General features: G+C 33.2%; 10 protein-coding genes, 1 long non-coding RNA gene, 2 other non-coding genes and 1 pseudogene across 29 annotated transcripts; 4 read left to right on the forward strand and 10 right to left on the reverse strand.

Annotated features, from left to right (window-relative positions):
* Positions 1 to 12032: 12032 nt before the first annotated feature.
* On the reverse strand, positions 12033 to 13422 carry LOC135194843 (uncharacterized). Its single transcript, XR_010310017.1, has 2 exons — positions 13312 to 13422; positions 12033 to 12294 (listed from the first exon to the last, which is right to left on the reverse strand). It is a non-coding gene; the product is annotated as an uncharacterized LOC135194843 (long non-coding RNA).
* A 7148-nt stretch (positions 13423 to 20570) lies between these two features.
* Positions 20571 to 176105, reverse strand: LOC113404460 (uncharacterized protein). 2 transcript variants are annotated; one of them, XM_026645354.2, is made up of 5 exons: positions 175810 to 176105; positions 92028 to 92066; positions 57112 to 57168; positions 22902 to 23012; positions 20571 to 22488 (listed from the first exon to the last, which is right to left on the reverse strand). In XM_026645354.2, the coding sequence occupies exons 3-5, from the start codon at positions 57123 to 57125 to the stop codon at positions 21390 to 21392; spliced, it is 1224 nt and encodes a 407-aa protein (XP_026501139.1). In that variant the 5' UTR covers positions 57126 to 57168; positions 92028 to 92066; positions 175810 to 176105; the 3' UTR covers positions 20571 to 21389. The 2 variants fall into 2 exon arrangements, with proteins under 2 accessions (XP_026501139.1, XP_026501140.1); XM_026645355.2 differs by having other exon boundaries at positions 20576 to 22467.
* Positions 176106 to 186916: 10811 nt separating this feature from the next.
* On the reverse strand, positions 186917 to 188818 carry LOC113404473 (zinc finger protein 678-like). The gene has a single exon (XM_026645374.2). It carries the CDS (start codon positions 188641 to 188643, stop codon positions 187189 to 187191), a length of 1455 nt encoding a protein of 484 aa, XP_026501159.2. The 5' UTR covers positions 188644 to 188818; the 3' UTR covers positions 186917 to 187188.
* Positions 188819 to 190411: 1593 nt separating this feature from the next.
* On the reverse strand, positions 190412 to 237618 carry LOC113404441 (uncharacterized). Its single transcript, XM_026645324.2, has 7 exons — positions 237230 to 237618; positions 228048 to 228232; positions 196616 to 196783; positions 193892 to 194075; positions 192998 to 193234; positions 192744 to 192881; positions 190412 to 192263 (listed from the first exon to the last, which is right to left on the reverse strand). The coding sequence occupies exons 1-7, from the start codon at positions 237282 to 237284 to the stop codon at positions 192028 to 192030; spliced, it is 1203 nt and encodes a 400-aa protein (XP_026501109.1). The 5' UTR covers positions 237285 to 237618; the 3' UTR covers positions 190412 to 192027.
* Positions 237619 to 239828: 2210 nt separating this feature from the next.
* Positions 239829 to 243193, forward strand: LOC113404512 (UDP-xylose and UDP-N-acetylglucosamine transporter-like). Its single transcript, XM_026645437.2, has 4 exons — positions 239829 to 240278; positions 240359 to 240480; positions 240729 to 240996; positions 242225 to 243193. The coding sequence occupies exons 1-4, from the start codon at positions 240114 to 240116 to the stop codon at positions 242609 to 242611; spliced, it is 942 nt and encodes a 313-aa protein (XP_026501222.1). The 5' UTR covers positions 239829 to 240113; the 3' UTR covers positions 242612 to 243193.
* Rbp1 (RNA-binding protein 1) lies at positions 242765 to 245881 on the reverse strand. Of its 4 annotated transcripts, XR_003369408.2 has the most exons (6): positions 245729 to 245881; positions 245415 to 245623; positions 244731 to 244802; positions 243906 to 244431; positions 243363 to 243509; positions 242765 to 243025 (listed from the first exon to the last, which is right to left on the reverse strand). XR_003369408.2 is itself a non-coding variant. In XM_026645440.2 (5 exons), exons 2-5 carry the CDS (start codon positions 245621 to 245623, stop codon positions 243019 to 243021), a joined length of 435 nt encoding a protein of 144 aa, XP_026501225.1. In that variant the 5' UTR covers positions 245729 to 245881; the 3' UTR covers positions 242765 to 243018. The 4 variants fall into 4 exon arrangements, 2 of the variants coding, with proteins under 2 accessions (XP_026501225.1, XP_026501223.1); XM_026645440.2 differs by lacking the exon at positions 243906 to 244431; XM_026645438.2 differs by lacking the exon at positions 243906 to 244431 and having other exon boundaries at positions 243273 to 243509.
* LOC113404526 (small nucleolar RNA SNORA53) lies at positions 244953 to 245089 on the reverse strand. Its single transcript, XR_003369413.1, has one exon. It is a non-coding gene; the product is annotated as a small nucleolar RNA SNORA53 (small nucleolar RNA).
* Positions 245882 to 246520: 639 nt separating the features above from the next.
* LOC113404509 (neuropathy target esterase sws) lies at positions 246521 to 280067 on the forward strand. 10 transcript variants are annotated; one of them, XM_026645434.2, is made up of 30 exons: positions 246521 to 246770; positions 251902 to 251983; positions 254391 to 254599; positions 255938 to 256124; positions 258495 to 258640; positions 259050 to 259178; positions 259679 to 259759; positions 260640 to 260759; positions 262482 to 262583; positions 262974 to 263066; positions 263706 to 263837; positions 265099 to 265137; positions 266058 to 266154; positions 266511 to 266719; positions 266966 to 267121; positions 267359 to 267515; positions 267784 to 267942; positions 268054 to 268172; positions 268557 to 268670; positions 269513 to 269695; positions 270763 to 270918; positions 271249 to 271368; positions 271851 to 272037; positions 275064 to 275180; positions 275675 to 275795; positions 275882 to 275972; positions 276408 to 276616; positions 276927 to 277071; positions 277617 to 277667; positions 279832 to 280067. In XM_026645434.2, the coding sequence occupies exons 1-30, from the start codon at positions 246669 to 246671 to the stop codon at positions 279940 to 279942; spliced, it is 3924 nt and encodes a 1307-aa protein (XP_026501219.1). In that variant the 5' UTR covers positions 246521 to 246668; the 3' UTR covers positions 279943 to 280067. The 10 variants fall into 10 exon arrangements, with proteins under 10 accessions (XP_026501219.1, XP_064077017.1, XP_064077018.1 ...); XM_064220947.1 differs by lacking the exon at positions 275064 to 275180 and adding an exon at positions 274491 to 274607 and having other exon boundaries at positions 246522 to 246770; XM_064220948.1 differs by lacking the exon at positions 275064 to 275180 and adding an exon at positions 274491 to 274607 and having other exon boundaries at positions 246522 to 246770; positions 262485 to 262583.
* A 2123-nt stretch (positions 280068 to 282190) lies between these two features.
* On the reverse strand, positions 282191 to 284231 carry LOC113404510 (uncharacterized; annotated as a pseudogene).
* An 844-nt stretch (positions 284232 to 285075) lies between these two features.
* LOC113404511 (myosin-11) lies at positions 285076 to 295675 on the reverse strand. The gene is made up of 12 exons (XM_064220945.1): positions 295395 to 295675; positions 293936 to 294135; positions 293235 to 293414; positions 292217 to 292305; positions 292051 to 292147; positions 291285 to 291465; positions 288461 to 288574; positions 287868 to 288045; positions 287435 to 287579; positions 286586 to 286738; positions 286083 to 286206; positions 285076 to 285279 (listed from the first exon to the last, which is right to left on the reverse strand). Exons 1-12 carry the CDS (start codon positions 295498 to 295500, stop codon positions 285164 to 285166), a joined length of 1683 nt encoding a protein of 560 aa, XP_064077015.1. The 5' UTR covers positions 295501 to 295675; the 3' UTR covers positions 285076 to 285163.
* A 304-nt stretch (positions 295676 to 295979) lies between these two features.
* Positions 295980 to 410966, forward strand: LOC113404413 (neurogenic locus Notch protein). Its single transcript, XM_026645294.2, has 33 exons — positions 295980 to 296437; positions 333996 to 334074; positions 364686 to 364963; positions 371756 to 372100; positions 381779 to 381941; positions 388888 to 389081; positions 389295 to 389450; positions 389649 to 389831; positions 396640 to 396754; positions 397303 to 397424; positions 397554 to 397721; positions 398276 to 398414; positions 399001 to 399153; positions 399546 to 399652; positions 399999 to 400112; positions 400218 to 400374; positions 400502 to 400734; positions 400951 to 401096; positions 401188 to 401336; positions 401670 to 401819; positions 402050 to 402189; positions 402296 to 404562; positions 404673 to 404881; positions 404962 to 405162; positions 405412 to 405580; positions 405730 to 405931; positions 406261 to 406408; positions 406647 to 406758; positions 406972 to 407088; positions 407360 to 407471; positions 407822 to 407935; positions 408257 to 408364; positions 408492 to 410966. Exons 1-33 carry the CDS (start codon positions 296326 to 296328, stop codon positions 408683 to 408685), a joined length of 7356 nt encoding a protein of 2451 aa, XP_026501079.1. The 5' UTR covers positions 295980 to 296325; the 3' UTR covers positions 408686 to 410966.
* A 1722-nt stretch (positions 410967 to 412688) lies between these two features.
* On the forward strand, positions 412689 to 415383 carry LOC113404419 (octopamine receptor-like). The gene is made up of 7 exons (XM_026645303.2): positions 412689 to 412916; positions 413063 to 413330; positions 413674 to 413815; positions 414151 to 414233; positions 414334 to 414420; positions 414915 to 415018; positions 415188 to 415383. The coding sequence occupies exons 1-7, from the start codon at positions 412739 to 412741 to the stop codon at positions 415379 to 415381; spliced, it is 1056 nt and encodes a 351-aa protein (XP_026501088.2). The 5' UTR covers positions 412689 to 412738; the 3' UTR covers positions 415382 to 415383.
* A 449-nt stretch (positions 415384 to 415832) lies between these two features.
* Positions 415833 to 453406, reverse strand: LOC113404446 (tenascin-like). 4 transcript variants are annotated; one of them, XM_026645331.2, is made up of 8 exons: positions 453208 to 453406; positions 431595 to 431697; positions 421053 to 421187; positions 420505 to 420642; positions 419940 to 420069; positions 417881 to 418017; positions 417440 to 417636; positions 415833 to 416826 (listed from the first exon to the last, which is right to left on the reverse strand). In XM_026645331.2, exons 2-8 carry the CDS (start codon positions 431662 to 431664, stop codon positions 416665 to 416667), a joined length of 969 nt encoding a protein of 322 aa, XP_026501116.2. In that variant the 5' UTR covers positions 431665 to 431697; positions 453208 to 453406; the 3' UTR covers positions 415833 to 416664. The 4 variants fall into 4 exon arrangements, with proteins under 4 accessions (XP_026501116.2, XP_064077097.1, XP_026501117.2 ...); XM_064221027.1 differs by having other exon boundaries at positions 421053 to 421183; positions 431591 to 431697; XM_026645332.2 differs by lacking the exon at positions 453208 to 453406 and adding an exon at positions 451434 to 451452.
* Trnar-ucu (transfer RNA arginine (anticodon UCU)) lies at positions 445882 to 445954 on the reverse strand. Its single transcript has one exon. It is a non-coding gene; the product is annotated as a tRNA-Arg (tRNA).
* Positions 453407 to 524311: the final 70905 nt, after the last annotated feature.

The following is a 524311-nucleotide window of genomic DNA, read 5'->3' on the forward strand; positions in this document are numbered from 1 at the left end:
GAAAATCGATATTAAATGGATCAGTAATAATAATACTGTCTAGTTGCTCTAGTTACTGGATATAAGGCCGTAGATCCAGAGGGATCAAGCCCCAGGTCTCAAGTAAATCAATCTCAGTAACAGCTCGGAATCTGGATATTGAATGTGCAATTCCGTACCTTGCAGAGCTCGTAAGGATCAACGTCCTGCGCCTGAATTATTAGCAGTCTTCTAGGATTTACCGTCCTATCGGATTATGAGAGTGATAGAGTGCACCTGTGATTATTGCACACACTTGTGCAATATATGATGTCCTGCGTTTCTCGTGAGATTGGGCGCCATTAATCGACATCAATAATTGTAATCTAATGAGCTTCTCCGAGTTTTTGTGCCAATCAATTTTAATCTTGACCATGCCTCTTACTCCATTCACCCACGTGCAAGACAACGGAAAAATATCGGTATTTATAACAAAGTAATAGCCGGTAACCGTCACACTCTTCCTTCCGTACAATATTATACGAAAATCTTTGAAAAGCATTACTGCAGGTTTTACTTTAAAATATAACCGAAAGCTTACATGGAATTCACATTTCTCGCTACGTGACTGTCGTCTACGTGAGTTGTACCTGTGATGTCCCTTACAGTATCTTCGGATTTTTTTCAAAACTTTTTTAAAAAATCTGACTAAAAATATTTTTTAATATATCTAATTTAATGTTCATGTTGAATTCATCAGTAACTAACAATAACAACAACTCTTCCCAACATTGAGTATGTATTTTTTATTATATCGGTAGGTGGTCAGTGTACACCACTTGCTTGGGAACAGAGATGTTATATCCCTTGTGCATGGTTATTATGTTACACTGGTTAACTCACTATTCAAACCGGAACACAACAATACTAAGAATTACTGTCTGGCAGTAGAATATGTCATGAGTACCCAGGTGCTTTTATAACAAACAGCCTTTCTGTCATATGTATTGTGTATAAACGGTTTCTCAACTAAATTTTTGCACAACACTCATCAATATCTGGATCTATATCTAAATCAGAATTTGTTGTAAAAATTTAGTCTACTGTGTTGTTTACTCTGTGACGAAAGTACATCAACACAATAAAAAATAAATTGGAACATTGAAACCGCGTCTGCAAATGGCACATTCAATTTTTTTATTTGATTTGTAACATTTTTCGCGAGTAAAACGTTTGGATTGAAATGAATAATAGGTGAAAAAGCTTGATTGTATATTTAAAAGCGATATAGATGTTTTTTCGATATAGAATTTTAGATTTTCAAAATATCTGCTATTGTTACAGATATATTCTTGGTAGATTTTGGACAGGCTCGTCTGAGGACACGGTGCGTCACACCCTGATGCGATGTGCCGCTTGGCAGAGGCATTCCTTGGTGGCGACAGTCGGCGGAGATCAAGCTCACAGCGAGATATCTCCACCAACTAAGTGCTGGATGCAGACGGTATCTTGGTGACGCAATGATGACGTAAGGGATATTCAATATTTCTATCAGTGAGTATAGTCAGCTATGGTAACTTTTAACCATTAGATGATCATTTGTCAGTCTGACTATAGTTTTTATACAAAAACTTTATGTATCTGATATTTTAATAATTATATTATAAGGCTACTTAGCTTTAATAAAAATTCATGACACCTTCGTACAGAATACCGAAGCTTCTAGGTAGATTAAGAAAAAAATCCACGTACCCCGCGCTCGACCCTATAGTAATTGAATACATGACATTTTAATAAAGAAATTACTCTTGAAAATTTTAAAACATTTCGAATTTATTATAATTATTCTGAAGAAGAATATGTAATATCCGGATAAACTAAGGTATTATTTAAATAGATTTAGTATAAACTTCTGTCTAAAAAAGGTGCGTGTAGTCTGGGCGTTATTAAAACTCATTTTCAGCTTTCTAATAATAAAAAATATTATTATTATAAATGTAACTTATTTTTACAGCACTATTATAATACTCATTTTATTTAATGATGTTATTTTTCGAAATAAAGACGTATTTGCTCGTGCTTTTTGTGCAGTGCACGTTTTTATTTCCTGACCGCATCGCGAAAGCATCGATTCACCTTTTGCACTTACAAGTAAAGGTCCGGTCATGGTTGTTTTGGCAAATGCTTTTGTAAAATCTGAGGCGTATTGACCACCATTGTAGTACGGACCGGGACACCGTCCAGCATACGCTGGTGTTCTGAAGTTGCCAGTGTTTACACTCCCTCTCCAGAATATCTATATTAAGATTTATAGATACTAGACAGTAGGAAGATAGATAAACCAATTGGCCACAATATTGTCGTTGTAAGGTTTATTCTAACATAAATAAATTGAATAGAAAAAAAAAACGAACTTATTAAATCCATGTACGAAAACATTTGATAAATTAGATTGTATTGTCTCCAGTAATAAAAAATATCTGCGAAAATTCAGCTCAATTTCGGTAGACCTGGTTTAAAATTCAGTTGAATTTGTAACCCCTGTATACGTATCTACAAGTTGTAAAAAATCTTGTAAAATAAAAAAAAATATATATTCGTAATTTAAAGCTAGTACAGAGTGTTTGAAGATACTCTTTTAAATAAATTACTTAAATAATATACGTACTGAAAAAAAATACTCTTCCGAAGAGCCACTCCTTATACTAACGGGCAGTTATTCGAGGAAATTAAATTACACGGGTAAATATACTTTATGGAACAGAAATAAGGTACGATGAAAACATTTTTCCTTGATTATGTTGAGAAACATTTAAGCTATATTAAAAAGTTAAAAAACGGTTATTGGAAAAGTGTCATCTTATTAACATTGGATACAGTTATGAATTATAGTTTTTTTAACTCTGTAGAGAAGTCTCCACGATGTTGGCATGGCACATCCCTACAAAGTATAAACGCTTAGATCTTTTAAGCCATGCAACGGATTTTAATGCGGTTCTCATCAATAAACAGAGTGATTCAAGAGATCATACATGCATATTATAGTAGAGAAAAGCCAAAAATTTTATCTTTCCTAGCAGGAACAAACTTGAATTAGTCTTTTGATTCTTTAATCTAAAATCTTATGAATATCCTCATTGTATCCGTGTGAAACCGGGACAAGTAGCTAGTTGATAAAAATGCACGGGCCTTTGCGATATATGTTTTTTTTTTAGGTACTAATCGACCGATTTTAGTGCAGCGCGTATTTAAATGACCAAGAGCTGAGTATTAGATTACTTATGATTTTAAATTACACAGTCCTTAAAAACAACGCTGAAAAATAGCTGTTTCGCTTAAAATCGAGTGACCTGTTTAGTAAATAAGATAATTCTTACCAGACCGAATATTACGCTAATGAACAAACTGGTACCGAAATTAAAATAAGTACAATTTTGTAATTGACTTCCAGTTTTAGAATCGTTGGTCAAAGTCAGTTTAAATAATTTGACTTTAATCTGAACGCGCATTGGTCGATTATTACGTCATCGGCCGCCATTGACCAATTACAATTCAGATTAGAGCCAGATTAGTCGATTCGACTTTGATCAGCGTTTCAGAAATTGGATGTAAACCAAATAATCTTGATACATTAATGGGCCAGTTCTACCAACTCGAAATATATGTGGATTTTAACCGAAGATGTAAAGCAATACACTAGAATATTTTCATATACTAATGGTTTTAAAATAATTAAAAACTAGTTTCAACTAGTTGCGACATTTTTAATTTTCTCTGAATAAAGAACAATTGGGATTTAAATGAGACACTTGGTCGTCGTTATTTGTTTTGTTTTATTGTTTGTGCATTTCTTATTTAAAATTTTAATTTCGGTCAAAGTGAAATCTCGCACCTACTAATATTATCCGCAATAATATTGTTCGTTCATAGTTTAAACAAATTATTTTCGTTGTTATCGAACGAGCTAGGCCAAAATAAAAACAACAGGCCAAAGTAAAAGACTGAAATAGTTACGACACTTTTTATAGTGTGTGTGTAAAGAAAAATATTTTATCCATTCTTGTTCTTTTTTTTTATGTAATAGGTATTCTGAAAATTAGTTCCACTAAACGACAGTACGAGAGGTGAAGGTGAGATCGGCGTTGCTAATTTCTCATTAAGAAGGCAGAATACTCTCATTAGTTATTTATAATCTGTGTTCACCATTTATACTCTGTGGTGGCTGACGAATAAATATTTTAATGGGCATGGCCGCAGCATCGATGTAAATATATAATGACCTTCGGCGTCAAATATATTTTGGATGGATTATCCAAATAAGGTTCGTTACTATATGAAATAAACTTTCTTTTTGGTTCTTTGGTCAACACTAATGAAGATTTTTACATATTAAAACATAAACAGTATAAATATGTCTTTGACTTGACATCACGTACCTACCGGCCATATTTATTTGATTAAGTAATTTGAAATAAGAAGTATTTTAATATCTTCGATTTGCGAACTTCAATTCTATTAAATATTTTTGAAAATTACTGTTAAATTATACTAAACATCGTGTAAATGACTACTTCATTCGACGAGGAGTTTTGGAGCTCATTCCACTACGCTGCTACAATGCGGGTTGGCGTTACTTGCAGTATTACATGCGACAACGCAGATTTCCTCACGATGACGTTTTTGTTTACCACGGAGCACAAGATGAATTACTAACTAATTAAGCACACGAATTTTAGTTGGGCCCGAGTTTTACCCAAAAATCTTGGATCAAGATTCACGTGTTAATCTGCAGGGTCATAACGGCCCTAAACGTATTAATAAGTTTGAATTTTTTTATTAGTTTAAAAAAATGTGGTCACCTAAATATGTATAAATATGTATGTACAAATCCAACGTATCAATTGCCGGCGAGAACATTTCCTGTATTTATTATTTCCATATTAACATTGCACTGTTGTTAATATGGAACTGCTAACGACATGCTGTAAAACAGGACGACTGTATGTAACGAGAGATAACATTGATTTTTATACTTTCAAACAGTAGTTAACCTCGCTGCTTTGACAATAAGGTGCATTTTCAATGCACCGATACTTTAAAAGTGATAGTGATTTCGTGTAACTCTTACGCGTTCATGTTATCCTGGTAGCCGGTGTTTTGGTTCAAACGTGACAGCATAACCCGTAGGTTACTTGTTGAATATATATATATATATATATTATAAATTAATGTAATTCTGTCTGTCTGTTACTGTTTTTTAAGATTTTGGTCGGCGGTCGAGGAAATGGGCCACCTGTCGGTAAGTGGTCACCACTGTAAGAAATATTAACCATTCCTTACATCACCAACCAACCTTGGAAACTAAGGTGTCATGTCCCTTGTGCCTGTAGTTGCACTGGCAGACTCATCCTTCAAACCGGAACACAACAATACCGAATACTGCTGTTTGGCGGTAGAATATCTGATGAGTGGGTGGTACCTACCCAGGCGGGCTTGCACAAGGCCCTACCACCAAGGTTACTCTTTAACGGCCAATACTTTGACCTAAATTTCATGAAATTTCGTTTGATGCTAGATTGATCCCCAAGGAAGGACATAGGCTTGATTTCATTCTTATCACTTGACAGCCAACCCCTAAAATTAGTTTCTTGTAAAATTTGATACTACATATTTACTACAAGCACAACGTACACTCACACAAGCACGTCGCACACATGCACGCACGGCCGCACACATTTGATTCACATCTCTATACTTACTCAGTATAGTAAGTTTATATAATTTTACTTTAATTACTCTCTTCAAGTTTTTATTACAATATATATGTATGATTAATAATATAATGTAAATAATATATATATATATATATATATTTTATATTATAACACCAGAAGAGTGGACATTGATTGGACATGCAATTCTCTCTAGCACGACCGCTCCGATTTTGAACTATTATATTTGCGTTAGAGTCCGTTAATTTGGCGGGTTATAATGCCTAGACGTTTTTAAATTCGCTTAACCAGCTGGTGCATACTGTCCCGCTTATTTTTGCGTCAAATATTTTTGAAATTCAAAGTTTACGCAATAATTATCTTCAAAAAATGTTTAAATTGAAATTAAATTATATTATATAGGATTAAAAATTCGATTATTTCGAGTTATGAATAACATATTGATATGTTATGTGACTCTTTATTAAATACGGCATGCTAAATAAACTATTACTTAAGTACTATTGCTTGTTACAACAACAAAATTAAAAAAAAAAACCAAAAATGAGCAAAAAAAAAAAAGTATGTACTGATAAATAAACATTTGTTTTAAGACTAATAAAAGTTAAGGCAATTGCATAAAATAAAGATTAAAAAGCAAAACAATTAACTTAGTACTAAAATACAATTATATTAGAATAGTCTAAACACAGTCTAAATATATGTGAATTTAAATACATTGTGAGAGTCTGTAAAATGTCATAATAGAAATATAAAATTTAAATTGTATGATCTTAAAACCAGGATAACGATTAAGAGTTTGATGTATAAGGTATCGTTAGTATCCTTACATCACGAATATAAATTCATCATTTTTTCATTCAGAACAGTCGTGTTTTTAAGGTAAAAATTGTTAAACATTTCTCCACAGACCTTTATAACACCATTAAGTTAAAAAATTCAAGTAATACTAACAAATAGATACAAAAACGGTGTGACGGAAGGTGAGATTGATTTAACTGTTCAGTGCGTTTTGCACTCAGTTGCCATTGAAATAAGGTTCATTATATTCTTGTAGCGTTAGCAGCATGAAAAGGGAGGTTCTCGAAACTCTCATTCGTTCATGGTCCCCTGGTATTCAATGTTTTGGTTTAAACGTGACTTCAAAACGTTGTCTATTGAAGTAGAGGGAGCTCCTCTTTGTTGTGCCACACGCGTTTAATTTAAATTTCAAATGAATGAACACCATTTGTTATAAAATAAGTATACTAATAAATAAATATATGTTTCTTTTGGAATGCGTAACTGTAAAAACTCTTGATCCAATGTATACATAGAACTTATACCAGACAGCACCGTTTTAAACACCACCAGCACACTGCAATCGGGCGGTTTCAGTGTCCTGGTGATCCACCCAGATGCCACCAAAATATACATATATTTTTTAAGAGGCTGTCTGGGTTGCCTCTATACAAAGGCGATCATCGTCGGTGAAGTGACCCAACAAAAAGTTTTTGCATCCATTTTGGATTATTTATGTAAGAAATTTCAACCGTTTAAAATTTACACTTTTGACGTGACAAGCGCAAATTTCATGTGTAACATAAAATTTACTACGAATTATTTGGATTACAAAAAGACAATTGTAAACAAATCGAAATTAATACCAAAAAGCACAAACAGCTATTTTTCTTTTCATTTACATTAACTTAACGAATGAATCTTTCAAGTTTTCGCAGTTGAATCGTAATTATGACTCTCCGGGTGAGAAACGAATACTCTCGTCACGAGTAGAGGTAATAAGAAGGGGCTAATTGCGTTTGCAAAATGTCTTCTTATTGCAAATGTCTTCAATATTATACCATTTAAAGGTTTAAGAAATTAAGATGTGATGTAATATCAGCTTGCTAAGCCAAGAACTGTAGAGTTATATAAGAATAATCTCGGAACTCATCTCAGAACAAATACTTAATAATTATCAAATTTATAATCACGTATCAAAATGGCGTATCACCATCAGTAGGTTGTCAACATTTCACAAAAGAGTTTGAGTTTGACTTGAGCTCTTAAAATGGCCTGTAATCATTAAAACCGATATTTTGGCTGTATGCAAATGATAGTAATTTGTAATATTATATTCTGGTATTAAAAACCTGTAGTATTAAAGAAGTAGTATAAATTAAAAAAAAGTAAACAACGAACAACTTATCTATCTTTAAAATTCAGAATAACAATTCAAACATAAACCTTATTTCTATTCTTATACTTCCTAAAACCAACGCAACCATTTAATTAATTATAACAATTATTCGCACGGGTGCAGTGCTGATACTAAATATACTGCAGAATGTCTTACAACGGTCACAGTTTTCATGTCATTAGACAAAGCAAACCGCCGGAACCCGACCGGATTTATTAAATTCATTTTTAAGGTGTACAATATTGTAGTACATTATTTTTATCTATCTCGTAAGGTTCAGCTAGCGTTTGCATTGTAAGCGCAAAAAATGTGTCTATTTACGACATCACTTCAGAAACCTCTAAAATTATCAGTGTTTCTCTACTATATTGTGCATGTATTATATATATAAACCCTCCTCTTGAATCAATCTATCTATTAAATAAAACGCATCAAAATTATACATAGGGTACATACATAGGGACAGACAGCGGTAAGCGAATTTGTTTTATACTACGTAATGATGATGATATTTCTAATACAACAATATTTCTATGTACTTTCAATTAATCTTATGAATATAGTTTCCTTCAGAAATCTTACTTTGAAACCTAAGCAAAAAGAAATATTTAAAATTTGTCTTCTTTCATTGTAATTGTGTCCGTTAAACATTCACTTTGTAATAATTAGATTCAAAGCAGACTTGCACATTTCCAACTACCGAAGTTGAAACAAAATAGTATTCCACAAACATTAGAACTTCAGCTAACAGGAAGTCAATTAGACGGGTTCGCTTCGTAATTAAACTCGTAACTCCTACATACGAAATTCGATTTACCGTAACTATTCACCTATTCACGTTGATTGTTCGAAGTTGTGAATAATTCGGGCATTGAATATGTTTCGTTTTCAACTCGCTTTCAATTTTAATTTATAATATATGTTACAATAACTAGATTTTTGAATTTCACTTTACTCGGTGGTAGGATTTGTGCAAGCCCATCTGGGTAGGCACCACCTACTCACCAAATATTCTACCGCCAAATGGCAATACTTAGTATTGATGTGTGTATGTGAGTGAGCCAGTGTAACTACAGGCTCAAGGGACATAACATCTTAAGCTCCCAAGGTTGTTGGCGCATTGATATTGTAAGGGATGGTTATTATTTCTGACAGAACCAATGCACCATTGGGTGGTTTATTTGCCCGTCCGCCTAAATATTACATAAAAATAAAATCAAGAAAACCTACCCCGTTGGTATTTAATTTATAAAAATAAGTAAAAATCCATTAAGCCCTCTCTTCTCTTGAGTAAAAAGTTTGGTTTGAATTAAAAACACATTACAAACTTAAATAAACCTCAGTAGATATTTAATTATTATTTCGTCAAATCCACCACTTGTTCCGGAATTAAGAGCTTAAAGAACCGATGAAAGAAAATCAGACATTTCATTCGACGGCGTTGCAAAGAAAATAGTTCGAGATTTACTTAATAACGAAATCACATTGCTTCGTATTCTTTGATCAAAGAATTTAATATTATTTTGCTTTAAATCAAGTAATTTTTCATTGTCATTGTTAAGAATGTCTCATGACATAATTATTATTCTTGTATTATATATTTCAATGTCATAAAATATCGATGTGTAGTTTTGCTGCTGGACTGACATTGGTTCCCTGGAAACGAGGACGGGCCCTTGCGAGGGACGCTACATGCATTAACACGCTGGCTCCGTCTCATATCAGAGAAACAAAGTTAAGAGCCGGAGCCGCTGGGGAAAATGCTGAAGTGAACAAACGATCAAATATTTGTGTCTTCCAAATAATGTTTTTATCCTATATGCTGTCGAAACACTCGGACCTTGGACCAGTAGTGCTAAAAGCTGCATTAAAAGTATAACACCTCGACTCCGCTGGTGAGGGCGGGTTCGTTTTTTGCCCAGATTAGCTGAATTGCGATTCAACGGGGTAATACTGGTAGCATTCTGGCCACCATTCCACGCGGTGATGATTTATGCAGTAAATATTTTTAATTCAAATTTGTAAATATTTAAGGATTTCCTGTTTGTAATTATTATATACATTTTTTTACAATACATTAGCAGCCTGTAAATTTCCCACTGCTGGGCTAAGGCCTCCTCTCCCTTTGAGGAGAAGGTTTGAATCATATTCCACCACGCTGCTCCAATGCGGGTTGGTGGAATACACATGTGGCAGAATTTCGTTGAAATTAGACACATGCAGGTTTCCTCACGATGTTTTCCTTCACCGCCGACCACGAGATGAATTATAAACACAAATTAAGCACATGAAAATTCAGTGGTGCCTGCCTGGGTTTGAACCCGAAATCATCGGTTCAGATGTACGCGTTTTAACCACTCTAACCTCCTTTTCTCTGCTATTATTTAAGTAAATGAAACCTGAAAAATATTCGAAATCATATTTTATATTCGCATGGGGTAAAATTATATAACATTGTCTTGCAAGGCTTTTACTTGACACGTTATGTCTCGCACGACTCCCTTGAGTAAAATACGCGCCATTTTAACGCAAGAATTGGATGATTCTAGAAAATTTAAAGCAAAATGTTAAATGGCTATTGCGGGATGTAACGCCTGTGTAGGCGTGTCGTAAGATTGTCATGGACACAAAGGTTACTTGTAAAATATATATGTAAACTTATTAGCTTAAGTTTTTTAGTTGATTTGTTGTATGTACAAGAAAATACACATAGAAACAATATTAATCTAGTAATATTATGGAGACGAATTCAAATGCTTATAGTTTTAAGAGTAGTATATGTATGTACTTTAGTAAGTTATTGTTGCGGAAAAAATATCATAAATAAATATATATTGGGCATTCTGTTTATCAAGTAAACATAAATAAATTTGCTCATTAATACTACGAAAATATTGGTGATTATTTAAACTCTTTTGTCAGTTAAAATTTGCCAAGTCTAAACTCTATGAGTAACATTTAAACGACAAAGTTCTCCTAACAACTCCCTGCCACTTTAAGTCTCTTTCCAATAGCAGACCGACTCTTTCAAATATTTATAATAATATTATAAATATTTACCTATTCTTTCAAAAATGTTCTAAATTTTAGAACGCTAAGTAATTCTGAGTTATTTTTTTTCTCTTTTAACTTAAGTATTGTGTTAATTGCTATCAATTACTTAAAACAAAATAGACATAGTTATCGCTAAGATTTTTAACATTCAATTATTCGATGTAATATTTTCTAATCTCGCAAATTCTTTGAAAGTTTAAATGTGGATTGTCAATAACTCGTGTAAAATACAGCAGTCGTAAATCGTTGCACAACGGAAAATGTTCGAAGGTTCATATTTCAATGAATATAGGTCTTGGTTTTACAGAGAATTCAATTTGCATGATACACAAAACAATTGATTTCGTAAGACATGCATTTACGTTTGTTATGTATAATAACATATTACTAAATCTAACAGAAATTATAAACAATACGAATCTCACCGGTTTGGTATGGTCATGTGAGTAGTACGGCCATGTGAGGCGCAGGGAGGAGACATGTAATCGAGAAATGAGCATGAGCGAAGGGATGCAGGGGAAGAGGACCTAAGAAGAGATGGATGGAGTTTGTCAGGTGGGATATGAGAGAGATGGGTGTGAGCCACGCACACACGCAGCCACACATATGCGTGTATATTATTTTATAGTACATATAATAAAGAAAATTTCTTACCTCATTAGTTCGACATATTTTTGTACTTTTTTTCCTCTTTCATTGTACTTTCTTAATATATTTAAACATAAAATTTAATCTTAATAATATGTCTAATAAATATAAACACTGATTGAGAAGTCACTGGCTAAGATAAATATAAATATAAATAGAAACATCATTTAATTTTGAATCGGAAAGAGTATCAATTCATATACGCAAGAAACACAACAATCATTTATAAGAGACTGACAGACTGCTGAGTGAACGTATTCGTGACAATCCGTGATCGAATGAACGATGACTTTGAGTCGTCTTCCTCGCGAGATGTCAGCTATCAAGCTGTTCTACTTTGAAATATCATTCATATAAGACTTCAAGGTGATGAAACTTAAGTTGCGAAGTATTTTAGGATTTAAATAAGAAAAAGTAAACGTTAACTAATGATCGGGTTGTATTTAAGTAAAGCGAAACAACATTTTATTAAGAAATGTTTATTCAATGGTAAGTTATATTATAAGTAAACTACGTACACCAACCGCAACCGCAGCAGTACGGCTTAATTTCCATCACCGTCATCGGATATTCCACTTCTGGAAAACGCATCGCCGCTTTCAGACATTCGCATTCCCGATCACAAGGATATGGTCGATCATTGCACGGACTCGTGCAGGAGTCACACCCGCGTGAAGGACAGGATCGCTCGCCGCATCCCTTAGCACAAGATGTGTCTATGCTCTGAAGTTAAGTTTATCTTTATTGAAAACCTTACTTACTTTATATGTTACATGCTGGATAAAGTAGACCGCAGTAAATATTTTAGTGTTTTTAGATTTTATTTATTCAAATTCACGCACAGATTTAATAGGAATACCTATTCATTTATTATTTATATAAACATACGCTTCACAACAATCAGCCAAAAAACAGTCTAAGTGGTCTGAGAGCACACAACACATTTATCCAGCCTGTACAAATATTTAACGACGGTTTGAATTCGCGCTTGTTAGCGCAGAAGCTAAATTCACAAGGGCATCGCAATCATTAAAACACAAAAATAAAAATATATATTTAAAATAAACTCATTGAACTCATTCGCTCGCACCAAGCCCAACAATAAATAGTACACCTCGACGTGTGCTATATTATTTTTAAAACTATTGTACATTAAAACACGGAAATCATCATCAAGTCGATTTCATAACACGTCTCACAAATAACAATCGTTATTTCTAAATACAACAACATTAATCGACCATAATTATTATCACTGTAAAAAATATTATCAAATCTATATTGCCAGTGCGAAGCCAACCACGGAATCTTAGGTCTGTAATCCACACGGGATTACAGCGGCTTTGTCACTATTTAAGCTCGAATACAATATCATAAAGTATACTTATACAGTCGGTTAATCTAAATTATCGACAGAATTGTAGTAACTAATGTGTAAAATTTGTTTAGAATTTTATTTTATTTATTTTATGATATTGGTAGGCGGACGGCCGATGGGGCATCTGACGGTAAGTGGTCACCGTCACCCATAAACATTGGTGTCGTAAAATATTAACCATTCCTCTCATCGCCAACGCGCCACCAACCTTGGAAACTGAGATGTTATGTTTCTTATACCTGTAATTACGGGGTTCACTCACCATTCGAACCGGGACACAACAATACTTGCTGGGGTTTGCGTTAAACCCTACCACCCAAATAAAAGCAAATATATTTCAAAATAAAAAATTTTTTCCTCACCTTGCAAAGGCAAATTATAAGAAGTAGTAACACAACTTTATTCATTTTGCTGGAACAATAAAACTAACGAGTAAGTATTTGTTATAGATTGTACTCATAAGCACAGTGACCCACTGACCCGTATATATAGGAAGTCGCCGGTACATTTTTCCGTTTAAATATGTGTGTAAATGTATTGCAAAAGAAAAAGGAATCTTAGATAGTAAAAGAGTAAAAAATCACGTAGCCACGAAAACAGAAGATAGTGTTGCAATTTTAAATATTTATATTTCAATTAAAGATTATATAATTAATTGCCTTGCTTTGATTATTGATATTTATTTAAATCTAGTGATAATCTGAAATGCTTTAGCAAGAAAAGTTATGACGTGATTGTTATAAAGTTTTAAATTGTGCGCCTGATAAAATATTGTGAGTGAAAACGCATGATATAAAAACATAGCTATAATTTTTTTTTAAGTATAAATGTTCAATGTGGTATTATATGAATACGTCAATTACATTTACTTGTTTTAAATCAAATCAAATATATTTTATTCAAGTAAATGTTACAATACAGCGTTTTTGAATCGTCAATATTTAAACACCGTTTCATAAAACAGCGAGAAGAAACAGCAAGGCACTTGCGTAGTTGTTTTTTTTAAATATACAGATTTACAATGAAGTTATTCAAAATTATAATTGAATCACTCCTTTGATAGAACCCGAGACTAAATGCAGGCAATTTTTTCTAAAAATAAGTATTCTTAACTCCGTAAAATATTCTTAAATATATTTTTTTTCGTTATCAAATATATATCTACATGTAGCAGCACGTCTGTTTGTCATTACGACGCTAGCCACTAGATAGCCAAGCGTATACCACATCTGCACACTACAAATCAGTCGTTTTATTGAACTGCCACGCACCTCCTAAGTTGCCCACAAAACCTTTAAATACAGGTTAATTATTTTATATAATAATTTTATAGTGGTTGACCCACCTTGTCTTTGTTTTTTTTAACCTTTAGACTTTAATTAAACTTTTCTAAGTGTAAATATGATAGACTTTCCTACGATATTTAAGCCCCTATTTTCCCGTCTAGGAGAAGCGCCTTTAAATTCTATATTAGCGGCTGCCTATATAATTGAAGGAATCTAATATATCGCGTACCAGATAGTAGTTTATGTTTGGAAATATTCTGACAGTCAATACGGTATTTTGTATAAGAAACAAGAATGTCATAGATAAATCAATATTAAATATATTACAACACTATAAGCAAAATAACCTAAAAAACTTCGCCGTAGCCCAACTTGTTTATAATTTTCGCTCAATTTTTCAAAAATAATTCTTACCTATCATTGTCAACCAAACATTATTAAAGTACTTTTGTTTTTATCTCGCGACACCAGCAGCCTCCGTCTTACGCTGACGGAGATCTTGTAAATAGAATTCTAAGCTGAATGTTGATTCACAACGACCTTTATTTCAGGGTTACCTTTTGACATACCAGATTTTAGTCTTGATATCCATCATATTTTTCCTCCATTTTGTTTACGATTCCATAATTTTTTTTTATATTAAATTCTCTATATTACTATATTACTCTTCACAATAATCATATTTTCATTTTTACTTTATAAATATTTAAGTAAATAGTAAGTTGATTTAATCTTTCTTTTATATAATTTGTTTCGAAAGATATCTCAAACATCGAAGAGTTTTTTTTTTATAAAATATCCAATAAGTGCCAACTTCGTTATCACTAAGCCTTCAGTTGCTTACACAATACAATTTAACTCAGCCGAAGTTTCAAAGTCTATTGATCATTTATAGGCTTGACATCCATTTGATTCAAAAACAATATAGCATTGTTCTTTCGCCCCTGACTTCTCTACCTTGCCACAGAGAGGAAAAAATGCAAACAAAAAAGTGTTTTGTGCATTTATCTCATTAAATATTTAACACGACTTTAGCTTTTTCCTATTCAGGAAGCTGAATCTTTTAAAATACAACGTAAAAATCATATAAATTGAAATCAAATCAAATATAAATTAACTTACATAACTTCATAATATTTAATATGTTGCCGAAATATTGCAAAATATTAAGAAATATTCTATCTTGTTATATTCATGGATGAAATCCTTATCTTACTTCTTAGACGCCAATGTGCGGATTTTCTACTCCATTTATTTTTACCTCGATCTTAAATTGCCTATAATTTTTGCCCCAGGGGCACACTTTGATGGGTTTATTATAAGAATTTCGGTGTAATGTCGATTGTAGTCGATGTTCATGTCCTAAATTTTATTACAAGGTAATTTATAAAATGATGTGAGAACATTTTTTAGAAGGTAAGTGTGTTGATCACTCTAATTCTACATTCTCAGTCAGACCCCTCAATCAAATTTCCCTGATGAACTCATGTAGCGTTAATTTGTCCAGCTCGCTGAGACAAAGAGACGTGGTTGTTTTTATATAATCATCACTTATGAGTTCTTGATCTTGTTCGGTTACTATTCACACTGTATAATCATCACTACAGAATCCATCGGCATAGACAATGTAATCAAAGACAATGAGAATTAGACACAGATAACTCAACTATTTTTTTTTACTAATACGTAATATTCCTGATAATTTTATAATTCAAATTCTATTACGGCAAGTTGTTAAAATGCGAATAAACTTTGTTTAGCTCTTTATGTATAAGCATTTGATTTAGGTCTATTTAAACTAAATCATAGATAGTAATTTACATTAGAATTAATAACAGTTAAAAGTAACTCATTAAAACTTTGTTAATTATTCATTGCTTCATTAATTAAACTTACTTCTGACGTTATCAATAATTTACACTAATTTTTGTTATTTGATATGTATGTTTTATGTTAGTACGTGAATATCGTGTATCTAAATTATAGAAAGAATATTCAAAAGATAATTTAAACACTTCTTAAAATCAATCATGTCTTTTTTGAAAAATATAATTAAAATTTAATGAAATGAAAAGTATTATCTCCATTATTATTGATATTTACCGTCAAACAGAAATAATTAATATTGCTATGTTCCGGTTTGATGTATGGGTGACCCAGTGTAACTACACAGAACATAACATCATAGCTTCAAAGGTTAGTGTCACATTGGCGATATAAGGAGCGAGTATAATAAACAGCGCCAGTTTCTATGGTCGGTGGTAACCACTTACCATTAGGTGGTCCATTTACCCGTCCGCCTACCATCTATAACATTATTAGTCTAATAGTTTTAGTTAATTAACACTAACATAAATATTGCAGAGAAGTCCTGATTCTTCAGTTCTCTACTATACTCATAGTTAAGCTTTAAGACAATAAATGACTTTTAAATTTGTATTAAGGACAATCAGTATTAAGTTCCTCATAAAATTTAATATCAAATATATATATATTCGTTTTATTTTTAGTTAGTTTTAGTTGCTCTTAATATTAATTAATACATTAATATTTATTACGTATTCTATTTTGTATATGAGGTAGATAAATGATTATATTCCAGAGCAAGTGTACCGTTACTGTTATGACCGAACGAGCGCCTACCTTATTATTGTTATTAAAACTTTAAGATGTTGTAAAATGCTACGTTAATAATAAATTCTGACACGTTTCAATGGATTAATAGATTTATTTACGACGTGTGCTATATTGGAATTTTCTATTAGTAATACAATACACGAAATTGCTTTTCGTAGAACCGACAGAGAGCTGAATTAGTTTACGGCGTTTAAAATATTTTTATAAATAAGTTCAGATTGAAACCTTCATTGAATCAAATTTAGCAATGAGCAGATCAAGTAGGCTCATAAAAGCACTTTTGAATCGTAATGTTACTGTTGAATTAAATTTCAAGCTACCGGGTCAGAAAGTAGATTATACCGAGAAGAACCGGCAAGAAACTCAGTAGTTACTCTTTTCCACCATTTTAATTACAGAGTATGTCAATAAACAACAATTAGTTTTTTTTATATATCCTGCCTAGAAGTCAATAAATACTCCACGTTTTTTTATCTTTAATATAATCTTGTATTGTGTGATATGCCTTATTTATCAATATGTTTTTGATATTAGTTTTAATTTGTTTATTATGCCAATGTTAACACTTTACTATAGTATTGATCGCACTGCTCACTGGATTAATTAAACTTCCACGCTCTTGAGCAACCCCTTTTTATTGACATTAATACTATATTAATATGTAAATCATTTGTACAAAACGTCAGCGCGATTTAAAAGACTAGCAATGCCATCTATACAATTTTATCAAAATTACATTAAACATTTTAGACAGATTAAAAATAGCTGTAGAATATCATTACAGAAACGAATACCGTGCCTCAGGAAGGATGTATTAATGTTTAATTTTATGCGCATTACTAAATTTACTATTTCAAGCGTCAATACCGGTTTGGTTTATGGGCAGGTTAACGCTGTAAATCTCCCAGTTTGACCCTAATCCCATGAATTATTGTCCCCACTAACCCAAGCTTTTCGCTTAACTGGACGGACAGGGAAAATAGGAATACAAAGATCCTCGATAATGGAAATTACTAATCTTTGTGAAGATATTTAGGTTGAGCTAGAAAATACATTTCGAAACGTACCATTCGTAGGAATTTATTGATTATATAAAATCATTGTGTTATTAGCGAGGCACGGCAGACTTTGTCCTGCCCGGACAAAATGTTTAGCCAAAGTTACTCCTTAAAACATTAGCTATCAGTTGAAAAGGTTAAATAGAAATATTAGTCCCTTATTTAATTTGGGGCATTGCTATTTTCATTTGCAATATATATATATAGCTTTTTTGTCCTATTTGCTGCCGAAACACTTGGCCCTTGGAGTAGCAGCAGAAAGCTGCATTAAAAGTATTATTCACCTTATTGCCTCCACTGGTGACAGGAGGGCTGGTTCGTTTTTAGCCCAGAGGATCGGAATTCCGATTCAACGGGCAAATGCTGCTAGCATTCTTGCCGCCATTCCACGCGGTCTTGTACAGTAACTATTTTTAATTCATATTTGTATATATTTAAGGACTTAATGTTAATAATTCTTATGTTAAAAATAAACTATTTATAATTATATATATCTTCCTGAAAACTTAATTGATGAGTCACCAAATGAATCCAATGATGCACTGTGTTTGAGTGGAACTCTTAATAGAAACAGTTAATTTTATCATCACCCTCATTATTCGTTTGTTTTCTTTTATAGGATCGGTGGGCAGACGGACAGATGGGTCACCACGCCGTATGAAATTTTAACCATTTAATACAAAATCAATGCGTAATCAACATTTCCATTCTCTTGTAAGTGACGACCTGGTGGTAAGCGGTCGCTACAGTACAAACTTTTTCGCCAAATTTAAAGGCCGGCAACGCATCTGCAAGCCCCCCCGTGTTGTAAATGTCCATGGCGGTGGTACTCACTTTCCATCCCGTGAGCCTCCTGCTCGTTAGCCACCTATTACATTAAAAAAAAATGGCAGACAGACGATGGTGTAATTTATTTTTAACCATTCCTTATCTCCAATGCGCCACCAAATTTGAAAACTGAGATGTTATATCACCTGTTCCTGTAGTTCCATTAGCTCACTCATCCATTAAACCTAAACACAACAATACCAAGTATTACTGCATGGCGGTAGAATATACCTGGTACCTACCCATCTCAATTTTCTTGTAATACCCAATATATTTATGTTTCTTTTTTCTATTTATATGGCTTATAAATTAACTTTCATGTCGAAGGACAAAACTGATACTTGTTTTATTTAAATAACGGGGCGCGGTTACTTTGGTTGTTGATTTGGATAATTAATGAATCGAGTAGTTGGCAATAATGTTTGATGATTTACTTTTAAGAACGGGTCACCTCCAATGGAGTTGTAAGTGTCATGGAAACGCCAGTCGTTATGTTTTGACAAGCGACTCGAATGCGATGGTTGCTTGCAAACCCATTTGCTCTTAATCGAGATGAATTATTGTAATCCTTTGATATTTTTGTGGTGTACGATTATTGAATCAATTAATACAGTGATCAGACGATATTAAATACGTTTTATTTTGTGAATATCTCCATTTCACGCCCACATAGTCTTCCAAATGTCGGATCAATCCCCGAACCCAACCGTTCGGCATCCTGCTCCTCCGACATACATATGTATTTAAGAAATAAAAAATAATTAATGCATATTTTTTTTATTTAGCATTTAAAATACATCGGAATGAAACATACATAAGTACCGTTTTGTATAATAAAATAATTCAAGCGTTTTATATTATTACAGCATTTTGATATGTTATTTACAATTAAGAGATTAATAAGTAAATATATTAAATACAAGAAACAAATATAAGTTCGAATAGAAATATTATTATGCATATTAAAATGATACAATTAATTTAGCTACATTATTAAATATATTCAATTAATTTTTCATGAAATATCTAAATTTAAGAACATTCTAGAAAAAGCATTTTAATTATTCTTTTTTCAAAAAAGATTATTACAAAAAATTTAAATATGAAATTAAAGAAAAACACACAAAAAGAATTGACTTCAGTGTCATTTGAAATAAAATAAAAACATATATTTTTGATTTATATGTTAAAAATTATTTTTTAATATGTATAATGAATACAAACATTCATATGAAATATGCATTTATTTATGTACTTAGTGAGTTGTATGTTTAAATGTAATATATTAGTATCATATAATACATCTAAGAATTGGCACAGACATATAGTACAATAAATATGAATTAATTGTTAATTTTTCTCCACGAACTTAACCTAACCTTAACCTAAGTTTTTACACCGAATAAATTGAAATATACATAACGTTAGTGGAAATGAAGAAACGCCAAACCGACAAAATTATACTTTTGGAAAATGAACTTACTTGTTTAACATTAAACCTCAATTTCAAAAACTATCATTTTGGCGCTTAAGCCTTTCTTACTTTCCACTGACGTTATGCATTGTTAAATCACATGATAACATTTCCAAAGTGACTAAACAAAGCATGCGTTTGAGGAATCACTCGTGCGGGTGTACCATTTTAATATACCAATTTATATATATATATATATATATATATATATATATATATATATATATTATTTTATGTTTAAATTTAATGTATTATTTATAATAGATTGTAAATATTTCAACGATGCGATAAAACTTGTCAATTGAGAAATTCCTTTTTTTTAAGAAGTAAAAATCACTTTTTTTTAATCTGTATTATTTAAATAAGCAACAGAATTCGGTAGAATACTTTAGATTAATGTTAACTCTTTACAAAACTACACGCCTCTGTCGATTTAAAGCTTCCTTAAGTTATCAAAAAAGCTATTAAAAATCATTTCCAAACTTTATAACGTATTTATAGTAAAATTGCGTGTGATTCAATATTTTAAAATGTACACAACACGTTAATTCGTATAGATTTTTTTTTTTACAATAGACCAAGGAGATAGTATCAAGAATAGTGCGTCAATATTTACTATTAAGACATTTAAGAGCAATAGCTACCTTTAATTATTTTAATACTTATATATTTCACTAATAGTTTGCTTGGAATCGATTTTTTATTAACTACACATTGAAAACATCAATATTTTAATGATTAATCGAAAAAAATACTCACTTTTCTTTTAAGTAACATCGATTTTCGGAATTATATAATATATTGTCGAATAAACCATGATATGAGCGAAATGTTCTACAGCGTAAATTGTATTAACTAACATTCTACTAATACTTTTAAATAATTTTTTTTTTTTTCTAGACGCCAAAAAAGCAACGATCATAATATTAATCTAACAATTTGGCATATAATGATTAATCTCACTCGACGCGTTTCAATGAAAATGACGAAATTGCTACTTTAAAATTTTATTGTAAATGCGTTTGCTTACATTAAACGGAATAAAATCGTCGCTACGGGACCTTCGACCTGATTTCTTCGAATATCTCTCATTAGTGACACGAATGCCTTCGCTCCGAGAATCCACATGACGTTACAAAGGAACTTGGCAAAACGATTCAGGCATAGCTCTGCGCGTGCTCTAGCGGCATATCTGATAACTTGTTACCCTTATCGACCCAATTCTTTAATCTCCCTCGCAATTCCTCTAAGCTCTTCGATTTAGCTTTATTTATCCTCTTGTACTTGACGTCTTTCGGTTTCGTCACGTTCCTATGGTTTGACATTACTCTGTTGTATGTCACCACCTGATTAGTCTTCTGTTCTGTCTCCCCTTCATCACTTTCTGGATTTGAAGTTACTTCTTCGTCGGAATCGTTTGGTGGCATCATTCTTTTTGGCACGTAGCTGTATGACCAGATCTCATTGTTCGACTTTGATTTTGTATCTTTGTCGTTATCTATGCTTTTGACTTCAGCTGTTAAGACTACGCTCCTCATTCGGAAATTGTCTCGTCTCTGTGCTAGAAGGCTTGTTTCTTTATACTTTTGTTCGTCTGTTTTATTCGCATCTTTCAATTCCTTTTCAGTGCTGTTTTGTGCGCTCAAGCCTTTGGTAGAATCACCATCGGCTTCCTCTTCGACGCTGTATACAGTCTCCAATATTTCCGGTCTCCGAAGGAATCCATTTGAACGCCTCACGACGCTGTATTTCAGATTTGGATCTATCGCGTCTGAAATGGATCGAACTATCGTTACGCTGTCAGGGTTGGCCGATCTAAACCTTGGCACGTGTGGTAGATTGCTGCAATCAGAATCTATGTCTTCCATGATGACAGCGGAATCTGAATCGTTAAGAGAATCAAAGTCACCGGTTATGTGACTGTCTTGCAACATATCTCTGAAATCGGGAATAGTTTGTGACGTATCAATTCCGTTATCGAGTAATTTAGTTTGTAGAGTTTCGATTACTTTTTGCTGTTTCATGATAATCGTTTCCCGAAGAGCCAGCATGTTTGTGATCTCCTTCTGTTTGCGAACCAATCGCGATTCGAATAAGAGGAGTTGGCTGGAAAGGGATTTGAGTTGTTCAGCCTTCTCTCGTTGAAGACGTGTGACTAGTTCTTCTTGAGTTCGATGAGCTCGGCGCCATGTTAAGAGTTGATGAGCTTGGGCTCGATACTTCATTCGGAGATCTCTGGAAATAAATGAAAATAGCCTATTTTGATTAATAAAATACTGCATAAAATTAAATCGCAATATCATTTCTGTCGGCACGTTCGTCTCCAGAATAAAATATTGTATCATAATCAGTTTGAACATCTTTGAATATGCGTATTCGAAATTCAAAATCAAATATGATTTATTCATAGAGTTGATCTCACTAAGAATTTGAATATCAACTGATCTTGTTTTCACAAGTTACCATTGGTTTGGAATGTAGAGTTGTATCGAGAACAACCGATAAGAATCTCAATACTTGCTCTTACTCTTAAATCAATAATCATTATAATATCATTGACATAATGTTTTTTTTTTTATATATAAAATCATATTTCAAGCAAATAAATTGAGATTTTAAATTTCGGTCATGATACCTGATAGTATTAAAATATAATATTAAGTGTATACCTGATAGTTCTCCTGGCTTCATCTAGAGTGTGTGCCTCCAGAGGGTCAGTGAGGGAGGCTGCCAATGATACATCCGGCTCAGTCGGGCTGTTCAGAGCCGACTCACTCCGACTGTGGACAACAGAAAATTGTTACAATTTAAATATATTATACAAAGCTAAAGCTGTACTATTTTTTCTCGAGCTCAATTTATGAATTCTCATCGTAGGTCTTAAGTCTTTAAAATAAGTGTGAAACTTGAATGAAGGTGATAACTTTCAATAGAATATAATGTCAAATTAATATCAATAACGGCCTGTACACGTCCCACTGTTGGGCTAGTTATATCGAGATACATATGCAGATTTTCATCCAGCACGTGGATATGGAAACAAATTACGCACAGGAACTCGCAATAATTGATTCAGATAAATAGAAACGAGTTCCAACCAATGTGCCATCGTCTGAACAACGCATGAACGTGCACATATAACACAATTAAAACCGAACGTTAACGCATATATGCATAAGACTTAAAATTGAACATCCGAAAATCATTGAATACTAACAATGCATATTCATAATTATTTCTAATACAAATCCAGAGAGTATCGGTCTGTTACAGCATCAAATGTGTTATAGGTTAATTTGAAAGCTAATTACATTTTCAAAGCGTGTAATGTAGCAAGCGAAGGTTCATTAATGGTGATAATTAGTTTCTTCTTCTTAGTTATTATGCGGGTCTAAACAAAACGCAATTTAAAGCGGCCCTTAACATATAGTGGAAAGCGATTGAAGGTTAAAACAATTTTAATTAAACCAAAAAGTATGCATATGTATATATATATATATAAACGTGATGTGATGGCCGTGTATTGGTTTGCCTACGTTATATGTTAAATTAAGTTTCATGTTTCGCTAAAAACCTTCTCTGAACCACTCTGAATATAATGGTATAACTTTCATATCAAAACATACAGCGGTTTTTACGTGTTGCGCGTCTAAAAAAACAGCGATCTCTTTATAGATAAGGATCGCTGTCCCAACTGCGTACGGCTGAAATAAGAATCTATACTAATATAACATAAACATACATAATCAGTCTGTAAATTTCCCACTGCTGGGCTAAGGCCTCCTCTCCCGTTGAGGAGAAGGTATGGAGCATATTCCACCACGCTGCTCCAATGCGGGTTGGTGGAATACACATGTGGCAGAATTTCGTTGAAATTAAACACATGCAGGTTTCCTCACGATGTTTTCCTTCACCGCCGAGCACGAGATGAATTATAAACAAATTAAGCACATGTAAATTCAGTGGTGCCTGCCTGGGTTTGAACCCGAAATCATTGGTTAAGATGCACGCATCCTAACCACTGGGCCATCTCGGCTCGGCATACTAATATAATGAATGCGAAACTCTATCTGTTTCGGCCAAACCAATGAACGGGATTTGATGAACTTTGATATTAAATAAGTTAAGTATGAAGTAGTCTCATAAGAAGGCCACCCAAGGACAATGGAGAGGGCTATGCTCGGAGTTTCTCTGCGAGATTAATTCAGAAATGGAGGAGGTCCACAGAAGAACTAAGATCACCGACATAGCCCGAAGAATTGCCACACTTAAGTGGCAGTGAGAGGGGCACATTGCTCGAAGAACCGACGGCCGATGGCGCGGAAGACACAGCGTGGGTAGGTGCCAAGGTGATCCGACGACCTGGTGAAGTCGCGGGAAGCCGCTGGTTGCGGGCTGCACAAGACCGGTCGTTGTGGAGATCTTTGGGGGAGGCCTATGTCCAGCAGTGGACGTCCTACGGCTGAAATGCTGATGAATGAAGATGAAGTAAAAAGTAAGACATGGGCTTTTTATACCTAACACCTGACGACCAACCCCTAAAACAAGAGCGTAGCCGTATGTGAAGGCTAATTTTTTTATTTATTTCAATTTAATCTAAACATACATACAATTAATTAAAATCAGTCCAGACGTTCCAGAGGAATTCAGAGTCACGTGATTAATTAATTATAGAACTCTGGTTTAGCCGCACACTAGATGTACTTTTCAAAGTCAAGCCAAATCAAATGTAAATTGAATATGCACTTACATTTAGTCAAATGTCTACTTTCATAAAAATAATAATTTGTTTATTCATTCTGTATTAGGTCGAGAATCTCCTATTCAGTTATATACAACCCTGTAAGAAGCATTTGGTTACATATATAAATATTATTTCCTAATAAAATCTCAAGTTTGGTGTGAGGTCTTAATAGATAAACAGGAATTAAAACGATAAAATTAACATGCTAGTAAAGAAAATCATCTTCATTTAAAACTATTATCTATATTTCAATATCAAAATATACCACAGATTTATAATCTATAATCCTTGGTAATTCCCAACAATAGACACGGCGACATTTTCTCAGTAACTTTTCCTTTGTCCGAGATAAATACTTCGAACAATATATACGACTTTGAATGAATATTTTATGAAACTAAGGCTTAGAACACGGGTATCCAAGTTTTATACAGAGATCAGAATGATCTATAAATGTAAAATAGAATATATATATTAACCCGATATGACGAACAGAAACGGAACATGTCTTAGCGGGGGCCCGTATAAAAATTGATGGGCCCCTTAGGAAGGGTAAAGATATCTCACAAAAGAAAAAAAAATCATAAACTTAAAAGAAATACTTATTCATCGTAATTATCTGTCACTTTTTCCAAAATTTTGGACACTTAAGAAATAGCTTTTTTTTAAATTTGTCAAATAAAAAAAAAATTGGAAAGTTTTTATTAATTTTTGCTTACGCACATTGGGGCCCCCGTGTCCCGGGGGGGCCTTATAATTGATACGGCGGTAGCTACGCCCCGGATGATGAAATCAATATCGACAAGATTAAATTGTACGTATAATTGCAGTCAAAGCCCAACATGCGTTACCATAAAATAACTGCTAGTAATGTCCACAGACAGACCAGGGCCCGTGATGGTTTTGAGCGATTTCCGACACGCTGCTTCATTACGGGTCGTTGGACACATAGGTACATATGTCTCAGAATGTCATCCGACACATGCAGATCATCCGAAGTGAATTTTTACAAAATGCTGAACGGACAATGACACCAAACTCTTGGACAAATTATACACATAATAAACTTTTTAATAACGTTATTTTGAAAGACTGTTGCTTTCTCAAAGGAAATATTTTAATGAGCCCACTCCAGAAGTCGCGCTAACGATCTCTTTTAAAATATATCGCAACTTAAACCTCTAAATATACTTCTTAAGTGATTAAGTACCCATTTATAAGGCGAAGTGAAAATTCAAAGCAAGTCGTGACTTCGAGTTGGTTATAATTGAAAATATTTAACGTCTTGAATTCCAGCAGAAAACTCCTTTTCCGTGTTAAATAAATAACGTTAAGTGTTTATAAACTTCCAACGTTATTTTCATAACGTTATTTAATCAATAAAATGTACGAAATGCTGTTTGTGTTTAGCGAAGTTCGTAAAATATTTTGTTATTTGAGTAGTATACTCTACGTAAACTGCGATAAATTTAAATAAAGATAGACTTGGTTGCGATATTTTCTGCACATATATAATATATATATATATATATATATATACATCTGCACCAACTGACTGTATACATGTTTGCTAACTTTGTGCAATATTCGTCTATATTTTATGCGGAATATGTGCACAGAAAATCTTTTATCCAATGAAACAACGAAGATCATTATTCAGGTTCATAACGGGTTGTGGGGATTACATACAAGGTGGTCGGAACCACCAACTCAGATATTCTACGTTATTGTTCAAAGAGTGAGTTCAGTATAATCACAGGTATACGGGTAAATCTCATATCCTATTGGTGACGTAAGAAATAATTTGCAATTTTTTCCATTAGTTAACGTCCATGTTATTATTTTTCCGTCAGCATTATTAATAATGAGTATTCCCTTTTTACTATATCCAATGATTCGTTTCTGTTTTCACTGAGATAAATATAATAATATATCACTGACACGGGGTATCAGATATCGCCATGTCGGAACCCATGTAACTTCCTCTATCGCTTTCCGGATCGTACATTATTGAAGACAAATTTAGATTTTTAAAATAATAAAAAAAATGTAGATTTATATGGCTTTTTATTCTATTTACCAAGTACAGATAATAAAATTGAAACGCTTCAATTTAATATAATATTCTATTCGAACTTGTCCATATGAACATATTTTATTATGACGGCCCTTGCAGCTGTAGGATCATTGACCTTTGTTTTACTTGAATTATTTAATTAAATTACACTTTTCTAAACCCATTATCACTTAAGAATCATCGAATTATAAACGAAATGTAAGATAAATTTACGTTATTTATTAATTGCTCAACAAATAACGTTATAAAAAAATTAAGTTTAACCGGTACATGTTATTATTATTATTATACTATATGAAGGCGAAATACTCACTCACTCACTTATTAATCGTAAAACCTCAGTAACTACAACACCTACCTTCCTTATAGGGTGTAAACATCAGCTAAGAAAGGATTTTACGTGTTGGAGGTTTGTATTATTACAGATTTAAAATGCAGGGTCATAGCGGTTTATATCGTCTAATGACAAAAAAACCAGTGAACGTTGTATATAAAGACATTCTGTAGGATATTTTGTATCAGAATTGCACCCGTGCGTAGCTGGGGCTAATGATATAGCTTATCGTTTCAGAAAAGTTAATGATCGGTATTTAGATCAAATTAAATCGATTATTTTAAAACAATCCCCCCACCCTGGCTTCACAAGATTGAAGAAAAAATTTAAAAAAAAAATCTTCCTGAGAGGTAAGTTAAATTCTCTCCCATTATATGCATGTATAACGTATAATCCTTCCACTTGAATCGAATCTGTTTAGTGATAAAAATCGTTATTAAATTTAATTCGTTTCGTAGTTTAAAAGATCTAAGCGGCTTTAAGCGACTTTGTTTTATATAATACAGAGATGTACGAGTATATATAACGAAAACATTGAAGCACATACCCGAGTGGAATTTCACGCCTACACGTAAAGTTGAAATTATTCCATTTTAATAGCAATTCCAAATATAAACAAACGTAAATAAAACCAAATATGATATAAATATTATTTGGTAAACCTTTTGTGTCGGTATTAGTATAATAAAATACTTTACAATATATTTTTATTTAACCGACACGAACCCATAACGCCGGAAACATTTTTATCTCGAAAGCCTCCCAAATGAAATTGTTTATCCTACTCTGGGGTGAGCGGAGCGTGAAATCATCGTAACTGAGCCATGGGGATGTCTTATTTACTTTATAGATATAGGGATTTAAATTTAAACAGTTTATCTTGAATGTAGATATACATTTTACGTTTATGTTATAGTATTTTATAATATTTTATAACTTATGTTATAGGTAGGCGGACTTATAGTAAGTGGTCACTGCCGCCCATAGACAATAGCTCTGTAGGAAATATTAACCATTCCTTGCAATGCGTCACCAATCTTGGGAACTAAGATGTTATGTTCGTTGTGCCTGTAGTTACACTGGCTCACTCATCCTTCGAACCGGAACACAAAAATACTGAGTATTGCTATTTGGCGGTAGAATATCTGATTAATGGGTGGTACCTACCCAAACGGGCTTGCATAAAGCCCTAACACCAAGTAATATATTATTAGGGATGGCATTGATGGTGTAAGAAATATTAAGCATCACATCATCATCATCACGTCGTATTGTTGTCATCACGCGTCTGATGAAGTCTGCTACATTACCTGCAATCGAGCAGCGTGGGCAAAAGCTCCAGACCTAAAGGTTTAAACCCAGAGGTGGGACATTTACAGGCTGGTCCTTTACTTTTTTTCATTGAAATAAATCCGTATGTAATGGGGTTAATTTTTTGCATAAAAACTAGTGTTTTCTTTCGTCTTACTTTTTATGATATTTTATTTAATCAAATTTATATAATTCGTACGTAAATAAAATGTTTAATGTGTGTTTTAATATTTGTTTTTATTTAAGATTAATTAATCGTAAAGACGGTCGTTTGACTTCAAAATTCTATAAATGCTGTTTTCTCGACCTCGGCGATTAATCTTCTTCGCGTATAAAACGACCCACGTGACACTGACGAAATTATATCTTTGCAACCCACCTACAAACCTAGGTCAAATATTAAATTGAACATGATAATTTGAGTATTAAAGAAAATATTACAAAAGAGGTAACTAATTTAATAGTTATTATAATTATAAACCGCAACGGCTCAATGTATGGAACACTTAGATATGAATGGAAGTTTGCGGGTTCAAAGCCGGAGAAGCACAACTGACTTTTTATGTATTTTATTATTTTAACATAAAAATGTTTCCTATTAGAGAAAGGTATATCTCTCTTTAATATTTCTGGACTTGACTGATGATTCCGAATTCAAACCGGAGCGAGCACCACTGAATTTTCATGGGCCTTGTTTGTGTCTATAATTCATCTCGTGTTCGGCGGTGAAGGAAAACATCGTGAGGAAACATGCATGCGGTAAATGAAAATCTGCTACATATATAACCAATCCTCATTGAAACTGCGTGGTTGAGTAAGATTCAAATCGTCTCGACAAAAAGTAGAGGAAGTCTTAGTCCATTAGTATATTAGGGATATCAAACATATAAGGATCTTTTGTGTGAAACATGAAAAATAAATCGTTAGATCTTTACAATATTGGTATGATATGACAAAGTATCCTCTGCTACAAGTCCACAAACAGTCACAGTGACTGCTCTTGAAATATATAACATTATTTCTAACACGAAATGCACTCAAAGCCAATGCGTAAACAAAGAGCTAGAAATACTATGTAGTGCAAACAGAAGGATATATATTTAGCTCTTTAATACACTAACCTGAAGTCTGTGTATGAAATGGAGTTCGCGTCGACATAAGTTTCCAACCTTAAACGAAAAACTATTTCCAGTTTTCTACTTTATATTTGAAAACGTTAAACATTCAAGGAGAAAGGATTGCGTTATTTTGTAATATACTAGGTAGGCAGATTGGCAAGTGGGCTTTACGGTAAGTGGTCACCATCGCTCGAAGGTGGTTCGATATAATTTAACTTTGCTGGTCTAAAAATTCAAATAATTTGTTTATAAATAAGACATATTATTCAACACGATTATAAAGATGATATAAAAGTGTGCAGTTAATACTTGTTGAATTTCAGGTGGGATATACATATTATATATTATATAGAATTAAACTAACATAATGCATTTCATATGTCGGAAAAGAGTGAATACTATTTTTTTTGCCAGCTTTTCTCTGTTTACTTTTAAAGTGCTTGTAAAAGCCTACTCGAGTAAAGTATCTTTTGATTTTAACGATTCTGCCGAGACGAACCGACAGGGCACTCAGTAGTCAATTTTATCCAACTAAATTGCATCGAAATGTATAATCTTTTGTAATATAGGTAGAACCTGAAGGTCAGTGATCACCACCGCCGTAGACAATGGTGGTGTACGAAATATATGCACCACCAACCTTGAGAACTAAGATGTTATGCCCCTTGTGCTTGTAGTTACACTGGCTCACTCACCCTTCAAACCGGAACACAACAATACTGAGTACTGCTGTTGGTGGATTTAATGTCCGATGTTTGTATTTAATGATTATATCACTAGCAGAGTTTCGCAATTTAACCCGTTTTAAATTTAGTGTATTTATAAAAAAACTTACCAATTGAATACAGAAAATTCAGCAAACACAGTCAATAAAGACCCCATTAAACACTACTTTATAAGAAATCTATGATTTGAAACTTATTTTAAAAAAAAACCAAGTACATGACAAAAATCCAACTTTCTTAACGGAAATTATGTTAAGAAGTTCACACAAGACACTTCCCAAGTAACACTACCATTAGTTTCCTATGAAGCCCCTTACAATATTAAAACTTCAACGCTTATACATTTTTCCGTCTCTGTCCGTCGTCAAGTGCCAGAGCGAGACGAGGTATTTGGTACGCTCGAAAAAAAAAGTTATAAAAATTTATATAATTAATATATTTGATGTGCCATATAATTTGGTTGACTGTATACAAATATATTTAGATTTTTATTTTTCATTAATTTGGAAAATGCGTTATTATTAAAAAAAGATCGTATGTCCAAATTAAGAAGATATTCTATTCTGTTCATCATTATTCGTTACAAATATATAAGTATTCCGTTAATTGTAAGATGTGTGTATTTTAATATGCATCTAACAAATTACGAAATCGCTTTGCTAACATTTTTTTAATTTATGGCATTCGTAGGCGGATGGACAAAGCCTGATAGAAAATGGAGCATTGCCCATCGACATTAGCACCGTATAACATTTTAACTACATATTACATAACCAATGCACCATCAACGTTGAGAACTGAGAAATTGTGTCCCTTGTGCCTGTGGTTGCACGACTCACAAACCTTTTAAACTCCAGTTTGAAAGAACACCCAAGAATACTAAGTATTTCTGGTTGGCAGTGGAATATACGATCGAGACTCGTACCTACGAAACGAGAGAGAGTCGTACCTACCTAGATGGGCTTGCACTTGCCAAGCTCTCCCACCAAGTAAAATAAAAAAATTGCGGTGTTGAAATATATTTTGTGATTGTATGTGTATTGAATTCTGTCATGAAAAAGGCCATATATGTAATTTACTAAATTAGTTATTGTTATCAAAGCAAGTGTTGTTTTGTGCGAGAAAAGTATGTCAATATCTGCCTTAAAGCGATTCCAAGAATTATACAACAGCGTAAAATTAAAGAAGTAGCTAGTTGTAGGAGGTAAATAAAACTGTAAGCGATCTGCAATCTTTGGTAACTTTAAAGCGGGGTTTTTGAGAGTTCTGCTTAATATAACAGGATTATATAACAATTTTAAAACCGTATTTACTTAGTGGTAGGGCTCTGTGCGAGCCAGTAGATGCTTAGTATTGTTGTGTTCAGGTTTCAATGGTGAGTGAGCCAGTTAACTACATCATATATATCATGGTTCCAAAGGTTCATTACTTACCATCAGGTGGCCCATTTTACCGCCTACCAATTTTTGTGAAAACGGTAACAGATTTTAACGGACAATAAACAAACTGACATCAAACTAAGTATAGTAAATATATTATAATTATAATAATATTATAAACTGAAATACAGTCTTGACGTGAAGATTAATTGACAACTAGACGACTAGGCCTCTAACTACGACGCCAGCGAGCTATCCCAACAGGGTGGAAGTAGCCAACGGAAATCGTACTTAGAAGAGTGATATTCCTTGGTAGCTTTCAAAATAATGTCCCAACAAGGTGGAAGCAGTATTTATGCCACTATCAAGGTCCCTAAGGCTCGACACAATGCAATTTTATTCTCGGATATTTATGCAATTTACATTGTTACAACGTTAGCGTGATTTAAAATACAACTAACGCCATCTATTGGCATATATAGTGAACTAATGTAAAATATGATGTGAAATGTTTGGAGTAGGAACATGTTGCTGTTACAAAACATATTTTGTACTAGTTGTCAGTCGCGGCTTCCCTCGCGTTCAAGCTTGCTTCATTACGAAATTTCATCAAATTTGGTTCAGGCATTGAAAGAGCGAAACCAGTAAACCAAAGAAAGACATACAGACATAGTTACTTTTGCACTTACAATATTAGTATATAATAAAATTTTGTAATAATTAAAATCCAAGGTGATTTTTACACCACGCTCCTTCTTTCCTCCTTGATGGATGTATAATTGTATCTGAATTTTATCCACACGTGTAAGTTTTACCATGACATATGATTTGATTTTTTTTTCTAATTTTTTTCTTCACGAGCACCTCAAAAAAATAATAAACGTTAAATATAAAGTATAGATTAATATATTTAAAAAAAGAAGAACATTTTGTTTGTGAAAGTATTCAAAAAGGAAGCGTCACGGTTGAACGGGAAGCGGCGCAGGCACCGCAGGTGGTGCCAGACCAATTTCCGTAAAACAGATGGCGGAAGTAATGTAACGATTTTTTAGGCTTAATACAAAATATTGCTAATAAATCTCTTAGTATTTGTCCGGGTAAATAAATGGATTCTTATTGTACAAATATTTTGCCATATTCGGAATTTAGGTGTAAAACGCACACGTTCTAATTCTTGATCAGTTTTGATGAAATATTGTTTTTGTACGAACCTACTTGGGTTGTTTTTAGCTATAATTGTACCTGGTGTTACCATTGCCGATATTCTTGGATTTCTAGAATACATCGGTTTTATTAGTTACAGCAATTTTTTTTGTCATAAATGAAAAATCGTTTAATCTGTCATTGGTGAAAAATATCATGGGATAAAAACACTATTTAACCCGTAAGTAGTCTTTACGGGAAGCGGTAACGTGTGTTATGTGAGTGCGCCGCGCCTTTGAAATTAGCTTGTGTAACGGACTTATCCTTCTCCTGTAATATCATCCATCCCTTTGGCTGTGTTCTTCGAGTGTATGAAGACCAAGGGAGCGCTCTCAAGAAGAACGTGTCTTCATAAGTCAGAGCCCAGTTTTGAGGTAACAACTCCCCTTTATTCCTTAAATACAGTCCACTTTTCTCTCGCGCGTACATTTTGGTACGAAAGTATATCTGCCTGTATGTTGCGCTTCCACGGCCAAACCACTGAACTCTATATGACGAAATTTGTTTTGAAGCAGGCTTGACGACTTGAACACTTGACGACCGACCTCTAAAACGCGAACGAAGTCGCGGGCGATATTAAAAATAAAAAATATAAGTAATTTTCTCATCTCATTGTTCTATAAAGAACAATATAAGTGCAATTGAAGTTATTTAATTAATTAACTTTATTGTTATGAGTCATTTTAGTCATTCTTAAGTTTTAAATTAAATTGTGTCGAGATGACGCCAAACAAAAATGGAACTCGAGGCAGGAAACGAGTAATTAGATAATTCCTTTAATTTAAATAAGTTGAAAACATTTCCAGATGGCAATCTTTATGAAATATTTTTTGAAGCAACGTAATGAAAAATATCATTGACTGCGTCGTTGGTTTAATGGATAGCTTGTAGCCACCACCTGACCAGGCTACAGTTCCTAAGGCTCTGGTTTTAAAAACTAAGTGTAGTCAACTAGTTCTGAATATCTGCTTAGCCCGAATATGACTGGCAGGGAATACTCAGCTCGCACGCGACCTGCCGCATTAATGGCTCTGATATGACGATTCAAAAGCACTGTTATGACCATACTTAAATAAAAAAATATTTCGATGATTAGTACGCATTTATTCATCACTAAATATTGTACAAAAAATCCTTGTTATTATTTCCATACGGTTTTCACCAATCGGTTTATTGTTGGATTGATTCATGTTATCTAGGTTTATAAAAAAATATATGTCGCTCGCGGTTTAACTCGCATTTTAAAGGTAGGTTGTCAGATGTTACGCATATAAAAGGTAAGCTACGTCGTTCCTTGGAGTTTAAACTTTCTTTATACTAAATTTCATCAAAATCTGTTCAGTGGTTTGCTGCGAAAGATCAAGAGACAGAAAGACAGACTGAGTTACTTTCGCATTTATAATATTAGTATAGATAAGGTTTTGTGTAAATTACCTGAGCGGACTGAGATATTTACTAGTGTGCACCGCGTAAAACAATAGTTATATATATATAACACACTCATATACATATATATGAATGTGTCGAAGCGTCAGATTATTCAATTCTATTCAATTCTTAGTTTAATGAGATTATTAAATACTTTGATTGTAATCACCTAGTTTTGAGATTTGATTCTTGATGGCGCTGGTGAGGTCAATCGCTCTTTGTCATGTCAAAAGTTACGGGCACTTACTATTAAAGCGTTTTATGTAGACTTTTATTCTAACCATACAAAGTCGGGACGAGTCGTATGTATACAATAATTGTATTGGAAACATTATCGGGTGTATTCGAACACATTAGTAACAAACTTGTACTAACGTTATTATCTGCTATCGCTAAGTAGGAAATTGTTAGTAGTTCAGTAACTCGGTATATTGATAATCCGATATATTTTAAAATGTTCAGTGGACTATTAACTATTAGGTACCTTTTATATATATATAATGTTAATATTACCAAAAGATTATGTATAATGTCGCTCGAGATTGGTGATTATTCGTCACGGCAGCATGCGAAAGCGATCTCACCGTGGGGTCGGAGAGGGTTACCGCTGTATTTTAGTGGGTTTTCCGGTGTACTAGGGCGCATTAGGCGTTCGGGGCCCAGCGAGAATAACTTCACATGCGTAACGAGTAATGCGTTTTTCCAGCGAGAAGAAAATCTGTAGCGATTATAATTTAGACTTTTCACAGTACACAATGAAATCACTTTTATGTTGACCTAATATTTAATATTAACTAAGAATCGAATAAATTTGTAAAATTTTACCTATAGCAAAACCATCACGCCCAATTTTATCCCGTCGGGGATAGAATTAAAAAAGTAACCTATCTTCTTTCCCGGGACTCAAACTATCTCCATACCAAACTTCATCTAAATCAGTTCAGCGTTTTAAGCGTGATGTAACAGACAGAGTTACTATTGCATTTATAATTTTAGATACAATAATAACACGTTTTCACAAAAATAACTGACATTATCGCGATAGCAAAACAATTCACAGCTAACGTTTGCTTTGACCTCTTAAGTAATGATTAATAACATATTGCTCTCATGAATATCGTGTAGTGGAAACAGTTTTCTTGATACGTGTAATGGAAAACGATAAGGGCGTAAATCATATTCCCAAGATCATTTATTATAGATTGTCGATTAACGACTATTAAGTCTTAAATAAGTATAATGTCGAATTGACATCAATTTTCGTAAAATGAATAAAATATTTAACGATCCATGAAGATCGTAATATCCGTATAAATCAAGACAAATTCGAGCTCAGCAGGTGACGTTTCAATCGTTTAAGATATAAATCACGAACGTTTGTTGTCTTACCCGTTCGTTTCTCGACTTTGAAATATTAAACACAAACGTGCAAAAGGTATCTCTCTCATTTTATGTTTTACAAAAGTTATGACTTTTTTTTTATGAAAAATATTTTTACTATATTCGTATTGAAAAACTTAGGCTATTAAAAAAAACTCATGTCAAAAAAAACATTGATTAATAAGGCATATTACTCGTTACAATGTTATATTTGTGATAAAAATCGTCGACTTAATATTTGTTGATTTCTAGGCAGAATACATATTATAAATTTAATAGCAATTTATTGACACTATCTGTTATGAAAACGGTACAAAAGAATTTGCTGAGTTTCTTGCCGATTCTGCGCTATAAAATCTACTTTCCGAACCGGTGGTAGCTTTACATTTAATCCAACACTGTGACTGTCGAATTTATTGTTATCTTTAAGTTGTCGAGATGGCCGAGATGGCCCAGTGGTTAGAACGCGTGCATCTTAACCGATGATTTCGGGTTCAAACACAGGCAGGCACCACAGAATTTTCATGTGCTTAATTTGTGTTTATAATTCATCTCGTGCTCGGCGGTGAAGGAAAACATCGCGAGGAAACCTGCACGTGTCTAATTTCAATGAAATTCTGCGACATGTGTATTCCACCAACCCGCAATGGAGCAGCGTGGTGGAATATGCTCCAAAGCTTCGCCTCAAAGGGAGAGGAGGCCTTAGCCCAGCAGTGTGAAATTTACAGGCTGTTAATGTAATGTATGTATGTTTAAGTTGTATGGAAAAAAATCACTTTTCGTGTCAGACCATTTGTTCTCTGGTGTTGTACGTATTGTTGGTACTTTGGAATATTGATAAATTGCTTGGAAAAGTTTAGTATTAGACCCCATTCCCCCCCCACCATTTCCCTTCATAAGAAATATAAGAAAGTACGATAAAAAAATTACGAAATATTCTTATATTGTATTTCATTTTGTGAAAGGGATAGTTGTGGATTAAATATTCTCTATACATAACACGATACATTTTGTCTCGCAATGACTAAGAACTGGCGTTGCGCCAGACGTGTTTACAAAACACACTTTCGCTAATAAAGTGTACTGAGTTACGGCAGACAGTGACCTGAACGGCGAATAATAACCTGAATAAGATCAATTGAATTTATACAAAAAAGCAATACTCGGTATTGTTGTGTTATGGTTTGAAGGGTGAGTGAGCCAGTGTAACTGCAAGCACGACACACATATCTGAGCTCCCAAGGTTCGTGGCGCATTTGCGATGTAAGGAATGATAAAAATTTCTTACCGCGACATTGGCTATGGGTGTTAACCATTTGCCAGCAGGTGCGTCCACCGTCCTATGTTATATAAAACAAATCAAATTCTTAGAGTGGCTTGGAGCTTACCGCACAAGTTTAATTACGGGATTACTGCTTTAACTTGTGAACAAATATCATACAATACGTGTAAATTTGTTCACGATGTTTGCCCTCACTGCCTAGCAGGAGATGTATAATAAACACTCGAGCAGACTTTTTTGAAATCGAACCCCCGAACCACGAAGCCTTAGTCTCACGATGTACTGCCGATGTAACAACACAAAAACACACGTAAACTGAGCGGGTCCGGATTATAACCCACGATCCTTTGAATCGAAGTATCCCAATCACTGTGTCTTGCCATTTGAAAAAGAAAATATTTTTACTAATTGCTTTTAGAATACAATTGAAACGTGAAAACTTGAGCTATAAAAGAAAAAAAAGCTCCCGAAAGTTCGTAATAAACACACTTCAAAGTTTCGCGTCTATTCATAATATTAATATTATTCATACAGTTCGTGTCGTATCTCATCGAGTTTCAACTTATAAACAATTTTTCATTGTTGTATACTTCTACAGTTGAAGTTGAAAATAAAATAATAACATAATCATTACTTTTTCGCAAATCATCTCTATTAAGTTAGACGTTGGTGAGTTGATTATAATTTACATGTTATTTAAAAAAAAAAAATTAATATTTGTCTGCAAATACTAATATTACGTATAAATGCGAAACTCTATCTCTTTCACGACCAAATCACTGAATCGAATTAGCTAAAATTGGGTATGAAGCAAACATGAACTCCAAGGGATGACATAGGCTACCTTTTACGCCTGATGACGACGCTAAAACGCTAGCGAAGCCGTGCGCTACAGCTAGTATTAATTATTAAGTTCGTAGATAATAACAATTTTTCGTTATGACATTAAATATTATAAAACTTGAAGATACGCTGCAGTTTCTTCTGCCGATTATTTGTAATATTAGTTCCTGAATCACGATCATAATTTTTAATTTTAATATCGATAAGGAAGCGTTCTTTTATTGAAATTTCCAGCTCTTCGCCAACACTAGTCTATAGAAAACACACTCTTTTTTTTGGTCTCTTTGAAATACATGAAAAGTACATTTAACGTTTCATAATCTGTGGCCTGATTTTATTGATGTGTATAAAACTATATATTTTTTTTGTCAGGCACTGGAAGGTGCCTGGGCCTCTGGATTTATGTGGGATTCCTACTAACTAAAACCACTGCGATGACCGTCCTTGGCACGGATCTGAGATGCTGCGGGATCGTATCAATATAACACATCCGCCGCCCCTTCCATTCTCGACGGATCTCTACTCTACTAAACTATGCAAGGGGAAAAATAAATTGAATTCAATTTCAGAGTCTATACTAGTTAAGTTAGTTAGAAATTTGAATTAAACCAAATTACAAACAACCATATATATGTAAATCAATGCTCTATGTCGTATGCCGAAATACATATATATTCAAATCATACAATAGTATATCTTTTGTATGTATCGAGTTTCATCCTCGCTGAAGACTAAGTGCGGTCATTGACAAAAGGATGAAGTAGCGATTTCATAAGGAATATGTTTGAAGGCCATGAAACTTCAATTCGTTTACATACTTAACGTATATTTGTAGTGTTATACAAATATCGATAAGGTTTTTCACACCTTAACAAACAAGAACGTTGGAGCATAAGAAAACATTCAACTCTAGTCCATATTTAGATATACTTTATGGTCTGTTTTCCGCTGCAGTTCATTATGATTGACATTTCTCTACTTCGATAACGTGATGCTTATGTAGCTTTTATGTTTGAAGGATTAAAGTCGTAAATCGTTTATCAAAATCAGCACTTTCACCGTGAATTATGTATGAACATAGGAGCTGCCGTGGTTTGATTGTATTTATTCAAATCTCACAAGGATGTTGTATAGTTAGCTTATATCTAAAGGCATGTACATGCAACTGTGTTTATAAACAAACACTAGATTATGCATGTATATAATTAATAGGTATATTTATCTGTAGATTTCTCTTGTGCAGGGTCTTCCATCGTTGACGAATTCGTCATCGACCTTAGTCTGATCGCATGTCAAATCAAAAATATACCTAAGTATATAAAATTGTAGAAAAAGTTTTCTATGTTGTCTTGGGTCTGAGTATTTGTGGTACCGTCGTTACGGCTCATTTTCTATAACATAAGTGCTTTAACTTACATCGGGATCAGAGTAATGTATGTGATGTTTTCCGATTTTTATTTATTATTTTATAGAAAACGCTGTATTTTCTTTCGTCGATTATTTTCATCGTTAATTTATAATTTATACTTTACATATAAATAAGAAATTGCGACACTTCTATCCTTTTTTATTCGAGTAGGTTTTCAAAAACAGTTTTCAATTGTTTCAATCGGTGCGTCATTTGCATTCTACCGAGAAGAACTAGCAAGAATGTGATAACGGGTCTACCGAGTAACTATTTTACACCAAAACACCACGTATACATACATACAAATATTTATGTGAATGTGTATGCAATACTATTCAATATTTATTGTAAAGATAACAATCCGATGTTAGCTTTTAAAGTGACAACGTTACGGAAAAACGGATTTGTATTTAGTATAGAGTACGAATCATGTTTCGTGTGATATAATATACATATGTATAAAAAAACAATTATCAAACACTTCCTTCCTCCTTTAAATCAGCAAAGAAAAGATAATTTAATTCAACTTAAAAACAAGAATTTCCGCACAAAGCGAAGTCGTTTTTCAACTTTTATTAAAAATTCAAAGCAAATTATGAGATATTTTATAAGTTTTCTTGACTGTTTTAATTACTCGTATTAATTAGCTAATTAAAAATTGCTCTATTTTTTTTTTAATTGAAAATTCCTTGGAGGAATGAGCGTATATAGGTCGCGTGCAATGTGTCCTAAATTTTGACTCGGCAACCATTAATGTGTGTCTAAAAAGACATTCTAGTGGTAAAGAATCCGGTCAAACACATTTGTATTCCATTCCACTCTCGACCTGACAGAAGACCTTGGGATCTGCGTCCCTTTAAAGTAACAGATGTATGTATATTGATAATGTCGTCCTGACTTGCACAGAATACGTCTAAATCATATTTTCAAATTTTCCTTTTGAATTAATATTCAAATGATCATGCGTTCCTGAAATTCAAAAATGAAGAGACTTTATTGTCACATACGTATGAAATTGTATTCCCCACAATAATGTCTCCGAATACGGCAAAAAATATGATCATGATGATGTCGTCCAGACCGATATCAGCCGCAGCAGCCGTTCTCAAGGGTGACCAACAAACTACGCAGGACATACTATAGTGCTTATATGTATATATGTGCTATAGTTTGCGCACACGTAGGTACGTGTGCGCAAACACAGATGCACTCTCTGTTCCCCCACCCTCATAATCCAATTGGACGTTAAATCCAAAACGACCGGAAAGGCGCAAATACAGCTTTACGTGTTTTCAGTGGCACCGGAAACAAATTTACATCTTCGAGACTTTCTGACAATTTTTCTACAGAAAAACCCAATAACTTTTTATCGACCCGAGCTGGGGTTTGAACCTAGAACCTCGAGATCTGTAGCCCTATATCGAGACACTGGACCAACGAGACAGTTTTTATAACTCCAAATCGTCTCCTCAAGAGAATTTATATATATATATTTTTTTCATAATTCAAAGGTCAAAAATAATAACTCACAACAGCTCATGTTGGATATTTATAAACATATTTAATGTTATTCCGTAGCAATCGAAATCTAATAAACATACCTTTAATCAAAAGCGAAGCTCGCTTGATGTAATTTCTCTAGGAAGGCTCTTATTATACAACAGTCTTAAATGTTTCATGCGAACTAGATGGAAACACCCCCCCCCCCACGTCTCAAGTTAAGATTAATAACACATCGCACTCATGAATATTTTGTAGTGGAAATCGTTTTCTTGATACGTGAAATAGAAATTTACGAGAAGGGCGTACATCATATTCCCAAGATTATTCATGTAACATGATGATATTCGTCAGGCGCAGTTGCAGCTGGATTTACATGATAGTTTGTGATTTGTGTTTCTGCTTAAATTTATATCTGAGCTGGAATTCTGTTTATCAGAGATGATGTATCTCTTATTCTCATCTCCTCTTGGAGATACATATAAAACGCCTACAAGTAAAAACGCGTGTAACTCTACTCCACTAACGTTACATTTTCAAACGTTAAATATTGAAACGTCGCACTGCCATTCAATCTTGAAATCTTTATCTCATCAAGCCCATATAACTTTAATTGAAGTAGGTACGTAAGTGAGTTTAATATTAAACTTCGACTTTCATTCGGCACATATAGTTTATAGAAATAAATCATAGGTCACAATCGAATATTCGAGAAAAATGATAAACGCATTACTCTCATTTCCAGCGTAATCAGTAACGAAGCGATAATAGAAAGGAAAATACATATAACATTGTTTCAGTTTACCTAACGGCGAGGTAAAAAATCACTAACAATGTTAATTGATCTGTAATTTTTTAATAGTTTTTAGTTCCCACGGGATCTTCTAATTTTTAAAGGAAATATTTCTTCGAGTTTTTTCTGTTAGCACAATTTTAAGAAAGTACACAGCGAGCTATTATTAAATAATAAGCAATGCTTGGCTTACGATGAAACTCTTTTTTTAACCGACTTAAAAAAAAGGAGTTTCTTAATTTGGATTTTGATATGTTATATGATACATAATATATCAAGACGAATTTGTTAAATTCCTATTTTATTCGAAATAGGTTTATTTCGAAAGTCACATTTAAATTTCGTAAACCTCTGATGATGAGTGTCGGAAACAGACGAGGGAACTCTTCAATGAATCCCAACAAATCAACTGCAATTGCTGCTTTTAATGCTATGTGCAATGTAAGTGTTTTTTTTAATTATTTTTCACGATGGTTTTGGGCGATAACCGCGACTGTTCTTATTATTCTGTACTGCAGTTACCAAATCTTACATGAGAACTTTACAATTGTTATTATCTATGTAATGCTGAATAAAAATGACTAGCAGCCAGCAGTCACTATTTGACAATCGAGAACTACTCCTTAAACTAATTACAATAAATAGCCTATTAAAAAAAGCACAAATTCGAGTATGACCTTTCGAATGATACTAAATTTAATAAAAAAATACTATTTTATCACATAAATACGATTAAGACAATATATTCCTCATTCTCTTAATAATGTAATTAATTTGTGTTAGTTCGTGGCTAGTCCTAATTGGCTCGGAGCCAATCTGGGGCTAGGTGTTGAGGTGTGCGTCACCGATTTTTGACCTAAAAGTCATCCAAGCTCGTTTATATTTAATAACTGCAGACTGAATTTAGTTTTGATGCGTGACATATTTCCTCTCACTTTTCTGCAATCTGTGGTAGTAATTTCGTAAAACGGACGGAAGTGTGTGACAGGAAGCCAGGGAAGCGCGCGCTATTTGATTTGACCAATGAGCGCGCGCGATGCTGGATTTGTGCGTTAGATGATACCAACTATTTTCCGAGAGGATATCTTGTGCGACTACTCAAGTGCTCGCTCGGTTTGTATTTATTTAAGCTGATAAACAGCAATACTTATATGATAGTATTGTTGTACTACGATTTGAAGAATGAGTCAGCCAAACAGACAAAAGAGCCATTACCAAGTCACCAAGGTTTGACCACTTACCATGAAACGAGCCATTTGCCCGTCCGCCTTAAATTATTAAAAAGACGCATCACGTTAGCCTATTGGCTATTGGCCACAGGTATTCATTTAAAAATAACACAAGAGCAGTAGTGCAAAAACTTTTATTAAAATATAACATCCTTCCTTATTTCCCCCCCCCCCCCTTGTAACAGAAGGGCTGGTTCATTTTTGCTCAGAAAATCGGTATTGCGATTCAACGGGGAAATACTGCTAGCATTCGTGCAACCATTCCACGCAGTCATGCTTTGTACAGCAACTGTTTTTAATATTTACTTGTATATAATTAAGGCCTCGATGTATATTTTGACGACCTCCGTGGTCGAGTAGTGTGTACACCGGTTTTCATGGGTACGCCACTCCGAGGTCCCGGGTTCGATTCCCGGCCGAGTCGATGTAGAAAAAGTTAATTAGTTTTCTATGTTGTCTTGGGTCTGGGTGTATGTGGTACCGTCGTTACTTCTGATTTTCCATAACACAAGTGCTTTAGCTACTTACATTGGGATCAGAGTAATGTATGTGATGTTGTCCGATATTTATTTATTTATATATTTTATACATATAGATATCAATTAAGGTAGTTGATAATGACGCTGTGTCCAAATAACCTATTACGATATGATACACAATATTATGTCATGATCACCAAAAACCAATACAAGCGTAACGACTATCTGATAACTTTCATTTCGGAGCGGCGCCTGCGCACGCGCACGCGTTCTTACGTCACGCTAGGTTTACCACACTACGACGATATCGATACAATTTATTCATATAATCATTTAGATATATTTCAAAACAATTGTATAATATTTTTATTGATGATATGTTTTTTTTTTACAATAATAATTTGTTACTTATCTTTTTTTTTAATTTATATTTCATAATTACTTTAGAATTAAAATCAATTTTAATAATATATATCCAAGTTTTACAGTAACAAGCAAGACGGTGAACATTTAAATTTATATTTCAAACAATAGAGCAGGTTATTCTAGGTGAATTTTAATCTTCGCTGATTAAAAAGTGATTCCGATTACGATGACAATGCATAGTAAACTAAAATATGCGTGATAGGTATTTCTTATTCACTTGATACCTACTCCTGTACTGTGTATAGAACGAATGATAGCTTCTCAGATCAGGGTATTTTCTTTACTGAATTAGTGGTGGTTTTTAATTATACAAACCACAAGTAAGTGTATGTGCTGATTTTATTTCGTCTGGTTTGATATATATGTTCGATTTTCAAAAAGGCATCTTGTGTTTTTTAAAGTTTTCAATTTCAGTATTATTTTTTTTTAACTTTCATAGCAATATCTAAAATAAATCAGTTAAAAATTCAATACCTGTAATTGAAATATAATTGATTCTTAATTACTAAAGTTCATTCTTTCATCATTCAGTTCATTCTTCACAGACATTCTTGGTCGCGATGCAATTAGTCTACGGTATGCATTGTCGGTTCGCGAAAAAATGGCGACTTAAACAACGAAAAAAGTTTATCGGTAATTTGGAAGTGAGATTTAAGTGTTTTTTGTAGTCGAGTGTAATTACTTGGTGGTAGGGCTTTGTGCGAGCCCGCCTGGGTAGGTACCACCCACTCATCAGATATTCTACCGCCAAACAGCAGTACTCAGTATTGTTGTGTTCCGGTTTGAAGAGTGAGTGAGCCAGTCTAACTACAGACACAATGGACGTAACATCTTAATTCCCAAGGTTCGTGGCGCATTGGCGATGTAAGGAATGGTTAATATTTCTTACAACGCCATTGTCTATGGGCGGTGGTGACCACTTACCATCAGGTGGCCCATTGGCTGGTCCGCGTACCGATATCATAAAAAAATATATATGCAGGATTAAAAATATATTGTTATAATATATTCAACATTCACATTATGACTTAAGGACGGAAGGACTAAATCTACTTATAAAATTAAAACATTACTTAAGAATGGTTCGTTGTTGGTAATTCTCAAATATTCTACAAATTTAATGTACCTAATATAAATGACCATAATTTATTTAATTTTATTTATACTACCATTGAAATGAACTATAGGTCTAGGAGTAGAGTCCTAATCAAAAGTAATTCAACAATCAAATAGTAACATTTGTTCTGATGCAGGTAAGCAAAGAGTCTTTATAACTTACATAACATACATAAACATAATCAGCCTGTAAATTTCCCACTGCTGGGCTAAGGCCTCCTCTCCCGTTGAGGAGAAGGTATGGAGCATATTCCACCACGCTGCTCCAATGCGGGTTGGTGGAATACACATGTGGCAGAATTTCGTTGAAATTAGACACATGCAGGTTTCCTCACGATGTTTTCCTTCACCGCCGAGCACGAGATGAATTATAAACACAAATTAAACACATGAAAATTCAGTGGTGCCTGCCTGGGTTTGAACCCGAAATCATCGGTTAAAATGCACGCGTTCTAACCACTGGGCCATCTCGGCTCTTATAACTTAAATAGAGATTATTATGATTATTGGTAAAAGCCTCCTGTAATACTATAAATTAAATTAAGTATACTCAATGATTTTAAATGTATTAAGCGGGGAGCATAGAGCATAGAGTCTATTAAATTTTAAAGGGAAGCTATATACAGATTCAGTCATAAAGTATAAAACAAAACAATTCAGTCGTTTAAAGAAAACAATAATGCTGACATACTTTTTACAAACTCTTTAATAAATTATTATTCACTCAATCAATGCCAAAACAACATTTCGTCATCATGATTTTTTTAATTACTCCTTATTAAATATATATAATAGACTGTTGCCCGCGGCTTTGCTGGCGTGGAAGTTGAAAATATTTACAGATTAACTTAAAATATTACGTTAATTTAAGACCTCTAATGTATACCACATTTTTGTGTATTTCACCCCTTAGGGTAGAATATCCAGATACGCTTAAATACGTATCTACTCATTTTGATCAGTGGCCGAAAAATTAAGTTTCATGCTTCTAACTTCAAAAATGACGGTCTTCCAGACTAACCTCTATACGAAATCTCAAAACCCTTTTCTCCCCTTAGAGATAGAATAGCCAGACACGCTTAAATACGTATCTCCTCATATTAATCGGTATCTCAAAAATAAAGTTTCATGTTTCTAACTTAAAAAATTACCGGCTTCCATACAAATTTTCAAACCTCATTTCACCCCCTTAGGGGTAGAATTTCCAAAATTCCTTCCTAAGCGGGTGTCTACTCTAGTTTATGCTCGACGATGAAGAAACAGTCAGTCAGGACATGTTATTTTATATATATAGTAGATAGGTATGTTTCATGGTGTGACTTATAAAATAATATTTTTTGTGGAAGTGTTGTTGAAGTGTCGAATAATGATATTATGTTTGTGTACCTGTGTAATAAATATAAATTTTGAATGTGTTCTATTGACCAGTAATTTTTTTTATAATATAGTAGGCGCTCATAGACAATGGCGCTCTAAGAAATATTGTATATTTCTTACATCGCCAATGCACAACTAACCATGGAATGGAAGATGTTAATTGTGCCTGTAATCACACTGGCTCAATCACCCTTCAAACCGAAACGCAACAATACTGAACACTGCTATTCGGCGGTAGGTTCAGTTCCTGGGTTTTAAAGAGTTATATTCATCCGGAGACTTGTCATTCAAGAGAACTTCGACATCAGTAAGGCATTCAATAAGAACTATTGATACCTGCATGTGCAACAGTTAGCAAAGTAAATAACGTTCATTCAACAAAAAACTGATAATTAAAACGAATATAAAAGCTGCATTCAACACACAACGCAAATAAGGTCTAAAGAGTTTTTTCAAAATTGAAGTAATTATTTTTGTATTTCTTTAAATTATTAATATATATTAAATTTCAATTAACATTAATTTCAATTTGCTTAACAACGAATTTTGATCGACAAAAATCGAACCGTATCTCAATTACCAAAACTTTAATCTCGCCGAGCAAAGCGGTGGTTAAAAACTAGTACACGAGTAAGTATTAATACATTTGAATACAATGTCATCGACCAGCAGTTTTCACAGTTTCGCTCGTTTTCCATTTAAATTATGCACTACATTGCATCACGGTAATTATAGCTTATCTATGCACAGGACAGGGCCCGAAGACACTTTCCCTGCTATCACGAAGCTGTCTAAATCAACTCGGCTTTAAACACTGTATTTACAAAGAACATGATAAAATTAGTAAAAGTGTTTTATAAATAATATGGATTCGAAAATGGCCGCCTTACCGGACTAGTGGCTAGCTTGTTTAGCTGCCACGTATACGTTATACATTGGTGTTGTGTTTTATAAACAGTATTTTTTATAAATTATTCTCAGTAGCAATCCGCAGTTAGGAAGTTGGTCGTGTACGTACTCCTCGGAAAGCACGTATATGTGGACAGGTCCTGCGCCTGATCTCTCTGGTTGTAGATTACCGTCCCATCGAATTATGAAAACGAGAGAACATGTCTGTTTACACCACTGATTAAGAGTAGGCACGAAAACCGAGCGTGTCATTTTTTTTATACCTGCGATGACGTCATCCCGTCTATACTTGAACATAATGATAAATTATTTTGGATTAATCACAGCTATTTGCAACAAAATTACTAACCCAAGCTTTTACAGTTTATAACGGTACAATATTTATATATTAAAGTGTAGCCGTGTCAAATTTATGCAAAGCAAAAACTCCAGGCACGCTTGCTACGACGGATTAGTATGAACGGTTGTGGAATCTAGCCTACTCTAAATCTAGCTTACTCTAAATCTAGCTTACTCTAAATCTAGCTTACTCTAAATCTAGCCTACTCTAAATCTAGCTTACTCTAAATCTAGCTTACTCTAAATCTAGCTTACTCTAAATCTAGCTTACTCTAAATCTAGCTTACTCTAAATCTAGCTTACTCTAAATCTAGCTTACTCTAAATCTAGCTTACTCTAAATCTGTGTTGTACCCTCTTGTGCACTTCATTATTATCTCTTACGAATACGACTTGTATCCGATATTGCGTTAATTAATCTTTCATCTAATAAAGTCAAACCATTTCTAGTTTTTACTATTCGCTAGGAGATTTTTGTTATAATTTACATACAATAAAAGACGCGCTAATACGTATCAAATAAAAGCTAATAAATATAAATAAAGATTCATTGTGAATCTCATTGGGGATTAGCAGATTATCTAATATAAGTACCTAAAAGAACAAGCATGCTTATAAATATTTAATATTAAGGCAGAAAAGTTTTCCTAATCCGCAATGGTCAGCGCTTATCTAGGCACAGTAAATTCTGTGACAAGGGTATTCCCCGCGGCAACCCGTTTTGCGTTGTACTAAAATAAAAGTAAATATGTAATTAAAAAAATAGCTTATTGAATAAAATCGTAACTGTATTTTTATATTTATATACATACATATATAGTATCTATATCATTTATAAAATTATCACTCACTTGGTGGTAGGGCTTTGTGCAAACCTGTCTGGATAGGTAGCTACCATCCACTCATCAGATATTCTACCGCCAAGCAACAATAGTATTGTTGTGTTTCGATTTAAAGTGTGAGTGAGCCAGTGTTACTATAGACACAAGGGATATTACATCTTAGTTTCCAACATTGGTGGCGCGTTGGTGATTTGTCTATGGCAGTTGTGACCACTTACCATCAGGTGGCCTATTTGCCTACCTATGATATATAAAAAATTAATTTAATATTTTACACTTCCATATCTAAAAGCATGGATAACAGGACCATTTTTTGTAAAATTTAATAGACTTCAAAAACCCCCCAAGTTAATATAATTATGATAAAGATGTTGCACGTAAATAAACAAAATCAAAATATTCGTTATATAATATTATTTGTCAGTAAGTTTTTGGTTTCTAAAGTAGAAGATTTTTCACGTATTGTAATCCTATGTACGCATTATGGATTACAACGTAATTCGACGTCATTCAAGTCACGGCTTACAATTAGTTTTAAATGTAAGCGATGAAGTAATCCGATGTAATCTCGTGTTGACATCCATTAATTAAGCTTCATAATTGTATTTTAATAAAATGTTAATATGCAAGGGCATAAGGACTACGTCGGGATAAAGTGTCTTGATATATTTGTACCTGGAACTAGGCGTCACGGGCGCCCAAGGAAGCGATGGCTGGATGTCGTGAAGCAAGACATGAGAGCCAATGGACACAGAACGACACTAAAGACCGTGCAAAGTGGAGTAGACTTAGGCGGGAAGGCAGACCCTGGCAAAAGCTAAATGCGTAAAATAAAACGAGGATTGCTCTTACATTACATTCAATTAGATATTGCCTCAGTTTAGACTGAAAGAATTTGCAACAAAATCTCAATGAGAGACCAAACTTGCAAGAGGACATTATATAATTCATGGATAGCGCTCATTGAAAACAAAATTTGTCAAAACATTTGCGAATTAAGTTCTGACAAGCTCAGATCAGAGTCCATTCTTTGCCGAAATGGTGAGTTGAAGAATTGAGTTCTTCTTCTTTGTCTTCCACGTTTAATGAAGGTTTAGTACCATTCATAGTTAATTATGTAATTATATGAATAACTGAATTAAAAATGTATCCAGGTTAATAAACTCATTCAATTAAATGGAAAATAATATCGTATATATACAGACCTCTAAGTAAGTACTGACAATCCTCTAAGTGCTCCCGACTTTCTTAATATTTAAATAACCTCTAACTGTGTTAAGAATAACTTCTAACTTGAATTAAGTAATAACAGATTTTTATACGACTCACCAAAAAAGAAGTTAATTGATTTCTACAGCCAAGCAGCAATACTTAGTACTGTTGGACCAGTGTAACTGTTACCACCAGGTGGCCCATTTGCTCGTCCACCTATCTACATAAAAAAAAAAGTCCTCACGTTTAATGTTGTCTGTGGATTTGGTGCTATATCTCTATCGTTTTGATTTACGTTACGATTCTATGCAAAAATCACAAAAATAATTTTAGATTTCTAATGACTACAAATTTTATGTCAATATATTCTCGTAACATTTTATTGGTTTTCCTTCTGACGTTCTATTTTATGTTTGGAGTTATTTGCTATTCATTATATGAATACGGTTACATGAATAATATTTTGCCGGTTTTAGAAAATATTTTGATGTATCCGGTTATTTCAGTTACGAATATAAGATTATTTCAATATTGTAAAAGAGATAAAAACAAAGTAACAATTGAACTTTATTTTTAGGCTAGGGTTACTTTTCCACGGACTTTTCCTTGATGTTACAAAGCGATGGTCACTTGGGCGTAATCCAGTAGCGCGCATGTCGATACGAGAAAGTACTTCGCGATATAAAGGTTACATAACACGTTTTTTATCATCTTTCTTCTATATAACTGTAACGGAATTGTTTATATGTTACTAAGCATCGTATTAGCTATAATTTAGACTTTTAATTTAATTTTATAACTACATATGTAGCTTTAATTTTAAAAACATTCTTCCAAAATACTAGTACACACAGTAGGAATGGTTTCCTTTAAAAAAAAATAAGCTTTTAATAATATTACAATTTATTTTGCTTTCGTTTGAATAATATGTTAGATATATCTGTACGTATTATGAAATTGGAGTATCTGTAATATTAAAATACCGGTTTTTTTACTAAATACATATGTATACACGGTGCATACACCAAAATGATGATGATTTTCAATTTTTGTCAGTGCGTCTGTCTGTTTGCTCCGGTTAATCTCTGGCTCTTGGCTGGCTACGGCTTGACCGATTTTGATTATATCAACTTAAACTATAATAACTTATTGTTAAAATCAAACTCGCACGAAGTCGCGGGTACAGCTAGTTTTGAGTATAATTTTAAATCTATAATAATATTATAAATTTTAAAATAACTCTGTCTATATGTTGCAAACCACTGAAGCGAATTTGATGATTTTTTTATGAAACCAGTTTGAACTTCAAGGAGGGATATAGACTACTTTCTTATATCTAAAACTTGACGACCAAACCTTAAAATGCGAGCAAAGCCGCGGGCAACAACCGAGACAGTCCAGAAACCAGAAATATTTACATGTTTTCTAAGAAAGGAAGGAAGGCTATCTATGCCTAACACCTGACCACCATCCCCTAAAATCAGAGCATAGCTGCGGGCGACCACTAGTTGTTAAATAACACTGACCTAAAATTTATTATTATAATGTTCTTATGATCTAGATAAGTAATCGTTTTTTTTTTAATAAATATTGGACAACATCACATACATTACTCTGATGTCAATGAAAGTAGCTAAAGCACTTGTGTTGTTGGAAATCAGACGTAACGACGGTACCACAAACACCCAGACGCAAGGCAATATAGAAAACTAATGAAGTTTTTCTACATCGACTCGGCCGGGAATCGAACCCGGGACCGGCGTACCCATGAAAACCGGTGTACACACTACTCGACCACAGAGGTCGTCATGGTTTAACATCATAGCTTCAAAATATACATAACATATCCAATATTTAACAATAGAATAATTAGAACATACATGTATAAAACGGTAGAAAATATTAATATATTAATGACACACTTGTATCGTAACTTACGCGGTCACGAACGGATCAAATAAAAAGTCCCTAAATGCTTTAAAAGAAACGTCCAATTTATTTCCATTCTAATTGCTAATTCGCCCTAATTGTCATAAAGCTACGTTAAATCAAAACGACCTGTCGACCAATTCTCCTTAATCAAGTTAAATTAACATTTAAACAACGTTATCAATACGTGAATAGAATCATTTTCGCACATTTTCAAAGCCCAGAGTGGTTGAATCTCACGCTATTGTGAGATTAACTTCAGTATTCAATATAATAATGCACCCACACGCAATCCGATTCTAAGCGAGATAGTATCAATGATTTATCACCTTAGCGATAACCAGGGCTGCTAGCGACGACCACGGTTTTGTAAACAAATCTCTAAATGGGTGCCTGAGACTGGACCTTGGTGGAGCTGGGAGGTGCCATTTTTGACAGTGCAGCTCGCCGAGAAATAGCGCTACACTAAATTGTAAGAACGTTGTCTATATCCACATACAATTGAGATTATAATTGTAGTTATAGTTCACGCTTGTAATATAATTTCTGTTCTTAAATATAAATAATAAATAAATATTGTTCAACATCACATACATTACTCTGATCCCAATGTAAGTAGCTAAAGCACTGGAAAATCAGTAGTAACGACGGTACCACATACACCCAGACCCAAGACAACATAGAAAACTAATGAACTTTTTCTACATCGACTCGGCCGGGTATCGAACCCGGGACCTCGAAGTGGCATACCCATGAAAATGGGTGTACACACTGCTCGACCACGGAGGTCGTCAAATATATGTGATAAATTAAAAAATATATTGATATCGCAATTAAGTTAAACAATCTTCTGGACGCGTTGTGTGTGGAGATTAATTATGATATTTAATTTTAATAGACTTTTTGTGTTTCTTCTTGGATGTCTTGGAAGAAATCCCTTTAGGTACATAATCGTGCCTTTTACACTTAGTTCTATATCAATATAAAAATGTTTAGAGATATAATAAACTTTAATTGTAGCAAAAAAAACATCACTTCCCAATTGACGCTCTCGAGGGGTGCATTTAAATAAAACATATGCCCTTTACCGGGACTCAAACCATCTCCATATTACCCACCAGATTAAATCAGTTCAGCGGTTAAAGCGTGAAGAGGGGTTAACACTTTTCAGACAGAGTTACTTTCGCATTTGTAATATTAGTATAAATATATAGAGCCGAGATGGCCCAGTGGTTAGAATGCGTGCATCTTAACCGATGATTTCGGGTTCAAACCCAGGCAGGCACCACTGAATTTTCATGTGCTTAATTTGTGTTTATAATTCATCTCGTGCTCGGTGGTGAAGGAAAACATCGTGAGGAAACCTGCATGTGTCTAATTTCAACGAAATTCTGCCTCATGAGTATTCCACCAACCCGCATTGGAGCAGCGTGGTGGAATATGCTCCATACCTTCTCCTCAAAGGGAGAGGAGGCCTTAGCCCAGCAGTGGGAAATTTACAGGCTGTTTATGTATAAATATAAATTCTGATAAACTTAAAAAAAAGAAAAATATACATCACAACAAAACCCAGACGTTATCTATGTTAACGTTATCTACCAACAGACATGGTGATCTGAAAATGAAAAACAAAAACCTTCTCCAAGAAAAATACATATTTGAGCCAAATGGTGATCATTCAAACGATATGAGAGTCTTTTAATCTTAAACGGATCTATCCATTTTGGCTTACATATAAAACTCATTATGACCATATACTTATAAAACAAATTTTATGCACGATTTGCGCAAATCTTACCAGCCCTATTGATAACATTGGCTCTAAACACGATATCATTAGATAATAATGATCTATGCACATTTAGATGCTGCGATTAGGATCTTCCAGCGGTGTCTATTTCATAGTTGTGTGCTGAGGGCAAGCGTAGGCAGAACTTATGCAAGTTACGGGTCATTTTGCAAGTTCAAACCATTTGTAGGTGTTAAATGACCAATCACGGATACCAGATCTCCAATAATCGAAAACGTGCCCGCTGTTTGGGTTAAACGAGTAAAGTTATGATGAGGCTAGACCTACTAAATTTCTATTGTCAGCTACAGAAGTTTGGTATTGTTTTATTTTGAATTGTATCAACAATACTACACTACAATTTATTTAAATGGGTTCAAATCTTCTTTTATATAAAATAGGTAGGCGGACTGGTAAATGGGCCAGCTGATGGTAAGTTGTCAACACCACCCATAGACATTGGGGCCGTTAGAAATTTTAATCATTCCTTACATCTCCAATACGCCACTAAGTTTGGGAACTGGGTTATTATGTCCCTTGTGCCTGTAGTTACCCTCACTCACACTTCAAACCGGAACTCGACAATACTAATTACTGTTGCTTGGCGGTAAAATATATGTCGGCGGAACATCACGTATTTAAGAAAAACACGTGCCCAGAAATTATTGTTTTAATTATTTTAATAATTTAAAACGGGCACGTATTTTTCTTAAATACATGATTTTCCGCCGACATATATGATGAGTGGGTGGTACCTACCCAGACGGGCTTGCACAAAGCTTACTACCAAGCACAATTCTTCAATAGTTATTCTCTTCTACCAATTAAATAACTTTGTACCATTGCCTCTTCTACTCGTAATGAAGCCTCTGGATTGAGTGAAATGATGATGATAAGAGACTTGGTGAACTAAACCTGGTTCCCAAGGAGCGAGATGCGGCAAAATATTTTAATTATTTGTACATGCATACTTAGTTAAGGTTTCGATGTAGATAGTAAATGTACAGTAAAACCTGTAAAATTCTCACTGCAGGTATAAAGCCTTTTGAGAGGAATATTTAGAGCTTATTCCATTAGACCTGCTAAACAAATCATAAAATTGAATCCAAGTTCAAATAAACTGTATCAGACAAAATCATATTCCGATGTTTTAATGCAAGTCTTGTTAGTAATTTCGCATGTTATTCTGATATTCGAGTAGAGATAGTGAGAACAGGGCAATGTTCTAACGTAGCACAGTTACTTGGCTAAAATTTTGGGTATCAGGTTCTAGCTAGTTTAGCTGACTTAGTAAACCTCTTCAGTCTTTTCGACACAATCGGTATATTATTGGAATCAGTGGTGACATTATTATATTTACGTTTTACGATAAAGTTTAAAAGAAAGTGTTATTTTGTCATATAATAAATATTTACATTTTAATCAAAAAAAATTTAACAGGCAAACTTTTATGTGCACACACTCCTAATCGCAGCTAAATATTAGAGCAAAGTAGCTTAAATATTACGCTATTTGATTATGAAGTTATAACGTAAATCTGACCATTGCAGCTGAAGAAACTCCATATTTAATTTTGGAAGAAGGTCTCAACATGATATAAAGTCTTAAACTTCTTCTTGTTAAATACATTATATTGAATTTAAGTTGAACTCATATTGTGATTTACTTGTTTTCATAAGTTTTAATCAATCTAATGTATTTAGGATAAATTCATAAACATTTTAAAGAAATATTCTTGACGCTTTTTGAATGTTACTTGTGGGATGACGTCCGTCAGAGAAGTATGGAAGAAGACATGCTGCGCCAACCCCCATTAAAATTGGGATAAGGACAGGAGGATAATAATGATGATTCTTGACGCTTTTTGAGCAGAACAGGTCAACCATACATTATTTTAGTTACTAAAACAGTAAATGTCCTGATGAGCTCTCAGGATGGGCGTTTTTTTTCTGACCCGATACATAAATATCAACATTGGCCGATTTGCACAAAAAAATTATATATCATACATTTAAAGTTTCTCTGTGAGTCAATCTTAATATTGGTAAGCATTAAATTATTACACCTCAATAGTTTCTGAGAATAACGCCAACAAATTGATGATGATGATGGTGACGTCATCCTGACCATATTCGGCCACAGCAGCCTTAACCAAAGGAGACAAACCAACTACGTAGGAAATATTATAGGGCACAAATGTGTGCACAAACACAGATGCAATCTCTACTCACTTTTATTATGACACGGCCACGGCCCGAAATAGTTCCAGGATATTATGTGCTTCCACACAATTTCCATCTTCCAGATGCCGGGCTGTTGCTGAGAATTTTTCGACCGAAAAACCGAATAAATTATAATTGGAATCTGCGTCCGATGCGGAATGTCTAGCACCTAAACCATTAAGGCAGTCATATAAATGCAGTAATGTATTAGAAATCACATTAAGCTTGCACCCAAGACTCTTTCTAGTCGGATTTGCTACCTTATTAGATTTGCATAAATGCTTATTCACATGCGCAGTCGGTTGTCTTCCTTGGGCGCCACTATCATAAATTGTTTACAATTTGAAATATGTCGTGTAGAAATAAATCAATTGTAAAGTATATTTGACAAGTAAAGCACGATTATAAGAAAGAGACAACGCTATTCGACCTTAATTTTAGATGCAATCTTAGACTTGCATATAAAGTTCAAGGCAGACTCGTAACTTAAAATAGCAATTCCTTGAGACCAAAACATCAACTGTTCATTTAAAGCTTGAATTATTGTGAACAGGTCATTATTTTCATTCTTATGTAATATCAACTATCCCGTTTTTTCATAGGATATTAAATTCTTTGAAACATCCTGGCACTATATTTTCAAATATTGACCCAACTTTTTCTAAGCCATAATCTCCCGCATAAAAAGGCATTAATTGATGTGAAATTTGTAAGATATTATTACCAATTAATCATTTCGGTAAATATAAGACGTACGTCACAAATGTTGTTGCAAAAACACTCTTGTTTAGAAGTAAACGGGACTTTTATTATGAATTTCTGAGTTAGTATAACGTCTTGCGTTTTATAGTAATATAGTATCTTCTACATTTTAGTAGATTTTAGTAGGAAAATTTGGTTGGGCGTTGAGTAAGTTTGAGTGAGTAAGTAACACCTAATAATCTTCTACTGCCAAAATTCAATACTTTCTATTGCTCTGTTCTGGCTTAAAGGGTGAGTAAGTATGAATCATCTCACACGTATCGTAATACCTAAGTTCTCATAATGAAAGTTTAAAATTTCTAACGTTCGTAAAAGTTCAAGAGGGTAGTAGCTACCGTCCTAATATTTGTGCCTACAAAAATAAGGCGCATTTGTCCTTCTCTTTTATAATATAAGTAGACTCAGACAAAGCCGCTGTAAGAAATATTAACCATTCCTTACGATCGATTTAATACGATTTGATGCGTCGATTTAATTAATTCTACTTGAATGTTCGTATGTATACTAATCAAGAAGATAAATCTAAAATATTTAAAGAAGAGCGGTTTATCTTTAATAATTATTAGAAGTTATTAATTAGAAAATTATTAGAAGTTATTAATTAGAAGGTTTTAATATACTGGGCTTTTAATTCAGATAATTACATGATTTTGCAAAATGGATACAATTAGATGTAGGCTATGGGTATTTACATACCATTTTTGTTATAAAAAAAAAATCTTACCTCTCGGAATCCATGGTGAGTTTAAAGAAAATCCAGCTTTACGACTGTTCTGGTCTTCTGCAAAAGAAAAATATATCTATAAATAATATTGTTTACTTTTTATTTATTACTAATTTCATAAATAGGTAAATATTTAAGTTACATATTTAAAATGAAAACTGTATTCACTACAAAATTATGAAAATAAAACGCCATTTATTTAGCTTAAGCAGGTTAGGGTCGTCATTTTACTGAATTGTAGTAAACGTAAATCTATCACCGGTTCGAAATATAGATTCTTAGAAGAACCGGTAATAAACTCAGTGGCACCGACTTTGCCTATACCGCAAATAAAATCTAACCGAATACAGACAGTGTTGCAATTTGATTTAAATACCAGGAATTTTCAAGATAAAGAGTTGCAATTTTTTAAACTGCCACCAGTCAGCCAGAATGGCTTGTTTCTGTGAGAAACGATCTTATCTCGCATACGGATCCAAGTAACTATTGCCAGCGTTTCCTTGTTCTTTGTATTCGAAGATTTTCAATTACAAAAAAAAACCTTTTTTTCAGAGTTATTTCATTATTAAACTTCATTATTTAGATCGTAATGAGTCATAGGGCTGTAATCAGTCTGACTAAACAATTACGGAGAACTTTGATGTTGTCAATATTTAATGAATTTGTATGTCTTACAGGTTGACTGGGAATTGTGCCTCCCGATGTTAAGTTGGAACCACTGCCTTAGATATTGGTATTGTAAGAATTAATTATCATTTCTCATACTATCCATGTGCCACTAACTTTGGGACCTTTGTTATGTCCCTTGTGCGTGTACATTGGCTCGTTTACCGTTCAAACCGATGCACAATAATTCTTAGTATTGATGAGAGGGAACCTACTCAGACGGACTTGCACAGAGCTCCACCAAAAAGTAATTCCGATGAATTGTTCGGATTAATCCCGGCTGCTGAATTTCACCTTCGGACATCTCGCCAAAGTTCAAAATATCACCCACACCACCTAGATGTCCGACAATCCACACCAGCGCGATTTTTAAGACATTTTCTGCCTCGCACAACCACTCTGTGGAACCAGCTTTCGCCGGCGGTTTTTCCGAACCGATACGACTTGGGAACCTTCAAGACAAGAGCGTACTCTTTCCTGAAAGGCCGGCAACACACCTGCAAGCCCCCTGGTGTTGCAGATGTCCATGGGCAGTGGTAGTCACTTTCCATCAAGTGAGCCTCCTGCTCGATTGCCACATCTAACATAAAAAAAAAAAATATATATATTGTTTGTTATTTAAAGAAATATCACTAAAAAATTAATAGAAAGCATGTAATTTATTCCGGCCATACTATTAATTAATATATTATTATATTTTATGTTATACAGAATTGTAATCTGCGTGTGGCTGCGTAGATACAGAAACATGAACCAGTTCTTGCATAGCCAATGTCACTCGTCACTAACTTTGGGAACTAAGATGACATGTCCCTTGTGCCTGTAATTACACTAGCTATTACCAGATAGCGTGTTTATGCATATGTATCCACTAAGTATACAATCTCAAAAGCATTGTTAAGTCAAAAAAATTAAGACTTGCTGGTAATAAAAAAAATAAATGATGTAACGTTAAAAGTTGCAATACTTGTCCCATTTCAATAACTCAACAAACTCACAAATTTTAGTGTATAAAATCAATCGCCCAACATAATAGTACCTCCGAGACTTGATTCCGGATTTCTTTTCAAAGATTCAAGGAAAAATTTGTTACTCTAAACTACGTTTCAAAAGAAAATGTTAAACGCTAAAGCTTTTATCTTAATAAAGAAAACACACGATCACAGCGCTGAATAGAACGAGATAAAAAGATGCATATAAACTTAAACCATTCCGACTAATCGGAACTTGGAACAACCGTGGAACATTCTGGATTCTTTTTATATTCCAAGTTACTTAAGAACGTAATGAACGGCGGACAATCTTATATATTTATGACTAATAAAAAGTTTATAATAATTAAAATTAATACTTTAATATATCTATACCAACATTATGAATGCAAAAGTAACTCTGACTGACTGTCTGTTTGTTACGTAGACAAGTGCTGATAAATCTTTTTCTATAAAGAATATTTAACTTTAGAATACAATAAATTCACTATGAAAAACCATTCAAAATTAAAATAAAATAAGTAATTATTTATTAAATATCTAAAACAGTTGAAGACATTTAAAAAAATATATAAAATTTCACAACCACAATTTAGTGAAATTTTTCGTCGTGAACATCGGTTTGTGAAATGTGAAGGTCTGGATGGCGACTCATTTAATTCACCTTTAAGTATATAGGCCAGTCAATGAAGCTCGTGAAGGTCAAGTAATTAGTATCATTATGATTTTTTGATATGTGGTTTCGGACGTTAAAATAATAACTAATTAAAATTTTCACCCTCTGCGGTGAACGCTAGGGGGTTGAGAGGGTGGAAAGCGTTTTTGCTTATAACTTTGTGAAAAAAATTGATAGATGGTTGAAAAGTAGACAGAAGGTGTAAATAATTAAAAAAAAATTTGTAAAAAAAACTTCGCTTCAAAAAAATAAAAACGAAGTTGATTTCGCTACATATAATGAATTAAAAAAAAACAAACATGAGAACAATTAAATTACACTGACAACATTGTCATTAGGATTCCCTTGAGTTAAAACTATAACAAAAAATAAGTTTCAATAATATTATACAAATATATTTATAGCAGAAAGAGACAGAGATAAAGAGAAAGAGAGGAAAAGGTGGCCTGGAGGATAAAGCTTTTCCTTTAGGTGATATCTGCCAGATCACTTTACTATAAGCCGCGTAAAGAACTTTCGAAGAAGACGTCCATCAATTACCAACCTCAATCCCATTATTTTGTAATCCGACAAGAATAGGTATTAGAATAATTTCTCGAGTACATTTAATAAATTCATCAGAGGATTAGCCAGCTGAAGTGGCAGTGGGCCGGTCACATCTGTCGAAGAAGCTTTGGGGCAAGAAGGTTCGAGAGTGGGAAGCGCGAATCGGCAAGCGTAGTGTAGAACGGAAGGTGGCTGGTAGAAAATAGATGAGAAGGGACGAAGATGGCTCAGCGGCGGACCTTAGGGGAGGTCAATGTCCAGCACTGGACTGATACAGGCTGATTATGATGATTGAATAAATTATTAGCTTCATCCGAGATTTGAAACTTGGATCGATCAGCCTTATAAGCTTACCATCAACGAGACGGTCAACATTATAGACTAATTTATAATATTGTTAATGCCATGATGATGTATAGCATATCACCTTTATAACCCACGTATAATTAAATATCTTAAAAAATGATAATTTGATGGATGCGTGTAAACTAGACTCAGTATTATTATATGGTAAGTATCGTTAGTTTTTCTGGTGAGATTTTCCTTTCAAATATCGAGAGCAACGGTGATCAATGATAATTGACAGAATAAAAAAACAAATGGTTCCATCCTTTTTAAGAAAATTAGTAACAGAGCGTCTGTGACTTCTTAGCAGAAGCAGATCTCGTCATCTTCGGATTGGTGTTTCAGGATATCTTCTAACAGATGATTCATCAAACGATTCCTTCAACATTGAGTTTAAAAACAATTTTTTTTTACATTACATTACATACATTAGCTGCCTGTAAATTTCCCACTGCTGGGCTAAGGCCTCCTCTCCCTTGGAGGAGAAGGTTAGGAACATATTCCACCACGCTACTCCAATGCGGGTTAGTGGAATACAGATGTGGCAGAATTTCGTTGAAATTAGCCACATGCAGGTTTCCTCACGATGTTTTCCTTCACCGCCGAGCACGAGATGAATTATAAACACAAATTAAGCACATGAAAATTCAGTGGTGCCTGCCTGGGTTTGAAGCCGAAATCATCGGTTAAGATGCACGCGTTCTAACCACTGGGCCATCTCGGCTCTCATATATAACAAATTTTGAATTTGATATATTTATTAAACGTAAGGGGAAGATCTATAAGACCATGGTCAGACCTGCTGTTCTATATGGATCAGCTACAAAAGGGATGACTGAAAGACTGTATGTGGCGGAGATGAGAATGCTGAGAGGAATGTGTGGTCTTACGCGAATGGATAGAGTAAGGAATGAGTACATAAGAGGAAGTTTGAAAGTGGCACCGATGGCCCAGAAGCTATCTGGAAACCGGCTGTCATGGTATGGGCATGTTATACGGAGGAATGAGGACCATGTTGTGAGAAAGGTTTTGAGAATGGATTTGGATGGATATAGAGGTAGGGGACGACCAAAGAAACGATGGATGGATTGTGTGAAAGACGATATGGTTAGAAAGAATGTTACTAGTGAGATGACGTCCGACAGAGAAGTATGGAAGAAGAAGACATGCTGCACCGACCCCAAGTAAAATTGGGATAATGGCAGGAGGATGATGATGATATATTTATTTGTTAATACATCTACAATGAAAGTACCAGCCTCAAATTCGACCCGTAACCTACATGGGTACTGAGGGTAAACAGTTACCTACATGATATTTTAAATTAAAAGAAATGTTAAGTTATTCACATAGTTATTTTAATAAAATTCTCGAGTAAGTTGAAATTTTATTTAAAATAAAAAACTCTTATATTACGCATCGCTTATAAAATTTATTTTGCGAAGGTTCTATTAGAATAATAAAAAATGTAAACAAACAAAACAGATTTAAATAATACTCTGAGATTATAAATTATAATTAAAATTCGAATCCTTAAAACTTCCTAAATTTTAAGTTTTTCTTTAAATTTAAATGGGACCAAATTGGAAGTCTACAATTATAAACAAAAAAACACGTGTCTCTGGACGCCCGACAGAAATGATAATTTAAACTGTCCGAAATACGGCTAGAGCTGTGGGTTAGAGTGAGAGAGGAAGAGCATACCTACCGCTGCCGTATGCGTAAGAGAATGAAAAGCCAGACCGACTGGCGCCGTAATGCGTTACGTAACGAAGCGGTTTACCCACCTATAAGAAGTTATCACTTCTAAAATGAATTGTCCAAATCGGTTCATAAAATATGGAGTTCTGAAGTAACAAAAACAGAAAAAAAATGTAACAAACAATTTAAGTATTTATTCTTTTTTTAAGTCGTGTAAAACAGTTCGGCTTATAGATAATTACTTATTTCAATGTCAATCATTAAAAGTAAAATAAAAACTTATAAAACTATTCTCACAAACGAGTACTAACTGTAAAATAATTATGCTCTTTCAACGTAAAAAGAGTTCAGTCTAATAATACATATACGTTATACAAATAGAACTGCAATTACATTGTTAATAATAATAATAATGAACTAATAATAAAACGTTTATAAACATCATCTCTTCAACCAAATCATTGTGATTACAACTTTAATTGCAACACGTTAAAATTCAATATACCTTGACACGTCATGGTGATTTATGTGTTACCAGTAACATCATGGGAACTGGACCAGTTTCTATAGTCATAAGAAATACAGCGACGTTGCAATCAATTATGGGGATCAATGGCGAAAAACTTGTGGGAATTCTCTTTGAGAAATTTTAAACTTGTACGTACTTAAAATGAATATTAAAAGTTATGCAATATATTTTAAATATTTATTTAGTAAATAATGTATGTATATGATGTGATCGACCATTGTTTAATGTAATATTTAATAGTCGATCACATGGAGAATATAACTATCACGATATGATCACTAATATTTAACCATATCATGAAGTATCGATCTGCATACTCGTAAAGGCACTTTCCATGTTAAATAATTAGCGGCGTGCGTTAGTAGGAGTGAAACTAGATTATATTATTGGAAAGATTTAAAATCGAGCGTTTAGCTGGTAATATCATAAAACCCTGATCATTCATTGATCTGGCCAGATCATATCATGATTTGGGAATTGAGTATTTGCCATTTTGTGAAATGGATGAAGCTAGCATTTTCTTCTGGATATGGTCAGGGTGTTCCACACTGGTCTAACGCGGATTGGATGCGGTAGAATTTCAACCGATGCAGGCTTCTCCACGAGTTTTCCTATTCACTATATACCATTTCATATGTATCACTAACGAGAACGAAATGAACATAAACACAAATTAAGATCAAAACTTGCATTCTACGGAAAAACTTCACGTTTTCCAACCACTACGACATTTCGGCTCATAAATAAAAGTTGTTTAAACTATTGCAATAATAATTACAGCGTAGTGGAGTAAAGTCTTGAACAGAAGAACATAGTGTACCTTTGTGCAAGCCCACCTGGGTAGGTACCACCCAATCATCAAATAGTCAATACTTACAATACTTGGTATTATTGATCGTTCTGTTGCGGTTTGAAGGGTGAGCGAGCCAGTATAATTACAGGCACAAGGATATAACATCTTAGCTCCAGGTTGATGGCGCTTTGGTGATAGGAGAAATGATTAATTTTTGTTTCAGTGCCTTCAATTATATGTCAATGGGCAGTGATGACGACTGACCACAGATGACAAATAAATATAATTGCTCGCCTGACGAATACGTGACAAAAATCCTAAACTAACCAAGTTATCCAGTGTATAAGCCGATGCAAAACAACAAAAAGAGTGACCAACCAATAAAATCAACATTTTCTCCATGAAGGTATCCAAACTGCTTATTTTGCATATAAGTACGATGTAAGGATTGTAGTTTCAATTTACATGTTTATTTGAGGCTTTCTCCTTTCCAAGGTACATTCTATCCTCAATAGCACAACCGCAATCGGACCGTCTAGCGATGTGAAAGCCCAGGTTTTATCCTGACCCCTCAGGCCATAACCGCACGTACTAAAGACAATTCTAGAAAACAGACATTGATTAATTCTACATAAGAGTAATTAAGTTGCTTATAATGCTAAATATCTTCCACTGATACCAGTGACTTTAGAATAGCCGGCGAAACCCCCAAATAACCGTATGTATATTATAAAGGCAAGTGAGCTTATTCATTTGCGTGTTTGTTTTGGTTTTACGTCTTAACTTCTAACGCAATCATCACGAAATATGCATGCACGTATTCAAAGATACAGAAAGGACCGTAACTAATATCTGCCCACCACTCACACGCGGCTAATAATACTATGATACTATTTCTTTGGAAACACACGTACTCTGATTTACAGCTTAGCTTATTTCTAATTTGAATAATGCTGCAGGTGTTAGTTACATTTTTCTCTAACAAAAAGTGACCTATGCGCTATTCTTTGTTAGTGAACGTGTAGGCGAAACGGTTAAACAGCTAAACGTTTTGATACGATTGCGATACGAACTGACATTGCAAAGTTGGATAATAATATTTACAAAAATAATTCAAATATTAATTGCATTACAATATTAAAACCATAGAGTGAAAAGTTGCGTTGGCAACGCGTTGGCTACCGTCGGCAAGATGCGCCGTGTGAAGTGCCATTGTAATGTAAACGCGATTAGTTGCATCGGTTGGAGATCGGAATTGAAAACTAATTTGATATTGGTCATCTCGTGTAAGGATTAGCTTAGTATGAAGTACACTTAATATTTTGTTTAATTGCGTCATTATTTAAAACTAACGAATCATTCTGATATGGGATTTAAGAAATAATTAATTCTGACTTTCAGCTAAAATATTAAAATTCTTAGCATTCCATTTTCTTCCTTTGATAACAACAAATGATTTTCTTTAATATTAGACTTATTTTATTACAGTGCTTATTATATTACAGTATTAAAATTAAGTTAATATAGTTTTACGTATTTAATTCGAATTATTTTCGATTGCAATACTGATATAAACTGACGATAAAAAAAAATGACAAAGTTCCTTTTATATTGACAAATGCGAATTCGTTGGATACCAAAACGCACTAATCAATTTAAATAGAATTTTCTTCATATCTTCCAAGATAATTAATTATCAATTAATTACAATTTTAATTATCTTTTTTATTTGGGTGAACTTTGAACAGTTAAATTATACTAAAATTAAAGTTTAAGCAGGTTCAAGTTTTACTTAAACGAAAAAAAAATCTAGAACAATAAAATAAACAGTCAAAAGAATAAAGAACAACGTAACATACTACCAACACAATATTAAAATGACCTCAGGGTATCAAGTTCGCTTCCCAGGCGGAAGTGGGTCCGACGGGATACGGTTAATGGTGCCTTACACTTGGCCTAACGGACTGTGACGGAACCTGTTCCATGTGGTCAATTCTAAGTTCCCTTTACGTTACGTTCGATATTGTTACTTCACAAACAAAATAAAATATCAACTGACTCGGTCTGTTGTTAAGTTTGTACGACTGTATATCAATGTGTTTCGAGTTCATACTACGTTACTACGTTAGAAATTAATTTGTTTTGTCGGTCGAAAACTCTCAGATTTTAAATTAACATGGTTATTTTTATTACTAACAGTATTTAAAACGGGATATTTACCATGTTTGTTATTTTTATTTGGTGGAGCTCGATATTTCGACATCATCTACGAATGTCTTGTTCACGAGAACAATTAATAAAAAAAATTAATTAAATTAATAAAAACATGGTAATCATCCCGTTTCAATAATTATAGTAAAAACTCTCAGTACTATCCCGGAATTAAGAAGTTTGTTGGGCGACAGTGTGACAGGCAGATCGACTACCTGTTACGCTGATCACTGATTCCAAACTTCCTATTTAAAAGAACAAATCGAATTGCAGAAATGACCGTGAGAGCAGATAGTTTACACATATATTTGCGCAGATAATTGTGCACTATAATTATTGTCTTGCGCAAACTAGAATAACTAGTGAGTAGTACCCACACAGATAAGCCTGCCCAAAGCCCTACCGCCGGTGACTTTACCGTAAGATAACGATATAAAAAGTTATTTCTGTCTCTGTGTAGTTTCGGAGATTGATCGTCAGTTGTTAGCCATAAAAAAGAGCCTAAAAAATAAAAATTAATTTCATTTTTATTTATTTTTATTATGGCTTTTATTTGTGCCGTGAGGGCACAGATTGTTTCGCCAATGTCACGTGCGACGGAGAAGACACGATGGAGATTGAACGGTACGATCTAGATCACAGGCTTAATTTAATTTTGAAGGCATAATAGTAGTCGACTATTTGTTAATCCATAACCTAAAACAACACAGTAATAAATATAATTGCATAAATATAAATTATTATTAAGACAACATATAAGAACAATCACAAAAATATTTACAATTTAATTTTGTTACGCTCAATATATTTACATAAAAATTTACAAAGTAGACTGTACACAAACAGTAACAAACATTCAACATTAATAGGGCGAGGAACTTTAGGAGGGAGAACGTCGTATACCGGATGGAGGAGTTTGGGGCAAGAAAACAGTATACGGGATAAGGAACCTTCGTCTAGGCCACATTCACACAAAGAGTGATCTCTAACTTGGAATTCATCATTGCTTTATGCCAAATGTCATATAAAGTCAGTGGTTTGACCAGGCAACAGACAGACAGAAAGAGTTACTTTCTAATGTATAATATTAGTACCCATGACATTATGAACTTTAAAGGGAAACATAATAAAAGTTTATTATTTGAATCATTAAAAATTACTATTCCTTAATCGAAAACTTTATTCGATTTTTAATTACAAGTTCATTGCAAACGTTTATTTATTGCAAATATTTAAGTGCATTTAAATAATTCCTTTAACAAAATCAATTGAGCTCAGAGAACGTTTAGTTACAGACTATAAGTAATAACTTATTTATTTATCTATTAATGTCATTGTAAATATGTAACAAATTTTATCTACAGTATTATTATACTCGTAGATATTTATTGTATAACTTTGTATTTAATGTTAAAAATCTTTTATTATATTTTACATTAGTGAATGTAGTCTAGCATTAATTAAAAATAACAAGTCTAATTATCTATAGAAACGAGATTAATTAACTATTTTAATAATATGTAGCACGTTTTACTATTTTTCTGATATTTTATAATAACATTTCTCTTCTCGAACAATAACAAAGTCAATATGGAGTTTGTTAAAAATTGAAATTAAACAATCTGCCAAATTAAAAATATAACCTTGGATGAAAGATCTGATTGAAGAGAACGTCAAGTGCAATGGTTTAAGAGCCGACTTGCGATATAAAAGGTCGCAGGATCTATCCTGCCCCTTGGGCTATTGTCGTCCCCACTCCTAACACAAGCTTTAAGCTAAAATTGAGGGGTAAGTAGGAATATTAATAATACTTTATAATGGGGCATTGCTAGTATCTACTAGAAAAATACAATAGTTTTAAATACGTTTAAAATCTGCAAATATTAAATGTTTAAAGTAATGTAAAAATATTACGGCTAACAATTTAAGAAAAAAAAATATGTCGGGTGGAATTCTGTAGTAGATCCCTTTATTCGATAAATGAAAATTACGGAAATTGAAAAGGTTTATTTTTTACGAGCGACCCTCCCGGCTTCGTACGGGTGGAATTTATTAATAAAGAAAATGTTATGAAATAAATATAATTAATACCCACTCACACATTTGAAGCACTTAGGAACGTAATATTCCTGAGTACTATAGATGTGTGAGTAGCTTCTACTAGTAAAAAAAATATCATTAATAAAAACATCATCAATTCCGGAGATTACCCCCTACATACGAATACATTTTATCTCTTCATAGTACTATTATAGAAGTAAAGATAGATGCACAATTATAGAACCTGCTTTGAGATAGGGATGCCACTACGTATATTTGTCTCCATCAAACAATGGATCGTTTTGACGGTACGAAAGGGACAAAAAACATTTCTTGTCAATTTGTTCCAATTTTGAAACAAAACGGCGATTTAAAAAGAACTACATTTCAATTGAAAATTACCAAAACATACTGAAGAGACTTAAAAACGGCCTTATTTATAAACGTTGTTTGATGAGTGGTCAGTTAAACAATTCCAAATGTAGACGGTAGCTGGCAAATGGGCCACCTGTGGGGCTATCACGGTAAGAGCATAGCAACTGTTGCTATCAAATATTTGTTGCAGCTTGATATTATGGACATGATAGATATAAATTATGGACCTATGCAGTAGCATAACACTGATTTATCGACTGCAACATTTATCAAACAGTTGCTATGCTATAACCGTAATTCCACTGATAGTGAATGTCAATGACACTTCTAATATACATAGGTACAGTAAAAATATTCATCATTCCTCATATCACCGATGCGCCACTAACCTCGGGAACTGAGATGTTCCTTGTGCCTGCAGTTACACTGGCACATTCGACCTTCAAACCGGAACACAACAATACAGAGCATTGATGTTTATCGGCAGAATGGCTTGCACATAGATCTACCACCTACCGAGTAAAATAATCTTCGACGTTCTAATTTCAAATCAATAATGACAGAATTTGAGAAATCATAGTTTAACGGCCGTTAGTCAAAGTTTAACAAGTTAGGCCGGAAATATCCACATTTGTAAACAAAAGTGCCCACAACGGCTTTTAGGAAAACATTACAAAAATAAACCAAGACATGATTTATGATGATTAATTTAAACGATTGTTTAAACAGTTTTAATTGCAACTATAAGTATCGTTTCTCTGAACTATTGTTTAACAACAGTTTTTCGAAATCGATGTAGGCGTTATACGTTACAAAAACAATATGAACTTTACTATGGCCCATTTGGGCTAACTAATACATCGGCCCACGAGCGCTCATTACTCAATAGGGTTGCCACACGTAAAAAAACTTATCTGATACAATTTGTAACGTGAAAATAAAAATTAGTAAGCGTTATTTTTAATCGTTTTAATATTATCGTTATAACATAAATAATTATATAATAATATTTAAAATAAACTTAAAAAAAAAACATTAGTAAATAAACTTATTTAATTCATGTTGAACATTTGCATATATAGAATAGAAAATTTAAAAAAGGTAACGTATAGCATCGACAATTTATACAATGATCTGACATCATCTACCACCGGTTCGGAATGAATATTCAACCGAGATTAATAAACATGAAATTCGATAGATATGCTTTTTATCAAATCAAATTTATCTCTTTTTATTAATTTAATATTATTGTGTTTAATAACTATTTATGATATCCCTAACGTTGTTGCAATGAAACTAATTGACTCTGTCCGTGTCTTCCATAAATAATTCTACGATCATTGATCTGTTAGTTTTCTAAATATATTTTTAATTATAAAAATATATAGTATTATTTGTGACATACCGAACGGTTTTTATTATATTTTAATGCATAACGCTCAGACCAAAGAAGAAAAAGGTACCGATATCTATACCTATTTATGTATGTCAGATGAACGAAGATACGCCCAGCAGTTTACTAATAAGGATATTTGGAATATTTGATAATATACTAGCGACACCCCGGCTTCGCACGGGTGCAATGTATACATTATGAGTGTTTAGCATTCGACGATATCGAAAATAATTTTAATATCGGTTCATAAGTTCCGGAGATTTGCACCTACATACAAACAAACAAATTCGACCTAATCATAATATTATTATGGATAAAATTAAAAGGTATAGTGGATTACATTTTTCCTAATTGTATGTTTTGTATAAAATCTATATATATATATACTGACTCATCACAAGTCACAACTATGGATGGCGTATTGACTTGAGTTTAAAATTGCCTCGCGAGACGTAGACGCTCCCTTTATTTTATGTAAAATTTCACCTTTAAGGGGAAGAAAAACATTGCATACATTTCACCCGTACGAAGTCGGAACTGACAACCAGTAAGTTACATAACTTCGATACATAGCGTCCTATATTTTTGTTACAATGCACGCAACTCTTTCCCACCATAACGTACAATAGTTTCATATCGAGTTACGCGGTCACGACGCGGCTGCTGCACCATATACGGTTGACATTTGCCGAGACACGAACACAGACCATTAGGAAAATAGTTTTATTAGCTCGCGTTTGTAATTAATATAATATTATAATGTATTGTGTGTATAATGTAATGATGTAGATAATAAAATAAACATTACTGTGGAACTTTAAGGTCAAATAACACGACATTTTAATACGAAACGTTCTAATTGTCACGTAAACTTACACGTTTTTAGGGTTCCATAGCCAAATGGAAAAAAATCCCTTATAGATTCGTCTATTTTCCGAACTATAAGAACTACACTGTTGAAACTTGGTAAGTAGATCTTGGTTAGTTGTATCCTGTGAACCGCATTACATTTTCACACAAACATAGAAACGCAACTAACCTTTCATTCAATCAACTCTAATATAAAAATACACTTATTAAGACATCGACCAAAGTTACAACGAAATACTTTTATATTATGTTACTTGCTGCTACGGAACCCTTCATGGGCGAGTCTTACTTACCCTTGGCTGCTTTTTTTAAGGTTATCGTTGGATAAACACTACTGGCTACAATAATAATTTTTTTGGTAGATTCAAACGCACATGAAGTCGCGTGCTCAGCTAGTATTTTCACTATAATTATGAAATCTAAGATAGACCTTTATGCATGTGATCACCCTGGCTCACTCTACCTCTAAAATGAAACAAAGCAATACTTTGTATTGTCATTATATATGTCATATCTGTGCCATTATTATTAACATATATTCATAGATACTTGCAATAACTGCATACAAATTTAAATTCCGAAAACCGAATATTTACTCGGTAGGTACCACCCACTCATTATATATTCTACCGCCAAGCAGCAATGTTTCGTATTATTGTGTTCTTGTTTGGAGGTTGAGTGAGCCAGTGTAAGTGCCGACATAAGAGACATACTTTTTTCCATTATATTTTCCAAGGTTGGTGGCGCATTGGCGATGTAAGAAATGCTTAATATTCCTTACAGAGTCTATGAGCAGTTGTGACTTACCATCAAATAGGCTAACTATTTTTCCGTCCGCCTTCCTATGCCATAAAATCAAAACCACATCGAAAACAATAGACGCATATTAATAAAGTTTTCACTCTTATCTTTGAATATTAAACATTACTATTCTCAATAGAAATAAACAAGCAATTATGAAACTAGAAACAAAAGAATACGTATTAGTTTCCCGTGCACGTATTCATTTATAATGGGTGGCGTTTGTGACCGTTTGTAATTATATATTTTGGACATCATTATTCAAATTTAAACAATGCTATGGTCTGACTAATTTGTGGATTACGAAAGTGTGATCATATTATAATATACATACCGACTTCTAAACTTGGTGAATTAATAACTTTTATAGTTCTCAATAGTTCAGTCAATAAGAAAATTCTTAGTTACATCGCTCCGCTGCGTGAAGTCATCTCCAATCGAGGAGATGATTTGAAGTTTATTCCGCCACGCCGCTCCATGCCGGTTGATGGATAATGACAGCGACAGAACTTGACCTGATAATATCATGGGTTTTCTCTCAATTTCCTTCAAATGACTTTGTTGAAAAATTAGTAATGTGTTGTGATTTATTACATTTTTAGTCAATAAGAATTATTAATGTGCGAACAATTGAAATTTTTCCACATCTTAATCCACCAAACTGAATTGAAGTTACGTCTCAAAAGTAGATTACCTTTGTCCAACAACGAAATATTTACAGACTGTTATAGTGGATATAATAAGTTCAGAATCGGAGATATTTTTATTGGCATTGGAACAATTCATTGCTAGTCCATTCGAATAAAACACGGCTCATTTAACAATTTTTCTACCTAAAAGAAATATGTTTATAGAAAAATGACAGGTGCTCAATGGATGCGCTCTGTGTTGCATCGGGAGAATTGGCGAGCGAGACAGGTCCATATCCAGCAGCGTATCAAAGTGAGTTGCATGTAATGATGATGATGATAGAAAAAAATGATAAAAGAACTCGTTTCAGGCTCTAATTTTTAACATTTGTAGAACTACTGTCAATGAAATCGACTCAAATAAAGATACACTTTAATTAAGTAGGCGCTTACATGTATTATCGATACATTGTAGGTCTATCGCATTGAATCCTTTCAAGTATACGTGATTCTGGTGACACTACAATAATTTTGGGTCATCGAACTAATCCCATGATGGAACTCGAAGGTAGATAGGAAATGGAGCTCTTTAATATCTCATCCGTTTTGTTTTTAGGTACTAGTCTTTCTAACTAGACAACCACCATTTTTTACAAATTTTTTTTAACTATTAATTTATTTTTATATTTAAAATTTTCGAGTATCATAGCATCATATATTTTAGCAGATGGATTTACAAAATTATTTTTAGTTCGAAAGAGGTTTATCCCGAAATGGTCCCATTTAAATATTGTAAAGATCAGATCTGTTTCGGAGATAGACAACGGAGCTTCAATAAAGGCCAGCACCACATCCACCGTAATTGCTTTCATGCAACTGAAGTCATTTTTATGAGATTATATTAAGCCGAACGGAAAACTCAATTTAATTGAATTTATAACAACTTAGTAGTTATTGTTTATTTACTAATAAAAAAAATATACCTATTAATTAATAGACGCCGTCCCGTTTCCGATTCCGTCGTGCGTGTCAAATTGATACAAAGTTCAACATTACCTCAGATTAAACCCTTAAACCCAAATTTCAGCGAAACTTAGTAGTTTTGAGTGTGTAGATAGTCGAGACAAAAGATTCTATACCATAGTAAACATTTAGCTCTATATATATAATTTTGCTTAGAATAATATCCTGTATTAATTAATTATTTATAAGCATATTAGAATTTATAAGTTACAAATGTAAATTTTGTCCCCGAAAGGATTTACTTGTATGGACCTTGTGGAGCCGGATATTTTGTGCTATTATATTATTCGATTAATATAAACGCGAATAAATCTCTCTTTGCATGCCTTTTCTTCTATCTGTATCTCTCTGTAATCTTTATTCACGAAAATTCATCAAGATCAGTTGCCCGTAGAAATCTTTTACAATTGGCATGTTCTCTTCGAATAATCTGTTGATTTGAAATAAGGCCTCAAGGCCGCATCACCCGGGCTACTGATTCCTTTTCATAAATTATTTATTATATTCAAAACCTTGCCGCTATTTACCTTATCTTTATATCTTCCTTCGGGTGTTCAGATCATGGAATGGCTTAATAAAACGTAAAGACGAAATTATATTTCTTAACCTTGGTAACAGTATAAGTGTTGTACTTGGTAGGGCTTTAAGCAAGCCCGTCTGGGTAGGTACCCTTCAGATATTCCACCGCCAAAGAGCAATACTTAATATGGTTGTGTTCGGGTTTGAAGGGGGAGTGAGCCTATATGACAACAGACACAAGGGAACAGACACATACCTACCATCTAAGCTACCAAGATTGGTGGCATATTGTAAGGAATAGTTAATATTTCTTACAGCGCCAATGTTTGGGCAGTTGTTACCACTTAGGTAGCTCTTTTGTCAGTTCGCCCTAAGTATAGTATATATAAAAAATAAATCTGTAAAGTCGACGAACAGTCGTCAATAATTATCTTACGGTGAGAAACAATCGCAAACGTACTTGAAAAAAAGGATATATCATAGGGAATTTGATATAGTATACAATATGTAACATTCAGGTTTCGTCACTAAGATTTCCTCCACCATAGATCACAAGGCGACTTATAAACACAAACAACCGCAATCTTAAACGAATTACGATCCCATTATGCCATCCCCTGGGCCATCACGGTACCGTCTTATGGCTATATGCGATATTCCCTAAATATAATAGATGGAATTTTGTATTCAAAAGGTATTTATATTATTCAGAAAGATATTTTGGAATTATATCCGATTTCGGTCAGGACAGACATTGTTATTGAAGAATATAGTGGAGAAGCGTAACACACGTGTACTATTTACTTCTTCAATCTCATCATCCGTTGGGATGCTTCGATACGACAAAAGAGAGTTCAGACAGAACCAACCACCAAGGGAGACACGAGAATATTTCCGAGAGACTGGAGTGTTAATACTTGCAATGTCCAGGATGCTGAATTTTTTTGACAGTAAAATTCAATAATGCATTATTGACTCGACCTGGAACCAGAACCTCGACGGCTAAAGCCTCAAACTAGTCAGTAGCACAAGAAGATAATTAATAGAAATGTCACCGATTCGTCTACTTTTCCAAATCTGTGGTACTTTTTACTTTGAATATCAAACTCAAACTCAAATTCCTTTATTCAATATAGAGGCATTACACTTTCTTATTGATAGTCAAATTAAACACTACCACCGGTTCGGAAAAGGAAACACCTGAGAAGAACCGACGAAAGAAACTCAGCGGATCTTTTTTTTTGTCAATCTAATTAAATACATATATTGAATATGAATAAAAATATAATATTCCCAAGGTGTGCTATCAATCATAAACTCTCTAATTGTATAGTAACCTTTCGAACACAAGCGTTGCTTAGCATTTTTTTTTTAATTTGGCAACAGAAGCAATAAGTAAGTGTAATATTTTGACATTAAATAAAAAAAAAAATGTATTGTTTATTCACTTTTTACATTTAAAAAAAAAGTTTAATGAACTTATGTCGCAATACAGTGAGCAACGCTGACCTAAATATAAAGTCACTGAACACAATAACAGGTGCGTAAATTGAAGATGAGGTCAATGACCTACCGGCGTCATCTCGACACAGTAATCCGAACCTAATGGTTCCCGAATATGTAAATGTATCTATTATTGTTGCTCTTGTCACATTATATATATAATCTGTTTGAGATTAATAGACTTCGATACCGATTAAAAGTTGACATAAATATATATATTTTTACGTAAAAAGATTTTATACATTTTTTATGATGTTGATAGACAGACGGCCAACTATATCTGATTTATATATTCTTTCTTTCTAGAAGGTCTTACAAGGTCAAAGAAATGCACAAATTACTGTTTAAAATAAACAACAAACAGCCTCTATAATAATTGTTAACAATAACTACATATAAAATAAAAAACGTTCGTTAAACGTGTCGGTGCAATCGAGTTTATCACGATCAACTGTAAACGAATTTAAACCGGTCTTTTGCAAAACACGCGTATCCTGAAGACGGCTTTAATTAATGTTACACGTGCAGACTTGAGGTCAAAACATGCCCATATTTCTTTTGGTGGAACAACTCCCAGAGGAAGTATCTGATCCAAAATAAGCTGCTACACGAAAATGTAAGCTAAATGTTAATACGTAAATTTTGTTTTGGAATATACATATATATACAAAATATTAAACTTCTTGTATTAGCTTTATACTTCATTTGAAAAATATAAAGGACTAGTGATCGCTCATTGGTAGAAATTCGGTCGAAATTCGTTGCTAACCAAAATAAAAATTAGGCTCAGCTGATATCTTGTCATTATTACGCTACGAATAAACTAAAAAAAGTGTTATTAATTTTTATCTTTGATACGACCTGTGTTTTTATTGGCAGTATGAACGTAAACTATGAATCATTCGTATTAAATAAGTATATACATATGTATGTGTGTGTATCAAATGCATGGTAGTGTGTGTTGTATTATTTTTTTATAAATTTAGTGCATTTTTGCATTCAGCCAAATCTTTAAAAAAAATATTCATTTATATAGAGGAATTCTACAATAAATAGGTTTGAAATAATATTTTTCTTTTTTAAAAAAGATTAATTTAATTCTCGACTGCAATAATTGCTTTCAAAGTTGTATAAAATACTAAACAAATGTTACGACTTACGAGTTCCATTTACTTGTGGACGTCTCGTTGATGAGCTTTGGGAGTGAAAACCGACCAGCAAATATAAAAACGGACGATGTAAAAATAAAAGCAATCTAGAAGATGAGAGTATAAAATATTTAATAGAACATTCTAGATTTTCAAACGCAAATATATATTTTTTTTTTCTTTAAAATACTTGTATTTTTATCGGTACCTATTCTTGTAGTATTGTACGTCAGGAAAATGGTGTTCATATAGCGATGAACTGATAACTTTTGATAGATATAGAACAGTTAAAAGAGCGTGGAGACCTATTCTGTTAGAAAAAAATTCGACACTCACCGCAGAACACGAAAGTGAAATGTCAGTAAGCGATATTGAAGAATACGCATCAACATCGCCGTGAGTCATTTCCAAAATATCACCACATCTGATATACGAAATGACATGTTACAAAATACTTCAGGACTTTTATTTTTGATAGAAATATAAAAAAGACTACATGCTATGTCAAGTTTGCCATTGCAAATGCAACTTAAGCCACAATGCATGTTTTTTTCAAAGCTATACATAAAATATTTCGACTTGTTACTGTTTCGTAAAAATTGTTCTAAGTAACCTTAGTGGTGACAGCCTGTGACACGGTTGTCGAGACCAGTATTTATGAAAGGAAGTCTGTCGTTACACTGTTCAACAAATAATTACAGTTACTTGTTGATTGCAAATAAGTTTCGTACATTTGTGCTAAGCTTAGTATCAGTAACAGAGCAAATAAAATATTTTTTACATTAGCAGCCTGTAAATTTCACACTGCTGGGCTAAGGCCTCCTCTCCCTTTGAGGATAAGTTTTGGAGTATATTCCACCACGCTGCTCCAATGCGGGTTGGTAGATTCACATGTGGCAGAATTTCATTGAAATTAGACACATGCAGGTTTCCTAACGATGTTTTCCCTCGCCGAGATGAATTATAAGCACAAATTAAGCACATGAAAATTCAGTGGTGCCTGGGTTTGAACCCGCAATCATCAGTTAAGATGCACGCGCTCTAACCACTGGGCCATCTCGGCTCAGTAATCAATATTTTTAGCAATAGTAAATTCGAAACGCTGGAAAGAGTCCGCGTGCAAGACGAACGTCTGGCGTGATTGCAGATGCTGAGAATTTCTAGACAGCAAAATTCAATAACTTTTAGCAACTATAACAATGAGGCAGTCAAATCAAATTATTTACATAATCACTCGTTAAGTAATGAAAACTTCACGATGTCAATTACACATATCCCAAAGGATTGACACTTCAGACCTCAGAGACCGCAGACAGACCTGAATATTCATATCAGTAGTTACTTAGTGTAGACGAGCTAACTCGTCTAACAATTCAGTTATTTGGGTTTAAAGACTAAATGGAATTTTAAATGAAAAGTTTTGGAGACAATAGGAATAATGAGAAACATTTTCGTGCGCTAATTTCAATGTCAGGAATTAGGAGAATGTAGGAAAACAAAAGATCTCGTTACTTTTGCAAGTTTTTATTTAACGTCTGCTAATTAGTATGTGAATTCATTCTTGTCGCTGAATTTCAAACCAGATTCACGTAATTGCGCTGAATTTTTGCACCGACTTTTGTTTCTGGTGACAACACAATCTGCAGGATCTGAATGGATTAAGTAATTGTTTTTAAAGAGGTATTTAAATGTAAATCTTATTCTTTTGTAATGTCTTGCGAATTTAAAATCAGAAGATTGTTGGCTATGTGATTTATTTTTCCATTTCTATTTTTTTATTTTGGATTCATACTTGTCAATGAGATAAGAAAGCTTCAATTGTTTTATGAATGCTTATATTAGTCTATACATTAATAGCAATGCATTACAAATATACAGATTAACATATAGACAGTCATTGCCAACTTTATACGTGCTCCTTAGGGATAACGGGGTATCGAACGCATAATCAAATCCGATTAAATTAAAACGAAAGTGAAACGTATGATACAATGACTGACGTAAACGATTGGATTTTCCTATTAATTTAGGGTTGCTGCAGTGTTCTTTGTTAATTAATATTTCTTACAAATTTGTAATTAAATACTTCATACTAAGGAAAACATAAAAACGTGCGATGATTTCCTTCAAGTTCCCCTTCGCATAAAACTACTACATTCATATGACATTATTTATTTATTTTTACTCTATTGGACTCCAATTAACAAAATATTTACACAATCAATTATTGAATGTACAATAGTGCAACAGGCGGCCTTATTGCTAAAGCGATCTCTCACAGGCAACCTTTGGGCAGACGACCAATTGTAAATATATATATACTAGGAACTAGGAAACTAGGAAGACGCATAATAAAAAAGTAAATGAACAGTTACTTATAAATTAAAATACCACTAAATACTAATATTAAAAAAAATAAAATAAAATAAATTGATTACATTAATGTAGACACATATATTATATAAGATGATAATTTTATGCTATATACATATATTTTAAACAGTAGTACTATTCTTGTAATACGACATCCGTCTTCGGGCTACATATGTTCGTTCCACGATAAACGACTGCTTTCAAAGCCTCTGTCGCAGGTGCTGCTTTCAGCGTTCCTCTTAGCGTTTCATGGACTCGTGGACCATCATTATTGAAATATGGATATTATTATATACCAACTACTCCACGAGATTTAAGCTGGACATTATTATAATAGCTACTTTAATTTTTTAATGTTATCATATAATTATCAAATCATATAATTTTACTAGTTTCAGACCGCCGTTTCGCTCGCATTTTAGGGGTTTATTTATATATAATATGGTTATTTATTTATACATTATATAGTCCATGTGTTATTCCGATGTGAAATCTATATTATTGTAAATTTTCATTACAATCCATTCAGTAGTTTTAGCGTGAAAGAGTAACAAACATTCACCTTTATCAAAAGTGCGGATAGACTCAAATTTCATTGAAACTCGTGAATGAATCCATCCAAGCATCGCAGTGCTTCTCTTCGATTTAGTTTTCAGTAACAACAACAACCGTAGCAAAAAGAAGGTTAACATATTTTTGTTTAATTTAAAATAGATTTTTGATATAATAAGAGAAATATATTTAGTTAATCAGCGAAAATATTTGTTTTTATTTTACTGCATATCACTTAATTTTTTTTAATTATAATTTATTTCAATTTCATTTCGAAGTTTTAAATCTGACGGGCGTCTATTTTTTTTGTAAAGACAAAGAATAATAAGAATATATGCCAACAAATTATAACGGGAGGTAACACGTAGCCCTCTTTATTATTACATCAGAATAGGATCTCAGGGGAAATGATGAACCTACCGTTTGGGGTTGGACTGTTACGTGGGGTGTTCGTGTTTTGTACGGAAAATATTTCATGATTCTCTCGAATTTTCAACAGGAGTGTGATCTGATGGCGACAATGCTCCATATTGTTCTTTTAAGCTTTCCTTTCGACGTACAATAAAATTATGTCATTTTTTCTTTTGCAGTGAATTTTTTAAAGTATTTTGGTCTACATTACGAACCAGTAGCTTACCTTTATAATTCAATTCTCTAAAATGACGATTCAAAAGCGCTTGTAAAAGACTACTGAAAAAATATCTTGGTTTTGATAGAACAAAAAATTAAAAAAACAATATCATTTATGCCTTTATAACATAAGCAACTATGATCGCTCGAAGAAACGTATAGTCACTGAAGAACAAAGAATTAAAACTACCGCAATTTAATAAAACAAATTTATGACCAAAACATATATTGAAGTCGAAATAGTCGAAACATAAAATTAGAACAAGTTGTACCCCAGGATTTGAATTTCCAATTTTGCCGACACGAAGAATTAGTTGAAAATATTTATCCTGTTACAAATGTCTTTGGACATATAAATGATATATACATATATATATATATATATATATATATATATATATATATATATATATAATATAATGTTATCTTCTTTACAGAAAATAGCTTTATAGCAAGCAATTCCGCGAGCAACTAATGGTCCCCAATTACATACATACATTAGCAGCCTGTAAATTTCCTACTGCTGGGCTAAGGCCTCCTCTCCCTTTGAGGAGAAGGTTTGGAGCATATTCCACCACGCTGCTCCAATGCGGGTTGGTGGAATACGCATGTGGCTGATTTTTGTTAAAATTAGACACATGCAGGTTTTCTTACGATGTTTTCCTTCACCACCGAGCACGAGGTGAATTATAAACACAAATTAAGCAAATGAAAATTCAGTGATGCCTGCCTAAGATGCACGCGTTCTAACCACTGGGCCATCTCGGCTCTCTGGTCCCCAATTATGTTATTTATATCTAATATGTGAAAGGACTATGCCGTAGATTCAATTAACAGTTTCTCATGAGTTTGCTGTGAAGTCGTAAGAAAAGTTACGCGAAAGTTTCAAGGTATGGAATTACTGCCGTACTCGCTTACTTCAATAGAGAAAAAGTTTTGTTCCTACAATTTACATCAGAAAAGGTAAGATTATAAAATTTAAATAAATGAATAATGTAATAAAACAAAAAAGGTTTCCCGAGTCTTTTTTACAAGCATTTATTTTCCTTGTAACGTTTGTTTGTTGGTTTAATATTTTTATATATTAGGAACATATACGAAGTTGAGATTTTGTTAGTTCAGTTCCAATGATAATACATTTTTATGAGAAGCATAATCTGATTATTTCAGGATTGGCTGCCGGCGAAAAAACTACTCAATGGTTAAAAGCATAGAGATCAAATTTCGAATACATACAAAAGCTCATAAGACGTTTTTTACTATAATTAATTCATTTGATAGTTACATTTGCATAGATTCAATGTGATATAGTTCCAAGTGGGTTAAAATTTTATATTGTTAAGTTTACATTTTAAGCGAAAAAAAGTCGTATTCGAGTACAAAATACTTTTTATTTTAGAATCATAACTATGTTTCGAGTTCTTGTGCGAGATAAAACGTTCGTGTTGCGGTATCGAGATTTGATAAATAAATGTCTGCTGTAACTCACTTTAATATTATACCGAGGATAATGAGAGCAATTAAGATATTATTAAGACTACACCAAAAGTAAACATACTCAGTAATAACTTTACAAATTGTTCTATAACATATACTAATACGTATAAAAATATTTTAGCGCGTGTTGAATTACAACGCCTTCTCTCTTTTTTTCACCAATGATTTGTTAGTCAAATGACAAAGACGGCAATGATTAACCAATCACCTTCTAAAAAACATTTATAGATAAAACCTAGTGGTTTTATGTAGTATAAAAAAGATCGAACATTTAATAATATATTTACAACATTATAAATAGTACAGGAGGGTAACTCTGCCATCTGTACTAATAATATAAATGTGAAGGCAACTCTGTCTGTCTATCATTTCCGGAAACCCACAACAGCACGATTTTTAAGACATTTTCTGCATCGCACAAAAACTCTATGGAACCAGCTGTACTCCTAGTGCTCCTTCCTCAAAGGTCGGTAACGCAACTGCAAGCCTTCCGGTGTTGCAGATGTCCATGGGCGGTGGTAGTCACTTTCCATCAGGTGAGCCTGCTCATTTGCCAACTATAACATAAAAAAAAACTGTTTGTTTGTTGTTCTTTCTAAGCACTGAACCGAATTTGATATAGAGCAAGCTTGAACTCCAAGAAAGGATATAAGTACACTTCTTTATGGCTAACAACTGATGACCGACCACTAAAACGCGAGCGAAGCAATAAATAGTGTTATATATGTTTAAGACAGACTAAGACACATACGGCGCACTAAAATCTCGACCTCGAAGAATTAATTAACAGAGACACATCTTAAGAAAATTACAAGAAAAATTGAGAACAATAAAAGCCATCACGGCTCTTTTTTAAACATCCGTTATGAGATCGTTCCGACCCACGTAAAACGCGTGACAATCCTCATTGCGTCGCTGTAGGACAAAAGAATCAACTTAATTTACCAACCGACTTAGATGAAGGAAATTTTTTTTGGAAATTGAAGCGAAAATATAAATTTCATTGAACGCCCACTGGAAAAGTTGTTCGTGCTTATTGTATTCTTACAAATAAATAAAATGGAAGTGTCTGTCTGTTATTTCAATATAACTTATTTAATTAACTAACGAGCTGAATCTGCGACTCTAACCGCGCGTAATTTATAAAACAGAAACTTATAATCTCCGTTTTACCTCTTTAGGGGTGGAGTTTCGTAGAAGCCGTTCTAAGCCTACCCGCCAAATTTCAAGTTTGTCGGTGTTATAGTTTCTGAGTTTTCGTAATTAATCACTGAGTGGTATTTCGTTTTTATATATTATATAGATTATATAGTTGCAAGTAACCTAAATCAATACTACCGTTATTTTTATTACAGTCAGTCGGTGCGTTTATTCTGGAAAAATATTACGTAATTACATATAAATCGTAAGTAGGTTAAAGGTAATTAATTTTTATTTCAGGTTTTCAAATATAATCAATAAAACTACTTTAAAGCCTTTTGAAATTATATCGTTTCTAATAACATTGTTAGGTTATTTACATCAAGACTTTATGTTTTATTTCATGCATTATACGAATTAAAGAAGAGGAAAACCACTGAGCACAGTCTTCAAGAAAAATGTAAGATTTTTGTGACAAAATATTAAATAATCAAACGATTTTCAATTCAAATTATTTATTAAATAAATTATAGAAAGAATATTTCAAAACGTGTGATTGTTGGTTCATTTACAATTTTTGTACAGCTTATGACAAAACTTATCACTCATTTAATTTATACATATTCAATTTATACAAATTTTTTTTTCAATATTTACACAATAACTACCAATCCTGTTTACATGTAAATATATAAACTAAGGTTATTTATTGTGTTTTGAAGTGATAACTTCTTATGGGAGGGTTAACCGCTTCGTTACGTAACGCGTTACGGCGCCAATCTGACTGACTTCCCTTTATACATTCTTAGTTACAATTCTAATGTACATATTCAAGAAATGTAAACATTTAATAATCAAAAATATATTTTATTAATAAATAACCTTTCCTTATTTTATCAAGTTAAACAATTACAATATTAAATAGTTCAACTTAGATTAGTTTAAGTTATCACTTCTGCCGGGCGTCCCGAGACGCACATGTATTTTTTTTTAGTATGTAGCTTATTACGTTGAGATAATTTATTAAGACCTGGTATTCTACAAAATAATTAATGGGTATGATCTATATACAAGTATCTATATACACTTTTAAGGTGGGATAAATAAATATTGGACAACATCCCATACATTACTCTGATCCCAATGAAAATAGCTAAAACACTTGTGTTATGGAAAATCTGAAGTAACGACGGTACCACATACACCCAGACCCAAGACAACATAGAAAACTAATGAACTTTTTCTACTCGGCCGGGAATCGAACTCGGGACCTCGGAGTGGCGTAGCCATGAAAACCGGTGTACACACAACTCGACCACGGGATGGTTCCCTAGTTTAATATATTAATGAAAAAAAGTCGTTCAATTAACAAAAATTATTCCATTTTATAATCAAGTCAGTCTTAAAACTTTTATGTATAATACTACAAACGCTATCACCGATTTAACAATCAATACGTGTTAATTGGTTCATGAAATATATATACAGTTTACGTGTAGCGACGTCCGTTTCTGTGGTTTCGAATACAAACAGTTATCGGCCTGTCTGTTTGAAGTTACAACTGAAGCAAATACAAATTGATCAAACATTTGTCACGGATAGAAACGAACATTATATTCTGTATTTATTTTTCACTGTTAGTCACGTTCAGATTTGCGACAAGCAACTAATTACTAGAGTACCACTGTTGGGTGAAGATCTTTCTAACGCGACTCCGACGCTTAATACTTCCTGTGTCATAATGACAGAGCCGTATCTACCATACGGCTTTTTGGGCTTCAGCCCAGGGCCTTGTGGATTCAAAGGGGCCCCAGCTAAGTCAAAATCAAAAATAGACAAATAGACAAACACGTATGGTTTGCAGCCCTGCGATTCCTGCAATTAATCAAACCCATTCAATTAATTTAATTCAAGTCTACGTTCAGATATGTATCAGGTGGGCCCCTAAGTAGTGTTAGCCCAGGGGCCCCTGAACTTACGGTCCGGCCCTGCATAATGATAATGTTTTTACAGATGAGGAGGGTTGAATTCTAAGAATGGGTTCTTTTCAGTGTAAGGTACGTAAATGACTGCATGAAATAATTGCAACTAAATCATTATTTAAGACAAAGTTACCAGCTTCTATTGATTGTGTATATGTGGTAAAGCTTTTAAAATACATTGGCGATTTTCATTCTGTTTTCACCATTAAATAGACTGATTCTAAAATTTCTCTCCTCCTTTATAAAACTGACGTAATTGGTATATTTCGTAAATATACAAAAAGTTCTAAAAACAATATGTTTTTCTAAAAAAAAAGTATAAAACTGACTACAACTCTTAGCCAAAATTAAAACTGGACAACGTCCAATATCAAAGATATTGAGCACCGAACCCATCGAAAAAATAATCACTCATCGGTTCCATAAACAAAATACTATACTCGAACAAAAAAAAAATTGTATGAAAAATTCATAAGCACGTTTTTGAAGTCAAAATTTAAAAGGTTAAAAGGCAAAATTACTCTAAAACCAGTTTTAAACTGTAAAATTTGTAATTAGACAACTTGAATTTCAGGACTTTAATGTAGATTGTAATTAGCCTTTTGAAAGCTAAATAGCTTCGTGTGACGAAAATTATTATGCTATTATGCTTCATACATTGTATGTAGCTGCACTTTGTCCAGGTCTATAAATTATATAAAAAAAAACTCTTACGCCTCTGCCTATATGTCCACTTACCTCCTCTAAACCACTCAATAGATTTTGATGCGGTATTGACTAATATAAACAGTGACGAACGACTAAGATTTATACGTATAATTTGTACATGTCATGTCCAAAATGGCTGAACTGAGAAGATCTTGGTTCCAAAAAACGGTTTTCGTACGCTTATATGGCGAACGCTGACGAAGTACATCAAAACACCTATAAGGTGCACTCATAATAACTGTTTTTATACATTAAAAATTGGAAGAAAATATAGATTATTTGCGAAGACATTTTCTCCGATTCATGGTTTATCCTTAATTAAATAAATATGTCTGTTAATTTGATAAATTAAAAATGTTATTACACTACAACATCCAAATGAATACTTTAGAAGAATAATGCAAAACGAGTGGTCGGTGACAATAGCAATTTAATTTTTATCGGCCTGACCTGGGTTTTGAATCCAGGACCCCGAGATCTGCGGCCTTATCTAGCCACTGGAACAACAACGCAGTCGAGGTCTATTCAACAATCAGTTTATAAAGAAACTGTCTATTATATTGCGAGAATTTAGTGGGTTATTCAAATACATATTTCTATACAAAAACACAATTTCTCTGTAATAATGTACAGAGTTTCCAAGATAACAATGTAATTTTCTATTTACCTTTGTCCAGGGTATATTAAAGAGCCGCCATAACTCGACGTTAGCGAAGAACTGGCTCGTGTACTTCAGTCTGCTTTGCCTTGACCTACATTCTCAATATTCTGAATTATCACACGTTACGTACGTTAAAGGTAAATATAATTAGAACTAGATCTTTGAAACTGTCTTTTGAATATTGGAATATGAATGCAAAATATCTTTTCGGTTCAAATTATTGCCTCTAAGGTAATATTTTCGCCTTGTGATGGTAACTTAGTCGATTTTGTGTGTTCTTTTTATAATAGTTAGGACGCGCACTTGGGCTACCTGATGGAAAGAGTTGACGCTTCTTACATCGCCAATGCGCCACTAACCTTGGAACCTAAGATGTAACGTTCCTTCAACCCCTGTAGTTAAACTGTCTCACTCACTCGGCGGTGTAGGGGTTGAACATCAGGGTTCGTGTATAAAAAACTGGAGATTTAGACTTGCTTCATACAAAATTTTATCAAAGTCAGTTCGGCGGTTAGGCCGATGTTCCAATGACTAGCTTATACGGCTGCAGACCCCGAGGCTGGCTTCGACTGGCTACACTGAGAAGGGTTTATTAGGTTTTCCGACTAGAAACTCTAAGAGCATGAGATGGAAGTCTCTTTCCGGTTGTGACGGCTATGGAGAGCACTTCGGTTTGCGAACACACTTGTGTCCTTAAACGTTTTTAAGGCTAAAAATATAACTGAAAATGAACCTTTTTAAGTCAAAACTGTACAATATTCTCCATATATAAAACGAGGACAAAGTTATGAACATTACTTCAAACAAAGCACATTTTTTGGTGATTGAATGGAAATTTGAAGTATAAAAGAATTTCAACATTTAATCCTGTATTTTTAAACCAATTTTACTGAGATTAAAACGAAGTAGACCTTGATTAAAGTATAATCTTTCACAAACAGTAAAGCAAACACTCCAAGCGTTACGCCAGCAATCCTAACGAGCCATTGTTCTTAAAAAGAGCGAAAGAACAACGAACGAACGAATAAGACTGAATGAGAGTCATTCAACGTGTATTAGTGACGGCATTTGAATTTGTTTTTTCTTTATTCTTCATTTGTATTATGTTAATATTTATTCTATAGTGATTATGCTAAGAATGACATTTATTTTCAGGAAATTAATGTAAATCATATTGACGCAGCTGGGTTTGGTATCCGGTAGGAGTTTGGCGAATTAAGTAGAGTATGATATGGTAGATGTTAGGTCTCTGATCTTAGCAATAACACTAATGTCATAACATTCTTTAACTATTGTTAGATACGACATAGGATTTATATTGTATATTATTTTTTTAATAGATGCACCGCGGTCTTCTCAGTGACTACAAACAAAACTATAATATTTTCCACTTGTTATTTTATGTTTTCCTATGCACAAGTAACATTGACATTAACATGTAACAAATTAATAGGATACACGTTTCATAATGGCGTATCACCTCAAGTCGATTGTCAATATTTTACGAGAGTGAATTCTTATAGAATCTTACAGAATATTCCTTTACTCAATTTTTCTTTGCAATGAAATAAAAAATTAAATCGAAATGTACTTTAAACTAAGTATATTAATTTATACAAGATTAAATTGTATTGAAAGCTACCACCAGATCGGAACATAGACACCGAGAAAAACAAGCAGAAAATCCCAATAATAATTCCATATTATATAAATATATGTACAGAACATTCTTCATTTACAAATAACCTAAACACATAAAAGGCATAGAAAAAATATACGGTCCAAGGAATCTAATTACCTAAATGAATATTTACGGTAAAGCTGAGAAATAAACTGGGTTATTCAGAACATGTTTCCATTGAATTAGATTACTATAGTTTATAGGGGTATTGTTGCCGAAATCGGCTTAGGGTTCCGTATTGTAAATTACGAAAGGGACATATTTATGAGATTATAACGTGAAAATTTATAATAATGGTGCGTGTTACAAAAGGAGAGCTTATAAGAAGCGTCACACAATACTCGTTTAAATAGCATGGCTTTTTTTAATTACGGCGATGAAGGAACAGTTGAATTATTTATTATTTATTATACTACTCTCCCGCATCTTTGCTCGCGTTTTGTTGTTGTGTTGCTTTATCCAAAACATTGAATTGTTTTTAAAGTAATACTTTAGTGATATAATGGTGTAATATATATGATGATGACCTCCGTAGTTGAGTAGGGTGTACACCGGTTTTCATAGGTACGCCACTCCGAGGTCCCGGGTTCGATTCCCGGCCGAGTCGATGTAGAAAAAGTTCATTAATTTTCTATATTGTCTTGGGTCTGGGTGTATGTGGTACCGTCGCTACTTCTGATTTGCCATAACACTAGTGCTTTAGCTACTTACATTGGGATCAGAGTAATGTATGTGATGTCGTCCAATATTTATTTATTTATTTATATAGCAGACGGTTTAGAAAATCTTAAGTTAAGTTTCCCTTGGAATTATTTCTTTTTATTCCAAACTTTTAGGGATTGAGTTTTATTAAGGCGATGTCCTTCTGTTCAAGATGAGCTTATACAAAAGTTTTACGAATTTTCTTTTATATGAATTAATTTAACGTCGATAACTTTGAAAATATTTTTATCGTTCTCAGTAGAATAGACACTCGGATACAATTGACGGCTCAAAAATACAATTTGATTAAATTCTTTAGATCGTGGATGAAATTTATCTTCTACGCAGTTAGAGGACTTTGCTCAGTTTTGGGGTACATGTCAGTCACCTCCTCGTGGTGTACCCTGGGCAACGGGGCCGGCTTGAGCTTGCTCGTCGGCCACGGCTAAGACTGGCGGGAGGGATGCCGCGGGGCCGCTCCTGGTACGTCCCTGATCGGCGTCAGGGCGGACCATGTGAGTGGCCTCGTTGGCTAGGAGGGAGTGGGAGGGCTCGCTACTCGAGCCTCCCAGGTGTTTTACACCGGCGGTCAGCGGCGGAGCCTACCATCTTATCCGCCGCAGGGCGTCAGCTTCGTTGACGCCCAGCCTCCAGTGGCGGACTCGGGAGGATGAGGGGGAAGGCGCGCACTAGGCGCGCTTTCCATGAATATTCAGCCGCCTTACGGCGGCTGCCGCTGGTGGGGTCGCGGTTGCATGCCCTTGGCGATCCCGTTGCCTCACCACTCGGCGGCATGGTGGAAACCCGAGGATGGTTTTAGTGGGTAGGACAGGGCATTAGCATCAGCGTGCCCTGGCACGGGGCATTAGGCCCCGGTTGAGTCCCACATACCCGTCCCGGTCCCCCGACCGGGCGACATGCGTAAATGCATTTCCTCCTCGTTAAACAAAAAAAAAAAGACTTTGCTCAGTAGTGACATTCACGTACTATTAATTATTATTAGCTCTATCATAATTTACATTTTTAACTTATATAAAATAATCTTCAGGCCAATATTAAATGTACAAGTAATATCAAAACATGAACGATTTAAATATTCGATTAACTAGACTCGAATGGTCTGTGCACTGTATCGATTGGTAATTAATTGCTTTTATCTCACGCTCAAACGATAGTTCAATAGCGTCAGTACATCACGGTTCGGAGTTGATCCCTTTGTAAGTGATCCCCTTTGCATAAACTTAGTACAATCGGCTCAACGGCAAGCTGAATAGAGGAAACACAGCCTGTACGAAAGTATCTAAACGTATCAAAATTAAACTATAAATAAAAATGTTGCACTTAAATTTGACCTTGAAATTATACCCTTATCGACATGACCGATTTTTGAATCATTTCTTTAATTATGAATCAAAAATATTAGTATCTATTTTCCTAGACATACAATACCACGTCACGTTTCGACGATTCCGTCTCGCAATAAAGACAAGGATGCACGAGTGTGTGAGTAAAAGAGACGGCAACATTTTACTTCTTTGACGTGCAATGAGTTATCCGCACTATTTATCTTTTTAAATATTTTTCTTACGTCCTTTTATTGTTAGTAATCTGGTTATAAGACTTTTATGTAATATACTTTTGTTGCTTCAATGTGTTGAAGATGAATGTTTGATCTATTCAGACAATTCAAATTGCCTTCGATTTAGCAGCTGATCGACTAATATCAAATTGTGGGGACGCGGAATATTTACACGGGGTCTCAACTGAGGTACTATCATTAAATTATATATAAAAAAATCTTATTTAAATGATGAGTATTATACAGATACACTTTACTTTGGTTATTATTTTCTACAATGTTTCAATCTCTTGTTACATTTACGTGACCGGAGCCATCGGTTTTTCATCAAACTCTGAGTCTGATTGTACTGGTGTCAGAGATTCAATCGCGGCGATATTGGACGCGTACATCGATGTGATTGAATTGCTGTCATATATCTATGTTTCTACTGGAAACGACGCTTTTCTACAAGGTTTTTCTATACACAAAGCGATATTCTTTTTACGTAGAACGAAATATCATATGCGAAAAATACTTACAAATCCAGCGTTATATCGAACTATACCAATGTTATAAAAACGGTGAAATTTATTCGTTTGTATATAAGGGTAACCTCCGGAACTATTTATTATTCTAAAAAAAAATCTTCGTCGAAGCTTCGTAATTCCTGAATGCATACAGTGTATCTGCTATATAAATTGTTCCCGTGCGAAACCAGAGTTTGTCACTAGTCTGTTATATGTACTTAGTATATACACGACTAATTAGTATGTATATCCAGGTGTCCTGGATTGAAAGGTTGCTCCAATTAAAGTTATTTTCGTGAATTTCTTAGTAGCGGTGGAGTTAGGAAGTAGTTCTGAAAGCTCATCAACGCAGCGTCTGACTGTGCTTGATCTCTCTCCGGTTTTAACATGTTTCTGTGGAGACTACATATCAACAGTTTTGGTGCACATATAACTCAATTACAACATTGCTGATGTTGAGATCCGGTCAAGAGGACCATATTTTTATTCATTTTCTTCAATATTTAATCGATCGAATACAGCCTTATTTCTCAGTCTCTGCACAGATTTACCCAGTGACGTCTATTTTGCTTCCAGTTTAAACTCAAACTCAAATTCCTTTATTCAACACAGAAGCATTACACTTACTTATTGATAGTCAAATGAAACACTACCACCGATTCGGAAAAGAAAACACCCTGTTAAGAACCGACAAAAGAAACTCAGCTGGACACTTTTTTTATCAAGTTTATTAAATACATATATTGAATATGAATGAGTGAATTTAAAATATAGCTCACAAAATCAGAAAAATGTAATTTTTGTTACACATATTGCTTACTTTTAACATTCAGAGAGGGAAGATAAGCTGCGAGTAATTCAAGTTATTTATATTGAGAGGGAAGTCTACACCGGATCCAATGTGGTAGTAATCCCCCCCACAGCGAGCCACCTAACCGCAAAAGTGCTTTGCGTGCTTTAAATATTAAAACGTTAATAAATCCCCTCGACACCGAAATTTCTCGGTTACTAAACACCTGACAGACGCCTGTTTAAGACTAGCTTCGACTTTGGTAATGGATTTTGCAATTGTACGATTAATTACGTATTTAATCGTAAATCAATATCAAAATATACTTTATACTAGCTGTGCCCGCGACTTCGTGCGCGTTGTTAGAATTTAAGTTATTTGGATATTGTAGCGTGATTTTATTTTTATTCTATATATAATTCTAAAATAAAAGTAACCTAAGTTACTACTTATTACATCCGCTATCTGCCAGTGAAAGTCCCGTCGAAATCGGTTCAGCCGTTCCAGAGATTAGTCGTAACAAACAGACAGACAGACAGACAAAAAATTATAAAAAATATTAATTTGATATATGTACCGTGTATACATACATATGCAGGAGGCTCACCTGATGGAAAGTGACTACCACCGCCCATGGACATCTGCAACACCGGGGGGCTTGCAGGTGTGTTGCCGACCTTTCAGGAAAGAGTACGCTCTTTTCTTGAAGGTTCCCAAGTCGTATCGGTTCGGAAAAACCGCCGGCGAAAGCTGGTTCCACAGAGTGGTTGTGCGAGGCAGAAAGTGTCTTAAAAATCGCGCTGTTGTGGATTTTCGGACATCTAGGTTATTTTAATATTACAAACAGACACTCCAATTTTATTATAAGTATAGATAAGTTGGATCTTAGGAGCTCTTCAATCGTTATTTATACAAAAATATATTTCATTGAAAGCTATCACCGCTTCAATGTGTTAATTTTATATCGAATAGATTCGCTAAGAATTTGAACAGTTACTCTTTTTCATCAAACCATACATATGTAATCCTATGTTATTACAAATGGGAAAATGTTTTGTGATATAATAAATAAGGCTATATCATATTATTTATATCCTAAACTAATATACAAAAATAAGCTCGAAATAAATCAACCTAGTTTTGTCTCGTCCCCATTTTCTCGGGCTGAGCCGGCATGATAAATGTTTGTGTTACAAATGACAAACAAAAGCCTATTCGGCAATATGACTAGTGTATGTCTACCTCAGATCATTGGGCCATTTCACATATAGTTATTTTTATTGTAGACAAAAAATACTTGCTTATAATATCAATAATAAATTAGTAACATTCAACATTATACAAACCTTTGTATAACTTCAGTCAGCGTATAAGTATCACATCATCTACCTGTAAAAGAAAATTATATATGTATAAGATTTTAAAAACCCAGTTCGTATTCGTGACAGTCATCACTGTTGTTCATGATGACCTGTAAGTGTTTAAAATATAAACTACTATTAAATGATCTTTTGAGCTTAGTAGCAATGCCCTAAATCAATAAAGTAATTACTAATATTCCCTCCTTTTAAGGTTATCGCTTGTGTTAGGAGTGGGGACGACATCAGCCCAAGGGTTCATGATCGATCCTGCGACTTTTGACATCGATAGGCGGCCCATAAATCATTGTGCTATTGACGCTTCGAATATATTACATTTTTATAAGTGGCTAGGATCACCTACAGACATTGGCGTCGTAAGAAAGTTAAACCAATGACGCTCGTGCCATAGTTACACTGACTCATCACCCTTGCCATGGTTTGTACTAGGAATCTTAGGTTAATGGTTTTCGAGTTTTAATGACGGGCTAAAGCAATGTCACCTTGCCCTAAGATACAACGTCTCACCGCTGTCTATATTAAATAAAATATCCCCTAGTTTTCAAGTTATCTATGTTATGTAATCAAACAGATGTCAATGGAATCAATAATTAATTTCAACTCTAATAATCTTTTTGGTAAATCATATAAAGCCATCGTTAAATTTCAATTATACGTATAAATGCGTAATTACAAAAACAGCTGCAATAATTTAAATTTAAATATCCCGCAGAATATAAACTCTTAATACCCTATTAAAAATAATTTATTAGGCACATCAAGCACTTTTTTTTTTAAAACAAATTTATCAATTTTTTTTTATGTATGTAGCAGACGGTCAAAAGTCACTAGATCGTAAGTGGACGCCACTGTTAACACTGCCAATGTAAGAAACATTGATAACACCACTGGCAGTGTGCCTGTAATTACACTAGCTCACTCGACCTTCAAAACTAAATGTAAGAATGATATAGAGGTGTAGGTACCCGAGAATGCATTTTATATACCTAATTCGACTAGCTACCCGTTCCGATTTTGTATGAGTAGATTAAGGATTGACATACCTTTATATCAAAGAAAAAACATAACATTTTTGGGTACCCAAATCCTTCCCTGGCATACACAGAATCACTCACGAAATTACCATCCCAATCCAATCAATGGCTTGGAAACGTACAGCACAAACATTTTTAATTATATAGATAAAGTATTATATACATAAACATATATTTATATGTTTATGTAGATATGTAGATAAAGTATATGAACTGTATATAATCTTAGTGTAAACTGTAACTAAATTATCGAAAAAGAGTAACATTAATTTACGTACAGTTTAAAACTAAAGTTATATCTGTTTGAAACTGTCTATTATTGCTACTATTGAAATGCTGTACGAGATTACTTGAATCAGATATGTATTTGATGTAAACGAGTTGCCTAATGCAAGAGAAACGCTTGCAAGCAGTAAATAATAAATGCAACAAATTAAACAGTCACCTGATTAGCTATCGAGTTCAAGGAAATTAAAACTTTCAAACTTGTTTACTTTAAATATCCTTCCACGTTACCGACCGGTTAGCGAGCAAAATAAAGAGCCATTAAGGCTCAGCGGTAAGATTACAGGAATATTTATCGTAAATGCGAGTTCAAACCCAGAGCAAGCAGTAGTGAGTTATCACGTGCCTAATTTAGTGTTAATAATTCATCTCGTGTGAAACTAATCTGAATTAAATTCCACTACATTTGTGACCACCAACCAGCCTTGGAGCAGCGCGTTAGAATAAGCCCTAATGACTTTAATTCTATAGCAAAGTTATCAGTGGTTTAATCTATAGGAGCCAATAACCAATTAATCTATTTGCGCATATACAACTCGAGGTATATATACATTATACATACATGTATATCTTGAGTCTCTTAAATATGATAAACAATACCTATACTAATATAACTGCAAATGTAAATCTGTCTGTCTGTTGCTCTTTCACGGGCAAACCACCGAACCGAATTTGATGAAATTTGCTATAATGAAAACTTGAACTCCATAGATGGGCTCTTATACATTTTTATCTAAACAACTGACGACTAACCTGCAAACGCGAGCGAAGCCGGAGATGACAACTAGTTATCAACTTATAAACTTTATTTATATACAAACAGTCGACCAAAAAAATTTAATATTTTGTCTCATCACCTATAATGATATCTTCTTCCAAGAATATTTTAAAATACATACGTAGTATAGGTATTAAATCGTATACAGTATTATTATACAATAGGTATACACATGCACACACAGGCGAACAAGGCTCCGATGTTACCTGCAATAAAAATTTATGCCCTGCCGTTCCAATAACCAAAGTTTATATCACAGCTAATAGTAAAATATGAACTGTTCATAAAAATCAACATTAATGTCAAGTAGTTTGTTACACATTAAAATATAATTCAATTTTAACAAAAATGTAAGTTTAATCATTTAAAATTCGTATAGGTTAAAATTAAATATCATTAAAATAAAAAAAAAATGGTTTTCGTTTTAACAAAATGTTGCCTGATTAAATGTACTGTTAATATTAATTTTATTCAAAATTAAAATGTGTCAAGTGCTATTCATTCATACAGCTGTGGGTTACAGTTTGGCAAAGCCCTAAGTCTTCTTTAAGAGAACAATATTACTTAGACTAGATGAGTTAGCGTAAATACACATTAAGAACTGAAAGCTCCATGCTCGCCCGAATTTGAACCCACGATTAACGATTAAGGTCCATGTGTCAAGTCCACTGAGACATTTATATGCTAAAGCTTATGCTTTCGCAGAAAGCTAGTATTACATAAATATAAACACCCATTTATTACATTTAATATTGAGAAAGGATTAATTAATATCTTTACAGATTACGTGTTTAGTCTCGTGTTACTTATCAAAAGGCTGTCTGGAACAGAACGCTCTCGTGAGGCTGCCTTTTGTACATTCCTTTTATATACAAATAAATGTATTTGTATTGTACTGGAGAAACTAATGCAGTAATTATTTTAAATTTTGGTAATAGTTGATAAAAAATTGTCTAACAATTATAAGTTACAAGTTTTTAATTATTTACATAAGAATTATAAACATTATACACAAACACAAATTAAAAATAGTTACTCTAAAAATCATGACCACATGCAATTCTGATCCTCTGGGCAATAAATTCACTAGCCCTCCTGTCACCAGTGGAGGCACTGAGGCGAGGTGTTATACTTTTAATAAAGGATTTTGCACTTTTAATACAAAATAATTATGTTATATGTAAATCAAAATCAAATATAATTGATAAGGATTAATAAGCAAGTTTAATATTACATAAATTGACTAATTAATTAAAAAAAATATATACTCGGATTAAGACTTGTATGCTAATAAAAAACAAAAACAAAAAACATGTTACTCAAAAAGATGCAAATACAAGAAACATTTTATTTTGATTACGTTGTATATTTACATACACGTTCCTCAACAACGCTTATCAAATTATATCAAACGTAATTTTTTCCTCACGCAATTCTATTTTAACCAAGAACGTTTCACTGGATACGCCGATCGAATAATAATCGCAGTAATCATTGATCTGTAATATCTGATAAAAATATTTATATAACATAAAAAGGTACCAAAGAGTAATTCATATAGATACTCCGTTACGGTACAGGCAGGCAGACTGACTTCCAAATGCTATGATGGTCACCACTACAAGAAATATTATTGTGAACTAAGAAGTTGTGTCTCTTGTATCTGTAGTTCATTACACTGGCTCACTTATATCTGGAAATATAATCCCACAAAAAACGGAACGTATCGTTAATCAACAAATATGAGGATTGATATGTTCATAAATGTTTCACTGATTGTTAACACAAAGTTCTTTATAATTCTTATTATTTTTATGTCAGTTAGAAGTTTAAGTTTCTCCCTCTCCCATAATATTGCTCTAAAGTCCATTTCCACGATACATCATGCTAGAAGTTTAGGAGAATCTCAAACGAAGGCGTTTTGGGGTTCAGAAACGAGTCGGGAACTTCGAATATGTAGAGCTATTCTGTTAGTACTAAATTTAAACTCAACGTAGAACTCGATCGTGAAATGTCAAAAAGTTAAAAATGTACTGATTACAAGAATTGTTTTCTCTCATTTCATGTCTTCGCAAAACCATGTAAAATTGGCGAAATAGTCTCTACCTCGTTGGTCCAATCAGCAGATTCAATGTCAGGGTGTGGTCAGTCATTCATAATTTGGATAAAAAACTGGAATCAGTACATTCGGATTCATTACGATAATTACTAATAGGAAATATCATGACAGTTGTTTTATAAGTCATCTTAATTGATTTGGTCATATAAAAACGCAAATTGTAATATTTATTTGAATCACAGATTCCGCACGAATCCGGGAAGAATAGTTCGTTTAATTTAAGAGTATTAACTCGGAAAAATCTTAAAATGTTTAGTACCTACATTATTAAATTTCAAAAAATCAATACGTCTGTAGACTAACGACTTCTAAAAGACTTTCGGAACAACATTTGAATCTATACATTTTAAATATGTCAATAAAGGTGTCTATTTAACATAAATAACAGTTTCAAACAAATATCAGCGTATAATAGTTTATAAAATAAACAAAAAAGGTAGGATAATAGTAGTTTAGTACGTACTAATATTATAAACAAACAATAAAATCGGTCTGTCTTCTAAAATTGCACGGCTAAACTTCTATTGAATCGATCGTTAAACGATTTTGATAAAGATAAGAATTTAGTTTAAACTCCAAGTAAGAACAAAGGCTACTTTTTTGTACCCTTTGAAGGGGAATGTATCCACAGGACGGTATAGAAGTTCTTGAAGTACTTTAGTCATGTTTATATATTTTGAAGTTTACCTTATTGATATATTACGGAACCTCTCTGTACGTCAATAAGCATATACTCGTACTTCATTACCGGCTTTATACAAGCTACCGTTTATAAACGTTTAACTATCCACACGGGTCTAAGCAAGTAAACGCAAAGTGGTACTTGAGTTTTAAGTCGGAATTTACTTAAGGACAGACCACCAACAGACCAAGTTACGCAATGGTACATTACCAAGTCCTTACTCACACAAAATAATAAACATGGTTACGGAAACAAACACAAGACTGCAACGGTATTGTTTAGTAAACTTTGAGTCGTTATCAACAAGCTGTACACAATATCTAGACCCGCAGACTTGAAACACGAGAGAAACTAGGTTACCTGAGTAATTGCTAGATTAGACGTCAAAACTGTATCCAGGAAATTTTGGTGCGACTAGTTTACGATTCTAAAGAAGTTTCATTAAATTTTTATAGGTAATTGAAATTATTACTTTTTTATGTTAAGGTAGGCAAATGGGCTCCGTAATAGTATTCTCATCACGTCAATTCGCCCCTAGCCTTGGGATGTAAGATGTTATGTCCTTTGTACCTGCAGTTACACTGGCTCACTCACCGAAACACGACACTACTAAGTATTGCTGTTTGGCGGCAGAATATCTAGTGAGTGGGAGGTACTAAACAATACGGGCTTGGTCTACCACCAAGTATCTGTAGTAGTATCGTATAATTACTACTTAATTACTACTTCTAACGGTATGTCGTACTATTACAAGAAATATGTAGTTTGTACTATGGGATAAAAAGTCTCGTGTGTTGATAGGCGTTGACTGTTCCCATCTACCATCGATCGATGAATTGGTTCGATAACATTCGTACTCACTCATTGAAATGGATAAAATATTAATGTTAATCATTCACATAATTAGAGTGAGTCTCATCTGATTGATTTGTCAAATTAGACCAGCTTGACAACTGGCTTCCCACGAGGACTTCATTCTTCGATTTCAAGACTTCGAGAATTCATGTACCTATCCGTGGTACACGATGCAGTCGTCCTTACCAAGACGGGCCAGCGCAGACCGCACTTATCCATAACGATTAATTGATGCTAATATTATTGTGACTTATGTTTATATTTATAAAACTGTTCTCACAAAGACACGGTATACCAGTCCCCGAGGGTGATAGTAGGGGTCGATTAATCGTGTAATCTTCTTGGTGTTATCTTAAGACTTATTTCGGAAAAATTGTCCTGCAAAATCTTATACGGATGTCTTGAAAAAAACTCTATTTAATGAATACATATTTATGAATAATACATAATTTTAATTAAAATAGCCAATTTCTTTTGTAACAAAAAGTCGTATGTCTCTGAATATCATTCACATATTTAGTCTCTTTATAGTTATGTTCGAAAATGTTAACTATAGAGAAAACTATGAATAATATTTTAATAATACATAAGGTTTAATGCTCGGCTATTAAGTATGCATAATTTTACATTCGACCTTATGCATTAAATGTAACGTAATGCCCCCCCCCCCTCTCCCTGTTCATGAGAATATTTTAAACGTTTTTTTCCATTAAATTCCCAGTAGCAAAATAAATTTTTTAGATCATCACAATATCCAATCACAGTTCATTAGTCTTAAACTACTAGTGTCAAATGATGATTTTTCCTATGTTATAGGTACGCTGATGATGGTCACCACCGCCCAGAGACATTGGAAATGTAAGTTTAAATATCAACCTACGGAACTGAGATATTACCCAGCCTTCAAACCGGCACACAATGATATTAAGTTTCGTTGTTTGGCGGTGGAATATTTGATGAGTGCACAAAGCCCTATCACCAAGAGACTAGTAGTACTTGTCTAGTATATAGTTTAGTTTAGTAATTAATATATTCATACATTAGTGAAACGACAGAAATGTTACACCCGAAATTAACAACATTTGAAAAAATAAACTCATTTAAAATTTTTCAATTTAGCTTATATCAGTTTTACAATTGGTTTTTAATTCTAAAACTAATAGTAATAAAATTAATACAATTTATAAAATCATTAATTACACTAATTGATTAATCCTGCAAAATACTTTATTAGCTTTATCGATTTGCCACAATAGCAGAACCGGCCTCGGTTTCGCGATTTAATTATTACGAAAAACGATATTACTCTCCTCTGAAACTCGATATCGGTGGAACTCGCTTTTAAAAACACCTTTCGACTTTGCTAAGCTTAATCATTGGAATACGATATTTTATACTTAATCTTCAGAATTTTATATTTATTTATTTCTGAACGCTTTCATCTGTGCATGCTTATTTTATAAACAACGATTACGTATATATATATATATATATAATATAATATTTATTTAATTTAAATAATTGTCAAGCGGTGAAGGAAAACATCGTGAGGAAACCTGCATGTGTCTAATTTCAACGAAATTCTGCCACATGTGTATTCCACCAACCCGCATTGGAGCAGCGTGGTGGAATATGCTCCAAGCCTTCTCCTTAGAGGTAGAGGAGGCTAAGGCCTCCTCTAGCAGTGGGAAATTTACAGACTGCTAAGGTAAAAAAAAAAAAAAATTGTAGTCGCTGACATTACACTTTGGTCATAAGCATACTTCGTACTATCTGACAGTAACTCTAGCAGTGCACGCACTGATTGGTCAAATCAAACATCGCGCTTCCCGACTTCCTGTTACAAACTTCCGTCCCTTTTGACGAAATCTCAGATTACAGAAAAGCGTGGCGAAAGATGTCACATATAAATAGAATCAAATGATGTGAGCAATATTTTTTGCATTTCGAAATAGAAAAGCAATATAATATTTCTTCGCCCAAGATCGACGCGTGTGCGCGCGATTCAAGTATTTCATAAATATTTTAACCTAAATTTTTCATAGTTTAACTAAAGTTCAATAAATTGCTGCAAGCCCTTCTATCATGATTTTTACGACTGTAATTACTTTAATATCAGATAGTTTAATATAAACCTTTAATTTGTTCACGTTGTTTCTGAACGCAAGCCCGCTTTTTGACATTTAAACAACATATCCCAGTAAACGAGCGTTCACGTTTACGGTGTTTAAAATAGCATTTTAATGGGCAAAGTTAGCTCATTAAACCTAGGCTTTGCGTTAACTCTTATTAAAATACCTTAGGTAGTCAAACATATTTGAAGCTGTACTTTGATTGTAGTCTATTTATGGAGTTGTACCAGAAAGTTTTGATTAGAAATAAAACGGAAAAGTTTGCATCCTAGTAAGTGAAAGTTCCTAGTAGGTATGTTAAAAATAAATGCGATAAAATACTGGATGATCTAAGAGATGGATGGTTTAAGTTAAGACAAATAAACTTAAATATGTACTTTAGGTACTTGTGTTTTTAATTTATCTCGTGCTCGGCGATGTAGAAAAACTCGGAAGTAACCTGCGTGCATCGAATGAAATTGAATGAAATTCTCAGACCCATCCTTTATCCAGCGGTGGACATCTTCCAGCTAATATTATGATGATGAAAATAAGTCAAATTTTAATAAATAAAGATTTCATAAAGAATTTAAGCGCGAAATTTATAAAACACAAACTTCCCTTTTTTTACCCCCTTAGGGGTGGTGTTTCGTATAATAGTTCCCTAAATAATAACCCTATAGGAACATATCTAAGCAGATATCTACACCCTATAGGAACCTACCTGCCAAATTTCAAGTTCGTTGGTGTTATAGTTTCTGAGATTTCGTGATTAATCAGTGAGTGGGATTTCGCTTTTATCCCTCTTAACGAAATAAACTCAAAAACTACCAAACGGATTTTCATACGGTTTTGAACAACGGAGTGATTTAAAAGTTTTAGTTGTATTTATAAAGTTTTTGGTGTAAATTAGCCTTATTTGACGGCAATCGTTGAAAATGTCGGAATTAATCAAGCTGACTGAAAGCTTACTGACGTGTACCGTGTTTATATATTGAGTTATATGTTTTATAATATAAACATTTTATAGGATTATTCTACCCGTGAAAAGCAGGACGAGTACCTAGTAATTGATTGTCATATAATGGATATATTTATATTCAAATTAAACATATATGTTTCAGCAGTAAACTCGTGCCAAAGTTATCAAATTTAGTGCGGTTACAAGTTTTTACGTCCACCTGTTTGATAAGGGTTACGTTGACAGTTCGGTTAGGTTCAAAAGTAACTTATCAAAGTTGTAAATATTCGAAAGGTTTACATACGAAATGTATTGAAACTGAGGCTATGAAGTTACATGAGATGAGATGAGATTTAATCGCAATAATTCCATCATAAGTCAAGCCTGAAGATGTTTATCGTTTAATTATGAATGCAATTGCACGAAAGCATATCACATGAAGTGGTTGTAATAACTAATTCTTTATTTTAGCCCTTACTCTTTCTGTATTATATAAATAATTGTGATATGCAATTATTATATCTTGTATTATATATACACAAGATACTATTAAATACAAGAATAGAAGCAACGCCCCGTTTATATTGTTAATAATTACTGATTATTAACATTCCTATTTAGCCCTCAAATTAAGCTCAAAACTTGTGCCAGTAGTAGGGACGACAATAGCCTAAAAGGTAAGGATCGACTTGTGACTATAACATCGCTAGGCGAACCTTAAACCGTTCCGTTATTGAAGCTTTTATTATTATTAATAATAATAAAGATAATATATATATATATAATATACCTACACCAAACGCCGAACAAATCTGCAGAGATCGGTTAATTTAATAAAAGCTTATAATTGAATATATTGACCAAGATACATACGTCACCGAGAGCATCTTATAACGATACGACTTGGGAACCTTCAAGAAAAGAGCGTACTCTTTCCTGTAAGGCCGGCAACACACCTGCAAGCCTCCCGGTGTTGCAGATGTCCATGCCGGTGGTAGTCACTTTCCATCAGGTGAGCCTCCTGCTCGTTTGCCACCTCTAACATAAAAAAAAAAAACAAAAAAAAAAAAACTAAATTTTTATGTCCATCGTGCCTGTAGTTGCACTGGCTCACTCACCCTTGAAACCAGAACGCAACAATACTAAGTACCGCTGCCTGGAAGGATATTAAGAGTGTGTGGTATCCAGAAAGGATTTTTACAACAATTGATTTGTTTATTCTGCAAAATGGCGTTAAAATGTTAAAAAAGGAGTTTAACATGTTGTCACAATTTATCCGCATTAAGTATTCAGACGCAGTTTATCTGACACGAGACACGCGTCAACGTACGTCACAAACAACTTAGTCCAGAGAATCGGTAAAATAATTCAAGGAAAGTTATCTTCTTCAAAATGTATACCTAATTTTAATTTCGGTTTATTTTGTTGATGATTTTTTTATTTTATTTATTCAGTCTTCTTATAATACAGCATCAGTGCTTGACAATTATACTGTTATACTTAAAGTGAAGTTGATATTAAGTAAAAGTTAAGTTTGAATTAAGTTAAAGTTCCTCTAGTTTGAAGAAACCGAATGGGTATCGTTGGTTTTTTAGTGAGTATTCCGGTGAGCTAGGCCACACCAGACGTTCTCAGCACCAGCAACTTCACATGGGCGAAACACGTAAGAGCAAGGGAGAAATTGATGAAGATGAAATGTATACGACATATAAAGTACACCTTGATGACGTATATAATACTAATGAAGAGCTATATATATATAACAACAATGAGCTTCGACAGATCAGAAACCTATTAATGATTATATTCATTAACCACTTTATTGTCTGGCTTGAATGTAATGTTGACAACAATATATAAATATATTATGACGGAAGATCAAATAGGTCATGCCATCACAGTAATTACCACTGCCCATAGAAATTGGCGCTTTAAAAAAAATTACTTGCATCGCCAATGCACCACCAATCTTGAGAATTAAGATGTGTCCCTTGTGCCTGTAGTTACACAAGTTTGTATATATAAGTATAGCTATTTGGCGGTAGAATTTATGATGAGTGGCTGATAGTTACGCTTGCACAAAGCCTTATCACTAAGTAGAATGATAGGAGAAATAATCACAGATTTCTCAACATCAAAGACATTTTCCAAAAAAAAAATTTCGTTAACATTCAAATTAAATCAAATCAAAAGATACTTTATTCAAGTAGGCTTTTACAAGCACTTTTCAATCGTCATTTAACAAAAACTATTTAAAGTAAAGCTACCACCGGTTCGGAATGTAGATTCTACCGAGAAGAAACGGCAAGAAACTCAGTAGTTACTCTTTTTCAACATCTAAAAATACAGTCATGTTAGTGAAATACAATTATATATGATTTTAATATATCCTGCTTGAAAGTCAACAAGCAGTAACTCCACGCTTTTTATTAATAATAATATAACAATTTAAATTAAATATTCGTCAACAAAAAAATAATGGACCTCTATAATAAGTTAGACTGTAGACTTTTAATAAAGTTCGTGTTGAGGGTTGTAATATTTAAGATGATTTAAAAAAATATAAGCTTTACGAGTACACGTTTTGATATTCTACCGCCAAATAACAGTACACTGTATTGTTGTGTTCCGGTTAGAAGGGTGAGTGAGCCAGTGTAATCACAGGCACAAGGGACATAACATCTTAGTTCCCAAGGTTGGTGATTTAAGGAATGGTTAATATTTCTTACAGCGCCTTTGTCTATGGGCGGTGGTGACCACTTACCATCAGGTGGCCCATAAGCTCGTCCGCCAATAAAAAAAAAAATATATATATGTATCTATATGTCACAAGTAATCGAAGCCGGAACAACAAACTCGAATCAACAATTGCAACAGACTTGCAACATTGTTACATTACATTATGCAAGTTTGTGACCGATTTAAATTACATTAACATTGAGTGAACGGATTTACGCTTGAATAATATATCAACATTTTATTTAAAAAAAAAAGTGTTCGCCAAAAAAACTCATATCAAACTTCATCAAATTCGGTTTAGTTATTTGGCCGTGAAAGAGCTCCAGACAGACTTACTTTCGTATTTGTAATATATGTAGGTATAGATAATAACTTATAATTAGCTCATGGGATTATGAATCTATTTCCAACCACTTTAAGGTTCGTTAACTTAATTTTATATCTAGCGCTCTGTCATCGGTACAGCCTACAATTGCCCAATACTATTTTAGTGTATATGTCGCAGCCACCTAGTTTAATTAGTATTTTTTGTTAAAAGCCTTGCCATTTTAACCGCGCCGTTCAACCGAGCGCGGAACACATCTTCCGTTCTTAGAAAAGGACCATTTGCTTTAGACTTTCCTGAAAATCAAAAATTTTATATTGGGTAGGATCTAATAATGATTTCCTTAAACTTTAAATATATTTATATTTATATATATTTTTTGTCTGTTTCTTTTTTTCTGAGAGTTTAAAGCAAATCGTCCCCTATGAACGGAAGGTGTATCGTCTGAATGTCATTAAGATCACTGATTGGACGGCGCCGGTCGGTGAAAAGGCAGTTAATTGAATGACTAATTAAAATAGGATAGGATTCTGAAATGAAAAAAACAAATGGCTGACACCACGCCGGGCGCCTGGCAGATGTAAAACATCGAAATTGAAGATTAAAAGATATTATGTTTATGTTAATATACTACCTCAAACATATACAGAAATCTTAGGCCGAAAAAAAGTATAATTATTGTTATTGTATAATAGTCTTATTGTTGTGACAATATCATAGTGATGTTAATAAATGATTATTTCATCTGATCATAAGCTAATGTAGAGTTATTCTGGAAGAAGAAACTCGAAACTCACCGCAGAACAATTGTAAAATATATTACACGTATAATAAACGTATCACCGTAAATTGGCTGTCAATATTTCACGAGTGAGATACGAAGTGAATTCGTACAGAATCTATGAATAATTACAAGACAAATTTTCATTTGATAAAATGTTATTTGACACAAAAATATTAAACCTACGCTTAATGTTAAATTTGAATTTATATATAGAAAATATTCATTATGAAGATATTATTTTATAAATTAAACTTTAAATTCCACCACTATGATGAGGTACAGGATCCTTTTTAAATATTCAGAAAAATAAACCAACCAAAATTTTATCAACGCCGAGAAAAGAGGACGGTTAACAGATAATTATTTCCGTGGTCGTGACCGAAACTGTTCACGGATTTAAATAGGCATTAATATATGCTCGCGCGCGCCACTTACGCTATAAATAATATAGCAAAAGTTAAAATTAGAAAGAGATAAAAATACGATATGAATATCACTGTCACGGTCATACATTTCTCGGTCATGGTGTTTGAGTTCACAGCACACTGAAAGCTATACGAAGCATTGATATACATATATATATGGTAAACTACCAAACAACCAAAGGCGTAATAAACATTTTCATTTTTAAATCAACGGTTTCGAATCATGGCTAGAAATATTGAATTTTTAAAATAAAAAATCCAATTATCTAGTTTTAGTTTCCATCAAAATGAGCTCTATTCGTCGTAGTTTCGGACTTGGCCATCCAAGCCCAATCGAAACATTGATATATGTACATCTAATAATATATTATATATGTTTATCAAGTAGCTATCTCAGAAGGCTACGAAGCCCAAGGTCACGATGAACTCCGTCCATATACCTGAATAAATGAACAGAAAATTATTTCATTCAACACTAATAACATACTATAAAAAAATGTTAATTCAGTAAAGACAATTATATATCAATGAATAATATAAATAATTATCAAAAAACTAATTAAACGCTACCAATTTTACAAACGAATGAACATCAAAAGAATTGTTGACATGACATTGAATGAATAAATAAAGAACGAACGAAATATTTACAGAACGATATTTACTTTATATAAATAATTGCATTTCAAATATATTGAATTTTAAATGAATTATCATCGGTCGAATAAGCTGTGGAGTGATTTTGCAAAAATGTGATAATTATAATATTTTAGGGAGTGCATCCAAGGAGTGCATTAATGTTGGAATTAAATTGTAGCGTCAATAGCGCAATGGTTTTGTCCCCCCATCGATGTAAAAATGTCGCATATCGAACCTGCAATTTTTAAATCCTAATCTGACACTTGGGGACATTGCTATCTCAACTCCGAACACAATTCTTTTTTTATGGTATATTTAGTCTGACGAGCATATGGGCCATTGAGTCCTGGATAAGGACATAGGCTACTTTTTGAATTCACCCCTTTAAGGGTTAAAATTGGGATTGACGGTTGGTGTTGTACGTGTAACGTTTTATAATAAATTTCGCGCGGGTTCTCATTAATTCAATATTTTTTTCTCATCATAAAAATTGACAATTTTCCAACCAAGAACAACAATTATTTTTCTTTTAGCTTCTTACAAAATGCTCGAAGACATATTATGCTCAGCGCATCAACTAGCGTATTGCTTCCTACTAACATAACCGATTACATCATAAACATGATAATTATGTACCCATAACAACATACATTACATAATCTTGTAAACAAATTGACATATTGTAATAAAACATGATGTTTTGTGCAATTTCAATTTATAATTGCGACTAAGTATTATTTAATAAAGTTTTTATACTAAATAATAGCGACTTGGACACTTAAATAATGTATTCTTTAGAAAGTTCAGAATTATTCAATATAAAATGTAATTATCGAGTAATAACGCTGTAAATTGAAGTTTGTGAGACGTTTACAAAATTCAAAGTTTCATTATGAAGTTAAATTATCCTTTCATAAAGTCCGCCGTTTAAATTACATGAAACTGTTTTTATGTTCCGACAAAATGTATTTTAATTTTGAAATAATATAATTTTAATTAATATTTAGAATATTTCAACAATAATAGGTATTGTTAAAATATTCTAAAGTATTTGTGTATAGTCTATTTCAAGTAGGATATTTTAAAGTCTTGATATTTTATTCAACGGGTTAATTAAACATGTTAGGATTTTTATTCTTCTAAGGAAAGCTTATAGATACACTATTTGGCGGCAGAATATCTGATGAGTGGGTGGTACCTACCCAGACGCGCTTGCACAAAGCCCGACCACCAATTATCCTCGGTTTATTATCACGTGATTTATTTTATTTTAGCCCCTGGGCTATTTCAGCTAAAATGTTATATATTACATTTTAGTCACCTAAAGATTTGTTATCTTTGCCCATAGACAACACTAGTATTGCAAGACATATGACAAATATACCCATGCGCCCCTAATTTTGAGATCTAAGATGTTATGTAGTTTGCTCAGCTTTCAAATTAAAACAAAACAAAGTATTACTAGAATAATTGTTTATTAATAACATAATCAAATATGAGAAAGCTAGTAATAAACTTCCAGTGGACGACAGAGTTTAGAACGAAAGTAAGAGCACCCAAGTCATAGCGTGCCACATGCGATTGTGACGGACGTTAACGATAACATCTTAACGATCACATACGGAACACATCGACTAGAACGATGATAAAAACAATGTGGCGTCGTTTATTAAAATTATATACAAACTAATAAACGAGGGTGAGAAAACATCCTACAATACATACAAATATAACTTGAACCGACTAAGCGAGATGTTTTTTTTTTTTTGTAAAGTCAGTAATCTGCCGGCTATGGGCCATGTAATGCTACGTGGTCACAAAATCGCCTATAAACATTGGCGCTGGAAATACACATGTCCCTTATGCCTGTAGTTAGACTGGCTCACTCAATCTAGACCACGGTAATACTAAATATTGGTGTTTGGTGGTGGGGCTGATAATTTTAAGAGATTTCTGAAGTGATGTCGTTAATAAAAACGTTTTTTGCGCTTACATTGCAAACGCTGGCTGAACCTTACGACATAGATCAAATTAATATAATACTACTGTATTGTTTGTACACCTTAAAAAGGTCTTCAAAAAAGTCCTTATCCTTATCCAATTAAGTACCTTAAATACACTGTGAATATAATATAGATCAATATGGCCCTTTACAGCATATAATTAAAATGAATATTTTCGAAGATATTACAGATTTAAAACGCAGGGACATAGCGGTTTGTATTGTCTAATGACTGAAAGACTGTGAACGTTGTAAGATATTCTGTAGTATATTTAGTATTAGCATTGCACACCTACGAAGCCAGGGCGGGTCGCTGGTTTATTGTATAATGTTGTTGTGTCTGATAAGATATCTCTATTCCAAAATTCATACGTTCGGCAATTTTTGCTTGATTGTTATGTTAGATTTATAAAGAGTAGAATTATTGTCCATGTAATTTATGTAAATTTTTATTTTTATCTTAATGCATGATATGCTTATATTTAATCAGGTCTTAGTACATTGTATGTTTGTAGATAAAGCCTCGTCTATTTCAGACCAATCCCGCAATCAGTCATTGTGAATCGTGATCAATGGACGTGACATGAATCATGCGGGATTAGCCTACTTATGTAATGAGCCTTTAGTACCTTACTATTGCTCCATTTCAGATGAGAACCGTTGCCTTACAAATCACAAGTGAAACCTTTATGCGTCAGATACGTTCACTCAGACGTTCCGATTTACGTTGTAAACATTTATTTTTTTCGATTTAAGGTCCATTCAATTTTCTGGCTTAAGACTTGAGCAAGTCACTAAGTTCTGTATGTGTTTTTTTTTTAAATTATATGTGTAATAATAATTCATCTTGAGGTGAGGTCGCTTGCTGTTGGTGTAATGATCAATGGTCAGTGTAATTATTAGTATTTTTATGGCTTAGGTTTCAAACGGCCAGGAAGCTAACCTTATGGAAAGTGTCAACGACCGCCCATGGTCATCTACAACACGGGGTTCTTTCAGGTACATTGGCGAGTTTTGGAGAATGAATAGGTTCTTTTACTGAAGGTTCCCGATTCATATCGTTGACAGTGGGTTCCGCAGAACGGTTGTGCGAGGCATAAGTTGTATGACGTTGACTACTGTGGTGGCTGTAGCTGTAGAGAAAGTAATAATTCAAAGAAATCAACACAACGGATTCTGGAATCGATCTAGTTATGCAGAGAAGATGACGGAGTTGTCTTAGCTAGTAAGATGACCAGCTCGTCATTTTCGATGACATTGGCCACACTGACCGAAAGAAGGACATCATGGATAGAGAATATAGATAAAGGTAACTTCACATCCAAGGTCACACAGAATATGACATTTTATGTGTATAATTAATTTACAAATACTTTAGAATCGTTAAGTATCTCTGATTCTAATGATTACATTCAACGTAACATAATTTAAATGTATATATTTTTCTAAAGTCATTCAACCATATAAAAAGTGTATTTAATGTCAATCGCAAACATCGATATTTTGTTTATAAGGATTTAAATCCGTTGTTCACCTTCAAGGGGATACCTGCTCTGCTTATTGGAGGGGTTTAACCTCGGCTTGGTAGGTCAAGACGATTGAAACACTTGAACAAGAATAGGGTTACTTAAGGCATTAATTTGATACATATATCTTACAAGAACTTGAACACAGTATATTATATTCTAGTTAATATGTTCAAGAAACAATTCATTTTAGTAGTTTTTTTTTATGATATCGGTAGGCGGACGAGCAAATAGGTCACCTGGTGGTAACTGGTAACTACCGCCCATAGACAATGGCGCTGTAAGAAATATTAACCATTCCTTACATAACCAATGCGCCACCAACCTCGGAAACTAAGATGTTATGTCCCTTGTGCCGTAGTTATACTGGCTCACTCACACTTCAAACCGGAACACAACAATACTAAGTACTGCTGTTTGGCGGTAGAATATCTGATGAGGGGGTGGTACCTACCCAGAGGGGCTTGCACAAAGCCCTACCACCAAGTAAGTAGTAGTAATGACGAGGTGTTAATCAGAAGCGAACATTACAGCCGGTCTTCTCGGTATAATATACATTCGGTATCGGTAACAGGCTCACATTTAATTTTAATTAATGAAGAATATTTTAATCCAATGAATGTTTCTTTTAATCTATCTTTTAAGATTATTGAGTCAATTTCGACTGCTTGCTTTATAAATTTTCAATTGTTTCAACCGATTGTTAATAATTGACTATTTGAATCCCCAATTGTATTTATTTTTTAATTATCTTTGTTTTTTTTTTTGATTGAGTCAGTTGTATAAATAACATAGAAAAATCAGTCAAAGGTCACTCAGCTTTCAATATTAACGATAGCCCAATAGTTCCAACTTCCAAGATACGTACAGGTCATAACCCAGTTGTGTAGTCAGAATTTACATCGAGCGAAATAATTTCGTTCGTATGCAAAAAAAAAAAACAAATGAAATTTCTAAAGAGTCATTCAATCTGTATTGTTTAAAATGTCTTCTGAAGCGGAAAATGGTAGTTTTAATTCAAATTCCAGAATTTAATTATATCAACTTTATGTATTTTTTTTTAAGTCAATTATAATTAAAACTATTAAATTATATAGTATTAGTCTTTAGAATATAATCATTATAAAGCTGTAAATATGGAAATTATCAGCCCCATAATGAAATGATGTTACTCTTCATTTAATAGGATTATTGTGAAGGCAATTGCCGTTGGTAATTTGTTTGATATTATATCGTAAAATCTAATTAATATAAAATGTTTACGAGCGTTTTGAGAAGTGCATCGTAATTTAGATAAGTGAAGGCCGATAGTAACCGCATAACATCGTACCGTCATTATTTAGATGGAAGTTAAAATGGCGCTCTTTATTTTTAAGTTACAAAAATGAAAATATGTACAGTAAATTGAAAATACTAAATAATAATTATTGTTGTGCAAGCCCGTCTGTATAATTACCACCCATTCATCACATATTATACAATGTTGTTTACACCTTTAAAGACGTATCACTTTGAACGTTACCCACAGTTTTAAGTGCTTAGTGACAAGTTGATGGTGTAACTATGATGATGATGATAATACTGTATGATGGATGATATTTCAATAAAAAAATACCGCCAAACAGCAATATTTGTGTTATGATTTGAAGAGTGAATGATATCCGCGTAGTAAAATAAAAATACAATTGTAGGATCTCTAATCTATACAAATGATGATTACGTCCTGACCGGTTTCGGTCACAGCAGCTCATCTCAAGGAAGCAGCAACAATGCAGGTTATATTAAAGTGAAAAGTCATCATAAGATAATCGGACACGACCGGAAAGTTCAGGCCAGACCAGCTACTTCCAACCTCCAGACTCCAGGCTGTTAATTTTGTTACAAAAAACCCAGTAACCTTACCGGCCCGATCTGAGGCTTGAATCAAGAACTTTGGGATACGTGGCCTTCAAGCTAATAGACCAACGACGCGAATAAAATACAAATATCTGGTATAGAGTCATTATACTTTCAAATTTGTCAACTGATCCGCTGCAGACAAAAATAAAACTACGAAAGGAAATTCTCTTTTTTTTATGCCGAAGCTGATTAATGCAAATTGTATTCTTGAAAGCAAAAAGAATCACGGTATGTTTAAATTAAAAAAAAGAACATTTCAAACTTAATTTGTTCTTCCATTTTTTTTTAAAGTACAGAACTTTCTTAAATTTTTTTTTTATCTGTAACTTGTAACAACTCGGCAAACGCTGCTTTTAATCGGACATCAGAGAAGAATGGCATCAATGTATGTGCTTTCCATTTTAACACCTGCTTTGGCATTTTTGTTGTTTAAAGTGTGATCAATCACTACTAATAGAATATTTTTCGGCAAGTCTTCAATAAAACGAAGAAAAAAGCAAACACAAAAATGAAGACTAATTAGATAAAAAATTATAAATATTCTTATTTATGTTTCTTTATTTACAGTGTTAGGTAAACGAGTATATTAACAATTCAATATGTAACCTACACGTGACTCCGAAGCGACATTTTACATGTCCAAATTGCGAACCTTCATAAGCGTGGGTAGTACAACCAGATCTTAATTAATGCAAGATTCTGTGAAATCTCTGGTGTTTCAATGGCATCAGTTCCCATACATGCAGTAGTTCACATCACTTTTAACTTTCGAGTTGTACTTTGTTTCCAAACCTTAAGTCTTAAGTGAAATGATAAATCGAAGATATGATCTACACATAACTTATGTTACTGGTTTTCAATTGCAAATAGGAGATAAAGGACACAACGACTGACTACCAAGTAAAGTTAAAGAACATCTATATAGGGCCATTTGAAGATAAATGGTCATCTCAGTTCAAAAACAATGGCATTATAATTTTTAAATATTCAAAGTGAATTTTTTAAGTACTTTATGTAAATTAACAAGATAAAACGTGAAGCGTCCCTCGCATCAGAACGAAGAATCAACTAAGATGAAACGGCAAGTTTAGGTGTTACTTTTTTACAAACCCATCAAATAATATATCCCATTTAATAAAGTAATAATTACGTTTATTCCTCTACAACAATGAGATTTAATTTGTACCTTTATACGAGCTAATACAGCTAGTATTAACACTGGCTCACTCACCATTCAAGTAGTAACACAAAGTATTGATTTTCATCAAAGTAGAATAATTAATTACGCGTTACCTATCTAGGCGGGCTTATACAGAGCCATTAGTAAAGTAACATCAAAATTACGATAACAAAAGATATCTTAACACTCGTATATATAAATTTTCTATACGTGTGTATGTGACTAAACTCCTAAAGATTGGATCCAGATAACACAAAAACTTCACCATAAGCGTCTGAAGAAATTTGTATTTAACTGGATAGTTTAGATTGGACTCGATAGGTGGCCCTGCGATCGGTAAGTAATTATGTTTTTTGTTTCATCTGGATATTATATTTAAAGCCCTAAGACAATTGTGTAGGTACAATTTTTTTCTTCATTTTAAAACATCTAAATCCATTTACCGTTGTAAGGCCCCTTATACCAAAACTTTGCCGGAAAAAAATTGCAGAGTAAACTTTTAAGTACCCGAATTCTTAATCGAGAAACCCTCTGTTTACAAATTATTACCTTACTTTGCTAGCATTAAAATTTGTTGATAAAAAACGATTTTGGCAAGCAACAAGTATTTCTTTGTTCCGCCGTTACATCTAAACTCTTTTGTTTCAGCGGTGAAAGTGAACGAAATATTCCATTGTTGTGATTTCACTTTCTATCTAAACCCGTTAGTCTACCTGTATCTGTCGGGAACGCTTAAAACGACTCTAGTCAACTCGCCCACAGTGTGGATTAGTCACAAAAAACTCAAAATATATTTAACATTTTACTGATTATTGAATTTGATGATCAGCTAATCAATCACGTATCTGTTTCACGATGTTTTTTAATGGAATTGGTTTGATGAGAAAGAAATCATTGTTCCTGAAAACAACATTTATATGTAAGGCCTTTAGTTTTTAGGCATAGAAATATTTTTTCCTGCTCACAAAGGATGGAAGCCTTCAGAGTTTGTGCTCTTGAGCGTTACACAAGAATCTTTATGTAAGATATTATGTGCGTATCTCCGTTTAGCTATTTTTTTACCGTATATTGTTGTTAATCAATTTCCTATTCACAAAAGAATAAGTTCAATCTTTTCCTTAAATTTTATCGTACAATGTATATTTAAAATAGCACTTATATACAAAATTATTTCGATTAAATAACAAACACACTTTGAGGAAATAAAGTAAGTAGTAACAGCCAGTAGCTATCGCAATTCTGGGCAGATTCTCTTCTCGGAAGGAGACTTGAAACTTTATCAAAGATGCGACTCCACCACGAGTTTGGTAGATATTAATTTTATCTGAAACATATATTTCTTTTATTTCAAATAAGTAGGCGGACTGGCACATGACTGGCACTGTAATAAATATTAACCATTCCTTACATCACCACTTAGTCACCATTACCTAGTATATTAGTATTCTTGTGCCAGTGTTACAAGTTACATTGACTCACTCATCCTTCAACTTGGATCACAATAATAATAGAGGTACTGCAGTTTGACGTTAGAATTACCGATATTTGGGTGGACCTATGCAGCCCTAGATTTGCCCTTTAATCTTTCTTGCCTTACACGTATTACATCTAATACACCAATTCGGGTAAACATGTTAACATCATCGCCATGTGATAGGATTGTGTGATTTAGTAAGCTTAGATGTTATGGGATAATCCCTTAGACATTGGCGATTGGGTATTGGCTCATGTTGTGATAATATCGGATTACACACCTACTGAAGGATTCCCCTTCGTAGTCCGTTTCAAATGTTTGTTTTATTTAGGTCTTCTGTAATAGGAGAATTGTGTACAGTAATGTTAGTTAACTTTATCTAGTTTCTTGGTCATACTAAATTTGTTTATGCGAAAGTGTGTTCATGTTTGTAACCTTATTACAGCTAAACCGTGAAACGGATTGTGATGAAATTACACATGGAGAAATAGGACTCGGATGTATACGAGTAATCAGGAAAGAATATGGCATTTTACAAGTAAAATAAGCTTAGAATGTTTGCATATATGTGGCTGAATGCCAGTTTATGTGGCACAATGCCAATAATTCTAAATATTAGGAAGACGGATCCTAAAGATTTTAATAAAATGTTAAGTGTGTTTTTGTTGAAATCAATAATAGCATAATCTTCGAAGATTATACTCCTAAATAACTTAGTAATTTAATCGCTGCGTAGTTCTCATTGTACTATGAACGTGATACTTAATTTCGGACAATATACTAGTTTTAAGATTGATAAACATAATCTATTTAAAAGTCACATTTAGATCAAATATACTAATATATAAAGCTGTAAAATTTGTTTGTGACGCACTTATCTGAAGATCAACCATTCTGTATCGAAGAAATGTTCTTGCGTTGCCCATTTTTAAAAAAGGTAGACTACATAGTTACGATTCGACCCCCGTGAATCCCCGTAATATTACTATAGCTGGTAAGCAGTTAGTCACTCCATATTATAAATTAAAGTCCTCCCGCCGCGCCTGTATGCGATAAACTCAAAACTATACGGATACCAAACGATTTTTTATACGGTTTTCACGAATCTATGGAGTCATTCATGAGAAAGTTTTAGGTATATAATTCATTAAAATTCTCTAATAATTGTATGAGTTGTTGGAAAACAGTTATGCCGACCAATTAACTGCACATATAAAGCCGGCTCTGGCAGCTAGTATAAAAATAAATACAGTTTGTACCATTTTAGAGTTCAAATCTCTATAATAGACGTTGCCGCTATAAAAATACGATCACTGCCACAGATTTGTTATCGACTGAATATTTTAATAGAATTGCAAATTCGTATCAAAACTATCCGTGCTAACCTTTCGGGTACGATTTGTTTTAAATTTCCGAAAAAATTTTAATTAAAACACAGCAGATTTACTAAATAATATTATTTAAATACTTTATTGCTTTTATCGTTGTAAACTAGCATGTAAGATTTGTTTCAATACCCATTTGCAATTCTATATCAAGTAGATACTGAGTCAATTAGAATAAACTCTATTCAATTGGATTGTTGTACGAACTAAATACTCGATTTTACGGGTTTCACTTAAACTTGCCATTACTGAACGTAGATTTTACCGAAAAAACAAGTAGCGGAACAATCATTTATATTTAAATTGTCTGCATTAATCTACCGCCTTAACCTTATTGTACTATTTTTGATCAAAATGATCTTCAAATTGAGCCAAAAGAATGACCGGTGTAAAAAATAACTAATATTTCTCACAGTAGTAATGTGACAACTGACGTTATGACCTGTTTTTGAGGTCAGCCTTCTTGATACTATTTTTTTTATTAAATTTAATATAGATTTAACCAATCACAAAATGTAATAACTCTCGTATTACTTCTACGTAGGATGTGCATTATTATCCTCGTGATAGAGAAAGAAAATTTAACGGATATTTTCTCTTTAGAACGTTGTGTTACTAAGAAAGCAATTTTCAGTTGAAATGCAAGCGAATTGCAACTCTCTGTGTTTATAAAGTTTGAAATTGGAATCTGACATACATTATAAGCACATATAAGGTCCTCTAAAACACCGCCCAGAGAAAATAGAGCAATAAAATAGCAATAAGAATTTTTTTACACCTGTATAGTATTACAAATAAAAATCTTAATTCGTATTTTACAAATAGCAAATAATAACTAATTAATGAGTCAATGTTTATCACTATTCCACTTAACTACTTATATCCACAATGATTTTACTTCCAATAGCAACTTCCTAATGGGTACCATAGATAATATTCAAGATCTCATTTCCCACGTCAGTCACAGATGATACCACGTCAATTCAATGTCAAAGTTGTTAATTATCTTTACTCATCCTGTGATTGGAACAGGGGTCTTATAGGGGGATGGTTAATCCCCGTAATGAGTGCAATGGAAACTTTCATTTTGTCTCGATTTAAGAGTTACTTAGTAATAATATACAATTACCGTTACGTTTAAAGTTAGTCGGGCAATATTATTCAATAAAAATGGACATTTTTATAAGACCTTTTTATATACCTGTTTAAATAAACCCTCGTATTTAAAAATAAAAAAATATAACGCTTCAGCTTCACCTCCGTAATTAAGATTTAATTTTACCGACCCTGGAACTGCGGGTTGAATTAATTTACTTTTATACTTAAATGTTTGCTCAACTACAGTAACATTGAGGAGTTATTTTATTTTAAGAAATCATTTGACCCATTCAGTTAATGGAATTAAATATATATGTATATATTTTTTTAATAAAGCTGAAGTTAATCCGTTCTAAAAGTACTTTTTGGACGTTTGTCCAAAAAAATAAATTGTAAAGAACGTTTTTCATGGGCTTTTGGGATATTAATCCCAAATCCGGTTCAAAATTTTCTGTTCCAGTAATTCAGTGAGTTAAGTCCAGCCTTGGGTTGATATGATAATATATATGGAAATATTAATCCCAAATCCAGTTCAAAATTTTCTTTTCCAGTAATTCAGTGAGTTAAGTCCAGCCTTGGGTTGATATGGAAAGCTGTTGCCTATAGTACTGTCAACGAGCCTACTAGATCTGGATCGCTCAGTGGAATAGATATGTTTCTGTGTTGGTTCACATTATTCCAGTGGCTTTCCAGCGCTGGATTCGATCACTGGACTGGATTACTAGTCAAATACTGTGATACACGATTAAATGAATTTAAGAGATAACCAAAATTAAATAGACCATGACTTAATTTGGTAATTTTATTTTCACTTGATTTTATTTTTGTCATTATATTTTTTTTACCCACGCAACAACTCGCCACCAGACATCAAAACTTTGCAGCTGTGTTTAAGTTTGAAAGAAGAAATCAGTGGAATCACAGCGACAAGGAACGTTACATTTTCGGTACCATAGTTGAATCCTGTTTATGTTGGAAGAAAAGAGATTAAGGAGTGACTTTTACTTCTTATAATTCCAGTAATAGATACTATCTTCCTAAAACAAACATAAAAAAGTCAGTCATTCATTCGACCAAATAAGTTAGAAAAGTCAACATCCAAAGTCCTGTTCAACAAAAATTCAAAAGGCATACTGTCCATAAACAAGTTAAGAATGAACGCGTGGAAGGCGCAAGAAAGTCCCGACTTTATTCCATCAATGATCAATCGAGATTAGTGGCTTTGAATCAACTCCTGTCTACTAAATCGTTCCAGCTACTTTGTTAGACAGATTTCTGTTTGGAAAGTAAACTTTAGACTGAAAGAAGGTCGCTAAAGTGACGGGGATTTGCGGCAATTTATCTTTTAATTCAGTAATAACGGAGGCGTATAATATTTTAACTAAGAAAGTCGCGGTGATCTATTTCTTTAGAGAAAATAATACGTTTACAGAGAAGTCTAGATCTAACAGAAGGTACCACACCTTCTGTTAGATCTTGATTTAATTTAAAAGACTGTTTCAACTATCGAGCGCACTCGGAGGGGGCACACTTTCGCCGTTCTGTGGAGGTCATGGGTCTGTTCATAAAAATGTCGCATCCATATCCACCGGGCTGTCCAAAGACGGAAAAAGCTCTGGGCCTATTGCCGACTCGCAGGATATGGTGATAACCCCGAATTATGCAGTTGGCCACTCTCCACTTCGGCATAGAACTGATCAAAGACAATAAGTTTAAAAACGTAGACAATTTAATTGCTTTCTTATGATTCCTAACATATTTTAATTTATTTTATATAGTGAGGTTAAAAAAATAAAAAATAATAATAACGCATAGAAACAATTTCCATTGTATCTCCTGTGTAAATCTGTGTCCGTAAGAAGTACGATAAAAAAGCCGTTCAATTTGTGACGTACGTGATGCGCATGATGAGAGGAAGCTTTCATCAGAATTAAGTTATGTATGAACGAAGTTGGAGCTTGTTTGCGTCGGGATCGGTTTTAAAGTAACAACTGAGTATACAACTTTGCTCGAAAATGTATTACAGCACTACACCGTATACACGTATACACGTATACACTCGTATCATTCAATAATGTTTATTTTATTTTCTTAATTTGTTGTACAGAACTCGGACTTAACACAAGCAATACAAGTGTCACGAGGATATATAAATAAGCTTATCATACTATATATAAATGACAAAAAATCTAAGGATTTTCTTTGATTTTCATTCAGGATATTTAACACAAATTTAATTAACTAATTAACATACACATCTCAATTAATAAAAACGAATAACCAACGAGCTTGTAGCCGGTTAGTCTGTACGGACACCATTTCGAGTTGTAGTTAAACGATTAATTTAATCTCTAAATACTTAGAGCATTTATAAATAAGATTTATGTCTAATATTTGAACGATGTAAACATGTTAGTTTTTTTTTTTTTTACTATTTATCACTGTTGCTCCCGTGACGAGTAGGGGGCAGATAAAAGATAAACTGTATGCCATCAAATGTATCCCTGACGAAGTGTACGTGAAATATCGTGATGATCTGTTGAATTTTTAAGACTTAACAAACAAACAAATTCAGTTTCGCATTTTAATATTAGTTTGATTTACCATTTAAACAAATACGCTAGAAATTCTAACATAAATAGCCGACGTTACTTTGTAAGAGATCTGCAGTGTACTCAAAGGTCAATTAAATCGGTTTGAAATAACATAAACCGAATCGATACTGTTCTCGTTGCGATTCGTTTAGTATGACCTTGACACTGGTATTATGTTAAAAAGACTTGCAACAGACATTGTAGTTAAATAATTCTTAATTTATTTATCAATCTATCAATGGGTTAAAACCAGTTAAGAACAATTTACCTTTTTATTCTTGTTTCTTTGATTGACGTGCTTTAGTACCACGAAGAAGTTCAAACGATGCATATATACCTATAGAATAATATAAATAATCTATACTAATATCATAAATGCCAGAATAACTCTGTCTGTCAGTTACTATTTCACTATTAAAACACTGAAAAGAAATTGGTGACATTTGGTATGAAGTAAGGTGAACACCAAGGAAGGACAAAGGCTTCATTTTTGCCTAAGATTGTTCAAGCCCTAAAACACGAGCTAAGCCACGAGCGACAACTAGTTCTCAATATTTTTGGGTTCGAATTTCGACCACTAGTTATATAAGACTTGCAAACACGTATTATTTATTGTTCTGTATTCGAAGCTGTGCGTCTTAGCTGATTTTGACAAATTGAGTTACCGTCTTTATGTATGTAGCCTTCGGGTCATCTTACTAATACAATAAAACGCGTATATATTGTACGCGCGTTAATACGTTATTAACCGAGACGTTATACTAAAACCAAACGAAGTTATTCTTTGGTTATTCCATATACACTAAAATATAATAATCTACGATTACACTACAGTTACATAGCTCCTCCGGCTTTTGAGTGAGATGTGTCTGGTTGTTACAGATTTAACGTACTGAATGACGTTCTTTTACATCTGACAACTTCTTCAAAAATTCATGATCCTTTGAGTACTCGAGACATGAAAGCGTGATAAATTCACTTCCGCATTTGTAATATCAGTTTGGATATACGCAAAGTAAATCGTCACATGAGGAAAAAGCGTTATGCCCCAGGCGACCTTTTCCTCTCTTGCGTTTTCTCTCTGTCTTTTTATATTATATACGGGTTTATATATTATTATTTAAACTATTTTTATATTCACAAACGTTTTTAATTTAATTAAATATGACTAGAAAGGTGGATGAAAAGGTTTTGAAAATGGATGTGGATGGATATAGAGGTAGGGGAAGACCCAAGAAACGATGGATGGATTGTGTGAAAGACGATATGGTTAGAAAGAATGAATGTTACTAGTGAGATGACGTCAGACAGAAAAGTATGGAAGAAGAAGACATGCTGCGCCGACCCCAAGTAAAATTGGGATAAGAGCAGGAGGATGATGATGACTAGAAAACACTTCGTGCCAGTAGGACCAGTAGATCATGTAATTGCACTCAAATAAACGCTACAGATTCATATATAAATACATATATATAGTAGATAAGGATTAATATTATATAATGTGACATTCACAGTACATTTCGTCCAAGATAAAAAGGGGGTCGGGTCGTCATGCATGTTGATATATTTTTATTAGATCGCTAAACGTATGAATAAAAAACAGCGGGCGCTCAAGTGTTCAAGTTCGTATGTGAATATTAAACCACTGGAAAAGGCGTAATATACATATTTAAATACGGTTCGAATGTCAGTCTTTATTTAAAAAAAATATATATCAATTTTTATGGCAAAGGTCAGAATTAGAACATCCAATTCTGTCAGGATTATACGTTTGGACACTATTGTATCCTAAATCCGACTTAGGGTAACATATTTTAATTTAGGCTGTGCGAAGATTTTAATGGCATTGTCTGAAAAATATTTCCAATATTCTTGCTTCGACTAGACTAGACTGTTCATTCTAACTACTATATAAATATTAGGTTTTAAAATTGTTATGTTAAAAGGTTTAATAATTGGATTTAAGGTAACACAATATTTGTTATATCTTTGTAAAGTATAGAGCACAAATTAGATATATTCACGAATTCATAAAACGCAGCGTCTTTGTGTCTGCTGATTATAAATTAAGTTCTCGTGGTTATATTAACATTTACCACCAAGCGGGAAAAATTGTGTTTCTTACAGCTAATACTTGGTTTATATGTGGTATTAAAAATACTTAAAACACATTATGTATGTAAAAACAAACATTTTTTTTCCAAATTAACCCATCAAGGGACGATAATAATCTCTGAACGAAATATATGTAATTATTCTACAATTCTTAGTTTATTGACTTTAATAATTAATTAGTTATAAATCCCACTGCTGGTCTAAGTGCTATTTCTTATTGAGAAGGTTTTGAGGTTATCTTCCGCCTTGCTCGAGTAAGGTTTGGCGATTGTCGATTACACGTGTGGTTGAATACAATCAAACATCGCATAATAAGCACATGTCTTCATAATGTTTTTATTTAACAGTGAGCTCATGAAACATGAAAGACGACAAAACCAAAACATTGACAATCTTTTTTTTTTTCACAAACCTTAAAAAAATATTCGTTTTTTTTTTCACGGAAATTAAAATACGTGTTACAATGACTAGCGATTATCGTCTTAAGAGGTTGCAATGAGCGTTTATACCCTTAAAAAGAGTAGGATATAAAAATGTTCTCTTGTATTATACAATTCATCACATCTGTTAAATGGCCGGCCTTCATGTGAAAGTGAAAAGATTTTGTTACCCTCGTAAATAAGCGTCGACATATTTACGATACGAATTGTTGAACTAGCTAATCTATTTGAAAGAAATACTCTATTATTAAATAGAACTAAATGTAAAAAAAGTATATAAAACACTATGAAAAACAAAAAAAATGAGATTTTTACATGTTTAACAAAACTCTGCATAATCGTTTAAAACAAATAACATACCTACAAGGACGACTTCTGAATCAATAAGATGTCATCTGGAATCTACGACTTCCAATCCAGACTAAATGAACACAAAATTTCTATTGGTCTTTGATCCTGAAACATTGATTGTGGTGCTGCCTTGTAGAAAAAACAATCAAGCTCATTAAAATAACACCAATATACATTAAATGTAAGATACACCAAAGGCACGGACAGCGTGTCTATGAAGATACAATTATATCAATAATAATAAAAAAAAATATATAGTTTATCTTTTCACCAGAACCGAAAGTATATATTGCAAAATTTCTGTTGTAAGATATACCCACACTGGTTTATGTTAAATGAAATCTGACTAACTAAAGGCTCGAAACTCAGTGCAGGTGACAGAAGCTTTCAGATAAAAACGGGAAAATTTAAATTAAATCTCGAAACCCTTACCGCGTTACACTTAAACAAGTTTCACTTAAAATATTAGTCTATTTGAAGCTCTTAAGGTGTACAATTGCTCGATAACTAGAGATTAGAGAGGTAATCTGTTATTCCCAAAATGGTATCAATTATTTCGGCGATATCGCTTAATACCGTAACATAATATGCGGCTAATAAATTCCAATACTTATCAGTACAAGCTCGAAAGTGTTCAGTTTGCCCAATCTTAGTTTTCAATGAATCCTGTGTGTGTGCTCAAATACACTATAAAGTGCTCTGCACACTATTGTCTGTACTGTGAAAAATTTGCTCTGTGATCGGATTGGTTTGGCTGTCATTGTGAACATATTTTAAGCCAATTAAAAAGTAATACTAAAAAATATATTATATAAATTTAGTCCCGCTCCAGGTTTGCACAGGATCAAGAATCTACAGAGAACGTTTATATTTAAGAAAAAAAATACACAGAGTAAAATCTTGTTTTAATGGGCTAGAAACCTTCTTGGGCATACAGTACAACTTACAAGTTTTATCACAATAAGATGAATAGTTCATGGACGTAGAGGAGACAAACATACAATCATTGTTATTTATATAGATTAGAGAAATAAGATTAAGACTCTGTATATGTAAGAAATTGAATATTACTATATAGAATAAAGACTTCAACTTTTCCAATATAATGCTATTTCTGAGTATTTTCCTATCAACAAAAACTTCGTAACAATCCGTTGAAACTATAATAACAAAGAAAATGAAAGTCACGTTTGATGTGAGATAGAACCCTTCAGATGAGTGCCAATTTATACAACTGTTGCATGAAAATAAGTGTTATTTATAAACATGGACGTTAGTGTATAATATATACATATATTTGACATAACACATTTCAACGCCATTTGACATGATATGAGTTTTTTTTTATGAACACTGGCACTGAAAGATATATTAACCATTCCTTACAACGCCAATGCCGTCGCCAGTCGCCAACCTTGGGAATTGAAAAGTTATGCCCCTTGTGCCTGTAGTTACAGTGGCTTACTCACTTCGCAAACCTCAACACAACTATATTAAATACTGCTGTTTGGCAGTAGAATATCTAATGAGTGGGTGATACTTCCGAGTAACCTGGTAGCATCTGTCATGGTTATGGGCAAACTAGGAGCTACACGCTTACTTCAAAGTCAGAGTTTTCTTCGGCCTTCCATCACACTTTTATTGTTTTTATTATCCACACTAACTTTGGGGACGAAAATTATCGAAGGCACTTTAAATTGAATGAAACATGTTTAGTACAGAACAGTTCATATCCAAAAATTAAATCCTTAGAGGCGTTTTAATTTTATATATATTCAAATTTTAATCGCTATGAAAAACACCGGGATCGCATGGAAACGCGGCTAGTGAATCTTAATCCCGTTGCTGCGGATTTATTTGTTTACATATTCCTAACCACTGCCTTTGTTGTGTTATGTGTTCTTTGAACCATTCCACTACTGTAGGTTATGTTATTCAATACACGAAAAGCCACAGCTAAAGTTGATTTTAGATACGCTCGTCGTTCCATAGGGATGTTCTTTGATGGACATCAAAGTACGAATAATGTTTAAGGGAATATTTTTGTAATATAGTGTTGTCACTGTGATTTGGAAGTTGACAGCACGATAAAAATAAAAAACGTTGCCGGGAAAAAAGTGAGTAGCTTGTGAGTGGAAAATTGAGGTGACTCTTCTTGATATGAAACCAAGAGTATTGTGATCAACTTTACCTTACAGTAGCGACAATTCCGTCATACGTCTGAGTGTTCATCCTTTCTAGATTGATTGACTGTCTTACCTTATATCCGACGAGGGTTACTAACTACTGAATATAAGTTAGATCTTGTTCAATTCTCGGTGATAATCCGAATGATTAAATGAACAAATCAATTGAATCAAAATAATATTTACTTTCATAAACTAGTTTCTTATCTATATTTTGACTTCCAGGCAGGATATATTACATACATATATAATAATTGTATATAACTAACATGACTGTATATTTAAATGTGAAAAAGAGTAACTATTGATTTTCTTTTCGGTTCTTCTCGGTAGAATCTACGTTCCGAAGCGGTGGTAGCTTCACTTAAAATAGTTTGTTAAATGACGATTCAAAAGTGCCCGTAAAAGCCTAATTGAATAAAGTATATTTTGACTATGATTTTATTACTTAATATCTTATACATTTATATCGTAAGCCGATTTTTGTCCCTGTGATTATGGAAAGGAAGTTGCATATAAAAAGTCTTAACCTGCATTGTCTCAGCCTTGCCGTTTTGCTGTACCATGTATGAAAAAATAAAGGGAAAAAGAGTTAACCCATGTTTGCACACACTTCTGTGCTACAATGTATCCATAATAGTTAACTAATTTACTTTAATGATGGCCGCCATTAAATTCGTCATTATTATTACCTGGATATTTTTTTGTATTTTATATTTATTAAGTACTTGTAGTTTTAGTTATTTTGAAAGTATTAATTACTAGCTTACGGCTCCACCGACAAGGTAATAGAAACAGACCGCTCGCTACCAATTATATTCATTGTAGTTCGTGGAAACTCGAATCTTCGAGAGCTCTGGGAATACTTAAAATCTATTTATGTGCCTACGTTCTGAGGAACGAAGCGCTTTCATTCAGAAGGAACGATTGTAGAGGTTTTTTTGGACTATTCAAAGCGAATTCACGTCGGTTCAATCGGGACTGTGTCTCTGCTGATTTTATTCAATTTCTCTTTAATAAGTGATTCAAATTAAGTTTGGAAGCGGACAGGAAGACTCCGATGACGAGAATTACATAGTTTTTATCCTTGGAATTACATTTCTTCTATTCTTTTTACTTGAATTTCATTCGTTTTAAATAGATCTATATAAGTTGTCATTATTTCTATCACTAGCGCACATACACCACAAGTTATTCGTTTTATCTCGCCGGAAAAACGCATGAACTCGTTTGCCCCAAATCAAGGTTATATCTGGGACTGACCTACACCGTCAGCTCCGAAATACGCACTAAAGAACAAGCAGTACCTACTTCGTCTTTTCGGAAGTCGTCACCGAATCGCTTGCACCATACCATGACGATACACCACCAGTCTGCTCCAATGCAGTTTCTATTTATTCTATATTCATAATTGTCAGAATTTCAGCCAAGAAAACATTTTTTTACACAGTGTTATTCTTTAATAAATTTCAACAAGCGATATTGACTCGTAACAATTACCATGAATTAAAATTGATTTACTTCATGTAATATACATGGGATTATGAATCAGAATGATTGCGAGTAGCGATTAATATCAGTAATATATACTTGTTTCAATAGCGGGCGGATGACAGGATGCTTTTCCCGCTCGAATGGATTTTTCAATAGGCTCTGGAAGCGAGTCTTATCATAAACGTCGCTTGCCTGTTGCAGGAATGTACCTTTTAGTATAATATTTATCGCAGTAGCCTATTCCGATGGAAGTAGGAAAAAAGATAAACAAACCTTAGATTTACGTATTTCATACGATTTTCTAATAACAGCTATATTGTGCACTACTTAGAGTTTATGATTAATATACCTTTATGTATAATACAACACTATTGCACTTAGCCACTTATTTCCACTTAATTTTACTTCCAAAATTCTGATAACAGTTTCGTCGACGTTCGAAACGCCATTTTATTACAAATTCATAGTGAAATTATCTTATATAAATATCGCGTCATTTCGCTGTCAAATGTTGTTTATTTAGCATTTTTTCCACCTAAGGGTCAATCTGGGTATCTTCCCAAGATTTCCTTTGCATCACAACCTAAGGAGTATAAGATAACTTCCACACGACTAGGTTTAACTTCACTGTTTCGCTAATCATACTTCGTATTGTGGCTCGTTATTTAACGTCATTACTTAAATGAAATAAAGAGCCTCGTTTATTATCATAAACATCGGACGAAAGACAAACACAGCCTTAAATTCAGCCGACCGATGTCGGGGTGCGTTGAATAGCATCATTTTCATTTAAATAACAATTGTTCAATTTAAATAAGAATTGTCGAGAAGTTTTGTAAGTAATCAGCCAAAATAGCACAGTAGCTAGACCACGTAAATATTAACCGAAGATTACGGCTTCAAACCCCAAAATTAAAATAAGTCCAAAGCTTTTCTTCAAGCGAGATCTTTGTCGAGCAATGGCATATTTACAGGTTGTTACTGATAGTATTAATTAATTACATAATTGCAATTGCCATTTAATTCATTAATTCCAATAATTTTCGTAATCTTATTTTAAACTTCTTCCATCAGACCTAGTCTGAAATTGTTAAATTGTTTAAACGAATTTTGTAATATTAATTGGTAAAATAAGTCTGATTATTAATAAAAATAACATTCGTTGTTGTTGATATTAAAATTCACCAGTTTTGCGAATTCATTAATTTATTTAGATTGCATAAAAAGTCCAAACCATATTGAAGCCACGTGGTGGATAAACTCAAAAAGCCTTTAAAACTCTTTAAAGAAGGTCCATAGACCAGTGGTAGACTTTATAGGCTATCAGTTTAGACTGTATGTTTAAATGATAAAACAAACAAATTTATAAAACAATCAGCATTGAGTTTAGTGATTTTCTGCCCAAATATCCTACCCATGGTTGTCAGTTGACCAGACGACACGTCCCATCATGTTCTATGAAATATCTCCCCATACTTCGGAAAAGTATAACATTAAAGAACTATGTTTTTATTTAGTAAAACATCAGAAACATAAACACATAAAAATAAATAACATTTCAAGGAAATATAAATGCCATCTGAAGAAAATTTTACAAAATAACGATATTGGTTACGTAAGTTTTTGCCACAAAGAGTTCAATGGTGGAACCTTAAATACTATTAACTTTAGAATATTTTATGGGCGAGTTTTATATTTTCAGTGCAAAAGTTCCCAGGGATATTAAAACAACTGCAGCTATAAGTGCATGCACGCCACGAGATATTAAACCATACATGTTTGAGCACAAACACAGAGGCTCTCTCTAAGTCCACAGACATAAGACCAACAGCCTAATACCTAGATGGTAACGAAAATAACACGACAATCCTTACCATTATCCTGGTTCTACAAAATATTCGACTCAGGGACCGCGGGACTGACGAAGCAGTTAATACAGACGAATAGTACCTTTAAGTCGATTACGGATGAATACTGACATCGTGAACACAAACGTCGAACATGAATTTGGTTCCGTACGCGATTCTGTCCAGCTTGAGTTTCGAGTTCGCGTAATACGGCTGTATGCGATATATCCGATATCTGAATGGTACCTTTAGAAGTGGACTATAGATTTTTAGTACGTGACGCTTCAAAAATAAATAATTTATACTTGTAATCACGAGTATATGACAAAAAAAAATATCCCGCTGAGATTCTTTCGCCGGTTCTTCTCAGGTTTCGGGCGTTTCTTTTCGAACAGCTGGTAAAATATAGACAACCAATAAGTAAGTGTAACACTTCTATGTTGAAATAAAGATGTTAGAATTTTAATTATCAACATTTTCTGAACACATAAAGTATAAATTAGATCGTCAGGAATTTACTTGTGGAACAAAGTGTTAACGTCCGAAGTAAACGACGAACGAAATAAGGACTATATTTCCTTGTTCACGATTTAATAAAGTGTGATCTACATATTTTTTTTGTATCGTGCATGTAGTGGTGCTGTTTGCCCTACTGGCCTTTACAGCGCCACCGGACGTTGAGGCGAGTACTAGACTCAGCCTTGAAATTTGGGCACTTTCGAGCTCGAGAGTGACGTTCGTCCTGAGGGTGTCTCCTATGAGATCGCACCTCAGCTCAGAACGTAGTCGGTGGGAACAAGTGTGATCTATATTACATTGACATGACCATATATATTACTTACAAAAAACTAGATAGCGCGATTTATCAACTTAAAAAAATAAATCAACGCCATCTAGTGACATACAATAAAAACATGTTTAACTTATAACAATGTTCGAAGTTCGTCAGTCGTACGCACAAGCAAACAAATTCGTTATCATGTAACACAACAGAATTATTCGCAGGTACGTATACAGCTTACATGAACATTTAAACGAACTAAGTGACGTGTACAAGTTTAAGATTTGTATTACCGGGTATAAAGACGACCCTTAAGGATCACAAGTCGCTTCGAAAGTTAGTGACGCAATGCGGTACACTTGTATCTTGTAGAGGAAACGAGGATTTTATTACCTTATCAACTTTTATTTACATTATTTATGTGGTAAGCCCAAGATGGCCCGGGAACACGTGTACCGTAACTGCCCACGCATTTATACTAAGTTGGAATCTCTTTATTTCACGCAATGATTATCTCAATAACCTATTGACAGATATTTCTGAATTTGTGAATTTGAATTTATTTTCTTAGTCTAATAATTCAAATGGATGAATGTATTGTTATTAGTTTAATAGTGATAAATATTCAATTATATGTAGCTAATTTAAGTATTAATATTACATGATTTTAATTTATTTAAATTTATATATTAAATGTATTTTAGTAATTTGTGATTATTGTACAAAAAGCACCTGACTGAATAAATATAATTGTTATGAGCAAGCCCTGTACACATGCTTAGGAATGAAATCTAGCTCAGAATTGTGTAAGTCCGTAATTTTAATGAATGTTCTGATTGTTTTATTTTTGTGTACCTATGAATAAATAAATAAATGACATAAATGATCATACAAAGAGTAAAGTTAACTAAATGAAAAGTAAAAGAAGAAATTGTACACAGATAGACTAATTCCGGTATCAGTACTGAGAGAAGAATAAATCCAAACGATAGACAAAAGTCACGTCCAAAATAATTAAAAAATCCCGTATGGAACAGTGTTTATTTTCCTTTCCTCGTTTGAAAATATTTTTCACACTACAAAATGCAGAATTCACGGGACATTGTTGGTTATTGAATGAGTTTAAAAATATATATCTGATGGTAAGTAGATACCATCGGCTTCGCATCCTTTAAATATCCCTTAAACTGTAACACAATAATACAAAGTATTATTGTTTGAACCTAATTTACCCAGAAGGACCTTTACAAATTTCAAATCATTAATAACAGCAGCGCGATTCTATAACAATTCACTTCGAATCTCACACGCGATAATTTGACAACCGACATACGTTGATTCGCCATTTTTATGTCAATGTAACATATCACATTCTCACATTCGACGCTCGTGTACTAAAGTGAGTTTCGAATTTATTCTTGCAGAATACCTAAACTGAATAGTGTTTTTTCGTATTATCCTAGCAATTGATATAGTTTTTCTATTTTTAATAGCTTTATTTGTAACGTACCGCATAATTTTATTACAAGATACCATCGCAGTCGGTTAGGATTACTAAAATGAATATACAATTTAATATTACATCTTTGCGCTAATGGTATTTTATATGCACAAATCCATTTAAGCCTCGTAAATAGATTATAACGATTCTGGGTAAATTTTCATCGTTTACGCGTCAGTTCGCTTAAACTAAAGTCGTTAACATACGAGTACGAAACTTGAGAAATTCTGTTTCGTACAAAATTTACAAAGTTCGCAAAGTTTTTACGGCTTGTTGTAGCGAAGACGGCAATCGAATATATATTTATCCTGTTATACATATTGTTGTATACGTGTATACGTGATATTGGGAACTTAAGTTTTCCGAAACCTGTCTAAATTTCCTCGATAAAAAACGTTAGTGACTTAATAATTACAAAAATTGTGACGTCACAATACGAGATTGTTACTAAAAATATGATTTACTTTGTCATGTGATAAGACAAACTGTAATGTTATTGAAATCTTCTTTAAAAAGTTATTCACAACACATAAAGCGACTAAAACTATGATATATTTTGTCAAGCTATATAGAATTACCATCAAAATCTACCGAATCCAAATTGTACATTAACCTGACAGTCACATCTATTGAAACAGGGACAATATACTGAAGTACATAATTCCTAATGAAGTCTCGTTAGGCCAACCCATATTTTCAATAGCAGACAGGAAGTGATCATGCTTCAATGGGCAGCAATGAGATATAACGCGTCTATAAATCGCTACCCACTCGCAACGCTACGAATAAAGCCTACTTTCCACTGGTTATACAATGCTAAGCGCCGCTAGACTGCATAACATCAGCATAAAAAATTAACTACAATAAAATGATTTCTAGTAACGATTCGTCGATTTGTAATTGTTATGTTATATGTATAAAAAATTACGTACTTACTATAATCAGAATAACGGTAAAGTGTAGGTTTTGGTACTTTATAAATCCAGATAATTCAAAACCTTTGCACGCTTTGCGACCCAACAAAAGGAAGATAAATTCGTACATATTTTTTTATTATAATAATCAAGCACGATATTTATAAATTTATTGAATGGCGTGATTTCAGCGCCGTGTTTAAATAACCAGTATTGATGAAATATGACGCCACTTTAATTCCATTAATCCCACACTGACTCCATAACCTGTTGCTCCACTGTCCTCTTGCGATCAAAAATTTTCTTTCATTAAAAATTCGTTGAATTTTTTTTTTGTATAAATTTACCAACGTTGCATTGAAACAATATTTTATATTAGCTTTAACCTGAGTTTTTTATCAACATAGCAGCTATAGACTCCTTATTAATTGTTAAAAAATTCCAATAACGGATTGTTGTGATATTTAAAATAACATTTAAATATACATAAATGGAAAGCTGCAATACTCTTGAAATATATAAAATTATTTTATTCAAAAGCGAATTAGTCAACTGTACAGGTGCATTAATGTGCTCAAATATGAGCGCACACACAAATACACTCTATGAAAATCTATTTTTTTTTTAAGAATGCCTGTTAAAGGTGCTTTTTTAACACCTCGCCTTATTGCATCCACTCATAACAGGGCTGATTCGTTTTAAGTCCAAAGGATCGGAATTGCGATTCAACGGGTAAATGCTGCTAGCATTCTTGCCACCATTCCATGCGGTCAAGATGTATACAGTAACTATTTTTAATTCATATTTGTATATATTTAAGCACTCAATGTTATTAATTCTTATGTTAATAAATTGATTTACTGAATGATATTAATATGCTACTATTTCTAATCTTTCAATGTCACAATGCGGTGGAACAGCAATCTGACAAATCTGATTTGTTCTATTCGGTTGCAAGACATCGGTCCTGGCCTTTACGTATCTTCCGAGCCAAGAAAGTATAAATACTACTAACATTCAGATTAGCCAGTATTTGTCGAAAGAACAACCCAATATCTTGTTATTGATTGAAACTCAGAACGTTGAGATCTGCATCCTTATAAATAAAATCGCAAGGCAATCTGAACATTAATATTTATAAAATAACGCTCATATATCGCCTCGCTCCATATGATCAGTGGACGGTTTACTTAAAAGTCTTTAGATCTTTATATAATTAATCTGTGGCATCCTACATTGCAGAGTAAGGCCGGTATGTCCTTTGATGATTATGGTATCGGTATATTGATGAGAAAATTAATAGGAAGGTCAATGAATTTATAAACCGGTTATTCAAAGGATATTATGTATACGCCGTGTGTTAGTTACAAAAAGATTAACTTATAAATAGTGCATAGAAACACAAATTGCATGTTACTATAGCAATTTCATTTGTATGAGTCATCATCCTCCTGTCCTTGTCCCAATTTTACTTGGGGTCGGTACAGCATGTTTTTTTCTGCCATACTTCTCTGTCGAATGTCATCTCACAAGTAACATTCTTTCTAACCATATCGTCTTTCACACAATCCATCCCTCATTTAGTCGTCCCCTACCTCTATAGCCATCCACATTTTTAAATAGGCTGTTTTAAAGATCAATTTACGTATATATAGAATATAGACAAACTTAGAATTTCAAGATCAAATTAATTTAATAACGATAACGACATTTAGCCGAGGTTTTTTTTTTGACGTGCTAAATTTACGACCATGAAGATATTAACATATACCAACTTTATCGCAAGACGTTTAACAGTTCGTCCCACATCTCCCATTTTGTACTCCCACTAGGGGTGAATTACGAAAGTAGCCTATCCATATCCTAATACCTGGGAATCAAATATCACCGTACCAAATTCCATGTTAAGCGATTCACCGGTTTAAGAGTAAAGAGGTTACAGACAGAGCGACTTTCGTATTAATATTATTATTGGGGACATGTAATAAATAAACATTAGATACAACCCTTACGTTACCACCCATTAGTTACACCAATAAATCGTCTTAATACACCATGTTCTATTTATTTATATTTCATATCATTACAATGGTCTCGTAACAGACTTAAGTTAACGCTGATTAGCAAATTTTTGGTAAATTATAAATAATTGGTTCGCTTTCTCCATCCGTCTGTGATTACATTGAGACATTATCAATGCAAGACGGCAAGACAATAACTGTATACAAACGTTAACGGCTACCGGTACTATATTTTCAATGTCATGCGAATTCGTATAACACAATCGGACGAGAACTTATACGAGTTGAAACGGCTGATTTATTAACTTGAATTATATTCGAATACCCTTCCATTTATACTAAAAAGATTTTGTTAAAATGTTAATGATAATAGTGACCAAAAAATATTAAGCGTGCGCCGCCATAGTAGGCGTGCATTTTCCATTTACAGTGCTTCGAATTTAAAAAAGGAATACCACTGGGGATATCCCAAAGGCAGACAATATATGTTTGCCTTGGAAAACCAGAGGTCAGACTGTCTACATAATCGATTTACTTTGTTTTCAGAAGGATTCTGTACATCAGCGTCAGGGGCAGTGTGCGCAAATAATATACCAAAATGCTCGCCAACTCCCTAGTCATTACTCGCACAGCATGCGGACGAACGTTACGTCACCGGCGGTATTTGTGTGTGAATTTGACATTAAAAGGGAAACAAAGGTCGCCTCTCGTTTCAGACAAGGTTGAGAGTGATTGTTTGTTTTGATTTTAATATTTATGTTGTATACATTTTGTACAATCGAGCAACCTGTACAGGGCATATTATAGTGTCCAAGTGTTTGCGTATATACAATTTCGCTCACTCCCATAATCCGAAGGGCAAGGCTAACAGTACTAGGGGAAATCCGTTAACAGTTACAGGACCAACGGCTTTATATGCTTCTTGTTCGAAGCAATATAGTATACGTTGCCAATTTTCGGACTCCGATCTACTGATTAATTTTAAACAGAAAATTCTAATAATCCGTCCAAGAATTGAACGAAGAACCTTAGAATCTACGGTCTTGTAAGAGAGCTAGTAAACCTGTGAAGCAGTCAGAATATTTACTCAATGCTTTATTTCGAATGTCAAATCTTGCTGCATCAAACCTTACTAAGTTAAGGGTTTGAACTCAGAACTTGTATATGTATATACACACAGAAATATAATGTATATGTACCAGTGACGTGTCAATTACACATAATATTCTTTTAATACTTACATGTCTCGGAATCTCAAAGGCTCATCTGGAAATATAGAAAATCAAATTAATTAACTTCGATAAGCCGTTTGATAAATCTCTGAATGTAGCTGTATAATTAAAAAATCAATACAACATAATATGAAATGCCTATGTAAAAAGTACTAATATTCAACCAAAATCAACCAAACAACTAAAGCGTCAATAGCACAATGGACTACGGGCCGCCTAGCGATGCAAAAAGTAGCAGGATCGATCCCGACCCATTAGGCTCTTGCCGTCCTCGCTTCTAACATAAGTGATAAGCTTAAAAGGTAGCGTAAATATTATATTTTAATTCTTTATTTAATTTGAGGAATTGCTACTATTTTTTTTTTAAACTTAACACCATTATATTTTAGGTTTATGAAGGTTTTAATTTTTGATTGTTTATATCAAATTAGTATATATTTAATTATATGACAAACCAGAGAAACACACGCAAATTGTCACACACACGAAGATAATTATTGTCCGTTTGTTTTAGTTATTTTGTATAAGTTTTAAGTATATATGATTTATTTTATTTTATTTATTGAAAAAGTTACACCATCAACTTGTCACTAAGTACTTAAAACTGTGGGTAACATTCTAAGTGATACGTTTTTAAAGGTGTAAACAACATTCATAATTATATGTAGGTATATGTAGATATTTTTTTTTAGATGCACGTCGCAGTTTCACATGCCTTAAATTTAGACTATTAACGTGACATTCCACGTTCATGTATATACAATATATATTGCTTATTTATGTAACTAACTTCGTTTAAGAGCGTATGTCGAAAATAATATTGAATGCTTCAGTACAAAATGGAAACCCTAATGGATTTTATTACATACTTGAGATAAAAGCTTCCAGAAATACATGTATATACTAAATTTGTTTATGATTTATTCTTAACTTGATTTTACTGTTTATAAAAACCGCGTTCGAGATTATGTAATGTATGTATGTATTAGTATATTTTGACATATACACTACAAAATATTGAAGTAATAATGAAACGAAGGCCTACAACCGGTTCGCAATGTTGCTACCGATAATAACCGGTAAAAAAACTCGGCAGTTACTCTTTACCAGAATATGAAATTCGAAGTCATATAAGTTAAGTACAATTATATATATTATGAGGTCCATACATACGAAATTGGCGTTTTGTACGGGAGGAATATAAAGTTTTTTTTTTGTAATATTTATTGTAATATTTGTTAATATTTTTTTTGTAAAATATTTTTTACAAAAAGTAAAAAATCATCATATATTTAATAATCAAAGTATGCACCGTTGTTATCTATGCACTTTTGTCATCTCATAGGTAGTTCATTGATCCCTTTACTAAAAAAAAACTATGGGTACGAGAATCAATAACTTCTTTGAAGGCGGTTTGGACTGCCGCATCGGAGTTAAAGTTTTTTCCTTGTAAGAAGTTTTCCAAATTCCGTAAAAAATGGTAATCTGTTGGAGCAAGTCCGAGGAGTACGGTGGATGTCGCAGACATTCCAATTATAGTTCTCTCTCTCTAACTTAGTGATTGTTTCTTGTGCAGTGTGTGGTCTTGCGTTGTCGTGAAGCAGCAGTGGCCTAGTGCGATTGACCTATCTCGGTTGTTTAGGAGCTAGTTCTTCCTTCATGGTTTGCAGTTGCTGACAATAGATAGAAAACTGTAGTGAACGACCCCGGCGCTAGTCCACCAAACACTCACAAGTAACTTTTTCTGAGTCAATTTTCGTTTAGGGCAGGATTTGGCTGGATCTCCAGGGTTCAGCCATTGCGACGAGCGCTTCCGATTATCGTACAGTATCCACTTTTCATAACAAGTAACGATTCGATTTAAAATCCCTTCATTATTGTGTTGGTTGAGCAAAGTAACACAGCAGTCGACGCGTGTTTGCAAGTTTGCGACACCGGCTCCGTACACATCATTAATCCTTCTAGCTGTTTCTGCAGCACTGGTGCCACGTTAGAACTGGTACTCTTAAATATACTGATATATCAAGTTTACCATTGTGCGGTAATATTCGACGCCAAAGAAAAAAATAATGAGGAAAAAACAAATTAATAGCTGTTTTCAAAACTCAAACGTACCTATAGGTAGGGCTCTTTGCCAGCCCGTCTTCTTAGGTAACACCAACTCATCATATAACCTACCACCAGCAGTACTTAGTATAGCTGTATTCCGGTTCGAATGTTGACTGACGTGACGGCGTGACTACAGGCAAAGACATAACGTCTTAGTTCCCATGGTTTGTGGCGGATTGGAAATGTAGGGAATAATTATGATTACGGCGCCAATGTCTACGGGCAGTGATGACCACTTACCATAAATCGGTCCAATTTCCCGTCCGCCTACCAAAAACATTAAAAAATTATAATAATGTAGTTGTTCGTATGGCGTGAGCGTATGAGGTTAGTCTCTCCAAATATTTTGGTAATAATTGTTTTTGTTAAATCAGCCATTTGTTTCTCAGTAAGTACAATGGCCAAATTTGTTTTCATCGAAATTTGCGTATATTTAAAAAAAAAAAACATTTTAAAATTATAGTTAATTTTGAATTAAAATTTCGTTTTGAATTTATTTCCTCTTTATTTGTATTTAATAAATATAAAAAGCATTAAATCTATCAGATGTCGTCAATTATTTTAAAATGGCAATATTTTGATAACCTAACAAAATTGAGATCGCTACAAGGGAATTTAAGCTTAATCTCTTCAATATAAAGATCAAAATAAAAAATCTTAAATAATTAGACCGTAGCAAAATGTCAGTCAAGTATAACGTTTAAAGATCCAATGAATCAACCATGAAGGTTGGAGATTGCTTATGTAATATGAACTCTATTACGTAATCTTAGTATTGAAATTTGAGTATCAGAAGAGTAGAAGGTTATTGAAGGAAAAGTGACATGAAAATTCTATGAACATCAGTTCATCTACAATTTTAATAAAACCAAACTTGGGTATACGTCTTGTAAGGTGTCAAAGGAGTTTAGGCAACGACCACGGATCTCTTTTGTTGTTCTTTCCGTTACTATGGTTACGGCAATGTTATCTGTCAGTGTGAGATACCGTGTGATCTCCAAATTATTGTTATCATAGGTATAATTACCTTTTTTATGATATAGGTTGGTGGGCGAGCCAATGGGCCACCTGATGATGTAAGTGGTCACCATCGCCGATAGACAATGGAATAAATATTAACCATTCCTTTCATCGCCAATGCGCCACCAACCTTGGGACCTAAGATGTTATGTCCATTGTGCCTATAGTCACACTGGCTCACTCACCTTTCAAAGCCGGAACACAAAAATACTGAGTACTGCTGTTTGGCGATAGAATATCTGATGAGTGGGTGGTACCTAGACGAGCTTGCACAAAGCCCTACCACCAAGTAAATAATAATTTGATTGGTATTTTTATTGTGCTGATAAAATGTCGTTAAATTCGTAATAATGTGCTAAGTTTTATTTGTAATATTAATATGTCGCTTATGCTCTAACAATAAAATATCACTAGGTTATCTTCTTTAAACAAAAAAAAAACCGGTGTACGTCTGTTCATAACACCTTACTTAAACGGCTTGATCGATTGTGAGGAAATATTTTAAATTTCTCCTTATGAGGTGCTTATAGCTCTTTGCTGTAGCAGAATCTTGGTAGGTTTTTTTTTAATTTATTTATGATAGGTCCCCCATCGGGAGAATTATGTACAATTTGTAACATTACATTACTGAAAGAGTTCGAGCATTTCAGTGTTAAAACAACTGATTGGAGGTCGAATGCGCAAAATCGAGCGCAGTGAGAGACGTCCTAATGAGTAAAATCCTTTATTCCCAGTCTCCCAGCACCTCTCACCTTTTGAAGCCAATATATATTTTAATGTATAACATTGTTCCTCACGCTTTGTATTATTAATTAATCTATCATTGTCTGTCTTATAGATATGCTTCCCTATTTTCCTTTCCAATAAAACGCTTGGGTTGGGAGCGGGGTTCATTGCCTTAGGATTGAATTTGCGACTTTTTCGAACTACTTGAAATACAACTTGAATATCATATTATATACATATATCTGAACTGTATTCAAAATCAATATATTCTTCATTCGTATAGGCTCATAGAAGCAGTTTTGAATCTACATATAACGTTATGGAATTAATCTTATTCTTGTTAGAATTTGGGCTGGGAATGAATTTTCTAACGAGAAGATCTGACAAATAACAACAATATAACAGCTGTTATCCGTTACCAATATCTTAGTTACAGAGTACAATATATGTCAATCAATTATTTTGGTGACCAAAGAAAATCGGAGGTGACTAATCCACCGTGCAACCTGGAAACCATTTATAATACTTTATGATCTGCATTAACCGTCTTCCTATTAATAAAAACAAACATTTACGACTTATCTTTACTATTTACTATAATGAGAAAAATAGAAAAATCTTAATACTAACCATTTCAATGGTTCCTTTGTATCGCGGACTTGGCCGCAGGGTTGGAAGCATGGCTCTGAAACGGATACTATGTAACAAGCGGAGGCTGAAGCGTGAGCGGTTTACTTAGACAAATATTTTCTCATTTTAATTTTAAGCGTTTTAAATAGTCTTTTGATAAAGCATTGAAGATCAAACTCTCTAACTACATTCGAAACCGGGTACACTCAAGTGATTGATTTAAAATTTTCCACAATATATTATATTTTAACTCGATGGTAGGTCTTTGTACAAACCCACCTGGATAGGTACCAATCACTAATGAGATATTCTATAGCCAAACAGCAATACACAGTACTTTTGTGCTCCGGTTTGAAGGTGAGTGAGGTATACGGTTGGTAACGCATTGAATATCTAAGGCCTAGTTGAAAATTCTTAAGGCGCGAATGTTATGGGCGGTGGTGACCACATACCATCAGGTGGCTTATTTGCTCGTCTGCCTATTTTTTTATATAACAACTAGCATACTTACGTATAATTTAATGAGTCAAATCAATGAGTTTTTTGATACAGAATTCCAGGTCCGTCTATATGAAATAAACTTAATGTCTTGATTAGTTAAGCATCAAATGTGATTATTAATACATATATAGAATATTTTTTATTGGATATCAGATACATATTAAAAATAAATTAATAAGGTTTAATTAGGTAGTCTACATGTTATCAGTTTGTCTAAGCAAGCTTAAAGTAATCAAATTTTTCTACTGGGTAATCTAAATATTCTCTAAAGTGTTCAAACTCAATTCAAAAGTTTTGCATAGACAGCCTCACTCTTGACGCTAGACTTGTGGCAGGCCCGCAGTTGATTCTATCCTAATTTGATAAAATTCACTGAAAGATTCATGATCGAAGTAGCTCAAAGTCCTATTATACTGAGATCTCTTGGAAAAAATATTTGTTCATTAAATTACGGTTGAGGATATCGAAACAGCTCGTCATTAAAAAAGCGATTTTATTAAAACGCTATCGCCTCCGCTCTTAATAAAGCCCTAGCGTTAAAATAAAGCGTAGTCACGACAACGCTATCAGCGGTTAATGGTTCAGAAATATCAAGCCGTATTTTTACAACACGAGCGGAATTGAAATCACGACTTGCCACCACGTAAAGATAACCCCTTCCGTTGATCTCACTAAACTGTTTTAGATATTAAATTAATTCGTGATTGTCTATTGTTAAATTAATTTCTACTTTAGTTTGATATGAAATATTTATTAGAGCTGGGGTAGCACCGGCTCGTATGCTGTTACGAGAAACGCCATCACACTATATTTTGCCGTCGCGGCCACATACTAACTCAAAATAATGCAGATGGCGCATATACTAATTCTTATATTCTTTATACATACACCGGATAAGCATATGACTCCACTTCAACTGATAGTAATTGATGGTAATATATTAGTATTACAATGAGAAAAAATATCAATAAAACTAAGTTTTAATTTATTTTATTTATCACATCAATTTCGATGTTTCATATATCCCGGGCATTTGGCGTTATGTTTTTGCACAGCTCATGATGCGAAGCTAAAGTGCTTAACGATTGAAAAACAAATTTCACCTAATGTCGGCAATTATTTTTATTATCATACTCTTTTTAGTTCACGAAATCGAAATTTTCAAAAATTGAAAAACAGGGAAACGAAAAAATAATCAAAACGGTTCAACAGTTTGAACCACTTTTTTATTTCATAAATCCGTTTCATTAATTTAAGGTTCATGACGACTGGCTATCTCAGTCAGTAGTTTAATTATAATTACTAGGAATAAAAAAGTGCTTAGTTTTTTTAATATAATTCAGTAGGTGGAACTGTTAATTATTTCTTATCAACAATCAGCATTGGGACTTGGTGAAATAAGCTCAAACCAAGCCTCAAAATGAGAGCAGTGTGATATTTACAGGTACGAACTTGCAACAAAGCCCCGCCACGAGAACAAAAGAAAAATCAGATTTTATTTTTACAGGACTTCGTTACGACTACTGTTTCGAAAAGCGGCGTAATGGCCTTGGAAGCGTATTGTACGAGCCCCCATGTAATAACCTCGCTGACAGCTGATATTAACCCGAGCCATAAAATATGTACCACACGCGTGGGTAGAGATTTTATGTTTGTCCGAAAATTATCACACCTCAGTGTATATCTCAGAAGGAACTGACGTTAAAATAATTTCTATATACATATATATATAATTAATCTTTATATTAATAGACAGACATGAGCCAGCTGATTATAAGTGTATTGTATTTTAACCATTTCTTACTGACGCTCTTGAAACTGGGAAACTGCGATGTTATGTCCCTTGTGCCTGTAGTTACACTGGCTCACTCACCCTTCAAACCGGAACATAACAATACTAGTATTGCTGTTTGGCGGTATTGATATCTGATGAGTAATACCATAAACCTTCAATATACTAATATTATAAATGCGAAACAGAGTTAATTTGTCTGTTTGTTATGCTTTCACGCCTTAACTACAAAACCGATCATTGTCAAATTTTGCATACACGAAAAGGAGTACTTAACAACTATCATATAATACACGGGTGGTTGGGAACTTAAAGATATACATATTTAAAATGATGTTATTTCCTTTGAATTGCACACAATTTACAAATGATTCATCTTGGACTGACTCAGTATTTAACGTGACATAATATTATGGTTTAAATTATTGCCAATAAAAAAATAACAGTCATTTAATTACGCAACTGTAATTGAAGCATTCGACACATTATTAAATTAGCAAAGTAATATGGACGCGAAGTGAAACTACGTAAGAAAACTACCTACGTTAATATTATTGTTTTAAGAGGACTACAAGAGCAAAGTGCCCTTGATAATCGCACGCACACACTTACACAGTCGACATCAATTTTAAAAAACGTATTTAAAATGTAACGATTAAAATACGATTACATTTCGGATTAAATAATAATTAATAATGGCAAACATAATAAATTAATAAAATTGAAGGCTATTTAAAGGCTATTTCAATAGCGTGAGAAAATAAAAAATAAATATTAAATATAAAGTTACTTGTTTCACATTTTTAAAAAATAATTGAACCTTGTGTATCGTCGTTTCAATATAAAATAAAAACAAAAAACAGAATATTATCAAAATAATATTACAGTATTTACAGATAACAAAAAAGATATAATTAATGATCAATAATAACGTATATATATATATATGAACTAGGGGTAGGGTACGATGTCGGGACGGTCAGCAAGGCACTAAAATTGACATGCTACTATATAAAGCTTTCGATATCATAATTTATTAATCAACATATTTGTTTTAATAAGCTCTTATTTTATTCAATTTGTTAGTATGTCATGGGGTACAATTGCAGATTCTTCATTTACCTTAATATGTGAAATTTAAATAACCTATAGCCTGTTCCAATGGAAGTAGGAAAACAAAAAAACCTTAGATTTACGTATTTCATACGATTTGCTAATAACTCAGCCATAATTTGCACTATTAAGAGTTTATGGTAATTATTTATTTTTAATACAACAATATTGCACTTAACCACTTATTTCCAATTTAATTTTACTTCCAAAATTCCGAAAACAGTTTCGTCGACGTTCAAAACGCCAAAACATTTTTTCCATAATCCATAGTGAATATCATAGATTAATCAAGCTTTCGACAAATCATATCGCGTCAATTTGCTGTCAAATGTTGTTTATTTGCTTTTTTCCTGTTATGGTTGGAAAAGAGTATAGGTTTCATTAAATTTGATTCGTCGTTTTTGTTGGGAAATACCTTTTTTATTATTATTATTTAATTTAACATCGTTATTTCGACAATGATGCTTCATGTTTCCTCTAAGTTAGACAATGATGAAATCACATCTGCATTTGGCAACACTGTGACATAAAAAAATATACCTATGTCTAAATGGTCCACACATTGCATTAACAAGACAAAATATGTCAACGAACTTTTAATACGCCTATTTGCAGTCACGACTAAACTTGCTCCATAGGGCGGAATCTTAAGACCGATCTCGAGGACCTGTTGCTATCCAGCGACATCGAAATAAATGTTGTGGCTTAAAAAAAAACGTGTCGCAGATAATACTAAGGATTTTACGACCTAGCAACCCTCGGGCTTGACGCACACGAAGATTTATCGCTGTACGGAGACTTGGCGTTCGTTTAGCGCCAATATAGTTGTTCAATTAACGTTGAATTATTATCAGTGCTCTGATAGCGCTTAATGACTTACAAATATCGAATTGATGATATATTAAGTATGCGTAATAAACTTTTAACATATCTTATCTGTGGTGATATTTATCTACGAAGTAAAATTAGCGTGTCGCTTTGTAGTCTCTATGCAATAAATATTACATTTGGTATATTATCACTTGGTGTTAGGACTTTGTATGGGCCCGTCCGTGTAGGTCCATCTGCTCATCGCTTTATTCTATAGAATTAATTAGTATTGTTGTGTTCCAGTTTAAAGGGTCATTGAGAGTCGTCTTAGGGTTTGGAGTTTATTCCATCACGCTGCTCAACTGCGGATGGGTGACTGTTTAAGGTTATCCGATACATGCAGTTTCCTCGCGAAGTTTTTCTTAACCGCCAAGCACAGGAAGAAATCTAAGCTGTTTTTAAATTTTGCAAATTTTTATTTTATAATCGAAAGCTCAACAAGCGTACGTTATGCGAATTCCAAATCTCTTTTCAACATAAGACTTTCTTATTGACTGTCCAAAATCTACCAATGGCTCGAAAATATGCACCTCAGATAAAAGAGGAACTCAGAGACTGAGAAAGAAATATCTCTTTTTTATTTACAATGATAAATTATTTTAATTATTATTCAAAAAATCAAAATCAAAGTATACTTTATTCGAGTAGGTTTTTACAAGCACTTTTGAATCGTCATTTAACAAACTGTATTAAGTGACGCTACCATCGGTTCGGAATGCAGATTCTACCGAGAACAACCGGCAAGAAACTCAGTAGTTACACTCGTAGTTAGTGAATAATATCATGTGATTGATATAAATACTTTCACAGTGCTATTGCTCAAGCGAGTCTTTGTTAACTTTTCAATACGTTCAAATACTTATTACTCTATAAATATTGTGCAGTTTGAAATTAATTGTTTATCGATCGTTTGTCAAGTTTCGTTAAGTGTACACGTCTTTTGTATTGTGTTGTTTTAGGTTATGGGTTAACAAAGAATCTACTACTATTATGTCTTCAAAATTACATCGAGCCTGTAACCTCGACCTTACCGTCCAATCTCGATCATGTCTTCCCATCGCACTTGACATTGGCGATAAAATCTTTGCCTTACGGGCACAAATAAAAGCCAAAATTAAAAAAAAAGATAAATAATTACGACAAATTTGACTTCCAATTGTACTACTTGGTGTATGTTCAGCAGATTGATTTTGTTTCCATTTCCGTTTCCATATCATGTAACTTTAGGTTAACAAAATAATCATGTAATAACTTTGACTGCCTCGTTGGTTTAGTGGCAATAAGGCCACAGATCCCAAGCTTCAAACCCCAAAGGTCGATAGTTATTGGGTTTATCTTTCGAAAAATTCTCAGTGTGATTCCAGAGTCTGAAAGTACGTTATGGCTTTAGTCCTGAACTCTCCTCTGAACTCTTCCCGTTCGTGTCAGATTATAAGAGGGGGGGGGGGGGGGGGGGGAATAGAGTGTGCCCCTGTTTTTTGTATCGCACACACATGCGCATTGTAATATGTCATGCGTTGACTGGCCTTGATATTGCCGCCGTGACTGAAATCGGTCAGAACAAAAACATCGTCGTCATGTAATAATTGGAATTCAATTTGATTTTATCAAAGGTATGATAGAATACGTTAATGACATAACTATTTTAGGTAGGCAAACAAGCAAACAGGTCTCCTGATTATAAGTGGTTACTATCGACCATAGAATGTCACTTACTGTAAGATATATTAACAACTATTTCTACCTTCAATGCTTTACCACGTATTGTACCTAAGATAGCTGGCTAGCTTAAAGCAGTAAAAAAGTATTTCTATTGATAAAAACTTGGCATCAAGCATCGGTAGTAAATAAATCAAAATATGCTAAATTCTATAATAATAAAGTATAATTTAAAAAAAAAGGTTATATATATAATGAAGTTACAAAATAATCATATCATTTATTATTAGCTAAGCACTCTATTTACACTTTGACACTTAACAGCTGAGATTAATATACCACTTATAGTTCTCATACATAAAAAGAAAAAAATCGATTCGCATGCCGTAAGTAATTCGGATAATTCGCATGTATTCGAATAAAATTATAGTCCGCCTCTAATTCGTACAAAAACTTCTACAGTTATATGAAAGCTATAAACGTTTACACAGTTCCGCCTTTTCATATAATTAACTATCATTGTGAGCTATTACCGGTAAATTGGTGTCATTATGCAACCGTTTGCGGTCGAGGATCATTTGAACGATTTATAAACTTATGTCTAGAACGATTAGGTTTATTTTACAACGAAAATGCCTCGTGGTCGACCATTCTTCAGACGGTCCGTACTGAATACAGAGCGCTTCAAATTTCTATTAAACGAATTACAACCGCGTTGCAATTGCTTTAGAGATGTGTTTTTGTATGCAACGCGAATTGTCTTTCGATATCGGACTTTTCGGATAGTTTTATTTTTTTTCAAAATCCATATTCTGTAACAATTATCATTATTTGAATGTATACAAATATTGTACTAACTGACAAACGAAGTACAATGAGTCTTCTGTCTGTCACTACACTGGCGAACCCTTCAAACCTGAACACAACAGTATTGCTGCTTGGCAGTAGAATATACAATGTTAGTGGTATCTAATCAGAGGGTCTTGTACGAAGACCTACCAAGTCTAGAGATTAAATATACTCAGACAATTTTTAAAGTTTTCTTAATTGCAGCGATGAAATAGTTACCGCAGTTGATTACACATTTCGTTGCGGAACGTTAATGGCGGAAAAAAACAAAGTGCAAAGAGCAAAGCGAGAACGAAATTAGCATAATGCAACCGAACGAATTGAGCAAAGTAAACGGCAATCTCAATGCAGAAAATGCACGCTTCAGCACGTCACAGCTGATGAGATTAATCTACTTTATTGAAACGTCGGATATTACTTTGAACAAACTAGATACCCGTCCCAGTATCACACATATTACATCTCAATTGGTTTACTCCATCGAAACTCCCAGTCGACATAAATTTCTGCGACTTGTTCAAAAATCAAATTGACAAGAGAAACCCGCCGAGTTTCCTTCACTACTTGGCAGGGCTTTAGGCAAGCCCATCTGAGCCAGTGTTACTACAGCCAAAAGGGACATAGCATCTTAGTTCTGAACGTTGGTGGCGCATTGGTGGAATGTAAGGAATGGTTATTATTTCTTACAAAAAAAACGTAATAAATTATACACCTAAACCTTCTTTGTGAAACGATTAGTATGAAACTAAGTTCGATAGTTTTTGAGTATATCACGTTCTGTCCAGAAGTAATTGTCTGATTCTGATGACAGGTTTGATATATTATGGACCACTTTTCAAAGATAAAACTTCCAATACCCCGTCATTAATCTGGGTTAATGTTAAAACTGAAGTAAATCCTTCAAAGTAAACCTTTACAGTGTCTTAAATATATAAGATACTCAAAAGTTTGTTGCCTAAGAGCTCAACTTAAGAGAATAAATTTTACGGATCGTTTTAGTAGGACGGCCTCGCTTTATTGCTGACGCGTACTTTATAAGGCTCAAGTATTTTATCATATGACAAAAATAGATGCTCCGTTATTGTTTTGAACATATACACGTAAATTTTAATAGTCTCGTTTGTTTAAGTGTCTAGCTTGTAATGTCGGCGATCACAAGGGGTTAAAATTATCATTTATAAAAGATAGAACAATTTAGGTACACTAGTACCAAAAAATGTATGCAGTCTCAAACGTTTTCCCAGTTCACATAATATATCACTTATGTTGTTAAGTTACCGTGCTGTCGATCTGTACTTGTGACTATAATTCGTAAAAAAACACACAAAAATCGTATCCGTGTGTAATCAATACTTTGTAACCAATTTCCGCCCGCGGCTTAACTCACGTATGAGGGGTGCGGGGGGGATGTAGCAGCAAATTCGAAACTAACATCTATCTCTGTAAATTTCATTTAAATCCGTTCAGCCGTTCCGGCGCGACTGAGTCACAGACATCCATCCATCCAAATTTATATACTCGTATATTAGTAGGATATATAGCACTTATATAATTGTTGAAATAAATATATAGAACCGTCTTGTCTTACTTCTGTAATATTTGATGAAGAACCTTAAAGAATGTTAAGTAGATTTTATGTAAACGGGATATGAAATATAAAATATAAATCACAGTTTCTTCTTAGGCCGTATGCGGCTAAACGAGCCTTACACGAGTCGCACACTAGACGCGTTCACACGAGTCCGTGTTATAGTGAGCTTTACGGAATTAGCCTACGTTCTCGGATAAGTTTACCTGCCTGTCTATACGCTTTGATTTTTAATTAACAGTATATTAATTTTAGCTTTTCTTTATTATATTAAATAGTCATATTAATTCATCTAGATTTATTAATATAAACAATAAATTAGACTCTGATATAAGTTAAATGAAAAATGACTAAAAAAATTATAAAAATACATACTCGAGTAAAACATAGGTTCGATTTTATTTTTGTTAAAATTTACGTCTTCAATCTTCTACATACGAAACGTTAACAAAATAAAATGGCAAATAGAGACTTACAACTATTCAATTACAGAAGTCCAGATGCGCACAGAACACATCGAAATTCCGACTTGTTACTTACATCGGTCTTTTCCGTAGGGTTGCCACAACGCATAAAAATAAAAATAAAAAATAAAAATAAAAAATAAAAATTATTATACGCGACTTAGATACACGTATTCTATCTTCTGAACTATTCGACTTTACTTTTATAAAATATTTGTATTAATATAACGGTAAAATATATAAAGAGTAGTGGGGTACTACAAGAGTAACTGATTTCTGCCAGAAACTTCAAAGGAGCGTTATCAACTGTAGCCTACTGCGAAGGAAGAAAGAGTTAAGATAAAAAAACCTTAGCAATATATATTAGGTAGATACGTGGAATACGTAAATCTATATTGCTTAGCTTTATTGTACACTATTAACAGTTATTTTTATTGTATATATCCTCATTTAAAATACAACACTATTCCTGTTGACTTTAATGTAAGCACTGATTGGGAAGACACTGGCCCCTAAGATACGGGTCTCCTAGTTTAGCGGTACATGGCATATTTATATGAATGAATGTATGTATTATACTGTATACCAATAAAATAAACTACTTATATGAATTTCAAAATTTCGATAACAGCTCCGTCGACGTTCAAAACACAATTTTTCTGCATCCATCCATACTTAATAAAATTGATTATTCAAGCTATCGACCAATGTTTGTCGTCAATTTGATATCGAATATTGTTTATTTAGTGTTTTCTTAAAAGTATAAGCCTATCCTCATTGTTATGAACTGATGTGAGAACAAGAGATCAGACACATGATTCACGACTCGTGCTAACCGAGCCCGGGAGGGTAACGTCGATAATATTCAATACCAGATAATTTATCGTCAATTTGAATCCAAGATCTCGGAATCTGCAGCCTAATAAGCTACTTTTAATGTTGAATAAAATTTTATATTAAACATTATAATAGCTCTAAGTTACCTTCGTTATATTGATAAAATATATATAACAAAAAAAATTGTATGAATTCCAAGTATGATTCTATTTTATTGCATTAATTAATAAAATATAAAAAATGTTAATTGTTTTTTTTATTTTATCACACATTCTGATATGATAGTCTTTAATGTTCTATCATTTAAAACTAACACGAAACACGCGAACTTAATTTACATATTTTAAATGTATATACATGACGCATAAAAGTAACAATATACCAAAGTATGTATATTACATTCGACGGGGCATCACTAGCGTAGTCTTTTAAATCACGCGGGAACAAGATTTGACAACTAGTCGGGTAGTCGGTCTGAGGAAGCGTCGTATCGATGGTTGGCGGGAATGTTGAACGCCGCCATTATTGTGGACTAGTCAACTGCAAGCGCCACCACGTGTTCAACGAATCTCCTTTCTTCCTCATAATTCCTATTATGAAATTGTAATTTCTTAAAAATAATAAACAAATGGCTCATCCTCATGGAGGTATAACTTTATATTATAAAAACAGTTATTTAAGAAAACTAATAGTGTAACCGAATTAAAAAAAAATCTAGATGTGATAAAAAATCTTGGACATTTTATCCGTTGATTTCAATGCACGATATATACATTTAATTGTCTAGGACTATATATTTCAAATATAAAATATTTGGGAGAAAGTGTAACTGCTCTGTTTTGTGGGTATTCTCAGTAGTTTTTACATTCTGAACCGGTGGTGGATTAATACGAGAATACGTGAATAGAGCATATTTTAATATCGATTTTATCATAATAATTACACTAACATAAAAACGAATCAAGTTTTGAAATTTTGTTGCATCTAGATTTCGACTTTCGAACGAGTGGGAGATGTCACTTACCTACTATACTTTCTTACTAATTCATACATGTAGTCCATAACTGACTACGGGTAGTATAAATCTATATAAAACGTTAAATAGCCTTCGTCACAGAACAATTCGCCCAAAGCTTTATCACAATCAGATAAATAGTTTCACTTTTATTTATGAAGATTTGTAATTTCAAATTTTAATAGAAAATCCTTTTTTGTAGTAATATATTAATTGATTGCGTATCGAATATTATATTTATTATAGATGATTATCCAGCCCTATCAATGTGGAGACGAAGACAGCCCTGATGCAGCGCCATTAAGTCCTTAATAATGTAAGACGCAAGATGTTTTCCCACGATCAGCTAAATATCCACAGTTTATCAACGCAATATATCTACGTGCTTCGTTATCAAACTTATCTTGTTATTTAACAGGATTTAAATGTATGTTGGCTGATTCATTTGTTAATGGGTACACCGCATAGTTGTTTATTTTTTGTTCTGCTACCAGTTTCTAAAACGACGGTTAAAGTCAGATTAACTAATTTGTTTGTCTCCTATTGCTTCTTGGGCTGAAATGGACGAATGATTCAGTAATTAATTTGACTTTAATCACCGTTTGAATTGAAGGTCAGTCAAATAAGTCGATAAAACAAATATATATTTTATATAAAGCCTAGCAATCGTTATTTATGGACGAAAGACGATAAAATTCCTATCATTTTTGGTAACGGACTGATTATTCTCTCGGTTACGTCCCCTTGAAGATTTACGGTCGCGATGGCTATTCTCAATGGAGATTATAGTCCACAATGTATAGGAATGAGGACCATGTTGTGAGAAAGGTTTTGAAAATGGATGTGGATGGATATAGAGGTAGGGGAAGACCCAAGAAACGATGGATGGATTGTGTGAAAGACGATATGGTTAGAAAGAATGTTACCAGTGAGATGACGTCCGACAGAGTAGTATGGAAGAAGAAGACATGCTGCGCCGACCCCAAGTAAAATTGGGATAAGGGCAGGAGGATGATGATGATGGAATGTATACGCAAGCACAGATGTACTCTGAATTACCATACACTCTTAAGCAATAGAGTTGCAACTCATTAACAACTGATAATTTATTATAGTCAACATGCTCAATATGGAATTCGAAGTGCTCAGTGTCCCTTAAATCAAAAACTGTGATATCGAGCACCACTCGAGGCGCAATAGGTGGTGACTGGACTGACAATAGCCAAGCTGATCGGAAATTCAAGAATTCCATTTAATAAACTTATTACACTGCAACGTCTGTCTTTCCATTAGGTAAATGCTGTTGGAAATATTTCATAATATAACTTACAATGTATAACGCCCCATTGTCCAAAAACTAGGTTAGATGGAAGGTTGCATAGCTTAGACCTCGACTCATAAAAGCTTTCATCTGAATGCGTATAAAGAACCTTAAATAACGTGGATAAAGTCTTACTGGCGAATTACCTTCAACCCACATTACTTAAATAGCTTTAATTTTTTTTTAAGTATGTTACGTGGATCTTATTTACAGTACCTACTGTTTGCGCTGTCGTAATTAGACCCAAAAAATACTTCCGATCCCGAGGAACAAGTCAATGTTTACATGCTCATATGCTCGTGTTTACTGAGAGACAGAACTAAGCTAAACGGAAAGGTAAACGACAACACACACGTAGTAACATCTTACTAATTAACGTTCTATAGTCAATTAGTTACACGCTGATTTCTCTCTTTCTGCCATCAGTAATTCGGCAATCGAAAGAAGAAAACAAAGCATTGCGTAACTGTACAACCGCTAGATACGACGTTTATTAATAAACTTAAAGTATTTAAATATAATGGCTCACTCAGAGCCCGTCTAATTTGATCTTTGATCCATTGTTTGGTGGCACATTGGCAATGTAAGGCTAATGTGACTAAAGGCCAAGGTTTTTTTTTAAGATTTATCATCAGGACCGTGTGCTAGAACAACACGATAGCTTGACAGAGTGACCGTTTAATATAAGTAGTTTAGTATTAGTGTAAATTGGTAATGCTTTTTTTTTAATAAGGAAGGCAGATAAATTAACGTGATCAATCTTACTACAAAAGTAATATTAAAAATAAAACTGGTACAAATTTTACTTTAACTATTATATTTAACACGAAAACACAAAAACAAGCTTAAATTATAATATATAAAAAGTAAATCAACCAAGAGAAAAATCAAAGTGCCGTTCGTCGTTCCCTGCACAAATAGGATAGTACAGTAAGGGACAGAAATCCCACACGCATTATATAACATGGCAGGATGGTGAATGAACTTTCCAGAGTAAAAAAAAAATGTAAATAATTTGCTCGTCCTCCTCCTTTAATATAATTAAAAAATCAGAGTCTTGTTAGCAATTTTAGAAATAAAGTATATTATAATGTGAAAATATTGTTCTCTTCTATCTCAAGACTGCATTCAAAATTAAAAAATACTAACGAGGCACTACTAAGAAGCTAGTTAAAACTTCTGCAACAGAAAGAAAAGCGTTCTTGTTCTTGTTTGTTGAATTAAAATAAAATTTAATCACTTTAACGATTTGTAAATAAAAAATATATCTTTCATATATCTTTTTTTTATTTTTTTAAAGAAATAATTGAGTTTTTGTTTGCCATAATCGAATAGACCATTTCTCCAATTTTATTCAAGAACAAACTCCCACTCGTTTGTTTGTTCCCAAGGATTTTAATTTAAAAAAAAACATAATATTGAATAAAAACAACTTGAACTAATATTCATTAGAATTCCCACAGTTGGGCAAGATATTTCTATAGACATACTTGAGTCCACATTACTTGCGACACATACAAGTTCCTTCGTTTTGTAGTTTCCCTTCACTGCGTGCACGAGATAAATTATTACCACAAACACACATATGTCCCACGCAGGCAGCTCTTTAGAATGTCTGCCTTAGCCGAAATCGGTCATGATGGCATCATTAACGCGAATAAAACACATTAAAACTCTATAACGTTTGACCGGATCAGAGCCTGACCTAAAGTGTCGTTATCTATGCTCTTGGGCGAGTTTTAAACGTTTCATAGGATTTTTTTCTAATAATTCTTCAGACCGGTTTTCCATGCCGTAATTTTTAATGTGCCTGCTTGTAATAAGACGTAAAGTGCTTTTTAATTTCGCTCCTTGATATTTTTATATATTATTATTATTTTTATGATATTGGTAGGCGGACGAGGAAATGGACCACCTGATGGTAAGTGGTCACCACCGCCCATAGACAATGGCGCTGTAAGAAATATTAACCATTCCTTACATCACCTGCGCCACCAACCTTGGGAATGTTACGTCCCTTGTGCCTGTAGTTACACTGGCTCACTCACCCTTCAAACCGGAACACAACAATACTGAGTACTGCTTTTGTTGAGTTGTGAGTTTGGCGGTAGAATATCTGACGAGTGGGTGGTACCTTCCCAGGCGGGCTTGCGCAAAAGCCCTACCACCAAGTAAATTATTATTAAGTCTTGAAATTTAAACACATAATAAAGAGTTTTCTTTGTATTGTATGTCAACGTGAATGCCACGATAACGAAAAATACGTCAAGAATATCAGTTGCCTTGTAAAGCAAACGCCAATTGCGATCGTTTGGCACGTTATTGAATACAAAACATATACGTAACAGCATTCGATTTGCAACAGAATAATATGATGTACATATGTAGTTACGACCTTATACTTTGACGTCGTATTCCTTTTCTTCACGATTCCTTATTCGAGTAAATGATACCTTATAAAATGACGTAAGTATTAGGTATTAATTACATATATTTCAATCTAGATATTTCTACGGGATGAAAAAAAAGCCAATGTCCTCTTAAGATTTTTCTGCCCGCAATCCGTACTTATTGTACGTATTATATTGTATTCTCTAAGAAAGTCCATTGTTTTTATTGTTATATATAATTTGCCATTTGCCAAAACATTTAAAAATTATAAACGTATTTGTGTTAGCATAAGCTTAACATTACTAATACCAACAATATGCAAAAAGGCACATGTTTTATGTTACCAAAATCTGTTCATTGTTTCCATATTGATAGCCAAGAGTAAGGGATAGGCACCAGGACAAATTTGAACAGTTTCTTTCCTACGCTCAGATCCCAGATGCCCAGAGGGTCGGAATTGCAATTCAACGAGGAAAAGCTGCTAGCAATCTTGCCATCATTCCACGCGGTCCTGATTTTATAGTAACAATTTTTTATTTTTATCTGTATATAACTAATACTTTAACATTTAATTTGTAAATATTTTTTCCATTATTTAATGAATAAAGTTAGCCTGCAATAAAAAAAAGCAACAAAACGTCAATATCAATATGATTTTGATATTAATTAAATGTTCGACGAACAACATTACATTACATTAACCGCCTGTAAATTTCCCACTGCTGGGCTAAGGCCTCCTCTCCCTCTGAGGTGAAGGTATGGAGCATATTCCACTACGCTGCTCCAATGCAGGTTAGTAGAATACACATGCAGGTTTCCTCACGATCTTTTCCTTCACGGCTGAGCACGAGATGAATTATAAACACAAATTAAGCACATGAAAACTCAGTGGTGCTTGCCTGGGTAGAACCCGCAATCATCGGCTCTGAACAAAACGAATAAAATCTTACATTTAATTTCATTCCATGTTCACGTAGTAATATTGTCCGTTATATTATCCTATTGAAACTTTATCGTCAATACTACGGGAAACTTGGTCAAATAAGACCCTCGGCTATCAAACAAACTTTAATAATAAAGACGAAGCGAGGTATTAGACATTTCAATAATTCTGTTGAATAGTTACACAAGAATTTCGAATTCCTAAAACATGCTGGGCCAAAATTTTGAATTAACATTAATATAGCTTCGAATACTTACTTAACTATTGTTTTAAAGATTGTAAAATTCATAATTTCTCTTAAACGGTATTTTAATTATGCTTTGTTTTTGTATTATTTTAAAGTCATAGTTAATTCGATTTTAATACTATGTTACCAAAACGAAAATTGAGTGAGAAATTTCTGCTTATTTGACTGATTGATTATAAGATACTATTTTTAATTTAAATAAATAAATATTCTATTTTATAGATCCCAATGTAAGCAGCTAAAGCACTTGTGTTATGGAAAATCAGAAGTAACAACGGTACCACAAGCACTCAGACCCTAGACAACATAGAAAACTAATGAACCTTTTCTACATCGACTCGGCCGAGAATCGAACCCGGGACCTCGGAGTGGTGTACCCATGAAAACCCGTGTACACACTACTCGACCACGGTCGTCAAATTAGTGTAGATATTCTACCGTCGAATAGCATTTCTTAGTATAGTTGTGAACCATTTTGAAGGATGAGTGAACCAGTGTATCTACAGGAACAAGAGACAAAACATTTTAGCTCCCAATATTTCTGGCACATTGGCATTTATAACGGTTAATATTTCTTACAGCACTAATGTCTATGGATGGTGGTGATACCATCAGAGCCATTTGTCCGCCCGCATATATATATTAGAAAATAAAATAAAAATACTCAACTAAATAAAAATATTTTAGTTCCATCAATTCCAATTTACCTGGAATATAACGAGAGACGATCCTTAGATTTTTCTTTTTAGATTCGAATCTACGCTATTCAATGGAAGTCGTATATCAAATATCGTTCATTGTTGCCTTGAGATACGAGATCTTTGCAAATCCAGTTTTTCTTTCTGAAGTTTAAATTACCAAATATAAACAAATAAGCGAATTTGTGATGGACCTGGAAACCTTCAAGAAAATAACCTACTCATTTCTACTACTAACTCCGGTACTGCAGATGTCAATGGTGGTAGTCACTTTCCATCAGATCAGCCCGCCGCCGTTTGCCCCAATGTCATAAAAAAGGCAAAGGTTTTGCAGTAAAAGTCCCAACAGTGAGATCGTATCAGACTCTTATTTTATTTCACTTCACTATAACAAGACAAGACTAGAATAAACATTTATACATTATAAACCATTATTTGTATTTTAGATATTCGAATGGAATTTTCTAGAAATCTGAATAAAATTTTATGACTTTACTTTGTGTTTTTTTACTTTTATTTCACGTTAATTAGTCATACTAATAACTAATACTGAAACGTTAGACTTACATATGAAAAGTCAAAGTAAAAACAACCGCTGATCATTTTATTCATTAATTAACCCCAGATATATACTACAATAACATATATTTCCTTCATAGAGGCTCGATTTGATGGATTAACGCATGTGCGCCGAAGCTGTGAACGTGATGTGACTCACGAGTCTCTAATCACGCTCAGTATTCCAAGTGCCGAAGCTTTAATTAAACTTCCAACGCCTTTTGATTTCGTAGCTTAATTAGTGGTTTTTAAAATCACCAGAGCTTCTCGGCTTTTACTAAATTTTGACAACTAGTTTATGTTACTGTAGCATATACTGAGCTGTGATTTTCAGGGAATTCAGTGAAACTGCGAGTTCAAGTCCAGGTAAAGTGAAATCAAAATTTATCCTTGGAAGTGTAGCAGATTTCTAGGTGTTACATTCAAGCGAGACTTGTCAACTACACAGATATATTATAATGGATGTGTTTGTACGCAAACACAAGTGCACTTCCTATTGCTTCATTCTCATATTCCAATGGAAAGCCTCATTCGACAAGAGTTGAAGCGCAGGACCATGGCACACAACCTGCTTTCCGAGGCACGGAACTCATAAAATTGTCAACTACTGAAATTTTTAGAAAGACTTTAACCTTCCTATTGCCCTAATCTAAGGTTTAGACTTTAGATATTTATATATAATAGATTCAATACCAACGAGGCTATATTTTATACCGAGGAGTTTCTACATTATAGCTGTATATACTCTACTGCAACCATAACAGGAAAAAAGCCAAATATACATTTGAAAGCAAATTGAAGCGATATCACATATTCACTATGAATTTGCGAAAAAATGGCTTTTTGAACGTCGGCGAAACTGTTATCGGAATTTTGGTAGTAAAGTAAAATTAAAGGCAAAATAAGTAGTTAAGTGTAATAGTGTCATATTAGAAATAAATATATATTAACCATCAGGTGCATCAACATCATCAGCATCTTAATAATATGATTAGCACTTATTAATACTCACATAGACGAAATCGATAAAACGAATACAAGTAAAACTTAAGAACCCGAATTAGATCTCACTCGCTCTTTAATACATAATTCATTAAAAGTTTAGTAATTCCCTCACTCTTGCTCTATGACCGTCTGATGTTCTAACTATACTGAACAAGTAATCGGATTTCAAGGCTGGAAATTATTACAGGAATGTGTTTTATATTAACTTACTACTCGTCTCCCATTCGCACGGGCAGATTAAAGGTGTATTATATATATTTATACTGAAGGATAAACAAAAAAACTTTTTGGACCTTTGGACCAGAGGACTTTTTGGACCAGAAAAACTCACGGACGAACACAGAATGTCTCACCAGATTTTCATCACAATCAATAGTTTAGCAACGTATAGCAAAGATGAAAACATTCGTTTTCATTTATAATTGAATAAGGGAAGTGCAGGTGGTCGCTCCGTCATAAAATAGAAAATTGAACGAACGCTTCAATTTCATTAAGAGTCCTTTTACTTTGAATTCTACGAAATGAGAGCACAAAAGAAAATAATTGAATTCATTTCATAAAAAAAGTATCCAGTTAAAAATATGCCATGCGGTGACAGTTTTATTTTAGCTAGCTTTTTCCCGTTTTATCCGGTATTATCCAGTTTCGACGACCTCCGTGGTCGAGTACACCGGTTTTCATGGGTACGCTACTCCGAGGTCCCGGGTTCGATTCCCGGCCGAGTCGATGTAGAAAAAGTTCATTAGTTTTCTATGTTGTCTCGGGTCTGGGTGTTTGTGGTACCGTCGTTACTTCTTTCCATAACACAAGTGCTTTAGCTACTTACATTGGGATCAGAGTAATGTATGTGATGTTGTCCAATATTTAAAAAAAAAAAATTGTAAATTCTAGTCAAGGTTCCGTACTACTTTACTTATCTTACTCATTAGGTCCGATCTTCTCATTGGTTCAATTTCTTCATTCATTTATTGTCATAAGTAATACCATCGGTACATAGCCAAAAAAAAGAAAAAACATAAAAAATAAGACATTCATGTTCAGATGATATTCTATATAAGGGTATCCTGTTTGGTACCGATTAAATTTGAATATTGTTATAATAACGGAGATCAAAACTATTTAGCATAATCGAAAATTATATGAACCGTTTGGAATATTCGATCCTATCGAATCCCACCCTCACTTTTTTACAATAGACTCATTGATATTATTACGATAAAAAAGATTGTTCAATATTTTATTTACAAACGAAACCAAAACTTTTAATAGTCGCATTGAATTGGATAAAAAACATTTATAGTATAGATAGGCAGACAGGCAAATGGACCACCTGATGGTAAATGGTCACCACTGCCCATAGACATAAGTGCTGTGCTGCTCACTCACGCTTCACACCAAACACAACAATACCGAGTATAGCTGCTTGGCGGTAAATTATATGATGAGTGGGTGGTACCTACACAATAAAATAATAATATTAAGCAACTTAGCAAGTTAATTGTTCCACTATTGGCTAAGAACACCCTCGCCTTCTAAATGAAACAGTTTGGAGATTATTTCCGGACGCTGCTCCAATACGCATAGTGACGTATAGTGATGTGTGATGCTCCAATACATTCATTTTCACGGTTACCCTGGTTTGAAACTTCAGTCTTCGAATAAGATATCGAAATCTAAATCTAGGACCTCAGCCTGATACTAGCTCGCTACTGAGCTGGTTATGAGGCCACCGACGTAGTAATACTGGATTCGTATCAAATACTTGTATAGTTTTTTTGATTTGTTTATTAGATATCAAACCTTACCATTCACAAAGCACGTACCCACAGACCGTCGGCTCAGCTGTGTATAATGATATATAATCCGAATTTATTAGATCCTAATGAAGCGGGCCATGTGTAATAGTATCCTCGCTCTATACAAAGCCTTCTAAGGCCCATTGTTTTTATAATAGGGTTACAATGTCGTCTGGATTTCCGAGACTGTCTCAGAAACGCAATCCAGCGAAACGCATTTTTTTTTCTTGTCATATTTAGTTTACTTGATTTGTCTCAAAATGTAGTGCTTTATATAACGTCTATACCAGTAGTTCCCAAACTTATTTTTCTCGTGGACCACCTATTGGCACGTGTCCGTAACCACAGTTTGAGAGAAACACTAAAATATAAACTAAATTTAATTTTGTATAATATTGGTGCTTTTAATTCTATCCTTAGTAACCCTACGAGTATTTCAGCAATTAAAATTTATGAATTTGTTAGTGATTCTCTCAAACTGATGAAGAAAAAAAAAAAGGTAGATACCTTTGGCATCAAGTATCTATAGTGGTGATCAAGTTCATGTATGAACAAACATTAAGCATGTTCGGGCGGATAGCGCTTTGCAAGTCTGTATACGAAATTGTACGTAATATCAAATACGCAAGTTTGGACAAGTAACAGTCGCTTGCCTTATTAAAATATTATCTGCTTAATTAGGTACTTAAAACAATGTAGGCCCTTATAAAAACTATGCTTACATTTTTGCTCTTTACTATCAAAAACAGATAAATTTTCGTGGACCCCCATTAACATCTTATGGACCCCCATTTTTTATTCACGCCTATGTAGTCCCCCAGCAAGTCTCCCGTGGACCCCTGGGGGTCCACCTGGACCACTTTGGGAATCACTGGTCTATACTAATATAATAAATGCTAAAGTAAGTCTGTTACCTCTTCACGCTTCAACCTCTTAACCGATTGAATTTAGTATGGAGATATTTTGAAGTCTGGGGAAGTTCATAGGCTCCTTTTTTTAATTTACCCCTCGAGGGGGTACAAATGGGGGTGACGGTTTGCTATAGGTAAAATTTTATAATTTTTGCGTAGGTAATTAAACATTTTTTGTATATTAAAATTATTATTAATACTCATTGTATAAATATATATGATAATAGCAGAGATGGTTTTTTTACGTACAAGATATACGTATGAGGTACCTAATATAATATAGGGTTAAGTAGTTTTTTTATTCAAGGCGCGACCGTCCTTGTCTCAATATACATGTATGTAATCTTTAAATTTATTTAGCGAGATGTACCTATTACTAATTGCGTATTTTAGTTAAGAATCTCGTTATAATATATTTGGCATCACGAGTGTCAATAATATAAATAAATATGTTTACAGTTTAGTATTTATTTATGATACAATATTTATAATCCACTTACACGCATTGGAGCAGTGTGCTCCCAAGCAGCGTGGCGGAATATGCTTCTCCTCACAGGAAGTCTTATCTCAGTAGTGGGAAATTTACAGGCTGTTAATGTTGTTGTTATTTATTTATAAATTATTATTTTTAATTAAAAAAGTATTAATGCCTTTTACATATTATGTATTTTTGCTTTGTTGCATTGTATGTCATTTTATATGTAAATATTCCGACCTAAAGTCTAAAAAAGGCTAATTTTAATAAAAATCACATAAAATTTGTTAGTGGTTCATTTTATTGAATTATATCAATCAATCTTTATATGTATATAAGAGTGAAATCTCAGAAACTATAACACCTTGATGTCTAGCAGGTTCCTTATAGGGTGTAAACATCAACTAACGAACGCATTTATATATATATATACGCATAAGGGAGTAAAACGGGGCTTGGAAGTTTGTTTTATAAATTTCGCGCGGGTACAGCCGCAGATTCAGCTAGTATTTATTATATAAATATAATTTAATATAAAAAGTGCGATACGGAGTTTAAAATAAAATCGAAGATTCCAATAATCTTTTTAATCATGTTCCCAGAATTTCGGGAACGCGTGGCAACCCTACAAACCGAACCGAAGGCATCTGTCATACGTGTCGTTAAGACAAAAGACTCCACACTTGGCTGTATAACAGCGCCCTAGAACACTTAAGTTAGTTCTTAGTAAAGATCAAACGACGCAAAAACAATACCTTGTTCATTATTTGTAAAAGTCGGTGCATATGTTGTTGTTAATTTAATGTTATCCTAAGAAAAGCGAGAACAATAGAAATTGTATGTAATAGGATCGAGCGAGCATCGTTTTTCAACATATTTTGAGCTCAAGAGAAACTTGTTAATATAAGACAAAGACGTATGGGTACAATTACTACTTTTATTATTTATGTTTTTCTACTTAAATAAACTAAGTACGTTATTTTTTCCTAATTTTACTTAGCCTAACTTATAGTCTACCTCAACCATAAGACAAACTTTAAATTAATAACATTGGACATTGAATCGTTGCGTCATTGGTCGAGAACTTGAACTATCATTACATAGTATAAAACAAAGTCGCTTACCGCTGTCTGTCTTGCCCTGTGTATGCTTAGATCTTTAAAATTACACAACGGATTTTGATGCGGTTTTTTTTAATAGAGAGATTGATTCAAGAGGAACGTGTATAATACATGCACAATATAGTAGAGAAACACTGATTATTTTAGAGGTTTTTAAAGTTATGTCGTAAATAAACACATTTTTACGCTTACATTGCAAACGCTGGCTGAACCCTTCGAGATAGATGAAAATAATGTACTACAGTATTGTACACCTTTAAAAGGTCCTCAAAAAATTCCGCGATAATATATATCTATCTCTTAGAGATAACTCACAATAACCGTTATTTATCCTTTTCTTTTTACGAGAAATAATGACTTATTTTCGAAGCGATTTAAGCAATACAGCATTAATCCTTATCCAATTAAGTACCGTAAATACATTGTGCATTTAATATAGATCAATATAATCCTGTAAATTATGTCATTTAAATTAATATTTTCGAAGATATTACAGACAAAAAAGCTGTGAACGTTGTGAACTACATTCTGTAGTATATTTATATAAAAATGCATTTCAAACGTCGACGAAGCTGTTTTCGAAATTTTGAATTTGTAATTAAAGTGGGTATAAGTTATTGAATAGAATAGTATTGTATTATATATAAAGGTATATTAATCAAGAACTGTTAGTAGTGCACAATATAGCTGAGCTAGCTAAATCTAAGGTTGGTTTATCTTCTGTACAGACTAGATAAAACTATAAGGTAAAACTGTAACCATAAGATGTTCTCCATCTTCGAGGTGAATTTTAATTACAAATTAAGAACATGACAACCAATGATTTTCTGAAGAAAATTTAAATTGCACCTCGTCCACGCTTATTAAAAAAAAACCAAAGGATGAAAATATTCATCTTAATATAGAACTATTTAGTTTAAATGTTTTATTAATTTATCCGTATCAGTTTTCGATTAATTCAAGAGAATATCAAGTGGCTCGATATTGCACCTCGTTGAAACATAACCATCTAGTACAGTTACATTTAAATGTTAAAAAGATTTTCGACACCATACCAGTTCACACTGCACGCAATATTCAATCTTACCAGTTTCAAATAACATTCATAATCGCTTGCGTATTTTGGAATATGAAAATTGATACTGATATACGAGAAATAATTTAATCTGTTTTCGGCTTTGGGTTTAAAGAGATAGAGCTTAAAATGCATTGATTATTATTGACCAATTAATGCGGCTTATTGTATTGACGTGAGTCGTGACAGACAGACGGCAGCTAGGCCATAATTCGATTAGATTCGACTAGTATTATAGTCTGGTGACTTTAGTACGCAAATTCAAATACATTAGCTTCTATTGTAACGATATTAAAGGTGACTATACCTTAGATATTTCTTGATATATATCTCCAACAATGATTTTTGACAGATTTATTTAATTATGAATCGAATTCAATTACAAAATAGCGAAACCATTGAAAAAAATTGTTACGTTTCAAGTAAATTTGGATGAATGCTAATTTGTTCATTTACTTAATGGCTTTCGAATTCGAAGCAATTCATTCAAAGTCGCTTTTACAAACGTTTTTAAATATTCATCTTACAAAACTTTTCAAATGTAATATCAATTAGGTATATAAAATTTTTGTCTGTATATCACTTCCCCGTTGTTAATTATAAATAAAAAAATAAAAATCGAAATTTTAGGAAGTCGGTCATACATACATATATTTTTTTTTAATATTTAATCGCGCTAAGGTATTGATATCGAGAGCAGGTAATGGTCGCGTATAATTTTGCAGGTAAACTAAGTAAGTTATCATGATACACGTCACCCGTCGTTACCCCTTTGGCGGAGATACGATACGATAAGACCCGGCTTTATACGTCAAAGTTTAAGAATAAAGCACCTGTGTAATTTTATTGACAGCATTAAGCATGTGATATGTGCATCTCTTAATTTAACAATGCTCATTGTTCCGTTTCTGTCACTGGAAAATGCTTTTACTAGTTAGGTGGTACTGGCTGAGTGCCAGGCAACCCATTAAAACCAACGATATTGAATTACAAGATGGCGCGAGCGATCTTGCAGCCATGCCGTCCCGAAGGTAAGCCTGCCTTTACAGAGGTCCCTCGCTTTAGGAAATCGTCTTAGAGAAGCGTCAGAGTCAGGATACTGGGAAAGATTTACTTTTTAAACAATAAATTAAATCAGCTGTAATAATTCATTAAGTTTATTTCTATTATTAAGGTGCTACATTAAGACAACTCGTTTATAATTTATTTCATAGATTCACAAGACTATATAAATGATTATAATTTAAGTCATTGATACATAAAAAATAATATAATAATCAAAATGGAAGTTATTCACAATTAACATACTATATTATAGAAGGTGGGTTATCAGGGAGGCGGCGTTACATAAAGAAACACTTAATGCTCGTTATAACGGTTACAAAACCAATGCCCGATATATTTCAACTGGCGATATTTATACTAAAACGTCTTAATTTAATATTAAATTCACAAACTAAATGATAATATTAAAAATTGTTTATCTTAATAATTTTAATAATTATTAACGGACAAATATTATTTAATAATACCGGATTATGTAACATTAAATATTAAAGATTAATATATTACACCGGAAGTTGATAAGCAGCCGAGATTAAACCTAGCCAGATAAGTAAAATAAGATTCTAGTAGCTTAATCCTTACATTATACATAATAAAACAAAATTATTATAGCATTAATTAATCGACATAATTTGAGAAAATATAAATAACAATATGCACTATTTATTAATTGCGCCGGAAGCTGACAAGCGGAAGGCGCCATTAATGAATAGAATAATATATAATAAAATGTTCCAAGTATAAAGAGATATGAATCAACTATTTATTTGATTATGAAATTACTAATTAAATTGTAGAACAAAAGTTTTAATCTATACTTATTAAATAATCATCAAGATGTACACGAACTAGCCGTATATGTAGGGCCGGAAGTGTCAATTGATAACAATATATTAGCAACGAGCAGTCACAATGTAACCGATGAGAACTACTCGGGAACCTTATCACAATAAATTCAGCTATCGGTACTATGTGTAACCTTGAAAAGGCACAAATACCTTTCCAATGATACTAAATTCAACAAAAAAAAAACATTTTGTCATACAAATACGCTGGAGTTGAAATCCTACCTCATTCTTTCCGTCTAGACTCTTCACGATAACGCTTTACTAAATTTTGAAGACCGGTCGATTCCCTCGTGTTTCATTGGCTTGACATCGACATCGATATCATCTGAATGGAATATATAAGAACCCGAGCTAAGCCACTTATGTTGTAAAGGAGAGCTTTGGCCTCGTTGCTATGGAGTTTGCTGTACATGTTTACATATAAAAAAATCTGATTTGAATTATATATATAACTTTAACACTCAAAAAATTCCCACGTTTTGACCAGATTTGTAGCCAGAAAATTTAGATTTAATTCATTTTATACGTCCACTAGACGACTAGGGTCTTATAATGACACTTAAAATAAAATTAGTCTCGGCGTCCTAATTAGCAAAGTTTACTAATTTATTCTATAATAAATAATTTTATACTCGAACAATTTATAATGTTATAAAGATTATTTCTCGCGTTAAAATACATAAATATTTTGAGTCGCCACATAAAATGTAGAACGTTATAAATGACTTGGGCCATTTAAAACGAATTAACTTAAGCATAATGGGTCGGTTTTGAAAATATTCATATTTCATCAATATTCCTGTTATGGCGTAAGTCGACAAAAATTGAAAGATTGCAACAGCGGGTCGAGACCAAGGCACATAGCGATACTGTGTAACGACACTTTCATACATTTTGGCCTTTCCTATAAGCGCAATTTCTTAATAGCGCAATGGTTTACGGACCGCCTAGCGATGTGAAAAGTCGCAGGATCGATCCTGATCCCTTAGGCTATTGTCTTCCCCACTCCTAAAACTTGAAAGGAGTATTAGTAATTCCTTAATTAATTTGGGGTATTTTTGTGACCCGACCTGACCCAGAAATAACCAACAAATTCGACTAATAAACAAAAAAGAAATATACACAAAAAATATTGTGGGCTATTATTTTTGTAACCCGACCTGACCCAGAAATAAACAACAAATTCGATTAATAAACAAAAAAGAAATGTACATAAAAAATATATACGTATGGACAAATTCGGACCCCTTCATTTTCGTATTTAATTAAAAAGTACTGAGTCAAAAGTTAAAAATCTTTATTCAATACGCTTATTGACTGTCAAGAAATTATTTTTAGACTTGTAAGGCTATTCTGTAACGAGAAACTCGAATCTCACCGCAGAAAACGAGCGTGAAATGTCGGAATGTTACATTGAATATAATTATTAGAAAATTTATAGGATAAACGTATCAAAATGGCGTATCACTACATCCTTTGTCAATATTTCACCAGTGAGATACGAAGTGAGTTCTTAAAGAATCGCATTTCTGTATTTCTTAGTGATATATACGACACCACTTTAACTGTTTATGATTTTATTAATATAAAAGACTCAACCTCCTTGTTCGAGAAACGTCATTAACGTTAAAAAAAAAATCCAATTTCTTCTCATTTATAAGATAAAAAGTATGCTTAAATGTTGATATATAAACATACTATGTGTTAATATTACTAGATACTGATTAAATATTTTTATTAGGACTTTGGCGCTTTATTTTACTAAGCAATCGATGTCGTTTTTTTTTAGGTATTTTTTACATTATTTATTCCCAGTTTCAAATAATTGTACTCCTTCCCACATTTATTTTACAACCAGTACTCTGCCCAATGATATTCTGGAAGAGATCGCTGCTTTAGCGATAAGGCCGCCTGTTGCACCACATGCAACCTTTATCAAACCAAATTTCAAATTTAGTTTTAAATATCGGTGTGCAATAAAGAATAAATAAATATTTAATATAAATAAAAAACTTCCAAACGTGTGTACATACATGAAAATAACATGTTTATATTAGCAACCATTTCATACCGTTTTGAAACTGAAATAGCTACGATGTCATTAGAAACGTAATCTTGTACAGCGGATGGTCAGCGCCATATTGCAATTATATGCGTCTAAATACATATAGTAAGTCCTTATTACATATTGGATAAATATATAATACAGTACTTACATTAATAATATTAGATATACAAATATGGCTAATTAATTAGAGAGATTCGGAAGAACGGAAAACTACTAGATTCCAGGATGAGGAAGAAGACAGGTTCGAGACCCACTGAAGTAAGAGGTAATCGTTGGAAGGATTATTATATCCAAAAAAATATTTAAGAATAACCGACAGTCGAACGCAATGGCAAGAGGACTACATAAATAAATAACTTTAACCTCTAATTGATATGACATTATCGGTCGAGATTTAAAATAAACTAAGGCATTAATTACGGATTCGAGAAAAAAAATTGCTATCGTAACTTTTAAACTAAAATTTAAGTGATTATATAACTATTAAATTGGTATAGCGTATGAAAAATAAATATATCAGTAACCAATGACTGTTTATAGCAAATAATATGTAAATTTAAGATTTGTTTATCTGAACTCCTGCCATTGGAACATACACTATCACGTAACATTGATCGAAAGGTGAATGAAATGACTCGTTTACAACTTCACACCGGTGTCTGATTATTGCACCTGTTTGAGTAAAATAACGGTTCACAACATACACGCTGTTAACACGAACGCGAAGGTAAATGATCTCATTCGCAACTAGTTTTTATGTAGATATTATGTATTAGTTATTGTACGTTATGTAGATTTGTTGTGCATTTATGTATTTAGTATAAATACATAATAACAGCAAATTAATTTTACTAATAATATATGTACATATATTTTATAGTATATCGTTTATTTTATTTTATATTTCATGTAAATTACATATTTTTAAATCTTTATTTAAAGTAAAGTTACAGTCTGTCAATGTTCCACTGCTGTTCGTTCGCTTAATTTGTGTTTATAATTCACCCCGTGCTCGACGATGAAGGAAAACATCGTGAGGAAACCTGCATAAGTGTTTTTTCGATAAAATTCTGCCACATTTGTATCCGCCAGCCCGCATTTGAGCAGCGTGTTTGAATAAGCCCCAAACCTCTTCAAAGGGAGGTGTTAGCCCAGTTGTCGAACATGTACAGGCTCTTATTCTACTTTTACACATATATAAAACGAAACCTTAAAGACTCCTAGAACTCAAATTCAGCGTTACAGCATTGTTATTAAATGATTAACTCGCCTTTGCAACGCATCTCGTACTGTGATGTCAGGAGCCTTTGTATGTGCACTTTGTTGGGTTCAGTTTCAATTTAGGTTAGTGAGGCTGTGTTACACAGACATGAGATAAATATCGTTTCAATCTCAACCAATGGTTGGCTTTGCACGGAAATTGTAAAGAACTGTTTATATTCCTTTCAGGGCTAATAATAATGTACTAAACACTCTTTTCTAGATATTTAAACACGCACCCTTAAATAACAGTCCAATTTATTGAGTTATGTTTTTTTAATACTTGTACCAATGGTACGCTATGTTTTTTTTTTATCTTTGTGCGTCAATCCCTTGAAATCTACTGAATGTAACTTATATGACTATGGCCATTCGACGCGAAATCTTCCGTAGATGGTTATAGGCCATTACCTTTTTAAGATTCCGTGTCTCTAAAGGAAAAAAGGTACCATTATAAGATCACTTCGTTATCTGTGTGTCTCTGAGTCTGTCTGGCCGTTAAGGCCATTTGATTCTGGAACGCGTAGAGGTATAAAATTGAAATGAATATCAAATACTGAGGAAACATGGTCCCTTGGAGCTGTAAGATGTGGTCGTTTATGTCGCATTTCCCATACATCCGCAAATGGATTTAAAACCTATAGGTATTACATGTAAAACCAACAATCAAGAAATTTGGCAAGAAATATCCGAAATCCGGTTAATCTTACAGTTTTAGAGAGGCAACAGCTTGTCTTAAATATAAACAAAGACGTTGGTATTTTAGTTTTGACGCTGTTTTCTTTTGACTTGATGAAATTTACCACAACATATATGCACTATGGATAGTTTCATAACAAAAGGTTTTTGTACCAGCTGCTGTGGTAACTACCAAAGCAGTGATATAAAAAAATTGTATTTGAACCCGTAATCAATGGAACCATTGAAACATAATCTTCTCATCTGTTCAAATTGAATTATATTCGAAGCTTTCTAAATTATAACATTGTTTTCAAGTAAATTTAATATCCGTTTAAATCGTTCGTTTGGAAACATTGAAGGGCGCTTTAATACGTTTAATCAAAGAGTTCCGGTATTATCAAATTTTATTATTAATTCAAAACGTTTAATTAACGTTTACATGGTTGAAAAACTAACTTAAAATTAACTTTGTATAGATTCATGTGCAATTTTGCTTAGCTTATTCAATTGTGTATTGATATAAAGTCGCACTTGGACTCAATATTAACTGAATATCGCGGATCAAAGTCGAACTGAAGGCATCGTGATGAAATAATCTCCAAGTATTCTCCTTTAGGCAGACTTTCTGTGTTACTATCTCAATCAATAACCTGGTATCACAATACACCATATATTGGTACCACAAACCAATGGACTCGTGTATATACCCAAAAATATAAACGATTGAGACATTGTTTATAATGATCTTGCGATCGATTTCATTTGATATTATTAAATCAAAAGTAAAGCCCATAAATATCCCACAGCTGGGAATGTTAAATTTTAGAATATAATCCATCATGCAGCTTTACTGCGAGTTAGGGGATATCACGACGTTGTTCCTCACCTCCAATTACCAGATTCATTGTGAACATAAATTAGCCACGTGGAAAATTAATTAGCCGCACGCAATATTAGATTTAAATTAACGTGTCTCACACACTGAATCGTCTCAATTAAATGTTAACCACATTGTTACGAAATAGTCTGGAACGTAAAAGTCACTCGAAATCATAAACATTAAGTCTAGAACTTGAAAACGAATATTAATTGAAAAGTCCGTGACGATTTTCAAACAATTTTATTCACAATGGAGTCTCGGTATTGTCCTCGCTAATGGTCTGGCGGCCTCGTGATAACATCGCATTAAAATTTTGAAATCTGTACCGTGAAAAATGTGCCTAGTGGATGCGACACGCGAGTTACTCGCATTGTATAACGGTGGCTTTAATAAAAAAAATAATAATAACACACTAAAAATGCGCAGTGGACGTCATTTTTTTCGCATTAACATGCATTAGCATACGTTAGCACGTTAGTACTCGTCGGTCTAGTGACTAAATTTATGGCCGCCTTTACCAAGGGCCTGAGTTCAAACCTCATGTCGAGCTGGTAAAAAAAACTAAATGTGGCTCACAGGACGACAGAAGTGATAATTTAAACTAATCTTAGTTGAACTTCATAATATTGAAATTGTTGCACTTGACAAAAGCTTAAGTTATTACTTAAATTTTAAGTATATTTATATGATAATGTAAGGTAAGATTATTTATTAATAAAATCTTGTATTGATTATAAAATATATGTTATACTACATTCGATTTTTTTGTATGAACATTATTAGTATCATTATTGCCAGAAGGAAACAGAAGCCAGGCAGACTGGCGCCGTAACGCGTTACGAAACGAAGCGGTTTATCCTCCCATAAGAAGTTATCACTTAAAATATTGTTTTCTGTCAGTAGCAGCCCGGAGTCTGAAATTTATAAATGTGTACACTCCCGCTGCTCAGAATGCACGTAGCTCTTTCCAGTTTTTTTCTATGTGAATGGTGGCATACGGGCAGTACGCTCACCTGATGGAAAGTGACTACCACAGCCCATGAACTGAATTTGCAACACTGGGGGACTTGGAGGTGCGTTGCCAGCCTTTAAGGAAGGAGTACGCTCTTTTCTTGAATGTTTCCAAGTCGTATCGGTTCGGAAAAACCAGTTATGTTGGATTTGGCATAAGTGTATTATATTGTTCTCAGTATTGTTGTGTTCCGGTTTGAAGAGTGAGTGAGCCAGTGTATCTACAGACACAAGGGGCTTGATAACTTGTTTCCCAAGGTTGGAAAGATTGAAATGTCAGGAATGGTTAATATTTCTTACAGTACCAGTGTCTACATTCGGCGGTGACCACTTACCATCACGTGACCCATTTGCCGGTCCGATAATAAATAAATTAAAAGAATGTCAAATAACTTATTATGTCCATTAATGATATCTTAATACAAGGTTGTAGTCCTTTGTAAAAAATATAATAATTTGCGCAACGTTATTTGGAAATCAATCAAGGTTAGTTTATCTTTTTTTATATTTTTTATATGACGTATGAGTTTCATTAGTATGGTTTCTTTTAGCTGGAAGTATGAACTGTGAAGAGAATCGATTTTATTTTTATCCATGCACAAAAATGTTTACAAAAAATATTCTATATCCGGTTAAACGTAGCGGGTACAATACGCCCGATCTACATACATGGAAAGTTTAAACCTTGATCCAGTTCATTTGTTAAACATTATGTAAACAATTAACGTTAAAATATATCACTGGTGTTATTATTATATTAAGTGAACTTAAATATTAATAACATTTTAAAGTAATAAACAGTCTTAAGAGATATTACACTTTGCCTGAAGTTACACTTGGGAGAAGTGTAACTTCAGGCAAACGTCTTTTGGAATTCAGGGCTGGTAATAAATGTAACGAAAACTTGTGTTTAAAATAAATAAAAAAAATTAAATATATTCTCTCACTCCGAGACTTTTGCTTATGTAATATACAACATTGTAGCCTTTGTAAGTTATAAGCGATATTATATCTTATAATAAAATACTTGGTGGTAGGGCTTTGTGCAAGCACGTCTGGGTAGGTACCACCCACTCGTCAGATAATCTACCGCCAAGCAACAGTACTCAGTATGTTGTGTTCCGCTTTGAAGGGCGAGTGAGACAGTGTAACTACAAGTACAAGGGACATAACATCTTAGTTCCCAAGGTTGGCGCATCGGCAATGAAAGGAATGGTTAATATTTCTTACAGCGCCATTGTCAACCGATGTCATAAAAAACATAATCAAAACATATCATAATGTCGTCAAAATATGAAAACCTTTATATTTATCAGTGCCGGCATCTAACGACGAAAATACTCGGAATGGCACTTATGCTCTTCTACAATAAATACATAAAGATATAAAACACTTGTTCCATAGTATATCGTTGTGCACAATCATTACGAATTATTTCGCAAATGTAACATAGGAGCGTTATGAATACTTAACATATCAATGCGTTAAAAAGAGTACAACCTTATTTTTAAACGTTGCTTACCCGCTCTATCATCACTGAATTAACATTCGATAAAAGAAGACAGCATTGTTAATACACACCCCGTAAACAAAACGATTATACCCGTTAATGTATAAAAAACAAAACAGTTAACAGGAAAATGTAATATAACCAGTAACTAACCGAGTAAAAAGCATTTCACTTCAATAAGTTACTAGTTTAAAACCTCAATACCTTAACGGTAGTGGGCTTGGGTCGTGACTTGCGAGATTATAGATTCGATTCTGACCTATTTAAAAAGTTAAAAGATTTATTTACAGTATAAAGAGATGCTACACATTCAATGAAATTCGCTTACTATTCTTCATAGAGTTTTTGTGTGAATTTTTGCTACGGATGACACACATACGATACAGTTACGATTGTCACGGTGTAATAGTATTGTTGCCATAGCAATAAAAGGAAATTATGTATGCAATTTAAATACTCTATAAATGATTACTCTGTACATGAATTATACAGAAAAAAATACATCCACTAAATCCTCTAAAGAAAGTTAAATTGTGATGCTACCTGGTAATAAAACATGGACAACATGGACGTGTCAGAGGAGATAAAAAATTAACAAAAAAAAAATCATACCTCAAAATAATATTGAAATGGAATTATTCATTTAGTAATATGTTATAAATATGAGCTGTGTAAGAGATATTTTCATGACCTCCTGACCGATTTCGACCACGACTATTCACAATGAGAGATTAGCCGATAGCCACCAACGCAGAATATATTACAGTCCACGAGTTAATGCGTGAGCAACAAGTGCCCTTCCTCACTCTCAACATTCGATGGGATTTAGACGTCCAACCAACGGCTAATCGTGCTTAACTAAGCACAGGAGCATAAAGAGTATCAACTGCCAGAATTAGGATGCTCTGAGCATGTCTCGACTGTAAAACCAAAGAACTTTTTCTTAGCCCGACCCGGGGTTTGAAACATGAGACATGACCTTATGATGATGACATGATATTATGGTGATATTTATTATCCAGAAGGGTAGAGAGCCTAACTAACAAGTTGCTCGTCCAGACTTCGCACTAGTAAAGTAATGCTTTTATACCGAGCTATATTTACCCACTGAGTTAGAACCATTCGACAGCCTATCTATTCCCCCGTACCGTGCTAATGCATCGTATAACACAGCCCGTAGATTTTCGCATACGATTTTTTTTAAATAAAATGAATATATTTTTATAAATTAATTAAACAGAAGTTGCGCTATTTTTCATAAAAAAAGAAAAAAAAAAAAAGTTTGACGTTCGTTTCGAAAACGCGACTGGAAGCTATAAAATGTTCCATATCAATAAAATAAATAGTTCTTGTGTGAAATCTTTGAGACAAACTTAACTTACGTCATTATAATACTAGTTAGCTACGACATGATAATTTTCTATTTTTATTTTCCTCGCCTACTATATATAACTTGAGTTAGTGGCTTAAATTTATAAATAATATTTTTAAAAAAAGTATTTGTTTGAAGCAGCATATCTACGGATGTATGGCTAAGAACCCTCTAGGAGTCCTAACAGTACAAAAAGAATACCATCAAAATTGGTCAAGCCGTTTATGAGGAGACATATTACGAACACACACAACAGAATTTTATATAAAAATATACAAATATACGAAATCGTGGTCACCAGAACCAGAAAACATTTGCTTTGCTACATAAATAAACTCGTAAATTACGCAATTTTAAAATTTTAAAAATCTTACTTAATTTAATCTCTATATTCTATAATTCTCTATAATCTATGCTAATATTATAAATTATAAATGCTAAAGTAACTCCGTCTGTCACTTGACGCTTAAACCGTTTTAGATGAGATTCGGCGTGGAGATAGGTTGAGTCCGGAGAAGAACACAGGCTAATTTCTATAATTCACATTTCGAGGGGGTAAAATGGGGGTTGACGTCTTGTGTACTATCGGTAAAGTTTTATAAATTTACTAGATGTGCCCGCGACTTCGTGCGCGTTTGAATTTACCAAAAAGTTATTGTTGTACCCTAAGTTACTCCTCATTACATTAGCTATCTGCCAGTGAAAGTCCCGTCAAAATCGTTCCAGCCGTTCCAGAGATTAGCCGGAACAAACATACAGACAGACAGACGGACAAAAATTGAAAAAATGATATTTTAGTATACGTACCGTGTATACATACATTTTGCATTTAGTAAAAATCGGTTATTTTAATATTACAAACAGACACTTCAATTTTATTATATATATATATATAGATAAGTTTCAACTAGTATAATATAAAGATTAAGGATGACACTCACTAAGATGGGTATACACCGAAACCGAAAACCGACATGTTTTAGTTAAATAGGAGTTTCTAAAATAGACAACCCTAATATGTCTAACACTATACATCAAATCACCAGGTAACACACATTGAGCTTCAAGGCTTTTCCATATCAACGAGATTAAACCCGTATTCGTTCCACAGGTGCAGCAGTACCAGGGGATTATCTCTAAGGATGCGAATATTTTGTAGTAGAATTTAATATTTTACACTTTTATTCGCCTACATCTATTCTGCGTTTCAAAGCTCGACTACGAGGTATATTATACTGTTTATAATAATTGTACTTTGTACACGTGTAAACCATTCTTGGGACACAATTCCTGGGACGTCTGTAGAAATTCTTAACAGACAAACTCAAATCGAAGCCTAAGAAACAATCGTTGTAAATATTTTTTTACATTACATTAGCAGCCTGTAAATTTCCCACTGCTGGGCTGAGGCCTCCTCTCCCTTTGAGGAGAAGGTTTGGAGCATATTCCGCCACGCTGCTCCAATGCGGGTTGGTGGAATAGACATGTGGCAACATTTCGTTGAAATTAGACACGTGCAGGTTTCCTCACGATGTTTTCCTTCACCGCCGAGCACGAGATGAATTATAAACACAAACTAAGCACATGAAAATTCAGTGGTGCCTGCCTGGGTTTGGACCCGAAATCATCGGTTAAGATGCACGCGTTCTAACCAGTGGGCCATTACGACTGTTTTATTTCAAATCAATTTAATAATTGTATTATTATACTATAGGAGTCCCTATTGCAATTATAAGTAAATTGATATTTTATTATTATTGTTATGTGTAAATTGATTAATATGTTACATAATGTGTTACGTAGTTATTATATATAATACTAATGCCATGCCTTATTACGGCGGATAGTTGTGCTATTAATACTGTTACATTATAAACTACTGGCGACCCGGCCTGGCTTCGCACGGGTGCAATGCTGATACTAAAACGTTCACAGTTTTTTCAGTCATTAGACAATACAAACCGCTATGTCACTGCGTTTTAAATCTGTAATATCTTCGAAAATATTCATTTAAATTACATGATGCAAATGGCCATATTGATCTATATTAAATTCACAATGTATTTAAGGTACTTAATTGGATAAGGATTAATGCTGTATTGCTTAAAATCGCTTCGAAAACAAGCCATATTTCTCGTAAAAAGTATAAAAAGGAAAAAAAAAATGGTTATTGTGGGTTATCCCTAAGAGATACACATATGTATAACATTGCGGATTTTTTTTAAGACCTTTTTAAGGTGTACAATACCGTAGTACATTATTTTGATCTATGTCGTAGGGTTCAGCCAGCGTTTGCAATGTAAGCGCAAATAAAGTGTTTATTTACGACATCACTTCAGAAACCTCTAAAATTATCAGTGTTTCTTTACTATAGTATTTATTTATTATGGAATTCTAATTTATGTTACATGAATATTAAAATTATTTAATAGAATTTTCGAGTTTTAAATATCATTAAGAATACGTTGTAACTGTTAAATGTGAATACGGCAAAAATACATTACAAAATTCAGTACTCAGAACAGACTATAATTTTCAAATTATTCATATCCTATATTACGTGGGTGTGCATATATTTTTTTTGAATGCATTGACTGGATTAAAATTAATAAAATACGCAAAACAGTGGAAATTTCATCCATACATAGATATTCATATTTTTTTCTTAAAAGATTTAAGCAATTTCTTATATAATGATAGATCAAATTATTTATGATAAAGACAAAAAAATTATAAATTGTTTATTTTTTTCTCCTTTTTTGTTTAGTGGTTATTGAAGCGCTTTAGTGCTATCAATAAAAAAAACGCAAAATGCGTAACGACAAATGTTCGTAACATGGAAATTCATGTTTAACTCAAAATTTCAATCAGGATTATTAGGTCGGATTTCGAACACTGCTAAAATTATTTGAATAAATAACAGCAGAATAGTGTTGTTTTTATTTGTTTTTTTTAGGTCTGACTTTTGCTAAATAAGAACAAAGGCAGTTTCACGTTCAGGGAGTACAGCAGTTGTACTACGAAAATAATAATCCTTTGTGTGTCATATCGTAACAAAAAAGTGACTTCTTTAATCAGCCGTACGCTAAAATATGTCGTCAGAGAAATAAAAAAATAAAAAAACATTTCAGTTAAAATTTGAATCTAACGTTTTACTCTCGGTTGCAATATTATCATGTCACAGTGTTGCCGCACCGGATGTACGACATCTCTTTTTGTGATCACTGACAATGACACAATCTGTAATTATCTGTCATATCATTGTACTGTCACGTAACCATACTTTTCTTAAAAAAATAAGTGGCTCTGTCTTACTGTTAAATTTATAAAAAAATATATATTATTTTAAAATAGGTAATAAGCATTTATTTATTCAACATATTGTTAAAATGCTATCGTATCGGTAAATGTGATAAAATCGTACAATCGTTCGAAAAAAATAACAAAAATAAATTATATGGTATGCCGCTAGAATAACAACCGCGTATAACGGTTCCTCGTCGTCATTTAACTACAAGCCAACATAAAATTATAATTCCATAGAAAATTAATTATCACTTTACCTACCTCCAAATATAATTCCCTGTCAGACTCCAGTGTGAAACACAAAACAATAAAAATCGTAACAATTTAACTTTTTCACGAACTTAAAACTAAACTACAATACAATAATCTTTAAGTATTTTTTTTAACAAAAGAATATTAAAATTAAAAATAAAAACTGCACCACAAAGTTTTTATATTCACAGAACAAATTAAAAGCACTGGTCGAAATTTTTGTCTCCGATCGTGATAGAGTATGCAGCCATTTTGATACGTTCAGCACGCAAGCCGATTCTAACTGGACTGAGAAATATGGCGCCGCGGTCGACGCCGGTTGGCTTGCGACCGAACAGTCAAAGATCATGCGTGAATTCACAGGTGAGAGCTCTTGTAAATATTTGATTCGGTACGTTAATACTTACTTTCTTAGACTCTTTAAATACAAATTTTAAGTTAATACTATAATTTTTACTTATATATTTCAATACTTAAAATTCAGCTACGAACTGTGCAATCGTGTTAGTGTCATTATGTTTTATGACATCAATAATGATAGGTAGTTACTGAGCCATTATTAATTACCTTAATTTAAGTCAACTACGATTTATATTCAAAAAATTTAAAATGTAAATATCTCGTACTATTAAAGTAGAATTTGTAACAATGCAGCTATAAATAATAATTTAATTGCTATTTAACTTTATTGTTTAGTCTTTGATGTAAAGCGCTGTGCTATCGCGGTGCGAATAACTCGTTTTAGGTAAAGATAGCGGAAAAACAATTTGTGTTACGAAAAGTAGTATGTAACACAGAATATAATGAAACAAATGATTAAAGTGCCTTTGTAAAACTGTCCTGGATTTATTCGTGTATTTCTGGGTCTTCAATAAAACAAAGTCGTTTTTATTTATACAAAATAATGTATTAAATAAAACCAAAAATATTTCATTCCAGCACACGCAATGTAAGTTGACCGGGTAGAACTTATTCGTGTGTAAAATACGCGCAGAATACACATAAATAAACACGGGGGTAATTTCTAAGACAGTCCAAATTTTGTACAGAGTAATATACTAATTGAATATATTTGACTGCTTAAATTACACATTAAAAAAAACTGTAAATAGACTGTCCAAGCTGAGAACTCGTCAAAAAAATAGTGGCCAAGAGTTGGCCACAAGTACACGGACACTAGTAAATTAGTTTGACGTTTGGCTAATGTCAAGCGTATAGCTATTACGCACACTAAGATAATAAAGTTGACTCGATTGTTTTAGTTATTTTATAACGCGATATTCCAACTAAATACAAACTAAGGCTGTCTATGTGTTATTACAAGAAGCAAAAACTAAGTGCCCCTTTTTAAAAATTACGCGGACAAAGAGGTATGGAATTTGGCACAGTTAAATTTTATATGGTTTATATTGAATAGTTTTATATAACATTAGAAGTACATGGAATTAATAAAAATATATATTATACACATTAAACACACATAATTACGTTTATACTGCCAATCAAAACACGTCATGTTAAACTTAAAAATCAATAACTTGTTTCTTAACCGACTTCCAAAAAAGAAGGAGGCTAACAATTCGATTGTAGTTTTTTAAATTTAGAATTCCGTCATTTATGAACGGAATTTTAAAATTCATATTAGTTTGTGATGGTATATTTCCGAAAATTGACGTGAGTTAGTTTTCCTCATTGTCAAATATTGCAATTAATAATGTATAATTATTAATTGCAATAATGACAATGTACCATCAAGCTGAGTTTAATATTTCCTACCTTTCGGATTTAATATTTTTGTTAGCAATGAATAATTGTTGATTTTCGACCGATGAACAACACCTAGTATAATAAATTGCCAATCTGCGCCATAACTATCGCAGTGGTTAGCTTGCAGTAATTGGCGCCTGTGTATATGCGAATATACTTATTGTACAATTACAGATATACTTGATTTTATGGTTATATTTGTCAATTTTATCTGTGTGACTGCCACTCGCCCTGGTCTCGAAATAATAATATGACATAAATATATGTATGCCCTGTAGCAGTTGCTAATAATGTTACATTAGATTATGATTAGTTCTGGAGATTAGCCTCTATAAAAAACAAATTATATATCTTTATAGTATTAGCATAGATGTGCAAATATCTAGGAAGCGTTACTACAGCTAAATTCAATTTATTGATGTTCAATTTATTACTTGTTCAAGCTCATTATAGTACCGATTCGGCTCTTCCCGACCTTGACGACATCCGAAACTGACGGCCGGTCTCAAACAGGAGTTCGATCGTACATATTCTGAGCCCTTAACTTGACTTCCAACATCTGATTTCAGTCTCTACTCGGCCTCCCATTGCGGTTGACTTGTTTAAGCCAATAGGACAATAGCAAAATCTTACCGCGTAGAACTGACAAATCAGAAATCTTTCTTACTTATTTATAATGTATTTATTTACAATATAAACCACTCAGTCTGCGTGATGATCAACGAATCTGCAACGCTTTATTACACCTTACAATCTTTTTGCGCGCATCTCTAATATGTAAACAGATCTTGGTAATTAAAAGAATTACTTATATATTATTATATATTATATTTACTATAGATTATGTATATATTATTTTAAAATGAAAAAAGAAGTCAGCGTGGGCCACGTCTTCCAAGAAGACGACAAGATTGAAGTCCAGCGAAAATCAGATGATGTTTAGTAAAAATATAAAATATAAAACGCCATAATGTATAAAAACTGTGAGACCGTGGATGTTATAAATGAAATAAATAAAAAAAAAACAGATCTTGATAGTCGATTTTAATTAAGTATTAAATGTCGTATTAAGTAATATACCTATGAAATAAAATAAAGTATATAATTATGTATGCAATGTTAATATTAAAATAATAAAAAATGTTTAATTGAGCTGATGATAATAGAGCCACGATGTGGAGCCAGCTTAGCATTCAATTTAAATGCACTAAATGTTACTTTATTTTTCCAAGGTATCAACACTGTGTTTTTCAGTGTTTTATACTTTTTTATATAATCTAAAAGAATACAGTCAAATAATGACAATAACACCTAAATTAATGATTTAGTTAAATGAAAACGAATTTCTTATCAAGCCAATTGCGTTGAACTCTTTTACAGCATAATATCGAGGTCGAGATCGCTGATAATAGACGTGTTACGTCTAGGGTCAATGACTTGCTGACTTGAAGTAATAGACGGCTAGCAGCTAGCTCATGCCTGCGGCCTCGCTCATGTTTATTATAATAATCATATATCGCGTTTAATGCGTTACAAAGTCCTTAATTAGAATCCAGTGGGTGTATAGCCGGCTCTAATCATTGTGCGAAATAAAATACATACCATATTTTAAGTATGAAGATTTTAACAAAAAGGTTTCATCAAAATCGTTGCTAATTTTGGGTGATTTCGAACAAACGACCATTTCGATTTTTAATTATAATAATTAATTCTTAGTCCATCAGACCTACTTTATTTATCTTACCATAAACCCTATTCAAAGTAATGTTATTAAAAGTAACCTAACATTTTGATTTCAAATAGTAAGCGTAAATGTTAAAAAATGGCGCGAAAGCTTTAAATATTTTTGAATAAAGATAATTAAACAAGATGGCGGCGAATCGTTAGCGCCATCTTTTAAATTACAAGGAAACAATATTTGACAGCTAGTCGGTTTGGTGAATCGTCGTATCGATGGTTGGCGGGAATGTTGAACGCCGCCATTATTGTGGAGTGGTCGACTGTAAGCGCTACCTCGTCTATGACGAATCGCCGTTGTTCCTCTTAATTTTTATAGTGTGCTATTGTAATTTTTATTAAAAGAATAACAAATGGCTCATCTTGATAGAGGTGAAGATCTACCTTTAAACACATCAACATCAAAACATACGTTTTTAACTCACCTTTATGCTTTTATATGCTATCAGTAACTAACTATTTGAACACATTTACATTAGCTAATAAAATTAATATATTCGAAATGTATTTCTAAAATTGCATGGAATTTTGTGTTCCTTGATTTTCATGCGGGATACATACCTACACTAATTTAAATGAAGAAGCATAACTGCGGTGTTTCTTGGCGATTATTTGGAAGAATCCCGAATCGGTTAAAGGTATCATTTTTTCAAATTTAATTTTGTGAAACGGTTCTGAAATGTAATTTTTAAGATTCGGCTTGGATAAATAAGACTTAATTTTATTGTTTTTAAGATGACGTTGATAATCTAGAATGTTGAGTCATCTTTTAATTAATGTTTTTCAAATAATTATAGAATCGTGACAAAGACAATTATATCATTAAACATTTGAAAGTTTTGAAATATACATACTAATGATCACCATATTTCTCCAAGACAATTAAAATAAATAATTACGTAACAAATTGATCTTTATTTAATATCTAGGCAGGGAGGCCGGCACCGTGTCACCGGTCACCACGGCCCATAGACGTTGGCGCTGTGAGAATTATTAACCATGCCTACATTGCCACTACGCCACTAACCTTGGGATATAAGATTTTATGTCCCTTGTGCCTGTTACAATTACTCACCCTCACCTTACTCACCCTTTAAACCGGAACAAATCGATAAATACTGCTTGGCGGTAGATTATCTTATCAGTGGGTGGTACCTTATCAGGCGAGCTTTTCCGAACCGATACGACTTGGGAACTTTCAAGAAAAGAGCGTACTCTTTCCTGAAAGGCCGGCAACGCACCTACAAGCCCCCCGGTGTTGCAGATGTCCATGGGTGGTGGTAGTCACTTTCCATCAGGTGAGCCACCTGCTCGTTTGCCACCTCTAACATAAAAAATATATATATATATATATATATTTAATATACTATATTATAGAAAAGGTTTGTTAAATTCAATCAATGTCCCAAGCTTACCCTTATAAGTAAGAATTAAATGTCTTCTAATTTTCTCAACTTGAAAATCTAATTCCACTTAAAGTTAAAACAACTAAACTGAAATTACATCGACATAACGTTACAAAACCCGAGCTCGTGTGACGCATATTATTTGAATATACGGAAATTTTCGCTGAATATTCAAATGAACTTTAAATCCATTTATATTTACTTTTGTGAGATACTTTTTGTAACTTAATTCGGTTTTGCTGATTTAATTACTTCTTGTATATTAACTAGCTACCCGTTCAGGTACCACTTTTTACCGTGCGACGATTAAACTAAAGGTCTACATAAAATGTTTATATCAGGAAAGCTCAAAGTCGGTTTCATTTTTTCCGACATCTCATTGTTATATTTAAGCCAATTAACAGGAAACATTAGTATTATACACCTAAATCTTCCTCAAGAATCTACTATCCATTGGTGAAAAACGTATGAAAATCCCAACGGATCACCCAACGGTGGTTTTTGAGATTATCGCATTCAGACTGACAGACAGACTGCGTTGGAAGGACTTTTTTTATAATATGAAATAATTACGTCTTCTGTAACTGTTATAAAAACAGCTTTAACACAAAAAAAAAACTTAAATATAACAAAAAAAGATCTAATTGTATAATAGATAAAATATTGTCCATTATATTTGGTGTTGTCTGTTGTAAAATACTTTAAATAGACGAAATCGCTTGCACATATTTTTTTTAACCATAAAATAGGAAGTTAGACGATAAGGGCTTACATTTGCTTTAGCATTATGAAGATCATTAAACAATATTAACTCACACACCCTCTATCTTTAATACAGGACACAGGAATACAATATATTTTTGTTTCTTGGTACATGAGTACCTTCCAATAGAGCATAATGCTGTAAGGTAATCACGAGATCTACACTATAGGTCTGATTGACTTGAAATGCAGCAAAGTTATTCTTTTCGCGACTTAGACGCTCACTAAGTAAGGATTATTGGAAATTTCAACTTTTAGAGGTGAGGGACCTCCTGGGGGGCGTGTATATAAAGCTGACGCGTACCGATTCGCTATGGGCAACTAGTCCTGATCAACTATCAACGTACAAACAAGACTACTGAAGTTGTAATGTGAGACATAGATTTATTTTATAAAATAAACATCTGCTAATAACTTTGCCTGAATTCTACCCGTACAGAGTCGGGACGGAGAGCTGAAACCTTAAATTGGTTTCTTGTCGGGTTGTTCGCCAAAGTTCTCCAAATTTACTGGATCAAAACTGTTGGGTTGGGTATTACAGAGTTCTATGACACCTGGATTGTGTTATATGTGATTTGACGATTAAATTGTTTATGCAGTTGTCGATTTCAGAACTCAATTAGACAATTCATAGTTTATCATATATATTTTTTTAAATTAAGCTGCGTAGTTTGAAAGAAATAAATCTGATATCCATAAGTTCGAAATACCGTTATTATGGATACACAGACCAAAACTTTTTTTTTTTTAATAATCTCCTTCACTTTACACGCATTGCATAACAAAACCACTTGTAAAAGAGAATCAAAGAATTCTCAAAGGATGGATACATTAAAACATATACACCTACTCTAATTAAATTACTACTGTGTTCGTTTCTTTTGTTACCAAAGTTAACAGACGTGGATATAAATTCATTGCCTATAAAAGTATTTTTTAGCGAATGAGGTCACAATCGACACTTCACCTGACCGAAACAGCTGGTGCTGAAACGGAACCTTGAACTCAAGTTATTATTGTCGACCTAAATTTCTTTGTCTGGTTAAATAAATAAAAGTAGCATATGAGTATCGTTTGTAGTCAAATTGGTCTGAATTCAGAATTTGATGAATTAAATTACAAAAAAAATACGGCAAATTTTTGATTCCACGGTTTCGTCCGCTTGTAATTCAATTTATGACGAACTTTTTTAGAAACCTTCATTCCCAACATTACCTTTTAAAATGGGAAAAAATATCCTCTTTGCTCTATATCCGTCCTTGGGTTTCAAGCTTGCTTCGTACCAAATATCATCAAAATTGATTCAGTGAAGCCACGAAAACGAACAGCTTATACATTAGACATTTGATTATTGTATCTTCACAGATGTGCTATCCGTGCTGTTGTTACCTTACTTATAATGTTATATTAACGTGCTTACTTATTTTTTTTTTAAATTGCCATGTCATCAATGGATTCGAAGGATTTTAGATTCCTCGGCTGGTCTGGATGCTATTCGACCAGATTGTCAACATCTCTTTTATGGATTGCCATTTTAGATTGTTATCCAACAACTCGTGTATGTGAATTCGCGCGCGCGCGTGCGTTTGCGTCCGCGTGTGCTTTACAAAAGATCACTATACTCGTATATTTTGCTCCAGTTTGTCAACCAGTCTCTCAATTAAGTTTTTAAAATCAATTTTTAAAATCATATTGATTAGAATTATTTTGAACATCGTGTTCACTCACTAAAGGAAGCATCACAACGTGAGCGGGGGTACGATAATTCCGCTTACTCATTTCGCCAAAGACTTCGAAACGGCGTTATAAGGACCTTTTACGACCACAATAGATTCCTCTATTCCACTCCCCGAAGCCTGTAAGAGGCATAAGGCCAGCTAAGACATTGACGTAGTGTTCACTGGTTTTCTATGGGTAGTCTGTAGTATCACGATATACTCTGTCCTGCATACAGTAAAAGGTAAAAAATCTGTGCTGTGTTATAGACTGATGTTAAGGTTTCTTTTTAAACGGAGAAACTATGAGGCATACATATTATTTGGCATTCCAAATATTTAAATTATTTTCAAATAATTATACCGTTACTTTAAATAAAATATGATTTTTTATTTATATATTATATTTAAGTTACGTTATTTCAAATGAAATATAACTTTTAGTCCTCTGAGAGGCAACCGAGATTTTCTATTAGAATAAAGGTCAGTGCTGACGGGTCTGCATACATAGGTATAATAGACCATAAAGTGTCTGCTAAACAAAGCCTTTACCTTTAATCAGAATTTCTACTGACTAAGATATCTTATTTTTTCCTTTTCTTAACAAGATATAACCTCGAAAATTAATTAAAGGGACTTTGATAAGTATTCCTATTTTACTAAATACAAATCTCAAATCTCACAAATTATATGCTGCTAAAAAGCCAATATTATAATATTTAGACTTACATTTAAGCCAAACTGTATTGTTTCCCTTTGTCTATTGAATTCCTCGTGCCTTTATTGAAATTCCCAAACACCTCAATAATTCAAACACGCTTAGTGCATAGGACGTAATTACTGCGATCAATAAAAATTGTCGGAGATCCCATCGGACTTGTAACCAAAACAGAGTTTATTAATGCTATAACATTTCAAAGTATATTTCTAAATTAAAATTATTTTACGTAGTCGTGTTGGATTTACATACGAATCTTAATTACCCAATTAGATTGGCTGATAAGCATTGCTTATATAATCTAGGTGATAATGGCAAATCTCAAAGAAACCTACGAGTAAATCGATACAGTCAATAATTTGTTTTATTTTATTACAGCGATGCAGAAACAAACATTGAAACTGCAAGGAGAATAAACCACTCCTCATAGCCCCATCAATTAGGGGATCTTATGTCCCTTGTGTCTGAAATTCCTTCCTTCCAACCGGAACACGCCAGGATTGTAATCGTAGTACCGTATTGATTTTGTTAGAATTTAAGTTAAGATTATTGCTTAAGGCTGTTTTATTATCAGTTACAATTAGCAATCATCATTATTCGACATTGGAATACCATTCGTTTCGACAAAATATTAGATAGGTAGATTCTTGGATCGTTATTTATTGTGTAAAGCCATATCGTAGCGGCTAGTGACTCCCTTGGCTTCTCAAGTGTCACAATAAGAGAAATATTACCCATATAATATAAGAAATGTTAGAAAAGATAATACAATTTAGTCTTTTTCATTTAAGCAGTGTTCCCAGAGCATACTCTCGGGAGGGACGATTTATCTATTTTATATACCTAACTATATACCTAACCGTCGCACAAACTATTACTCACAAAGATAGATTGCTCTCTATTAGTCATAATGAACGAAAATCTCAAAATAGTTTCTTAATTAATAAAAAAATACATAAAGAAATATTTTTAAAATGTTCTTAGTTAAAAAGTCGTTTTTTTGTGATATTTAAATTAAATTAGTACATAACAATATGTGCTGTATTAAAATGAACTGGGATTGTTACAATTTGGCGTAGTATGCGAAAGCGATCCCATGAAGAGACGAAGAGCGTACCGCCGGTTTATTAGTGGGTATTCCGGTGTACAAGGGCGCACTAAACGTCCTGGGCACCGGCAGGAGCCACGTGTCTCTCACTTCATGAGAGATAAACGCGTAGGTAAGGCGTTTTTCCAGAGATAAAGAGAAAAAAAGCAAAAGGTATGATATAATTGGTACTTTTCTTTATCTCCTTATTAAAATGAAAACGTATGAATTTAAAGATTATAGGTAGTGTTTATTTATCTTATTAAAATATATAATAGCTCAGTTCAGAAGCCGACGAACTCGAAGTCAATTGTACTAATATTAAAATAAAAATGTATTTAGAATTAGATTAGTGCTGCATATCGTCCGTGTTTAGAAGCGGATGCAAAACACGTTTTTACACCATTCGTTATAATTAATAATGATATAAGTAACTCGTATCTTTTTCGTCGAAGTATTTTTTTATTTCAAATATATTGTAATACAGGTTTGGCCGTTTTAGTTTGGATTACTCTATAATTAAGAAGGAAAAATCATCATTATGTATCCTCAATATATTTTTTGAACTTCTGTGACGTTTAGATTCCGTCGAGCATGCGTTGATTATCGTAGTTGGTTCCGCGGCATATGCGACTGGCTTTTTGAATAATATTCGTATTCAGCCAAATAAAAGTATACTCTGCAAAATTTTGTACATTGAGGAGGAGCACGAACTGTTTTCTAAAGCTGTTAAAGAGCCTTGCATAGACAACATTAGGTCCGTGCAGTGCACAGGCTTGCTCTGAAGTACGATTATGAAAAATAAACCTGATATAAATGTACATATAATATGACCAGATAAAGTTAAGTGTTTTTGTTGGCGAATCGTATAAATTGATTTGTAGAAAAACAGCAGTGTCTCGATCTGGCAATGTGCTAGGTCGCCACGTGGCATGAGACATTTAATGTATCATCGAAACAAATAATATAAACAGTCTACTGGTTTTTTTAAACTTTTGCCCTGACCCTCTTAAGGTCATGCTTGCTTTGGTGTAATACTCCCGCTCGCTACAAGTACAAATATATACCTATGTATGTATGTATACTTGTTTATGTACTTAATTTTTAGTAGTGACCCAATACTATTTAGAAAAGATTCGATTATTTTTAAAGGCATAGTTAAATGACAAAATAAAACAGATTTTTTCTTTAAAATATTTTTACTTTTACATTAAATAAAATATTTATTATTTACTATGGAATTTTCAATAATGGCAACATTCACCTACCTATAAATTATATACACATTGTATGTCCTTTGTAGTAATATTTTTCGCACAAATATCTTACTGATTATATAATTACAATCATTAATTATATAATTAATATAGCATAGGTAAATACGTAATATAAAATTGTCATTATTATGTTGATTGGTTGATCTAGTAAGGTCAGTTAATATTGAGTGTCGGCTATGGAATTATATATTTTTTTTTTGAGATCATTTGAACCAGAAATGGTTTTTTTTTTTTTATAATATAATATAAAAGCTTGTGTTATTCAGTACCTTTTTCCGTCAAAAACTATTCCTTCAAACATTACACATAGAAACACTTAATTTGGATCTTAATTTTTTTTTTACCACATATTATTTTTATATATAATATAAATTATCTACATGACCAATTTTTTGTTACACAAATCAAATAGTGACAATTTATTGAATATAATTAAATCACTTGTAGTGAAATAATTTTTCATGCTGTCCCCTAGACCAAGGGAAAAATAACTTTTTTTATTTCCATGGATGTGGCACAAGACTTTACAGCATAGACAAACTATATGACAATTATATAATCTTAAATGTTGTCTCATAGTCTAATCTTTTGTAAAAAAAATATTATTATCATTTTTCATGGAAGAAAGAAGTATTTTATACTTAATAAAAATATATTTAGTTTAATAAAAAATATGATATAAAAAATTAGTAACAATGAAATACTTGAATAATACAAATTATTTGAATGTGTTTGAATAAAATTTCTTATGTTATAGTATCTAATACTGCAAACCATAATTGGAAATATTTCTAGTAATACCTTCTTTCTGTCTTTTTTATAAACATTAATAAAATACGCACTTGAGTTTTAAATTTAATATTTCTCCAAGTTCATGACTAGAATTGAATAATATTATTTTTATTGCTAGTGATATTAATCAAAAGGTTTTGCATCAATCTCAATGATTAGATCATCATTTTGAGTCTGTGGAACGATCTCATTCTCTTTCTTAACTTCAACAGTGGCTGGCTTTTGTTCTGTGATAATAGTCAATGAATGCTTCAGCTTCATATGCTTCCTGACCGAATCTCGATTATAGAACTTCAGATGACACTGCGGACATGAGTATTTCTTTTCATCGTAATGTGATCTTTCATGAGACGCTAGTTTATCAGCACTGAGATAAAATCGACCACAAAATGTACAAGGAAAGTTTTTGTCTGTATGTTTACTTTGATGTTGTTTGACATTATATGCCTTGGCACATTTATAGTCGCATAAGTCACATTTGAAGAAATTTTCTTTCTTGTTATGGACCCACCTTTTATGATTGCACAACTCAGCACTGGTGTAAAATGTAGAAGCACACTTCTCACATGTGTATGACTTAATACCGCTATGTCTTTTCATATGAGTGTGATAACTCATTTTATTCATAACTTTCTTACATATCGTACATGAAACCTTTTGTTCCGTGTGACTTTTGAGATGTCTGTATACATTTCTACGTCCCCTTACATACTTACCACAAAAATGACATGTTATTTCAACTAAATAATCCTGGTGTGCACCTTCTTTGTGCCCTTGAAGAGAACTGTATTGGGTGTATGTATTCGGACAAAGATTACACTGAAACGGTCTCTCGCCACTATGTGTGACTAGATGTGATGACATATCTTTGATTCTCGATGTCTTGTAATTACATTCTTTACAAACAAATACTCTTGTTTTACCTATTCCCTCTATAGATACATTGCTATCAGTAGCAACTACGCAGCTTTTTGTCTTTTTTTTCTTATGCACACGAAGGGCTTTATAACTCTTAAATGTTCTTTTACAATTTTCACATATTAAGCTTTCAGGCATATGTACCTTTTTCCAGTGAACTCTTAACTTGCATTTGGATCTAAATATGTCTCCACAGTCGTCACATTCGAAGTTCTGATCTATAGATTTAATTTTGGGTACATTATAAGTCTCTAAAATAATTGTGAGTGGTTTATCGGCACTGTCTTCACTTAAATCATCATAATTAAAATATTCCTCACTATTAACCTTTTCCAATTTGACTTCATTTTCTTTACATTCCTCTTTCTTTATTTTTATGATGTCACCGCTGTTATTAAGTATCTCGTCTTTTAAATTATAGTTTTGTAATTCAATATTAGACGATTCACATTTTTCTTTAAAACTTATTGCAGTTTGTAGTTGTTCAAAACAAGATTCACATATTTTATCGGGAAGACCATCTCGGTTTTTGATTTCAATGGAAGTTATAGCGTTTATGTATTCAAATACCAAGTAATGTTTGTATTTTTCATACAATGATATGTATTTGTTTTGTTCTGATTTTAAACACACACGACAAACTGTTTTATTGCTATTCATGTTTTCATAGTTATTGATGATCAGTGAGTAAAATATTCATGAAAAATAAAATGTAACTGCAGATAGGTACTACATTAGTTAATTGTTTTATTTACAATCGGAAACCTTAATTATAATTTCTAAAATAGATCAATGTTATGACGTTAATGAACATGAACAATATTTTGATTTTGACGTTGAAAGCAAACTTTTTTTTGTAAGAGTCCAAGCAAAGGTGTGGCTGTTTACAGCACAGTCTCTTCAGTCGTAACGGTACAAAAATTAACAGTATGGAGTGTCGAGGTAAGGAGAAGTATCTCATATGGGTTTTCACCCGAAAAAGTGTCTCCAGTTTCCTTAACGAAATGTATCACATTCGGCTTTCATAAATTTCTATAATGGCGCTACTGTATGTAAAGGGTATTTATTAATTAAAAAATATTAATTTATTATTAATTGAGATTTATAAAATAGATTAACAGAATAATTTGAACCACCTTTTCATGATAAATATTTAATATTTTCTATCTAATTCCGTTTTAGTCCTCTGAGTATTAGCACGTTCCATAAAATTAGCCTCTAAAACCGCAGCAGCTTTATCTAAATTTCATAGATTTTGAGGAACACTTTTTTATGTACAAATATACTTCTCCTTCAGGTCTGCCAGGTCGTATAATTAGATACAAGATATGTATAATTTAGTCACCTTGTGTATCCAATGTGTGTACAACATATTTTATAATTGGATCGCAGTCGCCTAATATAAACTTGATTGGCAGCTCTGTTCTCAGTCCTCAATTCTACACTTGATTAGATTTAGGTTATTAAAACTATTTATTAGGAGTGAAAATTGTCTAGGTCACTTTTCAATTGTGTATACTGATATTGTTTATCTCTAAAGCATTCAAGCTGCAAGCATATTTGTGAATTAAGTATTCACAGAAAGTTCTATGTAACATATTATATTTATCTTATTTAGAAAAATAACATTTATTTTAAAAGAAAACATGAATGTAACGTTAACTGATTGATAAATTACTAAGAATGGTAGTTTGTTCCGTTTTTTAATTACTTTTTGTTGGCAAAAAAGAAAATAGAAGTAGCCATCCCACTTTTTGTTATAAGTGTGTTAAGAATATAATTGGGAGTTTCTGTGTTATGTTTTATCCCCAATAAAAAAATACCATCGCCGCTTAGCGTTTAAATCACCAGCAAAATAATACTCCAGGAGGCGTTTGACATGAGATCTTTGGTCTTTTGATTGCACCACACAAAAAATACCAAAAAAACATGTCATATTGCAATGCAGAGAAAAAAGTATTATTATTTTTATTTCATTATTTAGTTTTATGAATTCCGTAAGTTATGTTGTTGTTGTATGCATACAGATTAACTATTTTAAAGAAGTAATAGATAGTTGTCATAGACAATAACAATAAAACAAAGATTTTAAAAATAAATATGCATTTATCATATAGTTCACTTACAATATATATCACTTTTACTTTATAATGCTTAGGTACACATTATTTAGGTTCTGAATATTTTTTACAAATGATAAGATACTTAATAATAATAATAATAATTGTTTCCCAATATCCTAGTGCTGGAATATTAAAATCATTACCTAGAAAATAAAACAGATTCTAATAAGACTAGTTTAATCATATAAGATTTTTAAAATGTAGACTAAGCCTTATTTCTAGATATGCCATTTAAAAACCAATATGTAAAGAATATTTATATATAAATAAAAAGTGAGGTGAAGATAAAAACATTTTTTTTAAATTATAATGTTGTATATGACTTAAACTTTACAATTTAAAATCATTTGTTTAAAAATATATTAGATATAATTTAATTATTTACTGTAAAATGCAGTCAAATATCTCTGTAAAGAGGTAACATCAGTTAAAAGCATATTCATACTAATATTTGTCTTTAAAGACGAAACTTTAATTTTGAGGTACAGGCATTATAGTCAAATTGACATTTTTATGTACTGATAGCAAAACAGATAGCTATATACTAAATCTTGAAATAACTATTACTGTTGTATCTTTTAATTGTATTTATAAAAGTTGCAAAACAATTATTTTATAATGAATTGTTAACAATTATTGTTTCAAGATTGAATTTGGAATTACTTTGGATTTATGATATTTATTGAGGCTGAAGAACAACACTGACATATTATTTATTAGGTGCATAGCATAACTGTTAATTTGCTTTCTATAACTATACAAAGTGGTGCACACTATACTAAATTAAGAAGCTAGCATTACATTTTCTGTAAGGAACATTAATTAAAAAAATACTGCTCTATATAAAAAATAATCTTGGTCCCAAATATAGTAAACAAACATTGTACTTAAGCTATGGCCGTTCACACAATATATACAATAAATAACTAAAACCTTTTTTTATGGAAATTAGGTGTTATCTCTAAAATGTATCTATCTCATGTAAGAAAAAATATTTACAAATATATACCTTAATGTCAGTGTTAGGAATCTCAAACATGGCTTGGAATCATGGGGGGGTATTTAAAGTGTTTTTTTATACTTTTATATTTAATGAATTTACTAGATCGAGTGCGTCCTGGTGTGAAAAGTAGTTTTTACGTATCCGGTATGAAATGTCTATGAAATGTACTATATTTATTACTATGCAATTGTACAATTGCGAGTTGATATTCTTGATATCCAGTGATTGTAATTGTACGATAATTGATATCGTACGGTGGCTGTCACTGTCACTGATGAAATATCAAATTTCAATTATTATGTCAACGTTTTTTTTCGTGTCAAAATTGTCACAGATAATAAATATTTACATACGCTAGTACAATCTTATTATGTATTATGAGATTTTATTGAAATATATATATATTTTTAAGAAATATACACTTATTTTAACATTCTTTGCGTAAAAAAATTGAAAGTTTGCATTTTTATACAGAATAGCGAGTAATTTAAAAGTTACATTTGTATTACATACCTTATTAATGTATAGTACATAAACATTTGGCAATGTTTGGGTTTTCATTATTATAATGGACATTATTGAAGATACATGAATATATTTGGCCACTAATCTAAAAATTTGGCTCCTACTCGTGTGACGCGGTTAATATGTACCATTGGTTAAGTTTAATGGAACTCGTCGAGAAAGGTCAGGACTTAAATACATTTTTATCTCGTGAAATTGTCTCTAGAGGAAAGTCAAAAGGCTTGTACCAATTAAAGTTCTCCCATAGATGAAGGCACACGTTCGTGTATTGGTTTTACTTGGTTTTCTCAAATTACATTTACAGACTACATAAACTTATGCTAAATTTACAGTTCTCTATGATTTGGCTATAGTTCGCAACACCCATTTTGTAATCGACTATTGATTAATCTATCAGTCTGGAGGCTCCTGATGGGAGCAGTGGGGGACAGGGGAGGGGGAGGATTTGTAAGCTCTGGGGAAAAGAGAGGAGTAGGACGGTGGAGGTTCATACTCCGGGGGCGAAGGAGGTATCGATGTATCGAAGAGTTGTTGCGAAGCAGCGGTAACTGTGACGGTAGGGGAGAGATCAATACAAGACGCAGGTATTATCGGCGTGTCTGATGGCTTGGATCGTTTACAGCAGCATTCTGAAATAGAAAAAATATCAATAAGAATTTTGCTAAATTTGAATCGTGATTTTGAAAAATTGATAAACAGAGCCACAGGTTACATTGGATTTGATTTAATAAAAAGGTGGTTCAGACACTAGTAATACTGGGTTACTAGGAAGCGAAATAGCTTGCATAACCCTATATGTAAAGCCACAATTTCTAATTGGTATAGTAATCGTCAAATGCAACTAACAGTGTTCGCCATCAAAATTGCTACCAACTATCGCATTCAACTGCTTCATAATTAGTTCATGTAACAGTTAAAACAATAGGAATTAGCAAACCGTATGAATGGTAAAGTTGCTATCTATGACATCAAAGTTACGTCCTGACATTACAATGGCTTACTCACAATACATGCAGTACGAAATATTTCTGTTTGAGGATAGGATGATTTATAAGCGAATGGCCGAGACGGAGTTTCTTGTGTGCTAAAGTAAATCAGGGAAAACTCACCCCAAGCCAGACAGAACATGAGTATGGTTGCGCAGACCAGCATTCCCACCACGAGGTAGCTCCAAGGACCGTATGGCTTCAACGCAGCTGCGAACTCCATGAACGCGTTTTGTTTCTGTTCGCCTTCGGTTATCTTCACTGGAAGTTTAAAATTTTTAACTTTACACATACGTTATATGTTCGGAAATTGCAATTTTGCATTTTTAGAGTTTTCTTGTTGAGTGATTTCATTTAACCTGTAAGTAATAACTTACTTATGACCGAAGGTTTAGTCACGCCATCCGGCTGGTCCAGTCCCAGTAACTCCTGGTTTCTCGCCGCAAATCTCCTCAGCATTTCTAAGAGTGGAGAATCGCGTCGATGGGAGCAGGCGCTGGAATCTTCGTCTTCGCCTCCTGGGCAATGGCGGACACCATCGCAGACCAGGTAGGAGGATATACACAAGCCGGTCACGCCGCATATAAATTGAGATTCATTGTTGCAAACTGAACCTGGTAAAGAATTAATGAAGTGAGAAATTATTTACAAAATGTGAAGAGGGTACAAATAACCGATGAAGAATTTAATCACGTTAAAGAAGTTAAAAATAACATTTGTTACTTCGACTCAGATTTAAGTTTGGTGATAAATTTACAGGATGATTGAGATTCCACTAAATTGTCAGACGCGTCAGGTTCCTCGTGTCAGGCGATTTATCGTTAAAAATGTATATTTTCATTTAATAAATCTATATTTTTTATAAAACACCAATTTTTTACCCAAAATTATTAAAAATAAGGATAAGGAGATCTAAAGGAATTTTTAATGTAATAAACTTTAGGAATATAATCCAATCTTAACAAAATATATCTCTTAGTCGTCTCACGCACACAAAGGCATTTTAACCAATGAGCGTCACGATACTAATGTTAGCCGACAATTTGACGTGAAGGGGCGCGTCTTTGTGAGTGAATAGATATATATGAAGGATTATTACAGCAAATGTTTTTAATAACAATCAGGAATGACTGTGCTCTGTTAGTCACAGCTATTGTTTAACAAGGATACGGTTTATCCTTTTCCAAACAAGAACGTGCATCGCTTCATTCCAACCTGACCCAAACAACTAACTACTTTCCTATAAGCTATATTAATATTATTAGTCTTACCACTATTAACGGCCGTGACCACTAGTCGTAGTTTCTCAGTGTGATGGTAAGGCGTGGAGGGTGGGTTCCAAGCTATGCGGATCTTTGGTGGTAGCAGCTTGGTACCAGCCTTCGCTGCCACCGCTGCTGCGTTCCCTCCACACAACGATAGCCGCCATATCGGTGTCTTCGATTCTCCAATGTACTGTAAATTAAAATTACACTTCTTAGAGTTACAATTTTCAAAAAGGAAACTGTTTATGAAGAAACATACTGCCATATTTCTAAAATGCTATGTAAAACGTCCATTTTGTTTTAAAAATTCTGACTCCTGGGCCATTAGAGTATTGTGTAGCCAAAGGATGGAGGATAACGATTATAAATTTCATATAATATAATAACAAATGTTTGCCATGCGTCGAGACATTAGCGAAATCGTATTAATAAAAAATCGAACGAATGTTCTGGACATTTATAATAAGACAAAAATATTTAAAAGTTTATAAGTTTGAGTTGAAAACATAAAAACTAGTTTAAAAGGTTCGTTTGCAAAGACAAGTAACAAACAATCATGAGATCTTGAAGGTGATATTTTAATGGGCTTAAATAATCAATTTACATAATTTGCCGTGGTAATAAAAACTTATTTATGAGCTGCACTGACGTCATAACATTACCACACAAATTAAGTTAATAGTCGAATTAGGGAGTTCTAAACACATTTATCATAGTATGAAAACTAGTTAAAAATTAAAATATACCTGTTGAGTTTTGCGAGTAGGTACTTTTGTATAATCATTGTACAGGATTAAATTAAAGTTTAAGCTAACACCGAAATGTAGATTCTACCGAGAAGAATTAGTAACTCAGTAAGTACACTTTACCGATAATTAGTTATATATTTTATTAAATACAATTGAATTATTCCTTATCCTGCTTGGAAATCAACGAATACTAACTCAAAATGTTATTACCATCTATATAGAGAAATATGCCTAATTAATCAAAATTTTCTGTGGAAACTATACTAAAGTATGACCAATTTTATAGAAAATACACCCAAAAAGTCATATGATATTAAAATCCTCTCTCACAGTTTTATTTGCTTCAAACTTCAAAAAGCAATAGAGATATATAACCGAACCAGTTTCGAAGCCGACATAGACGAGATTTATATAATTATACGGTTTTTCTTACGCGTTCCGTAATGTTGATTTCGTTATTGCCTCGAAGGATCTAGACGCCTCGAGTACAGTCGTGTTAACACCAATTAACCCCGGTGTTCATGAAACTCAATTAGTCACGAAACAGTTGCCTGCATCAATGTATCAATTCATCGCTACGTTGATAGATATTATTTGAGTTTGAGAGGTAAATTTTCCATGCTCAACGTTTGAGTTTATGATCGGAGAAAATTGGTGTTCTATATTTTGTTCTAAATTGTTTTCAAACTGTAAGCTATCTGGTTGTTCTGCTACCAACTATAGGAGCAGTTTTATTTTTGAGTTTAAAATGTAAAGATTGAAAAGTACCCAATGGACAGGAATTGAAGAGTCGAAAAAAACAAAAATGCAACATGGCGAGGCGTAAATTTGTGAATCAAATTTGAATATCTACAAACTTTGGAGTTGCTCCCACACAACATCTTGTCATGACTGGACAGGTTCATGATGTTGATGCCGTAATTCCCAATATCATTTTGTGTCCGTATCGTATATCTTTAAAATGGCATTCTAGAAAATTCGTACAAAGCGTATCGTTCGGTATTAGAGCAGCGAATAATTTTCCCATACCTGGTAATATTCCTTTTGACTTTCTTTTGAAACTTACTCCAAAAGTACTAATTCTGATTGGACATACTCATCTATATCTAGCATAATGGCATATGACGCAAGCAAGTTTCCTTGCTCTCTCTTTCTCTCTGATTAATTAGTTAATTAACATATCAGAAGGAGCAAAAACTATCTGATTATATTCTATCTCTGTCTAAAATCTGTCACATAATTAATCACGCAATAAAATATGAATAAACGTAGCTCGTTCCAGTCGTTTTTATTGATTACGTAATACTTATTAACACTCAAATATTTATTCTGAGCAGTATGTGTGCAGTTTTAACAATAGAACCTGGTTCACGCTTCGATATTTTGATCATCGAAGAAGCTAGACGCTATTTTAGTTCAATTAGCGATTTTTAAACAAAAAGCTTAATATAATAGTTGTAATGAGTATCAGCGAAATAAGAATTAAACATGTCTTACCGATGTCGCAAATCTGAGGTGACTTATTAGCAAAACCAATGACGTAATAATGGTTGCCATGAGATATAAAAAGTAAAACGTATGCAATTTCGAACATGTCATAGATGTTAAATCTTTGAGCAAAAAGTTTCTTTAGGAATTTGATATTTAACTCTCAACACCATCCAAAGATGCTTTATTTCAGAACCAGAAGTAGTCTTTCTTAGTAATGTTTTGTGTAAGCCTCTCTGGGTAGATACCACCCACTCATCAGATATTCTACCGCCAAACAACAGTACTTAGTATTACTGTGTTACTGTTTGGAGGGCAGAGAAGGGTTTTCAAGATTGGGGACGCATTGGTTTGAAAGGAACGGCTAATATTTTTTACAGTACCACTGTCTGTCTATGGGCGGTGGTGGATACTTACCATCATGTAGCCCATTTAACCAACAACCAGACTTAAAGAAAAGATATTTTTTTCCTGTATTATATATTTTACTTACCACGAGAAGTTTACACGAGTCAGTGGAGTTAGTGACATGCGAAGTCTCGTCCGTGGCTGTGTCTTGGGCATGCACACTCCGCATGCTCCACTTGCGCCCTTGGGCGCCCGCTATCGGCGCCGGCGCCTGAACGTCACCCGCTCCACGTTCCCATTCTGACAGCGATTCCTGTTATAAATAATAAAAATATTATATTACATACATATATTACTGATTAAACTTAAATTTATTTAAAAAAATGTTTTTTTTTTTTTTGGATTTTCGATTTCTTTTACATCTGATATTAAAAGTTACCAAATTACTATTTACCCAGAGTATAATGATGTGCATTTCAGGTCGACTTTTATTTGCAACTTATATGTTAATTGACTGACGTATAAGAATCAAATCATCATCGATGTACTAGACAACATCGTATAAATATATTATTTTATTTGAACATAAAAAGAATGCATCGCGGCTTCGATCGCGGAATGTTAAACAAAATATTTCACTTTTAGTATATTAGTATATAGACGAGCCATTGGTGCACCATTGTCTTCGACGACGTCGACAATGTCAATTTTAACCATTCCATGAAAAGACCTTTGTACATGTAGTTACACTGGTCATTCATCCTTCAAAGTGGAACACAATAATACTAACAATAAGTACTGCTGCTTGGCCGTAGAATACCTGATGAATTTATGGTACCCACCCAGACAGTTTAAACTTAAGTTAAACTTTCTTTCATTATCGTTTTTAACAGGACACTGATGAACGTGTCGGTTGGATGGTGTGGTGCCCACTGATTTTCGCAAAATCCTCTCCTATAATTTAAGCCAGTGATTCATAGTCAGTCAGTCAGGAGGTTGTCATTTAATATTTTATACATACATATAGATATTTATAACATATATTAATATACTTTAGATAAATAGGCAAATTATGTTTTAATTACAGCATGAGTGTACATAACGACGTTCACCGAGTATGAATAATTTTATTTAAGTTCAAGGTAGTTTAATTTAAACGAAAATATCTTTGTAGTCTTTAACTAGGTACCTATAAATACAAATTAAACGTCGAGGCGATTAAAATGGCAATTAACGTTATTACATGAATGAAAAACAATGTATTTATGATCATTTCTATACATATATATTTTTCTTAAGTAATTAAAATTTATATAATCACATAAGGATTTTATATATAAAGTTATATCTAAATATACATACGCAGTTTGTATATAAATATTGAGTATTAACATTGTAAAAGGCATACTAATGTCCCAGTAAGACAATCTAAAGTCAGGATATTAGCGTTAGACCACAGATATACATATGTATATTCATAATCTATTTTACTAACGGCAACTATTTTAGGAAACAACAATATAAAAAAAATAAGAATTAGCGTAATAGAATAAGAATTAGAATTAGGAAACAACAATATAAAAAAAATAAGAATTAGCGTGAAATTAAAATTGTTCTATGAGATAATATCTAAAAATTTTATTTAATATGTGGTTATGTAAATAAAAAAGTACAATAAAATGGCCTGTTCGTCAGGAAAGTCAGATACGCCTGTTCTTCTGACTCAAGCGATTGACCTTTAATTACAGACCCCCCCCCCAATATATTACAAATAAGAGAAACATCGTTGCACAGGTCGTTAATAAATTTAACGTTTAAGTGAAACGTTTCTGACGCAAAAACGCTTCACCTCTGTCACGTGTACGGTATAATGAGTAGAACACACTTTAATATTTCTATTAATTATAAAAAAAATCTGAAACACTAATAAACGCGTTGATACCGACAGATAGTGTTGGGCTTAATCGTTTCAGTATTTATTTATCAAAAATATGTTTATTTTTCTATTAGAAATCGTAAATCGATAATTAATTACTTGAACAATTCAATTTCAAACAGCTCTTCCCTTATTAATCGTGACATTAGTCGTCAATGCTATTTAAAAATACAATTCTTCGATCACTATTACATTACAACGACAGTAAAAACGAGAATTTACATGACATTGAAGCTTAGCAGCTAGTCTAGTCTAAATATATATCTACTTATTAAGTTACTTTTGACATTATACAGCATGTTCAGTTTCTTTTGTAGTTTTCATATCGAATAAGGGTACAGTCTGGCGATATAATAATCATTCATGACTTAATAGAACCGGGTCATTTTTTTTATTCGTTTGTCTCGAGTCTGTTACCTCATTTAAAAGATAATTATAAAAAAAAAATACATATTAATTGTTACACAACTTTTATAAAACTAAGCTGAAATGTTGTTCAAGGAAATAGACTAGACATTCTACCGCCAAACAACAATATTTATTATTGCTGTATTCCGATATGAAGAGTGAGTGAGCCAGTGTAATTACAGACAGAAGGGATCTAACACATAAGTTCACAAGATTGTTGGCGCACTTACGATGTGAAGGAAGGTTCATATATCTAACAGAGCCACTGTCTTTGGTGAACACATACGATGTGGTGGACGATTTGCCTGTATGCCTATATATTTTCAATAAAAAATATAAATACATAGATACTATTATATATCGTTTTCTTTACATGTCTGAATAACTTGATCAATTACAAAATATGATAAAAATATCATATCATTCAATGACACAGCATAAGGATTCAGAAGCGATTGAATGAGCCCCGCGCCTGCGCCTTGAATTACACAGCAATGAAGCGTATCATATTACGAATTTCATGAAACATAATTGCTTAATTACTATCCGATTGAAGAACTTAAGTTCAATTAAAAGAGAAACGAAACATTTTTTCAAATATTGTTCGATTGAATTATGAACTAGTTTCCGCCCGAGGTTTCGCTCGCATGTAAGATGTCTGGGGACAATTCTACTATATTCTTCTATCTCGATGCAACTACGACTATTGCACACAAAAATAAACCTTAATCGTGAGGGTCAATAAAGTGACAATTCGTTAGTAGAATTTATGCCCAGGTACTTTACTTAACCCCTTACAACGTATGATGATATTTATGAGGATCGGTTGAGAAGTTAAGATGTGAAAACGTAACAAAATATGCATTTATAACATTAGGGAGGATGTTCATGATATATGTATGTATGTTATTACATTTTTAATCGCAGAAATTAAGATAAATAAACAACCTGAATGGTGACTGATTCGTGAAAAAATAACTTTTTGAATGTGGCCTACATTCACAGTTCTTAGCGGAACTAAAAGTAAAAGTTATATTATTAATAAATATATTTTAAAAAAGAATTGTTTGTTGCATAATATAGCAGAGTTAATAGCAAATTCCATGTAATATGTTAATGTAAGGTTTGTTTATTTTTACCCCTCCTGCCATCGAAATGTAGGATCGACAAATATAATTAATATTAGAATTGATGAAAAAACTCCCTACAGATTTTTTGATACCTGTTTGGGAATCTTGGAACTCTGTTATTGGTAGTCTAAATTCATGCCAATCAAATGTCGCCAGTTTTCCGCCGCAATTTCCTATTTAAGGTTGAGTATTTTCCATTATTTTCAAGTAAAAAGGCCTGAGTTAAATGTCATTTTGATTTGACAAAGTTCCAAGTTATATATATAGATATCGTCCATGCTAAAATCGATGCTGAGTGTGATGTCTTTGAGACGTTCTTTGAATAGTCAAGTGACCGCCTTATTTCGGAATTCCGCGTTTAAATTGGATTATGACGCAGTATGTTACAAGAATAGAAATGTTTGAATTTTTAACTCAACAAAGGTATCATGTTGCAAGAAGAATTTAAAAATATTTATATAAATATAATTGTTTTTTTTTACTTAGAAAACGTAACAGTTTTAGTGCAATTTTCAAATACATAACACACGTACTAAATATATTCGTATATAGTCCAAGAAAAGAGACCTTTAACTGCGAATTGTGAAATAAGTTTCGGAATTTTCTAAATTTTGAAACAAAGGTTTAATTTTTTTTATCATCCCTCAACGAGGGAGGTTTTTAGAGATTTCTTTACTGCTCGATTTTAGATACTTTACTTGTATAAAAAAGTTCCGAAACTTATCTGAAAAAAAGCACTTTTAATTTTGGACTCCATTTCCTATAGATATAAAAAGTATATCTCCACTTGCCTTTATTATTTTTTATTTATCACTAACACCATTTGAACTCGAAAGTTAGTTTTTATGACTTTAAAATTGTTAATGTTTGAATTTGAAAATAAGATGCAGATTTCAGGAGATAACTAATTCTTATATCTCCCCGCGTACGCGCAATTAGATTTGAAAAAAAAAGACGAATATGTTCCACATTGGAAACGAGTTTAATAAATAACTAAATAAAAAATCAATTGCAAAATTGACATATAACTTCAGTAAAATTTACATCATTATCTTGAAATCTTATATCCACGTAAACAAACATCTGTTACAAACATATTCGTACGTATCAGCATTCTGCACACGCACAGAAGACCTTCGAATCTGATGCTATTGTGATTGTAAATATATATTTTGCAATTTGTATTGTGACGTCGGGTGTAAAAAGCGCATTACATGCGGCAACTCGTTACGAGCAAGATAACTATTTATACGGCTAATAGGACAACCTACACTTTGTCAAATGGCCTTCGTACATTGTTACAGGTTTCCTAAACGAATATTATTATTAATTCATGCTGATTTTTAACAAATGTTAGTAACTATCTATCCGTCAACGTTTCGATGGGTAGATTCAACGGTCTACTTGTACTCGTATATTAATATGGCTGAACCACTGAATCGAATTTAGGAAGGATAAGGCATAAATGATACTAAACCCCTAAAACGCGAACAAAACCGCGGATGACTACGGGTAATAAATATAATATCATAAGACAGATATACAAAGAAAACTTCTCGTTTTTTTTTTTTTAGTTAGGCAGTGCGGTCGTACGCAAAAGTAATCATCAAAGTTACATCACTAATAGAACAGAAAGCATAGAAGATATAACATTACTTTTTTTAAGACATTTTAAAATCAACGACAAACTGCACGTTACGAATACATGAAATGTTACATAAACACTTATCTGATGAATGTTTAATAAGAAAATTGGAAATCTTAAAACAATGGCTGCGATGGAAAACAGAACAATGCGAACTTACTTAATTACTAAACTGAACAACAATGCTATGTGAAATTGCAACAGCGCGCCTACAGCCCGAATCCTTTGACGCGAGATATATCACGTCATGACTGTTATACATATTGGTAATTATTATGCAAAATCAACTTTATTCTAACTATTAGTAGAGTTAATAATCCTATTCTATTTATATCGAGGGCTTAGTCGTTTATGACCTTATTGAAATTTGACAATAGATATTGTAAAAAATGAAAATGATTTACTTTTCTTAGTGGATATTATGAAATTTTAATATATTAAGGATTAATTCGAAACATGAACAAGGAATATTTTCATCGCCACGACCTTAAAAGAACTTAAGGAAATATTTAAAAAAATATATTGTATAATATTCAAATATTTTAATAGCATCACGGTTTTTTTAATGCATTTAATTAAACGACATATGTTTGCTATATAAGAAAACAGTTCATTAACAAGAGTTCTATGAAATAAGGCAAATCATTGTATATATCTCGTTAGACTATGATGATGATGTCCTCCTGAATTATTACGGTCATGGCTGCCGTTCTTAGCGGAGAATAATAATACGCAGGAGGTAGTAAATGCTCAAGCAGAGGCACTCACTGTTTCTTCTTTCTAACACACTTTCTTATAAGTTAAAGCGTCCAAAAATGGCGTATCGTTTTGCGCTGTCGTGGTGTTCACTTTTGTTGCTTCACTATAATGTTCGGTACCATCCCTTTACTTTACAATATTAGTTCTCATAGTCTGATGGAATGGCAATTCATCACGGCCAACTACATCCTGACACTCCCGATACTGACCAACTGAATTCTTAGTCCTGTCAATTCCAAAAGCTGCTGATTTCGAACTTGTCAGGACCAAGAAGATTCAGACTAAGGTCTACCTTTTCAATATTCTTATCTTCAGTATAATAATTAATGATTGTTATCGAGACAAGACTAACACCACAAATCTTTTACAAGTCTCCATAACCGTTCAATTAAATAATCCGTTTGCCTTAATAGCCATAAGAGAACATAATAAAGGCAATTATTTGTATCGTTATAACTTCGTGCGATTTCAATTCCATGCTTGAAATTGACAATGATTTATGACACTAATTGGTACATTATTATTCCAAATTGTTAGAAGATTATCTAAATGACCGTCGGTTTCCTTGTCGGTTTCTATCTCGAAGCATTGTCTTCCGTCCGCCGAGGCCAAACCTTACCTCTGACCATTTGTACCATTTAAAGGCATTAATTATGCAGTAAGCCTTTAACGCTGATTATATTAAGGTTACCTAAAAACACCACACAGAAGTAGTAAAGGAAACAATGTATTTTTGGAACTGTTAATATGGTACAATATAATACAATAGGATATGCTTTACTTTATGTTTTACACCAATATATTATTAGTAATTCCTTAAAATAGGGCATTGCTATTTTTTTAAAAAAGGAATAAAGTTATAATCAAATTCATTGTATGCACAAAAGTCTATGTCATCGGGAAGAGTGATGAGCTTTAAATATTATTTTTTATAATATTGTCTATCTTGTCTTTGATGTCAGCAAAATTCAAAGGTTAGTGGAACTATTTTTTTACCTTAAACCACGATGAAAACATAAACAAAATTAAAGAAATTATATTGTGCTATTATATCATTACTAGTTATTACAGTTAAGGCCTATAGGACGTATGTCCAAATGTTGTATATCACCTACTAAACGTTACTTGTTTCAATGTTAAGAAACAATGCTGGTTCTTATGTTGTTTAGGTTAGTCATTTCGATTATTATGCACGAAAGGCCTTTATGACACAACGCAAAAGTTTGGAACGAATTTGGATCCCATGAAGGAGGCATTATCGAGAATCTTATATTGACAATGTTTGTGAGATAAGGAGAAAGTGTGAGTTAGGTGTTAAATCTATGAATACAATATAGGGATCCATGCTTGTTATAAATAATAATTTGCGGAAATGTCACCAATCAATCAAGAAATTAAAGTGATTGTTGCAACAGAACTTTATCTAGGTAGTATCTAGGTTACCGAGTGAACAAGGTAAGTGCAAGGCTCAGCTTAAACGCACAATACTTGACCTTGCGCAATCACAAGCGGTTTAAAGTTCTATTTAAGTCCAATCATTACTAGCATTTTGAAATAAACGGTATCCCTGTCCCTGACAATTTCTTGTCAAAACGAATGGTCTTTTGTTGTATTTCTTGTTCTTTTCAACTCTTCAAACTACTAGACTAGCTTACTGGTAGCTCTTGAAGTTCCCGCTAGAGTAACACGAGGTAGATATCTCGTGATTTAATTATCAGATGACCTCAATGGCGATACAATTATTGTATCGTCTGCCTTACTACAATTACTGAGTTTCTTGCGGATGCTTCTCGGTAGAGTCCACATATCGAACCAGTGGTAGATTAACGTTTAATACAATTCTGTAAAATGAAAATTCAAAAGTGCTTGTATAACCTACTTTAATAAAGTATATTTTGATCTAGATGGTAGCAAACTCGTTTGGTACCTCTACCCGCTCGTCTATTCAATGATATCCTTCACCAATCAGCAAGTTAGATTTAGGTACGTATTTATGGCACAAAGGACAATAGCTCCCACGGATGACGATACATTAACAATGTAAAGAATAATTCTTACAGTGCTAATATTTACCAAAGTTTATGCATGTAGTTTCGTGTCAGACCATTCAACACCAATTGTGTATTTACTTATAGAGAATCAATAAAATTAACAATATCTTTAAATTTGTTTATTCATGCGTCATGAAACATTATTGTACATACATATATATTTGAGCATGAACAATATGCGTAAGCAGCACTTTAAACAATTATAATGGATATTGTTTCAACCTTATTTACAATAATTTTCCTTATTGCTGTCATGTTTAAGATAATTATCATACGTATTAAAATTTCGACAGCTATGAAAAACACCGTGAGATTTATTTAAAAAAAAAAAGGAAAATACAAAGATATGGATATTTCTTTAATATGAACAATTGAACAAGACATATTGTCAAATGAACTATAAATAATTATTATATAGTTCTAATTATTCTGAGTTCAGAATATTCCAGAAATGTCAACAGTTGCCATACAACTGATGCTATTCCAGCTTTTTTTTCATGAAGCCTGTATTTTCATATTATACTCAGCTTTGGAAAGAGCAATGCTCTATATTTATCTCGTTCGCTACGTAAGAGTTCACAATGATGAAAACTGTAGACGATCGAAGATAACCGACAAAGGTCAGAATTAGCATGCTGAAGCGGCAATGCTCCTTGGATCAGGGCACGTCCTGAAAATCTAACTTACGTATTTGGTTTTCGTCTGAGAGTTTTAATGTTAGACATATATTTATACTAGGGAAATTTATTTACAAGAATACCGTATTGGTTGGTGAATCATGGTCGTTGAATAAACTGACATCCAAGCTACTTTTTATCCTGAGTTTTGCTCCAGTAAGGATATATACGATTGCCACTTATGAGAATAAATCTTAACTAGTTACGAACAAAATAAAATATGATTAAAATGTCCATTTGCATAGTAAACACAGTAGCTCAGATAAATACGTAGAAACAAACACGTAAGTATGACCATAGAATGTACCGTAATGCGAAACGGCAAACAAGTAACTAGAATAATAGTTCAAGCGTCCATATTTGCTGGGTGTTTAAGCATTTTCTCGAAACCCATTTACGTAAATGCATTCAGTTGAATTCATTGAATTTTTACAGAGAAACAATAAATAATATTACGATAAAGATTTTTACGATACGATTTTTTTATAATGAATGCGAGCTAATATATAAAAGCTTCCATATTAATCAGGAATTAAAGGTGAATCGATTCATTGAGAGGATTTCATTTCAAAACGAATTGCAACAAAAAATATTCAAATCAAAACTTTTAATTAATTAAATACTGGAAAATATACTACATATTACCAAATGTCAAAATAATTTTACAAAACCAAAGTATTCTTGCGGTATCTGTAGCTTTTTGTCGAATTTCGAAGTTTAACCAGCTGGCCGCTACTTTGACGTTCACTCCAAAGTCCAAAGTTTCGTTACGCGCAGCGCTGTATGTCATCTAGATATGCGTTGGACCAACTCATTCACCGAGCCATCCTTGTACCGTTAAAATTTTCTAAAGAATATTTAAGTTTTTTTTTAGGTTTCTGTGGTTTAATTCGCATATTTTTGACAAAACTTTGGCCAGTTAAAGTTAGTTTTTAAATTGACTTAGATAATAATTATACTTATAGTAAATAACATTGGTCCAGCACAATTCTAAGCCAAGCTCTATAAATCAAATCCTAAAGATTAAGATAAAAGACAATCTTGAGCGTTTATGTAAACATCATATGTACATTAGGAAGTCATATTTATTGTATCAAAAACGGGAAATAAAGATCTGATTAAATTATAAGGCCAATATTTATAACAGAAGGTTCGAGAGTGATCTATGTGTAAGACGTGATCGGAACTAGTTCTGCAACATTAGAGTGCTATTTTGATATGGATTGTAAGTAGCTGGTCACGAGCTACGTTGGGTAACCTTAGTCCAGTTCGCATGTGGGAAATCATTGTGAAAGGCTCCCTTGGCACAGATCATTTTTGACTGGTTTTGGCATACACTAAAATAATTCATCGATAGATATTAAATACATCGATCATTGAATTCTATCGTGCGAATCTTTACGACTTCAATGTTATGTAACTGAAAACCACAGGTAGGTAAATTCTGGAAGATTATTTTTTCGCTACAAAATAAAAGATTTAAAATATTTTGGCAATGTAATACTCACGTAACCCTATATATGATTCTGTCGTCGTAGGGATAATGAAATTCGACACAGTTCTGGAAATTCAAGTACTCATATATCAAAAATGGTCGTTTTTTAGATTTAGTCAACTCGAAGTGATTATGATCGTGCGTAAAATTATGACAACCCTTAGTTTTACTGTAATAAGTAAATATAGAAAAGACTACAATTTAATTATAGGTAAACCAACTTACTAAACTCTAAATCTAAACACTGTAATTAAATAATTTTCAAATAATTGGTCGTCGTAGCAAATTTACGACAGAAATTTAAGAAAAAAGTTGATATTATTATCAACATATTTTACTGTTTGGCTGTGTCCGAGTGATACGAAAACAATTGGATTGTTTTCAATAAAACTCTACAAAGCAGGCTCAGATACATTTAAGTAAGATGTATCATTTCTTAACTCTAAGGTTTCATAATAATCTTGATAAATATTTAATTAATGATTAATTTAAACTGTTAGTCACAAAATCATCTCACTGTCGCTATAATACTCATATTAAATAGCAACGATCCAATTAAATTTATCTCTGTCATCGTAAAATTACTGGTCTAATCTGATAATATTGTAAGACCAATTATACACTATTGTAGGGTTATGACATCGTTGCTACAACATTATATATCATCATAACAGTGTGATATTAACAATGGCTTCGAGATTTATTTTCGAATATAATTGCAATAATTATTACAATTCCGACATTCGAACCCGATGATCTGAATGAAAATTCAAACATAATTTCGATTAGAACAAAAGTGATTGTAGAATTATGAGACTTTGCCTTCATGCCAAGATTATTTTGAGAACAAGATCCTTTCACAAAAAAACACGTTTCGCAAGAAACAATAAAAATTCGTAACTTGATTCTTGACACTGTTCTAGAGGACTAAGTTAATGAGATATTTATTTAAATTGAGATTAACTTGAATTGACCCAAATTAGTGGTATACATATCTCATACATCGAATTGAAAAGTCATTTAACATAAGAAAACGCAACTTACATAGTTGATTCTAAAAAGACTAAAATAAGAAAATAATGTAAAAAAATACAGTTTCATTGTAGACAAAAATTGAAGCAAATGAGAATCGTTTAGAGGACATTGAATGTAACACACATTTTATTTACTCTTTTTGGCATATTTAAATTTGGATCATAACTTGGATGATAAAATTAAACGAACAACATTAAGAATGGTGGCAGTCCCCTTCAATTACATATAAAGGCACTCTAAATAGTGTCACTCGTTTCACAGATTATAAAATATATTTCGTCGTACCAAACATGCACTTATCTACACGAAGCACAAAACTTAGTGTTCACAAAAAGTGCAATATGACGTAAGTAAGCAATTTATACGACAGTGAACGGTGTAAACGAAGTTGTAGACAAGAAAAAAATCCACGATTTATGGTCATTCTACCATACAATGACTGGGAAAACGAAATGAATATGGCAATGAATACATTTGAACAGATAAAATGTATTTAAAATTTAGAGTTTTAGTTTATTTTTTATATTTTCGTGAAATGTTAATGATTTCGTTCTTAAAGCAATGTCCATCTTTGTTTTTTTTAACTAAGTCAATTTTCTGATGTGAGAGCTGAACATTGGGAAATTAAATAAATGTTTATATAATTAAGTTCTGAATATAGGCCAATAATAACCGTCTGTAGTACGCCAAGGTAGAGAAGCATACAGCCAAATAAATATCTATGATAAAAAAGTTACTAAGCAAAATCTTACAAGCATCTATCTAATGTATAACTCTCTTTTAATTTAATGGAGTAAAATATCTTATCTTTTTGCTGACAGTAAAATACCACTTTATAAACTGGTTTGTTTTCTCTGACAGGTAGTACAGCCCGAGGCTAAAAATAGCCTCGCCACGTCACCGACTTACGGATCACGTGACAAGCGTTTGAAATGCTCTCGGTAACCAAGGAAATAATATAAAAACAACTTAAAATAATCAACAATATAATAAAATAAAAGTAAATTAAGTTACAGCCTGTATATAAAACACTGCTGGGTTAAGGAGCCCCAGTAGGAGGAGGAGAAGGTTTGGAGCTATATCCAACACGCTGGTACAATTCACTCTAGTGGATAAACATGTGGAAAATTAATATCCGAAACATGCCGGTTACCTCACAGGATAAATTATAAATGAAAGTTCAGTCGTGTTTGTCTGGGTTTGAATTCATAGTCATCGTTTAAGATTCACGTGATCTGACCACTGTGCCATTTCGGCTTATATATAATATAATATATTGTTTATTTAAATATATTTGCTGTGTACTATCGCAGTTACTATAAATATGAATGGCTTTAATTAAAGGCGCATAAATTATATCATTGTATTTTAAAAATATATTTGAAACCACAAGTTATGACTCACGAAAACAAACAATCGCAATATTATTTTGAATTAAATCGTATTTCATTTTTATACATTTATAATAAACGAGTCAATTAAACATTATAAAAAAAAACTATTCTCTATCGTAATTAGGTGTATAATGAACAGATAACATTCGATGTGACTATATAAGGATAATATTGAAAAAAATTATAGTTCATCACGAAGATGTAACCTTTGTATAATATAATCATACAAAAGGCTAATTAATTGATATAATGACAATAGAGTCGAGGTACTTCTCAACTGCGGCGGATAATATGGAGAGTTGAATAAAACTGAGAGATCATTCTAATCATACGTTATAGGAACATAGAGTTTATGCCTCTTCTGTAATATTACAAGGATTTTGTAAGTCAAAGAGTTTGTATGTTTGATAGTGCCAATCTTAGGAACTAGCAGTTCGATTTGAAATGTTTGCATTAGATAGCTCGTTTAAGGTAGAATATAGTACAACTTCATGCTAAAATATGGCAACTGTAGGCAAAGCAGTCATCGTGTGTATAAAACTAATATATTTAGTTATATAGTCTCTTTAGTCTATCTTAAGTCAAAGGAAAGAGAGAGAATAGCAAGAGATATTGTTAATGTAAATGATTGTGTGCTTGCCACTAATAAAAAATTTAGTAACAAAAATAAAAATAAATTGAATTTTCATTTTAATGATTTATTTTTACTCATTGATACGATGACTTAAAATACAGACAGACAGCTAGCATACAATATATCTAGAAATTGATACTCTACGGTTACAGGAAGCAAAAACGTGTCTTGAATACCACATATAATGAGTTGATTATGGATGATATTTATACTTAGATATATGTACTTACAGATACCGATAATAATAAGCAATGATGATTTCAACATACTTGAATCTCAACAGTTACATTTGACTAAAAAGTTTTAAAATTTAAAACATGATAGTGTTTCAAAACTGTAATAGATACTATTGTCACCGATTCTAAACGTGTGCGGAAACTGTTAGCTCAAACAGGAGGGAACTGGTTTAAAATTTAGTTTCTCGATTACGCCCAGGCGTTACCATATACTTTCGTATAAAAGACGAAGTTAATGCGATGTATTTAAATTGGCATAGAATCTGTGTAATGTGTTCGTATAGATTGTAAACTACGCATAATCCGTGACGGTCTGACACACCCACCAACTTGAAGGTGAATAAGCTGAGATAATTAGTTTGCTTGATAAATATCCGTCAGACACGTACAAACCGGTGACAATAATTAATGTAGTTTATATAAAAATAAATATATTATAGTTACAACACGAGTTCAAAGTTTCTAATAGAGACCTTTTAAAGGAAATTACTTGGAAACTTCGAAGTAGTTTTTATAGTGACCTACCCAAAAACATTTAATGAAAACCTAAACTATTTCAAATGTAAGTGTTCCTGAAACTTATTTCCTTGTAGACTTTATTTATTTATCAAAACAACCTTGATCAATTGAATTGCTACTCAATATATAATGGAAGAGTTAGCACTTAAAACTAAATTGCGTAGGTAATCAAAATCAAAATATACTTTATTCGAGTAGGCTTTTACAAGCTACCACCGGTTCGGAATGTAGATTCTACCGAGAAGAACGGGCAAGAAACTCAGTAGTTACTCTTTTTCAACATCTAAAAATACAGTCATGTTAGTTAATATATGTATGTTATGTCTCCTGCCTGGAAGTCAACAAGCATTAACTCCACTTTTTTATCATCTATATAATCTTGTAGTTGTAATAACTGCAAAACAAGACACGAATATCGAGTCAAATATTCAGTTGAATGAAACTCCGTAAACTCTTTGGTATACTCGTAGATAGAAGCAAACGGCGATTTAAAGTTCCTTTTGTGCTATTGAGTCAACAGCCATAACTGGTTTTGTCGCACGTAATATGCCTACGCATTGGCTATACGGTCAATATACGAATAACCGACCATTTTGTAAAGACGATTTTATCATAATAATTTTACCGATCCTTCACTCTTTTCAATTGTATCCTGATATTGAGCCAACTCGAAAGGAATGCGATCAAGCCACCTCCGTCTTTTACATAAAATACAACTTATTTATTCAAACGAGGCTACATAGAATGATATACAATATTTATTGTTATTTTATGAATTACGTAAAGAATAAAAATTCGTATTGTATAAAAGGCAATGCAATTTTATGTCGTGTTGGTGAAAAAAAGAAAAACTACTTTTTTTTTCCAGATATTTTTCCGTATTTAGTTTTCACACCACTTTTGACAAAGAGGATTTTTATTTTCTTAATTTTTGTTTATTCGTGTCATGTTAAACGGTAAAAGATTATGTTCATGTCTTCATGCTTGAATGATATTTTTGTGATGTGAACAGACACTTTAAGCATTTTATTTTCAAAATATATAAATTATAATAAATTTAAGGACTCAAATCTAAATTTACTAGATGTAAATTTATATACATACAGTTACGAAAAGATAAATAATTTGACCTTTCAAACGCAATAAAAAGTATGTAAGTACGTCATCGGTCCTTCTGAATTGCTTTATTTAGTACATCTTGTACAGTCATCGTTTAAATTTGTACATAAGCGTAAATCATTACAGCATAATTTAGATTATGTAGATTTACGCTATTTTTTCCAGCGAGACAATTCTTATCATTGATTAACGTAATTATTATGAGTTAGATAAGATATTTTATGGTGTTTCAATTTACCGTGGAAACTTTTGCCTTAAACTGAAGGTAAAATTAAATAAGAAATATACGTGCATAACGAACTGTACACAGATAATTTAAAAGCAATATTTTTTCCTTATTTATTCAAACGTAAACATTAAGAAAAATTGGTTTGTCATATTTCATATTTAAATGACGTCAATAAAACTACAATACTTGAATGTATTGAACGACATACATACATACATTTGTTACTGTCGAATATAAAGAAATGGAAAGTCCATAAATCAATTATAACAAATATCAAAGCGATTTACTAAGTATATTAACCGTGTCATGACACGTCAAACAAGACTGGGTGAAAGTAATGAATGAAATCAATTTCTCTGTCTGACTTTTTTTTGCTCGTGCATTGTTTTGGATAAACAGTTTCTAATGACTTGGCTCTTATAAGCTTTAGACAAAAGGCAGAAGAAGTCACCTGTACTGATTGATATTAGTACTGGAACTGAAAACCTTGGGATCTGAAGTATTATATTCCATGTGCAGGCAATTGTGTGGATTATCCTTCATACTGGAACGCTGCAATATCAGAGTATTTTTGTGTGGCAGTAGCATATTTTTCGTGTACGTGGTTCCTACCCCAGCAGCCCTGCTTGAGCCTGGAGCAGTAGGTTTCTTTTTTAAATATGCTGATTAATATATTTCAACCAAATTAATTGTAACGCATAAAATAAATGGCCAATTTTCATAAAAAAAATTAACTATCGGACGGAATATATCTGGCATGTAAGCATAGAAGATATTGATATGTAATCTCATGTAGCTTCAGTATGATGTCATATAATTACAATGACCGTGTAAGACTAATTTCGTAGAAAATATATACTTAAGAGTACACTACACGAAAAACGTGAAACGGAAAGTCGTAACATAGCCATTTGCGTAATTTTGAAGGATAAAAAATATAAATTCTAAATAAAATCTAAACTAATATATGTTTTGCAAATTCAGAGAAAAGATGACTATAAATATTCTTATTTATCCTTGAGCACATTAAACTGCAACTGTGCTCAAAATATTAGACAAAAAGGTGATTGGTCTTTGAGGAAAAAACAGTTACGATTTCTCTAAAAAAATATATATGACTTAACATAATCTTATTTATTATTTTCTTACCAGTGCAGTGGTTAACGAAACGAATTCCACACATTGCTCTAATGATATTTACGACTGGCGCCACTTTCTCGCGCCGAAAATTGAATTCTTTGAAGCCTTGATAAGCATGAATATATAAAATGGTATTTCGTTTTCTTTGCGTTATTTGTAAAACGATCTAACACTGTTTGTTTATTTTTTTTATTTCACAATTCAATAATCATATATGCAATAATTTCAACATTAAAATAGTTTCTTGTGTTCAGACTACAAACAGATTTTATTGGAACAGGTGAAGTTTGTACAGGTTCTAGCACGTGCCTTATCTTCTAGGTTATGACCGAGATGGCTACAGAAATAATGTCTTTACGGTTATTGTATTAAAATCGCATCTCTATTGTACATCATTTTATTATTTGTTCACATGTAAAGTAAGAATATGTATATAGAATGAGGTTGTGTCCATTGAAGTAGATGCTACGGCGTTACAGTACCATTTCCACGGCGTATTTAATTTACTAACTATTAAACTATCTGTTTTGTTGCAAGCTTTTATTTAACTTGCAGTGTTTGTATGTTAGTTTTAGTCAAATAATGCAAGCTGATTTAGAACTACTTCCTCTTAACCTTTCTTAACCTTTCTTAGTCTTGAAATTTTATACGTTGTTACAGTTTCGATGACAATACGTTTTTGTGGTAAACTTGACCTGGATTTTAAACAGTATTGGCTGTAAAGAAGGAATTTCTCAACGGTCAAGCTAGAAGACTCGAATTGACGAAAGACAGTAAATTATGTATGAAAGCTGTTGGTGTTGGTTTAAGTATGCTATACTATTAATTAATTTTTTACAAATTCTCAAATTAACTTTATCCAACTATGTTGTAACTTCTATTTACATAATGTACTCACAAAAAATATTCTAGGCGAGAAAGGAGTATGAATGTAAATATATTCAATGAAAACATAGAATGTTTTATTAGTCATTGAATCTAATACCAGTTTGGAAAGAAACCCCAACGACCGAGCAAAGACAGCGGCAGAAAAAGAGCTGGATTTATAAGTACGTTAATCCATTTTAGTTCATCCCTTATCAGGGAATAGACTTCATTTGATTAGATCTTGTAATGAAATCTTTATAACACTGTCTTTAAATCATGGCTTATTACTGACCTATACCTTCAAGGTTATAAGAAGTAACCAAGCTATTGATGATATTACAACTGTATCATCATCATCATCATCAGCCCACATTCGTCCTTTGCTGGACTTAGGCCTCTCCAAATGCACGCCACGGTGGTCTTTCTTCGGCAACTTTTACAACTGTATGAAGTTATAATTTAATCAATCTTAACAAGTATTATAGTACTCAACTATGCCGAATCCATAATGTTTGGTTAATCAAAATAGTACGTCGGCTGTAACGGTTTATCGTTACTGCAAAACAATAGATCATCCATTAAGAACAACAATGTAACCGTGACATTGCTTATCTTCAAATTATAACAACAGCCAAAAATATTCCATCGAATACATCATAATACATATAATATCATGCTATTATCAATTGAGTTTTACGTAATCACTCCACTATTACGTAGAGTACGTTTTTTGTAACCTTATCATGTCAAGCCAATACATGCGTGTGATGAGCTGTTCGTAAATTGTTCGTTCGTTATTACATTCTTGAAAACGTGTGTCGTCGGAGCTCTAAGATTCTGATTCGGCTTCCAAAATTTGACCTAATCGAACTAAAAATTAATATGTATTTTTTACTTTAGGCCTTTTTAAAAGCCCGTCTGGGTAGGTACCACCCACTCATCAGATTTTCTACCGCCATACAACAGTACTCAGTATCGTTGTGTTCCGGTTTGAAGGGTGAGAGAGCCAGTGTAACTACAGGTACAAGGGACATAACATCTTAGTTCCCGAGGTTGGTGGCGCATAGGTCATCACCTATGCGCCAAGGTATGGTTAATCTTTCTTACAGCGCCATTGTCTATGGGCGACGGTGACCACTTACCATCAGGTGGCCCGTTTCGTGCGCAACTTATACCATAAAAAATAAAATAGTATTGCCAATTAAATAAAATATTGTAAAAAATGTCATAAAATCTAAATGAAGTATTCGTAAAGTGAATTAGTGTTTCATCTAGGTTAAAACCATTACCGTCAAGGAGCTTATGTGATTATGTACTATTCAATAAAATACTGTAATAACCACGAACCATGAGACCGACGCGCGGCGAGGACATCAAACCTTTTATCGTGAACTTTATTGGCTTTATTATTATTATTTCATTAAGATCAATTAAATAGAATTGTTTTTATAGGACTTAACGATAAAAAGTTATCGATAACATTTTTATTAATAACTGGCAACTCGCAGACACTATGTGAGCGCCGGGAACTACTCCGAAAACTTCTCACGACAAATGAACTATCGCTGGTTGACATATATAACCTTGAACATTTATAAATCCAGGTCAAGACTTTTCCAATGATATTAATTAAACAAAAAAAAACTCATTTCAATCAAAATATCATATAAATACGGTGGATACAACGTTTTCCTTATTCTCTTAATAATTACTAAGGCACTTAATCAAACATCGTTTGTATACTAAACTTTTTTATCAATTATCAATGATTATGATCTTATAAATAACGATGAACTGCTCAGGATATGTGTATCATTGTACAAAAACGTATGCACAAACTCAAATGCAATCTTAACTCCTCCAATCTTATGATCCAAAATGACCGGGAAAGAGTTCAGAGCATAGGACCAATGGCCTTAAGTGCGTTCTATGACTCGGGTCAACTTCACATTCGGAGTGCTACTGAGAATTTTTTTTCTCAGACAAAACTAATTACCTTTTAGTGTCCCGACACGCCTTTTAAGCTTGACAATTTTATTTCGTAAACATTTCTCAACGTTCACGTGTAAGGTGGCTATCCCATGTCACACCACTAGTCTGAAGCTTTCTCTGTTTTTGAGGGATTTATTATACTACGCTGATCCAGAATGTGGCAAAATTTAATCCGACACATCCAAGATAACTCTCCGTTTTGATATTTTCCATTAACACCGAGCACGTAATTATAAACAAAAATTCGAGAAATAAATTAAAAATCTTTCGATTAAGAATCACCATTCTCATTTATTCATTAGATCTCACTGTTGGGCTATCTCCGATCTCGTAGACTCGTGTGTACGTGTACGGCATCGTTCAAGTCTTGAATAGTAATATAGGGTAAAGGTTTAAAATGATATAATTACGCTAACATTATGTAACATTAAATTTAATGAACGCGTCCTGAATATATATTTGATACTTTAAAACATGACCAGACTCTTAAGAATCACTTCAATCCGTTTCATAATGTTTGCGTAATGTAATGTAATTCACCATTAACATGTAGGAGAAACATGCTGAGGAAATTGTGAATTATATCAAAATCTTCTGAAATTAAGTTAAAATTCTATTGAATGTGGTACATTTTGTGTTAAAGGTACACATTTATTACAAGTAAAGGATTATAGTGCTAGCTTTCATTGTTTCCTGTGTGACATTAAATATTGTACTAAATTGGTAAAGAGCAAGATCGTCACGAAATCACGGAATTGATACAAACAAAGGATTTCGCGTGAAAATGTCATCATTGATATAAATTTTAAGGCCGTCGCGTTTCCCAGAGCTCATCGGTATTTCTCGAAAGCGAAAACTTTGCAAATTGCTTCGTTGAAACAGCTTGCGCAAGCGCATTCGTCCTTGCTCCTCTCTACATAAGCCTATTGATGTTCATAACAAAACGTATTAACCAAATTAACGAGACATCCTTATAAAATTTTATTTTATTATTAGCAGGACGAAAAGACAAAGAGAAAGGTGACCTCAAATCTGCTAATAAGGTATCTTCGTATGTTTGTTTCATTTACTTTGGACATTTAAAAAAATTAATACTTTTTTATTTATAAACTACTTCCTCGTACCTAATTCTTTGATTTAAATAATAATTGCGAACGGCATTGTCTATTAATTGTTGCATTCTCCACATATTTATTGGAGGTTTAATGGCTCGTCAATTAAACACTTAGATTATATAAGCATTATATAATGTTATCTTTAGATATTTTATGAGTTATGTTTCCTGTTATAACATCTAGAAATATTGTCACACAACATTGCAAAACTTAATACCATTGAAAATACATTTTAAATCAAATTTGCAAAAAAACAAGTTTCCTCTAAGACCATCAACATAGACTTAATGAACTACAAAATTTGTAAATCAATTAACTTTTTGTTACCATTACAATTTTCGTATTCAAATTGTTTCTGTAAGTCGTTAAGGTGCAATTTACGTTGTTCGTGAACGGAGAAATGTATACGTGTATTTCTGAGCGTCGCACCGTTAACTGCGGTCGCGAGCTATTTTTGGACCTCAGAACTAGTGTGGCAAGTCTCCTTCAAGTTATGCAGCCTCCTTAGCCTCTTCGCTGTTGATATCCAATTTTAGATCTAAAACGTTTCAGCTCGATCAATGTTAGTTTTTGTATCATCGATTCGTAGAATACTCATTTCCTTTAGTTGCGTGGTCTTAAATTCAAGTTTACTAAGATTTAGTTCATTTAACTTGTATATAATTTAAATTAATAGAATGATTTCTCTAATGACTTATGCATATTGGAAAAACCGCAAAATCAAATAGTAGCACTTTTAAACATTATTCTTAATAACAATGTGGACATGTTGAATATGAGATAAATCGGCATTATGTACTTGAAATATATTTCAAGTGATAAATTAAAAATGAACTGTGGAAAATTTAGGTTTCTCTAAGACTTCTTTAATTTAATTTAACTATTATTATTTAAATTCTGCTAAGATACGACGAATTTCATGAAGCAATATATTATTTCGATGAGGACTTATCTCGTATAGTCTTCGTTAATATTATAAAAAAGCAAAGTTTGAATATTTAATTTATGTAGGTTAAACTGTTTAGCCGGTTGTATTACGGACACGTTTACAAACAATTTTATCTGCACCTAATCTCATTTTATTATTATGATTGATTTTATTATTGTTTAACCTAGTTGCATATTTAAAAGTAAAATTTGTCGTTAGGACCATTTTAATTATACATTCAATTTCGAGTCGCTTTAAACTTCTAGACATTTCGTGATGACTACAGTAGTTTTTATAATTCCATGTTAAACAAAATAGAGTCGAAGGACGATTTGAATTTTTTTTTTTTTTTCGTAATTTTATATGCATTGATAAACTGCCAAATACCTATCCTTTAATTGCATGTTCTCGATCTGCGAATATTGAAACTCATATGTTTGAGTAGGAGGTAAATATGAGGGATAGGTATCATAAAGTAATTTTTATAACCCACATAAATTAAGAAAACACTAGTAATACTGATACTAAGAACAATTAAAATAAATACAATTATTCTAAACTCATTATTCCTTTTAATATTGATTTTCTTGATGTTTTCCTGTGTATATATAAATAGGATATACTAATTCATATGTACATATATTTTTTTTATATTTCTTAGTAATATAACAAAGTGAAGCCTGGTACGTCTAAGAAAACTGTACAATTATCTCATTTTTATGTATAAATATTATATGTAACTGAGTTAATCATGAATATATCAAAGTACTACAAAAAAGTACATATGCGGTATTTGATTAAGTCTAGAACGTGTTCGTATTATATTGTTTTTCTTGAAAATCAATCTTAGGGTTATGATTCAACAACAAAATTAGTACTCTAACTTTGTTAAAATTGAGTTAGTTTTGATATCGCTACCCATGACAAGATCAAGATATTATACGACGAGTTCCGCAGTACAAATACAGCTTGATATAACGATGATACTTAACATTGGAATTTTTATGACATTTAGTTCCATGGCACTAATATTATGAACTTTAAAAATCAACGTCGAACGCTTCAAACAATTCTGTTGTCCGAAACCACAGCGGTAACAATACAAACACTCCATAGTGGATGACTTACCAAAGGATGAAAAAATGACCAAATAATGGTTATCATTCATATCCCTGTTGTTCACAGATGGGCTTATAATATCCCTTGTTATTATTAGGCTGTGATATCAATTTACTACCGAGCCAACTAGGACTCTATTGTTAGGTATTACAAAATTAAACATATTGGCATTTATTAAAGTTAACAAAATATGTGTTCAACTCAATTCCATGAAAGCGTTAAATTAATATAATCTCCGAGAAGGTACTTTACGTTCCTTGATTTATTATTCCGTGGCCTTGATTTAGATCATAAAATAACGAACACAAAGTCTCAGCACCTGGTAACAGATAATCACTGCCGTTCCAAAGCGTGATTTGCTTTGTTTGGTCATAGTAACTATGACAACCTACGCTTTAAAACTTGGCCATATACGACGACTAGTGGAATTTTTGTATATATAAATCTCTGAACATTTGAGAAAGATAGATACGGTATTCGTATATTGCGAAATATTTTAACTGATTAATTTCATACAGGATAAACTATGATAATGATTATCCAATCAATAATCTAACAGCGAAAAGCACTGGCGCTATAAAATTGTAATTTGTAAATTGGCTTTATTTACGAAATCGAGAAAATACAAAAAAAAATCTTACGAATATGTTCGATTTTTAAATCTAAAGTTATATAACAAAACCGATGTAATTCTACAAAAGCAATTGCATATTAATTACATAAGATACTCTGATAACAAGGCAACATGACACCGACCGCATTGCGAAGAATTTTCCGACAAAGTTTCCTTTGATCCGACGGTGTTATGTATCAACCATGATTGTAATTGGAAAGGGTAACTTCTTGTGGCTTGAAACCTTGTAATTTTATGTCACGTTTCATAACTAAGCAACGAAGGAGTTCTTCCACATTTTTTACTGGGTTATGATTATATGTCGAAATTAATCAAGAATTGAAAATATATTAAAGGACGAAAAATATGATGTAACGACACGAAATATCGTGCTAAGGAAAATGAATAGTATTTGTTCTTCTCAAGTCTAAGGTTTTTGGTATCAAGCTAGATTTTTGAGTCAATAAAAACTCTTAACTAATCCGATCTAGTATATAATGTATTATAAATGCGAAAGTAACTCTGTCTGTCTGTCTCTTGCTCTTTTACGGCCAAATCACTGAAATGAATTTACAGCAAGCTTGGAATCCATTACACGGCCACCTTTATATGCCTAACATCTGACGATTAACCTCTAAAACGCGAGCGAACCCGCTGGCGACAACTAGTATAATATATGTATATGCCATTTTTTTATTTTATTTTACTTCGCTTTTGCGCATAAACTAAACTAACTCAAGCTTATCATCATGAAATTTAGTATACACGTTGTCAGAACACTTGACCCTGACTGCAAACGTGTAAGACCGAAAACGTAAACTAAAAAAATGTCTTTGTAATGACAAATTATTAAGAAGTACGTTACGGAATTAAATGAAAATGAAAAAAAACTTTATTTAATATAATGCATGAAGCATTTTTGAATCATCATGTAACAGCGTTGAATTAAATGTAAAACTTCCGCCGATTCGGAAAGTAGATTCCACCGAGAGGAATTATCATTCTTATTACAGATCATGTCAACAAAATTTATCAGAGCATAATCATATATCATAGCATATCCTCGAACATAATATTATAACTGCAATACTTTAACATTAGCCGTGATGGCCCAGTGATTAGTGATTTCGGGTTCAAACCCAGGGAGGCACCACTGAATTTTCATGTGCTTAATTTGTGTTTATATATATATATAAGTATAATTCATCTCGTGCTCGGCGGTGAAGGAAAACATCGTGAGGAAACCTGCATGTGTCTAATTTCAATGAAGTTCTGCCACATGTGTATTCCACCAACCCGCATTGGAGCAGCGTGCTGGAATATGCTCCAAACCTTCTCCTCAAAGGGGGCCTCCCTTTGAGGAGAAGGTTAAGTTAGCCCAGCAAAGGGAGATTAGGCCTTAGCCCAGCAGTGGGAAATTTACAGGCTGCTAATGTAATGTAACTTTAACATTATAAGTATCTTGCTACAACATAATTCATTATACCAAAGAAGCCATACGTTGTACTTTTAAGGATTCAGTATTTGATAACGATAGCACCAGCCGTGTGACTGATAATCACGTTAAGGCGGAAATTTTATAAGTTCATCGTGTTATAATTATAAAAAAATACGGACTGTTAGATAGAATAGCGTGACAACGCTAATTAGTACACTTAACTTCAAGAGACACTTAACAATACGAGATATATTCAACAAGCTATTTGGATAGATAAAGATTTTCTTTCGAATACACTGAAAAGCTGGTTATTCTACTTGTATAAATATAAATAACGCTTAAAGAATTAATATAATTATAAATGGCGTTTAGTATTAGCATAATGTTTTCAACCTTGATTAAGATAATTTCAAGTAGTTTTATAACAACTGAATACTTATTACTTTTTTCCATTTTACGAACTAAAATTTAAATTACGATCATTTAAAATATTATCTATAGTGGATATCAGTTAATTGTTTCCTGCGAACGAATTAGACATTCTGGAATATAACGATCTTTAAATAAAAAAAATGTATGTGAAGAAACGAAACGTGTTTGTGTCGATTCCACCATTTTTTGACCAAAGTTTAGTTTATGACATTACCACAAAAGTATCATTCCATTTTAAATATTTAATCTAAGGACGAATAATTAGCACAAGGTTAATAGGTGACCCCTTCGAATTATACTCTAAGGTTATATTTCAGCGCTTCGAGGCGGACATTAAAAGGACGTGTGTGTGACCCAGAAATGATTCCAAAGTTTAAAAGCACCATGAATTATATCACAGTATTAATATACTACATACATCGAAGTAAACTCTTAGAAGGACATTGGAGTCGTTATTTTAAATTATTGAGTTAAATTAAAAGTAAGCATCCGTTCGCAATGAAAATAAACTAATTTAAAATAAGGTTAAACGTAATTATTTTTATTTGGTGGTAGGGCTTTGTGCTAACCCGTCTGGGTGGTATCACATCAGATATTCTACCGCCAAACAGCAGGACCCAGTATTGTTTAGTTTCTATTGAAGAGTGAGTAAGCCAGTGTAACTACAGGCACAAGGGACATAACATCTTAGTTCCCAAGGTTGGTGGCGCATTGGCGATGTAAGGAATGGATAATATTTCTTACAGCGCCATTTTATAATTAAAGTTGCTTTAGATTTAAGCAACGTCACGTAACAGTATCCTCTCTTTATTCCTTACCAGAGCAAAAACGAAAGCGGAAAACAGATACGTTAAAATGCTATTAATTTTGTAATAATTACCGCTAAATATGTAAATTGTAGATTGTAATTTAAATATCCTAGATGCATATTAAAGTATGGTATAAAAACATTACGAATTAATTAAATAGAGTCAGTTTAAATAAATATATGTATGTTATGTCTAACGACATTACAATGCCTGTGCCTGCTCCACATGTAACTTGTTTAATGCAAATGTTAAGTTAAGTTTTAAGTATTAGTGTTCAATAAACAATAAATAAATAAAATATCTGTTAATAGACTTTATTAAAAATAATAATATTGTTTGCTTTAAATTAAAAGAAAATTGTTGCTATTAAGGTCGCTTATTATGAATTTATAATTGTATACAATTATCTATATTATATATATATATATATAATACTCATTATCGCCCCGCGTTTTAGGGTTTGGTCGTCAGGTGTTAGAAATAAAATTAGTTGAAGTTTTCTTCATAGCAATTTTCATCAATCAAATTCGGTTCGGTAGTTTGGCCGTGAAAGGGCAACAGACAGACGGACAGAGCTTCTTCCGCATTTATTATATTACTATAGATATGTCAAAGTGCTTAAAATTATTAACTTTAATTCCATCTACCGTTAAGTACGATGAGCTATTAGCAAATCGCATGGAATACGTAAATCTAAGGTTCGTTTATATTCATTCACTAGTACTGAAAGTAGCCATTGACCTTTCGGCGTTGTAGATATTTAATAAAATTGAAAAACTACACCGAGTTAACCTTTCAAAGGACGTTGCGTGTGTCTTCGGTGAATAGCACCAGAATTACCAATTATTATTTATCATTTAGTTAAATAAAGCTTATTAGATTATGTTGACTGAACGACTGATTAAAATGCCTACTCGGAAATTAGCTAAAATGTTCTAAGAGGTGATTGGTTAAGTTGAAATGTCCTAACTTTTAGCTGCAAGGTATAATTGTATAGAATTTTTTTAATCTTTAAAGGAAGAGATTGATTCGAGCGTTTTTTATTTATCATACAATCGTGGTACGCTCATATCAAGAGTACTCACTTTGAGGGTCTTCGTGTATGATCAAAGTGACAAAGAGGACTTGCCTAATCCTAAAGAGAAACCCACGCATTTTATTAGTTTGAATTTTTGCTGTTTAAATTTAGTTAAACGATTAAACTGAACGTAAATTTTACAACGTATTAGAGTGATTATTCAATTAAAGTATCTTAACTGTTTTCTAAAACAATATGTTATTCATCATTACAAATTATGTTACATAAATATCTATTCTCTGTTTATTTAAACACATAACGTAATAAAGTATCAAAGATTATTATTTCTTTACTTTGTCACGTTGAAACATTCAACGGTCAATTATCTTAACTCATTTGTAATAATTACTTAATGTAGTTACTGATATTAAATTCAATAGTTTTGTTGCACTTAAACGAAGTTTTTTTTTACTAGTTTCTAAGTTTAATTGAAATCGTTCAACGCATTTTGGTGTATTTTGATTTTTTATAGAATATTTATTACAGTATAAATTATTAGATAAGATTAACCTACGATCAAAAGAGGGGTAGCAGTTATTCATTATTTCATAATTATGAAGAAATATTAAATATATTGTTCAAAGGAAATATAAGAATAAAAAGTAACAATGATATTTCTCTAGTTCACTTTTAGTTATAAAAGTGTTTTTCCACCCTCCGTGTTGGTGGATTTAGATTAAGTCAAGCATAACATCAAGAATAATAATGAAAATATCTAACAATATTATTTGCAAGGAGTATCATTCCAAAGACAATGCACGAGCGCAGGTGAATTCCCTTTCTCTCATCGATCGAACACGTCCGGAGATATCGGGTATCAATAGCATTACATAACCACCACACAAAGCCCATTTATAAACTGCCTTACATTGCTTGCTAATGAACTGCAGCCTTAATAAGTCACTAGACTTACAAGGTAGGCTTGACAATGAAGTAGGACTCCTTTGTCTCGAACGCTGGTGCGCCCCAGCACACCGGAGTACCGACTAAAAATAAACAGCGGTACCCACTCCGTATCTTAGGGAGACATCACGGGTTCGCTTGCGAGCCTCGAAGCTTAGGGGGTTCCCGGGGTACAGAGAACCCCCTACTCCCGGCGACGCTTACGGCGACGAGAGAAGTTAGGCATACCAGACACGTGCAGAGGATGCAAAAACCTGGGCGCCGCGTTGAGCTCGTTGGCCTCGTCGATGATGTCCAAGTCTTAGACGGTAGGTCTTTTAAGAAATATTTTTTGGTGGAGGGGAAATCTCCAGAACACTGCTCGCACCCGGACGCTTATTCTGACATTTTGTTTACGTGATTAATTTAATGTCACTTAATCGTAAAAACATTTGCGTAATTAGTTTTAATTTGCTTAATTATTAATAACTAAAGTTATTCCCAAGCTATTAATAGATCGTCTTATCAACAATAGTTTCATTAACATTTGATCTATGTTCACGTCTTAACCTAATAGTTGAGACTGAACGCTCCCTAACGATAACGCGGGGTCATTGGCTTTTTAATCCTAGACCATGAGACATCGACCGTTTTGTCTTGTACTAGTTTTTAATACCTAATGTATTACTTCGATCTCTATTTTTTTTAATACATGTAATTTGTTTTTTTTGCACCTGCCTTATGACAGCACTGACAGGTGTTTCTTTTAGTTTAAAACGCATTTCGTTTTAAATACATTCATTTTTTATACAGTTAATTTCTAATTTCTTACCAACTGTTTTTAATTTATATGTTAAATCTATATATAGATCCTAAGAAAATGTTACTATGACTCACGCGTCAAGATATAATTAAAGTTCTTTAGAAGACGCAATTACAAAAATATTCAATTGCATTGCTCATATAGTACGTAAGAGCACCTGATGGCTTGAGAATCTAAGCATGGTTGAACATGTGACGACTGTAGCCTTAGACGAGTTATTTATCAAACATTCCCTACAATATTATACTTCTTAATAGAACCTCCGTTTATCATATAAACTTAGACCGTATTTGAGAGTTCTTGTCATATATAATACTACTTTTGTATGGTTAAAATTTTACATATAGTAATTTTATTTGGCTGAATTATATAGTGAATTGAATTGATGAATGACTTATTTCAATATAGTATGCGGCTCGTGTATCCAAAGACGTGTGCATATGGAGTCCGTTTGAGTTCAATAACGTCTATTAACCTTCTACCTTCCAAACAACTACATGTACATATAATACCTTTTAACTTATTATGATTAGTAGTAGAATGTACATAAGTATTCTACTACTAATCAACTAATGACCCGAATCTCAAAGCTTTTTCTATATATATCGACGACCTCCGTGGTCGAGTAGTGTGTACACCGGTTTTCATGGGTACACCACTCCGAGGTCCCGAGTTGGATTCCCGGCCAAGTCGATGTAGAAAAAGTTCATTAGTTTTCTATGTTGTCTTGGGTCTGGGTTTTTGTGGTACCGTCGTTACTTCTGATTTGCCATAACAAGCGTTTTAGCTGCTTACATTGGGATCAGAGTAATGTATGTGATGTTATTCAATATTTATTTATATTGAAGAACGATGAAAGAAAACTTTTTGATAACTTAAATTTCACATTAAATATTTGGTATTTAAAGTTAGGCGATTTTTAACACGTCATTGGCTTCCTGCTGGTAGCTTTCCGTGAATTCAAAGAAAGTACAGCTTGCTTTGCTTAGCAAATACGACAGATACAAAGACGAGTATTTTTAAATTCACTTACGTACTTAAGTGAAATCATTCATGACTTTATCAAGAAAATTGATGAGAAAATAATAAAATAAAATGAGAAAGTTAGTATTGCAAAAAATTACCAAATATATATTACCAGATGGCTCGTTATTATAACAAATGCTGCTCAAGAACTTTAATTTTCGTCTTTGGAAAACGCTTGGACACAACCAACCAATGAAGAAAGAATAAATTAAATAAATAAGTATAGTTTTATGAACGATTTAATATTCGTACTTTCTGATTAAAAGATGATACATGTCTCTCGATACAGTTGCATGTTAAGCAAACAAACGAGCGTCAAAACAAATAGCAACTAAAGGCTGATCAAATATAAAAAATAAGTGTAAAAATTCATGTAAAAACCGAGCGACAACTCAAATCATATTGTTAAGAACTAAATCAATAATTAATTGCTAGTTAATCCTAGCAGTTAAGGAGTAATTTAATTTAGTTGAAGATGTTCTTTGTCAAATAAACATTTTTCATTTTATAACGTACTTAAATAAGCAACACGTCATTCCACAATACAAAAGTGTTTTGCCATTTTATTATTGCGAATACTGAAATCGTGTCATAAAATAAACCATTTCACATACGAGATCACCTAAATCGAGCGCGGCGAATAAAGATGAGCATCATATGAACACAGTTCAAAGTGTTATGGCCCCAGTTATTTTCTCATTGTGAACGCTATGTGATTTTAATGTGACTTCCTGGTTGCGACAAAGCGCGTTCTGTCCACAAATGGTTTATGCAAATACCGCGATATTAGCATCGCACGAAACAAAAGATTTATTGACATTCGAACGTTCTGTTTCTTACAGCATTTTTTTATATTTTTTAAATACTCCTCAATAAGACTTTTATATTTATAATAAAGAATTAAGACCGCTCTGGATACGTTTAGGATCATTTGTCATTACATAATAGTGTCTGATGCTTCTTGCGGCTTCTATTGCGGGAAATTACCTCTAATATGCTCCAATAGGATTATCGTAAAGCCACTTAGCCTATAACCTTTGCAGAAGATTACGGAAAACCAATATGGCATTTTATAAGATTACTCGTTATTTTTTCTATAGTAAAAAACAAACAAGTTTATAATTATAAGGACATTAAACAAAATACATGTACAGACTTTCTCATGAGAATTTACAAATACAAAATTAAAAAAAGATGTAAGTTGGTGAATGGGCGTAATTTTAAAGTCCTTCGCATTTACATTTATGTCGTAACGCTGACGATTTATATAGTTTTTAATCTTTAAATCTTCGTAACCGTTATACGACCGTAATTAATAAAAGAAATCGATTTTTCTCGGTATGTGATTCATACATTCGTGCAGTCTTAAGTTTTGGTTCATGGTTATCAATTTTATCGTTTTCAGAAGATGAATAATAAAATTAAAGCCATCGATGTTTTTGATTGTATTTAATTTATAAGACAACATTAATACCTATAGCAAGTATAAAGCAAAAAGTTATTTTTAAACATGAACGCCATTTACCTAACACAAATATCAAGCTCCGTTTGTCCAAATATTGGAAATGACCGCACCTTCATTTTTCGTTTTCTAACAAACCAGTTTTAAATTTTTATTTGGTGATTCTAGACCCTCTTCGTGTATTTTTTATCTCCTTAAAATATTATCTTTAGGAATTTATATAAATTAACGTTGTTAAGCAGTGTTTCATTGCATGGAAATGAGTGTTCCTGTCCGCCTTCACCTACTTGGCATAATACCGCATTATAATGAGCCATTCATTCAATTGTGTCCAAGATTGAGTAGCAAGCACTCGTTCGTTAGAAACTACTAGTATATAATTACATGATCATCATTTATAGTTTGTGGATTCCTTAAAGCATATATATGTAATGTAAATAAACAATATCCATGCAATTTGTCTTAACAGATTTTTAACAATCTGATATTTTGACAATAATGTCATAACTGCATAATTTTTGGATGTTATATAAATGATGGATGGTTGAAATGATAGGGTGCGTCATAAAATAATAGCGAATCTTACCTTAACATCAATAAGACGAACTGTGAAGGCCGCAGCATCTGGTGCAGTCAGACGTAATTGACAAGGACTAGTCGAGGTGGACGATGGGGGGCGCAGTAATGTGAGAGCAAGCGCTGCTCCTGCGCCGACGTTCCCGCCCACCTCCACCTCTTTGGTGCGCCCGCATAGCAGACTTGAAGAGTTTGCTGTAAATCAAAGGCAATGTTTAGAAAAATATGACTTATTTATATTATTTTTATTTCGAGTATACAATGATGATATTACATAAACGCAACTTTTATCGTTTTTTTATCAACGTGAAAATATAACTTTATTGTTATAGTAGTTGATTGCAAATTTTGTTTATTTTTTATAGCACGTGGAGTTGGAGCGACGACTGTGAGAGGTTTTACTTTCAATAAACTAACTCTTACTGTAAATTTGAACGACTTATTATATGATAAAGTTAGTTCTAATAAATTTGTGAAACAATGGGTTTAAACTGTAATACCTATTGCTTCAAGAAATTACTTGTAAACGACCAACTTTGGAGAAATAGTATAATTCTAAAAATAAAATGTATAAAAAATTCACACGTACAAATAAATGTTATTAATCTCAATTTAACTAAACTAATATTGGCAAAAAGTGTACGGCGTAATTTGTTGAACGCCCTTTGGTGGATAAACAAGTTTTCTGTCCAAAAAACCTATTCTATATCCGTCACTGTTTTTGTGGTAGCTGCCTTGTACAAATATAATTATTTATTTTAATACATTTACACCTTTAAAACAATTCAATTATGAGTCAAATTTGAATAACTTTTACGATTATTCGACAGCTCAATTAATAGAGCCTTTGCACACGATATGCGAAAACTGCATATTTGAGACACTGAACGTTTCACAATATTTTATACAATTTCGCAATATACATTTTATTTCGTCAATGTAGATAAAATTATATATATTATAACAACAAAATATTAATAATGAAATATTGAACGTAAAATGACTGTGATTTTTTTTATCAGATTAGATACTTTGATTTAGGAAATCATGTAAGATATTTCTTAATGTTTAATACGCAATAATTTTATAAGAACTAATCAATCCAAGAATTATCTACACTTTTATTTTGAAAAAAGCAATAGTAAGTTACTCAAGGTTTACTTGATTCTTGATTAATATTTAATTCTTTCAATTTATTTCCATATGATAAATGCCAGAACGAAATATATAAAGATTTTCGTAATTCTCTATCAATTAGAAATCACATTACATGGTTAGATATTGATGAAATTAAAAACTTGAATTAATAATATTGTGTTTAGTTAATTAGTTAAAAAAAATGGTGTTGCTTTTTTTAAATCTTATAAATCATTGGAATTACACTAGTCGATCTATTTATAGACTAACTTTACGTAAGCCATTCGACATGTTGTTTCTTAGTTAACAGAAAGTTGCTCGTTGCGAGCACGTCGTGGTGACGCCACTGCCATGTCTGGCATCTGTGATACTTGTTTCTCCTTTATTACTTGTAATTTCGTTTGCGACTTCTACGAGAACAGCTTATTTAAATACTATATTATTATTGGAAGATATTAAAACTTATAGTTAACTATCACTTAGAATTCTATACTCGTTAAGATATTCCAATAATCAAAATTTGTTCGGCGATTAAAATTACCACAACTAATGGTCTCTGATAGTGTTTTATAATGATGAATTCTACTTATAGACTATTTTTCTTATTAATAATTTATTAGACGTTTTTTCTTCCTCCTGCTTAGACAGTCAAGTCAACGTCTTCAACGATTTTGTATTAGAATCACATAGTCTGCACGTTTTTGCGCATACTCTGCCTCTCAGATCGATTAAAATGGATGCCGCGTTAAATCAGGTGAATCACGACACACGCCACAGTAAACACTCGATTGAAATGCAGACGATATAATGATGTTGCATTTTGACTAAATTACATTGATTTTGGAACGTTTTACATGAAGGGTTATAATAACGTTGGAGTTGCAGCGAATGGGCAAGTTTTCATACTTTTGAGACCCGAGATCAGAATTCAAAACTCAGATTGGGTAGATAAATTATAGGATTTTTCTGTTAATACATTTTCGGTGGCAGTTCTCTGCAGAAGAAACTTTTATCAAATAACGAAGTATTATTTTCAAAGTTTGTCAAAATTAGGTTTTGTGATTGGTCAACACTTATATTAAACGTTATGTAAATTATTTTTTGTTTAATCCTATTGAGTTTTTTTTTGTTTTGTTTGCTGTACTCGCCAAATTTTCAATGCATCTCTTTTAAGCAATGGTAATTGGTTGACTCATGTTACGTATTTAATGTTTCGGACATTTTTCATTACATTTTACTAGCGAAACGAATCCACGTGCACAATTGACAGCACGTGCGGACAATATTGTTGAAAGATCCGTAGATGTTTATTCTAAAGATTGATATGTCGTTAATAGTTTTAAAAGTCACAATCAATCCATAAAGGTATAATTAGTGCATCTTTTGGTTCACAGAAGCTAAAATATGATTGGCATACAAAAAAGCAATAAATAAACGATCTGGATGTCCATCTTCGTTTAGAGTACATTAACATTTAACTAGTTCATGTGATATTTACACGTGTGTCGCATACAGGAGTATTAACCTGCATTGTATGTGTCGCCCCATCTGATAATAATCTTACGTCTAGTGATGTTATTACTACAACTTGTTCTCTTGAACCCAATGAAATATCCATCTCTATAACTTTGTAATATTCCCATAATTTAGTTCTGCAATACAAAACTGTACTTATGCCATTTTATTCTACTGTACATATGCCATTTTATCATTATTAGTTATTTGTTCACATACGTCTAGGTATGATGACTTAATAATTATTAATAAGAGAACTGTAGACGTTTTAAATCACACAAATTAGATAATGTCACGTGATGACAATAGTGTTACTCATGTGCATTTGTATTGTGTGTTTTATTGAAGTGAGGCAAATACAATATGACTGGATAATCACGTGCTAACAATTAATACATCTTACACGTACCTGTAGTATGTATCAATAACAAGAATATTATTAATCTTAATAGGAAAGATGTATTGAATAATAATAACAAGATGTAGGTATATTCATTACTTTACATATGCCTTTAATATATCTTAAAGTTTAGGTAGGGAATAATAATAAGTTGCTATATCAAAAGATCGAAACTCGCACAAAGCTAGGCTAGCGCAAACAAAACAATTAAATGATTCAGTTAGAAAAAGCTCTTAAACTTAGATAACAGTAATTATAACATTAAGAGGATCAAAGTAGCATAACATTACAATAGCTCATCCCCTTCAGCCACTTTTCAACATTTGTTTTCCAAAATAACTCCAGGACGCAACTAGTTGCTGAACTTATACCGACACCGATTGCACTCACCTTAGTAATTTTAAGGACATAGGTAACGAAACTTATTGGAACATTTGATACAATAATCATGAGACCGTTACAATTGTAGGTCCAAATCGGAACGTATTAGTCTCATTACATTATTTAAGCAATAAGGGATGTTGCATATTAAACAACTAGCAAATCTAATTGACTAATAAACTATTTCGTTCAGAGTCACATGTAATAGATCCGTCTCACCAAGTAGTCCAAGAAACGGTTAGGCCACAGACCTAACTGTTCCATCGCAAGACCTGAGAATCTTCACATGGGAACAAATCCGCCCTCAATACCTAGATACTCGGAACACGTCATTAGTATATATAACAAAATTTCCGTAGCAAACGAACTTGGAACAAATTTTACAAACAAATATTTTTGTGGACATTATTCATAATTTTTCTGAAATCCTTGCATTACCGAATACATCTGTCATGATGAATAAAAGACGAAACTACCTAATTACTTTCCAATGTTTTAAAATCTGACGCAAACAATAAGTTTACTGAGATGTACGTCAGTAACTTGATTCGACTCAATATAATTACGTGCATAAATCAAGTGCATACGTGCAATACGTGCATTAGTCAATATTCCTGGTTGCTGGATTCATTTCCTGTCACCAGTAGGGAAACCCTAAGAGTCAATAAAATTTTCACCCAAAGAATTACAATTGAATGGTGTCATAATAATGCTGCTAGCGTTTTTGCTACTTTTTACTAATTAATAAAAACGAATTACTAATTAACAAAAACGAATTGGAAGGTCATATAAGTCAATTACTTTAGAATGCGGTTTACTAATGAGCCCAAAGATGAAAATAACAAACAATGAAAACAGATTGCGAATATGGAGAGGCAGAAAAACAAGTCCGGTGCCTCGAAAGCTGTAAAAATAGCAGCTTTAGCTCGGAAAGGAAATGAAAAAACCCAAGGTTGTATCTTCATTATTTTTATTTTAGAAAGCTTGCTTTAAACAAACACGTAAAACTTTAATCCTATGATTTTCAAATAAAATCACAAATATGTTTACAGGAGAGAAAAATTAAATTATCTATTTAAACGTAAATGATATTGCTAGTCCAATTTAGAAAGTATCTATGTTAAGATAAAAGCTATTAAGATAAAAATGTTGATGAACTCAATAACTAAATATGCGGGGAATTAGAAACTATGCCAGCATACTGTATAATAAATCGATAGCAATTGCCCAAGTAATGAGGCATTGCAGTGGCATAGCTATTTATATCATATCAGTTTCTTGTAAACAAACATTTTGTAGTTATATTAATAATACGTGCAATGAAATGGTTACACAAATATAACCAACACCGACCGATGCCCAAACGACTGTTGGCAAGAGAAAGTTGAATAAGTTTCAAGTCATTTTTGTACAGACAGATTGTCTGTGTGGCCACATGAATGCCTAAAATCATTTCGAGATGCGTGTTGGCAAGGGATATTTATTAGGAATTACCGGTGGTTAGGCTTTGCGCAAACTTGTATAAACTTATATATTTTGTTCTTTTGTGTTCCGGTTTTAGAGGTTAGTGACCCAATGTAATCTTAGGTTAGGGTATCGCATTGAGGATGTATGTGGCTTAAATTACTCAGTGCCAGAGTATATGAGCAAAGTTGACCGCTCACGATCAAGGACATTTAAAAAATAATAATTAAGGAACTTAGCAAAATGGCCTATATGTTATTTGGATAGATTTTATAAATGCGAGACGCCTCATGCTCGCGATAAATCAGCTGTTAGACGTTAATCAAGAAAGAGCTTAGATCCAAATTGACGTGATGAAAACAATCTAATTAAGACGTAGTACTATAATTTAACTGTTATTCAAAATTTATGGTGAGAGAAAATTAATTCAACGAGCTTCAGAATATTATTGTGTTATGTTATATATAGTTATGAATAATGTACTCAAAACCATGTAGGCTTTAAAACCTATTGAGAAGACTAAGCTTGTAAAATTTTTCAATCTATTTATGGATATCTAAATAAATAACTTAAATAAAGTAACAGCTATTAATTATTCCACTGTTGGGATGACACCTTCATTTTGAGGCTTGGGGTGTGGAGTTTAAGATAAATTATGCTGAAAATAGATGTCACTTTCAAGATTCGCTTTTTAAAACATTGCCATTTAATTTTTGCTAATTGACCCCTAAATAAACGTTGACTTATGATGGCTGATAATAATTGACGTTCTTAGGCTGATATCTTGGGAACAAAGCAGTATTAAAATAACTCTCTTGAAATCGTAAAAGCGTTAAATTAACTGACATCTGAGGAACCGGGCTTGAGTTCCTTTGTGTTTTCCTTCCAATCGTCTAATTGCTTGAAGCGATTGCGAAATTCATATTTACTTTGCAAATATTTCAGTCGTAAATGTATCAAGTACTTCCAATTCACCTATTTTTAAAAGTAATCTTTGAGTTAATTTATTTATGATGTCTGAAATTATACTTTTCGTTATCATTCTATGAGCAACTCAACTCTTCTTGCTGAAAAAAGTGTACCTTCTTCTACAATTAAATTAGTTTACACGTGCAGTTTATTTTTTCATTCGCTTTAAAATGTTTTTTGATTTATTGTATAGGTAGGCGGATGAGCAAATGGGCCAATTGATGGTAAATGGTCACCACCGCCCATAGATTTAATATATAAATATTAACCATTCCTTAAATCGCCAATGTGCCACCAACCTTAGGAACTAAGATATTATGTCCCTTGTCCCTGCAGTTACACTGGCCAAACCGAAACACAACAACACTGAATACTGCTGTATGGCGGTAGAATATATAAATGTAACAGAAAAACCGAATATCTTCAAACTACTTAGGTTACTACTTGAACCATACAATTTCCTTTTATTGAAAGAAAAAATTCAAACGCATTTAATATACCGTTTTTATTTTTAGTGTATTTGTAGTGTACCTTCAAGTAAACTATATAGTGTATAGTATTAGTTTATCCGTCCGTGTAACGACTGATCATATCAATAGATATAATCAACGATTTAAATTTGGCACCGAGCTAGAAAATGTTTGCTCGCGTCTATTTTGGATGAAAATATGTTATAGCATATATACCCGATAAGCCGAAATGAGTTTTTTATTTTAAAAGTGGTATAAACGTTTTATAGGTAATATTTAAGATTGTTTTGTGTATGCCTTCTGCCAACTAATTCTGTTCAGTTTTGCTAACAAAGCAGTACCTTCACAACTTCGTTTAAATCATCGGGTCATGAAATTTCAAATCAACAGTACCTTAAAAATAGCTATAATTTTTGTCATTGCCACATTTTTTTTAATCGCTTTAAACAATGTCTGTGTAGGTGGAATTTTGTTATTTTTATATTACTTCCTGATGACATAAAATACTCGAAACTTTGAATATATGTAGTTCAGGAATAAATTGCAAATTCAAACGTAGTGTATCAGAAAAGAAACTTTACAAATACTTTTTTATTAATTGACCTACTTTTAAGCCTGTCTCATTCAGCTAAGGTTAAACGGATAGAAATAATTGATAAATTAAATACATGAAGGAATTGTTAAAAATATGGCTTATAGCGGCAGCTCGGTAAACAACTTTGTCTGTTAATAAAAATTAAACGAGCGTCCATTACGTGGGTTTTTATTGGCTGAGCAAACTATTATGAAACACGAATGGTACGCGTTGTTGCTTGAGCAAAAAATTCACACTTGTATAGATTGTTATATACTAAATGACCTTTATGAATAATTGCAATTTGAAACGAGTAAACATGATAAAAAAATAAAAATTTACATTAAAAATACCTTATTTATTTAAAACGGTTACGAAATAGCCAGTAAATGTCTCAGCGATGGTCAAAAAATACCTCTTGTCTTGAGAATTAATCAGCAGTTAAGAATGTAGATTCTAAAATTTATATGACAATCTATATTAAATAACTAGGGCTGCGCGACTAGTTCACGTTAAAATTTAATCACACGTATATAGTTCAGACACAAGACGATACATAACCTTGCATCTCATTAATTGAATACTGAACAGTCAGGCTAGCAGGGTTGGTGGTGTAGGTTACGGTACCACATCAATATAACTTTCATCATACGAAAGGAGTGGTCATAATTAATACTCATTATTATTTTAATATAATCAAAATATACCATTAAATACATGCTTTAAACATCCTTTGCAATACAGATTAAAAGTGACAAAAAATCCTATTTACAACAAGTATGTATCTTAGCGCAGAGATGGCCCGATGATGATGAATGCACTGAATTTCCATGTGCTTTGTTTGTGTTTATAATTCATCTCGTGTTTAGCGGTGAGGGAAAAAATCGTGAGGAGACAAAATCACATTCAGGTTACAAGTGCCTTACTTCAATGAAATTCTACCACAAGTGTATCCACTAATTCGTACTGGATTATGGAATCAGCACCAAACCTTTTCCTCAAAAGGATGAGGAGGGTTTAGCCCAGCAATGGTGCATTTATAGGTTCTTAATGTATCTTGAACTTGAAATTAGTAACACTAAAGCGAAGAGATGTCGAAGAGGAGACACCTATCCTGTTCGATATTTTTTACCAAATGTACTTAGAATTAAAAATGACGCGTATTTCAAATAGGAACTTGACACAAATTCGGCTTCGATGGTTCTAATAATTACAATAGAAGATACCGCAGTAAATACAAATAAAGTAGTACCTAAAACAGTAGTAATTAGTTATATCAAATATACCTTTAAAAAACTTGTTGTTATTAACATTTTTGTTATTGATTTTATGGATTTTATTTGCAAAATCCTTCTAAAATAATATGTAATTATTGGGTTAGAATATATTAAGATATGACGATTATTTATGTGACGTAAATATGGCTAGCAATAATGGTAGTTTACACTACGGTTTTTATTTGTCGTGTAAATATTATCAGGTATCGTGCACCATCACGAATCGGTAATCAATTGATCAAACACTAGTCGCTAATATAATGGAAATGGAATTGAAAACTAAAAAAAAAACGAATGTCAATATTTTTTAAATGTTAATAAATTTCAAATGAAGAAAGAATTTTTTAAAAGTACCTATCTATATTTTAATACTAATATTAAGTTTTTACTTCTCTTTTCTACTTAGCTTTATTACATATTTGCTGTAAACTTGACACCATAATTATGCTGATAATGACATTTTTCATTGCAATTCTGTTATTCATAACAACAATAAAATGTTACTTATTTTTTATAAAATTTAGTTAATTGTTTGTTACTCTGTGTTACTCAGTGTGAACGGTATTATAACATTATGCCTAAATAAATTCAAATATTTTTTTAACAAAAACTATATAATACCTTCCTAACATAAAATGACGTGAAATATTTTATTAACACTGCTACGATTTTGTCGCTATTTGCTAGTGCTAATTTTACAAACAAACTAACTTTTAAATCGTCCGAGGTCAATATTAGTTTTATAAAAATAAAAACTTCATACCTACGTTTTAAGAGATTGTTGAAAACTTCCTATAATAATAAAAAAACTGTACTAAAAAATAGTGTTAATTTTTATTTGCTCGTTATATTTAAATGTTATATATAAAATTAATAAAAAAATGGTTTTGTATATAATATGTTAAGATCTTAGTTAAATAGTTAACCAAGACAAAGATCATAAAATAGTAGTACTGAAGGTAGATTAATATATTTAGTAGGAAACATTAAAACAATTGAACTTACCAATATGGAATGTGTGTATCAAATAAAGTAAAAATACAAGAAAACCCGTCAACATATTTCTAAAAATACCAAACAGTTCACTCTCAACATAGAAATATTCAAATTCAGAACGGTTTGCATCGTGCAGTCGATTGTGTAAAAACGAGTAACAGTAAATAAATTCAACACAACACTAAGTTTTCACACTCTATTCACTTAATTAAAACTGTTAGAATTTTGTACACATTAAAATATTAACAGTTATATTTCGAAAACTTTACTAAAACGTTACGATGTTTCAAATCGTATGGAATCATTTTGGCGCCAAATCGGAACACGTCTATTCGCGTCAACGCGGCAAAGCTGACGGCGAGACAGCGATTGAGCGAACCACCGACGGATGTTAATTCAATGTAGCGTAGGAAAGCGCTTTGTTGGCAAATGAGCTCACCCAAAGGAAATGTTACTAACTTAAAACTATATTGAGATTCTTTATTAATTATTTAATAAACGTAATTTACTCTGCATTATAGACATATATCTCTTGGTATTTAATTATTATAAACGGAGGATCCGTTTGTATAAACCACCAGTTTCAACAACATAAAACCTACCAATACATAACTTTTACCAATTTATTTTTTATTAGCTACAGTTCAAAACAACCTGAGCAAAGCATACAGATAAAAGGTTTCAGAGTTTAGAGTAGGATAACTCTTTTTTTATGCTTGGTGCACACAAGTCCAATAATTTGTAAAAAGTTTAGTTTAGAAGCTTATTATTCGTATTTATAAATTAAACGTTCATAAACATTCCGTCTGTGTAATACGTGACTAAACTACAGTCTTCCATTATGAATTGCTATGTTGTTTACAAATATGTTTAATTTAAATTATAGATCAATATAATTACGAACTAATATTATTATATTGTGTACAAAGAATACATTTATTCATCATATTACAAATAATAAAAAAATATATAATTATCTTTTCTGCCAAAAATTCTAAATAATTGACACAAATTTCATACACAAGTCGATATTATGTAATATAGTATGTATATATATAATTTCACAATATTATATTAATATTTCCAATTTCAAACATTATCACGGACTAATTTTAGCCAAATGGCAAAAAACTAAACCCTTATAGATTCGTCATGTCTGTCTGTCTGTCTGTCCGTCCGTATGTCACAGCCACTTTTTTCCGAAACTATAAGAACTATACTGTTGAAACTTCGTAAGTAGATGTATTCTGTGAACCTCATTAAAATTTTCACACAAAAATAGAAAAAAAAAGCAATGAATTTTGTGGGTTTGAAGAAAAAAGTATGGGGAATACTTAGAACTGAAACTCAAAAGATTTTGACATCAAACCCATACGTGTAAGGTATCTATGGATAGGTTTCCAAAAATAGTATAGAGGTTTCTAATATATATTTTTTTCTAAACTGAATAGTTTGCGCTAGAGACACTTCCAAAGTAGTAAAATGTGTTTCCCTCCCCACTGTAACTTTTAAAGTAAGAGAATGATAAAACTAAAAAAAAAATATGATGTATATAACCAAGCAAACTTCCACCCAAAATTGGTTTGTACGAGATCTAGTAAGTAGTTTTTTTAATACGTCATAAATCGAAAACCGCAATTTACCTTCCATTCAATCAGCTTAAATATAAAAATAAAAAATTGAATTTCATAAACATAAACCTTGTTACTTGCTGCTATGGAACCCTTCATGGGCGAGTCCGACTCGAACTTGGTAGCTTTTTTTTAATTTTATTTTTTAAGATTGATTTTTAGGATGGATTACCTTGTATTGAATAAAATAAAGTATTAAATAAACCCTACTGAATTATGAGAGATTCGTATTTAGTAAAAATCGATATTATTCTATTCCTGAATTTGGCCAGTGAAATACAAATCAACTGATATTCATCTAAGTTTAATACGTAATTGAAAAAAAATATTAAATTCTAATAGTGAAGTTACAGTATGATATAGTTTAATACCACACTACCAACCATACAGGCTACGTATAATCATGACTAACAGGATTGAATTCAATATTAATTATTTTATTATATTATTTACCTATTAATTGTACAACTCTTGCAATGTATAGGTATATTATTTTTAATAATCTATTTAGTTTATTTTTAATTATTATATCAATATATTTTGGACACACAAATTATTAATAATTTAAATATATATGTCTATTTAAAATAAAATTACGTATTATGACTCAAAAGTCTACGTTGATTATTTTTTAAACTGGGTTTGAAAACCAATCAAAATAATTATATACAATCAATATAAATCCATTTTATATATATTTTTTTACATATTATGTATTTTAACTTTGATTGCATAAAATCAATAAAAATGTTTTTTTTTTAAATTGAAATTAACTGTTAGCGTCAGATATAGTTTATAAAAATAAAATATTCAGTACTTACTCTCTAAATTATTGTATGATTTTAAGTTTGTCAGTAGTGCAAAGATTATTTCGGCAATGTGACGTAAGTGAAATGTCACTTCATTTATTTATGCAAATTGACAGTATGATGACGTTGACAGTTGAGTTAAACAACAGGTTTGTTTATACTTTTCTACTGTGATATACTAATAAAGTTCCACTAATATGTTTGTTTTCCAAATTTAATTGATTTTATTATCTCGACTGCACCGTTTAATCACCTTCGTGTCTTCTTTTTCCTACGTGTCATTGGCGAAATAATGTGCCTGGTTGGCACAATTAAAAGCCATTAAGACAAAAAATGAATCGAATTGAATTTACTTTTTAACTGTTTTACTAATTTAAGGTTTATTTGTATCCTTCCGTCCAAAACAATCGATTGAAATAGGTTTTTAGTTCGTAGAAGTAGTAAAAAATTAAAATGACTAACATCAAAATTATCGCTAAAGTTTTCGGAGGTTGTTGTTTAAATGCTTTTTTAATGGAAGTATTGATGGCGAGAACACCACAGAGTGCTAATTTAGTGACGTTTCTCCAATTCGTCTTCATAACTTTACAAGGTTTTATATCATTAAAATCTACAGTGGTAAGAATTTATTTTAATGTATTTATTTAAAAAATATATATATATTTTTAAGTAACTCATCTCTTATTAACTTGTTTCAGTTTAAACCGAAAATTCCTTTAAGGCAATATTTTTTATTAACATCAATTTTTTTTATTACTAGTGTAGCTAATAATTATGTGTACGCTTTACAAGTGCCTTCAACCCTTCATATGATTATAAGGTAACCAATTATTACTAAATAAATTATCTATTATAAATAAGTTTTGCAGAGATTATTAATCCTTATTTTACTTAAGAAAAAACTTCCAATTACTCAGGTGAGTTAATAAAATGGGCCACAGAAACTCTGATTTTAATTTATTTTATAACACAATCACTTACCAAAGTAGATGGGATGCAACTGACAATTAATACTGCAATAAAATTATTAACATCTTTTTGTTTTTATTCTCAATATTTTTATTTTAGATCTGCATCATCAGTAGCCAGTATGTTAGTGTCTTGGTATGTAAAAAGAAAAAGACCAAGAACGAATGCCATGATCGGTTCAGTGATAATCAGTATTGGAGTTTCACTTGCAACATATGGGGGTGCCACAGTAGTTGACGATAGAACAGGAAAGTTTTTGCACTGGTGCTTAGGAGTATCTATTCTATTATCTATGTTAATAGTTGGTGCTTTTGTCGGTTTGCAACAAGAGATATTATATAATAAATATGGAAAGCATCCCGAAGAGGTATGTTGACAAGATACTTATACTTTTTTTTCATCCAAACAGGATATTATGATCCTGTCTGATATTCTACTAACAAACAGTACTCCTCAGTATTGTTGTGTTCCTGTTTGAAGGGTGAGTAAGTCAGTGTACCTACAGGCACAAGGGATTTAACATCTTAGATCTCAAGGTTGGTGGGGTATAGGGGAGGTAAGAAATGCTTAATATTTCTTGCAGTGCCATTATCTATGGGCGGTGGTAACCACTTACCATCTAGTGGCCCATTTGATTGTCCATCTACTTAAACCATGCAAAAAAAAATTAAAAGATATATCAGAGTATCAAATATACAATTGGATAGATGGATTGAAATATCTTATCATCAGAATGATAATTATAATACTTTAATCTAATTTTTAAATTGATGAAATTAGAATTAAAATATTAATTAGATTATGTTATCAATAAGATAGATGGGGCACATGGAACACACAGATCAAGCCTAAAATATTAAGCTATAACTGTCGGAACCGATGGTAAATTAAAATGTTATCTGGTAAAATGGCAATTTAAAGTGCTTCTAAGAGCCTACTCGAATGAAATATATTAATTTGATTGAAGAATTTCAGCAAAACAGAAATATTGAAAACAATTTACATGCCTAATTTTTTTAGTCATATTTGTATAAAACTCACGTTTATTTGAAAATAATCAAAATAAAAATAAACCCTCATATATAATTAGAGGTAAATCATCAAATTTAGAAATAAAGTAATTCACAATCATGAAAGTATATTTTTGTTATGGTTAAATTTTCTTTTATCCACAAAAACAATATTTTGTCAAAAAAGTAACACCATATGATTCAATAAGGTTTTTGTGTTTCCAGTTAACTCTTAAAATTAATGATTAGTAACTCAATAATAATCATTACCCTCTACAATATGTCGAAAAAGTTATAAGATTGTACTCTCGAGGGGTGAATTAAAAAAGTAGCCTATGCCCTTCCCCCAAGACTAACAAACTATCTCCATTACAAATTTCATCTATATTGGTTCAGCAGTCTGAATGTAGAGGTAATAGACAGTTATGAGTAAAAATATATGTAGTAGTAATACCACACTAGCCAGAATGATATTACTTTGATATTAACTTTTAATATTACTGGCTAAGCTAAAATTTCAAAGGACTCCCTTTATCATATACTTTGGTCTGAGGTTATTAATTATAGAAACAATTTTTGTTTCAGATGCTCTTCTTTTCTCATTCATTACCACTGCCTTTATTCTTAGGAATTTCTATACAACTCTACAATACAGTTTTTACTTTGACATCTATGTGTTGGTCAATACTTGCAATGAATATTTTAACACAATTCTATTGCACACAATCCGTCCATGAATTAGCTACTAAGGAAACATCTTTGACTGTGACATTTATATTAACGTTAAGGAAGTTTGTCTCTCTGTTAATTTCATCTGTATTTTTTGAGAACAATCTGACAATTCTTCATATTATAGGGACAGTACTTGTTATCACAGGAACATATTTTTATTTTGATTTTTTTACTGAGAGAAAACAAAAGCCAGTCAATATTAATGATAGTAGATACAAAACAAAACAGAAAACTATTTAATAAGCATTACTTTTATATAATATATATGAAGTTATTTAATTAAAGAATATTACAGTTATATAGGTCTGGCTGCTAAATAAATTTTAAAATATATTTTGAATGTTGACGTTATTTGTAATAAGAATTTTATGAAAAAAATAAAACAATTATAGAAAATCTCGCATTTACTTTCTTTATTTACTTAATAGTATTTAACCTATCATCAAGAGAATAGTGAGTGCTGACTGATTCCTTAAATTTATTGAATTTATGGCTATACAAAAATTAAGATTTTACAAATAAATGAAGACTAAAGCTGTAGTTACACTATCTCTCAATACACGCACAAACTCAATACACTTTCATCACTATAATATACAGTTCCTCAAAATTGTCCACAGTTATCACCAATGTTCATAACTTCATGTTTAGTATCTGAAAAACAAATTCATCTATAAAGATCTGCTTGTTACAATGTAAACAATTTTGTTCTTAATGAAATATGGTGCACAAAACTACAAAAACAAAGTGAAATTAAAAAAAAAAAAAAATCAAAATATACTAAGTCACAACAGTTAATACCTGTTATTGATAATAAGTTGTGCGGACAGGACATGTGGTCCCAATGTCGATAATGCTGGCTGACTCTTTATTAAATTTGTAAACATCAAACTTAAATTACCTGTTCCTACTGTCTGATCTGCTGCGTTGTTCTCGAGACCGGGAACGTGATGTGGTGCGACGGAAGGGGCTTTTCTCTGGACTTATATACCTGCTCTTGCTATCTGATCGGCTGCGTCGGTCGCGCGACCGTGAGCGTCGCACGGAGGGGGAGCGACGCCGTACTGATGGCGACCGCCGTGGGGAGCCGGATCGGCCACGCGAGTATGAGCGCCGACGTGGGCTACGACTGCGGGATCTGGAGAGGTCATCCCATTAAAAAAAAAATTACACGCATCTAGAGATTACTTTCAGTTTATGTGCCACTTTGTTTTATGTGATACTGTTTAGTACAGAATTTGAACCACTTTATTTTATATGAAAATTATTTATTTTATATGGATTAGATAAATAAAGATTTGCTACATTGTCTGTCAATTTCGTGTAGTAATTATGAAAAGTATTGGGGAAAGTTAGCACTAAATATTCAAATATCTTAAGATACTCTACATAAAATATCAAGAAAAAATTGATTTAGTGTATTTCTTTCTTGATTTGTTGTTTAATTTCGCTCGTAAATCGCCGTTATTATTTTTTCTAATTCTAGATACAGGTAAAAGGTAAGGCAGTGCTAAGTATAGGATTCAAAAAGTACCGAGACTTGGTGAGCCTGTAGGTCGTCGAGCGTTGTGAGGTCTGCTGTGAGGCCGAAGGGGGTTCGAATACCGAGGCGGAGCAAGTTTCAACGTGATCTTCGAATGATGACTTTAACCGGGAGTTTCAAGAACGAATTGCGGACACGGGGACAAGTTGATCGCCGTAAGTCGGTGTCTAGTTCGGTGCCTCGGTGACGACGTAAGTGTGCAGACGTGAAGCATCAGGAGTTTGCAATGATACACAGGATATTGTAGGTTCCTACTATGTGGCTCTCATTAGTTATATTTTAGGTCCAGGTGTTTAGGAATTTCGGGATTTAGGTAATGGCCGTTAAGAGGATAGAGGGGACGCAGTTGGTGAAGGCTTCAGCTGCGCGTAGTAGTTTGGAGAGCCGATCGCAGAAGTTGAGCGGGATGTAGTTGCGAGCGACGGTCGCGGATGTCTTATTGGTAAAGAAGCCGTAGTTGTGGTGAAGAGATGTGGTGAGGTCGTTGGTGTGTTGGTGGTTGGTTGATAAAATGGACCTGCAAACGTTCCAACACCCACCACATTTAGTTACTCCTTTTTGAATTATTCTAAATCTACCAAAATTTTTAATATTTAAAGCGAGCCTCAAATACTGAATTCTGCTATGGATTAGGGTAATAAATACTTTAATATCCACCAGACACCAGTACATTGATGTAATAAAAAAGATTTGTAACAACAGTTGAAATCAGATTATAACATGTCTGTATTATTAAAATTTTATATTTTTAAATGCATTGATGTCATGGCTCTAGGCAATATTAATCTATCTTGCATAAAACATATGTCAACTTACCTGGAGTATCGTCTGTCTCTTCTTGTTCTGCCATTGGACATTTCAACACGAATTCTCGTTCCGCAGCAACGTCTGCCCAGTACAAATGTAATTTATTGATCAAGTAATTGAAAAAGATAATTAAACAAACTGAACAAGATTTTATTTAATAGTTAAAATTACCTATCAATGCCCAAAATGCCTAACTTAACTTTTGTTGAGATGTTTAAGTTATAAAAAAAAATGTTCCCCATTCCAAGACAAGAGAAATTCGATGAAGATGAATCTCATTTCAGTCTTAGCTTGGAGGTATCATGATATAGCACACTTATGACTCAAGCGTTTCACATTGAAGGTGGAACGGATCTAAGGAGCGTGCAAAAATATTCTTTAACACATTTTTATATTAATAGAATTTAATAGATAAATTTGTATTTAATTAAAAGTAGCTCAACTATATTTGTGTATTTCAAGGGATGAGTATTTGAGTTTTTTACAATTGTGGCAGTTTATACAATTATGATGATTACCTAGTTTAAATGAATTTCATCAAACATTGGAAGCCATTGTAAATGAGGTTAAGTGCAGAATTGTGGATTCAAACCAAAATGGCGACATCAATATGGCGTCTTATCGAACTTTTTGCTATTAATCGATAATTTCGCATATATATTTTTTTAAATCTAAGTTAATATTGATACTTACGTTCCATCTAGACCACGAACAGAGTCTTCGGCGTCACGTGGGTCTTCAAATTCAACGAAAGCAAAGCCCGGAGGATTTCGTGCGACCCACACGTTTCTTATACTTCCATATTTAGAAAACACTTTCTCTATTTCATATTTAGATGCATTTGTACCAAGGTTACCCACATAAACTTTGCAAGAGAGATCCCATTCTCGATAACGAGACATCTGCAAAGAAAATAATTTACATTAAATATGGGCAGCCATATTGTTTCTTTAGCTTCAAATTGAGCAAAATATATATTTTTGAATAAAAAAAATAGCATGTATTACCTTGTGTTTAAATTAATGTATAGAAAGAAAAGGAATACTAATTGTATTAGTATTCAATACTCTCAAATTATAAACAATTTCACTCTGCAAATACGTCTATGTGAAAGAAATGAATGAACAGGAGTGAAGGAATGAAGCACGAACTGAACTGAAGTCAGCATATTTAAAAAAATAACAAGTATTGACTTTTGTCAAAGAATGAGTTACGTAATCGAGAATGAGTTGGAAGACATTTCATTCATAATGAATTTTATACATTCTCGCTTTGTATGGTTAAAAAGTAAGCACTATGATTATGAAGAATAATTACTAGTAATAAAGTAAGAAGAAACTTTTGTACAGATTTTTTTATGTATTTGCTTCTTCATTTGTAAATTATAATATGTATTATTTCACCTAAAATTATTTGTCACACGGTACGGTACTAATAAATACGGTTCGGTAATAATAAGGTAAATCATACGAAATTAAACGTTGATTTTTTCTTGCCATCAATGATAGCTGATCTCAAAGAAGGGCAGGAAATAACATAGCGCAAGAGTATCTGTAAATATACATTGATTACGAAATAAAATTACAAATAAAAACAACGGTTGAATATCTTTTGAAGAAAGAACCTAATGTCAATATCAAAAAGGCAGATATGTTTATTCTAAAGATATACACGTTAAATACAAAAATATATAATACACATCATTTAACCTACAGTTAAAGACTCGATGAACTTAATATCTTTGTCTATGTCGCTAAATGTTTATATTTTGATATGCGAGAGTGTAACTATACTCAAGTGTAATTTGGTTATTGCTATTTGTCCACAGCCTTTGTAGTTCGTATTGTCATTGTACAAAACAGCTGATTAGAGATTGATAGCCGAATGTGCTTGGACATGGCGATATGTTCTCGAATATATTTTAATGAAAATTGAATCAAAACAAAAATGGATGTGGTCGGCCTCCTGAATAACATCCATGATAAAACGGACATGTTTGCTGTTAAAACATGGACCTCCGAGTGGACGAACAGTTTTCAAGATAATCAAGTGAGTTATTGATTTTATTAGTCTTGTGTTTAGATATAATCTAGGTATTATTTTGAATAAAAACAAGCGTATAAATTAAGTATACGTGTGTTAATTTTATAAATAAAGTGTTTTTTACTGTTGAATAATAGTTTGGCATAGAATTGAAATAAATATCCTTGGGCCTAACCAGGAAGTAGAAAAAAATAGCTCTATAGTAATTGATGAATAAAAAATAAACGACAGTTCTTTTTACAACCTCAATAAGGTTTATTTTTTGTGTTAAAAATATAAATTTGTCATACCTTTGTCACATTGTTAAAGTTATTGAAAAAAATGATTTGTGCTCTGAATTTTCTAAGATATCATGCATATAATATGTAATATTCAAATTCTAAACTTTAATTCAATAGGAACTCGATAATGTCCATAAAGTTGATAGTGTTAGAAAATAATAAAAATCGTAAATTGGTCAAGCTATTATATATTTTTTTCTATATATTTCCTAAAATAAAACCATTTTATAAATATATTATATATTTCTTTATTCAATTGTGTTGCTTTACAATAAATGATGTACAATAATTTATTTCCTACATAGATATTTATAGACTATCAAAATTTAGTTAAATTTTAACAAAGCAACAGTTGTTGCTAACAAAAATATGAGATACATTGATTGGATAGATAAAAAATTGAGGCAGTTCTGTTCTGACGATACCTTGTCATTATAACAATATAAAAATGAAATTTAAGATTTTCTAAATGCTAAGTTGTAATAGTAAATGTCGCAGATAGTTATAAGACAACTATCAAAAAATATATTCTTGATTGAAATCCTTTATTTAATTTAAATATAAAATAAAGAAAATCTTTATCTGTAGCAATTTTTTTTAACATATGTATTAACCATACCTACTTCTTAGATAGTTCAAATTTTAAATTACAATAAATATTTTCAATTACATTCAAAAAGCTTACATCACATTATATTCAAAAAGCTTAAAGATATTTAAAGACTGGAAAAATATTTTTGAACACTGAATTGTGATTCTTTAACAGTTATCCTTTTGGGCCTAGGTGCTAAATAATAAATTTCCATACATTTAAGAAGTCTTATGAGTCTCTAAGGAGAAATTCTTTGAAGTATTATATTTTCTTTTGTCATTTGTCTTGTCAATTTAACTTTTAATATCCCATGGCTTGAAGGAGAGGCATGCAATTTTCTGGAGCTGGAGAAAAAAACCAATAACATAGCTATGGTATTTTTTATGGAATATCATAAATATATATTTTTTAATTTACTTTATACTTGGCTCTTAACATACAACATACATACTTGTCTACAAAGTGAGCTTATATTTCCTGTAAATCTTTTGCAGTTTTCTTTTTTTTTCAATCATTAACTGTTTATTTGTTTTTGATTATATTATGCCCGCGTCTTATGTGCTGGAATGAAAAGATTCCTTGATGTTTATAAACGTCATGTACTATGGCTAATTTCTTTAAACCCAGAGCTAAAAGCTCGAACAGGTATAATGGAAGAATATCCTTTAAATTTGTCGAATAACCCAGTGTATCTTAACCGAAGGTCGTAGCTTCGAGGCTACAATATACTAATAGAAAAATGGTCCTTAATACCAAATTTAATCAAATTCGGTTCAGTCGTTTAGTCCTGATCCACTAACCCGCATTGGAGCAGCGTGGTGGAATATGCTCATACCATCGAGGACGAAGGGAGAGGAGGCCTTGGCCCAGCAGTGGGAAATTTACAGGCTGTTAATGTACGTAATGTTTAGTCGTGAAAACTGATACGCTTTTATAATATTAGTTCAAATATATATTTTTTTTAATTTATATTCTTTGCTTTTTTATCGACCTAATATTTATTAAAATATGTACGACACGATGCATATTTTTTCAAAAATGTTTACAATACAAAATCTATATCTTCAATTAAGATTATTGCGATATTTCTTTAGTACTCTAACATTTAAAACGATGTCGTAATGATCTTGCTTTAGAGCATTGAAAACAACAGGTAACGTAAAATGCGCTTTTCGCAATTTCCGAATAAACGAATAGCAGTTTTATTGCGAAAGCGTCCTCCGGCCCGTTGGCGTTCCATAGTTCAGTATAAACTTTGTTGTTCTATTATGATATTTGTGGTGAACAGAATAAAGATTATATTAGGACTCGCATAAAACATTAGTATACCGATAGGTATAAGTTGTCACTCTAGGACGATAAGTTAGTAAGATATATCAGCTATGAAACGGTCAAAGGTTATAATACGAAATTAAAATATTATATCAATTAGCAATGAATTGAGAACGGTTTAGCTGAGCGATAAGCGATATTTTGAGGTGGATTTCGTAAGATAATTTTGACGACCTTAAACAAGGAGGTTATTCAATTTTTTCTTTTTTTATTTTGTATTTTTTTACAATTGCATGATCTAACTAAAATTGACGTAATTATTATTTGTTCAAAAATGTCCACGATTTAAGAAGCCCAGGTAGATTGGCAGATGGGTCAGCTAGTGGCAAGTAGTCAACAACCCATACAGATTAACACTGTATGTTATATTAAGCATTCCTTGCAGTACCAATGCGCCACCAACCTTGAACCTGAGATGTTATTTCACTGGCTCACTGACCCGTCAAACTGGTACAATAATACTAATAGTAAGTATTGATGTTTGGTTGTACAGTGTACACTATGCGATGAGTGGTTACCGTGACATACCGTAACGGCGAAAAAATAGAAAAGAAATTGTACGATTTTTCAAATTTTTTTAAATCTGATAGATATTCTTCTTTTTGGTTATTATAGTTTTGTTTTCAAATAAATATAAAATTTTTAATTATGTTAAAGTAAAGCTTATGAAGTTGTATAAAATTATATTGCTATTCAAATACCTACATAATTATACAATTTAAATCATCAAATATTTTTGAAGGTAAATTACAAGAAAAGATTGAACTCATAAAATCCTCCCTCAATGTATAAATCTAAAATAGTAAAAAGTGAAAAGGATTCTAGGATATTGCCATAACTATGCCAAATATCTCTATATGTGAAAGTCCCCTGGTCAGCTCGTATATTCATGATAATCACTAAGCGACCGTCGTAAATGTAAAATTTATGATATCAATCAATATCTCTGTAAAGATATACTTGTATAACTTTTATTACATTTTAATACGCAACATATTATTTTTATTGGTTTTATATAATTTTATTGCAACTAATCTTCTTTTTTTTACTCTGCGTTGATATCGATGATCGTACAAATTATAGATAATCTTATTTTTTATATTCAATCTTTTGGTGGCGCATTTTGAAAATCGATAAAGTAACTATGTTATAATTGTCATTATTGCTTAAAAATAAAAGGACATTTTTCATACATACATATGTTAATTTTTTTTTTTCGCTCTATAGGAATTGAAAAAAAAAATCTAACTGTCTTTGGCCTTTTTTTATATGGAAAATGCTGAATTTTAAAAAAATATTTTTGAAAATAGAACTGTTAAACAGATATGGTAAAGTATCATCAACTACTTGGATTTTTAATGTCATTTAGTTATGAGGACTGGTAAATTAGCCACCTGACGGTAAATGGTTTCCACTGTCTAAAACATCGGTACTGTAATTATATTAATTATTCCTCAAATCATCAATGCAACCAACCTTAAGATGTTGTTTCCTATAAGTCTGTAGTTACACTCACTCATTCGCCTTCCAAATCAGAACACAACAGTACTAAGCATTGCTATTTGGCGGTAGAATACATGATGAGGTACCTACCCAAACTGGCTTGCACAAAAACTTTACTCCAAGTATTTTTTTGTTCGGAACTGTTAGTATCTATATTTTTGCATTCATAGATCGTGCTTTAAGTAATGGAGGTGGTTTGTTATTGAATTAAAATATTATATTTATTAAAGTATAATTTTAATTGGTGGTAGGGCTTTGTGCAAGCCCGTTTGGGTAGATACCACCCACTCATCAGATATTCTAATATTCAGTATTGTTGTGTTCCGGTTTCAAGGGTGAGTGAGCAAGTGTATCTACAGGCACAAGGGACGTAACATCTTAGTTCCCAAGGTTGTTGGCGCATTGGTGATGTAAGGAATGGTTAATAGTTCTTACAACGCCATTGTCTATGAGCGGTGGTGACTACTTATCATCAGGTGGCCCATTTGCTCGTCCGCCTACCGATATCATAAAAAAATATATTTTACTATACTGAATCACCTGTAAAGATAATTATTTTAACATTTTAATATAACAAGGTCAAAGAGTTTCATTGATTGTTATCAAGTTAAAACAAATTCAACTTGCCAGGGCGATACGATCTTCAGACATTGAAAAGTGAAGAAACTCATGATTTTTATAAATTGTTAAGACAGGCGTATTTACATTTAATAATTTATTTTTTATTTTTTAATTGTTGTAATTATACCTACAGTAAGATTGAATATGATTTTGGAATGTGGTATTACTCATAGCTCATTTATTAATGGAATTTAAATATAATATTTGTTTTAACTGAGCTTTTTAGTATTTTATTTAATATATAAGGATATAATTTGTCAAGGTAACAGACAGTCAAGACTCATAGTTATAGGTATTTTTATATGGAATGTTTTCTTTATTTGTACGTCAGTCTCGTGGAAAGGAGATTCGATGCGGAATTGTCCATAGATGTGTCTACATTTATTTTTTAAAGCAGAGCAAATCAAGCTCGCAAGCAAAACATAAGCTTTTTATTATTTTTTTGGGCTACGAAATAATAATAAATCGTAAAGTGGAACCGGCGAGGATATACTCGGGTACTGAAGAAGCCTCATAGGCAGACTATACCGCACTGACGTCGGCCAGTCAAAAGAACCTATACTCACACTCGAGTGCCAAACCAACTTCAAATTGGAATACATTGTTCTTATTGCAATATTGTTTACACTAAACAGTATAAAAAAGACGAAATATTTGTATTTTTAAATAATAATTATATAATTTAAAAAAAAAAACACTGTCGTAGTTATAATGGAATGTAATAATCATAGTCTATTTTATCTAATAAGTGTAAAAAATATTGACCTGGTATTTATTTATTTTTAAATTATTGTTTTTTTTTTTTCAGTTGCTGTGGTCATTTTGTGGTTGTGTGATAGTGTCACTTCTCGTGGTATTCTTCTATTATTACAAACGATGTCGTTCAAAAGGTACGTATTGATTTAAATTCAAATATACAATATGTGTTTTTCTTTATTAAGAGTTTAATTCAACAATAATACTATAAAAATATAACAAAATTGAAAAAAAATATTTTAAGTGATTGTGAATTATGTATGACACTAATAGTACGTAATTGGGTAACATGATATACTATTAAAATATTGTCAGTAAGTTATTCTAAGATTATTGGGGTCGGGTGTAGTTCGCATCACGTAAGTTTACCGCTCTGAAGTAGGCAGCAATTGACTCAATTGTAAATATTATAAGTAAAACGACCAAAGCTCATTCATGAATACTTATTCGTATAGTGGAACATTGTGTCACGTCTGTTTATCTGTTTGATACATTGGAGGTATAGCTGTCATTTCTATGGTGTAAAATGTATAGGGATTACATTTTGTTATACTGCGTTGAAGGAAACATAAGCGTCATGAAATTCCCGGCGCCTACGACGTTTTGGTCGCAAGAAAACTATTCTCTACTAGTTTTCGTTTTACGGTTTTTTTTATTTTATTTAGTTTAACAACATCACAGGGTCACAGTTGCCCGTGTTTTTTTTTTAACATTGTACTTTAATACATTTTGGCGTTTTATATTATTACTGAACATCAGCAGATCTTCGCTGGAGTTCGAGCTAGTCGTCTTTATAGCGTTTAAGGGTTTAGTCGCCAGGTGTTAGACAGAAAAAAAGTACCTTCATACTAAATTTCACCAAATTCTGTTAAGTAGTTTGGCTGTGAAAGGTCAACAGAATTACAGGGAGACAGAATGAGTTATTTTCACATTTATAATATTAGTAAACATAAGCGATTTAGCCCTGTACGTTTTAATAGTTTGATTAGATGACGCAATAAAGATTTAGCGCTGCAGCGCACTAAGTTCTAGCTTTAACCAATATTTAAACAGTTTATTTAAACCAGTAGTTCCCAAACTTTTTTTTTCTCGTGGACCACCTATTGGCATGTGTCTGTAACCACAGTTTGAGAGAAACACTAAAATATGAACTAAATTTGAATTTGTTTAATATTGGTGCTTTTAATTCTACCCTTAGTAACCCTACGAGTATTTCAGCAATTAAAATCAATGAATTTGTTAGTGATTCTCTTAAACTGATGAAGAAAAAAAAGGTAGGCAGGCATCAAGTATTTATAGTGGTGATCAAGTTCATGTCTGAACAAGCATTAAGCATTGTCGGGCGGATAGCGTTTTGCAAGTCTGTACACGAAATTGTACGTAATATCGAATACGCAAGTTTGGACAAGTAACAGTCGCTTGCCTTATTAAAATATTATCTGCTTAGTTAGGCACTTAAAACAATGTAGGTAGGCCCTTAGAAAAACTATGCTTACACTTTTGCTCTTTACTATCAAAAGCAGATACATTTTCGTTAACATCTTATGGACCCCATTTTTTATTCACGCCTACGTAAACCCCCAGCATGTATCCCGTGGACCCCTGAGGGTCCACCTGGACCACTTTGGGAATCACTGGTTTAAACGAACGTTGTCGTCTAGTATACGTATAAGTTTATTGTTTGATACTTATTTGCGTACCAGACGCATAATACATTAGATAGTCGGTGACGGAAGTGTTACGTGCTGTTATTGTTTTGTAATTTATTGTTTTTATTTTATCGATATATGTCGTGGGTTAGTGTTGAGTTTATATTATTTTATCGAAGATAAACACTAATGGAACATTATTGTAAATTGTCGTGCGAGAGGCTATTTTTAATTTAGTCACTGGTCGGCCTCTTAGAAAACCTCGCTTCAGAGCGGCAGAGTTAAATGTAACTGTACATGTACATATATAATTATAGACGAAGTTCTTCGATTATTGCTTCTTTGGTTTCGTAAATATTCAATGAAAATGCTAATTTAAAGTACAACGTAATTGATAAAAACTTTACTTTGTATAATTACGACGTGTTCAATCTAAGCGAGAACATTTGTTATCAAAACCTAATTACATTTAAATCTAAATTAGAAATATACATTTTTAATTCTTGAAATAACATCACGTTGAGGAAAAAACAGTAACTGCCGGTGTTATTTAAATTCCCAATTAAAGACCGAATATATTCTTCATAAATTGTTATGAAATTTATACTTAGGTTATAATAAAATAAACATAATCAACCTGTAAATTTCCCACTGCTGGGCTAAGGCCTCCTCTCCCGTTGAGGAGAAGGTATACTTAGGTTACCAAAGAGTTTCTAAGAAGTGGATATTATGCCAGTTTATTTCAAGAGAGAACACGTGTTCCATTACGAAAGGAACAGTCGGTTATAGTACCAACTTGTTAATATCCCACTGCTGAGCATAAACCTCCTTATCCCGTTCGAGGAGAAGTTTTAACATTTGGTTAATGTCAATTTTATTTGTCTAAAATTAGAGTTACTAGGATGTGCGGGAACAGCAGCGACCGGAGAGCCGGCGAAACGATTTCGAAAACGCGACAAAATGCTCTTCTACGGGCGGCGAATGTTGAGAAAAGTCAAATCTATATCGAACTCTGGACAAGGTCGGAAACGACGCGCCGTCATGAGGTTCGCGAGGAAACTGTTACAGCTCAAGAAGGAGTCGGCCCCTGAACAACTCAAGGTACTTGAACGATTTTACAATACGACATTTTAAATGGTTTAAATGTAATATTTGGTGGTAAGGCTTTGCGCAAGGTCTGGGTAGAATACTCATCAGATATTCTACCGACAAAAATAAATATTTAGTATTGTCGTGTTCCGATTTAAAGGGTGAGTGAGCTAATGTAACCAAAGGCACAAGTTACCAACAAGTGACACGGTTGGTAACTTGGTGCATTGGCGTTTTAAGAAATAAACCCATGACTATGGGCAGGGATGACCATTTTCCATAAGGTGGCCCTTTTACCAGTCCGTCTAACTTTAATATATATATAATAGAGTTAGACGGCCAATTATATTTAGGCAATTGTAACCTACTTAGATAAAATATATACGATACGTTTATCTTTAGAATTTGGTCGATGATCGTTGTCATTATAATATCTGCGTGTTGATTATCGAATATTACGATTAATTAATTGATATCGTTTGAATTTGTAAGAACTTCAACGACGACTTATATGAACTTTGACGACCTCCGTGGTCGAGTAGTGTGTACACCGGTTTTCATGGGTACGCCGCTCCGTGGTCCCGAGTTCATTAGTTTTCTATGTTATCTTGGGTCTGGGTGTATGTGGTACCGTCGTTACTTCAGATTTAACACACACATACACAAGTGCTTTAGCTACTTAAATTGGGATCAGAGTAATGTATGTGATGTTGTCCAATATTTATTTATTTATTATTCAATGAAAAAACAATACGAAGGTTAATGACTCCAACAGTTTCAATCTCTAAAATACATAAGAAAAAAATATTATAATTTGTTATTATCAAATACTATATAACGTACACACGATCCAGCAATATTAAATAATTTTATGCTGAACAGATCGAGCGACATCATATAATTATTTATTGTATTGACCGATAAAGAACGACAAACGAATGAATGAAAGGTTATGTGAAATAGCTGATAGTGAGTTAACTTCGACTATCAATGCTGGAACTGTTACTATAACTGGTCTATATATTATTTATCATATGCATCAAAGAAACTCAAAATACAGACAAGGACGATGTACAAGAACTAATCGCTACAAAGATCCCCCCCCCCCAGCCGTGATATCTGAGATGTTATGCCATTCGTATGTGTAATTGTACTAATCTTTCAAACCATAACACATCAGCATAACGTGTTGATTGGCGGTAGAATCAATATTTTGTGAGTGGTATTCACCCAGACCCACTACCAATGATGAATTAGATTATAATAATTTGTTTAATAATATTTACTTTATAATTATTGGTTATTTTATTGAATTGGGACCTAAAGTTAAACTCTTTATGTCCATATTAGGTGTTGGAACCTCCAGCGGAATATCTAGAAGAAGATTTGACAAGTGACGATCGAGTACCGCCCGACGCGCTCTATATGCTACACAGCATTCGAGTATTTGGACACTTCGAGAAACCAGTCTTCCTAATGCTCTGCAAACATACCGAAATACTTAATCTGCCGGCTGGATCATTTCTATTTAAAGTTGGTAAGTTTCTCTAGTCGTATAATTATTACATTTGAAAGTAACTATGTTATTGTTAATAATAGTATTTCATACATAAATAAACAACTTTCACCTTGAATTTGCAAAATATCGTTGATTGAGATCTCATTATGGATTTATGAAAAACTGGCGTCGAAGTGTCAGTTAAATTATTGTCGGAACTGTAGATGTAAAACTAAATAGAAAAGAAGAAATTAATTGAAATAATTTTGTATTATAAATAAATACATGTTGATCGAAAACTATTTGCAGTGCATTATATAGTTCTTATAATATAGAGCTATAAAAAAATTGCTCGAAAAATGTAAATAAGGTTTATCATTTTAACTGTTCATGCCATTGGAATGTACTTTATACATTTACAACATATTTCGTATTAAAGTCTTAAATTTGCATATTAATAAAAATCAAGATTAAATTACAATATATTGTTTTAAATAGAATTATTTTATAATTTCGTTCAATGTATGTTTCATTCGTAAAGTACCTAACTGTGTCTCTTGACGCATCGTTTCCGTTGAATCTACACTCAAACGCCGATAGCAGCTGTACTTTTAAATAATCTTTGGAAATTACTTTTTAAAATAGCTCGTTAGATTATACTTGAAAAATGTACGTGATGGTTATTATTTGTTTAATATACCTTTCGAAATTTACGTTACAAACCAGGGCCGCACCGTGAGTTCAGGGGGCCCTGGGCTGATACTACGTATGGGCCCACCTAAGACACCTGAATATAGATGTAAATTAAATGAATTGAATGGGTTTGATTAATTGTAGGATTTGTATTGCTGCAAATCACACGATCTGTTAAATTTAATAAAATTAGGTAATTCTTTCGCATTATCGTCTATTTTTGACTTTGACTTGTAATAGTTGGGGGCCCCTTGATCCACGGGGCCCTGGGCTGAAGCCCAAAAAGCCATGTGGTAGATCCGGCCCTGTTACAAATGTTACGTAAGATTGTAAAATTATAACGTAATTATAAACCGAATACTTTTAACAAAATTGGCCAATTTCTTAAATAAGCGGTATGAGTAGGTATTTTCAAAAATGCTATCTGTTTCATTCTTACCACGACCCGTATCGTGCGAAAGAGAGAGATGCACGTCTTGAAGGCCTTACCTATTGCCATTTTGAAATATTCTAACCGGGGATAACGTTTTCATCCCCCTAACATCTTGCCCCATCCACCTTCACAAAATGAGACAATTTATTTTTATCGAGGTTTAATTTTCAAGGCTAAAATCATATCTATATATTTTCCTTTCGATTCCAATAATTTTTAACGTACGCAATATTAATTTATGACCTAGTTTTTCACTATATTTGCAACATTTCCGAAAAATATGAAATGGTGTATATTTACAGGGGGAAAATAAAAAAGTTATCGATTTTCGTATAAAAATGTAGTGATACGATTCCCTTAAGAAAAAATTGTAAATTCACAATGTATTAAGACATTATTACGATTTTAATAAACAGTACAAAAAAGATGTTCCGCTCTGAGGATAAATGATTTATAGTAGAAGTAACGGCTCATGGATTATACTTGAGTTTATTTTTAAACGAATCTGGTTTTTCGTGACGAATGTTAAGAAATAAATCTTAAACAAGATTGTTAACTAGATAAGAATGTGTAAATTGCACCAGTTTTTTTTTTTTGTTTAATTAATTTTGTTATCTTCCTTTGTTCTTATTAAAAAAAGATTCTTTGCAAATAGTTTTTAATTAGTAAATCAACTTATTAATTTCCTTTGTTTTTCATTTTCGTGTTTCTAGTGTTTATTATATGTATGTTGTGTACTACTGCTACTGTGTTGTCAAATATATAAAAAAATATTTTTCAAGACTTTCTGTAAACGAAAAAATTAAAAATAATTATTTAAAAAATAACAGTTTCAACATTTTTTTTATTTATCCGTTGGTGCCCACACTAGGTAATTCAGTAAAGTGGGTATCCACGTGGATACGTGGATAAACCAATAAAGTAATCCTGAACGATCTATGACAATCAATCCTCTGTATTAACCAAAACTGTATATGTCGCGAGTCTTTTTAAAGGCCCTGCGACATATTTTCCCTTTGACTGTCTCGTTGATCTAGCGGCTAGCGTTTAAGCCTAAGTATCCAGAGATCCTGTCAAACACCGGGGCTATTAAAAAGCGTTATCTTTTGAGTAATTCTCAGTAGTAGTCTGGAGTGTGGAAATTGACAGTGTACAAATGCCGTGCCGGTATCATCTGATAACGAGATTGAAGAAATAAGGAGTGCACAATAATATGCTACGCACAGTTGATGGTTCCTGTTGAGAATCGCCGAGTAAAAATAATAAAATCCTCAAAATTCCAGGCGATACCGACGAAAACGTTTACGTCGTGCAAACGGGACGCGTTAACGTTTACATAACGAATCACGACGGCACCAGCCTCTCGCTGAAGATTGTACGCGCCGGGGAGAGTGTGACTTCGCTGCTCAGTTTCACCGACGTCTTGACGGTAAATATTTGTAATTTATTGTTTAACTGTTCTCTGCTTGCGAGCTTAAAACGAACGATAACAGCTATAAACATTTTTTTGATATTTTTCTTTTTATGTTATGGTAGGCGGACGGACTTTTGGGCCATCTGATGGTTAGGGGTCGTCACCGTCCATAGACATTGGCGCTATTAGAAATATCAACCATTCCCTTACATCACCAATGCGCTGCCAACCTTGGGAACTAAGATGCTATGTCCCTTGTGTCTGTTAATAAACTGGCTCACTCATCATTCAAATATAATATACGATGAGTCGGTGGTACCCACCCAAACAGGCTTGCTCAAACCAATAAAGTACCTACCAATAAGTAAAGATCTGTTTGATAAATTAATATTTCATATATTTATTTTAATACCATTGTCGTCAGGGTCATTCTCAACCATACAAAACTGTCAATGCAAAAGCGTTAGAAGACTCACAAGTGATAAAGTTGCCGATGCGAGCTTTCCAGGAGGTCTTCAAAGAGTATCCAGATATATTCGTCAGAGTTATACAGGTACTGTGTATTATATGTATATAAAAATAGAGGATTACGTACATTATTTGGACTTTAACTATTTTAGGAATTCAAATACCAAGTCAATTTGAAATTTTGTAAGCTTTGATGTCCTTGAGAATCGACGGTTACAAATTTACTTCGTTAATAAATTAAAGTTAAGTTTTAAAAAAAATGTAAATTTCCCACTGCTGGGCTAAGGCCTTCTATCCCTTTGAGGAGAAGGTCTTGGAGCATATTCCACCACGCTGCTCCAATGCGGGTTGGTGGAATATACATGTGGCAGAATTTTGTTGAAATTGGACACATGCAGGTTTCCTCACGATTGAAATGAAGATTCAGTAGTGCTTGCCTGAGTTTGAACCCTAAATCATCGGTTAAGATGCACGCGTTCTAGCCACTGGGCCATCTAATTTTTTTTTAATGTACTTTAATATCTATATGTATATATAAAATATATATAAAGATGATAGATTATTTACAAAGATATGTTTTTCCAGATAATCATGGTGCGTTTACAAAGAGTAACATTTACCGCGCTCCATCAGTATCTCGGGCTAAGTGCTGAACTGGTTAATCCTGTAAGTATTCTATTTACATTTGGTTGCGTTACTTTGGAACAGCGTAGAGGAATAAACTGCCAAATATCCTCAAGCAATGAGGTATTTACAATGCTGGGGGACGCTAACATGATACTTTGTACTTTGTTATAGTTTTACATTGTAACTAGTGGTCTTCCGCGGCTTTGCGAGCGATTTCGTGGCTGGTCGCCAGGTATTGAGCTAAGCAAGTAGCCTAAGTCCATTCTTGAAGTTTAAGCTAAAACAATAGTAAATTTCATCAAATTCGGCTCAATGGTTTGGTTTTGATAGAGCAACAGACAGACAGACAGAGTTACTTTCGCGTTTATAATATTAGTATAGATACTTTGCTTGTAGAATATTTGGTTTATTTTATTACGTAAAAATTAGGTTATGATTATATTGGGACAAGTAATCATATTGACACTGAGAATGTCAAACATTTCTTGCTTCAATACGCTATCAATCAGTCTGATTAATTTAATGAAGAGCCTGTCATAGCACTGGATTGGCTTCAAAATAGAATTAACAATACAGAGTTTATATGCTGGCGTTAGAATATCCGATACAGGATCCTGTAAAAGACTACAATAATAGCAAACCCTCACAGGATCATCTTTGTTATATTATAAATGTGAAAGCTTAGATGGATGTTTGTTTGTTGACTCAATCACACCAAAACGACCACCCCTCCGGTATTGCTGATGTCCATGGGCGGTGGTAGTCACTTTCCATCAGATGAGCCTCCTGCTCGTTTGCAAACTAGTATTACATAACATACCAACTTATATATATAAATGATATAAAAATATGTATTTAATGTGGTGGTACGTTTCTTTTATATAAAATATAGAAAAGTTATTTAAAATTAATTTTTCAGGGTCGAGATAAACGTCGCCCTACGACAATGCCCTCTCCCGCAAAGACCGGTAAAGTTGTAGACAGCGGCACCACTATGCACTCCCCTCACCACAGCGAACGAGCCGTTTCGGAACATTTGGTAAGCTCGGTGACATTTATCAACTGATTTTGGTAAATCTAACTTATATCGAGAAATATTCGAAAGTATTTGATTTTAATATATTTTAGTGTGATATTTAAGTATTTATATTGCATATTATACAGAGTGAGCTTTTTCCTTAAGTTTGTTGATTAACTGTTTTCTCCAAAGATTCTTATATAAAATTCATGATCTATATCGTCGGCTTATAGCAAGAATTCATTAATAACAGAGATTAATTAATTCTCAATCTGATTATTATTATTTAGTATATAAAGTAATTTATTCGTTTATACAATGTATTTTTAGTTATGTAAGAAAATATTATAATTCTTATTTAATTAGTTTCTAATTAGACGGATTGCGTACGATATACCAATTTTTTTTAAAGAACTTGTATTTTTTCTAATTTTAAATATTTAATCTTTTCTTTTTTTTTTGAGCAAATGTCTATGTTGCAAGGATTTGTCTATGATTAATCGTACATTTAGTTAGTTGATGAAAAATAACAATTTAAGGTACATCGTTTTGTTATCAATGAGTTCTTGAAATAAGTCAACAATATTATGGTTTTAATGAAAACATTTAAATTTTTAGCTATCCAGAATAACATAAAGTCGGTTTTTATCCATAATGTTTGTTTTGTGTGTGTGAGTTTGAAATAGTTGTAGTGTTTTAATGTTTAATAATTCACACAAAACCAATATAATACAATCATTTCGATATTAGTCTTTTAGGGTAAATTAAGGGTTTTTACTAAGAATATACGATAAGACTAAAAGTCTACCGATGCCAGTTAACTAATTGACGAAAATGAAGAGACAATTTGTATTATTTCTGTTAAATTCTAATGTGTGAAATGGGAATCTCGGTGGTTTTTTTTACTAAGATACACATAACAGATAAAGGATGAATAGTAAAAAAAATAACATAAATTATGTTTTTCTATAGCTTTGACTGGTATTGAATTAGGACAGTACTGTGTGTACGAATACGTGCAAATTACCATATTTTAACATTTCTACGCGTGGTTTTTTTGGAGAAAATAATTATGGATTTTTTTTTTATAGATTTTTGTACAATTAATAATTAAACGTTCTTGAAACGGCAAAAAAACATTTTCAAACTCTATAATAATGAAATTTTATGTTAAACCTACATACATATAAGAATCCGTCCTGGTTGATGGCCTTTGCTGTATATACTGTTTACCAATTTAGTTGAAATATGAATCAGATAATTCCACAGATTAAGAGTAGGCTAGATACCGCATTGGACAGAATGAAAACCGAGCGTGTCATCTCTTTTATACCTGCGATGACGTCATCCCAGCCCAGCGGAGGGTTGGTAATACCGCCGTTGACTCAACTTATTATGCTAGAAGAGTTTTTATAGTTTATAACGGCAGAACTACACGTACACAATCTGAAGTCGTCGCTCGTCAAATTTGTGCATAACACAAACTTCGCGCACGCTTTGACAGACGGTTTGCGGTATCTAGCCTACTCTTTATCTGGGTTATTCTACGAGATTGAAGTATAGATTTTACTATATATAGAAAAACTTAGTTTCAATAAAGATTCGACAAGTACTTGACTTTGTTATTTAATTGAAAATTAATTATTAAATTAGCGCAGTGAATAGTACTAACTTGACCAATTTTTGGTAAAAACGTTCATTTTTCACAAATCTGCCATACAGTGATTTTTGTAACTGTAATAGCAGGAGGGTCAAGGGTCTTCACCCGTCCACATTCAGGGCAGGAAGCCGAGACCGGACATGGTTCCCGATATAACATCTAACACCCCACAGAACACTCCACAGGTAACAGTATACTAACCGATTCCTTAATAATAAATAAATAATTAGGTACTTACTATTTTTTTCTTCTAATTAATGAGTTCGATGCGAGACTAAACTAATATTATTATTTCCTATTTAATGCAGTGTGCTTGTGTTATGATTTGTGCTCGCAATTCTTCCTAAGCTTTGTTCGGGTATTTTGAAATAATTGTAGGTTTATATATACATACATATGACTGTATGAGGCGGATGAACCTCTAACACGAAATTTAATAGTTTTGCACGCACCATTGTCGATCCCATCTTGACTTAACAGATTGCGTTCAAGAGCAAATGTATGTTCCATAAATACAATTTAAATATAAGCTCAGAAATTTATAAATACTTAATATGATTTTTCATTAATTTCAGCTGCAGCCCGATGTCCAGCCAACATCATCATTCCAAAGACCCAGAGAAGGTTCCTCGTTTAAGAAGCATCATACTGATAATATGGATGAACAGGTATGTCTTCATTATTTATTTTATTCAAATCAAAATCAGAGACATTATTTTTATGTTAATCAACGGATCAGAAAAAACTTGTGGGCAGCAAAAATATGAGCTATTTTGGTTTTGACGTCCCTGGTCAACGACCATGAGGATTTAATCACAAAATAAATCGCTAGGAACAGATAAGGCCTTATAGTACGACACAGCTTAGACGTAGCATCGTCAAATTTCGCAAAACCGATTACATCCGAATTAATTGACTTCGAGATCATCATTCTTTATTTATTTGTTATGCGAAAATTATTTTGATGCAAACGTAATAATTTGTAATATTATATAACGAAATACATTCGCCGAATTAACGATTGTTTGTTTTTTTTTAATTGTCGATGCTGCATTTAAATTGTGTCATACTATACGTTTGCGGCACATATTTTTATTATTTTTTCTTTTGGTTTATAATCAATCTATGTGATGTGTTCATTGAACCTTCAAAGAGCTCTAGGTAATCTTACCTTTTTTAATTTTAATAAATTGTTGTTTGTTGTAGTTTATTTATTCACACATTCATGATTTAAACAGGTTATGGATCTTGATAGGTATTAAAAATAATACCTCACATAAAAAAATTAACTAATTTATCCTACTCAGGCTTTAATACAAATAGCGACTGAAGCCTTCGTCAAAGAGCTGGGTCTAGATAACGATCAAATACTCAAAGGAAATGTTCAAGTAAGGGACCTGCCCGCCGGTACATATATCATGAAGGAAGAGAGCCATAAGGTCAGTGTCTGATTTTATAGTTGAGTTCTGATAAACTAATTATAATAAAATAATAATACATAAGTATATCTAACGTTCGCCCCCGTGTTGGGGGAGGGCGATTAGTCGGTTGTACGTTTTACCTATAAAAAAATGTCCTTGTTTGCGTGAATGCGATGAAAAAATTTCATCAAATTCGGTTCAGTGGTTTAGCTGTGAAAGCGACAGACAAACAGATTTACTTCACATTTATAAAATTAGTATATATTATATAAAAGTCGTCTAAAAAAATTCCTTTTCATATAATTTATATATTAATTAACGGTATTTACATACTATTTGGACACATCAACACTGCTGTAAAATATAGATAATTTAGAAGTATAGACATTTATTTAATCTAGCAACACTTCACACTTGTTTGGATTATCTGTCAAAATATTTACAAACTAAAATGGGCTTAAAAGAAGATACACCAGATCTGAGAATAATCGGCATTATTCTTATTCACTCTTTGTGGTTATTATAATTTTAATATGAAATAAAATGGGGGGGGGGAGGAGTCAAATTAAATACTTTTTTTTTTATGGCATTGATTGGCGGACGAGCATATGGGCCACCTGATGGTAAGTGGTCACCACCGCCCATAGACAAAGGCGCTGTAAGAAATATTAACCATTCCTTACATCACCTATGCGCCACCAACATTGGGAACTAAGATGTTATGTCCCTTGTGCCTGTGATTAAACTGGCTCACTCACCCTTCTAACCGGAACACAACAATACAGAGTACTGTTATTAAAAATAAAAAATTAACGAATTCGATTGTAGGATACACAATAATTACATTTGATGTATTCCATTTTCGAAGATTCCCAATAATGATTGCTTCGTTTTGAACCGAATGTATCTGTCTCACGGCTGGTGTATATTAAAAGAAGTATTAGCGATGAATTCCTTCTACTGTCAACTCGCTACTAATGCCCCTCAAATTAGACAGATAAGCAATATTTATTGTTAAGAATAACCGCATAGTATCTCCACAGTTTTTCTCCGTTGAATCAATTAAAAAAATTGTACAAAGTTAATTCTAGGTACACTATTAACAATAAGTATAAAACCGGAAGATATTATTAAATGATCTGATTTTTATTCGCGTTTTAGTTGATATTATTAAAAAATAAAAAATACTAAACTTAATAATTTAAAATGATTAGTAATTTATTCTAATATTAATACTTTTCTTCATTATTAACGTATTTCGTTTGATTCCCCCCAAAAGCTCTATTACTGTGTGAAGGGTGAGCCGGAAATAGTTCAGGTAGCTATGTATGATGTGCCGAGTGATTTGTTTATAAAGAGTGGTGTGAATTTTTGTGCAAAAAATATGTCGATAATATCATATTACATATGTAACCTAAAAATCCACCTTTAGCCTCTAAAAGGAAACTAGTAATACATTATACCAGTTTTATGATACTTGTCATAGTTTTTCGCCCTCGTCAACATTAGTCACTTTGTTCCATATTTAAATTAATATATATTTTTTAATTATTATCTCGGGGCCATCTTATCATATACATCTTCTTTGACCAATGTCAGCTAAATTAGATTTTTAAATTATTAATTTAAATGTTATTATTATTATTGTCTATTCCAGGTTTACTTACGTCATTTTTAGAGGAATGTCCTATATGTTTTGGGGAAGTAAGGATCCTATTTTATGGAGGGAAATTTTATAATAGTTATAGCCTTTTATTCCTAAACATGGGGTTACAAGAGGTCCCTAAGTTCGGTGTGCCTTTTGGCATAGGCCTCCTCCAATGGGTCCTATCCCTTGCTACTCTCATCCAGAATGGTCCCGCTGTCTGTTTCAAATCATCTTCCCATCTCCTGACTTGACGACCCCTACTTCTTTTGCCGTCTCTTGGTTGCCAGAGGGTGACTTGCTTACTCCATTAGTTAAGGAGGGAAATTTAATTTACCTTAAATATATTGAGTTTTCTTCAAAAATTTGTAATATTATGAAGGTATAATCAAACTTTGTTGTTTTTTTTATTTTGGATGATTGATGAGTAGGCCATTTATTGTTATTATTTATATTCAAATACGTACTTAAACGTGTGTGCGTTTTTATTACTTTTTATCTTAATCAGAAGCAGAAGTTGGGCCATTGGGTACTTTTGTAAATTTCTAAAATATCATATAAATATTTGTAAATAATTTCGATTAATATACCAGGACGTGGCGCTCGTGTATCTGCTATCGGGCGCTTTGCTCGTATCTCAGAAAGTCGCGGAGGGAGAGGGTGAAGTACATATGTTCACCGCGTATCCGGGTGAGTTTTTTTCTTTTTTTTTTTTTAATATACTTCGGGAAATCAGTATACCATACAGGGCAGATTGCAACACCCTCGCCCAAAGACACTGCCGACAAACTAATGTATAGACGGTCAATACATCGCCAAATGCCAACCGCGACCTCCGAGATTCTATGTCTATTGTTCTTTTAAAAGGGATTACTGCTTATTGTGGTGAGTGGGTGTTAACAACCCAGATGGTTTCTGAATATCATTATCATTGCTATGTTATGACAGATTAAGTGTGTAAATTTTCACAGATTTTTTTTACAGGAAATCTATTATTTCGGAAATTTTAGAAAGTCGATTAAGACAGTTGCTTAATGCTTTTATAGGCGAAGTCGAAGGCGGTCTTGCTGTATTGACTGGGGAGCCCAGCTTTTTCTCCATCCGAGCGAAACATTTCTCTCGTATCGGTCTTCTGTCCAAGACTACGGTGTACAGCATCATGAGGGAGCGACCGTCGGTGGTGTTGCATATCGCGAACACAGTCGTGCGTCGTCTCTCGCCCTTCGTGAGACAAGTGGACTTCGCTTTGGATTGGGTGAGAGAATTTCGAATTTGTCACAACCATTAGGATAATCTTTTTGACTTTAATTTGGCCAATGGCAGCCGATGACACAACCGGCGACCAATGAGCGTTCAGTATTTAGTCAGATTAGCAAACAATTTCAGAAGCTGGTGTTCCATATATTTGATATCTTTGTGCAACAATTTCTAACGTAAATAGAGTTGAGATCGTTGGCATACAATTGGCATGACAGTCACATTGCTATTTTATTAATTCCAGGTATTCCTGGAATCAGGACGAGCGGTGTACCGTCAAGACGAGGAGTCAGGGTCCACGTTCATAGTGCTTAGCGGACGATTGCGTTCCGTCATAACTCATCCCAACGGCAAAAAGGAACTTGTTGGTGAATACGGCAAGGGAGATTTAGTGGGCATTGTAAGCAAAAACATTGTTCAAATGTGTTTGCAAGTTTACAAAATAATTTAAGCTAAAAAAACAATATTGCTATTAAATTAATGAAACGTGCGCCGAACTGGGACTCCTGTATTTCAATTAGCAGCGCGAATTTCTTCCAGTGAAAAACATTGCTTGACATGCAAAACTAAATATTTGGTGTTTGATGGATAAAGAGGATGGTCATCAGGTACCATTAACATTTTGTTTTCGGCACAGGTTGAAATGGTGACACAAACTCGTCGCAGTACAACAGTGATGGCGGTCCGTGATTCCGAACTAGCGAAGCTTCCAGAAGGTCTTTTCAACGCGATTAAGCTAAGATTCCCGGTGGTCGTCACGAGGCTCATTAACTTGCTGGGACATAGAATCCTGGGTAAGCTTGAACTTCTAATGCATTTTTAATAAACAAAACACAGTTTAATTTATTTTAGTGCGTTTTAAAAATTATTGTGTTATATTTTATTAAATCCTTTTTGTGAAAATGGTATTATATATTATTTTTAGTTAGCTGTAATGTATTTATCAATTTTATATATCTCTGAAGTGAAAAAACACCAGAATGATATATAGAAACAGTATAAATACAATTCTGTAACTGTTACGTACCAGCGCGGAAACGCGTCATGTGTGTCTGGCGGCAGGCTCGTGGCAGAAGCCGACGGCGGGGCTGGGCGGCGCGGCGGCGATGGAGTCGCGCGCGTCGCAGCACAACTTCTCCACCGTCGCCGTCGTGCCCGTCAGCGACGACGTGCCGCTCACCGCCTTCACCTACGAGCTCTACCACTCGCTGTGCGCCATAGGTGACACGCACGCGCACACGCGCACACGCACACACGCACACCGCGCCACGGGCCAAGGTCTTCTGTCATAAAATGTATTTATTTACTGACGAAATTATGATTGTCACGCAGGACCAACCGTACGTCTCACGTCGGACGTGATAAGGAAACTCTTGGGTCTCACTATAATGGACCCCAACAACGAATACCGTCTCAGTTCCTGGCTCGCTCAGCAGGAGGACAAACACAAGGTAACTAACTCGAATTGCTCACATCTGAAACTCGATTTTGTATTCACTTATTGAGTGTCGTTTGTTATTTTCGCATTAGAAAATGTATTTATTTATTGTTAATTCAATATATTCCAAAACATTCATAAGGGATTCTACTAATTTGTTTCATTTTAACTACAAAGTATGCGTTAAAAAAAAAGCAATAATTTCATCAGAGTACTGATGTGAAGTTTGCGTCAGTGTGTTTATGCGTGTTCATGTGTCTGTGTGTGTACCCGTGTGTAATATGTAAATGAAATGGATTGTTAATAAAAAATTGAAGTTTAAAGTAAAGAGGCCTTTCCATGCAATATTGAAATCCTCGCGACCCGAATTGAGAATGTGTTTTCGTATTTTTCAAAGGTGGCATTATACCAGTGCGACCCGAGCCTCACGCAGTGGACCCAGCGTTGTATTCGTCAAGCTGACTGCATTTTAATCGTCGCTTTGGGAGATAAGCAGCCGAGCATCGGAAAAGTATTTATTGTTTTAACTAACATATATTTATATAACTAGTCGTCGCCCGCGTTTTAGGGATTTATCGTGAGGTGTTAGGTATGAAAAACTAGTCTTATGTCCTTGGAGTACGAGCTTCATTCAACAATTTTTTTCGAATTATTTTCAGTGGTTTGACCGTGAAAGAGCAACAGACGGGCAGAGCGAGAGAATTACTTTCGCATTTATAATATTAGTATAGATTTATATAATATAAACAGAGCAAAAGTTCCACTAGTCAATTTCGTCCATAGACAATGTAAGAATTTTAAGCTATCGTTGAGAGCCGAGATCGCCTAGTAGCCAAAGCACGTGAATACCGATAACTTGTCATAGTCAATGAATAACCGAAGCGTCGAGTTTCCACGTTCTTAATTTCTGTTTATAATGCTCTGACTCATGTATTAGATTCATTAATATTCAAACCTTCTCTTCCAAAGCAGAGGACGCTTACCCCAACAGTGGTTAATTTACAGACTGTTAAATTTACTTAATTAATATTTTTAATGGAACTCGGCCCAAAGGATTTGTCATTACTTTAGTTTAATTTACTAGAAGTTATTTTTATTGATTAATAATTTAAAAGTTTGGTCACGGCGTGGTCGTCTGTGCGCAACTTTAGTAACCTATTAAAATTTTAATATTGATATCCAGTGCATTCCAGAAGATATTCACATATCATCACAGTATATTATAATTTATGAAATAAAATCCAATATACGTTGCTGGTCCCTCTCTCTTGGTCACTCATTTTTTTTTTATTTTTGACTCCAATCCTCCATTTTCAAAGTTTTCAAGTATATTTATTTATTTAACGTTTACAGATCGAAAAAGAAATCGAACGTCTAGCGATTCGAACCCAGAAGGAGCTGGTGCTGCTGCACCGCGAGGGCGGCCCCAACCCCTCGGGCACCGTGCACTGGCTCAACATGCGCACGTGGGTCAGCCAGCACCACCACGTGCGCTGTCCGCACCGCATGTTCACCAGGAAGAGCCAGTATCGGATTGTGAGTGATAAACTATATTTAATAGCCGGTATTACTAAAGTCAATGTAATAATCGCATATCAAATCATTGCTTTTCACGCTCGTGTCCTGCAGTGCGATTCTGTATGAATTCACTTCGTATCTCACTCGTGAATTTTTGACAAGTTGGTAGCAAGACTTATGCAAGTTAGCAATGGTCGCCTCCTGGCTATTTCTTTGCATATTGAATATTTGTAAATTGACAAAAAAAAAGACCCGCTGACTTTCTTTCGCCGGTTCTTCTAAGGTCAGGGTGTTTTCTTTTCCGAACCGGCGGTAGTGTTTAATTCGATAACCAATAAGTAAGTGTAGTGCTTCTATATTGAATAGAGGAATTTGATTTGATTTGGTTGAAGAATATATCGATTAAGAAAACGGATTTGGGATTCATCACTGTTAACACAGGCTAAAATATCTTTCGTCACGGTAGCATGCGCAAGCGATCCCGTGGCGCCCGTCGAAAGTCGGAGAGGGTACCGCTGGTTTTTTAGTGGGTAAACCCGACGTACCTGGGCGCACTCGGCGTCCAGGGCTCCGGGGAGTAGAAAAAAGAAAGGCTAAAATATCTAATAGTGGTCGAAATAACTATTGAAACGAGATATCGAGTATCGATTTTAATCTTTATAAAGTACTAGGATGTTGCCAGATACATATTTTTATATCATCGTTTGATTTATTTTAACATCTTATGTTTTTTAATATGTTTATTATAAAATTACTGTAAACACTATTTAACTTCAAATATAAACCGTAAAGTTTGTTCGCTATTATAACGTACGAACGCTATCACCAAACTCAATCAATCAGAAATCTTACTCAATTGTTTAATTTAATTAGCATTAAATACATTTTCGTCAGCGTTTTTGATAATAATAAATTGATTAATTTCTTTATTCCTGAACTTTACAATTTGTTGATTATATTTACAGAATTATAATCTGAAAAATCAGGATCAAAATTACATAAGAATTTTTCAAGGGATAATATCCTAGCCTGTAATGAGTCACAAATTGATCAATTGAAAAGATCGTCACTCACTTCTACTACAGAGCGAGCTGTACAGCAAGGTGCTGATGTCGGAGGCCAGCGTGCACTCGGACTTCTCTCGGCTGGCGCGCTGGCTCACCGGCACCGCCGTGGGGCTCGTGCTGGGCGGGGGCGGCGCGCGCGGGGCCGCGCACGTCGGCATGATACGCGCCATACAGGTACACACGCGGCACGGGCAGCGGGAACACATACGCGACCGACGGCAGCGTGATCACAAACGCGACCGACGGCAGCGTGATCACAAACGCGACCGACGGCAGCGTGATCACAAACGCGACCGACGGCAGCGTGATCACAAACGCGACCGACGGCAGCGTGATCACATACGCGACCGACGGTAGTGTGATTACAAACGCGACCGACGGTAGCGTGATCACAAACGCGACCGACGGTAGCGTGATCACAAACGCGACCGACGGCAGCGTGATCACAAACGCGACCGACGGCGGCGTGTACATGAATGTTGATGTAGTTTGTTTTTTTTTTAGGAAGCTGGCATTCCTATCGATATGGTGGGTGGAGTGAGCATCGGAGCATTCATGGGAGCGCTGTGGTGTATGGAACGTAATATCACGACTGTTACGCAGAAGGCTAGAGAATGGTCAAAGGTAGGTTTGAGATTTTGTTACTGCCTATCGACAGTAAATTATTTTACTGTAAGTTTAATTGATCAAAGAATGAGCAATATGTTATAAGAATTGCTACCTACAACGTTATGCTAAAAAAGTATGGACGAATTACTCGTATTTGTAAGTTTCTTATCGTAGTATTTATTTGAACAAAGTCAAAAGTTGAATGTATCAACTTTACATAGCAATGATAAATTGAGAAACTTAATATTAATAAACCAATACTATTTTCTGTATTGTATCTAAATTTTACGAAATCACATAAAATATGTACAAATTTATTTTTTATGATATAGGTAGCGGGCAGGCCTCTGTGCCACCACCGCCCTTAGATTAGGTGCTGTAAGAAATATTAACCATTCCTGACTTGACCAATGTGTCACGTACCTGTGGTTACACTGGCTTACCCACCCTTTAAATCAGAACACAATATCTGCTTTTACTATTCGAAATGTTTCCAGAAAATGACGCAATGGGGTAAACAGCTCCTTGACCTTACGTATCCCGCCACATCCATGTTCTCCGGGAAACAGTTCAACGCTACCATTAAAACTACCTACGGCGAGGTCCATATCGAGGATCTGTGGTTACCGTACTTCACCGTGACCACTGACATCAGTTCTAGCTGTATGAGAGTCCATCGGCACGGTGAGTGTTTTAATCCTCTCGGAATCTTGATTTGATTAAACCGTTTATGTAGACAAACGTCATTGCATAGCTAAAAAATATTATGAAATAAACTATCTGCATAAATATTCGGATGATAATTAATTTTATAAATATTTTTTAGAAGGAATTATACGAGTTGAAGTACCAAGTTTCAGAATATACCTTGTTTTCATTTACATTAGCTTATGGAATAATTTTCCATTGTAATTGATTTTATTTCAAAGAGCCGTAGTTGATAAGAATTTACCTAGTATACCCTACCCCATCCACTCGAGTACAGATAATCAAACCTTAGAATTACATACTCCATAAGATTTTATAATATCTTTGCTGTTCTGCACTACAAACTCTTGTAGTACAAGTATATCTCTATTAACAACTTCACCGAAATATTCCAAGTGCTAATTAATAATTCAAGATGTCCAATGATATCGCGTCAATTCAACGACAAATTTGTTTATTAGTCTGTACTCCCCACGTGATCGGGATAGGCCATAGATTCCATAATTCCAAAGACTGCAAATATAATCCAACATGTATTAAGTTTATTCATATTGTATTTACATAATATGTAGTTAATTAACACAACACATTCATGGACAGGAAATTTTTTGTGTGTTTATTGTTTTATTTTGTGATTACAATTTGCTTTAGCACATCCTCTAACCCAAACATTGTTTATTTATTAATAGTTTTTTATTGGACAAGGGACATAAATACAATATCAAAAACACGATAAAACATTTTATGATTCTCGTCACGTTTCAATGTTTAATGCATGCAAGTTTCGCTTATTTGTGTACCACGATGCGTCCTGCTGACCAGTTGTGCCAGAAAAAATATCAATATTTATATATGTTTGATGTTATTCTGTGATGTTTTATTTTGTTCGCACCGCGGATTTGTCTATGCCTCCATACGATCGTCAATATCTATGGTGACAGTGACGTCAGGACTTCGACGGGGGAATCACAGATAAGAAAGATTTCAAGTAAACGATAATTTCTTGCCCTCGTCCGGAGTTTTCGCTAGTCACCGCTAATTCCGCTACAGTGATATTGTTTTGTCTTTCTCATAACCACACTCACTTGCATTCATGTGTTTACCAATTACGAAGTTAAGTGTACGCTAGTATTGAGTTTTTTTTTCTATTTACCCCCCCCCCACACACATATATTTATTTAATTTAAAAATTAAAAGCTATCGTATCTTGTTTTCTTAAAACGAATCCGACATTTGCTTTGTGTTGTCATTACTGAATTAATTATATGTTTAAAAAAAAAAAAAAACAACGAGCGCTTGTGATTGGTTTACAGAATAACGCTTACAATTTTTGGGAGATATTTTAATATGTAGAGTATTGTTTCGATACGTCCACAATGTCGGGTTGGAAGTGATTAATAGATTTATCGTTCATTTTGCATTCGCCTTCATAACACGTCTCCATCTTCATGTCTATGCATGAGTGTGGTTCTTTTTCATTTTATCTTTGTTTTAAACTATCATCACTGTAGTGATTCCCTTTATGTTATCGTCGTAGCAATTTAGACTCTACGTGTAAAGTTTAGAGTTGTTTATCGCATGCATATATTAGAGGTAACACAATAATTAGGACGTAAATATTACATTTCTAATATAGATTTCGTTTTAATAAATAAAATTTCACAATACATTCATAATGTGAACTAATTTTTGGGAGAGAAATTCCAAGGTCGTTTATAGTGGATTCAGTTACTAAAAATTATTTGCATGATTCATTTATAGTTAGCACTTAAGTCTAAATTATTTTTTTGGTGTTTACGTCGTTTCATTTTTAGCATGATCGTTTCTTCATCATCATAGCCTTCATCGTCAGCAAAGTGATTAGTTATTGATTAAATAATGTTTCATTTGTTCATTGTAAGCTTTCGTTGTATTTTATGTAAGATTCTATTAAAAAAACTTTTTTATTTATTTAACATGTATAATTTCAAGCGAAAATATATTAATGTAATTTAAAACAATGATAAATTTAATTGTGTAATTAATTACTTTATAATTTTAGATATATAATTAAATATTTTTTTTGTATTTTAGGTCAAGTACTTTCTTCCTCATATCACTGTTTCCTTTCCATGGATTGTGTTAATACATCAATCGACAGACACAGAATTGTTATATTTATAGGCGTTTCATAATTTTTGCACTGAAAATCGCACTGGGTACGGCTGGTAGTAAAGTTGAATTAAACAATAATGATTAATTATAATTGAGGCTACATTTTTCTAAATCTCTATAATATTACCTAGAGAATTCATAATATATTTACTTATTTCAAATTCAGAACGTCCTACTTGGGATATGCATTAAATGTATAAATTTTATATAAAAATAGGCTAAAATTAAATGAAGAAAGCCTTCAGCAATAATTAATAGCAATGCGCGCGCCGCAGGTTCTCTATGGCGTTACATTCGCGCTTCGATGTCGCTGAGTGGGTACATGCCCCCTCTCTGCGACCCAGTAGACGGCCACCTCCTATTGGACGGCGGTTACGTCAACAACCTCCCAGGTAAACCAATCACAACGCACCGTTTCGATCGTTCGTCACGAAACGACAGTAGAAAACGTGCGTTCATAAGTCGACCAATCGGAAAAGGTTGTTCGTTGTATGAAGCCTCATAGCGATCGTTTTTAGGCTGAGTGTAAATATTCTTTAGTAGTTTCCTTGTTTTAATTCTTTATCACTTATTCTGTCTCCTTTCGTAGTAGACTATTTTTCTTGTCTGGTCTTCTTTTTTAACGGTAGAATTGTCGGTCATATTGTGCGTAGGGTCGTTATGAAATCCATAGATAATTTTATAGTTTAACTAATTTATATAAAATACTCATCCATTAAATATTTACACTCAGTTTCCAAAGGTAAGTGATGACAACACTGGCATTTGTTTGGACAATCGCTAATGCGTAATATTGCCATCTAACGACGAATTGTCCGGACAAAATTGTACATCAGTGTTTGAAATAGGCATGTTATGGAGATACTGTCGCGCTTCGATGAGCATCGCAGGCATATTTCCACCGATTTGTGATCCCTCCGACGGTCATCTACTTTTGGACGGTTGCTACGTTAACAATGTACCAGGTTGGTGTGTAGTCTTACGTACTATTGAATATAAATTATTCATTTATTTAGCAAAAATATTCCCAGGCTAGCACCAGGAATGCATCGGGCCTTAAAGTCTGCTGACTTAGTTTGTCAAACAGGATAAGAGCAAGCGAATGATACTGACTTTTGATTTTGTTTATTTAATATTTTTGGTGAGTTAGTCAATTGTCAGTATCATTATTGGCATATAAATTGAAATAATCAACATCATAGACGTTATAGTTGGCCTAATTGGCACATTTAACAGCAAATTTGTCTCAATTGTTTTAACTAAATATTAAAAAAATACTTAATTTTTAAGTCACTATTTACAGTAGAACTAACTTAACAACTGTGCAAATTTTGATACTTCTCGGAATTCGTTAATTCTACCCTAATTTTAAAATACTATAAAATGCTACTAAAATGTTATACGTATAGATCACCATAATCTTCCTTAAGGAGTAATATTAATGTACTTCTATTTTCAGCGGATGTAATGAGATCTCTTGGTGCCAAACACATCCTAGCTATTGATGTGGGTTCCCAAGACGATACCGATCTCACAAACTATGGAGACGACCTGTCGGGCTGGTGGTTACTTTGGAAACGGTAAAATACCATCAAATCATACCCTCGGACTTATTCCGTTAATTTAAATATTTTCTTGAATTATTATTGTTTATTGAATGTTTCAGATGGAATCCATTCACGACACCGGTTAAAGTTCCGAATCTTCCCGACATTCAGAGTAGACTCGCTTATGTATCTTGCAATCGGCAGCTGGAGGTGAGTGGAAAATATTTTTTCATATTTATGAAAAATGTGGATTATTAACAGCCTGTAAATGTCCCAGTGCTAGGCCTCCTCTCCCTTTTGAGGAGTACCATGCTGCTCCAATACGGCTTGGTGGATACACGTGTGGCAGATTTTCACTGAAATTAGGCACATGCGGTTAAGATGCACGCATTCTAATCTCTGGGCCATTTCGGCTTTGTGCATGGAGGTGGATTATCATATGCGTATTATTTTAACGGGTACCTACTCGAATCTCTAGTGAAGCATCTTGGTGAGTGGTATTAATGGTAAATATCAGTCATGTGCCGGGATATTAAGGGGCTCATACAATATACTTCGCAACACGTCATGCGAAAAGGTCATATTTTCTAAACTTGTATGTATTACTAGATTTTTTTTTACTCATTAAATTATTTTTGTTTTCAGGAGGTGAAGAAATCCGATTACTGCGAATACATCCGACCGCCGATCGACGCGTACAAGACGCTGCAGTTCGGGTCGTTCGATGAAATCCGCGAGGTGGGCTACCGACACGGGTCCGCCTACTTCGAGGGGCAGCGGCGCGGGGGCGGCGGGGGCGTCAGCGGCGCCGCCGCCGAGGGCCGTCGGCACGATGCGCCGCCCGCGCTCACCGAGTGAGATTCTTTTGTGTCGTAGTTAGGCACCGGATGTTGAGTGGTCACCGCTACCTTTTTTATCTCCTTTGGAATATTTTGGAGATGCGTATTCTTAAACTTCTAAATTGAGAGGTTTGTTTGGATAGATTTCATTTTTATTATTAGAACGTTATTGTTTTCCTTTCATTGACTAAAATATTAGGCCCCACCTTCAGTTTCGCCAACTTTTTTCTCTGGCACAGCTCTGAAACGCCACACCGATATCGATCACACAGAACGGATGCGAGCAATCGATGATACTAATACCATATTTACGCTGACGTTCCAGCTACACGTTCACGGACCTGGCGCAGATGGTGTGCTCGGTGCGCACGGCGCGAGACGTCGACAACGAGTCGTCGTCGTCGTCCGACTACGACGACCAGCGACACTTCGAGGGGTACGCGTCCGAGCCCAGCGGGGGGCTCCTCGAGGTGAGTACCGACTGCGTGCGAGCTTTCGTGCAGACTTTGGGTGGTTAACGGTGCGAAACGATGACGTCAACCCTTGATAAATAGATAAGCGGTTAAATATTTCAGTATTAATAATAATTGTTTTTAAATTATTAACACTACATATAATATTGATCGATTTCGTATCTACAAATTTTAAAAATGAGGTGATTGAGATAAAACATTCGACTGCGAGCACCCCGTCCGTGAGCCTTCTGAAGAAGTTAGAGCAGTTATTTTATGAACAAATTGATTTCATCAAGAGGGTTACTTTTTATAAGTGTTTATGATATGCTATAAATATTTTGTACAGATACTTTAACCAATATTTAATAAATATCTCACTTTATTTAACATTAAACTCGAAAATCATGTAAATATTAAAACAAACCATTTTAGTACTTCGCTTTTTGTGTCTCTTGGTGTGATCCATCTTTAGGTCTTAGTGAAAATCTCACAATCAGTGTATGGGTAAGAAATGTTTAGTTTTATATCTCGAATGAAGAATACGATGTTTTGTACTGTAGATGTCGTCAAGCGTAGAGGATGGCGGTGCGTGGATCAGCGACACGGAACTGGTGGGCACTTATTGAGCTGCACGAGGCACATTAGTTTGGGTTTAGCCTTTTTTATAATTTTTTTTTTTTTTTTGGTTTTGTTGACGGTGCACTCTGAGCTTTTGGGGAAAAATATTTTATTTACGATAGTGATTGGATTGAGATAGTGAAAAATGTTTCATGTCCGTCTTAGGCATTCATCGTGAAATGTCTACATGGATAGGAACTAAACAATATCTGCTCGATATAAAAAAAAATACTTTTTATATTTTCAACATTAATCACTAGTATTATTATTGCTTTAGGGAAACTTCATATGAACCAGAAAAATATTTTTTCTATCTCATTGTATTCGTTACGGCGAGTAAAACCACTTCACATTAATCAGTATATATGTATGTTACTTTTCCAGCATACTATTCTAATTGCTACTATCCTACAATGCATCGGGCTAGCTTTCTTGCTTTGTGTCGTTTATTGTAAACGCAGCTTAACTACTGGGCTCTAGTACTCAAGATGCCCATTAGGGCTCATTATAATTCGAGAGGGTCTTCGTTTATGTGTCGAATTGGTGATATTTTTTAAATTGCAATTGTACTTTACAGGAAAATTATTTATATTTGTTGAAGTTAATGGCTTAGTTATATTTATTGCTTCTATATCTAATATTGTTGTTTCACAAAATATGTAATTAAATGTATTATATATAAAATAATATTAAAATTAACATAATTTAATCCGATATTTAATAAGTCTGTTTTGATGGAATTATTCCTACAATAACATAGAGGATAATTTATATAAAGTAAGGTTGGGACGTACTACCTCATTTCTCTCTCTTTCTCTCTCCCTCTATCTCTGTGTATCTCTATGTTTGTCTCATCTACATCAATACATATAGTACAATAAATCAAAGAAATATATTTTGACAGCTGTCAGATTTTTTGGTAAAGGCATGTAAAGACTTTATTCAAGGAGGCTTTTACAAGCATTTTTAATCTTCATTTTCAAGCTATATTAAGTAAAGCTACCACCGGTTCGGAATGTAGATTCTACCGAGAAGAACCGGCAGAGAAACACAGTAGTTACTCTTTTTCAACATTTAAAATACAAACTTATTTTAGTTAAATACAATTACAAATGTATATCCTGTTTTTCTATATAATCTTGTATCGATGTTTGGAGATAAATAAAATATTCCGAAAGGTCTTGTTAATGTACTGGTTTATATCATATATCTATATTATGATACTGAAGAGTTTGTCAGTGTACTAATTTGAATCGGTTATGATTCCTATAATATTCGATCCATGAAACATATCGATATCGGTTAATTATAGTTCATAATCGATTACAATTTCTTCGAGAATAATGTATAGTCATATATAAAGAGATTTGTAAATTGAATTTTTATCGTAGATTTATAATTTACATACATGTCAATTTCTTAGATTCATCATAAGCTTTTAAACACTAGAGGTTCAGTAACTGGTCTAGTATTTTTGTCGAATCAATTTAAAATCGGGTAGGTTTGATTTTTTGAAAATTTCTTGTGAGCGTGAATTTGTATTATCGTAATGAAGGTATTGAATTTAATATATGTGTGTCACGGAAACGAAGAAAATCACATTGTGGGTGGATTATTTATGTTTGGTTCTTAATGTCAATTGTTTAATATAATTACATGATTATGAAGAATTATAAGTGTTGATTGTTGTGACATAAGAAATGTCACTGTCAAAAAATATTTCTTCGTTTTGTTTTGTCGATAAATTGTTTTTAATCATTCTGCAAACTTTTATAAGACGCTTTCTGTAATTAGAAAAAATAGATTGTTACTTTAAAAAAAAAATTAAGACTACGTCATTATTTGCACTTTTCCTTTAAATTTTTTAATTCAATACATTTTAAGTATCTTTGACACATTTATAAGACACTGATAGATATTTTAGAATTTAGTTCATTGGCTTCACACTGGCTTTAGATTTTTTTTATAATTACTTTATAATGGTCTGACGAATGTTATACGTGTGAACGCAAGAATATGAGTTAACTACATATGTCCTCTGACATAGTAAGATTCAAATTTGGCATAATAAAAAAAAATATATATAACACATTTTATTAAAAACGAATTTTGCAATTGTTCGTGTACGATGTTAAATTCGAAATATTGACATTGCAGGAGGGTTTGCGCACTCGTCGTGTAGGCGGATCCCTCTCGCTATCAGAGGACGAAATGGACTCCGAAGCAGAGATGTACGACCCCCTCAACAAACGTGGGGGAGGTAGATGAGACCCGACCTTGCACGATCTGTGCAAGGCGCTCTACAAATACGTGCAAGATGAGAAAGAGAGCGTTGAATAGCTTCCTCGCTCGGCTGGAACTTTTATAGTGACTAGTGTGTACGAATGACATTTTACGAAATGAATAGTATTGTACGACCCTTATAATGGAGCGTTCCTGTGGAAATAATTGGCAATTTTTGTGTTTGCAACCATTGCAAGTCTTCCGGAAGTCACTAACAATATTATAAAATTGTATAAATTATTGTTTATTGACAACTAAATTACAGAAACGAACGTCATGAATAAGTGTTTGCAAATCAAAGGTTGCCAAATTTCCAGCGATTAAATGCAGCGCAAGGTGAATTACAATCACGTGCACAGCATGAAAGAGAGCGCTGACTGGCTGTCTCGAATGCGAGATCACTTGCAATGATATTAAATTGATACTGATAATACAATGTTTCTTAATTGGATAAACTTCACTTGATGGTGATCATTTCAATTATTTATTTAAATTATATGTATTCTAATTGGAGTATTACATATGAATTATAAAGTTAAACCCTACAAAGGCAAGTTGTATGTAGAATATTAAGTTCTTGGTTTGTAAATTGAAAAAAAAAATAGTGGTTTTATTTTATAATGGAAAGAATTCCGGTATAGAAATAAAGACATTTATTTTTTTTATTTTATTCCGTTTTCATATACTTGTCTTGTAAATTTTGCTTCAAACGTGATTTTTGTATGTAACTAAAAATTCAAAGTATTTGCTTACATTTAAAACCAATCGGGAAAGCCCACGACTGTGCATAGTGTTTAAGGTTTATATTTAAAAAAAAAAAGTTATTTATGATGTGTAGCCAATTGGGGCACTTAAATAGTTGGCGATTTCTGTGTTTCCAACACTGTTTCCATTTTATCATATCACATATCAAGGTGATAACATTTGTTAGCAACATATTGCTAAATTCACTTTTCATAGATATTTAATCTTATAGAAATTTAAAATTGGACACATGTATTTTGATATTCTATCGTAATCATCCTGTTAAACTATAATTATTAATATTTTGTTAAAATACACAGATTATAATAAACACTAAATATAGTCTACGCATAAAACGCACAAGTAAATAGATATAATACAGAAGACTTTAGTATATGTGAGTTTGTCATTTAGGAGGTCCTTAGATACACAAACACTCAAAGATAGCACGCTAATATCAATAAAATTATTTCTCACTTATATTTGCAGCGGGTGTTTAGTTAAATGCCGATGTCTCTCTCTGTTATCACCAATTTGACAGACGAAAGAAGAAGACAGCATTGTTTAACTAGTCACCCCCTAAACGTTAGGTAAAGTCTCGGGTCAAATGTAATTTTGACTGGAAGAAAGGTTTGACTGTAACAGAAAAAAAAAACCTTGGAATATATTGTAACCGTAATTAATGAAATTAAAATATTCCAAAGAATATCTGTGATCAGTTTCAAAGTTAATCCGCTGTGAATAGCTTTTTATTATTCTATTAAGTATGTGTAACTTCGGTTGGTATAATAGTTACTGTATTACGCCAAATTCGATTAATATTTGCAAAATGATTTGCTAATAAATCCGGCGTGAAAGTATCCAATTATATTCATTATTAGATTGAAACTTTCAAAATATCTTTATAATGAAAAACAATGACGTAAATAGATTCAATAAAGTTACAACACATTTAAGTAGTTAGTCGTCGAACATCGTCCATATTTTGGCTTGGACTAGATCTCACATTTATGGCGAGTAAAATTTTCGATGTTCATGTATGAATATATTTTAAATAATCAATCATTATTATTATTTATCAAATAGACATCGTTTAGTACGTAGTGCCATATATTATACATAGCAGCTTCTCTCTACCTTGTGTTTCAAACGATGATATGGTACGTCGTATTATGTACTTAGTACGCAATAACTATATAAGGCTTAATATATGGAATATGATTAGATAAATCTCTAATATCTGATTGTTAGACCAGTTATATTAATGTAAAATCTTAAAGATTCCTAGTATAGTGATGTACAACTTAATATTTGTATGTATGGGTAAAAATTTGTATATATGGAAATAACCGAACGAATATCCGTAAGTTCGCCAACGAAGGCACAAAAATGTAGCGAGTTAAATACCAAATGTAATTCAATGTATTATTTCAATAAATGCTCAAACAGTTTGATCGTGTAATTTTATTTATCATATATAATTAAGTTGTCAATTTTTATAAGATTTCCGGTTGATTGCGATAAGTAAGTTCGTTTTCATTTCATGTAATCGTCTCAAGTAACTGTGAACGTTTACGACCTCGGCGTTGTCGCCGAAATCGTTCTTGATAGTCTCGACACCTTCGATGCTCATTGTCCTATAATTATGCCCCGTTTCCAATCCGTAACTCGTCGTCTCACTCGTGCCGTCCCACTCTTCGTGACTCCTTATTTTGATCGCTTGAACTTTCCTCTCCCAATTATTTTTCATATGGTGTCTGATATCGGGACATTCGCAAAGGTTTATCAGAACATGCATACATCTCAATTGCAGAGTCGGCTTGTTAGAGCAAATGCACAACAACATCAGACGCTTAGTTAAGTCGCCACAGAACTCTTTGGCCCGCCACTTGGACCGTGTCGTCAGCGTGGTGTAGCCCAATAAACCCGCAGCGCTAATGCGGACTTCAATTGATGGTGACCCAAGGTAAGGTCGTAATAAGTTAGTCAAGTCGTAAATATCCGCTAATTTTTTACCGATATCATGTTTGCAGATTTGTGTCAAGCAATCCATTGCTCCGCTGATAATTCTCGGATCAGTATTCTCTAAAAGTTTCAACATTATTTGAAAAGCGTTTGCCTTCAAAGCTGGTACTTGGTTCCAATCTATTAGATTCTCCAGAGTATTGAGATACAAAATCGCAATTCCTACGTGCTCATTTTTTACCATTTTAAGTAAATTTTCTATGATATTATCTGTTTCAGTGATGATTTCGCTTGAACATCTGTCCCTCGTGAGAGTCTTCAGGGTATACGCCGCAGCGTATCTTATTTCTGACCGATCTCTCATAATTAACCACATGAGGTTTTCGAATATTTTTGGTCGCGTCATGATCTGCTTCCGCCCTTGGTAAAAGTTTGCCAGGGCATATCTTTTCTCGTATTACAGGGTTCTTGTTTTGCATCAAATCTATTAGACGGTAAACTACTTGTAAATTGATTAGGAACATCGCTTTCTCTGATATTTGAACCTATTAACAAATTTTAAGAGGAAACTAAAGGAGGATAAAGTTTATCTTAGGTTAAGGTAAGGTATTAGTTAATATTTATGTTATTAAATCTTTGAAATTGTACAAGTAATTCAGTAATCGTGCTCTGTACAATATAGTTTCCAAATTAAACCCATCAGTCCATGATTTTATTCTAGGCACATTTAAAATAAAATCGTTTACTATTATGTGAAAAAAAACAAATATAACAGATTAAAAAAGGAAATCATTTTTGGGACTGTTACAATGTAGGACAATTTATGTATGATGGTACTAAACAAAAATACCTGGTCCAATATACTGTGTATGGCCTGCAACTGAACAAGATAGTCTGACGAGTGTAGATCTCTGTTAATGAGCCTGAGGCCGACACGTCCGAACCCCAAGCGGGCGCGAGTTATGTCAACCTGCGGTGCGTACAGAGACGGCTGCATCGACTCTAGTCTTTGGGCGGGCGGGATTTCTATAATACAAAATTCATATGATCTCTAATGGTTATATCTTTAATAAGTTTAACGTTAATTAAAACAACATTCAATTTTAAATATTATTCAATTTGCAAGGTCAAATGTAAGGCAATAATATTGGTATTGGTATCGCTATGAATAAATAATTCTGACAAATCAGAATTAAAAACAAAATTAAATTAATCTAAAAGACGGCACGATTGCTTAGTCTGTAGAGATTTAAAAAAAAAAAATTGAAATTAAAATCTAGTCTATGTATAAAATTAGGAGGAGTGTTGATACACTAAGCTAGTTACATTATAAATTGTGAGTTATTTAATGTGATTTCGTTTCATACCCGTGTGAGGATCGAAATGTTTGTGTTGCATGGCCATGTCAACCGCTTTGTTTATAACCCGCGGGTTCATCGCGCAAACAAGTTGCAAATAGGAATTCTTGTGCGGACAAAACATTTTAATGCAATTCAATAATGCATTATAAATTATATTGTATTTATATAAAATAAAAAATGTAAATGATTCTGTAAAGTGCTATCAAATTGTATTAGTTTTACTGACAGCGTCCGTCAAATACATGTTTTTTAGAATGGCCAATTCTAATTGTACCAATAATTATTGGTTTGTACGTTTCTAGAGCAAATGGAAGCTACACTGTCGGTCTCATAAACTGCATCAAAATTCAGGATTACTTTCGAATTAATATTTTTGATAAGTATCAAGTAAGTATATAAATAAAAAATAGAACTGCCGTAATTGGATGGATTTTACATTTTTTCGCAAATTAAAATTTGAATATCTGCCATTTATATATGACTAAAAAACTAAAGTTGATTTTACCACTAAAGATCTATTTGTTAATTTCTGTTATTATTATTATTATTTATAATATATGCATGTATGGAATAAATAAAGCTATATTTTTATTATTATATATGTGGATCGTAAGAAATGTTCGTTACATTACATTGATCGTTTTAGAAAAGCAAGTTTATAATCAATAATTCATAGACAAAAAAACTTAGGACCTTAGCTTTTATAATAAAATTAACTTAAGATTTTTTTTGCTGTCTTTCCTCTTATTCGTCTTACGCCCACTGAGACTTGTATTAATATAATTGATTTAACGTGAAGGGGCGCGCCCTATTGTGTGAATAGTTATATAATACTATCTTTGGTCAAAAATTAAAAATAAAAGAATATATTTTAATTTCCTTTATTACTCCTTGATTTTGAACAACTTGTAATATAAATGTATACATATTTATAAAACTTACATCAAGCAATACGAATAATAAATGAAGTCCTCTGAAGAGACGGAGCGGACACCGCCAGTTCACGTGGAGAACAAGCGTATTTGCGTTTTTACAACGATCAAAAAAAAATAAAAGATATTACGAACGAGGTGTTATATAATATTCCAATATTTAGAAATACGCCTAACAATGAGTAATTTAAAAAAGTCAACCGTTCATTTTCTAGGATAAGGCGTACGGAAGCCTTTCCTTCTGCACCTAGTGTCAATGATTAATTGAGCTTGTCGCTTCAAGTAGCACCGAGATGGTATGTCCTCTTCTTCGTCAGAAGCTGAAATCGCAGTTAAATTATACATAAATACCTTTAGTTATAAAAAGTAATCAATGTACACACAATGGGTGAGGTCTCAATCAATTCTAATAACAAATTGTAACTCAATCAAATCGAAAAGTATTCGATAACGTTTAGCCGTTTCCCTACTAATGATTTAGTTATGGTTGCGGCGAAGTTGGATTGATATAGAATCGGGAATGTTTTAAATTAATTAGCTCCATTGTCTCTCTCGGTCGTGTCTGATTGTGGCCCCATCAGACTTATATGTGTTCGCGTTTGAAAACGTTAGATAGTTTTAAATTAAAATATATAATGGTTTGTGTATTCAAATGTGCCTATGTTTTTTAATCATTCTCGACTGCCTGCACAGATTATATAAAATTTTACATAAAGGCCTAACGATAACGATATCTTGCTTACTGCTTGGTAATGTATGCGAAACTGTGTTGGCTAGCTTCTGTCAGCCCCGGGTATCGGGGCTGATAGATATGCCCCATGAACACATGAGGTGAAGCCTCACGTGTGCTGTTTTGTCGGCCCCGTGTAGGACGACATCCACGAGTGGAGCATGGGAGGGGTCGCGGATGTTATATTAACAGGATCCCATAGGTTCTCCAATACTTACAAAAGATGGGCGTCGCCAGTGATTTTCCCTCGTGGGTCTGGGTACCTATCTAACGGTTTCCATTACCAAATCAAGACCAGAATAAGCGCCATGGTCGGAATCAGTCACGAGGACTTCATCGTATTACGTGAATTAAATATTCTAATTATATATAATGATATGAAAGGATAATTACGCGGAGGCTTGACCGGTTCTCTGGTGACCAGCTCCTTGTAAGTGGGTAGGATTTTCTCAGATTCCTTCAGCGTACTCGGACTGCGAGCGCTCACGCCTGTCACAGAGGGAGCGCCGCTTGTTGTCTGGAAATAATATATTATTTTAAAGAATTCTGCCTCAAAATATTATTGATGTGATAAAAAGACCCCTGACGTAAGGTTGACTGAGGAATCGGTAATAAAAGAGACTTTTCGACAATCAACTCAAATCAAAATAAAGCAATAATAGTAGTCCTTTCTCATATTGTGCTGTTTTTTTCTATAGCCTTATTTTTTATCACACACGATGTATATGTTATATAATAATAATTATTTTTAGCAATTTGCCATCGTGATGTAGTCGTGAATTCGATTTCTAGAACCTCCAATAGTCGTTTCCTTTAAGCGCATAGCTTGAATTAGTTGCACAGAGTAGTTATATAAATTTAAAAACAGTGTAATGGAATTTTTCCGTGCATCTCACGTTGGAAGCGCCGGCGACGGTGTGCGCGTGTGTGCGTGCGAGCGTGTCCGCGCGCGCGCGCGCCTGTGCGTAGCGCTGCGCGAGCGCCGACAGCGTGGCCGAGACGTCTCGCGCTTCAGCCGTCCACTCCGGTAGCGCTGACTCACCGATCACCTTAAGATCAACGTCGGATATCGATGAAAAATTATAGAAATAATATTAGGGTAAGGGTATTTCTGACCCAAGGCTGCCGCTGAACCGCTTCGCCGAAGAAGATTATATCTTGGTTGGGTAATTTCATATGACATTATAATTATCACCCTTGATCTCTTGATCTTGTTTAGTTACTATTTACGACATATAATTATTACTGCAGAGTCCCCCGGCATAGAACCTCAAACATAGCGTTCTGGTGTACTGTCAAATATTAAATACTAGGACAACGAAATTTACACACAGACAGTTTTTACAAAAATAATAAAATACGTCAAAACAGGCCAAACAGTCAAAAGGTCTCTCGCCGTGCTAATAGTCCTAGAAGAGTAAGCTGTCCGTCACTTGCCTAGGGACAGTATGATACTAATAAAGACCCTATGAACATTTCTTGTAGTTAATTACTTTCAAAATATATAACAGCTCAGAAAAATATAGCATAGAGTTTCCGGCAAAATCTTATATTAACATGTGATTTGAATTTTGATGAATGGTAATTGTTTCGGGCTCCGAAAATAAACCGGATTTCATCTTGAGCTTGATCTAATTTATTAAGACAGTTAAATTAAAATTGTTTATTAATTGACGAGAAATTCGTTGACGTGTTTCCTGTCAACTATAAAACTCAAGCTAATATTCATCAAGATAACGACTCACATCTAACAGTTTACATAAATCATAAAGCAATCTCTTGATTTCCAACAGGAAAGTTTCCAAATTGTCAAACTTCTCTTGCAGTTCTCGGTAATTTTTCTCTTCTTCGTCTATTTTAGCTTTGAGTTCTGTTATTTCCTCTTGACCCCTGAAATGATTGTAATTCTTAGTATATTCTATATTATAGATTATTTAATCCTAACTAATTGCGAAAGTAACTTTGTTTATTTGTTATTATTTGCTGTCTTAACTATTTAACATTTTGTCAGGCGTACAGAAAAAAATATAGACCTGAAGACGCCAGGTGATAGGTTACGCCTGTTACTGTGATGCCAAGAAGACGACCTTCATACGACCTACATAACTTTACCTTATTTGCCTAGAATTCACATCAGTTTTGCATTAGCAAGTCGTTATTGTGAAAATGACATCTTACTCGTCCTTATCTTTTACTGAAGCAAACTTGTAGCCTTCCAGTTCAGCCATGAGTGATGTCTGCGTTTGTTCTAGTTGCAGTTTTTCCTCTTCTGTTGTTTGTTGTAGATAGTTCAATCTCTTGGATGTTTCTCTCTGAGCTCTGAATCTATCGAAGACTTCCTCAGCTTCATTTACTCCTAAAATTTCACTCCTATGGTATATATCTGCTATTATAGAATAGTATCATAATCGCGGTCTCACTGATTAGAAGTGAGTTTAATATATATTGGTGCTTAATGCATGGGAATGATCAAGAAGTCTGTAATACCCAGAATGAAACAACATCACACATTGTGATGTACATATTATAAATAACTATAAGCTATATTATCAAATTTTAATATTTTTCTACTAATGTAAAAAGCCTTACGTTCAACACATCTCGCCCAAATTGTTAATTCTGATTCAAATCGAATGTCAAAGAAGTCATTTATTACTCATTAAAATCACAACCAAAATGATTGATTCAAGATACGAAATCACAACGAGAAATAGACGAGCTAGCATCCAGTTCCAGTAATATTTTATTGTTGATATTTGTAATTTTGTTACCTGTCAGTTTCATGAGTCTCTGAAACATTTCTTCCATCTGCGCAGCGGCTGACTGCTCTTCTGTGACAGCATCCCCTTCAGTAGATCTTGCTGACTCTTGTCGTACAGGTCGGGCTTATGGAGGGAGAAGTTAAACAAATATAGATAATTGCTAACAACAATAATAATTTTGAACAACTACTCGAGCTATAATGTTAAAACACTGGTCTATTACCAATCTTCTGGTTTTTACAAAGCCAATGTGTTGCCATACATGGCAAATACTATCTCGGCAACAGTAATTTATTATCTCTAAAGATTCATGAATGGGAAATCAAACTGATAAACCGTTCTCGAAACAATTCCTTTCTACTGATTTCTGTCAAGCGTTTGACAAAGTTCTTTTCGAATCTATGCAGTATAAAAGAAAAAAAAAAACTTCATTGTAAATTATCTATTTGTAGATTGTCTTGAAAAGGCAATTAAAGATCAAGGAGTGCCTCAAGGTTGATTTTTGGTACCGTTTCTGTATATTATATAAGTTACACTCACGAAGGCTTGACCCTCTAATTTAAATTATCGGTGTTTATTAGTTTAAATGACGCTCGAATTTACAACAAAGATACAAATAAAAGCTTATAAGGTTGATTTTAAGTTTTACTTGCAGTTTAACGTGGAGAGATGGGCCTGCTTGAGTGACTAGATATTCACGAAACAGTTTAAAAAATATATATTTCTAGGCAGAAAAGCAATGCAATTTTAAATAATTATTTACTTGTGTTAACAATGTGTTTTATAATATATTATACGCTTGAAAATGGTACCGATAATAATCCAAGTGACCGTGAAATTATATGAATAACTTGTAAAATGACATTGCTTTGGTTTTTGATGAATGTCAACACAAAAAAATTGAGAGATCATGAAAAACACATCATCTAACACACTCATAGCCTTCATTCCGGTTATATTTTCATTAATTATCTGAGAATCTAATTGTTTCCGATAGTGCATAATAATTTAAAAAGTTGATATATCAATAGATAACATTGGACATTCTTTTGGAACATTTGACAGCTTATAAGTTTTTGTTAAGCGTAATATAGCACTTGTATAACTCTTTATTATTAGTCAGATCACATCTGGGATATGCTTCGTGTATCTGCAAGTCATCTACATGATATCTATATAAAAATCGTCCATACTTCATTCATCTAACATATTACGATTTGTAGAATAAGGTCGAATAATTAAATCTAATTATATCCTCGTGTGTTGTAATCTGAAAATATTGTGTTAAATGTCACGATGCATCAAATAATCCAAATCAAAGTATAATTTATTCAAATATTATAATTTTTTTTTTTAATTATAGATGCATTACATTTTCTAGAACATAAGAACATTACAACCGGACTGGGACTAGAAAATATCTTGGCATTTAAAGAACCGGCGAAAAAACTTCAACTAGATTATTATTGTCTAATTTCAATTTTTGAATTGGCATGTTGTATTAAAATGAATGTAATATAATCACCGATTCGAAATGTAAAAAAATAAATATGTAACGATCATAAGCATGAAAATCAAGAATAAAAACATGACGTTTTATTATCATACAATTAATCATGTACGGAATAATACGCCTTATTTATTTATTTATTCATAGTTATATAGTATTTATTTATAAGTAGTATGGTACCGGAAATCTGTATAATCCAGGTATTCAATACAATATAAATAACATACATCACGAGATCTCCGAAACTATAAGTACGATTGATTTGAAATTTAGCAGAATTACTCATTTCAAATACTCAGAAAAGGATTTTTGGAAATAATTTTTAGGGTGAAAAATGGTTAATAAGTCGGGATTTGCGGGTAGTGTCACACGTTGTCACTAAAACAATGTCGGACGACTCAATGCCTGTCAAAATTTTTCGTTAAGTATTCTAATAAAATTGTAATAACATAAACATAAACATAATCAGCCTGTAAATTTCCCACTGCTGGGCTAAGGCCTCCTCTCCCGTTGAGGAGAAGGTATTTATGTTATTAAATCTTTCGTTCGTTGAAATTAGACACATGCAGGTTTCCTCACGATGTTTTCCTTCACCGCCGAGCACGAGATGAATTATAAACACAAATTAAGCACATGAAAATTCAGTGGTGCCTGCCTGGGTTTGAACCCGAAATCATCGGTTAAGATGCACGCGTTCTAACCACTGGGCCATCTCGGCTCAGCTAAAATTGTACTATAAACTAAAATATAAAATAACATCTAACGCCCAGTGTCGGGGCGTTGGTATATTTGCATATACATGGCACATAAATGAGATGTCATCAACCCGGTGATAAGTAGCACCATAAATTTAAGATAGGTGATGTATGTAAATTAGTTTAACGAAATATTTTAACCATTAAAACGTAACAGCACACCTGTTTCAATAAAACGGAGACCAAAAACATAGTAACTAAAATTAAAAAAAAGTCATGTTAATTTTTATATAAGTCTGTGTAAAAAAATTGATTTCGGTAAAAACTATGGACTCCATTTGTTATGGACTTAGAATCGTATGTAGTGTTCAGATGGATGTTATATATGTTTGTTTGTCACTTGAAGAAATCAGAACGTTTCATAAAATAATTTAGAGAAATATATTTGGAGATCGTGTAACGTCCTCAAAACGAAACGAGACCTTTTTTTATGAATAAGTTTCAAAATCTGCTCTTATTAAAAACAATTTGTATCTAACATATACGTAAGTGAAGTGCAATAAAAAAGTTCGTAGCTGTGTAAAAGAAAAAGGTATGGCTCTATATAAAAAAACGTAATGTTCCATACTCGCCGGCGGAAATATCCTCTTCTCCAGCTTCTCGAGCTCCCTCTGGCGCTCCTCGAACCTCTGCGCGTAGAAGGCGCGCTCGGCCACGCGGCCGTGCTCGGCGCCGTGCGCGCGCGCCGCCTCCGCCGCCGACGCGCACGACGCGCGCACGCGCCTCTCGGCCGCCTCCTCGCGCACCACCTGCCGACACACGAGCGCGGGTCTGTTTCAAGAACGACTTACTCACCTGATCCGCTCTTATTAATGAGCAGGATCTTTGGCTCAATAGAACAGAGGGCTGGACATGTTCACGATCGAGTACGTGAAAGCTGTACAGAAGACTTTGACAGAATTGAAAATGCAGTCAGAAAAAAATTCATTTAAATATTTGTCAAGTAAATAACGAATCAAAACCAGACAGACGTAATTTGAAATCGCAGTATTCAAGGCAAAACACAAATGAGATGATTGGTGTTTAGTAATAATTATCACTATTCAGTTCTGTCTTGTTTAGTTAAAGACAATGAAATTTAGGTATACACAAAATTATTAGTTTTACTTATAAGATATAGCGAACCTAATTAATATTACTTTGATTTGTACTATTAGTTGATTTATTTCTATACATATATTTATATTGTCTCTACGTGTTTATGTAACTGAACACCTTAATGGTTGTGTGATTAAGATGAATAGAACAGGCAGATGGTGCTGCGATCGGGAAGTAAGTAAATAAAATTATCCTTATTTCACCCACAGCTCTTATATCTATATTATTCAAATTACCTCTAATTTTTTTATTTCCTCATTTTGTTTTTTTAATAGATCCTCTATACGCGAAAGGGAACTTTCGAATTTCACTGAATCTTCGACAAGGGCCTGTCTGTAACACAAATGAATATATCAATATAAAAATAATCTCAATTTGAGATGCTTTTACACACAATCTTACCTGATCGAAAAATATTTTTTCTTAACCAGTTCCGCTTCGGTCCATTGTATTAGGACTTTGTGTATTTCGTTTTCGAGATGAGATACATTCTGAAAGTTCACAACTATGTGTACCTACTGTTTTATAAATTGCTAAAGTAAAACAAGACGTTTAATGATAGTTGGGCGAATGCATTTTCTTGGCAAGGATAATAATTCAACCAAACGAATATAAAACAAAGAGACAACGAATCAGTTTATGGTTTTGTGCAAATAAGTCTGGGTAGGTACGACCTAAACATCATATGATTTACTGCCAAACAGCAATACTTAGTACTCTTGTGTTACGCTTTGAAGGGTGAGTGAGGCAGTGTAACAGGCACAAGGTACCTACATAACATCTTAGTTCCTAAGGTTGGTGGTGTGACTTACCATCAGACAGCCTATTTATCAATCCGCTTAGATAAGACATCAAAAAAAAAAATATATACATAATAATTACAGATCGAGAATCAGCTGAAAAAGTTTCAGGCTGATGCAACAGTGTTTGACTATTACAACACTGATATTGACGTATGACCTTACTTTTATTTCATCAAATATCTGTTACACCTTCAAAGTCTGAAGTCACTGTTATGTGACGTGCCATAACGTCAGCATATGTTCACAAAAACCTACCTTAGGTAATATATTACCATAGGAGAGGATTTACTCTTTTGACGTTGCAACAAAAGAGGTCGCGGAGTCACGTAAAAGATGTTTTTATAAGTCATATATTACCTAATATATTTTGGATTCATGGCGACCACATCGTGACCGCGTGCATGTGAACAGGCACTTAGGAGTATAAGATGAATTATAATCCATTATTAAGACATGTTTTACCAAAATATTATAACATAGAAATGTAGGTAATGTTATTTAAAGTAAATATTTATGATGATTCATGGTGATCAGTGGGTAGTTAAGCTTAACGAACAAACTTACATTGTATTCATAATATCAGTTGTTATGTTATTGTCATCCGTACGTATTATTACCTTTCGAGCTTTCGTCGTTATTTTCGATTTAACTAAATCACTCTTAGTGCTTTCGATGAGCAACATCTCGTACTCTTTCTCGAGATTCCGAAGCCTCTTCCTTTTACTTCCCTTTTCGTATTTAAGTAAATCTAACATCTTGCGTTGTTCGATTACTTTTAAGTCGAGATTGTGTATCAGCTGAAAAAAAAAATCCAATTATTTGAATGAATTTTTACAAAATCTTATTTGATGTATCGTTAATTTCTTAAATCCTTTATATTTTCTAAACTGGCTTCCATGCGTTCCATGCGTTCATGATATGTAGGTACATAATTTAATTTGTCTATTTATAAATTAAGTGTATTTATTAGGTTAATCTGTGTACATTTATTTGAATATTGGAACTGTCCACTTGGAACAGCCTGTGATGTAACTGATTCGAGGAATATATAAGTGAGTCGGAAGATCTGAGCATTACAGTGCGCAACTCAACTGCTGGCGAATATTCAAAATTGAATCTTAGATTGTAGGCGAATGAATGATGAAGAACCGCCTTTATTTTTAAAACTGGTAGTACTGCTTTCATGTAAAATGCACATGTTTCTGTCTCATTAGACCAAAGTTTGACTTTGCCGAGAAAGTTTGACTTGTTCAGGTGTCAAGACTTATTGTTGTTCAATAAAGATTTGTTAATCACAATAATTTTGAGGATGTCTTACTTTATCAGCAGTTTTATTGCCTATAGGGCAGACGTCGTTGAGGAATTTCTTGATTTGGGCCTCCTCGTCGCTTACCACCTGCCTCGCCTGGGCCAGTTCCGCTAGCCTCAGTCGTATCTCCTTCTTAAGCGTGTCTATTAGATCGCTGTTCTGTTTTTTCTCGGCTTCGTTTTCCTCATAGTGAGATTTCCTTTGACCCTCTAGAAATATTAAATAAAATTTATCGACGTAGGTTAAGTATAACTGAAACTTTTATTTGATCACGATGTGTATGAGATTGCCACGTGTCAATGAGTCATCTGATAGTATGTCGCCCTTAGACCCCATAACGCATATGTTCGAACGAACGAAACGACCCTAGTTCAAACTTTCAAACAACACTGAAAGAATATCTCACCGCGGCAATGCATTGCCAACCACTGTATACTGAATGTTATATTCCTTGTAACATGTTACACTAGAATAAATGGCGAGTGACCACTAGATCAGATAAAATTAACATTAGTTCAGGTAGTAAAACGTTTTTGACTAATGTAATGTAAACAGTCTGGAAATATCCCACTGTTGGAATAAGGCCTCATCTCCTTTTAAGGATGATCAATATGCTGCTAAATTACACTTATAAAAGACTGGCAACCGTTACATGCTGGTTTCCTCACAATGTTTTCTTCAACCGCTGAGCACGATAAACAAATTAAGCATATGAAAAGTCAGTGGCGGTTCCTTGGGTTGAATCTGCAATCAATGGTTAATTCTCATTTGAATACTTTATTCTATAAATACTGAATTAGTAAATGTCAGTATCATATTTTTTTAATTAGTTTGTCGTTCTACTATTGTTTTACACAGTCGTTAGTCTGAAATAACGATCTAATCAACATAATAGAAAATAATTACGCTAAGCTATTAAGTAATCGTTAATGATGTTAGTACGATACGAACTCCTTAATTGATATTCATTCGCGTCATACTAATATTGGATAGCTCATGATGCTTTTATTTTAATTTATTATATGATGGCTTTCATATAATATTATACTTATGTTATATTATAGTTAAGAAGTTTGTGTTAAGTTTAATATTAAGTATATAAAATACTATTGTTGTAAATTATAAATCTCATGGGCCTGGTAATTACACCGGTCCACTCACCCTTCGAAGTGTTTAGAGGTGATATAAGCTATAAGTGATATTATCTACCAGATGCAAGCCCGTCTGGTAGATAATATCACAAAGGCCCATCGCCAAGTCATAGCGTTCTGATGGTAGGTTATCGCAGGCTTGGCATGGATGATGGTTTCAGCTTGATGATTATGTCAGGCTAACCGTCCACTGATTGTTGAACCGTAACTACCATTAAAATAAATAGTATCAATATTTTTATGAATTCACACGAGCAGGTATTGCTAGTGTTTAGATATTACTTAAGATTATAAATACTTTGTGAAGGCAAACAGACCTGATAGTTGGATTTTCTTTTTGATTTCAAATATTTTCGAATTTATAGTCGTTAATTTGTCCTCCGTTTCTATTTCGAATGGATGTTTCTGGTAACAAGTCACCATTTTTAGTTTTTATAACGTTTTAAATTGTCAACGATTCTCAATACTATTTTCTGTACAACATATTATGCCGTAGCAACGACATTATTGATCAAATAATGGAAAATCTAATCTAATACTTCATATAAATAATGCTTGAAAATCTTAAAATAAACGAATGAATACGTTACAAAATAATTATTGTTACATGTTTAGCAGAATAGATAATAATATTCCATTGAACCTTGTCCTTTTAAATTCACCCCTATAGTAACGCTAGGACAAGCAACGCCATCTCTGTCGTGGATGCGAAACTACTAAGTTCGAAAGCTCTATTCGCCGCGAACGACGAGTTGAATTGCTTGATTTCTCCATTGAATCAACATTCCTTCGCGTAACTTTCTATGTGTGCGTGTTAGCGTTCTCACGCTTTTTTAACGAAAACCATCTAGTTTCTTCACATAAAATACTAATAATTACTAGCGAAATATACAAATTTACATCCTACGTTACAGCAAGAGGTCTGAAAAGCGAAATAGCTATTGTTCCAGGCTGCGCTTACGCACACAGGAGCACGGTCCGCCATTTTGATTTACCGTACGTTGTGTATTTACGAACAAAGCCGTCAGATGCGAGCAGGACGCGGCTGCGCATGTTTCTGTCGGGATTTACGTTTTATTTGAATGTGTTTTACCGCTAAAATGACCAATACGCCAATTTTTTCTACGTAACAATAGTTTATAAACAAAATGAAGTGTCAGTTCTTACATTTAGTTCCGTGAAGTGTTGATAATTTAGTGTTTAAACGACATAGAAGGAGTAAAACAAATGTGTGTGATCCATGTGTGAATGTTGTGCTACAAGATGTGGTCGAGAAACTTTATACCGGATTATGGGATTAAATTGCTATCCATCGGGCTCGTGCTGTCGACGTTGGCAGCGAAAATCCACGGGGTCGAAGGTAAGTGCTTCTCATAATTGTTGTATGTAATGTTGAAGAGTGGTTGAGCTTATGAAAGCGCGGTCTCGGATATTACCCGACCCCGGAAAGTTGACGCGCAGTCACATAGAGCTTTATGTGTAACGTCTACTTCTTAATATGGTCGGTTTATCTCGGTTCTCACAGTTTGTAGAACTTGTGTAACTTGTCGTTTTAAAAACTGGAGTCTGGAGGCATCGTGTTTTTCAATATATTTTTAATTATAGCGGTTTTTTTGTTGCGTTTTAAATGTAATTGAAATTTGAAACCCTTTTGCCGTTTTTGTATAAACTATTATTAAATGTTTAATTACAAAAATTAAACACAAAATACCAAGTTGAACTACCTAAATATTTTTTAGCTAAAAATTTAAAAACATTTGTTCCTAATTTGAAAAAAAGATTCCTATTGAAACTTTTGTTCATAAAATTGTAAAACAAGCTTATTTTTGATACTCATCATAATAATTATTAAAATTTATTATTTTCATTTTTAATAAACCGATCAAAAAATTACTTTCATATATTTATTTCTAGATTTGTATGTTTCTTGACATATTTAATAGGAAATATACAATAACGAAAAACTTTAAATCCATTGTACACTTTTTTAAATTATAGCCTGTTCAATTTCTACTCGTGGACGGTACATTAATCGTAGTTGTTCATCCATTTGTAAACACGTATTTCAATACAGATTACTCTGAGACTATCTTAAACTGTACATAATCAGTTCTAAGAAGTTATATCGATACTTTTCTACCTCAAAGGTATTTATAAAGTTGCAAGTTAAAACAATGCTATTTACACCCATCATTATTATTCCCTACATCAAGCAAAGGGTCAAATAATATATTTATAATGTACGAGCAAGGACATTGAAAGCACTAGATCTTGAAGATAAGAACTACAGTAATGCCACGCATAGCTCGCACGATGTTCGTCTAAGCCTATCTAGTTGAATACAAATTGATAAAATTTGTATTAGTATTCTCGACATCTTCACACGATTTCTGTTGTCGGGACCGAGGCGGGACATTTTGAATATTGATCGGGGCGCAACATTATATAAACGCTCTTAAAGGGTTATTTTTGGTTGTTATGTGGGTTTTGGGGAAAGTTCATTCCTGTATTCATATCGTCTTTTCGACGTTCATATTATTTTGGTCACATAACAACCAATTTATGTTAAATATTTCTTGTAACATTTTAAGACAGCATAAAACACAAAATGAGTGTTATTCTATCTTAGAATAATAATAATCCATGCAAATTATTTCATTGCTCATTCGCAGTACTTCATTTGGGTGTGATTAAATATCGATTTGCCTGATTATAAAATATATAATTATGCATATTTCTTAGATTCACTCAATGTCTTTAATGAAATATATTTATTATTAAAATACATTACATTACATGTAGATAAATATAAATTCGAAAACGATAAATTTATTATTAAATGGCATCCTAAGATTATAGAATATTTTTATATCAATAAAGTCACGTCATTTATAAACTAGGTTTTAAAGTATTCATTTTACATTTAAATGAATTATAATAAAATCAGACATATTTCAATTGATGACAATATTTGTGGAAAATGTTTTAAAACTTATTATATAAATATTTAAGATTCACATTTATAAATGTGAATTTTAAATACACGTATATAAAATACGATGTAGTTCTTGGATATAGTTGGCAACAAAGGTCATTACTCGTTTTAACTATAAATATGGAAAAAATATACAGAAAGATGGATTCAATACACTGTTTAGAAACCCATACTCTTTTCTGACTGGGCATTCTTTTCTAGTTATAAAATAAATAGTTGCAACAAAGATGAGGTTTGATTACATTCACGTTATAGATCAGTGTATCAAAACGCGTATGCTGTAGTACAAACATGGCGACCGCTCTACTTTTAAAACAATCGCAATTAACGGCCAATTGTCTGATGCGGTAAATTGGTTTGGCGCCTAGGGCTGACAAATCTAAAATTAACTTAGGAACTAAATACTAATGATACAATACAATATCTTCAGCTTTCGAGGACTACTTAAATATCAGCTTAAAAGCGAATATGCTTATAAAAAAAACAAAGACTTCATTAAATTGTGCCAAAAAGTGTTGCTATTATAATAATATCTATTTTAACACAAAAGTGTTTTTTTTTTGCTAGACTCATTGAATGTAGTTTCAAATATTTTTTGACACGCTTCTAATTTTGAATGTGGAGATTAGGAGTTCTATCATGAAGTAAATTGTTAAGGGCGCAACATGCGTTAAATCATCCATGTGTGCGCACCGTTTGTCCAAAAAAATTTGGGGTTGTCATTGATGTTCTATTGTTACAGCGATGCATCCCTGATCGATGTACGATGTGTTACATTTTGACCATGGACATAAAATAAAAATAATTTTGAATTTATTTTTGATATATTCCTTACTATAAAAATATCATTAAAAGGTTTGTTATAATTTTATTATCTCGTACGGTAATCTCCATATTGTACTATGTATATCTATTTTACGATTTAAACTTGGTTAGGATCAATAAATACATTTACCAACTAAAATAACGTATTTCTCGGACTTAAAACAACCTCATAAACATTTTTATTTAATTAAATATCCAAATGACACTTATTTACAAACATACGTTAATGTGTCAATATAAAACCCCGTTTACATTCAGCCCGTTTCTACGCCGTTGGGCGCGAGTTAGGTCGTGTGCATAAACAATGTTTTTGACACTGGTTAAGTTCGATAAATAAATATTAAAGGAGAAAATACGTTTGTATGTAAAGTCTGGAAAGTAGGCTTAATTTAAACGTTGTAATTGATGTGTTAATAATTCTATCGACAACCCTAAAAGAGGTCTGTGTCACATATAAATCTCAACTAAGAAGCTACAATTTCTCACTTAATATTTAGCATTTGCGTTTTCTGTCATCCATACAATTATGAACCTTATTCCTATGAGCAATTAATGTCTTATCACTGGACGTAGATGCGAAGTAGACTGTTTCGTCTCAATCTATTCCTTACGTCTCGTAATTCTGCGTAGTGTTTGGTTTTTGACTGTTCGACGAGAACTAATTTTAATATGAAACTTGCTTATATTTTTAAATTAATAATACTTTGAATATTGATACCTGTATTTAAAGAAATGTTTTAAGTGTACTTAGCATCAGTTCTCTGTAACGATAATATTTATAAACTTGTGTTTTGTATGTTAGTCAAGCAATTCGATTAAGTAACGAAATTTTGTCAATCTTCTCCCAAATCATTTTAAGTATTTGTAGTTTCTAGACATATTTAGCCAATATTATGACATAATTATATATATAATTCAATACATTCTTACATGTATTACCGGGTACTAATGGAGTACCTAAAGTACTCTTGATTACGATTACCCAAATTAAATATATCGAAAATGAAAACTTGTAACATTAAACGTTAAACGAAACATAACAGTATATACCATAAACGTTTTCGCAGATCAATTAAATTGCAAATAACGTTTTTTGCTCAACAAAACTTAGTTACAAAGTCAATAAAACTCTATATAAGTAGAAGATATGTCGACCACACACGGCTGTTACTTAACCGCACAAAATTTATTCCGTAACAATTTTTCTCGTTACATAGCCGTTTCGGGATAAACGAGGCGATTGGCCGGTTTGTTTAGGACATTCAATGATATTACCTAACAGGTTAATGTTTGTATACACGTCGAGTTGAATACAATCGTGCCGATGGAATACGATTGGTTGGTTTTTAAAACGACTATCCGTTTCAAGTTTTAGCGTTAATGCGTTCGTGATTCTTGCAATCATTCGTTCGATTAGCCCGCAGGGTCGGATTAAGTCCTTTTACTGGCCGATAATGTCTCGAGGTAACGCGTGACCTTTATATTCATTTGATTTCGTAAAACGGATTTTTTATTTTGCTAGTTTTTTAGTGTTTTATCTGTATTGCTTTTTATACATTTTTAAATAAGTTTTACTGATTTTCGACACAATATGTAAGATAATATAATACTGTTTGTCGAAGAATTATACGTGTAGATTACACCGTTCCATACTTATAAAAGTTTTTTTTTTGTAATAAATCGATGCAACACAAGCAATCCTCGTTAAAATTAACGGCGATCGAATTATACGGTGTAAAGTTTACTGCAATTATATATATAAATAACAATTACTTGTACAACAACTGTAAAGTATAGATAATAAAACTGTTACAAATTAAATGTTTTACTTAGGATTCTTACACTCGTGAGACTAGTTTAAATATGAACGAAAAAAGTAAATTTTCAGCCAGTGACTTTAAATAAACTTTATGCCTTTGAGATATACAATTATACAGTTCTATAAAACCGTATGCATTTCTACAATCTATACTTATAATATTATAAATGTGAAACTCCAATGAACCGAATTTGATGAAATTTAGTATGAAGCAAACTTGAACTCCAAGGAAGGACATAGACTACTTTTTTGCCTAACACATCACAACCATTTTAAATGCGAGCGAAGCCGCGGGCGACAACTCGTTATATATATTTTATTGGGCGCGCAATAAACTCTCTAAAATAATTATAAATCGCTGATTATTAACTATGTACTGTATAATAATCTGTGCCTTATTGGCACAAGTAAAAGCCATAAAAAAAAGTATACTTGACACAGGAAGTAATTTTCTGTCTCATCTATATCAATATGTAGTTTGATTGTGGTCAGATCTTTTTTTAAATTTTAAAATTATATTTTCATGGTAAGATTATTACGTAGCAATTGATGTCAGACGCGAGTTCATAGAATAAAACTATTCTTGTTCTGTAACACTCGCGGTTGAGACATAAGGTTTTTATTACTTACTGTACCCAATGAAGTCTGGGAATTGTTAGTTTCTCATGCGAAAGTTCACTATTGTATTATAATTTCTTAACTATTTTTGTAACTCAAAAATTACCGCGTCTTTCAATTAACTTGGATAAAGAAACAGTTTTGATTTAAACTTATTTAAGATATATTTAATGTTAAAGTCGTGTGGTTTTCGGAAGAATAGAATATGTACATCATCTCTTATCGTTGGTGCCTTGAAACCCAGCAACAGTATTACCAAGGAGTGCCTGTCTGAGTGTGTCGATTTGTAGAAAAACAGGCCATTTTGTTTTTCTTGAGTGTTAATAACATACGTTAACATACTGTATTTTTATATGTTGAAAAAGAGTAACTACTGTGTTTCTTGCCGGTTGTTCTCGATAGAATCTACATTCCGAACCCGTGGTAGCTTTACTTTAAATAGTTTGTTAAATGCTTGTAAAAGCCTACTTGACTAAAGTATATTTTGATTTGATTTGATTTGATACATTGCAGACCCCAAATAGGTCACATACGGACAAGAGATAAATGTTTTAATTTGATAACATATTGAATGCTTATTCAATTTCAAATCGATTTCTCAACGAAAGGATATCCGATACATTACCGCAAACTACGTGCTAAATTACGCATTGACAACGCGAATGCGATGTCATTTGTTTTAGTGGTAGCTCGCAGCTTCGGTTATACTAGGCTTACTGCGGAAGGAATTAATGTTGTATATAAAATGTATGTACCTATACAAGGTGCCAGTCCCGACTTCGTATGGGTTTAGTATCTAAGGATTTAAATTTACTTTCCGATCGTATTTCCTCTTACCGGGTCCAATTTAAACTATCCAGGGACCGAAATTGAAAACAATCGGTTTTAACGTTTAGGAGGACTTCACTTATTTACGTATATAATAAGTTTTATATATAAATTGAGATATCGGTTAATGTAAACGTTAAAGTCACTTGTTATAGTGGTAACTTCTAGCTTTCTTCGGTCTTGCTCGGTTAATATATGTTTGCTTTCAATATTGCATTAGAAAAAGCAATGTATTTTAATCTTGTTTTGTTTTTAATAAACGAGTTGAAATTTGACAATATATTCAAAATGAAAATCTATAATTTATGATATGTTCAATAAATTCTAAAATACATACTTTGCAATCCACCCAATATAAATAAAAATATATATAAATATTATATGTTAAGATGTATAACATATAACATATAGAACATAGTTAAGCAAATTATCAAGATTAAATGGAAATCGGTTATATAGGTACCTATCGATAAACGAAATCCGTTAATTGTCTATCCGTTCAGACGCTGTTCTAATGAATAAGACACGGAGAGTTAACTACGAAAATAATCAGCTTCTTGTCTGTTTTTTTTTTTAATTTAATTGTATTCGTAGCTTATATACTGTAACAAGTATATGTGATTTTTGTATATTATGTAATCGGTTAGTGCAACTGTAACACTTAACTGTGTAAGATTAAAAACGGTTTATTTATGTTGCCAGTATAATTGTTTCTTGTATTATATATTTTAGTTGAGAGAAATAGTGTAACTCAAGTCGTATCGGCGAGATTTAAAATGAATTGTTAGATTTTTGATCGTACTGATTCTGCTATGTACGAAAATGTAAAAGTTTATATTTCATAGGTATATAATTTAATGCAGACACGGTTTATTTATAATCGTAGAAAAATGTAACAAAAATACACCATTTTATAATAAAAAAATATATAAAGAAAAAACTGGTTTTTTAATTATATTGAAAAGTAAACAGTAATCCTTTTTTTGTTTGCAATACCAAAAAAAAACTAAAATAACTTTTTTTTAGTATATTTTCTCACTAAATTCCTTAATAAAGTTATTTAAAATAATTACTGTTAATAAACATTTAAAAGACAATGGAATTACCGAAATCGAAATCAACCTAAATAGAATATAACATTCGGATATGAACTCGTCTACAGAAAACGGTTACATTTCGCCACTAAACGTCGAAACCAGTTCCACATCCGTGGGGTCCAATGTTTGAGGGACCCGCACTGAACACACAAACTGAGATAACCGGGGCTCACCTTTATGTGATAAGTACTTTACTTCTCGGAATGTAGATTACAAATTTAAATTTAGGCTGTATAAACGTTTTCTGAGCCACATAATGGATTATTTAAAAAAAAAAAGAGTTAAATTGCAATGTACCGGTTTTATTCCTTAACCATTTCATTGAATCATTGATAATCATGGATTTGAGATTGGAATAGAAATGACGCAAACATTTCGTCCCACTATGACAAGAACTGGTTTAATCATCCACCATTACCCTTAGAAAGTTACAATTATTATGAACTCTACGTCCGAGGGGAACGATCTATCGTTAATTGAGTTTGAAATGTAAAATACGAGTGAAGTGTTTACATAGTATCGTCTGCATATGCGCAAGTGGTTATCGTAACGTCCGCCTGTCCGTTTGCTTTAATAATAAGCCTGCGCCCGCGCCGTTGTCACGAACACCAAACATAGCTACAGGCTTGGCAGAGTTTTAAGAAAAAAATGACTAGAAAAAAAACAAACCATTTCCGTCATGGACTAGGTGCATGCTTAATAAATAGTTTAAAACGATAAAGGTGTATTATTATATTCATAAATACATACTGTGATTATGTATTAGCGGTGAAAGGTATGGGTAGATGTCCGCGGAAGGAAATGGATGAATGTTTCATAAAAATATTTCCAAGGATGTTTCCCGACAATTAAGTCAATTTCATGAAATAAAAGTGTAATTACCAAAAAAGTCGTACGTAAAACTTTGTTGAATGTTGCGAACTGTGGCATATAAAACACAAAAACCCGGAGAAAACCTTTTTTGGTATATGCAGTCTCCTAGATTATCAAGACGCTGACATACGTATGATGTTTGTAGGTACTCAATATCATAGTGATATTACTAGTAATCATATACAATACTGATAAACATTAACGAAATTTTAAATTATTTAACTGATGTATTGATTAAATATGATAAAGTTCATTAAAACTGATGCTCACAACGAAGGTGAAGCGAATACGAAAACTAGTTTTAAAGTAACACGATAGGCAAATAGATAGTCTATTACCATTTATATTTATTTATCGAGCTTTTGAACCAAGGGTCCTTTCCCACGTATGACATGACGTTACCATATGTGCCGCACACTGCTAATGTATTTATCGACGATTGTGACGCATTCAAATACATTCATTAATCCTTTTGGAACCGAATTTAAAAACTTACGTAACGAAACTCGGAAATATAAAAAAAAAAACATTTATGTGTAAGGAATAAAAAATTTCAATTTAGAAATCAATGTTCAATTCTGGTAAGGAATCAAATGATTAGCGATAAAGTTCAGTAGTGTTATCTCTAAGAAAACTGAAAATGCGACTGACGGCAGAATACGATCGTGAATTATTATAACACTAGTTTTCCGCCCAGGCTTCGTGCAGTTATAATTCATACAAAATTATCTATATTATAAAGGAAATTTCAAGCCCATCGGGCCTTTAGTTTCGGAACTCTTGTGATGTAGTCAGATGATGTCAGTCAGTAGTATTTCGCACGCATCCAAAAATTCTATCTAAGTCATTTTTCAATTTTACGAGTGAAATGTAAAGTGAAGTCTGAGAAGCACTGCTGTCCTGTTACGTTTGAGTACTTACTAAGATTGGCAGCTACCAATCACAGATTTACGTCAAGCGTTATTGCTTTTTATTATTGCATCTGATATCGATGAGTGTCCGGTCTAACACAAGACATATGCCAAGCTGACAGCGAAGTATTAGGTAATCCCGTTCGGTAGCCACTGATCGCTAGACTGCTTTTATATTTAAAAATTTGTAATTTAGAGTTTGATAATATAATTAATAATATATTGTGGAATATCATTATTTGTCCGAAAATGAAATTTTACCATTTTTAGAAAAAAATATTTAATGTAGATATTTTATTGACACTGGTTTTTGGATCATATTTTCTAAAAAAAAAAGTTGTCTGGCCTTTTCTTAATAAAAAAAAAAACTTACATAATCAATCAAAATCGGTTGATTTCGATAAAGTTCATCAAAAGTGGATAAATAACAGCCGCTCTAATTGCAATGGCGGAAGGCAGCAGACGTGAAAGTCTTATCTGGATCTAGATTTATTGCGATCATCGTTTGACCACTGCATAGCCACTTAGCGAGTGTATATTAAAGTATTTACGACCCAATATAAATCTTTAGAGGTAACAAATTAGGATTTAATTTAAATCTTATTTCGTTCTAGATTTGATCATGTACGAACACATCTGGCCATCAGACGATTACGAGTGATCGCAATCGCTCGACGAGTTAAAGTTTGCTGAAACGAAATGTATATATATGTATATATGTACCATACATCTATATATTTTATATACCTAGCGAAAAGAAAAGTTTTAGTCGTTCATTGATATATCACGTATCAATTTTTTAACTGTCTATGATGTTAATGTTCAATTCCAAATATATAATTTAGATATAGTTATATCTTTATTATATCAAGTATTTTAACTTTGCACTAAGTTAATCCAAGTGGGATTTCGACCTTAACTTGACCGAGTAAGAAAGTTTTTTAAAACTGGATCCTAAATGAGTAAAAACGACTTAAAGTCTGTTAAAAACTGCACTCGATCTGAATGCAAATTCATAACCGGTCTGAAAATATACAGTTGATATTTAAAGTTTATCAACGAATCGAATCAATATTGCATTTTTATTAACCCTTTCACTTGACCATCGCATGAAACGCTACGGGCGACTTCTCAAAGAAATTAATTACTCATGCGAATAATATATTTCTTACTTGCTTTTCGGCTTTGGCTTTGTAGAATTGCTCATTCGAAGTGTCTCATACAATCGTTTTAAAATGTCGAAGATTAATTTAAATAAACAATATTGCCAACTGCGCAGGACCTACTCTCTCAACCTAATGACAAATTGGACAAATTTGGAAAAAATTAAGGCGCAGCACCAATGGCATCACGTGCTTTTTGACTATGTATGTAAACATTGCCATCTTCCAGATTCCGAGCTGCTACTGACACACAATGACTTTTGTGACCCAACCATGTGAAATCTAGATCTCAAAATTTACTAGTAGAACACAAAGATAATACGGCAATAAACAATATACATACATTGACATTGGCAATGAACAAGCCAACTTGATTTATTCATCGCTAGTCTGTCACTAAATCATCAAACACTACACCAACAATTCACAATGCATTGAACTTTACAACCAAACGTAGACCAACATAATTATTATATTTGTTGAATATATATTGATTGTACCTCAAGAGTTAAGCGTTAGAATATATTTAATGTCTATAAAATAAATTGAAAGATAATAATTAGATAAATTAGAATATAAAAGAGCTGCTTTGTTGCAATCTCTAGCTGATATTTATCTAATTGCAAAATCTTGATCTATAACAATACGTGATTATGCTTTACTGAAATAAAATAAACAAATCGAAGATAATGATCAAACGCGATATATCGTTCGTGATTGTATTGTTTTATGAGCATCGAAATCTGGGGGCTGGAGATAACGGTAAGGCAATCAGGAACGCATTACGATACGAATATTGTTTCATCAATCATCGTACCGCATTCAAGGTCTAAATTGAGATTTACTGTAAATTTGATCTCGCCTCCATCTCAGATCGGCTTATCCAAAATCGTGACATAAAATAAGAACCACACATTTATAGTTCATTTCAATTTGTAGAAACGAAAAACGAATCTTCTGATACTGTTCAAAATGTATCAAATACTACATTTCATTTCATAATTTTCATTAGCAGCCTGTAAATTTCCCACTGCTGGGCTAAGGCCTCCTCTCCCTTTGAGGAGAAGCATATTCCACCACGCTGCTCCAATGCGGGTTGGTAGAATACACATGTGGCAGAATTTCGTTGAAATTAGACACATGCAGGTTTCCTCACGATGTTTTCCTTCACCGCCGAGCACGAGATGAATTATAAACACTAATTAAGCACATGAAAATTCAGTGATGCCTGTCGTGGTTTGAACCCGAAATCATCGGTTAAGATGCACCCGTTTTACCACTGGGCCATCTCGGCTCTTCGAAATACTACATAATTTATAAAAAGTTTGAAATACTATATAATAAACCGTTAATGTTTGGAATTTCATTTACTTCGAAAAGTAAAGTTCAACTTTGCATAGCGATTTGCGGCTTGCGACAATTCTTGCAATGGACCATAAACGATCCGATAGATCGGAATTTGATTGCAAAGTTGATCTGAGAATTTCATTTTAGAAAATGTTATCTCCTACTTGAAAAGGTTTAGATCCTATAATATAAAATAATCCTATAGATTTCAAACTTTGATCAAAGTTCTTCTAATTCATACAAAATTCATCAACGTATTTGCTAGATTTCAATTTGCACCTGATCGCTTCGTAATTAAAAAATATATCAGATACGAAGAATATCGTGCGTTTAATTAATTAATTTCTAAATTTTAATTAAAACCGATGTCGATGTAAACATGTATTGATAAAAGTGTAAAATGCCAATCATAGTACGACTAGTCTTCATATGAATGATCACCGTAGTCATAATTAGAGTATCAAGTGCGCTGATGCGTAGGTAATTTGCATGACACAGTGCAAGGTACGGGTGTAGACGTTTTAAATTGGATTATGAAATAATCGTCGCCAATTGGTGCGTGCTGTCTGGTCTAGGATTATCTGGTTTTTGTGACAATATCCTGTATATTTTTTTGTATCCTTATAATATGAAAAGCATTTTATAATGTCATATAAATTAAAACGATCAAATTTATTAATTATTACTTTAGCCCATTAACGTCTTCTGTATTAAATCGGTCTAAGAGATAAATTGTAAATAACCATTTAAGTTCTTCATTACGATTTAATTTATTTTCTTGTATTTGGATCATATACTAACATAAATGTAGTCAATACGAATTCTAATCTAACTTCTGGTTTGAATTTGTTAACAGAGTAATAACCAGATATGTTTGCTTACTGATATTCTATGGGTCAATGTCGTATCGGCGCATTGTATCAACCGCGGTGTCCGGCGGAAGCGGGCGATAGCGGGTGCAGGTCTGGACAAGTCGCCGGAAGGCTCCCTGAAGCTGTATCGGAGCGTGTGAATTCTGCTATCGAACTATTTAAATCGTGTTTTGACACGTTAGGACTATCGCTAGATTCGGTAACTTCCTTGATAAAACAATTTACTGAGTCAAATATGTCCTTCGTTTTGCCAAAATAATTATAAGCTTAAAATAATTTTCCATACTAAAAGATGAGAGTAACACAGATTATAAATAAAAGATTATATATACTAGTTTTTAATTAGCTTGATGAAGTTCGTAGTTACTTTTGACAAGTAGAGTTTCGTTCTCATGGACTGTACAAAATCGTACCTCGGCTCACATAATACAGTTGCAATGACCTCGCAACATGAATTGTGTTCATATCACTGTCATTGGTCAATGTTTAGTTTTTGTTGAGCATTTGTTTCCATTATTTTTTTACTGGTTCAGTCGTCAAATTTGAGTTACTAAGGTCATTCCGCAGGCTTTAGTAATGTTAATTATTATTCAAACCATAGTCCGTGGACACGTATTACAAATTGAGGCATCAAAATAATACGCATTGTTATTAGAGATAAGCAACTGGAGTCATCAACTAAACGTGTATAATATAGATAAATCGCTTAATAATACAAAATATTCTATATGTTATGCTTATAATTATACTCTGAAAATATTTCTTAAATTGTCAAATATTTATTCAAATATATCTTCAATGCATTAAGCTTAATGCATTTTATCTCTCTTTTAATTGTTTTTCACGAATTCTTTAGTTTTTCCAGCATCTTCTAGTTAAACAATTAACCATGTTTGTGGTGTTTTAAATTTAAAACTTACACCGAGGATGCTCAAACTAAAACCACCTAAAACACCGGAAAACGCTCTCGAATCCGGTAATGTGTTGTTAAAACGAGCAATTTCCTACCATTCATCGAACACCGTAAACCATACGCTTGACTTCAATGACCACTTGTTACCTGCACTTGCTGTTTATTGTTTTAGTGGTCTTTTGTTTTAAAAGTACAATATATTTTTTTGGGTTCCCAACGATTGAAGTTAATAAAACAAAAGGGTGCTAGCACATTTAATACTTTTATAACACTTAGGAGTATGTAGAATAGAAGATATACCTGTTATTAATTTCGACTTGATTTTATTTAGTAATCCTCTATACTTTGTGTTCATTTGCTAAACATATTATTTATTTGTATTTAAGTTATCCAAGATCTTTGTTACCGGTTTAGTTTTATTGTTGAATTCGAACAAAAGTCTCACGCATTCCTTCGAATCTAATAATATGTATTCAAATGTCTTGTCGCTTGAATGTTAATTACTAAGATTATCCTGTAACCTGCGGATTACAACTGCAGGTTTAACATCTGGTGCGCAGGCGTGTAATTAACCATTACAAGCTACCGTTCACTGAATGCTAAGATTTTTCGCTGAATTATTGTGTGTAAGAATTCTTCTATTACTAAAAGTTTATATAGGTGGTTATACTTATAACATTGAGACACAGCTTCGCTGTTTTCAGCTCCAAAATATTCTTGTTGATTTACTACGCCGGTTACAAAATTACAGCTATTTAATACCACACAGGAGGTATAATATTCGTGTCTCAATAGACCAATGAAACAACTAACACGTCAAATGTATAAAAGACGCATATAATTTAATACAGCGTAACGTCCAACACGAGACGTTAATGACTAAAATGGCTGCCGAGGTTTCGACATCGGCTAATTACGTAATATGAAGTATCATGGCAGTTGTAATTAATATGTGATCTTCGGTGGTCAGATTTGTACCTTACCGAATTTTGAACATTAAAACTATACAGTTATCCCCCATATTATTGATTGTTTTCTACAAGTAACAAACTTAACACAGAAACTAAATTTAAGCTAGCTGAGTCATAACATAAACGGCATTTAGAAGATGGTTTTAAAAATTACACGTTTGAAAATCTCGGCGTTGGGCCTTTTACCTGCTCGTCCCCTCGGGCGCACCCTCGCCGGGTGCACGCGCAGGTGTCCCGCGCACGACCCGCAACCCGCATTGCGTCTGCGCACCGGTATGGCGCGAGTCTGGGCTGCATCTTAAGTTATCAGTTGGTTTTGTAAAATAGATTTTTTTAAATAGCCTTAAGACATTTTTTTAACATTACATGTGTCGAAAGAGCATGTTTTGTTTTGTAGATTTTACGATAAAAATTATTTTAAGCGGAATAATAACTTTACACTCTCAAATATAGTCATATAATTATTTATTGTGTACACAGCACCATAATATCTCGTACTGAATAGATTTTGTAGATTTATTTTCTCTAAATTTGATAACAGATACTAAAAAATATTAAACGATACGTCAATAATTTTATCAGCGTCGGATCGTCTTATTCAAAAACATCCGACTGTTGTGTCATGGGCATTTTTCTTTGTAGTCACAAAATGAGCGGGAATTCGGCCGTTTCCGCTTTCTTGGAACTGTGAATCAGCTCGCGTGATAGTCTATGATTTACAGAGTTTATATTCTGTACACAGATTATGTTCTGGGGTCAAAATCGTATGCTTCATCATGTTAATGCCATTATATATATTTTTTATCTCTCCTTTAACAAAAAATATCTCTCATGCTCAAAAATATGATCAACGTTGTTTATCTTCGCCCGAATATAGATAAATTTTGCCGTTGTTTTGAATCTTTAAAAGATAGACAGACGAAGAAAGTTAACAACCAACGAGAGTATAATAAATATTAAAATAAATTTTAATTCCTATTGCCCTCTACCAAAAAAGGATCCATGTGGCATTGGAAGATCACGTAAATCATTTTAAGGGATTTAAATACAATTTGTATCGAGCTTTCACTCTGATAGGTCACGCGACGCCTTTAATTATTATTTAAATTTATATTCGTGCCCTTAATTTGTATCTTCGCTTCCTATATGAATGTGATACTTTCTAACTTGTACCGCTTTGCTAATGTCCATAATTTTTTGTTTCATCTCGTCTGATTGCCTTTTGTTCGTTCTTTAGCTATTATATTTGTTTTTTGAATTCAATACAAAAAGTTTATATGTTTAAGAAATTTTAAAATGAGTGGTATTTTTTGAAGATCCGTTTGTATGTACAGCAACAGATCAAGCGTTTTTTGTTTAATTGAATAGTTCGAAAAATATTAGTTTTTTATTAAAAGGTAGGCAAAAGTGGATTTGCTACGTATGTATGGTATGCGGTCACCTCTGCCAATTGCCATTAGAAATGGAGGTTGTAATAAAAAATATTCCTTAAACCTTTGTGTTTCTCTGAAACGCAATGATTGTTGAGCCTGATCGAGTGAAATAAAGAACTAAACGCTTGAAACAACATAACACGGGACAGCAATGGGATTTGCTCGTACAAGGTATATGAAACAGTATGTTTTGCTTAATATACATATATTTTTATCTCACTTTAGCTCAATCAGATAAGAAACAATATCCTATTCCCACAGGAAGTCCCAATTTGGATGTTCAATGGATTCAAATTGCTCCAGTCATTTCAAATCGCGAAGATGAAGCGAACGGGGAACCAGCTGACACAGGCATAATTCTCAAATCAGTTTATCAAGTTTTTGCATTAATTTAAAGCTAATTACCTAATTGAGAGCAACAAAACCAGGTTCAGTCTTGGGTGAGACTAATATGGTTAAATCAAACAAATTTACGAGAATATTCTAAATACACATGACAAATGACCTGTGTTTTAATTATTTAATGATGCTATTCTTCTATGAAATCCCAAGTTCGAACCGAAGTAATTATTAGCCGAGTTAAAATGTCTCTTGGAATCGTTTTTAATAAAGTATATTCTGTCGAATTTCGTAGATTGTAAATTGCCTTTTGAAAAGACCGTTGATTGCAACTCGTTCGTCTTAGCGGGCTCTCCGCCAAGCTATCGTCTCATAATTCACGGCCATTACCATAACACGAGTGGCCACTCATTATGACAAACCTTAGGATTCTACCGAGCGACGTTACCATTAAACACGCCTGGAACTGGTTCTCTTGAAGATCTCTTAATTTGGGACAGTTTCATTGATTTAATTTAAAATGCCATGGAGATCGTAAATAACACATCTGTCTGCCTATATGCCTATACATTGTTGTTATTTTGGAAAAATTTACTGCTTATCTACGGATACATATTTTTTAAATAATCTCTTTATTTATCGCTTAATTATCTCTCATTTCATCATCGAAATACGATGTATTATGGGAAAGATTAGCTATGTTAATGACGTTATGAGCTTTCGTTAATATTCCTAAGCGATAAACAGCCGGACCGGTCGTAGCGATAAAATAGAACACCAAATTAGCAAACGATATTTCCCAATCAAGATAAAAAAATCATAGAGTTCGCATACTTATAGGATTATGTAGAAGAGTTCAATACACTCGTATAATATTATAGCCATCAAAAACTATGTTCTACAATGGGTCGGATGTTATAAGACAGATTGTGGTGATGTCGGCGATTCGTTTACTGGCGCTATTAGGGTTTCTTGTTTAAATTTCCTTCATGTGACTTTCGACTTAAAACCGACAGCGTTAAGGGTTGAATTTGTCTGTTTGTTTTAATGAAATATATTTGAGTTGCCGCTAGTTTTTTTGGTAGCGTATTTATTAACCGCTGCCTCTAATACCACGTTTAAAGCGTCATCTCGAACTTTATGATTAATTAGTCGATTCCGCCTTTTCTTGATACAAAATTATATAAATATATTTGGCTTCAAGATAAAACATCTGAGTTCATTTTTTTCGAATGCACAGATTTTTCGATTTCTTAGAGAAGTGAGAACCGACTTTACGGTGATACGCTATTTTGATTCGTATATCCGTTAATTGTGATATTTAATACATTCAATATTGCAAATAACTTTCTTTAATTTCGGTTATGTGGTACCTTTGGGGTACCTTTGGAATATATTTTTGCAATAGCCTTTGACAAATACCGTTTAACAAGTGCCGTTCTGTTGTGTTATCGAAAGTTTATCCAAACTTAAATAAATCATAATCAGACTCAGTCATAATATTAACAAGAGTTTCTACGATTTTTTTCACTTACTTTATAATTTTTAGTATTAATTAATTTTCTATACAAATATGTAATGATACTAGAATGTCTCAGTTACCTGCGACTTTGGTCTGCTTAAATATTGTCAGAATGCATTTTACAAATGAATTTTGTAACAAGTCTAACGGTAATTCGTTAATCAACAATACATTTGACGGTTTACCGAGAAGTTTGGTAGTCGCTGCTATATTTGTACTGCATGCTACTTCATCTTTAATTAATCTTAAAAAAAAAACTAACTACTACGAGCAAAATTAATTCCCGCCATTTTTTCGAGAACGGTAAACTTTTCGTTTTGAAATAAAGCACTAATTTCACATCATACAGCCAAATAAAATCATTATTAAAAATATATTTCCAAAATACTTTTATATTATTTTAAAAACGTTATTATAACATAAAGGACCGTTACGTGTTCAATACTTTAGATTGCAGACAATTACAATGTTACTGAGATCTCACCGTTTTATGACTTCATGACGAATCGAAATGACTGGTTCGAGTTTTCTGACTTTGGTGAGATGATTAAATGTTTTTCTTGCTCGTTTGGATCAAGTGATAAGATATCGCTTTAAAAAACTTATCGTTCCATCTCAATTTCAACTGAAAATAAATAACTAATATGGCCGTAGGGTTTACGAAGGTAGGCGACCGATTTCAAGACTGTTTAATTTATATATTAATTATATATTTTTATTTGAATGTAAATTATGAAACCGTATAGATAATAAGACTTGTACACAGATAAAAAAACCTGTACCAAAAAAAAAAATCAATACAGAACTGCTTTAATGATCTTTATAATTGATCAAGATTTCATGTTTAATTAGAATCAGTGAACTCGCTTCTATTCAAGACTTGAGGTGTTGTTACGTCAGCTTTCAACAAGTCTATCTTAAATGATGAATGTTAATGTGGCTTGGCTAAAAGTTTAAGTGTTTCTTTAGATTAACATCTTTATATTTTGACTTTCAGACGGAAAATATCGTCCGACGATTATAGTAATACTTGTAAATTACAAAATATTGGTGTGTAACTGGAAGTATTTATTTCTTTAAATTTCTAGCGGGTCTTGCGTTGCTTTGGCTATAATTATAAGATGAATTATATTGTAGAATAATGTTCAGAAACATGTTGAATTTAATGGTACAAAATTATTGTTAAAATGTGCAGCGGCTTTTGCGTGATGCGCGTTAAAAAAAACAGCGATTTTTGTATAGATATAGAAGCAGAAAAAAAAAATACGATTTGATATACTAATTTTATGTTATATACCTCGTTTATGTTTTATTATAAATACGTGAAAACGTGTCGATTGTCTGTTTAAAAAATTAAACTAATTTTAATGATAGTTATTTGTAAATGTCAAAATAATATTATTAAAAATGTTATTTTTGTCTGTGGTCGCAACGTGCGATTTCTACTATTTCGTATAGACGGTTGTTGTTGTGTCAGAATAATATATAATTACTTATGTTTATACTTTTGTACGCTAATCCCACGCGATCGGAATAATAGGTACGGCAAATTATGCTATTATTTCGTAGACTTTACTAGCATTTAATTATATTTGTTCTTCTACTGCGATTATTACCAATGTTATCTTTAAAGTTGGTCGGTTTAGTATAAAATTACTTAAATGATGTAACTGACACATTTATAAAAAAAAAAAAAAACCGGTATACGAAAAGTATCATTATTTACATTAAATATCAATGATACAAGATAAAAGGAGTTTTTATTTATATGTAGGTATTATTCTAACTTTTTTTTAATTTAATTAGATCAAAGGGTTCAAATGTAATCTGTGCTTAGCTTTTCTAATTCCCGTTGAACAAAGACAGTAATTAGGGGTTATTTATGGGCTACCTTATCTCCGTTTCTTGCACGAACGTGGAACGAGAACAAGAATCTAATTGTTTGCGCGCTTTTATACGGAGTATTCGCTATTCGCGGCTTAGAGTCATAGATTATAGAGTGCGGCGGAAGTGACACGTTTTGATTGTAATGATAGTAATCCATGAATGAAACATCGATAATATGACACTTTTGGTTGATTTTATTTTTATGAATTTATACCAAAAATATTATTAATATAATATTTACATATGTAATTGATACTTCAAAAAATTCGTTTAAATCAAGATTCATAGTACAATTTAAAATAAAAAAGCATTAAAGTGTCTTTTCCGTTCCTGTTATCGGGCAATACGTGAAAGAAGGCAATGTTAGTTAAGAATTATTTAAAAATACAATTTTCAATCGCTCTATTCACATTCGGCTAACGATAGACACGATTGATAAAAGGTTTATAATCAAAAATGATTAAGTAGATAATACTCTGCGTATTTTATCTGTGCAATACCATTTCGTTTCGGTGTTCTGTGCCAACAACAAAGACAATAGGAATAGAACATGGTATAAGACCATGTATGGATTTATGGCTTGTAAATAATTGTCATTTGTAATTAATGTGGTTCCGGAAACACCATAACGGTTACGAGCGTTATAATTCTTGTTTTAATAACTATTTGTATCATTTCTAGGATAAAAGAAATCTTTGATTTTTATTAACTTGTTTTTATTTTTAGAATGTAGATTATTAATAGACCTTTATTAAATAATATATTTTTACGAATTTATTAAAAAAAAATTAAACATTCCCATTAAAAAAAATTAAAAAACCAAAAATGAAACACACAAATATAAAACATCATATGTTTGTAGATAGGTAATAATAATAATAATGTAATTGTTGAGTTTTGTTGCACGTTTGAACAAGTCCACGGTCGAACGGGTCCAATAATTCTCTAGGGCCTTGTGACGTGAGCGACAGCTGCAACCAACGTACTACTGTACCCGTCTCGTTCTGTCACCAGTCGGTTATTATCCATCTCGCTCTCGCCTCGTATCTGTCAGGCGGCGTCTGAGTCGAGTTGGTCAAATTGTATCGATTTTTTGTTTCTAGAACGATGAATTCCTATGAATCTATTGATATGTTACTAGACGCAAATACTAATACTATTATAGAGATAACATTAAACGTACTTAATGTTATAAAATTAACTTTCTCTTTTAAATATATTTTTAAATGGTCTGATTAATCTTCATGTTTTGTATATATATTTCTGTTTTTGCGTTTTCTCAAAAGACCGTTGCGCCATCGAACTCGTACTGGTTGTGTGAACAGAAACTAGTTCCCATTATAATGTTATGTACATAATAAAATGTTCACATTAAAATCTGCGCTAAACAGTTGCTCCATCACTCCACCAGTCCGGACTGATCTGAAAGAGATGTGAGATTGCTGATTTGATTAAAGATTAGGTATATATTAGGTATAATAGATATATTTCCAGCTTTGGAAAGATTTTGGATGTTCACAGATAATTAATTAAAGGATGTATAAATTTGACGTCAGTCTAGGTGAAATAATTTTAACAATATATTGTAAGTTTGACAAAAAATGTGTGGCTCAATTTCCATTGAAGCCACGTGTTCTGTGTCTGTTTTTATAGCTTCCGTGTGTTTTTGTGGTTTTTTTTAAATCGAGGCATCTCAAGAGAAGTAAAGATACGAACATATTATATAATATGAATATTATTCTGTCGGTGTGTTTATTTCACGAATGCTGAAAGATACATTTGAAGGGAAGTTATTTATCGTAGATCCTAAAAATGCGTACAGATCACTCTAAACGAGAGTATATCTATGTATAACTAAATCATTGTATGTCATTTATTTTTTCCTGGGGAGCTGTACAAAACACGTTTTGATATACGTAAAGAACGTTTAAAGTGTGGTATGGAGTTTATAGATATAGGCGAATCATTAATTACAATATATATATATATATAAAAAACTTGTACGTCTGGAAAGTTCGGGTTGCAGGTCAGTCAGGTTTCTCGCTTAGATTATTTTTATGTCTGGAGAGAGTCGCACAAAAAAAGAACTAAAATACGGACCAATTTTATTATCTAAGAGTGCGTGCTACGCTTACCAAACGCGAAAATTCATTCTATTTTACTAGTGTGCAAGTTGTAGTAATAGTTCTCAGCTTTGACATACGTATAAATGATCTAAGGTTTCTCGTATAATCTATACATATATATTTTAAAAGATTCATTTGGATGTTGTCATAAAGCTTATTAACAAATGTCTGATGTAGAATTAATTATATGTAAAAGTTTTGGTCTCATCGTCGTTATTTGGACGTCCCTCGGCGCGGCGCCGGGGCTCCTACATGACCGCACTATTAGGCATTCGGAGAAATTCCATAGTTTTATATTTACATGACAACTAATTTTTTCACAATCAACTATTACTTGAGACAAGTTTTATATTACGCAACTCCTTAAAAAGAAATTAATACATTTTGGCTGAGCTAAAATCATAATATTCTAAATGTAATTAAAATTATTTCAGTTCCAAATTTGTGTAATATTCGAATATTCAAAATATCTAACGGCTGAATTCTATCGATACCAATCCATTTTCAATAAAAAAAGAAGTATCGCACACGGGTACAGCATTAACACATGGTAGCTGCCAGATGGCGCGCACTTGAGCGGTTGTTTTTTTTTTTAAATTTCGATGGGAAGCGAAGCGATTTCGTATGATGCCAGTAAGGTTTTTATTAATGAATAAATATATCGGTTTAATACAGATTTTTTAAGAGTACTTCTTTTAAATTATAACACTTTAAAAATAGACGTTGGCTCAAAATGATATTTTTTATTCTGTCTGTGTCAATATTGAGTTCAAAGGTTTAAACGTTGAATTTAAATGTGTATCCGTTTGTATCATAATATTAGTACCATAAAATTCTTAAAACGTAAATAAAATTATAATGATATCTAGTCAATTACGCATTACTATTTTTATTAGGGGTTTAGGAGCGGACCTTATCCACTTTTTATGAATTCCTTCGGATATCCCGCGGTTTCAATATGGCGCGAAGACAGAGTTTTCTCATATATCTCAAGTTAATGAATAAATATTAATAAATTGAGATTTATAACTTTTTAGAGCCGTGGATGTATCATAAAATTATATAAATCTGATTAGATGTTTTATAACGTTAATAAAAAAATTTACGTACCGAACGTTAAATAAAGCTTTAAGTTTACTAATATTGGAAAAAAATAAATATTCTAGTAGTTAAGAAAAATATTGTTAAACAGTAACGTTTGTGGAAGAATTGCCGTTACGAAATATCTGAAAAGGTATTTCTGTCCAGTTTAGTAATACCGGACTACCGGTACCTTAACATATGTATACTCGCAGGGCATAATAAGTAATACAATTTAACTTGGTAATGCTGTAATTAATGCATTAATACAAATTTTAACTGACGTTACGAAGAAGAGACTTAATGGACGTATGTTTATGCCAAAAAGCAGGAAAAAAAATCATCGAAATAATTGTTTCCAAAATGAATTTATGGAAAGCTAGTATTCATATATTACAAGATCATCTGGACTTTATAGGGTGTCAAGTGAAAGGTCAACAAATAGTTAAAACTGCGTTTCTCTCATTTTAATCTGTATGTTGAAATCGTCTAATAATTTAAGCATGTTTAATCTTTATAGTGGAAACTACATTGGAACGATTGAAAATAATTACACTCTGGTCACAGCCGGGCTGTGAGAACCACTTATCAATGTACTTGATTCTAATACTAGATAGACATTTTGCTCCGATATTTTAATATACGACACGTCAACGCTGGTCGCTTTAAGGGCTGGCAACATCAGAAAAAAAAATTACTACCTACAAAAATAAATATGTTTAGATGTTTGACTATAAATAGAACTTTACGAAGTATTTCAATCCTTTAAAGTGCAATATGTTTTTTTGAACTAGTAACTTTTAAATCACATGCTTATAAATCCTCTGAAAGGGAAAAGTGGTTACCAATTTTTGTTTTACGTATGTATAACAATTTATACGCGTTGGTTTGTTTTGTTATTTTATCATTTCTCTCAAAATCATCAGCATCCACTTCTACGACTATATGCATTTTGCACACGACGTCACTCAGCCGAACCTAGTTCTCCATACCCTTAACAAATAAAACACAACTTTATTGTGTTAATTTACACAATAAGTTAAAATAATACGACCATAAATACAACTGAGTCATATTACCTTTACTATTCAATCACGCGTAGATCTCAATGCCAAGTGGACTCATTTAAATGGCTTGTTCTAATAATCCTCTAAAAGAAACCTTCGCAGTAATGACCACATGCAAACTATAACTTGACATCAATTAATATGTACTTTGACAGATAACTATTATTATTCATTGCAAGTTCTACTGTTTATAATATAAAGAACAGCTTTTATGTTTATCTAAGTTTAGTGCATGTTTTCCCGCCATGCACGATTAAATTATGCAAATGATTTTTATGTTGGCTCTGTAGCTTGTTTCGAATGGCCATTATCAACACCGAAGCTATAACTCGAACTGTGATTGTTTTTTAACAATATTTTGTGTTATCGCTCTGATCAATCCTTGGTATTGGCTTATGAATATGACATTTTCATATACAATAGTTTATATATATTAACGTCTAGGGTACTTTTATGTATTTTATGTGTATCTTCTTCTTCTTACGTGTGAACCTCGTGACGTCATCGATCTACAACTTATCAATCAATATTTGGTCTGTCAGAAAACAGCAATAAAGGAGAATATTGTGTAGTCAGGAAAATCCGCTCAAAATATAATGGACGAGACGAAAGCCGCTTATGGTATTTATGGTGCCGATAAAAGCATGATTTAAAAGGTTATCGATAAAACAATGACTTAAAAGTCGTGGTTGGACTATTTAAACAAGGTCGATTTATGATTTCCCCGCATAGACAGTCAATTGACTTCACCATATCAGACAACGTCAAAAATCAATGTTGTATTCCAAATTTGAAATAAATTATTTGTCTTAAGAGAGATATATTACAGTTTCTGTTGAAAAAATTCAATGAGTACTCGTCCTGTAAAATTGCCTTAAAATCGAAGACGTGTCTGCCGCCATTGTCTTCAATCAAACACAACAAAATCGATGGCACATCGTAGCGAGTAGCTTAAGATGCTTATTATCAATAATAGCAAGACACGACGTCTGAATGCAGGCGGATGTCAGCGGGCTGAGCGTTGGTCCTGTAAACGATCCTAATAGTAAACGTAATCGCATAAATCCAATATAGAATAGACCGATTAATCTTTAGACTGAGGCACGCCGTGTTGGCTCTAGTTACCCTCATATTTTATCACCGGTTTCAATGAATGTTCAAACATAATTTCTAATTAGTGATGATTATAAATTCGAGTAAAGAAGATAAAGTTATGTTACAGCACTATAGTCGAAATAATTAATTAGTTTCGATTCGGGTAATCGAAAACTTTCGACTGTAATTACGTACACTCGGATGATATCTTTATTTTCTGACTTTAATGAACTACGTTCTAATTTTGTTAAATATTCACAGAAAAGATTGTTTTCCACTAAGAGTAAAATCAAATAGGAGTGCGTGCAGAGTTGAACCGTGTTTGGCCTCAGGACCCCTCTCTTTGTCTGATAGGAGCTCAATGGCACAGTACGGCCCGGAGGGACGATTTGTCACAACTATCCGTAAGATAAGTGCAGATACTTCGGTATCTATGCTTCAAAATATGGAAATGACGAAGGTTTTGCATATCCCTAATGGAAAAGCAGCAGTGGACAGGTTTGAATAATGTATTGTGCTGGGATACATACAGTTGTGTATATATTCAACAGGTATAAGGTATCGTGAAGCTGTGAAGTAGATTTTTAATGTCGGTAGAAATAATTCAAAGGTATTCATAATTTGTGTATATGTTACAGTCATAGTGATTAAATAGCTATTATACATAATGACTGGTCATTATATAATATAGAAAAATGTATTCATAATAGCGGGACATAGTTAGCCAAAGTAATAAAAATACGGTCAATTTACTTTATAAATTAAAGTTTAATAACTTTATAACAATGTTAATTAACGTATAATTATTATCTATACAATGAAAATGTTAAATAAAACAAACAAATAAACATTATATTGATTACTTTTCAAATAACAGTATAATATTGCTACACATATAGTTAGGTATGCTTGAGGCAAATTACCTACTTGTTTTTATCCAAGTCTTCGAAGATATTATATAAAATTGCTGGTCAATGTGATTAGTTCTGTATCAATTATCATTTTATATAAATTGAGTACCTAGACATTATAAATAATTGCTAGATAATATATATAATATCCGTATTTATTACTTTAGCTGTAACATATTTATGTGTAGGTGTTAAAATAGATACGAACTAAAATACAACAAAATGTTTTAAATTTAATGGAAAAGGAAATCGACTTTGGTCGTTAATTATCACCAACTATGTAGTCACTTTTCATATTTTCATTCAGTGAAACGAACAGGTTCGTTATCAGAAATTTATTTAGTATATCGATTTAAATAACCATATAATGTTAAAATTATGTTTATATAAGAAACATTAGCATAGCATGGATTTACAAAATGTCCCCAATGCATACTAAGTGCTGTGTTGCTAGCGATATTTCAATCTTTAATTACAAACATTTCCTCTAGTTTCTAGCTGCGAAATGATATACTCCGTACGAACGCGTTATTTATTTGCAAATTATAAATCGGACCTCTAACGTTCCTACTCATTTTATTCTCAATGTCGCCGGTTCATTAGGACAGCATTAGTCAGGACTCGGGGTGTAAATTGCTGGGGCAATTTGTCAATCCCACGCTCTGGACTTACCGTTGCAACACTGGTACTTCTAATGGCAGCTATAAAGTGCGTACTTGACTATCCTTTAAAGTTTTGTGTTATTCAACATTTAATAAAATAAATCCTATTATATTCGAATTAAGTAATAATATTTTATGTACTTGTTTGTTAGCTGTTTAAAATAAAAAAAAAAACGAAACTGAAGTGCATTATTTTAATAAAATATTGGACGAATTTGCATCAAATATTTCATTTTCTTGAGTCAGATACTTTGCATATGGTAATGCAGCTAGGGTCAGTTCTCGGTTTGATCCGGCTGTAAGGACCGATTCGTTTAGATTTCTATGTCTAGCTATATATAGTTATATGTCGTTACAATAAATAAGGTATCTCATTTGCATTTTACTACTATTATTCTATCCAATACTTAGATATGGAATAACTATAATTTCCTAATGCTATCTTTTCGACGCCATTACGTAGGTTTTCTGCTGCGATACGATCCTATCGTGAACAATTCCATATACACTTTACAATATTTGAAACTGGATCGATATTTTAACATTTTTATATTTATCGAATTTCATATTTAAAGGTGCAAAAAATAATCTGGAAACATTAATCTCTATAAATGTTATCTTGGGATTGCTTGAAACTAAAACAGTTTTTAAAGATCATGTTTCTGTTTATTTATTATTATTATGCATTATGAAATAGCTGCTCGAAAAGTTAGTTTCCTTGTCTTGTATCGATCGTATCATACATATGTATGTATTGCCTAAGAGTTTCCAAAGCCGTCGATCATCATGAAATGGGAGAATACTTAACATTTTTTGTTCTGATCTTAAAACGTAAGACCTAGGCGCTTATGTTTTTTTGTCTTGGAATTATTAATAATCATAAATTCATAACATACCATATCAACTTTCTTTGTATTAAATATAGATCCCGTCAGTCCGTTTAAGGTCATGTAATATGAGACCTGACTTGCGTTTTCACCGAGCCATAAATTTATTTATATCTAGAGGACTTTTCTTCACAATAGGAAATTGTGAGTTTTTATCGGTTTCATTACCGGCGGCCGTTACGAGATTTCTAAATTCGGGTACGCGATTTGACTTCAAGGCGTGAGTGTTACTTTAAGTTACTATTTATTTAGTATAACGTAACATAAACAGCCTGTAAATTTCCCACTGCTGGGCAAAGGCCTCCTCTCCCTTTTTGAGAAGGTATGGAGCATATTCCACCACGCTGCTCCAAAGCGGGTTGGTGGAATACACATGTGGCAGAATTTCGTTGAAATTAGACACATGCAGGTTTCCTCACGATGTTTTCCTTCACCGCCGAGTACGAGATGAATTATAAACACAAATTAAGCACATGAAAATTCAGTGGTGCCTGCCTGGGTTTGAACCCGAAATCATCGGTTAAGATGCACGCGTCATCTCGGCTCTTATTAACTATATTTTTGTGACGGATATTACTTCTGTTTGTACATCGTTTCTACTTATTACTTAGTTTTTAAATAAATGTTTATATAACCTTATTATTATTTAATTTGGACAATAGACTGATCGATATCTATTCGACAATTACAAATTTAAAGATCCAAGTCCATTTTTAATCTTTGATCTGCATTCTACGATGTTACAGTTTTTGAGAACAGAAGACGCTGATAAATTCGCGGAATTCGCTCAGCGTCTTCAATCCAATCAAAACTTATTAATGATGAAACTGAAAGAGTACTGTCCATAAAACGTTTTAAGATTTCGACATCCATTGTATGTGTTCGAGAGGCTGTATTAATGAATTGTTCGTCGATTCATCACACAACAATGCCGCGCGAGACGCTTTTGTCACACGTGAACTGCACCGTAATTAAGTTAACAAAGTACTCGTGAAGAAAGATTGATGAAATGGACGATTTTCTGGAGTTGATTGAACTGAGACATACGAGAAATGTTATCGGTATTCCGTCGCAATTTGTTTTTATTTTATGGCATTGGTTGGCGGACGAGCATATGGGCCACCTGATGGTAAGTGCTCACCACCGCCCATGGACAAAGGCGCTGTGAGAAATATTAACCATTCCTTACATCACCTATGCGCCACTAATCTTGGGAACTAAGATGTTATGTCCTTGTGCCTTTGATTACACTGGCTCACTCATTTGTGCACTGAAATTACTAAAAAATCATAACAGCTACTTCTATGGAAGATACACGATTGCTAATATTTACGCAACATCGAATCGAGCATTTGTTACCGATTCTGTGGAATATCAGATTTATAAAGTTCAACGTGCTTTCATAAATTTTTAACAAACAAGTTTGTCTGTCGATCGATATACGTTCAGATAATCTCTTTCAATTTCGTCCATCCTCTACGGACATTCTGGTTCGCACAGAACCGGTTTAGAATTTTTGTATCGAATGAATCTAGTGTATCTACATTAAAGTTATATAAATAATTTCACTTATCAAAAAAGGTCGTCTATTTCATTCGTCCTATTTAGTAATTAATTAAACAATAGACTCGTAACTCCAAAATGTAGTTAAGTGCGAGATTAGTTTAACGATTATTTGTCTTCTTTTGCCAAATCAATTATTATTAAAAAAGTAGAATTCAATGTTTAACTAAACAACTTGCTAAGCAACGTATATAAAAGGCTATTTATTTATTTCTATAAAGTATATTTCGTAAAGTCGTAATTGGAAATAGAAATACTTATTGTTCCCTTAATTCGAATCGTCAATTTAGCGTTATATCGAAACCACTATGCATTCTATGCCCAATACAATACAATGAGTTCTCAGCGTAATAGCAACATCGAATCCTGCGCAACATTTATGCCTATATTTGTTCGGCGAAGTAACGGTATCTTTTATATTATGCCTCATAGCGGACACATATATCAGGGCCGACTAATGGAGGTCGGGCGGTATTTTCGTCTGTTATCTTGTAAGGAGTACACTCTAACTCATTCAAGTTCAAGATTTTAATGCCGATCTTGGATAAGGTTATACGAACAATAGCGGTTAGTAATTAAATTTTTGTATCTCATTTTTACTTATGATGCAAAACTGTGAACAGAATTCGGTTTCGGAATTCATTTTTCGTTAATTTTAGTTTGTTGATTAAATGTATAGTCACTAGTAATCATGCCATTGGCTGACATTGCGTCATTATTAGCATCCAACCATTAATAAAAAGCCTTTAGAAGTTAAATTAAAATGATTCAACCTTTGTTCGTAAATGCAATGTGATGTTTTATCAATTGCATTCAAATAAAAATAGAAACAATTACGACGTGAATCACTATTTGATAAATAAATCATTTTCATTTTTATATGTGTGTTTGCTAAAGTATTTTTATTGTATAACTGCATGAAACTGCTTTATAAATTGAAGAAAACAACGCAGACTAGATTTAAAAAAAGCTTATGTAACGTTGAAATATATTTAAACAAAGCCAACTTGGTATTGAATAAGCCGGAGACCTTTAAAGAACACACTTAGCGTCCGTTAGTTTCTCGCGCCGAAATAACCATTTTTCCATAATGAAACTTTTTGTTGTAGAACCATTATTTTACAAACACGTCGCCCGTCTGCGTGTCCGTCAATCGTCGAAAGTGGTAATTAGACTTTCTTAGACCGTCATATTGCAATCTTTGTTCCCTCGGTGAAGAATAACTTGATTCGAACATTAATCATCTTGTAACCGTTGGTCTGAGTCGCGTTGCCGCTAAGTATCTTTTTCATATCATTGAAAAGTTCGTCTGCTAACTGTTCCTTGGTTATTTAAATGGTAATTTATTGTCGACTTATTATAGCTCGGCTCATTGAGGCTTATTTTATTTTTTACTTTACGTTTTGTCTGAAGTCGATGCCGGAATATTTCTTCTTAACGATCGAAGTCATTTCTGACTGACTTCATATTTGTTTTAATATTAATATTGTTTTTCTTTGTTACCGTTATGTTTTTTAACTAACAAGCTTTAGTGATTCGATTCAGCAAAAAAATGAGAACCATTCCAATTATTAATTTACCGATTTTTATTGTAGTAATGTTACCAGCATTTGGTGTATCGATGTATCGTATCGGATCAGATGCGAGTCAGGCGGATGCAGCAATAGAGAGACCATCCTCAATTACGCTTTGATTTGAGGCCCCATTATTGAACTACGAGTTTGAGTCACCTTGTGTGTTTCAATACAAACAGGTTCAAATGTAGCCTAACTAAAATAAACTGTGTATAATATTTTACTTTATTATTTTAGTAACTAAATGACTATTTGATTGAATACATTATATGTAAATTATATTTTAATGGTCAACATGATAACAGTTTCTATATAAAAATGTATTATCTGTGGGTTGCGGTTTTGACAGATATAGTAAATTAAGTAAATCGAGTTATGGTCTTTGGTTTTCAAATAATTCCACAATAAAAGTTTAAAATGTAGTAATTAAGGCTTCGTGTAATGTTGAACAGTAGACGTTAGAGTCGTATATTCTAGAAACATGTAAATACATTTTATGGTCACGCACACATGAACAACGCTTACTGAGGGTGAGCAACCCTCGTTCTGTTATCGCTTCATGACACATTAACAGACAGATGTATAGTTGTTTGTAATAATAATAAAAATATTGCGCAATAATAATGATCAATTCAAATTTGGAACGCATGGCTTATTATGTTGTAAATTTCGCAATTTTCATAAAACTTATTGAGAACTGGTTATGTCGACTTGTCATCTAACCACGAAACCGATGTCCTTCTTTTGTATAAATACTTTTTATTGGGAGGCGACGGAAAAAATAGAGGTTGTTTTCTACGGTTGTTTAGTGAAGCACTAATACCAAAAAACTCCAAAACCGACCAGAGAGGAAGATATTGCTATCCCTTTTAACCCTACAAATAAAGAAGAGAGATGGCAATATATTTTTATTATAAAATCTAAAATTATTATCTCCCTATTAGGTATATTTAATAGTTCAAAAGATGTTTGTCTTTGTGTATACCAGATTTCTCTTCGAAACCTGTATTATCTGTACCTTATAAGACCTGCCCTAGATTAAATATATCAATTTTATTAACCATATTAAAATTATTACATTAGTTATTATTAGCTGTGAGTTAAAAAATAGATACCTATGTTTTTTAAATTCAGAGAGTAAGATTTGAAAATTTATTGAACCGAACTAAATAGAAGTAAAAATAACTTTTTAATTGCGTTTACATTCAAATATCGACGTCAATATAAATCTTTTGTAAATGTTTAAAATAAACTTCCTTTTTTTTGTTTATGATTTAGCTATTCATAATTTATGAATAATATAAATAAATCAATTTATTTTATTAATAAATTTTAAATTTAAAAGATATAAGTATTATTCAATAAAATAAAATATTAGAACATAAGCCATTCGTTTCGTTTTTAAATATTACAATTTTAAGGCATCGATATGCAATTAAAATTCTTCGCTAAACGTCGATAGTCGATTTGACTGTCAAATAAGTTGTGGTCCGTGTAATCGTTAATAACCGCAGCCATTTTGTATATTTGTAGCCAATTTTACAATCACGCGATGTTCGGTGGCTAAAACAGAGAAATATTTTTAATCTATGGTTATATAATATTCACGCAAGTAATACACACTAGTTTTGTTATTTACTAAGGAACCTCTAATTTCTCTAGCGTTTACATATTGAAAGCAAATTATACAAATTTGGAATAATAATAACTAATGAAGTACTTTATATTTCGAACCAATAATAATTGTTTATGTCTACTGAAATCGAACGTTAATTTTTTTAATCGACTTATGACTTATTTTAAGATTTTGTTATCTGTGGAAAAAGGATACATAGTTTTGGCGGGCTTTTACAAAACATTCCATTCGAAGAAAATAAAAATGGCGAATAGAGACATATAAAATTCTTAAATTGATTATAAAATAAAATTCTGAAATTGGACTGAATATGGACTTTGCAATTTAGTAGTATGTTATATTTTTTAATACGAGTACAAATTTCTATGTATGTATTAGGCTACGTATTATGTTTATTCCTATTGTAAATACGTGAAGGAAAAAATTAAAATGAAAAAGCTTTAGTAAAATAAATAAGTATGTCTTAAACATCTAGTAAGATTTAGTACCATAGAAAAATAAATCTAAATAAAACGAGTGATTTTTTTTGCATTATTAAAGTAACGTCCATACCTTAAGCGACGAGGCTTTCATAAAACCAGTTTATTATAACGTCGCACTCATAATGCAACTTGTGGGACGGTTATCTGTGTCTGGTATCTTTAAATAGATAGATATAAAGAAGATACTCGCATCATAGCAATAGAAGTTATTACGTGCAAGCGTGCCATAAATATGCAATAGTACTTTATTTATGATTAAATGATTTATTTTTAATTTTACTTCAATATCTATGCATAAAAATATATCTAGTGATTACATTTTATGATTAAAACCTTAATATATATCAATTGGATATCCATTACGTACGTCTGCTAAAGTTAATTCTATCTCTAACAATAAATTGTACGAAACATATAAAAAGTATGGTTAGGTTGGTGGATTGACAGGTGATAGGTTTTGTACCTTTGCGCAAAAGTTACTGGCATAGTAAAATCAACATACACAGTGTGGCGGGTGTTTTATTATCAAACTAATTAAAAAAAAAAAGTCGCAACGTAAGTGAAAATAAAATATATTAAATTATAAAGATGTCCTTTACGTACATAAATATTAAAGCGTCTCATTTAATCTATAAACCAAAATCAGAATGTCTCTTGCAAAACGATTTAAAGAATAAAATAGTAATACATACGACGTAATGAATTAGAGATTTGACATCGGACATACTTTGATGCTGTGCCTAAGGTTGAAGGATAGAATTATTGCAAGTAATAAATATGTTTGTACGGTCGCAGTAAACGGCGCACGTCGTGATGTACATTTGTAGTTAACTTGTGTGTTTTATCAATGAGCTAGCGTGAGATGCGGCGGTTTATAACATTATGCACTTAAATATAATTTAATATTTTAAAAAATGTAGGAGCAAGAAGACTGGCTGGATGTGAAAGGTGAAATCAGATCTTTTGAGGCAACTTAGGAAGTCATTTTATTACATTCAATACTAGTTTTGGCCCGATGTTTCGAACCCTTGGATTTCCATGCACAATACTTTATTATGCAATAAAATGGTACTTATCAATAAATCCTATTTGAGAACATAATCATCAAAGATCAATTAGCTCGCTTTTTCATTAATAATATAAATAACTCATAATGAAAATACGTCTGTATTTTCATAAAACATTTACTTATCTTAAAATAGTACAGATAAAATGTTATTATAAAGAAATAAACTATGCAATCATTTCTGTACGATTCAAAGTTTTCTATCGGTGGTCGATTCAAATTATTATACCATCGAAACAATAACAAAATTTATGTAATTAGACGAGCGCTAGTGAAGAACACAAGTGGTATAACTTTTTATCGATATTTGTACTGTGTTTTATATCGATGTCGCGATAATTTATCGTCTGTCAATAGAGGCTTTTTGCAAGTTAAGCTTACTAAATGTTGTGTAATCATTTGATACGTAAGTGTCATATGATATGCAAGTAAGGTGGCGGTACAACGCGGACGTTTGATTTGTTCGAGTTATCATATGCTAATCAAACGGATGTTGTCGTATTGACTTCTCACGGACCATTTCGCGGAAGCGTGTCTCGTAGGCGAATTTTTTTATTTATATTTAAAATTCTTATCATAAAACGTTCCCACGGTCGGTTATCTGTCCGTCCATGATGAGGTTTTGTGGGTCAGCTAGCTCTTGTCGACATGACTTTACGTTTAGTTCATTAAAATTTGATAATGGCTTTAATGTTATCTCGTGAATTGAGTCAAAACCAACGTGTACGCTGTTTTTATTAAAAAAAAAAAAACTTTAACGTCATAATGGTATGTATAAATAAATTTAACCAATGACCATTATTGTAATGGAGCTCTTGAATTATTAATATCGATCAAAGTGACTCCATCTGTCGAAATTTTTTTGGAACATGAATGACTCATTCCGATTTTAAATTTATTATCTGTATCAGTGACTACCTTAACTCGTCTTGCTACGAACTCTTTAATACTTTTAATATACAACACAATAATAATTATTACTTGTTATTATTTTATAGTTAATAATTGGCATTAGCCAATCATTATTAATAAGTTCACAAATGACGACAATTTCACTTGTCTACATTATTATAAATAATATATACGCTTTTTAAATTCTTCAGATAATCTTCTATCTAGAAATCAATTATATACGATGTAAAGATTCTCTTAAGACGGCCCTGACAGCGGGGAACCAGGAATCTCTGCTCATTTCCCGTCTCAAACCATTGACGATCATATTAGGATTCGTTAAATTAAACATGAAAGAGGGACAAACATTAATTTTATGTCCGCAATTTAAAGAAAACCGGTAAACATCGATCAGCCGTTTTCACTTAAGGTCGGTGACAGCGAGAAAAAACAATAGCTGCCCTTATAAGGCACTACGTAGCCTGTCCGCTTTTTGCTCAAGACTCAGTATGGTCTGCATCGGGTACTCGCTAAAAAATTGACTCGCGAAAGTCATTTGCTTTCGATAAGGAATGCGAACTTAAATCGATATGTAATTTATTTTTTTCTCGTTTGAAAATCGATACTGCTGCCGTAATTGAAACTGTTTAATGACAGTCAGCCAGATAACTCAGATTTTTTGCTTTACATACAAAGATCTCATAGTATCTTAAGTGTTCCGTGTATTTTAATTTAGAAAAACAATCTCGGTAGCGGCATATCTTTGAAAATTAAAGACGCATGAATTTATAGTAGTCTAATTTCAAGAATATTCACAGATTCGATGCATTATTAATAACTTCACAAACGTAGTTTAATGAAATGGTCCAGTGGTTAGCACACGTGAAACTTAATCAAAGGTTACGAGTTCAAACCCCAAATCTTATCTAATCGTGTTTATAATTCATCTCTAGCTCGGTGGTGAAAGATAACCTTTTGAGGTAACCTATATGTGTCGGATGAAATTCTGCCACATGTGTTATTCAGCTATGTGTTTTATAATAATGGATTTTTGCGTTATTAAAGGTTGTAAATATTGCTTTTATTTAAATCGAATAAATACTTATTTTATTTAGGTATAAAATTTGTTTATTTGTATGTAGGGCGTGATTTCCGGAACTAATGATCTAATTCTAAAAAAATCTTCACTGGGAAAAGTTACATTAAAAAAAAAACAATACTTTCACCAAAGACAGATAATTAATTCATAATAAATCAAGTCGAACTAGTAAACTTCAGAAAAAATATATACATCAAAGATCGCATCTGGCAGCTTGATTAAATTATTTGGATGCTGTGTAACTAACACTAGGATCAAGATCGGTATCTCGATGTACGATCATTCGATATCGAGACCACCGAAGCAGTTCGAGAACCAATGATTAGTGTAATGTTATTATGTATTTGAAATAGTTACTATCGTTTTTTTATTGTATAGGTAGGACGGGCTAATGGACTATCTGATAGTAAGTGGTCACCACTGCAAGACATTGGTGCTAAGAGTTTACATGCCTAATTCACCACGAACTTTGGGGACTGTGATGTTACGTCCCTTGTGCTTAGTACCCTTTAAAACCGAAACACAACTATTCAAAGTATTACTGTTTGGTAAAATATCTGAGGAGTGGGTGCTTACCTAAGCGGTCTCGTACAAAGCTCTACCACCAAGTAAATATTCATATTCGTCGTCTGCTGTCTGCAATACATTTTTTATGACACTGGGAAAAACATTAACCCGTTTGTCCGAGCAACGCGGGGATGTAGTACATACACGAGTCCATTACCAGAATAAAAACCCAGCAGTACTTAGTATATTGGCCAGGATGTCTTTGGAAGAAACCAGAGGATCGCCGACGTATTCTATCGTGACATTATTGGACATCTCTCAGATCTTAAGATCTCCTGTTTCATTTGTTTGTGAAATGAGGGCTAATTAGCTATAAAACGTCTCGTAATTAAATAATTTCTTCTAACTATTTTTTTTATCTGTTTTCACGTAAATAAATATTAGTAAATAAAAGTGTGTGAAATGTAACTAAACTCGCAAATATTAGTTTGTATTATACGTGTAAATAAATTTTAAGTATTTGTTTAATTTTCATTCGCCGATAAGAATTCCCAATTTCATATTCGTTGGCAAATAAATATTGATAATTTTTTCGTTGACAAAATATTCAAACGTTTTACTGTGTGTAGAGGATTTTAAAGAAATACATTTCTAGTGATAAAAAATCTTGTGGTAGATCTTTTTATGGGCTATGACAGAGAGAGAGAGGGACAGAAATATCTGACTTATATTTTACGTTAGTGGGTGGTACTTGTATACTTAGCATTAGATTCAATTTTAAATTCTTCCAACGTTTGAAATTTCTTATACAACAGAAAGGCATCGAAAAAATGTATTCATACGGTACGGCTCATCCATTTCCGCCCTTTTACAGCATAAGATAAAATAACAACAAACATTAATATTACACGTAGAATATATAATATTAAATTATTAATAATAGTGTCCTAATGTACTATGGCCGCGGTTGCTATTTTCAACGAAGATAACTTAACTGCACAAGTTATAGTGCACAGTCACAGATGCCCTCTTAATTATATAATAAGTCACGACCGGGAAGGGATCAACCGTAGGACTGTAGGTTTACGTGGTTTTCGAGGGTCAGGATTGTAACTCAAGCAATTTCCTCATAATATTAATAATATAATCTCGCAATAAATACCGTTACGGTTTTCTGACCGAATCTTATCATCCAGTAACACGTTAGAGATGGACGCGTGCGTGGGAACTTTCTTGACGAATGTAAACAGTTCCAAGTCTGTTGACACTTTTGAATATTTATTTGATTGTAGATGTTTCGACGATGGATTGTGATATGTGATAATATTTTGTCGATAATGTTAGCGAATGTTTGTTTTGATAGGATGGATTTGACAAAATATACGTGTCAATAACAAGAGAAAATTGGAATCGCCAAAAAAACAGACATCATGAATATTGTCAATGTATTTTTGGAAGGCAGACGACAATTATACCGTCTCTTACGACTTATGCCTTTGGATTTTGGCTTAGTTGCAACCCTCACAACTGCAACGCTCGGGTCATGAAGTCCAAAATTCTCCAGTTGATCTGAATGCACATTCGTAGATACAGCTGATGACGCAATACGTAAAAACGACCAATGAGCGTTCAGTATTCAAACCTGACTGATTCTCATTTCAGAATTTGGCGGTATTCCTCTTAATGACACTAGCACAATTACATTTCAAACTACAAACTATTGCTGTTCAGCACAATTGTAACATAAACGTACTTTTGTACATATGTAATAAAGGACTCTATTTCCTTAGCGACCGATATTTATTTTCCGTTCTCTATAATATATAAATGTGAATATTAACGAGTTTTTATTATTACAGGTTTTGTTTCGTGTTCGCCGTCACCGTGCAAAAATGGCGGGACATGTCTTTCATCACCACGTGGGGAATACTTTTGCAAGTAAGTTGCATGTTTCGTAATAAATATTTGTTGATTACATGTTTACAGATTCAATGGATCATTTCGAATAATTAAGACTAATATGTGAAAATATTTTAGATACGGATAATATTTTTCCAGTAAATTTCATTTAAATATTTTATATGTACGTATGTATTTTCCAAATACTTTGTACGCTACATTCCGTAGTACTTCTCTGTAGTAGCTCGCGGTTTCTAATAGTAATAATAAAAATGAGTGCAGTGTAGTGCCCTTGTGCAGCAGATGCGCTTGCCCTTCGTTTTCGAGGGCCTTTTAATTGCATTAGAAAAAAAATGCGTAGGCTTATTGATACAAGAAATGCAACAATATTTTACTCCTATAAATAAAGAGTAATGGCCCCATTTTGTTGGTGAATCATTAATTACTTCACTTCAATCGTTCAAAATATAAATAATATGTTCATGACTATTATATGATATGATATTATATTTAATGTAGTTTTTGTCGTCGACTGTTTCGATGGTCTGTGGCTTGATTCCGAGGTTCTGGGTTCAAATTCCAGAACAGGCCGAAACAAACTAAAAACTTTTTGTTTCATTTAATTCTCAGTAACAGACCGAAGTCTGTAAAGGCGTTAGTCTGCGCCTGAACTCTTTCCGATCGTGTCGGATTAGCCGTCTCACTGGATTATTAGAATGAAGGAATGTACCTGTGTCTGGGCACACACTTGTGCCCTATTTATGTACTACGTAGTTGGCTGGTCTCCCTTGAGATTTGATGCCTTGACCGAATACGGTGAGACCGACATCATCATCGGTTTTTGTCTGAATAATTATGGATCCATCAAACGTAACTCTCAACGTAACATATTTTCGATATGTGTAACAGACGCACAAGTGTTATCTATGTGTGTTTATAGAATGTAAGGAACATAAACAAATTTGAAAAGAAAACATATTTTATGGTTAATATATATATATAAAACTTTCTAGAGAGTTTCGTATCGATTATATTAATATAATTTACATATAAGGCTTCATTTAACTAGTTCACACTAAGCTTGTTTCCATGGTAACCCCTTATACGTCGCCTATTACGAACCGACCGAAATGGGGAACCCATTTTGACTCCTACCATTTGTTTCTCGAATCTTATGAATCCTTTTGATATCCTTTAACATATATAGATTTATTTTCATTATTTCTATTTAAAAATTCTCAGCGTGAATAAAACTAGATTATTGGTTTAAAAACGGGAAAACTACAACTGTTTTCAAGTTTTAATTTGTGATTATATATCATCATGATTACGACAGCCTTCAGTAAGCCATTGCCTTTTAGGTTAATAGTATCTTATAAAGAAATTCATTATTTGCACGTCAAATAAATATGTAATATATTAGACATACTACTAATTGATATAATTATAGTTTTAGATGATAGTCGTGACGTTCAATTACTCAAACAACAAATTACATATTAAACCATCCATCTAGTGTGATTTGAAGCGTCAATGTTTTAGATCAATAACAATTATCTTCTCATTAATAACTAGCATTATGTAACTGCTTTCGAGAATCGTTAGTAAGGTCTATGAGCATATATGGCCGTCTTTGTTTCCATCATTCGCGCTCATTAAAACCGCTCGCCCTTTACGGAGCATCTGATAACGAGGTGAGATGCTTGTTATAGAATTGCCATCCGTCCTCATTTCCCTGGACTATGTCAACCTTTTAACGGCATTGGGTGACGCCGGATTTTTAATGTATCTAAACTATCGGTTAACGGAATTATGATTTGAAAAATATATTTAATTGGACAATAGTAATGGTTACCAATTTACGGAGTTACGCTTAAAGCCTTACAGACATTGTTAAGTGAGTGTCGACATAAGCACTGGTTTTTCTCTCTCTTTCTGTTATCATCGATCTGACATAAGTGTGAGTAAGACACAATTTAACTAATCACCGTCTGGTGGTAGGTAAAAAACCGTTAATATTGAAGATTGATGAATGGTAATTTTATATATATTTTGGGAACCCTATTTACGTTGACCGTATACATGTGTGTCGGTAAACGTCCGATATGAGGTATTTATTTGGGCGATCTTTTCATTCTGATGGTGCCGCTGTGAAATTGTTTTTTAATTTATAATATTGCTCAACTCGATAGCGCCGCCGCGTGGTAGTGCTCTATTATAGTCGAATATTAAATATCGCGGTTCAATCAAGTTTTTTTCTGCGCTATTATTCTTTTGTGTTCTTCAGATTTTCGTCTAGGAATAACAGATAATAAATGTTACTTCGTAAAACTGGCCATTATTGAACATTTTAAACTTTTAAATCTATCAATATAATCAATGGCACTTTGATATCCCATCGCGATATCTAAAATACATGCATATGACACAAAATGTATACAAATAATTTTGTCGAGTAATAAAAGCTAAACTGACGGCTGAGGTTTCGCCTGTCAAAGATTCATAGATAAAAATCAGACGATAATGACAATAGGATGTCTGGTGGTCTGTCTAGTATCGGCGAGTGTCGGCGAGTGTCGGTGAGTGTCGGTGCGGCTAATGGAAGTGGGCGGGCGTCCTAGATCCCGCTGATGTCATGCGCCAGCGCATACAGGCGCCAATTATGTTTTTGTTTGACGATTATGGAACACATTTGAATAATTTGTTCCTTTTAAAATTGAATTTGGATTACGACAAAAAATATGATTGATTTATTAAATTGCATAGTCATAAAATTTAAGCGCACTATTTAGGATAAAAATGTGCCTACGACGATATGAGTTTTTATTCAAAAATCGAAATATACGTATATTTATTCAAGTCGACATTTTGTAGAGATGTACTAAACGGAAATTTTGAAATACAAAGTTATGTCAGTTAAATACTATTAAATATAATATAAATTTTATTACGAAACTTAAAGACTAAAGAAGGGCATTAAATAGTTTATATTAAATAGTTGTGACCCGAGGATTCGCTCGCGTTTCAGGTGTCAGTCATAAGAAAGTCTATGTCCTTCCTTGGAGATCAAGCTTGCTTCATATTTGAAAGAGCGAAAGACGGAGTTACTTTCACATTTATAATAATAGTATGGAGTATTATAGATATTTGTATAGATAAATACGATCAGTACGATCTAAATTATGTAATGTACGTAGGTATGATAATTACAATCTGTTCCATGGCCCATAATCGCATAATTTCTGATTCATAACTCACAAAACTGACAAATCTCTATATTAAGCAAGTACAAGCGGAACGGAGTTAACATACCTGTTTAATTTAATTAGTCTTAATTAACACTATGCTAATTAAGTTATTTAATGATGTGTACAGTGAATTATTGATTTAAATTTCGATACGATATTTAAATTCGTATACTCGATATTTCGTATATTATATATATATATATATATATTTCGTATATTATATTTATATATATATATTATAAACGCGTAAATAACTCACAGTGTTTGTAACATGTTCACGCTTAAACCGCTGAGCCGATTTAGATGAAATTTGCTATGGAGATAGATTTGAGACTTAAGGAAAAGACATCCTTTTTTTTAAATTCACACCTCGCGGTAGTAACATGGGGTGCGAGGGTTTGTTTTATAAATTATAACATAATAACATAACATTATCACCCTGTAAATTTCCCACTGCTGGGCTAAGGCCTCCTCTCCCGTTGAGGAGAAGGTATGGAGCATATTCCACCACGCTGCTCCAATGCGGGTTGGTGGAATACACATGTGGCAGAATTTCGTTGAAATTAGACACATGCAGGTTTCCTCACGATGTTTTCCTTCACCGCCGAGCACGAGATGAATTATAAACACAAATTAAGCACATGAAAATTCAGTGGTGCCTGCCTGGGTTTGAACCCGAAATCATCGGTTAAGATGCACGCGTTCTAACCACTGGGCCTTGAATAAATTACGTGTGGGTAAATCCGCAGGTTCAGCTAGTATATATAGGTAAGTAACTCTGTCTGTCTGTTGCTCTTTCACGGTCCAATCACTGAAATTTAGTATGTAACAGGCTTGATCTCCAACAAAGAACACAGGCTCATGACCAACCGTAAAACGCGTGCGAAGCCGCAGGCGACTAGTTAATTATTTGAAGTGAAATAGCCGTTGTATTATATAAGCTATGTATTCATTTAAGCGCCTTCGAGAGGTTGTAATGGGTTTTTAAACTAGTCTTATAAAGATAGTCTAATAGAGACCAACGCTCCGTTATTTCTTTGCTCGTTGATTGAATTGCTTTTGTAGTAACTAGATTTTCTTTAAAAAATTTAGGGTTTCGTTTTAAAATTGATATATTCTTAAAATGCTTTAAAAAAGCCATTGTTTGAAAGAGATATTTTAAAATATGTTTTTATATATTTTTTTCAATTAAAGCTGGCAAGTTTATTTAGTAATCTGTGGTATAAGAACACGTCTTTAGGTGTGACCTTATCATGGGTCAATAACATTAATAAAGAATTGATTTTAAAATGTCTGAGATCAGCTTCCTTGATTTGCTTTATGATACAGGCACCTCTATTGTGCTGTAACTCGGTTTACGTTAGGCGAGATGGAGAGGCTTTAGACAAAAGGATGAATTAATGGGAAAAGATAAAAAATAATCTTAATTTTCCCACATAGGATGAAGTCAAAGATGATTTGTAATAGTTGAGCACTTCTCAATAACAACATTATATCTGTTTCAGCTGTTGTGTAGGAATTCACTTCGTACCTCACTCGTGAAATGTTGACCACCGACTTACACTGATACGGCTTTTGATACGATCCTTTAAATTTTACAATTATTATAGGCAATGTCGTATAATACATTCTGACATATCACTCGTCTGAGGTGAGTTTCGAGTATCTTCTTACAGAATACCGCTATTGCTACTGCAACTACTACTAGAACTGCTTAAATTTCTTCGAACAATTGTGGCATGCATTTAAATTTAAATTTTCTTTCTTTTCATCGAAATGATTTATTTATTTGGAGCAGTTTATTCTTCGACTATGTTAATTAACTATATTTCGTGTATACTGGGCACCACAAATAAACAATAATTTAGCCTTAGCATACGACAAAAACAAAACTACTTCCTCGATATAAAGTTGGAATATATCAATTAGAGTTGAAAATACTAGAAGCACAACAGACTGACTTACACAACCAATTGCACGATAAAAAGCTCGTACCGCCAATACATAATACAATGCCTCTCACGTAGGCAATAATACTTATTTAACGTGGCTCGTTAACGACAAATGCAAAAACCGACAATTTCACATACGTGTGGAGTGTACCGAAATTTTGGTTGTGAGAACAAACGAGTTCACCGACAACCAGATATTTTTTTTGGTGCAGTGTAAGTTGTACCTTACAACATTATTGACATTATTAATACAGTTTTTCTTTTTAATGACATTCTAAGGAATTACGTCACGTTGAAAGCAATCTAAAACTAGGGAAGAAAATATTAAAAGAGTTATAATCATTATCTATGTAGTATGTGTAATTTTGATCCATAAACAAATTTAGATGAAATTGTAAAATTCAAACAAAATGATCAATTTGCTCAAAATATGATCAAAATCTTTTAAAATTGTGATTGGCTGTAAACCAAACAATCAATTCGATCATAAATAAACTCGCTTCTTACCACACAATGGTTACCCAAAAACGAAACCATCGAGCGAAGCGTGTTAAGAGGGGATTAGAAATCCGAGCTGTTTGAGCATTAGAATATAAATGATCACGTGAGATTGGAAGTTTATATGGTTACGAAATATAATAAATAGCTCGGTGGCGAGCAAATCGGAGCTACTAAACAAACTGAACATAAAGCAAAAGGTGCGGAGACTTCGCACGAATACATTGCGCAAACAAGATAGATGCTGCACTAAGTGTAGCAAGGACACTTACGTAACTCTAGTTTTGTCTCGTCACCGACCTAAATGTTTTTGATATATTTAAACAACCTTCTAACTAATAGCACTTTTGGTACCTTAATGCCATTTAAGAGTTGTCTACGAGATTACAAATTAGCAAATTACAAAAGTTGTTACGCAGTATCTGATTATTTTAAATAATTTTGTTTGACCAAAGAGGAAGTGACGTTAATTTATTTGACATATGCAGTATAATTGAAAAATAAAAAAACTGTACGATCTATTTTCCGATCTAAGAGAATCCATTAGAAGTAAATGCGTTTATAATAAAGGAGAGAGAATGCATTACTTTAATATCACCTCGTGAGCTGCCTTGTTACGTCGCTAGCAAACGAATTGTAATAAAAAAAACTTGTCGGGCGCAACGGAGTAATAATTTGTGGTTCTGTTTGATCTTGATATATTTTTAAAGAAAAATAATTCTATATTTCTCATGTTTGATTGTTCACTGTTGATTCATTCATCATTGTATGTATCATTGAGTTTTAAAACAAAACAAAATCAACTCAGGATTTCCGCAGAATAACATTTAATTTTGTTCTATTTAAGCTTACTTATATATTAGTAAATAAATGTTACCTTGAATTAATACTTATAAGGTATGGGATAAAACAAAAAATATGTTTTTGTCCAGCTTTCTAGTTACCGATCTCCAAATCGTTCTTTTCTTGGTCTGTTTGACTTGATTCCAAAGAGATAATAGCCTTCACTTCCTCAAATTCGTTTTAAGATGACTTGGCACCGAGCGTGAGAAATGAAATGACGTTTTTTGGAATTGCCCTCGTGTTGTGATGGTGTCTATATTCAAATGCTTGTATCTTTATTTGAAAGATATTTTGCTTTGCAATCAAGCTTTGCAATTTTAATGGAGAATTTTATAATCTCATCTTATTTTTAGCCGTTTAGCTTTTTGTCAGGGCATAATTTCTCTACATGCTTTGTAACCGGTTACATTATCTTGTTTAACGAAACGCAGGATGTGTAATCAACGTTCTTAACCCGAGAAATGTGTACGCTTGAAGAAGATTAGTTATTATTTTATCTTAAACAATTTTTTCATTTATATTATTTTTAGTCGTTTACTATCCATTGATATTTTTTTAACGTTATATTCTTGTAAATAATGCGATCGTTTAAAAGTTCGTATCATTAATTCCACTGCGATATTAAAATTGATTCTCAATCTCGCATGCTCCATGTAAGGCGTCATAAACAAGCTTTATGCTTTAGTATTCTCACCTCAGGATCGTGTCGGTAGTCACACCAAAAAGATTAATTCTTTTATCCTTTATCCGAAGGCGGTTATTTATAATTCTTTTTAACATTCAACATCAGTCGTATTGCATCTGCTACGAAATTCAAAATGGTTACTTTAATAATCACCGGCTTCTGCTTTTAGCTTGACTTATTAAATGTAGGTAATTATAACAATTTCGGTCTGTCTTATTATATAGTATTTGTTGTTTTAAGCTTCATTTTGAAAAATTGATGATCCCTTTGAGACGTTCCTCACGCAAAATTCGTCGGCACGGTCATAATTTAGAGGACGTCTATAATTTTTTGTTCAGACTGACCGAAATTCTTTAAAATGGCCACTAATAAAACTACTTTTGGTAGGAATTTCTCTTAGGTTTGTTGGGTAGGCATGCTTGGAGCGGCCTTTTTGGTGCCTTTATCTCTCGAACCGGTTTACTTAGGCGAATCTGAAACAATAGCTACAGTGAATAGCTTAGGTTGAAAATAAATACCGGCTTATTTATTAGTAGAACTAAAATTGACAAAAACATATACGAAGGGAGATTATGTTAAGTAAAGTTTATATCGCCATTTTAATCATAGGGAATATAAACGCTAGAAAGAGAAATATATTAGTATATCTCAAAACGATTTATGCGTCTTTTAGCTCTAAACATCTGAGCTCTGACCTTATTACGTCTTGAATTTATTAGCCGACCTAAGTCTAGTTCAGAACAAATCTATAGCATTAATAAATAATATGTTTAAATTACGACTGTTGTACTAAATCGGGATTTAATCTTTTCCTTCTTAGTTTCTCTTAAGTATCTTTTGACGATACTCATTATTTTTTGTTTGCCTTGCCTTATGAAGATTTCTTCATGCAAATATTATGAGCTTCTGCGGCCAGGTTTGAATGGGTATTTAGCATAAACAGACCAAGCCCTTACTGGTAAAGCAGTAAGCATTACGCGAGTCTTAAATCTGTTTAATACACGGTAATGGGCAATTCGTAAGCATTTGGATGTTTAAATCTTACTGTGAGGCCACACACGATCGCTAACCATTTAATTTCATTGATATATCTATGGAGTCTTGTGGAAGAAATGGTATCTAACTTAACTCGGGTTAATATTTCTTAAAAAGTTTGCGCGATCATTTTTGTAAATTCATTTCATTTACAAGATGATCTGATTAAATTCCGTCTTCTAATATATATCATAGACTGTCTCTATTAAAATGCCAATCTTAAGAAAGTAGTCCAATTTAATAAACTGTATTCTTCCTTAAGGGGTTGGCTTAAGGCTATCTCTAACTAAATCTGTATCAGATTCAACGATAGTAACGTAAGACTAGTTCTAAATCAGTACAATTGACATGCCAGCATTTAGCAATTTATCGTATTCCAATTGTATTATTTTTACTGCTGTAAGTCTTTATACTGCTTAAAGATAATTTTCAAATTTGTGTCTTTAGATACCTTATCTATTTAAGTGGAATTAAACTTTCTTCCAAACAATCAAGATGTTCTCTGTTTATTTAAGTTTCATTTCAGACATTTTTTAAAATGTAACGTTATTTTGCTATGTTTTAGTAGTTCTTGTAACATCTTAAAATAGTTGATTCCAGGAACTTTTATAAATGGCCATGAACCAAGTGTAATTTTACCTTTGTCTTAGGTTATTCTATCGTTTGAAAAATCTTGATGACAATATGAGCAATAAACTTGGTTTGCCTTAAAAGATCAAAAACTTACACAAATACTGAAACAGGGAACTGTAGACTCTTTGTTTTTAGGTTAAGGTTGAATTTTACTGTATCTAGTTTTTTCATACGTGAAAACACCTGAGTTTACTATCTCGATGCCGTGAAGCACGTTTCGTTTCGACCGCTTTGCATCGTGTGTCTTCTTCTTAATGGCCCTCCTAACTGTCAGACCACATGTGTGTTCACGGTTTTATAACTGGGGCAAAGATATGTCCAATTATTTTTGTTTAGATAAATGCATAATTTGAACGAATTTAATTTAACGGCAAAAGTAATTAATCTCTAAAAAAATAACATACGCAATTCTACCCATCTCGTTTAATTTTTTTTGAACTTTCTTAATTTTAATGATCTACATTAAAACAATAAATGATTCACACACTTATCCTTGTCGAACGAATATGAAACTTGTACTCAGGTAGATGCTTCATTTCATCATCATCCAATTCAAAACATATTGTTAATATTACCGAACACTGCATTGTTATAAAGTGATAAATCGTCCGTACTTAATCATTCAATGAGAAAGGAATAGGTATATTGGTGAAAAAGAAATTAACAAGATTGCCACCCACAATAAGGTTATGTTATTTAGACAGGCGTTCTGAAACTTTGACGCGTAACACGAGCTATCAATCTAACATTACAACATAAATGTTAACTATCAATTATTCGTCTAATGAAATAATGCCGGTCGGAGCTCACGACTGGAGAACATGACGGATATTCTCGTGCTTGGTTAATATCGTACTAACATCTGCTGCTATATTTTGATAACGTCTGATATCAACTCAATGCTTACCTTTGAATGTGGTTAGATGACTAGATGACGGATAAATTTTAAAATCCTAGAGCTTAGTTAAATCTAGATCCGAACGAAATCTTTCCAGAGACATTGGGTCCAGGGACACAGTCATGACATTTTGAATGTTTTTCCGTATTTCGTTTCAACTTTGTCTTTAAAAATATAATATATTCTAATAATTCGGATTTTAAATCTCCTGAACTATTTTCTTTATTTTTATAATTGTAAGGTTTAAAAATGCGATTTAAAGGAATTGATTTCTATAAATTGCCTTTTGAAATGTTATCGTAGTATTGCGGCAAATCATTATGAGCCATAGAATATCTAATATATTAACATAGCATGTAAAATTAATGATTTATTAATAGATTTTCATATCGTTTATCCATAAAGCTTTTGCAATATAATAGACCTGGTTTTAAAATCATTAATTAAAGATCTTAATGAATGCGAAGACAAAACGCTTTTATTTCATTTTACTTTTGACATATGAGGTATTGTTCATCTAGTGTTGCTTCTTAATGGTCTTGCTGTTGAAGCAACTAACATGTTATATATTACCGGCTTCGATAGTCTAATAGCTAATGAGGCTACCGAGAATCGGAGTTTGTGAGGTCAAGTCGCATTTTGGGTACATTTTTGGAATTTAGCAGTCAAAAACACCTAAAACCGATGATCATGATCCTAAACAAAACTTAGGAGCTTGTGTCGTATTTCCGTTCCATCAGTTAATTCGAGTGAGAAAATAGAGAGCATTTGCAGTGCGTTTGCATACAATCTTTAGTAGTTTAACATCTTGTCCTCAAATATAATTTTCTCTATTGTTTACTTGTTCACCTGTTTTCAGACTTTATTGATAGATTGTACCATATAATATACTTTCCCTGACGTCATTTAATAAAAGTGATTACCGTTGGAACAATGGTGCGTCGGATTTGCGTTTAGTAAAGCGCGCACGCGATGCTTTTCCTTTTAAGAAAAATATAAAATTTACTTTTAAATTCAAATGATTGTCTATTTATCAAGTATTACTGATATTATTATACGGTCTTGAGCATGAATGTGAATGGTTATAGTAGTAGGGGACGACCAGAGACACGATGGATGGATTGTGTGAAAGACGATATGGCTAGAAAGAATGTTACTTGAGAGATGACGTCAGACAGAAAAGTATGGAAGAAGAAGACATGCTGCGCTGATCCCAAAGAAAATTGGGATAAGGGCAGGAGGATGATGATTATCAAGTATTACTGATGAAAATTTACGCTATGGAATATTTAATAATGAATAATCAAAACAGTTGATTATAATTTTTAATTTATCCATACTTAAATGATAAATCTTTCAAGCACGCTCATTCAATAAGATTCATAAAGTTGGCATTGATACGTTGCCATTATTGTAGAAAGATATGAATAATCATCTCCGCATATTGTTCTTTCAACTCAATTAAAGTTTATATCAAACTGTATGTCATCATTAAACCTAGCCGTTGACGCACTTCAATAAATATGTATAGATAGTAAAAAATACGTTACTTTGTCATCATTCCGTCGATCCCCGACTGAGTTGGACCCGTGACAAAAAACAAACTCATTTAAATCTCGGATCACCGGAGAGCGAAACAAATCAACCTGCCTTGTTTACATAGAGCCTCCGTTTATTGACGCACGAACCGGGAAATCGTGGATGATGATTTTGATGTTCGAATGAATCATGAAGTTGATCTAACTTTAAAATACCGATATAAAAAAAAATCGAAGCATAAAGAACAAACATAATTCTGATACCAGGGGATATTACATTTTGATAGCTTTAAACTATGAACGTGAGAATGAATTTAATCGTCGGATTAAAGTTAAACGTTTTTTTTTTTATAATGTCGCTAAAAATATTTGCCATGTCAACCCGGATTTTGCTGAGCGTGCGGTTTAATTTAGAATTTCAAACACGCCTAACGTCCAAGTTGCTCCGTCAGTGATTACTCTTAGTGATTTAACGATGCGATATCCTTATTTCAAAAGGCCTTTTAATTAAACAGCTATAATTTCTAATTAGCCACTTGATGTAACATCAGAATTGTATGTCCGTGGACAATGCGAAACATTGACGGAGCAGACACGATTTAGTGCTCTGTAAACAACATTGTTGTCAATGCAAACTTTACGGCTCGCTGGACCGGCAATTTGCATGCATTACACTAGCCTTTGAAAGGTAAGCGATACTTCTCCAATCATATTTCATTTTGCATCGAGTCAATTTCGAATTAAGTCGTATTATGTTGAAAAAATAAATTCATTTCTTATTTTACCATTGACCAGGATGTTACCATTGAGTAATATATTTCGAAATGAAATTATCGAAACTGTGAGAAGTGATAGCAATTAACATCCAAAATGGAATAAAGAGGTCTGTTTAGAGTGAAAGAGGACGTTGTAAGTGAGGAAGGTTTTAATAAATATATGCCGTGACATTTAGTAGTACTTAACGTTCTTGCTGTTAAATAGATGCATCAGAATGCGGCGCAGCTGCTTAATATTCCTAATTAGTAGTGTGTGATATGGTATGCTGTGTCATCTCGAATGGAGTTCTCAACTAAATTATGGGATCAATTTAAAATCGAACATATATACCAATCAAAACTCTCAAGTTTATCACGAAATACTTCAAGTTACGGACCAAATAATAACATTTCTGTTTCACATTAATGGCAACACACTGATTGTGTAAAGACGCATACCTCTCATAAACATGGCATCATATTGTTCGAAGACGTTGCTTTTCAACCTGTTATTACTGGTAATGCATTTACATAAGCCGAGCGCCACGACACGCCCAGCCTTGATCGATGGACAGGGTCAACGTCTGTACTATACCCCAAATCATTTAAGAAGAATAACTGCGTTTCTCGACTGAGGGTTGCATCAATATTTAATTACTATAACTAAGTTAAATTAAACTTATACGCTATTAATTTCATTAAGTAATCTTAGAATATGTTTTCCTTTAATCTCGGTAATCAGGAATTTCTTTTCGTGTGGCGCTCTAAAATCAAATTAACAGTTGAAACACCAAGCGGATGTCATTGGACCAAGCCACCGGCAATCGAAAGTGTACCGAGTGTTGAATGACGAAGAATATCGTTTACTTTAGCAAATGCATTAATATTTAATATCCACAACAACGATTTAATTTCGTTTTTAAGTACCTCTATTAAAGTCCATTTTCGTTCGATCACCGGGACTCCATTCGAAATCGATTTATTCAAAGATGACTGTTACTAAGTAAACACTCGGAGATGAAGACTCGAATCGATTCCGATGAATGTTTATTTAAAGAAATCTTCATGCTTTTTTGGCCAAGTTCATCCAAGTCCATTGATCTGATCGTCTCGATGGCACGAAGTGTTATGTCAAGAGAAATTATTTTAAGCTTTATCATTGCATTAATATTAGTGTTTGTATTAACAACAATGTTTTCGTTTAGTTCATGTTTTTGTAATGTAGATGTAAGTGACACATTATCGGTATCCAATTTGTGATCAATTGTAGCATAAACAAATTATTTGGAACTGTCATTTCAAATATTATAATGAGCTTATATAATTTTAAAGTCAAGCCAATTTAGGTTATCTAAGACAGTTAAGAAAACCTCTTTGCTATAAATTTTAGATTGAATTTGTAATTCATCTAAGATGCACTTTGGTCTATTTTTATTTATTGGCCTTTAATCTTGATCAACTAATCTCAAAACGCGTTTTGGAGGTCATTTTGATCTGATAATTAAATTTTCTTGTCATTCACTATCAAAATCTCTTAAATATACAAGATATAAACCAATCTACAAGACAGGTGTAGGGCGCCCACGCACGCTTTAATGTTTCCTCATTATCAACATTATCGAGAGCAACATTTAAAATTTAATAAAAAAACAATTTCGATTTTAGAATTATCTCCATAGTGTTGACAATTTTTTAAATATGGTACTGTCATAAAAAAAAATGTTATATTTCTGACAGCTAAGCGGACAAATGCATATTTATTTCTTCATCATCATTTTCCAATGAAGATCAATCTTGTAGAATTATTATAGCTAATAAAAATGAACTACAATCTCATATGTTTGTACGTCTAGGTCTAAATGTTTTTTCATACAGATAAGGAGATTCAAGATTATCTATAACCTGACTAATTTCACCGTATGCTGTAAAGAAGTTGAAACCGATAGATTCCCACGAAGCTGGATTAACAAGTATGCGGAACGTTAAATAAAAATGAATAACGTTACGTTTTTTTGCGATTCCAAGTCGATATGTTCCAGTACTGCCTCGTCTTTAATGTCTTTTAGAAATATCTTGTTCTCCTCACTTCGATCGGTGGGCAATAATAAGCTTTAATACGGTGTCGGCGACCGATTACCTGTTCATTTGAATAAGCCCCCGCAATGGTACGGAAAATAAAGAAAAATAAACAAACGCCTCACTCAATACCTGAGATGTCTTACTGAACTGAAGATTAATCTTATCTTAAAAGAGCTAAAATACTCCATTACCATTTTAAAAGACGCACAAAATGACGAAGTAAAATAAACTGCGATGATTTGCAGTCTTCATTCAGCTTTTAAATATACGATGATAACAAAGATTAATTTTATCTAAAGCGTTGAAATAATCTTACATGTCTAGTAAGATACCTAAAGAATGATATTATAAATCAAAAAGTTGATAAAATCCTTTAGGTTTTATATATTGAATATCCATGATTCGACCCAATAAAGCAATATAAGGCTATTGTGATCGACATATGAAATATCGCAGGTGGGTATAAAGAGATTTGAATATGTCTGAGGCTTTTTATTCGCCGCTTTTTTATTATTGTTCTGCCATTAACAGATTTTATTGCTTTGAAAAACTCGCTCGCTGCACCAATTGCTCTCCAACGGACGGACGAAACGTAGACTTTTATTGGAGTACTTCGGGGATCGGTTTTACGACCGCATCATTTCATAACCTCAAACTATATTGAACATTTATATAATAATAATTAGAGATACATATTATGTATTTAAGAAATGTGAAAGATTTAAAAAACAGTTGTTTATTTAAAACAATTGTTAGAAATCTAAGAAAATATATTTATTACTGAAGTTTGTATAAAAATTAATAACCCATTTTATATCTTGTCTTCGCTGTGTTCGTTATTAATTTCCCAGACCTCAGAACCGTTCGTCAGATCGAGGTGAAGCTAATTAGTATAGAAAGAGCTGTTAGCTTATAATTATCATAGTTTGAAGACCGGGCGGGACCGGTGTTCGGCGTCTGATTCAGTGCACGTACTCTTGTTGGAAAGGATTTGTTATTTATATTTCTAATAGGTAACAACGTGCCGTAATTGACTCTTCATGGATATGCCTACCTATTTAAAGAAATACATCGAAATATGTTACAATTTCGTTTAAGATTAAACATCAACATATATTTTTTAAAACTTATTAATTAATATAGCATAAATAACAAATTTATTATAAGAGACTGCGTTAAAAAAACGCGAATCATAAGAAACTAAAACAAGAAAATCGGTAGCAGATGAAAGACGCTTCGGCATTGACCTTATCTCGCTGAGAGCACGTTACAAATCGATTCCGCGGAGCCAATGGGACGCGAAGCAAACATGGCGGTCGACGACCCGCCTGCGCCCGCGCACAATTTGCATACCTAGTCGTTACATCACGAGTGACCATAACTAGTTTGACGATATGATTTGTTCGTGTCTGAGGGCATGAGGACCTTGTTAGCGCATGATTTAAAATTTCATTGAAAACGATCTTTTGACTTATTTCGAATCGTATAATTTGGATGAAATCGGATTCGAACTTGAAAATTATTTAATTAATTAATTAATTGGTTAATTTAACACATAAATGCTATCTTATATTTTATTGGACACGTACAAAGCATTAAAAGCTAATTCGACTAAAGCGTGCTCGAAATATATTTGGCATATTTATTAATTTTCGGGTAAATGTAGCCCCAAAACGAATCCTGTATGCATTTGTCCGTTTATCTTGATCCTACTTTTCTTATATGCAAACTAAGAACACTTTTAAGAAATAATTTAAAGTTACTGTAGTTAAGTAAATATTATTTATTGCTTGAATATTTTCATCTATTATCTACATACATATGTATACTTATAATGACATCGTAGGGTTATATTTAATAGCATGAAATTGCATGTGAAGACTTATAAATTATGAAGAGTTGTAAAACTACAGTAATTGTTGAGTCCATTTGAAATTGCGTCCAAGAAAATTACAGCGAAATGTTCGCTCAATTGAATTGTGTTGTTTAGTTCAGCTCTGGATCACCTCGCTAAAGTAAACGCTATTCAAGTACATGGACAATGAGATATAAATAGAAAGTCCTCATACAAAATATTCATAATCCTTAGAATTTACGAGTGAAGGTCCTTTTGAGTTCAACAAAGTTAGCTGATGACTCAACTTCGGACACTATTAAAGGTATTTGCTTATTTAAAGAGAAATTATCCAAACATTCCTCAAAGATCCTGCCAGTAAGTGCACAACCGGTGGTTAGGAGCGGGTCGGAATGGTAGCCTGGGGCGGTCGAGCCAATCTCAGAACAGCGGCCATTGGTGCCCGGGGCGCGAGAGATCTTTCCCACAAACCCGTTACGGCCGTTCGTTCTGATATTAAGATTGGAAATGTGGCCAAATTTTGCAGCTGAAATGGATTTTGCGTGGAGATAGTTTAGAACAATTGCAATTGAAAACAAATGGCTTGCCAATCTCGTGTTGCGAAATACTGAGCTACTATGCTTTATAAATATCATGATTTTAGAAAATGCATGCTCTGTTCGCCAAAAGATCATAAGTTTATTTATACCGAAACATTGTTTTAAGGCAATATTGTATATAATAAATTATTATAGTTTTATATTATGAAGTAAAAAATCGGAGAAAGGCATAAGTCACAAAAATTTGAATATAAATAACCGATTTATCTTAAAACCAATATTATAAATTCTTTAACTATTTAGGGCCTTACGATGAACGCGATTGACCATAAATAGCAATCGCTGTCATTTACAACGTTGTGTCGTTGGAGTTATTTGCATATAATGCTCAAGCGGCTAAGATGTAGGACAAAGATCGAAAGAATGTGACTAATGCTTCAAAAATATTTGAATATTTAAATTCTAATTCTTGTGATTCTTGAATCATTTTCAAAGCAGATGTTCGAACATACAGAACATATAAACAATTAAGATCTCGGTGATAGTAACTGTATTCACCATTAAAGAACTTTTTAAATCGTTTGGCTGTTGCTTCTTCTGTTCTTCTCTGGTCAGTATTTCTTCTCGGAACCGGTGGTTTTAACTTTGTCAATCAGTAAGTTAGTGTAATACTTGTACATTGAATTCATTTTTGAAATTTGATTTTTATGCTGGTGAAGTGAAAAAATACCGTAGATACAGACGGGTCATACAAAACCAAGTAACTGGTTCCCAAGTTATGTTATGTAGTTGAGTCTTGAGGACTACTCGAGTTGTTGCGCCGTTTAGCATGCTGATCTGACCCCGCTCGATCTCATCGATCCGATATGAGATTAAACTCAATGTTTCCATTTTGAATTTGCTCTGGTGCCCATTTGAACTCGCACCCGGATGTCATGTTTTTACATTCTGTACCCTTGTTACACGTTCGCGGTCGTGTTTTCGTGTTCATGATTTCTTCATTCTTTATCTACACTGTTATTATTATTATTTAGTACATTTTTGTTATCTAATAATTCGGATCTAATTATAAAGTTTTCACGATTCTATTGACTTAGTCCTGAATCGTATTACATTTTTAAATTGTATCGAAAAGATCAACATGGTTTTTCCAAAACATGGAATTCGCAATAAAAAATTGTGACATATGCCGTACGCCGAAAATAGTGTTTTCCAGTGATTGTATATTCCAATCACAGCGCAACGCTTCGTTTGTTTACGGTGTTATACCAGTATATACATTGGACGTTTGTGGGTACAATATTGCTGTGTTACAATGTATGATTATAACCTTGAAATTTTTCGTTCAGCGTTCTAATTGTCTAAAAGAGAAAAAGTACAAAAATCGTCGCATTCGAGTCCGCTTGTTACTAAGTGTTCGTTTTGTTCGGAGCGCCTGAGGGCAATCATGTCTCAGTATAATAAAGGGCTGCGCACGTCCTCCTGCTTTAAGATTTATAGCTACGAGACCCGCCGACATCGGCGCGTATGCCTTGCGTTTGTCACACCATTATCACGATCTCAGACCGATACAGACTTGCAGTAATTGCTGAAGTGATAACTTTTGGGACGTGCCTCCAAATAAATTAACTTTTAGGCATTGAAGAGCTACACATATTGTCGTACAAATATTTTCATTGACATTTTGATAATACTTACTTACTTTGCATTAGCTTTGACTCCTAATCCCGCTAATTATTAATACACTTCGCTCATTTCAATATTTATTTCAATGGATATGATATTTGAATTTATTATAATAAAAATAACTCTGCAAATTTTATTTAAACGTAAAACTAGTTATAATGCAATAATTGTAGGAAGTAATAAATATTCATGATCATGGAATAGGTTGAACTGATTCAATCTATTAATATGCAGATAAATCATGAATAGTAAGAATCAACAATATATATCTTTTTCATTTATTTAATATCATATTTTTAAACAATAATTTACTGTTTAAATTAAAACAGTAAGTCTGAGAATTGAAAAGATATGATCCTAAAGTCTATTTCATTTAACAAAAAAATCAGGTTCCCAAGCGAAGCATATGGTTCTCGTCATATGTTATCTGCAATCGGCCCACCAAGCGCATTTCAAGCTCTGACGCGATTCCTGTAGGCTGCTAAGTGGTCTTATTAATCTCGCTCACTGCTGAATTTATATTACACAGTTGTGTTACTCTGAATAAGCCTTTTTTAGATAAAGCTCATGGCTAATCGCAGTAGCATCACACGTATCCGATTTCAAATGTACATGTGTAAAATAATACTTCATCAATTATAGTTAAGTATATCAATTAATGGTCCGACCTATTACATAATATCTGATTTAATAAAAATCCAATTATTTGAGGAAATTAAAACCTCATGTATGAATCATGCTAATTATTATCTAAAATAGAAGCCGACGGTAAGTCATGGAGTCGTGAAAAGCAACTTTAGGGACATACAAGATTCTATACAACAGGGGTGCGCAGGCGTCGTTTGCACGGTGCACGTGTGTGCTGTAACCCGATCCTCGCTTGTAGATAATAATTCCATATTGTTGAACCGAAGCCCGAAGCTCTTTCGCACAATGAGACGATAGGGTCGCCAATGAATGGATGTCTCTCCGGAGATAATCGTCTCTTTTATGTTGTAATTTAGACATAAGGTAAATACAAGTCCATTAAAGATCATGGACGTTCTGAAGATGAGCATTATATATAATTTAATACGTTTTCTTATTTTAAAAAATGAAAGAAAATGTGTTTTATATGAATTTACTTGGAAAACCAATTTGTTCGTTGCGACTAGTGCTGGAAATAATAACATTTTATGCCCTGTAGTGTTGTTCTCATAACTAAGACAAAAGCCAAGTTAGCTAGTCGCAAGTACTAGCGAAGTCGCTACAAACTAGAGACAAGTTTTAAAGTCGTTGAAAATTGTTTTATTTACAAGAAGCATTTTAAAAAACATCAAAACTCACAAACGACGTTTCCCGTTATCATGAAACTTGTTAAAAAACATGATCACACGACTATCTTCAAAGAACAAAGGGTTCATTACCCTTAAACTATGAGAATGGTTCTGTAAAGTGGACGTATAATAATGAAATGTAACGCGATGACGGCTTATCTCCTCATTATGATACACGAAACTGTTGGATATACATGTTACAAGTGCCCGCGTCGTAAGCGCTTCATGTGGTGTCATTTCACGGATGTTTTTTTATATTATACTTGACAAAACAGTAACATTTGTTCCCTTGAGACATTATTAACTTGTGTAGCGTCGTCAATTACATTTGTTTGTTTGTATTTTACCAAGAACGTTCATTACGATTGCCGTTTTTTGCTTCATATGCAAGAAATGGTTTATTTTTGTATATAATTTCGCAAACGTGACAAAGTTATCTATACAATTTTAGGTATATTGCTAATATTACAAATGTGAAGGTTTCGATGGATGTATGGAATTTCTAAAACTCAATCTTAAAAAATTAGCTGAACGGATCTGAATAAAATTTGGTAGTGAGATATATCAAATCAAATCAATTTTATTCAAGTAAACTTCACAACGAAGCGTTTTTGAATCTTCGATATTAAAAAAACTACCACCGTTTCGGAAGCAGCCTCCAGCGAGAAGAAACGGCAAGAACCCGAGCCTAAATCCAAGCGTTTTTTTCTAAAAAGTACTCATTTAATGAATAATAAGACTTATTTATTAATTTAGTCTTAATAAACTTTTTACATTTTGTAAATGGTAAATTGGTTACATTTCCCGGTATCTTATTATATATGCGTATACCATTGCCTAAAAACGTTCTCTGTACCGTATGCAAACGGAAAGTAGGGGTTACAAGTTTATTCTTATTTCTTGTATTAATAGTATGTATATCAGCTTTTATGGAATACTTTTGTATATACAAAAGTTATATTTTCTTTTGTATATACTCTCAAAAGAAAATTCTAACTCATACTGGGGAGCGTAACATTTAAGTAAGTTTAAGGTGTCATTGGGTGACGCATTAAGTCCTTTAGTAGTATTCAAAGGAATATTAGAGAAATATTCTTCGAATTGGTTGGCCACATCTAAATCTTCACTTACAATATTCCATTTTATATTAAGAGTTAATTGCCCTGCATCAAACTTCATTCTGCCTGTCTCTGAACTTATAATATCCCAAGTAGTTTTCATTTTATTTTTAGATTTTAAGATTCTACTTTTAATATGCAACGAACGAGCTGTTTGACGAACTTGTCTAAATAACTTGGAATATTTTTTAACAAAATTGACAATTTTATAATTACGATTATATTTCTTAAGTTCATATAGTTCATATAATCTATTTCGACTTATATAGATACCGGTAGTGGCCCAGTCTGAGAACTGTATTTGATCGTTTAGATAAAAAGATATAAACTGAAATATTTTATTAAATTCGTTTTCAATTAATGTTAAAAGTGAATTATATAAAAAGTTGGGATCGTTTGAGCTAAAATTCAAATTTCGAAGGTTACATTGTATAGCGTTATTGAAGGTAATTAAGCCTTTGAAAGTAATTGCCCTACAAGTGATTATATACTCAGGAATAGCAAATTCGTTACTTTTTATTTCGGAAAAATATACCTAACACATGCACCCCAACATTCGGGCGAATCCGCGGGCGGAAACTAGTATTTCATAATTTTTATTGATCTTTTTGGGAAGTTATTTAATTTTGCGTGACCACGAATAAAGAAATGCAAATCTTAAGCTAAGTAAAGAAAAAAATGCTATTTTTTGTTTAAAAACATACCTTTACACTCGTAAACTGTTTTTTTTATAATGTAATGATTATTGACGTTATTTTTATTTTTTATTATTAAGTAATATTTTATATATAATTCACATCAGAAACGAGATTTAATCGTAATTTAATACGTTGATATTACATTGTGTTACTATTTCGAGCAATTGTATCACACAATTTTGTTTCACCTTGGGTCTCATTCGGTTCAAGCCTGTCATCTATCAGAGCCGTTCAATGGGTGGGGATGTGATTCTAGGGTGCCATAGACTAAACTGAATAGAGAACACAGTATTCATTATGCTTGCTCTATAGAAGGTGATATCTCGTACATTAAATTAGCGTTCGTGTGATTTTTATAGCGTATTTATGAGGTATTTTTGCTTTTAAAAATCATATTTTGGTGTATTTTAGTATGCGTAAAATAATTTCTCACAGCTATACTAAAATCGAATATGGTCGTTAATCGCCACATGTGTTGTGATCACTAAAATAATAAGTTCGCGGGAATAACAAGTTGAACGTAAATTCCGATCGTCTTACTCTATGGCCGGTACGCAAGCTGCGCGCGCGCCGCACACGTCTATACACGCGTACACACACACGTGCGCCTGTGTGGACGCGTGGGAACGCGGGACGCGTGCGCCGATACTGACGCGCTTTGTGCATTATTTAAACGTATAAAACGTTTTTGGTGTAAATACACCCACGTAGCATCTTTCTGTAATGTAGGCCTCTATATCTTTAACATTCTAAAAATTTACGAGTAACTGTTGTTAACTGGTTTCTGAATGATTTATATAGACTTTTGTTTCCGAAGTATGGATTGAAATAGGTTGCATTTTTACAACCTTACTGTGTTTTTACGAAATCACTTTCGAGTCGATGTCGAAAACGTAAGAGGTCACCAGACATTATGTACTTTATCACTGTGGCCGACATTAGCTTGTATTTATTTATTTATCAGTTCTCCATCATATAGTCTAGCTGTATTCTCCCTTATAAATAAACGTAGCATAGAGTCGAAACAATCTACCGCATTCGCTAATGTAGCCAAACTTGCTTCGGCGGCTCCTTTCTCCTAAGCCGAGTCTGATCAACGATAACGTGTGACTGGCACGATTCGACCTTGATCACTGGTCTACTCCAGTGCCATAGGTGCGATCTCGTCTCAATGTAAATTTCGAGATTTAACTTTTCGATTTACTTACAATCTACTATCATGTATAGTGCTATTTCACAGACACTTCTCAGCAGTCCCTTTGATTAAATAATCCCCTCCATTGATTGTTTTGATAATTTATTTTTCCAAAATTCGCGATATCTAGTTGGTGACAATAGTTGCGATGCTATATTCAAAAAAATGTCTCTGTTTTTAATCAATCATGTTACAGATATATTGTTTTTAACTTTTCTAATATATCATAATTTATCAGATCATCTAGAATCAATATAGGTATTATAAACCACGTCAAATCATTACACCTCCGCATCTTCAAAGATCTCTTGGACGCTCACGGTATCTTTATTACCATATTTTCATTTCATTTTATTCCCTTCTAGTTTTTAGTTAAAGATCGTTCTTTGTTGAAGTGAGCGTGAGTTGCAAGCTGAATATATTTATTAATCAATGCAATTAGATTTTTGGTCTAATATTTATTTAATAATTTTATATTTGGAATGCAAGTTTCCGTTTAATTTATTGGCGTCAGCTCGATGAAAGCGTATGTGTAGCCTCTGGTTGGGTTAGGTTAGGTTAGAAATCGTACCGTGTAGTAATAATTAAATTACGAATGCTGTTTCAGTTGGAATGATATATGAGATAGTAGGCTTATTGAGAATGGAATGGCTAACGCTTTTTAGAATGCTTTAGTAACGTTAGCGGTAACCCGTTCGCTCGTTTTCCTTCCCTGCTTATACATGGTGTTTCCAAATAGTAATTCTGTTTCCTCCACACCAACCCTTTCAAATTTAGTAATCGTAACATTCAGACTACACACACGACAGGAAATTAAAGCGCTTATTAATCTATTAAGACCATGTTTGAAAGCTATCGAATGTCCTCTACATTTATTTGCATTTCCTGATTTTAAATGTCACGAGTTGAGTTTCATTTAAACGATATTGCTTCGATTTACAATAAGGATATAATTTTATGTGACTTACATTAAAAGTAAGACGAGTTTCGATCGAGTCTTATATAGATTGAGAGATAACAAGCCACTTATAAACATCAGCCCTCCGCTATTTTTAGGTTCAATTACTTTTAATTAACAATCAGTCTTATCTACATATTTATAAATATATTATTAGTAGCAGACAATGAATAATGTAAGATTGTTTTTTATTATACCGTTTTCAGCTCTTTGTTTTATTCCAAACTATATAAAAAATATATAGAATTCGTTCGTAAGATCATTTAACATTATTGCCAATTCGTAAGACCTTAACACCTTCCAACGCAAATAGTGCCACACGCAACAGCCAGTTTTAAAGCCTTACATCCTATTCTCGTCTCTACTCCTACTCCTCCCCGTACAGGACATTAATATCCGTATAGATAACCTCAGGTCAAAGTTAATCTCGGTCACCCGTCCCCACCCGCTACCGTGGCCACGCCCAGCGGATCGCGACTGCTGCGCCTGCGCCGCTCTCTCACCCAATCGCGCAGCGAAACTGAATTAAAGTGATCTACTTGTGTATATTGCACTTCTAAGTTTACTTAAACGTGTGGTGTTGTATTCCTAATTCTTATATAAAATTTATAACAGTAATAATATCTCACAAAATATATTTATTAATACGTTTCAACCATTTCGTCGTCCCCGTAAAACTTAAACCTTCCACATTTTCAATATAAAATTAGTATTTATAGCTTTAGTCTCAGCATTATTGCTTTCTATATCAGTGATATCAATTCCACAATCAACTTTATGTCCTAGGACAATCTCGTAAGGTTAGGAAATGAGTTTTAAACCCTTGTCTTTTGTTATAACGTCAATTACTTGGTTCGTGAGGTCTCTTATCGGTTGTCTACGAGTTTTATCGCTAAGATTTACAGGTAGTGGGAAGTCCGGCACGAAGGACCAATATTATTATATATTTTATATTTCGTACGACAATAGCTAAAAAACAGATCGCAGGTGTAGGTATAGGAGGTTTTTATGTATATATATTAATTAAAGTTTGTGTTAAGATATACTTCTTTTATATTAATATGAGAGTTTTAAATTCCAATTAAAAAAAAACAACTATAGTTTAATAAAGACTGTTTATGAAATCTACATACAAAGTCTTGAAATAAAAGACTGGTATTTTATTTGTGCTGGCTAAAATTGTTACAAGCTGCGCAGGCGCACAGGCGGCGTGATGAAGTGTGGTCAAAGCTACAGCTACCGGGCGTAAGGTTTTATTGCCTACTTTTTATCTCAGAATATATGATGTACAATAATCTTTACTTATTTATAAATGTGAAATTAAGAGTACCTACTTAAATAAAAACATATAATTTTATATATATAACCCCTACTTCATTTTCATATATAATTGGTTAATCATAATAGGCAATCTAATTAGTTATTCAAATGATTACAATACACGGGTACGAATACTTTTAATTACTGTGTGATTTCAAAAAAACGTAATTAACATTTATATATTTGCATTATTTTAAAAACGAAGACATTTTAATAACGAGGTTTTATATTATATTTACGTAATAAATTACGGAAAAATACTTATGGCAAACACATCTTCCAAATGTTTAGTTTGTTATTGTAGAAAAAGGGAAGAATTCAAACTAGCTTTACACATGGCTACATTCAGTGCGCTAAGTGAAAAATACTGCACCGAAATGAACAGGCATTAAACAGTTAGATACCCCAAGTTGGTGACGCATTGGTCATATGAGGAATGATTAATATTTCTTACAGTACCAATGTGTATGGGCAATTTTGACTAGTTACCATCAGGTGACCCAGACACCTATATAAATGACATAAAATAATAATAATAAACATTGTTAAAACTTGATAGGTTTCATGTGTACTAAGTTGCAGAAATTGTAACTATTTCTATGTTCAAGATATTCGTATCACCTCTTGCGTTCCCGTATTTATTCTCAAATAAAGTTTTGTTCACCTGGATTAGGTTCGCCATAAGCTCAAGTTGGTAACATCAATTCAATAATTTCTACTCGTGATGGAATCAGTATATATAAAGAAATAAAAAACCTTTCGTTAAAACACATCGTCGATAAAGCTAAGGTTGAAAAATTGTTCAGAAATTTAGATTTGGCACCTTTCTAAGAACAGAGCCAGCGTGTTTGAAAATACTTCGTAAAATTGCAATAAACAGTTTGCTTACTAGAAATTTAATTAATAATCGTCCGAAGTTTCTAGAAAGATGGACTTGTGTAAAAAAAATTAAGCATTTCAACGCGACATAGTAGTCTCTAGAGACAGTTAGTTTACTAGAACATTCCTTTATAAACCATTAATCTCATCTCATGTTTTATCAATAGATATAGTCATGGCACTTGACTCTTTTGGAGCTGGTCTAAGCAGGAAACTTCATAAGTGATCTCGCACAAATGAGTGCATCGCTTTACCATTACGGGATGTAACTGTCTATCCATATGTGATGTCAAACCTAATGAAGACAGGATGAACGGGACGCTGTGAGAAAAACTGGGATATGTTCACGAAAACCGTTCGCTTCCTCTTAACGGTGCTTCTTTAAGTTTTTTGTCGATTTTTTTAGTGTTAGCGACGTTCGACGTTATTACCAATGAATAACATTATCTTCATTTAATTAGCTGAGAAAATTTATCTGGTTCATTATAATTTCTCGGTCTAGAAATATGAAATTTGGAACATATGTTTATTTTATAAATCGAATCAAATGTGTTTAATCGATTTATTAACTTTACGATAGAGCGATTTTCAATCGCCGATATTTAAACACTATAACGTAAACATCCGCTAAGAAAGATTTTTTTAAACTAAAGTGGGGGTGGGTGGTTAGATAAATATATTACATACATCTCTATCAAAAACATTAGTTTTATGTAACAATAATAATTTTTTGAAAATAAGGTAATATGACCCATGTCCGCAGTACCGGGTTAAAATGTCAACATAGTATCATACATGGTATGATTCCTGAGCGATGAAGCATAAAGATAAAGGGTCACATATGCCTGCGTATGCGCTGATGAGCGCACTACGCGCATCAGATAACCAATGACATGTCTCCTTCGTTTCTAGGAACAATTCGATAACACGTGACAGTTGACGAAATGCTAATTCAATCCTTTAATTGTTAATTTTATGTATTTATATACCTTTATATATGTATATATTGTGTCAATGTACCGTTTTGTATTACATAATAAATGTAATTCGATTGATTTACATTTGTTGTAGTACAGACATAACATACAAAGGTATGTAGTCGTATTTGATTAATATTCATTCATACCTTAACCGATTAAGTTATTCCAGGTCCAATTTCTAAGGTTTTATTGATAATGTGTTAATTAAAATTATTTTGGAAATACAACATTTTGTCACACAACACTCACGATCATTTTTAATTAAAATACAATTTTTTAAATTAATACATATATGTATTTACTGACATATGTATGTAATTCAATATCTAATACATTATACATAATCAAAATTAAAATTGTATGTTTCTGAAAACAAATAAAATATTAAAATTGTATGTTTATTTTAAACTCAGACTATGAAGGATCAATTTGCAAAAATACTTTATAAACGATATAGCCTTTTCAGGCCATTTAACGGCACCGTAACGTTTCTTGCGAGTGACAGAAGCAGACAGAATTGCTAATAAAATGTATATCAATAGAGGCTTGCATCGCAACAATAAACAAACTGAATCGTTGTTTTCCAATACAGCACCTAATTTGTCTTTTAAAGTTCACGACCGTTACAGAATATCGAATAACCGAACAGTTACACGCGAGGTATTTATTTATTGCAAACTCGCCTCGCCTCGCCCTCAGCGACACGGGATCTTCTGTCGCTTCAAATAAAATATCACCTTACAAACCTTCTTCCAACTAACAACGCTTCGTCTTTGATTAAACGAACTGCTTTATCATCGGACCGTTCCAGTTCTCCTTCTACCTTAATAAGATCATTGATAGCTCCCATTATAATTTATAGTGCACAGTTTAATGAAGATTTAGCTTCTAGACAAGCGTACCATGCTCGAACAAAGGCGTGTTTTAGCTTATTATTTTCAAAGATAATGGACGCCGGTAGCCAGCAATGTCATCTTCTTGTTTCATTACGGTATTGTTACAATCCAATTAAGAGATCGTTATCTAACCGTTTCGTGTCTCTTAATGTACATTAAACATTGTATTTATTCGTATTCAATTGACGTTCCAATATTTTTCTAGTGCAATTTCCTAATCAACTTTATGCAATAGTGGAATTAAAATAATTACGAATCAACAAACTGACACAGCGAAGATTTTCGCAGTATTTAAGCATGATTTTCAATTTAATTATCACAAGTTTGTTTACGTTGAATAACTATAAAAACATTGAATATATTACAAGTAATATTATTGTTGTCTATTTATGAATCCTATGTTCGTCGTCTGCAATTTCGAACCCACTTTGAACTATAACACTGGTTTAATGGTGGCACGTCCTAGTTCTATATTATTGAACAGGTCGCAGATATAATTCAATACAAATTGAGGTTATCTGATTGACAGTATTCTGTATGTGCTATTTGAGTGATGCGATTGAAACATACAAAGTATAAACCGACAGTACTCGAGTATGTGTGCAATGGAATAATTGATTTGGTTAATTTGAACGTCGTCTTAAAAAGTATAGATTTTATCGGAGCCAAAGATCTGTATCTCGCAAGGGACATGACAAAGGCATCTCTGGATATCTATAATATAATAAAATATAAGAACAGCGCAGCCTGGAGCTGAGGTCAGTGCGTGGGAGAGGCGTCGTGATCCGCCCACGTAACGTATACAGGTTCTGAATGCTATCTATGAAAATGTTTGTTTAAATTTGCTGGAATTCTGCCTTTAAATTCACTTCGATATAAAAATATGTTTTAACAAATTGAACACAAAAAAGTACGACAAAAAAATATTGTGCCATATTTATTGTTTTATATCAATCAATCAATGTAGGTGATTTGTCCATTTAAGCGTAACGGTTATGTTGGGCGAGATAACTAAATAAATATCATAATTATAAAATGTGAAACACGCAAAACACTGTGCCATTTCCTTTCTGAAACTTTGAGGAAGCGTGGATTGCATAGGTCGAGGGAGAAAGTCGAGAATTGTATCTAAGAACCACGACACTTGTTCTTAAATTGTTACCACTGCACAACGGATATAACATAGCAGGTTTCTTCCGTGGGAAGTACATGTACACTTTGGGAGGTAGGCAATAGCCGTCAACTGTCTCGTATAAAAAATAATAATTATAATAATATATAAATTTTATTTTTAATTTTGTACTTATTACACAGCCGAGATGGACCAGTGGTTAGAACGCGTGCATCTTAACCGATGATTTCGGGTTCAAACCCAGGCAGGCACCACTGAATTTTCATGTGCTTAATTTGTGTTTATAATTCATCTCGTGCTCGACGGTTAAGGAAAACATCGCGAGGAAACCTGCATGTGTCTAATTTAAACGAAATTCTGCCACATGTGTATTCCACCAATCCGCATTGGAGCAGCGTGGTGGAATATGCTCCAAACCTTCTCCTCAAAGGGAGAGGAGGCCTTTAGCCCAGCAGTGGGAAATTTACAGGCTGCTAATGTAATGTACTTATTACATAAAACGATAATGATGGAGAACACACAAATGTCACGTATTTTTGGATATGGACATTATTTTATCAGATGTTAAGATTATAATTGTCCATCTATATACTAATATATCTTATGTGACTCATCATACAGGTACGCCATTGTATATCATAATATACTTAATTCTATAAAGAATAAAAGGGTGGGTGGGCCGAGGTTACCTTTGATTTTACAATCTTTATTAAATTATATATTTTATTATAAGACATACAATACAAATGTACTGTAAGTGGTTTTATTTTAAGCATAATAGGCGTACTTTCAATCTCACGTCATCGTTCAAAACTAACCTACAAGATTTGGAAACCGATTAAAAAATAACGTTTACTTATAAAATATTGACATACGTTAATGCGCACGCGTTGAAATGCGTTAATTAAACTTCGGCTTAGTTAGAACTTCAAAATAATATTTTTTTTAACGGCTTGGCTTATATGGAATTAGTTTTTGCTTTTCACCTCTGTAAAGTACAATTATATATTTTTTTAAATGGAATCATATTAGGTATATGAGAACATTCGCATTTTAAAATATAAAAGTTAAATACTACAATATATAACCTATGGCTATTTTTATAAGCGCATTGGAAAACTATACGGAGTATAGTGGTGCGCGAGCGCATGTCACGGTGCCGTGTCGTTACGTATCAGTGTTATTTATTGGCGTCGTCCGGCGCAGGCGCGATAGTGTTGCCTACCAGTGGCGCTGGCTTGTTTATACAATGTATGTTAAATGTATCGTCTGCAGGTAGCTCGGCTAAAACTGTGGCTCCTTTCTTAGAAGGTTTGCATGATAAATTAAATTCCTTAAACCTACCGATTCATTTGCATTATTTGTCCTTAGATATTTTATATTGTTACTATGTTTTGAAGTTAAATTTACGATTAAAATAGAAAGAGTATTTACGGAAATATATATTTTTTAAATATTTTATGACAATAGACGTCAAATTGTTTAACAGATTAAATAGTAATACAAGCATGACATAAACTAATGTCAAAATAATATAAGATTCCTTTAAACTTAGAAATAGAAACACAAAATGTATGCACGGTTTAGGTAAATTTAGTAATAATAAGATATTAATAATACCTACTGTGAATTATAATTATAAATAAAACCTAACGTGATCACATGTTAAGTCGACTAAACTATTATAAGCCTCGAGTCATTGCGTTTTTTTAACAACGATGTGCAGTAAACAGAATTATTTTCTATTTATCATACTAGTTCTTTAGCGCGGTTCTACCCACGTTATACATGAATGCTGGGTTACATCACCCCGTGGATTGTATCTTTTTTTTAAAATTCGAAATGGTTCATTGAACCTAGTTGAAAATAGTTTAAATATAAACTGAAACGCTAATCAAATTTCCTTTGTTACAGCTGTACATCCCGTTACGCCGGCGAGTTCTGTCAGCACCTGAACCCCTGCCACAGCGAATCAAGCCCACGTTGTCAGAACGGAGGATCGTGTCGAGTGCGCCCAGGAGCCGGAGGAGCGCCCCCCTCATTTGCCTGCGACTGCCCGCTCGGTTTTAGCGCGTCCCTATGCGAAATCCGTATCCCCGCGGCTTGTGACTCTGCACCTTGCTTGAATGGAGCGACTTGCAGGCTGACGTCACTGCACACCTACGAATGTGATTGCCCTCCAGGGTATACAGGTGAGTCCAATTATTGTGATGTATTACTATATTACTCTGAGTCCAGATAGTCAATGTAGTTACAATGCGTGAATCTTAACCAATTTATGTTTATCTTTATAATCCATCTCGTTTTTGACGAAGGAAAACATCGTCAGGCAACCTACATATACCAGTTCAAAATCTGCCATACGTGATCCAAAAACTTCTCTAGGGTATAGGAGGCCTTAGCCCAGCATGGAACATTAACAAGGAAGTTAAATCGATAATATTTTAATATTCTTGCTACAACCAAGAACACTATGTGTCATAGATTTATCTCGGTTACAAGTTAACGATACTTTTTACACATGGAAAGAATACGATGGATAACACCCAACATAAGACCAAGACACGGCTGCGTATCATCTTAAAACTTTCGTATATGGCAGAGGATATATACAGATGAATAGACGCTGCATGTAAAAGTATATTCGCTACTAAGCAAAACCGATAAATCTTTTTATGACAGCATAATAGTGTTCTGGTTTGAAATATGACTACGTTTATTGATCTTTAATGCGATAGCTATCCGATGTATTAGATGCTCATTAGATAATTCCTATATACTGTGAATGACTGTTGCATTACAATGCAACAGGTGTGTGTTGATCTCGGACAAGCTATGAATAAATCGCGGAACTAGTAATGAGTTTAATCAAGCTTTGTGTCTTGGAAATATCATATTTATTAACAGCAACAAATCCGCTGTGAAGCGATTTAATATAATGTACATTTGTATCTTAATATACATAATAATATCTCTATCTGATATTGAAGCGTTACACTAATATATTGTTTAAGTAAAAAGTAAACTTGTAATAGGAATTATCGTATTAGAACCGGCGGAAAAAACTCGGTGTATTTGGTAATTTTCATGATTACTTACATTTCTTAATATATGAAATAGACTCGTTGCGATCGTTTTAGTCCCAAGCAATGCATTGTATATAAACTAACTAATTTTATAATTAATTTAATTGTAATTTATTTGAATGTCTTTCTCAATGATTAACTTGATGGTAAATGGTAATACTCGTCTCTACTGACACTAAAAAAATATCAAATAAATAAACAAATTTGGGCTAAGCACGGCATCTAAAATGATATGTGCTTTACACCGAATTTTTAACCATTTAAAACAAAACACATCAAAACCAAATATTTGTTTGCTATTGGAATAACTGGTGAATTCTATGACTCACTAGTCACTAGTCTCTCGGATTACGATCTGAATATCGTTTATAAGAGAGGAAGTTCTGCTGGTGTTACTACAAAGTGTAATTAACCCCTTTTATTATTAAGGTGATTGTATCGTAGTATGTTAGGCGGATATCAATAGATCGACGTCATCATTAGCTCAGAGATCACCTAGACACGCTTATATTGATTCAGGAAAACGAAACGGGAGCGAACGGAATATACGATTACAAAATTGACAGTTAATTTCATAGGAGACAAAACTAGTAACGATAAATTTTGAAAGTTGTCTTAACGATTAGCATTTCCTTTCAATTTAACCTTTTAATAGCTCGCTGACACAAAACCGCGTGCCTCTAAATGCACAACAATAGAGTTCAAAATCGTTGTAGACGTTTGTCGTTCCCAATGCATTCGGTTACACGCAATTATAGCATCGAGTGGAATGATGCCGACGAGTTTTGTTTTTGTGTCTCGTGTAATTAAAAAAAAATCGCCTTTCAATTTTCGTCTCGGTCGTTAAAACGTTAACGATATTATAGGAAACGGGTCACGTGACACCGTTGAAGCTGTAGCCGGTGAGTTTAGTGAAGGAGGATAAGGTTGATTTTATTTTATTGAATTAAATAACTTGCCATTTCTTGGCTGTGTCTGCGATAGTTAGTTAGTCCGGGGAAATTGGAACAATAAAGAAAGAAAAAAACCGATCGAACCGGAAAGAATTCAGTTGCTTTCCGAAGTACGAGTTTGAGAACCCAGGACGTCCGGATCTAAAGCTATACAAGATAGCCGTTCGACCAAAGCGGCAATTCATATGGTATGTTTTTGTTCGTATATGTTCCAACTATAAATAAAATTGTCTGCTTTATATAATGGTATAGATTACATAATAAGGCGTTTAAGGCTCATTGCCTCAATGAGAGACGCATAATCAATGCAAGGAAATATAGTATAAAGCAGTGCGATTCTGTAAGAATTCACTTCGTACCTCACTCTCGAAATGTTGACAACCGACTTACGGTGATACGCCGTTTTGATCAGTGTTCATATAAAATGTACAATTATAATAGTAAATTATAATTGTATATCACACACTGACATTTTACGTCCGTGTTCTGCGGTGAGTTTCGAGTTTTTTCTCACGGAATTACCTATACAAATATATAATTATTGTTATGTCACATTGTTAGGGTACGATCGAGTCGAGTATTTGCGTGAATTGCTACTAATTTGTAATCAACTTCACTAACTATCTACACTCATAAAATTCTAGCGTAACAGGTGTATGTACATACAACTTTTTGTAAGTTTATTTCAATATTATATCTAGAAATTTTCTTATCTACCATTTATTTTAACCGATTACAGCCCCTTTTATTAGTATCACATTTAACCTACTAATGAAATTTAAAAAAAAGCAATAATACATACATATATGTAAATTTTTCTTTGTGGAGACCAAATGTATATAATTAATAATTATTTAAAAATAAAACAAGCTAATTAAATAGAGAACGATTTTCATACAATTTTTTTTTTTTATCCCAATATCCATATGTCCAATGATTGTCACCGTGATGCCGCATCATTACTTGAAAAATATAGAGTTTATTGTATATCGGAGAGAATTGTATAAGTTGCTCACTATACAGCTATATATTATTGATTTTTCTCTCGTCACTGGCTTACTTGTACATCTACAATGTAATAATCTGCTACATTCTGTGAGAAAAATCACACACTATTAATAATAGTACTAATTTAAACAATCAACGCACTCCGCCGAAAATAATAGCGGATATCAAGAGAAAGCACTTCCTCTATCGTAACATTGGTTACAATATTATGTAAACTCGTAAGAAATATATATTTATTTAATTGTACCTAACGAACTGAATATATTTTTAAAAAGGGGGGGGGGGAGGCTTCCTTGTACCGACAATATATTTCAAGTATTAGTAAGTTAGCAATGAAGTGTCATTACTTAAATTATTATTTATGTAAGTACTATGTTCGATTATCAAGGTGCAGTCTAACTATTTGATTCTATAGTAATTTTGATTCTTTCTACAATCTTTCATTCAACTCTACCGTTTAGTGCGTGGATCAAATTTTGCAACTGAATTTTAAGCCAGTTCCACACCATCGATTTAAATAGAATTTCGTACACACGTTTGGCGCTAATCACAAGAAAAATGAAATAAACTAAGTGTTATTTCTTCTCAAAAAAATCAAAATATACTTTATTCAAGTAGGCTTTTACAAGCACTTTTGAATCGTCATTTAACAAACTGTATTAAGTAAAACTACAACCGGCAAGAAAGTCATGGATTATGTAAAAAGACGTTTTCATTTACTGCAATTCGTCGACATTAAATTAACACATTTTAATTTTCCAATGGTTTATATTCTAATAATTCAAATATGAATTTACATTCAAAAACGTATAGTTGGTTAGGTTTGATCAATATTTAAATGTGTATGACAATCGAAAATGTGATCATAGCATCAATTGAGCTTGTTCAACTAATCAAAATAAATTCTTTGTGTCATTTAACACAAGTTTATTAGTCAGCCAGGCATTTCGATTAATTGATGACGATGACGACTATGAACGCATAGGTCTATGGACTAATTGTCGATCTTTATCGATTTGTAACTGTATATCTTTATCAACATTCGTCTCGTATTGCTTCCATTCAGTTGATATTTTTTTTATTTTTGCTTGATATTTATTTGAAGGATTCTAGTACTTAGTTGTAGGGCTTCGTGCGAGATTATCTGGATAGGTACCAACTCATAATTTATTCTATCGCCAAGCAGTATTGTTGTATTACGGTTTGAAAAACTACTGGCACGTAACATCTGACTTACCGAGGTAAGTGGAGCATTGGTTATGTCAGAAATGGTTAAAATTTGACACAGTGTCAATGTCTATGAGCAGTGGTGACCACTTACCATCAGATGGCCAATTTGCTCGTAGAAAACCTGTCAACGTCGAAAAGATAGTGCATGAGTTGTGCCCGAAAATTGAGACACTGCAACGAAAGCCGAGCATATGTTAGTACATCTTTGACATAAATACAACGTAATATAGTAGTTATCAAGGTAGATGGCATATGAATACGTACATATCTTTTAGGATATCATTAAGGACTTAATTACAATCATGACAAATATATATAAAAAAAATAATTACTGCTTGAAATGATAGCCAGAATTCTATACTATAAAATATTTACAGACGCACAGTCAAGGATGGACATTAAAATTTCTAATAATTTCCTAACATAGTTGCTTGATTGAAAACAAAATTATCTAAAAAAAAAAAGGAAATACAGATGCACCGATTAATGTATACCAAATTTATTTCACTAAAAATATCAACGTGACAGATATTTTCGTTAAGTAGCTAAAAAATATAATTTATTCGTTTTTTATTGGTTTTCGTTCCAACGTATTGACCTCAGGCGAAGATCCGTTAGTTAAGTTTAAAGATTATTACCGAAACGAGTTTGATTTCGTGTAACGTTTGTAACATGATAAGTTATATTCGTGATCGTAAAATGTTATACTGTTATTGACATCTACTTATTGAACATTAGAGATGTTTTAATTTTTTTATGATATAGGCTGGCCAGCTGATAAGGTGGTCCCCACCGACCAAAGGCATTAGCGCCATTAGAAATATGAACTTTTTTACATCGACATTGCGCCACACTCTATGGGAATTAAATTATGTCCTTTATGCCTGTAGTTGGTTCACAACTATACTAAATGTTACTGTTTGGCGAAAGAATATTTGATAGGGATGTCACCTAAATAGACGGGCCTGCACAAAGCCCTACAACCTAGTGGTACGCCCTTATTATTTAAATTACTCAAACTTCACAACACTTTACTTTACACTTTAATTTTCGACGTTAGGATTTTAATTATAATAAAAAAAAACTACTTACTATTTATAATATTTATTAGTTAACACTTCTTTCTCGTTTGTGTCCAGTCAAACGGATGGCTGGTTGTCCGACTCTAATTATAAGCTTAATTTCTAGTCAAAATAAAAACCGTATTATTAATCAAAATAAATATTTAAATCTAAACGGAAAGAATCAATTGAAATACTAAAATATTTTAAGGATACAGTTTGTGATTTATTAAAGTATCGTTTATTTCCGCAATGTATTTAAATCTAAATAACTAAAGTCGGTAACACTAGTAAACTGTAACTTCCGTAACGATTATTCAGGATTGCCTTGAGAAGTTATTTAATTTTTTTAATGAATAGGTGTCATGAAAAATACTATCGAATCAGTTCGGTGTTTATTTCATAAACGTGGTAGATTTTCATTCAACACGTGCACTTTTTTAATTTTAATTATATTTTCCTTCACCGCCGAGCACGAGATAAATTATATGGTTAAGAATACAAAAATACAGTACTCTGATTGATTCGCGTGTACTACTAGTAGTTTAGCATTCGACTGTCCTCGTTTTTGTTTTAATTAACGATGTCATGTTAGTTGCCAGTGACTCAACTTCCCTTCAAACTGAAATGCTATATTACAAACTAATCAATCAAATTTTTTACGTGTTAATACGTGTTTGTAAAATTTTCTTTCTGAATATTTGTACACACTTAGAGATAAAGTGATAGTATGATCTATGATTATGAATTTTATTTATTTTAGAAAAATGATTGAAAAAGAAAACATTTATTATTATTATTATTATATCCTGAATTGTGTTACGCGAAAAGCTGCAATAGAAATCTTCAATTACTTTTATTTTAATTTAATTGACTCCTGTATCTAAATACCTAATTATTCCTCAAATCCATATACATTAATACGTTCCGTCATACAGCTATGTCTCGCCTGAGCTATATGTATCATCAATTATTTATTCTCCTAGTCGCTTTTGTAATTTATATATGTACTATTTAAAAGCCTTTATACAGTTGATCGTAAACTTTCCCTGTTCAATACGTTCGTTTATCTTAATGAGCTGTACGTTTTTGATAAATGACCGCTAAGAAATCAAGTCGGGACTATATAATGAAGTCGTATCTTTACGCGCTACAATAACATTCGAACACAATTCACACATCTGTTAATTGGTTTCGAATTTTAAATTATGAGAATATTTTATTTTAATGTCCTTTGTGTGATTTCACTAAAAATAAATCAATTGCATTTTTTTTTAATATGACAAATAAAGTTCGGTGGCTATAGGGTTTATCACGTTTTTTCATTTAAGTTTTTTGACACTACAATAAATAGCAGTAGGTGTTCTGTAAGAGTTCACGTATCTCACTCGTGAAATGACGAGCCGACCTACTGTGAGGCGTTATTTTTATCATATATAAAACAGTCAATTTCGCTTGTCGCTTCCTGACATTACACGATCATGTTCCGACGTGAGTTTCGAGATTGCGCTGAAGCATAACTACTGGACACATATTCTAGAACAAATTAAATCAAAGTTAATGTTATTCTATAAATATATATTATTTATTGAAAAATTAATTGGAAGACGATGGACTAAAGCTTATTTTTCTTTCTTTCTTAACAGGAGAGGAATGTTCACACGAAGACCATTGCGCATCACAACCGTGCAGGAACGGCGGTCGTTGCGTCGCTGATAACACAACGGCTGTCGGTTACTCGTGCGCCTGTCCGCCTGGATTCACCGGTTCAAGATGTACCGATGACGTCTTCGAATGCTCGAGTGGTTCAGGACCTTGCCATCATGGAAGGTGTTTCAACACCCACGGCTCCTACACCTGCGTCTGTGAGCCAGGATACACAGGCAGGGATTGCGACACGGAGTACGTTCCCTGTGAACCTTCGCCGTGTCTTCATGGAGGACGGTGTACGCAGTTGGATCAGTTGAGATACGAGTGTGATTGTCCTACCGGTAAGTGTATTCGATAAGATTATTTGCATTACTTTAATATTAGTTATTTAAAAAAAATAAGATTTTTTTACTATTATTTTCGGATTTGCTCCAAATGGAAAATGGAACGGATTTAAATTACTCTGCAATAGTTTACAAAGGAATGGCTGCGATCATATATCGTAGTTTATTCCTTGATCATCGTTTTCCTGACCGTTATATATATCCGAACTTTGGAAGTCATTATAACGTGATCGTGGCAGATTTGTGGTACTTGCGTATCAGATAAAGTTAAGTTTGCGTTTTTCTCTCATTAATCTCAAGATATGTTAAAGAAATGTATTCCAAAAACGACAATTAATCACGTGCTAACATCACCGTTAAATTATTTATCAAGTTCAAAAGCGAAACGGTGTTGAATGCTCGGACAATTTACCTTACCGAGTCACGTTTCCTAACACAGCCTGGTCTCGGCAGTTCCTTTTAAGATCGCGTTATTTCAGACATTATACCAATTACTTATTGCCTACTTAAAACACTTAACAGCCGTACGAAATTTTAATCAATATTTTATTAATACGGCAATTTATTTGGTGTATGCCTTAAATATATGTTAAGCGCCTCATTGTTTTAACGGCTAGCTTACTCGTATAAGGATACAGATTTCAAGGTCGATTTACGGAACAGGGTAACAGGAAGCCATTTTGGCTTTTCATGTCGAGGAATTTATACCGCAGCCCAGAATTGAGTAGTCAGCAACATTACACTCTCGCATAATGCGTTGGGACTTTTTGGTCCTGTGCCGAGGACCTCATTGCTGTCGCTTTCGACCGAGAGAGTGCCTTACCTTCCTACTAGTTTGCACTAATTCTTGTGCACTATAGCACAATTATAAGTATATAATTTTATCTATTTATGTATCTTTTGCATTAGTCTTAAAGATTGGCTGCTTATGGTCAAAATTCGTTCAGACGAGCTTTTGGAAATTTAGCTTCTATAAGTCTTTTGAAACTCTTGAAAATAAAACGAATAAAACTCCGTAAAACCCTGCGTTATGAATTATCTTGAAAATAAAATTAATAAACCGTTCGTGAGACACCGAGCAGATGTGCTCACACTTGTAGTAAAAAGGTCGTCTGACGAATTATATTAAATAATTGGAGAGAGTATACGTAATTGGGACGATAATAATCTGGAATATATAATAATAAATAATATATATATATATATATATATATTTATATATTACGAGGAAGTATGCTCTAGTTTGTATAAGTATATATAATTGTACTGAATTGGCTTGATAATAAACGTCCTTATTGATTTGTGATAAGCAAAATCGTGAAGAAATAACTACTTAATGCTTTATTAATAAGTGGAAAATAACTCGGCGGCGTCGTTTTGATGCAAAATAATCAGCCTCAACGCACATATTGAAAGGTCATAAAAATAAAAGTGCTCTACACAACTTTACTTAAATGATTATTATCATACCCCGTTATCTAGACGGTTTTAAATAGATCATAAGACAACCTATTGATTTTACTTGATAAAATATGTTAAAGCCATAATTTCTGCACCTGTCACTGTTCTGCCTCTGACCTTTGACGTTGCTGTTTAGTCTTGTTTCGATGCTATCGGTACCATTAGTGTTGTATGGGATGCTTGTAGTAAAACATGCTGCTTTATGTGGTTCTGTCTCACCTATGATAATGATAGCTCATTATTTTATATTTTATCTTATTTTCAAGACCTACAAGAAGATAGTTGTATTAATTTACCCGTCTGGGTAGGTACGACCCACTCATCAGATATTCTACCTCTAAACAGCAGTACTCAGTATTGTTGTGTTCCGGTTTGAAGGGTGAGTGAGCCAGTGTAACTACAGGCACAACGGACGTAACATCTTAGTGCCCAAGGTGGGTGGCGTATTGGTGATGTAAGGAATGGTTAATATTTCTTACAACGCCATTGTCTATGGGCGGTGGTGACCACTAACCATCAGGTGGCTCATTTGCTCGTCCGCCTAACGATATCATAAAAAAAAAAATTAAAAATGTTTTGAGGGGTAACTGCTAGAGCCAGATTGTTCCGATTGAAGTTCTATTTATGTCAGATTTAAAGCAGCAGGTTTAATCCTGTCTCTGAATTGTTATCCCCACTCTTAACAAAAGATTAATGTTTTATTTAATTGAGGAATAGAAATACATATTGACAAATACCTGAAAAAAGTTTATATAAGTGTTTACGTAATTTTTAATTACTCGATTCTGATAGTGTTGTTGCTTTTACTACAGATTGTTAAAAATTAGTGAACGGTGTGTTGGTCAATGGTCAGTACGTAACGTATTATGCGTTTTTTTCTTCTATTTAAACATTTCAATGTGATTTTTTTGTTTTTAAAAATATATTTTGCAATTTTTTATTTTCTCATAAATTTTGAAGGCTGTTTATTCGAACATGTATTTTTATATTTTGACTTTCGACTTGAAATGAGCAATGAGACAATCAGCCAATATTCAACAAATACATTTATTTTTTTAAGCCAATATAACTTTTATAACTACGTACAAAACAAACGGTATATATTTACTTTTGTCCGAGGAAATTTAACTCTTAGTTTCTCCCACATATTTTATCTGTGAACTATTTCGCAAGAGTGCAATCAAAGACTATAGCAATGTAGTTTCAGATACCGAAACATTATGTAAATCATTTGGTCAATTTATTTCACAGATTAGCGTAACGATAGAGAAAGCGGGTGTAGAACGAAAAGCTGTATTTAAAGCGCTTTCAGCACTGTGTGCTAAATCCTTGACGGCTTGAATCCTTTTATTTATTATTATAATTTGTTATCAAATGTACTCAGTCGAGCCGAGATGGCCCAGTGGTTAGAACGCGTGCATCTTAACCGATGATTTCTTATTCAAACCCAGGCAGGCACCACTGAATTTTCATGTGCTTAATTTGTGTTTATAATTCAATTTCAACGAAATTCTGCCACATGTGTATTCCACCAACCCGCATTGGAGCAGCGTGGTGGAATATGCTCCATACCTTCTCCTCAACGGGAGAGGAGGCCTTAGCCCAGCAGTGGGAAATTTACAGGCTGATTATGTATGTTATGTATGTAGTAGGTATGTGACTTAAGCATATGTTTCAGAGTCGATTATTATTACTAAGTAATTTACATGACTTTGCTAAACAAAAATAAGCTAAAACCTTTTTTTAATGTAACATTCGCTATGCCGACCTTTAAATGCATTTTAAACTTTACGACGTAAATTTTAAAATTATTTCATAAAATAATATCTTTAAACCTGACCTGAACTATTAAATTTTGAATTCAGTGTGAATTAATAAATTAAAATTTCAAAATGTATCGCGTTCAATGTTTCGTAGATCTGATCTTTTTCGTAGACTCACTTACGAAGGTCCGCCTCTCGTCGTTTATTTTATAGTTTTTACTATTATTAACAAAACAAATATAATCTAATTTATATGACTTGCTGTCTTAACTCTAAGTCACACTAAGATCTTGTAAGCACTCTCACATACTCGCCGATCAAAATATTTAAAGCGAAGGTACGCTTTTGTGAGTGTCTAGATCTGTATGTTTTGATAAAAAAAAATATTTACAATTAAAACCAATAATAAAATTTAATAATTAACACCTTCAGTGTTCACTGATGCAAATACACAGTATGACGAAAAAAGGCAATTATAATACATAAACAATGATGAATCATTTTAAAACAATATACCATATTTATAACGCATGCATTGCGTGTCTGGCTACTCTGTGGACTGCCCGAGGCGACCACGACTCCGCTAGTTTGAAAGCACAATATAAAATATCAACATCTTATAAATAGTATTTATGTATCGGTCAACCAAAGAACACGGTGCTAATCATGTTCAGAAGAATATAGCGCCGAGGGGTAATAAATATGTCGGAAAATATAACATCCATAGATACATAACTATCAATGAATGTGCTCGTTTTGTTTATATGAATAGTAAATATACGGTTTAATATTTATAGTGTATTGAAACTTGAATATCGAAAGACTCAGTGGTTCGGACATCGTGTCGATTGCCGCTTCGAATCAGGCGAGCAACGCTGAATTTTAAGGTGTTTATGATTCGTATGTTGAAGGAAAATATCGTGACTGCACGTGTCTGATATAATTTCTTTCGTATGCCTCTATACAAACATTGTAGCAGCGTATAAGAAAAAGCGCCAAGAAAATCTTCTTAAGAGAGACAATTTGTGTAATTCATTTTGAAATTAATACTTTGACAAGTTGTCCTGTCAAAGAGGTCCTAATATAATATTTAAAAAATGGTTTTGTATGTATACAAAACGAATAAAATTGCAATTTTTATTTATAGTAATGATATATATAATACGTTCGACTAACTGTCTGTCTGTTGCTCAAAATTTTCACCGAATCACTAAACCGAATTTAAAGAAATTTGTTAAGAAGAAAGTTTGAAAAATAATATATATAAAAAAAATCTAGTTGCAAGTTACACTTGTAAAGTCGGGGTCAGAACGCTACCAGTTTTGTAATGTAAATAGGTAACATGTTTGTCTGCTGCCTTATAACCGTAAAGCGTTCACTCAAGATTGATTTAATCATTCCATTTCACTTCCCACAGTCAAAGTAACACATGTTCCACTGGAAGTGACGTCGTTCGTTGACGGGCAACTCGCACCGCAGCACACTAAATGTGTCCAACTGGTTGTTACAATGTTTATCTTCAACTTAAAACGGTACTTAAAATTTAATTATGGTTCTTGAAATGATGTTGAGTCATTAATGAATGAAATGTTGCTAAGTCTTGTTTAAATATTATATTTTTTTTATCGCGAAACAAATTACAGTTAGAATGGAAATTATGTTGATGCATTGCAAAGCTTTTCCTTGAGAATAAAGTATAGCTCTACGAGCCTACATCTGCTATTGTTAGAATAGTGATGTTAATTATTCAACCCCCAAACAACAATCTCCTGGATTGTTGTGTTCTGGTTTGAATGGTGCGTAAGCCAGTGTAATTAACAGGCAGCTGTGACATAACATATATATGCTGGCGTGGGCCAATTGATAATGTTAGAAATGAGGAAGATTTTCACATTGCCAGTGGATTCAGAGTAAGGACTTCTTGAACTCGTCTCCCTCCAAAAATAAATTGAGTTAAGTACTGAATTTAGTTTAGACATCGTATACGAGTTAGGAGAATGACAACAACCACCCCCCCATTAAATATTGCCTTTCGAATTGCAATTTTTATATATGTAGTTTACACTATATTTATGTTTTAATGACTTTTCGTAACTAAAACTAATGAAGTCGAGATGCGCGAGCGCTGGTCTATATAAAATTCTGACGTAAGCAGCTTCGCAGGCGCGAGACACTTTCTCGCGAATTTCTTTATTCGAATATTGTCCTTAATACAATGCACGAAAGAACATAATGGCATATACGTTTTTGACATTGCAAATATTACAAAACTATAACAATTTTCGTAGATTACACGTCTAATGAATCTAATGAGCCGTTTCGTTACCTCTGTACTTAGAATTGCGAAATCAACTTTTTTGTTCATTATTTCCATTATTAAATATCCTGTATTATGTAATATATTTATATAAATGAACGTTGATATTTCTGTTCGAGCTTAATAGACCTTAATACTGTTACAATATATATTATGTAAATCAGTCATTATGCTGCTCCTTATAGGGCTCCAAGAAGCGCGAAAGCTCCCGATTCTTAATCGCATTCATTCGGGTTCCTCCACCTATTTCAGACCATACATATGTGGAAACCGATATCACCCTGGAAGCCTGTATCCAGTAGTATATTAATATATATATACATTTTGCTGCTACTCGCCGCTTCATGGTATTGCTTCACATTACATGCCGTTCAACGATTCGCTTATGACAGTTGATAATACATAAGCCAGGATAACGTCGACCAGGTTTTCCTAGTGAAAATATAATTAATTAAAAATATACTTTAAGTTTAAACACATTGAGAGAGGCCAGTGGATTAAACGCAGATGTTATATGAATAACAATTAATTCGGACCAGGGCTGTCACGTATAATTGATTTTTATATATTTTTTAAACGTATTTGGATAATAATCCTACATTGTTGTGCCATAAACTTATTATATAAACTATAAGTAATTCTAGGGATTATTACTTTAACTACTATACAATAGTGGGTTTCTAACTAGCCAATGCCGTAGTTGATAGATAATATATAAATTGCAATCATATTATATATGAATATTAAGCCCGTGGGAGTGTGAGTTAAATGAGACCTAGTTTCGATCAATAAAAATGTTCTAAGACACCTTAAAGTAATGTAACTTTCAATAGTTTCCGCTTATTTTTTAACGAGCAATTAGAGCGAGTTTGACGAGTTGTCAGCCCTAGATATTGACTTAAAATAGTTTTCATAGCTTCCGTGTAGTAATTATATCACCATATGTATGGGAAAGAAGAACGAACACACTCTCAAACCATCTTATGTTAATGGTATTGTCCAAACTTAAAGTTTATTCACCATAAATAATGTACACTATCGAATATTCATTCGATAAACACGTAATACATTTACGGGAATTTCGTTTCTATGTTTATGTTTATTAGGTTGACAATAGCGTGGTTTTTTTGTATGATAATGTAAATTAAATGTTAATTAGATTTTATTGCATATTCGATCGAACTCGCGGGTTAAAGTAAACACTGTTTATGTAATTTCAGTCGATTTGTTGTTTTTATGTCCATAACATTGAGATGTCTCACAAGAATTGCTACAACTTATTTTAATGTATATGTTTGGTGAATACGTTCCACTTATACTATATAGAATGGAAAAAATGTCACTTTATCGCAATTGAAACGTAAACGTTAAAATTCGATAATTAGATGTAATAACTATAGCAATCCATACTTAAGGCAGAAGCCAGAAAAACTGACAAAAACTATTCAAAAGGTGAACTATTCCGTACATTTCGAATCATTTCTTTTTGTTATGAGAACTAGACTCAAAAAAGATTGACAGACTATATTGAGAAGATTGCGGGAACACGCGAAGAACATAAATGATGGAAGCAGCTCAAAGAGGACACGCTAATCACTAAACCCGGGATTCCGATATGCTAGATTAAGATATAAAATATTAAAAATAAATCTTTTTGTTTTTAGTACCAATAATAGACTTAAATAAATAAATGTCAAGTAATTGTATAAGTAATATTAAAAAAAACTGGCAACACTCTGTACACGTATGTGTTGCACGATGCAAAATATGTAAATAAAAAAAATGGTTGGTATAAAAATCAATGAATACATAAATTTATGAGTCTGGCTTGTTTACTAACGGTTGCAGGTCGAACGATCCTTCTCACTACAAATATTTGTACAGTCGGGGTAAGAAAAGGTTCGTCACCTTAAGGACTATTTTCGTGTGCTCAGTATGCGCGATAATCTGCTTTACCGATTGAGTATGACATATTGCGTCGCAATGTACACTATTTTGAACCTAGTTATCGTACTATGTTAGTTTAATTTTATGTGCAGTTTTCTGTTTAATGCTTTAGTTTCAAAAGGTACTAAGAGTTTACGACTTGATAAAGGAATTAATTTGAAAACTGACGAAGGTTTTCTTACCCTGACTGTACAAGCAAAACGGGTGTTTGTCATGTTCTGGGTCTTGTATTTGTATTTTTTCCCCTCTCCACACTCTAACACACGGCTGTTGAACGATGAACATTTATAATGATTTTTTCAAAGCATAAAGATTGATATATATGTTAATAAATGTTAAGATATATTAAATTGACAAAGGTCAAACACAGTGAAGTAATTTGCAGAATACGAATCAATTCCGGCATCAGATATACAAAAATACGTTAATCTTTCAATTAATAAGTTAATTTATTAAAACGATTTGAATATCTAAAGTTTAACAGCTAAAATAAGTCGTGAATGATTTTTTTAAAATACGATTTTATGGTTTTTAAATGTCAAATACTTAATTTGAATGTAGGAATTAATTAATTAATATGTTTTATAATATTAAAAGTTTGGTTGCTGTTAAATTTTAGATGAATTGTCGTTTTCTTATAAAAACAATGAAACTTGGAACTTTGTTAATTGCTGTATCAGCACAAGTTGACCAATAATACAATGATAAACATAAATAAAGACATAATAAAATAAATCACTTAACGTTAACTGAATGAATATTAGAAAAAAATATAAATATTCAAAACATTTTTTTTCCCGCGTCTGTAGGCAAATAATATACGACCTAAAACCATAATAAACATGACTTTATTTTTTTTCAATAAACATGTAAAATTCAGAAACAATTACCAACTGAAACACATGCACATGACACATTGAAAGTTTCGTACATGTTTACGTTACGTTTTTTCCCCCCTAAAGATTTAAATGTTTTCTCATAAGCGCACATGTGCGTGGGAACGATCGGACTAATGAAGGTAATGAGCTGCCGAGTTGCTAATCGCATGTGTACGGTCCGTTGTGTTGATGGATTTCAACACGCCTTTTCTTGTGCAACCATCGTTCATTTATCTTCTAGAATTTTCTATCAATATTTCCATGTCAAGCCATCCGTCTTACCTGAGGCCTGGATAAGATAAACAACTAGTGATCAAGACATTCAGTGGATAGAATTACATTATAACACATACAGATCTAAACGCTGACGAAGGCGCGCCCTTCCTCGCTAAATTATCGCAGTGTATGGGTGACGCTCGTCCTTATAAAATGTCTTAGTGAGCGTGAGATGACTGTGTGCGATTAAAGATAGCAATTAAAATACAAATTAGATTATATTACTTAATGAACACAAGTGAATACCTATACCAGGGTGATACCAAAAGAGCATTACTAAGTTTTCAATTAGTGCCTCATTAATTGGTTCAGTGCTTATAAATAATTCCATCAAAACATCGCGAGGAAACCTGCACGTGTCGTATAAGTAATCACCACTTGTATATTGAAAGCCTGGTTTACATAAATAATTAGTTAACGTGGTTCATAACCGAAGGACGCGTCAAAATCCAATAAGCTTAACTAAGTTTTCAATGCATATAATTTATCTCGTGCTCGCAAACAATGAGAAACGTCGCGGAAACTCGAATGGGTCTAATAAATGCTGCCTCTTGCATATCCACAAACCCTTTCCCCAGCACATGGGCCATTTACGAGCTTTTATCGAACCGATTGGGTCAGAATTATCTTCTTAATAAAAGTTAATGTTTGTAATCTGATATGATTACTACCGTGAATGAGTCACGTTGCCAAAGTTGAAAGACCTACAAGGTCATAATTCAGCCGAGACACCAGTATGTCCAATAAAAATACTATTCTGAGAAACTGACATTGAAGGCAGGTGATGATGCTTATATGGTCACAAGGTTTATACCAAACAGTCAGTCAGGTCGATAATACGGGGAGCCTATGAACCTTGTGTATCTTGCGTTCAACGTAACATCGATTTTATATATTAAGTTGATCAATCTAGGAATCCATTGCACGAGGTCGGTTGATGATTTATAATCGTTTAAGCAAACTATTTTATAACATATTTTATACATGTATGTGTAAAAAAGTATCACTATTGTAATTTCCTTGTGTTTCCCAGGTTACCGAGGCCAGAACTGCGAGATCGACATCGACGACTGTCCTGGTCATCTCTGCCAGAATGGAGCGACGTGCATCGACGGCCTGAACTCTTATACGTGCGAGTGTCCCCCGACATTCACCGGTACCTTGTGCGAGGCGGATGTTGACGAATGTGCATTGAGGTAAGATAGATTATGCAGTATTTTGAGCTCACAACCTAAAACCTAAAACCTGCCTTCGTAATGCTAACTCTATCTTAGGCTGATCTGAATTGCGTGCTATCATTACATAGTATAAAACAAAGTCGCTTACCGCTGTCTGTCTGTCCCTGTGTATGCTTAGATTTTTAAAATTACACAACGGATTTTTATGCGGTTTTTCCTAATAGATAAATAGATTCAAGAGGAAGGTTTATATGTATAAAACATGCACAATATAGTAGAGAAACAGTAAACGTTATATATAAAGACATACCGTTGTATATTTTGTATCAGCATTGCACCCGTGCGAAGCCGGGGCGGGTCGCTAGTCTGTAATATATTATTAATACTGTATCACAAATCTACAAGAATGCGACTGAAGCAGCGTGGTAAAGTGTCCAATCGCGTCCTTAAACGAAAAGTGACTTTTACTCAGTTGTGGGACATTTAGTGGATTTTACTCTAAGAGATTTTTTTATAGAATAATATATATTTTTAAATATCTAATTTAACGCATAAAGTCTTTAAACTTTCTTTTAATTTAACAAATAACTTATACAAGCTATCGTCCACAAAATAGCGTACCAAGTCACACCTGCCAATGCCAAATGTTATTCAACAAACCCTTATCACGATGTCTTAAGGATCAATTTCGAACGTCTTTTTGACGATACTGCGAAACGAAATTCTATTTAAGGTAACAATAGCCGTTACAATAATAATTGGAAGTTATTACGAAGCTATGAAGTAGAATTTCCATTCTTACTGCAGTGCGATAAGATCTTTTTTCGTCTAACGCTAAAATTTTATTCGGTACCTTTGTATGTATGCCGAAAAATTGTTCACAGGCACAAATAATATGACAATTCAATTGTCTTATTAATTGTACAAAAACATTTGCAAGAAATAATCACCATTCAATTGTGATGTATTGTAGTGATATAAAATTTTAGACAAAATATGTCTTTAGTCTTTAAAATATTAGTAAGATCATCATATTATATCGAAATAATAATTTACGTTACACTTAGTGGTAGGGCTTTGTACTAACCACTCATCAGATATTCTACCACCAAACGGCAGTACTCAGTATTGTTGTATTAATTGTAAATGATCACCACAGCCCATAGACAACGGGCTGATTACCGTCAGGTGACCCATTTGCTCGTCCGCCTGGCTATACCATTAAAAAACGTTTGATTAATTATTATTTATAAAGAGGATTAATCCTAACATATTCCAATGAACTAACGCGTCAATTTTAAAGGTTTACTAACTTACATCAGATTTCATACAGCTCGAACATTTCCTTACGCTATTTTCTAACTAAAATCCACATAAAATTCTTACTAAATTATACGAATTAAGGGTAATTTACATTCATTCCAATATCAAGTTTTAATCACAGCCAACTCGTCTAGCGTTGACTTATGTTCGATTCGAGATAAGTCATATTTTGTATATTTTTAAAACGAGTTATAAGTTGTAACTGGTGAATTAATATTCCTGATTTCATGTTCGTATATAAAAGGTGAATTTTTATTTAGAATATTGCTTCACGACTGAGCGTTTATAATGGTGGTAATATTTCTGCGGCCAAAATTCGAATCTAACTGTCGTCGCCAAAAGTCAATGTCAGGGAGTTTTCGATTCTTGTAGGACATGGGGGTTGCGATGGTTGAGAGCAAATACAACATTCTACAATAATATTTCTGTTAACATGATACTTGGTAAAATTATCACTGTTCTTAAATAAATTAATATTGTGTTTCGATCCATCGTCGATCGAATCGTAACTGGATTGTTTTGTTAGTAGATTTGGTAAACGACCGAACGGCAACGATTACTTTTCGATTAGATTTCGACTTTTCAGTGGGATTTTCGTCCGGTTCTTCAATACTGTTTTTTTTTCAGTTGTAGCTCTTGCCTGGAACGACACATTTAAAATTACAGGTGTGAATTAGTTGACACAATACCCTAAAAATTAAACTTCATTACTTTTAAATTATTCACATCAAAATTTTGTCCTTTAATTTAATAACATATCGAAAATATGATATGTCTCAGACCGCCCGCCGAATTTTTCGAAGACAAATATGAATCAACGTTAGAAAAACAATTATAGCACTTATTACGACACGTTAAAAATCATTTTACTCTAACATTCATTTTTAGTAACGCTTGTTTAAAGTTGTCAAAACTGCTTAACGATTCTGCGTTCTTTCCGCTCTTATTTCACTGTATTGCATTTTCGTTTGTGTATTATTTACGGTAATTTAAACTCTATAACAAAAGCTTAGAGTTGATTATAGATGGTTGCGTTTTAAAGGGGATAATGTCATCCAATCCGGCCCGCTGGCACGTAAAACGTAACAGATAAATGCGTGCGCAATATCGGGTTACTATAATATTATGTTTTTAACTTTTTTGTTGGATTCGATATCCATTCAGGTGTTAAGATGTTTTGAGGAGAATTTCCTAAAGTAACGATCCCTACATATAAAACAAAGTACCTCCGCCGGGTCCGTCTGTCTGAACGCGATTCGAATCCAGAAAGTACTGAACGGATTTTTATACGGTTTTAATTAATGGAATGATTCTTGAGAAAGGTTTGGAGTATAGTTCATAATGGTTTTGTGACGCTTGTTGAAAATGTCGGAAAATATAATGCAGCCTGGAAGATTAACCCTTAAACGTATTACAATATAAAATTAGTGATCTGTATGTGTGTTAGATTAAAATCACCAATGGCGTCTGTTGGTCGGTGAGGTTAGGAACAATTAATGTTTTATGTATTTTTATTTATATTAGCTTTTATTGGTAGATATAAATGGCGTTAACGTTTAAGTATTTTCTAACAGCGACGGTTCGGTTTTATTATCTCCAGTCAAAACTAGTTTAGGATTCGAGTAATCGGAGATACTTTAATTACAAGTTTGACATTTTATTGCTATCTGTATTGTGAACGTCATTATACAAATATATAATTAACAAAATATTAAAATTAAAGTCTTAGTTGTTCTATTAATTGAATAAACTATTATACATAATTAATTATCGTTATCGATACGTTCAAAAAGTACGATATAATAATTAATAAAATAATATTTTTCTTTTTAAATTACTTTAAAAAAAGACGTGATATTTTACACTACTTAAGTAACTTTATGCTTTGTTACGACCATTCAAATCAACTAATCAGGTATTTTCGCAGATTTCATGCACTGGCCTTAATAATTAAATAAATAAAATATTTATCCGTGGCAACATTGTAAGTTTTTTTTTTTACTAACACAATTTACAATGACTAATGCAACTTAAAATAAATATTAAGTCTCAAACTTCAGTGTCGAGAAGTAGTAAAAAAATGTTTTTATAACGAATGTATTTTTTTATTTGAGGACCTCCGTGGTCGAGTAGTGTGTTCATCAGTTTTCATGGGTACGCCATTTCGAGGTCCCGGTTTAGATTCCAGGCCGATTCGATCAAGAAAAAGTTCATTAGTTTTCTATGTTGTATTGGGTCTGGGTGGTTGTGGAACCATCGTTACTTCTAATTTTCCATAACACAAGTACTTTAGCTACTTACATTGGGATCAGAGTAGTGTATGTGATGTTGTCCAATTTAAAATAAATAAAATTCTAATGATTTGGCTACTTGGTAAACGATCCATCTGATAGGAATAGTGTTAACGACCAATAGACAATAGCACTGCCAGAAACATTAAACCTCATTTCCACTGCCAGTTCCACTATAGAAAATGTGATGAGTGGGTGGTACCTACAAACGGGGTTGCACAAAGCCCTACCGCCATGTCGAGTACTACAAATGACGCTTCAAAATCACAAGTAGAAAGATTTCTTAAACAGTTGTCGCTGTTCAAGAAATCCACCGAGAAAGTAAACATGTTTATTCATGAACGAAACTCAACCGTTAATACTGAGTTATTTATTAATTACACGAATCGGTTCTCCTTTAAGATAATTATCGAACAAGCCATACGATTACCGAAGCTTTTCAGATAACAACTTTCGTTTCTAAACGCAGTAGCCGTTAATGTAACTATATTCTATTGAAAGTTTTAAAATATTTAACGGATTCATTGATAATTTAACTATATATTCGTTAAACTGGTGGTTCTATGGTAATGAGAGATAGACTTGAAGATAATGTTAACAATAATGAAAGAGTATTTAATATAATTAATGAAATTTGTGGCTGCCCGAAATTCGACCTTAAGTCATTAGTAATAAAAATGAGACTCGATATCAGAGAAGTATAAGATACATTGTTTTCAATTCCAAAGCAGTAAATTCCATTTTTGATCAATTTAGCACCGGAGATTATATGCTACAAATCCTATTTATATGATTTGGAATTATTTGAAAAAGAAAACAAACGATCTGAAAACTGGTGTGAAAAACTCTTAAATCTAAATAACATCTAATAAAATATATATTATATTAAATAAATATATTTGAATTAGTTTCCATGTGATGTGAAATATCAAATAAATTGATGAAAAAAAACAACCATCAAAATTGACACATACTTACACACTAATAACGCTTCGGCTTTAAAAGCCGAAATTATCTTGGAGATAAGGTACAAACGAATAAACGGGACACGATTGCCACAATTCATTTAAAAGTTAAATATTTCAACTAACACCAATATCAATCGACGTGTGGAAGACATGTAAGGGCCGTCTCCATTACAAGTGTTCCACCGTGATCATTTGTTACTGACAGCGGTAGCCCATCGGTATTCAATTTAGTTTTATCTACCAAACATTAATCATGTTAATCAATAGTTTTATCCGTCGGAAGTCTGAAGTTAGATGTACCGTACTCGAATAGATAGACGCACATATTTTGGAATTTTAAAGCTAATTCAGCTACTCCGACTTTCCATTGGTTGTATATTCGATTCGGGATTGCCACGGCTGAACGATTGGTCGATCGGGATTTATATATTTATCGACATTTATCTCCTTATGTTGTGGCAGCACTATTGGACATTGTGATGCAGTTCTTGTGCTCGTTTTGGCAAAATTTATCGATCTGAAATATGGATGTTCCGTGTCACGAAGCAACAGGCAATAAATCGCTCGGTTACTTGACCACTGCATATTTAAATATTACGATTCGATATTGAATTCTATCACACCTCTTTTAAGTATTGAAACCATAAATATTTTTTAAATTTAATTAGTGTTACTTAAATTGAGCTATTTTTGCTTTCACTTATTCGTAATTCGAGGTCAGTTTTACATTTAATTACTGCAAAATTTTGGCTTGGCAATGTCACGACAAAGTTTTAAAGCGCGATTTTGTGAAATCCTGGGCGCGGTCATTATACGAACACGCTGAGAAGCCGGTAGTCTCTGGAAGGTAATAAATTTTACTGCGCTTTGACTACAGCAATGATTATAATTATAGATGATGAGCGTGTGCTGTGTAGCCTCTATAGACGTACGAGTATTTACGGGACAACAATTACTTATATCTGAAGAATGTCGCAACATGGAACATAAAGTTTGATCATTTTGATTTGGTCACTATTTTACAAGCTATTCATGAAGAATAATATTAATAAAATATGGCATAGTTGGTACATCTGTTCGTAGAAAAAAAATTATAGTTCTGATCATAGTTTTAATACATTGGTGCTCTTTTAAACTCGACTAGGTAAAGCGACTTATGATTAACGATGATGACTGTGAACGCAAATGTCTTCCGTGTCGAGTTCAACGCTACTGGTCTTTATGAATCCGAAAGATACTCGTTTATTACCTATTTTAAATAAGGAATCTCAGATACAAAACATGAAGTTCGTAATTTGTTTTCGGTATATTTTGATGTTATTCCAAAACGACTTAACCGCCATTGTCAATTGAGATATTATTATATCAAAATGTGTATTCGTATGATATTTGATTTGGGTTGGTTTATTTTTCTTAAAACATCGTTCGCTTTAGTATCATAAATGGATATTAACTTAATTTATATTAATATTTAGTTTATGGAATTTATATTGACTTGAAATCAATTAAAATTATATCTGATCAGCCTAAAACGATTTGTTATCATTTATTTTGCTATCGTTAAATTTGAAAATAAACATTGATTTTAAATGTGAATTACATTCATGAGCAGTTCAAAATAAAAACGGCTCCTCACTTTAAATATTAAAATAGAATTTAAGGGCTCTTAAAAGTTTCTTATGATTTAAAACGTCTTTAAATTACATGCTTAGACTTTAGAGCTTGATGCTGTATATTATTATATGTGTAATATTTAAACGCGGTTTGCGTTTGATTAGAGCTCTCATTTAAAAATGATACCTTATTGTAACGATCGATTTAAATGTTCTTGTTGGGATTTCGCAATGATCATTTATTTCATCTTATAACCCGATTTCTAATGTATCTAGTAATATTGGTCGTTTTAAGATCAGATATAACATGCGCGGCGCACGCGCCTGCGGCACGCCTGTTCCAACTTAGCCTTTGGGTCTTTGTGTTGTGAAACTGTGATTTACCTTATCTCTGACCTCTTTTGTTAAATGCTAAAAACGAAATGCTTAGATTTATATTCATTTCTGTTGTTTAATTATTATTATTATTTAGAAGACTTCGAAGTACGTTTAATATCAAGCAGTTCTGTTAGCATTCTTCGAAAATATTCCCAAAAGTTACCGTGGAATTTTCACCGCTGGAATTACGTCAAAGAATGTCGGCTAATAAGTGAGAATTTTTCGAGAGAGTGTAAATCGGTCCCCTTTTTTTCGCGGTAAATTTGGGAAAAATGTTTTAATAATCTTCATTTTTTGGTTTTTTAAAATACAATTTGTCGTCGTTTAATATGTGACATAAAAAGAAAACAAATTTGCAATTCATAAACTAATAATTTATCTTAATCACCAGGCCACTTGTGTGTCAAAACGGCGCAACTTGCACCAATTCGGTGGGCGGGTTCTCCTGTATCTGCGTCAACGGCTGGACTGGTCCCGAGTGTTCAGTGAACATTGACGACTGCGCAGGCGCTGCTTGTTTCAACGGCGCCACGTGTATCGATCGCGTTGGAGCGTTCTACTGCAAATGTACTCCTGGAAAAACTGGTATGTGATGGAATTCTTTTACATGTTTTTGATCTTCTGTTTTCATATTCTACTGTTAAACATCAATACTTAATAAGGATTGGCAAAGAATATATCATATTAGTTCATTTGGTAACAAAAACGCCTTCTATATGGAATATTGATTAATCAAAATTAATTAATTTTATTATTATTCTAGTAGTATGATTAGTAATCGTTTCTGTTCATCTTCAGGTCTTCTTTGCCATCTGGACGACGCGTGCACTTCAAACCCTTGTCATGCAGACGCCATTTGTGACACGAGCCCCATCAATGGGTCCTACACTTGCTCGTGTGCTTCAGGGTATAAGGGCTTAGACTGCTCTGAGGATATCGATGAGTGTGAACAAGGTTGGTACGAGTGGTGTTTCTGATCTATGCTTGCTACCTACAAATTAGCAGACTGTTACTGTTGAGCTATACTTTTCTTACCTTTCGAGGAATTTGTAGCCACAGCGTGAATGTATTCCATCCTTTTCAAGTTTATAATGTAATAAATGAAACACAATTCTTAATTTCATGATATATCAACGGTATATATTTGTACAGGATCACCATGCGAACACGACGGCATCTGTGTGAACACGCCCGGCTCCTTCGCCTGCAACTGCTCCGTCGGTTTCACGGGCCCCCGTTGCGAGACCAACGTCAATGAATGCGAGAGCCATCCCTGCAGGAACGATGGCTCGTGTCTCGATGACCCCGGCACCTTCCGCTGCGTCTGCATGCCTGGTAAGTACTCGCTTGAAATATAGATAGAATTAACTAGTCGATAACACGCATTTATGGCATTATTCATTTTAATAGCAGTGGCCTTCTATTAAGGTGGAATCAGACGATTCGGTTTTCGTTAATTTAGCTCTTTCACTTATAGATAGATAGTGTCATGTCTTAATAAAAAATTGAAACGAAAGTGATCAAATGAATTCATTAGTAAACCGATACGACTTAATTTTGACATTTTTCATAGAAATCAATATTCACGCGAATGAACGAAAAAACGTTCTTCAGAGTGAATCGTCTGATATCATCTTTAGGGTTAAAATGAAATAAACCTCATTATTAATTATATTCTACTGTATGTACAAAGTGCAAGTAAAGCGATATATGATTTTTTTAATCTTTAAAACTTTGGTAGGCTACTATGCGTATGGACCATCTGATGGTTCCTGCCCATAGACATTGACACCCTACGAAAAGCCATTTTAGTCATTCCTTACATCGCCAATGTACCACCAACCGTGCGGTCTATGATTTTATGTTCCTGGTGTCTGTAGCTACACTGGCTGTATAGTCTATTTCAACCGAAACAAGGAATAAAGATAAACAAACCTTAGATTAACGTATTTTATGCGATTCGCCAATAGCTCAGCTGTAGTTTGCACTACTAAGAGATTTCGAGTAATATACCTTTATTTATAATACAATACTATTAAACTTAACAGCTTATATACACTTTTACTGACGTTAAAACGAAACAAAACCATTTTTTCGAAATTACATAGTGAATATCATAGATTAATCAAGCTCTCGATCAATGATATCGACTTACTTGTCAAATGCGGAATAGACTGTACATAGATCGGTCGATAAACTAAATTTTCAAATACTAGTAATCGTCTCCGTAATGTACTTTTATTGGATCGAGCGCACCAACACGTTCGTTCAGTTGAAATGTGTTATCAAAGTTCCGTCAATCATCTAAATTATAAATCGATTTAAAGAAATTGCGCTTATTCGTTTCGGAATTGGACTGTAGCTACAAGAGACAGTGTCTCGTGTAGGCCATAGACTCATCACTACGTCTGTACGCGACTAACTCAAAAACTATCAAACGGATTTTTAAACGGTTTCCAGAGTCATACATGATGAAGGTTTGGGTTCACGCAGCACACATGTATATTATGATATTATTGTTATATGTAGATCCTTTTTCTATCCGAGCGAAGCAGGGTCTGGTAGCTAGTTAAATCGTATACAAATGCTTATAAATCGAATCTTACTAATATATATTAATGCCAAAATTTGAATGGATGTTTGTTATTCAACGCCAGAGCGACTGAAGAGTAATTTATTTGGTACGACGATATATTATATTCTGGAATAGAACATATGATACTTTTTATCCATAACTCTTGCACCCCCCACTCCCCCTTACACGCGGTTGAAGCCGCAAGCGGAAACTAGTAATATAATATGTGACGGTAAAAGATATTTTTTTCGTGATGAAGAGTTAGACAGCGAAATGAGAACAGATAATAAATGCGCTTTTATTCTAACCAGTGACGTATTTAAACATCGGTTTCGTATTTTTGATTTTCATGTACTTGTTGTTGCTTTATGTCTATTGAATTATACCTTGAATTGTAAAGTAACGGCATTGTAGTATCTCCTATGTTACAATTTGTTCCTCGGTTGACAGCTTGATGATAATCATTACCTGGAAAGAGATGGATTGTGAAAAGTGCACCAGGGCTGCTAATGCAGGGAAAACGATAAAGAAAAAAAAAAAATTTCCATTTGGCAACACTCTTGTCGAATTGACATATATTTATTTCACATTTAGGCAATATTGTGAATCGTGTTTTAATTTAATATGAACTTCAGAGTGTTTTAATGAATTATTTTTATTAAAAAAAAAAATATAATAAAATTTATTACTAACTATTCAAATCAATGTTGCCAGACTATTATAATAATTGTAATATTGAATGCCTCTTACTATTAATGTTATGCATATTCACCTGTTAAGTACATATTCTTATATATTTATACTTTATAGTTAGCGCACATAGCAATTACTGTTGAATTTGACATGGGTGGGTGCCGTGAGTGCCTCATAATAAAAAATAATAAAATTCTATCGATTATGTTTGAACATAAATGTACAAATGTAACTCTAACATTCAGCGTAATTACAAAGGAAAATATTTGCAAATCGAGTGTCTGTCGAATGAAGTTCGAAAAAGTTATGTTTGCGTAATATAATGGTTAGCACTTTTATAGTTTTTGAGACATTTTTTATAGTGAATTTCGTCATACATTTTTTGAAACACTATATGAAGCCGTTAATATAATTTAAGATATCAGGAATATATAGTTTTTATTCCTTTTAAGTGTCTTGCTAATGTGTACGTGTTTTTAAACTATTCAATTTATCATTCACTCAATCGATGACGAATCGGTGACTATTTTAAATACCTCGTGTATGTCGTCAGTAGATCATTTCACACATACTAAAATCGGAGAACGTATCCACACTGTTATTATAAATGCGAAAATGAGTTTGTTTGCTTAGCTTTTACGTATTAACACCTAAACAAATCAAATAATTTGTGTCGTTTTTAGGGGTGCAGAAAATGTCAGAGCATATCTAAAACCTGCCCCCCCACTTTCACATGAAAATTTAAAGAGAGATTCAACACATAAGTACACATATAAAAAATTTTTTTTTTAATTATTTAATTTTCTGAATCGCCATCTAATTAAAATGTGTTGTCCCTTAGAGAATATACATTGGTTTTTTTTTTTTAATTATAATTACAAAGGTAAAATTATTTATTGCGTGAAGTAACAAAATTAATATACACGACGATTATATTTTTTGCTCAATCGTCATCCTTAGCCGAGCGTCGGTTCCCATGACGATGTGAGCACCCGACTCAGTACGCGGAAGCATTGCGCCCGCGCAACGTTAATTTAACGCTTAATATAAACTTTATTAAAATGCAATAAGGACTATTTACGGACATCGCTAAACGTTGATACTATTACATAGATACCTATTATTAATAAATAATATTTTTATCGTTTGCGTAACTATTATAAAATTCGGGCGAAATTTTATATATTAAATACATTCGGAGTACATGAGAACCGAAATTTATATAATAATTTAAAAAGTAATTTATTTCTATTATGAGTACGTATAGCCGTGCCCTGAACACGTTGTCAAGTATACAAAACATGTTTGCGATGCAATGATGCGGATGGAACCACTCGTTGGAACCGTCCCCCATGTCATATAATCCGTTCAAATCAAATACACCTTCATAACTACGTCCGTAGAACATAAAACTTACTTTTCAATTTGGGCGCATGAGACGCAACTTCGAGTGCCGTATAACCCTACTGAATTGAGAAGGTTGTTTATGGTAACAAGGTTATATAGATGTGGACGCTATTATATGCAGTTGTGTAATATCACTTATCTCACGCATGAGTGATTCCAGACTTGTCTGGCAAGTGGACTAATAAGGGCAAACGCAGCACTTGGTATGACATTATAATTTTTTATAGAATAAAACACGTCCCGTGGGCCTTTGCACTCGTTTTTTATGAAGATGCAACCGTTACTTGTTTATTGCCCACGAGCTGGTTGAAACATTTTTAATATGTCATTATAAATACATATTAGTTATCGGGTCTCCGCCCTTATGTGATCTATTGCAATTGAAATACCTACTTGTACATTTTTGTATTTGTGACTTGTTTACAATTATTCAGACGCGAACGGTTAAGAAATAACATTGATTAAGTATAGAAATCTTTTCATAAAATCTCTTGACAACAATTACGGAGCTTTAGAAGGGCATACTTATTCCTTTAAGAGATTTCTTTCAACACACTCAAGTAGGAAAAAATTACGACAAAAAAGTCACACAAATAAATTAAAAAATAATAGTTATATATTTATGTTATATTTTATTGTTATTACACATGGAGTACACCTGTCGTCATTATACGAATATCAATTATACTTTACAAATTTTAAATAAAGAAACAATTTATTTTAAAAATAAACTTTAGTGTCGTTTTAAATTTAAAAAAAAAATCTTCAAAATGAATACTATAGGTTATATATACTATACAATAATATATCTTTTATATGTTATTTTGTTTCACCAATATCAAGATGCAACATAATTTATGTCGGTATGTGATACTCATAATGCCTAACAAACAAGCTGCTTGCGTTTACAAATATAAAACCTTTTTAGTATTCAAACTTTTTTTCTTTTTATTCGCGACGTTTTTAACGTTTAATTCCCGAAAAGCACCTGCAGTGCGATTCTGTAAGAATTCACTTCGTATCTCACTCGGGATATGTTGACTACCGACTTACAATGATACTATTTTGATACGTGTGTTTTTTTAAATGTTAAAGCCAATTTTGCATTTCAAATTACGACATATCATATGTGATTTCTGCGGTGAGCTTCGAGTTTCTTACAGAATACCCCTGGTCAATACTATGTTTATATGTGAAGTGTGCATTAAACATTCAAATATGCGCATAAAACCGGCATTAGCTTGCGCCCGCGTCGGACATTCTTATTGTGGCTTGTGATCCGAAATCGTGACAAAGGCTCGTGGTACAAAGATTATTTGACAGCGAATACGGAGCCATTCTAGACATTTCGTTTCGCTCCGACCAAATACTATATTTAATCATGTATCTCTATGTATGTTTAGTAGTTTGTGTCGGTGTTATGATAATTCATTAATCATTAAAATAAATTATATAAAGACTCACTGCATTTTTGACCACGCTCCATACAAATCCGAGTTATATATGGAGCAGATTTTCATCTGAAACATGCCGGTTTTCCTCACGATTGCTTACGAAGAGTGTTACACTATCAAAACAGTCAAATAGTGGCCGGCATTTTGTATAATGATATCATTCTATTATTCGAGTATGTTGTTTTTTAAAACAAATTTTATACTACTGTAAATAATAGGTCATATGTTATTATGTGAAAGGTTAATTACATGATTTACCTTTCACGCAACATAGTATTTTACTATAAATAACAAAACGAACTCAGTAAGTTTTGTTAAGTAATTAATTTAAAAAAAAACCATGTATTTTAAAAAATATTTAGCGATTTCCATTTACACCATCCGTCGACCCGCGACATGCGCTCGCGCACTGGGCGTGGCCTCCCCTCCCTAACTACCATTTTGGTAGATACGATAAAGGCTCAATAGGGCATGTCAGCTATACAAATGCTTGCATAATATTTTATTACTCCGAAAAATTGGTATTGAATTGTTCTGTGAAGTATAATGGGCTTAGAGTTTGCTCAGGTTGGGAAATAGTTGATTTGATTTCATGTCGCTCGTCGTAATAGGATCTAGATCACTTAAGAATTTGGTTGCGCAAATATATAAATCGTCATTGCACAGGATAAACAATAAGTTAAAACGTGTAACGGCGTTATCATCTTTATACTGGGACATATTCTGAACGAGCTTAGTGACAGATGTGTAAGAGACTGGATCAAATCCGAGCAAGCATTAATAAGTTTTCATATGATTAGTTTTGTTTATAATTCTTTTAATCCTCGGATATTATGTCAGTTGAAAATCTATCACATATGAATCCACCAACTAGTATTGTTCTCCGTGGTGAAATAACTACCAACCAACCCTCACTATAGTCGAAGCTTTTGCTCAGAAGTGGGATATTAATTTGGTGGCAGGGCTTTGTGCAAGGTTGGGTACGCATTGGTGAAATGTAAAGACTGGTTATTATATCTTACAGCGTCAATTTCTATGGGCGGTGGTGACCATTTACCATCAGGCGGCACATTTGTCCGTCCGCCTACTCTCATTATATAAAAAATATATATATATTTACTCGTAACTTTAAGCAACAGTGAACACATATGTATGTTTTAAATACACGACGATGAGTTAAGGTTTACGTCTTCAACCGTTTGTAAATTCTTCAATTTATATTATTCCGTTCAAGAAAGTCTCCCCGTTTCGAACATGTAGCATACATTTCGATTCGTCAAACGTACGTACGTACGTCCACTCTGACATTTTAATTAAACATTGTCCCAGTAATTAACACGCCAGTACGCTATTCCCTTGAAAACTAACTTTGTTTCGCCCATTACTTATTAAGTTTTACGAGTCTAATGATCTTTTAACTGAGTCAAGTTTTACCTTTTTTTTTTCCTCGTATGACTCATGTTTGATACTACAGATTTGATGTAATTTTACCAGACAACATTAAGGAAATAAATCTTACGCGACGCTTCTATAGAAACACGTCTTCTACGCTTGGTCATAATACATTCATCATATTTTATACCATAGTTGAATGGTGAGTGAGCCAGTGCCAACAAGTTCCTTAGGTTGGTGGCGCATTGGCAATGTAAGGAATGGTTTCTTACGTTGCCGATATCTATTGGCACTGGCACAAAAAAATAGTACAGCGACATATTTTAATTTATAGATCATAATAGCGCCAATCGTTACCAAAAAGTGTTACAGAAGTCGTTTTCTAATGGTGATGGGAAAATAGGTATAAATAACTCAAAATCTTGTCAAAAATAATTCTACAACTCACTGCCATAAAATTCAAATACCAATTAGCTGTGCGTCCGAGTTAACGACTTCATTTATGCGATGCATGAATTCTAATTTATAGTGTTTTAAATCAAAACGACACGTACTAAATTATATTGATTATAACGAACAAACAAAATAATTTATGTTTACTTTAATAATAAATCTATTTCAGGCTTCACGGGAACACAATGCGAAGTGGAAATAGACGAGTGCGCCAACAATCCGTGCCTGAACGGCGGCGTGTGCCATGACATGATAAACGCATTCAGATGTACTTGCGTCATTGGGTGAGTCTCTGTAACAAACTAACGTGTTCATCTTAAATTATTTATAAGCTGTTCTAACATGCTTACTTTATTTCCTGGGAATAATACTAAAACTACTATTCCAAAATATGGGTAATGCTCAGATAGGTTCTATGCTTAATTCCAGAAATGCTTAATGGAATTTTCAAAAGTCGAGCATTGAATTAGCAAGATGAAAACATCTTATATGATGATGACTTATATGTTTTAGTGGTTAGTCCATACGTAGAAACGTATACTTTATTTACTTCCATGGTATTCTCATAATATCGACATTATATGTCCAATTTTTTCGTGGAATAGTTGTCAACACGAGGCTTTTAATTATTTAAACTAATAATAATAACAGCTTCTCTTAAATTGCTTTATCCTGTTAGACAAACATTTAAGAAATATATTAAAATGTATATCGATTTATGAGTAAAGAAACAGATTGAAAATTCAAGGTTATTAGTCGACTTAATCTTAAATAGCCAAAACATTTAATAGTTACATCAAGTGAATAACTCAAACTAATGTTTCTTTTACAGTTTTACCGGTGCTCGCTGTCAGGTGAACATCGATGACTGCGCTTCAAGTCCTTGTCGAAACGGAGGCACGTGTCATGATTCCATCGCCGGGTACACTTGCGAATGTCCACCCGGATACAACGGTGAGTTTGGACCAATGTTTGAAGCAACGTACAAAATATATTTACTATTCAAATTCAAGATTTCTCATTATCATCTTTATAAACTCGTGCAACGTCAGCCAAGTATCCCAATTCTCAATGATTTCACAGGAATGTCGTGCGAGACCAACATCAACGACTGTCTATCAGCACCGTGTCACCGAGGGGAATGCATTGATGGGGACAATAGCTTCACGTGCAACTGTCATCCGGGATACACGGGCCGCGTGTGTCAGACCCAGATCAACGAGTGCGAGTCCAATCCTTGCCAGTTTGGAGGTTGGTGACGTTCTATATGAAATTAATTTATTGGTAGCAAATTTGTTCAAGTGTGTTGGGTCTGTGTCACATTTAAACAATTGTATTGGCGTAGTAGCACATGTATTAGTCGTTGTAAGACAAATATTTCAATTAATATTGTTCGATTATTGAAATCCTATACAAAAGTTGGCACAACTTTCGTATAGGATTTCAATAATTGCAACTCGCTAAGTTCTAGGATTAAGTAATTTCATTGCGTGAATGATAAGACAATAACACGGCCTGATTTATATTTTCGACTGTTGCGACAATTATAGGAATTGCAATCTACCGTATGGATATGGATGGTATGGACCAGCAGATAAAATTAAATTTTATTTATGTTTCGTATCATTTTCTAATGGATTATGAGGAAAGATTTATGAACAAACATGTGTTTATTATTCGGATATTTCCAGTTCCCGAAATCAGATTTTTATCTGTAATAAATAGATTAAATATAAATAATATAGCATTCGTGTGCTTTTATTACGAGAAATATAAATAGTTAGTGGATGACATTTTGCATTCAGGTCATTGCGAGGATCTGATCGACGGATACCAGTGCCGTTGCAAGCCAGGAACATCGGGTCGGAACTGTGAAATCAATGTCAACGAATGCTACTCCAATCCTTGTAGGAACGGCGCAACTTGCATCGACGGCATCAACAGGTGAGTCGCAATTTATATTCATATTTGACCTCAATCTTTGGGATCTTACTGCACTTATATGGGATTATTTGGAGGGACCAAAAGTATGTTTAGTAGTTGTTACATGTCACTGATTAAAATTTTTTCTCCTCTTTTAATGTCTATCCTTTTCTCTTTCACACGCAGCAACAATTACTTTGAGTAAGTGCTTTTGTATTACAGCATGGTTTATTGTTTTCGCTTTTTTTAATCGAATCATTGATTTGATCAGTCACGACGGTTGCTTTATAGATTTCAAACGGATTCTTATTGTGGTTTTATGCTTGATAAAGTATTATTTGGGTTAAATATTATTCAATGGGATAGGACGATATGTTTGTTGGGTCTGTATTCCAAAAAAAAAACTTCATGAATATTACTTATTTTACTTGATTTTAAATAAAGAATAATTGAATACAGTTGAAAATAAATGTTTTAGTCTCCTGTAAGTATAAATTGATTACGCATGACAAATTTCATCGAAATCGTTCTCCAAGTCCTCTAAAAACTGCATATACGCATGCTCAGATCCAATCTATAGGCACTGTCTAACTCAAACGTGCCTTAGGTATACCTGTGAGTGCATCCCCGGCTTCACCGGCCAACACTGCGAGACCAACATCAACGAATGTTTGTCCAACCCATGCGCCAACGGCGGGAAATGCATCGACCGCATCAACGGCTTCCGCTGCGAATGTCCGAGAGGATACTATGACGCTAGGTATGTGATCTGCTGATGTGGTAGCCTCTTAATGTTGTCTTTAATTTTGAACTTTTCATTGGTGGTTAGGCTATCTTATTAGGTACTATCCATGCGCCAACTATTCTATTGCCGATCAACTTTATTTTCTACCGTTACGTTATAGTATTATGTCTGAACAGTTGTCATTATGGACATACAAAAAAACAAAACAAGCGTTGAATCGTGTTGTGGTTATAATGTAACTAATATTTGTTTTGGTTTAAAAAATGCAACGCCAACATCCAATGTTTGTCCAATCATAGGAACATTAATTTTATTTGGTATTTAATTTGAACCAAGAGCATGATTGCTTACTAATTTTATTTAGTTAAAAAAAAAAAACAAATAATAATAAGTTTTTAATATTGCAGATGTCTCTCGGATGTAAATGAATGCGCATCGAACCCCTGCATCAACGGTGGAACATGCGAGGACGGAGTCAACCAGTTCATCTGCCACTGCTTACCGGGTTACGGAGGTACGTTATATACAAATATAAATGTGTAAATTAATTCCATAATCGAATCTAATTTCTAATGTCAATATTTTCATGAACTTGTACCAATTGATTCAGATTGCTTAATCTATAAAAATAATAATCATTTTCGAAGTATTGATTTAGCTTTAGCGGTTCCTGTGTAGTATCTTAAAGTTTATACTCCATTGCTGATATTTATCTATGTCCTTACATATCAGTCAACTTACTGCATAATAATGCCGCTGTTTACCAGTATTATTTGAGCAAACTTCTGTGATTTTAAGACAGACAATTTATGTGTAATGTCTTAACTTCAGAGCGTTTATAAAATCAATATTAAATTCAGGTCAGCGTTGTGAGCGAGATATCGACGAATGTAGCTCCAATCCGTGCCAACACGGCGGCACGTGTCACGACCGACTCAACGCGTACAAGTGCGACTGTGTACTCGGCTTCACTGGTGAGTAAAGTGTTATATTCTAACGCTACAAATGCTACACTCGGCAAAGTATATCGTGTCTTTGCCTTTATTCGGGATAGTATAAATCTAAAGTGTAATTCTCAGGCGTGAACTGCGAGACGAACATCGACGACTGCGCGGGCAACCCGTGCCTGCACGGCGGCTCCTGCATCGACCTCGTCAACGGGTACCGCTGCGTGTGCGCTCCCCCCCACTCCGGCCGGAACTGCGAGAACACGCTCGACCCCTGCCTGCCCAACCAGTGAGTTAAAAGCAAACCATATAAATTTTTGACCTGACATCTTCGGCGCAAATGAATTTGAGCAAGCGGTGGACCCGACATAGTATTCGGTCAGAAGGGGCTGGGCTAAACCGTCGACCTCCTCCAGATGCCGGCACGGCGGGCGCTGCATCGCGGAGGCGTCGTACGCGGAGTTCACGTGCCAGTGCCCGGTGGGCTGGACGGGCGCGCTGTGCGAGCGCGACGTGGACGAGTGCGGCGTGACGGCGCCGTGCCACAACGAGGCCACGTGCATCAACACGGAGGGCTCGTACGCGTGCCTGTGCGCGCGCGGCTACGAGGGCAAGGACTGCGCCATCAACACCGACGACTGCGCCTCCTGTGAGTGCTGCCCTTTGTTGCCTTATTTTCGAATAACCGACATTACCCTTTGTACGTTTCCAAAAAACTATCTTCGACAGGTATGTTCGACACACCACATGATTTTGAGTAGATATTGCATTTACGTATGTCTTCATTATTTAGGTTACATTCCATAAGTCTACTTATGACGTTATGATTGTTTATTTCGGTTCTAATAGCTATCTTCACTTACAGTCCCCTGTCAAAACGGTGCAACGTGCCTGGACAGTATCGGCGACTACAACTGCGTGTGCGCGAGCGGCTTTGCGGGCAAGCATTGCGAGGTGGACATAGACGAGTGCCAGTCGCGGCCGTGTATGAACGGCGCTACTTGTAATCAGGTTAGTTTCAGTGTTATTGATTTGTATTTCAGCTGCAATACGGATTGAATGAACCCGTACAAATATCTAATACTCCATTTTTTCGATCCAGTATGTGGCATCGTACACGTGCACGTGTCCGCTCGGCTTTTCTGGGATCAACTGTCAGACCAATGACGAAGACTGCACAGAGTCGAGTTGCATGAACGGTGGCACCTGTATAGATGGCATCAACTCTTACAACTGTTCATGTCCTCCTGGGTGAGTTGCTTTTATACATACGATCAGAAATACTAATGAACAATATATATCCGGTGGAGTTACACGTCGATGTATCTCTTATCATCAGTAATTTGGTATGTAAAAGTTAGTAAACAAATAAAAAGACAATCAATTTGTTGCTTTATTTATTTTAGTGTATTTTTTTTACTCCTTCTCAAACATTTTACTATTTTTTATATAAATATTGACCGAGATAGATGACGACGTTGTAGGCTGCATTCATTTATCTTTAATTATATGCAATTGAAATGAACAGAAGAGTTTACTAGATCTGAAATGCGATGTGAAACTTAATAACTTGTAAATTTTCAGGTACACGGGTTCGAACTGTCAGTTTCGTATTAACATGTGCGACAGTTCACCCTGCGACAATGGAGCGACTTGTCACGACCACGTGACCTTCTACACGTGCCACTGTCCGTACGGCTATACCGGCAAGCACTGTGAAGCCTTCGTGGAGTGGTGAGTGTACTACCCGTTGTATGTTTAATAAATATGACATAACTTTATGTCTATTAGGTTAACTTATTTAAAACTATCTTTTTTATTAGAATTATTTTTATTAATATATAGGTTGTAACATATTTTTCACAATATTTTAACAAACGAAATGTTGTAATTAAATATTAAATTTAATGATACACATTATAACATTCGTGTAACACAATATCTTGATGCCATCCTGTCCCCAGGTGCGAGAACAACCCGTGCGAAAACGGTGCCACGTGCTCGCAGAAGGGCCCGCAGTACACGTGCACGTGCGCGCCCGGCTGGTCCGGGAAGCTGTGTGACGTGGAGATGGTCTCCTGCAAAGATGCTAGCATTCGGAAAGGTATACACCGAGTGGAGACTACGTCTGCAATCATTACGTTTTTGTATTTTTATATCGTTTGACTAACTTTTTGAACTTTAAATAATATCATTGTTTTTGTCGATAGGTGTCAAATTGAAACAGCTATGTAATAATGGATCCTGCGAAGACATTGGTAATTCCCATCGATGTCATTGTCTCGAGGGCTACACCGGCTCCTACTGTCAGAAGGAAATCAACGAGTGTGACTCCGCTCCCTGTCAGAACGGAGCAGTTTGCAAGGACCTAGTAGGAACCTATCAGTGTCAATGTGCAAAAGGTTTTCAAGGACAGAACTGTGAACTTAACGTCAACGACTGCCTCCCGAACCCGTGTCAAAATGGAGGAACATGTCACGATCTGATAAACAACTTCTCTTGCTCATGTCCTTTCGGTACACTTGGAAAAATCTGCGAGATAAACGTAAATGATTGCAAACAAGACGCCTGCCATAACAACGGCACCTGCATGGACAAAGTCGGGGGCTTCGAATGTAAATGCCCACCAGGTTTTGTGGGTCCCAGGTGTGAAGGTGACATCAACGAATGTTTATCCAACCCCTGTTCTAATCCCGGCACACAAGATTGTGTGCAGCTGGTCAATGATTATGACTGTAATTGTAAGCCTGGCTACATGGGTAGACATTGCGACGCTAAAGTCAATTTCTGTGCAAATTCTCCATGTCAAAATGGGGGTATTTGCACTGCGATTCAGGGTGGACATGAGTGTTTGTGTAATGAAGGATTTTACGGAAAGAACTGCGAGTATTCAGGCTATGCATGCGATTCTAATCCATGCCAGAACGGCGGATATTGCCAAACATCAGAAATCGGTGACTACATCTGCGATTGTCCATCAGGTTTGTCTGGTATAAATTGTGAAATCGATTCTATGAACGAATGTTTAAGTAATCCATGTAAGCATCCCGAAGCACGTTGTATCGATAAACCAGGTGACTATCTTTGTTATTGCCCGAGGCAATGGACCGGCAAGAGCTGTGACATCCATGACCCTCACGCGAGAGGTGGATACGGAAGCCCCATGTCTGGTGTTTACAATAAAAACCCCGGACTAACACCTCTGGAACTAGATTTAGCCTTCCAAAGAGAGAAGTGTGTTAAGTTGGGTTGCAAAGAAAAACAAGGAGACCACCACTGCGATGAAGAATGTAATACGTATGCCTGTGAATTTGACGGAAACGATTGTTCCCTGGGTATCAACCCTTGGGCAAACTGCACGGCGCCTATAAAATGTTGGGAAGTTTTCATGAACGGAGAATGTAATGAAGTTTGCAACACTCAAGCCTGCATGTTCGATGGAAGAGATTGCCAGAAATCGTTGCAAAAATGTAACCCTGTTTACGATGCGTACTGTCAAAAGCACTACGCTAATGGACATTGTGATTACGGATGTAATAACGCTGAATGTAATTGGGACGGACTCGACTGTGAAAACGAACCACCCGATCTAGCTGAAGGTGTTATGTCGGTAATTTTGCTCATGGACATGCGAACTTTCAAGGAAAACTCTGTAGCATTCTTGCGAGATCTCGGCCATCAGCTACGAACTACGGTTCTAATAAAGAAAGATCATTTGGGTAACGATATGGTCTATCCATGGAAGGGATCGGCAGATGTGGGCTTACAGGACACGGAGTTCGGAAAGAAACATCAAATAGTCTACACGGAGAGAGGGCAGTCTGGAGTTCAAGTGTATTTAGAAATTGACAACAGAAAATGCACGTCGATGTCCGCATCAGAGTGCTTCTTTTCGGCTCGTGAAGCTGCCGACTTCTTAGCAGCTACTGCGTCGAAGCATTCTCTATCACCAGACTTCCCTATTTATCAAGTTAAGGGTGTAAATGCTCCGATAGATGAAACTACAAACTTTAAATACGTCTTTATTGGCGTGATTCTAGTTCTATTAGCGGGACTCCTCATCGGAGTTCTCGTCACAGCACAAAGAAAGCGAGCTGCTGGTATAACTTGGTTCCCCGAAGGTTTTATTCGCAACAACTCATCAACGCGACGACGTTCGAGACGAAGAGGTCCCGATGGGCAGGAAATGAAAAATTTGAATAAAGGATCTATCGGATGTATCGATGTCGACATCAATGGTGGGCACATGGGTCCACCCCATTGGTCTGATGATGACGATGACGGGTCTGCTCCTCCCAGGGCTAAGAGACCTCGCGGTCCAGGTGATGCCAATGGCGCACCCGGTGGCTATGCGTCTGATCACACTGCGATCACTGATTATGAAGAAGCTGGGCACGAACCGAGAGTATGGACCCAACAGCATTTGGATGCAGCGGATATCAGAGTGCCTCCCAGTATGATGACGCCGCCTGCCATCGTAAGTATTACGGAAAACATTTATATCTAAAACTCACTTTAAGGGGAGTCACAAGTAATATTACGTATCACGTTGGATATCGAATTTAATATAATTTTACATCTTTTCAGCACGATACTCACGTAGACGTGAACGCGAGAGGACCTCTAGGTATGACTCCTCTGATGGTCGCAGCCATAAGAGGCGGAGGCCTGGACACGGGTTCCGACGTCGAAGACGAACAGACGGCCCATATAATTTCAGAGCTGGTCGCTCAGGGAGCGCAGCTCAACGCCGCCATGGACAAGACCGGGGAGACCAGCTTGCACCTCGCCGCAAGGTGGGTGACTCCTCGCGCCGCTCACGGATCAGCTAACGCGCATGTAGTGGTGTAACGTAACGCGTCTCCCCTCGGCGCAGGTACGCGCGCGCGGACGCCGCCAAGCGGCTGCTGGACGCGGGCGCCGACGCCAACTCGCAGGACAACACGGGCCGCACGCCGCTGCACTCCGCCGTGGCGGCCGACGCCATGGGCGTGTTCCAGATCCTGCTGCGCAACCGCGCCACCAACCTCAACGCGCGCATGCACGACGGCACCACGCCGCTCATCCTGGCCGCCAGGTGAGATCGTCGATCGTCTCTCTCCCCAGCCTTGTATTATATTACAATTTTTTTCATGCATATTTCTGTTTATTGATCAAATATAAAAGGGGTCTCGATTTATCCCGGACCTTTCGGAATTTTCAGTCTGTCCAGAACAAAGTTACGGTTTGTATTTAATGTCGCTCGACATCCCACAACGGAACGGCATGCTTCAATAAAAATATTTAATCTTCGATTGCTAAATATTATTTTCACAAATCCCCTCAGGCTGGCCATAGAAGGCATGGTGGAGGACCTGATCAACGCGGACGCGGACATCAACGCGGCGGACAACAGCGGCAAGACGGCGCTGCACTGGGCCGCCGCCGTCAACAACGTGGACGCCGTCAACGTGCTGCTCGTGCACGGGGCCAACCGGGACGCGCAGGACGACAAGGTACACTACGTAATGTTTTGAATCTTTTCTGATATTATATCTCTAAATATGCTACTTACTGAGCATTTAGAGCCATTTTTTTACCCTTAACCGATGACTATAAGCATATATTTTGAGCTCAATTGAATAATAATTTCTAATTAAACTAGGACGAGACCCCATTATTCCTCGGAGCTCGGGAAGGTTCGTACGGCGCGTGTAAAGCGTTACTGGACGCGATGGCGAACAGGGAGATAACTGACCACATGGACCGACTGCCGCGAGACGTCGCTCAGGAGAGGATGCACGACGACATCGTGAGATTACTCGACGAGCACTGTCCGAGACCACCGCAACATCATCATCTCATGAGTGAGTTTATCCAAATTATTTACTGTTTAATTTTTTAAATGCAATTAATTAAACTATCGCAGCTTATCTGTTGAATTTTGATCAAATCGGAGAGCATTTTATTTCATTTTATTGACTTGGTAATTGCGAAAGAAGACTTACGACCTTCTTTTTGGAGCAATTTGGTAATATCAAATATAATTATTAAAAGTGCTTCCATTATATAGTTAAGTTTTTGACAGCAGTGAGACATGCAAACTAGCCTCCTCTTAATAAATATTTCTTACCAAATATACACACCTACACAAGTATCATGGTTTCGTATATTAATCAATGGAATGTTCCCGCAGCGTCGCCCACGCCGCACCCGCAGCTGATCAGCCAGCCCACGGTGATCACGGCCAGCAAGGGCAAACCTAAGAAGCCCCGCGCGAAGCCTGGTCCTGACAGTCCGCAAGACGCGTACGAAACGACCATGCAAGCCTCACAAATGAGACGGTATGTACGCCAATATACAATTATATATGATAATTTTAGCTTTTTTATTTTCTAAATTAATAGTGCTATTTTGTGATGAGATAATGTATGGAATTAACAGTACGATAGAATATATATCTTAAAAAAATATTATATCTTCGTGTTTACTAGATGCATCTTGTTTCTATGTTTTAAATATTAAAATAACTGATCTCCTATAATACCTTTAAATTATTTTAAAAAAATCTTTGTATTTTAGAAAACCGAGTGTAAAAAAGAACAATAAGAAAGTGGCACAGGAAGTGCCCCAGAGTGTGGAGAGCTTGGCATTCAGTCTGAGCCCCGTTGAATCGCCGTTACAAAATTTACAGGTAAAATTATACATTAATTTAAAAATATGATGAAAACCAAGTGATTTGATTTATTTATTATATTCTTTCATCTCTATCCTGGTCTGAATCGATTATTAAAGTCACAAACCGAAATTCGAAGGTTCTAGGTACCGCTGGTTCTAGTTTTATAGACTACTAAACTTGAAATTATACTTTAGAGCACGTTTAAAGTCAATTCTGTGTCGCTTTCAGGATCTACCGTCGCCGTACGACGCGACGTCGCTGTACTCAAACGCGATGGCGCAGTACCCGCCCGTGGAGCAGCTCGTGCAGCACAAGCAGCCGCCCAGCTATGACGACTGTGTTAAGGTACGCGGACGAGATTACCACCAATATTCAATATATGATAACAAAGTTTATCGAAATCCTAAATCGCAAATATATTTAAAAGAAGAAAAAGGATCGACGGTTCAACGGTATACAGCCACGTCTATCCACTTATAAGTCGGATGTACGATGACATCAGTTGTCATAGTCTAGTTGACGTTTTAATCTTAATTAGAAAGGAAAATAAATAATTGGATAATTACTCGAGCAGAAGTAAACAGTCGTAAGTTCCTAATATAAAATGTTCCCGCAGACGGGGCAGGCGCTGCAGTACGGCGGCGGGCTGGGCGCCTCGCTGTCGCCGCCCTACTCCAACCACTCGCCCACGCACAGCAACCACACCACCTCGCCGCACGCCTACATCGGTAACTACCCCTCCTCTTCGCACGTGCTAAGGATGCCAGGTCTGATGATCTTATGAGGTCCTGAGTTCGAACCTCGGATCAGCTCGAATATTTCTGTTTAAATGTTCAGGAAGGATCGAATAATAAATCAAATAGCAAGATAAGATCGGACTTTAATTGAACTCTAAATCTAGAGGCATTTCTCTCATTGGAATAATTTGTCCCGGTCACAAAGATACTTACGCGATATTGTCACGTGTTCCATTACAGATATAATTAATGTTATCGCCTAATCACTATACTTTATTTTGAATACAAAATATTTCTAAAAATGTTTAACGTCAGTAAGCTACATAGTATGTGCCGTGCAGGCTCGCCGTCGCCCGGCAAGTCCCGGCCGTCGCTGCCGACGTCTCCGGCGCACATGGCGGCGCTGCGGCACCACCACCTGGACGCCGCCGCATACTCCGCGCTCGTGCACCTCAGTGAGTACCCGCACTGCACTCGCGTTGCTACTATTTAATCGACACTCTTGTTGCGATGTTTGAGAACATATGCCTGTGTCTGTCTCATGGCGTATGACTTTTAAACGTATGCAATTATTTTTAAATTAATATTGATTTAAACTGCATAATGAACTATCGCTTGATTTATCTGTACTGAAACGATCACGTATCGTAAATGGATGTCACCTATGCGTTTAAAATACGAATTGTATTTATATTATGGTCCAATAATTAGATCCTCGTGTAACCTAGTAGTGCTGTGTAATCTTTAATGACGAGTATCCCGACGTTCGCCAACAGACGCCAACGGGCAGCACAACGCGCAGCTGCAGGCGGCCATGACGCACGCCGCCACGCTGGGGCAGGTGCAGGGCGCGCAGCACCCCGCCATCACCAACATCATGTCCGGTGAGTGCTGAGTGCTGCTATGCAATGTTTATGATATGTATCTACTAAAAGATTGTCGAAAATGAAGTGTTTGCTATGAAGCCATTTCAGTTAATATTATACTAAAATTTATAATCGTGATTTTCAGGTCTCTATGGCAGTTGGGGTATGGGAGATACGTTCCCGACGCCCTCTCCGGAATCCCCGGACCACTGGTCCACGCCCTCTCCCCAGACGCCGCTCACTCAGTCCCCCCACTCGGACTGGTCTGACCGCGCTGCGCTCTCGCCTAACGATATACAGCAGACGAACAAAGGTACGACCGAAGCGTTCTATATATAATCAGAATTGAAACAACGCGTGAGTCCTACTCGTCAATAAATTTTTGAACGGTGTTGTCGTTTATAATCTTATTTAAACGCCTGAGAGTTGTAACATTAAAAATATTTGTAAATCGACGTAAATTATTGTTAAAAAAAGCAAATGAGTTTATTTGATCATATATTACACATCGGTTTTCAAAAAGGAGATAGAAAGAGATTAGAGTGGATTTTCACATTAAACTCTGAAGGCTTTTAAACGTAATCGGCACCTTGTAAATTATACTAATGTTAAATTAGATAAGTTTATTGAAATGTATAAGTTTCGAAATCTCAAGGTGCTAAAGTGCCGTAGATGATAGACTGATTTGTATAGCCATGACATAGCATAGCATTTGAACGTGACATCCCATGACAGTACTCGGTGTATTATTGACGTCAGAATCTTGGAGATGAAATAATGACTATGTAATTATTATAATAAATAAAACGATTTTAGTTGGAATGTTAATGTTATCTCGACACATTAAAATTATGTCTTAAAAAAGAAAAAAAAAACGTCACGTTTACGTCACAATTTATTATATTATCTGTGAACGTATCAACGCTTCCACAGATTATCGTAGTGTTTGATAAAAATACACCAGAGTGTAACTCGAACACCGTGAACTAGTTGTTATTGTTAAATGTGTTTTTATTTCTTGTTTTATATAAAACTGCGTTTTTAAAAATATTTAATTGGGAATTTTCATCAACATACGAGATTGTTTTGCGTATTGACGTGAAAGGAAATTATTTATGTGTGATTCTTTAGCACGTAACATCTGTAATGTACTGTAGTGTATGTAGATTTTTTTTTTAATTTTAAGTAAATTTTATAGGCTAAGGTTAAATTATAAGTACTGACTAAGATTGACGCCTGTTTTTGAATGAATTTTAAAGTTTAATTTCTATGACGTAACTCGTAACAGGCATCAGTCTCAGTTCGATGTCGATAAATTAGATATTGTTTTTCCGCTTTTAAATCATTCCATTGTTGCTTCCAATACTTTTTATCGTGTGACGGTGACTTAAAACCAGGAAACGCACGTTACAGTACAAGCAAACGAATGACATTGACATTAAACAAATTAAAAAATCTGTATTGTCACTCTTGAAAGTTCAATCTATTTTTATACTTTTTTTTTGTTTTATCACTTTGCAGAAGGAAATTATTCAGTCTCAATTAAATTAAACATAAAAGATTTTCGCATTGCGATTTGTGAATGTGCATTTTTTTTTTTCATAATTTTGTACAATTTACCAATTTTCAGTCGTCGTTTATCGTTGAAGTCACCGTTACGTATTTATTCCAAAAGTACGACGGATCGTACATCAAGATCTCATCATTCCAATGTTCGCTTTAATGAAACATTTATATTTGGGGTCACATATGCTCAATTTTATTAATATCATTCATTCTCATGTATTTGTAATATATTATCTATAAGATTATTTTGTTAGCTAAGTTTTTAAAACTGCTGCCCACGTGTGAACGTCGCCTATATTATTGTAAATAATTAAAAAAATAATATTTAATGAAACTCGAATCGTAAAATGATCTTCGTAGTTTAATATTAATTATAGTTTTAATAATTTTTTTTCACTGTGTCATTGTTATGTGCCAATGAGCCAAGTTTTAATATGAATCACGAGAAATCGGTGACTTTCATCATAAAATTAAAGCCTGTGTGTGGGCGATTGTTTATCAAAATGTCGACAGATAAAATATTTTAATAGTGATAATTGTGTATTACTAGTACTAGTAAGTAGGGTACGTAATAAATGAAACGCGTGCTTCCTGTAATGCATTCTTTTATATAGTAAAATATTGTAAGAGTAAATTAAATGTCAAGTGATAGAGAAAAATGTAAAGTACAAAATGAAATTTGATTTTTTTTTAATAATATGAAAACTTACCTAATTTAAACTTTTTTGTGTTGAAACGTTCTTATTGTAAAAATATATCGTTGTGAATTAAAAAAAAAAGTATAAATGACATCTTGGCACATTGTTAAAAGAATAAATGCATGTAAAATAGGGCACAAATTATTATATTTTCATCTCTTTGTGCCTTCAGACAATTTTAAGTATTGTAATAAACTATTACGTATAGTTTAAGTAAATTTTTAACTCTAAGACGCCTGTAAATACGTTTTTATCATTATTTTTATGAAATGCATTTCATTGTAAGATTCTAAAATTTGTGGAGAATAACTCTTAAATATTTTCCCCTAACGGACAATAAAGTAATAAAATTAAAACTGTTTTCTTATTACAACTAAAACCTCAACCTATTGCGAAATAAATAAATTAAATATTTATTGGAATTCGAGATACCCTACCGGTAGAAATAAAGGCCTCGCGGGACGCCTGGCAAATGTGACGCGTCACCACCGTGTAACACGTTTCTAACTTTCATAAGGCGACGTATACTGACCACTGTACGTCAACAGCCGATCTGTCCGGCACATTAAATGTTTCACATCAGTATAATCAAACTACTACTAACAAAAATATGATTATTAAAGACTTCATATACTTGGAACGTATCGAAAAATATATATGATGAACTAGACCACTCATCATAGAAATATTCTAGCATCACTATTAGCAGCAGCAGGTAGCAATATTTAGGGCCGATTCAGAGCGGAATGGTAGCTGCGTCAGCGACAGGTAGGATATGATTAGGCAATAAAATCAGTACCGGGCAGTACCGCTGCAAGACGCGTGTGGCCGCGCGGCCGACTTCGAACTTCTCAAGATATTTTGGTCTCTTAATTATGTAGATAAAGTTTAAAATTATTTCAAACGAAAAATGCTCGCCGTGTCGCTGCTCTCCCGGTATGAATTGAGCCTTATTATTAGTATTGTTGAGTTCCGGTTTGAAGTATGAGTCAGTGCACAGGCACAAGGGACATGTCATCTTAGTTTTAAGGATGGTGGCGCATTGGCGATGTAAAAATGGTTAAAATTTCTTACCACGCCAATATCCACGGGCAGTGGTAACCACTTTCCATCGGATAGACAATTTGTCCGTCAACATACCAATGTCATCATCCTCCTGCCACAGCATGACTTCTTACATACTTCTCGGTCTGACTTCATCTCACAAGTAACATTCCAGCCATATCACCCATATAAAAAAAAAAGTTTTTTTGTTAAAAGACAAATTTCTTCAATGGACAACTGTTTCATTCGAATATTTAATTCACTAACAATTTGGAGATTCTCTGACTGTTTCCGTGTATGAAGAAGTTCTTTTGAGTGCAAGAAATAAAACTCGATACTTTGTTTATATTTCATGATTACCTTCAATATTTTTTATTTATTTATTTGAACAACATAAGTTATTTTAAAACGATTATACTTATTAGTCGTTTCACATGCGATTTATTTAAAGCAGGTACTCAACAATTTAACACGCCACGAATTGAAGTCACTTATAATAAACATAAAGTGTTTTGAATGTGATTTTGTTAAATAAAAATAGTTAAACAGTTTAAAAGTGCATTGCGTGATATATTTAAAAGGTATAGCGAATGATTATTAATTATGAGTAAGTACATACTACAACAAAGTATTATACATATTATATAATGTATTTAAGTTTTCAATATTATAGTAGTATTAGTTTGATTTGATATCGTTAATTGTAGAGGCTTAATTAATATTTCAATGTTCGTACAAAGGTTAATCTTTAAAATAAGGTTATATATATAAAAAAAATTACGAAACGTTAACTTCTAGTGGAGTTCATGATATTTAACTTCGAGAAGCTTCTTTTTTTATAAAAACTATGACTAAATCGATAAATTGGATGGCATAGTATTAGAAACGTTTTTTTTTTTTAATTTTAGTTTGTAAGATTCGTCAGAAAACGTGCAATCTTATATCACCTAACCTTATTTTGTACCATTTAGCTCATAGTTACATTTTATATAATATATTTATCTAACTAAGAATCTACCAGTAAACAGTGTGGTTGCAGCCACGGGGCGACACGACCACGGGATGGTGGGCGGCAGTTACCGCTATGATGGTGATTACCGTCGCCACGATTCTCGGGAACACCGCGGTCCTGTTGGCGTTATGGAGGGTGAGGCGAGCGCCATCACATTACCCCTTGACGAGCTTGGTGCTAGCTGACTTGCTGGTTGGTATAATGGTCCAGCCGTTAGCAGCAGCGAGAGAATTATTTGTATTTAACTTGAGTAAGTTTTAAGAAAAATCAGTAATTTTCTTTTAAAAAATAATTACCTCTTTATGGCACAAGAACGAAGACTGGAAATAATCTACTTATTTAATTATTTGCTCCAAATGATGAACACAAATAATGGCAATGTTTTGTAAATTTTAGATTGGGCAATTTGCTCGTGCTGGAGTACAATGGATGTCTTATGTTGCACGGCATCTATCCTTTCTCTCTGTGCTCTGGGTTGGGAGCGTTGGTCTGGTATCACTGCACCACTAGCAAGAGCTCGTAGGGGAAAGAGAGCTAGGGTGCTGGCAGCTCTCGTATGGCCGGTCGCGACGTTGGTCGCTCTCCCTAATGCCTTCATACCGTCGCCGAGACATTTCCATCCCGGGGAATTGGAGAAGGCATGCACAGTTAATACGAATATTGGGTGAGATTTTAGATAACTAGATTCATGTCATTAATATTTATTAAAAAATTAAAATTGCTCGATAGATGAGATGATCTGTTATAAACTTTTTGAAAGGTTAATTAAAGCTTTATAAAGAAGGAAATCTTTTTATTTTTAATATTAATATGAATTTAACTCATAGAATTATTCATTCTGAAACCGATCGTATTTAAAATATCTAGGTACTTTTATAATGACTATTCTTGACTTTTTTTAACCATAAAATCTTATTATTTTAGTTCTCAATCTTCAGACCGTTATATATTATACACAAAAAATGTATTCTACATTAGGTTTATAATCATAAGGATTTTTTTTCTAGATACGTCTTCTTTAGCATAACCTTCTCGTTCTACCTGCCCGCGGGCGTGCTTGTCACGCTGTATGGTTTCATCCTGCGCGCACTGGCCGCGCCGCCACCGATACGTGCACATCGTGGTCGGATTTCTTATCACGAACCACAAGTATGTCCGCTCACTCACACACAAACACGTTAATACTATCGTCTCATTATTGTTTTAAGGAAATATTTCGGATTTCTACCACGAAATGTTGTCAAAATATTGTCATATACCGGTTTCTTGGCCATATTTTTCTTTATTGTAAACTCATGAAAACTAAGTAGTATTTGCCCGAATTGGAAGCCTCAATTTTCAGTTAAAAATAGACTATCTCGGCTATTAAAGAATTACTTAATATATCCATCTAGAAACTGGTACTTTCAATCACACAAGATCAATATCCACAGTTTTTAGACTATTATATTAAATAAACATATTAAAAGCGTTTTTTGTTACAGAAGCTGCACTCAAGTACCGTATCAGGCAAATATCCGTTACAAAAATCCGAAATAAAGACTGACAACAATCAAAATAGCGACGTGTATGTAGACATATGTATAATGATACTGCTTGTTAACATTTGAATTTAAATTTGTTTTATTAATGAAACTGAGTTGAATGACCTTTAATATTTTTTTCAGTGATTTGTCACCAAAGGGCTATTTGAACTTACCAAATGCACCAAATATGGGCTGTACTGCGCAATCTACTGGCAAGTGTAGTGCCCAGTGAGTTAAATAATTTACTTAAAGCTAATTGTATAAAATCAATGCATTTATATTGCACTTTTTACTAGTACTTCCATATTTGTGTGTTAGATTGAGATAATATTTGATAAAAACCCTAAAATTATACCTAAAAAAATTTAGGTTTCGAGTGTCTAATATTAATTAACTTAGTAAATACTGTAGACAAAAAGCAATTTTTTGTGTTATTTGTTAAAAAAAAATGTTACTTTTTTTTGGCTTAAAAATTTATACTTTTGACAATATATAATTATTTATAAACTTATCTAAATATTTATCTTGGACAAGGATTTAATGATTTTTAAATATATTTTGTATAATATGTTTATTTCATTTCATTTTCGTATTTAAATTCATGGATATAGTTATATTATAAATGATTCTATTTACAGTGATATAGAGCAAAATATAACGTCAATAGTAATATGTACAATGCTTATGAGATTTCTAATATTTACGCTTATTTTAAATTTCAGTGCGAATTTTATACTGCGTCAACGTCGGGCCACTCGGACTATAGTGATGCTGATGGCGCTGTTTCTCGTCTGTTGGACGCCATACTTCATCATGTTGCCATTAGGTCGTAAATTTAATTGATTATCATCTCTGTTAATTCTTTACATTGCAATAATAATGGAAATGAGTAACACTCCCTCATAAGGAGCATCTTCTACAATCTATATTGGTTCTGACCAAATAGCCATGTTAAATAAAATTTCAGAGCCATGAGTAAAGTATTACAATTGCAGACTCCGTCTGCGACTGCGTTTGGGAGACGACTTGGCAATGGTGCACTTGGCTGGGTTATATAAACTCCGCGCTGAACCCTCTCGTGTACGCCGCCGCCTCGCCCAGTGTGAGACGAGCCTTACAGACATCACTCACGAGCTCCGCGTCCAGACACGTCGAAATGCCTTTGACGCCACGAGTGAGGAGAGCTTGAGTAAGTTTAAGTAGGTAATTATTTATATCTTTGAGTTATGTTTTGATTACAATTCAATAGAACAACCCTTTCTACATCATTTATTAGAAAACCTCAATACTCCTATAGCGTGGCCACGGGTTTGAACCTGGTTGAATTATCAGAGAAGTGTTTTCATTAATTATACCAGGTTTGGTGGTTTTACGTTTTTAAATTCAAAGTCAATGAAGTTTTCAAAATAAATTGTGACAAAGAAATAAAAAAGTATGTAGTTATGAATTATTTTTGGCTTAACCCAAGCAGACTATAAGATCAAAGAAATAAACACCATGTTAAAGATTTTTTTATTTTGAATTTGATCCTTAAGTAGGCGAATTTCCCACAACGCCACAAACTTAGCTGGTGGCCAAAATGAGAACCAACGATAACTTGTAAACCTTTCTTCGGGTACCTTATATAAATAAAAAATCAATTGAAATAAATATTCTTTATTTACACATATTCGATTAGTGTACACTTCTTTGGTATAACCTACCCATTCATGTCTTAAATGTCGAAAAATTGCACTCAGAAAATACTGCATCGATATCAGTGGAAAAAACATTATATAAATCTACTCTTAATTAAAATATACAATTCAACAACAAACAACAACGGCGATAATATTATTTACAACTTATCATAGAATTTTTAACTACATCCCATTACAAGAAACGGATACATTTATAAAAGGTATTCATTTTTATATTTTAATATGCGTTCATTTTAACAGTCTATTATCATATTCAGTTTTAATTGTTTTTGCGTTTAAATACTATTTATAAGTATAATAATTTTACTTAATTAAAATTGTATTATTAAAATAGTTCTCATCGAAAAGCCTCTAAATTTAATGGGATATTTTAACGATTGTGCTTATTTAAAAACATTTCTTCAAGCATTAACAATGGCTGGAAGTTATAGAGTATAAAAACTTTTTTTTTTTTAATTTATTTTTGCCATAATAGTAAATTTTAAGTAGGTTAGAATGTATTCATTTACAAAAATAGAATTCAAAAGGAACTTTACACGTTGAAAATAAGTATTCCTAATCGTTGCTACGTATTTCGACCTTAACACTGGAATTGCTTTCGTTGACAGGTTACGCCATCTTTTTCGAGACTGTCAATCTGTTCGGAAATTGTTTAAACTTCAACAATAACGTCTACAATTTCATCGTTACAATTCTGAAGTTCATAAAGAAGCTTACCAAAAATTGTCAAAATAAACAAGATGGCGACAATCAGAACACAACAAAATGGCCGTTAACGAGCGAAGATGGCGATAGCGCACAAAATGGCGGCGACTGTCGCGGGCGAGGAAATGGCGGTCGCTCCGCCGAAATCCTTGGCGTCGGGCGAGCAAGTCTTACAAGTGCAGCGTCCGGACAGACAATATCCTGGCTCGTCTTCTTCTGATACGCATTCCTGTAAATTACACAATTTTTCAATCATGTTTAAATAAATTAATTATTTTGTGTGCAAACGAATTACCTTTAGCGAAATCGAATATTTTCTATTTGTATGTGTTATATGTATAACTGTCTCTTTCTAACTACCACGGTTTCATACTTCGAGATAACTTCTCTATCTCTTTTATGCAAAATGCAGATCAAATACTAAAAATACGCATTGTTGCTAGTTTAACATACTTTGTGAGAACATAACACGCTCAGAGATAAAATCTCATTGCTAAATATATTCCATATAAACAGGTATTTCGTTTCACGAATATTCCCTTTGAACTATTTCATTTCACGAACTAAAAAGCAGGTCAATATATTCTCAATATAATATTCGTTACGAGTTAAGTTGAAATTATTGAGCAGTTTTAACTTGAGAGTACTAGGAATACGTTCTAATTTTATAACCAAATATTGTATTAACAACATCCCACGAAATAGGACGTCAATTGCTTTTAAAACAATCGCTTAGTACATTACAAATAGATTATGTAACTAAAACGTGTACAAAAAATAAAAAAAAACACAATAAAATTGATTCATATTAAAGGTATTGCTGTTGTTATTTATCGTCTGACCTCATCCCGGTCGCACTCCTGTCCGGGGCGTTTTCGTCGCCAGCAACGCGGAGGATTCCCAGCGGCTCGAGCGTCGTATGCGCACGCGCAAGTCCCGCCCAAACATAGCGCTGCCCCTGGAGACGGGGCCTCAGCCACTCCGGCTAAAGCGTCACATTGGACGTCGTACTGGCAGGGATCATCGAGGGCCTTTGCAGCTGTGTAAAATATATTATAAAAAATTGTTACCCTTTGAGGCAGAAGACAGATTATTTAATGGTAGGGTACGATAAGGTGGTCTTCTCTCATAGATTTGATTGAATGCTCACACTAATAGAACTGCAATTGCTATAGAATTCTCCATACTACCTGCGCCGGACACGCTAGAAGCAAATTGTATTCATGAAATGTAAATGAACTAAACATTAGCAATATGGCGACGGGCAAATAAAGCATACTCACACTCGAAGCAAGCGTTGATGTCCTTGTACGCGACCCAGCTGTCTCGGCAGCGACACGTCCCGCGACACTCGAGCCCCGCGCCCGCGCACTGCAGCTCGTCCTCACACTCCTCGCCGAGGGCTGCGTCCCGGACGCATCTGAGAGAACACCGGTTAATATTTAAAAGAAGAATTGATAGTAATTGTTTAGTAAAATCAATTCAATAATGGTCTTAATAGGGAGTAACTATTCTGTTAGCTCTTCTCGCTTAAGCCGCTGAACGAAATTCGACAAAATTTGGTATGGAAATAGTTTGAGTCCCGGGAACATAGGCTACTTTTTTAGGTCACCCAAAATTTTATCCCTCAAGGGGGTAAAATGAGGAGTAGGTTTGTGCGCCATAGGTAAAGTTTTATAAATTTCGCGCGGGTAGAGGTTCAGCTAGTTCATCTATATTTTAAAAAATAATGAAAAATATATCACAGATATCTAAAAATAATTTAGATAAATTCTAGACCGTTTTATTAACCATTCGTATTAAGACATCACGTAGTTTTTGAAGAAACTCGCATACAAACATGTTGTATACAGAGACATCTTATACATTAATAGCCCAACCCGAATTTTGTCCCAGACGATGCGACGATAGCTGCACATAAAATATCGACTATGGACTTATTTTGAAGAGCTGCAGCCGTAGATGTGCAGAAAAAAAAAAAAAAACGCAAAACATGCGAACGGGCGGCGTCAGTTTACAATGAAATGAAATCAAAACAATAAAATCAGTTTAATAAACGTGAACTTTCGCGTTCAAGTTACTATTAAGATCGGAATGTTAAAAGAGTAACTGTAGTATACCTACGCTGCTTCTGTTCTTCGACTAACAATATTAAATGGCAATTTAGTTCAACTTATCTGTGTCAACTCGCACTGTCGATACGTCTATTGGTAATTAATTAGTTAATAGGAATTATTTGTAAAGAATTTAAATTGATACTTAATTACACAAAAATAAAACATCTAAATGTATTTTTTTATTCATAATTGATTACATCTTACGTTTCATACCGTAACTAAAATAGCTGGCGGAAATGAAATCTGAGCTTCAGGTGATAAATTACATGAAATAATCAATTTTATTTTCTCACGCACAAATTGATTCGTCGCTGCAAAATGAGCTCAAAATACGACAGAGACGTTTTATAGACGCAAAATTCAATTCATTAGATTTTAGCAAAGCCGTCTAGTACTAGTAGTAGTAGTCTCTCTAGCACTGATCAATGATTAAAAATGTTAATATTCGATATTCAAATATTTCTTAGATTTATATATATCTATACTTAATGGCCACTGTTGACCACTATTTTTTGTCAATCTATACATATGAATAATCAAAGAAAATAGACTTAAGCTCTTTTGAATGGTCATGATTAAATTGAATGTAAATCTAATAATCAATAATATATAATATGGTAAACTTTAAATCCTTAAAACTAAGACACTGTTAGATGAAGGGGCGAGAGGACATGATCTTAACTGAATCGAAGTCTCCCATCGGAGAGGTTTTTGGGAGATACGTTATACTAATTTTAGAGTTATCAAACGTGAAACGCACAAATGTATGTCAGACAATGTTTTTTCAATCGTTAATTAATAAGCTTGTACTAGGATATCCGAGATGGCCAAGGGTTAGATCACGTGCATCTTAACCGATGATTGCGGGTTCAAACAAAGCCAGCAAAGCACCACCAAATTTCCATGTACTTAATTTGTTATTATTATTCATATGGTGCTCGGTGGTGAAGAAAAACTTCGTGAGGAAATCTGCGTGTATCTAATTTCAATGAGCTTCTGCATAATTCCGCCAAAATTGGGTACCTAACAAGTTCTACGGAGAACCTTGATCGGGCGCGAAAAGAATATCATTTTAAAGTAAATATTTTTAAAAGTCACAATTTCTGACAATAAAAGGAAGATATTTATTCCTATAAAATGTCCTGAACTCCGAGGGCTTCTTAAAAAAAACATTGTGCATTTTAATATACAATGCAATATAGCAAAGTGTTGATGGAGTAATTACCGTGTTCCGTTATCTCTAGGACTGAACTGAAGCTGGCAGGTGCAGAAGCCTCGCACGCAGAACGCTTGCCGTTCAGTAACAGGAGCCCCAAGGTAGCAGTTCTGATCAACCACGCATCGTTCTCCGATTACTGAAATTTGTATATTTACTTATTAGCGACTACTCTTTACTTGGTGGGAGGGCTTCAAACAAGCCCTTCTGGATAGGTACGACCAAGTAGGATAGGTAGTACTAGCAATATTTAGTTTTGTTGTGTTCCCATTTGAAGGGTTAGTGAGCCAGTGCAAATACGTCTAAGTTCCGCAAGTTGGTGGAGCATTGGTTGTGTAAGAAAATTTCATACGCCCTTAATGTCTACTATTACAAAACCTCTGTAGTTAAAGTTTAATAAGTGACGATACACACAAAATTAACATCAATATTTCTGGACCCAACCGTATGCGGAAGACGTAGAACCTTTAGCTATGGCACAGTTTGGGTGAGGTCAATGTTCAGAAATGGATTTTAATTGGTTAATGATGATGATGACGATGATTAACATCAATACATAAATGAGACAGCTTACCAGCAGTTTCGTAACATCGGTCGGTTTCTAAGTGCGCGGTGGGTGCGCAGGCACACGCACCATTCGTGCACTCGGAGTGCACGCCCATTGTTGAGTGACACTGGATATGTTGAACGCATTCCTCGCCATTACGTGCCTCTGAAGAAAAATGTAAGAATATTGTAGTCGTAAGGTTTTATTCTAAACCTACAAAGGGACTTTGAACAAAGCAACTGTGCTTAATTACATTCTGCATAATGACCCTTCAAATAAATTCGCAACCAAATACTAGCTTTAATCTCAATTGGGAAGTAATTAACATTTAAATAATGTGTTAGAATAGGCATCTTCGGAAAACTTAGTCATTTCGTTTTAACGCTTGAATGAGCAATCCTATTCTACCAGAGAGAGTTAAGGTGCAGGACTATCGGTTTTACATAATTATGAGGCACGGCATTGTAACAAACAGAAAACCCAATACAACAATTTGGGCTCATTTCCTCGGAATATGCAGCTTTATGAAGCTACACACTACTATGAAAAAAATTCAAATTCAACATCGGGATTACCTTTCAAGCAGCCCTTGTGTGTGCTGTTGACAGCCGCATACACGAAACCGTCTTTACAGACGCAATAGCTGCTCTGCCTGCAGAATGCATTGTCAGGACATTCGATGTCAACGTTACATACATTGCCCGTCCTCCCTGGAAATAATAAAAAAAATAATTAAATCAATATCACATTCGGAGATAAAAAAACTAAGAGTAGAAATGTATCACTAGACGGAACAACACAGGGTTCTTGATCTTATATCACAGGTTGAAATATTTTTTGTAAAGAATGAGATTCTACTAAACGTGGAACTCACATCGTAATGTATCCCATTCGTGAAACCAACTTACGGTGATACGCTAGTTGGATGTAATCATTTGATAGTTATAAATTAGCATTTTTGTAGTGAATCTCATATGTTATGACTTTGACGATTCAAGATCGTGTTTTACAGTGATTTCCTAATTTGTTTTGACAGAATGCGGGTCACTTCGTGCAGGCGCGTCTTAAGCACAACAAGCGCCCGGGTGCAATCAGAGTACTGGCGATCAGCCCTTCCCCGTAAAAAAGATTTTAAGACACTTTCTGGGGGCCTCTCCGATGGTTAAAGATGAGGTCTTGGAGTCTCGAGTCTAGAGGGGCCTCAATTTGTGATGTGTATAAGATAGGCGTAAGATAGCTATTTACACTAACTCACCGCAAAGATGCTGTGCAAAATCACGGCGCTGTTCTCTGGACTCGCAAGTAATATAAAAAAGTTATGCTCAAAAATCTTCTCGCATTCAAATATTTTCTCATTAATAATATCATCCTGCTTCAGTAGCTTGACCGCATTAATAAAATTGGGCCTTTCATTTTTATTCCTTTGTAAGATCAACGAATAAAAAAAAAACAATGAAACACATACCAGATTAGCTAACGTTATTTATTTTATAAAAAAAAACAATGGATGAATTATTCGCATTTCGAACGCCGATCATATTCCTATTATTATAATTTAGCAACACGATATAATGAGCTGAAAAACAATAGTCCATCCATTGTATCCGAGAACAATTGTTTTATATATTTGTAAAAGATTTTCATATGCGATTTAATTTTTGTACCATAATTCGTTCGGCTATATTAAAACGGGGTATTAATTTAATTATCTTGATTATGTTGTGATTGATACACGCTGATTACTAATGAAATTTTGGCATACGTGTAACCACTAGCATGCGAGCGGCGTGTTTGTAAGTTTCAAAACAAAGAATTAGGATAGTCGTTAGTCACAACGAAGAAGGCGCAAAAATTCGCGTCGCGCGTTAGGGGATAGTCGTCTTGGTCAAGTCTTGGACCATCGGGATTGGACCCTTGAAATCTTAATAAGGGAAGGAAAATCGCCAGAACTTTGCTCGCTCCCAGGTGCTTGTTCTGCTTAAGGCCGCGTAGACACTTACTTTTTACCGATTAAATCATATTATTATTATTTATACACAATTGCTAACTTTCTCGCATAACCGTTACACAGAAAGTTCTCGGACGGAATCTACTCGAATTATGTTATTAATTTTTACGACTGTGAAACTAACATTAAGGTCCACAAATATCGTTCATTTTTGTAAAATCCGCGCTATCTGGGTCAGCTCTGCGAGCGTCGACTATGGCGATTGTTAAAATCTATTCATTCTATTCACAATAATGCTACTTATATTTATTAAAGTATTTTTTCATCTACCAAATAAATGATATGGATTCGTTTGGCAGTATAACTTAACCATGAATTCATGGGAATGAGATGATCGCCTCCAGTTTCAAATAACGAAAATATGTTTATTGTTATTGTACATGAAATCAATTCTTGTTAAAATCAAATTAAAAAAAAAAAAAACTAAATCCCGCTGAGTCTCTTTCGCCGCGTCTTCTCAGGTCCGAGGTATTAATTTCCGAACCGGTGGTAGATTTTTGACTATCAATAAGCAAGTGTAACACCTCCATATTGAATAAAGATTTTTTACTTTGACTTTGAATGTATCTAATCTATGTATGAATACAATTACATGTAATTTTGTAAATTTTACTCGACAATCTTGTGAGTACTCTGTCTTGAATTACATTATTTTCTTAATTAACTATGTCTTATACGTAACTGTCTTCTGTAATTATTTTTATTCTGATATCAATGGCATGTACTTAAGTTATAACTTAGCTCATACAAAAGTATTCGAATAAAATATGATATATTAGCAAAATTTCCATTCAAGTTGTTTATCGTTAGCCTTGAAACTTTAAATGTACAAAAGACAAATAGATTCATGAAATATATGGAAGCGATTATTCTAGATTTATCTATGGTCCGTTCTTAAAATGCCAGCCATGATTGTATGGTTTTGTGTATGGTCATAGAGTTTAAAAAAATTACGAGATAGTTCTGTAGACGTTGTGAGCTTGGTGTGTAATTTATTATATACAGTTTAACTATACGTGCAATATTTTCATATTTAACTTTATGGAATTATATCGCACGCCTTTGTAGCGATCAGGTTACACGACTTCAATAATAAATAAATATTGCATAAATTATACACCTAAACTTTCTTAGGATTCAATTGATTAGCTATGCATCGGTAAAAAATCCACATTGTAGTTTTTGACGTTAACGCGAACATACATAGAGACGAACGGGAATCGTTACTTTGTATTAATAATTTATAATATACATATACAAGCCGAGATGGCCTAGTGGTTAGAACACGTTTGTCCGACGATTGCGAGTTCAAACCCAGGCAAGCACCACCAAATTTTCATATGCTCAATTTGTGTTTATAATTCACGTGCTCGGCGGTGAAGGAAAACATCTTGAGGAAACCTGCATGTGTCTAATTTCAACGAAAATGTGCCACATGTGAATCCGCATTGGAGCAGCGAGGTGGAATATGCTCCTAACCTTCTCAAATGGAGAGGAGGCGTGCAGTGGGAAATTTACAGGCTGTACACGATGTGCACATATTCATGCGTAACCTACAAACTCATATATGTAAATATAGTAAATGGGCCGTGATGATTGAAATTTTACATAACATAATAACACATAACACGTCCAAGTAGTGAAGTATATTAAAGGTTTCATTCTGAAACTCAACTCGGCTGCACCGAATCGACCTTTATTTTTCCTCCCATCAACCCTACAGTACAAAATGGCCATAAATAAACGAGCAACGCGCCACAACAACCGGTAGTTAACAACTCTATCAGTAATATTATATAAATTAAGATAATTACTAGATAACCGCGTTGACGAGGTGTACGTTACATATACGTTGCGCAAACTATTCTCGTACTTTTACAATGTTTGACTTTATACCTAAAGGCTCTTCATAAATCTTAAACAAGGTTGGCTTAGATTAGATGTCAGACATCAGTCATTTGTTTTATCTATTTGTGCCCTTCGGATTCTGCTGCGATATATTTGGAAGGTATTTTTTGTTATATAAAATTGGTAGACGGATTCATGGGTCACTAAGGGGGAGTGAGTGGGTGAATTCATATCTGCTTATTTTGTGTTCATCGTGCTGAGCGGTGAAAACATCGCGAGGATACCTGCATCGATCAAAATTCATTAAAATTCTCACATGTGTATTCGAACAGCGTGTTCGAATAAACTCCAAACATTCTCCTTAAGGGAGAGGCTTTAGCCCAGCAGTGGGAAATTTACAGGCTGTTCCTTTTTATAATACAGTTATGTTTTGCAATAAGATCATTTCATCCTCTCAAGGTAAACTAATTTTAATAAATATTTGTATTTGGGGGCTATTAATTTAATAGTGTGTTATAAACGTGTTTATGTTAATTCACTGAATAAAGAACCGTTGAACGGTGCGATTTTTAAAATATTCTGATAACTGTAAGTTAAATTAGTAACCGCAATGACAATTTTATGCTTAAACTTTAAAAACTAATTGCATTTAAACTTTATGGTATAATTTTACAGCGAGTAATCGCTTACAACGTTTTTGAGGTCAGTTTGAAATTAATTAACACTCGGTAACGGATTCAAGTAAAAAACACTATTTCTAGTTCACATTTAGCTAACTTTAAACGTAAAAAAACGTAGTTCGTAAGTTAAAACAGAGCACTTCACAGGAGAGTATAAAGTTAGTGATGTGCTTTTTATTAAGTCAATATATATAAATACTCTGTACTAAACATCACATTTTTACTTGGTTTGGCTTTATGCAAGACTGTCTGAATATGTACCAATTCATCAAATGTTCTACCGCCAAACAGCATTGTTGTATTCCGGTTTGAAGGGTGTCAGGCAATGTAACTACAGGCATAAGGGACATAGCATCTTTGTTCCCAAGGATGGTTCCCAACTACTGAATGGATTTCAATGAACGCATGGGCGATGTAAGATTGAGTAAGATTTCTTACAGCGCCATTGTATAGGCGGTGGTAACAATTTTCCATCAGGTGGCCCATCATAAAAATACATATATCAGTGTATTTTATTTCATCATTCGGAATTATAGCCAATTCAGATGCACTTTCCATTCTCACACTCTCACAACTATATATGTCGGAAATTGACACGACTGGAGAGGCGCGAGAGTGTAAGCGTGCTAACTTCCTAATTCCGGGCTGCCACTGAGAAGTTCTTGTCGATAAAAACTTTTAACTGAAATGACCTGGGATTTGAACCAAGAACATCAAGGTCCTTAGTATAATTTATTAATTCCTTTGTTTTATCTACTGTACACATTTAATATTGTAAAAAAGTAAAGTAAAAATTGTGAACGTCCCACTGTTGGGCTAAGACCTCCTCTCCTTTAGCCTTTCTTTTATGACTAGGTTTGGAGCTTACATCAACACGCTTCTCCAATGCGGGTTGGTATTCACCAATTGCCTTGCGTATTCACACATTATAGACTTTGATGCACACGCAGGTTTCCTCACTAGTTTTTCTTCAAACACAGAATAAGTGCATCAAAATTTAGTGAAGCTTCTCAGGATTAAACCACTAAGCCGTCACGTAATAATTAGTAATTTTATAATGATTAGTAATAAATTTGTAAAAGTTTTTTGTTATATTTTGGTACCTAGTATTAAAAAAAAAAATGTTATGTTTAATCCTTACTATAATTGTGAAGGCGAAAGTTTGTATGTATAGATGTTTGTTACTCTTTCACGCAAAAACTACTGAATGGATTTTAATGAAACTTTACAATAATATAGCTCGTCCACCAGAATAACAAATAGGCTATAATTTATCATGATATTGTGTGAATAATACTTGTCAACCAACTCCTAAAACGCGAGCGTAGCCGCGGGCGAAACTATTTAAAGATATTTTTATTTTATTAAGATTACACCAAGGTAGCGAGCTTTGATTTAAATGCACATGCGGCAGAACTTTGTCCAACGCAACCCATGCAAGTTTTCCTTAAAAATAAACAAAAATATTATAATACTATGAAATATCAAACACAACTACAGACGAGACTTGGCAGTATCGATCTATTCAAAATTCAAAATAATATAAGCCTATCAAATAAAGCTTTCACTATAGAAACTCGATAAAAGTAACGAAATAATCGTTAACTTAAGTAAATATACTTTAACATGTTTAACAAAAAAATAAGTAGAACATTATTTAAGTACTTGACATGTGTCCTCAATTCACGGATAAGGTAATCGCATGTCGCGATTGCGTATAACAGTTTAAAAAGGCAGAGTCTTGTAAGGCAGCTGTTGACAACCTGTGGTTAATTTGATGGTCCGCGAAAGACGGATATTATTAATAGTTTAAAAGAAATATTGGGATTTTAATGTTCGCGTTACATTTACGTCACTGATATTTAAAAAGAAAACTTCTAAATACGTATCATGAATTTTTCAAAAAATAAATATTATTTTATTGCTATTTTTTTACCAAAATAGTTCATACTTAGTTTTATGGGTTGGTCCTACAACTGACATGTTAGGGATAAATTGCCTATATTTTTAGTTAGTTTTAGTTGCCCTATTTGTAGTTCAAGTTTTATGGCAAATCTCATCATTTGCGGTTCAGTGGTTTGATAGTTAAAACGTAACAGACATACATATACTTTTGATTATATAGATTGAAAATATTATAAATTATTATTTTATCGCTGAATACATTCTGATTTTAATAAATACTGTTTACGTTCGTTATTTATTCAGTAACAAATAATTATATTGTACTGTTACCAAACGAATAAATGTATTATAAAAAATTGTAAGATTTAATAAATTTAATTTATAATAATCAACCTCTTTAAAACCGGTTTCATGACCAACATATACTAAGAGTTGTAGTTAAATAAAACTTTTTAAAAAAACTAGTGTTTTTTACAAAGTTTTATTTCCTTGTGAGAACATAAACAAAAAGTATTGAAAAATGTAGTACTTAAGTAATACGCGTAAACGGCCTATAATAACTGGGTGGGTTATTAAGATTCTGACATTAATGCTTATTCTTTTCACGAACTCGTAAACCGTAAATTTACGAGTTCGTATTTTGACAGGACTAAAACTTTGCCAGCGCTTTTTAACGTTGAATCAAAAAGGATAGCATTGTAATTTGATATTACTTATTGTTAGGCGATATCTAAAAGGTTAACGACCACTGGACTGAAGTATTCTTGAGTACACTGCAATTCTAATATATGTAGATATACATATACTTGTATGTAATTTGTAAATATATGACGAATTTGTGAACGTAGTCCAAATATTTACTTATAAATACGTACGTACATACATACCTAATACTAGTATAATGTGTGAACATTTTCGTATTGATATATGACTAGATAGGAAAGTGCATACAAAACATATCTGTTGTACTATTGAATAAAGGATTAAGTGTTTGTTTTGTGTGTTATCACTAATCTCATAAACATTTATTCTTTGATGTATTGCGAAGATTAGATACGTTTTTTAATTGTGAATACTAACGAAATGAGTTCGAAGATGTTACATAATGATTGGGTCCCTTGTAAAAGAAAATCTGAAGAAAACAGACGATGGTTATGTTACGAATGCGTACTGAATGACGAATGCATGATTGAATGAATGCGAATGGATGAATGAAATATTACAATACGTTAGTAGTTAAATGTTAGGTATAAATTTAAGATTTATATCCTGACTTAGGCAAAACACTGCGACGACGAAAGGTAAATAAACGAGGGTAAGCAAGTTTATTTATTTATTTATCCATAGGTACACAAACAATACAATCCGAACATTCATTCAAATTATAATATTAAGAATTATATTATTAAATTATGACAAATTAATAGCATCAGCGAAGATACCGCAAAGACAAAACCATAACTTAGTATTTGCCATTAGTAATGCCACAGTTCTCCTAAATTTCGGATCAAACTTTAATATACATTGTCATGTGAGAATTGGACTGCATTGCTTAAAGTTGAATGATATCAATCAATCAAAATATACTTTAACAAATTTTTATACGCAACTGTATTAAATGTAAAACACCGCTTCGGAATATAGATTCTACCGAGAAGAACCGGCAAGAAAGAATAATTTTAGAAATAACATTAAGTCCTTAAATATAATATAAATATGAATTAAAAATAGTTACTGTACAAATCATGACCGCGTGGACCGGTGACAAGAATGCTAGCATTTCCCCGTTGAATCGCAATTCCGACGCTCTGGGCAAAAAACGAACCAGCCCGCCTGTCACCAGTGGAGGCAATAAAGCGAGATGTGATACTTTTAATGAAGCTTTTTGCACTAACACTACAAAAGGAAGTAATTAATCTTTTTAAAAATTTGAATTAAAAAGTCATGTCAGTTAAATACAATTGTATAAAAGTCTAAATAAAAATTGATAGTTTTTATAAATTGGATGAATGAATAAATATAATGAATATTGAATTAATTAATGTCTGGTATGAAGCCTCTTGAAGAGATTCTAGCACACTGCTCCAATGCGGTTTGGTTGATACACTTTTAAAGATCTCGATTAGAGACATAGATTTTTCTCACGATGTTTACCATCACTAGTGAGCACAAAATAAATTATGATCACAAATTAAGGACATGAAAACTCAATCTCATATTAAACGAATACAACCAACTCAATCTCCAGAGTTTGCGTGTTCGCGGTGATCTTTGGAATTACCATTCGGATTTAAAAAATATTTTTACATACTATAGCCCAATTCTTAATAGTCCATTAATCTATTAAAACGTAGACACGCCTTCACGAGTGTATGTTTACATTACATATTATGTGTATAACGACCTACTTTTAGGTGAAAATCGTATCGAAACGTGTTAAGTAATGTTAATTTCACCGACTCGTAATACGTGATACAATAACCGCCAATTCAAGCGTGACGCGTCGCGTTACATATGTTAGAATTGAATGCAACTCATCAATTCCAAGTTACGCAAAACTGAACTAGGAAAGTTTTTATGCCATGTAATGACGTGTTGTATAATTTTTATTGTTAAAAAAAGTGAGTAATGATATTTTTTATTAGATGACTTTCGTTTCATAACTTTGAAGTGCATATAATTTAATCTTAAGGACTAAGACTATTTCTCCTCTTAAGAACTTTTCATGGAGTTTCTTCCAAAACGCTGTCCTATGGGTTGATGGATTCACATCAGGAAGTTTATAACAGTCTCACGATATATTTCTACATTGCCGAGTGGAAGATTTTAAATACAAATTTAACACATCTAAGTTCAGTTGTGCTTGACAGGATTCGACCCTGCGATCATCAGTTGCGAAGTATACTCGACTCCGTTTTGAAAACGAAGCCTCTAATTTACTTGGTGCTAGTTCTTTGATTAGAAAGCCAATTTCGGTAGGTTATCATCAGTTAACCACCACTAAACATCAATCTTCAAGATTTGATATCGGGCGAGTTAGCCAGTGTAACTACAGGCACAAGGGACATAACATCTTAGTTCCCAAGGTTGGTCGCGCATTGGTGATGTAAGGAATCTATGTAGTCTATGGGCGGTGGTGACCACTTACCATCAAGTGACGTATATGCTCGCCCGCTGCCGCTACCACAAAAAAACCGTCCAATTGTATTCGGTTGCGGTAAGAGAGTGAGAGGCGATGTAAACGAAGTTAGTTGCGCAGCGCGGGAGACGCGTGACAATTAAACGTAGTCTAGTGACTGCGGAGTTTTTATCGTAAGACATATCGTAAGATTTATTCCTTATTTGTTTTTGCGTTACACTATCTCTTTTATTCGCTACCGTGTAATTCTTATTACGTAGTGAACACATTGTTATTTCTTTACCGGAATTTTAATTGAATTATAAATATAAATTCGTTCATAATCTTTATTTCTTTTTGATTCATTGATTGTCATTTGTTTTATATATAAATATAAATATTGGATAACATCACATACATTACTCTGACCCCAATGTAAGTAGCTAAAGCACTTGTGTTATGGAAAATCAGATGTAACGACGGTACCACAAACACCCAGACCCAAGACAACATAGAAAACTAATGAACTTTTTCTACATCGACTCGACCGGGAATCGAACCCGAGACCTCGGAGTGGCGTACCCATGAAAACCGGTGTACACACTACTCGACCACGGAGGTCGTCGAATCTATAATGCCTAATGTGTTTTTATCATTTTACAAGTTGAGAAATGTTTAAGCCTAGTTGTCGCCCGTGGTTTCTTAGGCGTTTTAGGGTTGGTTGTCAGTTGTTTGGTATAAAAAAGAAGCAGATGTTCTTCCTTGTGATTCAAGCTTTACACCGAATTTCATCATTTTTGGTTCAGTGTTTTGGCGGAGAAAGTATAACAGACAGACATACAGAGTTACTTTCGCTTTTATAATATTATTATAGAGCATTTGACTAAAACAATTTCCATGTTTTACTTTGAAAAAGTGCTGACCTTAATGATCATAATAAAAAATATTTGAGAAAAGTAAAATATTTATACAATTAATATATTGACTCATAATTTGGCGATAACTTTGTAAAATAAAAATAAAATCTTTGGTTGGTATCAAACTTTGAGCGTGTTTTAAATATCAATATTGACGATACATGAATTTTTTACCACTAATTGGCTGCTTAGTATGTAATTTGCCCCCAATTTTCTCGTGATGTAATAGACCAGTGGTTCATAAACTGTTCAAAAAACTCTTAAGTTACATGAGAAAAACAGTATATTTCCGTTATCTTTATGAATGTTTGAATTTATTAATTTATGTCAAATTACCAAATTAAGCGAGAAATATCATCATCATATATTTTTTAAATATATAATATTTTTTTTATTATTTCATTTCAATACGTAGGACTTTTTATTAATTATCAATAGGTTTAAGGGTTTTCGATAAAATTCGGTGAGATTCGGTAAGTTTGAGAGTCACTGTTCGATATAATAATTGTTGTCAAAAATTAAACATAATATAATTTGAAGTTGTAAAATAGAAAGATATGTATGTTGGTCTTAATAATTTACATATAATACAAAATATATATTTAAACCAGTTTTGTGTGATGTAAGAAATTAAAACTTACGTTTCTCGGGTCCCTGAGCAGAGACTGCTCCCAGCAGAACGAACACACACAACCAGCCCCACACAGCCATCCTGTGACGTCACTGCGCACGCGCACCTCACGTCTGATACAAAGAATATTTAAATTAATATTAAGATTTCATGTCGCTCTATGAACACAGATAAGATAACTTTATCTAGACTTTTGTGATTAATTAAGCGATAGGAAAAATACTTAGCAGTCACGAGATGAAGGGTCAGTGAGGTGGGGGGGGGGGGGCACATTACTATTTTAATTCCTTTTCAATACAATATCAAAATATATAGTTTTGAATATTTAAGGAAGGCAGACTACCACCACGTGTTCGTCCGTTTTGTTGCAAATTTTCCAACCCTAAAGTTTGAGAACCATGCAATTCAATTAATAAATATACTGTTAAATGTTATGCAAAGCTATAAAACACACATATAACAAATTAAAAATTTATAATTTACACGAAGTAATCACAATTAAAAATGTCGTTGGAGTACCTTTAATAGTAAAGAAATAAATTTAGTTTTGAGTATCAAATGTATCTAATATTTGAAAGCGCCACAGGTACCATAAGATTTAACATGTTCTGGTCTAGTGGAGTCGAGACGTTCACACAGCAAGCACTGTTCCGTTTCGGATCAAAATCGATGGTTAAATCCAGTGAAAGGGGCCTTAAATTGTATTTATAATGGACTATAAGTACTTCTTGAAGGTCTTACGCCCTCATTTAATTTCCAAAAAAATCTTATGATGTTACGCAACGAATCAATACTATCGAAAATGAGTTTGTTTCTATCATTTTACGTTTTAACTACACAGTCGATCTTTGATTTTACATATACGTTGTCAAGCCTACAGAAATATAGTAAATACCTAACAGCTACCCCCTACTTGCCTTGTCCGCATGAATGCTCATGAAGGGGACAAGGCGACCGGAGACCGAACATACATTTGTGACTCCAAAATAAATAATTCCAGTTAAAAAAATTTATTAAAACTTAAGCACTAAACATATATATATTCGACGACCTCCGTGGTCGAGTAGTGTGTGCACCGGTTTTCATGGGTACGCCACTCCGAGGTCCCGGCTTCGATTCCCGGTTGAGTCGATGTAGTTTTCTATGTTGTCTTGGGTCTGGGTGTTTGTGGTACCGTCGTTAATTCTAATTTGCCATAACACATGTGTTTTACATACATTGGGATCAGAGTAAAGTTATCCTATAAACATATATAAAATATTTTTCATTAGGAAGCATTTATTGACTTAACGGAGTCGAATTAAAGGTACAAAACACGAAAAAAAACCTTTACACCTAGAAAAATACATGAATTATAGTCAGATAAATTTAGATTGACTTGGCATTAACGTAAATCAAAATTGTCTGCATGTTCAGATTTAATAGCTTCACATACAAGCCGTAAGGTCACACTTATATTGTTTGCGCAGTTAAAGTATTGCGCAAATCATTCAAATTATAAATTAGTATTGTGTAACGTCTGGGAACGTTTGAACGTATGATTATCATGTTGGAAGTTATTATTTTTAATACTGACTTTTGTTATATTTTCAGTCTTACTTGTCATCATGGTGTTCGAATGCATTTCGACATTTTTTTTAATGATATATGTTGGCAGACGCGCAAATGGAACACCTGATGGTGAGTGGTCACAACCACTCATAGACAATAACGGTGTAAGAAATGTTAACCATTCCTTACAACCTTGGAAACTAAGATTTTATGCCCCTAGTACCTATAGTTACACTAGGTCACTTATATTTCAGACCGGAACACAACAATACTGAATACTGTTGTTTGTAGAATATCTTATGAGTGGTACCTACCCAGATGGGCTTGCACAAAGCCATCTACCAAGCTACTATCGAGTTACTTACAGTAACAATATTATATTTTTTCTAAAACGCGATTTCTCTTTTGATTTATTCTTCTAATTTTTCCGCCTCTTAAAAAAATATCGGGCATTAGCCCCGAGTGTCACCAGTGTAAATCTAGCGCTGCATATTTAGTAGCATTTGTTTCGAATTACTATTTAAAAGAGATACATATATATTTCCGCCTCCGCCAAAAGTCCGCGTATCAAACCATCAACGTCGCTTCAATCAAAAATAATAAGCAAAGAATTAAAAAGGGCTTACTGTACTCGTACTGTTATTATCTAAGAAGAAATTTTCGCTTTTTAAATAGACGCGTATACAATTGATTCTATTAAAATGCCAATCATCATCCATTTAAAAATTTTAACACTCGTTATAAATCCAATACAATATAATATTATGCAACTTGAACAACAAATTGGAGTCGGACGAAAAGAAAAATAAAACACGATAAGTCGTGACTGGATCGGAAGATCTATCTTCAAGCCGCTAACAAAGAGTATTAGAAATAAGGCTGGCGACAAACTGGGCGATTGTCTAACTCTTCCTCAAAGGTGAGTGACTTCGTATGCGTTTTTTAATAGACGTATAGTTATATATGAATATCCTTTGGTTGACATTTCTAATTGGATTTGATTCACTGGAAAGTGATTCAATGTTATTAAACGTGTATTTGGTTTTTTTTTTACATACCTAAATGTATGTTTAGTACGAGGGTCGTGGGTGTTCTGCCATATATTTAATGTGAATGAGACTTTTAAATTGATCAAATAAATCGCTCATAAATATAAAGCGAGCTTTAACGTTTCAAGCAAAGCGAGGTCAAACAGATAATATTGAACGTATCGTCATAGATGAGTTATAAAAGGCACAATTTCAATCAGTTTAACTTTATAATATTTAGAAAAACAACAGAACGTTAAGTTATTCTCGTTGAAAAATTCTTAGTCGTATAAAAAAGGGTCAGTCGTGATCACATTGGAAGATTCTTCTTAACACCGCTACTAAATAACATGAGCCATAAAGCCTGCCACGCACTTGGCGTTTTAAAGATTGTAGCTGTACCCTATTCGAATCGATGAAGGAATAAATATTATAAACAAAGGTTTACGTATTATGACTCATGCAAATTGCATGGAACTCTGCTATATCATGCACTACAATCCGTTTTTGATTGTTATAACTTTCTCCATAAACTTTAATTTTACCTTCAAAGTTCCTATAACAGCCTTGTCAATATTCCAAAATTATCAACGAATTTATGATACTCTTTATTGTACACCAATAAACACTTACCTACATAAATCACACGCAAGAAAGATGCACAAAAGGCGGACTAATCGCTAAAACAGCGATCCCTTCCAGGCAATCTTAAGGTATAGGAAAGAAATAGAGGTGAAAAATACAAGGTAAGGAGAGATATCATAGACTATTTAAGCTCGACCAATGATATCGCGTCAATTGTCAAAGGAATAGACTATGGACCGTTTAAATGTTAGTGTGTATTATTTCGTCGTATAGGTATATAATTTAAAAATTAAATGAAAATGTACTGATAAATATAAATAATTTAAATTCTAAATCTTATTTGTATATAGGCATATATTTTAAAAGCAGAGTAGTACTGCATTATAAAAAACGACAAAGTTTTACAGTACAATGTTTGCGGTTGGTATCTTTTTAAAAGCAAGTATGTATTACCAATGTAAGGAGACCTAAAATGACCCAATTTTATGCACAAAGTTTACGACGTAAGATCTTTTTGAAATGAGGTTGAGGATATAAGCAAACTAAAAATACTAATAGAAAAACTAATAATAATCCTCTGCTCAAAGGTAGCCAGGAAGAGATCGCTGCTTAGCGATAAGGCCGCCTGTTGCACCTCATGCAACTTTTGTGTAACAAAATTGTAATTTTTAGTTTTAAGTTTGGGTGCAATAAAGAGTTAATAAATAAATAAATAATAGTAGTATTTTTTATAGTACGTATTATATTTTCATTCTTTACATATTACATTGTGAAATGTTAACAGGGTTGCCAGTGTAAGGGCTGCCACTAACTGCACTTATTCAGATAAATATTCCTATTTTTTAAAATAAGAAGAAACACGCTCAAATGCAACAAATATGCCTCTCAATTTTATGCAATCACATTTGATGTAGTTGTGTGGAAATTATAAAAAAGATTTCTCCAAACGACACGGTCGTTTAAGACCGTATCTAAGTAACGTATCAAGAATTTCGCTACGGTAATTGAATACTGTTTAATTATTTGAAAATTTCTGACGCGACATCTAATATGGCAAAGTGGTTAGAAAACGTGTACCTTAACTGATGATTACGGGTTCAAACCCAGGCCACCAGACACCAAGAACCACTGAATTTTAGAATCAATCTCGTGCTCGGCATTGAAGGAAACCTAAACGCAATAGATGACAATCTGCCACGTGTAACCAACTCAAATTAGATCAGTGCGTGGACTGAGCAACGATTCTTCTTCTCAAAGGGAAGGTTTTTGCCCAGCCGTGGGACGTTAACAGCTATTACTTTGACATCTAATAGCTTTAAATAATAATAAATTTATTTTATGAATGACCTGATGGAAAGTCACCATCGTACAAAGACAATTCGCGACAAATTACGGGATTTATGATATTGATTACCTCGATCTGTATCTTTGTTTAGAAATAATTCAAATCGAAAAACACAGCGATACAGAATACTATTGTTTGACAGTAAAATAACTCTTGGTAGTACACACTCAGACGAGGCCATACTCTAAGAATCAGCCATCGGTAATGATCTATTTATTAATTAAAAAAGAGGTTAAATTTTTTTGTATGTAGGGAGTAATATCCAGAACTAATGATACAATCCTAAGTATAATCTAAAAATTATATTTATAATTGTTTTATACTGTTCTTATGTAAAAATAAATGTTTATAAAAGGTAAATGTTATATAAACAAACAGACAATTTAAGAAATTATATATATAGATTATAATTTATATATAAAAAAAGATATAAAGATACTTATAATTAACAAGTAATCACATTAGTATCTTTTTTTCTTAGACAAATACGTGATAATTTAACGAATGTTTACTTGCGATAAGATAAAAAATATTTATTATCTGTGTAATAGTTTCGGAGATGCCACAGATAAGCAATGTACTAAAACATAATTACGTATTAAGGAGTTACTTGTCGCCGTATTTCGTTTTAATATCAATTTACTCATTTCCCATATAACACATGTGATGTTAAATTTATGCTTTTTAAAATTAAAAAATTAAAATTATACCAGAAACCTTCTCAAAGGGAATGCGTTAGGCCTAGAGACATTTAGAGGCTGTTACCCAATTTCCTTTTTTTTAAACTAGAAATTAGATGACTGCAACGCGCAACGTATTGTTTTGCAAGTATTCATATTAATGCTTTGATACTTTTTTTACACAGTGTTTTAAATATAATCTTTTTAAACTAATTTATTTTTTTGCCGCTGAATTTATAAGAGAGTAGGTTATCTGTTACGTTGTATAAAAAAGAGACAGAAAAAGAGAGGGAAATCAGGACTCCTCACGTGACGATTTTATCAAAATGTTTTGCCTTCGTTTTTTCATATGATTTAATTACAATTTTGCAACAAACGGACACATCTCTCAAGCGATTGCTGCGGCGAATACGTGTATTAGTGTGCAACAAAGTTAATAAACAAAGAAAGAATAGATAGACATGACGGGCCACTGTGTTTTGAGAGTGTCAAGAAACGAAAAAAAGTAATAATGACATTTTTGACAGTAAAATTGGATATAGTGCGGTTTTGACGTTTCTTCACTCTGGCGCAACTTCAGGCTGTTTTGTGTAATGCATTTGCATTTGTCGTAAGCAAGACGTGCCTGGTGGAGCGTCGTTATTTTATTATAATATCAAAAGTGCTGATTGTATTACTGTTATACTGTAAAACCTTTAAACACGTGGTTTTAATTCTCCTCGTCCGCCTACCCACGATCGCTCGGCAGCCACAGATGGATACAGAAAATAATGATAATGGCAATGTGTCGTTAGACATTTTACAGCGATAAAAAAAGTAAATAGTCACAACCCTACGTTTATACGGAACAAGATAGTCAATTTGAAACAATCCGCTTTGTTGATAACAACTGACCGTGACGTGGCGTATGGGTCCACAGACGCTAAAAATAAAAATCAATTTTCACCACAATCATCCCACCGTTCGCCAGTGTGTCCGACACGGCGAGAGATTTTATATGCGGTTAACTAACATTTCCTTTATGTTTGCATAAACAAAAGAATGTAATGAATGAACAGACTGATGAATGAATGAATGAATAATGAAACTAGTACCTATTGCGTGTGCAGTATGTCAGGCAATGATTTTTGGACGAAATTAACGTAATTATTTTACTAATTTTTGCAAATTTTACGGTGTAGACTTTCAGAAGACTGGCAGTATTCCTATTTATTATCGTTCCATATTCCAAATTCAATAATTCTCATAAATTAAAAAAGTTGTTGTTGAGTTTTTCACAAGAACTCGTTCTGTCGTTGATTTTTAGCGTAATTTAAATTGTTTATAGTGTATTACGCTGCAGTTCACGTACAATTTTTTGAGAGAATAACATTTGATATAACGCTCTTGTTTGACCGAGTTAATTTTTAATAAGATTTTTTTAATGAAAGTTGAACCGTAAACATTGTGTCTTTATACTTTCCTTGGAAAAACTGAATAAGAAAACGGTTAAAAGCAAAGGTTACGTTTGCAACCGTAGCAATATTGTTGGCAGAATAAAGGAGTTCTTTGTCTATAAAAACCTCGATAACATGATGGTTGGACTTAAAAAAAGACAATGCTATTCACACGTGAATTAACTGTCAATTATGATATTTGAGTGTTGCAAAAAATACTTATGCATATTTATTTAACCTGATTACTGTGTTCGAACCAAACATGGATCGACTTAACTGTACTACGGTTTTAATAACTTTGAATTGAGAACGGTCGTCAAATTTCGCGCCTTTTTCAACTGTTTTTTTTTTTTATTTCTTTATTTGCCAAACTTGAATTAACAACACGAATAAGCTAATAAGCATATATGTACACCAATATAAAATTGAAAAAAAAGAAAACTTACAGCACAGTATTTACGGGCCGGATTACAATTCTACAGTAAACAAGTCACATTCATAAAAGTAAAACATACATAATTACGTATTGAGTAATAATTCGTTATGACGGCAATTTTTTTATTTGTCGCAAAATTTACAAACACATGTAAACATGCAGACATTCCACACACATCCACATACAAATAATGTTTATTATTTTTACGTAACTAAATATTCGAAGACGGAATTGTTTTCGAGACCAATATATATATATATAAATAATTGCGTATTACATTATTCAGTTATATAAAACTAAAACATTCGGTTTAGCTATTTGTATGAACGCTCATCATACAAAAAGTTTAAATATGAAATTTGTATCATTATATTCAGCGTGTATCAGAGGAGGCTAAACAATATCATACAATATTCGATAACATAACCGAAGAACGCGTATATATTTGTAAATCTGCCCCAGACCAAAAGAATGTTTCAAGCATATGTGAGCATATGTGAGCTTTAAAATGACGTCTTAAGTTTCATACCATTTCTCGGTATAGAGATCCTGTTCCTTGCCGTCATCTGGTGGACGCAATTTGCGTTAAACGCTCGACTCGTAAAGCGCTTTGATTTCAATCAATTTGCACAGTTTCGCCTCTAAAAGTTATCATGCTTTCTAAATCTTCACGCTTCGCGCTTTAGAGTGTAACAGCTAACGAAATTCGATATTCGCGTGAAGGCAAGTCGGTTTTTACTTTAATTAGTCGTGGATTATTTAATTACATTTTCTAATGATTAATAATAATAAATAATCTAGGACGTTGGAGTCGGATTTGTCTTGAAGTAGTCAAAGTGATTGATTATTATAAGCTCTTAACGTACTTGTTGCTGTTTTAATTCATTTTAATGTATTGGATACGTTAATCGAATGGAAGTTGGTCAATGACGTTAACTTAAATAATTATTATACATTTAGCTTTACTAATAGTCACTAAAACTGTTAATATTTTTCATTTTGTGTCATAAAAAAATATCGTGATCGATGTATGTCCAAACATAGACGAAGTTTAGTTGAAACTATTTATGTCACATATGTAAAAAATAATTTAGACAGAATGGATGTGGATGGATATAGAGGTAGGGGACGACCAAAGAAACGATGGATGGATTGTGTGAAAGACGATATGGTAAGAAATAATGTTACTTGTGAGATGACGTCAGACAGAGAAGTATGGAAGAAGAAGACATACTGCGTCGACCCCAACAAAAATGGGGTAAGGGCAGGAGGATGCATATAAAAAATAATTTAGAGAGTACATTGATAGAAATACTAAGGTCTTCTGAATTCAATTATTTAAAAAAAAGAGGAAACGAATTAGTTATTTTTCTATAGATAATATTCCAAGCGGAAAAGGATTAAAGACAAACAAATCTTAGATATAATATTAGAAAATGTGTAATTCCCTGTATTATGCACTACAGACAGTTCTAGAACAATATAACTTTAGATATAACACAACACTATTCCACTTAAATTTTATCTTACTCCCAAAGTTCCGAAGACAACTTCGCGGACATTCAAAACGGCATTTATTTGCGAATACATAATGATTTAAAGATTATTCAAGATGTCGATCAATTATATCAAATCAATTCAATGTTAAACTACACACAATCCTGGGCCAGTTTTTATATATCAGAATATATATATGTACCTAGCTAAGTTGGTAACTATGTTAAACTTATTTAAACAAACAATAAACCGAGCTGTCCCACGTGAATGTCTAGCTAGAACACGTGAACTTTCATTGGTCATGGTCATTGGTCATATACAAGCAAAACACTGCGAAGTTTTCATGTGTATGTTTTCATGATGTGTTATTCATCTCGTGACAAAACAATTGCCCAGCAGTGGAATACCTAATATGTTACATATTTTCCTTTTGTGTCATAATAAATTATTGTAAACATCTTTATTTTATCTTACAGTGATATTATTTTCCAACAGTTATGTTCACTTACAAGATTATTTCAGTGCACTGATATCACTTCGGGACCACGCCGATACACCACCACGACCAACTGCTTTAGAAACCAAATACACAGTAGCTATTAAAGTAACGTGAAAATCAATTCGTATTAAAACTGGCAATTGCTATACGACAGCCTTATCAACTGATCGAGTAAGTGCGAATTCATTCATTGATTACTTGTAATCAATTGTATTATCTGTTAGTAGATAACTTTGAATGTTTTAAACGATGCGTGTGTGTTAAAAATAATAATATTTGCAATAATGCAATCCATACATTCATCGAATACAAACAGAATACAGTTTTGTGAAAGAAATATGTAATTCTAACATTTATATAAATAATTTTTTGAATGGTATCACAATCAAAGACCATTTATTTTAATTGATTCGATGGTTACTAATTCCACAATTGTCAGCTCACGGCAGGCTGTATGTTTAATATGTTTTAGTTTTCATCACAGGTACAAAATCACCATTTGTAGAGCCAATTTGCCTCTAGCTTCTGACTACGACTACTTCTAGCTATAAATTAGTAGTGTGTCTTCAATGTTGGAAGTAGGACATTTATATTCTCATAATTCCAATCAAAGGTAAAACTCGTATGATAACTTGCCTCTACTTCCCTTAAAACAACAACAAAAATATATTTACAATTATATTTATTTAAAATTAGTTGTTACCGGCGGTTTGGCTCGCGTTTTAGGTGTTAGGCATAAAAAAGACACCAATGTCCATTCTTGGACTTCAAGCTTTCTTCATAAGAAATTTCATCAATTTCGGTTCAGTGATTTGACCGTGAAAGAGCAACAGACAGACAACTTTCGCATTTATTTTTGGTTATGCTGGAAAAAACCTCTTTAAGGTATATCATATTTCTGTTCTTGGTACTGATATTAAAAAGTCGCAGGGTTTGTATATTTCAATGAGCTACTCTCAGGGACTACAAGTTCGATTCGAATAAATGTTGTTGCGTTAGGCCCGTTTATTTAGAAAGTTTATGGGCTACATCACTTCGCGCCATGACCCAAAAGAGCGTTGCAGTTAGTATAAACCTCAGCCAAACCGTAGGCAAGTACCCACTTCTGAAATTTAACACAGATAAAACCGCGGAACGTACTTAGTGTTCTAAAGTTTTAGATAATAACTAGGTTATTTACCATTTGTGGTAATAAATTATATTGTTTTTGTTTATGATAAAGGAAAGCGTACGGGCAAATGTGCCGCCTGAGGATCACCACTGCCCATAGAAATGAGCGCTGTAGGAAATATTAACTATTAATTGAATTGCCAATGCGCCACCAACGCTTGTAACTATGATGTTATGTCCCTTGTGCCTGTTACACTGACTCACTCGCCCTTCAAACCGGAACAAAACAATACTAAGTATTAATGTTTGGCGGAAGAAATTCTGATTAAGGGGTGCGTATATCGACGGGCTTGCTCTACAAACAAAGCTCAACCACCAATTGTAAAATATTTTTGATAGATCATTGAATTTTTCTACGTCACAACCCACACACACAACAACACAACAAACATCACACGCTCACGTTACCTTCTTTAACGTAATAGCAGAAATAAGTAATAGCCCAAAGATGTCTTACTGCTGATTGAAGTCCTCCTCTCTTAAAATGAATATTTGGAGTATGATCCACAGCGCTTCTCCAGTGCGGATATACAGTTTGGATGGTTTTTATTTATGAAATGCCAACTGGATTTCTTAAATTAAGGTCTCTTACGATGTTTTACTTCACGCCCAAACGCGACGTTATTAACAAACAAATTAATCATCTGTGTACTTAGTCGTGCTTGCCCGAATTAGAATCCATTATCTTCGGTTAATATCTATGAGTTCGACACACGAAACTTTTGTCTAATGCGTACTGCCGTTATTTTTTATATTTTTAATATGCATGCTATTCTAAAATATAAAAAGTTTCATATGTACGTAAAAAGGGTAGATTATGTTTCAAACACAGGTAATGGACACTGAATAGGATGCGCGTGCGCACGTAACGGAACCGGCTGCACTGACCTTGAACGCACGTTCTAGAATTTGTTACGATTTCATTTATGTCACGTGGATGTTATAGTATACTTTAGACATGCTTCGAATTTTGACGAGAGATTACGTATAAGGTTAATCTAAGGAAAAATGACGAAGAACATTTCTTGAAACAAATTTTGCAACTACCATGAGCATCATATCAATTATGACGTCATAGCCTGACTCACGAATAACACTAGGAAAGTCATTTGTCAATATTGGTTAAGGAGTTTAGCTTCGAATTAGTAACATAGAAAGAAACAACAGTAAAAGAAAATTATTTTAAGACGCGGCGTAGTTAAAAAAATAGAACATAAAATTTCTTAGTCAAACTTTACTAAACGTCTACTCGGTACTAATTCGTCCTGACTTCGCTACGCTACGACATCGACAACACAAATCAAAGAAAGTTCATTTAAAAAGTATAAAATAATTTTAAAAATAGAATATTTCTTATTTGTCAGTCACACTTCACAGTCTTGGAGGTCGAATCAATAATACAAGTACGACCTTAGGATATAACAGGCAATACAAAGTGTTTGCACGTACAGCAAACGTCTGTTGAGCAATAGTACACTCAAGGAGAAAATATTCAAATGACGATTTTTGTTTTGTCATATTATTTACGTCATCGGTATTTTTAATAAAGCAAGAAGGTGTCAACAACTTTTGATTAATTTATCTTGGTCGATTATTATTAAATACCGTTTGATTTGTTAGGTAGGTTATTTCCACGTTAGTTCCGTTGGACTAGATATTTTGAAAGAAGAAAGCATTCATGCAAAAAAGGTGTCTTAAATAATGCAAAATATATTAATTCACTTTTATGTTATGTATAAAATAAAAGTGGGGTTGCTTAATTCTTTAAAAAATATATTATGTTCTTATGTTCAAGGGTGTTATTTACAAGAAATAGCAAATAGGCCACCTGATGGACCACCGCCCATAGCATTGGCACTCTATATATAAACCATCTCTTACATCGTTAATGCGCCATCAACCTTGGCAACTAAGATGTCATCCCTTGTGCCTGTAACTACAATGGCTCATTTACCCTTCAAACCGGAACATAACAATACTAAATATGGTAGAATACTATATGATTAGACCTACTATGACAGGCTAGTCTATCACGAAGTAAATTATTTTAATATTTAAGACCTATTTGAACGAGTATATATATATATATATCAATAAGACTAGAACGTAGAATAACAACGGAAAAAAATGTTTGTTAAATCTATTTTTAAATCGTACAAATTATTTATAACAACATAAACTTAGTACGGAACGAATAATAGAATAGATTTTTTGTTATATTTTTCAAGTTTAATTAGAAACCAAAAGACCATCATCATAAAAACGATTGAAATAGTTTTTAATATAAAAACAGATCTTTATAATATTATTTTAACATTATATAAAACCTCTTTGTCAGTGTATAAATTGAATATGCAAAGAGAAGTAATTGTCATATTCTCAATAGAAAAAGAAATTGCAATATAGTATGATATTATATTAAAAGTATTCGAATTTTACAAAAAATGGAATGACAGCAAGAATACTAGCAGTCTTTTCCATCGTAATTCCAATTCTCTGGACGAAAAAATATGCAGTCCTTACGTAAAACGAGAAGGACGATTACATTACGAATATAATGTCGAAGTTTACAGTAAGTGTTACCTAATTTGTTAATTTGATGCTATATGTCTTATGACGGTGCTTCACTTGTAGAGTCGAAGTTTTTTAGTCAAGTCGAATTAACTTTTAAATAGCTCAAAATGCCTCGACTATATTTGTTTATTTACAACTTGGGATCAACGCGAATATACTTTTGCCGTACTTGACTTCTTTGGTGTGTGAACAGAATATCGAAGGGTAAAAGTCAACGAAACCAAGTTTACTTAATGCGCCATTAATGTTTGTATAAAGTGCGTCGGGTATGAGGTACGATCGTATTGACCGAATTTCCGACTGATTCAAGTACCCGACTGATACTTTTTTATTGTTTTTATTATTCAGACAATAAAAGCTAATGAAAATGCTTCTGTTGACTCGACAACGACGTCGCTGTGACGTCTGGACAACTGAAGCAGTTGACTGGATAGTTTTTATACGTATAAAAAGTGGTCGAACTTGCCAGAAATTCGATCGGTACGATCTCACCCATTTGCCCCTACACACCTTAAGCAAATAGGTCTAGTATAAAAACGAGCGGAAAATTATGTACGTATATTAGAAATATGCTACGCAGTTTGTTTCACGTACAAAACATTAATTAATAATTGTCGTTAATGTATATTATTATGCATTGTAATTCACACTGACCGATAATGTTCATTTGAATTATTTCAAGTCGGTCTCGTAGAGATTGTTATGTTTTAATTGATTATGTTCATTTTGTGCAACTTCTATGGCAGCACACACATATCGCCTATTGTAATATAAGTATTGCAAGATGAAAAAACGTAGTATCAATATTTATAAATATTACATTGTCTACGTAAGAGATAATTTGGTTGCTTCTTATAAAAAGTAGTCCAATAAATATTGTGTGATGACGAATACGTTATACTCTTAAACCCTTTTGCATATAATGCTGTAAAAAACAAAAGAGCTCGTAACCATTACCCACTGACCCTATTAAATTGTATTTTTTTCCCGTTTCTTATAAAATGTAATTCAACGTTACAGAAAGCAGACATACCGACATTTTTATAGCACTAATAAGATGTATGAACTTATTGACCGACTGACCGAGAGACGCCATGTCGATAAACAAGACGGCCATGTTGGCTAACCTGATGGTGTTCGAATTTCGAATCAATGTCAAGACTCAAGAGTTTGCCGCGCCGCCAGGACAACAATTTAATATGTTATTGGTATTCGATTAATGTATCGCCAGTATGAAACCTGTTTGGAGCGGTTTGTTTTTTAGATAGGATAGATGAAATACCTTTTAAATGTTATTGCGACGAAACACACATAATTGTTATGCGCAATCAAAAAATAAATATATAGATGAATTTCGTTACTAAGTTAGTGTAATAATATTAGCATAAAATGCAAATGAATACTTAAGGTTCCCTTTTTTACTAAATTTAACAATAAAAAATAATTAAAACTTAATTTTAATAATTAATCTAAAAAAATAAAAAGATTGATGTTAACATCCCTGGTGGGGATCGAACCCACGACCTTTGGATTAGAAGTCCAACGCGCTATCCTCTGCGCCACAGGGACTATGAGAGATTCATCGAAAATACTATTCAGATGTTATATATACACTTGGATAACAGTTTAATTATTTATAAATATTATCAACTACGTTTTCGATATTTATCTAAAATGTATTTGTTATGATAATGAAAATGAAGTGATTATGAGTGCAGGTCAGTACTTAAATATTTAAAACACGGACAAGTAAATATGTAACCAAGTAGTATAAATTCCTCGGTTTTCTCGTTTCACACTTATAATTATTTTATGCATAGTAAAGTTATACAGGGTAAATTTTTCAACTGGCTGTGGATGGCCAAAGCCGATACAGAGCGTAACAGCAAAAACAAACTTAAAGGAGTCTTGCGCCCAACTTTTTTGATAAATCAATATTTTTAGCAAGATATTGAATCCTTTGATTTTGAAAATAAAACAGACTATTCCTGCATTGTCGCTAATAAGGATCATTTTTTTTCAACCACCGCCGCGCTTTCCTACCCAACATAATGTTCTGCTGTAAAAATTTTTTTCGTTTTCAAAAGCCACTGAAATACTACATTATTTTTGTTTTTATTTCAAGAATTATTTATGTTAAACTAATATTTGGGACTTTGATCCAAATAACTAAAATGAAATGGCACGCTTGCCATAAGTACGCGCGCATAACTTGAACCAAAAGCGGCATTTTAAGGGTGCGGGTTAAATAAACTCAATATAGTTATCATTTTCAAGCTCTTATTATTTATCCGTTCAATTTAATATAACGTATAAATATTATTATAGTATTATTTATATATCCTGCGAGTGAGAATGAGCTAATAGAGAGTACACCTGTGCACAAACCTGTGTGCTATAATATGTCCTGCGCGGCTGGTTTCCCTTGAGATTGGTTGCTGTGCCGAAATCGGTCAGGTGACATCACAATAATATAAAAAAAAAACATAACCATCATGGGACACCCAGTTGGAAAGAAGTTGCTTTCGATATATATTATGTATTAAATATAAATAACAGACATGTTGAAATAAGTTAACAAATATTGAAATTAAAAATCCCGTCTGAATTAGAACAATAACAACAAAACAAGTTCAAATAATATCGTACAGAAGCACATACAATGACAATCGTATCAAATGTATTTTTACTTACGTGGACGATTTCTGCCAGTTCGATGTACTGTAGGCCGTGTAAAAGAATTTCGAAATATATTGATCCCTAATAACCTAATTCACCTGGATTGTTTATAATACATAGAAGACAGTTTACATTAAATACTTACCAATAATGACGAAATTAGAGGAAGGCAATCGGGGCCATCGGGCCTTCAAAAGGGAGTACACATTAGAGATTCCGACGAGATAACATTTTTAATGTAATTTATGTTTAGATATCTAGATATAATCAAATTATAATGTTACTTTTTTTTACAAAGATTTATAAATTAACCATTAGGGCCTCCACTCCTCTAAAACCGACTCTGACGAAATTATATTTTAACCAATAAAATAATAAATTTTGGTCAATTTCGTTTGTTTAAAAAATATTCATTCAATACACGAGCTACAAATAATTGTATTGCATACAATATATGTTTGTTCGAAAACATTTGAACAAACATGTTATTGAACGAATATTTAGGTCATATTTACAGAAAAAACAAAAATCTTTTTGATATATTCTTTAAGTATATGTTATTTAGATATTGCATGTAAAGTAAATTTCAATTATAATAGATATATTATAATACTGATTCAATACATCTTATATACTAGTTATTATTTGTAGACTAAATGTACATAAGGAAGGTTTTTTTTTTATTAAAGGCGTTTTTTAATTGAACGGGTCAATCAATCATATTTATTTATTTATGTACCAACAAATATATAGACAATTACATAGACAAAAGACGTGTACAAAGGATAACTTATCTCTAACAAGAGATCTCTTCCAGAAACCCTGATTCTGTTGGAGATTATTTGTAAATTATAATTATGGTGTAGGTACAATATCAAGTATCATTTTATAGGAAATACATAGACTTTTGACTATAATTAATTATATTATATACTAAATACAAATAATACATAAATTAATACATATTTATAATATACATACATACAACTACATACATATAAAATACATATATAATCAAATAATATATGGTGGCGACGAAGCAATCTAGACTTCGACTTCTTTCAGAGTTGGTTTGGCAGACGGCTGGCATTAAAAGTCGGTCTATACGTTATGACAGAGTCAATGTATGTATGATTTTATTTACTTCTTGGCTAGAATTCCACGACAGATGTAGAATTAACTTTCTTAGTATTTTTTAAGCAGAATCAAAATTCTTTATTCAAATCTCAGACTTCAAACGTAACGTAGTTAAGTAACAAAAGTGAATACATAATTATCAGTCAGTTTTAATTATTTATTAATTTTCATATGCTTTACTATAATGTTCTGCGAGTGCCATCCGCCTTTTGTCTTAACTCAGATTTAAATAGACTCATAAAAGTTATTTTTAACTGTCATGTTGTTATAGTAGTTTGTTAATTAAATACAACGAATCTTATATTTATTATTTACCTTCATGAAAATTAACGAATACTAACTCAGATGAATTATTAAATTAATCAAATAGTTTCAATTCTATGATAATCGTACATTTGCATATTTAAATTATAGCAAATATTTAGATTTAGAGAAAAGGTAAAACATACTAAGAACTCTTTACAATTCGTAGAGAACGTTTTTAAAGCGCTATTATTAATTTGGCCTGTATTATGTATCTAACAAAGTATTGGAATTACACATACATTTTAAATTTCCATACGTATTGAATAACGAACGTTTTATAATAAAAATAAAATGTTAATTATTTGAAAGAAGAACTACTTTAAATACACGCTTCCATGAACTTTATATAACAGTAAAACAAGACCTGACGTGATTTTTTACTGATTTTTTTTTATGAAAATATAAGGCAAAGGCACAACTTTTTTGTATGAAGTTTATTTGTTATGAAACTATGATTAGTTTATTTGTCAATGGTATCGGCTTGGTTTAAGAATTAATTATTGTTTCTTTGTCGAAAGTAACATTCCAGACGATATGATAATTTAAAATTCCTCGACTATCTATTGCCTTATTCAAGACAAGAAAAAAAAGTCGTTTGAATGGGTCTCAAAGATATGCTAGAAACAGGTTCCTTGTCTGCGTTCTGCAAATTCTTACAAAGACTAAAGCTGAAGACGTACAGGATTTAAGCTAATAGAAATAGAATAAAGTCTAAGGCATGTAGGAAAAACTATTTTTATAGACTGGATTTTTTTATGCAACTTCAAATTATCAATGTTTTGGTTTCTCTGACTTCGTACGGCAATGTATTAATCATTAAAATGATATTATATAAATATAATTTATACTTCAAAAATAATGTAGCTCGCTAAAAGTGAAAAAAATTGCGTTGGATTTTAGCTGATCATCCCCTACAAACAAACAAATTTTAGCTCTATATAACAGAAGAAGTACAGATACGAAAGGAGTCCTTATCTGATTTTCACTTTTCAGACACCGTTTATCAGACAGCATGCATGTGTAAAAAAAATGTCAGTCAAGAGCCCCACAGATTAAAAAAACAAAACTATCTAGCTATTAAATCGACTAGGCTTTATTAAAAAGAAGAAAATAAAAAAGAATGTGTGTGGAGATATAAATAAATGAAAACAATCTTTTTTTCTAATTAATTACTAGTACTAATTAATACCCTAAGTGAGAGTGTAAAATATTCCATTTCACAAAAAAATCATACTGGCACTGCCACAACTTTGGAATTCAACTAAGTCATGTAACGTTTAGTTTATCCTTTTTCAGTTTTTTTTTTCTCTTAATACTGTATTTTCTTTTAAAGATTATAATAATTAAATTCAACAGACATTCCGTATGAATAAACTCAAAGCTTCATATCGATCGTGAAATAAACGAAAATGATATGACTTGACTGCAAAAAATAATAATTACGTTAATAATGGATACGTGCGTCGAAAACAAAACTTTAATATCAACTTAAGTATCAGTTTTTAACATTTCACGAGCCAGTTCTTACAGAATAGCAGGCATCGCTATTTTGGTAATAATTTTAATTATACTCGTAGGACAGTAGTCATTCTCAATTAAAAGATTATTTTAAACATATTTAAAAAAACATATAAAAATATTTTAATTAGTATTAAATTTTACTCGTGTTACCTTTTCGTAGACGCTGTGACACCTTAAATTACTTTTAATTTTATTAATATTTTTGTGCTATAGTTATTAAAAAATTAAAAAAAAACTTCTGAGTTGAAAGCGTTCTTGTTTCAATATAAAGAATTCGATTTTTTACCTTATAAAAAATATAAGTACATACACTATATTTATCTTACTACTAAATACAGCCAAGTTGACGAAAAATTAATTCACCGAAATAAAAGCGACAGCCCGTGGGCCCTGATGCATTTTTTTGTACAAATATGGCGTACTGCGAAGTTCAAGGATACGAGAGATCCAGTCACTTGTTTACCGAGCGGAACTTTGCGGTTAACAATTCGTTTAAATTTATCATAAAAAAATAGGTAAATTAAACGTAAAATACTGTTTTAAAAGATGTGCAGTTCGTACTGATTACTGCTTACGGCTTCCTCTATACTTAATTCGCTTGGATGATCTAAAAAATGGAAAATTACTTACAATAATGTGACCTTTTTAAAGTCAGACAAACAAACCGCTACGACGAAATATAAAGAGTCGTTGGCAATCGGAATGTTTTATTGTAAATTGCGATTAAAATTTGAGCTTCCTGTATTTTATTTCAATTTAGTATCGATCTGTACAAACCGACCGAAGTAGAAACGGTGGTACTTATTCTGTAAGAACTGTTCTCGCATCTGACTTGTGCAATGTTGAAAGCTACAGCGATACGCTATTTTAATGTTCGTGTCCTTTAAATGTTACAATTATTTTAGTAAATGTCGAATACAACTTTCTGACATTTCACCTTCGAGTTCTGCGGTGAGTTTCGAGTTTGTTCTTAAAATGTTTTCAAACAATACGATCTCATAGAATAGCCGATATCGCTTTCCTTATGAAAACATTTCTTCGATGCAAACATTAGGAAACGTGAAACTTGAGTACGTGTACCTAGACCATAATATATACATACCCTACCTAAATATGCCACAGGTAATTGCCAAATGACTGGCATAATTTAGATTTGGTCATAATTACAATGACTGACTTCTACTACTATCTACATTTAAACAAGACATTCTGACTTGGTGTTTCAAAGTGTAGAGTTTGCATTTTAAAAACAAACATATTAGCAATTCATATGTTTATTTACTTTGAAGTAATAATAATATAGATTTTTTTAATTCGTCTACTACGAGATAAAACTATAATATATTTCGTTGCGTTTAAAATCGAGACATGTCAATAAACATGTCCACTACTAGGAAATGCATACGGTAAAACGGGGTCGTACAAAGCCTCGGATTTCCTTTAAACGGTAAAGTAATACATATAACATTAACAGTGATTTAATAACGTAGAATCCAAGGAAATCTAATTTATAGTTGTGGTGTTTGTTTAAAGCGAGCAAGCCCAGTTCAAGGATAGAGGAAACCGGTCAAGTGCAAGACCGTTGCGACTTTGCGAGCTACCTCAGTATCTCGACCGTAATAAACCATTTATATGTATAAAAATAACTAGATAATAGCTTAATGATGTAATTTAATAAGTAAAAATGAACAATATAAGCGACAATGATATTTAAATCAAACACGATATGGCAATATGGCGGATAACGTCCGACATATTGCTTTTTTTTTGTTTCGCCATATAGGTGACGGTTTAAATAAACACCTTTTTTGCCCTTACATTGCAAATGCTGGCTTAACCCTACGAGATAGATCAAAATAATGTACTACAATATTGTACACCTTAAAAAGGTCTTCAAAAAAGTCCCCGATGGTATATGTCTATCTCTTAGGGATAGCCCACAACAACAATTTTCTATCTTTCACTTTTTACGCGAATTAATGACTTATATTCGAAGCGGTTTTAAGCAATACAGCATTAATTCTTATCCAATTAAGTACATTTTGAATATTAGATCAATATGGCCCTTTACAGCATGTAATTTAAATAAATATTTTCGAAGATAATACAGATTTAAAACGCAGGGATATAGCGGTTTGTATTGTCTAACGACTGAAAAACTGTGAACGTTGTAAGATATTCTGTAATATATTTAGTTGCAGCATTGCATCCGTGCGAAGCCGGGGTGGGTCGTTAGCATATACTAAACCTTTTCCAAAACGCGCTACACTTCTGGTTAAAGTTTTACACATATTGGTTTAGTAGTTTATACAGATAGACATTACGAAAAGAAGTATCTTCATTTAAAAGTGATTTATAAACTTTATAGACGTATATATGTATATATAAATAAGTATTATAAATTTGTTATCATGCGACGATTTGAGGCTCTCTTGTAAATCGCTAAAGAAGTACGTCATTCCTCATTAGTAAGTTCAGAATGAACGATGGCGGAAAATCACAGAAAAGTATAAATAAAACGCACACTACATTATATAAAAAACATATACAATATATAAAAATAATATTAAGATAAACAAATAATTATTTTTTTATATTTTATTGTTTTTAAAGTGATAAAAAATATTGAACTTTCTTTTTTTTTATTGTTCTTGTTCTGTGCTATAATTTTAAAGGCCATGGTTAATCTCGAGTCATATTGTTATTAATAAAATAAAATACCTACTTCACACAAATGTTTTGTTCACTCTTTTCACTTAATGAACATAAGGTTTTCTTTTTTAATATACTAATGATTATTTATATACTCAGTTACATTATATTATTAGTCGTTGGAATTTAATAATCAATTATGTATTTAATCAATTAATATATTATTTGAAATGTCACTTCCATATTATATTTAGGTGTTCTTGTTTTTCTATTCAGTAATAGATTTTTAATTTGTACAATGGACTATTAAAAATATGTAAAGATGAAAAAAAAAATATATATATAAGGTACTATTGGAAAATCACTAGACATATACTTAAATTCATATATAAAATATTATATTATAGAACATTAGGTAACTTATAACAATATAAAAGCTGACGATAACATCATTAAAAAATTCGAAACGCAATTTATATCAGCGAATACTACATCTGTGCTATTCAAAAATAATTTTAAAAACTTACCATAATTTTTAAAAGCCAAAAAGAAGAAAACACACAACCACCAACTAATAGTTTATAGTCTGTTGTATCCCGTGTATACTTTATTTGATTACAAATCGCGTTACCATAGCAACGGATAACGTCAGTCGTTTAACGCATGCGCACTGCAGGCCGAACGCGGTCACACTGCCGGTTTTCGCGCCATCGCCAGTTAACCGGCACAAACTTAACTTCTATTGTACAAGAACGATAAAGACAAAAGAGATCCAACGCGCGGACAGAAATTAAAATTAAATAATTACTTTAAATACATCAAATTTAAATTATAACACTAATTGTGTCGTTTTGTTTAGTGAAAATTTGTTTTATATGAATGTAATAACTGATAAAAATCTGCTTCATTAATGAGTTTTCTAATTAGAAATATAATTTTGTATGTCATAAACGTCAAAGCTGTATGAATAAAGTTATTGCCATTTCTTCCTAAAAAAGTAATAAACATTGTGGTCGACCAACGAACTACCTATTTCTGGGAATTCGTAGGCGATTCTGTTAATAATAGACGAGTCTGGTCGATCTGCTGAATAAATGATTTTTACCTGCTTCCAAAACAAATTGCTTTTCCCTACCATTTATTTTCCTAAGGTCCAAGGCATAATTTATAGATCCCAAGAATAATACAATTCATACGTTTGACGTGTTCGTATTGTATGGGATAAAGAATTTATATTTAAATTCAAATGGATATTTGCCTATTTGAATATCACGAATAGACTTGAACACTGAACAATCACCATGAAATTTAGCATATATTTTGAATGCAGAAGTTTATGCTGGAATCCAACCGGACCTAAGTCATACTGGGTACGGGCATCGATGTTACTCTTCCTATCTGGGCGTATCCTCACTGGTAGCATCAGCTACGTTTCCATTTTGTTTTTACTTATAAGGCCTCATAAGCCTAGAAGTCAGTAAATCCATGGTTGGCCAACGCATGTAGTTTATTTTAATTTTCTATTATATTTTCAAAAATTTGTATTTATTGTAAAACATGACATTTATCTTGTTTTTGCATAAAGCTGTCCATTTGACCGTGCGCATCAAATGACGTTCCTTCCGCGGTTATTCCGGAAAGTTATTTCGTTCTACAGCTTAGAAGGCTTCTTAACTTACAGCTAGACACTATTAAGGGTGAACAATCAAAGATTTGTCGAGTTAAATTTCGATAAACAAAAAATAATGGATTTTCCTCTCTAATGATACCGTGTACAGTATGTTATAATGATTCAACATACTTAATCTTAACTTTCTTTAAACCAATTAAACTGTAAGATCCTCCTCAGACTACAAACTTCCGACCAACAGATCACTCTGTTCGACTATATCCTATATTCAAATCATTGGGTAGACACTGTCAGGTAGCATATTAAGCAGGGCCGGACCGTAAGTTTAGGGGGCCCTGGGCTAACACTACTTAGGGGCCCAACTAAGATATATCTGAACGTAGACTTGAATTCAATTATTTGAATGGGTTTGATTAATTGCAGAACTTGCAGGGCTGCAAACCATACGATCTGTTAATTTAATAAAGTTATGGATTCATTATCGTCTATTTTTGACTTTGACTTGGCTTAGCTAGGGCCCCCTTGAATTCACGGGGCCCTGGGGGGAAGCCCAAAAAGCATATGGTAGATCTGGCCCTGATATTAAGGTCTCCAATCAATTAAGCTATTGGCCAAAGGCTTTAACTAATAATCCTATAGTATACAAACCACATAGCACTGTAAAAAAACACAGATTTAAAGTTAATTCCTTAATTTATTGTCGTGACCACTTCCAACACAAACTTAACTACCTAAATTATAAAAATAAAAATATTAGTAATTCCTTAAAATATACATTCGTTCGTCCATACATAATATAAGTCTATAAATTATTTTACTTAATATATTTGTAAATAATTATTAAAGGTTGTATAGCGTCCAGCTATTGAGTTATATTCAATTATATAAACGTAATAGATACTCTTTGGTTTGACCTCTTCACGAATAAATGTAGACAAGGATATTTTTGAATTTGAAATTAGATTGTCGATTTTGATTGTAAAATTGGAGGATGTATTGTAATTCATGTTATATTAAATTATTTATGTTCCCGTTTACTTGAAGATGTTTTTTCAGTATATATTCTGTAATGTTTTGTATGTTACGGAAAAATATTAATGTTTTTATGAGAAAATGTGATTCTCATACCATTGGTACAAGGAACAAACACAATCTTGTTACTCCTGTTACTCGACTGCATAGAGTCAGTAACTCTTTTGTGGGGCAATGTATACGCTTCTACAACAGGATCCCAGAAAGCGTTCAAAATGCTTCTGTTGCCAAAATTAAAAAATTGTTAAGGAACGCTTGTGTGCTAAAAGTTACTATACAATTAGTAAGTTTATGTTTGATAGCACACCTTGGGAATGAAACGATCGCCTCCTGGCTATTTCTATTCATATACAATTATGTATGTAATTAATTTGACAAAAAAAAAAAAGACCCGCTGAGTTTCTTTCGCCGGTTCTTCTCAGGTCAGGGTGCTCCTTTTTCCGAACCGGTGGTAGTGTTTAATTTGACCATCAATAAGAAAGTGTAATGCTTCTATGTTGAATAAAGGAATTTGAGTTTGAGTTTGAAAAAAAAATGGTTGTAGTCTGCGGGGGCCCTATAGATGAAACTACTAGTCCAACAGGTCTGCCTCGGATGTGGCTTCGAGAACACTATGGCCGCCACAGTGTTCTCAAGGCAGCTCTGACGCACTCTGTAGACATCGAAACATACACGTTACTCATAATTTGTCAATTACAAGATATAATTAAAACGTGATGATGTATTAGAATACATTAATCAATTACATCAACGATTTAATCTGTATTCAATTGTTGATGTAATTGACGTGAATGATTGATGAGGTGACTCTTCTCTTGTGTTAAAATACAACGAATGAAACATATAACAATAAAATTATATAACTGGATGAAATAAATGATTGCTTGCATTATTTATTTATATAACACTAGTTGTCAGATGTTAGGTATAAAAAAATCCTAAATCCTTCCTTAAAGTTCATTTTAAATTTCATCAAATTCGGCTCAGTGGTTTGAGAAAGCGTAACAGACAGACCAATTGATAGATTGTGGAGAAAAGCCTAGAATTTCAACTTTCCTACCAAGAAAGTAAATAAACAAGAGTTTTTCGGTTTATGTTTGTTCTTGAATGTTTATACATATTCTGTTCCAACCATAACAGGACAAAAGCCAAATAAACAAAATTTAACAGTAAATTGACGCGATATCTTTGGTCGAGAGATTGATTATTCTATGATATTCACAATGGATTTTCGAAAAAATGGCGTTTTGAACGTCGATGAAACTGTTATCGGAATTGTGGAAGAAAAATTGAAGTTAAAATAAGTGGTTAAGTGCAATAGTGTTGTATTGTAAATAAAGATATGTTAATCATAAACTCATAATAGTGCGCTATATAGCTGAGCTATTAGCAAATCACATGAAATACGTTAATCTAAGGTTTGTTTATCTTTTTTCCTACTTCCATTGGAATATGTTATAGACCCTTATTGTAACCTTGATTGTGCGCAGCGGGGAAGAATAGCTAGCAATGGTATTACATCAAGTACATTAAGATTTCCTTAACATCATTTGTAAGCGGTCTTACGCGTACTGTAACAAACAAAGATATTTTTTTGGTAACTTGTTCAATGTTATGTCGCTGTCCAAAGACAAGTCGATAAACAATAGAAAAGTCAGATAACAATAAATATTACCACGTGGGAGGAACGACTATCGTGTTAAACAACTGTTTGGAAAATTTTGGATCAAATTATTTTCATAAATAATAATTGGGGACAGATACTTCTACACTGGCAACACTTTAACTTCGGACGCTATCTGACCCACTTTTAAACTTTATATACCTCCAGTATTACTATCAGAAGTCTTACAATTATGCCAAAGCTTTTACATGACGTTTGTAATAAAATTCCTTAATTTCAGGTTTTTAATAAATGTTTATGCATAATTTAAACAATCCTCTATCCAAATTACTAGTTCACACTAACTGATCTTCTAACTTTAAGCAAACAAGATTGCAATAACAGTCCGATAAATTGTAACAGCAATACTTTAAGTGAATTAAATTTCATTCAAAAAACAGCTGCATATATCGTCACCAATTTCAATCGTCTGATCGGACTTTAAATCAATATTAAATAGAAGATTGCCAATTTTGAACACATCTTGATTCATTTTTCATTCGTTTCAATTTCATATTAAGCAAACGTTAATAAAGTGTACCCGGTACGATACGATTACGTTGTTAGCTACAAAGTAAATAGAAATCTTTTCGTCGTACTTCCTTTTCAATTTCGTACAGAAACCAAAATTTGTTTAGTATGATTCTTCTTGCTGTGCACATGATGTCTGTATGACTCGACTAATATTATTGCTTTCAGCATTTTTTGAATATATAATCAGAAATATAGTAATGAGTTTTTTTCTATCGTTTTAGAAATAACAAATACGTACAATAAACGCCAGTGGTTTAAATTTTTATTATTCTACTGCCAAACACAGCCCTGTTTAAGGACAACAAGCAATACCCTTGCACCCGCAAGCAGTGTGTTGGCGATCTTCCCACCCTCAAAAAAGATTGTTAAGAGACCTTCTAGGCCGTCTCACCGATGGACTAAGTCTTGACTACATCGGCGAGGTGCACAAAAGTGGAGCCTGACCAAAAAATTAAATTATATATTGCTATGTTCCGGTCGTATATCTAAATATATACACTAATATTATAAATGCGTCTTTATGGGCAAAATTGCCATTTACACATCTATTTTCCTAAAATCGCAAAAAATCGTAAAATTGTATATTATTTCAGTAATTTCTTAGAAGATAATTATGACAAAAATAATTTAACCCATGAACGACTACATAACCCCGTATTAAAGACACGTACATAACCTCCTACGGTGGTCAACTGTGTATCTAAGCCTATTAGGGCTTAGGACATACGATATCCTGAAATATAAGCTGATTCGTGTCTATAAGTGGTGACACAAAAGGAAAGTAACGCCTGTGAGTCTCCCACTGCTGGGCTATTCCACGATTACCTTTAAGGAGAAGGTTAGTAATTATCATTGTATATAATAATGGTTAAAAAAAAAAAAAATATATATATATATATCCCGCTGAGTTTCTTTCGCCGGTTCTTCTCAGGTCCGAGGTGCTAAATTCCGAACCGGTGGTAGATTTTTGACAATCAATAAGCAAGTGTAAACACTTCTATATTGAATAAAGATGATTGATTTGATTTGATTTGTTCTGAACATCCACCACCCTTCTCCAATGCCGGTTGCTGGATACACATGTGGCAAAATTTCATAGAAGTGCTGGTTTCCTCAAGATATTTTACTTCATTGCCGAGTACGAGATTAACTATAGGCATTGTGCTTGCGGACATACGCTTAACCACTCAGCCATCTCGGTTCAGTTTGGACATTTAAAACAGAAAAAACAATTTCAATAAGTCAACTCTCAGATCTATTCAATAAATCGCATGGATCATCTCTGTCTCTCTCTTCCTGTCAACCTTGATTTGACATTCAAAAGAAAAGAGCACATTTTGTTAAACTAATCAATCCCTACGACGTTTACATATAAATATATTAATTTTCAAAGTGACTGACACATTTTACGTGGAAGAAGTAGTTAATAATATAAATAACCTTGAACTTGAATACGTAAACGCTCTTAATTAACACATAAACACAGACACAGTATAAACGAATATGTGATTTGTACACACATATGAAATTATCTATCATAAATGCGAAAATGACTCTGTTACATCTTCACGTTGAAACTGTTGAACCGATTTAGATGATATTTGGTGTGGAGATAATCTGAGTCCCAGGGAACATAGGCTACTTTTTTAATTCACAACTCGATTAAAATGCGGGGTAAGGAGTAAAGATTCAGCTAGTGTAAAATAAGTATTACCTATAATTGGTTTACCTGTTATTGCCTTATTCAGCAACTGCATTATTACATAGTAGGTTTTTAGAAAATAAAAAAATCTGGGGGTCAATTCATAAAACAAGGACGTTTTTTCAAAATCCACGCAAGCAAAACACGTGGGCTCAGCAGATCGTGACTAATACAAAAAACCGAATAGCTTAACGCCTACATATTAGAGAGATCGACGTCATAACTTCAATACTTTGGGTATAGAGTTGCATTATTTTTTAAATATATCAAATATCTTCTATGTAAAACGATACAAACTATTCAGCCCAAGCCAGATTATATAAAATAAATATTAGATTTAAAATTATGGTGTCTACAATTACTTTGTTATTATTATTTATATGTCACTTATTATGTATATTATAAACATGTTGTTTATTGATATATAAGTTGTATATAAACAACTTATCTAATATGTAGATATAGATATATAATATGCAGGCATATTGAAATACATATTAGATCGATTTACACGCTTTTTTTAAATCTTGTTTTGGGTTTGGTGTATTTCCTTACGGTCATAATCAATTTAATATTTTTTTAACTGAGTGAAAGATGTACAACGCCCCGCCTAAATCACTAGGTCTGACAGGATGAGATTTTGCGTAGAAAGTCGTTATGCACAAGAGTGAGCACTACGGAAGATTTTTTTAAAATTCAACTCCTAAGGGGGTTTAATGATGGATGAAAGTTTTTATGGAAATTAATCAATACTGATTGTCAGAAATATGGAAACTGGTGTTTTATTTTTCCTAAACGAGATAAAGTTTATTTTTAAAATTCGTCCCTTAAGAGAAATTGAAGAAATAATTTTGAAAAATTGTCATTTTTGAGAGTTTTCGTCATGGAATGCTATATTTTTGGGGACCAAAGATATTTTATGACGCCATTTTTCAACGTTTCAAAATTTAGGAATCGATGTTTAGATTCTGTTTATAAGTCGGTGGTGATCACATACCGTCAGGTGGCACTAGATCGTTCGAGCGCTTACCTACAACATAAAAAAAAAAAAAATATTGTAGTGATATCTTGTTATAGAAATCATTAGTCCTCACCGCGCATTCCTAAAAGTCGAATTAAAATCGTAATTTACAGGACAATTAAAGTGCCGCGAAGGTGACTTATAACTTGTTATTCAAGATTTATTATTTCAACATTTGTTCCTGTATACGTTCAAACAATCGTCAGCATTCGTTAATGAGATCAGGGAATAAAAAAAAATAATATTTTCTTTCGCATTTCGTTGCCAAATCGTATGGTCACGAATTTTATTTGAAAGAGAGAGACGTATACGAGTTACCTCGAGTGTGAGTGCGTAAGGAAATTCAGGTTATACCTCTCACCAGCCTTCCCACGGTGTTTTGTTATGATATGCTTTAAAGTACCGAACGTATGCCATAACCTTCTATAATTACTATCGAGTTTAAACAACGATAAGGCGTATTAAATAATGTTACGACATCTCCAAACCCATGAAAACTTTAAAGGTATATTTTAATTTACCAAGGAACTCTTATATTGTGTTAATTATATTCTTATCACAATTTTATTAAAGGCAGAAATAATTATTTCGAAATATAAAATCTTATTATAAAAAGTATGTAGTGTATTGTTATAAATCCTTACTATTTTCTTAAAAATATTGGAAATTAGACTTTAACTCTATAAGATAAAATCTAAATTTCAAATATAATTATAGACAAATCTTTCTCCTTTTTCCTCAAACCTTTTTCCCCTCCACTTGTCAAACAATTTTCTTTATTTTAATTTGTATGTCTTATCAATTGAAGAGAACGTTCGAAACGAAACATAACAAATTAATATATGTAAATATTATCCACAAAATTTTAATACACTACACTACATATTATTATTATTTGGATAATAATTTCATTACTTATATATAATAAAATATATAATAAACTATGTTAAACTCATATGTCTTAAGATCGAAATGACACAGACTGTTTTCGCCACGCATTCCTGGCACGCATAAATTACGAAACATTCAAGTAAACCCCGACGAATCTCAGCCTTTACCTATGTACTTGAATAAAAATAAATAGAGCACTCGAGACGTATATTAATGTCTATGAAATTAACTCCGTTATATATATTTTTTTCTGAACTGAATAGACAATGATATCCCTTACGTTGAGATAGTATTTTATATTTGACTAATTTAATTGACATATTCATTAATAAATTTCGTATTTATTTCGGATCTGTACTTCATTTAATACTTTAGTCTGATAAGAAATACTTTTGATTTGACGTTTTCGTACTCTTGACCGATTTCGACCACAGCGCTATTTTCAAGGGATACAAGCTATTTTCTGCACAAGATAACAAGATAGTGCACCAGCGTATACAAATTTTCTAAGTGATAGAGCTTTGTGCAAGCCCGGTCGAGTAGGGTCACTCACTCATACCTACATACATATATTCTACCGCCAAGCAGCATACTTAGTGTAGTTGTGTTCCGGCTTGGAGTATGTTTGAGCCAGTCTAAGTACAGGACATCTTAGTTCCAAAGTCTATGGGCAGTGGTTATCACTTACCATCAGGTCGCCTATTTGTCCGCCGCCTACCAATTATACAAAAGCAAACTGTGTTCGAAAACACAAGTACACTCACTATATACTTATTATACATAGATAGATAAATATATATTGTAGCATTATTTACATAAGGATTTTTCATAATGATAGGCCGGTATCCATAGTCATGACAGTCGTCAGACACGCCATGTTACCGTCGCACAGCTCGCTCTCGAATGCATGCAGAATTCTACCAACCGTTATATATGATAACGTCGACACGGCAAACGATCGTGGGACTAGTGAAGCGATTGACAGGAAACGAAGACAGAATATAATTCAGTTAGTCACGTTATGAACGGAAAATGCGTTAATTTCACGTAGAATTAACGGAAACATTTTGTAATCTATATTCATAAATTAACAGACGGCTTTTTAACAAAAAACTAATCAGAAGACGAAGCGCGTTTCGGAGAAAGTATATAGCACACGGTCAAGCAGGGATGAAGCGGCTTTCGAAGAAGGTTTTAGTATGTAACATGGTCAAGCGAGATATCCGATCAGGACCGGATTTGGAGTTCTGGAGAGCCTGGGTCAAAAGAGAAGTGAGGGCTCCTAGTTATTTTTTTATAAATTAATTTATTTTCTCTCAGAAAGTTTTGTTTATAATTTATTTACTCTTTGCATCAGTAACTTTAGAACAGCAATGCTATGATATTACTATTACTATAATTTAACTATATCTAAATTCTTAACTGGCCGGAACGACTATTGTGGACGCCCCAGGGCAGTTGCCCCGGTTGCCCTCCCCTCAATCCGGCCCTATACTGTCGACGGTTTAACTTACTATTAAAAAAAAAGATTGTACCTTATTGGTTTGACAAGGAATAATTAAGAGCCTGGCATATCACTTATCCCATTGTAGTGGAACCACAGGTGCAGCGTAGAATAGGTTTCAAACCTTCTCTCTGAGAAGAGAGTAGACCGTTGCAACTTCTTCGAAAGGACATACGTAGGAAGTGAAGCAACTATCCCTTTAGTAGAAGCAGACTAAAGCAGGCCCTAAAAGTCTGACAAATATAAAAATATTTGTCCTAGAAGTGTTTGCTATAAATGTTATGTAATACACTGCGTCGATCCATAGTAAATAGGGCAAGGGCTCAATGATAAGGAATTATTGTTAATGAGCAGCTAGTGATCTCCGCGATCGTTTGAATTTTGACATGAGTGTAATTTTCTGTGATAAGTTCGGTACGGCAGACCAGTTCTTTGTTCATTATCTACATTAACATTACATTAACAGCCTGTAAATTTCTGCCTCTCCCTTTGACGAGCAGGGTTGCATATTCCACCACGGAGAATTTCGTTGAAATTAGACACATGCAGGTTTCCTCACGGTTTTCCTTCACCGCCGAGCACGAGATGAATTGTAAACACAAATTAAGCACATAAAAAATCAGCGGTGCTTGCCTGGGTTTGAACCCGCAATCATCGGTTAAGATGCAAGCAGCAGCATCTCGGCTTCATTCATTTAATGATGACAGTTCAATATGAATATGATATATTATTTTTACAAGATCATAATCAAAAATTTTAATAGTGTATATTTGTTAAGAAAATTAATAAAATAAATGGTAACAATAAACTGTTTTCGGCCTATTTTAAGTGTAAGTTCGACTGCCTCGTTGGTCTAGTGACTAGACATAAGGCTTTTGCTCTTTCTTAAGGCGAGGTTCTGGGTTCAAACCCAAAATCGGACCGATAAAAAGTTATTGGCGGGAAATTTGAAGTGTGTACACAGTCGTGCTTCAGAAAGCACATAAATCCGTTGGTCCTGCGCCTGAACTCGTTCGTCTTGTCGGGTTTGCCGTACCGTCGGATTATGAGAGACTTGTAACCTCTGCCTAAAAACTATTACTAAAGTAACAAGCCTCTACTTATTTTATAATATCCGTTACAAAACTGATTTAATTGAATCTTAAATATCGACCAGAAAAAAAAATCGCAATTTAGGTTTGAAATTTCATAGGACGATTTCTAAAAAAAACTTAATAAACCTTAATCTTTTTAAACGTTGTTAAAAAAAGCCGTGGAAAACCAAAAGATTAATCCACACGTAATCATTTTTGTCACGCCCCGAATTTAATAATGGGAAATATTAAACAATGCGTAGCAACAGGCCCTAAGATATAAAAAAACACTTGTAAATAGTTCTTATTCACATGAATATAAAGCTCAAAATGCAATATAAGAGTCAAAATTCACTGTTATGCAGACTACATGGAGTATAGATCTGATACCAAAGTTTTATATGAATTTTTGGCTGTTTTATTCTGTGTATTTATGTTAATTGTTTTTTATTATTTTATTTTCATTGACAAGTGCCTCACTTGAATTCGTACATTTTATACTATGAAATCTTACCTACATTTTATACTAACAGCCTGTAAACATCCCACAGTTTGGCTATGGGCTTCTCTTGAGGAGACTCAAACGTAGAGGAAGCCTAGTTTGCATTTTACTCTGCGGATTACATACACATTTGGAAGAATTTTTCGCCAGATGCAGGTCTCCTTACTATGTTTTCCTTCACCGCCGACCACGAGATAATAAATTACTTGATTTTCATATTATCTGTTTAACTATTCTTTGACACGACTGATGTTACGAATATATAGATGAAAAGTTTTAAGATTTTTCGACCATTAAATTGATGGACCTCACAAATTGTAGTACAGGGCCCTTGTCATTACTCAGTTATGCCAGGAATGGAGGGAGCACGCTGGGGGGAAGAAATGATTGACTAGCTGTGGTAATGGAAGTTAGATTGAACTTGATTGTAATGAAATAGCGACTTAATCGACGATAAAACACCCCGGGGACAGACGCCTCCAATTTTTTTTGTTTATGATCGAAAATTCTATAAGTTATATTAAAATAAATCAATCTAATTATTCGAAATTAGATTTTTGGTTATGAGGTAGATGTATGGCATTTATAAATTAAAATAGGTGTAGAAACAGACTGACAAACTATAAGATATAATTATCACTTTTTGTATGTACCGTTAATGTAACCAACACCCATTTTAATATTAACAATCATCAAGACATCTGATAAACATCTGATAATGAATACATAGCAGATGAAGGACTTGGAAATGATTCAAAGATCAGTTTAAATAAGATGTTGTTTAATCTTTTGTTCTTAAATAATAGCGGGCAAAGAAAAAACGGATAAATTCTATGGCAATTTACATTAATTATTTCTATTAAAATACTGGATGTTTATAAAGCAAAAGAAACAAAAATATTGGAATATTGAGTTGCAATAATAAATATTATCTACACATACAATGTAAATATATACCAGCATTTTGCCATTCAGTGCTGGACGAAAGCCTCAAAATATTCTTTATTAAAGTTGGTATAAAAGCACTTTCGAATCGTCATTTTACAGTGTTGTAAAGCTACCGGTTCGGTAAGTAGATTCTACTGGGAAGAACGGTCAAGAAACTCAGTAGTTACTAATTAACACCATTTAATTAGTAGTAGATAGAGTATGTCAGTCGAGTCGTACTTAGTTATATTTTTGGAAACTGCTCCATCTGTAACGATAAAAATATCGCTCCTTTTAAATTACTATTAATATATATAAAAATTTAAGTATTTCTGACATCCTTAATATAATTTAAATCTCCAAGGTAACGAAATATGTTCGAGGCCTAACAAACATGATCTACACAATGTTCTCATGCGTTGAGTCCCTTAGCCTTGACAATAGCTATCTTACATAACATGTACCTACTTATGACGTCATATGTCTAGAATACACTTTCTGTGTTTATTGAATTAGTCATAATTATTTTATATAACATTTTTGCGTATTTTGTGTGTGTTTTAAGATATTTCTTGTAGGTTTGGTATTGCTTGTGAGTCTAACTTTTAAAGACTGAGTGTCGACGAAGGTCGAGTGTCGTGCAAGGCAGGCCTATATAATCAACTAGTTGTCACCTGTGGCTGCGCTTAAATGTCCTTTCTTGGGGTTCAAGCTTGCTTCAAATTTGGTTCAATGGTGGTCAATGGTTTAACCGTACAAGAGTTACAGACAGACAGACAGAGTTACTTCCGCGTTTATATTAGTATAACTTAGTATAGATGAAGAGAATAAGGATTCCCATGTAGGTACTAAATCTTTGGTTATAATTCATCTCGTACTTAGTAATAATGAAAAACGTCGTGAGAACATCGGATGTGTCTAATTGCAATGAAATTCTGTTAAATGTGTATCCACCCGCATTGGAGCAGCGTGGTAAAATCAGCTACAAATCTTTTCCTTGAAGTACCCCCAGCGGAGTGGAATAAGCTTCAAAGCTTATCCTCATAGGGGCAGTGGGGGGGGTGTAGGCCTTAGCCCAGCAGTAGGACAGTTACAGGATGCTACTACTAGTAACAATTTAAATGACGGTTTCCCGTGAATACATATCTAACGCCGACATTATATAAACAAACCAAATTTTCCCACGGTAAGAGTACAGAGCGCCGTGTCAGTACTAATTAGGGTGACCACAAAATAAAACTTTTTAAAATAATATCTTAATGTTTTTTTTTTTATTTCGAGCGAGTTATTAAACGGTTCTTACTTCACTAACCAACATCACAAACAAGTGTAAGATATACTAATAGTGTAATTATGTTCTACTAATAATGTTGTTTACACCTTTAAAGACGTATCACTTAGAATGTTACCCACACTATATATTAATTTTAAATGCTTAGTGATAAGGTGATGGTGTAACTTTTTCAATAAATAAAAAAATACTAGTTTAAATAAATATGTATATTCTTAGTGTTATATATTTCTATATATATGACCACGCTCAGACCACATTATTGATCACGAAGGAACGAATAATAGACACAATAGATCAAGATATAATAATATAACATAACTTATCATGTTTCAATATAGATTATTAGCTGGAGTATTTATGAGAGTTTTTGAACTCTTTCTAGTCTCCCTTTAAATTTTTTTTATGGTTACCTTACTACAGATAAAGATCTTAAGTACCGGCGCCGACGCATCTCACACAAATCTACTGATGATGTTAGTAAGATGTTAGCGATGTATGTTGGAACGTAATATAACATTGTATATCGTATTATATTTGACAAAAAGTAATAATATATTGCATTAAATATTTTGTATGTCATTTTGATACGTATATATATTTATACATACCGTTTGTAACAATGATTTTGAATACGTTTATATGAAATGTGTATATGTTTCCTATATTATAAATAGGTAAAATTACTATGTTTGTATGTAGGGGATAATCTCCGGGAACTACTGTTCCAATTCAAAACTCCAAAAAACTGGCCTTTAATAAATAAGAGGTACCAATCAATACAGGATTATGTCTGATCCATTTCAATGGTACTAGGACTAAATATTACTAAACTTTATTAAGTGTAGTACGTGTCCATACGCAGATCCGTCGTAAGCATAACAAGTGTCTGGGTGCAAGCAGTCTCCTGGCGATTGCCTCTAAAAATATATTTAAACCACGTGCGAAGCAGGGTGGAATAGCTAAGATATTATAAATTATAATGTAAGTATACAGTTTTCAGATTACATATTTCCATTTATCAATTTAATTGTTGAAAAATCTTAAAACATTTGGTATATAATCTATATTTTCAAGTATCCGTCCTATCAAAATTTAACACTGAACATTAAACAGCGAGCAATTTGACACTATAATGGCTAGTCAATTATTATAGGTGTGCAATAATTTAGTCAAGGTTAACTATAGGTGATATCTAATTTCCTTTTCCCGCTTTTATTTATGTGAGGTTATATAACTAGGAGTTATTTAAATAATCAATAAAATGCACTAATTCTATTATGTTTATTGGATGTTTAAGAAAAACATTCTTTAACGTAATTGATAACTAATTATTATAATTTATAAAATTGTGGTAAATTATTTAATATTAGCGACATCTATGATGATTTTACAGAACTATTTTAGTTTACCGCCATCTAGTGTTAAAGAAATAGTTTGACAAATCGTCAATAGATGTCGCTGTTTAGAATATTCGAATATAAGTTAAATTATTCAACTATATAGAAATTAATGCTAAGTTTTGCTTAGAGATGGCGTTGTAAGACATTCTGTAGTATATTTAGTATCAGCTTCGCACATTTATAAAATGGAATGTCTTTGTTGTTTTCTCCCTATTCTGAGAATGGTAACGATTTTAGTTCATATCCGTTTCCAGTAGGTGCACTGATAGTGTAAATATCTATGGAAGAAAACCGAAAAAAAAGCTGTTACCTCCCTCCTCAAATTTCTTTCTGACGTTAGAATCTTATATATTAATAGCGTAAGCCGATTTTTGTCCCAGTGATTATGGAACGGTAGCTGCACATAACGGTTATGGTCTCATTTTGAAGAGCTCCAGCCGTAGATGTGCAGAAAAGAGAGGATTCTTGATTGCAATTTACTAAATTGTTAGAGTTTAACAAAAAAATAATTTTAGAGAGCGGAAAATAGTTACTGGCCGGTTAGAGAGCGGTACTGCGGCTGTATAAGGAAACATAAGTATAATATAATGAGTGACTTGCAGTTTACAATGAAATGAAATCAAAACAAAACCTGTCATAAGTTTCGAAATTCCAAAAAAAATTCGCGGCAGACCCACTAGTGTTAAATTAATGCTCAAAAAATATACCTACACCGACCTAAAACTTTAAACTAATAACGTCGTCCTGATCGACTTCGCTCACGGTGCCCATTCAGAGAGACAAGTCCACTGTGTAGTACATATTCTACTGCCCAAGCGTGTACGCAAACACAGGTGCACTGTCTATTCCCTCACTCTCCTAATGCGATAGACAACAAATCGGACACGACCGGAAAGAATTCACGCAGAACCGAATGCCCCATATGTTTTTCCGGAAGTGTACACATTTGCCAACTTCCGAAAAAGACTGAAAACCCAATATTTTTTTACCGTCCCAAAGAAGTTCGAATCACGATATGCGGCTAGATCAACAACTTTAAACTAAAATAATAGGAAAGTTCCATAAAAATCGGATTAGTAAATTTTAGGTTAACTGGAAAAAAATAAACATACCTCTGTAATATTAGAATGATTACTTATTTATCATTATTATTTGTATTTATTAATATTAGCTAGTGTAATTATAGTTAAGCACCCTCGCCTGTCTACAGTACGTAACGAAGTATTTACTGTGTACGCCGTCGGCTGCAATTAGGTATAATCCTGACATATCAATAACATCAAATCTTTTGTGTTGCATTTTTAATCTTTGTTTATTGACATACAACAATATGGCCGTAAACAATTTCAACATCACAAAAAGATAATGACCGATTTACGACCATAGATATTTTTTATTTTTTAAATACGTGACTAAGCATAGGGGTGTGTCTGACCGTAAAAAGTTGAACGTCAGCAGTTTTAGTTTGGTTGGTTTTAAATAATGTATTGTATGCAAATAGTCTATTATGATAGGGATGCGTTGCCAAACTTTGGTAATTAATAGTTTTTGTATTTATAGTGTTAACTAGATTCGGATGTCTTTTTTGAAATATAAAAAAACCGTTACATTTTGATATTGTGTTAGAACAGTTATTTGTCTATTAAAATGGTTCTAATGTTGTTGTTGCTTAAATTTTTCAATTCAATGCAAGTTATTTTCCGTTATTTTTTATGTATATCTTGGTATATTTTAATCCATATACCTCTATATAATGTTGTTTTTTTTCTGTGTGCTTCCATCACGTGACAACTACTGAAAGTATCGGTATGGACAATGAACAATCTATGCGGAATTTTCTGTAGATTGATATATGCTAATAATTAAATGAATCCCGTCAATCTTTTCCTTTTTGTTTATTTAATGCCAGCCAAGCGGGCGGGTAACAGATAGTTATTTATATATGTCACCGTAAAATTGTAAACACCGTTAGATTATAATCTATCTCGCGAGATTGTGAACTGTCAAAAGATTGTGAACAAACTTCTTACAATTTAACGCATTATTTTTCGGTAGATTATAATCTATCGAAGTGCGTAATTTCATTTAAATTATAAACACTTACCTAACATAACCGAAATATCATGAACTATCGAAATTTTTGAAGTTTTATTTTGAGTTAAATCACCGTTCACAATATTTTGTCAGTTTACAATCTCGCGAGATAGATTACAATCTAACGGTATTTAAAATTCTACGGTGATATACATACATACAGAACATAATCACTACCAAAAATGTATACAATTGAAACATTTTTATGTGCTAATGAAGGTTATTTTACATGTTTCATCGTAGAAGCAAATTTTATACCCGATAAAATTAGCTTCAATGATGAAATGTGCGATCATACGGCAAGGAAGGTATCAGGTTCAAATAAGTCTGCAAAACTCTTCATTTGATTAAACAAAGAGGGCCTCTTTGTGAGGTGAAGGTTTTTCGAACTTCATTAAAAATAAGTCTTGAATTTGTTTGCGTATTTACGAAAACTGTTTCAAATTATTATAATGCTATATCATGATTTGAGAATCTACTATGAATCTATTGAATCTATTTAGAGAGGGTCGTTTAGAAAATTATGGCTAAAGCCACACTTGGATTATTATTTGAACCGAAAGTGCGTAATCACTGGAAGGGTTGTGGATTATTGCTTCGGAACACCCCATTGTCAAGCTTCCATAAACAATGTCTAATGTTCAACGCATTTTGCGCAAGCGTACCGTTTTGGGTTATGAGTTAAAATAATATTTTTTTCTACAAAGTATTTTGTAGTAAATTTTAATCATTTATATCACGGTGTTAAGAAGGAAGACTTTTTATTTAATTTAAAATAGGTATGCAGACTTGCAAATGGGCCACGTGGTAGTTATTGGGCACCATCTCCTATAGACATTGGCACAATACTAACTTTAGCCAAACAACAATACATAAGATTAGTGTGAAGGGTGAGTACTGGCTCACCCTTCACGCCTACTACTAACTTCAGGCACAGTGGACATAACATCTTAGCTCCATAGTTTGATACCGCATTGGCGATGTTAGGTATAATTAATATTTTGTACAGCGCCAATGTCAATGGGTCGTTTCGTCCATTCACCATCAGAGCTCCATTTATAGCATAAAAAACACAAAGTAGTATCTATATCTTACCATCTTGGCATCAGTAGCTTGGATATTTACTTACTACTTTTTCTTGGAACAAGGACACACATCACGCAGTACAGATATAATTGCAAGCTACGTCACAAGATATATTCAAAATAAAAACATACTGTTTAGCATTTGTCCGTATTATTCGTATCAATAATTTATCGTTATTAAAAAAAAAAAAACTTAAATTAGAACTAAACTTACTTTACATGATACTTTAGAAACTGTAATTGTAAATAAAAAAGAACCACCACAGATCTCTCATTGCGCTCTGTTTAAGTTCGTTTGTATTTTTATAAAACCATAAATATTTTATAAACTGGCCTGTCTATATCAGTATCGTTAAACGATTTTAACCCATTAAAGAAACACAAAATGAGTTCACACTCGAAGGAGTCTGAAGGGCCTAACCTAATTGATAATAATGTCTTAGTAAGCGAACCATAAAGAATTGCCTGCGTTTCATTCTCATTACCCCTGGAAGGGGTGACCACCCTGGTCTTGATTGTAATTTATGATATCCCTTATAAGGAATGTAATATTATTATACATAACATATAATTATAATTATATTTGCGGAATTCTTCAAGTCTTCCAGTTTTAATCAATCACTTATGATTGATAGCCGAGATGGCCCAGTGGTTAGAACGCGTGCATCTTAACCGATGATTTCGGGTTCAAACCCAGGCAAGCACCACTGAATTTACATGTGCTTAATTTGTTTATAATTCATCTCGTGCTCGGCGGTGAAGGAAAACATCGTGAGGAAACCTGCATGTGTCTAATTTCAACGAAATTCTGCCACATGTGTATTCCACCAACCCGCATTGGAGCAGCGTGGTGGAATATGCTCCATACCTTCACCTCAACGGGAGAGGAGGCCTTAGCCCAGCAGTGGGAAATTTACAGGCTGATTATGGTATGTTTATGTTACTATGATTACTATGTCGTCGGTCTTGTGGTGTGATTTTAATGCCGCAGTTGCTGAGGTGTCCGTATCAAAATCGTTACGGGCCGATAAAATATATTATTTTATTTAGTTTGCATTTGCTATCGATATGAAATAAATGAGCCCAGATTTGTCAATATTTAAATTAATGTTTGTCGGTTATGACAGTGTTGAATATTTGGCCATAAGTATAATTCAAATGGAAATAAGCATTTAAGGAAATAAACAAAGAAAAATTACCGGTATTTCTGTCAAGTCTAAGGTGTTTTGTTTTTCAAAAATTCAGTACCAGTATTTATTCCAACTATATCTACTATCGAATAATAATTATAATGAAATGTTTCAGGATTATTAAAATTATACGTGACTGCGTATCCAAAGCAATGTTTGGCAAATAAATTCGGTATTATCTCTCTTTATAAACATGATTATTTCCTACATTTGTATCAAACCTCACATCAAAGTATTTTTGAAATGTCAGTATTTCAACTCTACCTCTGTTTGAGAAAGCAGCCTTCGAGAAAAAACGGCAAGACACTATATAACCAGATTTTTACTAATTTTAGTTTTCACACAGTTGATGTTTAATCAGTACTATAATGGCACCCGAGTCTAAATTGGTGTATTTATCCAAAATGTATGGCAATTTTGTTATGTGTTAGAGTATCAGAGAACCCTTAAATGTTTAAGATTGGAATTGGTTGGTTGTTGGTGCGATCAGGATCCTAATTTTTCAACTAGATTCAATGTGTATTAATATAATATCACAATATCTTCAATACATTTGTTTTAAAAACCGTTTCATAATATAAAAACTTAAAATATTTAACTTGTCCAAATAACAGTTAAAATTCTCCATAAACGCTTCGAAGCATAAGGTCATAGTCCATTAAACGGGTTCATAGCTGTATAGTTTCCTTAAGGGTGGTAACGCATTATACGGTGGACGAGTCATATAATTGAAAGAGACCGCATAAAAAGTGATCCCTTACAAATTATATAATAAGAGTTATCTGCACGTACTTTGCTTGGACAATGTCATTCATATTTTCTTAACTCATTGGCCTGTAACCTGAACACTTATTAGAGAACCACTAACCTAGAATAACAGTCACAATAAACACAGAATCTTAGTACATGTGATTGTAGTGAAACCATTCGGTGTCGAAAACGTTACAGATAAAACGTATTCAAAAAGAATAACTGTAAAAATAATTCAAATTATATTGATCGTATTATATACCGTATATTGATCTCGGTTATTTTTCAGAATTGGCTTTAAACTTATGGGTGATTTTAAGGATTTTGTTTAATCTTATTCTAATTGATTTCTGGCATAATATATATGTAGCGATCGCGCAACAGCCAATCAGAATTAAACACTAAATAACACTCAAATATTACAGAAAAATACGCGAATATGTAAAGTAAATAACTAGTGGAGTCTTTATATGCCGTATGTAATATATTCGTCACCGTAAAATTATAAATACCGTTAGATTATAATCTATCTCGCTAGATTGTAAACCGTAACATACTGTTTACAATTAAACGTATTATTTTTCGACAGAATATTATCTGTCGCTAAGAATTTCAGTTAAAATGTAAACCTAACTAACTAACCTAACCAAAACATTAAAAATTCTCCGTTTACAATCTCGCGAGATATATTTAATATAATCTAACGGCATTTACAATTTTTATTTAATTATAATATATATTTGTAATTAAATTATTATTATTCATCAATAAGTTACGTTACTTTATAATTAAGGTAATTATATTGTAAACTCAGGTCATATGGTTCTTAAAATTATTATAAATAAAGATTATTAGATAAGAGACCCTAAAATATTAAAGGAGTAGTCAAATATAATCACGAAGGTCATCTATCACTAGTATTACCGAAGCGTAGGGTTGCCATCTGTAAAAATATCCAGATTAATTTGTAAACAGGATTTTTTAAATATCTATTACATAAGAAATTGTCGTATTATATAAAAGCCAAACAATTTATACAGATATTTTGATATTACCTCCATCATCATTAATATCAAAGAAAAAACAAACGACAAAAAACAAAACAATGAACAATTGATTTTTAAATTTCGTATTACATACATCGAGTCTTCACACAAGCAGTATTATAAATATGTAACATTTAAATTATATCACGGTATGGATTGTTGATTTGTTTTTATACATAGCGAGCGATCCGGCAATCCAGGGTCGTCCTAAAAACTGGGTCAAATCCAGTGAACCGAACGGATACTGTTATCTGGCGTGACTGATTCAATAACTACGCGAGTCCAAGTGTCATGTAGTAATTATTTTTATGAAGTCGCACCTAATATTAAACGCCGAAGTATAATCCCCGATATTAGACAGTGTAACACTTACAACTTAAATATAAAACATGTTATTTATTTAGTATTTAAAGTAACAGGAGATAAATATAACGTATACCTATAATATAATTCAAACAACGATCTGTACAATCGATTCAGTACAACGATAAGCCGCATGGTCGAATAAATCTTGTGTCAGAATTTACCAATTTTTGGGATTAAAATGTGGCAACATTTGACAAGAGATTTTTATTAAATAATAATAATTTCTAAACGTATCGTTAAGGATCGTTCGTGTGTTAAAGAATATTACAAAAATAATGACTATTTAGATAAATGTCTCTTGGGAATGACAAGATCATCTCGTTTTACATAGGGATGATCTGATTAAGCAGTTATTTTAAAATAAAATTAACAAATATTTAAGGAACACGAAATAATTACCAAAACAGACAACTGACCCTATCCTCCTCTCACCAACGCAATAATAATAATAATTAAAATCAATAGTTGCATTAAATTTACCGTATCATTAAGTTTAACAATTTATGAATTATATTATAAGTATGTTAGTAAGTTTAAATTTTATTAATTGTTTGGGATTAAATTTTTAGCATATAAATATCGATAACATAACAAACAAACAAAAGTTTTTATATCTTTGTGTTAAGGAAATCTTTTACCGAGTAAAACATTTATCAACACTCAACTCCAATAAAGATCGCCAAATTCAAAGATAACTTTTAGTGGTCACTAAACAGGAGATCACATGCCTCCCTGCCTTATTTTACTAAAAAAAAAAAAAACAAATTAATTCAATTCAAATAACTCTCAAAATTACTTCCGAATCATCAACCTTTACAAAAAAGTATATACATTAGTATCATTACTTGAAAACCGGCATCACTAGTATTGTTCGCGAACAAAACCCTCGTATGTTAAAATAATCCATTTCACTACAATAATCACACCCACAATTCCGCGTACAAATGAAACTTATTCAATAATATTAAATACACATTGTCCGTCTGTGTTGTATACATGCGGGTCCTATACGTCCGAACCCCAGATGCTTCTAATGAACGCCTTTCATTTGTTGCCGTTGAGTGTGCTAAATGGCATCACGAGCTAATTTTGCGTAGAATCATTTCCATATAATTCAACTATACTTATATGATAATTAGTAAAATGGCTATTTAGTATAGTAAATATAAGATAAATTTCATTAAAATGTCTTTTTCGTTACTTTTTCACTTCTCTGATAAAGATTTTGTTGTTTAAGCATTTTAATGGTGATTGTGTCAGTTGAGATCTACCTCGCATCTGTTTCATTGATAGGATCATCCTTAGAAGAGGATTTTGTCCAGTTTTGGGAATTACGACCTTTTATTTTTTACTTTTTTTTTTTAATTGCACCAAGACATGAGGCAAAGGTAACCGCAAGAAATCTATATTACCGTTGCCGAAATAAAATATATCATAGTTCCGAGACCGGCTGCCTGCCTCGTCACATGGTAACCCTTCCGTATTCAAATGAGTGTTGTACCGACATATGTTCTATACCGTACAGTTACGCACGTAATACCTTACTTTATAAATGTTTATTCCAAACAGAATGTTTATTGATAAGATTTATTACCCGGTTTAAATTTAAACTATTGACATGTTGGACGAGAGCTTCATATAAAAATCAAAAGATTCTATATCCAAGTAGGTTCATAAAAGCACTTTTGAATTGTCAAGTTACAGACACAAGAGACAACATATAAGCTCCCAAGGTCGGTGGCGCATTGGCGATCTAAAGAATGGTTAACATATCATACAGCGTTAATGTCTATAGGTGGTGGTGACCACTTACCATCAGGTGGCACATTTGCCCGTCCGCTTATCGATATCATAAAAAATCTGTTTCACTAACGAATATTTGTTTTTGCTCACACTTTTAGTATTTTTTTTTTTAGCATTCGCAGCCTGTAAATTTCCCACTGCTGGGCTAAAGGCCTCCTCTCCCTTTGAGGAGAAGGTTTGGAGCATATTCCACCACGCTGCTCCAATGCGGGTTGGCGGAATAGACACGTGGCAGAATTTTGTTGAAATTAGACACATGCAGGTTTCCTCACGATGTTTTCCTTCACCGCCGAGCACGAGATGAATTATAAACACAAATTAAGCACATGAAAATTCAGTAGTGCCTGCCTGGGTTTGAACCCGAAATCATCGGTTAAGATGCACGCGTTCTAACCACTGGGCCATCTCGGCTCTGCTTTTAATATACTTAAAACTAAATAACACTTTTGTATCGAACTGTACGCGTTTGTATTTCGATCACACTTAAGATATACATAATTTGCATATAAAATTATCGTTTGTCGATTTGTCCGTGTGTAACGTACGTATTGGTTTCGTGGTCTTCTTACTGTTATGAATTTCATTGTATAGGCTCGATTAATTCGATATTCGTGTTTAACGACGCACTGTCGCGTTTTCACACCGACGCGTTATACAAGCGTTGTTAGAACAGACAAAGACAACGCTATACGGATTGCGTTAGAAAGAGTGATATAGTATTTCGTTACCGCATGTGAAAGTATCGTTGTGATAAAAGCCTAATGATTTTTTTAACATGGTTATATGGTTATAATTTTAATAATTTTAAAAAAGCTTTTTGGAGTTACGTGAATGCTTTTGTATAGTATTTATACAGTTGATACTAAATTTACGTCCTTTTTTAAGACTTTTCTTTTATTTATTAAATATTATCGAGAAGTCTTGCTCACGATGAGTCATAGACATTTGCGTTGTATTTTTTTTTAATAATATTAATATTTTTTTTTATATAATATTAATAAGGGAAATGGGCGAACGAATGTTGATACCGGCCAATATAAATAATGTATTGGCGCTATAAGAAATATTATCCATTCATTACGTTACCAATGCACCACCAACTTTGGGCTAAGGCGCTGCCCTCGAGTTCTACTCACTCACTCTGACCAGAACATTATTAAATAATGCTGTTTGGCGGCAAAATAGCCAATGAGTGGGTTGAACCAACACAGACGGGATTAAAGAGAGCTCTAACCAAGTATTAACCATTCCTTGTCAATGGTCAAGATCAGCCAGAACACTATAATAAATATAAAACATTCCTTATATAGCCAATGAGATATCACGATCATCGCGAATGAGACATAGCTATGTTTGAAGCGGTATAATTCTCCAGTATGTTTGTCTCCAGTGTGAAGTAGTTCGTTCCTAAGTTTTAGTGTTTCGTCATTTTTTATATGAGAATATTCAAAATAATAAATAAATAAATATTGGACAACATCACATACACTACTCTGATTCCAATGCAAGTAGCTAAAGCACTTGTGTTATGGAAATCGGAAGTAACGACGGTACCACAAACACCCAGACCCAAGACAACATAGAAAACTAATGAACTTTTTCTACATCGACTCGGCCGGGAATCGAACCCGGGACCTCGAAGTGGCGTACCCATGAAAACCGGTGTACACACTACTCGACCACGGAGGTCGTCCGTGGTCGAAAATGACGAAACAAGTAACAATACTAATCTCTCTGAGTTGAATTTAAAAAAAAGTTTCATAAGTTCCATAACATCCGTCTCTATGTAATCTAGATAATCATAGAGCATTGACCTCTATACCGCCCTTGCTAACCTAATAAATAACAGAACGTAATTATTAAAAAATATATTCAAAGTCACGTCCACATGCGCACGCGTTTATAATTATACTAACGAAATAATTAGGCCGCACTTAATGCAAAAATGGTCAGCCATTACGGAACAATCGGCTATTGTTGAATTAATATGTAGTTTAAATTGTTAACAATGGGCGCGTGACCAAAAATATGGGACTTGGATAAAACTCTGTTCTACGGGAAGGGTTACGACTTACAGCATCTGTCGCTTCGACATAACGCAACGCAATCGTTTTCTAGCTTACGGTTTACGACTATGTTTTATGTTAACGAGTATTCATGGAATTTTTAAGCATTTACTGAACAATCCACTTATTAATAATTTTATTACATATTAAATTTAAAATTTCAAAGCGTTAAATATTGATTTGATTCTTTTTTATATTCGAAGAACTTTTCTCGATTTATGATAGTGTCAACGTTATATGTCAATATGTAAATAAACTACACAGTCGAGTATACAAAAACTATGTATGTATTTATATTTTTTCGTAAACATGTTTAATATAATTTATCATAGACGTCTTATTGTCTTAAGACTGTAGTCACGATTGGATGTATGTTAATATGTTGGTGCTACAAATCCACAGTGTGGTTATCCAATACTCTCGAATGCAACATATACCAAACTCACATATATAGTTTATTCCGATCGTAGAAGGAATAAAAATAAACACACATTAGATCTAACAACGCCATGCAATTTGCTAATCGCTCAGTTATATTGTTGATGACTAATATATATATATACTTATAATTCATTCCACTTTAATTGTATTTCCAAAATTACGATAACAATTCTGTCGACGTTCAAAACGCTATTTTTTCGCAAATCCATAAGGAATGTCATAGATTAATCAAGTTCCCGAATGATATCGCGTCAATTGGGTGTCAAATGTCGTTTATTTGGCTTTTTTGTCTCTAACTATTGACCTCTTGGCTTTTCAAAAATGCATAATGCTTTTTATTATCGTATTCATAATGAATTTAGTAATTAGTAGATCATCAACGACTTTGAGTTATGCTAAGTATTCGCATCAAGTCTAAAGTCTAAGTCTTGGTATAGAGTTCATTAATGTAATTAATATTATATTAAATCTATTAATAATTTCCTATATAAAAGATGTGTTTTTTTTTTAAATGTTATTCTATACGTAAACAGAGTTGTTTGTTGACAGTTGACAACATAAATGATTATTTGTATATTTATTGAAATTAGACGTTTCCAAGCCCTTGACTAATATTTGCTATTACCATATAAGTATTTAATTATATCGAATAAACATTTGCGATTGAACCAATCTATATATTGCCTCGGAATATGCGAAAGTGTTTGATCGCGTAGGAGCGTTTACTCGTTCAAGAACTATAATTGCTCGTAGAGAATTATTTTACGCGTCTATTAGCAGCATTATAAAGAGAAAATATTTGTCTGTTCGCAATCGATAAATTCTGAACGGATTTTGATAATTTTTTCATATCTATCAGAACATCAAGATATATTTTATTTCGTAAACTGAAGTCTCGAGCACAGGTAGCATTATATATAAATAAAATCGTAAAATCGGAAGTCTTTAAAATATTTATTCAATTAAACACAGATTTTAACTGTGTATGATGTTGTGACGTCATTACATATGAACTATAATGAAGCCAGCTAGAAGCAAATCAAACAATCCCTTATCGTGACAGTTTGAAAAATTACATGATAGTAATAAATAATAAATAGTGTTTACCCCAATCAATTGGCTGCGGTGACGGTACAATAGAGATAATGACGTTATAACGTGCTGTGCGCACGCGCACCACGCGCAGCCCCTAATGTCTAATGATCACACATTTAGAGTGGCGCGGTCTCACTGTACTTTGTTACGTCAATTTTGAAACTATGCAATACTTTAATAACTAAATGCAATAATATATTTTTTTTATTGGACTATTTAAATTAGTGTATAATTATTTTGAAAATACTCTTACTGGAATATTCTTTTTGGAATAAATTGAATAGTCTCGACGTTTGTAAACAATTCTTAAAAAAAATTAGAGGTTAAATATGTGACAAACCAACAGAAATGTTTATAGTGCTCAGTAGTTTAGATCAATTGATAAAAACCTAGTCATTTTATTTCATACATGGATGTCAGCACAGTATTAATCATTCGACATATAAAACGGAAACAATATTGAAATATGTTCAACATAAAAGTATATATAATCTACGGAACCGATTGTAATCAATTGCGCATCACGCTGTATATTAATTGTATTGGTATTGTGGATACACTCTTAAGGTCGTAACTCGTAATGTTACAACGGTTGTCCACACTATAGTCGTTTTTCGACGCTATGCGGGTGACAGACATAAAAGGCGCGCTGTTTTAAAGCATTTCTATTATATTGTTAACAGTTTTTTTGAACATCAACAGAATCTCCTTTGATAATATTCTCCTGACGACTTTATCGATTTTATTCATCTTTTTTTTTTAATGTTTTCTATTAGTTTGTAGAATGTTGTTACTGAAAGAAAAATTAAGCAAAAATGCACAGAAAATTACAGAAAACTTAAGTGCGTTTATGCCATACTGTGAGCCAGTAAAAATCGAAATTAAAATATAAAAGTTTTAGATATATCTCTGAAGTCTAACGACATTATTGGTTAGAACTAATTCGAATTCTATAAAAGGAAAACTATACTTAACTGTAATATTAAATCCATTTGGATTATTTTAATTTTAAATTAACCGATAGTTTTGTGTTATTCGTAAATTAATTTAATATACCAAAATAGATTATTGTAATTTTAAATTATTCTCTTCTGTAATCTGAAAAACATTACCAGCGTTTATTTATTTTATTTAAAACTTTTCTGAATAAAAGCATGCCTTAGGCAAGAAGCGTGATCAGTTAAATAAAAAATAAAAACAAACTCGAGTGTAATTCAAGTGGTAGTACAATGTAGAGCCCACTCCGTTCATAACTAGTTATTCAAATGGACATGCAAAAGGACAATCGTTTAATAATACACGTAGAATAATATCACTGACAGAATAGCATTTGCGGAGTACGATTTCAAATGTTCCATTTTTAAATTTAAAAATAAATAATAATATGTTCTAACGATCGTGTATAGAAGCCGAGTACTCGTATAGGGACGAATAGTTTGAAAATTAAACCGACATTTGTATGGGAAGATTTCGAAATTCGAATATCGAATATCCAAGCTGAGCTAAATTAGTGAGTTTCAAATATAGTTTACAAGTTACGGATGCTGTTATCGATTCCTGGTATTTTTGCATTTGTGAAAGAAGTTCTTATTTATTTTCCAATTAGAAAGTAACCTTGCTCTTCGCAGTATAGATAACATAATCTTTTATTTATGTAATAGAGCAGTTTATGTGATAATGCTGAGCTGGGCTTATCTTCTTGACGAAAAGGTTTCGAGCAGCGGGCGATACAGGATAGTCGTCTGGGAAGGGCTCGAGGGATATAGCAAAGCAAAGAACACAACACTTTACTTTCCTTTAGGTATTGTAATGCATGCTACAAAAGATAATTAGAATTATAATCATCAAGTTCACTTCGAGATTTGTCACTAAATAACTTCGATGCTAAGGGACTTGAGCGCTCCCGGAATCAGCCACTGGTACACATGTGGCAGATTTTCAACCATTCATATTTTCAAAATTTTTTATGGTATAGGTAGGTGGACGGGCAAATGCACCACCTGACGGTAAGTGGTCACCTCTACCCGGAGACATTGGCGCTGCAAGATTAACCATTCGTTACATCCACAATGCCTCACCAACCTTGGGAACTAAGTTAAGTCCCTTGTGTAGATACACTGGCTCAGTCGTCCTGTAAATCGGATCACGACTATACTAAGTATTGCCGGTAGTAATATCTGATGAACGGGTGGTATCTACGCAGACGGACTTGCAGAATACCCTACTAAGTAAGATTGCGATGTTTTCGTTCATTCAATAAATAAATGACAATACATGAAAATTCAGTAGTGCTTGCCTGATTTAACATGTAATCTTCAATTATAATTGACCTAAAACACGTGGAACGTGAAACTGTGAGGCCGTTTCGCGTTTTATAGAACTGTTTATGATATTGTTTTAGTCAACGCACTGAGTGGCGATCGCCTGTTAGCGGGGAGTCAATACATGAAGTTCAATCAGTATTTGTCTAAGTGGCTCTATTACGAGTCTCCCACAAGGATCCACTTAGACCGTAACGTACGTCGATCGTCCACTCGATACTGATAACTCCAGTACTACATGTACAAACGTCAAGCATCAATTTAAATATAACATTGTAATTTAAAAAAAAAAAACTGCTTTTATTTACATAATGCATCTGTTTTTATTGTCCTCTTTATTGCACTTCAATTACGTTACAACTCAAAAATATTTAATCTTATATATATATAATAAAATTGAAGTGTCTATTTGTAATATTAAAATAACCGCTTTCTAAATGAATATGTATGTATTAAATAATATTAAACTATTAAAATATTCGGTACATATAACAAAATATCATTTTTTTTTAATTTTGTCTGTCTGTCGGTTTGTTACGGCTAATCTCCTTAACGGCTGGACCGATTTTTACGGGACTTTCACTGGCAGACAGCTGTTGCGATAAGGAGTAACTTAGGACTTAAAACAATAACTTTTTAAATTCAAAAAGTAACTCTGTCTATCTGTTACGCTTTAACGGCAAAACCACTGAACTGAATTCGATGCTATTTGGTATTAAATAAGCTTGAATCTCAAGGAAGGACACAGCCTTCTTACACCACAAACCTACAACCGATTGGAGACGCGAACGTAACCGGGGGCGAAAACTAGTAGAAAATAAATAACGACCAACTGAATTATTGCCAAAGACTAGATCTCTCTCTTACAAGTATCCTTAGCTCTCACTAATGTACTAAATGCTAACCAACTCACAATCGTGTACAGATAGCTTTAAGACACACTATTTTCTTAGTATCAGAGTCGAATGACACGGAAATTTGACAGTGTCTCGAGGCTCAGGAACCCTTCTAACCTACACCGTGCATACCAAGGATCCTATAGTTTCGGAGAGTTCCTGATGAGTGTCAGCCACATATTGAATGTATTTAGAAATTAGTATATTTTCATTTGTTTTATTTACCTTAACTGTTAAAAATAAATAATGTAAATCAGAAAATGTTTTTTTTTTTTTTTTAATCATGAATTTTTCAATTTTGCATGTAGCTGTGGATTTATTTTACAAATAAATAAATTATTGATTGAAATATATATATATCATTAAATTTCTGTCACCAGTTCTTCTCGTGTCTAGATAATTTCTGTTCCGGATCTTTGATAACTTGGCTTGGTACTTTGACTGACAATGAGTATGTGCAAGCTTCTATATTGAATAACGGAATTTAAAATTGAGCCTCCGGACAGTAAAATTAACTAAAATAATAACGTAATGAATTGTATCAAATTATCTTTTAACTAAACAACCCTTCATAATCAATGACCATAGAAACAGTATCGCACGCGTATGACATTTGGACACAAATACTGCTGCCCCACGTACCTAATGCGTTTTTAAGCATGAACACATGTACTTGTAATTGCTTAACAATTTGTGACGCAGATGGCATTGTTTTCAATTGTCTCATTAAATAACATCCCCGCGACACAACCCGCGACGTGTGACGGACGTAGCCGAACGAGAGGAAATAATTTAGTTTCACAGTAACAGCCTGTAAGTTTCCCACTGCTGGGCTAAGGCCTCCTTTCTCCTTGAGGAGAAGGTTTTGGAACATATTCCACCACGCTGCTCCAATGGTGGTTACACATGTGGCAGGATTTCGTTGAAATTAGACACGTGCAGATTTCCTCACGATGTTTTCCTTCACCGCCAAGAACAAGATGAATTATAAACACAAATTAAGCACATTAAAATTCAGTGGTGCTTGCCTGGGCTTGAACCCGCAATCATCGGTTAAGATACACCCGTCTAACCTCTGGGCCATCTCGGATCAATTTAGTTTCATTGGTCAGTATATACGGAGAAATAAAATGTTTAATCTAGGTTTATTCTGCAAGCTTATTTTAAATGAACTACAAGATAAATTTTTATCACCGCTTCGGTTATGACAAGATAAGGACTTTATAAATTTTATCTATTGAAATTGATGAAATTTGATCAGAAACCTTGGGCCAGCGCGTTGGGCCAATGCATTGGACGAATAGGTCTGCCGCAAAGCCCAATTTGCAAGTCATTAGCGACACGATGCACAAATAATATGTTCTCGCTGGCTAATATAGATCGCGTATACTGTAATTAACCGACTGCTAAACAAAGCAAGTTCTCTCAGCATTAATTAGCGTTATTTAGCATTCTATATATATATATGTTACTGTAAAAGCTCGAACTAAGGTAAATCTTAAGATTTACCAGTAAAACCTAAGATTTACCGACATGAGTTGGTAAATGAAAGTATTTCTTATAAAGGGACGACTTTTTCGGACTTTTACCATTCCAACCTATACCATGTGAATGATTGTAAAAGTACGAATCCCAAAGTTTTATAGACATTTATCATTCATAATCGGTAAATCTTTGGTTTTACTGGAAAATCTTAAGATTTACCGCAGTTCGAGCTTTTACAGTAACATATTTACAAATCAATATAAAATATCTCTTCAATTTACACTAGAATCATCTGTGAGTGGATTCAATAATAAGTGTGCCTAACTCGCAATTTGATTTCATCTGTATTACGTCTTCGTTTTAATGTATTTAATTGCGTAAAACTACCCGTCCTGGCTTCAAACGAGTACTATAACTTATAGATTTCTATCTTCTGGACAAACATATAAAAATGGTTTTTGTTTTTTTGTCCGGCTAGGAAAATTGAAATTCTCGGTTTTTCCCTACTATGACATGTATGTATTATACATATAAACCTTCCTCTTGAATCACTGTTTATTGATGGAACCGCATTGAAATCCGTTACGTACTTTAACTATGACGTAACGATTTTGTATTGAATTTATTAATAAAGATATTAATAAATTATATTAATATTAATAATATTATTAATAATATTAATATTATTAATATATTACTTTTACTGGCAATTTTCTCGAACCAATAGGACTTGTAAACCTTCAAAAAGAGAGCCTACGCAATCATCAAAGCAACCCCTTCAGCGTTGCAGATATCTTAGAACTGTGACAGTCACTTTCCATCAGGTGAGCCGCCCACACCGTATGTCACATATTACATAAAAAAAATAGAACATAAGTAGATATTATATATTCTGAAAATACTTATAAAAAAACGGTGACAGAAAACATTACGAGTATAATTTGAATGGTGTAATTATAGAAATAACAATCACGAAATTAATTGCAATATTTTCCGTTTCCATGACAACAATGCCAAAATCACATAAACATAATCGCAATCGACGGGATTATAATTGCAAATGGCCTGCGCGTGCGCCGCGATAAGATCGTGTTCAGTTCCTTAACAATCGGATATGATTTTATCAAATCGCGTGTTTTGGCACACGTTGCGAATATTGTAATTTTTATAACGATTCGTTTTGGGTGCTTGGTGTTTTGATATATTGTAATAAATTTTTTTATAATGTACCGCTGTAACATTTAATTGTTCTATTAATTACTTTTATTTAAGAAACATTGACGAAATAATATGTGCACTTTAATAATATCTTCACAAACTCAAATTCCTTTATTCAATATAGAAGCATTACAGTTACTTACAGTTAATTAGTTACAAAGAATATATATATATGACAAAGAAAAGCAATTAAAAAAAGTTCTCTTTTGCAAATTTTCAATAAGCAAGCAAACGGGCTACCTAAAGGTAAATCGCCACCACCTACAGACATTTCACTATAAGAAATATTAACCATCACTTAGAACTTCAATGCGCTCTCGATCTTGGAAACTAAGATGTTTTTCCTTTGTTCCTGTAGTTACAGTCACTTGCACTCCAAAAAAGACTCAACAATAAGAAGTATTGCTGTTTGGCGGGAGAATGTTTGAGGATTGAGCCCTACCCAAACGACAGTTGAGTTTCTTGCCGGTTCTTCTAGGTAGAATGTACATTCCTAACAGGTGGTAGCTTTACTTTAAAGCTTACTTGTATGAAGTATATTTTGATTGATTGATTGACAGGCCGGCACAAAACCCTACCACCCGAGTAAGACCTTTTTTATATTTAAAAGATCTTTGCAAATTTTTCGATCATTATGTTAAAATTTAATCGTATCTCCTTGAAACTTCAACCCTTTCCGAGAAATCATTAATCAGAGGAGACAACTAAGAAGCTGAACGAAGACAGATGGACTCAGTTATCGCAAAGCTAAACATGTAATATTACTAAAAATAATTAATAATAAAATCTTTCTTATAACATTTATAACGATTTCAAAATTTGACGACCTCCGTGGTCGAGTAGTTTGTACACCGGTTTTCATGGGTAGCCACTCCGAGGTCTCGATTTCGATTCCCGGCAGAGTCGATGTAGAAAAAGTTCATTAGTTTTCTATGTTGTCATGGGTCTGGGTGTTTGTGGTACCGTCGTTACATCTGATTTTCCATAACACAAGTGCTTTAGCTACTTTCATTGGCATCAGAGTAATGTATGTGATGTTGTCCAATATTTATTTATTTGTTTAAAATAAAAATCATTGCGTTACTACTAATATAGCTGTACTGTCATATAGGAGATTCCCTTATAGTCAAACTTCTTATAACAATGATTTATGCTAGCAATCAAAGTTAGAATTTCTACAAGACAAATTACTAAAAAAATGAACAAAAGGAAGTCCTTTCGCACTCCTTCGAGTACGTAACAAAAAAAAAATCGTAATTTTGTAATTAATTGTTCATTTTTATTCTGGTTTTAATTTCTATGCTTGGTATTTCTCGAACAGGTATTAACGACCATTCCTGTACTGTTTTTACTCTACTGTACATAATTCTAATGTAAATAAAAAAAGTTAATTTGCGATTAGTTTATATTTTATCTTATTATTATTTTTGCAACTTTGCAATTGTAACTGAGAGCCAATGTTGGAATATGGAACGGGCCAGAATCTCGGTCAACATTCTAAGGATCTCGGTGCTTTCGAGATCCTCGAGACTCCATGATCGCAGAGAAACCTGGTATTTAGTATAGCTAGCAGCTCACGAAGTGCCCTGATTGTGACAGACTAAAACTATACCAGAGAGGTCAACCCAGCGTGACGAACTCCGCAATTCAGCATGTACTCGCTAGATATTTCATCAGTAATGTTAGTTTGGTTTCCATGCCATTATTCCACATTTTTGTATTGACAGTACAGGCATGCAGTTAAACCGAAAGAACATTATTATTTACCAGATAAAAACCACGACTTAGGTCGTTAACCGGCATGCCTCTGTTAACGTAGCGGTTTTCGAATGCTTTTAAAGAAAAAATCGCGGAATCCGTGGAAAAACCAAAGTAAAAACATTATATTTTAATTTAAACTCGGTTATAGTTATGATCCTTTCAAGTATTTTAACGTAACTAAGTTCGCAAAACTGGAAATATCATCCGTTTGGTATAGGAACTACCACTATTATCACGAGTTGTCACGAGTCTGTCTCTTGAGGTGATCACAACCTTTTCCATATAAATGTATTTAACCAAAACAGCAGCTCGTACTATGTTCATAACATAACATAACATAATCAGCTTGTAAATTTCCCACTGTTGGGCTAAGGCCTCTTCTCCCGTTGAGGAGAAGGTATGGAGCATATTCCACCACGCTGCTCCAATGCGGGTTGGTGGTTACTATGTTCGTACGATAATATTTTAACAAAACTCAACGCTTTATTATTCACCTGTCTTCCATAGAAAATTATATATAATGCCGTCCTTAATTCAATGAATAACATCCAACCCTTCTAATCAATCAATTTATAGAATTTCGTTTAATACAAACAGATGACGGCATTTGTTTGGTTTTAGAATTCCGTAGCCAAAAAGTTGAATCGTATTTCGATGCCGATGCTGTCTGTCTCTCTTTTATAAGGCTAAAATATTATCGAGCCGAGATCGGCCATTGGTTAAAATGCGTGCAACTTATGCGATGATTGCGTATTCAAACCCAGGAACCGCTGAATTTCCATGTGCTTTTGTGTTTAAGATTCACTTCGTGCTCGGCGTTGAAGTAAAATATCGTAAGGAAACCTGTAAGTGCCTCAATGAAATTCTGTCACATGTATACCCTCAAGAAGTGGAATAATCTGCAAGTCTTCTCCTCAAAGGGAGAGGAGACATTTATATACTGTTACTTTTTCGATTCTGATATATAGAACGGAATACGGAACCAAGTATGCTAGTTAGACTTGCACTTGGTCGGTATATTTTTATTATGCCACTGTCTCATTTGATATTTATTTACAATTTTGAAGTTATTATAATCGGTTCAATTTCCGGTTGTAGGTAACAATTCATTAACACTATGGCTTGATGGCTACGGTATTTAATTGGGTGTTTATAAGAAGGACGACTATACGTACAGACTTCTAAAATAACCAACGGAATGTCAACTATCTCTTCTTTATTTAAGTTAACAACACCCAGGTGCTCACAGTTGCCCGTGCCTTTTAAACGTTCAACTTTAATACATTTTGGCGTTTTAAATTTTATTTTATTATTCAACATCGCCAGTGTTTCGCTGGACTTCATGCTAGTCATCTTCTTGGAAGACGTGGGTCAACTATCTCATTCAATAGAAAGACAGGCGACCGATATCTGATGCAGTAGCAGGAGACACGAGCCTCTACAGGTCAACTAATACTCCGTAAGGCTGGCTATACACGTCATCAAAAAATAAATGCCCCGTCCACACCGGTGATCAACTTGTGTCACAAATAACACACAAAACTTAAACATTTGATACGTCGCATGTATTAAAGTGCGTGTATAACAGCAGAGGCCATTAAAAAAGCGGAACCGTAGCGGAAACGAGACGACGCGGATGGTGCCGTGCCTTGAGCAAACAGCCTGACGTTTGACGTTCTATCCACCGAGATGGGCTTGCGCAGAGCACCAAGTAATGTATTAGCCCAAGGGCTCTGTGTTTAACGCGATACAAACGGACAGTTATCAAAATGTATACATGAGGGTGCTATTGTATAAACATATAAACAGATTGTTTTCTACATCAAATCACTACAGCGGATAGGGGCGGCAGGTGACGTCGGTGCATCATATGCACACTTTTTTGTGTTCAAAATTAATTTACCATATTCAGTATTACTTTTATTATAGTTTTCAATAATAGTAATATATAAAAAAATAAATGAACTAGGTAAAAATTTACTAATAAAAGAAAGTAATCCTCGTAGTAATAAATATTTATTTTTGAGATTTCGTCGTATAAAAGTATAAGTTGATGTTATGCTGGTCATTAGTTGGTACCTTTTAATTAACTAAATATTTATCTTTTTTTAAGGATTCGTGACGTGAAAGCGTTATGCCATCACGCGGGAGGTTTCTTTTATCTATAAATTGTAAATAACTTTGCATTTAATATGTAAAACAAAATGTTTGTATGTCTTATTATAACTTTAGTTGGTAATTCTAATAAAAATAAATTTATAAAGTCTTTTTACGCGGGCTGTATCATATGGAGCAGCCAGTAATTAATATGACATTAGGCAATCTAGTTATTTTTTTATTAACGTTCTATATGTGTATAACAAGGAGCCGATCTTAACCGATGATTTCTGGTTCAAACCCAGGCAGGCACCACTGAATTGTCATGTGTTTATAATTCATCTCGTGCTCGGCGGTGAGCGAAAACATCGTGAGGACACCTGCTTGTGTCTAATTTCAACGACATTCTGCCACATGTTTATTCCACCAACCCACATTGGAGCAGTGTGTTGGAATATGCTGCAAAACTTCTCCTCAAAGGGAGAGGAAGCCTTAGCCCAGCGGTGGGAAATTTACAGGCTGCAAATGTAATTTAAAAAAAAATTCAAATGTGTATAACTTCAAAGAATGAAGATTACTATAACAGTTTTTTTTTAATTTAATAAATGATGCGTGAACCTATCACTAAAATTTGTTAGGCTGTTTCCACTTAAGCACATGACGTTCCAAACTTTCAACATTTAAAAAAGTGACAAGTATAACTTTGTAATAAGGTTTAATTTTGTTTAAATGGAATTCATTTTTATGTTTGCTTTTATGGTGTTGACAGGATAGCGATTACGATCAAGTGTAAAAATATATTTTATAGTTATTGGATTGAAGTAACATTGTTGTTTGATGTCGAAACGGTTATTTGTTAAACATTTGCGTGAGATTTAAATGTGTTTTTTATAAAATGAATTAACATTTATCCTTATTATATTATATTATTTTAATTATATTAAATTAATATGTAACGGTATATGACATATTCAACATATTACTTTAAAACAACGGAGCGGGTCCAAGGAGTGTTTTTTTTCCGTACGTTCACCAATTTCTAAACTGGACCCATTTATGTTATTCTATTGAAGTATGTCCCCAGGTGGTCATATTTCGCTTTGAAATATAATATACCGTTTTCCAGAAAATCTATTCTCCAATAACGTGACGTCGAGTTCGGTTCTTTAAATAAACGATTTATTTAAAGTCCGAATTCGATTACTTAAAGGGCAACCATGATATTTAAAAAAAATAAAAAATATAATATTTTAATGACTGGGCACCTACTTCAGATAGTTTTTAAGTACATATACAAGCTTTTAACAAAATATCCAATTGAGACTTATTTTAATTTTTAGCGAATATTCTGTTATTTGTTAAGTCGGTTTGAAAATACTAAACTTTTTTAATATTCTACGTGTCTATAGTAATGTCTAGTTTTTCGATTCAGTTCAGTATTAAATTAAGTTATGAATACTATAATAACTTTTATAAAAAAAAATAAGATTTTTTTTTTTTAAATCTTACGTTCGAGGTATTAATATCATGCTTTCAAATAAGACTGTTGCCGGATTACCAGAAAAAAATATTGAAACGATTGCTACCTTTTCATTGTTCACTTTATATCTTAAGTTCATTGAAAATACATGAAATACACCCAGCTGTGCCACGTGCTGTAGAATGCTCTATATTTCTTTGTGCAAAGTAAAGCCGCCCGCGCCTTTAAGATTTGTTATATAAACTAATTGTACAATATATTCAAAGAACTTTGAACTTTGTATTCTAACAATAAAATCGAAATTCGTATGTCTGATTAATTCAAAGTTTCAAAAAAGAATAATGCTACAGTTAACTACAGTATACCTATACAGGCATGTAAGTGTTAAAATACTTTGACGTACATTCATCTCTAGTTGCATGAACGTAAAAACGAATATTCTGTGAACTATTTTGCATCTTTGTGATTTTTGTCGATATAGATCGTAAAGCTTTGAAAACGTTGACGCAAATCGTAGTTTATTCCTATTGTTGCTAAAATACGTTCGGTAAAACCTTAACAAATTCTTTGACAAATTACAAGTCTGCTTTATTTTTGATGTAAATATTGAACGAAAAAATTTAATCTTTACCTTTCAATATGAAACCTTAGACGAATTATATAAAGAAAAAAAATGCTTAATACCTTAATATTATACCTTCTAATATTATAAACGTAAAAGTAACTATCGGTCTGTTTGTCTGTCTGTCTGTTGCTATTTCACGGCCAAAACACTGAACCGAATTGAATATGATGATGAATGATTGAATATGATGAATATGAATCAAGCTTGAACTCCAAGAAAGGACATAGGCAACTTCTTTATTCCACCTGACGACGAACCCTTTAAGGGGTTAGTCGCTTTTAAGGGTAAGCAAAGCTGTGGGCAATAACTAGTAGTAAATAAATTAGTATATGAAATTAACTAATTTTCTAACGAATAATGAAGAGGCGCTAGTTAAATAAATTTCTTCAAATGTTAAATGGTTTTTCATTTTTCAGTCATGGCAAAAGAGCTCTAGAGATGGTTCTAGTTCTATTGTACGATAAAAGTAGATCTCAACTCAATCGAATGAACGAACGAACAAAATGTATGCAAAATTTTATCAAAATAACATGTAACTTTGTTTCTCGTGCATTTGTATTCAAGTGTTTGTGTTCTATCAGAATAACTCATTCGTACTGTTTGTCTTTTATATTGTCTTGTATTTGGGTTTTACTCGATTCGAAATCCGATACTCGCGCTCTGTGGTTTACGAGATCAGACACATCTCACCACAAAGAGAATCAGTCTCAGTTTAACAAGCCTAGATAAAATTTTAGACCAATTAAAAGAGATTTTACCCGTATTGCTTTGGTACGGGTTGATTTCATTTCATTGTAAACTGCAAGTCACTCACCTACATTTGTCGCTAAAATAAAACTTTTTTGAATGAAAATCTTAATGTTAAATAGTATACATTAGTTCAGTTGGAATTTGAGTTTGTCGATAGAAATTTAATTTTGTTTACGTTTTTCAATTATTTTTTTTATACAGCCTTTGTTCCGTTCGTTTGCCCGAAATTAAATAAAAAGAAAAAACCAAAATCATCGCAATACAAGGCAAAGATACTTATATTAAAATATATACTAATAAGAGTTTATTTCACCACGCTGCTAATTTCCCGGTCAATGTAAGGTTGTATAATGTCATGCGTCACGGCAGCGCAAGTTATCTCGTGATGTGCCCCTAAAAGACACCACGTCTCTTCCTCCGGTACCGTTGTTTTTGTTGGTAGATATTTTGGTTTCTTGGGCATACTAGGCATTCCAGGCATCATCAATTATTTTATTATTGTTTATTTATTTAACTCATTAACAACTTATCTTAGTGCTAATATTTACAATAAATACATATAACAATTATTTTAAATAGAAAATGTAACTCTAAGTTATTAAAAATATAATGTAATTTAAATAAAGCAATGCTAAGCAACTCAAGTTCGATGAATATTACTCTCCGTACTAGGTGAACTGTATGACGGTAGGAGCACATTTCTCGACCGCGAGTCAATAGCTGCATAGTATATGCAAAAGTTACATGCTACTTCCATAATTGTTCTAATAACACAGAAAACTTATTTTCATTTTATATTAATTTGAATATAATATTATATTGTTAGTGCAATGTTGTATGTACATGTGTAAGCATTTATGTAAGTGCCTGAGTTTTGTGTGCGCGCGTGCGTGTGTGTGTGTTTGTGTTTAAGAAGAATTTTCTATTTTTAGATGAGTTAAGCTCTTAAATGACGTCAGGTTTTAACAATTTTTCAGTATCATCATATGATAACATTTTACGAAATTTATGAAGTGATATCTTTAGATTATATTTAGTGAGGTCTTTTATATCAATTTTCGTAGATATTTTATTATATAGGTGCGGTGCCAAATAGAGATAGAATGATTTAGAGAAGGCTAGTTTATACGTTGGTCGATCATATAATCTATCATGTCGCCTCTTATTTTGGGATGTAGTACTTGGGTTTCTATGTAGCATCATCAGTATATCTTTTATATATATTTGGCGAACGGTTAAAAATGGCAAGTTTTTATATAGTGAGTCGGTAGGATGCATGTACTCTTTAAAGGTCATGACCTTCAATATAGCCCTTTGAGCTCGTTCTAGTGTAAGCATCAAATTTTTACTTGCTCCACCCATTTACTATTTACTCACCCACAATTAGCCAGAACTTAATGAGAATGCACAACAGCAATTTTCCAGCGAGAATAAAAAGGGTTTTATGTAATGTCATTGATCCCATTGATGTTTGGCTGTGCATTGACAGCGTTAGATATGGTTTGTATTTCTTACAGTGAATCTATGAACGAAGAGTACCAGTAACCATCCGAAGGCCTAATTACTAGTACCGCTTAAATACATAAAAAATAACATGATTTATAACGTCAATATAGTACATAAATAATTCAGTATTTATCAGGACTTTTATAAACGACTGTCTAGATATTCGCTTGTATTCCTAAATATAGTTATTTTATTTAGCGGAATATCATGTCAAATCGTGTAAATGTCACATGATTTTAAGAATGAAACTTATAAATTAAAATAAATACAAGCATAGTTTTTTTTTTAAGTATTCATGTTCGTGATATTTTTTTTTATCGTCACCATAAGCAAATAAGTATGTCCGTAGCACGCGCCGCACCTGGCCAATAGTGATTTGATAGTATCGATAAATCAGAACATAAAATATTTAATTCTTTTTTAATTTTTTTCATGTAAGTACTACAAAGTAATACCTACACAGGGTACCATAATCACCATTAGATATACTACTGCGAAACGGTAGTCCTATCTAATACTATATTCAATTAATATAGTCAAAGGAATACCCATTAATTTTCCACAGCCAACCAAAGACCTGCTCTTCTCTTGAATTTAAAGCTTATTCAATCACATTCCTCCCAAGCTGGTTGGATACACATTTGGATGTATCAGATCCGACATCGATTCATTCAGTAAAATTACAGACACAAGGAACATAACGTCTTGTCCTAGCTTCAGATTTGTTAGTGCAACAATTAGTTTATATTTCTAACAGCGTCAGTCTCAATGGGCGAAGGTTAATACTAAGCATCAGGTGGCCCATTTGCTAGCACGCCTTCCTTAAATAATTTTAGTTTCCTTAAACAGTTTTAGATTTATATAATAATCCCCCAAGGTTGTTCTATGAATAAATAATATCTTTGGTCGTGGTTGTGGTTTGTATACCTTTTAAAAAAATATAATTGCTAATTTAGGTTTAGTACAAAACATATAGTATCCAGCTAATAAGTGTTTGAATTGTCGGATTTCAAACTAAATTTACTTGGTGGTAGGGCTCTATGTAAGCCTAGGTACCCAATCATCATAAATTCGACTGCCAAACAGCATTACTTAGAATTTTTGTGTTCCGGATTGATGGTTGATACATACCGTTTATTTAGTTAATGAGCTTTCATTATATATTTAAACAAAACATAATATATGCAATACGTGCTTCATATACATAGATGATACAATAACGTTTAACATATTAGTATTATAGATTTTAAATCTATTTTAAAAAATATCGATATTTTATTTTTGACAACACTAAAGATTCTAACAATCGTTTAACCGCATTTCGTCTTGCGAATTCTTGAACGGAACTCCTTTAAGAAGCAATATTTTATTCCAATTCATACAATAAAGGGCCCGGCAGCTGAGTTCCTTTTTTATACACCGAAAACCATTCATCCTTACTTATGCTTATCAAACAAACGTAACGTTACAAACATACATACAATATTAGCCTCTATGACGATTGTGATAGAGATACGTTTCGAATTTACCGATTGTAAACGTAAGTTAGTCAGTTCTTATTCATAAATAATTAGTACTCAAATTTCTTGACTTCGCTCTCAAAAACTTGCATATATCTGATTACAAGGGATCAGCAGTCAGTAATTAAAATTGGTGTAAACGGAGTATAATGTTTATTAAATGTAAAAGGGGTTCAGTTACTAAAATAGTCGTTTAATTAAAGGTGTTAATAGTTTTATAATATTTGAGTTTCATATTTTGATAGTTGTTTTTTTTTTTTCGATGTTAATTATTGTATCAGTAGGGTTAAATACAATATCGTAGTCTTCTTGAGGGTTAAGAAAGTTTAATGGAATACTTATGATTAAGTTTCTTCGCCTTTCAATTGTTTTTTTTTTTTTAAACAAAGGTAGCAATTTTTTTGTATAATTAAAAAAATAATATTTTTGTTATTATATTAAACATTTTTAGAGTTATTAATTTAACATTTGTAGATGTCTCCTTCCGCTTAAGGAACTTTAGGGCCCTTTTTTGATCAAATTTGTATTTCATGTTTATTCTTGCATATAACTAAATAAATACAGATGCTGTTTTTTATTCGTTTTGTATGTGCTCAGACAGCCAAGGACATCGCGACATGTCAATGTCAAGTTGACATAAGCTGTCAACGCCCTAGCCATGTTATTTTTTTTATCGGACGTATAGTGCGATATTATTTACAAATATTATATAATTAATGTTTTAAGATTACTTTGCTTAATACCGATAAGTTATTTTTTCAAAATAAATATCTCATACTTTAACAATGACTTTTTTATTTTCTTATTTATTACAGTACTAAGAGCAAGAAGAGTTGGTTCGAAGTACAAATTTACGGACCTACGGACTAATTCTTCTTGTCTAATATTTTTTAATTACCTTTACGGATTTTTGGATCACTTTTTTTTGGTCTTGAAGACAGAATAAAGCAGACGTTACTGTTTGGTAACAAAACATATAATATTATAATTATGCACTTGAAATTTCGTCGAAATTGCTGTATATGTAAATTTAAAAGTTATAATAAAATAGCATGTCTTTGGTATTCACGGCAACTGTCACGTGTGACATGGTAGGGCGCACTTTTGACCGGATATGTTATTAATCTATTAACCCTCCAGTTTAATGCTAATGCATGTCAATCAATGCATTTGCATGTACGTTATGGTAATACGCCGAAATATCAATATACCAAAAATATGACCACCTGCTTCTCCTTACTAATATTTTGAAAAATTATAAATGTACATACATATATAACAAAAATGTTTTTAATAAAATGTAATTTCAAGTGTTATATTATATTATGTCTAAAAAGTCAAGAAAATGTATTATATATTTAATAAATTAAAAAAAAAACATTCTGTAAGGTGACATTTTGGTTGGTAGCTAAACAGCAATACTTAGTATTATTGTGTTCCGGTTTGAAGGATGAGTGAGCCAGTGTAACTACAGGCAAAAAAGACATAGGTACCATCTTAGGTTCCAAGGTTGATGGCGCATTGAAATTGTAAGGGAAAATTATTATTTCTTACAATGCCAATGGCTCTGGGCTGTGCAGTGATGTACACCGAACTAAAGAAATTAAAAAAAAAAAACCTTTCTACAAATTTATGATTTCTTACATAGTTTCAACTAAATTTAGTAACATATTAAATAATATATTCTTATAAGCGATATTTCAAGATTCGATATTTTAATAATTTATTTTAGATAACCGTAAAAAGTGAGTTTGAATGACGGCGGTCGTTATCGAAAATTTGTAAAATTAAATTGGGTAAATAAATACTTGAGTGGAATAGTCATGTATTTATAGATTTTAGATGAAATTTGGTATGGAGATTGAGTCCCAGGGGAATTAAAAAACAAGTAGCGGTTAGTGTGCTAAAGATACATTTTTTTTTTAATTTCTCGCGAGTAAAACCTCAATTTCGGCCAGTTTAATAACATAAATAATAACATAATATCAAGAATTAGCAAATCGCAGGGACTATGAACGTCTAAGGTATATTTATTATCTTACCCCCTTCTTCCATTGGAATACAGTACAGCGTTAGCGAACGAGACATTTTCCACGCGTCGTCTTCCTTATAAAACCCAATGACAATAAAGGGAAGCGTTTCACATGGACACTTCAAAACTAATTGCATTTCTATAACTCGTTTCCAATTCGAACCAGACAGAAATTTTATACCCAAGGCTGGGGTGAGTTCACAAATAAATCAAGCTGTTTTGACCCCAGCTCGGTAACCGGACTCCGTAACGATCTTGCAATGACATTACGATATTTTTATATTCGCTGTATATAATGTACACGAGGTACTCGACTTGAAATATTACTTAGTCTCAAGTATTTTTTGAAGTTATACTTCTTTAGACGCGTTGAGAGTAAAATTAAACGTTGGATCGGAAGCGGTGTCAAAAAAATACACTACGGAGTTAGTTGCGAATGAGAACTAAATACATATATACTTGTACATAGATGTCACTCGCGTTGTAAAGGTTGTTGGCAGGTGTTAGGCATATTAAAATAGTCTACGTCTTTCCTTGGAGTTCAAGCTTGCTTCGTACTAAATTTTATCAAATTCGGTTCAGTAGTTTGACCCTGAAAGAGCTACAACACACACACACACAGAGTTACTTTAGCGTTTATAATATTAGTACTCTATAAACATGTTCATGAGAGTCAAGTTTGAAATTCGTCATAAACGAAATATGTAAACTGGCTAATCTTATTAACAACTTCTCGGAGATATTTCAATACGACAAATGAAATAATTTTTACTAAATAAAAAGATAAATATTTAGCGTAACAACTTACATCAACTTTTGTAACAATAAGAGTAACTGCTGAATTTCTTGCCAGTTCTTCTCGGTAGAATCCTCATTCCGAACTGGTGGTAGCTTCACTTAATATAGTTTGAAAAAAGTGCCTGTAGAAGTCTACTTGAATGAAGTTTATTATGATTTTGATTTTACTATTGGCTCATTGGGATGGGACCGTATTCGATGCAATGTAATCAATTAATGAAAACTAACATAGCGTCTAATGCACAAGCGTTTGTTTTACAATATTTATATATAAAGCTTGTGAACATTTTTGAAATTATAACCATCCGTTATGTTTAGGAACATTATTTTAAGAGTTAGTTTATGTTAGATATTTAATCACGTAATTAACACGGTTCTAATAAAATAACTAACAAACCTTCTCAAAGGGAGAGAATACCTTAGCCCAGCGGTGGGAAATTTACAGGCTGTTACGAAACTGTTCTCCCAAGCGAGGTAGTTAGTAAATAACTTGTGGTATTTGTGAAAAAATGGCATTTCGAATGTCGACGGTTGGTATCGGAAATTTGGAAAATTGAAATAGGTAAATATAAAAATGAGAATCAAATAGTAGAGTGGAATAGTCACGTGTTATTAATGAAGATATATTAATCAAGAACTGTTTGTAGTGCATAATATAGTTGAACTCGTAATTTTAAGTATAACACTTAGATTTTCATCTGTTTTTTAAGTACTTATGTATGTATGTATAAATATTAGTATACCGTCATTTTATTATACAAAAAATATACGTGCGGTAATCGAACGTATACTTATACACTATTTTTGTGCTGTATTCATGATTTATACAAAAATAAAGAAATGTATGTGTTATACAAGTTTACCAGTAGTCCACCAGTAACATTAAATACACGGGTACGCTTTGAACGCTATATTTTATGCGAATATAATATTCAATGTAACAGCGGATTCATTAATCTGATATGAATTTTCATATCACATTCCGCTCCCAGCGTTTAATTTTATTTATTCATCGCTAAGTCTTTTATGGCCTCTGTAGTGGCTCCCCTGAACAGGCTACCCTTGTGTAAAACCGTAGCATAAGTTTAAAGCTTAATTTAAGTTCTAATAATACCACAATACCTTTAATTCATTAAGGTTATCTACCTTATACTTAAATTTAGAATAGTCCAATATGAGATAAATGGTTGGTTTTATTGACCGGAAGTAGCCTAATGACAGCTAAGTAAAGGCTCTTACTATATGTTTGACAATAGTTTAGATATAGTATATTGGAAAATATTGTGGGTTATATATTTAACTAGCTGATCCTGCTTTACCTGCGCGAAATTTTTTTAAACCCAAACTTCCAGCCTCCTCTTTATCCCCTTAGGGGTGGGGTTTAAAATCCGTTTTAGCGGGTGTCTACACTCTACAAGTCCTGCCAAATTTCAAGTTTGTAGATGTTATAGTTTCTGAGATTTCGTGATTAATCAGTGAGTGGGATTTCGCTTTTATATATTTAATTGAAGTCGTCGTTTGAGCTGCTGCTATGATGAACGACCATGGGGCAACTAGACAGTTGTCTAACAACAAATAAAATTAAAGAATACATTCTATATGACGACTAGTCGTGACGATAATTAGCATTTACATAATCATAAACATAATCAGCCTGTAAATTTCCCACTGCTGGGCTAAGGCCTCCTCTCCCGTTGAGGAGAAGGTATGGAGCATATTCCACCACGCTGCTCCAATGCGGGTTGGTGGAATACACATGTGGCAGAATTTCGTTGAAATTAGACACATGCAGGTTTCCTCACGATGTTTTCCTTCACCGCCGAGCACGAGATGAATTATAAACACAAATTAAGCACATGAAAATTCAGTGGTGCCTGCCTGGATTTGAACCCGAAATTATCGGTTAAGATGCACGCGTTCTAACCACTGGGCCATCTCGGCTCTCGGAATCTGAGAGCCGAGATTAGCATTTAGCAGTCGCGAATATGTATCGTAGTCACGATAAAATTAATATCGTGACGTCTTTCCAACTTTTCGCCACTACTGTAATAAATCCTTCAAATTTTACATTGGGGCCAATTACATGACTTCCAAAGGAAAGCAGAACCGCTGCAGTCATCTAACAATGTTTTGTCGAGCAACGTTAAACTAACAACAAGACTTAACGATAAAATTGCCGTCACGACTCAATAAGTACGGTTAGACAGTCGTTCGACGATAAATAATGCAAGTGATAGATTGTCGGGAGTATGGGGACTCGAGACGATAGTCATCCAAGGATGAAAAGTCGCCACAGTGAAAGTAGCGTGTTAATATTTACACAAAATAAAAAAGGTTTTAGAAAAAATAGTTAGACAAGATAATCTGTATAGCTTTAAGGCAAAATACATACAATCACTTTTGTCATATCACAAAGAGTCATATTACGTGATAAAATTCAACTTAAAGTTGCCAGTGGTTCGGAATGCAAATTCTGCTGAGATGGTCCAGCAATCCAGCAAGAAAGTCAGTTATTCTTCTTTTAAATAAAAAAAAAATATTTAGAAAAACTTACAAGACAGTGTACTCAATATTGTTCAAAATCAAAATACATTTCATTCAATGAGGTTCTCATAAATACTTTTGAACAGTCAATATACAAGTTCCAAGTGGTTCGAAATGAAGATCCTGCTGAGATGGTCTAGCAATCCAGCATGAGGCTCAGTTGTTCATTTTTCATCTATATAATCTTTCATCGAATAATATGGTTTATTTATTATTATTTTCTAACAAGATGTTTCCATGTTATGTTTTGCAAAGCTTAAATTATTTACGGAATTTCACTTTGAAGCGAACACCTTGCTCGGGGAAGCATCATCCTCCTGCCCTTATCCCAATTTTACTTGAGGTCGGCGCAGCATGTCTTCTTCTTCCATACTTCTCTGTCTGACGTCATCTCACAAGTAGCATTCTTTCTAACCATATCGTCTTTCACACAATCCATCCATCGTTTCTTGGGTCTTCCCCTACCTCTATATCCATCCACATCCATTCTCAAAACCTTTCTCACAACATGGTCCTCATTCCTCCGCATAACATGCCCATACCAGGACAGCCGGTTTCCAGATAGATACTAATCTATTATAAATGCGAAATTATCTCTGCCTGTAGGTTTGTTTGTCTGTATATTGTTGTTTTATAGCACAAGCACTGAACCGAATTTGATGAAATTTGTTATGAAGCATGATTGAAATCCAAGGAAGGATTGACTACCAACCGCTATAGCTCGAGCAAAGCCGCGGACGACTATTTCCATATAAATAAAAGTTATTCTCTTCTAAGTCTAAATCTGTCCGTGTTACGAATATCAGAATGTATGTATATATTTCTCTGTTTGGCCTGCTGGTCAAGCCGGGTACGGGCCTCAAGGTGTTCCTCCTTGCCCAGGTGTTTCTTCAATGGTAGCTTGCAGCTACCGTGTCAATGAACTTTGACACAGTGGGTCAGAGTCTAATTGGTCCAGTGGTGTGAAAAATATTCACGGATATCATTTATTCTATTTAGTTTGTAGTAACTTACCGCTAGATGGCGCAGCAACATTTTAACTAATATACCGTTCATGACGATTAGTATATAGGTATATACAGCTACTTTATTTCTATTTTAAAGATGTATAACTTTGTGATTGGGTCACCTGATGGTAACTGGTCTAACCGTATATATTTCTTACAATGGCAATATTAAATGTAACTACTTGCTATAACATGGGCTATAGCTACTTCTGTCATAAATAAATTAAAAATAAATCGAAAGTCAGGGTCGGTGGCTAGTTAATAGTAATAGACACTTAATTTAAAACTTGTCTTAAAGTATACTTATCTGACAGTTGATAAGGTACTACAAAAAGTAACGATAAAATGACACGCTACGTCTAGAAATATCCACTAACGAGTATTAAGCCCTTTGAACTTTACACAGCCAACAATAATAATGCAAATAACGAATTGCCGCGACCTTTTTCATATCACGGAAACGCTTAAAATAGTTCTTAAATACATAACATACAGATATTATTACAGAATTTATTGAAGACATATTTTTAATACATACATACATATTTTTAACTACTTTTTATATTTGCTATCTTTACTTTAAAGCCGAGATGGCCCAGTGGTGAGCCGAGATGGCCCAGTGGTTAGAACGCGTGCATCTTAACCGATGATTTCGGGTTCAAACCCAGGCAGGCACCACTGAATTTTCATGTGCTTAATTTGTGTTTATAATTCATCTCGTGCTCGGCGGTGAAGGAAAAACATCGTGAGGAAACCTGCATGTGTCTAATTTCAACGAAATTCTGCCACATGTGTATTCCGCCAACCCGCATTGGAGCAGCGTGGTGGAATATGCTCCAAACCTTCTCCTCAAAGGGAGAGGAGACCTTTAGCCCAGCAGTGGGAAATTTACAGGCTGCTAATGCTAAACTTTAAAGTCAACAGTAAAAATTAGGTAGTCAATAGTATAAAATAAGGTAGGTAATATATATTATTATTATTACTTGGATTAAGTTTATATTATACAACAAATTCTCGCCCGTAGATTCGATCGCGTTTAAGAGATTCGTCTCAGGTCTTAGGCATTAAAAAGTAGCCTATGTTCTTCTTTGGAGTTCAAAATTACTTAATACCAAAATTCATTGAATTCGGTAACAGACAGACACTTTCGCATTTATAATATTAGTAAAGGCCCGATAACGCAAAACAACCGTATAACGCGAATCGAGCTGTTTTTATGCTAGCAAACAAAGTCTATCTGATTTCAAATTTATGCTCAAAAAATACGAATAACGTAATTCTTTAATTCAACTCATTACGAGTGCTTTTAACTGTCGCACGAATACCTAACCACTATAAAATCCATTTGTTTAATTTATAGTCAGCATATTAAAAATGGTAATTGCTTTAATAATCACGCAACATTTTTTTCTGTTTTTTAGTTTCTTAAAACGTCAACAGTTGTATTATGTAAAGAAATAAGTACATAAAAAAAATATATATTTATTTATAGACGCGTTGTGTACATAGCCTTATACATTTACACAAATGTTATAATTATTTTGTAACCCATACTTACATTATGAAGTCGAAAGTTTGTACGTAATGTAACAAACATCCCCAATGTTTGTTACATTTTCACACAAAAACTACTGAATAGATTTTAATGAAACTTTACTATAATATACTTATACATAAGAATAATACATAGACTATAATTTATACAGATATCGTTTGCATAATAACTTACAATCAACACGTAAAACGCGAACGAAATCGAGGGCGAAAACTAGTGTTCTATAACACTAGTAATAACTACTAAATTAAAAAAAAAAAGTTCTTTATTGATAAAATCTAACTAAGGCCAAGCGATAGTAAAACTGTAATTAAATATCGTAACTGAAGCGTTTACAAAGTTCAGGCGAGCACCTCTAATTTTCCAAGTACCTAATTTGTGTTCAAACAAATGGACGTATACGCGTCGCATGAAAATCTATCATATATTTGAGCAGCGTCACCCAATCTGTCAATTGACCCAGCTGGTCAATTGACTGATTGTTAACTTAACTTTATTAAATAAAAATATGTTTGTATTGATGTTCGAGTGTATATACGTTTGGTAAATGTTTTTATAAGTAATATACTAAGTCGCATTTGATTTTTGATAAATGCATAATATATATCAATTAATCAATCAAAATATACTTTATTCAAATACATACATAGTTAAAGTAAGTATATAGTTTTGTGGTATATCTTATTGGTTTTTTTTTATATAATAGTTAAAAAAAATGTATTATAATTCTTATCTCGAATCATTGATTATGTTTAATTTATATTTTTAATACATATTCTGCAATATGTGGACATGGTGAGACTACCTGCAAATAGTAGAACATTTGCCAAGATAATTTTGAAATGTAATTTTTTTAATTTGAATGTGATATTGTATCTACTGTTGATTGTCCCACTGAAAATAAAATAAAAGAAGGCTTTTACAACCACTTTTGAAACGTAATTTTTCAGAATTGTATTAAACGCAAAACGTATAGGTTTTGAATGATTCAACCAAAACGTCATTAGTTACATAAAGCAAAAACAAGCTACCTCATCTAGTCAAAATTTCTCACCTCATCGAAATCATTATTTAAAAATAACAGCCTGAAACCAAAACCACCCTTACCCATAACTCTCTCTCAAGTAGAACAAGCCCCGTTGATTCCCATAACATTGTTGACTGGAATAAATCAAGATTTATATGCAAAAACAAGTTCTTGGGCCCGAAAGAATCACTAAGGGCCCATTGTATGGCATTTCGCACACGGAAGTTCCCTACGATACATTTTTAAGGTAACAATAGTTTGACAATTGGATTGTCAGAAGGGTGTTCGGAACCAGAGCACCCATTGTCGGGGCAGCTGATAACAGCGTCTTCGCTTGAATGGGACGTAACGTATTTTCCGCGTTTCGTGTTATTTGCTCCAATTTGTGAGGATTTATTTTAAACTACAGCTGCTGAGAATACGATGTATTGTGTATGGTCCACCGGACTGTACGAATTGTGAATATCTTAAGGAGATTTTAAGTTTTAAAGACGGCTCTCATGTTTATGGGAATTTTCGAAGTTGTATTCAAAGATACATACGTACGTACATGTATGCCGAAGTTCTTGCAATTATTAAACAGTATTAATGTTAATCATTGTTGTTAAATAATAATTTGATTTAAAAGTATATATAAGATATTTTATCTCAGTTCTTAAATTGAAATATTCTTTTCATTCAACAGACAACTTTTGTATATCAAGTGCACATTGATATAATTAATATATAATTAATCAACACGTTCCATTTTCAAAAAATATTATGTTGATGATGTATATTTTAATCGAGATAATCGTAAAACAAAACTATAATCAAACTTGACTTATTAATACCGATAATGCCGTACTTAATAGGAGTCAACGCGTTAAAATACACCTGTGCATAACGTGTGCCAGCTAGATAAGTTCTAGGTAACTGTTGGCGGTTGGCAGATGTTTGCAATTACATGGACTTCAGGACAACATTACAAATGTCACGCTAATAACATAACTTTCTTTGGCTTTTGCAATTACTACATATTTATGGCATTAGACGCGTTAGAATTAAATTATGTAAACTGTATTTATTTATGATACAACACTATATAACTTTAATTTCTCTTCTAAAGATCCAATAACCGACTTCGCAGACATTAATAGCGACATCAAGTCAATGTCAATATCACGTTAATTCAAGGTCGTAATTGTTCAATCATCTTTACTCCTCCTTCCATTGAAATAGACTATATGTATATATTAATTGGCATATTCTCTGGTGGCACCAATTATCACACCCAATTAATGTCGTTTAACACAACTGATATACGAATTGATAATTCTATAAAAATTTCAATATTGATATGCAAATTTCTACGGAGACGAATTATCGTCACAATGAAACGTATCATTAATGTTATTTTGTCCGACAAATGCGTCCTTAGTACCATTGATGAAGGGTGATAATCGCTTGAATTATAATTAAAATTGCAACTTGTTTTATCATATATTGCTAGGGCGTTTCGTAAGATCAAGACACAATGGACGATTTTTGCTCCATATTGATAATCTGTCACATTAATTCATACGGTAAAAAGGTCTCACCCCCTTTTCGTATGCAGTATAATGGGTTTTATTCGTCGTCTTTATAAAAAACGTGGGTAACAGATAAAAAATAGCATAAGATACTTTTTGTTAATCTTTTTTTTTGGCGTGAGACTCTTGTTTGGAATTGAGTTAGAACGTGGACGGGTGGAAGACTGTTCCTTGTTACAAATGTAATTTTATTGTTTCATGCTATTTCAGTCGCATTGCAATCTCTGTTTTGCTACGCTGGGGTAAAAAATAAGGATAAATTTAACTGATAATTGTTCATATTATTATTAAATCTAAGGGTTTCAATATTCTATCGAAGAAGTCTCGACATGTTTCGAACTATTCCAGCAACATGAAGCCAAAATCGATATAAACATCATTTGACATCGAATTAACCCGATATCATTGGTCGAGAGCTTGAATAATCTATCTATATATATATTCACTATGGGTTTCCGAAAAAATACGTTAAGAGCATCAACAAAACTGGTATCGAAACTTTGGAAGTCGAATTAAAGAAGATATAAGTAATGTAATGGAATAGTGTATTATAAATATATATATTGTAAGCCTATAAATTATTTTATATAAAATATTTATAAATAATCATTTAAGGTTGTATAGCTTTTAGCTATTGAGTTATATTCAATCACAGAATTATATAAATGTGATGAATACTTTTTGGTTTGACATTTTTATAATAAAAGTAGAGGAAGAATATTTTTGAAATTGACATGGGAATTGTTAATCTGGATTGCAAAGCGGAAGATAATGGATGATTGTAACAAAAACTGGAAAAATAAATATTGTAAACTATATTAAATATTGTTAATTATTTGACGTTCCTATTTACTTGAAGCTGGGTCTTCAATATTAATATATATATATATATATTTATATTTATAATACACTACTGTAAGAACTGTTAGTAGTGCACGGTATAAATGAGTTATTTATATAAGGTACGTAAATCTAAGGTTTGTTTATTGTTATTCCTTCTTCGATCGGAATTGACTATACGTTTCCATCATCATGGACCGCGTCGAAGGTCCTCGACGGGAACGTTCAGCTCAGTTCAGACATTCGTGGGAGTTAATTAGAAATTAAAACCCGTGGAAATATAATTTCAAGTGAATTACAATATCACAATCAATTTTCAGTTTTAAATAAGGATCTGATCATTAGGTAAGAACCTTTTCTCTCCTAGCACATGTTAACGTTGGAGAACGCTGCGTTTTCCCGTTGCGCCTGAGGACTCGTCTCCTCTAACCCGCTGCCGCTGCAGTGTTAATTTTGAAAGCTATGTTGGCTCTCTCTCTATAGATAGATATTAGAATTTTATTTTACTCAAAAAATGGTTACTATTTTTTTTATAGACTATCTATGTTTAATTCAGAAAAGTTTTAATATTGCATTTTTGTAATCAATTATTTTGTAATTAAAAAGGACTTTTCAATAAAGAATAAGTTTAATATAAATTAAAAATATTACCAAATTATAGTACTATAGTTATTTAATCATGTAAGTAAGCAGTTCGGAGGTAAAAGTATCAATAGAAGTCGGCCATCACCACTTCAAATCCAAACATAAAATCGGTTCATTACATCTAGCCCTGCAGCGTATTGACGCCTCAGGCGAAAAAACATTAACAATAATATAACACGTGTCGAATTCAGTGTTCATTACACGTCGCTTCATGTCAAACCCTTTGTCCAGAACCCGTGCTTGGACAAAGCGCCCACACGCTGGGCTCCGCGGGTCGCCTCCACCCCCGTGAGCAAGGCAAGGGTTGAAAATTACAAGAGTTCAAACGCATGTCACGTTTTGTGCAGCTCACAATTTCAATGAGCCAGTTGACGGATTACTGGTACTTCAACTGAAGATCGCAGAATCCATAAACAAGCACTTAAGATTTTCAACGATACCATTTCTGTTTTTGATTTGAAAGAATTAGAGAAGAAGGAAATCATTGTTAGGAACTGTGTATTAAATGAAAAATATTTGTCCAGCTGTGGGAAATGAATGAGTTTTTACTTGAACGATGCTCTGTGTCGACTATTCAATTTGATGGGTATTAGCGATAGTGCATTCCAGATTTGGTCGGTTTTTAATCTAAAGGATGCCTATGTTTAGATGCAACGCATTATCAGTACTTTAAAATGTCTTACAAGTAGTTACTGATTAAATAAAATGATTTAAAATAATTTTAAATTTATTCCACACTAAAAAGTTGAGGTTTTATATTAATTATAAATAATTATTTTGTAACATAAGCTTTACATATCAGACCAAAAGTCGACTGAGCGACAACCCTCGGTAATTGAATTGTTCCGAGCTGGACGCGCGCTTGTTAGACCCGGCAATGAACACCATAAACCATTATTTAAAATTTTAAAATGAATGACAAATACCTTTATTTTAATTATAAGCGTGATTTTAATTTAGAACAGATTTCCTTTATACGTAACACAATGGATTGCATAAATAAATCATTTTATTGGTTTCATTTGTACGTTTAGCTTGAATAGGGATTTTATTATAAACTAGCTAGCTACCGCTCGCGACTTCGTTCGCGTGGTCTTCGGTTTGTCGACAGGACTCCCAGAGAGGGTAACAATCTTTGTGTTAAGTTGTACGATGAGTAGGCAAGTAATTATACTCACTAGTGTAAATAAACACAAAGTATCTTATCTTAGGACTTGGAGGGTGTAAAATCTAAATTAAAATATACTACGAAGTAGGCCCGTTTCACAATATTTCATATAATGTTGAGCTACCGTCAATTTGAAATGTAGAGTCTACAAAGGAGTGACTTAAGCTTCTTGGAGTGCTTGTGACCTCGTCAGCTTCACTAAAATAAATAAATTAAAATATATATATGAATGCCATACCGTTATTAATTTCATTCACGACATTTGATCATCAAGATAAACATAATCAATGAACAAACTAAATAATTGCTATTTTAATTTCAAAAAACAGTTCAATAAACATATGATCTGATGACAGGCACGTTTATTAGCATTCTGCTTTGAAAGACATAAGTTTTAAACATACTGGCAATGTAGGTCCAACCAGAGAGCCCATGTCGCTAGAAGACGTGACTCTCAACCTAAGATTGCTTGATTAAGGGTTGAATCAGGACGAGCCTACGGGTCCAATAAGGACGGGCACGATTGCAAAAAAGATGTATAACTGTTAACTACGGAATCAGCTGCAAAAATTACTCCTCCAGAGGACGGAATGTGTTATTTGCAGATAGTTACATCAGCAGTGGTAGTTTTACTTAAAATAATTTGTTAAATGACGATTCAAAAGTACTCGTAAAAGCCTACTCGAATAAAGTATGTTTTGATTTTGATTTTGATCGAGCAGTAGCTGTGCGTACAATTATGAATTGTCAACCGTTGGATTTTAGCTGTCAAGATCTTAACACGAGCTTAGTCATGATACATGTTCGTCATTACTAATCCGGTAACAACTCTCGCAGATTAATTCAACAATGATGCCTTTGATCACACATGACAAACTACACAAGAACACAATCATAATTATTTCAAGGTCGAGTATGTTGTACAAGTACATTTTTCCCTATGATTAAAAATACTATAGTAAAATATGATACACATTTTGTTTTGCCTTCCGGGTGATTTTTAGGGTTCCGGAGCCAAATGGCAAAAAACGGAACCCTTATAGATTCGTCATGTCTGTCTGTCTGTCCGTCCGTATGTCACGGACACTTTTTTCCGAAATTATAAGAACTATACTGTTGAAACTTAGTAAGTAGATGTATTCTGTGAACCGCATTATGATTTGCACACAAAAATAGAAAAATACTTAGAACTGAAACTCCAAAAATTTTTTTCATCAAACTCATACGTTTGGGTTGTCTATGGATAGGTCTTCAAAAATGGTATAGAGGTTTGTAATATCTTTTTTTTCTAAACTGAATAGTTTGCGCGAGAGACACTTCCAAAATGGTAAAATGTCCCCCCCCCCTATAACTTCGAAAATAGGAGAATACTAAAACTAAAAAAAATATAAAGTATACACTACCATGTAAATTTCCACCGAAAATTGGTTTGAACGAAATCTAGTAAGTATTTTTTTTAATACGTCATAAATCGTAAACCCCATTTTACCTTTCATTCAAACCACTCAAATATAAAAATAAAAAATTGAATTTTAAAAACATAAACCTCGTTACTTGCTGCTACGGAACCCTTCATGGGCTAGTCCGACTCGCACTTGGCCGCTTTTTTTTAATAGCATAGATAGACGAATAGACAAATGGATCACCTGATGGTAAACGTTCACCACTACTGATAGACATTGACGCCGTAAGAAATTTTTACCATTCCTTAAATCGCCAATGCGCTACCGATCTTGAGAAATGTGCTGTTTTTTCTCTTGAACCTATAGTTCTCTCTGTCAGGGCGAGTAGCCTTTTAAAACGGAACACAACAACACGAACTATTGCTGCATGGCGGTAGATATAGGAATGTATTTTTAACTATGCCGTTTCATAAAGTCAAATCATTTGTAAAAAATACATTGATAAATAAGGCATATTATTTGATACAAAATAATATAGATGATAAAAAAGCGTGGAGTTAATGCTTGTTGACTTCCAGACGGGAGACATAACATACATATATAATTGTATTAAACTAACATGACTGTATTTGAAAAATGTTGAAAAAGAGTAACTACTGAGTTTCTTGCCGGTTTTTCTCGGTAGAATCTACATTCTCAACCGGTGGTGGCATCACTTAATATAGTTTGTTAAATGCCGATTTAAAAGTGTTTGTAAAAGCCTACTTGAATAAAGTATATTTTGATTTTGATGAGTGGGGAGTACCCAGTAGCCCGAGTGTTCTGTTATAAAAGTGTAATTGTCGTTGCTTTAGTGGTTAAAACCCTCCCGACATCGATAGCTTCTTAAGCCGAGGGCTGGCCTCAGAGTAAGACGCGAGCGAAGTAATAAGGCTCACGTATTCTAAACCCTTAAGTGGGCTCCCAACATCTGGCTTTAGTATCATGACTTGCCTTCCCTCGCAGTGACGTTATCGAGGCTTATAAAGCCAAGTACTACAACCAATTAAAACAAAACTATATTTAAATAAAAAAAATATAAGAACTATATTTATATAAAAAAAAATCTAGAGAAAAAAGTCGGACTTGTGAAAATTTGTTAAGTAAAATTTATTTTCAATTCTCTGGAATGGACGTAGTAATAATATCTCGTGCGTACTTAATTAAAAACCAAAATCTAGTCAGGAATTCATAATAAATATGCCCTTAATATAATTTAATTGTTATCCCTAACATCTCTAAGTATATTTTAAAGAGAAAAAATAAATTAATATTTCTTTTGCGATCAAAAATTTGCCACATGAATAAGCTCAGTCACGAAGACGGATACGGATATATTAATTAAACCAAGTGAGCGAGACGTGTTAATAGGTATTTTAATACCATTGAACGAGAAAGAAAGATTTTTCCACAATTGTCAGAAACAACAGTTTTAAACATAAATGAGTCTAGACTCCGTTGGAACAAATACGTACTCATTAACGACCCTCCTTTTAATTGTAATCTACTGAATTGATTAGCTATGTGTTATCGATTTTTTTATTGTAGTACTGAAAGAGAACCTAAGTCATATAAAGGGTAAACTTAAAGGTCAGCGTTGGAATGTAACGAACGCAGCCGACCTTTGCAACCACCTTGCAACTTTTTAGTATTTAACTATTTACTTCAAACACAACTTCGAAAAGGATACAGTTTTATTATAAAATAAATAAGAAATATTATTTTATTCTAGTTAAAATTTATATATGATTTTTGCTTTTGCTAAATTAGTGACAGTTAAATATCTGCCACATATTTATTTAACAACACGCATTAGTTCATAATGGTGGATTAAGCTCCAAGCCATCTCCCGGATCGTATAAACTAATGTCCTAAGTGTGGTTGAAATCCACTCCAACAAAACGTTTATCCAATTATCAAATTCATAACTCAATAACGTACGCCTCCCGTGATTCAACATCGAGCCATTAAATGTCAATAAACGTGGCAACAACTGTCGGTCTCGACATCTGGTGCAGATAATCTAATTTGTTGAATCGCTTGTAAACCTATAAAACGAAAATCACAACCTATAAAAATAATGCAGCTATTTTAAAATTTCAATAACACTACTAATGTCGCTCAGATTCGAACAGCTTCGTAATTCATTTTATCAAAGTTTTTACATACAACATCAGTGCAATTAATGGAAGTTCTATGAAAATGCTAGTTAGAGAAAATTTACATCAATGAAATAACCAGTTAAATGCAGTTGGATGTCGAAACTCTTACAGGAATGAAAACTACTCACCAACACAAAGTCAGGGATGTACATATGCACACAATCACACATCTGTAAATCTTAAATTGACAAACATAACAATATTGAACATGCTTTGATTGGTCACTTCGATTTTGTCTTACGCACGATATATTTTTCGATACAGGTTTACGTTGGCTACGCTGGTTCTAGGCTGTGTGCCAACTTCCAAAACGGTGTAGCAGTTGGCGCTATTACATAAATGAGTCGATTAATTTAAAATTTTGATTTAAGAGTCCATAATAAACACTACTCACACATTTTGGTAATAATAAAAACAAAATATAAGTTCAACTTTTATTTTACACAAATTTTCAATCTGAATCAAAACAGCCGAATCATATTGGAACATATTTTCCACGTTTTTGCTTTATATATAATACCAACATACAACATACAGCTAAATAACGATTTGTCATATATATGAACATTTTTAAAATGACCTTGCCCAAAAAAATTAAAAGTATTTTAATAAAAAAATTTATAGATACGAAACTATTTGAATATATTACTTCTTAAATAAGGACTTATAAGCCTTAGTTATGAAGTTAATCTCAGTCTATAGAGGACGAAATAGCGAAGAGCAGCTCCGAACTCAGTAACTATTATTTATATTGACTTCGAAGTTTTTTCAGTTAGCCTTCCAAATCAAAATTTATCAACTTTCATGCTATTTATTGTGTAGTTTAATATTATACAATCGCCAATGCCTCGTGTTCATAATGGCAATGTAATAATAAAAAATAAATAGAGTAGCCATTAAATGCCTTTAAATGCCCCACTGCTGGGCTAAAGCCTCTCCCTTTCAGGAGAAAGTTTGGTTTAGTATAGTTTTTTCCACAACCCAACTCCAATATGTATTATAAACAAATGAGGCAGAATTTCATTGAAATTAAACATATGATGGTATCCTTGCGATGTTTTTCATCAGCACAGAGCAAAAATGAAAATTCAGTAGTGCTTGCTTGGATTTTAAACCGCATTCATAGATGCACGCGTTCTAACCACTGGTCCATCTCGGCATTTTTATAGGGCTCCATATCTCGAGGTCCTGGAATCAAAAACCGTGTCAATAAACAATTATCGAGTTTTTCTGTCTAGAAATACAGTGCAGTCAACGATTTGGTCAGTCGGAAGCACGTACAGCCGTTGGTCCTGCGCAGTTGGCGCTCCGTTGTGAATGACCGTGACCGACATCGGTCAGGACGAGATCAATGAATGCAATCGACACTTTGAGAATATTATATAGAAAAAATATTTGAAAACAACACGTTATTTTTTATTAAACAGTTCTGTAGACAAATTTACAAATGGACCACTTAGTACCGGTAGTACACACATATACTGTACTGTACAGTACTGATATATTAAGGATACCTCACACCGTCAGTGTGATACTAACCTTGTGATCTAATATGTTATGTCCCATATGCCTGTAGTTACCACCCTCACTTACCCTTCAAACCGACAGACAACTAAGTATTGTTCCTTGGCGATATATGATGGTGCCAACTCACGGCTTCAATAGAGCCTTAATACCACGTACAGAAAATCAAATTAAAAATACAATATAACAAAAGAAAATGACGTATGACTATAATGTAAACGAAATAAAGAAACAGCCAGTCACTATGTTTTGTCCTCGCCCTAATTTACCAGTAATCTAGTAAATATCGAGCCAAATAATTAAATCACAATAAAACGGCTCGTCACTATAACAGAAGGCAATGAACCGTAACATCACTATAAAATATCGATAATTCTCGCTATTGAAAGTATATCGTAGGTACGCACCGTATTGACGTGAAGTAAATTTATCACATGAACCCTATGAATGCTATTTTCGTATCTCAATTTTACAATTACAATAAGTTAATTTGAACTTTTGACACTAGTAATAAAGTTTACATTTCAATATCAAAAAATGTGTCGAATCATCTCTGTTAATAGACTCACGGGGTCGTTTTCGACACTATGGTGATTTCTTTGTCGGTATTATGAGATTTTTCGTTTATTTAATCATTACGCTTTTAGTTAGAATAATAATTCTATGAATTTTAGATGTAAACACTTTTTTTTTCGTTTATCGTCATATTTTTTTTTACTCAAGTGAATTTATTCTCTTAAAGAACTAGTGAAATGTTTTCAAGCTACGTTTATATTTTTCGTCTCCCATTCAATACTTTTATACAAAGCAATCGCTTTAAAATTTAATATATTTCAGCGGTACTTCACGAATGCTCCCCGTGAGGAACCACCTTTAACGTAAAAGTAACTGATGAGCGTACGAGAATTAATTTGGACATTACCATTGGCTTGCTACTTACTGTTTGGATAGATTTGAATAACTTATATCATTGTTAATGTATGAATTTCACAGATCCATAGCCCATGTTTCAATTTAAAAAAAAAAAACAAAATGTCAATTTGATTTCTACATTCAAAAATCGAATCGTTATTTGAATATAGAAACAATGCTTATATTTTTACAAAAAATTAGTTCTCAGTTCAATTTGTATAAAAATAAAAAATACTAATTAAATTTCATGGCCGAAAATTTAAACGATAAACGCCATATTGTGCAACAGGTGCATCGATGTTTAGATAAGATTAAATCTAATTAAATTTCAACGCCAAATTCACACACGCAAATGTGAACGGTTACATTCGTAATAAATGGAGTGGATTGCTTTGAAACGCTGATTAGACGAATTTAGCACAAATTATACTAACAGCCAGTTTTCGTTGGGGGGGGGGGCTTGGCTTAGGTTTAGGTATAAAAATATCTTAATTTATATCTTAATTTTTCTTCGGTTCAGTGGTTTATTTATAATATTAGATAATTATATTCGTATTAAAATATAAAGATTTTAATGAGCTTATAGCAAAAATTATTGATTTTTATTCAGTCATAACTTAGAATTTGATGTCGATTCTGCTCTAAATAGATCTAATATTTGAACTAAGCTAATTAATATAATTTTAGGAGTTATAGCGCAGAATTTTCTTATTCACTGATTCTCGTAATCTGAACGGCAATGCAACATAAAGGAAAAACCCTCAATCGTTCACGGTACTTGACAACGAACTGCCAATTTCCAATTTTTTTTTACATTTTTTATACATAAACAGTCTGTAAATTTCTTCTCCTCCTCTCCCTTCGAGGAGAAGGTATGCAGCATATTCACACTTCGAGGAGAAGGTATGGAGCACTAGATGAATTATAAACACAAATTAAGCACATGAAAATTCAGTGGTGCCTGCCTGGGCTTGAACCCGAAATCATCGGTTAAGATGCACGTGTTCTAACCACTGGGACAGCTCGGCTCATGGCTCATTTCCAAGCTCGAGGCAAAATCATATCTTGACTTGAATATTAAAATATTAACATCAAAATATACTTTGTTCAAGAGTATTATCTAAAACAGTTTTTAATTAATATATATATATATATATATATGACGGAGGATGAGCCTCAGTTTCAGAGGTATGGTCCATACTTAAGTTTCAAGCACTGGGCGTCGATGGGTAGTGTTAGCGCAACGAAATACAGTAAACCAATGAACTCGTTTATTTTTTAAATTATCTTAGTTGGAACGCGCGTCGGTTTCAATATTCGACCGCACTGGGCGGCTGCTGCTCGAGAAGTGTCCAGTGCGCCGCACAGCCGGTGAAAAGTTGACTCCGTCGAGCGCCGACAGTGGGCGCTAGCGTTCCAATGACATTTCGATGTCAGTGTTGCGATATATATATTTTTATTAAACGTTAAGATATCACCTATACTGTTAAGAGCCGACTAATCTTATACCTAGTCAATCTCTCATACGGTACTTGATATAATAACTAATTAATTAATTAACATTAGATAACTACTAGATTAAGCAATGATTGTTACCAATAAATAATTAGTTCTATATTCATGACATAGAGATATTACTATGACTAATCTTACTAACTAGTAAGATTAGGTTATATGCAGTCATATAAAAGTTGATTCCAATATGACAAGGATGTTATTACATGACATTATTTATTTTATAAAAAACTAGCGAGTCGCCCGCGAAACTTCGCGTTTATTCAAAAGTTTTTTTACGAATTTCGAAACCTACGACAGCTTTCGTTTTGATTTCATTTCATTGTAAACGGCAAGTCACTTGTCTTCATTTGGCGCCAAAATTATGAAACCTTATAAAAATTAAATGTTTAATTTCAAATAGTATAAATTAAAATAGTTCAGTTAGACTTGGAGTTTTTCGATTTAGTTTAATTTTGTGTACGTTTTCCATTTTTTTTTTCAAGAATCCTCTTTATTTATCTGCACGTCGACGGCCGGAGCTGTTCAAAACGAGTCCATAGCTGATTTCTTATGTGCAGCTAGCGTCCCATAATCACTGGGACAAAAGTCATTATATTTGTGTATTCCATTTTCAAAAATGCTTTTTTATCTATAAACGACACTAGCACCGCAGTACCGACCCCATCAAACTTCTTCCCCCCTAAAATTGATGGGTCTATGTTCTTATCTCAGTGAAATTTTATTATAACCGCTCCAGTGGTTAATCGTGGTTAGTCGTGTCGGGGTGACAAACAGACAAGCTAAGCTACTTTCGTATTTTTTATTAGTTTACAACGAAAACGAATTACACAATAAAAAAATCTATAAAAAAACGCAAACATAGTTTATGAATCTATGTTTATACAACCGATATAGGATTGTTCCGAATATTGTAATAGAATTTTATTATATCTTGAATATGATGGAGTACTTTATTAATTATTCATAAAAAATATATATTAACATTTTATTTACGCTTTGTGAACTGGAAGTAATAGAACTATTCCGTAAGAATAAACTCGAAACTCACCGCAGAACATGATGAACGTGATCATGAAATGTTAGAAAGTGATAGGCCATTGGTTAATTTAACTAGCGACCCGCCCCGGCTTCTTTATTAATAAATTGCACTGAATTTATTAATAAAGTATATTATATTGATGTGAGTGATTTTTTTGTCTTGTGATAATGAATATAATTGTGAATCTGTTCTTTAATTAGTATGAGTATATCAGTATTCAAAAGCAAAACGGTGCTTTTATTTCTTGAGAAATGACGAAATATTCTCTCAAACGTTTTTTACAATGTAATTATCAATCATCATCATAATTATCATGTTAACGAACCGAAATCGATATTGTCATTAATTAAACATCATCATCATCCTCCTGCCCTGATCCCAATTTACTTGGGGTCGGCGCAGCATGTCTTCTTCTTCCATACTTCCCTATTCGACGTCATCTCACAAGTAACATTCTTTCCAGCCATATCATCTTTCACACAATCCATCCATCTTTTCATTGGTCGTCCCGAATCAAAATCAAAATGGAGTATACTCCGTATTACTATTTCCAGTTCATCCAGCGTAGATATAAATGTTCATATAATTTTTTTATAAATAATCAGTAAAGGAACTTCATATTCAATAAGTAATAAATTTCTATTATAATCATTCCGTCAACAGTCCTATCTTGATTGTAACATACATACAAACACAATCTTTGGTATATATAATATTTTTCTAATTTCCGTCAGCATTTTCACCCGCGTTTTAGGATAAGGGTGGGATATGCAAGTGTTAGGCGTATAACCTATCTGCTATTCCAAAATATAATCTATCTCTGAGCCAAATTTTATTCCGATCAGCTTAGCCGTTTCAAACTTTCGCATTTTTAATATTAGTAAGACTTCTATCACAGGTGGACTAAACACAAACAAACAAATTACACTTTATTGACATGATATAATTGGATAAAAGGTTTTGAACGATTTTTCGATGAAGTTGCTATCGGAACAATGGAAGGAAATTTTTAGTAGATGTATTCCATTTAACTTTAATAGTTAAATGGACATTTAACTATCAAAGTTAAATGAAGTAGTTTTGTATTATCAATGAAAAGCTATTAGCAAATTGCATGGGATATGTTAATCTAAGGTTTCTTTACCCTACTCTTGCGATTAACAAGGGCGATATTCTGAATATTTTATTTAAAATGAAAATTCAATTGTGACTGACGTACAAATGATGACGTATTTACGCCTGTGACGTTCGTATCTGATTTAGATAGCATCTTGTCAAAAATGGCAGATTTTATGCGAATCTAATATTCTAACTAGGCGTTAATGCTCATATTTTTGCATTTACTTAGTGGGCTAGTTGGGGTGGGTAGGGCTCTGTGCAAGCCCGTCTGGGCACGTACCACACACAGCACCGTTAAATAGTAATATTGAGTATTATCGTGTTCCGGTTTGAAGGGTATGTGAGCCAGTATAACTACAACCACAAGAGACATCTTCGATCCCAAGGTCTAGAAGGCAATGTAAAGAACTTTAATATTTCTTACAGCGCGAATGTCTACAGGCGGTGGTGATCACATACCATCAGGCGACTCATCTGGCTGTCCATTAAAAATCGTATTTGTATTTTACTTTAATGCGTTGCTAGCCAAAATTATAAATTAATACAATTTAGCAAATGTATTTACTAGGATGTTTAAAAGTTACAACACTTCCATCGTAACTAAAAACCACTCATTAGACTTATCAACATAACGCGTTAAAACAATGCGCGTCAACCGTCGTTCCGGTGCGCAGCCGCAGGTGTTCTATCTAATTAAACGACACGTGGGAAAACTAGCAATATACGCGCACTACCGAAATTACGTCACTGAGGTAATGATAGGTGGATGTTTTGACACGTCAAATTTTGTGAAAGAAATAATGGGTAATATATATTATTATCCATAATTGAATTTGATACCTGGGGTCACTTTGCTATTACTCAAAAGATCCGTATTATTTATTTGGTAATGCACATTTTGGTAACTTGATTTTGTCCTCCTGATCTATTTCGCCTTAAAATTGAGTTAACATGATTTAAGTCCACTGGGCTCCAATCCCAAAAGTTTATTTTTATTGGCTGGTATGATTGAACTCAAGACATTGGTTTCTGCTACCACATAAGCTACTAGCCCCCCATTTTTTCACGCAGGTAACTTTCTTCACTACGGATCAAAGGTATTAAGTGACCACATCTGCGGCTTCTTCTGCGGTTTCTTCTGTTCTATGCTGTGCTCGTAATACGGCGGAGCTATTCTCAAGGATTTCGTCATTCCGAATTTTCGGTAGTGTGTACAGCAGCTTGAGGCCATCCCGGGGTCAGCCAAAAAGGGGTTATGAACATCGAAGAAAATGCTATCGGATCTTTGGCAGTAATATTTAGAGGATATAAGTAGTTAAGTGTAATAGTGTTGGATTATAAATAAAGATATATTAATCAAGAACTCGAAGTACACAAGCGGAGTTATTAGAAAAAAAATCTCGTGGAATACGCCTTTAGTCCTTCTTCAATTGGAATATACTTTTGGTACCTACTCCGGGCTATAAATATAAAACGTCTGAATTTTATATTTATAGCCCGGTGGTAGGACTATTTGCAGACCCGTCTGGTTGAGTAGCGACAGTTCATCAATTATTCTACCGCCCTATTCTATCAATTGAAGGGTCAGTAAGCCAGTGTTATTACTAACATATTTCATAAACGTAACATCATAGATTCCATGGTTAACGGCGCGTTAACGGTGTTAAATGATGTTTTATGCTTTCTACGGTAGTTTCATTGTCTATCGGCGAAGGTGACCATCAGCCGGGCACATTTAATTTTCTATATCATTTTATTATTTAAAATAATATATATATAATGTGATAACTAAGTCTGATTACTAATTGTTATTTATTGGTGAATACACACAATAATTTTGTACAGCTATTCCATGAGAAGAAATTCGAATCTCACCTCAGAACACGAGCGTGAAATGTCCGAATGTGATACGACATTGACTATATTATATTAACATCGTATATAGCCGACCGCATCAATACAGTATATAAAATAGAGTTGCTCTTACTATTCTTAATAAAAAACTTACTTTGAAATATTTAATGTAGGGCTTTGTGCAAGCCAGCTCTGGGTAGGTAGCACCCACTCATCAGGTATTCTACCGCCAAACAGCAGTAGTCAGTATTGTTGGGTTCCGTTTTGAAGAGTGAGTGAGCCAGTGTAACTACAGGCCCATATAGAATAGTGGCATCGGTGATGTAAGGAATTGTTAATATTTCTTACAACGCCATTGTCTATGGGCGGTAGTGATTACCATCAGGTGGCCCATTTGCTCGTCCGCCTACCCATATCATAAAAAAAAAACATGATGAGGGGTTATGGGGGGAAACAAAATTCTAGTCGAATATGATTTCTTTATTCGTTAGCAATGTTTGCAACTATTCTTTTTAATTTCAAATTACTTTTGTCAATCGAGTTTGTAATGTACGATTATCGGATTTTTGCCGAATCAAAATATTTGTTCTGAAGTACTAATTACTATAGGAATTGAAATATTTTAAGTTAAATTTGGAAAAGCACTGCCTTTCATAAAACAGGTTGGAACATTGCTTAGAAATCGATTTGAGTATATTTACACTGATATAATTATATATGTATATTGTGCCTTAAGAACGTATTATTCTTCTTGAAATGCAATAATGACGTCATAACAAAACAAATAACAAATATATTACATTTTCGATATTTATATAAGACAGCCGAAAGGCACCTGTCGCGGGACCTGTAATTATAAAGCATTCGGGAAACATTTCGCCGAATATCAACATTTGTTAACAAAAGCAAAGCCAGTTGTCGTCAAACTGTCTTACTTATCACGAGATTGACCAGAGAGCAAAAAGGTTGAATCTGACGGTTAATTTCGCTCTTTTACTCTAAGTGTCAGGCTTAAAAAAAAAACGAGACAAAAGTGACAAATGACTTAATTAATGAAACCCTCCAACTATGTTGGAGATACAATTTTATATAGTTATTACAGTTTTTTTTATTGATAAATACTGATTTTCTTGTAGATTCTTCTGTGAAGATTCTATTTCCGGACCAGTGGTATCCTTACATTCATATTAATATAAATATATATTTATATAAATGCGAAAGCAACCGACAGATTAACCCAATTACATGAACATGAAATTTACATGAAATTTGGTATGAAGCAAGGGCCCAAGGAAAGACATAGATGTACATATATTTTATCAATATTGTTCGAAAAATATGTTCTTTAAAATACTCGAATAGTCAATTATATTAACCTATTGTCGCGAGAGGGTGGTTCCCACCAAGACAAGTCTGCACAAAACACTTCAACTGGCACATACACATAACCTTTAAAATTAATATTTGTTTTTACTTCCACTAAAAATTCTATAAGTTTGAGAACCACATCCCCCGTAGCAGGTGCGTAACAATCGAGATCAGACATTTAAATATACAAAATATAAACAGAATTCTCTTCCTACATTCTTACAATATCAACAAGACTTTTTTTTACATACATTAAAACAAAATATCCATATGGCCTAGTTTATTGAACGTGCAAGAACTTTACTGAACTAAAACAGTAGCACGAAGCATGTTTTATGTTCCATTTTAAATGTTATCTATAGATCAGTCTGATTAGTTACTTAATTAATATAAATAGAAACTTTGTAGTAGGGCTTCGAGCAAACCCGATCCATATGTTCTATCAACAAATAGTAATACTTAGATTACTGTGTTCCAGTTTGAAGAGAGAGCCAGTGTGACTACAGGCACTTGGAGCTCGAAGTAGATAATGGTTAAATTACGTACGGCGCCAATATCTATGGACTGTGGTGACCACTTACCATTAGGTGTATAGTTATATCAAATTATCAAGTGTATATAACTGTTCATACTAACGCGCTGCAGGATAACATTATCAAAATGCCCTGAAGAAGAGAGTTCAAGAAATTGACTGGAGCCGAGGGTAGCGACGCTTAATGTAATCCTACTATACATAAAACCTCAAAGCGGACCTTCCACATGAAGACGCAACGTACACTTGTAACAAATAAATATATTTAAGGACATATAGATCTCCTTCGTGAGTGAATCAAATATTTACACTTATAATTGTTGTTTAGTTAATGTTTTGGTTAAACAATAATTTATCAATTTTTATCATAATTAATTTGACATTTGTAGGAAGGTGCAGCGTTGTTCAAGTAACGATGTATTAAAATAATTTAAATCCATGAACGACTAGTATACAATTTTTAGCAACAAGACCTCCCCTTTATACAGCTGTTGGACTGCATATTTTTGTAAAATTATTCATGTGAATTTTGATATGTTATTAGATACTATCTATACTAATACTATAACATTTTATATACAGCCTGTAAATTTCCCACTGCTGGGCTATCGCCTCCTCTTCCTTTGAGGAGAAGGTTTAAGCATATTCCACCACGCTGCTCCAATGCGGGTTGGTGGATACAAATGTGGCCGAATTTCGTTGAAATTAGACACATGCAGGTTTCTTCACGATGTTTTCCTTCACCGTCGAGCACGACATGAATTACAAACACAGATTAAACACATGAAAATTCAGCGGTGCCTGCCTGGGTTTGAACACGCAATCATCGGTTAAGATGCACGCGTTCTAACCACTGGGCCATCTCAGCTCAATGGTTGATCAATATTATAAATGCAAAAGTAATTATGACTGTCTGTTAGTCGTTTACGGCCAAACCTTATATACATTTAATAAAATTAAGTATGAAGCACTAACAGTACTTTTTATACCTAATACTTGAAGACTGAGACCTAAAAAGCGAGCGGAACCTCGGGCGACAACTAGTATCATATAAATAAAAGTTATCCGCTTCCATGTCTTGATCTGCCCCGTGTGTCGAATCTCAAAATAAAAACTATAATGTACTGGAATATAAATACTCAATTAATGGCTCGAAAAACCACAACAAAAATAATCTTTGAAAAATGGCAAGGGATCAAAAGTCAAAAGTATTCGAACGTATATTTGATCCATATTTATATAATCCAACTTTAAAGTCGCGGTCACATCATTGTTAATAATAGAACTAGTTGTACCCCACGGCGTTACATTAAAATTATACTTGCATGTTTAATACACGTGTTGAGAGCCTGGTTGACGTTTATGGTTACTACTCTACACTTTACGATCGTACCATGAAGTTAAATAGCTTATAACCTTCTTCAATAAACGGGGGTTCTAACGCTAAAAATGTTTTTAACTCGGACTGATACATCTTGATATTAGCTAGTGCAACTATACAAACTCTCCAGCTCTAAAATGTATACTTAGGATCCCACCAAAAAACATTTTCATGTAAAATGTTGCCATGTGACTCGCACAGTCAAAAAGTTATGAGATCTCATGTAGGGCCAAACTTCTAACTCTACAAGGCCTTACTTCACAAACTTACCTACTAAACCTTAGTCAGAATGCGTGGCTTGACCATTTCACTGCATTCACATGGGGTGAGGTGAAAAACGTATCCACTGTTGATTTATTTTCTGTTATAGTTCTTGTAGTAACGAAACGACCAAGTATTTTTTTCTGAATCATTTTAAGTTAAATCGTCATATAAATAATTACCAACTTTCCTTTGTTGTAGATTTTGCAATATTTAATATATACCTTATAAAAGTATACTTACAAAACTACAATATAACTTTTTATTAAAATTTTCAACGCTATTCGATAAAACATTTTTTCGTAAAATCCAACCGATTTCAATCACCATTCAATTGCGTCACAGTTTGATTAAATGAATGTACCATTTCGTTTCATCGTATATTTTTCACGTATCCGAAGTTTTTATGACGATTATAGCTTTTTAAAACGACGTTATTTCATTGTTGCCATGCTTAAAAAAAGCTGCCAAATATATTATTAACACATTTCATAAATAAGAGTCGTCAAATAAAAAAAAAAAATACATTTTGGAATTTTCTCACCGTCTTGTTAAGTAGTCTTC

This window comes from Vanessa tameamea, chromosome 5, assembly GCF_037043105.1.
Source record: "Vanessa tameamea isolate UH-Manoa-2023 chromosome 5, ilVanTame1 primary haplotype, whole genome shotgun sequence".
Lineage (NCBI taxonomy): Eukaryota > Metazoa > Arthropoda > Insecta > Lepidoptera > Nymphalidae > Vanessa > Vanessa tameamea.

Excerpts from the sequence above, each read along its gene's own strand:
- LOC113404512 (XM_026645437.2), top strand. The coding sequence starts at position 240,114 with ATGACTAACATCAAAATTATCGCTAAAGTTTTCGGAGGTTGTTGTTTA. Across the intron at positions 240,279-240,358 it reads TATCATTAAAATCTACAGTG|TTTAAACCGAAAATTCCTTT; the intron begins GTAAGAATTTAT and ends AACTTGTTTCAG. Across the intron at positions 240,481-240,728 it reads ACCCTTCATATGATTATAAG|ATCTGCATCATCAGTAGCCA; the intron begins GTAACCAATTAT and ends TTTTTATTTTAG.
- LOC113404509 (XM_026645434.2), top strand. The coding sequence starts at position 246,669 with ATGGATGTGGTCGGCCTCCTGAATAACATCCATGATAAAACGGACATG. Across the intron at positions 266,720-266,965 it reads TGGACTTCGCTTTGGATTGG|GTATTCCTGGAATCAGGACG; the intron begins GTGAGAGAATTT and ends TATTAATTCCAG. Across the intron at positions 275,796-275,881 it reads TGGTGGTTACTTTGGAAACG|ATGGAATCCATTCACGACAC; the intron begins GTAAAATACCAT and ends TGAATGTTTCAG.
- LOC113404446 (XM_026645331.2), bottom strand. The coding sequence starts at position 431,664 with ATGGCTGTGTGGGGCTGGTTGTGTGTGTTCGTTCTGCTGGGAGCAGTC. Across the intron at positions 421,188-431,594 it reads TGCTCAGGGACCCGAGAAAC|GGAGGACGGGCAATGTATGT; the intron begins GTAAGTTTTAAT and ends TATTATTTCCAG. Across the intron at positions 416,827-417,439 it reads AGGAGTGCGACCGGGATGAG|GAATGCGTATCAGAAGAAGA; the intron begins GTCAGACGATAA and ends TGTAATTTACAG.
- LOC113404419 (XM_026645303.2), top strand. The coding sequence starts at position 412,739 with ATGATGGTGATTACCGTCGCCACGATTCTCGGGAACACCGCGGTCCTG. Across the intron at positions 412,917-413,062 it reads ATTATTTGTATTTAACTTGA|ATTGGGCAATTTGCTCGTGC; the intron begins GTAAGTTTTAAG and ends TGTAAATTTTAG. Across the intron at positions 415,019-415,187 it reads CTTCATCATGTTGCCATTAG|ACTCCGTCTGCGACTGCGTT; the intron begins GTCGTAAATTTA and ends TTACAATTGCAG.
- LOC113404441 (XM_026645324.2), bottom strand. The coding sequence starts at position 237,284 with ATGTTGACGGGTTTTCTTGTATTTTTACTTTATTTGATACACACATTC. Across the intron at positions 193,235-193,891 it reads GGTCACGGCCGTTAATAGTG|GTTCAGTTTGCAACAATGAA; the intron begins GTAAGACTAATA and ends ATTCTTTACCAG. Across the intron at positions 192,264-192,743 it reads CATGTTCTGTCTGGCTTGGG|AATGCTGCTGTAAACGATCC; the intron begins GTGAGTTTTCCC and ends TTTCTATTTCAG.
- LOC113404473 (XM_026645374.2), bottom strand. The coding sequence starts at position 188,643 with ATGAATAGCAATAAAACAGTTTGTCGTGTGTGTTTAAAATCAGAACAA.
- Rbp1 (XM_026645438.2), bottom strand. The coding sequence starts at position 245,623 with ATGTCTCGTTATCGAGAATGGGATCTCTCTTGCAAAGTTTATGTGGGT. Across the intron at positions 244,803-245,414 it reads GTTCGTGGTCTAGATGGAAC|ACGTTGCTGCGGAACGAGAA; the intron begins GTAAGTATCAAT and ends TGTACTGGGCAG. Across the intron at positions 243,510-244,730 it reads AGAGACAGACGATACTCCAG|ATCCCGCAGTCGTAGCCCAC; the intron begins GTAAGTTGACAT and ends TGACCTCTCCAG.
- LOC113404460 (XM_026645354.2), bottom strand. Across the intron at positions 22,489-22,901 it reads GAAGCCAGGAGAACTATCAG|GCTATTTTCATTTATTTCCA; the intron begins GTATACACTTAA and ends TAATCAAAATAG.
- LOC113404511 (XM_064220945.1), bottom strand. The coding sequence starts at position 295,500 with ATGGTGACTTGTTACCAGAAACATCCATTCGAAATAGAAACGGAGGAC. Across the intron at positions 294,136-295,394 it reads AAAGAAAATCCAACTATCAG|AGGGTCAAAGGAAATCTCAC; the intron begins GTCTGTTTGCCT and ends TAATATTTCTAG. Across the intron at positions 285,280-286,082 it reads AGAACCGGTCAAGCCTCCGC|CTTCTGACGAAGAAGAGGAC; the intron begins GTAATTATCCTT and ends CTGCGATTTCAG.
- LOC113404413 (XM_026645294.2), top strand. The coding sequence starts at position 296,326 with ATGTTGTGCTACAAGATGTGGTCGAGAAACTTTATACCGGATTATGGG. Across the intron at positions 400,375-400,501 it reads GACCCCTGCCTGCCCAACCA|ATGCCGGCACGGCGGGCGCT; the intron begins GTGAGTTAAAAG and ends GACCTCCTCCAG. Across the intron at positions 407,089-407,359 it reads GCTATGACGACTGTGTTAAG|ACGGGGCAGGCGCTGCAGTA; the intron begins GTACGCGGACGA and ends ATGTTCCCGCAG.